This window comes from Carettochelys insculpta, chromosome 10 (genome assembly GCF_033958435.1).
Source record: "Carettochelys insculpta isolate YL-2023 chromosome 10, ASM3395843v1, whole genome shotgun sequence".
Classification (NCBI taxonomy): Eukaryota; Metazoa; Chordata; order Testudines; family Carettochelyidae; genus Carettochelys; species Carettochelys insculpta.
In genome coordinates this window covers 25,777,867-26,354,582 of record NC_134146.1, presented here as the reverse complement: position 1 = coordinate 26,354,582, position 576,716 = coordinate 25,777,867, and the positions used below count along the sequence as shown (strand labels likewise).

The following is a 576,716-nucleotide window of genomic DNA, read 5'->3' as shown; positions in this document are numbered from 1 at the left end:
TATACCAGCAACTGGCAACCAGAGATGCTGAGTGAGCCACATGAGTGGCCTTCCTTTACCCCCAGGTGAGCTTCAACAGCCCACAGGGGCTCCACCTACAGCTCCTAGCTGATCCTCTCCCCCATGAATCTCATGCACCAGGGCACTGGAGCTGTGTACTGATCATGGTCCCCCCATCTCCCCTCCAGCTGGACCATCACAAACAGCTGTTTTGTGGGTGTTCAACTCTGGGAGGGAGAGGCAGGAGTGATTTGCATGCTCTAAAGTGCTGGGAGGGAGGGGGGAGCATAGGAAGGGTGGGGCTCTGGTGCCCCAGTGCATGAGAGGTACATGGAAGAGGGCCACCAGGGGTGAGAAGGGCTGCTGGTGAAGCCCTAGTGGTCTGCCTGCAACTCACAGGCCCTGGGTTGCCCACCACTGCCCCCATGTAGACCCTGGCTGACCCAAGCCTCTCCCATTTGATCAGGCACATCTGCCCCCTCTCCTATGGGGCTCTGGAGTCCTCCACCGTCATTTAGCTTCCAGCTGAATGCTGTCAGGACACTAGCTCCTGAGCATGTTCCTCAGTCTGTGCTCCCCCTGCCCCCATCCTTCTAAACCTCAGTCTGACACACCCCACATCACCAGCCCTGTGTGTCCCACTCTATCTCCTGACCTGGCTCCACAGACAGGCTGCTGTGATGAATGCAGCAATCTGCTCGCTGTTACTGCCTGTCAGCTAGCTGTTCTGGTGCCACAGCAGCCTCTGGTGGGCAAGAGGCAGAACTGCAGCACTTCTTGGGCAGAAAGGTTTTTTGGGTAGGGGTGGGACCCAAGACAAATTGCACAAGACATGAATTCTGCACATGTACAATGGTACAGAATTGCCCCAAAAGTAGCATTCTAACCCAACATCATTTAGGGGACTTTACACCAGTCAGAATACTGGGCATGAGAGTTCTGATATTTCCCCACCATGAGGTGAAGCAAGCAGAGTTGTCTCCACTAATGTGTTAAGGAATTTTCAGTTGATAACTTAAGGTCAGAATCCAACCACTCTGTAGCATCTAAGCAATTCAAAACAGAAGAATATGGCCCCTAAGATGGGGAAAAAATACAATCAGATCTGGAGCTTTTGACAGGTTGACTTTTTGCTTTCAAGCTTGGCACGTGAATGTGATGTTGCCACTAATTTCAGCAGTGATATTAAAATATAAAACCTACATTAAAAACCTACACAGCAAGTTAAATCAAAATACATGCCTGCTACATTTAATTTTAAATGGTCCTTTGCTAGAAAATAGCAACATTTACAATATCAGTAAAGACATGGTTACAAAAAAATTTGCACAGCTGTGTCTTCAAGCTGACAACAGAAATTTATGAAGGAAATAATTTGCATTGAAGTAGTAGTAACTGTAAAATTTATCTTTTCTTGGCATAGTCATTTAGGGTGCACATTCAGGGTACATATTTTTGAACATCCATGACAGGACCTTGCACAGTAACATTTGCAATACCTATACTAAGCTTAATGACTACATCTAAATTTCTGATCTTCTAGTTTTTTATCTCAATCTTCCAGTATTTATAATCTTACTCCTAAGAGTTACAAATAAAGTTACACAGCTAGTAAAATATTTCAACAGGACTAGTATTCTACACACAACAACATGTTTGGGAAAGCAGTCCCTATCAAGTTCCCTATGTCCACAGGGAGTAAAATGCTATTTGCAAAATTCATGAGGGGTCTTAACACCAAACCCTCACAAATGTTTATACCCTACTGTACTGAAGCTTAGAATAAAACTATGTGTTACTATTATTTCATTGCACAATTTTATTAGAAGGTATTTTGGCCAAAGCAATTTTAGTCCTACAAGCCACACACTGATGCTAGGCCTGGACTGCAGCACATACCAGGCAGTACTGGCTTCAAAGCCCTCATTGACACAGCATACAAGTGTCATATAATATTTTAAATAGGTGATCTCAGCAATAAGTTTTCTGTTTCTTTCTAAACTATATATCACTATCTGCATTGTTTTCACAAACAAACAGAGCAGTGAGAATTGGTGTAGTTATTTGGCACCATGTTCGGTAGTGTACAAATGGGTTGCCAAGCAAACTTAAAAGAATCCAACAAAGTGTTAAGCAAGATTTGAAGAGATTGTTTCAATAAGTCAAGGGCAAACAAGACAGGATGATTAACTGCTCTTCCACCTCTACAAGTGAGCACAATTTATACTCTATGGGCATTGTGAGGCAGAGATCCTGCGATAGGCCAATGAACCACAACCCTTAAATTAGGTATAATTAGCATCTATCAATCTTACCAGGACTTCAATTTAATGTTTACAAAACCTTAAAACAATTAATAATGTGAGAAAGCAGAACTGTTTCCTGCTGTGGATGAACTAATAATGTATTCTGAGACACTATATCCATAAAATAAAATTTGAGTTTATTGCAGTTTCTCACAATGAGTTCAGCTGTGACTTGTACTTGGCCCTCTTTTGTATCTCTCTCTCCCTCTCTTCATTTATAGGAATTAAGTTTGTTTCCCCCAACAGGGTGCCCTAACAAACTGAACAAATGAAAATTACTTGGTTGATTCATTTGTTTTTAACTGCCCATAAATAAAACCCTTACAACAGAAGAAAACTTTAAGTACCTATGATTAAATTGGCCATTTTATTAGCTTAGCAAAAAAAAAAAAGTCCTTTAAAAAAAAGGATTGCCACAATTTCGTCCTTTGCCAAACAAAAGAAATCTTAGGTATTTGCACTCAATTTAAACATCCATATTGCTCTTTTATGAAAGATGAGCTATTAGCAATTGCTCTTAATTTAAAAGCTTTCAATTTAGGTAGTTTCAGATACGAAGAAAAGGAAGAGGCAGAAAAAGAAACCATCTTGTATGAGTTTTCAATTCTATAAAGTCTAAGAAAATTACCATCTGAGCCACAGAAATTCAAAAGTAGTTCAATAATTACTGGATAGACCAGTATATCTTCTTGATTTCAAAAGACACTCAAGAAAAAGGAAGACATGTAAAATGTTAAGACTACAGATGTAAAGTCTCATTGAATGAGTTACGTGGTTAAAAACTAGGTTTAACTGATTAACCCTTAAATAGGTGGGGAGCCATGGGGGCTCCTCCAGCATTGAGGAGAGGGGCTGCAGCAAATGGGCTGGAGTACTGTGACCCTATTCCAGCCTGGCTGAAGCATCCCTGCTCATGGTGCTGCTGTAGGTATTGGTGTTCCAGCTGGGCTGGAGAGAGGCAAGGGGATGCTTCAGCCTGAAGTGGTCTCCCCAGCAAGTACTCTGGCTGAGCTGAAGCCCCCTGCACTTGTGGCAGTCCTGGAGCAACCCTCTGTCCTTGCCAGAAGGGGCTCCTTCAGCCCCTATGGGTTAACCAGTTAAGGGTTAACATCCCTAGATAAGATGCCACATGGTGAAAGCTGGTCAGGCATGTTTACAGTTGGTACTCAAGTTCAATTCATGTAACTTGTTCCTTCACGTAGTAACTCAAAAATATTAAGAATTTTTAGCTTTTCATACTCTTGAATCTTATATTCTTGTACCAGATGCTTAACGAAATGCATGTTTAAAACGCATCTCTATGGGCATAACTTCTGGAAGTGTCCGAGATGTGGTTCAAAAGGCAAGAAACACTATCTTGTTCCTGTGGTCCAGGACAACGTACCACCATGAAGAAGCGCAGATTCAGAATTAATTTGCACTATTCAGACTACGCTGCTGTTGGAGGATATATGGTACAACAAAAATCCATTCATGAAATAGATCCCATTTTATGGTGAGAATAAATACAACCACCATGTTTGTGTGCTGTGTGCGTACTTTTGCATACTGTAATGTTGATAACCAAATATGTGCATAATCATGTAGGTGTTCCACAAAACAAACTAGAATGCACTACACCACCATTCAAAATCCTAAGTGCTACTTCATCTTAACAACCCTTAAACCCAAGGGTTTTGCATGGACCTTTGAACTGTGAGATACAGTGTGCTGCAATATCTAGTTGGACTAAAGGGTGCACATCTGGTTATCTAAATGTTATGATCAGCAAAACTAAACAAACTTGAGTCTTAATTAAAATACATAAAGCCGAAAAAAAGTTCTCCATATATTTACAAGCCACTAGTCTTCATCATGACAGACAGGAATTAGAAAGCAAAAACCATCTCAGTTAGCAAGGGACATACCAGAATTAACCCCAATGTTAATATTAGATACCAAATAACTATGTTAAAGTCACATAACATCCACTCAGATTGCCTGTGCAACCTTAACTTAGCCTTCTTACGAATATGTGCAACAGAGCCTTTAAAATCACCTATACCCTCCCTTTCCCTCACAGGACCCCAGAGTCAGTGCACGGAATGGATGGCAATCACTGAACAGGTAACTACTGAATATCTTCAATGATGTCAAACCTCACTTCCAAGGACAAATTTTATAATTGATTATATAATTAATACTGTTCTGGGCTTTTCTCTCATCACTGTAGATCTTCAAGTACAGTAGGGTCTCAACATTCACGAGGGCTCCATGTTGGGAACCCTTGCGAATGTTGAATTTCGTGAATATGGCAGACCCCAGCTGCCAGCGCTCCTGCCCAGGGCCTGGCAGGGTGCGGGGGAAGAGGCATCTGCTGGTGCTCCATGTCCTGGGGGCGAAGTGGCCACTTGTGAATATTGAGACACTAGTGTACTTCTCTAACATTAATCAATTCCATCTCTACAGAGCATCTGTCTGGTAAAGTTGTGGGGGCTTTGTTTTTGAACAGATGGGAAGAGTGAGGCACAAATATTAAGGACAACGTCGTGTCTATTAAGTCTGAATGCTCGGTTGAAGATACCTAGGGCCTGATTTTTCAGAGTATTTTGAATTCAATATGGTCTGTGGAAAGCTCCGATTGACTTCTGCCACTTTGGAGCACTCACTCTACTGCAAATTGGATTCAGCTTTTCAATTCAGCCCCCAGAATATGAGGGGGGAAAAAAATGGCCACCTGAATGCCTTGGGTCACACACAAGCACCAGGGGAAGAGGCAAGGCTAGAATTCAGTGCTCCATAGTGGCATTCAACAACCTTAAACATGAGAAACATCCTTTTGCCTCCTGCTGCCATCTCCCTCATTCTTTAGATACTTTCCATCTTCTGCAGGCTAGGAGGGAGTCCTACAGACAACAGACTCACTTTGGACACAATCCCAATTAATTCCCTAAGCACAGCCTGTCCTGTGTGCCTAATGCAGCAGCGGGCCTATGGGGCGGGGGGACGGGGACAAACCAACCACATACACACACACGCAAATCACAGCTAAAGAATATCATAATTCACAGGCAATGAAGGGAAGGAGTTACAGGCATCCTTAATTCTGGCATTTCCTAACTTGTCAGTGATTGACTTAACAGCCTTATTGCCCTTTTAATGTAAATTTTGGATTCTATTTCCTAAGTTGTTTTTTTTTTTTTTTTTTTTTAAAAAAAAAAAAAAAAAGCCTAAAAACTAAGAAATTCTACTACATAGAACCAAACTGACACCCTCATGAAAACATTACGATTCCCTGCCAAGACCTTTACCAGTCAACAGCCCTGGTAAGCTGCTATCCTGTGCTGACAGGCCTATGGAGGGGAAAGAGATTTGCCAGTGAATTTCAGAGTTACCCACTAAGAGCTGAGGACTGCTGTGACTCTGGAATCCTGGGTTCTTTCTTGAAAAGCACACTAGCAGTTAGACCTTGTCACTTCATCTTCCTTTCTTAGCCTGCCTCTTCCATTAACACATCCACCACGAGTTGTCCCATCTGTCTCCTCTTATCCTTCCACTGCCCACTCTAGATCCCATGCACGGCCTATTCCTTCTAGACATTTAAGCAAGTCATGCCACTTCCTCCTCTATTCTCCATGGGTACACAGAATACCCCCGCTCTCAAGTTCTGGTGCCCAGCATCACAATAGCACCCAGCAGCTAGATGCTACCTCTCTATTTTCACAAAACAAATAAAAGCAGTACTGTAGCATTTTAAAGACTAACAAAATAATTTATTAGGTGACTGGAAAGAAGTGGGTCTATCCCATGAAAGCTTAATCACACAACTTATTTTGTTACTCTTTTAAGTGCTACAAGACTGCTTTTTAGTTTTGTGAATAAACAAGGAGCGAGGAAACAAAAGCTGACAACAAAACGGATCTGGCTGTAATGATAAAGTGAGAGATGAAGTACAAGCAGTACTGGGCACAAGAACAGCACCAGAATTAAGACAGTCAGTCAATGGAGAAGGCAGGCCAGCTGGGGTGAAATTTGCACATATAAAAAGGTAATGAGAGGTCCCACATCAGACAGTGGGACCTTGCACTACATGGCTATGTCTACACTAGCATCCCCCTTTACAAAAGGGGGATGCTAACAAGGAGCTGCAATGAATATGCAGGGCCTCCTTAGCATAATGGCAGCCACGGAACTTCGAAAGTGCTGCTTTTGATCACATGCAGCTCGTCTACATGGTGTTGTCCTCGAAAGGACCCCACAGATGTCAAAATCCCCTTATTCCTAAACCAAATAGGAATAAGGGATTTCGACATCTGCGGGGTCCTTTCAAAAAGGACCTCATGTACACAAGCCATGCACAATCGAAAGAATCATAGGGCTGGAAGGGACCTCAGGTGGTCATCTAGTCCAGCCCCCTGCTTCAAGCAGGATCAACCCCAACTAAATCATCTCAACCAGGACCTTGTCAAGCTGGGACTTAAAAACCTCTAGGGATGGAGAATCCACCACCTCTCTAGGCAACGCATTCCAGTGCTTCACCACCCTCCTGGTGAAGGAGTTTTTCCTAATTTCATAATTCCTAATTCATTGCAGTGCCTTATTAGCATATCCCAATGTGTCTCATTAGCATCCCCCTTTCAAAAGGGGGATGCTTGTACAGACATGGTCCACATGTAGAACTTCAGTCTTCTGGGAAGGAAGGTTGAAGATCCTCTTGAGGATGCTATCCAAGGACTTCTCTGGGCATTTAATCATCATCATCATCCCTAATTCACAATACAGTAGTCCCTTGTGTTATTCAGGGGCTGTGTTCCCACACACCCTTGCATAACTCAAATTCTGTAAGTCAGGGGTGTGGGGGGGGGGGGCTTTTTTCCCCAGTGGAACACACATTCTGCAGCCAGGGAAGCAGCAGGAGCACCTGGATCTCCTTTTGAAAGGCAAGTCCTGGGGTTGGGGATATAGGGGCAGTTGGGGAGGGTTAAGCCCGACAGTGGGTTGGGGCTGTGAGGGGAGGCAGAGTTGAGGCAGGGCTACCCAGCCCTACGGGGAGTGAGCCTGGGCAGGGCGGAGTGGGATTCCGAGTTGTGCTTAACTCTCAATGTGAGTTATGTGCAACTCGAAATCACACATTAAGGGATTATTGTACCAGCATAAGAGGTTTGTGTTGATAAAGTGAATTTGCACTAATTTCTTGAAATAAGCTATTCAACAGACACACTCCTTAACAGTGGTACAACCTCCATAAGTCTGTACTCCAACAGAACAAAGCAGCAGAAATGTAGAACATTTCTGATCCATAAAGGAGTTCACTGATTTAAGTGCAGTATATTTGTTTGTGTATGTTCTTTAGATACCAGGTACCTTTACAAACAGATTCAGCAATAAAAAAAAAACAAAAACAAAACAAACAAACAAACCACACACAACACATAAGGCTGCAGAGCAACACTGAAAACATACCCCTTTTGTCAGCTAGATGTTACAAATAACTGCATTAAAAACGTGTTTTACTGCTGCTACAACTTCACATGCCATGGAATGAAGGAAATTTTACTTAGCCTTCCCCTAAATTCCAAAGGCACAAAAGCTCCTCCAAAACAATGCAGAGGACAAGTTAGAGAGAGGAAAAAAAAGTTAATCCACCCTCATAAATAACCTTTCCCTCCTGAGACTACCATAAAAAATTCTCTACAGGATTCTACAAGAATAGATAAAAGTATTTATTCAAGCACCTTTCTTTAACTTAACCAGGAAAGATACCAAATCACAGCTGTATGCTGTGGGGAAGCCCCAACCTCCAACTTTTGTGCATACAAGGTAAAGTGGTCCTTTCACTCCCACCTAGGGTGATTTACTTGGAGTATTAACTCACACACTCACACTTTGCAGTCATTATTGGCTAACATGCATAATTTATTTCCTTTGGAAGTTTACAGTTTGGTCTGAAAGCTGAAATCAGAAGTTGTTTCATCTAACGAAGCATCATGTTCTCATATTCAAAAATATGACTCTAAGAAGTTTAAAATACACACAACTGCTATGACAAAAAAAACAAAACTGGAAAGACAGAAAGATGACATTTAGTGGCTTAATGTAACTGGTGCTTCAAATACACAAAACCATTTTTAAAATCACTCATTTTAGATACCATTTGCCTGGTATGAGTTGTCATAGCTTTATTTCTCAGACAGTCTCAAAGCTCTTTTCTGCCTCCCCTCTACAAACCAACGCAACAGAAAAGTGTTAAAAACCCTCTTCCTCAGGAAGTGATTTTAAGCAGAAAGGCACTTACTTCCAATCCTGAATGCATATATTTGCAGCATATCAGAACCTGATATTACTAAATATGAAAACTTATGGTTTACAACCACAACTTATGTACTTCACAAGCTTTACCTATTTTTAAATTCATAGCCTCTAAAACAGGGGTTTTTAGAGACATTATTTTTAGACAAGTTGCAAATACATTGGAAAGCACTTTCTAGTCGTCTTCTGCTGTACTAAGTAGGTTAATTTTGATCTGTTCAGGAGAGAAGAACTAACTTGACAGGAAGTGCCACCCCACAGGAAAAACTAACATACAAACTGACATACAATGTGTGCCTGGTGAACAGGTTTGAACTATCATCACTAAGAATATTAGACTGTCAAGCCATGCACAGTAAGAATGGGGGAGTGGTTAGGAGGCGCAGCAGGAGTAAAGAGGAAGTACTGTTACTTGGGAATAACAAGACCCTCATTTAAAAATTTCACTTTTGCCCTCTTAGAAGTCAGATACAATCCTGAGATAGTGGCCAATGGACCAGTTTTCCTTTTTCAATCTAACTGGTGCACGAAGAAGTCCAATATACACAGCATTTAATTGCATGCTTTTATTTAGCAGTCAGTAACTCAACTTTGTCTGAACTAGCTTTTTTCTTTCCCTGAACTGGATTCTTTCTAGATCATGGTTTCCCAAACTGTGGGGGCATGAACCAAGTCTGCGGGAGGGATAAGACAACCTAACCCCGCCCATCATTCCGCCCCCCATGAAGATAGATCAGGCCTTTGCTTCTGACTCTCAGCCCCTGCCATTTTACGTGGGTGACTGGGTGCAGCCACTATAAAAAGCAGGCAGCTGGCAAAGACCCATGTGGAGCTAGCTGCCTTCTGCAAAGATAAGTAAATGTGGGTTGGGAGGGGGCAGGGAATGAGGATGTGGTTAGATGAGAGGCTGGGGGTGCCTGGCTCAGGTGAGGGGTAAGAGCGGTGGGCTGGTGGTGCCTGGCTTTGGGGGGTGGGAGGGGCTCAGGTGGCTGGCCGGCTTGTGGGACTCGTGGTGTTTGGGCAGCTGGCCCTGGCATCACAGGGCTCAGGCACCTCAGGCCTGTGGCTGGCCCTAGCAATGCAGGACTTGGACAGCTGGCCCCGGCAGAGCGGGGCTTACGTGGCTCAGGCTGGCGGGTGGCTGGCCCCAGCAGTGCAGGGCTTGGGGAGCCTGAACCAGTAGGCAGGTGGCTTGACCCAAGCACATGGGGCTCGGGTAGCAGGCCCTGGCAGTGTGGGTGGCTTGTGCAGCTGGCAGGCAGGCAGCTGGTCCCAACAGGGTGGGGCTCAGGAAACTGGCAGGCAGACAGGCAGCTGGCAGGCCCCAGTGGCACAGGGCTCAGGCAGGCAGCTTTGACAGCACAGGGCTCAGATGGGCAGGCAACTGTCACAATCAGCTCTGTTGGCCTGTGAAGGGCCAAGAAAAACTATTTGTGCTTGTTTTTAAACAGCATTTAATATCAAGTTTGCATTTATTTTAAATTACCAATTGAATTTTTTGTTAAAGGTGGGTTGGATGATGGTAAAGGGGGTGGGGGAGAAGCGTGATGCCAAAAAGTTTGGGAACTGCTGCTCTGGACTCTTGATAGGGGGAATAAAAGTATGAGCCCATAAGATCTTGTTTTCATGCCAGTGGTCCTAGCTTTGTGTTTTTAAAAAAGTTTATGTACCAACTAGCACACTTTGGGAAATCTCCCACACACCACAGCCCAACCATTAAAAAAAAAAAAAAAAAAAAAAATGGACAAAATATAAAATCAAAGGTTTTTGGTCCTGATGTATTGCAAGCAGAAATAAATACTCAGCCCCCAGATGACATTATTTTGGCAGATATGCATCCTGATCCTATTTTAAGTAACTACGGCTTATTTAAAGGGACTTGTTGAGGCTGCAATGATGGAGGTAAGATGTTTGGAAGGCCAAAGCAGAGAAAGGGTACAAGATGAGGGTTTTGGGTACACCTGCAGAGCAATGAAAACTGTAGTACTGTGTCTCAGAGCCTGGGTCATCTGAAAAGCATGACTCCCACCAGCAGAAGGTGGTTCTATAAGAGATACTACTACCTCACCGAACTTGTCTCTCTTCTTAAAGGAATGACAGTTATCTAAACAATTCACCAGAATATCTTGCACTTATTCAGGTGAAAAGCTATGGGCTAAGATGATCATCCTAGGTATGTGAAGTCTTCAAGTATCATATTGGGCATCCTGGGACTAGCTCTTATGCTAAGAACATTAACCAAACTCCTGGTCATGGATCAGCTGAGATTTCAATGCTATTTTGGATGACAGAAGTAAGTTTACTAGCCTCATATCTAAGCTCTGTCTAAATTCCTCTTCCCTCCCCCCCACCAATACAGACCAAATGTCTGTAATCTGGAATTCCATCATCCAGCAACATCTGTGTTCTGCATTGGCAGGGGCTCCAAGGGTAGCAAAGCACTCATGGTGAAACACCAGCACCAAGCTCCCACTTCTGCCCCCATGCACTAGATTAAGGCCTAGCAACTGCTCCCTAACACCTCCCAGAGCATTACAAATCAGTTGATTTGTGGTGTTCAAGATCAGGGAGAGATGAAGGGAGTAGAGATGGGGCACATTTGGCAACCCCTTGCCCCAGTATCCTAGGAGCTGAGATCTGCTCTTGACCCTGTCCAGGGCCCCAGAGCACCCTGAATTCCCTTGCCTCCCCACTACAGTCCCAGTTGGGGGCAATGAAGGTATGGACATGGGGGAAAAAGGCTGGGACCCCAGGTAGCAGCAGAGAGGCTGGCAGCTGGGGCCCTGGGCGAGGTGAGACCGGTGATAGGAACAGAAGAGCCTCTGGGTGTGGGGCCATACAGGCACAAAGCTTGGGGAGATGCAGCACAACTCCCCATCCCCATCCATCCTTTTACTCCCTGTGCTATGGAGACTTGCTGACACTCTGCATTGACCTCTACTGTTTCATGAGCTGCTTTTGTTAGGCATGCATCAGGTCCTCAGGGCACTGGACTAGAAGTTCAACCTGTATTTCAGTTAAGCATTTTTAGGGTAGGGGGTTCACTGCCTGCAATGTAAAACCTACTTTTTTTTTTTTCCAATTAAAAAAAGTTCTCTTTACCAGGCAGTAGAACGAACGGCAAAGAACGTTCACAGTGTGGGTTAGAGGAGAAAGCTGAACAGAACTGAAGGAGCAAATGCAGACGTAATAAGTTCCAAAAATAAACACCAGATATTTCCCCTTTTCCATTAGGAGCTGTTGGTTACGTACTCTGTTGAACCAGGATTTAAACCTATCCTGCTCAGAATACTTGCCTTGCAATACCCAACATGAGTTTAGAGTCCTGCATACTTCACATTCTTAAAGCAGAGTTACATTTTATAGGACCATTGGTCAAACTAGGCCATGATCAGTAGCAGTTTTTGCAAATGAGTTTAATGGAGGCAGAACAGAGCTCTTAAAAGTTACCCATTATCCATTGAGTTACACGTCAGTTCTAATACTGATCAAACCATACAAAAAAAAAATTGATAAAAACTTGACATTAGAAGAGGCTTAAGCTTACCCCCTCAAGGGCCCCTTCAGTTTTTCTAGCAACATAACGTCTCTCCCATTCAGACTGCCATTAGCATCGGTAGCGTCAGCAGCACTAGCACCTTGGAACAGTAGTGGCTGCCTGCACGCATGCTCCCCTCAACTGCATTAAACAGGTGAAAAGGAAGCATCTTGATTGGAGGAAAAGAAAAAAGGTTTCACTGGAGAAGGAAATAGACATGGGGCAGGATGAACTCTAATGCACTCCAACAGTTTAACACAGTAAGAAGCTGGTTCTGTTCCTCTATATCCCATAATCATAATTGAAAGCTACTAGGAGGTCCTCTTGGTAATTGTTTTTGATAGAACTTGTGCCGCCCATTCAGTAGCCTGGACCTTTCTCCTTGTTCTCAAAACAAGGTGCTAGAGAACAAAAGTTTCCATTGCAAGAAGGGATATCACAGCCATGAAGAGGGGATCAGAAAAACCAAACACAAAACAAAACCCACACAATCTGGCTCCAGCTCACAGCATGAGGAAGTTCAGTGAAAACCAGTTTCACTACCTTCCAGTTTGGCCCTCCCAAGATGCTGCCATCAGCTATTGTATTTCCCCTATTCTATTTTGGGGGTGAATCACTTATTTCAACTCCCAACATTTATCAGCTTCCAATGGGAGAATAGTGGTAAGGTAGAGAAGAGAAGTTTAACTGAAAATTGAGAAGGGAGCCTTGGAGGCCAAGACAGGCTAAATCACCATTAAAAACCAAATCATGTAAATTACACCCTGGATATTCACTTTTCTAGATGGAGGAAGACACTGAAGGATCTACCATGCAGTCCTGTGACATGTTAGAGGCTAACAAATATATTAGGTCATGGGCTTTTGCGGGTAACAAACCACTCTGTTCATCTGAGGAAGTAGGTTTTAACCACAAAAGCCCATGACCCAATAAATTTTGTTAGCTCTAACATACCACAGGACTGCTTGTTGTATCCTTGACTGTCCTCCTCCCTCTAGAAAAGTAAGTATCCCTCTAAGATTATTCAAGGATTATTACAGAAAAATATGCTGGAAAAAATCTGTCTCACATTAAGTTAAATGTGATTGTGACAAGTAAAGCTTTGTTGAATTGTTTACCAGAATCTAATAAGTTCTCTTATGATGAGGGAGAACTGTCTGTCTCTTGCCTATGTGCGTTACATATCAAGTGAGATAACTATCCCTTTTATTTCCACCTCCACTCTCCAACAAATTCTGCATAAAATACTGATAAGTAGGACAAATATGCTGGCTATCAGGTAACCTTTAATTGTATCTAAGCCCAACGCTTTGTTTTAATTACAGAATGGATGCAAGAAGTCAATAAGACTAGATAAACTGTCCCAGTACATAGCTCTGGGAATTCTTACCATCACTAAATTGCTCTGAATAGGCACTGTTTCCATACTAAAGTTCATTACACATTTTAGCCATAGGAGTAAAAGATACAGGCCTCACATTATACATTTAAAATTGACTTTCTATACTTAAAAGTGAAATTTGTTTTATTAGTTGACTTTCATTATGTGCCTGAAAACCCTGAACAAGAAGTCTTTTCACAAAGCGAGTGAATTTCAGTCAAACATTTGTAACAATCCTTAACTGCTTAAAGGGAGTTCTCCTCTGCCTCTTAAAATCATGTCTAACATGCTGCAGATAGCAAACAGCACAAAGTACTTGCTTTTATTGCCACAGAAAAAACAAAAACAACCTCCCCCCAAAAAAAACACACACACACAAGGAGGAACAGGCATGTTGAAATGATTTCCTTAAGTCAACAGTTAGCTAGCTACCTTAATTTGCCAATTTAAAAGGGTAAAAATTTAAAGGTTTTGCTGTAAATTTCTGGTGGTTCTACATCTTCTCATGTTAAGGTAATGAAATATATATATATATATTTCATTTGGAGAAAGAGGGTAATAACAGCCCAAGGTTACATCACTAATGCAAAATAAAAGAAAATATGTAGTTTAAAAACTGATTACTACAATTCTTATAATATTTGATTTGTGTTTCTGTAATGTGGAATTTAGGATATCAAACCCACTGACCTATATACTACAAGGATGCTAGGCTATTATGTCTGCTGCAGTCAAAGTCTTAAATCAACACAGGGTAGAAGAGCAGGCATTAAAAAGATATTTATAGGTGCATTGTGCAAGTTACAGAAAGCAATTTTTAATAATTAACCTACTGAAAAGGGAATAATTTATCAATTACAGGAGTAAGGGAAATTTCTCTCTCAATTCAAATACCCAATAAAACCAGATTTTTTAAAATTTTCATGAGAAAAATCCTGACAGTTTTCTGAAGCTCATATTAAGGCAACAGGACAATACTCTTAATTTAACTGTTATTCCTCTTTTTGCTCTAGTTAACAGTAGAAGTGGGAACACCACCACAATCAATGTGCTGGAGACAGCTTCCATTTTGTTTATGGAGCAGAAGCATGCACTAACTCAGAGTAGCTGATAAATACTGTATAAATTGTGTTTGAATAAAGAGCTATGAATATTCAAATTATATTTTGCACATGAATAAAAATGGAAGCTTTGCACATTTTTGCAAGTTACAGAAAATGAGTTTACTTGCAGAGGTATTCATAGGGTTAACATTAGAGCCACTTCAGAGACCACCACATTTCAACTTACATTGGCACAGCTAGTGTAACAAGAGCACCCCTGTGTTCCACCTACTGTTAGTTGCCCACATTTCTTAAGAGGCATCCAGAGTTTCAATCACAGCAGCCTCATGCAGATAAAGCTCAGATTGTGGACTACGGTTTTTCCATTCCACCCTCTCCCCTCACTTCTTCCTAAAGCTGGGGAGACAGGACGCGTGTGTTCCTGAGGGAATGCATTTGTGCTTCATTTCACAATTACCATAGTACTGTGAAGCAAACAGACTTCTCTCCGATAGTTATCTGTCACCATAAGCAGAAGCAAGGTACAATGCTCCATCAATGATCACTTCAAAATGTTTCTTCCATAAAACTATCCTGTTTGAGCTCATGTAGCATAAAGATTTGACAGAAGATGAAATTTTCTAGGTATGTGCAACTTCTTACAGAAAAAGGAGTGAAAGTGCTGCCTTAACTGTCAAGTTTAAGGTTAGCGGTACACAGTAGTGGTCCTTTGTTGTTGTCTGGAGGTCGACTTCAATAGTCTTGCATAAAACTTTCCATTTACTTCCCCTGCCCCAGCAGCCTACCCAAAGCAAGTGACAGCAGTAGCATTCCAGCACTTGCTTTACTATAGCAAGGGGGAAGTGATGGAGCGATGTACAGAACCTGGCCATATTGCCATGAAAGGCAATGTAATCCACAGGGGCTGTGCCATATTCACTTTAATGGCAGCTCCATCTCTCTGCCCCTGCATGCACACAGCAGGGAGATGTATAGCTCTGCAGCAAACAAACATTTTTCTCCTCTTACTACTTTGGCTGCAAATGTGACCCCAAGCTGAGGGCATAGTTAGTAGGGGAGATGCAGCCAGGCCTTTGGTCCTCCAGCAGGACTTCTGTGAAAGTAAGAATCTCCATACGTAGTTCTAGCATAAACCCACAGGGCTTCCTACAGGGGAGCAGAGTATCATGGAGAATGACATGAGGTTTCCAAATTCTTTCCCCTGCAACAGCTGATCGATGCTGCATGACCTCACCCATTCAGACAGAGGAGTGAAGAGTAACACATGCATGCCCTGTCTGGAAGAGCATTATGAGTTAAACAACCAGCAAAGTATTAGTGGAGAGCCTAGCAATAAGTAATAGTGGAGCTATTTTTTCCAGCATGGCTGACTCTTTATACTGTCCCTTAATAAAAGGAACACAGTGCCAAGGGACATCTTGATTTCGAGATTTTTATCACTTACTGATAATGCACTAACTCATCCAAAGTACCTGGACAACACATGTGGAATAAATGTCAAAGTTTTCTTTCTGATACATAACACCACATCATTCATCCAACCCATGACAAAGGGGTCATCGCTGCATATAAGTATTATTACTTACACCATATGTTCAATCAGTTTGTAAGATGCATACCTACAATTTGGCAATTTTGGTAGGACTGCAGCATTCTGAAATGTATTAGTAACACTGGTAAGTCCTGGGCTGAAGTTGCTCAAGCATGCACAAATGGTGTTAGGTAAGTTGTGGCCTGAATGCATCAATGACTTAAGAATTTAAAGATATCCCCATTATAAAGAAAGCAGGATTTTAATGAGGTGGAAGAAGTTGATGTTACAACTTCTGCAATCACATAGAGCTAAACACTGAAAATCTGATGCAACTAGAGGTGATCAGAGCAATGGAAGAAGAGAGCCAAGTAGTAAAAGAAATAACCCATTCAAATCTGACTGCTAAATGTCTTTCTGAGGTTTTCCAAGTGATTTAAGCTAGTTAGCAAATCCCATTGATGATGGTCCTGACAGGGAACACAGATCCAAAGTGATTAGGAAAGTTGGTCATTAAATTACCTTTTCGAGAAATGGAAAGCAAAAGAACGCTCTCTAGATTTGCTTTTTTGAGTTTAGAAAGAGTAGCAAAAAGGGCAGCTAGATGATCTACTTTCTAACCCCACCACCTCAACCATGCTTCACAATCACTGCTTGTTTAAAACTTACACTCAGCAATTTAATACTATACAGTTTATGCATATAATGCCTTGTGTCTGACAAAACACATTTCGTTGGACCCTAACCACCCATTTTCATTAATTCTTATGGGGAGATTGGATTTGTTTAACATCATTTTGCTTAAAATTACATTTTCCAAGATTATACAACAACTCCTCAATTAATGTATTTATTTGAAGAGATCCATAAAAAAATCTTACTGAATAGCTAAGTCTTGCTGACACATAAAACAAACACAGACTATTGTGATATTCTGGTAAATAGCAAAAACTAGTCATTTGGTTCAATGAATGCCAAGGGTGGAAAATACTGTTTAAAGCAGTGGTATCCAGAAGAAATTTACCGATTGCCACCACCCCACCCAGAGCCAGGCCCCCTGTCCCCTCCACCTCCCACAATGGAAACTGCCAGTGGCTTGCTGAAGCCACCCCTGTGCAAGCCACACCCACCCCGAGTCATGCAGGGCCTCCAGAAGGAGCTGCCTTGGCCACCATGCCCTCATCCAAGTAGTGAGCCATGTGCATGCAGCCAGCAGAGGGTGCTCCACGTGTGCGGCTCTAATGAGCCACTTCACCATACCACGGTGTCAAGTTCGCCACATGTGGCGAACAAAGTGCACTGGACACTGCGGGTTTAAAGCACCAATTAAAGAAGTTTACAAATATTGAAACTAAGTGGAAGATTCAAGAAAACCCAACACATTTAGTAGGGACATCAAATTGTTTCTCTTCACTACAACGGAACCTGTGGTCACAGGAGATTCTACAGTACTTTCCATAAAAATGAAAGTCAGCATCTGGACTAAATTCCATTCCTGGCAGTTGCATTCCACCTTCCTACATTCTCTAGTCAATCTTTTTAATAAAAATTGCAGATCTTCACTTCTATTCTTAAAAACACGTTAAGAGACTTCTGCAGAACAGAGTCTGTGGAACATTTGCCACATTAGAGAGAATAAGGAAAGAAATAGCTGAAGTAGGGGCAGAGTATTTCAGAATTCAATGGGGTGAAAAAGGCTTGATAAACCTAAATTATTTGACTAAGAGAATCTAGAAGGGGGAAACAGAACAAAAAAAAACAGGGACACCATCAATAAGTTACTTTTTCTGTCTGTTACAGCTGAAACATTTCAGTGAAAGAAGTCTAAAACAGGATTAACTGTTTACCTGTTTAACTGAAACTGTACCTATATCCTCATAAAATAAGGGAGCAAAGATTCACTTACAAAGCATGTAAGAATTCTGAAGTTTTCAGAACACTTTAAACACTATACCTTAGAAAAAATAAAGCTTAAAGTTAGCAGATTCTTAAATTGTGTCCAGCTACACAATTTCCTTTTATAATTGTTAATTATGACTGCATCTCATATCTGAAGTAAAATGCTAATGACAGTACCTTTTAATTTGTTGTATGATATTTGACAATACAGAAGATTACTTTGTTAAATTGTATGAGGCCAGCAGCAATGAATAAAGTTGTGCTAGCATATGTATACCATTGGGTACTTCTGATTTTTGTTCACTGAGTTTTAGTTCCATTTTAACTGTACTTTCAAAATCTGTTTTCATCATGGAAACAGAAGGAACATTGATAGACTCGAAGAAAAGACTTACCCCTATTTGGTTTTTGCATACACCTACAGATATTTCTTCAGCTCTACTTTAGGTGACATTCTGACTGGAGAGACAGAAAATATTAAATTCTTCAGCTGTGGTGGAGTTACAGAAGTCCTAGTGGACTTAAGAACAAAGTGAAAAAAGGGACAGTATTCAACAGCACAATTCAAGCACTGCCTCTTGGTATATTTGCATAATCCTTATTTCTCTTCTGGAATAGAGCATATAATATGCACCCAAAGTAATATATAAAGAGGCCCTTATCAAAGTCATGGTAATGATCATGGAAGGTTTTGGTCTTATAATATGAATGAAGCCTCAAAAGCTCAGTTTTACTAATTATAATACTTTACCAGCAACAATTAGCATGCTGTACAAATAAGCCATTTAACTAAATGGAGAGATACACTCCATGAAGAGGTCCTTACAATCAGGTTTTTAATAGTCTAGCTGCGGTAGCTGATGGTTCACAATTGCAGCTATTCATTAGAGTTCTTGGAATATAGCCTGTGCAGTTCACATTGGTCAGCTATCTGTGGAAAATGATCTGTGCTCTGCTCCTTTTCCAACATGCTTGGTAATATTTTGCCCCAGAAGTCTGCCAAACATGTAGGAGGTTTGAACAAACTTTCTCAGTAACGTATTCTTTGAAGCGGCAACATATTTTTCTTTAAGTGCCAAAATACAGCACTAAGTTAGAGTGTATTTTTTGACCAAAAAGACAATTTCACTGTTTGAGCAACTACCTTTGTGAACCTCTACAAAAACAAGATATTTTCAGAAGTCTACTAAAATACTCCAACCTAACTTGATTTTATTGAGAATCACACAACTCCTCCCATCTTACCAAGAACTTTAATTTTAAAAGTGGTATTAGCTAAGCATGAAATACCAGCTAGCTTTGCCTCCCCACCAGCCCCAGTCTGACAGCCGTGTCTTCCTCAATATATTCGGCAATTACAACACTTAGATCTGTCCTACTGACAATATACACCATTTCTTCTATCCTCAAACATCATTCAGTTTTATTCAGTCACTGACTCAGTTTGGAGAAGGGAACCAAAACTGTTTACTATGCAAGTTATAAGAGGTATCTGCAGTCTAATGCATTTTACCCTCTTTTTGTAAAAGTATCTCTCAAATCTGTAGTTTTAAAAAAAATCTTGGTTGCATATCAACGTTTCCCTCCCTTACTCATGGTATTTGAGATTTACTGACTAATCATTTCCCCATTATTCACTGTGTCAACTAGGCCGTGTCTACACGTGCCCCAAACTTCGAAATGGCCACACAAATGGCCATTTCGAAGTTTACTAATGAAGCGCTGAAATGCATACTCAGCGCTTCACTAGCATGTGGGCGGCCGCAGCACTTCGAAATTGACGTGCCTCGCCGCCGCGCGTCTCATCCAGACAGGGCTCCTTTTCGAAAGGACGCCGCCTACTTCAAAGTCCCCTTATTCCCATCAGCTGAATATTCAGTGTCCCTGACATTGCATGGACCAAGGAAAGCTCTGGAATGTGAATGTAGCTGATGGGAATAAGGGGACTTTGAAGTAGGCGGCGTCCTTTCGAAAAGGAGCCCTGTCTGGATGAGACGCACGGCGGCGAGGCACGTCGATTTCGAAGTGCCGCAGCCGCCCACATGCTAGTGGGGAGCTGAATATGCATTTCAGCGCTTCATTCGTAAACTTCGAAATGGCCATTTGCGTGGCCATTTCGAAGTTTAGGGCACGTGTAGACGTAGCCCTAGAGGACTACACAGAATAGTTTTATTCAAAATTCTGTAGAACTTGCTAGACTGTAAGGACAATAAATTAGGTAATAAGAACCCAAACTATAGTCTGTTTGCCACCTTACAAGAAACATTTTTGGTCTGGAACTGATGAACTACATTCACAATACACCTTAAGACAAAGTTTCATATCGTCTGCATAGATGCTCCCTAATTCCACATACAGATTATGCAAATTAAAGTTTGTATGAATCCTATCCTTCACACTTTACTTTTAAAAACAGTTATCACATTTAAATGTGTAACAGCTTACACAACAAATGAAAATTGCTACATGTGCAGGGCTACCTACAGACACTAAAGAGCCAACATTTACGGCCAATGACAAAACAGTCAAACTATCACTGCTGATCATTTTAGCAGTAAAATGGGTTCACATGAAGTCCATGGGTATTTGGAATTTATGTTGCTGAAAAGGAAAAAGTGAACCAAGAACCCAGAGGAAAACAATAAAAATGTTGGCAGGGGAAGGGAGAAATAAGGCTAAAAATAGTAGTGCTCCTGAAAGTGAGCACACCTTTCTGCAAAGTGATAATAAGTGTAACAATAATGTACTCTACAAATAGCCAAGCAGTGATTTACTACACAAGGCCATTCATGTTTCCCCCTAGACTTTTTCTGTCACGTGAGGGAAGCAGGCTCTCCTAAATTTGCATCTGAGGCCACACACCATGACTTCAATGAAAATTTGGCCCTCTGAATGAGACCTGCATTAGACTGCCACTCCAAATGTAAATTCGCTCTGCTATGCAATCTCTGCTGTAGCTTGTGGGCTATATATACACTGAGGTAACTGAAAGCAAGTTTTTCACCTTCAAGATTTAAAAACTTTACATATAAAAGAATATGAATTGTTACAAAAAAAAACACTTAAGTGGTCCATCTGTGTCTAGCTTGCAGATGACCTGTAAACAGGATTCAAATTCATAAGGAATGCTCCAATGGCAAGGATAAAAGCATTCAAGATTTAGTTTACCTCTTTTAGGTCCCCTGAATTCAGTCTTCTCCTGTTAATATTGCCCCAACATACACAATGCTTGTGAATGTACATTCATGGAAGTTCACTGAAGCACGGAACTGGCCTACTTGGGACAAGAGTGAACTGTATTCAGTTAAAGGCACACTGTCAACTTCAAAATCTTGTCAATAACAAAAACAGAATTCCACTGCTACATGTGACTTCCACCCTCCACTACCCCAACAACTCCTTCCATACGCCCATTATTTTCCTAGTTTTGAAAAAGTGTTTGCTCTCCGCTGCTGAATGAAAGCCCCCTACAAAACAGGGAAAACATCTTCACGGGGAAGTAATAGCATCAGCTATACTAAAAAGTGCTCGGAATCAGAGAACACAAGTCATTTGCAGTTATGAGTCTTATTTATACACAAAGGCAAATGTGACTAAGTTGACTGTGTACCTTTAAGTGCTTTCTATAGTGAACTGTAAAAATTTTTTTTTGCAAATTATTTAATTTCCTTGGCATTCATGCAAACCCTCTGATATGGGCTGACTCTTGCACACAGCCTCACTGAAATCTATACCCATGCATGACAGATTGGAGGAATGGGGCTGGCCTTTGTTTGCAGGACACAAGAAGGGTGAGAGCTTGAAGTACATCTAGTACTCTACATTCACATTCCAGAGCTTTCCTTGGTCCATGCAATGTCAGGGACACTGAATATTCTTTCATGTCACACCAAGCAGAAACAGAGGATTGAGATGTATAGGTACTTTAAGAGAGACAGACAGACAGACAGACAGACTGGAGACTCAGCCCAGAAACTTACAATAATTGTCAGTTCCTATTTCTTATTTGCAGATTTACTTTTAGATGGGAATAACTAACAAGTTGCTCCCCTTTAAAAAAAAAGAAAACAAACACTTTTGAAAAAGATAGATAACAAGCGGGTACTACTGGAACTAAACTGAAGACCCTCAAGCACTCCTAGTGACACTTCCAAAGAAGATGTAACATAAGGCCAAGGAGGCTGATGGAGCAGATGATGCATCCTGTACAAGATTCCATTACAGCACAAAGGGAAAAGCGACAAACTGAGGCCTCCCAGAAGTCTGGAAGACATTCTGAGCTTTGTGATCATTGATGTAGTGAACTCTATATTAAGACAGCAGATTTCCAAAGGTTGATAATTTTAGTTTTTATAAGAAGTCAGCAGTTTGTAGTGTTGATAATGACTAAGAATTTGTTCTACTGAACACAAAAACTGCCAAGCCTGTTAACTCTGATTCACACAGTATATCAGGCTTATACACGTAGTAAGGAGTGTTCAGATTCAATGACTATTATGTACCAGAATATTTTTCACTAGTTAATAACTGTTGCTGAATAAGTGTCCTGAATTAAGTTAGTCTGGGTTTTAAAGTTACATACTGTACAGAAATGGTGGTCTACCTTCCCCTCCAGACAGCAAGTTTCTACTAATACTACTTTGCACAAGATAGATTTTTACATTTCACAGCTGGGTACTTCATCCTTGATATGACCTTTAAACCATATGTGACCTGTATTACACAACATTTTTCTGAATAAGACAATATTTGTCATTCTGAAAAGGTTTTTCTGGTTCCCTAGGGAACGACAGGCATATTTCATTATACACATTTCTGTCTTCTTGTTCATAATAATCTAAACTATAAAACAATGAATTCTCACTCCTTCTACAATGCAAGGTTGCCTCACCAAAATCATTTTCAACCTCACCACAATCCTTTCCCAAAAGCCTCCTTTAAATTCAGGTACATTTGGTTAGTTTAGGTGACGGAGCTTTACCCATCCAGAAAAGCCTACAAGTTTTGAAGAACAAAGTTTACGTAGACACACACTTTAAGGGATCTTAAAAGCTCATCTACAGCAGAGATGAACTGAAAGAAAACAAAAAACTTTGCACCTCACAAACTGATGTATGCTCTCATAGTGCCCATTATTAAAGTTAACGAAATCTCAGCTTCAGTCAACGCTGTCTACCAAAATGATTTTCTGTTATTAATGAAGTTACATATATACTGAAGGGATAAGACATTTTCTAAGAATGGCTATGCTATAAATGGACTGAACAAAACTGTGACTGTCTATTTATGCTACTACATACAAGTACTATCCTCTAATTTACCTCATTGTTGAACTTGATTTTTATGATCTTTGCAACAAAGGAAGTTGGTTAAAATGTTAGTTCTCTTCAAATTAACAAAGACACACACTGGATAGTCTCTGGAGCACTGTGGTTTTGTCTAACTATTACAATATAGCTTTGTTATATTGCAAACTAAAGTTATTTTCCACTTGATTAATCATTGACAGCTTTTTAACATATCCAGAACAGATGGGTCTTGGGGTGGATGACTACTTCATATTTATGAACACACACACACACACACACACACTTAAATGTAGGTGAGCAAGTACTTTATAGAATTTTTAGACAGTTATATAAAATGACTCATACCTGTCTTCATCACCATCAACAGGAATGGGTATGCCAAATACGGAGCTGGCAAGGCTGTTCATAGGAGTAGTTGCAGGTAAGTGAAGAGGATTTGTTAAAGTGTCTGGAATGGGAGGCTTCACAAGAGGTTTACTTTCAGCAATGAGAGAAAGTGGTGGCTGAGGTAGGGGTTCTGATTTTCTTCTAGTATCATCAATTTGTCCTACTAAAGGCTGAGTTTGAGTCTGAAACTGTCCAAGGGTGGATTGTGGCAGATTTGTAAGTACATTAGTTGTGCCTTGCATTAGTGAAAGTCCAGCAACATGTTGCTGGACAACACTGGAACTCCTACTCACAGAAGTATGGCTGGTCAGCTGTGACTGAACTAATGTAACAGGGACGTTTGGCATAGTAACAGATGTGGTCGACACACTAGGCACACTTGTACCGGGCACAACTGCAGGCACATTCTGAACTCCAGAAACTACAGCATGAGGAGCACTAGGCATTCCAGACACTTGACTGCTTCCACCCATTTGATGCTGAGTCATAGATTTCTGTTGCACAACCCCTGTATGTCCAATGCTTTGCTGCACCACACCTGCTGGTTGCTGTATGACAGTCTGACTAGGTGGGGTCTGGCCACTCTGCATCAATCCTGATCCCGGACCCACTGTTTCACTCGGCTGTGATGAAACTCCCATCATGGCTGCTCCAACAGGGGAGGGAGTCTGGCCAGCTACCTGGCCTACAGGAAGGCTGGAAGCCCCAGTACTTGTAACAGAGCCTGTAGAAGTTTGTTGAATAGTTCCTTGACTCGGCATAACTGTCATGTGTTGCAGATATTCTGTCTGTCCAGGTGGTTGTGTTGGCAACAGATGCACTGGTGGAATCTGGGGCTGAGGATAAGCAAATTGCTGAGGCTGAGTCACTGGTACATTTGCTTGCTGTACCTGCTGCTGTGATATGGGCATGCTTGGTTGGGCTATTGTTACATTTGTAGGGGGCATACCCTTCCCATTAGGCCCCCCCTGTACAACACTTTGTGCATTTACCTGCAGCTGGGTTTGCTGCTGCGGCACTATAGTCTGCTGACTGGTTGCTGTAGCCCCTGAATACATCGGCTGAGCAGTACTTTGAGAAATGGCCCCGCCTACAGGCTGCTGCGGCTGCCCAATGACAAAATTAGGCTGCTGTTGGGAGGTCTGGTTCATTTTCTCCATCTGGAGCAGCTGTGACACAGCAGTAAGGGAGCTGTCAGCCAGGGACTCAGGGCCCTGTGTCGATGCTGGCACCGCTGACATTACCACGGACCCCCCCGTGGCACCCAAGCCACTGTCCCTTTCCTGAGCAGCCTGCTCAAAGGTGCTGCTATGTCTAATGCAATCCCCAGTCCTAGCCAGAACACCACTACTGTCTGAGTCCCGATCATAAAATTCCATACACATCCATCGTCCCCGCCTATAGGGTTCCCCCGTACCGTGGTCCAGCTTGATCACCCTGAAGCGTGAACTGCATGCAGCCACAGCCGTGTGAGACGTGATCCCCGGAGCGGAAACATGCACACTGCTGCCTCCTGCCACTGCAGAAAGGATTTGGACCTGGGGCACCGCAGTGCTTTTGGGCATGGCCCCCCCGTTAGTAACAGGAGGAGGCGCAGCAGCCCCCGCTGCCGCCAGCTGCCCATCCAGGAGGAGATTAGGGGAGACAGCTCCAGGAGTTTCCGCATCACCCACGTTGTTGAGGGTTTCCTCGGAGGAACTCCGTTCGCAGACATCCTCAGGGCCATAGTCGGTGGCCCGAGACACATCGAAGATCTCAGAAGAGACATCTTCAGTGCGGGACTCGTCGGGGTCGTCCAGACTCTCAGTGTCCTCAGTGATGCTACTGGCCACTTGGGCCGTGGTCACGCTGGTGATCTGGAAGCAGCTCTTCTTCTTAGCCGGCATCTTGGACATGGTGCCTCTTTGGGGAGGGAGTCCTGCCAGCGCGGGTGACGCTCTCTGCACCCGGGTAGAAGGAAGACTCCGAGCCCGTCAGAGGGGAAGGCGAAGGTTGTCACGATCAGTTGCCCGAGAACCAGGCGCTATTATACATCCTCCGCTTCCTTCCTCAAGCGTCTGGGTCAGCCACGGAACCCGAAGCTCAGAGGACACCACACCGAGCTGGTGGTCGGCTGGGATCCTCCTCTTCCTCCCTCTTCAGCAGCGCTCTAGGCCCTCGGCAGGCCTTCTCCCTCCAGCCGCCGGAGCGGGGCTGTGGTTACGGGGCGCCGGGCCTCCTCCTTCCTCCTTCAAAGTCAAGTGGCCTCCTAATCCTCGCAGTGCTGCCGCAGCAGTGGTACCAGGCGAAGCTCCCCAGCGGGCTTCCTGCTCCTCGTAGCGCGGCCGGGGTGGCGGCGGCGTCCGGCAGCCTCGGAGCTCCTGGGCGGGCGAGCAGGCCGCTGGGGGCACGGCCAGTCAGTCCCTGAGCGAACGGGAAGCACGGCAGCGGCGGCCGGGTGAGGCCAGGCCCCCTAGCTCCGCCGCCCGCCCCGTCTCTCTTAGTCTCTACCTGGAGATCAGCACCAGGCGCATCTCGGTGGGAAGCAGCCCGCTCGAGCGGCCCCAGGCAGTCCCAGAGGCGGCCGCCGAGACACCCTCTCCAAGGCTCCGCAAAGCCGCCGGAGCGGTAAGGGAGCAACCCCCGGCCCGCAGGCGGGGCGGGGTATCGAGCAGCGATGGGCCCAGCCCCCACTCGGTGCGCTCCGCACTCACACACTCAGGGAGCTCAAATTCAAACTGCTCACTCCCCTCTCTCAAGATGGGGCTCAAATTGTACGCAAGGCACTATGGGAAGAGCGACGACACTCACTCCCTTCGCCCAACGCAGCGCCGCGCTGACATCGACACCTTCGCCCCGCCCCCTGCCCACGCACTGACGGACATTCGTTCCCGGGCAGTGCGCGGGGAGGAGCCCGGGCGCGGCTGGGTTGGGCTACCGAGAAGCGGTGCAAGCTCCGCCCCTGAGCGGCGTAGTAAAACCGTTTGGAAGATACCATCGGCTGGCGTCTCCCGCACGCACGGGTGTGGTACTGCCCTGAGGGGAAAGGGGTGAGCGCCCGCCTCAATGTGCCGTGGCGCGGGGGTAGGTTCCTTTCCCCCCACTCCGTGGCCAAGTCGGTCCCCAGGCGCAGTACGGAGGGATCCGCCCCTCCCCCCACAGATTCAGTACAGGGGGATCCGCCCCTCGGACCCCAGACCATGGAATCAGTACGGGGCTCCGCCCCTCCCGCCACGGGGCCCAGCGTTCAATAGAGAGACGCGCACCCCCTCCCCACCACGTCTCGTGAGCAGTGTTGGGGATGTCACCCCCTCACTCTCCCCTTACGCTGTTTCTGGAGAGGTGTGAGGCCTAGGCCCCCTCCCCGCGGGACAGTCCAGGGAGCCACCCCCCTGCGCAGAGAGGGGCCCCATTTCGTTTTGGAGTCTCTCCTCCTTCTGCCCTAGGACCCAGTGTTTCATATGGGGATAATCCCCCTTTCTCCCTAGGCCCCATGGTCAGTACAGGGAGACTCCCATTTTCTGGTAATGTGTCCCTCCATTATCCCATGTATAGTAGGGGGACAAGGAGGCTTTTCCCAGCAAAACTAGGCTTTTATCAGGAAAAGCCATGGTGCGTCTACATGCAAAATGTGCTTTGTTGTCAGTTTGTTGACAAAACCTAGCACATCTGCCCACAGTGTTATACCTTTCCCCTTCAGGTCTAACACCTCTGTCCACAGGGTTCTGTTGACAAAACAGCCCTAGAGACGCTCCAGGGCTCTTTTTTTAATGGACAGGGCTTCTGGTTCACCAGGCAGCCCTGTTTGCAAAGTTTCTGGTCAGCTGTTCTGTCCAGAGAGGATTGAGCAGTCTGGCTGCTTTCTGTTGACAGAGCAGATTGCTCTTTCAATCTGCTTTTATGTGTAGATGCTACCTGTTGACAGAAATTTTGCCAGGGAATCCCTTTCAACAGTGACTTCTGTCAACAGATGCTTCTTGTGTAGACGTAGCCTAACAGATTTGAGCATAAGCTTTCCTGACATGCATCTGACAAAGTGGATCTTTTCCCACAGGACTTCTCGTTTTTTTTAAATACAGTAGATCCCCGAGTTACATGAGGGTGCGTTCCAGTGCATACTTGTGTAACTCAAATTTCATGCAAGTTGTGGGGCTTTCAGGAGTTAGGAAACTGACCTGTGCAACAGCTGGTGGAGGGGAGCCAGGTGCATCTGTCTTGGAGAAGCTGCAATGGCAGACTGAGCAGCTTCTCCCCAGCAGGGGAGTGGGGAGCTGGGAAGGGGATTTCGACTTGCACTTAACTTGTGTTAATACGAGTTGAGTGCAAGTTGAAATTGTGCATATCCAGGCTTTACTGCATTAGGCCATTTATGACTGGATGCTTAAATATGGATGTAAGGCCTCTGTAAGACCTAGATTTAGAACTCTGAACTCTGTTTTTAAGGTTTCAAAATTGCAGTGGTGGAAGAAGTTCCCAACAAGTCACTTGAGTAAAAGTACTGCTACTTGGAAAAAAATGTAACTAAGTAAAAGTGTAAGTATCCTGGAAAACTACTTGAAAAGTACAAACGTTGTGGCTTAATTGTACTCCAGTATCCAGAAGTAAAAAGTAGCTGTCCTATGATAATCTATGGTTAACCACCTGAGTTATGATAGGGAACCATTATTTTTCATGTATATATTATTTATATATATATATTATATATATATATATACACACACACACACACACACACACACACAAATATATATGTAAACAGATATATAAAATGTGCATGCATATATTCAATGCCTTTTTGTTAAAAAAAGAGGTGCCAGTACTCAGCCAGTCACTGCCTCCCACCCCCAGCGAATACTGTGGCGGGGCTGCCAGGGTGCCAGTACTTCAGTACCAGTAAGTACCAGTGCAAAAAAAGCACTGGATATATATGTGTGTGTATCATAGAATCAAGAGGTGATCCAGTCCCCTTCTCCCACAGGATGACCAAGCACCATCTATATCATCCCTGTTAGATATTTCAACTTAGTTACTTTCCACTTCTGCAAAATTGTTTGTAAGTTTTGGAATTATAAACAAACAGTTGAAGGTCTTTCATATGGTTAATTAATTAAATAAATTTATGGGGCTGAGTTCTTAATACAGAAATGCAGCCTGCAGAAACTACAAGTCACAGCATGCAATATTTCATACTGATTTAAGCAGTTAGAAAGCTGCAGTTTTTCTGAGAGGTCAAAGTGGTGCTCAGAATGAAACAGAGCCTTTGAGTTCTCTGTCATCTTGTTGTATGGGACCTTTGTAGTGAACATGAGATACCTAAAAAGACCATACCTCTGTGTTAAAACTAAGGTTGGGTGCCAGTTCAGCCTGTCGCCTTTAGGCTGATTTTTAAAGGCATTTTCAGTTATTGTCTCCAATAGGATTTGTGGATGCTCACCACTACTGAAAATCAAACTAGTTGTATTTAGGTTTCTTATCATAGACATAGGCACCCAACTTCAGGGACCCCAATTTGAACATTTGGGGGCCTCCTTTCAGGTGTTTCTCATTTGGAGTGATGTATTCTCATTTTTGATTAAGGAAGTTTTTTTAAAATATCTTCCTCTGATGATGATGCTTCAGTGAGACATTTCGTTCATGAGTTGCCTATTCGTGGTATTTTTAATTTTTCAGACTGTTACATTTTTTAAGCTCCTTGAATATTTTGGAATATGGTCCTGAATACCAAAATCCAATCACATATGTGCTATTTCAGTATTTTTGCTTCCAGATTAAATCAGACGCTGCAAAAAAAAACCATACTTAGCTGAATGTTGCTTAAAACATTAAAAGTTCAGTTTGAATTTTTTACAAAGGTTTAAGTACAGGGTAAATCGATTTAAATCAAAATTATTTACATCATCAATTTTAATCATGATTTTAAAAAGCAAGATGGAAACATTGATTTAAACCATCAGTTTTAATCAGATTTTGCATTTTAATTTTTAGTCATTTTTCTAAAAAAGGGTTGATTCTCATTTGGCATCCATTAAAATATCTGGCTTTGCAACTCTACATTGTCTGGTAATTCTTGTTGCTAACAAGGAGAATATAGTATATACACAGTTATTTGAGCAATTATATACAGTAGAACCTCAGAATTATTAATGCGTTGGAAATTGCAGTTGTTTGTAACACTGAAATGTTTGTAACTCTGGAAAAAAACATTACAGTTGTTCTTTCAAAAGTTGGCAACTGAACACTGACTGCAGGCAGTGTTTAAACTTTCTACGCAGAAGAAAAATGCTGCTTTGCATTATTTAGTAGTTGACGTTTAACACAGTACTATAATGTATTTTTTTTTGTCTGTGCTGCTGCCTGATTGCGTAATTTCAGTTCCAAAAAAGTTTGTGGTTGTGTGATCAGTCCATAACTTAGAGATTCTAATGTAGAATAACTGACGTTGTTTAATTCTTATATGTTTACATTTTTATGTTAGAATATGATTAATTTATTTCTAGATTATATCTTTTTAATTGTGATTTGTGCAGCAGACAGGTCTGCCTGGTGCCCTGGAAGCTCTGTCCATCGACAAAGCGCCCCTCAGAACGCCCATACCAGCTTTCTGTCGACAGAATCTATCAACAGAGGTGTTCTGCCTCATGGAGGAGCAGCAGAATGCTGTCAACAGAAGTGCTGCATTATGTTGATTTACTGTCAACAGAATGCTTTGGGAATGTGGACGCTCCAAGGGTTTTGTTGACAAATCTCTCTAGTGTAGACATACCTGGGAGATGATTGGAAAGGGAAGAAGAATCCATACATTTATAAGTTAGTTGGACTTCATTGTTACCATAAAGGACAGCATTGTTCAACATTAATTATTACACAGTAGGCTTCCAGATTGCAAGAACAGGAGTTTTTTTTACCCAAAATATTATTTTAGAATAGATTTTTTAAATTTTTTCTTGTAATTTTGATGTCTTTATTATAGCACTGGTACAACCCATCGTTTAACACATTGGTGTCCAATAGTAATGGAAGGATCACCCAGTTGTGGTTGTCATCGTTCTGTATTCACCACAGGCCCCCACCCCCACCCCCAATCTAACAATGCCCTCTCCATCCGCCAGAGCTAGGGACCTCAGCCCCCCACAACGATGCCCACCCAGAGCCAGGCACTGTCACCTACCCCCCCGCTCTAACAATGCCCTCCTGCTCCCCCCAAGCCAGGCACCCTAGCACCTCCAGTCTAACAATGCCCTCCCCCAGAGCCAGGCACCCACAACCCCTGGCCCCTGCAAAAACTAAATGTGGTGATTCACCAGAGCCACTGCCTCAGTGAGCCGTGAGACCTGTGCTGGGGCCTGAGCTGCACTGGGGCCACAAGAGCCACAGCAGGGCCTGAGATGTGGCCTCAGAAGCCGTGCCAGGGTCTGAGCTGCAGCCGCAGGAGCCGCCACCACTGACACACACTTGTCCCACCAAATGGTAGTGCATGGAGTGGCAGAGGGCACTCATGTGTGACTCTGACTAGCTGCATTTAAAGGCTCCAAGAGCCACATGTGACTCCAGAGCTTGGAATCACCACACTGCAGTGTCCTGTTCACCACATGGTGAGTGGTGAGCATATTTTACTCCATGCGTTTAACATGTGAGTATTTGTTTTCAGAGTAGACCTGGCTTTTAGTTTGTATAGATTTGAAATTTAAACAGTTAAAGAAGTATTTTGCTTTTGTGTGTACTCAATAATATTTCCACACCAAAACACCCAACTCATTTTCACTGGTATTGTGTAAAATATATTGGCATTTAGTCATTAGGATATCCCAAATGCTGGATTGAAAGAGTTAAACACTAACTACTCCATTCTTGAACTGTGTTTACACAGGGATTTTGATGTAACTTGAAACGACCATGTAATGAGCCACTTTCAAGCAAGCTATGGTTAATAAGTGTTCATCGGCATGGGTTATTTGAAATTTTGTGTAGCTCAAGAAGGGAGAGGGGAACTTGATAGGGGATGGAAAAACAAGGAAAGTATGAAGAACCAGAATGAACAAGACACATTGATTCATTAACAAAATAGAAAGGTTTTCTAAAAGTCAAGTATAAAAGTTGCTTGGGCTCCAGGGTAGGTTGGCTGAAACATACACAAGTAACCCATACAATGGCCTTGGCAGTGTTACAGGGATAATATTTTTGCAAGGTTGAACTATTACTGAACAATGTTCTCGTATATTGGGCACAAGCATACTGGTACTTGTATTCAATGTCAAGCAAATATGTGTTCCTTTATTGTTGTGAACAAAAATATCTGCCAGGGTCACTGAAAAGAACATCCCACATAAGTCATGTTTAAGTTCCTGTGTGTACCCAGCATTTTGATGTAGTACAGAACCCACTGCCTAAGTAGCATATGCCCGGGTATGTAATCCCTGTCCAAGGCTTTGATGTCGGTGAATTATTAGTGACTTTGTGGATAAGCACATCTTCCTCTTGAATACTAAAAGTGTAGTTTCCCAGATTTTAAGCTATTGAATTCTTATTCATAGCTCTCATGCAGCCAAGTATATATAAATTACAGGATTTAACACATTTCACATTTCTAGCACCCTTAGGTTAATAAATTGGAACATTGGGAAGTTTGTCCATTGAAATGGAGAGACAGCAAAAATGCCATCAGTTTAGCAGGACTACATTGAAGCAATTCACTGGTGTACCACAGTGGTATACCCCAAGGGCAGCCTGCTTTTGTCTGCTGAGGATGAGCACAAGTTTTTTTCAGTAAATGAGTACAGTGCTAAAGTATTGTTTGCGTACTGATGTGATCTTTTATGATCAAAAGCAGGGACTTCCATTGATCTGTATTTGAAATCTTTACTTCATCCAGATTGTAATATATAGCTGGGTATTTTTAAAAAAAAAAAGTTCTTGCAGATAATTAAAATAAAATGCAAAACAATTGCATAAATATTTGTGTATGAACTTAATAGTAACATGTATGGCTAGCTAGTGGTTTTCAAAACTGTTTTACAACATGTCAGAGGGACTCGGACTGTCACATTTTTCCCCAAAATGTAGTGGTCTGGTGCATGGGACTCCAGGGTTCTTTTTTGTGGCTTTAGGATTATAATTGAGGAAAGGCGTGATCTGTAGGCTACTGGACTGAGAATCAGTGGGACCGGGATTTAACTTCAGATTTCTGTGCCCGGCTCTGCTATTGATTAGCAGCGTGACCTTGGACAAGTCATTTCCCCTATATGTCTCTGTTACTCTTCACACCATTCTTGTCAGACAGAGTCTTCAGGGCACAAATGTCATGTCAACATCTGTTACTCTTTGTTTGAACAGCAGCTAGAACAGGAGTCAGCAACCAAAATAGCAAGAAGAGACTTTTTTTTTTCCCAAATTCAGTACAAAACTCAGTAATTCAAGAGCTGCAATGCCTGTGAATACAGGATGGTCTTTAATAAATAACGTCAAACCACATGTTTTATAACCCCTATTTTAAAAATAGTGCACACATGATTAGTAGTGCAATATGTTTGCTGCAAGACATTCACACACATTGTACATATTCTGTTTCCTCACACTTTACGTGCGTGTGTTTGTACCACTATCTTCCCGACTTTCACTCCTGAACCTGTTTTAATTATGCCAATTTTACTTCACGTTTAATTTCAGTTTTCTTTCTTAAATATGTGTTGCCCTTCACAGCAGGAATGCCACAAGCTTCCTTTTCCTTTTCAAAATCAAGACTTTATTAGCAACATGATCAAACAACAGATAAAGCATCGTATCCCACAATACACTGCATATATTAAAGGAGGAGTTATCCAACATTTCAAGATCACATATTGCTTGCTATTTAGATATGAGTTGTGCAATGTTAGGCTTTTAGACATTCACTATTTATCTACTAATCAGAGAGGTTTTTTTACTTTGCAATTATAGCATTGGGAGCCACAAAGAAGTCCTTAAAGAGCAGTATGCAGCTCCAGAGCTGCAGGTTGCAATGCCCTGGACTAGAACAATGTACCTCCGAATTTCATTTGGGCAAAACAACAGAAAATTGATAAGCAACTTTGTTTTTTGAAATGTGATCATACTGTTGGGAGTAGTTAAATATCAGATTGCATACATATTAATTTAGCTATATGACTGTGATATGTAGAGGGTGCCCTTTGTTGCAGCTGTATCGAGATCTTATGCAAAAAGCTGAAAATTAAAACCAAGGAGCTGTAGTAGAATGTCTCTCCATTTCAGTGGATAAATGTACATATTCCAATTTATTAACCTAAGGATTCTAGAAATATGAAAATATCTTTTTATTTTAAGCAGTTTGGTTTATAGATCCTGTAATTTAGAATTTGATTAAAAGGTCACACAAGGATGAGATGCTGTGATGGCCTAAATATCGTACAGATCTGCTTGAATTCTAAACAGCAAAACAAAGACAAATATGTCGGAGAAGAAAATTAATTATGAGCTAAAGGCTGATTAGAGGTAGGGTAGAAAAAAGAAAATAACAATTTTTAAAAATGGATTTAGTTACTTACATTGTTAGTTTTGATTTTGTGTATATGAAGATCACACAAAGACAGAGCAAACCAGCCAGTAGCAACTACTTTGTTGAGTTTCGGACTTGGATGAAAGTTTCATGTGACTTAAACATTACTTTCCCTTCTCCTGATTCTTGCAAAATTTTTTGTGATGTTCTTGCTTTCTCTGTAGAAATAGGTATTAAATAAAGAAATTAAGACATAAAAAATAAAGAAATTACCAAACAGTGCAAAAAACAATATGTTCAACAAGTGAAAACAACAGATAGAAACAAGTCATATGAGTGGAAGAGTATACTTAAAGTGCAAAAGGGAAGGAGTAAATGTTATGAAGTTACATCAGACTCTTCTGTTTTGATCCTGACTCAACTGAAACCAGTAGCAAAATTAATTAAATTTCAATGGGAGCAGTATTTTACTTAAACAAGACAGGCCAACCTCTATCATAGAACATTTGTACAGATACGTGTACAAGTCTTTAGTATAATCTGCTCATCTGTGTGCTTTTTTAAAATACTTATTCCATATTTTGTGCTGCTGTGTTCCAGCTGTTTGATTATAAGCTTTCTGGGGCAGAATTTTGTTTTCTGATCAGCACATGCTGTTAGTAGGCACTATATGCATCAGAGGCACTGAATAAATGATTAAGGCAAATAGTAGCATAATATTCACCAATTTAATAAATATGTATGTTTCATAATTGAATAGTAATTTTTATTTATATTTGCACTATCTGAGCCTCTGTCTGTTTGTCATCTGTTAGGTTTTGTTACTCTCATTTACATCATTCTCTTGTTAGGGCGTATACTTCAGAATCTGCCACTGTTCAGCCAATGACTACAGTTACACTCGAGAGTTTGTCATCGAAACAGGGGTTTTGTCTACAAAAACCTGTGGAGCGTTTATACACAAAATGGGCTTTGTCGACAGTGTGTTGACAAAACTCAGCACTTTTTCCCCGCAGTCTTCTGCCTCAAAACTTTGAGGCATAACGGTGCTGTTGACAGATTTCTGTTGACAAAACAGCTGTGTAAATGCCTCCAGGGCGCCTCTCTTGACACACACGGAATCCACAACTATGGGCAGCCTTGTCTGCTGTGCTTTCAGGTGCCTCTTTTGTCAAGAGAGCAGGTAGGCAGTCCAGCTGCTCTGTCGACAGAGTGGTGTGCTCTCCTGATTTGCTTTTGCGTGTGACCATACTCTAAATAGAAGTTTTGGTGGGAACACTGTGAGGGATAGTTCAGTGGTTTGAGCATTGGCCTGCTAAATGCAGTATTGTGGAGTTCAATCCTTCAGGAGGCCATTTAGGGATTGGGGCAAATAGGTGTCAGGGATGGTGCCTGGTCCTCCTAAGGGGAGTAGACTACATGACCTCCCAAGGTCCCTTCCAATTCTAAGAGATGTGTATCTCCAATTATATCTATCTTTAACTTCTGTCAACAGAGCAATGTAGTGTAACCATAGCCAATATAAATAAATCTTTTGTTGTCCACTTCAACCATTTGCAATTTTAGAGGCAGAAGAACCTAGATTAGTATAAAAGAGAATTCAAATCTGAGCAGCAAATCCAGTATGGATTTGAATGATGTTCTTGATGCTGGGTAGATTTTCACTTACAAGGAGATTATAAAACAGTTGTTATATTTGGAGTCATCAAAGGAGCCATTGTTGCAGGAGTAACAAATTTTGAGAACACATCATCTAATAATTCCCATAGTACTGTGCCATTGCTTCAATTGAGGACGGGCAAACTCCAGTTGACTTCAGTAAGAGCAGGATGAGATGCTTTGTTTATCAGCTACTTTTATAAACTACTAGCAAATTGACCTGGTGTTGGTTAGGTATTTAAGTGAAATAAGATCTTTATTTTTCCTGTTCGGAAAATAAAAGGAAGCAGGATATGGTTTATGAAAATGATTGAAGGCTAATTGTGTGGGAGCAGCAGGGTTGGGGTTTGGTGTAGAGTTTTACCTCTTTCCTGGCAGCGTGGAGAGCCCTGGCACTGTTTTCCTGCTGTGGCACAGCGATCAGTCTGCTGTATTGCTGTTCCCTGCGCTCGCTGCTCCCAGTGGTGAGTCTGAAGTATGTCATCCCTCTTGTCAGTGCTCCTCTCTTTTTCATGTTCTGGGAAATCCTGGGATTTCAGGCATTTCCCATTTTCTAGGCACAACCAAATCCTGACCTTGGTTTAAGTTAGGGTAAGAGGAAGCTGCAGACCAGTTTTCATGGTTGTAGCTCTTACAGTTTAAGAGGAGTTCTTGAACAAATGTAGCACCTACAGACAGTCACACTCTAAAATATAGAGTAGATATCAGGTGGGCAGGAGATTTGTTGTCTCAGCACATCTCTGGAACATCTCTAATGTAGACAAAGTCTGGAAATGAAATAGAACTGTTCTTCTCTATCAGATTCAGCAGGTAAGGCAGATGGTGATACTACACCAATTCTACCTCTGAGGTGAATGTCTCCACTAGTACAGCAATTCTAGCACAGCATTCTGTGGGTGCATGTGTTGTAAATTTCAAAATCTGTTTTGGAATTTGGGAATTTGTTCTTCTTAATCAGATTAAGATATACCAACATAGGGTGTGTCGGTCACATTACATCAAAATCTCATATTTCTGCTATTGCCTGTACTGATGCCCACAATGGCGCTCCTACTTAAGTCATCAGATTTGATTATGAATGTTATTTGTAGAACAGAGTTAGTTTCAGTCTGAAGTGTTCAAACATCAGCAAATAAATCACTGTTAGCTCTCTTTTCTGTTGGGTCGGTTTGTCAGAACACATAATGGCTTTTAAGATCTGAATATTTGTTTAAGAAGTTGGAAAGTAACGAAGTTTCAAGGTCACAGCTAAAGAGTCCTGAATGTTAAGGTTTTTTTCATTTTGGTGAATAAATATCTTAGATTTCAGCATATTTGGCATTCCAATCTCGTGATCAATTGGAATCCAGATCAGATTTTGTTTAGCTGGTGTTAAAAGAACTATACAGTTTCAGATATTTTTCATAGAGATCAGTGGCATATTCATTTACACATGTAAATATTCCAAATTAGTATTGATTAAAGGTATATGGAAGCTATATTAACTAGAGCTGAGAAAATCAATTACTTCTAGTAAACTTTGCAGAAGTTACAAATTCCTCCATTTTGGAGCAATATAGTATGATGGAAGAGCAAACTGCTTCACTGCAGGGTAATTTCTGTTATCTCTGTGTTATTCCCTGACACCTGACACTATGTCATCAGAGCAGAAAAGGAATTTTCACTAGTTTCTGTTAACTAGGCAAGTACTTTAAATAACCTAGGGTCTGATTTTGCAAATCTTTACATATCTGAGAGTAAATCATTGAAGTCAATGATTTGCGTGACCGAGTTCCTAGATTGTAGGTCCTCGTACATAATTTTTGGAGCTTAATAGTAAGATTAAATATAGAGCAACCATATTTCCCTGTGCTGAATACAGAGCACCTGGTAAAATTATTCTTATTCAAGTGAGTTCAATAGCAATCAGTAAGAGCTATCCAGTACAAACATTCAAATTAACATCGTTGACTAAGACCCAGTTAAAAAGAAATACTGCACAGCTGGATTTTCTTTATTTACCTTCTTTAAGACTTGCGTGGTTCACAGGAGATGGGGTGACATGCATGCAGTCTCTCTCTCAGCAGGGGTAACCAACTAACCCAACCCTCCTTCTCTGGTGCTCTCTTCTTTCCATGCCTCTCCTAGTACATGGCACTGCATCTTTCTGAAATAATAAGTGTGGGAGGTATGCTTGGTCACATTTCCCTTTCCCCTATTTGTGCCAGGGTTCACAGCAGAATGGGGCCAGCACCCATTCAGCACTGCGGGAGAGAAGGGATAGGAGCCGCTTCCAGCTGCAGGGGAGGAGAAGGGAAGGGAAGGAATGATCCTGTGTCTTTGTGGAGCTCTTCTCTGAACCCTGCTTTCATGTGGCTGGAAGCAGCTTGTCCCTTTCTGCCCACACAGTTTCCAAAGACACAAATGCTTTGACCACTGCTGGCCACCAACAGCCCGTCCACTGACAACTCAGCTGCCTCCTGTCTTCTGGCTATACTGCAAACAGAAACAGGTTAAGTCCTAAGGGTGCTTAGTGCACCAAGGCTCAGGGAACCTGACTACATGGGCTTCAGTGAACCTGGCCAGAAGGGTGGCTCAGCATGAGAGGATGCCTAGTGTGTGGAGCACCGTCACACTCCCAAGGGGCAGGACCCAGGGTGAGGTGCAGGCAAAGAGGATAAGTCCCTGCCCTGGGGGCTGCTGTAGAGCCTGCACATTCAGAGTGTGAATAGGCCTGACATTGTTTCTCTAGCACTTAACTGAAGGGCAGAGAGGCTTCCCAGTGCCAGTGCTGTGTGGAGCTTTGGCACATGCAGGTCTCAAGTGCTCCAGGCCAACATCACAGGCTGGAGCGTCTTTGGCTTTCTCAGCCTGCTAGCGTAGACAGAGGCAGTGGGAGAAGGAAGAAGCCTGTCAACCTGACTATTTGGTGAGCTCAGCGCTCTGACCAGGGACTGGTTGTTCACACAGCACTGGGAGCAGGATGCGCCCTGCCAGGAGGGGCGAGGAAGAGGTATATGAAGGACCATTGGGAGTGGGGGAGAGAACAGGAAAACCAAGGAGAGGACAGCGAGGGGGAAGCATGTAAAGGGTCAATGGGTGGGCAGCAGACATAATTAGCCACTGTCTGGTGCCTGCCTGCGCTCACCAACCATCTCTGTGCACAATAAATGTATGCTGCATCTTCACTCTGCCAACAGCCTAGCACACCCATCCTTCTTATCAGCTACTGAGCCTCCTTATTTAATTCTGTTGGACAAGCAGCTGACAAGCCGGGATCTGGCCAGCAGCAAGACCTACCAATATTGATGGGGCTGTGAGAGACAGAAAATATGGGACACTTTGCCCAATTTAAAGAAAAAGTTGGACGCCTGCAGGAAGGTTTAACTATGTGATTTTCCCTTTAAAATGGGATGCCTGGGTACCCTAATTAGACAGCAGTGCAGAAGAAAATAATTATCTGGCTTAAATGTGAGATGATGGTAGAATAGTGGTGGCAAAGTCATAATTTTAAAAGGATCTTTAGAATTTTATTTTAATTGTCCTTCTGAAGGAGCTGACCTAATCATTCGGTTGTGATTTACTTGCTGTGCAACTGTGGCTTGCAGAAAATGCACATGGTACAAATATAAGACACCCAGGTTCAAAGGTAGACCTGTATATGTGTTTCTCTCATATTTCACTTGCATACATAATACATTTTCTTCCTCTTTTTACTTGATAAGCAAAGAGTTACAACTAGATAAATAGAGTTGTGTGTGGGAACTGCTATATATTTAGATACTGGGTATTTTTATGGCAATTCTACTATCTGTTAAGGGATACAGGTTAGTCAAACTGATAATGAGCTCTACTTTTTTATGGAAAATATATGGCATAATAGTTAATCTGCACTGTCTGTTATATTTCTGCAAGCATATATATTTTGTGGCTGATAGAGAATTTTGTGTATATTTAATTCCAATCTGATACATATAAATATAATATAAAAAATCCAATATCTGTCTTCTTAGGGGTTTTCACATAGTTAGTATCTGTACCTTTCAGGAAACAGTTCAAACATAAGAAAAATGAGGGAATTTTCTCTTATTGGTGCTTCTGTAGTAACTAGTACTAGAATTGGAAAAATATAAACATATATTCCTGCTCACTTGGGGCCCAATTATTCTACTCTTACTCATGTTGTTGTACTTGTGTAAGTAGTCCGACTGAAGTCAATAACATCAAATACATCAGTTGCAAGACGGTATTAAACAAGACTAAGAATAGCAGAATTAGTCAATAAGAGATGTTTATCGTACTCTTCAATTTTTAAATAATGGAATAGATTCTATTGCACTTAATTTCTTAAAGACATTTTTCAAAGGTTGGGTGAGATTTGTGGGCCATCAGCACCATTAAGATAAGATATTCTAAAACATTTAAAAATCTAATTTCAGTATCAATCTTGTCTGAGCCAATCAAGCTATAAATCTGTGGATGCACAGCTCTGGGTCTTTTGCTGGGCTAATAACATCAAGTGGATGGTGAGATGGATTACCAGATTTCAGAGAGCTGTTTGGTACCTTTATCTTAGCTAGGGTGCAGCAGTTTATGAAATTACATACTTGTAAAAATGCAGGGGTAAACAGTGGAAATTTTCATATTTTTCAGAACAACCTGATGTGAAAATGCTGGAAATTTAGTTCTGGATGAAGTGAAGAATATTGCAATATTTTAAAGAACATTATTGATATTTCAAGAACAATTACCTGTCTCAAGGCAAGTATCTCCATGGACCTCTAAACTTTTAACAATCAGAAGAGAAACTGGGTGTTTAGTTAATGGGATTGTTTTGAAGGTCTTAAATAATGTCGAAAACCCAGTAGATATACTTTACAAAGGTGATGGCATGTTAATCTGTAAGTAGGTAATAATTTTCTTAATTATAAGCAAGCCCTTTATGGTTAATGACTTTTTGTGAGTTTATAGCAGGGGTCAGCAACCTTTCCAAGGCAGAGTGCTGAAATTTGACCTTTGATTTCTGTGTATAGTCTGAGCGTTGGTGATACTTTTTAAGTCACCAGTAGTCCTACTTACAACAGGTTCATTAATAAAGATGCAAAGATCTACCATTTTGGTCTTAAATCGCCATCCATCCAGTTTTTTAAATATCTTAAAATGTCCAGGATTTTAATGCATATTGACCCTCTCTTACCCTAGATTCTGTGGTTCAGAAACATCCGTGGTCTGGCACTAGGATCAGCACTGATTCCATGACTGCTCTGGGACTGGAGCAATCACAGGAAAAGGTTAGCAGGAGCTCAGCACCTACCAACAGCCAAACTCCTCCCCACTCACCTCCCCCCAGCATCTATAGCCTGCTGGGAGCCCTGCTTAGCAATTCTACCAACGTGTCCCAGCATGAACTGCTGTTTTGCAGAATTTAGGAAGCTCTGTAAGGGTGGTAAAGGAGTAAGGAGGAAGCAGTTGGGGAAGAGGGAGGTCAGGGTGGGAGCTTCCGGGGAAGGGATGGAGTGAGGGCAGGGTCTTGTATCAGAGCTTCTGGCATCTCTTGGCTCCTGGCTAGGAATGTTAAAATTTGAGATCCTGGGTTGCTCTTCTAGTTAAAAATCTGCCCACTGTTCACACTCTTACAGTGCGTCCCCTTGCCAGCTAAGAAGTCAGGCTGAGTAGACGTGCGTCTTAAGCACAGATCCTAATTTTTCATGACCCCAAAAAACTCTGGTAAAGAACATAAAAATCCACGTTTTTCCATGATTGAAATGAAATAGTGAACTTATTTTTATAATAAAATAGGATGTATAGTATTCAGCCCCATAAGTATGCAGGGGGTACTTTGTAGAGAGTTACTGTTTTCTGAGGCCCAGGTGGACAGTCACTGCAACCCCCGGGGCATGGCACCCCAGGTGAACAGCCACCTCTGGCCCTGAGATGCAGAGTCCCAAGTGGGCAGCTGCCATTGTCCCTTGCGTATGGAGCCCCAAGGAGGCACCTGTTGCCAGCCCTGAGGTGTGGAGCCCCAAGCGTGCAGGCACTGCCAGCCCAGGGCATGTGGAGTCCAGAGCAGGCAGCTGCTGCTGGCTGTGGGCACGGAACCCCTGCAGGGAGTTGCGTGGGGAGATCAGGGTCTACCCTGTGCCATTGAAAATCGGCTCGTGTGCCACTCCTGGCATTGGGATTGCTGACCCCTGGTTTATAGCATAAAGATATTACTCTTCAGTCCCCAAGCCTCTGAAAATAATTGTAGGTCACAGAGACAGTGCTGTCATCCAGAATGGTAGCTGGGGCCTCATTAGATTGAAGACAGTTGAGAGAGAGAGATCATAATACTCCCTCTCTTACAAAGAGAGAACAATTTTATTCCCTACGTATATCAGTCTTCCTCTCCTGCAGTGCATCTACACTTGCATTCCTCTTTTGAAAGAGGCACGCAAATGAGGCTAACCGAAAATGCAAATGAGGTGAATATATGCATATCTCACACCTCATTTACATATTATTTTGAAAGAAGAAAACCAGTGTAGATGCTGCTCTTTCAAAAGTAAACCCCATCTTCGAAAGACTCCTTCTTCCCTTTATTTAATGGGAAGAAGGATTCTTTCGAAGATGGGGTTTACTTTCAAAAGAGCAGAATCTACACTGGTTTTCTTCTTTTGAAAGAAGCTCTTTCGAAGTAAGAATATGCAAATAAGGTGCCAGATATGCAAATAGGTACCTCATTTGCATTTTGATTCCCTCATTTGCATACCTCTTTCGAAAGAGGAACGCAAGTGTAGATGCACCCCTGGTGTCAGGTATAAATCTGATTAAATCTGCACTAAACTAGCATCAAACGCCCCAGGAGCATAGAGAAAGAATGTATAGTTTAGCTGCGAAAATATGCAGTAGACCATTGGTTTACGCGAGGGTTACGTTCCCATGCACCCTCACATAAACCAAATTTCTGCAGCCAGGGAAGCAGCAGGAGCACCTGGAGCTCCTGTTTGAATGTTAAGTTGTGGGATTGAGAGGGCAGTTGGGGAGGGTTAAGCCGGGCAGTGGGCTGGGGCTGTGAGAGGGAGGTAAGGGGCTTAATCCTGGGGTGGGTTTGGGCTACGGGGGGTGGGGGAGGGTTGAACCAGAGCCACTCGCAGAGGCTTTGAACTGGAGTTGGGAGTGCCTGCGGCTGCCACTTCCCCCAGGTTTGTTGCAGCCAGGAGGAGCCATTCCCGGTGCATGAGAAGTGAGAAGGGCTGGTGGGGGGCTGAGCCAGGGGCAGGGGTGTTGAGCCAGGGCTGGGGGAGGGAGCAGGATTTTGAGTTGCGCTTAACTCACGTTAATGAGAGTTAGGCACAACTCGAAATCGCACATTTTGAAGGTTTACTGTATACACCGCACAGATACAAACTCATTATAGTTAGACCCTGAGCTTTGTCCTGAAGTGGGAATCTACTGTTATATCATCAGCAAATCTGACCTATGCAGTGCACACTGTTTTGGGACAACAGGGCTACGTCTACACGTGAAGCCAATATCGAAATAGCTTATTTCGATGTAGCAACATCGAAATAGGCTATTTCGATGAGTAACGTCTACACGTCCTCCAGGGCTGGCAACGTCGATGTTCAACTTCGACGTTGCGCGGCACCACATCGAAATAGGCGCTGCGAGGGAACGTCTACACGCCAAAGTAGCACACATCGAAATAAGGGTGCCAGGCACAGCTGCAGACAGGGTCACAGGGCGGACTCAACAGCAAGCCGCTCCCTTAAAGGGCCCCTCCCAGACACAGTTGCACTAAACAACACAAGATACACAGAGCCGACAACTGGTTGCAGACCCTGTGCCTGCAGCATGGATCCCCAGCTGGCGCAGCAGCAGCCAGAAGCCCTGGGCTAAGGGCTGCTGCCCATGGTGACCATAGAGCCCTGCAGGGGCTGGAGAGAGAGCATCTCTCAACCCCTCAGCTGATGGCCGCCATGGCGGACCTCACTATTTCGAAGTTGCGGGACGCGCAACGACTACACGGTCCCTACTTCGACGTTGAATGTCGAAGTAGGGCGCTATTCCTATCCCCTCATGGGGTTAGCGACTTCGACGTCTCACCGCCTAACGTCGAAGTTAACTTCGAAATAGCGCCCGGTGCGTGTAGCCGTGACGGGCGCTATTTCAAAGTTAGTGCCACTACTTCGAAGTAGCGTGCACGTGTAGACACGGCTCAGATGGTCTTGTCTTATCTCCCCATGCTACAACTGGACCAAATGGAATCATAACATCAGAGATCAGAGACAGCAGAAAGCAAAAAGCAAAAGTTGAATCAGAAGCACAAGTTTCAGCTGGTGTCAACTCTGAGGATATGATTTTATGGCCAATGGACACAGCTTTTTGCACTTATAGGCTACATCTACACTTGACCAAAATTTTGAAAGGGCCATGCTAATGGCAAATTGGAGAATACTAATGAGGCGCTGAAATGAATATTCAGCACCTCATTAACATGCTGCCAGCCATGGCACTTCAAAAGTGCCATCTTTTGATGACGCATGGCCTGTCTACATGGTGTCCTTTCGAAAAGGGCCCTGTGTAGATGAGCCAGGCGCAGTTGAAACACCGCCAAGGGCTCCTGTATTGACTCAGGCGTCTGTTCCATTCAGATGCACCCAGAAGGTGACCTTGGCTGCTATATCATACAGTGCTACCCTGAGGGCAACTTTATCTGCTTTGGCCACTAGGCCTAACTGCCCTGTCGACCATCAGGCCTTACTGCTTTGAATACCCCACATTATCCCTGTTAACTGGACTCTGGCTGCTAGACAACGGAAAAGGGCTACTCGCTGGACATGGGTCATGTGACCTTGTTGTTTTGGGATGCTAGATGATTCCATTGACTCCCTGTGGATCATGGCATCACTATGGACTCTTTTCCTTAGGACCCTTTCCTTTCTGAACTATTTAAGCCAAGCTTTGCCTGAAACATCACTGTCAGAAAAATCATACTGTTTTAATTATAGGCTGGAGTGAAACTGAAAATTATTTTTCCCTCAAATTGATAAGAGTATTTGTGGGTGGCATTTGCATAGGTGGTACTTGTCATATCAGACATGACTAGACCCTTGTGTGACTTATGTAATTGTCTCAGTGATAGGGGTCTCTGGCTTATTGTTTTGGGAACACCATCCAGACCCCATCGTGCTATGTTATTGTGTACTGCACTGCAATATTTCACATAATGCATATACAAAGTATTTATATTGAATTTAATAGGTTCCAATTGTATGTTACCTACAGCCCTTTATTACAGTCATTGTCACAGACAAAAACATCAATTATGGTGTGAGCATACGTGCACAGTCCTAGTTGGGAAAGCCACAGACAGGTCCCTTAATAGCCTTCATGTCAGGGAAATAGGTCAAGGGAGGGAGATACTAGTGTAACCTGCTAGTTGGGAACTCTGTGATTGGATCCTTGTAATAGCCCCCCTCAAATGCTCTGAGGAGAATTGCAGCAAGTCTTTCATATTTGTTATGAAGAATTATTCAATATGAAACTGTCTTAACTGATCATCAACACAGACACATTGAACAAAACTGGTAGCAGTGGAAGGAGAAATGATCAGTCAAAACCATACATTTAGAATTCATACACGAGAACAGTCATAACATAGGTGCAATCAACATAGTATGGATTAGTCTTCAGAATCTGCCCCCTGCAGTGGTGGACCACATTACTTTATTGCAAAAAATAGTAGTCTCTCTTGGTCAAGTAGAATAGGAAAAGCAAAAAAATCTACTTCTTCTTCTACCTGAAAGGAGTTTTGTTTCCTTATGAAATAATTTCAGGAACAGCGTGAAATTAATTTTCTATTAAAATGTACATGAACATATTTTACATGTATTCTTGCAAAAAGCACATAGAAATGTATGAGGAACATAGCAATTCAGAATTTATCTTAAAATTTGACAGTTTTTCATGAATTTATTTTTCACTGTTTGTGCAGTTCTAATAACAAGTAATCAAGGTGTAAACATCTCAATATTATTACCAATTCTGTGTATGATGAATGAGTCAAAAAAGAATCCTGCTCACTTTAAACAGCTTTATAGTGAGTTACAATGAAAAAAGATGTAAGAGACATTTTTAAAAAAACAACTTAGAAAAAGCAGATAGAGTTCTGACTACACAGATGTGGTGCAGATTGCTGAAAAAGTGCAATCTTTAGATGGTCAGTCAGGGAATCAGAAGCTCTGTATGTTAATAAAGATATTGAATAATCTTAAAAGTTTTATAAATTTAAGCCTCAACCCTGTATTAGCCCCACTAAACATGTATAGAACATTTGTGAACAATTTAAAGAGATACTAAAGGTATCAGTGCAATTAGAAGACCCAGTGCAGAAGGCCTTATTGAAAAAAAAAACAAACTGCAGCATACACTGCCCAAAAATTGGAATCAGTGAGAGATTGATAAACAGTGTTTGGCATTTCTTGCAAACCTCCATCTATCAAATACCACACACACATCTCTCTTTGACATTTCTTTATGATGTCTTGTGTCCATAATGTATAGGTTTTTATTATTTTCTTTTATTAAAATAGTGGTTAAATACAGGATCTGTTGGGGATCTGATTTAAATACGATTTGCTGACAAGCCTTGATTAGAATTTGGAGAAATACTGAGAGATTTTTCATTTATTCTCAAATTGAGAGGAATTCATCAATGAAAATCTTGTTTAGAACAAACTGGAACCCTGCCAAATATTTAAACATAACGTGTAATAACAGATGTTGGAATTTCAATTAAAACAATGGATACTTGTTACATACAGTAAGGTCTCAGAGTATGCGAACCCAGAGTATGCGACCCTGCTCTTACACGGCTGACCCCCGATTCCTACAGTAAACTCTGGAAATGCACGATTTCCAGTTGCGCTTAACTCATTCCCCCCGGCCCTGGCTCAACACCCCCTCCCCGGCTCCTCACAGCCCCGGCTCAGCCCCTGCCCCTCAGCTCCACTCACCCCCCACCCATAGCTCCTGCTCACCCCACACCCCCGCCTCTGGCTCTAGCTCACCACTCCTCAGGTGTGTCTCCAGCTCAACTTCTCTGGCCCTGGTTCAACCCCCCAGCTGGCTCACGCCCACCTCCTGCTCTGACTCTGGCTCCCCACCCCTCACACGTGGCTCCAGCTCAACCCCCCTGCCCTGGTTTAAACCCCCCACACATAGCCACAGTGCCATCTTCCCGCCCTGGTTCAACCCCTGTGCTTGGCTCCAGTTCAAACTGCCCCCCACCACCCTGGTTCAAACCCCTCGTGTGTGAGTGCGTCAGTTACTGTATTATTGATAAAGTTAGGGATTTTAAAACACTCTTCATTTTCTTGACATATAATATTAAACATGAAGAAAACTTGTTGTCCATGTATGTGGATTATTCCTCTCTGGAAGAGTGTATCCCACAACTAGTTATTCCCCTCCATTCTTCATCTCCCCCTCTTGTCATTTTAAAAATCAATAAAAATTTTAAGTCACATAACCTAAAACACTGTAAAGAAAAAGAAAGTTTCAGAGTAAATTCTCTTGCAAATGGATACAAAATATTTTCTGTGCTGATATATACCTTGTATGCATCTATTATTGGGTTAGCGCAAAAGTGGCCTCTATTTCTTGTTTATTTTCCTTTTCACTCTTTATCTAATATTTGAAAATTGAAAAAAAATCTTCTGCATTACTCAGGTAGTGAATAGACTGGGTTTAATTATTTAAAAATATGAGTGTTGTGGATTTCCTATTCAGATAATAGTATTTATTTGCAGTGACAGTTACTCACACACTAATATTACACTGCTGAAGTGACTTATCTGTAATGTACATTATGACTAATTTAGCTCATAAGCAGTTTCATTGTGATCTCTCTGGGACAGGAATTTTGGCTTGTTTTCAACATTAAGTCATATTGCATAATTTTTAGATGACATAATCATACTAAGAGTTGATTGGCTGAAATAAGAAAAAGAAGTATTTCCTGAACTGCCTGTTCTTTCAGCATTGGAACTTACTACTTGAATTATTACAACTGTAGAAAAGTAATTCTATTTCTGCTGATTTTTTTTTCTCTTAGTGTGGCAAGGAGGATCTCAGACATCTGAGTGTGAGCAGTCTAGCTCAAAGTGGCCCTGAATTTTTCAGGATGGTTAGCCATCATTCAGAGTTGAATTTTTTCTTCTTAAATTGTGCCATTAATTAAAGGCAGAGGTGATTAGTTGAATGGGTATTGTTATGCATTATTTACGCAGCACTGTAAATTATTCATCCCTGTAAAATTAGTGAAACAAAGTAACTGAATGTGGACCTGAATGAACCCCTCAGATCTGAACACCTCTAAGCATTGGTAAACTCTGGATAAAATCTAAATCTTTAGACTTTGTCCAACATGTGTCTACAAGTGATAGCATCTCTAGCCCACGGATCTTACAGTTTAAAGACACATGTGGGTACCATATAGAGCAAAACAATACAAAACAATTCATAATGAGGTGTGGTCATAGCCGATTTTTTTCTGGAGGAATAATTGCAATGTATAGGGTATATATTTGCAGTGCCTGTCCTATTCTTATCCTAGGGTGTCAGCCAAGAAGGTGAGGGGGTCATAGTCCTGCGAACTTCACTAGCCACAGAAAGCCCAGAATTAATTTGGATGGCATATTGGAAATACTCCCCATCCATTCTCCAGAGCTGAAGATGGTATTCAGTATTGCCTGTAAACTGAATACTTGGCCAGCCACTCAGGAGAGATTAAGATGCCGTTAGGGTGCCCAAAAGGCATCTGTACTTATTTTTTAAACGGGACCAATTGTCCCATATTTGGGCCCTCCCCTTGGCTGACCTTTTCCACCAGTGACCTACTCCACTGGCGGGAGTCACTTTCCTGAGCCCAAGGGAGCATGGGTAGCTGCCACGTCCCTGCAGCTTCCCCAGGGCTTGGGGAGCCCTGGTGGCTGCTGCTTCCCTAGGGCTGCTGGAAAGTGCTGGGGGCTGCTGCTTTCCCGGGGCTCAGAGAACATCAGTGGCTGCTGCTTCTCCAGAGCTCCCAGGAAGCACCAGTGGCTGCTGCGTCCCCAGCGCTCCCGTGGGGGAGCTGGTGGCTGCCACTTTTCCCTGGGGTTTCAGGGGAGGGCTAGTGGCTGCCACGTCCCCAGGGATCCTGGAGCCAACCCTCCTCTCCATATCTCCCCGTCCATATCTGGGATAGGGAGGTGGTTGCCCAAGTGCCACCCAGCTCTGACAAATCATCCTGCCTTCCAGAGATCCTGCTAGTACAGCTCTTCACTGTTCCTAAGATGAGATGATACATAACTGCCAAAATCTGGTCATAAGTGGAAATTTGTGGTATTCATGAGGGCCTACAAAGGTGAAGATTTGAGACATTTCTGCTATGGCATCTGCAGGAACTCACTCTGCTAATGGTGACTAAGTTATGTGACAGTCAGAGACAACTGATGTTGTTTAATACAACTTTTCAGATGATTTGGAACCTTCAGGCTATGCAACAGCTAATCTCTGTAACAAGCTGAAGAGATCTAAAGGGGAGCCTCCTGGACTATCTGCTGGGCTGCAAGGATGGTACATGAATATCTAAATATTACAAATGTGTAAATAGAGAAATAAATTTAAAATTATTTGCTCAAAGTCAAACAACAAGTTGTTGGCAAAATAAAAGCCTGCTTTACACAAGAATTCATTTTAATATAACTCTGTCTCCCATGAATGTGAAAAATCCACACTCCTGAGAGATATAGCTGTAGTAACCTAAGCTCTGGTGTAAGTAAGTGCTAGGCTGATGGAATAACTCTCCTATCAACTTCGCTACCACCTCTTGGGGATGTAGATTACCTATCCCAAAGGGAGAATGACTCCCATGGGTTTAGGTAATACCTATTAACCAGTTAAATGCTAGTGCCTAACTGGTTAACTGTTTTAAATTAGGGCCCACCATAGCTGTGAGGCCCTGCCACTGGTCCTGCCCTAGCTCTGAGGTCCTTTGGTGGCCACGGTGACCCACTGCATGGCCCACCAGTTTTTCTGCAGCTGGTGCTCCTCCAGCCCAGAGCTGCTGGCCACCAACGGAGCTTACTGGCAAGGGCCAGTGAACCCGTAAGCATACTGGTAAGTATGAGGATTATACACTGGTTAACCATTTAACATCCCTAATAGTATCTACACAGACGCGTTACAGCAGTGCACTGTTGTATCACTTCAGTGTTTTAAGTATAGACATAACCGCACTTAGAACATAGGAATTCCTGGTCTCCTGTCTGGTACTCTAACCGTGAAACTAAGCAAGGCATTTTGTAATGTATATTATTAACTATATATATATATATATACACACACACACACACACACATATAGGATGTTCCATATGTGTGAGTTATATAATGCACGCTAGCCAAATTTAGTGCATCTGCTTAAAGGTATATGTAAAATTTGCAGGCCTTTCCAAACTATACTGTAAATGAAGACTACTGGGACAGAGTCACTAAAAGGTTGTTGAGAGTTTGTCTTAGACTACAGCTGAGCAAGGAACATTATAGAAGGTTGTGGGACAGGGTTGGAGACCCCCTATAAAGAAAAGGGAGAAGTTTCACTCCATTTTCTAATTTCTTCCTGCACCACTTCATATGTCAGGGGCGAGCAGACTTTTTTATGTTGGGCCTCACTTTTTGTCCATGCAATTAGCAGGGCCCCCAGACTGTCCAATGCCTGGGATGCAAGTGGCAGTATCCTGTAAGTTATATGCTGCACTCCCTTGGCAATGGCAGGGGTGAGGAGGGGATCCAGCAGAGGCTGCAGGGGGGAGGCTAATTGCACTGTGTCCCTGTTATGAAATTTCACATCTCCTGAGGGGGCGCAACCCCCCATACTTTTTGCACCCCTCTTGGAAGCTGTGCATTAGTGCAAATGCTCAAGAGAGATTCAAATGCTGCCCAGCTGATTAGGAGAGTGCCCACAGCTAGATTTGAGTTTCTAATGGTGGCACACATTTGCATATGCTTCAGTGCACAGAAGAAAGTTTATTCTTCACAGGGGTGGAAAAACAATCTGCTCACAGATGGAAAAGATTAGAGGGAATATTGCTAACAACCAGTGCTTAATTTGTGCCAGGGCTTGCCAAAGTGAGAAGGAGAAGAACCCACATAACAGGCACAGGCCTCACCTGCCTTAGGAACAAACTTCCTCTAAACTTTTCTGCCATTGGTCACCCTGGCTCAGAACCTCTTCTCCCCCACAACCCCAGCAGGGCACCCCCATTCACTAGCATTGTAATGATCATCATGCAGCCCTGCTCTGAACAGGAAAAACCACCCATGCCCCCCGCACTGCCCTGGCCTCTGCCTGTCCCACTCATTAGGTCTGCTACACACCACAGCACCCAGACCTGGCAGCTGGAGCTCCACTGCTTATCTTCACTTCCCCTTCCCCAAACTCACCCTGTGCTGACTCTGCAGAGTTCTCCACCCCCAGAGCCACAGCACCACCGCCAAGTTGGTGGCTCCCAAACTACGGAGCATGGGCTCAAACAGTGCCATGTGGTAGTGACTAGGTGGAGGGAGGCCAATCGCATTGCACCCCCTGCCAAAATTTCACACTTCCCACTTAGCACACTCCTGCCATATGCCATACCTTTCCACTTCACTTTTGCTTAGTCTTTGCTTTGCTTAAATAGAATCTGATCCTTTGCTGTTGATCAGTGAGGGTTGCCAAGCATCTGATTTTCAATGAAAATCAATACCACCATAGCCCATAATTAATATTGACTGTTGTCCCAGTCTGGATTAGTTTCACTCTGTAATAGTTACTGGCACTAGCCCATTGATTTATAAATGAAAAAACTCTGTGACAAAACGTTTGATGGTGGGATCATGATTACACAGGCCAATTTATTCCTGCACTTAGTCCTATAAACATCATTAGGAATATACCCATAATTGAGGAGAGCAGAATTTGACTCCACATATGGGCAGGTTTAGGGAACAGAGACAATAGTTTGAAAAATCTTGTGTCATTTTTCCACAGGTGAGAGGGATCCTGTTTCACAAGCTCAGGCATCACAGCTTTGACAAATGAGTAATCTTGAAAGAACTTGTCTTTGTCTCCCTCCCTTCTATCCTTATGGGAAAGAGGTTCAGTAACACCCATGAGGCCACTGAGTTTAAAGATAGGTTTGACTGTTTTTCAAGTACTAATTTTCACAGCTATTGAGCCAGGAAAAAAAGAAACCAAATAATATTTTCCCCTCCATCTTCTTTGTGATTGTCCTCTGTTTGGTTTTGAATTATTAGTACCGGTAGATTGTACAACCCAAGTTCATTAAATATGTTACAGCTCATATTCTGTCCTCAGTTACACAGGCATAATCTAGAGCAACTATTTTCTTCTGAGAGGTTATATTTATTTCACATCAGTGTAACAAAAATTAATTTGATGCTACAAGAATATACTTCAGGGAATACAAATGACTAGTGATTCTAAATGGGTGTGTATAAGGGCTTTTGATTTTGATACCTGCTGTTCAATTTTCTTTGTATTTATATTTTTTCACTTGATTTTTACTGTATCCCACTAAATTTCTTCATGAGATTTGAAGTTATACCCTCAGCAAGTGCAGATCAGCATAGCTCCAGTGAAGCCAACAAAGCTACACTGACTTACATCAGCTGAAAATCTAGTCACTGATCTTTTCAACATCAAAGAAAAATATTATGAACTACTATAAGTACTAGCAAACCACGTTTTGTCCCCCATCAATGGCTTCTTGAAGATTTTTAAATGGCCCTTCAAAAACTAAAACATAAAGGTACTCAGCTTTACCCGCATACTATATTGCTATTTCTGGTGTTGTTCATACTTCTGAATCTGAATTCACAGCCCTAATGAAAGCTTAATAATGTCTGAAAACACTGTAGGCCAGATCTCACAGTCCTAAAGCTTCCTTTGGAAAAAAGGCATAGGATTTGTACCTTCAGGAATGCTATTGTAAGCTGTTGTGTACTCTGGTCTGTTTTGCTGAGGTGGTAATATGTTTTTTTGTCAGGGAGGGTTGATTCTACATTCTTTCCCCTTTCACTGTCAGCAGAGTTTTTCCAAATCTGTTTTTGATGTGTCATCCTGTCCATGTGACAGGAAATGTGACTGTAGCATTGGTAGGATTCTAATTATCTTTTCATTTGCTGCAAATAAGGCCAGCCTGTTTATTTGAACAGCTCAGATGATACTCATACTTTGCACCACTGGTATCACACTGAGGTTTTTAATTTTTTGTACCTTTATGTTATGAATCAGAAAAAGGACAGAATAATCCCAGCCTCTCCCGACTCTCTCCTTGTATGCACCTGTAAGGAAATAAAAGAACAGCTTTAATGAAATGCCTGCCTACATATACTCAGAGAACTGCAGTCCCTAGGGACTCTACTGTTAACTCCTGTGCAACTACAGTCACTGAGTTCTCCCTTCTTCAGGATGTTATTTGACTTCATCCATTTACAATTGAAAGATATGAAAGGATAAGGAGGAGCTAGTATGCAGTCCTGTTCTCATTCATGCTGTCCCCATTGACTTTAGTGGGACTACTTGTGAATAAATGCTTAATTGATCTAGAATGTTAGCCAGAATACCACATTTTCTTTCAAAGCAGAGACTGAGATTATTAAAAATAAAAATAAATAGATGCAGAGGACCAAATCCTGAAGGCCTTACTTCCTTTGAACCCATTGGGAATTTTCTCTGGATAAAGATGTCAGAATTTGGCCCCTTATGAATAAGATCTTTGCAGTATTTATATCAGCAATAACGAAAGTATAAAGCATCAGTCTACTTACTTCAGCATATCAACTGATTATCAGTTACACTCAGAAGGAGTTTCTCTTACACAGATGCATTAAAGGGGTTTCTAATGGTTTTCAGTCAAACATCTAGAGCTGAATAATGTCGGAGGCTAGGTACTGGACTAGATGGAATATTGGTCTTATCCACTGTTGCGTTTCCTATGTTGACACCCCACTCCTGACCGACGAGAAGGTAGTAGGCATTTACAATTCTTATGCAAGAAAGACTGTTAGCAAGTAGTGAAAGAGAAAATGTGTCATTCAGACAAATCTAAGGACTGGTCTATGCAAAGTTTTTGTACTAGTGTAGGTAGGTCTTACTATTACATAGTACTACAGTATTACATAGTACTAGTGTGGATATAGCAGCATAAAGTGGGTGCTTATATCAGTGTAGCTTATTTCTGTAAAATTTTTGAGATAATCTATACCAATATAAGCACCCTTCTTCCCATGTATCTGCATATACAATAAGAGATTACACTGATTTAACTACATTGGTTTTGAAAGTGACCTAGTTAGATCACTGCAAAATCTGGGTGGATGAGCCCTAAGATAAAGCAGCAGAAGCTGTTCAGTAAGGATGTATGTGGCTACCATGTATATGTGCCTGCACCCCCAGCCGAACGTCCAAACTGGCTTTCTGTCGAGCTGACAGAGGCATTCTTCCTTGTGGGGAGCTGGATACGTCTGTCGACAAACTTGCTACACTCTGCCGATTTACTGTGGACACAACACCTTGGTAATCTGGACGTTCCGCAGGAATCATTTCGTTAACAAAACCCTCTAGTGTAGACATAGTCACAGTGATACACATTCACCTTTCTGAAGTATGACATTTGCAGACCCTATGGGAATGTAGTTGGAGCACATTTTCTGCTGGTGCTTGTTCTTCAGAAAAGGAAATTTTCTGAAGTCACTGACTCATTATGTAAAATGAGTCTTGGGTAGACAAAAAAAACCTAATAGGCACACAGTGAAATATGATCTCTTTCAAAGATTCACCCCAGCCATTTGGAGTTTTCATGGTGGCACAACTTGACAGAAATCAGTACCAGCCTGATTTATTTATTGTTTGTTTCACATTAGCTGCGTCTACACGTGCACGCTACTTCGAAGTTAACTTCGACGTTAGGCGGCGAGACGTCGAAGTCGCTAACCTCATGAGGAGATAGGAATAGCGCCCTACTTCGACGTTCAACGTCGAAGTAGGGACCGTGTAGACGATCCACGTCCCGCAACGTCGAAATTGCTGGGTCCTCCATGGCGGCCATCAGCTGGGGGGTTGAGAGATGCTCTCTCTCCAGCCCCTGCAGGGCTCTATGGTCACCGTGGGCAGCAGCCCTTAGCCCAGGGCTTCTGGCTGCTTCTGCGGCAGCTGGGGATCTATGCTGCAGGCACAGGGTCTGCAACCAGTTGTCAGCTCTGTGTATCTTGTGTTGTTTAGTGCAACTGTGTCTGGGAGGGGCCCTTTAAGGGAGCGGCTTGCTGTTGAGTCCGCCCTGTGACCCTGTCTGCAGCTGTGCCTGGCATCCCTATTTCGATGTGTGCTACTTTGACGTGTAGACATTCCCTCGCTGCGCCTATTTCGATGTTGGGCTGAGCAACGTCGAAGTTGAACATCGACGTTGCTGGCCCTGGAGGACGTGTAGACGTTATTCATCGAAATAGACTATTTCGATGTTGCAACATCGAAATAAGCTATTTCGATTTTGGCTGCACGTGTAGACGTAGCCATTATGTTCAAAATAAAAGACAGACATAAGACATCTTCACTTCCTTTTTTTTTTTTTTGTTCAGACTTTTTCTAGACAGAAATTATGCAAGTGAACTGCTACTGAATCGCTAGTGATGGTAGAATTATAATTATAACATGAAGCATTATAACACTATTGTACAAATAATCTATGAAAAATCTATGAAAATATTTTTTGGCAAAGTGGCCTGGTGGGTGAAGGTTGGGACTAGGAAACGGAAGATGAGTTCTAATTTTTGCACTGACAATAATGTGATGTTTTGAATTGAACAAGTTAACTTCACTTATCCCACCTGTGAAATAGGGATGCTTACTTAACCTTGTAAAGCATTTTGATGTCTGTAGGTGCAAAATAAAAATAAGTGCAAATTAGCGGTAATACATGCAGAATCAAGATAAACTACAGTTGGCTTATGTATCGTGCAGTTGCAGAGTACTGCAGAAACTGATATTTCAAGAGTTCTGCAGCCATATCTGTTTATCCAATATCCTGTAGTTGCCGCTAACTCAAGAAAGCATTATACTCTATGAAATACCTTATATCTGTAACAAAATACTGTGTAATCTGTGGAATACCTAATATCCACAGAAATTCAAAAGGGGGACATTTCAGTTCCTTCTGTTTGGAAACTTTCTAATTAGTTATTATTGTCAGAATACTATCATGATTATTTTTATTTTGCCAAATCCCAGATTCCTTATTCAGTTTTTATTCAGGATTTTAATTCAAGAGATGAGCACTTCTGTCTGAGTAAAGATTTAAAGAATTAGCGTGTTAATTTATTATTTAAGTAGTATTATCATGTTATTTTTACTACCTTAATTCTCTGCATATAAATATGTAAGCGATCTCAGGAAAATTGATCTTTAGATTTATATGGCGTATCTATCATGGTGTTATGTAGTGGTTCTTTGAGTTGGTATCTATTAGTATTCACAGGTATTCAGCTTGATCTTGTAAAGGGTTAGTTTGAGGAAGTCAGCTGGACCAGGTTCATGAATAAGTGAGTGAAGTGTGTGGAACTGGGCCCATGGGAAGAAGTATACTTCAACTCTGAACATTTAGAAGAAAGAAAATCTGGTAGTTGGTTTTAGAGCACAGGTATTCTGGTTTACGGTAATGTGAGTCAAGACAAAGAGAAATCTCTTGCAACAGAACTTTATTTAAATGTGGTCTGATTTGGGTTAGATAGTGTTTCCCGAACTTTATATAGTTGGGACCCTTTTTTTTCAGTACCTTTTTTTGGATAAGAATATTTAGTTACATTGTTAAATATTTATAATAAATAGCTAAGGATTTTGGAAGGGGTCAAATGCTTCAGGACAGAAGCTAACAGGGGATCAGGAAGAAGCATTTCCTGTGTGCAAGGTATTGCGTAATTGTGTTCCACAGAATATTTTGCACCTTCTTTGGATGTTTCCCACAATCAGAGACAGCATACGGGCTTAGCTGGACTGCTGTTCTGATTGATAACAACAATCCTGTGTTCCCGTGAAAACAAACAGTACTGAAGTTTGGTCCACTAACCTCCACCATTGCGTTTCAGTGCTTACTTAAGAAGAGACTAATAATTTTGCAATATTAAGTTCTAGCTTTGTGAATAAACTAGCATTAAGATGATATCACATTCATTTTGCCCTCTGAAGACATGTGAACTCATTGACCTTGTACATCTAATAAATTGGCAGCTTTTCTGCTATTCATATAGCTTTCGAGCAATACTTAATGTTTCCAATCTATTATGTTTTTGATTTGGAGAGCTCAGTGTAGTTTAGCAAACTGACTAAAATAGGGGTAATACAGTTAGAAGTGAGACACGGTATAAAATTAAATCTTCAGAATATTTGGCCACTCAAGTTTTCCTGTATAGGAATTGGCAGCACATGCGACATTAAAAATAAATGCAGAGTGCAGATCTTTGATGAAGGTAATCCTGCCACTAAAGAAGCACTGATCTCAGTGCTGGATCAGATTGCTCCCTTTCATAGACAAACCAACTGAAGGGGGACAGATAATTAGAAACCTCATGGAGCTTTCTGCAAAGGATCCTCTGGAGGGAAAAACACTTTTGGCTATGAAGTTTGAAGGGAATGATGCTTTCCAAACTCATAGTACCCCCAGGGGATTTATAGGAAGCTTTCTGTTAGGTCTCTGAGATAATAGCTATTCTGCATGGAGTAACTGTTTCCTGTATGACTCTAATGGATACCTCTTCCCCTGTTGCACCCACTGTTCTTTTAGTTACAATACTGCTATTGCTGATTTGACTGTTCTATATCAGTCACAGAATGGGAGTTTGCACTGCTCCAAGCAGCATGAATCCCTAGTGTTATTTCCACACAGAAATCTGTCAGGACTGCAGGGAATAGTGCCATGTGTTTGTAATTGCATGCTTTGACTTCTCTCACCACAGCCCCACCCTACCAAGCCCTGACTCTGCATACTTTCAAAGAGGCATTTGTGGTATCTCATAGGAAGTAAGGGTAGTGTCTTAAAGGCTGCATCCCCTCTTTCTGTACAGGCAGAGGGTCTGTATGTCCAGTACATGATGGGGTTAATCTAGCCATGCTGTTTAGTTATAGCAACACACAACAGTATTGAGATTTTGGTACCAATCTGCAGTGTCATAACCTTGTTATTACTCACAAAATAGATTTGAAGTGTTCTGAGATACCTGGTGATGAATTTTTCTGGATTAGGAAGGTTTCTGGCAGCAGAAATTTGGCCAAGGTGGCTCTGCTGTTGACTGCACCAGCCTCTCCCTCATGCCCAGCATAGGCGTATAGGGATGAAAGGGTATAGTGGGGTACTCCAGGGACAGGATGGCGAAAGGGATGGTGTTTGATAGAGCAGAATTTGTCTACACCCCTTCCTCCCATTTGTGTAACACCAGTGTCGTAAGAGCTTCACCCTTGCAGCTCTAACTTGTGTCAAGGCTGGATGGTTCAGGACCAAGGAGCTGCAGCTGGGTTCTTGGCAGGTCCTTCCTTCCAATGTACTGGACCAGAGCTTGATTGGAATGGAGAATCTGGCATAATGGGCTTTATCCAAGCTTCATTATGATGATCCCATTGCACATCTTTTCCAATTCAAACAATATCTTAAATTAAATTTTCTTTAAATAGTAATTTCTTTCCTCTGGTACGTTTGAATGCAAATCTTTGCAGGCAGATGAATAACTGAATGTATAGTGCCTGCACAATCGTGTTTTAAATTGCAAGAATTTATTAGTGTTACTCCAGCTCTAATGAAAATAACTATTTTATACAGAATGTAGGATGCAGCTGCACTGGGTGGGGGGATTTGTTTCTGTTATTGTAAGAAAGCTAGCATTTTTTCCATAAGGACCAAACTATTAGCATTATATCTCTCCCATCGACTGCAGTGGTGTGGGGATCAGGCCCTTTTCGGAAACATGAAATTTCCAAGTAAAAACACTGAGGAGGACAGTGCAGTAGGGGTCCATCAGAAATACAGCATGCTACCTTGTCCTAAACTTAAACCATTTTATTTTCAAGTATCTTTAATGCAGTTTGAAACTATACTGAGAATCAAAACAAAAAGCAGTCAAGTAGCACTTTAAAGACTAGCAAAATGGTTTATTAGGTGAGCTTTCGTGGGACAGACCCACTTCTTCAGACCATGGTCTGAAGAAGTGGGTATGTCCCACGAAAGCTCACCTAATAAACCATTTTGCTAGTCTTTAAAGTGCTACTTGACTGCTTTTTGTTTTGATAGTGTATAGACTAGCGCGGCTTCCTCTTTGTTACTATACTGAGAATACACAAGAAAGTATTAGTGAATCTGCTCTGTTGCAGACCACTATGTCATGAAAGCTTCTTTCCTGTATTTATAGGATTTAATTAGCTTTCATTTGATCTCAGAATTATAATGGGATTCCTGGTCAGAATTTGTATTAGGCAGCAGCTGTAGTGTGAGGAAAATTATTTTTAGTTTTTATATTTGACCTTAGTAAGTGCCTATAGGTACCCCTTATTGAGTCAAATAGAGCTAGGGTGTGAGTTGCTGTGGAAAAATCACTAAAGATAACACACCTTGAGAAAATTTTAAACATTTGACACAAATAAACTCTGCACTTTCTACATGTTTTAGCCAGGTCTGATAATTAGTAACATGCATTTCTAAAGTACGCACCAAAATGCCGGAGAGCCAAGTGGAGAGAGAGGAAGAAACAAGTAGGGTTACCAACCCTCCAGGATTGTCCTAGATTCTCCAGGAATTAAGGATTAATATTTAATTAAAGATAATATAATGTGATGAAACAGCCAGGAATTCATTCAGCCAAGTTGGTAACACTAAGTACAGTGGATAAATAATATGATTGTTACACGCAAAAATAGTAGTTCTGACTTAGGAATGAAGAGCAAGGTACATGATCTCACATCCCACATTCACAGCAGTCATTTATTGGTGTAATGATGCAGGTTAAACCTCTCTTGTCTGGCACCTAACACTTCAACTACTTGCTGGGGTCTTAAAAGACATTTAGGGGTAAATTACAGCTAAATAACAGCACAGAACACAGAGTTAGGACTGCTGGCTGTAAACAAACATTATGGGACCATGGGAAACTTGGCCACACCCATGATAAGTGGTCATACGGCTAACTAAAAACATGCTGGATTATGGATTTTGCAGGACAAGAGGGTTCTGGATTAGAGAGGTTCAACCTGTACCTGTGGGAAGCATGGGTTATTTCCCTTGGTTTGAATGGTTTGCAGAATATTTCTCTGTAGAAGATTCTTGGCTCAGCCCTGGTGGGCTTCAGAGTACACCCTGAGAGCCACACCCTTCTGGGGTTTGGTTCTCCAAGGTGCTGAAAGCCTTCTGTCAGGCACTGAAGGCCCTCACCACTTCTGCTGAATTCAGTAGGTACCAATTGCTCACAGAATCTCAAGTTATCAGGCTGTTACAGCTGGGCTCCATTATGCACAACTTAGAAAATAGTATGAAAATCTGTATACTAATTCAGTTGTTATCTTGAATCCATTTTAATGTCGATGCCAAGCTGTTTAATTTTAACATGTTTTGATATAATTATCCTGTATCTTCTGCAGTGTATATATCATAATAAGTATTGTGCTTTCTTATTAAAGGACAGATCTGTTGAATAGCTATATCTTAAATAGCTACATGAATATTCACTTTAAAAACATACTTCTAAAAATATCTGAGACTGTTTCATTAACTGTAGACAGTGAATGGAACTCATGTGCCTTTGTGGGAGATGCATTAATTTAATGCTACTACACAGCAGTAGCCACATCTGGTATAATGTGGTGGGTGAACCAGCTCTACCATTTGAAAACTTGAGGAAGTGGTGTTCAAAATCTGTTTTATATGGAGATATACCTATCTCATAGAACTTGAAGGCACCTTCAGAGGTCATCCAGTCCAGGCCCCTGCTCTCTTGGAAGGACCAAGCACCATCCCCGATATATTTTTTTAAAATCTATTTGTCCTAGACCCCTAAGTGGCTGCCTCAAGGACTGAGCTTACAACCCTGTGTTTAGCCAGATGATGCACAAACCACTGAGCTATCCCTCCCCCCAAACTTGGTTATTTTCAGAGTAAATTTAATTTTGGTTAATTTATCTTTTTTTTTAAGACCTTAGAATAAAATATGATGAATCTTTAACTTCGAATGATCAAGCTGATCTTTTTTTCTTTATGTTGCATCTACAGACAATCAGGATGATACCTTGCTGACTGATAACCATTCCTTTGTATTTTGTTTAATTTTGGGATGTATTATATACTATTTTAGCGATTTTCTCTTTAATTAGATGTAATGAATGGACTTTTTCTTATGTTGCATTTATGATGTATCTCCTAAAGGGGGGAGTATCTCACATGCACAGATACGTAACACCAAAAATGTTTACTTTCACATGAACGTATAAATATGTGCATATTTAATATTTCTAGTCTGTAGGAAAATACATGGGACATCAGCAGAAACTGATCTGTCTTCTTATACACTTATTAGATCTGCTGGATTCAGAGGTCTTAATAGAGTATATTAATTAAAATGTTAATTTTGTCATCTTTTTGTCATAGAGTATTGCCTAGCTAGTTCTGATTTTTTGCATTTTAAATTACTCCAGTGTGAACACAGGTGTCCCTTTTTAAGAAGGTCTTACATATATTTCCAGGGGAAATAATACTTCACATTTTGGGGGTTCAGAATAACTATAGTATTAAATCTGGAAACTTCCTGGTTTGCTCTCAATTCTTGGAGATAGCAGCATGAGCTAGCTACCAGTTGTGCAAGCACTCCTGTAGGAGTAGTCAGGTATTAGAATCACCACTCTAACAAAGTTACAGAGGTTAAAGTCACAAATTCTGAAGAAATAGAGAACACTTATGCTTGTCCTACCCAGAAAGAGCTTTGCTACAGAAGCAAACAAAACTTGGACCTGATTCCACAATCCTTGATTGTCAACTGTTGGATATGTAGCCTTTGCTTTCATTGCTAAGGGTACATCTTCACTATGTGGAAGGTCGATGCTGTGATGGCCAATCTTCCGGAATTCAATTTAGTGTGTCTGGTAGGAACAAACTAACACGAACTCAGAGTGCACTCCCACTGGTATGGGTACACATGCTCCTTGCAAGGAGTAAGGGAAGCCAATGGGAGCATTTGTGCCAGTTAACCTCCCTCAGTGGAGACTGCACAGAAGCTCATATTCAGGTACCTCGACTCTAGCTATGTAATTAACATAGCCGGATTGAGATGTCTTAATTTAACCTTCCACTTTAATGTAGACATGACCTAAGAAAATCTGTTTTCTTATCCCAAGGTACTTAGTGCATATTATCTAATCTGCTGTGCAAGTACAGTGGAGACAACTCGCTTTACCTAGTTTACCTCACAGTAATACTAGTGTCAGCCATGGGCAGATGGAATAATAGTGGCCTTGCTTGGTCTATCTTGAGTTGAAATCCATGTGCCTTGTCTGCACTATGTTTTTATATCCCAGAGGTAGCCGTGTTAGTCGGTATCTTCAAGAACAACAAGAAGTCCTGTGGCACCTTATAGACTAACAGAAGCAGGTCTTTGCCCACAAAAGCGTATGGTGCAAAATATCTGTTAGTCTATGTTTTCATAGTGGGTTAACTAACATATGTTGATCACTGCATGGTAAAAGCACTTTTTTATTTTAAATCTGTGGGGAAAAAAAGCAGGAGTATAGCAAAAATGGGGCACTGCATTTCTCCTTTGTGGCACCTGGATCTCACTGCTTCACTGTGAGTGAATTCACTGGTCATAGCTCCAACAGAATTAGCAGTTCCTCTTTCTTCATGACAGTACTAAGGTCCACAGAACAGTCTAGAGTGCTACTGCTTGCCTCACTCCCATACTCAATACAAGCATATTTCCATCATACATGAGCCTTGTATTGCCTCCTTCCCAAGGCCCATAGATATATAATGGGTGGGTCTGGTTGGTCTAAGCACCATATTCAATATTTCACATGCCTTGATGATGAAACACTGTCAGTCAAGAGCCTTCCAGCAACCAGTGATAAACCGGTCATGCAGAAGAGCTCTCCAGAATAGTAGCTCAGCAAAATGGTTTCACATCTGTCAGAAATTATTCAAGGGTGTGGAATGACTCATAGGGAACTGATTGAATAACCTAGCCTTTTTCTTCTGAAAGATAAAGGAAAGACAAGGAACATTTTAGCATCTGGCATATTTCTAGGGATACTTTCACAATGGTAGGCATTGCTTTCTGGGTCTTGATAGCAAAAATATCAGAAACAAGACTCCTTTTATATGAAAATAGGTCACTTTCAGAATGCGTGGGTCATGTGTTGCAGTACAGCACAGGCACAGATTTGCAGAGCTTGACATAATAAAACAGCTCTGACCTGTGCTGAGTGAAATAAACTTTATAGTGAAAATAGCTGAACAGGAAGGCTTAGGCAAGTGCCAGTCATGAAATAGAGATCCCTCTGGCCACAGTAGGAGGCAAAAAGAAAACATATCTCATGCTGAAAAACCCCTCACTAATCAAAATAGTACTGTAAAAGAGCAACAGAAGTTCTAAAGCCAGCATATGCTGCGTATAGTTCCAGAGAGACACAAATTCCTCACTTCTCTAGTAGATTCCTTAGCCCTTTCCTTTACGTCAGAAAGGCCTGGACAGTGTCTCCCATTCATCAGAGTTGCAGTTTTTAAATACCAAACCAAAGAGAAAAATCTAGTGAGTAGATCTCCAGGCTTTCTTTTATGTCACACAATTCCCATTGTTCCTACCCTATTTTCCAGACAGGCTTTAATTCTTATGCCCTTTGGACCCAGTGTTTTCCAAGCATGACAGCATGAGAGCCTTCTACCACCAGCACAACCAGTGATTGATCCCTGCTTTCTCCTTTTTATTTTCAGTTCCTTCCTGATCATTTATTCTGGGTGGAATATTTCTGGTAAGTATTGCAGGGTGGAGCTGATTGCAGCCACTGTCTATAGGGTAGACCATTTATACATTCCTGACCCAGTGCAGTGTTGGAGTTGCACTCCATCACAGAGCTGTCAAAACACTCCTACTAGTCAGTCAGTTTCAATGCAAGACAACTTTTCGAACTGCCCTGGCAAGTTTTGTTGTTTGTTATGATTTTTTCCCTTACAGTTCGACATTTCTCACTTTGTCTTCAATATTTAGAGCGGCGTTGGGCAACCTGTGGCCTGTGGACTGCATGCAGCCCATTGAGGTTCTACGTGTGGCCTGAAAGACATTTTGTTTACTGTTGCCCACACTCAGGGTTGCCAGATTCCACTGTTTCTATCAGAGTAGTATTTTCTACCAGTATGACTAAAGTGACTCGTAAAGCAAGGGTACATGAAGTGAGGTGTGTGCTGATTCCACACAAAATTGAGAGAGCTGTGTGCTATATGCATCCAATGAAAGCACTGCTTCAGTTCAACTTGCCACACCCCACAAATTCTAGGTGTGCAAATGCAGTTAGCAAAACTAGTCTAGTCTTGGCTACAACAATGTTGTGGCCCAATGAGATGAAGAAGGGCCACTCATGCAGCCCAGTCACTAGGCTGTGTGGCCCATCATTGATACAGACTCTGCTTTTGTATGGTACAAAGTGCCCAGACCTCCCATTGAAAGAACTCTGCAGGATTAGATCTTAATTAGTGACGTGCACATATAGGAAGGTGACTGGAAGAAAATTCGGTGGTATATTTTTCCCACCAAGCTCACTGATGAGTACACTTTCTCCTCATCTGTTTTGGTGTCTCTCTTCTCAGCATTTTGTGTCTTGGAGACTAGGAATTTTTTCACAAATGTTTTACACTGATTTTGAGGCTTGTCTGCTTTTGCAGTCTTAAGTAAGTAAGTAATGTATTCAACCTGCTATAAATTAGTCTAGTATAAAAAACAAATGGTTTGAGAGGAGAGGTAGTAAACCTTATAAGTAAATAAAGATCTCAATTTAACAACAAAAAAGTTAAAATCAAGCAAGTAAAAACATATATGAACGTTATGAGTAAAACAGAGAGGGTGAAAGGAGAAATCTGTTCAGCCTCTCCCAAGCAGCAGTCAAGAGTTTAGAAAATCTTTTTTGTTGTGAGACATGGTAGTAAACAGACAGATTGGCGTTTTGAAGTAGTGATGGATTAATAATGTCTTTTGCCCTAGACCAAGGCCTCGTCTACACTTACAGCACTGCAACAGCATAGCTGCACCAGTATAGCTGCAGTGCTTGGTCAGTATAACTGCATTGCTCAAGGATGTGGATGAGCAGTGTAGAGTACTGGCATAAGTTTGTAGTATGGATCAGAATGTTTCCAAGTTTCAGAATGTTGCTGGCTATACCACCTCCAGTCTTTTCCTGGAAGAGGAGGAGTTTGAAAAAAAATTAGATCTCAAATCAATCAAAGTTAGGGCATGTTCAAATCAGATTTTTGTTTGATCCACCACATAGAGGTCAGCTGCCCACTTTGGTCCAAATTCAAATTCCAAACATCCTTGACATTTCTGAGATATTCTGATGTGAGGTTTGGTTTGGCTCAGTGCTAGTAAATACTGTGTTGCTTGGAAAGAGATTTTTGGTGTTAGGGTTGGTCAGGAAAGACTCGTGGGTTTTGAAAGATCGCCACCTTTTTGAGAGGAAGGAAATATAAGTAAAGTATGAAGGAAATAGCCAAGAGAGGTCAGATAGTCTGAGAAAAGGCTGTAGTTGCTCCTGATGAGTTCTGGAGTGGTTCTGAATGGAGACCACAGATTAAAAAGTCTCATAAAGGAAATGGGTGAGATCTCCCTGACTCATTCAGGGAGAGCAAAGGTTTGTAGCCACTGCCGCCAGTGGGTCTAGCACTGTTTTGAGCATGGTATAAAATGTTTGTACTGTTTAATGATCAGGCTACGTGATTTATGTTCTGCTAAACTGCGGTATATCTGCTACTGTGGAGACAGGGCTACTTGGCAGTCAAAACTACTGGCTTTATGTATCCCTGTTGTAATTCCATTGAACCCTATAGAATCATTTTGGTTCTTTGTGTATAAACAACATAGTGAGTGTGAGCTGTAAGAACATAAATACATGAGAAAAAGCATGTCATTGAGAGGTATGAGGAATGCAGATTAGCATGTTGGGAGGTGTGGCAAGGACGGAGATGTCTGTGGGCTGGTTAATGAGTGTGTTGGAGAAACTTCTGTAATAAAAGGCAAGAGTACCAAAGAACTGGTGCAATATATCTGCTTCCAAACAAATTGAAGCTTTAATATTACTTATTTGGTCCCATAGGAGGTAGACATCAAGGAGATGCAGCCCAAGTGGGGCTGGTCTTCATAAGCTCTGTAGGAGTGGTTGTATTGTTATCATAGACATCGAATCCCACGTTACTGGAACGAATGTTTATATGCTAAAATATCAGCCTGCCATTTTGTGATCCTAATTTCCATATATTTTGCACACTTTGCTCTCCCATAGTGCCTTCCACTTGAGGATCTCAGAACAATTTACAAATATTTATGAAATAAACTTCATAGCCCCCTGAGAGGAGGTATCGTTGTCCCCATTTTACAAGTGGACAAAGGCAACGAGAAGCTTGATTTTTTCAGAGGCACAGTTAATTTTAATATGTGTTGATTCTCATTCAGAAGTATGAAAAATTTGAGTGACAAATGTAATCCAAATTCATCTTTTGTCCACTAAATAATTTCAAAACCAGCTCTAGTGGTCTTTGCACAGCTGAAAATCAAGTCATAAGTGGCTTGAGGGTCACATGGAAAGTCTGTGATAGATCAGCAATAGAAGCTAGCTTTCTAGGTGACAAGTCCTATGACTTAGCCACAGACTTCCTTTCCATGCTTATTTTTCTTACACTTGTATTAGAATGTGAAAAAATTGTTTACCCTCTACATAAAAGATTGTTCTAACTGCTCATATTGCCTTGTTTCCAAGATCAACTCTGAAGTGTCGTCAGTTAATATGGGTGTAAAATAGCCTCCTTAAAACAGACTTTGATATCTTGTCCTGATTTAGTTCCATTGTCTTGTCATTTTTCTCTGCTATACTGAATTGTCATCAAAGAAAACGTCACATTCTTGAAAAATTAATTCATAAAGCTAAGCTGAACATCTTGGTCATAATCAATACTCCTTACCTGGACTAGCAAGCATTATTTATGTAAGAAATCAGCAAAATACTGAGTGTATGTTTGTTTGGTAATGTCTAACACAATCTAGTCAAGCTGTCACCTGCTATTCTCTTGGCATCAAGGGCGGGAAGGAAGTCAAGCAGCTGGGAAGTGTTTATTGGTTTGGCTTGGTTGCCTAACAAGTAGTACATTATTGCACATGCTACTGAAAAATACTCTTAAGTATTCCAGATAAGAGACATAAGTTAGTTTGATGTACCGTTTCATGATCCCTATCCCAAGGGACTGGGAAGATGATCTTGTTATATTTATGTATTTTCTTAAAGACATAAGAAGAGGTTAACAAATATGTATAAAATTCAGCTGTTTAATTCATCTCAGGATTCTCAGTCCCTGAAGAACAGAAAATTTGCTGTCAAATGCAAGTACAAATAGCAGCATTGTCTCATGCTCAGAACAGGGGGCTGGGAGAGAGTCCTGACCTTTGTGTGTATGTGTGGCCCTCTGTGGCATTGTGGAATTCTGCTGACATACAGGGGCCATGAAACCAGTGAAAATGGCCACCTGGGAATTCCCTGATGTAAGTGGCCTCTCTGAGCAGCATAGGATCAGCAGAATGGGGGATCTAAAGGAAGTGGCATAAAGCCAGTGTAGGGGCATACCAGGGGTGCAGCTGGGAAAGGGAGGAGGTGAATCCAGAACGCACTGCACTCTGTCTGTTTTGGGCTACTGCAACAAAAGAGCTCTATGGTCCTCAGATGAAAAGCACTGTATATGTTCTAGAATCTAAGCATCATTATTATTCTAAAACATGGCAGCTTCAGTTGTTGCTGATAGCTATGAATCAGAGATGTCTTCTTATAGTGTTGGTGTTTCCTGACTGTCCAAACAACTGCTGGCAATTAATACAAGACCAGTAAAAGATGTGCAAAGAAGCAACTCAATAATGGTGTTTTTCTTATCCCTGCCATATATGTCAGTAATAGTCACTTGCAATTCAGTGAGTGATCCTGAGATAGTTGTTGAATTGTTACCTAATGTCAACTGTGTGAATTGGTTAATACTGGGCAAAGTTGAAGCAGTGGAGGGAAGGAGTGCCTGTCACTGCTATGCAGAAGTCCTTCATATTTAGCTGAAAGAGTGACACTGGTGGTAGTCTCAGAGGTATAGATCGACTTCCCAGCATTTGTGAACTAGTACGATTTCTATCTGTTTCAAAGAATGCAGCTGTCCTCATATATGTAAAATTATGCAGCACTGCAATTATGTTCTAATGATTAAACTTCATGCAAATTTCAGTCTTTTTCCTGGGGTGGGCTAATGCATCCTGCACTGAAATCATTTCTTTGAGGTTGGTTCACTATATTAAGGTCTAAGTACTGGACCAGAAACTAATAGAGAAGATAGCAAAACTAATTAGAGAAGAAAGAGAAAAAAAATCAATGAAAAGGGAGTCACCAAAACATCACAACCTTTTCCCCTCCCCCCATGGGGACACCCAGGCATAAGGAATATGAAGGACTTGCCTGGGGTCACACAAGAATTCTGTGACAGATCCAGAAAGAGAACTCAAGTCTTCTGGCTCCTCTTTCTGTGCCTAATCATAAGAATTTCAAGTACCTTTCCTGTAGCTTTTTGAAGATGCCTCTTCTAATACTTTTTTCTCAAAAGCGATGAAAGGTTCTTACTGTAGCAAAACCTCAGCTTTTCATGATATGCATTGAAGCAACTTATGATGTGAGAATGAAGCAATCTAACAATTTTAAGATTTATTTTTACCAGTTCAAAATTAAGCTTACTGATTTAGCTAAGTTTTTAGAAGAATGTGAGTATGGAAATAGCCGTCATTTGTAGACATTACAATCAGTCTTGCTCTTTTACAAAAATGATTAAGTAGAATAGTTTAAAACTAGGTGTGAACAGTGACTTTTATCCATTGCAAGTATGTGGATTTTTAGTATAGTAGGTGGAATTACTCCACATGTTGCTCTTACCAGCCCGACATAGTGCAACATGAACAATGAACATAGAACAATGTCTCTACAGGAATCGGTATGAAAAGCAGAGTTGTCAACTGGAGCACATATCTGTATGCCTGTAGTTGTCCGATCCAGGTAGGAAGAAGTTGTTGTGAAAGTTGTTGTTTTAAAGAGGGCTTTTTTTTTTTACGAGCAAGTTTAGTTGTTGTGATAAAAACAAAATTCACAGAAACATAATACTTTGCACTTAATTAATACCTTTCATCTGATTATCTCAAAGTCCTTTTAAAAAATGGGCCATTGTTCATTTGAAAGGCTGCCTTTCCTGCTGTGAAATTCTCATGTCACTACTTGTCACCCCAGGTCTGCAGAACACTTCTTTCTTGCCAATCTGCACTGGTTTCCTGAGCCTGGGATTGGTTTGGCATACTGTGAAGCTGTGCCAAGAACCAGTCCTCTTCTGTCAGTTGTTCAGTGTCTTCCTCTTCTTTATGCAGAGTATTACTGGACTAAGAGGCTTCTGCTGCTAGATGCACTGCTGCTGCCACATCATGTGCTTGGCAATGTGGTAGGTGAAGTCCCAACCTGAATTTATCCACCTCTGAGTGCTGAAATACTGCCCAAGCAGCTAGCAGTTGCCAACAGAGCAGTGGGGAGCATTGCTGGATCCGTGCTGACTGACAGCAGCTCAGAAATGGTGCTAGTCTGTCCATAAAGAAAGTGCGGGATAGAGATAAAAGAAAAAAAGAATTTTGAAAAAAAATTGAACTATCCTCTTCCGCTGTGCATCCCAAAATGGACAGCGAGAAAATGCCCAGCAATGAAGGAAAGGAGCACCGGAGAATGCCACACCCTCAATTCATAGCGAATTGTCATTGTGTGTAGCCCATACTGCACACTGGGAGAAGGCACACTGTTCAATGTGCACACTAATATAGCAGCTTATGTCCTGAACGTTACCTGATGTGTAGCCAAAACTGCAGATTTAATCTCCTGTGTAGACAAGCCCAGAGGCATAGATGAGTAAGGGGAAACAGCCAACATCATACAATGATTCACTGCTAGAGTCAGACTAGAACCCAAACATCTTGTCTCCATATCCCTTTTTTCTAACAATTAGATCATACTGCCTTAGTTTATAAAAGAGCCTTCAGCATGTCAGTCTTTGTCTTGTATCTCAATCTTTATTTTAATATGTAGTGCAAACATAAAAGAATAGTACATATGTTGTGATAACAATAACAATGTTCAGCATAGTTGACATACCAGAGCTCATCTTTATAAAATCGGTAGCATCTCTAGTTTTAAATTTTAAGTCTTTTTGAGCTTTTCAATCCCTCATGACAAAAATAGTCTTTGTTGTTCCTTTTTAAAGGTTCATTTTGTTTATGTATAGCAAAATGTGTAACTAATGTATATCACTTCTTGACTTCTTTTTCTGTTGACATCAGGATCAGAGGTGTCCATGATTCTTCATCATTACTTCCAGTCCATGACGCAGGTTTGTAGGTCCTGGAGTTCAGTCTTTTCCTCTTTAAACTTCTCTTGATGAGTCTTATGATTGCATCCTTGTTCTGCTGTGTCCTGAATTGCTCTTCTCTTCCTCCTGAGTTTTCTTTTATGTTTGGTCTCCTGTTCTTCTAACATGTCCACCTCGGACCTGGTCTCCCATCTATCAGAGAGAATCTTCAGTTTATTTTCACCCTAATTTCTTCCATACTTACTCTGCCTACCCTTTGCTTGCTTCCATATATTAGCATAATTAATATATATTACCTCCAAATATATACTTCACTCCTGTGATACACATAAAGAATGACTAGATTTAGGAAACTATATATAGAAGTAGTGTGGTTTTTAGATGAACACCCACAGCTAGAACAGACTTTAATGGCAACTCTGTAAATCAGGATATTTATATTTAGGTGCTAAATAATGACTCAGGAGCCTAACTTTAGGATTGCAGCTTTGAAAATGTTGACTGCAAATTCAGACCTGTTTTACTGTTTCAAAGTAGCGGCAAAGAAGATATTAAAAATCTGTTTCCACATTCTCTGAACCTTGCTTAAAAAAACTGCCCCACAGATATTACATTGTGCTAGTGGCCTTTGATTTAACAGCAAAAATCCTGAGTCCAATTTCTGCACAGGTCACTTGCATTGACTTTAGAAGGGTGTACTTGAGTGTAGAATATTCTTTTTGTTTGTTTTCAGAACAAATTCCTAAATCTTCTTGAGGCCATATAGGCACTCAGCCTTCTCTTTTACATTTATTTACAAACTCCAGCAACCTGATAGTATCAGAAATAAGCTCTTCTGAAAATGTTTTGCTAAGCAACATTCCTCTGTTTAGCCGTGTGTTGTACCTGGCCCCTGAATTTGGTCGGTATTATAAATCCATTCATGAGGTGTGTTGTGTTTGTATATGTATGATGACAATTTCATGGAGCTGTAATTAAAGATGAAATTATTGTGTAATGTTATGGACTATAATATCTGTTAAAAGTACATAATTGTTATTTTATACTGTGCAGCTCTACACAAAACTTTGTAGTATGTAGAAAAAACAAGTATTTTTAAACAAAGAAATAATGTAGCAATGGGCAGCCAAGGCTAGTCAACCTTGTGTGACCCTCCTTCATCTCAGAGGACCACAACACTGCCATAAGTAAGACAGTCTCTTGGAAGAGGGTAGTTTTGCTAGCTGCACTTGCATGCCTAGAATTTGCAGAGGGTGTGGATTGAACTGTCGCAGCACTTTGATTGGATGCAGAGGGAGCACATGCCTCTCAGACTGTGGGCATCTGCTGGCCAAGCTGCAACATCCACACTATTTTTAGCATGACAGTTCCAGTCTTGTGGCTGTTAGCACAAGTATGTCTACCCTTGCTGGGAGGTTTGCTCCTAGTTGCCGTGTAAACACACACCCTGGGTTCTCAGCAGGCCACAAGCCATCAGGTAAGACAAGTCTTGTGAATAGTAAGAGAGAGGTATCTCCAGAGGAATCTTTTATCTCCAGATAAAAGAAGTGGGTCTGCGCCATGAAGGTGCATCGCCTAGTAAATTATTTTTTTAGTCTTTAAAGTGCTACATGACTGCTTTTTTGTATTCTAGTGAATAGGGTTGTTGGACATATGCCTGAAGGTTTCATGCCATGACATAACCTTTAATTAAAGACTTGTTTCTGTGGGTGCCCATACTGTGCTTCTGCTTTCTCTTTTTATTCTCTTCTAGTACTTCTTTTTCTGACATCTTTGTAATTCTTTTATGGTCCTGCCTGTTTGCTCTTTTCTTCACCTCTTTTGAATTTTATTGCTTCTCACTCGCCACCTCTTTTAAACTTCCATTCCTTTTCATACCTTTATTTTGCATAATTTAATTTTCTCCTTATTTGACCTCAACATTATATTTTTATACTTCAATATAAATTTTCTTCCCTGAGTAATTTCTATTATGGCTCCTTACTTGGTCAACAGACACCATTTAAAATTTCTTAAAACTTTTCCCACAAAATACTTTTCACTATAACTTATTTAAAGTTGTGATGTTCACCAAAGACTCCTTTTGCCAGGGTAAAGGTCTTAGAATTCATAGGTCCCCCACTTTTTATGTACAGAAATATAATAAACTTGTAAAGCCTGAATTTTGTGGACGGTCAAATCTAGCTCTGCACAATACAGCTGGGGCTTATTTTTATAAAGAGCTAAACCAAAATGCTTCCCAGAATTCCTGCCTTATCCCATCTAAAATTTGGAGTAGTTTGGAGCCAGATCAGAACTTGGTGGCTTAGAACCATTTCTAATTTTCAGTTAGAGCTCATTAAATGATTCAGAATCATATTTCTGAGCCGTCTTCTGAGTGAAATCATCAACTTGTTTTGACAGCATTCACTGCCTTTATTCAGTGTTTCAGGAGTACACAAGTAATTTTCGTAACAGAGAGGAAGCCGTGCTAGTCTATACACTATCAAAACAAAAAGCAGTCAAGTAGCACTTTAAAGACTAGCAAAATAGTTTATTAGGTGAGCTTTCGTGGGACAGACCCACTTCTTCAGACCATAGCCAGACCTGAGTCTGCTATGGTCTGAAGAAGTGGGTCTGTCCCACGAAAGCTCACCTAATAAACTATTTTGCTAGTCTTTAAAGTGCTACTTGACTGCTTTTTGTTTTACTAGTAATTTTATTGTTTGTAAGAATGTGTACGTAAAGCAAAAGTCACGTAAATGCACATTTTTGTGAAGATTCATGACAGAAGGGATTCTGCAGCTTCTAAAAAGTCTTTTGATTTACCTCCTTCAAGCATCCAGTCAGGGACCAGAAACACTATCACATGACTTTGGTGACCAGTCACATACTGCAAATAACAAGTAATGAAACTGTAATATCCACAGACATTATTAAAGACAATTATCAAAGACAAAGCTGTTCACAATCAAGCCATAGGCTGAAAGTTCTCTCTAGGGTCTGATTTTCAGAGGTGCTAAGAAATGGAGCTACTGGTACTCAGCACCTCTGAAAAACAGGTCCATTAAGAGTTCGTCAATTAATGGCAATTAAACATACACATTGAGTTCAATCTCTTTCAGATAATATACAAACAAAAAGGAAAACTAAATTCAGTCATTTGACTGCATTGCTCTATTTAAAACATCTTTCCCCAGCTCTTCAGCTACTGAGGCTATGTCCACACTGCAGGGTTTTGTCGACAAAATGGCCTGGAGCATCCAGATTGTGATGAGCATTCTGTCGACAGTAAGCTGACAGAATGGAGTAGTTTGTCGACAGCCGTACCCTGCTTGTGATGAGGAAGAATGCCTCTGTCAAGAGCAATCTGTCGACAAAAGGTGAGTCTGAATCTTTCAGAAGGGCCATCTGTTGACAGAAAAGGCCTCCAGGATGCCACGCAGGTGTCCTGGTGTACAACCTGTCCACAGCAATCAGCATGCTATGGTTCCTACCTCTGGCACTTCTTAAAGCTGCAGGGAGCCCACAGAACTCTATGGCAGGAAGCTGAGAGCATAGGAGCAGCCGAGCTGCATGCTGCAGTTCCCCATATCCTCACAACCAGACACTTCTCAGATTCCGACATGGCTGAGCAGCAGGGAGCCCTGTTGAATTGTTCCCTGCTGGGGTCTAGCTGTCCAGTATATGGCTTCATCAGCTGTGGTGTGAGGGGATAGGCCACATTCCCCACAATACAGACTGGCATCTGCACATCCCCAGCTGCCAGCTCAAGGTGCGGGGGACAAATGTGCTCACCTCTAGCTTCTGGCACAGCTGGAATTGTGGAACGCATGGGCATCGTGCGCCCTACCTGATCACACAACGTAAATGTCTGTGAACTGTCCACAGTGGTTGACCAGAGTCTGCAGAATCGTGAAGAAGAAGCCCTTTCTGTTGGTGAATTTGGCCATGTGATGCTTTGGGGCACTGACCGGGATGTGGGGCCAGTCGATAGCTCTGATGCAGTTTGGGAACCCCAGGACAGCAAATCCAGCTGTGACCTGGTCATGGTTTCTCAAATGGATGATCCTCCCCAGCAGGATCGAGTTGATGAACCTCACAACCTGCAGAGGGAGGCGAATGAACACACAGGACAGGGACTGAGGGAGGGAGTTCCTGGGGCCTTGTGGGGGGTCCCCAGCCTCTCCTTTCTACTACTCCCCAAGCTCTCTGGGAGCCCCCTCCATGAGACTGCAAGGCTGTGTGAAGGCAGAATGGCATGATCCCCCAGAGGCAGGGCTTCCCCTCCACCACTCACACCTCCCAACCCTATTTCCTGAGGGTCCTCCTTTAGCAGGTCACCTCCCCACCATGTGGGGACCGCTACCCAAAGGTGTATTATCCCTGTGAGGACATCCAGGGATAGAGTAGAGTAGGGTAGAGTTCCCTACATCAAACTGGTTGCCTGCCAACCGGTAGCTGTTGGAGGAGGCAAGCTTCCAGGGAGCAATTGTGACCTGCTTTTCCACGGATACGTCGGGCCTCAGCTGGCTAACATGTCTCTAGAAGGCAGGGGTGAGCCAGGCACATAGCTCCAAAAAGGTGGGCTTCTACTTGTGGAAGTATTGGAACCAGTGCTGGTCATCCCACTGCTCTATGACCATCTGGTCCCACCAGTCCGAACTGGTGTGGTGTCTCCAGAGCCACCTGTGCACCAGGGTGTGGCAGGTGCAAATGTGTAGTTCCTGCAGCCAGAGCGATGGCCGCGAAGGTGGTCTTGGGGTCGACCTCACTGAGGAACAGAAGGGCGGCTACCAGAAAGCTTCACACCAGCGGCAGCATGTCCATGTGGGGCCATGGCAATTCCGGGGGCAGCTCCAGCAGCGTGGCACCCCGGGACCAGCTGTATTATCCATAAGTGCAGGGCGAGCACAGGGCATACTGTGAGAGCTCTGTTCCTTGCGGGGTAGGGAAGCCCACAGCAAGGGCAGGGAACGGCTGTTGGGAAGTGCCACTTTAATCGCTTGTCTCCTCAGGACTCCAGCACCAGCTCCTAGAAGGAACTGGTGACCTGCAACCCTGGCTGACATGATTCTGGGTGGTCGTTTTGCTGACAGAGCAGCTGGGCTGTCTGGTCACTCTCTGTCAACAGGGCATATTGCTCTTTTGATGCACCTTGGTGTCTGGACACGATCTGTCGACTGGAGGTTTGTCGCAAGATATCTTCTCATATAAACTTCTGCCAAAAAAACCCTGCAGTCTGGACATATCCCAAATGTATCCTCTGTAGAGGATATTAAGGAAAACAGCTATGGCATTTTGTGAGTTGGCAGGGGGTTGTTTTACAACTAGGTTAGTTTAGCAAAATAGTTGTCAATGGAGTAATAGCGGCACCACCAGGTTCTTTTGGTTTGTTTACTGTGTTTTATGCCCTCCTTTGTGTTGTTTTTCTATTTACATTTGGGGGTGCTAGTGTATCATCGAAAGTGGCAAATGTTTTGGCCATTTTTATAATGGATGGAATGAGGCTTTCTGTCCCCACATGGCTCCTGCACACACCAATAAGACCTTTGCAGTGGCTTCTCTAGTGATATGCCATTTCTCTTCTCCTGGGTTTCTGTAGGAATTGGAGGCACTGACAAGAGATGCTGCATTCACCAAAGTAGCTGGGAAAGAATTGGATTTGCTTATGCCAGCTGTGCAGAGACATTGGAGGATTGGTGGGGGTCAAGGAGAGGTGAAGTAGTTGAGGGTGGGGGAAAGGTGAGGAACATGAGAGTAAGTGGAACAGGGTTGTGTGAAGTGACAAGGAGGTGCCTGAGAAGTCTCTTGGGCCATTTGTTCAGCGAAGCAGAGGACCCTAAGCAACTGATGTTTAACTCTTTACTGCTATGCAGCAATACTGGCTTTACTTTAACTAGAACTTCCCCAAGTTAATTTTCCTACAAATCATGTTCACTTGACACTTAGTCCATGTCTACACTACCCCTCTCTTTTCAGAGAGGACGCATTAATGAGGGATTTTGGAAGAAGCTAATGAGGCACTGCCATGAATATGCAACACCTTATGAGCATAGTGGCGGCTGCCTGTGATTCAAAAGTGCAGCTTTCAAATCATGTGCCGACTATGTAGATGGGGGCCTTTTGAAAGGACCCCCTGACTTCAAAAGCCCCTTCTTCCCCCCATTTGGTTTTAGGAAGCAGGGGTTTTCAAAGTCTCGGGGCCCTTTTGAAAGGCTCGTGCCTGCACGGGCGGCATATGTTTCTCAAGCGGCACTTTCAAATCATGCGTGGCTACATTTATGCTAATGAGGCGTTGCATATGCACGAAAGGGCCTCATTAGCATTTTCTGAAATCCCTCATTAATACGCCCCCTCCTAAAGGAGGGGGCTAGTGGGCCTCAGTGATTTAGCAGGGAAATATGCCATACTGAGAATTAAGTGGCTCATTGGCTCAGGCACGGAATGGTAAATGAAAACTACATTACGTATCCATGTGCCTTTACAGTCTAAATCAGCCTGGGCAACCAAGAATCGGGCATGTGCCACGTTAGTGGGCCTCCTTCATGACATGTGGCCACAGCAGACCACAGTCCAGTGGGGCTCCACCTGTGGATCCTCTTCCGCCCCTCCACCCCATGCACTTCTTGCACACTTGGTCAGCGGGGCCCTGCACTTTCAACTCCTCCCCCTTCCTCCCCGCACTTTCGGAGCACTACAGATCTCCTGATTTGTGCTCTGTCCTTGCTCCTTCTCCTCTCTCCCAGATCTTGAACAGCCACGTACAGCTGACTTGTGGCTTTCTAGCTCTGAGATGGAGGGGAGGAGCGGGGATGGAGCATGAACCAGCAGATTCATGGCAGTCCAAACGTGCTGGGAGGGAGGAGGGTAGGAAGTGCAGGGCTCCAGTGTGCAAGAGGCAGGAGAGAGGGGCACCCCATCATCTGGGAGCCACAGGTGGAGCCCCATTGGGCTGCTTGCCCATCACGGGTCTAGATACTCCGATCTTTGCCCACACAAAATTATTTGGCTCCTGGATTAGATTGGAGGACTGGAACTTAAGAGATCTGAAAAATGGTGGCTGTAGAGCATATATCACAGACCTCTTAGCACTTTTGGGGCTGCATAGGAGCCATAGGAGAGGGCGACGTGGGCAACCGTCATGGGTGGTAGGGTGGTTTTCTGTGGTCACTCCTTCCCCCAGCCAGTGCAAGGCCACTCTAAGTTGTGAGCACGGGGGCACTTTGCCTCAAGCTGGGGACAGGCAGGGCTGTGGGCATCCTGGTTGCGAGCTTTTACTATACACAAGTGTCCAGCTGCTAGTCCTTGCTTCCTCTCACCCCGCAAGGGTCTGGTCTAGGGAGTTGTTCAGCCCACCTCCAGGAACCTCCTCAAGCTGCAGGAAGCTCTGGGGCTGCAATCTGGGAGCCTAGCTCTGAAGGCAGCTCCTCTACCAGCAGCAGTGCAGAAATATTGGTGTCATGGGCTACGTCTACACGTGAAGCCTACATTCAAATAGCTTATTTCGATGTAGCGACATCGAAATAGGCTATTTCGATGAATAACGTCTACATGTCCTCCAGGGCTGGCAACGTCGTTCAACTTCGACGTTGCGCGGCACCACATCGAAATAGGCGCTGCGAGGGAACGTCTACATGCCAAAGTAGCACACATCGAAATAAGGGTGCCAGGCACAGCTGCAGACAGGGTCACAGGGCAGACTCAACAGCAAACCGCTCCCTTAAAGGGCCCCTCCCAGACACAGTTGCACTAAACAACACAAAATACACAGAGCTGACAACTGGTTGCAGACCCTGTGCCTGCAGCATGCATCCCCAGCTGCCGCAGCAGCAGCCAGAAGCCCTGGGCTAAGGGCTGCTGCCCACGGTGACCATAGAGCGCCGCAGGGGCTCGAGAGAGAGCGTCTCTCAACCCCTCAGCTGATGGTCGCCATGGCGGACCCCGCTATTTCGAAGTTGCGGGACGCGCAACGACTACATGGTCCCTACTTCGACGTTGAATGTCGAAGTAGGGCGCTATTCCTATCCCCTCATGGGGTTAGCGACTTCGACGTCTCGCCGCCTAACGTCGAAGTTAACTTCGAAATAGCGCCCGGCGTGTGTAGCCGTGACGGGCGCTATTTCGAAGTTAGTGCCGCTACATCGAAGTAGCGTGCACGTGTAGACACGGCTATCGTGTGGTATCCCACTCTCCGTGCTGCCGCTGGCAATGATACTGCCTTTAGAGCTGTGCATCCAGCCAGTATCTGCTGCTTCCCAGCTGCCCAGTGCTGAAGGCAGTGCAGAAGTAAAAGTGGCAGTGTTGCAAGCTCCTGTGCCTTATAATACCACTCCCACAACCCTCTGTGGGTGGGGAACCCCAGTTACAGAAACACTGGTCTGCCCATTGAATCTGTAGAGGGTAGGTTAAAAGAACACAAAGATCAGACTTCAAATGGAGAAGACCATATTTCACAGTCTGTGATGCATTTTTTGTGGCTGTGAATTTGGTAGGCTCCTATTCATGACACACAGACTGTGTCTACAATAATACCCCCCTTTCGGGATATAACCAACTAGGAATAAGGCGATTTTGACATTGGTGGGGTCCTTTCAAAAAGGACCCCATGTAGACAATCTGTGAGCAATCAAAAGTGGCACTTTTGAAGTGCTGTGGCTGCCATTATGCTAATGAGGCACTGCATATTCATTATAGCACCTCATTAGCATATTCCAATGTGTATCATTAGCATTCCCCTTTCAAAAGGGGTGGGGGGCTTGTGTAGACATACCCATAGTGTTTCAGCACTAGTGATCATCTGGATGTTGTTCTGTAATTTCTCAGTGTTGATAAGCATAGTAATAATAATAAAAAACACAATACAATTGGCTTAAGATCACCAAACCCATGTTCTTGGATCCTAGGTGTGATATGTGAAGTGGACAGACAGAGGCCATTGGATCCTGCTGATCACAGAGGAGAATTTGATCCAGTAATTACTTATAGAACCTCCCCCAAATTATTTAAGTATTCACAAGAGTGACTGCAGTTATAACGGGATTATTTGAGGGGATGAGCATAAAACCAATTCTGTGAAGCTGAGGTGAATGGGCAATGGGCTGGTTTCCAATGTGTCAGTCAACAGTGTGCCCTGCTAAGCTAAACAGATGTTTACAAGTCTTGATTAGGTTCTACACCAAATGTAGATGAATATGTATCTGTATGTTAGCAGTGCAAAAATGATAAATAAAACCTGGGGGATGTCTCCTATGAGTTCTGTTCCTCCCTTCACAGGGCCCAAACTTAGGCTTTTCTTTCTTTGTCAATGTGGCATTTAAATGCCTATATTTAATCCCGCTCTGGCTCCGTAGGTGTGCACTTTGGACCAGCTAACTGTTGTGTGGCTGATCTGTGACACCACAGGAAACTTAGCTGTACCCTGTTATGCTGTAAAGCCCCTTTAAATGCTTCTTTTTATAGCTTCTGCTGAGTAGTGTGCTGGAGTACTCATGGCTGTTTGGGCCTCCTGCATGCTCAGCTTTATTTTGCGGGTATTTAAACTTAGCAAACTGCCTTTTTTTAGCTCCTGGTTGGCTGGAGGACAAACAGTCCTAGGACCATAAGCGTGTATCAGCTGGTCATCTGTGGCAATATGTTTATTCTGGGATCCTAGCCACTTAGAGGGAACAGCCTTCTCTAAACATAATCAGAGCTATTTAAGTAGCTGCTCACAATTGGCTCTGTAGATTTGTACAAAACACCATACATTCCGTTACTGAGCAATAAACTCCTGGAGATACTGGGGTCGGAGAACTAGAGGCAGCTGGTATTGAATTCTTTAAAGACATTTATGATCACGGCTCTAAAGAGATATTTACTTCTGAGGAGCAGCAAGCCTCATATAATTTACCTTGGGATTAGTTCTGGAGCTATCAGATGCACTCAGCAGTTTGACTCTTGTTAATATCCCTTATATTGCTGCTTCCATTTAACGAGCTAGCAGGCAAAATACCTGAATCATCAGTATATGCATTTTTTATCAGTGACATAGCAGAGCCTCTTAGCCCCACAAAACATGCATAGAGGTATTTCGAATAACTGCTTAGTGGGAGCAATGGGAAAGTGTTAGCAGTATGTGAATGGAGGAGAAAGTGGTGTAATTGGTCATGTCCCCCGACCATGTCTCCTCCCTGGACAGCTCTGCCCCTGCCACTGGTCTCAGTGTTCTCTTCCTCCGTCCCTTATAGTTGCTGCTTCCTTCCCCTGCTTCCTAGAGCTCTCACTCCTTTGCTCCCTTCTTCTCCCCTCTCCTTTGGGGGCTGTTATCTACTTTCCTTTCTCCCCTCTGCAAGCTCAAGGTGTCCTCCCTGCTCTTAGTCATGGTGGCTACTGCTCCCTCCATCCCTCCCCTCCATCCAGGTTTATTCTGTCATTGCACCCTCTTCCTCACCCCCTGGATAGCTGCACTCTTGCTTGGCCCTCTACTGGTGCCTCACTTAGAACCTTGAGGCGTAACTAGTCTGCCTGGAATGCCCAGAGCCCACATCCTTCTCCCACTCAACCCCCCTCCACCGCACACACACAGCTGCCTAGGGCTTTCGGAGGGAGTTTGGGTGCAAGGTTCAGGCTCTGGGCTTGGGCAAGGGATTGGCGTGCAAGAGAGGGTGCAGGCTCTGAGAGGGAATGTGGGTGGAGAAGGGGGCAAGGTGTCAGGCTCTGGGATGAATTCTGGATGCTAGGTGCAGGCTCTGGCCTAGGACTGGAGGTAGGGATGCAGTGGGGGTGAGGGAGGCAGCCTCTGGGAGGGATTTTGCTGCCTGGAGATGCTGCAGGAGTATGGGAGAGTGGGAAGAGGGTGTAGGCACTGGAAGGGAGTGGGGCATGCAAGGAAGTGCAGGGGAGTGGGTGAAGGTGCTGCATGAACCTGAGGCATCCCCCTCTGACAGTGGTTCCTGGAGGGGCTGGGGTCTCCCCATGGTGCCACCCACCTGCTGTCCCTGCACTATCCTCCCCCTACATTCCCCAGCCTGCTTGCTGCCCCTGGATAATTTAAAACACCTCAGGGACCCCCATCACTACCAACAACAGCACAGGAGAGCTAGAGTTAGGATGACCATCCATCCCATTTTCGCCAGTACAGCCCCGTATTTCAGGTGCCATTCTGGCATCCCCATTTATTTTGCAAAAGGGCTAACTGCCCCTTATTTCATAGTGGTTCACCAGCTTCCCCCAGCTGGGTGAGCTGGGGCCGTGGAGGTTGGAGCAGGGGCTGGGGTGGAGGAGCTGGAGTTGGAGCTGCGTGGGGGTTGAGCCGGACCGCCAAGGTTGGAGAGGGAGCTGGGGCTCTCAGGGAGTTGGAGCAGGCCACTGGATCCAGAGCCCGGTGGGCTGGAGCCGGAACCGCGGGGGGATGTGAACCATGCTTGCAGTGGGGTTGGAACTGGAGCCGCCTGGCTTCCCTCAGCTGGGGTAGCTGGGAGATGGACCTGTACGGCTGTGGAGGCTGCTGCCTACTGCTAGGGGAAACTAGGAGCTTCGCTGGCAGGGTGGCAGCCCTGTTCCCGGAACCCTAGGTAGGGTGACCATCCATCCCGTTTTGGCTGGAGGGGATGTCATTCCCCATGTCCCATATTTGGCCACAGGAGATTTGGTCACCCTAGCTAAAGCATCTTCCTGATGCTCACTCCATGCAGCTGGTAGCATATCCTGTAACACTTCTGAGCCAGGAATGTTCCTGGTGCTGGGGCACTACGGGCCCAAGTAACTCACTTCCTGTGAGGTGGAGATGTGATGTTTTTCAAGGGGCATTAGGGCAGTCCCACTTGCAGGAATATTTTTAGCTGGAATGGATCCAAAACTAAAAAAGGTCCTATAGGAAACAACCCTGAAGAGGTCCTAGGGATGAACATTAGGGCTGGTTTAAGGTTGAACTCCAGTGATGCAGTTGCAAAGTGAGTGCAACAGGGCCAGAGTGCTGTATCCTCTCTACGAGTCAGACCAGACAGATGACTCCTCTCTGTCACAGGGCCATCCCATTCTTAATAAAAATTTGTTTATGAATGTGCATAACTTAAAGATGCTTTAGGCAAAATGCATCATGTGTCAGACCATTTTAAAAGTTTAAAAGATGAACATCTATCCTATATCTGTGCATATATCATTCTTACAAGTGAAGTTAGAAATAGGTTTTATTAATCTAAGTCTTCTAGAAAAAGCCATTAGTGGCACTTGAGGAAACTTAATGACCTGATGCTCAAGACAATGGGGTTGTAAATGGGTTTGTTTTTCTTGTAATCCCGAACTGTGGTGGGTCCTAGAAAGACATAAGACCATGCCATATGATGCTGGAATCCATCTTGAATCTAGTATTTTTTCCTGGGGATTGGGAGATATTAAAAAAAGATCCCCACATTGGGGAAAATCTATTTAAGGAATGGAAAGCAATTAGTGTTTGGTCTTCAGCTGGGTTTTGAAATTGCCCCACCACCATAAGGGGAAACACACAAAGAAACCTGACAATCTAAAGAGCTGTTGACCCAGGCCAGAGGAAAAAAATCAACTCTTTCTTGAAGCATTTACCTGAAATAAGGACAAGGTTGAGGAATATACTTTGAAACAATTTCTCTTATTGTATTAGGCTTAATTAACTTTTTATTTATTATAGCTTAGGGACTTTGATCTGTTCTCACTTGCAATCACTTTAATCCTATTTTTTATACTTAATAAAAATACTTTTATTAGTTATCAAGCCCAGTGTAAATAGTTGTTACCTGGTAGCAGAGCAACCACTGTGCATTTCTCTCTTTCATTGATAAAGGGGCTCAACTTATTAGCTTTGCCCATGTAAAACTTTTGTACAGAGTAAGATGGATTTATTTTGGGTTTTGGTCCTCTCTGGGGCTGTGTTCCTGGGTGCTGTGAAGGCCCTATAGCAGAGCTCTCCCAAAGATGAGCTGTTCCAGTGTCTGTGTTGTTCTGTTGCATATATTTAGAGGGGTTCTGGGTGAAGCTGAGAGAGCCTACCTGGGTAAATTGCTTAAAACTGGGCCACTTACAGCCCAGTCTGGAATTTCCTTTTCAATGAGGCAAACCAAACCAGCCACAAAGGTACCTCTGCCAGCCCTTCTGGCCAGCCAGAAACTACACAAGCAAACCCATAGATTCTCCAGCTTCTCCTAGTGCCCAAAGTGGTAACACTCCTTACTCAGGTCAGAGGTTATGAAAATCTATTTCACCAAATCCACACAGATTCTTCCAAGCCCCAAAGAATCTAGCCACATTCCCAGATCAATATATGCTTAGATCTTACCTAAAACAGCATGCAGTGCCAGTCCTTTAGGATCTAAAATCTAAAGGTTTAGTAATAAAGAAAGAAAGAATAGAGTGATAGAGAAAAAACTGTTAAAGCGATAAATTACATACCTCAATTAAATCTATCGAGGCAGGCCATGGCCATGGTACAAGCTGCTATTCTTGAGAGTCTCTGAAAATGCTTCCTTTGAGGGATGGTTTTATAGTCCATGCAAGCTTAGTTCATGAGGACTGAAGAACAAAATGGTCACTTCCAAGGACCACTTTATAGACTTGCCATGTGGAGGGAAAAACTCTTTCTTCTTTGTTTAGGCAATGGAGGATCACCTGATCAGGTGGCCTGTTGTGGCATTCTGCTATTGGCCACATCCCAGATGACAAGTCTCAATCAACTTCCATATTCAAAGTCTGGACCTCTGTTCCTTTGTTCAACACATGTCACCTGACTGGGGAGGTGACCACACCTTCCATTATGAATCCTTAGCTCCAAAACATTTCTAATACAGGTATAGAGCCAATATCTATAACTTCACATACAAACATGGCACAGATATAGAAGTGCCATAAACAGATTCAGTGAATCACCAGCTTTCATTAGACACTTCACTTGGCCCACTTGGCACAAGATTTGGTGCAAACTTAATGCAGTGTTTACAGAAATTATTTTCATATTTAATTTTAAAATCCATTAATGTCACATGGGGGGGCTGTTATCCCAACTCTGTGTCTTGTCTGGGGGAGACCACTGCTTCTGGCTCATCAGGACATTATGGTAGGGTATCCCAGAGGGCAGATAGGCTGGGGTCATCACTACATTAGATGTTATCACTACATTGGATGACATTCCTAATGGGACCTCTGGGATCCAACCTGTCACACTCTCTTTACAGTTTAGTAAGATCACTTTTTAGAGTACAGGTTGAACCTCTCTCATCTGGCACCCTCAGGACTTGACTGGTGCCAAACAAAAGAATTTGGTGGACCACAAGAGGTCAATATTGTCTACCACATTACCGACACTTCCAGAGCTTATTGGGCTCTTAAAAGAATTTAGCGCTAAATAACAGCACAGAACATGGAGAACCAGGGCTGGTGGCTATAAACAAATGTTATGGGATCACAAGAAATTTGGGCACAGCCGTATAAGTGGTCATCTGGCTTAATAAAATCATGCCAGATTATGGATGTTGCCAGCTGGAGAGTTCCAGATCAGAGAGGTTCAACCTGTATTATGCATTTTCCAGATCAACAGAAAATCTTAGCTAAGTTAAAGTGAATGCCTAAAATGACAGAGGACTGAAAATGCAACATATATGAAAAAAGGTTAGGGAATTCATGTCCCTTAAATGTAGAAGAAAATGTCGAGTGTCTGAACACTTGATGCAAATATGCAAAAGGGAGGAGGGCGGGAGAGAAGCATTTGAAAGAGTTAAGGGCGGACTGAACAAAAAGTAAAGGCTTGAAACTAAGAACAATTAGATTAAATATGAGGAAGAAATCTTAGCGTAAGCTTGGCTAAACAGTAGAATAATTGGCTGATGGAGGCCACTAGGGCAGTATAACTGGAGGTGCTTGAGAGTAGATCAGATAAAACACGGAGGTGTGTTATAAGAGACAGTCATATTTGAGATTCATTCCAACCTTTCATTTGTGACTTTTGCTTTTTGACAGCTGTAAGCCAAACATACTTTAAAATAAATCAGTATCTAGTGAAAGAGAGAAAGAAGGAAAGAAAGAAACACGAAGGAATTACTTTAATTTCGTATCTTTAGTTTCTAATTATAACCATGTTAGGTTTACCCTCTGGTAACCCTCTTTCAGGTCTAATTGTTTCTTTCTACAGGCCAAACCTCTCTAGTCCGACACGCTGTGGTCTGGCAACATCCATGGTCTGTCATAGTTTTAGTTAGCTGGATGTCCACTTATTACGTGTGTGACCAAGTTTCCCACAGTCCAATAAAATTTGTTTACAGCCACCAGTCCTGACTCTCAGTGGTCTGTGCTGCTATTGAGCTGTAATTTACCCAGTAAAGAGTAGAAATCTTGATAAGGCTGCTAGACCAGCGGTGTCCAATAGCAATTGACTGACACACTTGTGGTTGTCGTTCTTCTGTAATTGCCACAGACCCCTCCGCTTTAACAATGCCCTCCCACTCCCCCAGAGCCAGACACCCCCAGCCTCCCCCACTCTAAATAAATGCCTTCCCCCAGAGCCAAGTACCCCCATCATCCCCCTCTTAACAATGTCCTCTCCCTCCCTCAGACCCAGGCACCCCCAGAACCAGCCTCTAACAATGTCCTCTCCCTCCATCAGACCCAGGCACCTCCAGAACCCTCCCACACAAACGAATGCAGAGACTCACCAGAACTGCCACCACCACCGCCTCAGGAGCCACACTGGGGCCCATGCGAGGTGCACTGAGGCCTACACCATGGCTCGGGCTGCAGCCATACTGGCAGGAGCCACTCTGGGGTCTGAGCCATGCTGGAGCTGTGCCAGGGTCCAAGTGAGCTGTGGTGGCTGGAGCTGTGATCGGGCTTGAGCCACGGCAGGAGCCGCACTGACAGGAGCCGCGCAGGGGCCCAAGCCCCACCACCACTGCCACCATGCACTTGTCCCACCAAACAGTAAGGCACATGCATGGAGCGGGCAGATGGCACTCACATATGCGGCTTGGAAGAGCCGCATTTGAAGGCTCAAAGAGCCACATTTGACTCCACAGCCAGTTGGCACACCACAGTCTCCCGTTCACCATATGTGGTGAGTAGGGAACATATTGGACACTGTGGTAGAAGACAATATTGACTTCCCTTGGTGTAGCAAATTCTCACCTTTGCCACAGGGCAGATCCAACCTGTACTACGATGATTGTATGAACCATGTAGGAGAGGCTGTTTGCTTGCAGTCTCTGAAATGATAATATTATATATTTTGGCAGAATACAGGGAAGAAACATATCCGCATATTAATTTGAGATGAAATTGAGTAGATTAGGAAATGTCATGGAAATGCTGGAGAAAATGCTGTAATTTATCATTTGTTTAAGTGTTGTTTAATTTATTTGGATTCATTAAAATTCTTACACATTTACTTGAATTGTTTTTCATTAAATCTTAATTCTGTCTGTCTAACTGTTAAATTATTTGCAAGGTACCAACCACTTTGGTACTTAAAGACCAGATTCTGACATACTTATTTACACTGACTCAACTGGACCACTTGTGATAACGTTACTCAGTATAAATAAGGGTATTGGAATTTGGCTGCAAGTGCTGCTGAAGTTTTAGTTAAAATGTAACTGATTTTAAGTGAGTGTGATTTAAGAGTTGAAAGTTTATACTCATCTGGCCTGATCCTGCATTCCTTGCACACCCATAATTTCAAGTGAAGCCAGTGGGAGAATACAGGATCAGTGCAAATATACTATATTGTAGTATGCTATTTTGAATTCCTTTTTTGGCTATATTATCCTGGATTGTTTCCTTTTCTTCCCCAAGCATTGTGAAAAATGAACTTAATGTAGACTTTATGGACAGGTGAAAGAGAGATCTGAAAGATTAAGGAAGCTGTTATATTTACCTTCCCCTTTCTCTTGAAAATATCATTAACTTATATATATGATGATAGATGGCATTTTCCAGCATTGTTTGTACTGGTGCTCAGCTCATAAGTCTGGGGGAAAATAAAGAAACTAGGCTTGTCAATTAATGAGCATTAAAGCCTGCAATTAATGCTGGGCAGAATCAACGCACTAATAAAATGAACATGTTAATCTCAGGCTTTAACATGTCTTAATTGACAAGTGGGGCTACTGGCAGGGCTCCCAGCTGCCGTGCTGCCCCCAGCAGATCCCCCTCTTACCAGACTCCACTTACCAGACATGGGGAGAGTTTTGGTCCCCTACCTTGTGGTGGGGAGGTAGGATAGGGGCTTCTGCCCTAAGCCTGGGAGGCACCTCCCTCAGGATTGAAGTCCCAAAGCCTAGCAGGTGTGCCCCAGGTCACAAACTTCTGAAGGTTGTCATATGTGACTCTAAGGGTCAGTAAGTTTGGCCACCCTGGATTATGTTATGCTGCATGAAATCAGAATTGCTCAACTGAATGCCATAGGCCAGGGTTTCCCAAACTTTACATAATTGAGACCCATTTTTTTCATCACCTTTTTTGCAGCCCAAAAATATAAACATATATAAAACAAAAAGAATGAAAAATTAATAAATTTCCCCATTTATTATTTATTCACACTAATAATAGTACATAGCAATAATTTGTATATTTTCTAAGGACCAGTATTTTTTTCCCAAGGACCCGTACTGGGCCACGGACCACACTTCGGGAAACACTGCAATAGGCCACATATTGCTAATGGAGATTCTCCTTTATTTCTAATGGTAGGGTCTTCTGCTTTAGGAACAGCGAGTTCTGAGTTCTGTCCCTTCTGTTACAACATCAGGCAGTATAATGATAATTTTTAATTCCTAGACCATGAACGTGTTTGTGAAGGCCACAGGGCAGTTACAGTAGTAAAGGTTTTTAAGAACAAGTGGTGCTATGAATTTTTATCATTCCCCTCCAGTGTTCCATATCTATTTTAGTGCACATTGCATGTATGATCTGAAGTGATTTTTCAGATAGAGAAGCTATTCTGTTTGTGCCCTTTTTTTTCCTTGAATGAATTTCATTTTTGGAATTCCAACAAGATACCTTAGTAAAGAAACTGGCATTGACTCAGGTTTCTTAAAAAAGTGCTTGTTTTACATTATGTTCAGCAGCGAGAGCCACGCAACTTGTAAGTTAAATCCAGGGCTAAATTCTGTTCTCATATACATTGATGTGAATGAAATTACACTGGATTTATGCATAAGAACATAAGAACATAAGAATGGCCATACTGGGTCAGACCAAAGGTCCATCCAGCCCAGCATCCCATCTGCTGACGGTGGCCAATGCCAGGTGCCCCAGAGAAGGAGAACAGAAGACAATGATCAAGTGATTTATCTCCTGCCATCCATCTCCTGCCCTTGTTCTGAAGGCTAGGGCACCATACTTTATCCCTGGCTAATAGCCATTTATGGACCTAACCTGCAAAAATTTATCAAGCTCTTTTTTAAACCCTAATAGAGTCCTGGCCTTCACAGCCTCCTCGGGCAAGGAGTTCCACAGGTTGACTGTGCACTGTGTAAAGAAAAATGTCCTTTTATTAGTGTTGAACCTACTACCCATCAATTTCATTTGGTGTCCCCTAGTTCTTGTATTATGGGAAACGGTAAATAATTTTTCTATATTCACTTTCTCCACACCATTCATGATTTTATATACCTCTATCATATCACCCCTCAATCGCTTCTTTTCCAAACTGAAAAGTCCCAGTCTCTCTAGCCTCTCCCCATATGGGACCCGTTCCAAGCCCCTAATCATCTTAGCTGCCCTTTTCTGAACCTTTCTAATGCCAATATATCTTTTTTGAGGTGAGGAGACCACATCTGCACGCAGTACTCAAGATGTGGGCGTACCATAGTTTTATATAGGGGAAGTATGATATCTTTTGTCTTATTATCGATCCCTTTTTTAATAATTCCTAACATCCTATTTGCCTTACTAACTGCCGCTGCACACTGCGTGGATGTCTTCAGAGAACTATCCACTATAACTCCAAGATCCCTTTCCTGATCTGTCATAGCTAAATTTGACCCCATCATGCAGAATTTGAGTCCTATACTATACAGTGATAGCTGAATTATCATATCCTCCAGAACAAGAAACTCATTCTCAGAACTGTGTCATTTGCTGCAGAAAAACTCTCTCTTTGTTCCTCATAATTTCTTGTAACATAGCTGCCAACACGTGCTATTAGCAGATGGCATAAAATATACATGGAATTTACTGTCATAACATATCTGCCATTCTGCAGTCTGGACTGAAGAACAAATTCAGCTTTAAAATATATGTGGACTTTTTCAAGCCAGACCACAAATAGTTAACACCGTGGCACAAACCTTCCAACGATTTCAATCTCCCTTTAACTACTCACATGTGCTTGTTTTATTCAGAAATGCTAGGAGCACATTACTGTACAGTCAGACTTTTTGATGGCCTTATGCCAGCTACTTCTCAGGCTCACCTGTTAGTTAAAAAGACAGCAGGCATTGAAATAAGATAGCTTGAATGACAGAATTTTATGCAGAAAGTGGAAGCATCTGTGTGTGCCACATAACTAATCACAGTAAGATTGGCAGAGCTTGGTGAACTTTGTACAGACAAGCATGAGTGTGAAGTCCTGCAGATGTAAATGTTATGTTTGCAACTGCTCACGCAGACCCCAATTCAACAAAATACTTAAGCACCTGCTTAACTATAAGCTGAAACTTAAAGTTTAAAGATAATCTACTGCTTAAGGCCTTTGGTTTTTACTTCTGATGCACAGAGCGTAGGAAAACAAAGGAATCTACTTGTTAGAAAAGTCTTGGCATTCCGTTTTTTTTTTTTTAACTTTTTTTTTTATATATTGTGAGTAACTTTTTGCAGTCCTAAATTGAGGTAAATTCTGCTGCTGATTGGTGCATAGAATTCAGTGTGAGCTTAATGTAAATGTTTGTGGGAGACAATAGCTTGTAGAAAGCCTAGGAAGCCAGTTTTCATAACACATATGAGTAGTGATTATCTTTTATCTTTCTTTTTTCCCAGAAACAAAAGTATATATTTAATGTAAACCTGAACTGGAGCAACAAATCCAAAAGTCCTATGTCTTGAGGAACCTTGAATCCACAGATCCAGACTCAAATCTGAAATTTGCAACTTGACTCATCTCCAGCATTAGGTGGAAATTCATAGTAACATACAGTAGGGTCTCAACATTCGTGAGGGTTCTGTGTTGAGAACCCTTGCAAATGTTGAATTTTGCAAATATGGCAGCTGCTCCCTGCCTGGAGCCCAGCTGCTGGGGCTCCTGGCTGGGGTCCCGGGGAAGCAGCAGCTACTGGCACTCCCCAACCCAGGGCCCTGGGAAGCAGCAGCTGCCAGCGCTTCTGCCCAGGACCTCAGGGAAGCACTGGCTACTGGTGCTCCCCACCCCAGAGCCCTGGGAAGTGGCAGCTGCCATCGTTCCTGCCCAGAGCCCTGGGAAGTGGAAGCCACTGGCATTCCTTGCCTAGAGTCATGGGAAGTGACAGCCGCGAGTGCTCGCTGCCCTGAAGCCTGGGAAGCTGCAGCCATGAGTGCTCCTGCCTGGAGCCCTGGGAAGTGGAAGCTGCTGGTGCTCCCCACCCCGGAACACTGGGAAGCAGAAGCCACTGGCACTCCTGCCCCAGAGCCGCAGGGAAGCAGCAGCTCATGAATAATTGAATTTGCAAACCTTAAGTTCGCGAATGTTGAGACCCTACTGTATTTACAAAGGAAGATAAACTAGTTTCATTGTTTAAAGGTAGATGAGCTATTATGGAATAATTTTCCATCAACTGTCCCTGCCATCTGTAACTCTGCCTGTCAAAAACTTAAGACTTCTACTGCTCTTCGATGTATTTTAGTGTTGTTAAAATATGCCCAATGGACTGTTCTGAAATCCATTTGGGCAGTAGCAGACATGCTTTCCCGAATGTGTTCCATGTCTAGCGTAGAAGGGTAATTTATTTTCCTTACCAATTCAAAACTGTTTTTGTCTGGCACAGTTGTGCTTTCTAATGCATGCCACCTTGTATCATAGTCAGATATAAAGTCCCTTCCATTTTATAAAGGCGTCACCAAGTCTTCAGAAGGTATAGCTTTCAGAAAGCACTAAAGAAGGGACACATACCTCAGTGTGCAGAGATGTGTCCCTGTAAGGGGCACCATGGTGTTGTCAATGCAGAACCCTAGCAGTTTAAGTAGTTTTCAGCAAAAGTTGTGGGGAGCAAACTTTTGGATTGTGAGGCTCTGCTGGTGTAACAATATTAAAATGGACCTTATGTGTTTGGCTTGGTTTCACTTTCCACTATATGCTATATCTTTTGCGGACTTTTTTGTGGATACGTTATTGTGCTACATATATCTTCTCTTCCCTGCTCCCGACAAAAGTTCTTTTAAAGACCTATGAAGATCACAATTCCACATTGCTTATTTACAGTACATTTGCATGCCTAGCAATGTGTAGGGGCTGGAAGTTCTGCAGAAGTACAGTTACTAATGCCTGAGTAAATCAGGTGACCCCGTTTACCCAGTGACATTGAGAATGGGGGGAGAGAAAAATAACAAGAGGAAAATGGGATCTCATGAAACCTTTTACCCCAGGGGAAAAAATTACTTTACAGATTTTTCCCATGTCTCAGTCCCAGCATAAACAGCTTTTTCTGTTGTTACAACCAGGGCTGTCTCCAGGGGTATGCAGGGCCTGGGACATCCCTCCTCTTTCCCAGGTTTGGGGCCTGGGGCAACCCTCATGTTCCAGGCCCCGCCCTCCCTCTTACTGTCCTTGCTCTGCCCTTCAGCCCAACCCCCTTGTAGCCCTTTCCTGGAGCTGTGTGACCCAGGGATTATCAGGAGGCTTGGTGCAGAGCAGCAGCAGACTTTCCACACACACACTCCTGGCAGCGGCAGGAGCCTGGGACACTCAGAGAAGTGTGCAGCAGCCTGTGTCACTCAGCTGCCATCTCCCAGCCAGATCTCTCCACTTCACTGTAGTGGTGGAAAGCGGAGCATCCGGGCCCCAGCCCATGGTGTTCTGTTCCCCTGAGCCCTGCATCTCTTGGGGGAGCAGAGTGGGCTGGGAACCGGGTGCTCTACTTCCCCGCCTTTATGGGGAGGCAGAGTGACCCGGCTGGGAGATGGCAGCAGAGCAGCACAGGTTGCTGTGTGCTTCACTGTGATTCCTGGGCTCCCCCCACTGCAGTGAGTGCAGCAGGGCTGACCTCTGCTACCTATCCTGCTCCAACCCTCCCCAAGTAATCCCCCCAGGCCGCCCTGGGCCCCTCAGACTTCCATCAATATGGAGGACTGTCCCATCCATTGGATGGTTAGGGTGATCACTGCAGGGGCTTCCAAAGTGCTGGGCTTGGGGCAGCTTCCCTGAACTGTTCTATGGATGGGCTGGCTCTGGTTACAACTCAAAGATGGCAGTTACAGCTGCCATAGGTACATTAAGTCATTTCGGGTGAGACATGAAAAGCAATTTTGTCATTCATTTCTGATTTTCTTTATAGAAGAATGCATCAAGCTGTTCACATTGCTGCTCACTGGATTAGGTTGGTTGCTTCAGCAGGTTTAATTCTGTTAAAATAACTGCTACATTTACTGTCAATTCAGTTCCTTCAGATTTGGATAGTATGCGATATAATAAGGTTACTAAAAGAGGGCATTTTTGGCTGGTAAAGTCTACTCAGTCTATTGATTAAGAGCCTGATTCTGCAAACGCTTCATCTTGTTGACTTGTGTGAGCATAGTGCATCTTTACCTGAATAAAAATTTTCAGGACTGGGCCCTAAATTATAACTATGTAAAGTGCCTGTGTAAACAGGCTCCCAGCCCTGAGAGCTGTGCTTCTCATTCAGGTGGTTTAGAGAGCACTGGGAAAGCCCTCATGCCATGACTATATTTTCCCTTTAAAGCACTGCCATGGTTCTGCTTTAATGTGTAGACTTAGCATAAATCTAGAGAAATTCCCTGAAATCAAACCAGTTGAAGACTGTAGGTGATTATTTCAGCTTTACACCAGGGTGTACCTAAGGGCTTGTCTACAGTTCCACTTTACTGCATTGTGACTTTCTTGCTCAGGGGTGTGAAAATACACACCTCAGGTGTATCCAGTTACACCATTGTAAAGCGCCATTATTAATAGGCCCCCTGCACTGTTAGCTGCTCCCCTCATTGAAGTGGTTTGCCTAAACAACTGGGAGAGCCCTCTCACAGTGCCAGTGCCGTGACTGCGCTTCCGCATTAAATAACTGCTGCAGCGGTGCTTTAAACTTAAGTGTAAATAAAGCCTAAATTCAGAAACAAATTCAAGTGATGTAATTAGACCATAGTTGGTGCAGTTTGAAGATCTTTCCAAAATGAAATAGATTTTGGATTCACTTAGGCAAATACATTTTCCATTCCTCTCAGGTAAATTTTGTTTTACAATTCATAATTAACTTTCTGAAATAGCTTATATCAGCTTCATTTGACGTTGCTCCTTCAGGACCTTTCTGTTGCCTTCTTTTCACATTCAAAAGTTCAGCTTCAGCTTGAGTGCATATGTTTGTCCTTGGTTTCCCTTGAAGCAAACATAATTTCAAAGAAGTTTCTACTATTTCTCTCTCCCTACTGAAGTTTCTCCTCTGGTTTGCCCTCCAAAGTAGTACCCTTTTCACACATGGGTGAACTTGGAAAATCGTTTGGAATGGAAATAGGCTTAACCAGCTCAGCAAACATGAGGTAATTATGCCTTGGAGGCTTGTTGGTAGGTTAGATATTTGTAGGTAATCTTTCCAGCTACCTTGAAATGGGGAAAGAGAGGACTTTGAGAGGAGCTCTATTCTATTCATATATTGGTCAGTATACTTCTCACATGGGAGGTTTTTTTTCCCTTTGGTTCTCTCCCTTCCCAAAAGTTATTTTATTGGGCTGAATTTCCCCTTCACTCCCCAGAGCCTTTCACCAATCTTAAGGCAGCTGCAGGGTGTTTCGTACAAATAGTGCAAACATACCTTTGTCTTCAGGGGTAAACGTGCCATGCTTACACAATGAAGCCAGTCCTCACTGGCCTTGGCTGGGAGGGAATAAGCTCAGCTCACTTGTGTGACTCAACAATAAATGGTCACTGGATTGCCAGCCAGGTCACCGTCAGAATGTTCTTTGCTTTATTTTCTCCTTGCCCCCTCAGATAGTCTTGTTGATAAACTCTCCTTAGTCACAGTAATATGCACATGTCCATAATAACCCAAGTAGCTTTACACTGCTAAGACAAATATCTCTGTTTGTGAGCAGGTGGACAAGTGCACGTGACATAGATGCCAGCATTGTGGCCGTAGAGATGGTCTCACAGGCCTCATGTGTTGTCACCTCTTCATGTGTTGAACATCTGTGAATGTGGCAGTGCATTTGCTTAGTGGTAAAGATTCCTAGATTCAAAATATACTTTGTATACCAATGTCTTTATCAAATTACAAATTTACATACATTTGTATGGGGTTGATCTTGCAATATTATAGATAGGGTTTTCAAAAGTATCTTTAAATGGAACTTGGGCTCTTAAGTCATTTAGGTGCTTTTCAATATTCTACCCTATATCTGCAGAATTAAAGTGCTCCTCTTTTAAATGGACTAATTAAACTACAGAAACAAGGAAATATACATTACTATGCATAAGAAGCACAGGGGAGAATACCTAAACTATCTTTCAGGAGACTTGAACCTGGCTTTCTTTAGGTTTTTTCAAAGCACACAACCTTATAGGCATTCTTCCTGTCCATAGGAGGGTGTGGGGTTGCTGCCCTGGATCCTGCACTTTGGGGCACCCTGTGGCAGCCAGCCTAACTGTCCTATGGATGGGATGGTTCCCTATATAGAGGTCAGCCTGTGGAGTCAAGACTCCCCACACTCACTGTAGCAGTGGGGACTGTGGGAAGTGGGGCAGCGCAACAGTCTGCTCTGCTCTGCTGCCATCTCCCAGCTGGGTCATTTTGCTTCACCACAGCAGCTCAGGAGAGTGGAGCAGAATGGGCTGGTGTTGGGCGGCTCCATTTCCCACTGCTGTGAAGAAGTACGGCAACCCGGCTGGGAGATAGGTGACAGAGCATTGCTGGGTTGTTCTGCTTCCCACAGCTCCCACCAATTTGACAAACACAGGAAGAGGCAGCATGCACCTGCAGCTGCCTGGTGTCAGGCCTCCAGGCCCATGTTGCTTAGGGGAAGGGACTTTCAGAGGCGTGTGATGTGGGTAGAGGGCAGAATGGGATGGGAAGAGGAAGCAGGTGGAGCAGGGATGAGGCTTGTGGGAAGAGGGGGAGACTGAGTGGGAGCACAGCAAGGGCAGGACGGGGCTTGGGATGGAGGGGCATGTGATGGTCCTCCCATGGTTCAAGATATGGGCATAACATGGATTTCCATAAAGGTAATGACATTTGTCTTATTTGCTATCCATTCTGTTTGCTTTTTTGACTGACACTGCACAGTGAATAGATGTTTTCAGAGAACTGTGCACAATGACTCCAAGATCTCTCTCTTGAGTGGTAACAGCTAATTTAGTCTCCATCATTTTATATGTATAGTTAGGATAATGTTTTCCAATATGCATTGCTTTACATTTATCAACGTTAAAATTAATCTGCCATGTTGTTGCCTAATCACCTAGTTTTGTGAGATCCTTTTGAAGCTCTTTACAGTTTGCTTAGGACTTACTTATATTGATCAATTTTGAATCACTGGCATATTTAACCACCTCACTGTTTACCCCTTTCTTCAGACCTTCTATGACTATGATGAATAGGATTGGTCTCAGTACAGAGCCATGGAGGGCTTCACTAGTTGCCTTTCTCCATTCAGAAAACTGATCATTTATTCCTGCCCTTAGTTTCCTATCTTTTAACCAGTTATCCATGAGAGGACCTTCCCTCTTATTCCATAACAGCTTACTTTGCTTCAGAGCCTTCAATGAGGGGCCTTATCAAATGCTTTCTGGAAATGTTAGTAGTTCCACAATTTCACATTTGAATTCTTTCAGAATTCTTGGGTGAATACCATCTGCTCCTGCTGATTTATTAATCTTTAATTTATCATTATGTTCCAAAACCTCCTCTAATGACACATCAATCTGCGACAGTTCCTCAGATTTGTCACCTAAAGAGAATGGTTTGGTAATCTTCCTCATGTCCTTTGCCATGAAGACTGATGCAAAGATTTCATTTTGTTTCTTTGTAATAAGCTTATGATCTTTGAGTATTCCTTCTGTATCTCAACTGTCCAGTGGTCCCACTGGTTGTTTAGCAGGCTTCTTGCTTTTGATGTACATAATTTTTTTGTACTATTACTTTTTGAATATTTGGCTAGCTGTTCTTCAGATTCTTTTTTGGCTTTCCTAATTATATTTTTACACTTCATTTGACAGACTTTATTCTTCTTTCTGTTTTCTTCACTGGGATTTAACCTCCACTTTTTAAACAATGCCTTTTTATCTCCCACCGCTTCTTTTGCTTGTTTGTTAAGCCACAGTGGCACTTTTTTGGTTTTCTTACTATGTATTTTTTTCAAATTTTGTGTATGCATTTCAGTTGAGTCTCTATTATGATGTCTTTGAAAAGTTTCCATGCAGCCTGCAGGGATTTTATTTTTGGCACTGCAATTTTAATTTCTATTTAACTAACTTCCTCATTTTTTGTAGTTCCCCTTTCTGAAATTAAATGCCACAGCGTTAGGCTGCTGTGGTGTTTTCCTGCCATACGTATGTTTATTTTAAATTATACTATGGTCGTTGTTTCCAAACATTCCAGCTATATTCACCTGTTGGACCAGATCCTGCGCTCCACTTAGGACTAAATCAAAAATTGCCTTTCCTTTTGTGGGTTCCAGAACCAATTGCTCCAAGAGGCAGTCATTTAAGGTATCAAGATACTTTATCTTTGCATGCTGTCCAGAAGTCACATGTACCCAGTAAATACAGGGATTGTTGAAATCATCCAATAAATATTGAGTTTTTAAAAAGTTTTTATAGCCTCTCTAATCTCCCTTAGACTTTCATAGTCACTATCACCATCCTTGTGAGGTTGTCAGTAATATATCCACACCACTATATTTGTATTGTTAGAGCATGGAATTACTATCCATATTCTATGGAACAGTTTGGTTCATTTAAGACTTTTTACTCCATTTCATTCTACACTTTCTTTCACATATAGTGACACTCTTCCACCAGCACAGATCTGCTCTGTCCTTCTGATGTATTCTGATGTATTACTGTGTCCCATTGATTATCCTCATTCCACCATGTTTTTGTGATGCCTATTTTGTCAATATCCTCATTCAATATGAAGCACACTAGATCACTCCCTTATTATTTACACTTCTAGCATTTGTATATATACACTTTAACGCATGTCATTATTTAGCTGTCTGCCATTACATGATATGATTGAACGGGATTCTCTTTCTTATCAGACCTTACCCATATTTTGTCATCTTCTGCCCTCTCCTCTTTACTAGGGATAGAGAATCTCTGTTAATAGACCCTCCCCTATAGGATATCTCTGTTCTATCCATGTGCTCCTCTGTGCCTGTCACCTTTCCCCAGCCCTTAGTTTAAAAGCTGCTCTACAACTTTTTAAATTTTAAGTGCCAGCAGTCTGGTTCCATTTTGGTTTAGGTTGAGCCCACCCTTTCTATATAGGCTCTCTCTTTCCCAAAAGTTTCCCCACAGTTCCTAATAAATCTAAATTTTTCCTCCCTATATCATCGTCTCATCTATGCACTGAGACCCTGCAATTTTGCCTGTCTACCTTCCATGTGAAAGTGGAAGCATTTCAGAGAACACTGCCATTAAGGTCTTAGATTTCTATCTTTTACCTAACCCCCTAAATTTGGCCTTCAGGACCTCTCTCCTGTCTTTCCCTATGTCACTTATATTTACATGTACCTCAACCACTGGCTTTTCCCCAGCACTGCATGTCAGTCTATCTAGATGTCTTCAGAGATCCACAACCTTTGCACCAATCAGGCATGGCACCAAATGGTTCTCCTGGTCATCAGAAACCCAGTTATGTTTCTAATGATCAGATTCTCCTTTGCTAACACATATCTTTTTGTAATAATTGGAGATCCCATCCCTCAGAGAGATATCCTCAATGTGGGAGGATACCTTAGTATCATTTGGAAGGAAGTTCCCAATTATGGTGTCATTTCCCTCTGCTCCAGCTCTTAACTTTTCAGGCCTGTTTATTTCAAGCCCTGTGGCTGGTTCTAGTCAGAGAATATCAGCAATGCATTTATAATGCACAGCAACAGAAAGCTCCCTGGTCTTTTCTTGTGCCTCATACCAATGGTGCCATAACGACTGCTCTGAATTTTTTAAAAACATTCCCATAAATTAAAAAAAAGAAACAGTGTAACAAGCAAGCAAAAAATAAAGCCACATGAAAAAATAAAAGGGAAGAAAAGTTTAATCAACCTAAAGATGTTTGTAGAAGTGGTTGGGGGTGGGGAGGGAAAACCAAGGTAATCATTCCATCAGATCCAATGGTGTGTTTTGCTTAAACTAGATGTTGTTGGACACTTTTCCCTTAGGCTCTGTTTACTTCTTTGATAGGTTGTAAAAGAAGAATCTAAAGCTTTGTCTTAAAGGAATGCAGTGTTCTAGCAGGAGACTGATAGAGATCATGGAATGATCAAATACCTGTAGGCATATGCCTCTGAGTACAGTGCTAGTGACTGCCTTATATGGGAGAATCCCTTAGTCAAATCCGGCATGGCCAAAACAGAAAGGAAGCTTTAGACATATGACATAGTGTGGCAAAGAACAAATGAAACAATAAGTTTAAGTAATGGCTAAAGTGCATTTTTATAGGATTTCTTTAATTGACCTGACAATTAAATTACAGATTTTATAATTGGCTCATTTATTATTTCATGTGATTGATGCCTCAGTGGATTTCATACAATAGGATATGTTTGTAGCGCTTCCATGATGTTAACACACTATTTGAGTGTGTTCTAGATGACTCATATTTACTATATATGCATTTGACCAAAGATTGTCCATTGTCACCTTGAATTTGTAGGTAAGGTAGTGCAATTTTTTCATGGAGTTCAGAGTTTTGTTGTTCCCAGTTCCCAGTCCTGTGGCCTATCACAAATACTAAGTAAATAAAATATGGAAAAACTAAGGCTAATTAAGGCCCCTTATAGATACTGGGCATGATGATCCACTTACTTGCACCACATAAACCTAAAAGATATTTGATAAAGGACTCTAATTCTAATTAATCTGAGATATCTAAGTTTTTAAAGAGCTCACTTTCATAATTATATATCATTTGCCCCACCACAAATTTCCACTTATGGTCAATATAACCTTCCCAATTAGTGCCGAGAGGAAGACATGGCTCGTGCTGCATGAAGCTTGGCAACAAGCCTGGAGCATGTAGGCACAGATTGGAAGTCGACTGGGGGTGCTGGGATAGGGTGGGGGTTGTCTGGGACTGCTAAATTCAATAAGTGGACACTGGAGCATCTGAGTCAGTGAGTTTTACAAGGTAGTGTTGGGGTGCTGAATGAAGGATGGCTATGTAGATGGGTGGGTCTTACAGTAGGGTGCTGGATGGGTATAGGGGAGATGAATGTCTGCTGTCTGGGAGGGAAGCATGGAACTGGCCAGAGACAGAGGGTGGACTTGGGGGTAGCTTAGGGGCACCTTTGAGCACTTTTCTCTATGCCATCCAATTTATTATGTGCAACAGGGTCAACAGCCACTGTGGGCCTAGAGGCAAGATGGGGAGAGGATGGCAGGGCCTCAGTTGGAAGAGGTGGAGCTGACAGCAGTCAGGCCTTAGCACTGTGCAGGCCACAGTGCACTTGCCCCTAGCTCTCAGGCTGCATGGAGCCAAGTTCTGATGCTCTAGCAGCAATTCATAGGGGCCTAGTGCTCCAGCCACTGCTGCTGCTGAAGTAGAAGTTTAGGTGGTGGCCAGGAACTCTGAGCCCCTTTGAATCTCCAGGCCCTGGGGCAATTGCTCCCTTTGCCTTGCCCTATCAGTGGGCCTGCTGCTGCGACCACCTCCACCTCTGATTCCTCTCCTCTGGCTGCGGATTCTGTCAGCTCCTTTTCTGCTCTTCTGGAGGCACAACCCATGGCGAGGCTGGCTGTGTGCACAGCCTCCTGAAGCCAGGCTCCACAGCAGCATCTAGTGGCAGCAGGAGCAGCTACAGCTCCTGTCCATAGGTCAGTGTGGCTTGTTAGCCTGTTGAATATTGCTCTTTTGTGGGTGGGTAAAGTCATGCAGCCTTGTACTACATAACACTAGGTAAGGTAGGTTGTAGTTCCTATTGTTTCTTAATTAGAATCAGCCTTGTTTCTTGATCGCATTTTTAATACTGTTCATCATCATGAACCTAAAATGTAGCATTTTCTTTATCAGTGTGCACATGACCCCTATTTTATTCATACTGTTTGTATCTTCAAGAGGTTACTGTTTAACCTGCCACCAATCTAGTCCCCTGTCCATGCTTTTACTTCTTGAAGTAGTGTGAAGATCCATTTCAGTTGCATTTATATTATACTTGTTTTTGGAACTTAAAGCAGGCACACTGAGATCTATTTTGAGTAAAAATGAAATTTAATATGATATGTAGAAAGAAAATTGTGGGGGCCAAACTGTTTCAGTACTGTCACATTCTAAACATGTTTGCTATCAAAAATAGCTTTCTAAATCTATAAAACGTAGATTTTTTTAATAGCTGTCTCTAATGCTAACTCTTTCTCCTGCCGTAGGGAGCGTATAATAGTTCGTATTCACTCTGTAATAGTGTTCAGTCCAACAAAATCAGTTGCAAAATGCAAATGAGGGATAAAATAATTTGTGCTGATTAACTGGCAAAAAGATCATTTTATTTGAATATAAAATATAAGAGATTTCAACTTGGGGTCTTTAGTCAAAAGATTAATTCCTTGTGAGTGCTATATAGGTCGTCAGAGTCAAAACCAGCTTGGGCTTATTGAGACTAAAAAGCATTCCTACCAGGTGGCTGTTGGTTTGGAGCAACAAAATCAATTTCCTATGGACAAGTGTTCAAAGCACAAAACTGATTGGGAAACGTTTTGCTATTGTGAGCAGAGAAGCGAAGCTACATAGGCTTGAACACAATCCTTTTACTCTGAATGAGAGGTACTGGTTAGGGCATTGTTGGCAAAATTGTACTATCACTGCCTGGACTCTACATACTCTGTGGGTGAGTAGAATGATTTAATTTATTTTCTTCTCTTGGGGTTGATGCCAGCAGTTTTCTTAATCTCTCTAATGTTCCGTTTGTGATATTGTCTGCTAATTCAGCAGTTCTCCATCTGCGGGTCAGGACCCCAAAGTGAATCACCGTCCTTTTTTATTGGGGTTTCCTGGGTTGGCATTAGACTTGCTGGGGCCCAAAGCCAAAGTCTAGCCCTGGGCTGTGGGTCTGAAAGCCTGACCACAACTGCCCAGGGCCAAAACTGAATGCTAAGCCCCACCGCTGGACTTCAGCCGTGGGTGGCAGAGCTCAGGTTATAGTCCCCCACATGCCTGGTCCTGAAGCACTTTGACTTTGACAACCACCCTTCTGGGGCAGTGGGATTTGAAGGAACTCAGGCTTTGGTTCCCTTTTCTGAGGTCATCTGGTAAGTGTTATTTTCAGAAGGGGGTCATGATGCAATCAAGTTTGAGAGCCTCTGTGCTAATTCATAGGACAGTCATAAAGTGAACAATCAGTTGCCTGAAAACAGAGCTGCTATCAGCAGAAAAGAACCAGAGCCTCTGATTTTATCATTGATCAGAGAAAATGGCTTGTACTAGAAAAATAGCGCTGCTCAACATTTCTAATGCCAAGAGGAAGTGGAGAATACTGGTATTAATTAAGATTAAAAAGAAAGGAACTGGCTTAACGTAATATGACACAATATGACAGTTGTGACAGATAGAACGCCACATTTCATGGTTGTAGGAATCCCACGGGACATTTGTATATTATGTCTTGGGTGCTGGCCAAATTGCTTTGGGAGAAGGGTATTCTCTGTTATTTTTAGATCATTGCCAACAGATTAGACCTATTATTTTTAGATCACTGGAGGGGAGTGGGCTCAGCTATTTTTAGATCACCACTTTACCTGTATTAATAATTTCTTTCTCTTTCTTTTAATGCTGATTTTGCCAATCTTAGTTGTTTTTTCTTTATTTCAGTTCTTTGGTAATTCTGAACTGTTGAATGATTGATGCTATTTGTGACTCAGGAAGAGATTTGGTAGATATTTGGTCATTTTTCAGTTATTTCCTTTCATTCTTTCTTGATGTAGGTGCTTTCTCAAATACAGAGTATAAAAACACTTCAACAAAAAAGCAGAAACAGAAATTTCAAATTGAACAGCAAATAGCAAAGAGAAGCAAAAGGGTTATGTTGTGGAATTTTACTTTTGAATTTCAATAATGGCCATACTTATGTAAAATTATGAAAAACAATGGAATGGATTTGTGGATAACAGATGCATATCACAGCAGCATAATTACCCCATAATGAGGCATTGGAAATACCTCCAGTATATTTTAATTTTCTGTGAGCCACTCACTTACTGCTGTTCTAACCCACTTTAACTAATTTCTCCTGAGATTATTAGGACTACTCATGAACTAAGTTACTATGTACTCACTGTAAATAAGGATATCTGCATAAGTCTGTACATAAATAAGTCAGCAGTAAATTTCTCATTTGTAAGCAAGCACTTCCAAATGTCAGATCTTGGTATGTTTTCCAGTTTTGATCAAAGTGAGTCACTTACTTGGTGTGGCCTTTCCTTTAATGCCTCTTTAGTTGTGTTTTTTCAGTCACGCTAGCCAGAATGATTGGCAGTACATAGGCCTGATCCTGTGAGGTTTTGAGCACCTCTATCAAGTTACTTGGACCAAGATCCTCAGCATTTAACTCCGGTTAAGTTCAAAAGAAGTCGGGTACCCAAGTATATTTGAGGATCTGTATTGGGCACCATGAAGGATCAGGTCCAACTTATTTCCTTGCAGAAGGAGTAAGGGATTATCATGTAGTAGGGAGAAGAATAGTAAAAGAGAGGTAGCAATGTTAGTCTGTACGCCAACAAAACAAAGCAGCAGAAATGTAGCACTTTAAAGACTAACAAAATGATTTATTCGGTGATGAGCTTTCATGGGACAGACCCACTTCATCAGATCACAATACATATTATGGTAATGACAGCAATTATTTGTTTTTGATCAGTTCATCTCATTTTCTTCATCTTTTCTCAAACAGTTCTTTTTAATCAGATAGAGGCAGTAAATCTTTCAGTCTTGTGAATCTTATCTGTTTAAACATGAATGAGATTGCTGTATAGTTTCTTTGCTTACTCTCCTTGAGTTGGCAGGGATTACTGGGAACTCTTTACTAAAGGATTCCTGCTTATTTATCCTGGATTCTCTTCTATTTTTCATGTGGGAAGAAAAAAAGAGTCAAATGAATGGAAGGAAAAAGTCTGGCTGCATCAGCACACAGACTCAAAGTGGCTCCTCCCCCAGTCAGTCCTGAAATGAGAAAGGGTTGCTATAATCTGAGCACAGTTCATCCCTCCCCTTGAATAGCTCAGCTGCTTGTCCACCAGCACTTCCTTGTGAAACAATCTCTGTTAGGTGGGAAAACCTGCAGCTGAGAACTTGCAGTTGAACCGTCCCCTGGTAACCTGGCAGAGATATTCAAGTGAAGTAGCATTAGTTTCCCCTAGGTCATCCAGCAAATTGTTTCTATTGTACCTCAGAATAGGAAAGCCCGGAGAGCAAGGCAGCACAGACCTGATCTTGGGGGGCATGGATCTTCCCTGTGCATCTCCAGGATTTTCCTTCCTTGACAGTTTATCTGTTGTCTCCAGGCTCCTGCTACTGGGCAGGATGCATTGTGGAAACTGCAGAAAGTTTAAAATAATACACACATTTCAAGGACGCACTGCGATAAGGAGAGATAAAATAGTAAGTGTTCAGGCTGAGTAGGTTCACCCCGCCCCCAAAAGGAGAATGCCTTTGCAAAATATCCAGGGGAGTTGGCACTTGGAAATGCATGCCATGTAAGTTGGTCTGTTGCATAAGCAAACAGGGCTGCTCTTTTATGTGTTTCTGAGCCTGAGAGAGCCATTCCTTATGTGTGATTCATAGGATGGGTGTGGGTCCATCTCCACTAGAATTGAGGAAATGCCTCACGTTCATACCTCATCTCCCCTTAATTCAACAAGTATTGGAATATAAGAAAGGGGAAAGAAAAGCTAGGGAAATGGGAATAGAACAATAGAATGGAAGGTTACTAAAACGATTTAAGACCCTAACAATGAGAGGCTGATAAGAGAGGGAGGGAGTAATAACAGAGCCTGTGTGAAGGGAACAGCCAGAAAAATCAGCCTTCCCACAGGACTGGTCCTAGCAGAGTGCCTTTGATTCCCACTGGATCCTGAGAAGGGCAACACTTACCTTGCAGGAGCAAAATTATAATAAAATCTTGTTTCTCCTGAATAGTTCATAAAAGTCACTCATTTCTGATTTCAGCTTTCCTTTTTCTTTTATGTTAAAATACAAAATGCATTGGAAGTAGAATCTGAACCTAAGAAGGCCTTATTCTTTCCTCTGTTACTTCAGCATAGGGGCTCAGTTCTTCCCTGCCTTAAATTGCTGTGATTTTACATCCATGAGCCACGTACTCATGTCAACTCTACCATTCTGATTTGCAGTCATTGTACAGCCACCTGGCACTCACCTTACAAAAGCGTGAATAGCCACACAAGGAATAAGAAAGTAGGGAACCAAGCACTAAGATTCTATAGTGTGAGCTTTCATAAGTGTAAATCAGAAATATTTAAATGGAAAAATGCAGAAAGAAGAGATAATGATATACAGAAAGACAGGAAGATAACATAGGGTGGATCAGGACAAAGATTATTCCAGTACTGGAGCTCATTTTTGTAGAATCTGGCTTTTAAACAAAGAACCATGGAGTTTTTAAATTCTGCTTATTGAATTAAGTTTATCTTCTGCCAATTGAGAGCTTCAGTTGGCTAAGCAATCTGAGAAATCTTTTAACAAAAGAATTTGCTGACATGCCGCAGCACCATTCCATGGACCATCAAATAGACCCCTCTGCTAGTGGGCAAAAGACTTGAAAACTGAAAAACAAATATACTTTAGGAACAAGTCCTATGAAATTTAATAGAGAACGAATTTATAGAAATTTAATAGGATTCTACAGAAATTCTTCTAAAAATGTGTTGGATTTAATGGAAAATTTCAGTCTATAATTTTTCACTCATCTAATAGGATTCTATAGCAGGGATATAATTTTATATGGTATTCTATAGGAGAAACCAGAAACAGACATTTTATTACATTTTATTAAATTCTATGTTTAAATACAAATATAAAATTTCCAGTTTCCATTAAGGATGGCCAGTCTGTCATGGTCCATCCCTCCTGTTGTCAGTCTGTCAACACACCCAGTCTCCACCCTCACCAGGCAGATGGTGAGCCCACAAGATGGGCCCATGTTGCTTTTTTGGACTGGGCCCAGCCACATTATGTGGATGGCCCAGTCACCAGACTCTCATCAGACACCACTCCATGGGTCAGTCCTGTTATCTCTGGTCCAGGAGCAGCTCACCTGGTCTTGCTTGGGCTTTCATGATAGTACTGAGGTGGATTGTTTTTAGTTTGGAGCTCCCTCCCTGTCCTGGGTTCAACAGAGCATGCAAGTTCCTCCACCCCAATAAAGTGACAGTCCTCAAAGGGTGGGATAATGATTTTTGGATAGGATGCTCACCTACAGTCATGCACTGAGGGTAGTGACTGAAGGGACAAGATCGCAGGTACAAGTGGTGGAAATGAGATTTCTCCAAAAGTGGTTGGGTTTACTCACCAAGATAGGGCAAGGAGCTCAGCTATCCAGGAGGGCCCCCACAGTTGAACTGTTACTTCTCTGGATTGAGAGGAGCCAGTTGAGGTGGTTCAGACCCCGATAAGGATTCCCCCAGGAGGCTTCAGTTGGAACCCTAGTGGACATGTCTCACTGCATGGAGGCCCCAAGGCTGACCCAGGACACAGTGGAAGGATTATGTCTTCTGGTTGGCCTGGGAACCCTGGGGAATCCATCAGGAGGAGCTGGAACCTACTGCAGAAGAAAAAGAGGTTTGTTTCTCCCTATTCTCCATGCTGCTTCCACAGTCCTCTCAAGGAAAAGTGACATAATGAAAAATGTAGAAGAACAAAAATAAAATAACTGATAATGCGTTATTCTGTTAATATGTACTTTGTGGGAGTTCTCTTTGGCTTGTGAGAGTGTGCTCCATAGGGCTGATCAGAACCTCTTAAAGCCAGGGTCTTAGGCGAAGCAGTAGTTGTTTAGCTTTTCTTTTGGACTTACCTACTCTGATCACGTAGCAGTGGTTAGATAACAGGATTGTTTGTATTACAGTCATCTTCTTCTTGGCCTGAACCATCGAGATCAATGGATCTCATCTTCTATGAGTGAGTGACAAAATCAATCATTGATCAGCAGAGCTGATTACAGATGTCACATAAAAAGCTACCAACTGCAAGCATTGTACATTCTTTTTGGAGCCTACTCTTTTCCTGTAGTGCCTGGATACACTGACTCTCAAAGCAATTAAGAGTCTGTACAGTAGTTTGCTTCCAGTACAATCTGTCATGAACTAGAGTTTCCAGATCTTTTGGAGATCTGCCGCATGACTTCACATTGGCCTTTCAGGTATCTTTATAGTGCTTATACTGACCAATAGGGCACTTTCCAGGAGCAAGCTGGCCATAGAAGACCGTCTTTGGTATCTGTGCATCATCCATCCTCGTAATGTTACCAATACAGTGAAACTGTCTGTTCATAAGCATTGTTTCCATGCCCATGACACCACACAGCTTAAAAACCTTCATGTTAGGAGTTTTGTCCCACCAGTTCACATGACGATCTTCAGACAGCGCATATGGAACTGATCAAGTTTCAAAATGTGGCAGTGATATATTGTCCATGACTCTGAGCCATACAGCAGGATATTCAGGACAATCTACCTGATGAACTGCTACCTTGGTGTGGAGTTTAATACCATAGGCATTTTGTAGGCATTTGGTCAATTTTCCAAAGGCAGCACTGGCTTTGCCTAATCGAGCAGATACACCATGATCCACGTTTGTACGAGAGGACAGTAAACTTCCGAGGTAGCAGAACTTGTCAACAGTATAAAGGACTGTACCAGCAGCAGTGACCACTGGAGTGCTGGGCTCTTTCCAAACAGCCTGAGAAATAACTTCTGCACAGTTGGGTACTACAGCATTGGGGCACGTCCTGAGGGAGGCAGATTGAGGAAGCCCTCAATGGAGTGATCTCAAGGGCTTGCACTGAATAATGTAGAATAAGATGCTGTGGACCAACAGTACCAAAGAGAAGGGAAACTCGGATTCCAAATCAGGGCAAACTGAGCTCACTAAGCCATTTTAGATGCATCAACCTAGGAGAAGGAGCTCTGATCTCAAACCTGTGCTCTCTCCCTCCAGTGCACATCACAGTTCTTGTGCCTGTGTGTGATGGTCGGTATGAGAAGACAGTGTGGGGTTAGAACTCACAAGCCAGTCTCACTTAAATCTATTCATGTATGAAGGTATCTCTCTTGACAGTGAAGACTTACCTGTTGATGAAAGTCCTACGGCGATGGGCAAGTGAGGTTGGATGCACATGGCAGATACCACTGGAAGCATTTAGTCACAAACCTGCACGTAAGGAGCCCAGGTGTAGTAGTCGTCCATATGCTGAACTGGAACAACAGCAGCTGGCATATCCTGCCTAGTGTCAATGCAGCCCTCTTTATGGACAGCACTGCTTTCTTTGAAAGAAGAGGGGGAGAGAAAATAATCTCTAACCACAGCTTGTTCCAATTGCTGTCGGTTAACTGTGACCGACTGGATATCCAGTTTTTGTGGTCATAAGAGAAAATTAATGACTAAACAGAAGCTACGCTTTGCATCCTGGAACATATGTACACTTCTTGATTGCAATGATTGCCATGAATGCGGGACAGCAATTATTGCTAGAGAACTTGCACTTTGTAAAATTGATGTTGCAGCTTTAAGTGAAACACATATTTCTGGCACCAGCCATTCACAGAGGTTGGAGCAGGCTAGTCATATTACTGTATGTGTTACTCTAGCCGCGTCTACACGTGTACGCTACTTCGAAGTAGCGGCACCAACTTCGAAATAGCGCCCGTCACAGCTACACGCGTCGGGCACTATTTCGAAGTTATCATCGACATTAGGCGGCGAGACATCGAAGTCGCTAACCCCATGAGGGGATGGGAATAGTGCCCTACTTCGATGTTCAATGTCAAAGTAGGGAACGTGTAGTCGTTGCGCGTCCCGCAACATTGAAATTGCGGGGTCCTCCATGGCGGCCATCAGCTGAGGGGTTGAGAGACGCTCTCTCCAGCCCCTGAGCTCAATGGTGGCCGTGTGGAGCGGCCCCTTAAAGCTCCCCGCCCCCTCCCTTTCTGTGCAGGAAGCTGAGAGAACGTGCAGGTGGCAGCCCAGACACGCGGCCAGCCTGCACGTCCCTCAGCCAGCACAGACACCCACCCCAGCCGCGATGGCCGCACGGCAGCCCCCCAAGCGCCTGCAGGGGACCCCCCCTAAGGGGAGCCAGGGCTCCCAGCCCAGCAGCCAGGCGGGGAAGCTGCAGCGGGGCCCCTCCTGGGCGGAGGCCGAGCTTCGGGACCTGCTGGGGCTCTGGAGCGAGGAGGAGGTGCTCCAGGCAATGGGGAGCAAGAGGCGGAATGCAGATGCGTTCGCTCGGCTGGCCGAGGGCCTGGCCGCCCGGGGTCACCCTGCCCGCACTCCGGATCATGTCCGGAGTAAAGTGAAGGAGCTGCGGCAGGGTTACGCCCGGGCCCGGGATGCGGCTGGCCGATCTGGGGCCGCCCCCGTCACTTGCCCCTTTTACAGAGAGCTCAGGGACATACTGGGCCCCCGGCACACCTCCTCCCCTCCAGCCACTCTTGGTACCTCGGCTGAGGAGCCCCAGCAGGCCCCGGAGGCGGAGTCTGCCCCGGAGGCAAGCCCCGCACCCCAGAGGCCCCCCCAGGAGCCCACCCCCGGGGCACCAGAGGAGGAGAGGGACTCCTCCTCGAGTGACGCCGGCCTCCACATCATCCTCCCATCCAGGAGCTCCAGCCGGGCGTCCGCCCCCTGGGTGTCCCCCGAACGTGGGAGTGGACTGTCAGGTATGTACCCCCCCGGTGCACACCCCCGGGGTTGAGGGGCGGGGGTAATAGATATGACCAGGGCCCTCCACATGCCCAGATGACCATGGCCCCAAGGACAGCAGTGGCATGTCCCTCAGAAGAGTGCATCAGCCCCTGCCCCCCCCAGCACGACAGTGCCATGCCCCATCCCCGGGGTGGGGGGAGTGGAACCTCTAGGGTCCCCCGGGGGGGAGGGGGTGGGATACCCAGCAGCAGCAGCAGCATGTGATGGAGTGGGGGGAGTGCAAATGCGAGACTCAGGCTAGATATAAGAAACAAGCTGAATAGCTCCCAGTGGCTAAGGATGATCCTGGGGCTACAACTGGCAGGTAACACCTCTGCCCTGAACAAAGAGGAGGGAGGAGCCGAGCTGGGTTTGAATCGGGGGCGGCAGTTAGAGGCTAGGGGAAGGGAGAGCTAGAAGGCAGCCAGCCTGAGGAGGGGGAAAGCTACACCCCAGAGGGGCACCCCTCGGGGTCTTCTCCCCAGGACAAGTTGGAAGGACCGTCTCTGACTGCTTGACTGTCGCTTCTGTGAGAAACTGGGCATCTGTTGCCTAATAAACCTCCTGTCCTACCTGCTGAGTGAGTGAGAGTCACTCCTGCCAGCAGACGGGGTGCAGTGCAGGGGGACCCCTGAACCCCATCACAGCAGCATCTCCCGGGGACGGGGATGGGGGACCTGCAGCAGAGGGGTGGGGGGACGACGGCCACGGCTCGGGGCCCACACTAACGGCTGTCTCCACTCTTCTTCCCCACCTCCTGTGTTCCGCAGCTGCACCATCGGAAGGACCGGAGACTGCCGGCGAGGCGTCAGTGGTCCCGGAAAGCCCTCCGGGGCCATCACTCCAGGCCAGCCCCTTGGTGGAGGACCGACCAGCCCCACGGCGGGGAAGACGGTGGACCCAGCACCAGCAGCCGACGGTGACGGACCCCCAGCTGCTGGCCCTCCACCATCGGCAGCTGGAGGTCGCTGAGCAGTGGCTGCGGGTGGAGGAACGCCGCCTCCAGCTGCAGGAGCGGGTGCTGGCCTGGCGCCAGGAGGCATGGGGGGCCTACATGCGGACCCTCAACTGCATCACGGACTCCCTGGCCCCCCAGGCCGCGCCGGCTGCCGCAGCGCCCACCCTGCCTGCTCCACCTGCTGCTCCACCCGCTGCGCCGTCCGCCGTCGCACCGCCACCCGCCACCGAGGGCCATTCCACCGAGGGGGACCTGGGGCCAGCTGACACTCGCCGGCCGTATCTCCCAGTCCGCCCGGCCCCCAGCCAGCCCCGGCCAGGGCTGCGGCCGAGACGGGGATCCCAGCCACCCACCCCCAGCACTGGACTGTAGGGGCGTGGGGCCCAGGACGTGCCCCCCCCTTTTTATATATTCCCCCCAGTTTATTGTTATTTTGTTGTAAATAGTTTGTATATTTGACCCGTTACTATGCTGATCCTTACCCCCCCATGTAAATAGTTCTCCCCTTCCTTGTCTTCCCCTTTCATGTTATCCTTTTTTATAATGTATATATATTTATCAGTTAGATTTCCCCTGTACATAGTTAGTTTGTCTTGTTCATAATAATAATAATAATAATAATAATAATAATAATAAGAGTTCTACTAAAGATGTTTGAGTTGACAAACAACTGTCTGCTTTTATTTTTACAAGAAAAGTGTGGGGGTGTGCTCTTGGGTGCTCTGTGGTGTGGGCATAGGAGCAGGGAGTGTTGTGGAGGATGGGGGGGGCAGTGGGGGGCCTGCCAGCGTTCACCCCGCGGCCTCATCGAACTGGGCCCGCAGGGCCTCCCGGACCCGGGTCCCTTAGGGGTCCACCTGGCGACTGGGGGCAGCGGGTGGCTGCACGTCGGCCCTGCCAGCCTCCACAGCCCAGCCCTGAAAGAAGGCCTCCCCCTTGCTCTCCACCAGGTTGTGGAAGGCGCTGCATGCGCCCACAATCTGGGCGATGTTGGTGAGGCCCGCATCAAGGCGGGTGAGGAGACACCTCCAGCGCCCTTTGAGGTAGCCAAATGTGCACTGCACCACGTGGTGCGCGTGGTTCAGGCGCTGGTTGAAGCGCTTCTGGCTGGCTGACAGATGACCTGTGTAAGGGTGCATGAGCCAGGGCCGGAGTGGGTATGCCGCATCTGCGATGACGCAGAGGGGCATGGTGGTGTCCCCCACAGGGATCTCCTGCTGGGGGATGTAGGTCCCCGCCTCCAGCCGGTGGCACAGGCCCAAGTTCCGGAATACCCGGGCGTTGTGGGTGCTGCCAGGCCAGCCCACATAACTGTCCAGGAAACGGCCCCGGCTGTCCACCAAGGCCTGGAGGACCACTGAGTGGTAGCCCTTCCTGTTTATGTAGCATCCTCCACTGTGTTCCGGGGCATGGATGGGGATGTGAGTCCCATCTAGAGCCCCGAAGCAAGTGGGGAAGCCCAGGGTGGCAAAGCCCGCGATGGTGGCATCCGGGTCCCGAAGCCTCACGAGCCTGTGGAGGAGCAGGGCGTTGATGGCGCGGACGACCTGCAGGGGAAGCACATGGGAGAGCACCAATGAGGGGTGTGCAGGGTGTGTGTGGCCCTCCCCTGCCAGGGCCCCCCTCCCCTCCCCTCCCCTCCCCTGCCAGGGCTGCCTCCCCCTCCCCCCGTGGGTCCTCTTACCTCCATGAGGACAGCCCCGATGGTGGCCTTGCCGACGCCAAACTGCTGGCCCACGGATCGGTAGCTGTCTGGAGTGGCCAGCTTCCAGACACCGATGCCGACCCATTTCTCGATGCTGAGGGCACGCCGCATGGTGGTGTCCTGGTGCCTGAGTGCGGGGGTGAGCCACTGGCATAGCTCCAGAAATGTCTGCTGACTCATCCGAAAGTTCTGGAGCCAGCGGTCGTCATCCCACTCTCCGAGCACCAGCTGCTCCCACCAGTCGGTGCTGGTGGCGTAGCTCCACAGCCGGCGGTGTGTGTGGCGGAGGGGGTGCGGCGAGGTGCTGCAGGGTTAGGGGTTGAGTCCTCCTCCCCTGCGGGCAGCTCCTCCTCTGTGGCAAGGAGGTGCTCAGCTGCCTCCTGCATGGCATCGAACAGGGCGAGCACTGCTCCTGCAGGGGCGGCTGTGTGGACCTCTGGCTGCTGCTGCTGCTGCTGCTGCTGCTGCTGCGGTTCCATAACTGCATCGCTCGAGGTGTGCGTGCCTATGGCTCTGCAGACCGCGTGCTGTGCAGGCTGTATGTGTCTGGGAGGGGCCCTTTAAGGGAGCGGCTAGCTGTTGCCCCAGAAGCGCTAGTCTGCCCTGTGACCCTGTCTGCAGCTGTTCCTGGCACCCTTCTTTCAATGTGTGCTACTTTGGCGTGTAGACGTTCCCTTGCAGTGCCTATTTCGATGTGGTGCTGTGCAACGTCGACGTTGCCAGCCCTGGAGGACGTGTAGATGTTATTCATCGAAATAGCCTATTTCGATGTCGCTACATCGAAATAAGCTACTTTGATGTAGCGTTCACGTGTAGACGTAGCTTCTGAGTGTCATCCAAGGCAAGCAGGACTTGGCTTCACCATCAGGACACCATTAGTACCCCAGCTTGAATCCAAACCACATGTCATCAGTCCTCGTCTTATGACTGCAAAGCTTAGATTGAGGCAAGGACAATGCCTGTATTTGTTTGTGTGTATGCACCAACTTTGACTGCTGCAGATAATGAAAAGGAGGCTTTTTACACTAGCCTGAATTCAGTGATCTCTTCAGTACCTTTTAAATGCAGGTTATATATACTTGGTGATTTTAATGCTAGAGTTGGTCAGGACTACACCACATGGACAAAGGTGCTTGAACATCATGGCATTGGAAGCACATTCTTCCAACAGTCAAACAAGTACAAAGCAACTTGGATACACCCTTGCTCTAAGCATTGGCATGTGATTGACTACTTCATCACAAAACAAAAAGATCTTTCTGATGTCAAGTTGACTCATGTAATGCGTGGCACAGGCTCCTGGTCTGACCACTGCATGGTATGCAGTGTTGTCTCCTTGAACCTTTGTCCACCAAAATATCAACATTCTACTGTATGCCAAAAACAGCTGGATGTAAGTAAACTTGAAATACCCGATACACAAGCCCTGCTTCAATGCAGTCTTGATACTTCCCTCATCATCAGCAATAAAGGTCCAGAGTGGTCACCCACTATTGAGACTGATTGTACTAACATCAAAGAAACCACCTACAGAACTGCTGTTGAGATCCTCAGTTTCCAAAAACACAGGCAGAATGACTAGTTTGATGACAAGGGCAGAGAGCCCAAGTTCTTCTTGATAAGATGCAAATGACACACCTGGCTTGAATCAATGATAAAGAGAATGCCTCTAGGAAATCAGCATATATTTGAGCCAAGCAGGAGGCACAAATCAAATTATGGTAAATGGAAGAGGACTGGTGGAAATATAAAGCAGTTAAACTCCAAGATGCAACTGATATACACAATCTTAAAGCATTTGATGACAGACTGGATGTATTCTATGGACCATACATTGCTGCCTGTGCACCAGTGCACTATGCTGATGGCCTCACTTTGATCACAGATAGTGCTAAAGTCCTGGACCGCTGGGCTGAACATTTTCAGAGTATTGAACCAGACCTCAACTTTTGACAGCAGCATTCTTGAAGAGATTCCTCAGCAAGCTAATGATTTACCGCTGGTCATACTGCCAACTCTTGAAGAGCTAAAAAAAGCTGTTAAGTAGATGAAATCTGGAAAGGCACCTGACAGTGATTCAATTCCATCAGAAATTTATCAAGCTGCTGGTGGCCAGTTGATGTACTGTCTAATCCATTTATTCAGTGCCATTTGGGAGAAGGAGCTAGTTACTCAGGACTTCAAAGATGCCTTGGTTGTACACATATACAAAAGTAAAGGTCACTGTGTGTGCTGTGATGACTATTGGGACATCTCTCTGCTCTCTGCATGTGGTAGGATCCTGGCCTGCATGCTTTACAGCTGGCTTTCACTACATGTGTTCAAAAATGGCATCATTCCTGAAGGCCAGTGCAGGTTTTATGCTGGACAAGGCACTGCCAATAAGATATTTGCAGCCAGACAGATACAAGAAAAATGTTGAGAGCAACATCATGACCTCTGTGTGATCTTCATCAACTTGACCAAGGTGTTCAACAAGGTCAGTGGAAATTGGCTGTGGAAAATACTTGGACAAATTGGCTGTCCTGAAAAATTTATCAGTATTATTCAGTCTTTTCATGATGGCATGCTTGGTTGTGTTCTAGACAATTGAGAGACATCAGCACCTTTTGAAATATCAAACGGTACAAAGTGAGGATGTGTCCTTGCACCTCTCCTGTTCAACATCTACTTTTCCATGATGTTGTAAGTTGCTTTTAAGCTCTGCCCATTGGTAGGGTGACCATATCTCCCTGACCCAAATACGGTAGAGGGAGTTACGCAGGCGAAGGACAGCTCCTCCTGGCTGCACCAAGCCCCGGGGAGCTGGCACCTTCCTGCCCCCCAGCTCCAGGGAAGTGACAACTGTGGGCGCTCCCTGCTCGGAGCCCTGGTGAGGCAGCAGCTGCAGGCGCTTCCCGCTTGGAGTCCTGGTGAAGTGGCAGCTGTGGGCAGTCCCCGCCCAGAGCCCTGGGGAAGCAGCAGCTGTGGGCACTCCCAACCCCAGCCCCTGAAGGCCTAAATATGGGACAATTCATCCCCTTTAAAACATAAGTCGGGGCACTTTTTTGGCCTCTCAAATACGGTACCGTCCTGCCAAACATGGGACAGGTTGGCTTTGCTTCATTTTATAGTTGGCTTTGTCCCTAAAGTAACACTAGAATCATACCAGACCTGAACAGCTGGCAAAACCTAATCTCCATTTACCTCATCCAAAAAATCCTTTGGGGACACTAGAGCCAAACTGAAATAAATACCAGCTCCAAACATGGCCAAACGTTGGGAAAGTTCAGATTTGGATACAGGTCTAGATCTAAATGATACAACTTCAGTGCAGCTCTCTTTATCCTATCATCTGATGCACAGCAAACCTTCTTCAGTCTTAAAGGCAGTTGGTACAGTTTTGGGATGTTTTGTATGTGTATTGAAGACTGATCCCTCCTGGATATCCACATCATCCTAGGAACAGGCTGGCAGAACAGAGCTAGATGAAGGGCAGCAACACACAAGGAAAATCTGTTCAATTTGATACAAACTACTCCATTGATCTCCTGGCTCTATGTCAAACAGTATCAATTGGGAGTCAGCATTCAAAGCAATGTTCACTGAACCTCATTTGTACTTCGTACATCAGCCTTCTTGTCAGGTGAAATTTCTTTGCAAGGAATAACTTTCAGACTGTGTCATAATAACAGCAGTGATCATTAATCTGAAAAAAATAAGCCTCCTTTAGAACCTTGGTGTATCAGTTTATCAGCATGGTGTTCATCTGTGCCTCTGCAAAGCCTAAACACATGTTGGTCTCTGTTGGTTTGAAAAGGAGACCCAATAAGGATATAATACAAATATTGGTAAAAACAAGTGTTTTGTTTGTTGATTCGTTGTTTTCCCTGCATCTGCTGTCACCACTGAATGGCTTTTGAGGTGCATAGAAAGTGGGACAGATCAGCTGATTTAACTGGACGGGATCAGGGAGAAAGGAAAGTTCAGCGGTATCCATTAAGGACAGCAGCAGTGAAAAGTTAGATCCTTGGGTTTTCTGAGACTAGAGCAAGACAGTTGATAATTTACCCTCCTGTACATATCTGAGCCAATGTGGAAAGCATGCAGAGTGAAGCTCAGTTAGAGGAGCCTTTGTGGTGTGGAGCCAGGGTCTGGAGAAAGAAGCAGCAGTGGAGGTGGGAGGAGGAAGTGTAAGGGTTAGGGAATTGTCTGTCACCTTCCTGGAACTGACTTCCAGTGCCTTTCAGGAAACAGTCCAGATTTGTATTTCTGTGTTTGGCCCTGCTTTGAAATGAAGAGCATATCTTAACTACTGATGAAAAGCCAGTAGTGGTTCAGGACACATGTACCACAGGACATTATAAAAACCTAGATAGACAAAGCTCGACAGATACAAGGTTTTTTTACTGGACCTCATCCTTACTTGCCTCACTCACTGATGGATTCTTTACGCCTGAGTAATGTAGTGATCCCAGATGAGACCATCAAGTTTCTCATTCTCTCTCTAGCAATCTCTTCCTTTTTACATCTGTGTGTATGTCTGTGTACCACTTACTGACTTGCAAATATTGCATCAGTTATATTAGAGGTTTGAAACTAGTTTGGTTAAACTGGTGCAAAACCAGTTGAAGACAAATATAAAAGAATCTTATTTCACTTTGAACTTGTTCCTAATTAACATTTGCTAGAGCAATATAAGCCAGAGTTTTATCTATTTAAGATCAAGGGAACACAGGCATTTTCACGTTTAACTAAAGCAATTTTAAATCGCACAACTAGTTAAAATGGTACTATTTTACCTAGCATTTTGTAAGAAAATTTAGAATACAGTTAGTTCATTAACAGTTTTTGTGAAATGTTTTGGGGGTTTTTTCCCACTGAAGCTATAGGACCAGCGAAAAAAAAAATTGCTAATTTTTGTACACTTTTCACATTATGTCCAGACAACAGCATTCTTTTTAATGAACATTATTTCCATCATTCAAAATTGTCTCATCTTTCATGCCATTCAAATGTTGGCTTTTACCCAGTTCAGGGCCTCATTGTTGGCTATATTTCTCTGGATATGCTGGAGTGCACATATAAATTCTGTCTTCAGTGAAGACTAAGAAACATGCATCAAGGCTGCCAAGCCGATAAGAAGGGAGACACTGTGAAAATGAACCAACCACCATGTGACAGAATGAAAAACAATGTGGCAAGTAAGTTATGTTAAAGTGATCATAACTGAGGCTGAACTTAAAATAATGTGACAACTTGACAAGTAGGCTTTTTTCCCTAGGATTGTCTCATGTATGTTGCTGGTTTGATAAGGGAAATGAAAAATGGTTCATCTGGAGTGTTTTAACTTTCAGTTGCTTCTCTTCTTTTCATTGGAATTTTTCAGTCTGATTATTTTATCCTGTGAAGGATTATTCAGTAGTGTTTATGGCTGTCAAGAAACTTATTCTTTACATCAGTATAATGCCAGTTCAGAAAGCTTTTTATTTTCTGTGCTCTCCCCTCTTTAATATGCTCTGAGATAATTTGTTTAACCACCTATCTCATTTGAGTGGTTACAGTGATTCATAGATTTTGAAGTCTAGAAGAGCCCGATCTTCTTGTCTGACTTCCTACATACACAGGTCAGAGAATTTCAAACTGATTTATGCATAGGGTTACTGACTCTCCAGGTTTGTCCTGGAGTCTGCAGGAATTAAATGTAATAGTCAATTAAGTATTATGATGTGATACAACCTCCAGTTATACATTCAGCCAGAATCTACAACTTCTTTATGCATTGAAACGTAACTTCTAAGGGAGTGAGAAGAAACTGGCCTCTTTCTTTTCCCCTGATATTAATAGCCAGAGCTGCATCAACCCTTGTTGTAATTTAGAGCATCTTCAGAGATGTTCTGAGTTGCACTGTGTGTAATCGGAAGCCTAAATGGTCAGGAGTCTCATGGAGTGTGATATGTTCCACTCCACACCCCATCCCTTTCGTCCTGGCATTCCTGCTTCCTGCACACATCACAGCCCTTACACAAAGGAAGCTGGAGGTATAGAGAGGGGCAACTCTGCTGACATTGTGCTACCTGAGGATGAGGGAATCATTGGCTTGACTTTTAGGGTAGCATTGTGGCTTCTGGGTAGTGCCTGAGCACCAAAACACCCAAAGCAAAGAATTGAGCACAGGACCTAACACTAGTGAATTTCCTGTGTCATTCCGTAAAGAATGTGGGCTGTGTCTTCTCCAGAGAACAGCACAAAGAACACCCCTATCACTGGCCCAAATAATCTGAGGATCTCTCAGGAGATGCACAGATCTTGGGGGAAGGCTCAAAGGCAGTTTGTAGGATAATGGTTAAGTGTCTACACTGCTTTTTGGTCTGCCTTTGCCAGTTTCTCTGGCCTTACATATTCCTCCTTTGCTGCGTCCGCAGATGCTGAAGTTAAAGCTTCCACAGTCAGTAGTAACATACTCTTTGATATTCTGTGAGGTAGATAATAGTACAGTGCTGTGAAGTGTCAACCTCATAACCTGCCCCTTCTTGTTGAATGGACTTAAAGCCCATTGAAGTAAGAAATAAGACTCAATTGACTTTAGTGGGTATGGATAAGGTCCCATGGGAGGTTATTGTGCCCCATAGAGCACCCACAAAGGAGTTTCTGAAGGATGGGAAGAATGAAAGTGCCATACCATCATTTTGCCATTTCACTACCCCATCTGGATTCTGAGAAGGAAGCTAGAGTAGCGATCAGCCTCTGCCTTCTAAGGTAGAGTGAGATTGCTCTAATTGTGTTGTTTCACTTTGTAATATCTTGTCTTCATATGGCATGGCTCATCTTTAGAGAACCCAAAGCACTTGTCAAATTTACCAGACATAGTTTCATCACCACTGTAATACCACCACTGATGGGATGAAATATGCATGTGTTCAGCTGTACCCAGCAGCCATACTACCTAACACTTTAGAACAAGTTGGGGGGATGCTGCGCATATTTGAAAGCGCAAGGGCAGTTTAAAAAAGCAAAGTTCCAGTTGCTGATTGAGTAGAAACTAGGCCTGCATGCAGTAGGGTTGCTCTTTCTGTTTAGAAGAATGCCATGGGACTGGTGTTTTGGCTGGATAATTTGTTTAATATTTCTTCATATACTGTGAAAATGTGGAAGCCATTGGATTTCAGTAAAGAAGTTTTCCAGTATTCACTGAAAAATATCAGTCACTGGGTGTATTACACTGATCCCAGGGCCTCATTATTATAAAAAAATTGAACATACTTTTTCTTTCTTAATAAATGCAACTGTTGTTCTAATGGCTATTTCCGTGCATTATGTTTTCTAGAGAAGACCCAAGAGACAAAGGATATGTTGTGTAGGGTATCATTACTACTCTGGCACATTTATCATATCTCATATCTGTGAAACACCTAAAAGGGATGCTTATTTTATACAAGTAACTTAGGTTATAGTGACATTGATGCAAACCGCTTTTGGATCATTTTTACAAACAAAGAACTATTTAAGCACAACTCTTCCAGAAATACCACTATAGTATGTTTGGGATTTATCTTATTTTTTTCTAAAATGAACACCATTTCTTGATGCTTTTCTACCTTTTAAATTATATCATTATTGTAGGCTTTTCTTTCAATAACCAATTATAGTTCTATTTTCAGGTTGTTGTGATTACAGCTTTGAATATTGTTCTTTTTGGAATTAGCAATTTCGGTAGGCCTATTTCCCAAAAGCAAAATAAGGTGGCATTTTCAAAAAACATCTGTGAAATATGTTTTGTATTTATTTGAGTTTGAATCCTGCATGTTTTTATTTCTTGATAACCTACAAATGCATGAGAACAGTTAGCTGTTGCAGCATGGGATTTTTAATAGATGGGAAGTTGTGACTGCAGTGTTACTCAGTAGTCCCAAACCCAAGACCTTCTTCATCACTAAATTACTTAGTATCATTCTAACACTGGATGAATGCCAACTCCAAGCCAAGGATGTTACTTCTAAAATTAGAAATACCCCTTTCTATAGTATCCTTTTAAGTATTCCACCAGCCCTATATTGTTTAACTTGGGAATGGTGATGGGATCACAGCAGAAATGATACATGTTTATTTCCTAGATTGTGCACCAATATCACAGATAAAGTCTGCACAACTTTGAGTTTGATAGTTAACAGCTGCTGCAAAGCCCTCAATGGATTGCTTTGAGCCCAGTTTCACAAGATGGCTAGCATTTCTTGGAAAGTGCTGAATGCCTTCAACCACCAATGAAGTCACTTGCCTGAGTCAAGCCCTTTGTTTCTGCACAAGTCTCATATAAATTTTGACAGAATACCTTTGTCATTCTGAGAATGCTGGGGTGAGTTCTCTTTCAAGGTGTTCTCACAAGATGTGAGCAACTATAAGCTGTGCTCTGAATGAGAAGTGGCTGGTAAGTGTTGTACCAACTTTTCCATTCTTTTTTTTCAAACCACCAGCAGTGAAAAAGTCATGGTGTGTCATAAGCATCTGTGCACCTCAGTTCAGGGCCATCCATCAGGGGTACACAGGGTCTCAGGCAATTCCCTGCCCCAGTGCCCCAGGAGTGGGGAACAGGGCAGCCACCCCCCACGCCCTGCCCCACTTCTGCTGCTCCATCCCTGCCCTGCCCCGGCTCCACCCCCTCACAGTGGTAGTGGGAAGCGGAGCGCCCTGCGCCTGGAGTGCTCTGCTTTCTGCTGCCATGGTAAAGCAGAAGGCAGCAGGGCGGAGCAGATCAGCTGCTGGGTCATTCCAGCTCCCGCCAGCAGTGGGAGTGGGGTGGGTGATCCCTTGCTGCTGCCCTAAGCAAGGCCCTTCACCCCACTCCAGATAATCCCCTGGGCTGCCCTGGGACCCATCCGAAGGATGGCTGAGACAACTACTACAGTGTGCCCCAAAATGTGGGCCTGGGGCAGCTGCTCTAAACCATCCCTGGATGGAGCAGCTCTGCCTCTGTTTTCTCAGTGAGATGAACTCAGACTTTCTCAATATATGGCTTCAATATTTTGGTCATTTAAAGACACAGAGAGAGTATTGGACTTACCTTGAGTTCATGGTATCATTATTTTATCATATAGAAGAATTAATTTGCTTCTGTGGTTCTGTAACATTAAAGCTGGTTTTTAAGTGGGAATGTGTATCTGATGAGGGGAAAAATGGACTCTAGACTAGTGTGTAATTCTGGAGTGGAATATCCCAGTGAGGTGAAAGTCCAGGTACTCTGAATCTTCATAAATCAGAGTAAAAACACGAAGTCATCTCTTTTCTATATAAAATTAACTGTCTGCATTGTGAGGCTACAGCAAGCTGACAGAGCAACTACTACAGCATACACTCAGGTGACATTTTTAGTCTGTTGCACTTTATTGCACTAGGTTCATTGCAGATTGTATTCCTCAAATTGTGTTTGTAGTAGGTAAAGTGAACTACCTGTGGAAGGGCAAAAAGATAAAAACACTTCGTAGATTTGTCAGAGAATCTCTGATTTTTCACAAAGCATGCTTTAAACCGATGCAGGCTTAGCTTATCGTGATGTCTTAGACCTGTGCACTCCCCCCATTCTAAGGCAAGAGCTGCTAACGACATTCAAGCTGAGCACAGCAAATACAAGAAGAATGTTAAGCACTTACCACTAAAATACTGTATTTATTAAAAGTTCTGTCAGTGTTAGCAGAGCTCAGAGCACCACTGGATTTGTTATCTTTGCTTTTTGTTTCATGCTAAGTGCAATGATCAGTCTCCAATTAAGTTTGACTGCTTGGACAGATGTAAAGACAGAAGAAAAGAGTTAACCTAACATCCTAAAGTGAATTGCCTTCCCACATCATTTTACGTGTACTGAGGTTGTTTTAAGCAAGGTTATCATCTTGCAGGATATCTCTATGAAGTCTGTTCCATAAAGCACCATATTTTTGTGAATGTTTTAAGAAGGATGAAGCCATAAAGGAGCCAGCAGCAGGGATGTAACTTAGATCAGTGTTTCTCAACCAGGGGTATGTGTACCCTTGGATGTACACCGAGGTCTTCCAGAGGGTACATCAACTCATCTACTTATTTGCCTAGTTTTATCACAGGCTACATAAAAAGCATGAGTAAATTCAGTACAATCTAAAACTTAATTCAGACAATGACTTGTTTCTACTGTTTCATGTGCTTTATGATGAAATGTAAGTATAATATTTCTATTCCAATTCACTTATTTAGTAATAAAATGGTAGAAACTCAGCAGTTTTTCAGTAGAAGCCTACTGTGATATTTTGCATGTTTTTGTAAGTAAGTCGTTTTTAAGTGAGGTGTAACTTGGGGATAAGCAGAACAAAGCTGACTTCTGAAAGGGGTACAGTAATATGGAAAGGTTGAATTGCACTTGTTTCAAGACCTCAGATCGCCTTAGGACCATGTTTCTCAGCCGGTGGTAAGGGTATGCAAGAGAGGTCTGGGGATGCTTATAATTTTTTTTAAAAAGGAGTACTTTATAAAACAGGTTGAGAAACATGGACTTAGATCAGCCTGTCATCAGCTCTAAAACTTTTTTGGATCAGCGCTAGCACACACTTAGACCAGTGATTCTTCTTCGAGTGTCCCCGTGGGTGCTCCACATTAGGTGTCGGGCTCGCCCGGCACCGCAGATCGGATCTTCCAAGCAGTTTGTGCCGGACCGCGCATGCGCTGGTGCGCGCCACTCCCTTGCACGCTCCTGGCCATGTGCGCGATCCAGTCCCCACCAGTTCCTCTTAACCACCGTCGGCTGCAGACGGAATCTGACTAGGCTACGGCCAAGTTAGCGTATTCAATGGTTTTAACTGTTTTTCTTTAAAGATTTCAAGTTCTAAGGCTACTGTTAAGTTAGCCAGTTGTTATTTTCAAAAAAAAAAGAAACAACAAGCGGGACGGCATTCAGTCCAGTCCTAGTAACAAGAAGAGCACCGGAGGCCAGGAACCTAGGGCCATTAGCCCTCCTGCCGTGGCAGGCTATCGGAGAGGGGGAAAACAGCACAGAGAAGGTGCTAAGTACCCCATTAACAACTGAAAGACTCACCAACAATGTCCTCTTCAGGACTCAAGAAATGTGAGTCTTGCCGAGAGGCAATGCCAGCGTCTGATGGGCACAGTCACTGCATAAGGTGCCTGGGGGAGTCCCATGTCACGCAGAAATGCTCCTTCTGTGCAAAATTAACAGCCAGAGCAAGGAAGGACAGGGAGATGCGGCTTAAAATGCTGCTCTTCGACAAGGCCCTCCAGCCAGACGTGCCGGAGCGGCCGCAGCAGGAGGGACCCTCCGGGGCCCATAAAAGGAAAGCCGCCTCCCTCACCCCATCAGCGCAAAAACGGAGGAAAGTCTCCCCAGCCCGATCCCTGCCGGCAGCAACAGCGAGCGGGACGGGAGGAGCGCACAGCCCCCAGCCGCAGCAACAGCTGATCGGCGGTGGCACGGAGAGCCACGTGGAGGCGGCTCAGCCTCCGATAATCAAACAGCCACCCCGCACCACAGGCAGGGCGGTGGCTAAACAAGCGCTGGTACCGGCGGCACCGCAAGCAGCGGCACCGACCCCTGGGGAACCGGCAGTGCAGAGCGCACAGGCACGCAGCCTGCAGGCACCGGAGGACACCGCCCGTGCGGCACCGCCCATAAGCGTGCCGAGCACGGCGCAGACGGGGCCGAGATCCCCTACACATCGGGGGGCGGAGCTACCCCCTCAAGGGAGGGGGAAGGCTGCACACAAAACAAGGCACCGCAGCCCTTCTCCAGACAGGGCTGCAGAGTTGCTTTCTCTCAGCCCTCCGCTCATGCTGCAGACTCCAACTAGAAGGCAGGGGTCCCCCCTAGCCTACCCGAAGCCCCTGTCTCCATTTTTACAACCAGCCTCGCCCTGGCTGGGACCACCTTCACCCTTCCTGGGGTTTGAGCCGCTGGAGTACTATCACAAATCGCTCTCTCCAGTGTCCCAGGTCTCTCGACGATCTCGCTCCCCCAGATGCAGAGGGTATGCACCAAGGGAGTGGTCTAGGTCACCTTCCCAAGAACAGTGCCCATGCTGCCATGGTCACCCTTATCACGCAGGGCATAGACACCACCGGCAATCTACCAGGGAAAGATCCCCACAGACGGTCCCGTATCCCCGAGGGCAATCGCGAACGGGGACAGAGACTCAAGTATCTCAGGGGGAACTGGTTATGGAACCCCGAGATTTTCCCTTGCAAGCTTCCAGCGAGCGGATGTACCATCACCAACAGGAACCGGAAGGGTCCAGAGAGGCGTACCCTGGTTGTTCCTCGCTCTCCTCCCCGGACGAGGCTACGGCCCCGGGGGACGTCCATCCTCCGGACGATCTCAAACACTTTCAAGAGCTGTTTAAGAGGGTGGCCTTCACGCAAGGCATCCAGACAGCAGAGGTGCAAGAGAAACACCATAAGCTCCTCAAAAATCTGAGACCTCCGGCCTCCTCCAAAATAGCAATACCGCTTGATGAAGCAATCTTGGAGTCCGCCACTATGATATGGCAGACCCCTGTGACTATTCTGCCTGTCCACAAGAGAGCGGATACGAAATACTTCGTGCCGGCAAAGGGCATGGAGTTCCTATTCAGCCACCCACAACCAAATTCCTTGGTGGTGGAGTCGTCACAACAAAGATCAAAGACATCTCAGTTCAAGACAGGGGGAACAGACAAAGATGCCAAGAAGCTAGAGCTGTTCAGCAGAAAGGTCTACTCCTCCTCCACTCTACTGTTGCGAATGGCAAATTACGCAGCGCATCTAGCGAGCCATAATTTTGACAACTACACTAGGCTAACCTCCCTCATGGACTTGCTTCCAGAGGACAAGAAACCGGTGCTCAAGGCCATCATGCAAGAAGGCTACGCGGCCTCGAGGACGGGAGTTCAGATCGCCCTGGATGTTGCGGACACAGCAGCATGTTCCACAGCTACGGCAGTGGTGATGCGAAGGGAGTCCTGGCTCCAGACCTCGGGTATACCGAGGGATCTGCAGGCAAAGATAGTCGATCTTCCCTTCGACTCGCAGAAGCTGTTTGCTGAATCAACTGACTCGGTCCTTCATTCCAGTAAAGATTCAAGAGCCACACTTAGGACCCTGGGGATTTACACCCCTCCATACAGAAAGAAAAAGTACTACCCTCAACAAAGACGGTACCAGTACCAGCAACAGCAACAGCGTCCCCAGTACCACAGGGGTTACGAGCAAGGGCGACATCAACAGCACCAGCAGTACAGAACTCCCAGGCGACGTTCCCAACAGAGCCGTGTGTCCTCGGGGCAGGGCCAAAGGCCACAAGTTTGACACACAGATCCAGGGCTGCGCCATCCCTACCATCGCACAAGGTCATCCGAAGCGGTTATTCCACCATCGCCTCCGACCATTCTACGACCAGTGGCAAAGGATCACCACAGACAAATGGGTGCTGGAGATCATAGCCACGGGGTACGCCATCCCCTTCCAGTCGCTCCCACCACCACGACCTCCACCCAGGCCCCACCTCCAGGAGGCCTCCCACGTAGCGAGGCTCAAGCAGGAGGTAGACCATCTCATGCTTATAGGGGCAGTGGAAAGAGTGCCGGAGCAACTGCAAGGGAAAGGGTTCTACTCGAGGTACTTCCTCACGGAGAAAAAGACAGGAAGCTGGAGGCCCATCTTAGATCTTCGAGGCCTCAACCGGTACCTGCGCAAGCAATGCTTTCGGATGATCACAATCGCCTCCATCCTTACGGCACTAGATGATGGAGATTGGTTCGCAGCCCTCGACTTACAAGACGCGTATTTTCACATAACTATCCATCTGGCTCACCGACGATTCCTCCAGTTCATGGTAGGCAAAGAACATTTTCAATACAAGGTCCTACCGTTTGGCCTCTCCTCGGCCCCCAGAGTCTTCACCAAGACCTTGTCAGTGGTGTCAGCCTACCTGCACAGACAGGGCGTATTTATATTCCCGTATCTGGACTACTGCCTACTCAAAGGGGCCTCGAAGGAGGAGGTACTACGCATGATACGCGTCACAGCAGGCACGTTCTCTTCGCTCGGCCTGGTTATCAATCTGGCAAAATCAAAGGTAGACCCCCCACAGGACATAGAGTTCATAGGGGCACGCATAAATTCTATTACAGCGAGAGTGTATCCACCAGAGACTCGCTTTCGGGCCATCGGCTCCCTCGTGCAAGTCATCACCTTCAGCCCTACGGTGCCGGTCCTGACGTGCTTACAGCTTCTGGGCCACATGGCAGCAGTGACGTTCGTAGTACAGAACGCCAGGTTACACATGCGCAGCATGCAGCACTGGCTGGCGAGCGTATACAAACCGGCAGCACACACCGTTCACAGGGTGGTGTCGCCCACAGCAGAGGTGCGCAAATCCCTGCAATGGTGGGTAAACCCCAAGAACTTGCTAACGGGTACCCTTCCACCAACCACAAATATCGGTTTTTCTTACTACAGATGCCTCCCTCATAGGGTGGGGAGCACACATGGGCGAAGAGGTGACTCAAGGGCTGCGGTCCTCCATGGAGCAGTCACTGCACATAAATATACTGGAGCTCAGAGCAGTGTTCAACGCCTGCAGACACTTTCGAGACCATATACAAGGCAAAGTAGTCAGGATCAGTACAGACAATACCTCCACCATGTTTTATATAAATCGGCAAGGAGGAGCTCGGTCCCGTGCCTTATGTGCGGAAGCAGTCCGGTTGTGGAACTGGTGCATCGCCAACAATATAACCTTGAAAGCCTCGTACTTACCAGGCGCTCACAATGTGAAGGCAGACCAGCTGAGCAGGCGTTTCGCACTCACGCACGAGTGGCAGATCCGTCCCGATCTGCTACGACCGATTTTTCGCGCATGGGGCTTTCCCCAGATAGACCTGTTTGCCACTCAGCACAACAAGAAGTGCCCACAATTCTGCTCCAGGGCAGGACTGGGACGGGGGTCCCTGGGGGACGCATTCGCGATCTCCTGGAGGGGCCCCCTGCTTTACGCTTTTCCTCCCACAGTGCTGATCCACAAAGTCTTGCAGAAAGCCAGGAGGGAAGGAGCCCGAATGATCCTGATAGTCCCAACGTGGGATCGACAGCAATGGTTCCCCCTACTCCTGCGCATGTCGGGGCGTCCACCGATGCCCCTTCCGGTGGCGCCGGATCTGCTCACGCAAGCCCAGGGGTCCATAGTGCATCCGCACCCCCAAGGCCTGCGACTACAAGCGTGGTTAATCCATGGCTCAGCTCCCTAGAGAGCACATGTACGGAGGAAGTGCAACAAGTCCTAGAAAGTAGCAGGAGGACTTCCACCAGGAAGACCTACAAGCAGAAATGGACTCGCTTCACGGCATGGTGTTCTACCAAACAGCTGGCCCCCCTTTTGGTGCCTATACCCGTAATATTAGAGTATTTACTGGACCTCAAGAGAGGAGGACTCTCACTATCCTCGTTAAAGGTCCACCTTGCCGCCATTTCGGCGTTCAGACACGAAGAGGAAGGGCACACGGTGTTCGCCCATCCCATGGTTACCAGGTTCCTCAAAGGGTTGGTAAACCTATACCCCCCTCGGAAACCGCTTCCACCTTCATGGAACTTGGACCTGGTGCTTAATGCGCTAACGGGACCACCGTTCGAGCCTTTGGCCACGGTTTCCCTCCGCCTCCTTACGATAAAGACAACCTTTCTTCTCGCAATCACGTCAGCTCGCAGGGTGAGCGAGCTTGCGGCAGTTATGGCGACGCCACCCTGCACTGTTTTTTCCAAGGAGGCGGTAACCATACGGCTGAATCCAGCCTTTGTTCCTAAAGTTTCTTCTGAGTTTCACATTAACGAACCTATCGTTTTACCCTCGTTTTATCCAAAGCCTCATAACTCTAACAAAGAGGCGCGCCTACACCTCTTGGACGTGAGGAGGGCGCTAGCCTTCTATATAGATAGGACCAAGTCCTTCCGGAAAACGGATAGACTCCTAGTCTCTCTCGCTCCCAAATCGAAAGGAGAAGGTCTTTCTTCGCAGAGAATCTCGAAGCACATCATATCCTGCATAAAAATGTGCTACGAACTCAAAAAGACTCCTTTACTGGCCACGCCCAGGGCTCATTCCACTAGGGCGGTGGCGGCATCAACAGCCTTTTTCAAGGGCGTTGCGCTAAAAGTCATTTGCAGAGCGGCAACCTGGTCATCCTATGACACCTTCGCCAAACATTACGCCCTTCACAGGGTATTCCAAGAGGATACCCGTCTCTCGACAGCGGTCCTCTCGGGGACAAGCTGCACATAATCCGATTACCCACCTCCTATCTTGGGTTACTGCAGGGTAGTCACCTAATGTGGAGCACCCACAGGGACACTCGAAGAAGAAAGAGAGATTACTCACCGTAGTAACGGTGGTTCTTCGAGATGTGTCCCCATGGGTGCTCCACTACCCGCCCATCGTCCCTGCTTCGGATCTCTGTTTAGTGTTTTGCAGGAGCATCCGAGGCGGTTGGTCAAGGAACTGGCGGGGACCGGATCGCGCACGTGGCCAGGAGCGCGCAAGGGAGTGGCGCGCACCAGCGCATGCGTGGTCCGGCAGAAACTGCTTGGAAGATCCGATCTGCGGCACCGGGCGAGCCCGACACCTAATGTGGAGCACCTACGGGGACACATCTCGAAGAACCACCGTTACTATGGTGAGTAACCTTTCTTTCATGAGCATTTTGCCACACACTCTTATAGTGCAGAGCTCAGTCACAGTTTAGAATTTGGTCTCAAGACAAAAGTTGTGCATTCCCATAATGTGGGTAACACGCAGGACAATAACAAGGGTGAAGTTACTGAGGCACTTGCCTCAAGGACCACATCTGAGGGGGCACATTTAGCCGGCTAGGCAGCTCCTTCTGAGCTGCATGTGGCTCTTTAAGAGCCATAATCAGCTCGTTATGCTGCCTGCGGTGGCAGCTGCTGCTGCTGCAAGAACAAAGGCAGCTGCAGCCAGTGGCGCCGGTGGCCTCCGCTCCAACTCCCCCCACCAGCTGCAGCTGCCTTTGTCCTGGCAGCAGCAGCAGGTGCTGCTGCAGGCCGCAAAACCCCTACTCTAGGGTTCTGGAATAGGTAATGACCCCTTTGCTAGATCCAACATGCAGATAACATTCTTACACTCCTCCCCAGGGTGCCACCTAGGAACAGAGCTCAATCTCTTCCTTGCCTGAATTCCTCAAACAAATTTTCTGTCCCAGTAACTACTTATGGCAGGGTCATTCTGATAGGCAGTATGTCCAATTTGCTGTCTTCCCACCTGGATAATGCTCTTTCTAGGGAACTGTACAGCTCAGTTGGTGCTTAGTACCTCCTGCCTGACCCATTTCTTCTGGACAGGCAAGGTGATCTCCTCAACTGCATCTGCCTTGGCATGTTTTGCACCTACTCGTTAACCTCCAGAGAGATCTTATACAGCTGGTATCTTCAGGTCTTGGGTAGGCATGATCCCCTCATAAGTATAATAAATAAATGTGGTTTTGTTATCATTTATTATTTATTATTGCCCCTTTTTCTACAAAATAACTACTATGAATTTATAAATGTGTTGGGGTGCAATTTTATATTCGTGCCTCATGCGCAAAATTAGCTAGTTATGGCACTGGTAACAACCTGGTTAAGGTTATAAATGGTGTGTATCGTAGAGTGACTCATTGTGCCATCCTTTATTTTGTGTAACTGTAATGCCCAGTGGCAATCAGCCCTTTGGGAAACACACTAGAAATACATTCTGTCGAGAAACTGTTGACAGAACGTGGCAGTTTTCTCAGGAGAGTTAAGTCACTCCCATATGAGACATAACACTTCTGTCGACAAAAAAATAGTGTAGGTGCTCCAGGGGCCCTCTGTTGACAGAGAGGGCTTCTGGTTCACTGGGCAGCCCTATTTACACAGCTTCTGGTTGGCTGTTCTGTCGACAGAGGGCTGGGCAGTCTGGCCAGCCTCCGTTGGCAGAGGGCATCAACGGGGAGCCTCTATTAGGTGTGGACATGTTCTGTCAACAGAGATTCTGTCAAGAAATATGTCCTGATGGTAACTTCTTTTGACAAAAGTCTGTGGTATAGACTCAGCCACACATTTTAAATCATATGTTAACTCATTATAAGTAAAAAATTTCCTCGTCCTTTACGTAAATGGCAAGACCTGGATCTAAATTTCTGTGTTTCCTATGTCACCCTTGACACCTAAAAGAGCACAGGACAGCTGGTCCTTACATTATTTTTTATTTAGCTATACAGACACAGCTTCAAAGCCACTTCATTCTGAGTCAGTTTTGCAAGAAAGTGCATTTTTCCATTATGGTGCATTGCCCCATGGGGGCTGTAGTTTGGAAGCCCTATTTTCCTTTCTGGCTGCCTGTCAAAATCAGCGTCTTATACTGCAAGCTCTGCTTGGGCAGAACTCCCACTGAAATATCTGGGCATTCCAGAGATGTACGTAAAGATAATATGTAAAGATAAAGTAAAGATAATGTGTACACATGTTTAATTTTCTGTCAGCTGGAGTGTGAATCTACCCCACACAAGCCTACTGCAGAGTATCTGGCTGAGGACTCTTTCGACCCTGCTGACTTGCAGTAGCAGTTTCTTAGTGCACGTTTATTTAGTCTTTTTTGAAATGGAAGTAGATCAAAGTGCACTAAGTGTCTACAATTAGATGGGATGTCTACATTGCAGTTAAAAGCCTGTGGCTGGCCTATGGCAGCTGACTCAGGCTCCTAGCGCTGAGGCTAAGTGCAATTTAATTGTGATTTAGACACGCAGGCTCTTGCTGCAGCCCGGGCTCCAGGACCCTTTGAGGAGGGAGGGTTCCCTGAGCTCACACAGCAGCTGGAGCACACATATCTACATCACAATAAAACAGACTGAGCTAGAGTCAGGTAGCATTGACCAGCTGTAGGTTTTTAATTGTTTTATTTTGGGTCAGTTCAACAAAATTGTAAACTGTATTTCCCTATCAGCACGTTGTCTTATGAGAGTTATAGTTTGGGTCCCCATTCTTCCTATGGCTAGGCTCCCTGGAAGACTACATCTCCCATAATACACTATGGATTTCTCTCTGAAGAGGTTGTGTGGTACATCATGGGAGATGTAGCCTTTCCAGGGAGCCTGACCCAAAAAGGAAAATAGAGCTACCCAACTATGGCTACGTCTACACGTGAAGCCAACATCGAAATAGCTTATTTCGATGTAGCAACATCGAAATAGGCTATTTCGATGAATTACGTCTACACGTCCTCCAGGGCTGGCAACATCGATGTTCAACTTCGACGTTGGGCAGCACCACATCGAAATAGGCGCTGCGAGGGAACGTCTACACGCCAAAGTAGCACACATCGAAATAAGGGTGCCAGGCACAGCTGCAGACAGGGTCACAGGGCGGACTCAACAGCCAGCTGCTCCCTTAAAGGGCCCCTCCCAGACACAGTTGCACTAAACAACACAAGATCCACAGAGCCGACAACTGGTTGCAGACCCTGTGCCTGCAGCATGGATCCCCAGCTGCAGCAGCAGCAGCCAGAAGCCCTGGGCTAAGGGCTGCTGCCCACGGTGACCATAGAGCCCCGCAGGGGCTGGAGAGAGAGCGTCTCTCAACCCCTCAGCTGATGGCCGCCATGGAGGACCCGGCAATTTCGACGTTGCGGGACGCGGATCGTCTACCCGGTCCCTACTTCGACGTTGAACGTCGAAGTAGGGCGCTATTCCGATCCCCTCATGAGGTTAGCGACTTCGACGTCTCGCCGCCTAACGTCGAAGTTAACTTCGAAATAGCGCCCAACACGTGTAGCCGCGACGGGCGCTATTTCGAAGTTAGTGCTGCTACTTCGAAGTAGCCGGCACGTGTAGACACAGCTTATAACTCCCAGCATGCAATGCACCAGAATAGAAAAAGGCAATTTAGTGCAGAACTGACTCAAAAGAAAGTGTCTTGAAGTATTTCAACAAATTGAAGTGAGGCTTTTCAGTCTTGGGACTGTTTAAATATTTTGTTTTGATCAATAGTGTTGAAGTAGTCCTCTTCCTGTCCATTGAAGATAGAGCAAAAAGTAATAGGCTTAATCTGCAGAAAAGGAGATTTTAGGTTAGATATTAGGAGAATTTCTAACTATAATTTAGCACTCAGATAGGCTTCCAAGAGAGGTTTGCAGCTTCATTCCCCTCTGTGGTCCAACAAGGTCATCCACTGTCAGGCTTCTGGCTCCCCAGACACTACTACTGTTGGGCAAAGGCATATGTCCTCTCCCTCCTGACAGGGCTACACCCTTTCTCTGCCCAGGCTATGAATTTCCCAACGTGTCAGACTGCCTCAGCAGGCCTACTTTACCCTGCTCAGAGGCTATCAGCATCATTATTGCCCACAACGTTAAATTACCACTCAGCTTTTTGTAAGCAAGCACATTCGTTCTTTAAATAAAAGCATTTGAGAGAAAACATGAACAAAAATAAAAGAACCTAGACACATGCTAATAAGCTCTACAAGGATTCTGGTTGGTGTCAGCAGTTCTTCCACCCCTTTCTTAAGGATTGTCAGGGGAGAAAAGGCCCTCCTTTTGCACAGAAGCATCCTGTCCCTTTGCTGGATCAGAAAAAGAGCCCTGAGTCAGGTTACACTCAGGTTTACAGGTCTTTCTTTGTCTATTGGCCACAAAGAATCCAATTTGAACTGTATGTGCAAGCCTCTCCAAATGATGGTACCTCTCTGAAGGTGTTACAACCTGAGTAAATTTGCCTTTTCCCTGACCTTTCTCCCCCACATCCCTCGCCCCCACTGTTCCTCATTTCATATATCAGAACTGAGGTGACCCTACCCCCATGGAATTACATACATCCACTGTCCCACATGATATATGCATTTGATACATTCATTAATACAGCAAGATCTTCCAACAGTATTGCAGGAAATTGCCATACCTATCACAGTCATTGAAAATTTTTAAGAATAAGTTAAACAAATACCTCTCAAGGTGGTCTAGGTATACTAGGTCCTGGCTGAGTGCAGATGAATGGACTGATCAGTGTTTCTCAACAAACCTGTCTGTGGACCAGAAATGGTCCTTGGTATCTCCGTGACATAGTTTAGGAAGACAGCAAGCTGGCCCAGTTCTCAAAAAGGGAGAACACCACTGAACTAGATGATCTTATCAGGTCCCCTCCAGTTCTATATGTTTGATTTCATCGTTTTGGAATGTAAATTTTTCAGAATTTCTGTTTTGCAAAATTGTTAGAAATGCCAACTGTCTGTTCCAGTTTGGGATGAAAATAAAAGTTGAAATGTCGAGGTTTTCCATAGAATGGCAATTCCAAATTTCATTTAGCTTTAATTTTATTTCATAGATGTTCTGTTAAAGCACAAAAGGGAGAAGAAATGTTTTTAAAAGAATATGTGGCAAAGTTACAAATTTACTGTAATCATGCTTTCCCCAACCACAAGACATCTGATCCCACTAATACCATTAACTTCTGGCTTTAAACAACTGTGAAGAAGAGAAGGAAATCTGACACTTCACTGCCTCGTGTTTATACAGATGCAGCTCTTTAGCATATTTGGTTAGTAGTTCTGGAACTAAAAGAGCTTCAGGCCAAATCTAAGGAATGTGTAATTAAAATGACAGTGGTGCAAACTCTTATGAACCTTTGTAAGCCCTATTAGAAAGAATTTAGGGATATTCAGCTAGTGAGATCGCTGGATTGGCAGAACAATCATATCCATAGCAGTTTGACTAGAGAATGCTTAATGCTATGAAAAAAGGTTCCTGTAAAAATAGGTTGTCCTGCATGCAGTAAGACAGAGCATCAGTCCTACTTATCTTAATGATAAAAGATTTTCATACCACTGCCTACAATAATTAACCAAATCATATTAGCACTCTGCTGATAAGAGCCATGCTAACATGATCCTTCCCCACACAGCTGTGGTGCTAATGTGGACAAGGCCAAAATATGACACAGTAATACAATCAGGTCATTGTCAATGTGCTATATATTTAGCAAGTAAAGCGCAACATACACAACATGCCATTGTCTAACAGATGGAAAATTCTGCTATTTGTGAAGTGCATCATATTACACTATCTGACTGTCTATCTGTCATGTTCAATGTCCTGTCCTGCATACCCTCCTTGGGCAAAATCTCCCTTTGAAATATTTGGGAGTTCCATGCACAAAGGCCTTGAAAATAAATCTTATCTATACAGACAGTTAGTCTGCAGTAAACTAGGATATGAATTTACCTCACACAAGCCTGGTATGGAATATCTGTCTCCGTGGCTCCTGCTGATGTGGATTAACATTTTGTAGGAGTTTGCACTTTTATCTAGTCATCTTTGAAACAGAAATAGATCAAAGTGCATAAATGCACAACAGCAGAGTCCACACAGACAGTCAGTCCACAGTTAGTCTGCAGCAGGCAAGTGTGGTATATGTGAACACCAGCTTGCTACAGACTAATTTCTCATATAGACAAGCAAGACTGGAAGCTCATCAGGGCAGGAATTTTGTTGTCTTGTCTGTTGGCAAAGCACCATGACTATTTTCTGCCTGCTGCTTTATAAAGTAGTATCTGTGTATATATTTAATGCTTGCATTCATTTGAAATTGGAAGCACAAGTCCAAACTGTATCCAAAGAGATAATTGCTGATGGATTAAATAGTTGTTGATGGGCTGAACAACCAAACCAGTCCATTTTAGTGAGTCTGTAGAAAAGTTTTTGTTTTGTACCTTAACATTCTATATGAAAATAGATCTAATTAATAAGAAATAATTTTCATGGGTATTGAGTTATTCCTTCTGTTGTTGCAATTCCCAGCTCTGACTGGTAATACAATATATGTATGTTCTTTGAGAAGTTCCTTTCACCTTTTGAACGTTTTTGTTCTATAAACCCTAATATGTGTTACTATCTTTGGCCTCCCTTATTCGTTAGTTTAAAAGTTTTTTAAAATTAAATATATTTATGTTGCCATTTCTCACTTGTGCTTTGTAAATGTTATGTCCAGAATAGCTGATAAGATCCTTGCAAGACTGTAGTCAAGAGAGTGCATAGTTAAGGACTGGGGATTATCCGTTCTCTTGACAAGACTATGCTGTACATATCATTGGCTGTCATACATCATCTGCTGTCAGTTCCTAGCAGCAATCCCATATGAAGTTCAGTCCAACATAAACAATGCTCAGATATGCTTTTCTTGTAGGAAATAAAGCTTTTAAACCTCCAGAGGAGGCTATGGGGACTCCTGTGTTGTAACCATCTTGGATTTGTTCCTGAAACACAGCAAGACTGTGAGGCATCTCTTTTTTTTCTCTCACAAGAAAGCCTGTTTGAGCATTGCCATCATATTACAGCCTGTGTGGGGCATTGTCCAAGGTGGCTGGCTACATAATGTGGAGGGAGAAATGGAGATTAATTTTTTAAAAGGATACTTCAATTATAATCTGGCTAACTGCTTATTCATGGGAAAAGATATTTATCTATAAATAAAGTTCAGCTGCTGGAAATCAGTAGAACTCAATTTAAGTCAATTATTGAAGACAAAAGTGCTCTGCTGTGAATCCAGCCCATTGACATGAAAATTTATATTTCATACCTTTTTATTTCCAAGTATTTATCACGCAAGGGGCCTGATCTTGAGAGGTGCTGAGGCCTTCCTCAGGGGGACTGTGTGCTGTCATCTCCAATTCCAGTAGTAAGGGTATTAGGATTCCTGAAAAGGCACGAAACTATGTTTCATTATCTTCAATCCTTTCCTCCCATTATCTTTCCATGCTGCTACACCCATTTTACCTTGTTATAACTCCATTAAAGACATTTTGAAGAGAACAGAGAATTCACCCTTAATACTTGTGAGTTAGATATTTTCAGATAGTTACAGGAGGAGCTCAGTTTGCATCCACACTTAATGATTTTTATTAACATATGAGCAGGCTATGCTAGGATCCTCCTACGAGTGAGTCATAGCCCACAAAAATGGATGTTTGAAACACAGATCTTTACTCACAAAGAAGCACCAAACTATGCTAAGCCTGTATCAGTACAGCTTTTTGGAAATAGCCTTCAGTCATAGTTTTGACAGAATTTACTTGGCTCCAGTCTTCTGTCTTGGATCACTCACTACTGAAATACTTTTAAGGGGACTGTGGTTATGTGGCTCCCAGCCATGGGGGAAAAAAACTCATCAGACATTCAGTGTCTAGTGTCCTTAGCCAGGAATTAAAAACTGGGACTGAGTGCAGTAGAGTTGACATGCCTTTAAATTGTAAGCATATATGCCAAAGATTTGGGGTGGGGCTAATTTAGTCTAGTGTAATTGTATTTATGTTTAAGTAGCCCTAGATGTTTTGAATGTGGTCACACAAAGGAGCAGATCTGGTGAGGAGCTAAAAGGCAAAAGATTTATACGATCTGAAGAGAAACCAGAGCATGTGCTTCCTAGATAGGACTAAATCTCCCATCATCTCCAATGTGGAGGTTCATTTTCCTGCATCAAGCATTTCACCTTGCCCTCCAGCCTATACACATGAAACAATAACTGTGTTAATGATTTTAGGGCATGTGATCATAAAAGCAAATACTGCACATATAAAAGCAACAATCCATCCAGACCTATAAAACCGAGTATATAGGCTGGACATTTGGAACAGCTGGTTACTCTTTAAAGTCTTGATTCAGCCCCAGCACGAGTGGATGCAACTCCACATACTGTTTCAATGGAAGTACACGCTCTCAAGGCGTGGCTAAATTTAGGCCAGAGTGTGCATTTAAATAGGCTACACTACTGGGTTGGCAACAACTACTATTGCTTCAACTGGCCTAATCCCACTCCAATCCAGTAGTTCAGGATCACATATATGATTTCTCAGTCAATTAAAGCTTTAAAGGGGTAAAGCCAGTTGGTTCAGACATACAATTTAAGACAAAGAGCAAGATAGAAAAGGTTATTACACAGAGCTCAAAGCCCATGGGGTTGGTTCTGTTTTAAAGTGCAAAACCTTGTCAGTCTATTTTTGTTTTCCAAAGCTAAACCCACGGAGCAGTTTGCACTGTCAGAATTTGGATCCAGGTATGTGTGGATGATTGGTGTGATTTGGTGCCATCTCTATAGCTCCACATTGGTGTCAGTTTCTGTGAAAACAGAGTTTAGCTTTGTTGATCATTTCAACATCTCTTACAGTGTTGGAAACCCAAATGCTTTAGTTCTGGATTAATGCATGAGAACCAGAAAAGAAAATGACTTTACATAAAAAGCAAGGATGATCTGCCCAGTTTCATTGTCTGAATTGGGAGACATGCACAAACTGAACAGCCATGTAAAAATGGAACCATGTAACAAGCCCAGTCCTACAGACACTCACTTTTGGTCTTACTTTACCTACTGTGAATGAGTAGCATTGGGCAGGGAAGTAAGTGTTTGTAGAAATGGGACCTTAGTGCCTTAAAATTATGTTATGCGGTGTTTTGATAGCCATGTTGGTCCCAGGATGTTAGGCAGACAAAGGGTGTCATAGCTGTGACATTGTAAGCAGCTCTAAAGCTTGTCTCTCTCACCAGTAAAAGTGTCCTAATGAAAGATATTTCCTCATCCACATTGTCTCTCTAAAATTCTTTAGTTATCACTCTCAGATATTAATAAAAACACAGGCAGAGCATTTTTTAAACAAATGATTTAATATTGGCAATGCCTCTCCCTTTAAAAGTCTGAATGAAGACAGGAGTTTTATCTTTGAAGCAACAAATTTAAATAGGGGCTACTACTGAAGATTTAAAAATTTCTGTAAGTATTAGCAGTATTGTTCCTAGTGGAAATAAATACAGGTATGTCTACACAGCAACCTTATTCTGAAATAAGCTATTCCGGAATAGTTATTTGAAAATAATGCTGCTACGCACAATAATACATTGTATGCACTCACAGGCTGTGTCCACACTACCCCTCTCTTTTGAAATTTGGAATAAGGGAATTTCAAAGTCTGGGGTTTATTTCAAAGTACCTGCATCTACACGTCCAGTTTGCTTTTCAAAAACAGAATTTTTGAAGTGCGACTGACCCCCATTATGCTAATGAGGTGCTGAATAGTCATATCAGTTCTGATCTGTGTCATATAAATGCCCCTTCCAAAAGGGAGGGGTAGTGTAGACATGGCCATAGTGCCTATTTCAAAATAGCGCTTATTTCAAAGTAGCGATTCCTACTCCTTGTAGAATGAGGATTACCAATTTTGAAATAATTCAACCACTATTTTGAAATTATTTTGAAAAAGAAGTTGCATCATATAGATGCAAGAATAGTTTTTTTGAAATAACAGCTGTGCTGTGTAGACCTACCCTAAGTCAGACTGCTGGCATTTTGGAGTTTCACGATAATTTTTAAAAATAAGGGAACCTGTGCTACAAGATTATGTAAAAACTTCATTCTGAACACAGCACAGCCGCCACTGCCTTTGAATGTCTGGTCTTCAGCTTTCCTGCTATTTTACTGCAAATCTAATGCTATTGAATCTCATAAGCTCTGATGGCTCCCTAGTTAGATACATCCTTACCCTATATTGTGAACACCAGATTTCAGAGTCATAAAGTCTGAGGCTTAGAAGAGAGATAACCATGGACTGCACTGAATTTTCAAAGGTAGAGGAGTCTCATAAGAGATGTAGAATAGTCAGAGACTCAGGTTATATAGTTATATAGATTTATAGAAATATAAAAAGAGGTGCTCCTAACACAAATAATAATTAGCAGCTAATGCCATGGAGAGTGTCCCAGCTTATTTTTAAGGACAAATTGTCCTTTCTGTTGATGTGTAGTTTAAAGGGCTTCCTGGCAGGGCTGGAAAATGGGTGGGGCAGGCTCTTGAAAAAGCGAGATAAAGAGCAGCCTGGGACTGCTGGCGAACAAGTTGGGCAGGCTGTCAGTGCATGCTGTTTAAATAGCTTCCTGGAAGGGCTGAGGCAGGCTCTTCACACAGCAGGGACCTACTACTGAGAACCATCAATTCCTGCTTCCACTCTGCCTGTGTTGTCTCTTGTGTTATGTTTAGATTGTCATTCTTTGATTATGTGTTGCAAGCTACTTATTCTCCTGCTTCCCTGGATACCAGTGGTACTAACCTTCCTCCCTTAGAGGGTCAGATGCTCTATCCACTTCCAAGCAGATACTATGAGAAAGAGATGGTGGGTTGTGCCGTTTTCATCCTCCGCTTTAGTTCAGTAATACAATTTACCTGGCAAGATCTTAAGTATAGTAAGATGCTGAGTCCTTGTCATTTCTAGTAACATACACAATTCTTTTTTAAAACAAAAAGCAGTCAAGTAGCACTTTAAAGACTAGCAAAATAGTTTATTAGGTGAGCTTTCGTGGGACAGACCCACTTCTTCAGACCATAGCCAGACCAGAACAGACTCAATATTTAAGGCACAGAGAACCCAAAACAGTAAGCAAGGAGGACAAATCAGAAAAAGATAATCGAGGTGAGCAAATCACCTTGCCCCATACCCAAGGATCCCATGGTGTCAGTTCTCACTGCCAGCAAGCTGCTCACTGAGGCAGCTGCCTCATTCCCTGGCATCGCACACCTAGGGAAGGCAGCTTCTGCTGCTGAGGAGCCCCTTCACAGAGTGGGTACCTCGTTCCTCAGCACACCATGCCTCAAGGAAGCAGCTTCTGCTGTGGGGAAGCTATGCAGGACGGGTGCCCTGCTTCACTGTGTCACCCCTGCTAGGAGGCTGCAAAATCCCTTTTTAGGCACCTCCCCCACCAGAAGGTTGCAGAGTCTCCCTCCCTAACTCTCTCCATCATAAGGCTGCAGAGCCGCCATCCCTGGTGCCTCACTGGGAGCAGCAGCGCTCATCTCCAAGGAGTCGTGACGTGAGACAGCAGCCCTGGAGGCAAGTGTCCCATATCTACCTTAAGGCAATGTGGTCACCCTGTACACACCTCATGTGTAAAGCCAGCAGATCACTCCCTACTTCTTTGCAAATTTACTGGCAAAGCCTGCTATCAAGAGTTTCATGTTAATAAGATTTTGTTATTTTTACAAACATAGTTATGTATATTTACTAGATCATCATGAAACATTATCAATAGTCATTAAAGGTAAAATACATGCATACATGACTTTTTTAGAAATACATTGATAGGTACTGTAGATAGATACTGTGGAGGATGGGTGAGGAGAAGCACAGGCTGGTAAAGAGAAAGGAAAAATGTTCTGCTCTCACTTCTACACAATACTCCACTCATTAAGTGGCACTTAAAGGGGTGTGATTCAGTGATGAACTTGCCCCATGGGTTGATAGGATTCATAGAATATTTGTTCATTTACTTGCCATTTTAAAGAAATTCAGTAATGCACTGCGTGTTTCCTGCTCACTACGGTGAACTAGTGAGGCTATACTATGTTAGTGTGCACGCACACCCACACACTATATGTATTTATTGCTATTTATTCCTCTGATGTTCAGGTTGAGATAGCATTCCCCACTGTAAACTCTTGTTTTTAGGAGAATACAGCTCAGTGCTACAAATACTTTTGCAATTTGTGAGTTGACTAACACTATATCAGCACTGATTTTTTTCTCCATTAACATTTTTTTTAAATGTGGCTCTACTCTTGAATTTTATTGAAGTTTTAAAAAAAAAGTGCGTGGCCTCAGACTTCTGTAGTTTTGAATAATTCCACATGAGCTCTTCCATGCAATTAGTTCCTAATGCGATAAACAAATATTTAATTGCTATTACTACATGCTCTGGAAAGATGACAAAAAATCATGAAAACATTTTCATTTCAGGAGGAGGTATCTGGTGCAGGTGAAAACACATCTGAATACTTCCCATATGGCCTGCCATTAATATCCTAGTACAACTGTTCTGAACATCCCATCCTAAAATGGATTAGGAGGAGAAGTCGAGCAATCCATTAATTTGGAAGGTAAGTGCTTTGGATCTCACCCCCACAGTTAAAGCCTTTCCTCCTGGGTGAATCAGAGGATTGAGACTTGGTGCGCAAAGGGAGTTCCCATGTGAAGTCAACAGGCGGTAAGTAGTAAGACAAAGCTGAGCAACAGAACACAGAGAAGGCTGAGAGACAAGGAAGATGTTATAGAGAGACCTCGAAAGGGTAGAAATAAGAACAGAGACAGAGAGAGACAGTCAATAAAATGGTAGGGCAGAAAACTGGGGAAGTGAGAGCTACAGAGAGCAAGGGGTAAGGAACTGTAACTAACTTTAAATACAGTTGTCCTTTAGGTGCAATGGACTATGAGAACCAGAAGAGGGAACTGGTGAACCAAGAAGCAGCATGTTACTGGCTAACCTGAGCTGTCTCCAGAGTATTTTCCTTATATTTAGCTGTGACGCTTTGAATATCTGCCCCACACTGGAAAAAGCTGGACTAGTGACAAATGGTCACTTACATAAAAACAAACAAATAAATAAATAAATAAAACCTCTCAAAATATTCAGGTTGCTTCCAGTCACAAGAGAACAGTCACTTATCCTGTTTAATTTGCACCTGAGATGTCAAAAACAAAAGCCTGTAACCAATCCTATAATCAACTATATACGTTATTTATGTATTAATTAGGAAAAAGAAATGAGAGTAATTTACAGGTTAAAGTAAATATATATAACAAATGAGTTCCAGTCTGTGATTCGAAAGCTGACAGATGTAGTATTGTGTCAGCAATGAATGTCTTTCAAAGGCATAACCAAGATGACCATGGGATTCTCTGCTTTTTGCTGCTTAATTCTTGCCCTTGGGAGAGTCTAGGCAGCAAAGAAAAGAAATCTTCATGTTAGTTATTTTTATTTCTCCCTTCCAGTGTTCAGACCAATAAGACAAGGCTTTATGCATGTACTTCCCCATGCAAACACAGGGAATTAGCAAACCTTTTGTGCTATGATTGTCCAGTTAATTTTAATAGTCCTCCTGAATGGGTGAGCAGAACCACTCTTCCCATCTGAGTTTACAAGTTCACAGCAGGCATTTTTACAATTATAAAACAAGCTTGCATTTTATTTTGAAGCAGGGAATACAGACATTAAAAGCAAGATATATGTGTGCAGCAATTTGCAAGCATTCAGAGTCTAAACATTAAACACATCATTACAAGCCTAATGCCTGTGTTTAATAATATTCATGTAAAGATGAGCTGACCTTGTTTTCTGCTGTGAATTTATCAGTGCTCTACAGATTTATCTAGAGCTGGTATCTGATCTACCAACATCACACCAGAACAACAAGAAGTCCTGTGGCACCTTATACACTAACAGAGATTTTGGAGCATAAGCTTTTTGGGCAAAGACCCACTTCATCAGATGCATGAGTGGGGTGGGGGGGTTCAGAGGGGTATTTAAAGAGTGGGGTCCCAGTAAAAGGGAGTGCCAGAGCTGACAAGGTCACCTTGACTGAATAGGCCTTGTCAGCTCTGGCCCTCCCTTTTACTGGGACCCTACTCTTTAAATACCCCTCTGGAAAAGCACCCCCACCACCACTCATGTATCTGATGAAGCAGGTCTTTGCCCACAAAAGCTTATGCTCTAAAATATGTTAGCCTATAAGGTGCCACAGGACTTCTTGTTGTTCTTGAAGATACAGACTAACACAGCTACCTCTCTGATAAACATCACACAAAGTGTTCCTTGTGCTGTAATCCCTGCTAGTGCTGCGGACAGCTGCCGTGGGCCCTGCGGCAAGGTGGGAGGGGGGCTCAGCTCCATAGCCCAAAGGGCAGAAGGGGCAGGGCCTAGGCCATTCGGTCCTTAGTCCCACCTGGACCTCAACATTGTTGTTCCTCCCACCTTCCCTTTTGCCCCCCCCCCACCGTAACAGCTGCATGCAGCGGCACAGTAGTGCTGCTGCGGCAATTCAAAGGGGCCCAGAGCTCCAGCTGCCACCAGTGCCAAAGTAGCAGTTGCAGTGGCTGGAGCTCTGGGTCACTTTGAAACAACCCCATTGTCCCCTCTTCCTGACCTCTCTGGTTGACAGGCCTGATCCCTGCACTTCCTCCCACATACCCCTTCCAAGTGTTAGCCATGTTTTGGCATGATGCCTGGAGTTCATCTGTAAACTTTTCCAGGTGGGGACCTGTCTGTCTGTGCTGGTAGAACACTTTAATTTCTTCTTGTGGAATTGTATAAAGTCCTTAATAATCTCAGTTATAGCGTTTGTAGGGTCATATTTTGTTCTGTGTCCCATGAAGTAAATTTTTGTCAGTCAGGTTGCCCTTTGTCACCTCCTTGAGGGTCAGTGAGGAGTGAACTGAGACAGGGCCTTCTCAGTGGTACAGCCAGGGGACATCTATTAGGTATCTAAGTGCATGGCTATTTTGAAATCTCACTAATTCTTCCTGTTTGTGTTGGTTTGTTTCTGTTTTGGGCTAGGTTTTTTTTATCTAACTTCCCTTGTTTCGACTTATCCTGATTCACAGATTAGCAGAAAGGCTTTGGCAGATGGTGAGAAAATGTGTTTATTGAGCCCAGCTTGTGATAATTAATTTCTGAATTATCATCAGAACCAAAATGACCTTTTAAAAACATTTTGAAATAGGATGGGATCTATATGTATTACCCACTCAGAGCTGTTAGCCTTTGTTTGTAACATTTCTGAGAATGATATTGTTGTTGTAACAGAGGGCAGGAAGAAACAGGAAAAGCAGATGAACACAAACAATAAATAACTACAGTTCTTAAAACAGAGTCAGCCTTCATAATCAAATTAAAAACAGATTAAATAGGCAAGATACTCTCCATAGAAGCAGAACTACCTAGAATGTCCATCACTGTGTTTGATGAGGGTATCAGCTGCCTTTTCAGAAAGGAGCTTGTGAATTTGTGGCAGGAATTTACACCACAAACAACAGCCGGGTCACTCTTGAAAGGCTAAGGGAACCTAGTGAGTGGAATATGACAACTTTTTCCTAAATCATTTAATCTGGTTTCAGTCAGGAAAGATACTGGATATGAATTGTCAACCTGCCCCTGCCCCTGTGATTACAGAGCTGTATAATTCATCTAAATATAGCTTTCACTAATGCTATTGTCAAATCCTTTCCTTCCCACGAGGCAGGTGCCACATGGATATAGACCAGTTTCCTGTTTCTCTTTGTCACCACTCTCTGAAGCAGTGTCCACAGCTGCTAGAGATTAGAGTGCTGCATGAATCAGTTTATGTGGCACAATTGTGTACTGCCGATTGATCGTATGTGCAAATGTGTTTGGATCTGATGTAGAGCTTGCTTTTCTAATTCTAACAAAATGGTGGTATGTCAAGATAAACTGTTGAGGAAATGAAAACATTTCTCGATAACCCCAAGCTCAGGATCCTGCACCATAAAATAGACAAGGTTCTGAATGAATGCCTGCCTTGTAAATGAATGAGGAAGCCTTCCCATACAGCCTCATCTGACACCCATTGAATGAGTGGGAGCCTTTCCACTGACTTCAATAAGCTTTAGCTCAGTCCCTTTAAAGCAGGGGGACACACATTCCATTATTTCAAGGCCTTGGGGATGCAGAATGAAGCTCTGGTAATTCTTAACATCTTGCCATCCATTACAGCTGCAGAGGAGTAATAACAAAGAAGAAAACAATTACTTTGGTTCTATCTCAGAAAGAAAATATGCTGGAGCCCTGCAGCAAAGTTTATGACAACTTGCAGGCTCTTGCAGGAGTTTAATAAAAGTACAGTGTAAAAAATCCCTCTGCCTGGGATGTGATCACCTGCAATTTCTGGGAGAGTGCTACAGTTTTAGCACATGGTACTGTGTAGGTTTTAAGACTGAGCCATAAATGTGTTTCTTTGTGTTGGTACATTCAGTAAAGCCTCAGCTCTTCTACACCTTGGAATCAGTCAGCCATTGCTCATACATCATTCCTATGCCCTTTTCTCTCTCTCCTTGTTTAAACATCCTGCTGGTTTTCAATCTGACCGGTAATTTGATGTGTACTTCCTGATTTTGTGTTCATTTGCACTGTAGCAGCTTCTGAGGGTTTCAGTGCCCTGTGTATTTGTATGGCTAAATGTGATGATGTAGTGTTGTTGGTCCCAGGACACGAGAGAGACAAGTAGGTGAGGTAATATCATTTATTGGATCACTTTCTGTTGATGTGGGAGGGAAGCTGTAGAATTTAAACAGAGCTCATCTTGAGGTCTGGAAAACTAAGAACAATTTTCACAGCATCCAGAATTTGAAATTGATATAGTGGTATCGATTCTATGAGATTATCTGCCAGCATCATTTGGGCATGAGAACACTTAAGGAACCTATTTGGCCCCATTTAAAACAAGTTGCAAAAAGTAGACCTCATTAGTTAATAATATGAGGGGAAGGGATTTTGGATTAAATTTTAGCTCTGCAACTGACTCCCTGAGCATGTCAGTTAATCTCTGTATTTTAGTTCCCCAGCTGTAAAATGGTGATAATAGTACAGTATTTTCCTGTCCCTTTTCTTTTATCTGTCTTGCCTATTTATAATGTAAGCTTATTGGACAGAGACTGACTCTTATTGTGCATGTAAGGTGTCTGGCTTACTTGGGTCCCAACCTTTATTTGGGCGTGTAGCTACTACAGAAACAAGCAATTCTTACATACTTGTAGATGAGAGAGTTTAGTCGTTAGTTAATCATTCCTTTTCTTCTTACTGGGATGACTTATAACTGGTGAATTTGTTACAGGCAATGAATACGGTCATCTTGTTCATTTTTGCCTTCATATTATTCTCGCAGATTTTCCTGGTATCCTTAACTCGGTTAAGAGGTTTATTTAAATAAAAGAAATGAGGTGCGTGCTTCATTTAAACTATAGTATTTTTCAAAAATACAGTGTATTTTTTATGAAGTTAAGGTATTGTTTAAATGTCCATTTGTTTTTAGTAATGTTTTTAAAATCGTACTTCCATCGTGTTTTTGCTTAATTCTTATAAACTCTTATCATTCACTCTGTTTTACAAAAAAGGAAATCAATTTGGTTTCCAATAACATTTTCTTTTCGTTTTTAAACCTTAAGCATTGATTTTAGCTGCGGCAAAACAAAGCAGTACTCCAAATTTCTCCATTTTATCTCTTTTCTGTGAGGTTTATTGAGGAGCAATCCTGTTCCTGGTTCATCCTATTTTTCTGGCACATCTTGGTTCAGTCTCTCTCAACATTCACTCAGTTATGCCAGTTTTGAGGCCTCTACTTGCTTTGGTGATTCTGTCTCTTTTTCTGTTTGGTTTTAGGAGAAGCATCCCTTTCCTGGCAGAGCCAAATCATTATGTTGCTTTATGTTACAATAAGAGGAAGCTGTATGCTGAATTTGGTGATCCTGGCTCTTACTGTTTAGGAGGAGTTCTTGATCAAACAAACTCTGAAATATATAGCAGATGGCAGTAGATGGAGCTCTCTCTCCATCTTTTCATGTGTGCATTAATGCCAGGACTCTTACAAAATCCGGTGTTGTAATTACTCTGTCAGTACCTGCTACGATTGCATGTACTGTATCTCTGGTGGCTATAAATGGACATCAGTATAGGTTTGCCAGTTTAACCTCATTCCCCCACCACTAAAACTTGTGAAACAAAAAAACTGATCCAGAACAATTTTACCTTTCCCTTCCCTTGTAGTAAATATTTTGCGATCTTTTTCCTTCTGATATATTTTAGCTTAACAAGGTTTAGAGGGAATCCAGTGCCAATTACTCATGCTTAGAAAAAACAGTTCTATTTTTGTGGCAACACAAAGACTCAAGTCCCTTGCCCAATCTGAAGAGGCTTTGTCTAGTTTCAGTGAATTATGGGGAGGAGTCAGGGCAGGGGCACATGGCCCATGCCCCCCTGCATTCCCTGCACTGGTTGACCTGTGTGCACTACCAGGAGAAACATCAAACACAAACCTGGATGTGCACACTCTGATAATCAGCTGGGTGACATCTGAATCTCTTCTGAGCGGTTGCACAAGCCCACATCTTACAAGGAACATGCCCATGGGTGAGAATATTTAACCAAAGCCAGGCACCTAAGAATGGCCTCATCTTCCAGAGATGGTAGTAGCCAAAAATCCCACTGAATTTCAGTTCCTCTGAAAATCTGACTACTTATGTAGATGCCTGCTTGTAGGTTTACATAAGTAACTTTAAGCACCAACATAAGAAGACAAGCTGGAAGCCAGAGCTGGGTCAAGGTAAGAGCCACTCAAGCAGCTGTGGAGAGCTATGGACGCTCCACTTGTCCAGGGATGGGGGCACAGGCTGAAGGCTGCTCTCAGCCCTTCCCCTTGAGCAAGTAGAGAGGCCCATGCTCCCTGGCCAGACTCTGGTTCCTGGCTTAGCCAAGGGATGGAGCCTTGGAGTGATGGGGAGGGGATGGGCAGGCCATGGAAGGAAGAATTCACTGTCTGCTCTAATACTTGCTTTGTAAAATGACATCCTTATAGGCCTCTGTTCAGCAAGGCTCTAAGGCAGGGATGCACAAAGTGGGGGGCCAGGCATAAATCTCAAAAGGGAGGTGCAGCACAATAGACTGCTGGGTCTCAGGCTCAGCCATCTCATTAAAAATGTTGAAATATGTTACTGTTTTTATGTACATGTGTTCGCATTTATCTACCCATTAATAAAGTTTGTACATTCTATGTACTTATATTATTACATGTGCTGAAAGGGTATTTTTCTTCGTATGAACATAACCAACATTTCCTTCGGTTTGGATTAGATTAGACAGGTTGTGGGGGGCCCTGCAAATTGCAGGGGTGAAAAGTGGGGCCTGCCATAAAAAGTTTGCTCACCCCTGTTCTGAGGCACTCCCCTCACTTTAAATATGTGGATAACCTAGTCCCATTGACTTCATTGTGAAGTGTCATGTGCTTAAAGATAGCCTATATTTAAGTAACCTCCTCAGTTGGGACTATAATGCGGTGCTATATAACCATTAGCACATTAAATCATTTTTATATTGGTTGCATTTTTTAAAGAAGCTTGGTTGCATGCAATCATGAAAGTGAATAGTATTATACATTTTACGTGAAATACTGGGTATATGGTTATATTTGCTAATGAATAAGGTAACTCAACCCATTTCTCTTCCAGTGTTCAATAATTAAGCAATCAGAGGTCAAGGCAGTGAATGGCTAAACAATTATTTCACAATACTAGTGCCTTCAGACACCCAAGAAGTGCTGGCTCTCTAGAAATGTACAGACAAGTGCTTGGGTAGCTCTGTTACCATTATAATGGTTAAACATGGAAACTCAAAAGGAGACTATTTTGATACATTTGTAGAAATGATCTTCTATTTCTAAGAACAAATGTTGAAAGCAGAGTAGTTTCCAAGGTAGGCAGGGACCATTGTGGTCATCTAGTCTGATTTTCTGTATAACAGAAGCCAGAGAACTTCACCCAAATGATTCCTAGGACAAATCTTTTAGAAAAACATCCAGTCTTGATTTAAAAAGCTATCAGTGGTGGATAATCCACCATGACCCTTGATAAATTGTTAATTACTTTAGCCATAAATGATTCATGCCTTATTTCCAATCTGAATGTGTCTAACTACCACTTCCAGACCATGGGTCACTTTATGCCTTTCTTTGCCAGGTTGAGGAGCACATTGTTAAATATTTGTCCCCCAGGTCGCTGCTTACATATTGTAATCAAGTTACTCCTTCTCTTTGTTAATACCATTAGATAAATTCAAAGAGCTCAGTCACTACAAGACATTTTCTAATCCTCCATTAACTCTTGTGGTTCTTCTGTTTCCAGTTATCAACATCCTTCTTGAATTGTGGGCACCAGAATTAGATACAATATTGCAGAAGCAGTTGCACTGCTGCCAAAGATAAAGGTAAAGTAACCTCTCTACTCCTAGAGAACAGTAGTGAAGAGGGTGCTTTGACTAATGTTGTTTTTTCCAGCTGAAGTATTAAATGTGTTCTGTGGATAAGTGTGTGAACTCTCCCCTGTTTAGGCTGTCTCTCACAATGCCTTGTCAGTGACCAGCAGCAAACGCCTCCACGTGCTGGTGTTTCTCAGCACAACTATATGTGGAGCCCCCCCACATAGCGAGATTGTATGAATGTTCCCAGAGCTACTCATGAATCACAAAGAGAGGCATAAAGCAGATCCCACAAGCTCCCAACACTGCATCTCAGGAATATGCCATCTAATTTATTATTTGGTTCACCACTTCATGAATAGAAGGTGGATAAACACCAGCTTTTGCAAACCTGAGCAAGCACCCTTTTGAAACACTTCAAGCAAACACACTGGAAAATATAAACAACTTAATGGGTTTATTAACCATAAAAGATAGATTTTAAGTGATATTAGGTGAGAGTGAGAGTAGTTACATATATATGTGTGTGTATATATACATACACACACACGTATATAAACATGCAGACTAAACTCTCAACCCTATTAGACTGGGCAACAACTAGATAAAGCAGTTTTCCCTCACCCCACTGGATACTGTAGTGCTTAAAATACAGATTTGTCTCTGAAACCTGGGCCAATCTCTTCTGCAGGAATCTCCAATCTTCTTCGCAACGTCTTTTTTGTTTGCAGCATCGGTGGAGGCAGCGAAAAGGCCAAACATGGGCCTCTGTGTTTTTTATACCCTTTGTCTTTGTGCTTGGAGAATACAAGTCCAAGCATCTCTGGTGGGCATTGCTGAATATTCAGGCAAGTTGAGCAATTCCTTTGGTGTGGCCTCATGCGGCAGCAGAGTTGTATTGTTTCTCCCTTGTTAGACAATGGCTGTTGATGTTTGTCTAGCACCCACCCAATTGTTGTTAAATCCCTTGTTGTTATCTCTGGAGAGTTAGTATGTGGACGCCTCCCAAACTCACAGCAGCTGCATCTACACTAGCAAATTCTTTCAAAAGATTCTTTGAAAGAAGAGAGCTCTTTTTAACGATCCCATGGAGCATCTACACATAAAATTGTTCTTTTGAAAGTAAATCAAAAGAATGCAGCATTCCTTTTGAAATCACTCTTCTTTTCCCATTTCAGGAAGAATGCTTTCTTTCAAAAAGCTCCACAGGGCCCTTCTTTCGAAAGAGCAGTCCTCATGGCACCTAATTTTTCAGTCCCTGGTCCATTCTTTCAAAAGATCAAGGGCTGTGTGGGTGCTCTCTTTTGAAAGAGCAGATCACTCTTTTGATCCACTTTTTTTGTGTTTGGATGCACTCTTTTGAAAGAAGTTCTTTCAGAAGACATCTTTTGAAAGATCTATGTAGTGTAGACGTAGCCAGCATGTTTCAGTGACAACCATACAATACATTCTGCTAACTTCATATGAATTAATTACATATACATATTTAGACAGAAATATGACTTTTGGCAGATCATCACTTTTACCTAATAGGTCACATGGCATCCTTTATATGCAATCACAGTTGTATACAGATGAGGCACTTATCCAAGGAACAGGATGTCACAGTACATTGTTCAGTTTTCTGGATGTGGGATCCAATCCTACAACTGGTTCTGGTCAGACACAGGGTTCTTCTCCACTTGGGTCCAGTTGTGGGATGAGAGCTTTGATCCTTTTTGAATTAAGGACTGTGCAAGTACTCCAGCGTTCAGCCTGTAATGAGTATGAGCAAACACTGAAGGAATTAAACACTTTGAACAAGTGAAAATTAACTGTTCTGTGTCCATAGATGTAATCCTATATAGAAAGTGGCTTCTGTGCTTATAAGAATTTCCAACAGCTGAGCAAGGCTCAGAAAACCTAGAGAAAGATCATTCTTATGGGTATTAGTGAAGTGTATATGTATTTATACTACCTTCTTCTCAGCTGTTCATCTTTTTTAATACTCATGACCTCCAGGTTGAGAATCCATACCCAAAATGCTATCATAGTAACAAATGATCTATGACTCGATCCTGAGTCCTATCACCTAGGTAGCCACTAGATGGTCAGACCCCATCAGAGGTGACATGGCTAACACATGAATGTACTAGCAAAGTATGGGGATAAAAAACAAAGCTTAGGGCTAGACTGATACATACAGCCCCTGCAGAAAGAGCATTCTTGGTCACATCATGCATAAAAAAGGAAAATTATGGCACCAGAGCCTGAAGAATGATTGATTTTTGTGTCTCTTGCACCCACATTCCTAAGTACCTGATTGCTCTTTCACTAGCTCTTCCTTAGGTTGCCCAAGTGATGTCTAGCCATAAGAAAGAGTATGAAAGTTATCTGGAAACATGGAGCTGATTCTCCACAGCTTTACTTCAATCAGTGAAATCACTCTGGTCTAAGGGCAGGTTGACAGTAGAAGGAAAAATTGATTTTAAAGATGCAAATCCAGCTGTAAGAACTGTGTAGCTGGAGCTGACCTGTCTAAAATCTATTTTTTCCACCATCCACACATCATGTCATTGAGAGAAACTCTCATGTTGACTTTCCTTACTCCTCACGACTGCCAGGAGTACTGGGGTCGACGGCAGCACCAAGACAGTTCAACATAGTGCCTCTAGCCTTGCTAAATCAAACCCAGGAACATTGCCTGCCTGGGTGTCCGTCTTCCTGTAAGTGCAGACAGAGTGGAGAATCAGGCCCATCCTGTAAATATGAGCAAGGTTTTTAGTAAAGAAGAAAGCAATTAACAGATTGCTGTTGATCAGCCCGCTATCTCTGGGATAACATACTTACTATTCTGTGAAATAAGAGCAAGGAGATAGATAAAAGTAGGCAGATGGATCAGCTTAGCCTCAAGTGCCCATGAAAAGCAATCAAACCAGGAAAAGCAAGGTCAAAAATTACACATAACACAATGATTATATCCTGTACCAAGTAAATTATGAGAGAGAGAGATCTACAGTAGCCAGAAATTAGATCATATATCAATGTGATCATATACTTATCAAACAAGTGTAAGGAGAAAAACATATATTCATGGCTATGTCTACATGTGCACGCTACATCGAAATAGCTTATTTCGATGTAGCGACATCGAAATGGTCTATTTTGATGAATAATGTCTACACGTCCTCCAGGGCTGGCAACGTCGACGTTCAACTTCGACGTTGGGCAGCACCACATCGAAATAGGCGCTGCGAGGGAATGTCTACACGCCAAAGTAGCACACATCGAAATAAGGGTGCCAGGAACAGCTGCAGACAGGATCACAGGGCGGACTCAACAACAAGCCGCTCCCTTAAAGGGCCCCTCCCAGACACAGTTGCACTAAACACCACAAGATCCACAGAGCCGACAACTGGTTGCAGACCCTGTGCATGCAGCATGGATCCCCAGCTGCAGCAGCAGCAGCCAGAAGCCCTGGGCTAAGGGCTGCTGCACACGGTGACCATAGAGCCCCGCAGGGGCTGGAGAGAGAGCGTCTCTCAACCCCTCAGCTGATGGCCGCCATGGCGGACCCCACTATTTCGATGTTGCGGGACGCGGATCGTCTACATGTGCCCTACTTCGACGTTCAACTTCGAAGTAGGGCGCTATTGCCACCCCCTCATGGGGTTAGCGACTTCAACGTCTTGCCGCCTAACGTCGATTTCAACGTCGAAATAGCGCCCAACACATGTAGCTGTGACGGGTGCTATTTCGAAGTTGGCACCGCTACTTCGAAGTAGCGTGCACGTGTAGACGCGGCTCATGTGAGCCATACTAGTGCACCCCATGTAAGCAGTTCACTTGGAGATTACAGATGAACTTTAAGGACAGTTCACAGCACTCTTCCTCAGCAGTGTCCTCCCCTCTGAAATTAGATAGGTGACAAGAGGTATCATGCAGAAAAGAAGTAAAGTGCTAACGAGAAGGAGACAGATCCATGTGCATCTGTATACATGTGTGCTCACACAGGCTTAGGAAAATTCTTAAAAAGACATGGACAAATCAATGCTGCCAGAATCATCATTAACTTTTCTCCCTTAAACGTCTGGTCCAAGACTTCCAGAGGCATCAAGCATAGAGTGTTGTCTGCATGTCTCTGAAGAGTCTAGATGAAGGTGACAGGGAGCAGGGAGCCTGTGTGGAAGCAGAGCACCTCTGCTCATCTTGGGGACCTGCTGACTTTTGACAGGGACAGATGCCCCCATTATTTCTAAGAGCAGAGGAAAGAACAAGCCCTGTTTCCTCCCTCCATTTCCACTAAAGGAATTATGTGTGGGTAGAATACATACAAAACCACATGGAGGGTCTGAGTCTGTACCCTTTGGAACCAGTTGCAAAGCTCCTATTGACTTAAATGTTGCCGGTTCAGGCCTGGAGATCTAGTCCTCTATTTGCGTAACTCTTACAGAAGGGACAGCATGACCCATTTGTTGATAAGATCTTGGACATGATGTTTTTCACCTCCTATCCTTCAGATGTAAGATTCAGTGCAAGAACGTTGACTATGTGTTCTTCCATTTCTGTGCTCACTCTCTCTCTACTAAAACATCTAACAGAATAACTGGGCAAGGCCAGTATATTCTCATGTGCATGTATGGATCATGTTTGATGCATAGTGAGCAAATCCAGAATACAAATCTAGTATTCACACAGGATCCTTGGTAAGGATCCTGTGTGAATACATACACCGTACATTAAACATGCACTGTTATGTCAGACCTGCTACTCCTTGCCAAGGAGTAAACTGTTGCTTGCACAGGTGGCCTTTGGGACTTCTCACTGATACATTCAAAGACAAGCCTGATCGTCTCCCATAAAATCATGGGCCTGATCCTATTGAAGTAAAAAAGAATATTGCCATTGACTTTAGTGGATAGTAGATTGGACCCTTTTAGTGTTTCTGGAGCCCATCAAATCCTCTTAGACCATACAGGCCACCACGAAGCTTTTAAAATGAAAACACAGTAAATATCTGTTCTTAGGAACTAAGTTCTGTGAGCAATAGCCATGTCAGTATGTTGCCACAGCAACATCTTCAGACTTTACAAATGTGCACATCAATGCTCGCAGTATTAATTTCCATAGTTTGATTATGAAAGCAGCAGCATTACTGTCCAGGGAATGAGAAAAAAATCTTTCAGGGACATAGTAAGGAAATATTTCATGAGTAAACCGCTCTCTCTCTTAAGCATAATGAATTGTACCCTGGAAACAGACTCAGTAACGAAAATAATCACACGTATACAGCTCTTTGAGTAGACAAACCTATCTGACTGGCAAAAGGCCTAAAAGAAGGTACCCTAGGTTAGTGATCTTGGGGACTTCACAGTTTAAACACTGTCACCTTCTGCCTATGGCAGAAGAATATATGGGACAAAATCAGGGTAAACTCTCAGTGCACAATTGCATATGCGTTTGCCAGATATGCACTCCATTGTTGATCAACTCCTGCATAAGACAAGGTCATACTGCTGGGAGACTTGAATGCTAGAGTTAGTACACATAGCATGGGCTAGAGACTATGATTGGATGTCGTGGAGTGGAAAAGATGAACAACAATGGATTCTTTAGGTAAATATGCAGACTAATGTCTGCTCATCACTAACACCATCTTTAGGCAAAATGTAAAATGACATGGATGCATCTATGGTCCAAACAATGGCATATGATTTACTGCATTGTCACCTGCCAATGCGACATCTGCAGTGTCAGAATTACCAGAGCCATGTGTGATGCCGACTGCTAGACAGACCACAGTAAGAGCAGTACTAAACCTTCATGTATCTCCATGGTGTAAGTGCCCCAAACACAATACAACAGATTTCAACATAGCAAAGTCCAAGCACAGCACTCACAGGTGCAGTTTCAGCAGTCATTTGATGACAAGCTTGTTTTCATGCCCACCAGTCATTGGCAACCCAATAGAAAAATTGAATCAGTTCAAACATATGATTATTGGTACAGCTAAATCAATGCTGAGGCCCAAGAAAAGACTACACCAGGATTAGTTCAATGAGAACAGCAAAAAGATTTCCAAACTCTTAAGTGACAAGCAGAAAGCCTTTGGTGAATGGCAGAATTAACTCACTTCCATCACAAAGAAAGGTTTAAATATCAAGAGAGCAAGGTCCAATGTGAACTGAGGACAATGCAGGATGAGTGGTGGGAGAGGAAAGCTGCAGAAATTTGACATTACACAAATACAAACAGCAAAGATGTTCTTTGACTTTCTCAAAGCAGTCTACAGACTATCTGAATCTGGCACAGCTCCCCTGAAGTTAACAGATGGTGCAATCCTCCTCAAAGATTGAGAGGGAGTCATACAGTGATGAGCTGAACACTTCCATAGTCTACTGAATAGACCATCCACAGTTGATTGGCATGTCCTTGATCATTTACCTGAGAAACCCATCAAAGAGGACCTTGACCTCCCTCTGTAAGTTGAGGAAACTATGAAAACCATCAAACAATTGAACTGGCAAAGCATCTGAAAAGGATGGTATCCCAGCAGAATTGTATAAGATTGCAGGTCCCAAAGCTGTTGAGCTGTTTCATGATATCTTGAGTAGCATTTGGGAGGAAGAAGAAATGCCACAAGACTTCAAAGATGCTATCATTGTATTACTGTTCAGAAACAAAGCCAGTAAAGCTGATCACAGAAACTACAGAGTCATTTCTCTCCTCAGTACAGAAAGAAAATATTATCTTGGCCCATACTGAACAGACTCATTGCAACATATCTTAGGAGAATCTGCCAGAAGGATAGTGTATTTTCAGACCAGGTCCTAGTACTCTGAACACGATCCTTTTAATAAGTCAGGTCCAGAAAAAGGAAAAATGCATATAGCAGAACATGGACCCCTATGCAATTTTAATTGATTTGACCAAAGCTTTTGATCGGGTCAACAGAGTGGGCTATGGGTTATTCTGCATAAACTGGGCCACCCAAGAAGAATCATATACATCATCCATCATCCATATACATGACAGTGCAAGTGCTCATCAGAGATGACTTTTCTCTTGCATTTGAATCTCAAAGGGAGTGAAGGAATGCTGCATACTTGCTCCAGTGCTGTTCAGCTTGTTCTTGCCTGTATCCTCAACCCTGACAGGACACTTAATTCAGCAGATATACATCTGCTACCGACTTGTTGGGCTCCCTCTTTGATCTGCAAAACTCAGTGCTAAGAACAAAATACTGGTCTTAGCTGTCAAGGCATTTTTCATAGATGACTGCACCTTGAAGGCTCCTAGATATGAAGATCTTCATATCATCATTGCTAGATTTTTCTGAAGCATCTCAGCTCTTTGACCTCGTCCTCAGTCTTGGGAAGACAGAGGTCTTGTTCCAACCAGCACCTCATTCCAAAAACCCAGTGCCAGCCATCTCTCTCCAAGGCACACAGCCAAAAAATGTGGAACAGTTCAAGTATTTTGGCAACACCATCTCAAGTGATAGTTCCCTTGATAAGGAAATTTCCTCCAGAATTAGTAAAACCAAAATTTTGAGGAGTAAAGGCACTTCGAAGTAGTGTGAGCACTTTGAACTGCCTGCAGCTACACGCATGCCGGCACTTCGAGGTTGCCATGGGGGAGAATTAGCCTAATGAAGTGCTGCATATTCACCACAGCACTTCATTAGTATTCTCCCATCACCGTGATTAACATGCCCCCTTCAAAGCTGGGGGCAAGTGTAGACCCAGCCTAAGAGAGCAAATGCAACAAAAATTGAAGAAGCATTAAAGAAAGTGCAGCTTAGGTGGAGGGCATAGAATCTCTATTACTGGAGGTTTTTAAAAAAACATATAGGAATGGTTTAGATAATACTCCTGTGCCAATGCAAGGAGCTGGGCTAGATAGCCTATAGAGGTCCCTTCCTCTCCTACAATTGTAAAATGAAGTGAGACCAGTGAAGGCGATACACATACATTTGAAATTTGCTAGCTCCTAGGATACCAGACTGAGGTCTGCAGGGTCCTACTTGAAGATGCCTGCAGCTGAGAGGTGACAAAGGCAAAAATAACTGGGGGGAGGTTGTCGTTCTCCAGAATGGGGTAGAATCTCCTAGCCAACTAAAGCTGTTAACAAGTGTTATTCTCCTCACAGCAGTTCTAGAGTGTAAAACAGGTCTAGGAGTTGCTAGTATTGGTGACAGATGCTGTGTGAGAGTTTAGCATTCACATATGACACGGGACACCCCTAACATATGGATTGAAGATACACACTGAATTGGCCAATTGTGAGCATGTGGCTTCAGCCAGAGACTGTACCATGGCTGCAAACTCATCAAAAACTCTTTCCTTTCTTCACCATAATCACCTCTGTCTTGCTCAGGTTAATTTTCAACTAGCTGTTCTTCATCCATACAGAAATCTCATCCAAACGCTGCCATGTGTAGTAGTGATATGGTAGTGATACGGTACTGTTGTGTCTCCAGTATATTGCTAGCAGTTGTTTCTACGTCCTCTTACCAGTTCACTTAGTGACTGCATGTAGATGTTGACTAGGACCAGAGAGAGAATTAATCCTTGTTGGACTTCAGAGTTTAGGGATCTAGTAGTGGAAGTATAGCTTCCCATCATTACTTGTCCATTACCCTAAAATTCTGTGATCTTTATCAGGCTAGACTGCAGTATTTTATGGTCACCACTTGCAAATGCTCTGCAGAGGTGTTGAGGAGGTTGAGAATGGATACCTTCCCTTTGCAATGACTACAGGAGATCATCCTTACGTGACATTTATAATGGTTTCTGTCCCATGTCCTTGCAATCTGTTACAGGTTTAGGATATTCACTTCAAATAGATGAGATTGAAGTGGCCTTTTCTGAGCTTGCTCAGGAATGCAATATTTGATACTAGGCTGTAGTTGGCTAGTACAAATACAGCCTAGGATGAGTTTCTTCAGTGTTGGTCAGGACACAGACATTAAAGCAACAAATGATAATAATAATTCCCCAAATGTATGCAAGTGATTGAGAATGGAAGTAATGCACATGCCTGGAGATCAGAACCTACTATTATTTCAGACTTTGGTCTGATGGAGAGATTTAGCAATATACGTAAAATCCTGTCTTGCCCTATTCTCTTATTTTCCAAAGATTTCAGGTTTTCCATTACCCAAGTTATTGTCTAGCTGCGATGTATGAATTTTCTAAATAAAGACAACTAGTCACTCAACAGTCAGCAGCTCAGTTACACATGACTACAAGGTTGTGGAGAATTCTGTTACAAATACAGAAGTTCATGGGCCTGTGTAAACTGTTATATGTGACTGAGCCCAGAGGAGTAGTTAGTTACCTACACACCTCTGTTTTCAGGCTGAATCTTTTAACGGTGTAGCAAAGAGGCATGGCAATGTAGGGAATAAGTGGCTTTCCATGATAAATACATAGCATTGTCTTAAACTGCTGTTGCATGAGAGGAAGAATGAAAGGAAATGTTAATTGCATGCAAGAGAAGATGATTCTGAAAGCAACTCGTTCAAGTATGTGTAAAATGTTTCCTGCCAGATTATGACGAGCCTGTTTGAAAACAGATGCTTGATTTTAGAGTTACTTGTTTGGCTTCTAAGATATGGAGAAGAATCTTCCCTCTAATTTAGTACATTAAACTGTCCTGTGTGCTGATTAGTTTAAGAGAGATTAGAAAGACAGAAAACATAAAGACCTTAGTTTTTTTAAAGCTGTTGAGCTCTGAGATCGATTAGTTATTTAAATGAGAGTTGTGAGTACGCAGAATGTTTGAAAACACAAGCTGTCTGTTTTCTTTATCTCACTGTCAGTTTGGATAACAAGAAGAGACCAGTCATCTTAGTATTTTGTATTTGGTGGTGTAGCCAAATTCATCCTCATCTAAGATGAGGTAGAGGACGTCTTTTACTGGACCAACTTCTAGTGGTGGAGGGGACAAGCTTTCTTGCATGGAGTTCTTTTCACATCAAAGATCTGTGAAGCTCAAAAGCTTGTCCTTTCCTTCAACAGATTGGTTCAACAAAACGTACTGCCTCATTTACCTTTTCTCTCATTTTTGTGGGTGTTTTTGATCAGTTTTACTTTTGGAGTTTCATGAAACAGCACAATGCTACAATCAGTGCTGTAACTAGCTAATTTTGCGCCTGAGGCAAGAATATAAAATTGTGCACCCTCATGTTTGTATATTCAAAGTAGTTATTTTGTAAAAAAAAAAAAAAAAAAAAAGGGGGGGAATACATAAATAATAATAATATTTATTATAATTATGAGATTTGCATAAACAATCAATAAATACATACACATATATATATATAATTATAAAATATCACCATGTCAGGTACTATTAGGTTTTTGTTTATAATTGTAATTTGAGCACTTTCAATGAGGCAAACTCATCAATAATTGGATTGAAATTAATATTATTTACTACCTCATTGATAAGATGGACATATTTGATAATATCTCCTGACCCTGGTATCCTCAAAAGTAGTTCTTAATTAATTTTAGTTTACTAAAACTTCTTTTACAAGAAGTCACAGTCACTGGCAAGCAGATAAATATTCACAGGGTGATTTCCAAATCTGGATAAGATTTGGCCAGATTATATTCATGAACTAACTGTAGAAGGTCCAAACTAGTCAGACAAGAAATATATGGCAACAGCGCTATACTGGATGTTTACAACTCTGCATCTCTGAGGCATTCAAATTGCTGTTGTATTTAAAACTTAAAGCTACTGCTGCTTTTTGAAAATTAGCAGCGTCCACTTTAACAAAAGAACATCTGCCTACAATCAAACACAATACACATCCGGTAAGGACAACTTTCTCCCGCTTCAATTCTTAAATACAGTAACCTTTAATGGCTCAGACTCCCAGTTAAAATAGTTATCCTGAAAACTGGAAACACGTTGAAGGGATTGCCACATAAACTTTACCATGGACCTCATAAAGGAAACATCTATTAAGAAACTGGACAAAATCTTTGTTGCAAAGCATATTATTTTACTATACCAATTTGAAAAAGATGCACCCCCCCAGGAAACATTGCTCCTAAGGAGCGGTTGACTGTCCTCGGTATGGGCAGGCATGCTGACATGTGAGGCTCAAGTGAAGATAGCTTAGTAGCTGTGTTAAAATAATTAATTTTCTGTATTGTTTTTCTGCACCCCCTCACTTCGGCACCTGAGGCAAGTGCCTCACTCGCCACACCCTTGTTACAGCACTGGCTACAGTGCTTAATTTGCAGACAGTGCAAGGGACTATTTTTAATGTTCATCTAAAATGATGGCTTATAAGTTTTTTTATAAAAGGTTATTTAAATAAAACTAAATATGAGGTGATTGTTTTAACATGATTTGAAGGGGAACCTTAACAAAGAAATTTTTGTACTATGTAAGCTATTACCAAAATATCTTATGGTTTGAAAATCTTCCTTCATAATAACTTTCGCCCTAGAGAAGGCATGCTAGCAATCACAGGGACAGGTCAGGGACTTATATCTTACTTGAGATCCAGTAGCTACCAGTAATCACCCATGCCACAAAAAAACACTAGGACTTTGAAAACAGCAACAATATGGACTTATAACAGGTATCACCCAGATTCTTGCCTACAGTCACATAGGCTATATCTACACTAGCATGCTATGTCAAAGTAGCCTATTTCGAAGTAAGAACCTTGAAATAGGCTACTTTGACACGTATCGTCTACACGTCCTCCAGGACTGGTGCCATCGACGTTCAATGTTGAAGTAGCAACGGAAAACGTCGAAAGGAGCCACCCGGAAGGAAATGCGGCGCGTCCACACACACAAGCGCTCCCCTTTGAAATAAGGGGCCAGCAAAGCCCCAATCCACTCCCTTAAAGGGCCCCTCCCAGACAAACTTGGCCTGCACAGCACGAGATCCACAGAGCCGACAACCGGTTGCAGGCCCTGTGCATGCAGCATAGACCCTCAGCTGCAGCAGCAGCAGCCAGAAGCCCTGGGCTAAGGGCTGCTGCACGCGGTGATCATAGAGCCCCGCAGGGGCTGGACAGAGCGTCTCTCAACCCCTCAGCTGATGGCCGCCCTGGAGGACCCCGCTATTTTGAAGCAGCGGGACGCGGATCGTCTACACATGCCCTACTTCAACGTTGAACGTCGAAGTAGGGCACTAGCGATTTTGACGTCTCACCGCCTAACGCCGATTTCAACATCGAAATAGCACATGGCGCATGTAGGCGTGACGTGTGCTATTTCGATGTTGTGCTGGCTACTTCGAAGTAGCCGGCTAGTGTGGACGCACCCACAGAGCCATATATTACTGCATCTCTTTGAAGACAATAGCGAAACTCTGATTCAGTAGGAGCATGAAACCCACAAAGTTAAAACTTCGTCTAGATTATCTGCAGGTAGAACAAATAGCCTTGTTTTAAATATTTTGACCATATATTTTACTACATACTTATAGCACTGTATTTCACTTTTTGTTTTTTTTACTTTAAAAGCAAGAATGAAAATTAAGGTCCCGACTTTGCTAGTGCACCCACAATTCCTGTTGACTTTAATGGGAAGAATTCCAGGTCAAGTTCCAACACAGTTGTTAAAAAAACCCCTCTCTGTAACATGCTAGAGTCAGAGAAGAGGCATATTAACAGGAGGTCTTTCCTTTGCTGCTTTCCAACCTCTTTGAAAACTAAGCTTCTGGCACTGAGTTACAACCCAAGGACAAATTTTATAAATACAGCTGAGTTAATTCCAAAGGCACATGGTCCTGGAATTTGTGTACTAGCAAACTGTTACTTTTTATACCAACACATCCATTATGGGTTTCTCTTTTAACCCTGTTTTTTATGTGTCATTTTATCCCAATGTACCTTAATAGCAGTCATCTCTTGGCTTCATTTAAATATGAACCTTGAAAATTTGCAATGGTGAAAGTAGGGTCCTGGTTTTCCAGACTTCACATATGTGAGTAAGGGCTGCAGGTCAGGTTCCAAGCTACACAGCAAATTGTACATACCAAGAGCAAATCCGTAGGGATGAAGAGAAAGTTCCCTCCAAACCATAGTGAGCAACACTAGAATGCTTGGCTTGTCCTCTGCCCCCCTTAGGAGACCCCTCCTCTCCCTGAAGATGGAAGAATCCAATCTTCCATCCATGAGCAGATCCCTTTGCTCTTCCTTTGGGAACTTTCTGAGTCACTATAGGGGCTCGTCTGCATACTTGGCTCAATCTAATTCTTGACCTTCCCCCCCACCCCTCCACTCTCTGATTTGCCCACCTTGATTATCTTTTTCTGATTTGTCCTCCTTGCTTACTGTTTTTGGTTCTCTGTGCCTTAAATATTGAGTCTGTTCTGGTCTGGCTATGGTCTGAAGAAGTGGGTCTGTCCCACAAAAACTCACCTAATAAACTATTTTGCTAGTCGTTAAAGTGCTACTTGACTGCTTTTTGTTTTGAAAGTAATTTATTAGGTAATGAGCTTTCGTGGGACAGACCCACTTCTTCAGACCATAGCCATACCAGAACAGACTCAATATTTAAGGGCATCTGGGGTTCAACCCAGACATTATAATCAAACCAGCTGACAAAGTGGGTGCTGTTACCATCATCAGTAAGTCAGACTATGAATCAGAGGCAGCCAGACAACTCTCCAGCACCACATTTTATAGACCTCTCTCCTCTGATCCCACTTTGGAATTCCAAAAGAAATTACAACAACTACTTAAGGAACTCCCTGCTGCTACTCAAGACCTTATTCACTCAAACACACCATCTGAACCCCAGCCTGGATTATTCTATTTACTTCCCAAAATCCACAAACCTGGGAACCCTGGACACCCTATCATTTTGGGTACTGGCACTCTTACCACTGGACTATCCAGTTATGTGGACTCCCTCCTCAAACCCTATGACACTAACACTCCCAGCTATCTCCGAGATACAACTGACTTCCTGAGGAAATTACAAAACATCTGGAAGAGTTCCTGACAACACCATCCTTGCTACAATGGATGTAGAGGTTCTTTTATATTTAAATTTGACACATTAACACATGGTTTGAACTGGGATGGGAATTTTCTGGGTCATTATAGGGGCTCGTTTGCATACTTGGCTTAATCTAATTCTTGACACCCCCCCTTCTGTCCCTCTACTCTCTGATTTGCTCACCTTGATAATTTTTTTTCTGATTTGTCCACCTTAATTATGATTTTTGGTTCTCTGTGCCTTAAATATTGAGTCTGTTCTGGTATGGCTATGATCTGAAGAAGTGGATCTGTTCCACAAAAGCTCATCACCTAATAAATTATTTTATTAGTCTTTGAAGTGCTACTAGAATGCCTTTTTGTTTTGATAGTATGTAGACTAGCACGGCTTTCTCTCTGTTACTATTTATGCAGAAAGGTTGGGAGGCACTTACTATAAAGCAACTACTGTAGAACTTTTGCCTTCTGCCCCTTCCTTTCTCCACTGCAACCTTTGTGCTCTCTAGGACCAGTCCTTTCCCTTCCTGGCTACCTGCTATCAACTCGTATTTTTTTTATAGTTCAGTCTCCCTTTGAAATGCATTTTCTTGAGTAACCTCTAGATAAAGTTCTTTCCAGATGAGAGTAGGGAGACACAAACACAATCTGGAGGAGGAAGAGGTGTTATACAGTTTTTTTCCCCCACCTCTGCTTGCTAAAATTTAGATAATCATCTCCTGCCCTCCCTGGCTTCTATGCCAAACAATAGCCACTTTATAGGGATAACCCATCATTTTGACACCTGGTAGAGGCATCAACATGTCATTTGTCTTTAAGAAACAGGTTTATCCACTTTCCAGACTTATCTAGTAAATACACTTCAGTCATGATTTCAGATTATGTTCATAACTTTTTATAATGTTACATATATTTCAACACAATATACTCGACAAGTAATGATGTCTTTTTGAACAAAGTTTATTACAATAGTGTATAGAGTGGGAATATAGGGGTGCCATCCATCACACCCTCCTTTCAGTTAGTAGTCCCAATGAAGTCATTGGAATTACAGGTTTGAATAAGGATCGCTTGCGTGAATAAAATTTGCAAGATCTTGCTCATAACTGATACAGATACAGGTTGATGAAGCAGTGAACACTTTTAAACCTGTTGGTTAAAGTTAATTTCGCATGAGGGTTACCTTTGGAAAATCCCATTTTAGGCTATGGTTTACAAAGCCAAACAGCTATACCTAAGCTTTGTGATTTACAAAAGCCATCCTTATTCAGTCATACCTTAAAATAGGATAAGTAACACGAGGCCATCAACTAAAAGTCCTGAGCTGCTGCCAGTGGACAAGCAGGCTGCTCTATGGAACTGTCTCACTTCATTTCTAACATGTTTGTTCTTAAAAGGGCAAGCATAAGTATGACTCAGGAATATGCTGAGTTGAGTTTTAATAAAGCCTAATGGAAACTTCTTCTGTCATCTGAACAGCTCAAATCAATATCTCAAATGCCATTTAAAAAATCTATATTAGTGCTTCTATATGTAGCCTGTAGACACATACCTAACTTTTATCAGGAATAATGCATTCATATTGCCCTTTGTGATTACTGGGAAGAGTCTAATGGTACCAATTCTATTTGTCAAAATGAAATAAAATTTAAAAGTGCTTCACTAATGTGATAATATTATTGGCGATACATCTGTTGGAGTTAAAAAAAATCTAAACACTCCCACAAACTTTATATTGAATCTATTGGCAATGCCTCAGCTTGATTTTATTGTCACAGTAGCTGAGCTGCATATGCATTTGAAAGCCCTGTAGAAAATGCCAGCTGAAATCTCCATTGCTTTTAAGTTTCAGTGAAATTGTATCTCAGACCCATCTCGCTAGAATGTCATTTGATATTTCACACCCTGTATCAGTTGTAGTAATCTGTTCCATATACATGCACTAACCTCAGAGGAAGCATCAGGTGTGTGAACTAATGACCTTTGGTTTCAAAGTACAGGTCTTTAGCAGGAAACTAAAACAGCAGTTCCATTAGTACAGGTACAGCAGTAGAGGAAGCTATTATATATGCTCAAGCCCCTTCACTTCCTGTAGGGTACAGCAGTCCTTGAAACTTAGAGCAGAAATCTGGTTTTAACGTAGTTTCATAGTAGTGTTGATTCAGTCATTGCCCTGTGGTGCAATTGCATCAGTGCATGACAAAATGTTAGTGGAGAAAGAGCTTATTTTAAAAAGCACATCTGTTGTGTTCCCTTGCCAGCAGCACAACTCACCTCAAACCTGATTCAAAAGTAGCTTATTTTTTGGGTACTTCCCACCTGTTTTATCCAGGCTACAGATGTTTATTCTTTACCAAACCAGCCTTCCATAAATGACCAGCAAGTGCTCTGTAGGCCACTAGCCACCTGTAGACCATAGTTTGGGAACTGCTAGACCTTTGGATGGTTGGGAAAGAGAGGCAGGCTTTCGTGAATCTGTTAGCACAACAGGAGGGGAGGACGCAAAAGCACTATGGAGCACGAAGTAGGAGGGACACAGGATGTCCTCTGGGAGGTTTCATAGAGGTGGGGGAGCTGGGAAAAGACTGTTGTATTGTTTGTGGGAGGAGCCACTTCTCCAGAGAGAGATGACATACTCAAAGAATTTGGAACCTGAATGCTTCTCCCCAAAGAGTCAGGTCCAGGTAAATGTCTGAGAGCAAGTTCCATAGCAAAGGGTAGTTGCGGGGAGCAGAACTAAGTGATCCTGTGTCTAGGGCAGTGGTGTCCAGCATACTAACCATTAGCCACAAGTGTCTGTTTGGCCAGCTGAGTGTGCCTGATTGGCTTGAAGAATAAATGTATTTTCTGTGTTGCAGACCCAGGAAAAGGTTTGAAAAGCCAAGGGATTGCTGATGGGCCTGTTGGGGAAACCCCTTCTGATAAGCTGCTCTCCCCTGCCCTCTTGCCTCCCTTCTGGGGAAGAGCAGCAAAGGCTGATGCAGCAGGCATGTCACGCTTTCTCCTTCTCAGGATCTGATTCTATTCTGACAGAAATGAGGAAGGAGTAGAGAGTCTAGCAGGTGAGGAAAGTTCCATTCCCTTCTCCTCCCTCCCCTCTTCTGAGGAATGGGCTGTCTGACCTGCCCTTCCAACCACATATTGCAGGGAGAGGGGAGGCCAGGGAGAGGAGATCCTGTTGCACTGCCATTCCCTTTCCTCACCCCACCCCACCCTCTGCAGATGGGGGTGAAGAACTCAAGCTCTCCAGGAACAGCAGAGGTGAGGTTGTTGGGGAAATAACTGATGTGGAGGTGGAATTGGTGGAGAGAGGCTGGAGGAGGCAGAACTGATGGGGGATAGAAGATTGACTTTGAGATTGATGGCAAAATGAATTAGGCAGGAAGGTGGGCAGCTGTTTTTGGGATCAGGGATGATGAGAGACTCTCCACACTTTTTCAGACCACTGTAAACTCTGGCTAAATTAAGGCCTGAATTGGTGGGAGGTGTCAGTCAGTGTGAGGCGTCCTATGAAGCCCAATTCCTAAGGTCTTTCCATACACATAGAGGAACAGATTGTCACATAAGAGGTATCTCTGTGCTGAAAACGTTATCAGAAGTACAGGCAGCTCTGGTACCAAAAAATGTTATCTTCCACACAGACACAGCCTCTGAGTCCCATCTCTATGTACCTGTCTCACAATTTACTGGATGGGTGACATATCGAAAGACTAGTTGTTTCTTCTTTGTGTATACCATGGCTATGTCTATATTAGCCCCTTCCTTTTGGAAGGGGCATGCTAATGAGTGAGTTGGGAAGATGCTAATGAGGTGCTGTCGTGAATATGCAGTGTCTCATTAGCATAATGGTGGCCTCACATGATTCAAAAGTGCCACTTTCGAATCGTGGGCCACCTGTGTAGACAGGGGCCTTTCAAAAGGACACCCTAAACTTCAAAAGCCCCTTCTTCCTATTTGGTTTTAGGAAGAAGGGGCTTTTGAAGTCTGGGGGGGGTCCTTTCAAAAGGCCCACATCTACACAGGTGGTATGTGATTCGAAATCATGCGTAGCCACTATTATGCTAATGAGATGCTGCATATTTACAGCAGCACCTCATTAGCATTTTCCCAACTCACTCATTACCATGCCCCGTCTAAAAGGAAGTGACTAGTGTAGACATAGTCTATGAGTCTCATGCTGTTATCATCGTTGTTAGCACCTTTCCTTCACGGCAGGCTATTTCTTCACTAAGAAGACAGGTTGCAATTCTAGGAAAGGAGCGGCATGAAGGCACTTCTGATCAGGGCCGCTGCAGTAGTTTCTGTGACTATCACCAGCTCTTTACAAAGTGTATTACAGCCATTAACTAACTGATCTCTATGACACCATGGCTGTGTCTACACTATCCCCTTCTTTGAAGAGGGCATGGAAATGACACGGACCAGGGAATATGAATGAGACACTGCCATGCATATGCAGTCCCTCATTAGCATAATGGTGGCCATGCAAATTTTGAAGCTGCTAACTTTAAAGCGCTCACAGGCAGTCTAGATGTGGGTGCTTCAAAATACATGACCAAATTTGAAATTCCCTTACCCCCAATTCGTTTTGAGAGTAAGGGAATTTCGAAGTTGGGCATGTATTTTGAAGCACCCGTGGCTAGACTGTCGGACAGCACTTCAAAGTTAGCAGATTCAAAATTCATGCAGACACGGTTATGATAATGAGGTGCTGCATACGTATGATAGTGCCTCACTGATATTCCTTGGTTCATGTCATGTTTATGCTTCCTTCAAAGAAGGGGGCTAGTGTAGACAGGCCCATGTCTAATTAAAGATTGTCCCATTTTACAGATGAGAAAATGATCCAGGGGGAGCTTAACCTGAAAAGTGAATATGTAAAATTATATCTTATTTAACAGAGCTGCACTTTTTGTGTGTTCAGAGTCATACATAGTAACCTTTGTGAGAAGAATGTCTTTACTACTGTTTACTCCCATGAGTTCTACAAAGTCAGCACCGTTATGGGAAACTGATACAAATTCTATTCCATCATGTGACTCATCAACAGAAGTGTTTGCTAAGCCCCAATCAGTTGTGCAGATGACACAGAGAGCTGACTCTGAAGGCCATGAGTTTGCTCCAGTGAACTAATTTGGCCTGCAGATCCCTTCCTACTGATGAGAGAGGGAATGAAACTAACTTGAGTCCGAGCCCTGGCTGAATTTGTAGAGCTGGCAATTAGACAAAAGTCGTGTTTCTTGTAAACTAAGTATATTTCATATGGCAATTACAAGATATTAAAAATATGGTCCTATCATGCTGCTTTAACAAACCCACTTCTCAGAGTACAGCTTCATGTCAATTAACTTTGAGTAGGAGAATTGCATTGCATCCATGTATCTTAAATCTATTTTTGCCACTGTCCCCACAGTGGGAGGTTGATGGGAGAAACTTTCCCATTGACTTCGCTTAGTCCTCACAACTACAAGGTGTACTAGGGTTGATGCTGGAGGTAAGGGGGCTGCTGGAAGGTAGCCTAGCCAGAGGTAAGGGGGCTGCTGGAACTGGAGTTGGGGTGGGATGAGGCAAGGGAGGCCACTGGGGAGGTAGTAGAACCAGCAGCAGGGAGGGGAATCAGGCTGGGGGTCTAGAGGCAGGAGACCTCCCTTCATTGAGCAAATTCCCTCATTTGGGATCAGTCAGGTCCTAAGGGTGCTGGATGAGGGAGGTGCAACCCATTGGGTTATATGTTAACATCCATCAGCACTTTCCATGTATACATTGTGCGTAGTGGTTTTTTTTTTACTGATTTTTAAATTCCTGAGTTACATAGTAATCAATAAGACGAAACATGGTAAAATAGATAGGTGCAAAAGAGTTTAAGGTATGTATATCAGTGAAATTAAAAGCTCTAATGGTCAGGTGCCAATTTTGGGTATGTGCATCTCCCATAGCTATCAACAGCAGTTGTGCACTTAAATCTAGTGCAGCATGTGTCACTGCACCCGGAATCTTTCTACATTTAGAGTGTGAATCATGACGTTGTGGATACTTGATAACAATAGCCAGGACTGGTACAGAACAGCTCCTTCACTGATCTCAAATGGTGAGACGATGAGCATTCTATATAGAGCCTGGGCCTCATGAGAGAGAAATGAGTATAATCACATGGCAAATCAGATGCGAAGAAAGGCAGCACTTACTAGTATTGTTAGCTAGGTTTCAGGCAGTGATTATTCCAATTGCCTGTCCAGTCTATGTCTGTGTCTACACTAGCCCCAAGCTTCGAAATGGCCATTTCGAAGTTTACTAATGAAGCGCTGAATGCATATTCAGCGCTTCATTAGCATGCGGGCGGCCACAGCACTTCGAAATTGACATGCCTCGCCACCGCGTGGCTTGTCCCGACAGGGCTCCTTTTCAAAAGGACCCCATCTACTTCAAAGTCCCCTTATTCCCATGAGCAGATGGGAATAAGGGGACTTCGAAGTAGGCGGGGTCCTTTCGAAAAGGAGTCCCGTCAGGAAGAGCCGCGCGGTGGCGAGGCGTGTCAATTTCAAAGTGCCGTGGCCTCCCACATGCTAATGAAGCGCTGAATATGCATTTCAGCGCTTCATTAGTAAACTTTGAAATGGCCATTTGCGTGGCCATTTCGAAGTTTGGGGCTAGTGTAGACACGGCCTATGTGTCAGTTTAACATTTGGAGGGCAAATGCCCTCAATGGAGTCTAGCTACCCCAGCAGACTTGAGTCCACCCACTCTTCTTCCAGATTTCCAAACTATTTGCTCTACAGTTTAACCAAAACTGTAATATCCTTCCAGGTTTTCAACTTATTCTCCCTTTATCTGAACCCTCCAAGTCCCCCACACCCTCATTTACTTAAGTAGATGGCGCACTTTGCCACTGTAACTGTTAAATAGTACTAACCTGCTACAAATGAATTTTCTGCCCATGGTGCTCACAAATCTTTGTATGTCTCGTGTGTGTACAACATTCTGTACAGTTCTTCTACACTGTGTTGAACTGTAGCTGACTAGACCAAGGGTCAGCAACCTTTCTGAGGCGGAGTGCAAAAATTTGATCGTTTGACCTCTACATATGATCCAAATGCCAGTGATTATTTTTAAGTCACTAATAGTCCTACTTACAACAGCTTCATAAATAACTAAAGATGCAGAGCTTTACCATTTAGGTGGTGCTTGGTAGCATTAGCTGGTCTTTTGTTAATCCACAAGTGGCATTGCTTTGAGTAAGCTCTCGGCTGCATGGGGGAGGAGAGGCAGAGTTGAACTCCTGCCTCGCATGCCGATGAAAATTGGCTCATGTGCCACTCTTGGTGTCTGTGCTGGGGGCTGCTGAACATAGACTAGACATTCTTTCTAGGACAACATGGTGATACACACTAGCCAGGACAACACAAACTGGTACTACCCCCACATCCCCGGCTCCAACTTTTCCCCAAATCAGATTAATCTCAGGGTTTGCATGATCCAAAGTCTAAAAAAACTTGGGCTTCTCACATGGTTATATGCAGCCATTGAGTACCACTCTGTGACAACGTGTCTATGAACATCGCAGACATCAGCATAACTACACACATGCAGCATCAAGGAAAGAACCCACAAACTTTTGCTGCCAAACACCAGGCTGTGTGCTCGAGAGGAATTGGTATTGGAATAGACAGAATAGCACTGGGGCTTTTATTTTCTGTGCAGGTCAGCCAAATTCCAAAAGTTAAGCTGGTCTGCCATTCTATCCAGATGAGGGCAGTGATCTACAGACATGCTAGCTAGTTTGTTGCAGGCATTCCACAGACGGAGAATTATGCATATGGGCATGTGTACAATCACACTCAACACCCCACAGATTTGGTGCTGCAGTACATATACTGCAGATCACTTTGAGGGTTTCTGTAGACACCCTGGGGAAATCTGATCAGTCTCCTTACTAGCAGAACTCAGAATGCTTGAAGAGGAGTAGAATTTACTGATGGGCATTAGAGCTTTCGGTTAAGGGCTCGGCTGCTCCTGCAGCCCTGATGCAGGCCAAACTGCCCTGGGCTTTAATCAAACTTAAAGATGAGATCAGTATTGCAAGTGAAGAGCAACTGAAAAAAATCAACCTATTTGTTATTCGAGTACAGCTGTGGAGCAGTGGGCATGCACAGGCAGAAGGAACTATAGAAGTTGCATCTGCTCAACTTAAAAGCAGTCTAGTAGCACTTTAAAGACTAACAAAATAATTTATTCGGTGATGAGCTTTCGTGCGAGAGACTCACTTCTTCAGATCAGAGGGGTAGCCGTGTTAGTCTGGATCTGTAGCAGCAACGAAGGGTCCTGTGGCACCTTATAGACTAACAGAAAAGTTTAGAGCATGAGCTTTCGTGAGTTAACTCACTTCTTCAGATGCATCTGAAGAAGTGAGTTAACTCATGAAAGCTCATGCTCTAAACTTTTCTGTTAGTCTATAAGGTGCCACAGGACCCTTCATTGCTTCTTCAGATCATAGCCATACCAGAACGGACTCAATATTTAAGGCACAGAGAACCAAAAATAGTCATCAAAGTTGACAAATCAGAAAAACATTATTAAGGTGAGCAAATCAGAGAGTAGAGGGGCAGAAGGTGGGGAAGGGGGAGTCAAGAATTAGATTAAGCCAAGTATGCAAAAGAGCCCCTATAATGACCTAAAAAATTCCCATCCCGGTTCAAACCATGTGTTAATGTGTCGAATTTGAATACAAAAGAGAGTTCAGCAGCCTCTCTTTCCAGAGTGTTGTGAAAATTCCTTTTCAGTAAGATGCAAACCTTCAGGTCGTTAACAGAATGGCCCACTCTATTAAAATGCTGACTGACTGGTTTGTGGATCAGGAGTGTTTTTATGTCTGTTTTGTGCCCATTAATTCTTTGTCTAAGAGAGTTTGAAGTCTATCCAATTTACAAAGCATCTGGGCATTGTTGGCACATGATGGCATATATGATATTAGTTGAGGAACATGAGAATGTGCCCATGATTCTGTGACTAACCTGGTTATGTCCAGTGATGGTATCTCCAGAATAGATGTGTGGACAAAACTGGCAGCGGGCTTTGTTGCAAGGAAAAGTTCCAGGACTGGTGTTCCTGTGGTATAGACTGTGGTTGTGGGTGAGAATCCTCATAAGGTTGGGAGGTTGTCTGTAGGTGAGAACAGGCCTGTCACGTAGGGCCTTCTGAAGTGTGGCATCCTGATTAAGGGTAGGTTGTAGGTCTTTAATGATGAGTTGCAGTGGTTTGAGTTGGGGGCTGTAGGTAATGACCAGTGATGTTCTGTTCTCAGCTTTTTTGGGCCTATCTTGGAGTAGCTGGTCTCTGGGTATTCGTCTGGCCCTGTCAATTTGTTTTTTTATTTTTCCTGGTGGATAATTCAGGTTTATGAATATTTCAGTACTGACAAACTGAAAACTGCAAATCTTTACCGGAGCAACTTACTTTTCCGGGTCCCCCTGTGGCATAGGGCCCTGGGCAGTTGCCCTGCTTGTGCTCCCCTAATGCTGGCCCTGGCTTTTATACACCAAAAACAATTGTGGCAGAGATGGGCCATGGAGGTTTTACAGCATGTTGGGGGAAGGGGGCAGAAAGAAAAACATTGAGAATTCCTCAATTACAGTTTGATTAAAACCAGATTTAATTAAAACTGGTAGAAAAGACTGTATGGGTGCTCTTTTTCAGCTGAAATCAGACTTATTTGGTTTAGCTTAAACTGATTAGAAGCAAGTTTAAATGTGTTTAACTGCACAGTTACTTGAACCAAAATGACTTATGAGGTTCTAATTCACAACTGGGTTATTTTAGTGCAAATCTCAATATGGACACTTAAGGTCTACATCTACACAGCAGCATGATTTCAAAATAATCCATTCTGGAATAGCTATTCCAAAATAGTTTATTTTGAAATAACACAGTTCCACACAAGAATACATTTTGAAATAGCATCGAGGTAATTTGAAATAGTATGTCTGGATACATAGTTCCTATTTCAAAATAGTGCCATTGGACGCCATCGTGGCTTATTTTGAAATAGTGCTATCCTGTGTCTTAACAGTGCCTATTTTGAAATTGCTATTCGTCCTGCAATGAGATTTATGAAATTCAAAATAACGTTCCCACTATTTTGAATTTATTTGGAAATAGTGTGTGTGTAGCGTAGATGTCAGCAAAGTTATTTTGAAATTGTGGCCACTATCTTGAAATAACTTTGCTGTGTGTCTGTAGCCTTAGTGTCTGCCATCAATTTAATCAGTAGTGTCTGCCATTGATTTAATGTAGGTCAATTTTATTTTCTTTTACGCACTTATGTGTACTGACTTTTAAGCCATTCTTCAGTCAAAATAAGGGAGTCTCCACAAGGCAGTACTCTAGTGTGACTAGATTAATTTAACAAGTGTCAGTTTGTGAACTGTTGGATACAATATAACCCGTTTACACTCTAAAATGCCCTGTAGCAGGAGATCTCAAACTTTATTGCAGCATGATCCCCCTGCTGACAGCAAAACTTAGTACAACACCACAGGAAGGAAGACAAAATTTGAGCTCATCCAAGTCCCACTGCCCCAAGGCTGGGCAGGGACAAAGCTGAAGTACATGGACTTCAGCCCCAGGCAGGTGGGGGCTGAAACCTGAGTCCTGCCGCCAAAAGCTGAAGCGCTTGCACTTTGGCTTTGGTACTGAATGGCGGGGCTTGGGATTTGATTTTGGCCCTGGGCACTGGGGTTCAGGCTTTGGTTTTGGCAAATCTAATGTTAGCTATGTTGACCCCATTAAAACAAGGTTGCAATCCACTTTGGAGTCCTGACCCCCAGTTTAGAAACCTCTGCCCTATGGTCTGAAAACAATAACTACTGTCTAGTCAGGTATTTATTGTCTTCACTCAGAGCTGTGCTAATATTTCACTTGACAAAAGATGAAAATGGAAGTGTAGTGTCCATGAAGAACTTCTAGATACCTAAACATATATGAATAAAAAATAACCAGCATTCAGTCCTCTAGAGACAAATTCTGCAGCTGTACTTGCATGGGTGGATACTCGCCCACCTGGACTGAAGTGAGCTGAAGACATTTCTCGATTGTATTGGAAACACTTAGCTTCATCTTGTATCTTGTATCTTAGTTGGTATGTGAGGTATAATGTTAATCAGCACAGTATGTTCTGTTACTTCTCAATCTTTAATTCAATTGATATGACCAGACCCCTCTGTGCACACGTTTTGGGATACCATACGGCAGCTACAGAAGAGAAATTTAGATTAAATCAAGAGACTGCGCCTCACTAGTTTAGTAAAGACCTGTTTGTGTAAGATTTAATAAACAAGTTAATGGCCATAAACCAACAACTATTGAAACCTGTTGTGGGGGGACTAGACGCTTAAGGACAGGTAATGGGATCTGTTTCAGCATTAGGTTACTGGGGAACTCCAGCCCAAGATGGAAAGGACAAAAGGGGATGACCATGTAATGGCTATCTGACGGTCTCTGCAAGATGATGATGGTGGTCTCAGTTCAGTTCTCAGTTAAGCATCCACATAACATGCACAAATATTCTCCATCTGTCTGTCTGTATCCATCTGTTATGTCTTCTCTTATTCTTAGATTGCAAGTTCTCTGGGGCATGGACAATATTTTTCTTGTGGATTTGTAGTATGTAGCACAATGAGCAGTGGTGCCAACAGCTGACATGGGCCCAAAAGCAAGATGGGAGAAGGGGTCCAGCTCAATGCCCTGGAAGGGGCGGGGCAAAGAATGGAAGGGGTGGAGCCAAGGGCAGTTAGATCTTAGCTGCCCAGACTGCAGTGATGCTCCCCACTCACACACATACCCTACTTCACAGCTGTGTGAAGTGCTACTGTGGCATTTCAAAGGGCCCCTGAGCTGTGGCTGCTGCCACTGCCAAAATTGTGGGCTCCTTTGAAATGCTGGGCCTGGAGACAACTGTCCCCTTTGGGCCCCCCCCACCCCGTCGGAGGGCCTGACAATGAGATGTGGCTCCTAGAGGCTATGGTATTACTATTGTAAGGAATGTGCCAGCAGGAACTCAATGCTGCTGAAGACTGGGAGGACTGTGTCTCCCAGAGATCATTTGCATGGGAATATGAAGGTGTGCATATGTGATACCTTGCAAAAAAAGACTGATAGGTAGCAAGGAAGCAATGAGATTTTGTCTATTGTAAACACATTGTTGTAAAATCACAATTTATGCTAACACTCAGTATAAGAATTGTGAAATCTCACCAATGCTCCAAGTCATTGTCGGGGACAGGGCAGTCATCATAACTGCATAAGACATGGATTACACAGGGATCCCTGGTTTAAAGTATTGTAAAGCAGAAGGGGAGGAATATGGGTTGAACTAACTAGCTGAGTTCCTTAGACCTGTCTAAGCCTTGGCCATATAGGTATAAGCCTGGTTTGACTAGCCCTCCCCACCTCTTAAAAGGTAGAGCTGGATACCAGGGGTTTTATGAGACTCCACTTTGGTAGCTATTAAGAGTTGAAATCACAGGGTTTTGCCTCAGGCCAAACCCACGACAGATGGCTTGACCAGTGGCTGGCTGGTAGGAGGACTAGCGGCGAATGGATGGCACAGCCAGTAAGAGCAGCAGCGGATGGTGTGACCAGGGGATGGCCAGTAGGAGGAGCAGCGACAGACAGACAGCATGGCCGGTAGGAGGAGCAGCGGACGGTGCGACTGGCGGATGGCTGGCAGAAGCAAGCGGAAGGCTGGACCAGCACAAACGTGACATTGTCTCAGGTTCCATGAGGGAATGCATCAGCGTAAGGTATCAGTGCCCACATGGACTTGACCAAGTTGTAAGTGGGGCATTTGAATTGAGGGTGTGGAAGAAGTTGGGTGTGTGGATTGGCTGTTTACTGTATTGGACTGGGGAGTCTGAGAGGCCAAGGACATTGCTCAATGCATTTGAGCTGGGACAGTTACTTGAGGACTGGTTATGAACTCTGGGTGTGGTGTTTTCCCAAGCTTATGCTAATTGACCTTTCTGCCTCTTCTTAAATGTTCTTTTCTACACTCAGACTCTGTGCTTGTGAGTGGAGAAGCATTGCCTCTCTGAGGCACCCAGGGGTGTGTGAATTTCCCAGGCTACTGGGTGGGAGCTTGAGCTGGTTCTGTGTGAGATGGATGAAAAGGAACCCCTAGATGTTGAACCCGGTCCTGGTTGCTGCCAACTCCTTCCGGCAGAAGGGTTACACTATTACTAATTGTAATCAGTAATAACTGAGAATCTTGTGGCAGGCTCAGCATAGAGGAAAAGGATTAAGTGTCTGATCGAAAGCCCACCGAAAGCAGTGGGTGTCTTTCTGTTCATGTTAGTGAGCTTTGGATCAATTCCTGAACGGACTAACAGACGAAACTATCTTCTGGTCCTTAGAGTTTGTTGCTCTGGATTAAGCTTGGGGTTAAGGCACAGTGATGAATCAGGACCAGGAGGACAGAGCATTTAACTGTCAGGCCTGGACTGTTTTATGGGCACAAGGTTTCTCAGAAAAAGGTTGATTAACATTAGAGTAATACCCAGTGCAGTGCTATAGAAAAACTGCAGCTTTGTTATTTACTTACACTGAAGTCAGTGAGAGCTGTACTGGAATGTGTAAAGCAAAGTAGTCTGAAAAATAAGGTCTTAGGTGTCTCTATCGGCAAAGGTGGATGATACCATGGAGGATGCAGCACATGAAATAAAAACTGACACACCAGATACATAGAACTGAAGGGGGCGTGTGAGGGATGTGAGGTACTAAGAGCTCAGGCAGGACACTTAGAATCTTGTACCCCTCAGACCCAACTTCAGTTCTATGTATCTGATTTGTCAGTTTTTCTTTCAGTATTTTTTGGCCCTCTGTGACATATAGCTGTTGGGCTGTACTGGAAATGCTATATCTCCAGATCTGAAGAATTGGGTCTACCCCATGAAAGCTCATCACCTAATTAATTATTTTCTTAGTCTATAGTTAGTGGCATGGCTAGACTGAAAGCACAAGATAAGTACTGCAGTAAGTTTTTAATACATTTTAACTTGACTTCAAGAAGCTTTGTAGCTAAAACCTGATGAAGGAAATGCTTTGAATTTAAGCTGCAACAACACTTAAAATCTGTGAAAAGGTCAAGAACATTGGATGATTTATGAAACAAGGAGAGTATCATCCTTCAGCGCTACTGCTGGAGGGCAGCTGAAGCTGATTGAACATGTTGGCATGCTGGCTCCATGGCCTGTTCCTAGCTGCCTAGGATCTGATGGAAGACTCTTTGTGTGAGATCTTTAGAGTAGGCATGCACAAAGTGGAGGGCAGGCCCTCTTGGAGAGGGCATGAAATTTCATAAAGGAGGTGCACGGCAATCGGCTGCTGGGTCTGAGGCTTGTCCATCTAATTAATGTTGAAACATGCTATTTCTATGTATGCATATTTGCATTTCTATATCAATTAATAAAGTTTTTACATTCTACATACTTATTTTCTTACATGTGCCAAAAGTTGGGTTGTTGTTTTTTTTTTCATAGGAACATAACTGAAACTTCTGTCAGTTTGAATTACATTACACAGGTTGCGGGGACCCTGCTAATTGCAGGGACAGAAAATGGGGCCTGACGTAAAAAGTTAGTTCACTCTTGCTGTAGTTGATGCAGACATTTGAGGATGAGCCAAGGGGAGGGAGTGAAACAAGAGCAGCTGCATTCCACAAGTTATTGCCCTCAGGTCAGGATACCACATAACTCTGAGCCAGTGAGTATCTCCAAGCATCATTCACTCCTCCTAAACCTTCCACAGCTGCTGTGTGTCAAATCGCTGACCCCATTCACTGCTGTCTCCCTACTCAGTTTTTCCAGATCAGGGTCTTGTCTTCTTCCCTCCTTCCCAACAGCCAAGCGTTAAAGCCCATGCCGTCAGCATACTCAGCAGCCAGACAGAGGAGGGGTGGTTTCTGCCCAACCTGGAAATATGACAGCAATCAGTCACAGACATTTTTATTAAATTAAATTAAATATTGACACAGCTTATGAAGCTATGCCAGTCAATCATTTACTTTTAAGTAACTCTGATTTTCAAAGAGTTTCTTGCTGTATCTCATTCTGCTGCAAAGCCTACAATTTGCTACAGAATTCAGCTGCACTGTACTCCAGAAACCAGGGATTCTTGGGTTTGTGGAACCTTTCTAAATGGATATTTATAAAGAATCTAACCAGAATTCTGGGTGCTGTATGAAAGATGTATACCAGCACTACTTGGAAGTTCAAAGAACACAAACTGACATTCCCAGCCCACTGCACTACTCCCTCTATTTACTGTAAGTAAAGAAAAAATTCTGCTTCCCATTCCAGCATACTCCAGGCATCTCTGCTCCTTTCTTTCCCTGGCGATTCTCCAAACATTCCCCTCTCTTGAAGAAAAGCCTGGGAAAATAGGTGTGTTGTAGCCTATTAGGGGGATGGAGCACATGACCTATGAGGAAAGGCTGAGGGATCTGGGCTTCTTTAGTTTGCAGAAGAGTGAGGGGTGATTTGATAGCAGCCTTTGACTTCCTGAAGGGAGGCTCTAAAGAGGATGGAGAGAGGTGATGGATAGCAGATGGATAGTAGAACAAGGAAGTACAGTGGGGGAAGTCTCAGTTGGATATTAGGAAAAACTACTTCTCTAGGAGGGGAGTGAAGCACAGCAATGGACTACATAGAGAGGTGGTGGAGTCTCCATCCACAGAGGTTTTTAAGTCCTGGCTTGACGAAGTCCTGGCTGGGATGATTTAGTTAGGGTTGGTCCTGATTTCAGTAGGAGGCTGGACTCAATGACCTCCTGAGGTCTCTTCCAGCCCTAGGAATCTGATTCTATGGTTCTATCTTGTATAGTGCCTGGAAAGCTGTCAGATTCAGAGTGTGGTGTATGTGTATGTTGTACTGATGCATGTTGTTGCTGAGTGTGGATATATACACAAGGAGTATGAACAGGTGTGTATAGATGTTGACTGCAGATGTATTCAGGTATTGATCCAAAGGGATGGTTCTTTTACCTTCCTGATTGCTTGTGTTTTTCTGGAACCAGAGCTTTAGCTTGAAAATAAGCAATAAAAAGAATTAATTGTTCCTGAGTACCCTTGTCAGTTGGCAACCTCCTTCTCTGTGTCTTGGTATTAGAAACAAGAACCGGTTTCAAAATGTTTTGAGAAAAATCAGCAACCCTGTAGTCATCTGTACTTCCCTTAGTCCACTAGCCTACTCAACCCAGATGTTTCTCTAGGGCTTGGTTACCTATTAATGACTAGAATGGTATTCAGCAGATCAGATAAAAATTAATTGCTTATATATATTTTAAATGTTCAAGTTTTGTTCTAAATTTAGATTGAATATATTTCAAGTGGGGTCTAAATTTGAATAAACAAGTTGTCCCTTCCCACTCTACATTAATTTTTCCTCCAATAATACTCCTTTTAAAACAGTTTTGTGAAAAGGAGCTAGGAAGTCTATTTGATCATGAGAAACTGCAACAGAAACAAATTGATTGCATTAGTGTATCTTACTGGGTTTTTTTTTAATTAAAAAAAAAAACCCAGTCCTCAAAGAAACCATCTAGTAGAAGGATTTTGCGCTTGCTAACATGAACTAATAAAGATGTGATTTTAAGTTCATGTTAGTAATTTCTGCGAGCCCTTGGTATTCCGTTTGTCTGTAAAACAGTTGTCATACAGGGCGTTATTAAAATACTATGCTACTAGTGTGCCCCTGAAACACTGACTGTCAAAGATATCACTAGACTGCTACAAGGGTGAAAGCATGCTGCTCTACCTACAGTGTCAATTCACAACTCTCAGTATGGTCCCATCTTTAACATAGAATTCTGAGTTTTCTCTTCCTTTTGGTCCCCCAAAATTTTTGTTTGCCCCCAAATTCTCCTTTGCTTGTGGAAACTATCACTTCTGCAAACCTGAATATCTGAAAGTACAAAATGTGTTTTCACCAAAATGTGAGCTAAAATTGGAGCATTGTCAACAAGGGCAGCAGCAGAAGTCAGCCTCTGGTAGGTCTTTCACATTAGGAAAGACAATAAATATTTGGTTATGAAAACCTTATCTACTTGATCATGGAATTGACTTTAGTACAAAGGGAACTAGTGAGGAAAGAGACTATTTAGAGAACTAGAGGGCCTGACACTGCTTTCCCATTCCCCAATTTCACTCTTAAAATTGCTGATGATGATCTTAGTTTTCCATTGCCATTACAATTGTGATCTGGAGCGTGGAGAAAATGTTCAAGTGTCGGCCAGTCTCTGGTGATGGTAGTGGTGGGGAGACATGGACTCCCATGGAGTTTGCTTATTACTCGGAGCATAAATTCATACAGTAGCTGAAGAACAAATCAAATCAGATCAAACGAACTGGTGACCCTGAGTTGCCCATTTCCATTTTTTCCAAACCAGATTTCCCTTATGCCTGATAAATGCCTCTTATTTCAAGAGATGGCTGCAAACTTCAAAGGCTGGCACTGAATCTGAATTCTCCCAGAGTTTGGTGGGTTTGGATCCAGGGCAGTGGTCTCTAGCCTTTTTAAGCACAAGCTCACTTTTTTAATTTGTCAGTTCAGGAGCTACCTAAAACCCAAATATCCTTGCCCCACCTCCTTCCCTGCCCCCCCCCCCCCACATTTGAGGCCACACCATGCCCCATCCTGCCCACTCTGTGGAGATGGAGTGCAGAGGCAGGGAGAGGGGAAACCCTAATATTAGCTCCTCCTCTCTTCTGCCTCCCACACCCTGCATAACAAGCAGCAAACTTCTGGGGGCAGCTTCAAGGCAAAGGGGGGAAGGGTTAGCCAAAGTGCCAGCATGTGATAGCCTCCTGGCCAGACCAGTCAGGATCTCTTGTCAGAGGCTCCAGGATCTATATTGATTGGTGACCACTTATCTAGGCTTTTAATTCAGGCCTATAATGGAGAAGAGCTACCCCAAAGTTTGGATTCAAATTTAAATGTCCACTAAGTTTCAGCTTTGAATTCAATAAACAAGAAAGATTACTTTTCTTAAAGAAGCAAAGTTCTGAAATTTAAAGCACTTGACAAGCAGTCATGGAGAGACTGTAAAACTTTCCTCTTTTTTCAAGCATGTGGTAATCTGAGTAACCTATGTGCCTCTATAAATAGGCTTGTAGCTTAGTGCAGGAATGGGCAGAAAGGAAGCCAATTTCATGTCTCATCCAAATGAAATTCTCATCCAAAGAAGTATTTTTGCACAATGGGAACCATATTCCTCCTCCTTCACATAGGCACATCTATTAATCTGCACACTTGGCAAATGGGCATAAAGCAGTAGCACACTGACAGCATGTAGCACAAACCATTCATTCATTCTGATGACTCACAATATTGAAATAATATTTAGTAAATATTCAGAATAACTTTGAACAAAGTTTTCACCAGCAGCACCAGGCATAAAAGTGAAGTAAGCCCTTGACATGTGTCCGTCTAATTGGAAATTTCATGGGCCAAAATCAGAGTATCCCCCTTTCTGTCATATCATTTTGTCATATCAGTCATCCCCTGCAAACAATGACGGAGGAATGTGGACCATTCTTGTTTTGTTATCCATGTTCTTTGCATAAGGGTCTTCAGTGTGCTCAGCAATTGCCACTAAAGCAGAGACCACTACTACTTAAGGGCTGGCCTTTTTCTAAGGAGCCTCGGTTGTTCTCATCACAAGATCAAATAGCTCATCAGTTTTCAGTAATACTAAGCGGGGGTTGAAAAAGATGATGATAACCGTAGCCCCAGAAGAAGGTTTCCTTCCTTGTCTGATGGGATTAAACTGCTCCCACAGTAAGTGTTCCATCCTGAAGCACTGAACCTGTGTTTTGCAAACCGATTTCACAGAAGACCATGCTGTGAAGGAGATGGGCGGGGGAGGGGTGTTATAGGCTCATTCCAGTCAAGATACGTGCTGCTCCAAAAGGCAGAGTATCCTCTCAGGAGAGTGATTTCAGATGACTTATTCACAGTTCCCAACATATTCCAAAGGTTGCTGGGATAATTCAGAGAAGCATCCCCAGTCCTGGCATTCCCTATGGGGTGCGGGGGATGTCATATATACATATTAGGGAATTTTAGGTGATTGTTATAGTGAGTATCTCAATTTATTTGCAAGATCTTAGAAGTCAGCTAAGCAGCCAGAATCCATGGCGGCCCCTATCTCTCCTCAAACAACCTTCTACACTTCCACTGGACATTAGAAGGAGATTCAGCAGCCTGCAAATCAGGCACCTTCTCTCGCTGTTCTTCAGTGTCATAGTAGGCCTGTTTGCTTCTCTGGAATCTTTGTTGTTATCTCCACTCTCTTTAAACTGGGTACAGGGGTTCTGAAATATGTGGTATATCTCCCTTACTTTCTCCACTAGGGGGACTTCCAGGTATATGCTTTGTCTGTCTGCCGTAGGAGGTGTGGAGTTGCCCATCACCCCTGAGGCTCCATCCTGCACTTCTCCATCTCCCATATAAAAGAAGGTCTTCAGCAGTGCAAGATGGCACCTGGATTGGCTTCCTGCAACTTAACAATATGCTTTTGCAGTCTGGTGGCTGAGTGATAACAGCACCTGGAGAAGTTTGCTACTGGTCACTACCAAAGCATTGTGAGAGACAGTACAAGCTGGAGAGCGAAGGAGGCACCATGGTTCCACAATTTCAGGTTGTACCCTTCGGATCCTGTCACAGAGCATTACAATGCCTTGCTGCTGTAGCTTCCACCCGGGCTGCTCAAAAACAGCCTGCCAACATGCAGGTAATATCCTGAGTATCTGTGTTTGGCTACAGTTCTGGATCAACAAGTCTGATCCCAGCAGTCTCTCAGCAGATATCAGCCACACTCTGGCTCCCACCACCCTTGGTTATTATTTTCAGGGTGACCCCAACACACTCCCAGAATCCCCCACTTTCCAATATGTATGTTCTTCAGTATTTGTGGCACACACATACTTCCACATCCCTCACACTTTCCCTGGAAGTTCAGACATTAGATAAGCAGAGGTGCAAATGAATAGAGATGGAGACAGCAGGTTCCCTTTGATGTCCTCAGATGGGTATAAGAGGAGAGCAGGACATTAGTAGCAGTTATAAGAGGCATGAGGAGGAAATACCTTCCATTGATCTTAGTCCTCAGTCTCTCCCCTCTTCCTATCCCTATTCTGACTGTTCCTGTAGTTTCAACTCCCTTAGACAAAGGGTCAATGGGCACAAAACAGACATCAAAACACTCCACAAACCAGTTAGTCAACATTTTAATGGCATGGGGCATTCTGTCAATGACCTAAAGGTACGTGTGTTACTGAAAAGGAATTATCGCACCATTCTGGAAAGGGAAACAACCGAGCTGACTTCTATATTCAAATTCGGCACATTAACACATGGTTTAAATCGTGATGGGAACTTTCTGAGTCACTATAGGGGCTTGTCTGCATACTTGGCTCAGACTAATTCTTGACTTCCCCCCCCCACCACCCCTCCACTCTCTGATTTGCTCACCTTGATTATCTTTTTCTGATTTGTCCTCCTTGCTTACTGTTTTTGGTTCTCTGTGCCTTAAATATTGAGTCTGTTCTGGTCTGGCTATGGTCTGAAGAAGTGGGTCTGTCACACAAAAGCTCCCCTAATAAACCATTTTGCTAGTCTTTAAAGTGCTACTTGACTGCTTTTTGTTTTTGTAGTTTCACATGTTTTTTGGTTTCAATTTCTGTTTTCAGAGGGCAGTAGGAAGAAGTGTCCTCTTCAGTTTTCCCATCTCAACTTATTTTCTGTGCCATTCTGAGTCTCCCTTTGATTCTAGGAAGCCTGAACTCTGCTCCCTCTAAGTCATCCTTGCTGTCCCATGAATTAGCAGTAGGATTAGTGGCCACTCAAGAGTAATGTGTGAGGTACTCCACACTTTCTGGAGGCTCCTGCACATTGATTTCCAGCTGCCTGCAGTGTAGTGCCCTGAGGAATGCTTACACAGCCACTAGTCCCTAAATATATCCACACTATTCCACTGCCTAGACTACTCAGAAAAAAAAGGGGGAGGGAGTGACCACATTGCTGAGGATTCTTGGGAAAAAAAGAACATGTGTGTTGATATTCCAGTGGAGTTATTTTCCAATATTAAATTTTAAATGCAAAATACCACATCTTTTATTATCCAAAGGGTGTTAGATTTCAGAAGTCCTGAAAATGTGAAAGATGGAAGTAGAGAGATTGATTATGGATTTCTTATATCCAGCTCATGTAACAAAGAGGGTGAACAGGCTGTTAAAAAAACAAACCTAGGAGACTGGCTACTGAAGAGAGATGACTCATTGTTGATTCAGACGCATTGCTGATTCAGAAGCAAAATACCATTAGCCTGGAGCTAAAAGAAAATAAGGCGGTCTGGCTCTTGACAGAAAGAATATCCTCTTTTGTTTATTTTGATATTGAAAAGGTATTGCCACCAGCTAACCTAATCTGTGGCTGCCTGGAGAATGGAAGAAATTCTGCTTTGGAAATATGGTTCAGCATGTTTAATGTCATGTATGTTTTTTATTCTTGGGTGTGTCATGGTCACTGCTTCAGCTGATATCAAATAAAGACTTACAACCCGTTTTCTTGTTAGATACATATAGATGAGTTGCAGTCTAGGGTCCGCTCTATTGACAAGATGTGATATTGATATAAGTGAGGAGTTTGAGTGCTACTAGCAGAATAAAGAGCTGACATCTGTCATATTTACACCAGGAAACGTACATACTATTGTAATTTCAAGCCTGAACAAAAGGCCTTTTAACAAACAGGCAAGCAGAAAAACTTCAAAAATTTTATATACATTTTTTTCAATAAAATACATTCAGGACATATTCTTTAAATGTTGCTGTATAAGGCCTGATGCTGCAAATACTTACACACAGCCATATTTTTCAGTATGGATATTGATTTCATGGAACAATTGTTTGCAGCATCAGACCTTAGTTATAACATTCATTTTAAAACAACAAAAAAATAAAATAAACCTATTTAATTAAAAGAACAATTTTCAAATTGACCTTCTCATTACATTAGAACTTCCATAATCTGCAGTTCACTAATTGGGATACTACTCAGCATTGATTTAACGGCAAAGGCTATGGTAAAATCTTATGTCACTAAAACATCATTATTTTACAGATATAGGTTGTATTAAATTAACCAGCACATTATGCGCATGTCAAAATCAGCAAAGCAAGAACATTTTGTAACCTGTTATCTTTTTTAGCCTACTTGCTAATTAAAGTACTGACTCAGAATCAGTTTAAATACAGCATAAAATTCATGTATATTTTATTAATTTGGCTAGCACCTCAAATGAAAAAAATTAAAATAAAAACAAATGCTACACAGAATAAATGTGGCTGACATCATCCCCTGCAGATCTCAAAGGTGAATGAGAATGTTCTGTTGCCAGTGATAGAATGTTCAGTTCTAGGAACTGATAGTAAGAGGCACTCCTAGTTGGGGTGAATGAAGAGTAGTCTTCAAATAACCACGCCAAAAACTTCATTCTTCAGTGCTTTAAATATTTAAAGTATATCACAAGGGAATGGGACCTTATGTATGAAAATGTCTTTAAAGCTCTATAGATGAGATCCAGTATCCAAATTCACAGAAAAGAGAACTAGTTTCTGTTCTCCCATCTGCCGCAAACTTACCATGTTAACTTGGGCAAGTCACTTGGTCACTCTATGCCTCACTTATTCCATCTATAAACTGGGGGTAATAATGGACACCTGTTCTTTAAAACATGATAATCAAGATTTAGCATAGTAATTAATTGTTTCGGGTGTCACTATTTCTGTTTCTTTGATTTCAGATACATTAAAGGGGCTTGTTTAAAAAAAAAAAGTTCTATGCACTCACCCTGCAATAATTAGGCCCCAGATCATTAATGATTTTGGAAAATCTTGGCATTAGACCTATAGAAGAAAAGAGCTTATCAGATGAAAATGATTATGATTAATATAATTCAGTAACAGTGGGTGCTGCTTCTGGCTCTCTTCCCTCGGCTGGGACCACAGCCCAACCTCCCTGCCTCGAGAAGTCTCGTATGCTCCCCTCTCCCCCAACAGCCCAGAAGAGTCTCAGGGCAGCCATGCTGCACTGCCTTAACCTTCTCTGGGGAAAAGCTGCACCATCTCTTGATTCAAAGAAACTTTTGATATGCCCCATGCAGGTACTGCTGCCTTAGCTGCCCTGGGGTCTGCATGGGGCATATCAAAGAGCATCTTTGAATTGACAAACTTTTCCCCAGAGCTGGCAGAGCAACTACAGCAGCAGCCAGGGCCCCTTACAAATATGCCAGGCCCATGGGCAATTGCTCCCTTTGCCCCGGCCCATCGACAACAAGGGGGCCCCTCACCAGAGCTCACTGCTGCTAGTGGGGAGTGGATTCGGGGAGAACTCCTCCTCTGGCCCAGCTCTGGGGCAGCCTGCTTGTACCCAAAACTCTTCATCGCCCATGCCACCCCATAGTCCACACCCCAGTCAGAGTCCTCGCCCCCCCCAGCACTCCAGCCCTCTGTCCCAGCCCTGAGCCCCTTGAAGAGATTCCCTCACATTGTCTGGTTGTGGAGTGGGCTTTGACTCTCCCCCTTCACCAGAAAGGCCTCTGGACTTTGTTCCCAAATATGGTAGCTCCGCAGAGATCTATATGAGGCCTAATCCATTAGCTTAGAGTCATCTATACTGGCTCCTGGTGGGCCCTCAAGCTCACCTGGGTTCTTGGCAGCATAGCAGCCACACTAGTGAGGCCCCTCCTAGGCCATGATGGAGTTCAAGGAGGAGCTATGTGGAAAAGAGAAAAGGATTAAACATTTCTACAGACAACTGAAAAGTTACATTAGCTTGAACAGAAATTACGTGGGATGCAAACCCTCGTTTCATAGCCTAAGCGAGCCACTAGCTGATGGGGATTAGGACACAGGCAGTGATAAAGATGTGAAGTAATAGATGTTAGCCATTGTCAGAGACAGGATACTGGACCAGAGAGGCCACTGCTCTGTGCTTCCCTAATAGTGCCTTTAGTTGTAAGAGAAGATGTCCTGCATTTCCCCTCCCACACAACCCGCCCAGTTAACGACACCTCTCCCAGCACAGCCCCCATACTATGTGAAGAAATAGCTCTGTTATCTGGCTAGCGACAAGGATGTTGGGGGGACTTGGGGAGGCCAAGCCCCCCTGGAACTGAGGAGATCTGTATATGAGTGGTCTACACTCCATGGCTACATCGCAGTCTGGGTCCACAGGTGGAGGGTCTCCAGCCAGAAACCTGGCCAGGGAGTGATTAGCTTTAGGAACTGACTGCAGAAGCATCCTACACCAGCTATGCCATGGTGGAGTGAGAAGGCAGGGGAGCTGAAGAGGAGATAAGCCAGGTAAGCTTTTGGCACCCCACACTTCACAATACTCTGTTATTTTCACAAAGGACAGGATTTGTTGCTGTGTTAATTGCACCTTGCTTGCTAGATTCTCACCAAGCAGAGTGAGAGAACTGCTATATTCTGATGGTGTGTCCTTTATTTGTATCTAATTGTTGCCAGCTGTGTGCAAGTTCATTCCTGTTTGCCTGATGGTTAAAACAGTACACTGGAAGTAAGATATCAGAAGGGATACAGTTGAAATAAGCCTGTTGAGAAGAGGGAAAGGCTTGTTGCCTCAGCTCCAAGGGCATGGGGGAGGGAGACCTCTTTCTTCTTCCCACACCTCTAAAATGTAGTGCTGAGTGTGTTTTGGTGGAATCTCTTCAGCCTAAGACAGGTTTCTTCTAGTGTAGATGAGACTTCAGATGGTTGGCTTTATGATGAGCTAAGGACCTGCCTTAATCAGGCAGGGTGCCTGTTGGTGCCCCTAGTTGTCCTCACACCGGTTTTACTTGATGTAGTTCTCCTGGCTTCTACGTAGTTATACCTGATTTATGCAGAATAAGAAGAAAATCAGGCCCAGTGGGAGTGTTGCCTAGTTAGAAAGGAATATGTAATTCTGAGCTGTGCCCTAAAAGAGGAAATAGGAAGATCATAAAGAAATACTTGCACTTTTCTCAAAACAAGCAGCTTTGCTTCCTGAGAAAATAACATCTTTACATAACAAGCTGCCTTGAGTAATTAACTGAATGTTCTTTGGACCAAGCTTCCAAAAACAGCTTACACACATTAAACAAAAAGAGAAAGATCTACTGTCTGTAGCTTGTGCTTTACTAAGGAACAAAAGGCTTGGACTGGATCCATTTCAGGGCAAACTTTACAAGGGCTTACACTAAGTTATTCAATGGAAAGAGAGTTGAGCAGAGCATTGGAGTGTCTGACTGTGGAGGATTGATTACAAAAAGCAAGGAATAAAAACCAGGAAACATAATCAAAGACTCTTTCTTGGGCACCAGGGGCTCATAGAACTCACCACCCATTTTCTCTTCGGCTTGGCAGGAGGACAGGAAAGAAGGTGATAATTAAAATGGCTGTTTCTGAAGGCCCAGCAGCAGCACTATAGGAAACCTCTGGAGCTACAGAGCCCCAGTCCTGGTGGGCTGCTGTGGGTGAATGCGATAACAGCAATGAAAAAGGCTGGAATTAAAGGGGAGAAGAAGAAACTGCATTTTGAACAGACAGGAGGATAAAAGGAGCTTGTTCTTATAAGAGCTTGAGCTTCTAATGCTGAGTGCTGGAGCTGAGATAACTCAGTACCACACAAGATTCACTCAGCATTTTGTAAAATTTGGCCCAACATACTTCCCTCTGATTATTGGGGTGATGCTATCTTTTCCTTTGGGAAGGTAAACAAATCATCTCCACCAAGCAGGAATTGTTTATTATTGACAAACAGTAATACAATGTCAAAACAAAAAGCAGTCAAGTAGCACTTTAAAGACTAGCAAAATAATTTATTAGGTGAGCTTTCGTGGGACAGACCCACTTCTTCAGATCATAGCCATACCAGAACAGACTCAATATTTAAGGCACAGAGAAGGGTTACTTGACTTACTTGACCTAAACCCTTCTGTGCCTTAAATATTAAGTCTGTTCTGGTATGGCTATGGTCTGAAGAAGTGGGTCTGTCCCACGAAAGCTCACCTAATAAATCATTTTGCTAGTCTTTAAAGTGCTACTTGACTGTTTTTTGTTTTGATAGTATATAGACTAGCATGGGTCCCTCTCTCTTAGTAATACAATGTATGTTTCCATCCAAAGGAAAGCTCAGTCATGGCCTTATGTGTGGACAGATGTAATCGGACAAGCCACAACTGCAGCCACATCTGGAATGGAAGCGTAGCAACCACTCACCATTTGACTTACTTGACTTAAACCCTTGTACTCCAGATGGAGTATAGGTCATCTACAAGGCTCTTCCACTTCACTCTGTCTCCAGACAAAACTTCTAGCTGACCCCAGGAGTACCCCAGTTGTTGTCCTTCAATCTCAGTACATCTTCTCCATGTTGTCTGAGGTCTTCCTCTTTTATGTTTTCTTTGTGGGTTCCATTTGAGAGCTTGACGGACTATGCTGGGTGTTGGTTTTCTGAGAACGTGGCCTAGCCATCCCTCCTTTCTTCTCTTGATTTGACTCTCAAGTTGTTCTTGACCTGCGCTGATCCAAAGCTCCTCATTTGTGACTAAGTCTTGCCATTTGTTGTGAAGGATGTACCTCAGGCATCTATTTATGAATGTCTGTAGCTTGTGATTTGAAGACTTTTTAGTACACCAGGTCACGCATCTACACAAGAGCACACTTCACATTTGTGTTGAAGATCCACAGTTTCATTTTCACACATACTATTTGTGAACCACTTGCAATACTACAAAGCAGTCATACTCTCTGTCCCTGTGCTGGCAATAACACCAGTACAAGAATGACTCTGTCCCCAGGCATGTGGAAGGCTGAAAGGGGAGAATGTAAGGGTCAAATCTATAAACTCTCAGTGGAGGCAGACCCCTTGCTTCCACTGACTTCAATAGTACAACTCTCACTGATTTCACAAGGAGCAATATTTGGCCCATTAACTTCTCATATGGTCTTTATCCCAAACAAACCCCTAGCCCTTCTCTTGCCTTTGCCCTGGATCTGATATTTCATTTATGCAGAAGTGAAGCCAAAAAGAGTCAGATGGCAGCCTGTGGGGTAGGCACACTGCAGGTGGTAAAGGCTGTCAGTGGTCACAAATGAAAACGGCAGAATGAAACCTACAGAGAATAGAGAGGAGTCCTGTTACACTGCACGGCCAGCACTCCAGACATGAGCTGAACAGTACTGGCTTGGGGAGTTGCTAACCACTTTAAAAAGCTGTTGCATTCACATGATAACCATAGGAAGCTTTGATGATGTGAGGCTTTGGCTGTCTGTAGTTGGCTGAGTATGAAAGGTCAGACTGGGACTTTTCCAGGCCATGGGGCATTTCTTATTCCTGACAGACTGTCTCGTGCTTGTAATTTTGAAAGCAAGTTCAGTCAGAACCTGCAACAATACAGATATTTTCACTAATGGCTTATAAGAAACAGGAGGGTCCAGGGGGTTGAGCAAAGAGCTAGCCTGGCTTGTGGAAGACATAAGTTTAATTATGCAAAAACAACTAGAAGTCCTGTGGCATCTAACAGATATATTGGAGCTTTCATGGGTAAAGCTTCTGCTGAAGTGGGTCTTTGCCCATGAATGCTTATGCTTCAATATATCTGTTAGTCTATAAGGTGCCATGGGACTTCTTGTTGTTTTTGTGGATACAGACTAACACGGCTACACCTCTGATACCTGTCACCAAGTTTAATTACAGTTACAACTCTGTGTGACTCCCCCAAGCTAGTCACGTCATTACTCTGTGCCTCAGTTTCCCTTCTGTCCTATGGGTCAATGTTATCCCTATCTCACCAGGCTGTTGTGGGGATAAATATAGGAGAAATTGTGGAGTGCTTACATGATGCAGTGATGGGTACAGAATAAGTCCTTAAAATTGGTAAAATTTAAGGCCCTGGTATGGCATGTACTTATGTATCTGCTTAACTTTACACACTGTGGGCTTGATCCTGCGCCAGTTGAAGTCATTGAACTGTCCTAGTCCAGCAGTTCTCATTACACTTCTTTGCACGACCTCATTGTACTGCTATGCTACTACCTTCTGACGAATTATTACATGACTCTGAGGTGGGAGGGGTGGTGCCCCAGGTAAGTTGCTGGAGGAGAGTCTAGTGTGACCCTGGCAACTCCATTATAATGGGGAGATCACGACCCACTTGGGCTTCCAACCTCCAGTTTGAGAATGGTTGCCTTTGTCTCCCTAAAACACCCTTGAGTATAACTCCAGATTTACACTGGTGCAAGAATTTCATTGTTTTTAATATTTCACGTTATAAAAGCAGCAATCTTTATTTTAATCAGGAGACAGCAGGTCTCATTAAACTCCTGGCTGCATTAACAACTATTATAAGCAACTCCTTTGAGTTGTTATAAGTTATATGGGAATTAACACATTTAATGAAAATCATTAAAAAGAGAGGCGAGTAAAAGACAGTATCATCAGATCCTTCTGCAATATTTTTGTGGAACTTAAGCTTTTATTTAAAATAAAATAATGTCTTGCAGTCTTTCCTGCCGTGAAGAAATTGTAACATGTAAATGGATGAATTGATGCTCTGATAAATCTGCTATACAGAAAACTGCCTATCACAGAAGAAAGCAGCAGTGATGAGAACTCCTTCAATATGCAGTGAAATGTGACCTGCACAAGAAACGAAAGACTTAGGCTTGTGTTTTTATTTATGTCTTTGTTGGGCTGTGATGGGGTGAATCACAGAAGTTCCTTTGGGTTATCCGCCTGCTGTGCTGATCATGGTACTCACACCCACCTTCCTGCTCTCTGGGCTCCCCACCACCCTGTCCTGCTGGGCCCTCTCCCCCAGATAAATCACAGAATTGGGGTGACCATCCCTCCTGCAGAACAGGACAAGCACAAAACAAGTTCAGCTCTGGAAGTGCTCAGCATCCATGAAACCAGCCCCCAAATGGGACCAAATCCCTCAAACAAATCCATCTTACCTTGTGTGAAAATTTTACACCGGGAATGCTCATAAATTCAAACCCCTTAAACAATGAAAGAGAGGTGTGCACAGCGGTTGCTTCTCCCACCCCTCACCTCTGGTAACACTTATTTACATTGGGCTTTGTAATAAGCAAAAGTGTTCTTATTGAGTATAAAAAGTAGGAGTTAAGTAGGTGCAAGTAGAAAACAGTCAGATCAAAGTAAATTACTAAATCAAAGTGAATAAAAATGCTTAGCTTGTTTTTTTCCTCAAAAAAAACTTGCTACATGCAAATTCTTACCCTAAACAGCTGTTCTTATTTCAGGTAAAATCTTCAAATCAGAGTTGATCTTTTATTCTGACTTGGGTCTACACAGCTTCTTCAAAGTTCTTTTGTATCCTCTTAGTGTGTGCTAGACAGTTTCAAAAGCCAGCTAAAGACAAAGGCTGATTGCTTCCCATTGCTTAAATAGACTTTTCCCAGGGGCAGGAATCTTTTGTTCAACATCCCCCATCCCCATAGAAAATTACTAGGTTCAATATGAATTCTTGTACCACCTGGTATGGTCACGTTTTGATGAGCCACATTTTGGGCTTACAAAATAAATATAACCATTCACAAGTCATTGGTTTGAGTATTGAATCATTAGCTATCACTAATGGTCCTCATTAACACATTTAGAACTATAATCAGATTCACACATCATACTTCTAACTTTACCTGCAAGAATGATACATACACAGAAATAGGATATGCAGATTCAGTAGATGTAACATTAAATTATGTTACATGAGATACTTATTCTAAAGTGTCTTTGAGTTATGTATCAGAGAAGTAGCCGTGTTAGTCTGTGGCTTTGAGAACAAGACGTCTTGTGGCACCTTGTAGACTCAGATATTTTGGAGCATAAGCTTTCATGGGCAAAGACCCCCGCTTCATCAGATGCATGGTGGGGGGGGGGGTTCAGAAGGGTATTTAAAGAGTGGGGTCCCAGTAAGAGGGAGGGCCAGAGCTGACAAGGTCTATTCGGCAAGGTGGAAATGGCCCAGTGTCAACAGCACTTATCAAAAGAGGAAAAAACAAGTCAGATCAGACAGGGGGATGTGAGCCTTTGTCAGAGTCTGATGGAGAGATATTAGCACCCAGCACAGAGAAACTGCCTTTGTAAGCTGTGAGCCACTCCCAGTCTCTGTTTAATCCATGGTTAATGGAGTCAAATTTGCAAATAAATTGCAGCTCAGAGATTTGTGTCTCCATTTGATTTTTTAATTTTTTTTGTTTCAGAACTGTCACCCTTAAAACTGCCCCTGAGTGTCCAGTGAGATTGAAGTGTTACCCCCCCCAGGCTTCTGTACATTACAATTCCTGCTGTCTGATTTGTCCATTTATGAGTTATGCATATTCAGATGCATAAACCAATTTTCATAAAGCTTGGGGGAGTCCCGTGATAAGGGCCATATACTTTCTTTTCAAAATTAAAAAGCTTTTCCCCCCTGCTTACTTTTACATTAGAAACTGAACTTCTGTCTATGCTGGACGACTTCATGATGGCTGGAGAACTAGGAAATGGTGACAGATTCAACTCAGGTGTGACAACTCATCTCTGAGACCCTAAAACATCCTCCCCTAAATCCCAGATGAATCTTGCCTCTCCAGAGGTGTCTGAGAAAAATAAAAACAAATTTATTTTATTTAAAAAAAAAATCTCGTATGCCTTATTTAACTGGGTGGTCTGCCCTTTAAGGACCAGAGGCCTGGATCCAGATATCTTTCATCAATTATCAGACCCAAGAGGGAGGTGATTATAAAAACTACCAAGTGGTAGAATCAAGGAGGAGCTGTAGTCGGGAGATGGGTTTCTGTAGTAGACCTTGAAGCTGGGGATTGATGGGTGAGGATGTGCATATCCTTTTTTCAGAATTGAGAGAAAAGAGGGGGAAAGCCTTTGTGCAGTGCAGCTCAGAGTGGACAGAATTGCTTTGCTTTGCCTGAAGTTTTATGTTCAAAACATAAAATTTTGCTTTGAAGGAGGCGGCCGTGCTTAATTGGCACCCAGGCTGAGCCCTGGCGTGCCTAGGCTTGGCTGTTCAGAGTCCCAGCACCTCTCAGCTTGCTGCATCAATTGCGAGCACAAAAAAAAATAATAGAAAGAATTGAGCACCAACCCCTCTTTCATTATACATAAAGTGCTCAGGAGCGGGGGCCTGAATCTGTGTTACACATTTTTTTAAAACAAGCACAAAGCCTTATTTACAATTAAATGGGTCACATGCCACCTGTAGTGCCATACTGTAGGTGGGCCTATGAATAAGCTGGTATTATTACTAATGCTGTGAAAGTAATGTATTTTCAAGCTGCTATGTCATTGTATGATTTTTTTTGGAGGGGGTGTTTTTAAACAGAGAAAGAGAAACATTTTCAGAACCTTACTGCTATTTGATTTTTCTTCTTCTGAACACATCTTGTCTGCTTAGATGTTGGTACAATTACTAATGTTTGCAAGTGTAGAAGAGGTATTTCACTGCAAGATTCCTGCTTACCACTTGGTCTTAGGCAAAGACATGTGACAAGAGATGGGCTGCACAAACTCTCAAGGTCAAGACTCAAGGCCAGTTGAAGGAAAACATATATATATATATATATATATATATATATATTCAAAATGAATGGAGGACAAAACCTTGAGAACGCTTTATCTGAACAAGTTCCCTTTTCTTGGTGTTCCTGTGATTTAAACCACACAAGGGTTTTGGGGTGGGTTTCTTTGTTTTTAAAGCCTACCATTGTTGTACTCATAGAACAAAATGTTTTTCCTCTTTGCCAGTTAATTGTAACTTAGATGGGAAGAAAACTGAAACAGTAATATTCAAGAGAGTATACTCAGCTTTCAGTTATGAGCTTTGTACTGTGGTCTTGTTGACAGTTATTTTAGTCCCAGTTCTACTCAGTCACACAGATGTGAATTTGGGGTACTTCCACTCATGGGCTGCAGGTATGAGAGGCGAAGGGAGCAATGCCTCCCTTGGATCTTAGTACTCAACCACTCCCTGTTCCTATTCTGACAGTTCCTGAAGGCTGCCAAAGCAGGCTGCTGAAGCTTGGAGACTGTTGAATCTTCCCCCAGTGTGGATCTGTTAACTTAAAGCTTAAAGCAGTGGAGTCCAATAATAATTCAAGGATTGCCACACTTGTGGTTATGATCCTTGCTTATTCGCCACCCTCCCCCCAAATGAATGCCCTCCCTCAGAGGCAGCCCCCCCCCCAGGCCACCTCCAACTGTATATTCTGGCAACTCACCAGAGCCATCACCACTGAACCTAGGGTTGCCGGGGTTGCAGGAGTTGCACTGTGCCCACCTGTGGCCACGCTGGGGCAGGAGAGGCCACGCTGGCCCAGGCAGAAGCTATAGTACAAAAACTTGCTTCCAAAGTCTTTCTGTCCTTTTTATATATCTCTACGCTCTTTTCACTTCCCACCTCACTGAAGAGAGCCCATGAAGGGACAACACTCCTTTTCTTCTGGATAGCTGAACAAATGAGTTTCCCTTTTGCTTCTGATCACTTGATGAACTATTATAAGAGAACTCTCCACTAAAATTAGTACTATACAAAGATATAAAATCCTTTCATGTGCCTAAAACCTTTGGAAACATATTTTAACATAAACATGTAGTTAAAATTTCATAAACATCTCTTCTTATGAAAATCACACAAAATAAATTAGTGTTCCTTTCCCCAAAACAATTAAGTTTGTTATGAACACATTAAACTGCTCTGATTGGTGAATTTAAAATAATTACTTTGTTTCAGGGAGTTTAAATATGGATCTGGAATGATTACTTTATGAAGGCTTAGCAGTATGTTTAGAACATAAAATCATCTTAGAAATACTGATGAAGACAATGTAAACCAGAGAAGAGCTGTACCACATATTCACAAAATATAATGATGGCTGACTTGTCCTTACAACAAAACTTTTGCACATAAATCTCTGACAAACTTCTGACCGAAATAAAACCTGGGACTGACATTTTTATTCTCAGATTTAGTGCTTTTAAATAAGTGTCCAGTCTTCACAATCTGGCACGCATGCTCCATTTTCTTTACAAAGAGATTTTAGAAGAGTGTATTTTTTTCTCTAAATGTAAGTTGAAGCAGGATGAAGCAGGATGAAGCAGGAATGGGTGAGCAGAAAGGAAAGGGAGAGTGTGGGGCAGTGGGGAGGTGGCAGGACCTCAGCAGCGCAGAGGTGGACTATGGGTACAGACCCAAACTGTGGAACTTGCCTCTCCAAGCAGCAGCTTCACCCACCACCAATGCTTCCACTGAAGTTAACAGAATTACCTCAGGGATAAACTAGTGCAAGATCACAGTTAGGCCCAAAATCTAGAAGAATGAGCATTTGCTCCTCATACATTTTTCCATTTCCATATTTCATTCATAACACAGCCTCTCTGCCAGACTGACAAAAAGCACCAAGGAAAGGATTTAAGTGAAGCAGCTCAGAAGCATGGTGTTCTAAGGAGTCCTGTGTACCAGGACTCTCTGAAGTGGCAATAAAAATGGTAAATAAAATGGGATCCACTCTTAAAACGGCATTCAGAAAAACTCATCATTCAGAGACAAATATTTTCTGCCACTTCTATTCTCTGATGTAGTACTGCACTATTCACTCTGTAAGGCTATGTGTACACTGCAGAGCTATTTCAGGATACTGAGGTATCCTGAAATAATAACTCTGTATAGGAAATGTACCTGGTATTTCAAAATATTTTTAAATACTGGATCTGCTACTTCGGTATCACTCTACCCCTCGTTGAAGGGGGGCTCAGGGATGCCTCGAAATAGCACTGTATTTTGAAATTTGGTGCTATGTAGACAGCACCAAATCCCAAAGTAGTCTATTTAGCTACACTGTTTCTTCTGTACATGAAAACAAGCCATAAAAATCTAAGAGTCTGCTAATCCTTACTCATGTTCATTAATAATTTACTCTTGTGATTAGCCCCACTGAAATCAGTGGGACAATCTTTGGGGGAAACTACTTCTAAGGTAAGCTAAATCTGGGTCTTAGGTGCTGAGATAGACTAACCTGATTGATTACTTATCATCATCATTGTCATCATCAACAACCTTGGGCTCAGTGCCCATTGGTGTCTGATGCCTCCTTCACTATTTCCTTCCATCTTTCCCTCTCCATTGTGGAATGGCTTAGTTTCTATAGAGTAGCTCCACACCAATCTATTATATCATCTACCCATTCTCTGTGGGAGTCTGCTTCTCCTTTTTGAGTCATCCATTATGCCAAATACCAGGGTCTTAACTTTCCACGTGTCATTGATTATGCTTTGTGCTATACTGGCTATGTCTACACTAGCACCCCCCACCATTTGAAAGGGTGATGTTAATGAGATACTTTGGGATATGCTAATGAGGCACTGCAGTGAATTTGCAGCACCTCATTAGCATATCCTAAGTTGTCTCATTAGCATCCCCCTTTCAAAATGTGGGGGGGACTACTGTAGACATAGCCATTGGGTTGACATACTTATCCATACAGTTTCTGTATGCTGTTTTTTATAATCATGTTGTGAGGTTTAAACAAGATAAAATCTTCTGCTTCCTAAGTTTCAATGGGACATTAAAAATATAAATAACTATAATATATTTAAAGGGAGACTCTTTTCATTATACCATTTTTTTCTTCTACTCAACTTTCCCTCTTCCCCAACGTTTGTGTTTTCTCATTGTTTCCTTTCATCCTCACTATTGCTGCTGCTACATTTCAGTTCACTAGCTATGTCTACACTAGAAGCATCTGTCGACAGAAGCGACAGGGAAATCTCAACAGTATTCTGTCGATGGATTGCATCTACGTGCAACTTGCTCTGTGGTGCCAGAAAATGGAATGGCAGCTCTGCAAAGAGGGCTGCCTGGCAACTGGAAGCCCTCTCTGTCGACAGAAGTGGCGACGCTGCACTTTTGTTGAGAGTATTACGTCCAGAGATTGTTAGGCCTCAAATTTTTGAAGGATTATACTGTGGCGGAAAATGCAGAGTTCTGTCAAGAGAATGCTTTAAGTGTGTGGACATTCCCTGAGTTATATCAACAGACGGCCCCTTCTGTTGACAAAACTCTGTAGTGTAGACCCAGCCTAGTAGTTAAATTTAAGATGGAATATCTTTTTCTAACCAGAGCACTCATTGTCTCAGATTTAAATTTTCTTTGTCCTTGTTTGGTAATTGTTTCTAGATAAACTTATTTTGCAGAATTTTTTGTTCCTCTCTTTAAAGTACACAGCATTTGACAACTGTGGTGAAAACAGCTCTTCAGACTAAGTAGCCTTTTCAGAGTACCAGAATTAACATGTTTGATATTAACTGCTGTACCAATCATTCTTTGATGCAAATTGGGGGTAGGCCATTCCGCTACTATTGAGAACGAGAACTTGGTATTTTGGTACTCGAATAGTTTGCTATTAAATGCCAAAAACTGACAGATTAAACATAGAAAACCGCAATATTTTCTGTTTCATTCTAAGTATACTATACGTTTGAAGCTGTATGGAGCAGAATTTAAAGTTACAGTTGTCATTTGAGTTAAGTTAGTTGCTTTTGTTTGGGAATTAAATTTCCCAGATTTTTAAAATGCTATGTCCCTGTAATCTTAACTCCATTTTAATACAAATTTTTGTTTGACTATTTCTTTTGAATGGATGTGGTTCTGTAACCCAAAAAATTGATGGGTTGGGACTGCTGGGATGCCAACTGAGGTGCTTTCATACCACTGAGTCAGCCCACTCTGCCAGGCTGGGCCCCCAGCTAAGGACACTATTGTTCCTGGAAGCTGAGTGCTTGGTTGGCCACCCAGGAGAGATTCAGATGCCACCCATTTGACTGGCAGAGCACCCACAACATGTGTTTCTACTGGTGGTGAACATCCACACATACCTTGGTGCGCATAACAAAATTTATTCCACACACAAATGGAAAAATATAGACTAAACATTGGGCCCTGTGTTAGGGCCTGGGATGGCCCTACCTTGCTCCAGGGCTAGGGCTCTTCTGTACTGTGTGTTGCCCCACCCTGATTAGGGCTTGAGCCTGTCCTGCCTTGCTTCAAGGCTTGAGGGCTCCCTTTAAGACTGTGGGCTTGCTGCCCTGCCATGAGCTAGGGCCTGGGCTCACTTTGGAAAGGTGTGAGCTGATTTTCCCCCAGCACCTGCCTGAGTTAACGCAAGGGGCTGCGAACTGTTGCCGCTTGCCCACCTGAGGCAAGGTGGGAACCCCCTTCCCCAAACCAGTGACTTGGGGGTTGTTTGGGACATGTTGCATTGGGGCGGGATGGCCGCCCACTGACCTGGAAGGGGAGGACCCCTTCCGGGAGTCCAGACCCTGTCACACATATATATGTACCATCTTGCATAAAGCATATCTCAGTTACGTCCTTCATAAAATAAGTATATTTTCATAAAGTATAATATTTTACTGTAGCAAAGGAAATGACCCAGACAGTCAGACTTATGGATATTTTGGCTAAGCTATCTTACATAGGAAAAAGGTCTAAAATAACTAACTACTTCATTCACTGGCAGACTATTGAGAAGGGGATAAAAGGAACAAGCAGCAGAAAACAGTCTAATAATGATTACGTAAAGTAAACAAAGAAAACCTAAACTCTACCAACTTAATTATAGGAACATGACATGAGTCAAAAGGCCAAAACTGGACATAGACTATGACAAGCATATGATCTGCCAGAAAGATGCTGCAGATATATTTATCAGCATTAAGCCAGAAAGAGTGACACTTTGGCCTGACAGAGCACTGCGCTCACTACTTGATACTGTTTCCGTTTACATATACCAAAGTGTCACAAAAACTGCAAAACATAATGGACCATTCAAAAGCTACATTTGAAATGCCAGTCGACTTTCCCAGAAAAGACAAGTCAAAAACAGGTCTCTTAAATCCTCACTGGCATCAGTGGGAGAATTACACAAATATCAAATATAGCTTGTATGTAGTAACAGAACTGAATTTTTGATGCTGAGAGGAGTAAAAGGAGCCTCTGGATTTGTTCTTACCATCTGGCTTAAATTTCATTTTAGACGTTTATGGAAATGGCTTATTTTGCTTCTTATATTTCAAATCATAACAGTTTTCTATATTTTCTTTCTAAATAATCTTTCCCCATTGAATTTTCCTCAGCCAAAAGCTGTTTGCCTTGTGTGTTTTCAAAACAGTGGTGGAGCCAGAAATGCCTGTATGTCCCTCTGTTTGCTGATGAGTGATGGAATCTAAATTTCCTTTTGGATTTTTAAAATTTATTTATGCTATTTGTTGGTATTTGGACTTTTTATTCCTGAGGCCCTGCTGGGGGAAGGAGGAAGGAGAAAAGTCTGTGCCTTTTATGTTTGATAGAATCCTTAAATTTTCAGGCTGCGTCTAGACTGCAGGAAACTGTTGGGAGAGGCTTTTCTGACATTTGGCCCATCCAAACAGGCCCAATTTTTGGAAAACCCCCTTTGTTGAGACATCCCTTCTTCCTCATGTAACAAGGCGTACAGGGATGTTGACAGAACACTCCTGACACGGCAGATCTCTTCCAAGAGATCTGGTTTGGATGCGCACTCTGTCGACAAAAGCCTGCAGTCTAGACATAGTCTCAGAGTGGGAAGCTGTTATTTAGGAACAGCCTCATGCTGTCCAGGCTGAAGTCTTTCACCCTTGATGTAACAGGTGGCTGATGGGCTCACTTTCTGCATCTGGATCAAGGTGTAGTTTTCTATAGGGTGACTAGAAACAGCTAGGAAGACTCTGGATTGCTCCCTTTTAGTTTTAAACACAGAAACTGGCATTTTCTTACCCCTTCAGGAGTGGTCCCGGTTTGGATGAGCTTTGACTCATCTTCTCAGTGGGATGCAGGTCATCATCATCCTTTGATGGATAGAGGGCTGCCTGGCACACACCCAGTGATAGTTGTACAGGTTGAACTTCTCTAGTCTAGCACTCTCTGGTCTGGAACATAGGCACTGACTCCTTTGGTGCTCCAGATCTGGAGCATCCATGGGGAAAAATTAGTGGGTGAGAAGCACCCACTGGCACTAAGCTTCCCACTGTATCCTGTCTCCCACTGTCCCCTCACATACTGGCAGCCTCATGCTTAGCAACTCCTCTGATTCCCTCCCAGCACTTCCAAAGTACCATGTCCCCCTTACCTCTATCAGCACCCCTAACTACCCCAGGCTGGAACCCTGGATGAGGGGATCGCAGCTGGGACTTCATGGCTGGCATCAGATCCCTTGGGTGGGGGCCAGTGGCTGGGACCCCTGGTGGCAGTGGTCCCCCAGGTGACGGGGCCACATTAGTTGCAAAGCACCTCCTGCACCTCTACTTCCTGCACCTATGGAAACCTGCTTGTACTCTATGGGGTCCTCCCATGGTTCAGCAAATTCTTTGGTTCTGGTTGTGTCCCAATGGTGCTGGACTAGAGGTTCAACTTGTAGTATGAATAGGAAACCTGGATTCCTGGGGTGGTGGTAGAGAACTACAGAATGATTTTCCTGCCTGGAACTCCCTCACATTATGAGGGCCATACATATTTAAGAGGCTCTTGCCGTGAATAGGAAGACCAAGCCTTTATCAAGTGAATTTAGGTCTGCAGCAGTCTGAACCAGAGCAGTGGCACCTAACATTCCCTTGCAGTTCAGCCTATGCAGAGGCACTTAGTCTTCACTTCCCCATTTTCTCAGAGGCACGACATATTAGGACACTCACGGATGGTGGGTGAGATCTAAAGGGGCTCCTGCTGATTGGCAGCTCCATCCATCTTATCCTGGTTAAGAGTCTAGTGATCACTAGCAGCAGCACCAACAGCTGCTGCAGGCCTAGGGGCAGGGTGGGGAGGGCTGGCTCCCTGCCGCTGGGGCAGAAAGGGCAAGGCTTAGGGCAGTCAGCCCTGCTTCCCTCCTCCCCCAGTGCACCCTCACAGCAGTGCACTGAGTGGCAGCACAGCACTGCACCATTTCAAAGGGGCCTGGAGCTATGGCCACTGCTGCTGCTACTTTGGTAGTAGAGGCAGCTGGAGCTCCAAGCTCCTTTGAAATGCTGGACCCAGGGGAAACTGCCCTCTTTGTGTGTCCCCCCGCCAATCAGTGGGCTGGTCACTGTAATTTTAAGTCTTGTCACTAACAGGAGCTGTTTAAAACTTCATGTTTTTCTTCACTGATGGACCAAATACACTTTCACTGAAGTTACAGCAATGTAAATGAGTGAAGAATTTGGTAGGAACGTACAACTAATTGTTGGAGTAGCACTTCACCTTTTCAAAGACCACATACCACAGTGATGCTCAGATACCAGGGTGAGGGAGGTCCAGGGGAGAGCATGAACCTGAGCTCTTCAAAGCCCTGTAATAGTGATGTCATCAAAGTGTGTGGTATCAACACATATCAGTGTATGAGGAGGGAGTGTAACTGAACATCAACAAAATTACACTGACTATGCACAAAGTACAATCAAATATACAAAGTAAACTATTGCTTCCCTCAGTTTCTTTCAGTTTTTGTAATCTTAGGTAACTGTAGTAGGTAGAGAATATTCACATAGAATGTGATGTCTCCATGTTTTGCAGATGAAAATGCAAATTCTGCAGAAATCACAGATACCAGAAGTCTATGGGAACAGCCTGAAACTACAAAAAGCCAGAAAACCCACACTTGTGGATTTCTTGTGCCTTGACTATAACTGTTCATTTCAATACATTTAAGCCAACATATCCTTTGATGCATTGTTCTCTTCCAGCTGGCAACTTAGTCATAGTTACTTTGCTGTGTTACTTTTGATTCTTCCTTCGTAAACCACACTGTTTCCTGTGACAATCTGTGTGCTTTACCACAAGTACTTTTGGAAGTAGCGAGGGAGAAATTGATTTAGTAGTACTGTGAGTTAACAGTTTCAGTTCTGGTAAATAAACCCCACAAACAAAAACAACACCATCCTGTAGATTCTAAGGGCTTGTCTATACAGTGTGGCAATGCACACTAGGGGCACTACAGAGGAATTAATGCACAATGTGTTCATACACTTTAGTATCATACCTTCTCGTACACATTTCTTCACCCATGTAGCTGAACCCTAAGCTTTTGTTTAACCTCTCTGCTCTTCCACCCCCACCAAAGCCTAAGTTTCTAGCCCTCTGGGTTGTGAAGTTAACCTTCCAAAGAGATTGATGGCAAAGCTCCTACAAAAATGTCTTCCTGAGTCTACAGAGAGCCTGAAACAACTTTGAGGCGTGGACTTCCCCACTCAGATCAGCCACACATGGGACACTTTAGAGGTCATCACTATTATTTCATCACATTATCTTAGTGGATGGAATGGGGAAGATGGTGAAAGTGAATTTCATGTGTAAAAACTGAAGTGCTGAGAAATGAAAAGATAAAGAGGATGGAACACACGAAGAGAAGGATGCAAGACTGCACAGCATGGAGAGGAAGGCTTGTCAATATGACAATAACTAAGAGTTTTCACAGGATCCACTATTGTTCAGGTTACCTAGCATAGCACATTCACTAGGTTTTGATAATTTTGGACTAGAGGTATTCAGTTCTTACATTTCTAACCTTGATAAAGTTGAGTCGAAGGAGGAATCTGAAAGAGGCTACAGCCAGCATAATCTCTGTTTTTGGATGACAGCTTCATAGTAGGTTACATAAGAAGCAACCTCATACCCACTTAATCCCAAATACATCTGCAAATTTTAACAAAGACAAAGGACTCGAAGTTATTCCATCTTAAAAGATGCTCACCAAAATTAGAAATTTAAACCAGATAGAACAGTTGTCCAAAAAGTCAGTCCATCTCAACACTCCTGCAGTTTTTCAGGAACATAGTGAAGACACTACTTCTCCCACAGGAACTCAGAAGGAACCTGAACTTGCAATTTATAAATATCACAAGTATTAAAACTGATGTTAGCTTAACAAGGTGGGGATCCTACCATTTTTATACATGATCGGGATCTATGCACAAATCCTACTGTATCAGCATGAGATTAATCTGCTTTTGTTTGAGTTAACTCCACTAGTCTGTGGCAAATATGTTGGCAAAGTTGGATTATGTCAAAACAAAACAAAAAATCAGTCATGTAGTATTTTAAAGACTAACAAAATAATTTATTGGGTGATGAGCTTTTGTGGGACAGACCCACTTCTTCTAGCACACCACCTAATAAATTATTTTTGGTCTTTAAAGTGCTACATGACTGATTTTTTTGCTTTGTGAAGATACAAACTAACATGGCTACCTCTCTGTGACTATGTCAAAACAGTAATGTATTGTGAACCAGCCAGGAGTTACTAAGAGCCAAGCCCTCTTGAATGCCCAAATACTGTTCTGTTGGGCAGATGGAAACATAAAATGAATAAACCCCCCACCAACGGATCTCAAAACATAAGAGCCAGCTGGCTAAACTAAAAAGAGAAACTTAAAAGAATGGAGCCTCAATTCAGAGATTTCAAACTGAATACTGGCTGTCTAGAGAGATGGACCCTACTGTATACTCAGAAAAAGGATCAACTCTGACCCAGCAAACTGAAAATTTAATGATCCGGTGATCTGAAGACAGACCCTGAAAAAAATTCATACTCCGGTCACTTAATATGGTTCTACTAGCTAAAAAGAATTTCTCTTCTAGGATGTATTCTGGGATTCACTTTAAATTCAAGCACTGGTCGGAGAAAAGTAAGGTCCTGTAAAAATACCACTTGAATTTGTACTCACCATAAACTAAGATCAGCCTATATGTGATGTCAAAATGAGAGACCTTAACATGAGACACACATCAAAAGAGATGCCACTCCAAAGGGACTTTACTGAACGGGACTTTATTGGACTTGGTTAATCCTACTCGTTGGGGCTCAGATGTCCCTTAGGATTCAACTCAGCCATGTTGTGTTGCTCAGGCTCCCTCCTCCGTAGTATTCCATAGATCCTAGGAAGTCATCCTCCCAAGATTTTGGTTAGCAAAGTGTCCAAATAAATATGTAAAGTTTCCACCAGGTCCTTGAGTTTACGTTCTCATTCATGAGACTTCAGTTTTGAACATTCTTCCATTTTGGATGCACCCTTTAGAAAGAGAGTGCTTTAACTGACAATAATGCAGCAGAAAGTGTAAAAAAACAACCAACCAGCAACAACTAGAATTCACTTCCTACTCAGGCATTTTACCTTGACACCTTCAACAAACTGCTCAATTGCTATTTTGTTTTGATGTTTGACTAGTTTTTTTATTTTGTAGCCTCTGCTTATAGTCCAAAAGTAGTTTCTTCTTTGCCCTCTGTGCTTCCCCATACTTCCTTCTCAAGTGTTCCACACACTTCGCAGTTTCTCCACACAATGGGCCTTCTTTAGGAGGTACAGGGACTACCAGAGGACTCTGAGAGGGAGGTAAAAGGAAGCAATGCAGGGATACATCTTTTCTCCCCAAAAAGTCACTCAGAAGAAACCATTACAATTGCTTTGACGTCTCCTGATCTCCTTTACCAAAATAAGATCTTACAAAAGAAAATAGAGATTTTCTTCTTTCTTCGCCTGTGACTTGATCTCAGATTAGTTTAGTAAATGAAATTTTAGCTGCCTTTTTTTTTTGTTTGTTTTTTTCTTGCTCTGTTTTGAGTAAAATGCAGCTTCCCTAGTGTTACAACGACAGTACATTCTAGAGCAGACAGAGCGTGGGCAAATGGTGCTACACTGGACTGGGGCATACACCAGGTTACACTACGGGTAGCACTTCTGCAGATGAATGTTTGGTGAAAATCAGCCACGAGTTTGTTTTAGTGGAGACAAGTTAAAAATAGCTATAAATTAGAAACCTCTTGCGTAATTCACTTCAAATTTCGTAGAAAAATGTCCTCTCTTCCCCAGCTCTAGCCTATCAACTGTGCTTTAATGGGAAGGTCCCTTTATTTTGGAGATGACAGCAAAAATGAACTTATAAAACAAACTCTGGAGTGGCTATACAATCCATAATACATGTGTTTCCAAACAGTGTTACCTCAAGATTTCTTATGGCATGAAATATGCGCTTTGAAATCTTACTTTGTAGACAAAGAGATGAATTTAAAAAAACAAAACCCTAAAACAAAAAAAAAAAAACCTGCAAAAAAACCAACCAAAAACGAAAACCATCTAAAAGAAGAAAGTCAATTTTTTGATAAATACAACAAAATAAAAACTAACATTTGAACGTTCATCATTTTGACATGCAATCCACTCACACATCCTTGGTTTTGTGGCAACGGGCAAAGATTTGACAGGTGACCTTCAAGCCCCACATATTATGCTGAAACCAATTACTCTGTGATATGCAAAGCTCCCCACTGCAACTGCCTGGATCTCGCAGTTACTCTTCCTTTCGCGGTTTGAGGAATTGTGATCTACTTTTCCTCAATCGCTACCCCGAGGGGGTAAACTCCGCCCTGGAAATCCTCCGGCTGGGCGCGGCGCAGTTACCCCTGCGCCCGAGGGTGTCCGCAACAGAAGGCTCCGCTCCAGAGTCCCCGCGAGCGCGCTCGGGCTGCCCGGCTGGTTTGCAGTAACACCAGACATACCGACCCCTGCCGCGCCCGCTCATCCCTCCGCCTCTGCCGTGCAGGTGCCACGCGGCGCAGCTCGCAGCTCTGCCCCGGAACCGGGGACCAGCCGCCACCCGCAGCGACGAGCTTCCCCGCCGTGCGAGGCAGACCCCCAGCTGCAGGGCAGAGCGCGTAGCTGCCGCAGCTTCGTCTACCCCCCGCCCGGCGTATCCCTCCGCCGGGTCTGCCTCCACCCCGCCCCCGTCCGCTGCGGCTCCGAGACGCGTCCGAGGGGAGGGGGAGCGGCAGCCCCACCCCCTCCTCTCTCCTCTCCCCGTGGCCGGGCGCGCGCTGCTCGCTGCAGGGCTCGGCTGCCGCTCCGCGCGCGCCTGTGAGACCGCCGCCGCCGCCCTCCGCTCCTCCGCCCGACTGCGCCAGGCGAAGACGATGGCCGGCTGGCAGAGCTACGTGGACAACCTGATGTGCGATGGCTGCTGCCAGGAGGCCGCCATTGTCGGCTACTGCGACGCCAAGTACGTCTGGGCCGCCACGGCTGGGGGCATCTTCCAGAGCATCACGGTAAGGGCCGCGGACCCCGCGCCGCCTGCGAGCCTCCCGCCCGGCCCGGCGCGCCGGGCACCGCCGCTGGGGGGCGGGAGAGGGGGGGGCAGGATGGTGCAAAGAGCCGCCGCTCGCTGGGGTGGGGGGCCGCCGTCTCCTGTCCGGTGAGCGCCGCAGCGAGGCCGGCAGCGAGCGGGACAGTGGGGTCCCACCCCCGGGCCCTGCCGGGCGGCGCGAGGGGCCCGGCAGCCCCCAAGGGCGCCGCGGGTTTGGTCGGGGTCTGGCCCGAGAGAGCGGCGGGGGCCGTTATGTGGGTGGGTGGGCGGGGGTGGCTGTTCTGGACGGCGGCCCGCGGCTTGCCCCCCTCCCCCGCGGGGGCGCCGTGCTGCGGGGGCGCCCCGCGCCGGCTAAGCCGGAGCCGGCAATGCGGCGGAGGGAGGGAGGGAGGGAGGGCGGCCGGAGGAGAGAAAGGCCGGCGGTGGTGGAGACTTGGCGTAGGGATGGCGGCGCCCCGGCCTGGCCGCTGCGGAGCGGTTACGTACCTGGCGTAGGCGGCTTTCGTGAATCCTCGCCGTTGGCTACATGTTTTCCATCTCCAAGATGGCGCACTGCCATTGACTCCCCCTCCCCGCTTTCTGTCCGCCCTCCTCCGCGGCCCTCCTCCGGGGCATCAATCATCCCGCCCGCGCTGCACAGCCCTGCCCGCCCGCCGCTCCCCGCGGGCGGCCGCGCTCCCGGGCGGCCGGGCGCTCGCAGAACCGTTTCAGGACCAGGGAAAGCCGGTTGAAGGGGGCCGTATCGCTCCCTTTCTGTGCCAGAGCGGCGCGGCGGGTGGTGGGGAATTGCGTGTGGGGGCTGCACCCTGGTGTCGTGGTGCGCGTTTTGCAGCAGGCCGAGGTGCCCCCTCCCCTCGTCCGCCCCGTAGGCCTCTGCCGTGCTGCAGCCTGGGCGCCCGGGTTGCTACTCTCTTTGTGGGGAGAGGCGGGGGTGGGCGCAGTCATGTCATGTTGGATTTGCCCTCCATACCAGGTGGCTGTCGTGCCTGCCAGTTCTCCGTTCTCTCCGTAGGCCCCTCTTTGCTGGCAGACTTGGTATGCAAAGGCAGCCCTCCTACATAAAAGCTTTCTCCTCCCACCTCCAGAGTTAAGTGATCTCATTGCACGGCCACAGCTGCACCCCCCACTCCTCAGACCCTCTTCTAGGATATGGTGTCAGTAGGGAGTAGCCATACAGGCCACCGCTCAGGAAACCAACTCTGCAATTATAGCCTTTCCCTACCTAGAGATGGTTAATCAAGTGGTGCCCTGAGGATTTCCAGCTGATGTCAGAGTCCCCACCCCCCATGTGTCCTTGTGCCTTTTTAGGATTTGGCTAGGCACAGTACCCGTGTATGATTGAAAAAGGCCAGGCAAGGCCTACTATGACTGTGCAGTTCTGCAGGGCAACGCCTCCTTTCTCCTTGCTTGCTTACTGTTAGGAAGCATATTGCTCCTTCCTTGCTTTCACTCCACTGCCACCTCCTTTTCTATCTTGAAAGCAGTGCTGCGGAGAGAGTCCCCTGTGGAAGGGGACACAGATTTTGTGGGTAAAAGGTGTGGGGTTAATGCAACCAAATATCTTTTTAAATGCAGCCTGTCTTGAGCTCCCGCAAGGACTAAAGAGCTCGATTTCCCTGTGCACAGAGGGGTCACTTTAGTGTTGTGTTCCTCTCTTCCACTTTTTAGGGTACTGTGGAACCTATGTGTTTGCTGGAACTATGGCACTGTTGGTATCTGAGGGCACTGTCTGGATCATTCAAACTTAGCTGTGCTATTATGTAACACTCCTTGCGCCTAAAAAAGGACAAAGCTGAACATTTTTTGTGCAACATCAATTTGGCTACATTTTGCATTAGAGTCATAGTTATTTGGCCTTTCATAGAACTGTGGCACCTGACCTGAGAGGAGTATGTTAATACCGTACACATTGTTGTCAAGGCAAATGGGACTGGGGAACACCTGCATCACTGTTTATCAAGACAAGGTCTGGAAGGCTTTTTTGGTTCCTCAGTATCAAGTAACAAAAGTGTGATTCATTTGCTTACTAAAATAAGTGCCCCTCCCCCTGTAGTTAACAAAATGCTTGATGACATCACATTGCCTTCTTCCAAAAGAAGACTTATTGGAATCTAACTTCTAGACCTTATCAGTATTTGAGATTTAATTTATAACTGTACAATTAATATTACAGTCTAACTATGAAATATCTCAAAACCACACTTGGATTCACTTTTAAAATGGTACTAAATTAAGGAAAATATAACTGTAAATAACGAATACTTGCCTCCAGAAGTGCTTTGTCTTGGGAGAAACTTGAATGACCCTTATGATTGGAAATTAAGCCTGTAAGCTACTTAATTTAAAATACACAAAATCTAGTATCTTCTGCGAAAGCTAGTTGAGAAAGTTTGGAGTGTAACACTGAATTTCTTTTTTAACAGCCTACAGAAATAGATATGATTGTAGGAAAAGATCGAGAGGGTTTCTTCACCAACGGTTTGACTCTTGGTGCAAAGAAGTGCTCTGTGATCAGAGATAGCCTGTATGTTGATAGTGAATGCACAATGGACATCAGAACAAAGAGTCAAGGTGGCGAGCCAACGTACAATGTTGCAGTAGGCAGAGCTGGTCGAGGTAAGCTGTGCAGTTTTTTTTCTCCAAAATTTTAAACTAGGAAAACAAGAATGCAGCCTTCAAAACTAAGGACTAATCACCAAATTACTTAAAACTTTCTTCAAATTAATGTAGAATCTGCACAGACACAAACCCTGGTGTTTAATTTTGATCAATCTGTTTTCCAAGATTGGGTCCATATCTAGCATTCCTAGATGAGTGACCTCTGTTGAGCACTTAATTGTCTTTGTCATATGGCAACTTGTGCCTACAGACTTTAATAAAACAGTATAGTCTGTGTATCAGTTGGACTAAATTCAGTCTGTCAGCCATATGCACTAGCTATGTTGCTGTTAACATTTTTGGAGTCTAAAACATAGTGTCATAATGATGGTGAATGTTTATTACATCTTTTTGAAATATCTTGTTCAACATAGGCATACTCTAACGTGACTTCTCTACTAAAACCTCTTCCGCAGAGAATTGAAATTCTTGTATGGAATACCTAGTTTGAATCATAAGTTATATACTCTTAAGTTTTATTCTAACTCTGTTGAGAATCTTGAAGCCTTGATTCTGAATCAACGAATGAACTCTGTCCAACAGCATAGCTGTAAGCGATTTATAAAAAGCTTGTCTGCTTGTGCATTTCATCTAAGCTTCTATAAAATACACCCTACTTGGAAGGAACTCGACTCTATTCCAAAAGAAATTTCTCAAAACTCTGGGTACAAGCATATGAGAACATCCAAGACATTCTTGGCATTTTGTTGATCACTGTTGTAGACTTAATATGTTGGAAACCAAGGTCAATGTATAAACAAAAAATAGATACAGAGACACTCCAGTATTGTGTAGTTTTAGGTAGGCTATGGAGATGTTCTGAGTATTTTAACAATATATTCAAATGGAATAGATAAAGATTTCTGAGCTGCTTGGCTAAATGACTAATTCTCTTCCTTTCCTTTTAAGGAAAATTGGTTTCACTCTCTAGATAATTGTTGATTATAGTTACTTTTATGTTTGCATTATTTAAGATATGCCCCCTTGTGATCTGGTCTTAGTGCAGTTCTGCTGCATACCCACACGTAGGCCAAATGTATTTATTGCAGTAGTTCCTGTCCCACCATTCTTAATTCAAACTTCAATTTAAAGTGAGCCAGTATGCTGTGAAATAAAATTTGGAACATTTAAGTTATGCCTGGCATAATGTGATCTTTATTTTTTAGAATTTCATTGTTTAGAAGCATATTTTTCAATTATTGATTCAAATTTTCAGTTGTGCAAAATTTCAGGCTGGTCACACAGTGGAGGAATACAGAAGCATCTAATGTTAGACACAGATTCAAAAAATTCAAAAAATTAGTATTAAAACGTTGATATCATGTTAAAATATACAAAGCAAATATCCTCATAGCAAACTATAATTCATTCTCAAGTAACATTTCTTTCTTTGTCTATCTGTAAGTTGCATTTATGGATGGATGTAGTTTTTCATTGGCTTGAGTGGATGGTGAAACCAACATTTACTAAGAAAAATCTAATCCTTCCAAGTTCATATGTATTTTATTCTAGTGACATCTGGTGGCAGTTAGCATGTAAAGCCTCATGGCATATTGTGTACTATTGGCTAGAATTCTGTAGGAAACAGATACTGCTAAAGCAGTATTGTCATTGTTGTAGTGTACCTTTGTATGGAGAAAGGGGAGAAACTAGATTTAAAATGAGCCCAGAATTACCTTCCAAAAAGCAAACTGCTCTATAATGGAAGGGGAGTTTCAGCATTTCACCCAGAATTAATTTGTTTATATACCTTTACAATACTGTCATAAACACAAACTTGTACATAAAAGTTACTTAAACTTTAATGATAAACTGCCAAATAAAATACACCCATTACCACTCCAAACTTAATTTCTAGACTAAAAATACTAGAATCTCCTGTGTATTCTGACATTGCTACCTTTCTCCTTTTTAAGATCTTTATTTTGTCTACTTCCTAAGATATACCCAAAGTTTCCTGGTCAGAGAGGTTAGATGGTAACATGCACCATGATAAATTTTATCTTTAAAATAGAAGTAATGACATATTGTCAGGTGTTTTGCAAAGTTATACTGTTAGCACACAACTTCTCTCTTTGGAGTCATGGAGACTTCTCTCTCCCTACCCTGTAGACATTTGTAGTTTAGAAAGCTCTTGTAGAGCTAGCTTAATATCCAAATAGCAAAACTTTGAATTTGTGTACCTTGCAGTATCTAATTAAAACATGCATTATTTTCTTGTCTAACACTCTAAAACCTCTTTTTTTTTTCTTTTCTCTTTCAGTCTTGGTCTTTGTAATGGGCAAAGAAGGGGTCCATGGAGGCGGATTGAATAAGAAGGCATACTCAATGGCAAAATACTTGAGAGACTCTGGGTTCTAGTTGCTAGGCAGACTGTTAAGTATTAGGGGAAAATTGCTATTAAACTTTCCTGGCAGTGGGCTTTAAACCTTACATTCTGGAAACTTTATTAGCAATGCAGGGTGATGGGGTATGAACCTGTGTCTCCTTTGTATCCCTTTGTTGGTGGGGAAAGGTTTTTTTTTTTTGTTTGTTTTCTTTTTTTGTTTTTTTTTTAATTCTGTTCATTTCTGTTTTGTTTCATTGTGTACTCCAGCATTGGTTATAGTCATGGGAAAGGAAGGTGTCTGTGGAGGGACACTGAACAAGAAAGCATGTGAACTGGCTTTATACTTGAGGAAGTCTGACATCTAAGCAGCCTCTCCCCATTCACCTAGCAACTGTCTTCATTACCACCCAGTTGTGTTCACAATGCTACCAGACTCTAGATGGTAGTTGTTCTTTTTTTTTTTTAATTTACCCATTTTTTCCTAATATCATGATTCCAGTTACCCTTGTGTTCATTTGTATGTTAACCACTGTATGTAACTGAGTCCCATATCTGGTACCATTTTCACATGATACGCATGATACCTTGAAAAATGTTTTTTGCAGGGGAGTATGCCAAGTCTAGCATTTGCTTGTCTTAGCAGCTAATACGGTATTGACAACTAAAACAATTTAAACACTAAACAAGGTGCCGATTGTACAATCTGACTTTATCAATGTCTCTTCAGCACTTTGAGCAATTACACAGCTCATTTAGGTCTTCCTTTTGTAGAGCATGGTTGGTGGGTGGGGGAAGTGCATGCATATCTTCTCCCTTGTCCACTCTTTCATCCATATTTTATTTGCTTTCACCTATTTTTATACAGTGCCTGGTTTGTTTAACCAATTTGCCACTCAAAAGCTACTGTGTTTGATTGGTTTTGTTGTTCCACTTCACTGTAGACTTACAAAACTCTTCTTGTTATCTGAAGCACACACTGCTTAATGGGTGCAACTACAGAACTATCCAGTGGTGTAGATGCATTTCTTCCCTGATCTTACAGTCACAGTCCTGAATGAATACCCAGGGACATTCCATCATTGCAATAGCTCAGGCACTTTTTTTTTTTTTAATGCCAGCTCCTGTTCTGTAGTTGAATTGTAAAAGGCTGCCATTATGGACATTAGCTATTTCAACATAACCACCTGGAGTGTGTCCGATTTCAGTTTTTCATAGGACCAATTTTTAATTTGCAGCTTGAGGTTTTATATGAAACTACAGGGACATTGTAGAAAACTGCCACCTTCTGCTAAACATTGGTTGCCTGTTCTCCAATCTTTTTGTCTGATCTAACTGATAATGTGAAGAGACATGCTGCTCCAATACCAATGTTAATATGAGGGGTGGTAGTTCATAAGTTTAAAATTGTTGAAAATTGTACCATTTCAAATTTAAATAGTCATTTGGCGTGCCTCACCCTTGCTGCGGAAATTGTGGAGTAAACTGCCTTGTGCACTAGTCATCTAAAATGTATAACCAAACTGTCCATTCAAGCACGGTACTAACTTGTATGTCCATTTAAACAGAACTGCAGAACTCTGTATAAAAAATAATAAACGGGAGATGGTATTGGTTGGAATAACTGACTTGGCTTTCTTGTGATGAATTTTTTAATATGTATTCTGTGCCATACTATTGTTTAAAAAAATGAACTGTTGCTATTGTGAGATGGATTTTAACTGACTATAAGGATTTCTTTGAATGGCACTACTTTAGGGACATTCTAGTATTTGCTTCTATTATTTGGGCCTTGTGGATAATGTACAGATTTAAACAAATTCTTGTTGCTGATTTGTCCATTTCTTTCCCTGCTCTTTTACATCTGGGATACAGTCTAACTCATCTGATTTAATATGCATTTCAAAAAATGCCATAACTATTAAACACCTTGTTTACAGACAAAATAAATTTATTCCAACCAAATAAAATCAGACTCTTGTAACTTTTTTTCACCAGACGTTTCTAAAACAATATACTTCATATAGTTTATAACACTAACTTGTGCCTTTCTAAAAATATAATATAGCTCTGCAGGAACTGTAGAACAGCATTACTGTATTGATGTTAGTCCTTTTGCTGTAAAGATGGCTTTTTAGAACACTAAACTGATTTTAACCACTTAGGGAGTTTAAGTCATAGCAAGGGCTTTAATAGTCCTCATGTTTGCTTTTTTTTTTTTTTTTAACGTCTTGTGTGGCCGGGGGGGAGTTACCTAAGAGAAAATCCAATGGCAGTTTGTTTTACTCTTTGGGATGCTGTTTAAACATTCTCTGTCCAAGCTGCCTCAGGGGTATGTAAATACAATAAACACTTTTTACAACCTACACACTTTTAAAAACAGGTGGGATGTGACCAGTGCTGTACTAGTGTTTCTATTAGTATAAGAATTAGCCCTCTTGATACAAATCCACATTGTTCTTGAAGACAGCATATCAAACAGTTCAGCAGCCAGCTGTTAAAACAGGTTCAACCTTTGCAAGTCTTTCAGATGGTCTTCATTGATGACTGTGCACAAATTCTGCCAGCAGTTCCCAGGACAACAACTACATTAATACTGGGCACGACGGCTACTTCTAAACGTTGCACTTTGAGGGAATTGTCTCTGAAAGTTCACTTGAAAATTAAAAAGGTCCTTCACTAAGATACATATCCAAGGAAGGAAACAAGGACAAACCATGAAACACTAATTTTACCTAAGATTCCAGATGGCTTTTCTTAAACTGTGTCCCAACGGCCTGGAAAAATCTTCTCATGTGCCCCGTCCCACTGTTTTAAACAGTCTTTACCCTCCTTTCTGTTCAGTCTGTGAGCCTGCTCTTATATACCACAAGTACTCTTATCAGGTAAGTAATAACTCTCCTGGCACCTTCCTTAGTCAAATAAAGCACTTTTTTCCAGTGTTATTTCACATTTTTTTGCACTTTATCACTCTCTCCTTACTTTCAGCCCGTTGTCCTCAGTGAAACCCATATTTTACTCCATCGAACTAAAAACTTCACATTTAAAATTTTTTTCTTACCTTGCTAATAATGTTGATCTCCCCTTTCCTCCTATTTTAGATCCACTTTGCTGCAAAGACATCTCCCCTGAAAACAAACAAACAAACAATATCTTGAATATTTCTTCAATATCAAAATAGAAAACATCCGTTAAATCAGGCCTGGGGTCTATTTAAGTATCGTATCTGATAGTAGTCAATATCAGCTCTTTCAGAATAAACCTGGCAATAGGCTTGTAAGGAATAATCTACTTGCAGGAAAAGTCACCAAGACTGGTTTATACTGTGAAGTTTGTGGGATTGACTCACCCAGAGTATTTTTTTGGTTGGTTTCCCTCCTTTTATCTGTTGTAACTGTGGCTACATCTACATTATTCCAAAACCGGATGTTTTTGGCCATTTGCATGGCCATTTAAAAGTTTACTAATGAAGCGCTGAAATACATATTCAGCGCCTCATTTGAATGCTGGTGGCTGCAGCACTTCAAAATTGCAGCAGCTCACGGCCGCACGGCTCATCCAGATGGGGGTCCTTTTTGAAAGGACCCGGTAACTTCAAAATCCCCTTATTCCAATCTGCTGGTAGGAATAAGGGGATTTCGAAGTTGGTGGGGTCCTTTTGAAAAGGAGCCCCGTCTGGATGAGCCACGCAGCGGCAAAAAGTGGCCATTTCGAAGTGCTGTGGCCACTGGCATTCTAATGTGCTGATTATGTATTTCAGCACTTAATTAGTAAACTTTGAAATGGCCATTGAAATGGCCATTTTTAAGTTTTGGGATAGTGTAGACACAGCCTGTATGTTTACATTATCTATGGACACGTTTAATCTTTTTTTTTAAAAAAAAAAATCCTGCTTAGCTCTTCACTTCAATTGCATCTTGTATCAAAGGGTTCAACAGAGGAACTTTTGCATTGTACGAGTAATATTTTGTTCTGTTAAAATTTGCAGTCTTTCACCTTCTCACAATCTAAGGACAGTACATGAAAGTGCTCTGTCTGCTTTCTGTGTAACATCCGGTTTTGTGTATCTTTTATTCAGTGCTTTTCTTCCAGCACAAAGGTGGCGGAACTCAAGCCCCAAACCCTCCCCTGCCCCCAAAGCCCAGCCCCCCTTCTGACAGCTTAACCCGCTCACCCTGCATGGGGTCCTAGCCATTTCCCACTGCATGGGGCCTGAGCCACCTCCCTGGCAGTTTAACTGCCCCCCAGCAGGGCCCAAGCCACCCCCAGCAGCTTAAGCGCCTGCTGGAAGCTTAACCCTGCCTCGGCAGGGCCTTAACCGCCCCCATGGGTGGCTTAACTGCCCCCCAGAGGGGCTCAAGCTGCCTCCCTGGCAGCTTAACCCACATCCTTGGCAGCTTAACTGCCCCCCTGGTGGACCCCCCCCCAGTGAGGTTCCCCGTTCCCTAAAGCTGGGTACCTCCAGCCCCCAAACTGAATGCACTCCTGGTTGCCCAGAGCCAGGTACCTCCAGCCCCTGCCAGCAGTTGAATGTGCTTCCTGTTCCCCAGAGCCAGGTACCTCCAACTCCCCAAATGCCTTCCCTGTTCCACAGAGCTGTGTACTTCCAGGTCCCTTCAACAGAATGCCCACCTGGTTTGCCAAAGCCAGGTACTTGCACCCTCCCTTCCTGAAGTCCCTCCAGATTCCACAAAGCCAGGTACTTCCACCCTCCCTTCCTGAAGTCCCTCCAGATTCCACAAAGCCAGGTACTTCCAGCCCACCCCCCACCCCCCGAATGCCCTCCCCGAAAGCCAGGTACTTTCAGCCTGCCCCCTCCAAATGCCCTCTCAATTCCACAAAGCCGCGTACCTCCAGTCCTCCAAATGCCCTCCTCTTCCCCAAAGCCAGATACTTCCAGTTCCTCCCCACCCCCGAATGCCCTCCCCATTCTCCAGAGCTGGGTACCTCCCCACAAGTGAATGCCAGTGACTTACCTTCCTGCTGCTGCAGGGGCCATACAAGCGGTCACACCATGCTAGGCTGGGCTACTGGGGTTGCTCCAGGAAGATGCCAGGCCATAGGTGCTGGGGCAGCAGGAACTGTGTATGTCCCGGCATGGAGCCACACGTGCATGGGGTAGGGGAGGGGGGCTCATTCAAAAATGGCAGCCCCTGGTGTTCCAGCAGAAAGAGACCCTGCTTTTTACCACATACACGCTCATTGAGTGGCAATCATGCTGCACAGTGAAGCGGTCTTCTGAAATCCAATTTCTGCTGTTTTTATCTGAGACATGGGAACCAAAATTTAATTCAGTATGTCAGGTAAGGGAATACAATTAATTTATACCATAGCCTATTTAGTGTTCTCCATCCTAGTCCGTATTCGTTGCTTCCTTTTTTTTTTTTTTTGTCCTATGCTGGCATTTTTTCAGAGGTCTTGGTGTTATCTATACGCCTAGAACTTTTTCCTAGTATGTTAATTTAGAATCGGGTAAGGAGTATATATAGCTCATTTTATGCCTTCCATTGCATTTGTCACTGGTGAATTTCGTGGGCAATAGTGTTTGCCATCCTCGGCTTTGCAAGGGTCCCTCCAGAGTTGCTTGGTCTGACTAACATAAACTATCATCTGTAACCTTTGCTGGTACTTTGTCTGCTCATTTTTTTGGGGGTTGTTAATAAATAGCTTAAACATCACTGGTCCTTACACAGTACAGCAGAACGTTATGATTTCCCCTTGTTTGAATTTTCATGATAAAAAAATGGCATTAACCCAATTACTTATCCACGTTAGTTCTTTGCTTCAGCCCTCCGTAAGTACTTCAATAACCAAATAAAAATTTTTGTTTCAGGCAGTCTGAAATTCTAAATGACAAGTCTTTATATAGTTTATTGATGGGTTCAAAGAACATTTAGAGAAATAACCCTTTCTTTTAGAACCCTGATTTAAAGGGAAGTATTATAATTATTAGTAGTTCAGCCATACCATTTAACAGTAGCTATCTTTCTAATATCTTTTCTAGTGAAGATCAGTAAATAGATGAATGGTACAGAGAAGCTAAATATGACTAATGTGGCACTGCTCACTTAATTCCTTGCTGGTCCATCAGAAACATGGACTCTTACAGCTTACCATAATTAAATGTATTTCTTTTAATGTTTTTAACTATTTTTTAAATTCTGGTTTCACCATCCTAAGGTAGTTAAATGTGGCCTGCTTAATTTACATTCTTTTAACTGTCTGTTAGGCTTTGATTTCCATTTTCTGAAGGATCTCTCCGGCATACCTGTTTAGGCATACTGGTTTACTTCTTCCCTTGTTAAGAAGTGTGTATGCCACCCGGGACTCTCCATTATTCCTTTAAATCTGTTTTCCAGTTTTGAAAGCTGAGCCCTCTCTCTTCTGGAAAGAAAAAGTTGTGTCTTGCCTCCCCTTTCTCTAATCATACTAACCTCATATTAAAGGCCTGCACATCTTAACTTTTACACCTGTACAACTCCTTAAGTAGAGCTATGCCTCTCCCCTTTCACAAATGCTGAAGTAGAATTCTATAACATAATACTGCTTTGCTTTGAATAATAAAGTAGTTAATCTTAAAATTTAAAGTCACTGAGTTGGTATCTAGTGAAGTTAAAGGGTCATTCCACAGCCACTGTTTCAAGCTCTGACAGACTGGTTGTGCTTACATTGATGTATAAATGTTTGCTTCCCTTTATTCCACCCTTTGGCTAGTCCTTCATGCCTGCTGTGGTTGCATATTTCACAGTTGGAGAAATGTTGCCTTAAATAATGTCCGTGCCAAATTAGGGATTTGAATTTCTTTGCTTTTGACTTGTGCCATTTTTATGAGCTTTGAAATCCTTTCTAAAATTAAATGTCATTGTTCTAGGGTTTAGGATTTTTTTTTATAACTTTCCTCATGATGCTGCATTTTATTACATAGTAGTCAATTACCTACTGTCTCATATACCCTCATTTCTTGCAGTAACTTGTGTATTATTTAGGCCTAAATCCTTCAGGAGAGGAAGGGAGAGGTTATTTTTGCTTCAAGGATCAAGTGATTAAGGCATCAAAATTGAATCTAAAAACAGTCTCAGTTTTGACATTCACCCATCTTATTTATGGGTAGTTAAACTCATTATCATTGTATTAGATGGTGCCCATTTTGATGTCTCACTTGTGTGCTCAGCATCTTTTCACTGCCTTCTTCTCCCTTTTAAAAATCTGTGGGGGAAGACTTCAATCTCGCTGGACACTCAGTGGCAGATTTAAGGGTGACAGTTCTGAAACAAAAAATTTTAAAAATCAAATGGAGAGAGAAATCTCTGAACTGCAAATTATTTGCAAATTTGACTCCATTAACTGTGGATTAAACAGAGACTGGCAGTGGCTCAAAGTTTACAAAGACAGTTTCTCTGCTCTGGGTGTTGATAGCTCCCCATTAGACGCTGACAATGGCTCACATCCCCCTGTCTGATCTTGTTTTTTCATCTTTTGATAAGTACTGTTGATACTGGGCCATTTCCACCTTGCTGAATAGACCTTAGCCGTGTCTACACGTGCACGCTACTTCGAAGTAGCGGCACTAACTTCGAAATAGCGCCCATCACGGCTACACGCGTCGGGCGCTATTTCGAAGTTAACTTCGACGTTAGGGGGCGAGACGTCGAAGTCGCTATCCTCATCAGGAGATGGGGATAGCGCCCTACTTCAACGTTCAACGTTGAAGTAGGGACCGTGTAGTCATTGTGCGTCCCGCAACTTCGAAATTGCGGAGTCCTCCATGGCGGCCATCAGCTGAGGAGTTGAGAGACGCTCTCTCCAGCCCCTCAGCTCAATGGTGGCCGCGTGGAGCGGCACCTTAAAGGTCCCCTCCCGCTCCCTTCCTGTGCAGGAAGCTGAGGGAACGTGCAGGCAGCAGCCCAGACACGCGGCCAGCCTGTACGTCCCTCAGCAGCCACAGGACCATCAATGGCCGCCCGGCAGCACCCCCCCCCCAGGGGACCCCCCCCCAAGGGGAGCCAGGGCAGCCAGCCCAGCCAGGTGGGCAGCCAGGCTGGCAAGCGGCAGCGGGGCCCCTCCTGGAGGGAGGCTGAGCTGCGGGACCTGCTGGGGCTCTGGAGTGAGGAGGAGGTGCTCCAGTTAACGGGGAGCAAGATGCGGAACGCGGATGCGTTCGCTCAGCTGGCCGACGGCCTGGCTGCCCGGGGTCACCCTGCCCGCACTCCTGATCACGTCAGGAGTAAGGTGAAGGAGCTGCAGCAGGGTTATGCCTGGGCCCGGGATGCGGCCGGCCGATCTGGGGCCGCCCCCGTCACTTGCCCCTTTTACAGGGAGCTCAGGGACATCCTGGGCTCCTGGCACACCTCCTCCCCTCCGGCCACCCTTGATACTTCGGCCGACGAGCCCCAGCAGGCCCTTCAGCCGGAGTCCGCCCCGGAGGTAAGCCCCGCACCCTGCGGGCCCCCCCGGAGCCCACCCCCAGGCCATCGCAGCAGGAGGAGGAGGAGGAGGGGGGCTCCTCCTCCGCAGAATCCAGGCTGCAGATCCTCCTCCTGCCATCCCGGAGTAGCAGCCGGGCCTCCGCCCCCCGGGGATCTCCAGACCGTGGGAGTGGACCGACAGGTATGTACCCCCCTCTGGTGTACACCCCTGGGCTTGAGGGGCGGGGGTAATAGATATGTGTCCAGGGCCCCCCACATGCTCACATGGCCATGGCCCCAAGGACAGCAGGGCCATGTCCCTCACAGCAGTGCATCAGCCCCTGCCCGCCCCCCACGACAGTGCCATGCCCCATCCCCGGGGCAGGGGGGAGCAGAACCTCGAGGGGCCCCCGGGAGGAGAGGGGTGGGACACCCCGCAACAGCAGCATGTGATGGAGTGGGGGGAGTGCAAAAGGGAGACTCAGGCTAGATATGAGCAACAAGAGCCGAATAGCTCCCAGGGGCAAAGGATGATCGTGGGGCTACAGCTGGCAGCTGACCACCTCTGCCCTGAACAAAGAGGAGGGAGGAGCCGAGCTGGCTTTGAAATGGCGGGGGGGGGGAGGACGGGGGCCGCAGGTAGAGGCTAGGGGAAGGGAGAGCTGGAAGGCAGCCAGCCTGAGGAGGGGGAAAGCTGCATCCCAGAGGGGCACCCCTTGGGGGTCTTCTTCCCAGGACGGGTTGGAAGGACTGTCTCTTCTGACACCTGGTGCTGTCACTCCTGGGAGAAACTGGGCATCTGTGGCCTAAGAAACCTTTCCTGTCAGACCCTGCAGAGTGAAGTGAGAGTCGCTCCCACCAGGGGACGGGGTGCAATGCAGGGGGACCCCTGAACCCCATCTATCACAGCAGCATCTCCCGGGGACGGGGATGGGGAACCTGCAGCACAGGGCTGGGGGGACAAAGGCCATGGCTCAGGGCCCACACTAACGCCTGTCTCCATTCTTCTTCCCCCCCACCCCGTGTCCCGCAGCTGCACCATCGGAAGGGCCGGAAGAGAGCGCCGGCGAGGCATCAGTGGTCCCGGAGACCCCTCCGGGGCCATCGCTCCAGGCAAGCCCCTTGGCCGAGGACCAACCGGCCCCACAGCGGGCTAGACGGCGGACCCCGCACCACCACCCGCCGACGGCGACGGACCCCCAGCTGCTGGCCATCCACCATCGGCAGCTGGAGGTGGCGGAGCGGCACCTGCGGGTGGAGCAACGCCGCGTCGAACTGCAGGAGCGGCCGCTGGCCTGGCGCCAAGAGGCATGGGGGGCCTACATGGACACTTTAAACCGCCTGGTGGATGACCTGGCCCCCCCCCCCCCCCCCATGCTGTGCCGGCCGCCGCAGCGCCCACCCTGCCTGCTCCACCAGCCGCACCACCAGCTGCTCTGCACGTCGCCGTCCCCTCCGCCGTCGCCCCGCCACCCACCGCCGAGGGCCGGAGCGCCGAGGGACCCCTGGAGCCAGCTGAGACTCGCTGGGCATATCTTCCGGTCCGCCCCGCCCCCAGCCAGCCCCGGACAGGGCTGCGGCCGCAGCAGGGCTCCCGGCCGCCCACGCCCAGTGCCGGACTTTAGGGGCGAGGAGCCTGGGACGTGGCCCCCCCTTGTATATAGTTGTGACATTAATTTGTGCCCCCCGTTTGCCCCCCCCCATGTAAATAGTTCTCCCCTTTATCATCCCTGGTTTTCTTTTTATTAGTGAACAAACTTTTTTATTACTATTGTTTTATTTGTACACATTACTTTTGTTCCACACGTTGTCTATAGTTTGTTCTTGTTTTATTTACAGTTAAAAAAAAAAGTTCTAAAAGAAAAAGCAGTTTAAGTTCAGCCACAAGTGCGTGCTGTCATTTGTCCAGGAAAAGTGGGAGGGGGGTGTGGTTGGGTGCTCCATGGTCTGGGCGTTGGGGCAGGGAGTGTTGTGGAGGAAGGGGTGGATAGTGGGGGGGCCTGGCAGAGTTCACCCTGTGGCCTCATCATCAAAGTGGGCCCGCAGGGCCTCCCGGGCCCGGGTCCCTTCAGGGTCCACCTGCTGACTGGGGGCAGCGGGTGGCTGCACGTCAGCCCTGCTGGCCTCCACAGCCCAGCCCTGGAAAAAGGCCTCTCCCTTGCTCTCCACCAAATTGTGCAGGGCGCAGCAGGCACCCACAATCAGGGGGATGTTGTTGGGGCCCGCATCCAGGCGGGTCAGGAGACATCTCCAGCGTCCTTTCAGGCAGCCAAATGAGCGCTCCACCACCTGGCGCGCGTGGTTCAGGCGCTGGTTGAAGCGCTCCTGGCTAGCAGAGAGATGGCCCGTGTACGGGTGCATGAGCCAGGGCTGGAGGGGGTATGCTGCATCTGCGATGACGCAGAGGGGCAGGGTGGTGTCCCCCACAGGGATCTCCCGCTGGGGGATGTAGGTCCCCGCCTCCAGCCCGTGGCACAGGCCCGAGTTCCGGAAAACCCGGGCGTCGTGGGTGCTGCCAGGCCAGCCCACATACATGTCCCAGAAACGGCCCCGGCTGTCCACCAAGGCCTGGAGGACCACAGAATGGTAGCCCTTGCGATTGATGTAGCGTCCTCCACTGTGATGCAGGGCGCGGATGGGGATGTGAGTCCCATCCAGAGCCCCGAAGCAATTGGGGAAGCCCAGGGTGGCAAAGGCCGCGATGGTGGCATCTGGGTCCCCCAGCCTCACGAGCCTGTGCAGGAGCATGGCATGCACATCCTGCAGGGAAAGCACATGGGACAGCACCAATGAGGGGTGAGCAGGGTGTGCGTGGCGTGGCCCTGCCCTGCCCTCCCCTCCCCAGGCCCCCCTCCGCTGCCCTGCCCTCCCCCCGTGGGTTCTCTTACCTGCATGAGGACAGCCCCGACGGTGGCCTTGCCGACACCAAACTGCTGTCCCACGGATCGGTAGCTGTCTTGAGTGGCCAGCTTCCAGACAGCAATGCCGACCCGTTGCTCCACTGGGAGGGCATGTCGCATGGCAGTGTCCTGGTGCCTGAGTGCGGGGGTGAGCCACTGGCACAGCTCCATAAATGTCTGCCGTCTCATCCTGAAGTTCCTGAGCCAGCGGTTGTCGTCCCACTCCTCAAGCACCAGCCAGTGCTGGTGGGGTAGCTCCACAGCCGCCGGCGTGTGAGGCGGGGTGGGGGCGGGGTGCTGCAGGGTTGGGGGTTGAGCCCTGCTGCCCTGGGGGCAGCTCCTCCTCCGGTGTAGCAAGGAGGTGCTCAGCTGCCTCCCACATGGCATGGATCAGGGCGAGCCCTGCTCCTGCCGGGAGGGCTGGGTGGACCTCTGGCTGCTGCTGCTGCTGGGGGTCCATGCCTGCGTCACCCGGGGTCTGTGTGCCTATAGCTCCTTAGACCGCGTGCTGTGCGGGCTGAGTGTGTCTGGGAGGGGCCCTTTAAGGGAGTGGCTAGCTGTTGCCCCGGAAGCGCTAGTCCGCCCTGTAACCCTGTCTGCAGCTGTGCCTGGCATCCCTATTTCGATGTGTGCTACTTTGGCGTGCAGACGTTCCCTCGCTGCGCCTATTTCGATGTGGTGCTGCGCAATGTCGAAGTTGAACATCGACGTTGCCAGCCCTGGAGGACGTGTAGACGTTATTCATCGAAATAGCCTATTTCGATGTTGCTACATCGAAATAGGCTATTTCGATGTAGGCTTCACATGTAGATGTAGCCCTTGTCAGCTCTGGCCCTCCCTCTTACTGGGACCCCACTCTTTAAATACCCCTTTGAAACCACCCCCCACTGATGAATCTGATGAAGTGGGTCTTTGCCCACGAAAGCTTATGCTCCAAAATATCTGTTAGTCTATAAGTTGCCACAAGACTTTTTGTTGTTCTCAAATTTAATTGTTTTCCATAAAAATAACTTATCCACATCTGGAGATTCTGCAAGCCTGTTCTAGGTGATGGGTGACTGAGACTCTAGTAGGTTGTGTTCACTGGTTAAAGCAGGAGTTGGCTGCCAGAACCAGGAGGCAGAGCCAAAATTCAGGACTTGGAGCAAGGCAAGGCAGGAACAGGGCTGGGAACAAATATGCACTATGATAACTGGTGTTGGTTACTTTGAGGAGCCATTAAACTGCTGCTGAGCTTTGGAGCCAGTGTGGCAAATCTTGCAATGTAGTCAGTCAGAGAGCTTACTGTAGTCTGTTTGAAGAAGGAATTTGTTCAGTTTTTCAAAAATTTTCACATAAAAAAAACACAGGTCATCATAAATTATATTATTATAAAGACCTCAGTTTTCAACAAAGTGTGTGCCTGGACCTTAGTACAGAATAATGGCATAGCTTCTGTTGAAAGTGAAAACATTTACACTTAAAAATTGCATCTGGGTGAATGCATGGTGAGGATATGCAGAGTAAGCCTTACATTCTGCTTACCCTCACCAGGGATGCTTGGTGGTGTGAGGAACTGAGACACATCATTCATTTACAACTCCTCCCACTCCCCTACACTTTGGGAAATCTGACTTCCTCCAGTAGCATGCAATGACCTTTCCCTAACTACTAACGAAGCTGCCCTGCAGAAATGACTTCCTTTCCCAGGTACTAAGCAAGAAAGGAGTGACTGCATCATGCATTGGAGCTGTGAAAACAGAGGGCCTCACCAGGAATCTCTCTGGTATTTGGTTTGGGTGTTTGGTTACCAATTCACAAATATAGACTCTGCTGGCTTTAAGGGGCCAGCATGGGGAGTAGGAGTGATTAATGACAGAGGCTTTGTTTCTGCTGTTTTCTTTTCCTCTGAAAATTACACAAATTATATGCAAAAAAAATCTACATCTTTGCAGCTTTTAGATCACAAATTCAAATAAATGATACAAAAGTTAGAGTCACATCACACTTACAGTGTACATACTGTTGATCACTGTACTGTTTATTGTATCCTGTGATATACCTTTGGTGCAATGCAGGTGAGCTAATGTTATGGGAACCTTAACATTTCCATTTCCTGGTTCTTTGAAACACCCACCCACCCACCGACACACACACACACACACACCCACACACACAAAAAATGTAGATAATGGGATAGTTTAGTAAATTCCTACTTGGACTTAAAGTGGAAAACATGTTTATTAACATTCTTTCAAATCCCCGTTAAACAAGGCCATATAAAAATCTTTGCATTTTGATTATACATAGTTATGATGGCATTATATATAATTTAGTTTTTCATAATACACTGGTAAGCAGAGTTCTGTTAAATATTTATAACCACTCATTTTCAAATCAAATACTTGAAAAACAAGTTGTCTATGTACATAATTTAGCAGACTAATGCAGCATAGAATGCTCCCTATTTAGAGGTGTATGATGTGAGGATCAACAGAACAGTTACTACAATACAGTATTATATGCAACTTGGCTTGCTTTGCTGTTTGGTCACTCCCAGCCCCTGCATTATTTTCACAGGCAGTTAGTCTAGCCGCTATCAGCAAATGGGGTCAATTAATAAGATGTTCATCATGAATTGTTTTGTGTGAGCTATTTGAGTCCTAACTGACTCTGAAACTTCCTTCACAACTTTAAACAGCTCTTGCTAGCTCAACAGGATTACCCAGAAAAGTAACAGAATCACTGCTGTCTAGATTAAAGCATTCGTTTCCCTGCTTTGTGGTGTGCTTGCTAAATGAATATGAAAAGTGTTCTACTTTTTTCTGTCAGTAATAGTGGCAATTTGGGAAAGCCCCACAGACAGAGAAACCATATGGACTTTTGATGGGGTTGTAGGGGTAGCTCTTACCATAGGTTTAATAAATATTGCTATCAATATAAGCCAGTCTTACCTACAAGCTGTAATCAGGAAAAATATACTTTCTTGGCTATATCCCATTTCAACAAGATACTGACATGTACAGTGGAGTCTCTGGTTTATTGTGACATCACTACTGATGGAGACTCTCAGCATTATTCATTAGTACTCTGAAAATCAGTTCAACTGTTCATTTTGAAAAGATAAATATGTGAATGAATAACGAAACCAAAAAAGTCTGTTTCTAATACGATTAAACCATAGAACACTACATGAAGAGCTGCATCTATTGATGTAACTAAAGAGGCTACAAATAGAATGCATTCCCTATGTGTATGTAAAGTATAGCTTTCTGAACAGTTTTGTTCTTACAGGACTGATCACTAACAGTCTTGAAGCTCAAACGGTATTTGCCACTGGGTACTCCCTTTCATCATTGGGCTGCAGCTGAACCACTACACTTTCTTCATTCAGTCCATCCTCTGCATCACTACTATCGATACCTTCATTGTCGTCTTCCTCATATTCTGAAGACTCAGTCATGTTTTGATGGGAATGAGATTCTGACAAAGCCCCAAATGACTGAGTGCTAACTGAAGCTAGTGGTCTAAGCAAAGGGGTGTTTTCGGAGACTTCATTCTCTTCTTGACTGCTGTCCGTTTCAGAGTCGGAATCCCCTTGAGAAGGAACCACTTTCTGCTTACACACAGGACATGTTTTTTTGGTTTTAGTCAGCCATGGGTCCACACACTTGCAGTGATATGCTGTCAGGAAGCAAAACAGGTATGAGTAAACATGACAGTCTGCAGTTACTCTTGCTATAATTCTGTGTACCGCTTTGTTACAAATAATGCTGATTTCATAAGATCTTGAGATTGGGCGTCAACTCTAAATAATACCTGACTGGGTAAAATGGGCCAATTAACTTCATAGGCTGCATCTAGGAGACAGCCAGGGACTTAAACCAGTTAATTGATAAGGCCAGCTGGTTAGGGCAGGGTGAGCTTTTATAAAGGTAGGGAGATGCTCTGCAGTAACTCCTCAGAGAGGAGGGAAGAGAAGGAAAGATAAGGTGGTGGTGGTGGCAGCAGGAGGAGGAGGGTGGAAGGCTGTCTAGGGAAAAGTAGGTCCTGGGATCCTGCCTTGGACTATAGTCTCTGGCAAGAACCACAGAAGGGGTGAAGTGGCCACAGGGAGTAGAGGAAGCTCCAGTGGAGATGCAGAGGTGGGCTAGGAGATAGGGAATCAAAGTGGGAAAGAGCCCAGAGAAACAGCAAGAAATGTGTAGCTTGAGCAGATTGTGGTTGCTCATCAGAAGGTACCATGGCCTGGAACCCAGAATAATGTGTATGTCCAAGGTCCTTTACAAGCCACTGAGAAAGCAGCACAGACTGAATAGTGGATGTAAAGATTGCTTGAGAGAGTTTGTCCAGTGGGACTTCCATATTGTGAAAGGGAAAGACTATAAGGATCCATCTGGAGGCATCAAGAGTCCACACAGAGACCACATTATGAGCAAGCAGAAGGGACATCTGACTGCTTGACAGCTAAACCCTAAAGGAGCCACAAGGTGGTGCCATTTATGGCAAGTGAACCTCTTCAGAGACTGGGTTCACAGAAAGTTACTTACTGTGAACCAGTTGGGATATGCGCTATGTCTACCTTTGGACAACACCTTGAAACAGAAGGGCCCTGACCCTAACAAAAATCTGTGATAAATTGTAAATAATAAAAAACATTTATTGGATTTTGAGGGCAGGAAGAGGATCTGTTTCCCTCACATAGCAATCATTAGACCCCTGCTGAAGAAATTCATGATGCTGGAAATCTTTTTCCTGAGAAGGTTGTTGCAAAGCAATTTTCACTGGCATTAGTTGGAGTTGTCCAGTGTCCTTGCTCTCTCAATCTGGCATGAGGACTAAATTTGGCACAACTGCACTAAGCTCAATGGCCTTATCTAAACTGAGAATAAACATTATGTTTGAAATGTCTTAATTAAAATGAACAACACAACCTATCACCAAGTGTGGACAAGAATACTTGTGTTAGCTGGCCAGGAACCCAAGGATTAACCATGACCAACTAAAATATTTTTAAATGTGTATTTCTTTCTATAGCGTATGTAAAGTTATCTTTAACACAGAATAATTTGCGTACTTTCCAACATGATTAGTGAGTGTGGATAGCCAAGGAGTACCTTTGCAATCCTTTCTATTAAATAGATACACTTAGGCTGTGTCTACACATGCCACGTCTTCCAGAAGCAGCATGGTAATGAGCTGTCTGGAAGATGCTAATAAGGCGCAGATGTAAATTTACTGTGCCTGATTAGCATATGGGCACATGATTCAGAGTCCAGAAGAAGCTCTTCCAGACTCCAAAATTAATGTGCAGACACGTGGCCTGTGGGGATCTTCCAGAAAGACACCCTCCTTCCGGAAGCTCCTTCTTCCTCAAAATTTTGGGGAAGAAGGGGCTTCTGGAAGAAGGGTTTCCTTCTGGAAGATCCCTGCAGGCAGCACGTCTGCACGTGTATTTTGGAGTCTGGAAGAACTTCTCCTGGACTCTGAATCACGTACACATATGGTAATGAGGTGTGGGAAATTTACATCCACGCCTCATTAGCTTCTTCCAGACTGCTCATTACCATGCTGCTTCCAGAAGACGTGGCACATGTAGACACAGCCATAGTGTGATCTTCATGGCACCAGTGTCAATGTCATATCTTCTCTTGGGAATTTTCCTGAAGGAGTCGTCACTGGTTGGGTGAGTAGCTGTGTTTTCATTTTATCCTTATCTGGCTGCTATTTAGAAGCCAAAATTGTCTGTTTTTATCCCATTTTGTTTGTAGACTTTGAGCCATATTAGAGAGGCTATGTTTTATAAATCAATCAGTACATTTATTTCTTATTTTGGACACAAACATTTTCTTTAAATAACTTTTTTTAATTTAAATATTAAAAACCAAAACGCAGCTGCTTACCATGAGAGCAAGGAAGGATTCTGAGTTTGTCACCATCCTCATATTCATCCAGACAAATGGCACATACATCATACTCATCTCCTACAGCAGAAAATTATGAATCAACACTACATTAAAAGATGTATAACAAAATTATTGGTCTTCAAACACATATAGATAGGTTCTTCTGGTTACTTTCTTTTAATGTCAAAAGGGCTTTGTTATCTTTTCTCATCCATAGCAATTTCTTTGAGGCTGTATTGCTCTTTTATTATATTTCTTCTTATTTTGAACTGTAGGTTCATCTGTTCTGCCTTCAAGTGCAGATTAATGAAAAGGTATTTCATCAGGTTTGCATGAAATCCCTTTTCTATAATACTCCAAAATATGCATTTAAAATAGAAATCTACATTATAATATAGATGCATGAACTGTCAGTGGAGTATATTCATTAAAACACAGGAGATAAAAGCAAGCAGAGGAATATTTATCTTAATATGCCCCATTTTAATTTGACCAAGACAAACTAGAATTCCACTTTTTTTAAAGAGGCAGGAGGACTGGCGGACATCAGAATAATGAACAAGGAGCAAATACTTATCTAGTCATAAGAAAAAAATGCACAAGTACACTACTGAACAATATAAACAACACTAATAAGATTTATGCTACTAGCACGCTGCACAGTAATATATACAATTATCAATAAACATTTTCCTTTTTGCCATATATTTTTAGTAAGAATTTGACATACGGCATAAAGGGTCCTGCTTAGGTGCACAGAATAATTACTGCCCACCTTTTTTTAGGATGTTAAGTAATATGAACAAAGAACCGAACCTTCTCATTAACAATAGGTCAACTTTAATTATGTCTACTGTTTCACCTGATTATCATCAAGAAGCTTTTACACATTTCCCATTTTACAATACTGAAATACTACAGACTTAATAATCTCAGAGAGGTATTTGTCATGTTATGAAAATAAATGAGTCCAGAAACATACAGTGTTCTTTACAAACATATAATAAGGAGCGTTCTTTCCCTAGAACTTTCAAGGTAAGATAAATTCAGGGAAATAGATAATATCACATGTCAACAGCATCTATGAAAGGTGCTTGAAATGCTTTGCAAACACTTATAACACCTGCATGAGATAACCTAACACCCCTTCTATAGAGGCAGACGATGATATACAGGTGGGTTAGGGCTTGAATAACATCCATGAATAAATGCAGAAGTAGGAATGAAACTCCATACTCTGATTCAGCCTCCTGATCTAACCATGCTGCGCTTCATTTGTCTGTGTTTCTGATAAAATAAATCTACAGCTCTTCAGTATTTAAAGGCATTGCTCACACAACTAAAGCTGTAAATATATTACTATTAAGTGCTAATACTTCAGAAATATGCTGTACCCTTGTGGGGCCCTTCACAGGATCCTACTTACGTGTACTCCTGTCCTTCTTGTAAGACCTGTTCTTGCATCCCAAATGCTTGTGCAACTCACATGCTTGTAATGAGCCTAGGAATGCAGTATCAGCCACAACACTTTACCAAAAATAGATTATATTTTATTCATCTAAAATGTTATGCTAAGATGGACAGTAGATTACATTGATGTAACGTGTTTGGTATCTGCTATTTGTATTTTCCAGCTACAGGGGAAAAAGCAAAAAGTATAAAAAACGAGTCTTTCTACATTCTGCTCTGCATGTATGATGAGACGCCAAAGCACACAAATTGTATTAAAATGGGGCGACACTGCTTGCAGTTGGATGAGCTGAATTTTGCTATGTGAGGGATTCATACTTGTGGTGTAAACCACTCAATATCCATCTAACATATTGACTCTGCTGTAGTGAGTTCCCCTGTTATATTTCATAGCTGGTGGTAGGAAAACCTATCTATTGCTTTACTTCTGCATTACAGCACATACTACCAAATAAAACAAACCAACACCAGCAAAAACACTTTGCAAAACCGGGGAAACTGGAAAAACTAGTTTGTTAAAGATCAGCGGAGTAACAGTCACTGCCTTGGGGAAGGAAAGTGTGAGGAGACAGAAATTACTAAAATGTGTGGAATACGTAATAGACTAGCAGACAGAATGTGTGATGCAAATGTCTGCAGTGTGTTTCGGCATCTTCACTAGTAATTCAGTGAGAAATCTATTAAATACATCAAAATGTATTTTTGATTTCATTTCAAATTCTGGCAGCAGGCAGGGCAATGGCTACAGGTACACATGCTACTGCTACTGCTACATGATACTTACAGGGTACTTCATATTTTCAAAGCACTGCATCAGCATTAACTATTTAATTCCTGTAACAGTTCAATGAAGTAGGTAAGGTGTTATCATTCCCACTTTTTAGATCGGCAGAAGGAAGAAAGCAGTCTCAGGAGCTTATCATTCTCCCTTGGCTATACAGTGAGTCAGCAAAAAAGCAGGAATTAGAGCTCAGGACTTTTGTTCACAGCCCTGTGTTCAGGCAAGCAGAACACCAATGTTACAGTGAAATTCTTTGTTGCTTCATCTGCTTCCAAGGAGTAAGTCTTAGACACTTCAATGGTGTTACAAGAAAATTCTGGAACATGCTGCTCTTGGAGAATTCATGTCACTCCTCTTAGGGAGCTGGGCGGGGAGGGAATACCTTCCCAACTCTAAACATGGTAATAAGTTAGATCTTCAGCACATGGGTAAGATCAACCAGCCAGGCAGCTGGGAAAGAATTTACTGTAGTAGCTCAGAGCCCTCCTCATCAAGTGTACAATCTCTGGTCACTGGAGATATTTGCTAGTAGCTGTCACATATGGGCCATGTGCCATAGTAGGCAATCCCATCATGCCATCCTCTCTTAAATTTATCAAGCTCAGTCTTGAAACTAGATAGATATTTTGCTCCAATACTCCCTTTGAAAGGTTGTTCCAGAACTTCTCTTCTCTCATGGTTCAAAACCTTCATCTAATTTCAAGATTTACTTAGTTACAACATATTTAGCGATCCCCTCTAATTACAAAATTGTCAAAGTTTAACACAGATGGTATCTGTGATTTTAACAGATAGTGACAGGTAGTAGAGACAATGCATTAAAATACTGACTGGTTTCCTCTTCTTAGAAAGATGCCCCTGAGAATCATGAAATTCTGAAAAATAGTTACACATTGTTCTTAAATATACTGATTTTTCTGGTGTCTTTGTTCGAATAATGAATGGAGTCCTTAATGTAGTACAGTACCCAGTCAGAAAGATGTCCAGTTCTCAACCATCATACCCACCTTTACACTGGATAAACAAAATAAAGCTTTATCAGTGAGGATTGTATAAGAACTGCAAAATTTAGTGGCCAAGCAATATCTGATAGTTTTTTTTTTCCTGTCAGTAAACACTTTTCAAATGCCCTTTAAAGTCACACCAACCCTATTCCTCCACTGCCTTGGCTCAGCTCTATCATCCCCTTCCTCAACTCCCACTCTTGCACAGAAATCAATTTGCCAAGACTGGCAGACTTTAAGATGTTTCATGTCCCTTATGAGATCTGCACAGTACTGTGCAGCTGAGCATATGGGCTAATAAAGAACAGTAATTAGATCAGTGATAATCCCATTTGAGGAATAAATCAATTTATAAACTTCTAGTAGATAGCAGACCTGTACTTATTACTATGTAATCATGCAAATGACACATGTCACTAATCACTCCCTCCTCTGAAGTCCTTCATTCTGGAAGATTATATCTAATTGTCATAAAGCACAATGAAGTGGAGCATTTCTTTTGGCAAAACTATAATGTACAGGGTGTTTTGATTTGTTCTTAGAGTTCAGCATATGAACATATGGTATCCACTCCCATCACCTACACTGAGGTGAAAATAGTTACTTAGGCTCACAAACTCCATGGTATTTAGGTACCTGATTCTTATTGGGTTAGGCACCTAATTACTTTTGAGGACCTCGGTCTTAGCCTAAAATTATCCATACTCTTACAATGTAGTATATACCACATTTTTTAATGGAAAGACTCTCTCCAAATTTTCAAATCTAAGCACTAGTTAATCCTTAAATCCATATTTATAGATGCTTATATAAAAGTCCTGACTTTCAAAAGTGATGAGCAAGTCACATCTCTGAAAAATCTTAGCACTGTCGTCTACAGATGGACGTAGGTCCTAACATTAGGCAACCACACTCAAAAATTTTGTCCTTATTGCTTTCTTTAACTTCCCCCCATAATTCATGTGGTTTGTTCCATCAAGGACAAGTCACATCTTTCTTTTTCCAATGTTCTGCTCTTCACAACATTAAAATATTTTGTTTTCTACATGATCATTTGAATAGTTGTGCAAGATTTGAAAGCTATTTGGTTTGCCTTAAGTTCCATGTTAGTGTAAACTCTATCTCCTTGCTAGTTTTTCTGAGCTATAGTATAGTTCAGTTCACATATTTTCTGTTCTTAGTGTTCAAATTTCATGATGGTCTAACAGCGCAGTAGATGCAGTTGAATTTGTCCAGTATTTGATAGCTAGTGTTTGGTACAAATTAAACAGCAAAAGACACTAAGTCCCTCTAATTCTGTGTGGGAAAATACATCTCTCTCATGCTGGAAATGAAAGAAGTCTCTACAAATAAGAACTAGCTCTACAAACTCAAACAGATGTGTGGTTCTATTTCACAGCTATTCTTACAGAGACTGTGCTTTTTTCTCCAAGCTGATCCATTGTTATGAGCATTTATAAACCCTTCCTCCACATACAAAAAAAAATTGCCCTGTAGTCAAAAATTAGTTCAGGATTTCTGGATTAAAGAACGAGGTCCTTACTTCACATAATTCTAGGATTTTTTAAAAAATCTCTCCCTTTTCCCCACATCCTCTGATATAATTTTGATACAGAGCTATCTAAAAGGTTTTACATTCAACTCTAGTATGACCTGGGAAGCTTTAAACCAGTAGGGGGAAAAAAGAAAAATAAAAAGAGACTAGATTCTTCTTTGGTCTAACTCCATTGACTTCTTTGGCATTACATGAGAGAAGGGAGGGCAGAGCCTGAATGAGGCCTAGGCAGCAGTGGAAAGCTACTGATCACTAGGATTACTTTCAAACCTGAAAAATATGTTAGCAGCTAACATCAGGAGGCTCTGATAGCTGACAGTACATTCGATTCCTTTGTTACGAATCTCAGTAAAATAGCTCACTAAGGCCCATTTGAGACTTCTCCTTGCCTGCTAAATATTCAACACTGATAATTTCTCATTCTGAGTCACATCATACAGAGTGCAGAAAATACCCTGAGTAAAACACAGGCTTGGTTCCAGTTGCTTCAGGTATGGCTACTCATCATTACTGAATGATCAGATTTTCTGTGTAGAATATCAGGTCTAAAAGAGTGCTAATGTTAAAAATAAAGCTTCCCCAATGGCTCACTTGCAGGTTTGATCTCATCTAGTAATATTGATCGCAAAGGAAGGAAGGGAGCTATATAAAGAGGTCCATATGTTTCTATGGCAAACGTATTTTAAATGATCTACTGATTTGATTGCCATAAAGATATACAAGAATTTAGTCTCCTCAGAGCATTGTCTAGTACATTTATATAGATATGATAAAGTTAATTAGTGTATGTCACAAGCTTCTGCATATCTTTATGCTACGTCAAAGTCACTAACAAACCATTAAGGCTAGTCTACACAGGCAGCTTTTGTCAATGAAGGTTGCCAAGCATCCGCATGGTTAAAGCATTCTGCTGAGAGTCTGTTATCCCCATTCCAGATCAGGTATAATGCCTCTGTTGACAGTGTTTTGACAACAGGGTGCCCATGTAGGTGTGTTTTACTCTATCGATAATGCTCTGGAACCCCAGTTTTATTGAATCTTGAGTATTACTGTCCCAGTCTCTCTTATCTTCTCCCTAAACAATTTAATGGTTCCTACTATGTTCTGATTTTCCCTTTCTTTCCTGAAAAAAGGTTTTATTCAGAAAGGCTTCAAAGCAGCGCCTCAAAATTGAAGCACTCCGTCTCTGTGCACTTTCCAAATTTCAAATTTGCAGAGAAAAACTGCAATTATGCATGTAAATTAGATAGTCACCATTTGTAAGTGGGGGAAAAAAAAAGATAACCACGTGTCTCTAAAAAAAGAAGAGTGTCTCATTCTGGTGTCACCTCAAGCAGCTGCCATCCACTTGAACAAGTAAAATCAACCAAAATTTACATACAGATATGGGCAGTGGCTGAACTGCTTTGGGGAGGCAGGCCCACTGGCCCTGCCCCCACAAAAAGAAAAAGCCCCAAGGGGGTCCTGTAGACTGGAGGCACCTTAGCCTGCCCAGTCCAGCCATATCAGGCCAACCTGCTGCTGCTCCCAACACCAAACCAAGCTTCTCCCCTGGACCCAGATCATGGTTGAACCAGCAGCCACACTGGGCTGGCCTGAGGCCCTCCCTGAGCACTGGGCCCAAATGGCAACCTCCCTGAGTGCCACCTACTCCTGTCCTGAAGGCTTCACCCCTCCTGTGGAGTCACCGGCCCCAGCAGCAGGCTACTGGCTCTCCACATGGCTCCTCACCCCCCTGCCTCCAAGAGGAGTGACATGGGAACCAGCAAAGTCCTTCAGGGGTGGAGGAGAAGGTGAGGCTCTCTGGAAAGGAGGGGCACAGTGACCCATTTGTCTGACTATGGGTCAGCAGCAGCATCAGCATCAGGGAAGAGAGTGCCTTCCCTGGCCTATTACAGCTGGAGCCCATGCATATAGATCATCGTCAGACACCTCTCCCTAATTAGACTGGTCATGATACTACCCTGCACTGACAAGAACGCCTTCTAGGAAGACAATCCCTTCGTTAAAATGCTTAAAATCTAAATTAAAACAATTAAATGAAAGGACAGGGGAGGGAGAACAATGCAAACCCAGAACAGATGGTTAGAAACAGATACTCTGGCTACAGGAGTGATGTGCACACTTGGCATGAGACATCCCTCATTCTCGCTCACTAAACACATACAATAAATAATTATCAGGAAATCCCATGGACTGACTTTCTTTAAGAAACACTAGACTGTGCTTTCAAAAGAACAATGCAAACTGCCCCTATTGTGCTTAATATTTCTTGTTTTCATTAGGAATCCGTAACGGAGCAAAACTAACATTAGTTTTGTTGGCTCTAATTTGCTCCTTTAGAGCCAACTCTAACCCCCAAAAATCAACCCTGTGAAGTGGAAAGCTCTTTAAATTTTTTTATGAGACCAACTTTGCATATGACACTGCACAAACTCTTAAACATCTGCTTTGCAGGTAGCACCTGCATTGTTGTTAATAATTCAGGAACATTATCAAGGACAGTTGAGAACTACGTACGGCTTTGTCTCTGAATCTAAACAAATCCCTAAAGCAATACTTTTGCACACACAAATACTTGCATATTAACATGAACCATAAAGTAGCAATTAATTTTTATGAAATTCTGTTCAATTGTTTCTTTTTGTACCTTGTTTTTATTGCTTGTACAAATGAACAAAATGACAAAATTATAGATGTGTAAAAGTCCAAAAGGAAACAAGTATGCCACAGATACTCTGTTTCTTGGGAAGCAGACTAAACATGCAGGACTTTTGAGATATCTGTTCAGAAAATTAGAATGCATCAAACTAACGATTCACCTAGCCCAGTATCCTGTCTTCCAACAGAGGCTGATGCCATATGCTTCAAAAAGAGTGACCAGAGGAGGGCAATTTGTTGAGAGATGGATCCCATCATCTAGTCCCAGCTTCTAGAAGTCAGAAGTTTAGGGACACCTAAAGCATAAGATCCCTGATCACCTTGGCTCATAGCCATTATGAACAAATCCGTCTTTTTGAACCCATTTATATTTTTGGCCCTTGCAGCATCCCTTGATGATAAATTCCACAGATTGACTGGACACTATGGCTACGTCTACACGTGCACCCTACATGGAAGTAGCTTATTTCGATGTTGCGACATCGAAATAGGCGCAGCGAGGGAACGTCTACACGCCAAAGTAGCACACATCGAAATAAGGGAGCCAGGCACAGCTGCAGACAGGGTCACGGGGCGGACTCAACAGCAAGTCGCTCCCTTAAAGGGCCCCTCCCAGACACACTTTCATTAAACAGTGCAAGATACACAGAGCCAACAACTAGTTGCAGACCCTGTATATGCAGCACGGACCCCCAGCTGCAGCAGCAGCAGCCAGAAGCCCTGGGCTAAGGGCTGCTGCACACGGTGACCACAGAGCCCCGCAAGGGCTGGAGAGAGAGTATCTCTCAACCCCCCAGCTGATGGCCGCCATGGAGGACCCCGCTATTTCGATGTTGCGGGACGCGGATCATCTACACGTCCCTACTTCGATGTTGAACGTCGAAGTAGGGCGCTATTCCCATCCCCTCATGGGGTTAGCGACTTCGACGTCTCGCCGCCTAACGTCGATTTCAACTTCGAAATAGCGCCCAACACGTGTAGCCGCGACGGGCGCTATTTCGAAGTTACTGCGGCTACTTCGAAGTAGCGTGCACGTGTAGACGCAGCTTATGTGAAGAAGTCCTTCCTTATGCTCATTTATTGCATTGGTAACCATTGTTTCTGTGTTACATAAAGGGATACACAGCACTTCCTTATTCACTTTTACCATACCATTCATGATTTTCCACAGCACTTATAAATATTCTGAACTGCATCAGTCCTAGTACAGATCTGTGAGAGACCCAGATACTCACCTCTTGCCATTGTAAAAACTGGCCACTTATTGCTAGCTTTTGCTTCCTTTAACCATTGATTATTGATCCTGATCCATTAGAGGACCTTCCTCTTCCCATAGCTGCCTACATTACATAAGAGTCTTTTGGTCAGGGACCTTGTCAAAGACTTGTTCTATTGCACCAAATAAAATAAATTATTAGCTCAGTGTGTGTTTTGTCATTTTGACTACTGTTCTGGTGATTTACTCTATATAAAGAGAGTAATTTGGAATGAAATTGTTAACTGTTCACATCCCTTGGCTTTCTGGCATCACTGGAATGAACGGAGGGAACGCCACATGCCCTGCAGATAAGAGGGCAGATTATACTCACAACATAGTTCAGCTTATGTAGAGCCTCCAAAATGGTGGGCAACTTGCACTCCACAAATATATCTAGTTTCCTGACACCTGACTGAACAAGCCAACATATTTTCTTGTAGTCATTGATAATGCGCTGAGAGTAAATAGGATAGGCGCCAATGCAGTGTGAAGAAGCTGACAGACAAAAATTGGGACAAAAGAAATAACCCTACGTTTAGCATTGGCTTTAAGTTTAGGCAATTCTGTGCAAAAAATCTGCATATTTTATTTGTAAATAAGTAAATATGAAGGCTCCAGCATGGCAGTGGGGAGAATAGACCACTGGCTGCGAGCAGGCGGGAGATCACCCTGAAGCTCTGACATAGTGCAAGAGCTGGGCTAGCACTGGAAACACCCCCTCTATGTGCATCAAGACAGAGTCTCACAAGCACACCCAGCTCTGGTCCCCAGTCCAAAAGGTGGAGCAAGCAGGCTCAGCCAGCAGTATCCAAGTGTGGGGGCAGAGGGTTCTGTGTAGGGAAACTTACTGGGAGACTCTTGGCATAGGGAGAATGGGACTCTGCAATGGGGCTCATACAAAGCAGGCTGGGGATCAGCAGTGTGTGTGTGTCTGGACGAGGGAGACTCTCGGTGGAGAGGTGAAGGTGCTGACGGAGTGGGGCTTGGTGAAGAGGAGCTAGTATGGGCTCAGGGGGAGTGGAGATGGGGGAAGAGGTGGCTCACCACTGTGAACCAGCTTGGGAGGGTGGTGTTTGTCAGGGTGGCAGTTCAAGTGGCTTGCCACAGCAGAGGATGGTCTGGGTACAGGCACAGGGGGTTTAGATACAGGGGGCTGAGGTTTAATGGAGGGGTCTGGATGCAGGGCTGAGGCTCAGCTGGAAGTCCTGGGGCAAGAAGGTGAAGACTGGCAGCAGGGGGTTAGATACGGGGTGCAGGGGGGATTCTGGGTGTGCAGGTGGGGGAGCAGCTCCCTGTGTATTTATCCCTTACACCATGGCTTAGAGTGATGGGGCAGGAAATGAAAAAAGCAGGTGAGGTGGGGCACTTACTGTATCTGGGGTTGGGTCTGACCAGCTCTGGCCATTCTTTGCAGCTGGGACTAGCAACTGAGCATGGTGCAAAGTCAGAGCCACTGGCTGGGGTGTCCCCAGCTGTACCCCCTCAGCAGAGAATTGCCTTTCTGGTGGCTGCTCCAGGTACCTGATGCCATGTGTCCACGCTGCTGGGTAGGGATGCAAGACCACTCTTTTGGCTACCCTGTCCTCCCCCAATCATCATTTTCTGCAGGAAAGTAAAGAAATCTATGGAGATACGAATCCTGCCTGAGTGCAGTGGCACAGACTTCCCCCAGGAGTAGGAGGTGTATAAAATTCCTTAATTAACTCCTAAAGAACAATAGTACATGTGGGGCTTCCTCCTTCTTCCATGACAGCAAATGTCGAAACTATAATTCATTTGGAGCCGGAGCAGGCCTGAGATGCCTATGTCGTTAGAATGTGCTTTCATTTCAAACTCTGCCCAGTTCACATAGTCTCAGAATGGTTTTCAAAGCTATACAAAAATTCCATTGGCTATTAGTATTTATTTTAAGGCCAATGGAGTTGGATTATTTAGACAATAAAGATCCACTTGCCTTTTTTAAATTTATGTACAGGAAGCTTCTTAAGTTGATCTTTTCGAAGCCGATTCCTTCTTGCTCTGTGTCTATCTTGCACAAATTTTGTGATCTGAAAAGAAGCAAACATAAATTAGATGATGGAACCACTATGTCAGGACAGTAAAACAACAATGAAATAGCTAGTTTTGTTTTGTGAGCAACCATTCCAAGTTAGCCAAAGATGAACTGTCCAGAGGACTGGGGTAACATACAGCCATATTTGTCCCATCTAGACCGAAGAACAAAGACATACATATACACAAACAGGAAAGGAGCATAATTTTACACTAGTAAGATCTCTAGGTGATCATGATACTAAAAGCAGAATGTGTATAACATTTATACAGGAAAATAAGTTAATAAGAAATAACGGAAAACTCTTTGTTGCATCCTGTATAACCCCACTAAGGCAACATCCTGGCTCATATCTATCGGGCTGAACATGGTGTGTCTACAGAAACATATGGCTTATTACACTGGTTTTTACCTACAGTGGTTCTACACCAGTGTAACTCCGTAGATAGATTATTCTCTGTCTACTAGGAATTCATTCATAGCACCTAGCTTCAGTTTTTGTTCTTCTAACTTCAGGGTCTTCTGTCTTATTCTCTTTGATCTCAAAGAATAAATCCTTCTTATTTTAGTTTCAGTCCCACAGATATGTCTATTCTGTTACTTTGTCCTGACTTTGTATGATGAGAATTTTTTCATGGTCAAATTTAGAAAAGAAATGATGAGACAGTGTGAATTACAATTGTGCTTAAAGACAAACTGAATTAGCCAACTTGGCAAATGCAGAGCTCTCTATTTTGATAACTGTAACAGTTACACAACCAAAGCAAAAGAGATTGTACCACCGCTGCCTTATGGTACTATGAACACTGTTGAATATTAGTATTGTAAACAATGTTAATTTTCATTGTCCTCTGATAATCAATCATGAGTCATTTTCACTTTCTGACCACTGTGATTCTAATAATCTACATTTGCATCTTGTAGGTATGCAAGACTCTGACAAAATACACAATGGCTCTGTCTACACTACAAAAGTAACTTCAAAGCTGAGCGTCTACACACACCCTACTTCGAAGTAAGGCACTACTTCATTCCTGGGAATGGAGTAAGGACTTTGAATTGGGCTCCCTTCAAAGTTAGTTCCTAGTGTAGATGCACCCAATGTGTTATAAATATGCTATTTGATGACAGTTTATCTGAAATATTGATAGACGTTTAATTCTTTACTAAGGAAAACAAACTTGTTTATCCTCCCTGCTACCACTCTTCGCATTTATACTATATGTAGATTTTTCCGTCTTGTTTGAGCTTCCAAGGACTTCTTCTGAAGGTGTGAACTGCCATTAACCACCTGGGATTCAGATTTTAGATATGGACCTGACATACTCCTTATTTATTTCCTACTTAAAGCCCAAGCTTCATGGAAGAAATTGGTGAACCAAATCCAACAAATCTTTTGGGAGAACAAGCCTGGATTCTGGTTAGGGTTCAGTACAGTGGCTGAAGTGGAGTTCTGAGTAACCTCTGAGCCCTGACAACAGAGAAAAGGAACAGCACACGGGTCTGAGGGCAGACATAGATCTGCTTGTTAGCGGTGTAGAACAAGTTTTTAGCTGAGATGTAAAAATCCAGTGTGGTATTTTACTTGCAATGTAGAGAGTAGGCTTACTGAATATTGAATGGTGAATGGAATGTTTGCTGCTCTTACTAATGTTGCTTAGGAACTTTAGTCCTTGTAGAGTTCATGCAAATAGTTACAGAGTTAGTTGGCTCTTAACAAAGAGAAGTTACTCACCGTAGTAACGGTGGTTCTTCGAGATGTGTCCCCGTGGGTGCTCCACCATAGGTGACGGCTTGGCCGGCGCCGCAGATCGGATCTTCCAAGCAGTTTCTGCCGGACCGCGCATGCGCCGGTACGCGCCGCTCCCTGGCGCGCTCCTGGCCATGTGCGCGATCCGGTCCCCGCCAGTTCCTCGACCAACCGCCTCGGTTGCCCCTGCAAAACACTAACAGAGATCCGAAGCGGGGAGGATGGGCGGGAAGTGGAGCACCCACGGGGACACATCTCGAAGAACCACCGTTACTACGGTGAGTAACTTCTCTTTCTTCTTCGAGTGTCCCCGTGGGTGCTCCACCATAGGTGACTACCCAGCAGTAACCCAGATAGGTGGTGGGTAATCGGATTATGTGCAGCTGGTCCCCGAGAGGACCGCTGCAGAGAGACGGGTATCCTCTTGGAATACCCTGTGAAGGGCGTAATGTTTGGCGAACGTGTCGTAGGATGACCAGGTCGCCGCTCTGCAAATGTCTTTCAATGCAACGCCCTTGAAAAAGGCTGTTGATGCTGCCACCGCCCTGGTGGAATGAGCCCTGGGAGTGGCCGACAAAGGAGTCTTTCTGAGTTCGTAGCACATTTTTATGCAGGATACAATGTGCTTTGAGATTCTCTGCGATGAGAGACCTTCTCCTTTAGATTTGGGAGCGAGGGAGACCAGGAGTCTATCCGATTTTCGGAAGGACTTGGTCCTGTCTACGTAGAAGGCTAGCGCCCTCCTCACATCCAGGAGGTGTAGGCGCGCCTCTTCGCTGGAGTTATGAGGCTTTGGATAGAACGAGGGTAGAACAATAGGTTCATTGATGTGAAACTCGGAAGAAACTTTGGGAACAAAGGCTGGATGCAGCCGTATGGTTACCGCCTCCTTGGAAAAGACAGTGCAGGGTGGCGTTGCCATGACTGCCGCAAGCTCGCTCACCCGACGGGCTGACGTAATTGCAAGAAGAAAGGTCGTCTTTACTGTAAGAAGGCGAAGGGGAACCGTGGCCAAGGGCTCGAACGGTGGTCCCATGAGTGTGGTAAGCACCAGGTCCAAGCTCCACGAAGGTGGAATCGGTTTCCGAGGGGGGTATAGGTTTACCAACCCTTTGAGGAACCTGGTAACCATAGGGTGGGCGAACACCGTGTGCCCTCCCTCCTCATGTCTGAACGCCGAGATGGCGGCCAGGTGGACCTTTAACGAGGATAGCGAGAGTCCTGCTCTCTTGAGGTCCAGTAAATACTCTAGAATTGTAGGTATAGGCACCGAAAGGGGGGCCAGCTGCTTGGTAGAACACCAAGCCATGAAGCGAGTCCATTTTTGCTTGTAGGTTTTCCTAGTGGAAGTCCTCCTGCTACTTTCTAGGACTTGCTGTACTTCCACTGTGCATGTGCTCTCTAGGGAGCTGAGCCATGGATTAGCCACGCTTGCAGTCGCAGGCTTTGGGGGTGCGGATGCACTATGGACCCCTGGGCTTGCGTGAGCAGGTCCGGCGCCACCGGAAGAGGCATCGGTGGGCGGTCCGACAGGCGCAGGAGTAGGGGGAACCATGGTTGGCGATCCCATGTTGGGACTATCAGGATCATCCGAGCCTTGTCTCTCCTGGCTTTTTGCAGAACCTTGTGGATCAGCACTGCGGGGGGAAACGCGTAAAGCAGGGGGCCTCCCCACGGGATCGCGAACGCGTCCCCCAGGGACCCCCGGCCCAGCCCTGCTCTGGAGGAGAATCGTGGGCACTGTTTGTTGTGCTGAGTGGCAAACAGATCTATTTGGGGAAACCCCCATGCGTGGAAAATAGGCCGTAGTAGATCGGGACGGATCTGCCACTCGTGGGTGAGCGCAAAACGTCTGCTCAACTGGTCTGCCTTCACGTTGTGCGTGCCCGGCAAGTAGGAGGCTCTCAGGATTATATCGTGGGCGATGCACCAGTTCCATAGGCGGATTGCTTCCGCGCATAAGGTATGGGATCGAGCTCCTCCTTGCCTGTTTATGTAAAACATGGTGGAGGTATTGTCTGTACTGATCCCGACGACTTTGCCTTGTATACGGTCTCGAAAGTGTTTGCAGGCGTTGAACACTGCTCTGAGCTCTAAAACATTGATATGCAGAGACTGTTCCGTGGGTGACCACAGTCCTTGAGCCACCTCTTCGCCCATGTGCGCTCCCCACCCTATGAGGGAGGCATCCGTAGTGAGGAAAACCGATATTTGCGGCTGATGGAAGGGTACCCCTGTTAGCAAGTTCCCGGGGTTTACCCACCATTGCAGGGATTCGCGCACCCCAGGTGGGGGCGACACCACCCTGTGAACGGTGTGTACTGCCGGCTTGTATACACTTGCCAGCCAATGTTGCATGCCGCGCATGTGCAACCTGGCGTTCTGTACCACAAACGTAGCCGCTGCCATGTGGCCCAGCAGCTGCAAGCACGTCAAGACCGGCACCGTAGGGCTGAAGGTGATGACCTGCACGAGGGAACCGATGGCTCGAAAGCGAGCCTCTGGAAGGTATACTCTCGCCGAGACTGAGTTTATGCGAGCCCCTATGAACTCTATGTCCTGTGAGGGGTCTATCTTTGATTTTGCCATATTGATAACCAGGCCAAGTGCGGAGAACGTGTTTGCTGTGACGCGTATCATGCGGAGAACCTCCCTTTTCGAGGTCCCTTTGAGCAGGCAGTCGTCCAGATACGGGAAAATAAACACCCCCTGTCTGTGCAGGTAGGCTGACACCACTGCCAAGGTCTTGGTGAAGACTCTGGGGGCCGAGGAAAGGCCAAACGGCAGGACCTTGTATTGGAAGTGTTCGTTGCCCACCATGAACCGGAGAAAACGTCGGTGAGCCGGATGAATGGTTATGTGGAAGTACGCGTCTTGTAGATCGAGGGCTGCGAACCAGTCTCCATCGTCCAGTGCTGTAAGGATGGAGGCAATAGTGATCATCCGAAAACGTTGCTTGCGCAGATACCTGTTGAGGCCACGAAGGTCTAAGATGGGCCTCCAGCCTCCTGTTTTTTTCTCCGTCAGGAAATACCGAGAGTAGAACCCTTTCCCTTGCAGTTGCTCCGGCACCTTTTCCACCGCCCCTATGAACTCTAGGTGGGCCACCTCCTGCCTGAGCCTGGCTACATGGGAGGCCTCCTGGGGGTGGGGCTTGGGCGGGGGTCGCGGCGGCGGGAGCGACTGGAAGGGGATGGCGTACCCCGTGGCTATGATCTCCAGCACCCATTTGTCTGTGGTGATCCTTTGCCACTGGTCGTAGAATGGTCGGAGGCGATGGTGAAAAAGTCGTTTCGGATGATCTTGTGCAATGGTGGTGATGGCGCAGCCCTGGATTTGTATGTCAAACTTGTGGCCTTTGGCCCCGCCCCGAGGACGTACGGCCCTGTTGTGAGCGTCGCCTGGGGGTTCTGTACTGCTGGTGCTGCTGATGCCGCCCTTGCTCGTAACCCCTGTGATACTGGGGGCGCTGTTGCTGGTATTGGTACCGCCTTTGCTGTGGGTAGTACCTTTTCTTTGAGTATGGAGGGGTGTAAATCCCCAGGGTCCTGAGTGTGGCTCTTGAGTCTTTACTGGAATGAAGGACCGAGTCAGTTGATTCAGCAAACAGCTTCTGCAAGTCGAAGGGAAGGTCGATTATCTTCGCCTGCAGATCTCTCGGTATGCCCGAGGTCTGGAGCCAGGACTCCCGTCGCATCACCACTGCAGTTGCTGTGGAACGTGCTGCCGTGTCCGCAACGTCCAAAGCAATCTGAACTTCCATCCTCGCAGCCGCGTAGCCCTCTTGCACTATGGCCTTGAGGACCGGCTTTTTGTCCTCTGGAAGCGAGTCCATGAGGGAAGTTAATCTGGCATAGTTGTCGAAATTATGGTTCGCCAAGTGCGCTGCATAATTTGCCATTCGCAAGGTTAAAGTGGAGGAGGAGTAGACCTTTCTGCCGAACAGCTCTAGCTTCTTGGCATCTCTGTCCATTCCCCCTGTTTTAAATTGAGATGTTTTTAATCTTTGCTGCGAGGACTCCACCACCAAGGAGTTTGGCTGGGGGTGGCTAAACAAGAACTCCATGCCCTTCGCCGGCACGAAGTATTTCTTATCCGCTCTCTTTTGGACAGGCGGAATAGTTGCCGGGGTCTGCCATATGGTAGTGGCGGACTCCAAGATCGCTTCATCAAGCGGGATTGCTACTCTGGAGGAGGCCGGGGAGCTCAAATTTTTAAGGAGCTTATGATGTTTCTCTTGCACTTGTGCTGTCTGGATGCCTTGCGTGAAAGCTACCCTCTTAAACAGCTCCTGAAACTGTTTGAGATCGTCCTTGGGATGGACGTCCCCTAAAGCCGTGGCCTCATCCGGGGAGGAAAACGAGGAACCGCTGGGGTACATTTCTTTGGACCCTTCCGGTTCTTGATGGTGATGGTGCGCCCTCTCGCTGGAGGTTTGCGAGGGAAAATCTCGTGGGTCCACGGCCAGCCCCCCCTGGGATGCTTGAGTCTCCGTCCCCGATCGCGATTGCCCTCGGGGGTACGAGGTAATATGTGGGGATCTCCCCCTGGTAGATTGCCGATGGTGTCCATGCCCCGCGTGGAAGGGACGACCATGGTAGTATAGGCACTGTTCCTGGGAAGGTGACCTTGACCATTCCCTTTGCACGTACCCTGTGTGTCTGGGAGAGGGGGATTGTCGAGACACTGGAGAGAGCGATTTTGCATAATAGTCCAGCGATTCAAATCCCAGGAAGGGCGAGGGGGGTGCCAGCCATGGGGAGGCTGATTGCAGGAAAGGAGAAGGGGGCTCCGGGTAGGCTAGGGGGGGCCCCTGCCTTCTGGTTGGAGTCTGCAACATGAGCGGAGGGCTGTGAGAGAAGAGCTCCACAGCCCTGTCTGGAGAGGGGCTGCAATGCCTCCTCTTGTGTGCAGCCTTCCCCCTCCCTTGAGGAGGTAACTCCGCCCCCTGATGGGCGGGGGATCCCGGCCCCGTCGGCACCGTGCTAGGCACGCTCGAGGGCGGTGCCACACGTGCGGAGTCCTTGTGCGCCTGCAGGCTACGTGCCTGCGCGCCCTGCACCGCCGGTTCCCCGGGGATCGGTGCCGCTGTCTGCGGTGCCGCTGGTACCGGCGCTTGCTTAGCCGCCGCCCTGCCTGCGGTGCGGGGCGGCTGGCTGATGATCGGAGGCTGAGCCGCTTCCACGTGGCTCTCCGTGCCGCCGCCGATCAGCTGTTGCTGCGGCTGGGGGCTGCTCGCTCCTCCCGTCCCGCTCACTGTTACTGCCGGCAGGGATCGGGTTGGAGAAACTTTCCTCCGTTTTTGCGCAGATGGAGTGAGGGAGGCAGCTTTCCTTCTAAGGGCCCCGGAGGGTCCCTCCTGCTGCGGCCGCTCCGGCACGTCTGGCTGGAGGGCCTTGTCAAGAAGCAGCAGTTTAATTCTCATCTCCCTGTCTCTCCGTGCTCTGGTCGTTAACTTTGCACAGAAGGCGCATTTTTGTGCCACATGGGACTCCCCCAGGCACCTTATGCATAGACTGTGCCCATCGGACACTGGCATCGCCTCTCGGCAGGACTCACATTTTTTAAAGCCTGAGGCGGACATTGTTGGTGAGTCTTTGAGTTTGCTTGTGGGTACTTAGCACTTCTTTGTGCTGTTTCCCCGTCCGATGGCCTGCCTCCGCAGGAGGGCTGATGGCCCTAGCTCCCGGCCTCCGGCGCTGGTTACTGGGACTGGCTTGAGCTGTCCCTCCTTAGCTTGTTTGTTTTTTTTTTTTTTTTTTGCAAAATAACAACCGGTTACTTATGGTATCCTAAGAACTGAAAAACTTTAAAGAGAAAAACAAATAAAGTCGTTGAATACGCTATGTGGCTTTAGCCTAGTCGGATTCCGTCTGCAGCCGACGGCGGTTGAGAGGAACTGGCGGGGACCGGATCGCGCACATGGCCAGGAGCGCGCCAGGGAGCGGCGCGTACCGGCGCATGCGCGGTCCGGCAGAAACTGCTTGGAAGATCCGATCTGCGGCGCCGGCCAAGCCGTCACCTATGGTGGAGCACCCACGGGGACACTCGAAGAAGAATAGTTAGATTCTGTTCACTATCACGGACAGCAAGAAGGAACTTTGAGTGGGAGCTGTGCCCCTTTACACTGCACCATGCAGGTGCCAGAGCTTTTTCCCTTATGGCTACTGTTGAGGGACAAGCTACCAGCACAAATACATAATGGGAAATGGACATGAGCAAGCACTCCAAGTAGTATTTTTATTTAAATGAACTGTCTCCCCATTCCTTCTCGGGTGACCAGATAGCAAGTGAAAGAAATCAGGACAATTTTTTTCCAGGGGTGAGTGTGTAGTTGCATATATTAGACAAAGCCCCTAATATTGAGATGGTCATATCAATATCAGGACATCTGGTCACCCTAAGTCCCTCAAACACTCTATCTGTAACACATAAGCACCACTGGGCACAGGGTCTATCTCAAGGTTAAGGGGAAATGTTTTTGTGCAAGTTCCTTGTTAAATCATTTGCAGCACCTCACTGATCTCCAGTCAGGAGGGATTTAGTGATGGCATTACCTGTGCAACTGGTCCTAGGACGACACTTGCTAGCTACTGCAGCTCCTCTCATTCACTGTGCTAAAACAAACCTTTCAGGAGAGGTAGCATGGAAGAGAAATTCCTTTTATGGGGTAGTTACTATGGCTTTGACTCCCTTTAAACAAAGTGACTGATGACTGACATATAAAGAAAAGTAGAACTGTAGTGTGGAGGGCACTTCCAGTCTTACTGTGAAGTGAATGACATAAGGTTTGATGATGAGTATCATCTGATTAGATAGTACCTGAAACTTTGTTTCTTTAAATAAGCATACAAGGCCCTACTCATTTCAACTGGCCACTGTCCTGTAATTTCTTTTGTTTTGCTGAAGGAAAAAAGGTTAAGGAAAAATACCTACCATAAATATGACAATGAGTATAAGGCAGATTCCCACTATAATTAGGAATGGAATTAAGTAGTATTCCAAAGGAAGACTGAACTCTGGAATCAACACAATATGGCCACTGTGGGGAAAAGGGAAACAATTTTAAAATGAATTAAACTTTAAAAACAGCGAAGCTTACAACAGAAATTCAAAAGCGCAGAGTCATCAAAATAAAATGTGCATCTCTGGGGCAAACAAAAGGATTGTCTACAATACAAAAATATCCAGCGACTGTTTGAAAAAGGTCAACAAACAGTCAGCATAACACTAATTAAACAAATAGGTAAAACTGCAATCACTAGAATTAGCCTACTTATCAGGGTGAAGCCCTGGCCTCAGTAAAGTCAATTGGAATGTTGCCACTAATTTAAATGGAGCCAGGGTTTTATCCCTGGTGTGCATTCCAATTCACCAAGCAGACATTGAGCTGAAAATAGGCTATGTGTTTACCCATTTTCGAATGAATCAGTTTTAAATGGTCATTCTCTTCTCACTGGTTAAGTGCAATAAACATGTTAAGCATAATAAGCAGCAATCCCAACTTCACAATGGCCGAGTCTACACTAGCCAAAAACTTCAAAATGGCCATGCAAATGGCCATTTCAAAGTTTATAAATGAAGCGCTGAAATACATATTCAGTGCCTTATTAGCATGCGGGCAGCTGCGGCACTTCAAAATTGATGCGGCTCGCTGCCGTGCGGCTTGTCCAGACAGGGCTCCTTTTCGAAAGGATCCCGGCTACTTTGAAGTTGCCTTATTCCTATCTGCTCATAGGAATAAGGGGACTTCGAAGTAGCCAGGATCCTTTCGAAAAGGAGCCCTGTCTGGACGAGCCACGCGGCAGCGAGCCACATCAATTTCGAAGTGCCGCGGCCGCCCGCATTCTAATGAGGTGCTGAATATGTATTTCAGTGCTTCATTCGTAAACTTTGAAATGGCCATTTGCATGGCCACTTCGAAGTTTTTGGCTAGTGTAGACATAGCCAATGTGGGCATGATCCAAAAGACCACTGAAATCAGTGGAAAGCTCCCATTGATATCAATGGGTTTTTGATTAAGCTATATATGACTGTGTGCTGTAGTGTAACTTTTTAAGTACTGATGATTTAGACATATAAGATAATGATATGTGTATGAGACCACACTTGCCATCTGAAAATCAGGACCTTTAAGGTGTCTCAATAGGGACAACCAGAAATTGAGAACTCTCCAAGTCACTAGCCATTTTTAAAAGTATAACCCTAAATTTTTATGCCTGTTATAAGGAAAGGAAGTGAGAGAGAAATTTTTGCTGCTTCAGGAAAATAAGGTGCTTTGTAAGTTGCTGATTAAAAATAGTGATGTGTATAATATTTTTATTTTAAAACCTGCTGCTTATTAATTTTATTGCATGACCGCTGACTGAGTCTTGTATTCTGCACACCCATCATTTTTTTAATGGACGTCTAGCATATACCCCCCTCAGCTGTCTCCGTTCTAAATTGAATAGTCCCAGTCTTTTTTACTGTTTCTCCATATGGAACATATTCAAAATGCCTAATAGTTTCCATTACCCTTTTTTGCACTTTTTCCAATGTTGAAAAATCTTTCTTGAGATGAGGTGATCAGAATTGCACATGTTGTTCAAGGTGTGGGCATACCGTGCATTTAAACTCTTTCATATCCGGCAGATCCAGGACCAAGATGTTGCCAAATATGAAAATATTGTAGATAACAGAGAGGGATCGCCTGCCACCAGTTTTCTGACAGTGGGGATGGAGCACAGCAGCGCTGCCCTTCCTGAAGCACTCGGCAGCCCAGTCTTCCCGTACAGCCCACTCTGCACTTCCCCCTTGGTGCTCAGCTCTTCAGGCCCCAGTCCGTGCTGCTGTGCTAGGCGGGGGGTGGCAGGGAGGGCGCTGGAGGTTCCCTGTGCTCTGGCCACCTGTCCCACTGCACTTCCTCCCTGGGGTCAGCAGCCCCCAGTGACTCAGGCCCCGTCCCATGCTGCTTTCTCGGGGGTGGGGCTGGCATGAGGTGGAAGGACACTCTTCCCTTTGCCCCCCACACCTCACCCCACCTGCAGCAGTTGCCTACCAGCCCTGGAGCCTCCTCATCCCAGGCCCAGGGATGGATGGGGAGCAGTGGATGCAGCAGCTTCATCTTCCCAGCCGCATTCCAGCACCACTACCTTCTTAAGAAGGAGAAGGGAAATCAATGGCTCAGGGCAGGAAGGGATCCCTTTGCTGCTTGCGAGCAGCACAGCTTCCTAGAAGAGGAAACCTAGCTGCCCGGATAGTGCCTGGTGGCAGTGCCAGTTATTTGAGAGCACTGGTTGATTGAATATGGTTAAGAGAGAGTTTACTGTACTACACAATACCGTCTGTCTGATTATCCATCCTTTTCCTAAAGATTTCTAACCTTCTCTTAGGCTTTTGGCTGCTGCTGCCCATTGAGCAGATGTTTTCAGAGAACTTTTCATAGTGACGCTAAATTATCTTTGAGTGGTAACAACTAATTTAGACCACATCATTTTTGTACGTAAAGTCAGGATTATGTTTTTCAATGTATATCAATTTACATTAACACTGGATTTCATCCAGCATTTTCTTGCCCACTCATGCAATTTCACAAAATCCCTTTGCAACTCTTTGCTGTCAGCTTCAGACTTAACTATTTCAAGTAATTTTGTATTACAGGTTTAATCTCTTTCATCCAGCAACATACAACATGCAAGGTAGATTGATGCTAGCCTTCTGCCAGAGATGGTGTGCATGGCTCAGCCTGGGGCCCGCCTGCTATGGGAGCCATCTGACTCTTGACCAAATCTTCAAAACAGCTGACAGGCCATAGCTTACTGGGTCAGACACTCATTTGTGGTTTGTTGCCTTGGTTGTTTCTGACGTTGTCTGTTATTGTAGTGTCTGTTGCTGAATGGAGAAGGTTTGTACTTGTAACTAAATTGTTTTGTTTACGTTTTTCAGCAACCATTTGGACACCTAAGGTACGTAAGGTAACCCATGAATATTTGGGGGAGTGAAACACCTCGTTAATGCTTGCAGCAAAGAGTCAAAACATTTCAAAGGGAAGATTCTCAACTGTGGTTTGGACATCCTTAGGAAAACTGGACAGTTGTAGCCAGGACATGACTTGCCACATGACCACTGCTGATGCTAGGGACCTGGTGGCATTATCTGCTGCATCCAAGCTGATTGTAAAGCTGTCCTTGAAGTGAGTGAGCCCTCTCCCATGAGGGCTTTATATTGATCTCTTTTGTTATCTGGGACTGTTTCAATACAGGTGTGAAGTTGGTCAAAGAAATGGTGTGTATGTTTTGCAAGTAGTGCCACATACCTGGCAATATGAAACTGTAGGCTGGCTGATGAGTATGCATTTTTCCCCATTGCATCCAGCCTTTTCCACTCTTCTGTCTACCTCTCTGATTCACAGCCTCCACTATCAATGGATTAGAGGGTGGATGGGAGAAGAGGAACTCAGCACCCTTTGAGGCCACATAGTAGTTTCAGTCTAACCTCTGATGTGGGTGGAATGGAGACTGGAGTGCTCCAGAGAAGCCTGGCTAGAGCTAGAAGGGCTTCATTAACTGGCATTGCCACTCTGTTCTGGTGGACAAAAGCGGAGGACGATAAGGGAGAAAACTGTGATGGAGGCAGAGGATTCAATTGGTCATCTCCCCTAGTGTAAGACCCATAGTCCTTGGCCGCTGAAAGCTCTGACTTATCCAGTGACTGAATACTTGGGGTCTGGGGTCTGCGCATAGGTAGAGGTTGAGGCTGGGGAATGGGGTGGTGTCAAAAAGCCACCCATGGATCCCAATAAGGTCAGCTGGGTGGCATGGGTGGGGGCACCCACTGCTGTTGCCACTGTTTTAATTGTACTGGCTTGGATGAAGATTTCCCCACTGTTTTCTGAGGAGAAATTTCATAGTCTGACTCAGAGGACTGAATTCCAAAGCTTCAGTGAGTGAATGTGAAAGCCTGGAGCCATGTAAAGAGTCTTCACTAAGTGGTGGGGGGGAGGGGCATGTGCCTGGTACTGAGGTGACAGAGGGCTCCCGTGTGTTGATATTCTGTGGCATAAACGGCAGAGGGAGCATCAGCACCAGGGCCCCCTGGTACTGAGGTGACAGAGGGCACCCTGTAGGGATATACTGCAGCATGCAAGGGGGAGGGGCCATAGGTACTGGGGCTCCCTGTGCTGCCAGTACTGAGAGGCTAGAAGTGGCTGTAGCCATGCTAAGCACTTTCACACAGTTTGCCAGTCAGCCTTATCAGCTGCTGGCACCAGTGTACTGTTTGCAGAAGCTGGCTTTGCTTTTTCTTTGCCGGCTTGCTTTGCGGTACCAGGATGGTGGCTGTATCAAAGAGCCGCACTGTCTCGCGTGAAGAGGGGCAGGACCTCTCCTTTTGTCATCTTTTTGGCGAAGCACTCGAGGCTGCCCCCGTAACCAGAGAGAAGGCGGCAGCACAGTGCTTGGAGCTGGTCATTTTCACAGCTGGGGAGACAGACCCTGAGGTGGTGTGAGACATCTTCTTACCTCCAGGGGATTTCCCCTTATCTTTAGGGCCTGTCACAGTCAAAGCCCTGTCAGAGATCTCAACCCCCTGTGGGGGGAGACGCTGCCCCCCATTGGTGCAAGAGCCTGCTCCCATCTGCCAGATTCAGAGCTGTTGCTGCCTTGCTCTCCTGGACATTAAGTCAGTTTTCGACAGTGCAGGCAGCTTTCTGTGTTGTGGTGCTGACCAAGACACTGTATGCAGAGAGAGTGGCCGTCAGAAATTTAAATGGAGAGGTCACAAGCCCAGCATTTTTCCAAAACTAGATGAGCTGGGCATGAGCGAAACTGACTAGATTCACTGTGCTATGGAGCAGAGCTGCTGAAAAGTGGCTAGAGCTGTTTGGGAAAAAACACCTCTGGAGCATTCCCTCATTGTCTGCTTGTTCCTTAAGATAATTGTTTTGCCTTTGATTTCTTTTCTATTTATTTATTTTCAGGTGACTGAGGGAAGGACAGTTGCTTGTGACTGAAGCCAGTGGCGATCAGAGAAGAACTGAGGGACCAGCTACCAGTACATGTGCAGTAAGTGTCACAGGCATTTCATGCCTGTGCCTTGCGTGTGTAGGCAGCTGGGGAGGGGGACACTGCTACACACAAGTCTTCAGCCCATGGGTGCAGCAGTGCTGATGCACCTAAAGGTGGAGCACCCATGGAGACCCTCGAAGAAGAACTAGAAGCTTTGCTGAGTCCAAATTTGGAAATGGAATGGGGAGGTAAGGCCTTCCTGAACTTTAAGGCTGCTTTTTTCCTGTGAATTTCTTAAAGGAAGGCAGGCATGGGATGTGACCTATTTTGTTTGTATTTTGTTTTCCCCTTTGTTGGACCCTTTACAATTTTATGTATAACTGTTTGCTGTCCTGGGAAATATTTTGCTGTTATTTACAATTACGTCAATTTACTGAAGACCATGAGCCTGCACAGTTAAAATAACACAATTTGGTCACAATATCCCTCATACTGATGAAGAGCAGATCAGAACTTAGCCTGACTGTCATATCCCATCCTGAATTTGCAGAATTGGAAAGTAGGAAAAATCTTTACATACATGTACAGAGCATGCTTGATCCATAAATAACTCAGGGACAGCAAACACAGAACCCCAAATGCAATTTTTAGTCACATTTCAAAGGTAAACCATGGTTAAATGACTCAATAAAGAAACAAATAGCTTGTAACTTTCATATACCTGTCACTGGACTATGTTGCCTTCCAAGCTAGTAAAAAATTCCTGGGGCTGTCGAAAGGTTTGCAAACCTTAGTAATTATCTTGCCAAATTTTGGAGGCAAGCTTTGCCTGTATTCATTACGGCCACATTCATTCAGGCATCTTTCTGTAGCATAACAGCAAAGCTACGTAAGTATGATCAGAGAGAACCTATATTTCAGCTATTTTGTTCAATACTCAGTGAGTGCAAAGACTTGTTTGCCCTTCCCATGAATGTCTTGGAATAACATACAGCCATAAAACAACCCCTGATGTGAAACAACAACAACATAGCTCATGTGTACTGCTCAATCACATTGTAAAAGGACTCAAATTGTAGAGTTAATCCCCACACTCTGAACAGTTCATGTATAGAATTACTGTCATATTGCTTCATTTTGTGAGTTGCAGCCTCCAAGAACTGGCAAAGCCAATATCTTAAATTTGTTTGCCATTCCATTTGCTTATATTCTCATGAGCAGGGCAGACAGTTTCCTCTGAGTTTATTACTAAAGTAGCTAGAAGAGCTTAGCTAGACCCCAGGATTTGTCTACACTAAGCTTGGGATCAATCCGCCTACAACTGATCCACTGAAGCCTTTCCATTAACTTCAGTTTGACCAGGACTGTCTTGATCTTCAGTAAAGGTAAAACAGAGGTGACAACTTAGTCCAAGGAATTTTATGGCATATTAGGCTACATAAATAAAAAGATAAATAATTACTTACCCCTTCTCATAAGTGAATTCATCTTTCAGGGAATTAGCTGATGTCTCACCAATAAAGACAGATGGAATATCAATTTTCTTTAAAATTTCAACTGTTAATAAAATGAACAAAAGACTAACACTGACATACCAAATTCAGTCTCTATGGGCACACCATTAGTTAAGACTGTCTTACAAAGAGCCATGAAGACATCAAAACACAATCAGTGTGTGGAGAACTCTTCTAAGACTGACTGTGTGTACAATATCTTATCAACATACTCTATTGGCTGAAGTGTCTATCTAAAACTGATAGTAGCACACCATATCTTAGAGTTACTGCCTGTGCAAACATAAACCAATAATTCTTCAAAAATATTTAAGATGACACGGAATCCTTTGATAACTTCATTAGTAATGCTCTGGTTGAAGTATGGCCAAACCCAAGCTGGTATAAATTGGCATAGCTTCACTGACTTCAAGGAGCTGCACTAATTTATACCAGCTGAGAATCTGCTCCTTTCTGTTCCATGCATTTTCATAGAGATGGAGGCAATGGATATGATTTTAGTCTGGAAAAAGTCCAAAATAGCAAGGAAGGAATGAGCGAGCCCTACCTCATTACTTATGTTTCATGTGAAATAAATTAAAGGAAAACAACGGTTTTCCCTCAGCACAGACTGCAATTGCAAGGACTTGCAACCTTTCTCTTGACCGCAGGTGGGGAACTCTCAGCATTCTTTTTTAAGTAAAAGAAGAAACAAAAATATATATGCTCTGCTAACTTACACTGATTCATCTCAAAGGTGCTTCATATTACTTCAGAAAGCATATAAATGTTGGTCTTTCGTTAATATTATATTATACATTTTGGAATGGAAATGATTTCCACAGACAGATTTTAACTGTGTAATAGTCTTCTTACACACTTTGAGGTGTCACTCGTGCACCAGAAATAGAAATAGCTTTTTAGAGTGCTACTAACTCAAGAAATCCATATAATATAGTTATATTTTATGCATGTCAAAGTATTTTACACACAGGACCAACTCATCAAGTGTGTTCAATTCCACTGAATTCAAAGATTACTCCAGTCCTGTGCCTGGAGCCACTCAAGTAAATGCGTAAAGGCATTTATTCAGAGAGGTTCAAAACGTAGGGCAGCTAACAAGGCAGGCTTCATTTATGTATTAATTAGAGCTGTGTGATCTGGCTGGACTGCCCCCTAGCGCTCCTGAGGAACATCTTATTTGGTTTCATTTCATGTAGGTTTGCACCTGTGACTTTAAATTTCAAGGCTGAATGAACCCTAAGTTCCAGTGCATTTGGTTGACATTAAAGTGTTCAGGTTTCCCAAATAAACTATGTAGAACCATTATATTCAGATTCCAGTGCAAAAAAACATAGTAGCCAATAGTCACTTGAATCTGTTTCAAAGATTTTTTTGAAAAAATGTCTTGCATTCTGAGTTTATAGCTAAACTTCAAACCAAGAAAGTATCACATGCTTGGGGATTTCACTGAGAGAACACTTCCTACATCTTCCCCACAATTTCATGTTTTGTCTGTTGAAAGTGAATTTCTCAGCTCACTGAAAGGTCTCTTTATCTGGAAATAGTGTTTGTTTGGAGTTGTTTCTGTTCCATACTAAATCAGCTAACAGAAAAGGATCAAAATAACACAGAAAATTAACAGCACTGAAGACAGAATATTTTGGATCTACACAAAATATGCAATGATAAGAATACCTGGCAACAATGGGATTATATGGAAGTGTGCTACTTCAGAGACAGAGAGTATTTTAAACCATCAGCAGTAAATCACATGAATGGTTTCTCATGAAACAAGGAAATATGTATAACAAGAGGAAGCCAACACCTCATCCACCCTGTAAAGATGTTCTCAACTTACTACTTAATGAATGTACCATATCAAAACAGCAAGTACTAAAGTCACACCACTTTCATTCTATGTTCTGGGAACACCTTCAATTTTTACCTGAATAAATGTATGCACATGTTTAATCCTCTGGGTTTATTTAGGTGAACAGGCAGCAGTGTACAGACAATGGGCATAGAAGATTCCCCACCCAAAAATCACAATGTTTTGGATCCTCATCACATGGAGCAAAAGTAAATATTTTTGCTGTATTCCTACTTCAGTAACAAAAAAAGAGAACGGACAAAATTTATTGTCAGCTACTGTCAGCTATTTATTGAGCCATTTATACTCTTCTTGCTCAAAATTTAACCACTTGACTTCCACGGAAAAGCTGAACCAAATTTTGGCTAGGAAAATAGATAGAAAAATGCTGCACAGAACACAAACACCATTATGGTGCAAATATCTTATCTAAGGAGGTGCCTGCACAAACACACCAGCTTCTAACATTAAAACAAGAGGGGAACTCCTGATTATAGTAAATTGAAGTTAATGTCATCTATTACAGTGAATGGAATAACTTTCAAACAGGAGAGAAGTGATACCTGTACTTACTGTCGTTGGATCCCATGCTAATTAGGTCATCAGAATCAACATTGTGAACTATAGCTGCCTTGAATCCAGCTCTTTGTGCATTTAAAACCTGTAAGTCGTACACAGTATTTGTTATATTAATATCAGCCTCCTACAAAAAACAACATAGTCATTTACAACATTTCAAAGGACTCTAAAATAGGATGCTACTGTAGTTTTTTTCTAAAAAGTTATAAAAATAATTTCTATGCAGGCAGTTTTCACATTTATTTAAATTGTTCTAAAATCTTTCAACTTTCACATTAAAGAACCTCTCTCATATTGAAAATGAAGAGGGTAACTTATTTTGATTACCCTGTAACATGAAATGTACGTAATAATCTTTGTACCTTTAGATCATGCTTGGATCTCTTTAACTTGTCAGTTCATTATATCTCTAATGTGTTATAATAATACAGAATTATGAATATGGACCAGATTTCAAGGTGCAGTGCAAAGCAGCCACATTGCTAGCACACCCTGACCTAAGAGTCAGCATAGGTTGATATAACTAGATCAACTTGGTGCAAGATATTCTTCTATTGAATAGAGCAGTCATAGCAATTCAGACATCCTCTCTACAGTCAGTGTAAGGGGTATAGTCATGACAGTGTAGACCTGTGTAGCTACACTATGCTCCATTGGTATGTGGCTACCAAAGGGCACCTGGAATCTTTAAACTGTCCTACGGTATGCCATAGGACCAGCCAGAGACAGCAAAGGCCATCTGTAGACCCCTGTACAGAACTGCTCGGTGAACTCCTGGGCTGTACTTGAATGATGTCAGTCCAAAAGTCTAGTCTTGATGCTATTGTTATAAAACCTTTAGAATGGTGTATCACTTGGAGTGGATATGAATTTTTCTACTGAATCCAAGAGAAGCAATCTGTAGTTACTTGTAAGACCCTTTGTAGTCACTCTCCATGCTATCAATTGTCTCTCAATCACTATCAAGTGGCTAGTGCTCCCCTACAACTGGCCATGATGCTGTCTTCTACTGCCCTCTGCAGCAGCAGCAGCAGCAGGGCACAGCTGCAGGTCAGAGCCATCAGCAGGGTCCACAGCTAGAGCTGTAGCTCTTAGTGGTGGCAGCTGAGCTGCAAGCAGAGCAGAACCTGCAACAGCAGAGCTGGAACCAGTGCAGTGGGGCTGGCAGCTGGGTGGTTGCAGCAGGCAGCATCAAGGCTGGAGGCAGGGGGGCAGAAATCAGGGCAAAGGTGGTTTGGGGGCCAGTGGCAGGGGACCTTTCCTGGTCCAGCAAATCCCTTTGTTTGGGACCAGTCAGGTCCCAAGGGTGCCAGATATGGGACGTCCAACATGCAGCACCAAATACAGTTTGAAGCGGAAACTAAAAGACTCCCATACAGGAAAGAAGATTAAAGAATAAGAAAACATGCAAACCAACCCACACCTAAAATTAAAACAAGAAATGCTTTCAGGAAGACATGAAGAGTTCCGGAGCAATATGAATAAACATGGCATCAGAACTAGAACATTTCCTTGAAACATATGTCAAGACTAACCCACATGTGGAACTCAAAATCATATGCTATTTCTGATCACTTGGATATACAGAATAAGTCTATCAAAGGCACATCTTGCTCCAACGAATGTTAGTACAGATATTCCCTTTTACCTTAGTAGGATTGGAATTAGGCCCTGAATGTACAGTAATGTTATACAACATATGGTCCAATTCTGCCTCCTCTATTGACGTTAAACAGAATCTTACAACACAAGAAATTCTACTGAAATGAATTGAGTAAGCTACTAAAGGGTGAACCTCTCTAGTCTGTCACTTTCTGATCTGGCAACATCCGCAATCCAGCTTGATTTTCATTAGCTGGGTTTGGCCAAGTTTCCCATGATTCCATGAAGTTTGTTTGCAGCCACAAGTCCCGGCTCTCAGTGATCTGTGCTGTTACTTAGCTGTAGTTTAACCTAAATGTCTTCTCAGAGCCCAGTCAGGAGTGGAAGTGTTAGTAATGTTGCTAGAAAATACTGACTTCCCATGGTTTGGCAAATTCTCTCATTCGGCACTGGTCAGGTCTCCAGGGTGCCAGACTAGAGAGGCTCAACATGTAATTTAACTTGAGTACTGGTGCCAGAAAGTTAAAGTAGTATGGATTGGATAAATGGACGGTAAGGTGGATAGGAAGCTGGTTAGATCATCAGGCTCAATGGGCTGCGATCAATGGCTCTATGTTTGGTTGGTGATGGGTATCAAGTGGAGTTCCCCAAGGGTTGGTCCTGGAGCCAGTTTTGTTCAATGTCATCACTGACCTCGCTGAGGAGATGAATTGCACCCTCAGCAAGTTTGTGGATGACACTAAGCTAGGAGGAGAGGTAGATATGCTGGAAGGTAGGGATTAGGTCCAGAGTGACCTAGACAAATTGCAGGACTGAGCTGAAAGAAATCTGATGAGATTTAACAAGGAGAAGTGCAGAATCCTGCGCTGAGGACATAAGAATCCCAAATATTGCTACAGGTTGGGGACTTACTGACTAAGCAGTAGTTCTGCAGAAAAGGACCTTGGCATTACCATGGATGAGAAAATGGACAGGAGTCAACAGTGTGTGCCTGTAGCCAAGGCGGCGAACAGCGTATTGGGCTGCACTAGTAGGACTATTTCCAACAGATCTAGGGAAGTGATTATTCCCCTTTATTTTACTCTGGTGAGGCCACATCTGAACATGGTGTCCAATTCTGGGGGCTCCCCTCCATTGCAAAAACGATGTGGAAGCATTGGAGAGAGTCCAGCAGAGGGCAACAAAAATGATTAGGAGGCCTAGGTTTATTTAGTCTACAGGAGAGTGAAGGGGGATTTGATAGTAGACTTCAGTTACCTGAATGAGGATTAAAAAGAGGATGGAGACTGAGACTGTTTTCAGTGGTGACAGGAGACAGAACAAAGAGCAATGGTCTCAAGTTGAAGTGGGAAAAGTCTGAGTTGAATATTAGGAAAAACTATTTCACCAGGAGAGTGGTGAAGCATTGGAATATATTACCTAGAAAGGTGGTGGAATCTCCATCCCTAGAGGGTTGTAAGTCCCATCTTGACAAAGTCCTGACTACGGTTATTTAGTTAGGATTGGTCCTGCTTGAGCAGGGGGTTGGACTTGATGACCTCCTGAGGTCTCTTCCAGCCCTATGATTCTATGGACAAGAGTGCAGTAGGGCCAGTGGCAGCGAGTAGGGCCAATGACTGGGAGGGGAGGGAGCCAGGCAGCCAGTGGAGAGCCCAGAGGGTGGCAGCAGAGGGGCCAGCACTGACCTTCCATTGTCTGGCAAAATCTCTGGTTTGGGACCAGTCAGTCCCAAGGGTGATGGAGGACCAGGGAGGTTCAACCTCTATTTACAAGATTCAGGAAAAACTCAATCTAGTTGGAAGAGAAAAAAGTTTGAACTAAACTAAGATTCAGTCACCAAAACGAAAAGAAAAAGGCTATTCTTTCACGGAACTGAGAGAGCTGACCCTTCATCCCACTATTTTTCTACCTCTTTTCCCCCGCTGTCATTTAGGCTGTTATTTCTCCATCACATGTTGGCTTTAGCACACATACTATATTGCTTTGCCTTTTTCTTTACTCAGTATATATTAATATAACTACCGATAAAACACTCATCTGATTTCCACTTCACAAATGGTTCTTTTCTAATCTCCACATGCCAGCATTCCTCCTTCTACAGAATTTACATTATGACATAAATACAGACTGCTCTCATAGTTGTGGTTTAATTATGTTTAGGTTGACCAGATGTCATGGTTGAAAAACTGGAGTGTGGAGGGAAGGAATAATAGGCACTTATGTAAGACAAAGCCCTGAATATCGGGACTCTCACTACAAAATCGGGACATCTGGTCACCCTAATTATGTCCCATTGTATCTTCCCCCACAGATGAACGTATCAAACCATATTACACCAGTACTAAAGATTCTCAGGCAAAGCCTTAAAAAGCCTATTTTCTCTTCACTGAAGAATGCTTATATCTAAAATAGGCAAAGAATTGCATTCTTTAAATATCAAAGACAAAAAATTACAGTATTTGAAGCTCGTGTAAACAGACAATGTAGTATGCATAAAATCAAGCTAGTCTTTGTGGTATGTAATATGCCCTCAGTGTTAGAACAGCTGCTAATATATCAAACTGAAATGAAATCACAAAAGTATTTAGAGATGTTACTCAGATCAGTTAATATTCCGGGGAGCTGATGTGTGCCACTGAAGTCATGTTTGTTTCAAACCCGAGAGGATGAAGCTTGGCTTCTATAACCGAGAGAAGATATTACAAAAGTAGTGGATGAATTCAAATGAAAGGGCTCTCAAACCAGCGAAAGTAATAAAAATCATCTCCATCAAATACCAGAACAAATAGATATGAGCAAAATGATAGTTAAAAACTAAGAAATTACAAGCAAATTTTACAGCTAAATTATACCTACAGGTTGTTAATATTTCCTATAACATTAACTTATTCTAAAATAACATCACGTAAAAATCAGACAATGAAATTGGGTTTCAGTGCTGAAGGATGTGAAATATGCATTAAGCAACTACGCAGTGTGCTTGGTTGTTGCATGAAAATCTAGAAGGGGAACCATATCAAAATATTCATATTGGGCCTGATCCAAAGTGTACTGAAATCAGTGGGAGTCTCATCTGATCTCGATGACCTTTGAATCAGGCTCACTCTCTGTCAGAAAGTTAGAGCTGGTGAGGTAGGTTGACCACATTGTCCAATGGCAATTAGAGGACACCAGCCTCCAGTGCTGCAGGGCTGCTCTCCCATGTCAGGGCTCCTCAGCGAGGGGGGGCTGCTGCCCCACCATGAGGCACTGGGGATAGACGCTGCAGCCTCCCGACGAGAGAAAGCTGAGGATGGGGGCTCCACAACTTCTTGGCACCAGAGTTCGTGATAGTGAGAGCTGCTGCACCAGGAAACAGGGCAGTCACCTCGCGGAGGGAATTTCCCGCAGCAGGAGCTGCCTTCCTGAAGCATGGGATGCTGGAGAATGAGGCAGCCATCCCGTGGAGGGGTTCCCTGGCACTGGGAGCTGCCTCCCCTAGGTGTGGGGTGCCAGGGAATGAGGCAGCTACCCTGTGCTGCTGGAAGCAGGGGCTGCTCCCATGGGGTGCTGGGGAATGGGGCAGCTGCCCCACAGAGGAGCTCTCTTGTATCAGGAGCTGCTGCCCCAAGGTGCAGGGCACCAGGGAACAGGGCAGCTGACCTGTGGAGGAGCTTTCTGGCAGTGTGGGCTGCTGCCCCAAGGCATGATGCTCTGGGTAACTGGGCAGCTCCTCTGCAGTGGGGCTCCCTGGCAGCAGAGGTTGCCACCCCGCGACACAACATACCAGGAAACAGGAGCCTTGTAAAATATGGGACAAGTTGCCCATTTTCTTAAAACAGTCAGGACACTGAGAGACAGCTTAAATAAGGGATTGTCCCTGTAAAAACAGGATGGATGGTCACCCCCCATTGAAGCAGCTGTAAGGTGCCTTTTTAGCTTTCTTAATACTGTACAGAGAAGCTAACAAAAACTGTATTTCTGCAGAATGGTAGGAAGACAAAGGGGCTTATATTTTTTCCAGTAACTTCACCAAGTAAGTGCTTAGAAATACTGGATGCTTGGTGGAAGAAACTGCTTTAAGCAAATAAAAATGAGGTTGAGGTTGTCAGAGGCTGCTTCTGAAAAGGGCTGAGTACCCGCCAATATTCCTAAATCAATAGGAAGTGAGGGTGTTTCCCATTCCCCCAACTCTCTCTGACAAAATTTGTAGTATTTCTTAAATTTGTTTGCAAATCTGAGCCACCAGTTCTCAAATCCTACTCTGTCTGGATTACAGTACTGTCCTCTCTGGCATCAGAAGGAAATGCACAAATTAAAACAGTGGCCTAGAATTACTGCACTCCTTGAATTGGGCCAGGTCTACATTAGACATTCAAGTCGACTGTAGTTACACAATTCTAAGTAGGGAAACTGCGTAGCTAGAATTGACTTATCTACAATTGACTTACCTGACCATCAAAACTCTTCTGTTGACCTCCCTTACTGCTCATGATATTGAGGAGCACAGGGCTCGACTGCCAACCCCAGATAGTTCGATTTCACACATCCCTATTAGGCATGAAATCAAACTCTGGAAGATCAACCCCAACCTGAGGTGTCACTGTGAAGGCCAGGTAAATTGTATTTGTGAGAGTTCTATATTTCTGGTTGAGAAAGAGGTATACTGAACCCACGTCAGCAAAAGGATATTTCTGGAAAAGAACTGAGTGTTCTAATACATATTGTTTAAAAAAAAAAAAAAAGCCACTTATGTTACAGGACATAAATCTGAGAAGAATGTCTCCTAAAGGAGGTTAAATTCTAACAGCAATTATACCTGGGCAAACTTAAAATTAGGCCTCAGTTTGTTCCATGAATCTTAACTGCTTTAATTGAAACAGAAATCTGGCTTTTATTCCTTAATTTGGCCACTTTACCACCAAAGTCACAGTTACTTATCTGAACAGCACTTATACAATTCTTATTTAATTCTCTTATTTGATAATTACTGACTGTATTAACCCTCTCCCTAAAAGCTGTTCAATTTTCATAAGACTGTTCTTAGCAGGGCTAATAAAGAAGCCCAGCAACATGATGGTATCTAGTCTGGAATGTATAAAATGAGAACACAGCCACATTAGCAAAGATTAGAGAATTTATCGCTTTAAACCACCTATCACAGGGGTCAGCAACCAAAACAGCAAGAAGAGACATTTTTTCCAATTCAGTAAAAAACTCAGTAATTCAAGAGACACGATGCATGTGAATATCAGATGGTCTTTCATAGACAGTGTCAAGCCCCACTTTTTGTAAGCTGTATTTTAAGACCAGCGCACATAAAGATTTGTAATGCAATACATGTTTACTGTAGGGCATTCATAAACTTTTTACGTATTCTATTTCCTCACACTTTATGTGTGTTTAAAATATGGAGGTACACATCTCACAGAGCTGGAAGGGACCTCAACAGGTCATTGAGTCCAGTCCCCTGCTCTCTTGGCAGGACCAAGCACCATCTCTTTTTTAATCTATTTGTTCCAGGTCCCTAAATGGCCTTCTCAAGAAGTGAACTCTCAACCCTGGGTTTAGCAAGCCAATGCTCAAACCACTGAGCTCTCCCTGCCACCACAAACCACTGTCTTCCTGATTCTCTCCCGAACCTTCTCTCCCTCTGGAGGACACTAGGAGGAGGTATCCAATGTTTTGACAGCACATATTGTCTGCTATTTAGGTCTGAGTTGTTCATTTTTGGGCCTACAGATGGTCACCGTTTATTGGAAATTATCAGGAGGTTTGTTATTTTTACTTTGCTATTATAGTGTTGGGAGCCGCAAAGCCTTAAAGAACTGCATGTGGCTCCAGAACCAGAGGTTGCAGACCCCTGACCTACCACATAATAATAATTCACTCCACTCACTGGGACATTTACATTTCTCTGATTTCAGCAATTATGTTACTCTTCAAAGCCATTCTACTGGATCCTAGTACACCTTAAAACTAGTTTACAGTGATTGCTGTGGGCTTTCAAAGACCAATAGTACCTCTTTAATTTGCAGTGATTGGGAGAACCATTGCAAAGGACTGAATTGGGGGAATTAGCAAGGAAAAGAACCCTGTAGTAGGACAACTGTAGCTTAGTTTCAATTATTCATAACACCCAACTTCCAGTTTAAAAGCACATTTTGTAAATAAACTTAGTAATAACCATAGGACTTCCTCTGCTATTAAACCTCTAAGAGGGGAATGCCTGCCAATTTTCTTTAGCAGATCATAAAATACTCAGTTTTAAGAGATGCACTGCAGCATTTCAGGTTCTTCATGATTCATGTTTATTCCTTTCTTGCTTCCTCACTTGTCTTCTTGGTAGTAAAAGATATCCTGATATCCTCCAGATATTAGAGGATAAATACAGAGATAAATATACACAAGGTTAGAGGCAGTCAAATTCTCATTTTAAACTTGCATCCTTTTCCTGTATACACATTCATTAATTTCTTAAACTTAGGCCTTCAATATTTTAGGGATTTTTGCACCAGTGTAGCTACATCAAAGTGCGATAAATTTCGCCAGTACTAGCTCATTTAGTATCAGGGCATATCATCTACATTAGGAAGTTGTAGCAGCATAACTACCCCAGTGCAAAAGTTCCTCCTGCAGACATGCCCGGCCTTTCTTCTAAGACAGCAGCATCCACAAAACAGGGGAATATAACTTATGTGCATACATAATGGCCCACTCAACATTGTAGCTTTTAAAGAGATTTTTTTGGGCACCCAACTATCTATCACGTATAAAACCTAAAATATGTTTGACAAATCTGTTTTACAACATCAATGTCAATTCAAATTGAAAAGCAGTCCTGTAGCACTTTAAACACTAACAATATAATTTATTAGGTGATGAGCTTTCATGGGACAGACCCACTTCTTTGGATCTGCTGAGTCTTTAAAGTGCTACAGGACTGCTTTTTTGTTTTGTGAAGATACAGTTTAACATGGCTACCTTTCTGAGACAATACAAACTGAGATGTTTCAAGGTATTAACTTTAGTCAGGAGAAAATTAATTTGTACATCAAGTAAAATTCCTACCGTTGACTCAATATGCGCTATTTTAATTATGTCTCACAATTAATTGCAGGTAATTCATGTGATTAACTCAAATTAATTGAAGTTTTAATTGCACCGTTAAAATAGAACTTATTAAAGTTAGGTTGAAATTTATTAAATATTGTGGATGTTTCTACATTTTCAAATATATCAAATTACAACAACAAATTCAAAGTGTACAGCGCTCACTTTATGTTTTACAAGTATTTGCACTGTAAAAGTGAAACAGAAAATAAGTATTTTTCAATTAACTTCATACAAATAATGTAGCACAATTGTTTCATTGTGGAAGTGCAAATCATAAATGCAGATATGTTTGTTATAGAGCTGCATTCCAAAAACCAAACAGTGAAAAACTTCAGCCCTTACAGCCAACTGTTAAGACAAACAAGTATGGTTGCAATTTGCAGGAAATAATGTTGCCCTCTTCTTATTTACCATATCACCAGAAAATGAGAACAAGTGTTTACACCACACTTTTGCAGCCAACATTGTAAGATGCTGGATATTTTGAATATTCATATGCCTCTTTATGTTTCAACCACCATTCTAGAGCAGTGTTTTTTAAACTGTTCTGCAGAACACTGGTGTTCCGTGAACAACTCGCAAGTGTGCCATGAGCATCTGACCCTTTTTGATATCATACACTGATGGCATATGTTTTCTGTTATTAAAACGAGATACAATGCTACTTCTTCATTGTTATGATGAAGAAACTTTTCATAGTTTTTTGCGTTAAATGTATTATTGTTTGCTGTTCCGCAGTCTTAAAAAATTTAAGAAACACTGTTCTAGAGGACGTACTTCAATGCCGATGAAACACATTAAAAAAACCAAAACATTTCATTAACTTTGTGACTGAACTTCTTGGGAGAGAACTGCATGTCTCCTGCTCTGTTTTACCCGCCTACTGCCACATAGTTTGTGTTACAGCAGTCTCGGATGATGACCCAGCACATGTCGTTCTCAAAATGAACACTTTCACTGCAGATTTGATAAAAGACAACGAAGATGCCAATGTGAGATTTCTGAAGACAGCTATGGCACTCTACCCAATTTCAGAATCTGACATGCCTTTCAAAATCCTGAAGGGAGGAGTTGTGGAGCATTATGTCAGAAGTTTTAAAAGAACAATGGTATAATGCAGAAACTACAGAATATGAACCACCGGAAAAGAAAATTAGTCTCCTGCTGGTGGCATTTGACTCAGATGACAGAAACGAACATATGTTGGTTTCCATTGTTTTAGGTAGTTATCAAGCAGAATCTTTCATCCACCTGGATGCATTCCTCTGGAATGGTGGCTGAAGCTTGAAGGTACACATGAATCTTTAGTGCACCTGATACGTAATATTTTGCAATGATGCCGGCTACAAATGGCATCTGAATGCTTACTGTCAATTTCAGGTGCCACTGTAAACAAGAAGAGGGCAAAACTGTCTCCTGAAAATGTAAACAAATGTGTCTGAGCAACTAGCTAATCAAGAAATAGGAGTGAGTGGATATGTAGGCTCTAAAGTTTTAAATTGTTTTATTTTTAAACACAGTTTTTTACATTTATACAAAATTCTACATTTACGCGTTCAACTTTCATTATCGCATTTCAGTGCTTGTGATAAGGGAATTGAACATGTTTTTACTGTGCAAATATTTGTAATAAAATAAATATAAAATGATCACTGTACACTTTGTATTGTGTTGTAATTTGATGTATTTGAAAATGTATAAAACATACAAAATATTTAAATAAACATTGGTCTATTATTAACAGTGCAATCAATCACAAATAATTTTTTGTATTGCTTGAAAGGCCTAAGTTTATGATATTTTGTAATAAACTTGATACAAATTTCTTCCTGTTTGATTTAAAGAAACTGCCCAGAATGTAAAGTTTCTGTTCTTTTGTAAAGTTGTGTTTGAGAAAATGGGCCAGATTCTCACTTACATCATTGACTCTTTTTGCCAGTGTCACATATACAGTCTGGCCATTTCTACACAGATGACTTTCTTTGAAAGTGGCATGGTGCAACGTGGCCTGAAATATACTAACGAGGCATGGATGCAAATTCCCCATGCCTCATTAGCAGATGGTCACGTGATTTGGAGTTTGGAAGACTGTTCTTCCAGACTCCAAAACACCATGTAGAAGCCCAGGGGGGCGTCTTCCAGAAGGAAGTCCTTGTTCTGGAGGCCCCTTCTTCCCAAAAATTTTCAGGAAGAAGGGGCCTCCGGAAGGAGGACTTCCTTCTGGAAGACCCCCCTGGGGGCCGCACTTCTACACTGCGTTTTGGAGTCCGGAAGAACGGTCTTCTGGACTCCAAATCACGTGACTGTATGCTAATGAGGCATGGGGAATTTGCATCTGTGCCTCATTAGCATATTTCAGGCCCCATATTACCATGCCACTTTCGAAGAAAGTGGCCTATGTAGAAATGGCCTCTGTGAGGTAGAGAGAACAAGCTCCCACAAAAAATCAGAAATATGAACAAATGAACAAAACAAGATTCCACCTCCCTCATGAAGTCTGCAGTTAAAACCACCAGTGTGGATGATTGTTGAAAGGGGAAATCATTCTGTTTCTATAACACAATATTTTTATCAGGACTTGCTTACAAAATAGGTTTTCTAATCAGAAGAAATCTATTCCCTTGCATAGCTCAGATATTATCCTGTAATTTATCATTGTTAAAGATGACTAAGATGCCTAAGGCTTTAATCCAGTAACAGGTTCTACTATTGTGGACCCTTTATGCCTTGAGACGCCTGTCATTCTCACCCCTGGATATATGGTAGAGTTACAAGCATACCTGTCAACAATGTTGATAGCAATTCTATGTATGTTCTTCCCCTATATATGAGATCAATAGTCTCATTTGCTGCAACAGCTTACACATATTTCTGAAAATAATACGTTTCAGCCAGACCACCTGATACAAAGCCCGCTGAAGACAATGGAGTCTTTTTTGGGCTGATGCTCTGTCCACTTAACTCAGCTGAAAGACAGGACCGTAATCCCAATCATGCCTCTAGCCATGCTGAAGGTTCTGAGCCTACTTCAAAAGTAACATAACATTGTTTATGTATGAGACTAAGACTAATGCTCTCTAGGCAAAAGTTCCATGAATGGATGTAAATCTTTCTTAGTAGTCGTAAGAACTTTAAAAATGAAGTTTTAGTTTATGTTTTTTGAGCGTATATATTGGATCAATGTTCTCTTCTCTAATGCTATGGCCCAGCTAAGTTCCCTGTTTGCTATCTCATACATAGTGCTTCTGGCAAACTAGAAGCATAGAAAATTAGTGCTTGCCAACAGAACAGTAAAGTATCAGATTTATGAGGATTTTAATAAATGTTTGAAAAATATTTTCTCTTCGGCAATCTTTCACCAAATACCTGCAGCCTTTCAGAACTTGCCATGGGGGAATGAAGAGTACAAGTGAATTAATAAAAATCTCAGTTCAAATTTCTGTATATCACAAGTGAATTGTTTTTCCTTGTCACTGGCTTCCATTATAAGTGCTTAATATCCATAACATTGAATGAATCACCTTTTAAGCAAAAGTCACCCTCCCATCTTTCAACTCTCCAGTAACCAAAGATAAGTAACCCTTCACCACGCAGTAGAACATTGCTTCAGACATTGTCAGTTCTCTTTTTAACTATCTAGGCAAGTAGTTATATCTTATACCTTAAAATTAAAGGCTCCACTGTCAAAAGACCATTATACAACTAAAAAAGCCTGAAGAGCCCCAAGAGCTTGTCTTTTATTAGTAAAATAGCAAAAGAACCACACTGAGTAACTCTATTTACCCTAGATAAACAATGGAGGGAGCCTTTTTAAAAAGATACTTTTTCTAGTCACTTCAGTTACAATTATCACATTAAGAGTTAAGGTAGCTAAAAATGACCTCTCTGTTCCAAACATTTATGCTCCCATTATCTGATATTAACAAACAGCATCCTCCAATATAACATCAAGAGGAGTTTTGCTGAGCATAATGTATGGGGCATGCTGATCTCCTTTAGGCATGCTCCATAGCAAACAGTTAATTTCATTCCTAGAACTGTGCATGCTCCTGATGATATCACCACAGATAAGAGCACAATGGCCATACACAAAGGCTGTTTCTACACAGGCAAGATCTTCCAGAAGAACGGTGCCTTCTTCTGGAAGATCTGAGGAGCGTCTACACATGCAAGGCGCTCTTTCGGATTTCTTCCGGAAAAAGGTGCCCCCTCTTCCAGAGCCTGTACTCCACTTCAGAATCAGGAAGAGGACCTTGTTCTGGAAGAATCTTCCAGAAGAAGGCAAGTGTAGACGTTCCTGGACTGCTTCTTCCAAAAGAAGCAGTCCTCCATGGTGGCAGCCTGCTGGAGAGTGGGGCTACTCTAGACACCCCCAGAGGGCCTCTATGGTCTCCAAGTCCTTGCAGCCTTTAAAGCTGCAAGAACCCGGAGACCCCCTGGCAGGAAGCTGCCTGCCACAATCCCCCAAGGCCAAACAGTGCCCAGCAAGTCCCGACCTGCAGGGATGGACAGCAGGCCAGCACCCCACGCTGCCCAGGGGAACCCCAGCAACCCGGACGAGAGCAGCCAAGATCCCAACCAGGCTCCAAAACGGAGGGCCCCCTCCTGGACTGAGCCAGAGCTCCAGGACCTCCAGGAGCTCTGGTGCAAGGAGGAGGTCCTCCAGGACACCAGTGGGCACCAGAGGAATGCCCCAGCGTATGCCCACCTTGGCCAGGGCCTGGCTGCCCGTGGCCACCCCTCCCAGACACCGGAGCAAGTCAGGTGCAAGGTGAAGGAGCTGCGGCAGGGGTACATGCAGGCCCGGGATCGTGCCCGCAGATCCGGCCGTGCCCCTGCCAGCTGCCCCTTCTACCAGGAGCTTCAGGACGTCCTGACTGCAGATGATGCCTCCACACCTCATGCCACCATGGAGACAGCCACACCCAAGCCCCCTGCCGCTCTGGAGGAGGAGGACAAGGGACCTGCCACTGTGGACGTCCCATCTGATGGGGAGTCTACAGACGGGTCCCTCGTCATCACAGTGACCTCCACCGCCAGCAGCCAGGCCCCCTCCAGTCGGGCATCACCCAACATGTACAAGGCCACTTCGGGTAAATGTGCACAGTGGAAAAGCACAGTGGGGGAAAGAGGGACACCTCGGCCCCAGCCCCGGGCCCCGAAGCCCTAAAGCCCATCTCCAGTCAGCATGCCTGCGAGCAGCAGCTGGCTCCCTCTCCCATGGAGCATCCCCCAAGCATGCTGAGGCCCCTCTGGGCAGCACAGCTGCATCTGGAACCCCCCACGGCCAAGCCCCCCCAGCCCACAAGCCCACTGCCAGGGTGGGCCACCATGGATAGCGCCCCAGCCCCGGCATCATGCCCCAGTGGCTGCCGCAGCAAGTGCACACAAGCCCACACAGCAGCCTTCCCTTGCACCTGCCCATCCCATGGGTCCATGGAGGGGGTAACCAGCCAGGGAGACTGGGGCCATGCCACCCAGGTCCCAGGTGTGGCACTGACTCTCCCCTCCATCCACCCTCTCTCTCTTAACAGCAGTACCATCCGAGGGCCAGGGCAGCTGGACGAGGAGTCTGGGGCCTGCCAGCCCCATTCAGGCCGCAGGACCTAGCAGTCCACCAGCTGGGCTGGCACTAGCCCCTGCTGCATGGTGGCCATGGGTGCGCTGGACCTGACACAGCTGCTGCAAGGAGGAGGTCGCGGCCTACATGGTGGCCCTCCACTACCAGAACACCCTCGCCGAAAGATGGCTGGTGCTCAACAAAGCCGAGCTACAGTAGAGGCAGGACACATGGGGGGAGGTGGTGAGGATGCTCTGCACCGTGTGTGGGTCCCTAGCGGGCCAACCCCCAGCTCCCCCGGCAGTCCTCCCAGAAAAGTGTAGATGCACTCTTCCGGAAGAAGGGGTGGCTCTTCCGGGGTCCTGTTTGATGTGCAGATGCACTCTCTCAGAAGATGTTCTTCCGGAAAAAGTGCCATACGTAGAGAAAGGCCAAAATGAAGCCAGCTGGGCTTCAGTCACCTAGAAAGCATAAATAGGTGTGTGAGAAAGCCCATTTTTTTCAGATGAAAGAGGACAAAGCTGTCAGAAACACAGGTGATCAGGAGGTGAGAGGAACAAAGCTGTCACAGGAGGAGATGAATGTAGGCATGGCTCAGGTGAGGTGTGCATAGAAGAGTGTGCCAGTGCGTGTGAGAAAATGGTGCTCAGTCCTTCCTCTTCCCATCTTCAGCCAAATAACCCCAGGTGCTCATGGTAGTGTGCATTTAGTGATGTTAGATGTAATGTTCACCTGAAGTGCAATCTCATCCTTGTGACATTCACATGAGGTCATGCACACTTACACCAGCACAGCTGGATAAATAAGACTGAGGGCCCATTTTAGAAAAGGGGATATATGTAGATTATTTATGACAGGAAAGAAACTATGATACATTTTGTTAAATTAAAACATCTCATTAAACTTCTTACCAATATGAAAGCCACAATTCAGTGTCTTACCTTTTTTAGTTTTAAACTGAAATAAAACTCGCACTAACAATGTCTGGAGATGATGTAACTCATCTTCAGCAATTCATATTTAAATAAAAAATATGACTAGTTTTGTTTTCAAACCTACCTACAATTACTTTTTTCAAGTAAGAAATGTTAAGTTTCCTCTTAGGCAAAAATGTCACAACTAAATATAAATTACATTCCTTGCTGAGTCGGGTACAGTGTTTTAAGTAGTTACTATGAGAACTGGGTACACACTGTACCTTGTTATGTGACTTGTTACCATATTCAGAGCTAGAATGAGGCTTTATTTACTTTTTTAAATCTGTTTTTAAAATTCTGTAGGACTTCATCCCAGCCACCCATGTCTCTGAAAAACAAAGACAAAAACAAAACAAACAAAACAAAACAAACACCAGTTGCATAGACAGAATCTGTTGCCACATTCTTTAATATACTGATTCAAACTGGCTGGATCAGAGTAAGGCTGATTTTGAATCTGCAAAAATATTCATTTTTATCCCTTCAGTAAAAGTCACAGTCCTGGGGCTTTCTATTTCCATAATCTTGAAGTCTGGTTCTCTCTCTATGGCCAGACTGCAGTGCAATTAATCCTGCTGAACAGTTGTTTATACCACGGCTTTTTAACCTTTTTTCTTTGAGACCCCTCCAATATGCTTTAAAAACTCCATGGTCCACTTTTGCCAATACTCCTCTTCTGCACATAAAAGACAGGGTTGGTCTTAGGGATAGCAAGCAGGAAAATAGCCCCGGGCCCCATGCCACAAAGGTCCCCACAAAGTTAGGTTGCTCAAACTTCAGCCCAATCTGGTAAGACTCTGGCTTTCTGCCCTAGGCCGCACCAAGTCTAATGCTGGCCCTACTTGGCAGATTCCCTGAAACCTGCTCGTGGACCCGGATGCATGCTTGAGAACCACTGGCTTATACTACTATTTCAAATGTACCTCTCAGTGGAATTACTCATGGCGTAACAGAAGGATAGTAGCACTTACTCACTTGTAATACTTCAAAGTGATAGAGGGTCAGATGTTCTTCCAACACTCTGTATATTTCTATTGGGCCATCAAACAACTCCACTGTGACACATCTTGTCTTGAATATTCTCAATATTTTAAAAATCAATTTTAGAACCACTGTAAATATATCTGGAAGTTCAGGCAATGCTTATTACCACAGATGGTATGCAAAACGTATAAACTGTAAAAAGAAAAACTCTTTGATGTGATTAATCTAATAACATGAGGACACCTAGACTTGAGGAGCTGATTCTGCTCTCATTTACACTGATGTAAATTAAGAGTAAATGTTTGAGCCAATGAAGTCATAGCAGTGTAATACTGATGCAATGGGATCAGAAACTGACCTTTTAAAGATAACTTCAGTTTCTTTCACTAACTTAATCATGAAGGTTCATTTCAACATGAGCATCACCTCGGTCCTGTCTGCTTTATTATAGATTTTATATTGGAGGGGTGGCCAACCAGAGCCACTTCTGACTCTTTGAGCCATTCAATGCGACTCCTCCTCAAAACCATGCGCTGGGAGTGCTGTCCACGGCTCTGCGCATGCACCCCAGCACTTGGTGGGAGAAATTTGTGGTGGCTGAAGCTCTGGTGAGTCACTGGCATCAAGTTAGTGCAGGAAGGTGGGCTGGCCCTGGAGGTACCTGGCTCTGGGGGGAAACAGGAAGGCACTGAGTTAGAGTGGGGAGGGGGTTGGGGGTGCCTGGCTCTGAAGGAGTGGGAGGGGCATTGAGACATGTATTATATATTTATTTTTATCTATCTGTCTATATCTACATAGATAAAAATAAATATATGTAGCTCTTTGCACTCAATGTTTGGATCTTTGTCCCTAACTGCTCGGCCACTCCCTTATACTGCTTTCATCACTGTATCCGAACACCTTCCAGTAGAGCATTATGCAACATGACTTCTAGGCTTTGTTTGGGGGACTTCATTTTTCCTTAAAATGTACATGCTGCTCTATGTTTACATTACAGAAGGCAGGTTGCAGACCATCTTGCCCTTGGAGTGAACAGTGTGAAGCATGTAATGGTTCTTCATTCCTACGAGATTTCATTTCTTAGTCCCACAAAGGGACAGAGACGGAGGTGATCAAGCAGGAGGTTATAAAAGGATTCACTGGAGGAAGGCTCACACTGGGAAATGCAACAAGACAGGAGGAAAGGGGGTTGACTGGCCAAGTTCAGCAAGTAGCTTAGGAGAAGGGCTCTGACACACAAGCAGAAAGGCCTTGAATAGTGCCTGACAACTCTGAAGTGATGAGGAAAGTAAAGCAGAAAAATGTGTGGAGGGCTTATTTTTGTACAGACCTCTCATGCTATGAAATAAAGAGCAATGCTGGGTTAGAATCTCTTGCTAAGTCTGCATGTAAGTGTCTACACCTACCATGTGTCCCCATAAGTGATGGCAGAGTCTCAGAGCTCAGCCATGTTCCAACTGGAGGTGGTGTTAGTATTCCTGGAGTTGACCAGGGGACTGAGTAGCTGCAGATCTTGAGAGTGCCAGACAGAGTATTTGTATGCTAAGAATGTATCAGGAGAGAGGACCCAGGATTCAATGGCTGGATCTTCTCAAAGCAGTTGAATAAGTGGTCGATATGGGGTGCTCAATTCAACCTGTGACACCTTCACTTTCACAAGAGCATATTCCTGTAAATAGGCTAGTACAATAGTTTGCAAATATTACACAAAGGAACAGCTGATTTTAGCAGCTTATTGAGTGTCAAAAGGATAAAAGCAATTTATCCATATTATAAAAAAGTTAGTATGAGAAGATAAACTTTTCAGTGCCTCATGACAAAACAAGGCAGGGCAAGTATGTATTACGTAGCAACCTATCTATGAGCCTGTGGATTAAATGCCAACCAGTCTGGCAGAAATGCATATCTGCTAACCTTTCCAACATGATCTGCACAGACAAATCTGTGAAATTAAAGGGCAGAATCTGGTATCGCATTCTAAAACAGACTGCATTCAGAGATTAGATTAAACATTCACATACACAAACAGTTCTTCAAAAGGCAGAATCATGCTCTTAAATACCAAGGCCTGCCCTAAAATTTGGTACATTTCTATTTAGTCTACAATGTGTATGAATCTTTACAAGCATATTATTCAGTGGAAGATGAACACAGACATATCTACAGAAATTTATTTCCAATAAGGGGAAAATTATTCAGATTTTAAAGTCTGTCACTATACTTTTGTCATGATCTAGCCTAAAACAAATTCAACTAAGCTTTGCCTCTTACCCATGTCACTATATTTTGGCCAGGGCAGAGTCCCAAAAAAGTTTGTAAGCTTACATATTGGCCTTGATTGATTTCAACATGGCTCCATGAAGCTGCAGCAGCGTTCTTGGAATGGATGAAAGATGTTGAAGGACCAGAGCCTTTGTCTGAATGTATTTAGGCTTGGCAGAATATTTTTAATAACACTGATAGTTTTGTTTAGCTTTTCTTATTTTTAGAGAGTCAAATTTTCATAGTTGCAGGAAATTACCAGAGACAATTACTGACATCTGATGTTGCGAGTGGAAGTTTTGAAACTGTTAAAACAAACTGTCAAAACATACCAAAATATATAAACTAAATACTCAGTTTGATTTAAGTGCTCAAGCAGCATTTGTTTCTCTGCCTGCCTATCTGTAAACTTCAAAATTATTGATAGAAATACTTTTTATTGTATTGTACATAGGTAAAAATCAGCATTTATTTACATTTATGAATAGTTCTAACCCTTCATGCCTATATTTGCTGCACTGTGGGGTAAGAGAGTAGGAAGTAACTATACATGCTTTTGTGAACAGGAAGGCAAAGCTTATATTAGTAAACTTGTTTAGTGTAATTGCTCGTGGTTAAGTAGCCCCAACTATGCATAAAGGACCACACTTTCAAATGCTAGCACATGCTGGAACCTTGAATTTGAGGGATGGCGGGTGAATAGTGTGTACCTATCTTTATTTGTGCCCACAAACCACAGGTACACAAATGGAGGAGCAGCTTAGGCCAAGCTGAAAATCAAACACAATTTTTTTTAAACCACTGTATTTATATTTTACATTTTTCATTGGAGATGGAGAGCTCGTCTGTTTTCAATATACAACGGTATAAACCTGTCTGAAATCTAAGCTTGGAGAGAAGATGAATGAATGAAATGGTAACTATAGCTACATTGTAATCATTTGTCACCCAAAATGCTCATTTTCCCCCTGAATGTTGTAATAAAACTATTATTCATCTCCGTTCTAACCCAATATAATTTGCTTGAGCTCACTCGCTCTCCACCCACAAAAGACAACAAAACTGTCTGGCTGTACAAAAGGTTCTTCTGACAATAAGCTCAGCTCCTTGCAAGCTGTCAACAATAAATTTCAGAGCTGTCAGTGATGACCGTCACTCATCACAAACTTGAGAATCAAGTAATATACAGTAAACTCTTTCATATCCAGCAACCCCAGGACTGGGAAGTTGACGGATGTTCAAATATTCCGGTTAATAGACAACAGCTGGGGGGAGGCACAGGCGAGGGTCAGTGGCACCCCAGTAAGGAAGTTAGGCTCCTCCCACCGCCCACTGCTGGCTCCTTCTCAACTGCTGCCCCGTTTACCAAACTTATTCTTACTATAGGCCTTCGCCATGGCATATACACAGAAGATATATGCAGAAACATAACGGGACAGATCCTCCAGCTAGTGTAAATTAGTGTAGCTTCATTGCAGCCAATGGAACTACACCAGTTTACACTAACTGCGGAGCTGACTCAGCCATAAAATTGCAGAAACAGTTTTAACTTTTGACACAGTTCACTAACAGATAGGAATGCAAAACACAGAAAGAAAATCCATTCCAAAACTTAAAAACTGGAAATGGCCTAAATTGTACCGCTCAAGTGTGAAACCACTCAGAGAAGTAATTTTTCAGTACTTCAGTTGTACTTTTCTATTTATACATATTGAGTCTCAAAAGCAATGGAAAATTTCTACAGAAGCATATTGGAAATGCTTTTGGTCTGACAGAGAAGATGTGCCCCAGAATTCCATACCATACATGGCGGGAAAAGCTACTAGGTAAGACAGACTAAGAAGGCTGCTCTTTATTTGGCCTCATCTTCCAATTTAGCTTAATCAAGATGTCAAAACATTCAGAGCCTGAATCTTTTAAATTACAGAATAGCTACCTAAATCCCACTGACCCTCTGTTATTCAGGGTGCTCAAGATCAGGCACTAAGGCAATAATACATTCAAGGGGACAATTTCCATCTTCAGAAAACTGCAGAAAACTTTCAATAATAATACTTTATGTATAAAATACTATCTCACTGAGAAGGGATAAAGCCAAAATAAAAAACTGTCAATATGTACAGTATCATGTCTGTTTTCCTTTTGTTATAGATATAAAATACTTTAAAATGTGATTATCAGAATCTTAACGATTGAACTTTTTATTACCAAGATCATAGGACAAATATTTTATTATGCAAGTGGCATGTAAGACATTTGTTTAGATAACCCTATCATGCATAAAAACAGGGCACAATCATCTCTCCCCAAGAACACACAAACCTCAACTGAAGGCTTTGAATATTATTAGCACTTCATTCTTCTTTAAAAAAAATACACTTTACAAACCTGTATAAATCATATTATAAAAATACTTCTCAAACAGCTGCCAAATTGATGAGATAGATAACAAGCATAAACTGGACTGTGTTTATATGTAGAGCTACAAAAGATTAGTCCTAGTCTTTCAAACCAAACGAATATTAGCATGGTATCTAAAGTCACTGCACAAGACAGGTTACAGAAATTACTAAATTGGCCTTAAAAAACAAATATTTTGGTTACTAGTGCAATCTTCAGATGAGATGGCCACCTACTCATCGGAAAAGAAAAGAATGTTAAAAATAGCAAAAATTGAAGAATCCAAACATTCCATGAGTAGCCAAACGTAAAAGGAATCCAAAAAGGTCAAAAAACGAAACCTCCGACTGAAATCTTTATTGACATTTTGTGGTGAATAGCTCTGAACAACTTTTTCATAATTTTCTTTATAAGATTTGTGAAAGGAAACCACAGTACTATTTTCTTAAAGCCGTTACAGATCAGAGTATGACTGTGGAACTGCAAATGAATGCTATTTTTTCCCCAATAAAAATCTTAAGACATTCAATGCTGTCTAAAGATTTCATTACTAAGACAAGATTCTCTGTCAGGATCGAAATGCCACCTGTTCCAAAACAAAGCACATCTATCTACTGCATCCACATCGTTCTAAACCAGGTTAGATGAAATTATTCTATTTCAGGGCATCCCTAAAACTGTTCCTTTAAAATTTCCATGTCAACCGTTGGTATCTCCATTGATCTGTCCTATAACGTGCAATCTCGACGGAAGCTTTACCACACAAGGACTGTGTCTACACTAGCAAGTTCTTTTGAAAGATTTTTCAAAAGAAGGGAACTCTTTTGAAAGATCCAGCAGAGCATTCTATTGAAAGTAAATCAAAAGAATGTAGCACTCCTTTCGAAATTGCTCCTCCTTTCCTGTTTCAGGAAGAGCATCCCCTTTCAAAAGCTTCTTTTGAAAGAAAACACGTATAGACACTCTGCAGGCCTTTTTTTTTTAAAAAAAAAAAAAAAAAAAAGAGCAGTCCTCATGGGACCTGATTTTTCGATCCCTAGCCCATTCTTTCAAAAGAGCGTGGGCTGTGTGGACACTCTCTTTCGAAAGAAGTTCTTTCAGAAGAGATTCTCCAGAAGGGCTTCTTTCAAAAGATCTCTGTAGTGTACACGTAGCCCTTGGCATGTCTACACAGCAGCCTTATTTCAAAATAAGTTACTAATATCTTCTATCTTAGAAATAAGAAGAGCTATTCTGGAATAGCTTATTTTTGAAATAACACTGCTACACACAAAATGTATTTTGAAATAGCACTTAGCTATGAGGTTTACCAATTTCGAAATAAGCCAACCGTTATTTTAAAATTATTTCAAAATAGTGACAGCATTGTGTAGACACTAGGATAGTTATTTCGAAATAACAGCTTGTAGAGGTAGGTAGAGGAGAACTGGGGGTTTAGCAGTATGTCAAGGAGAACCTGGGGGAATGAGGTGTCAGGAAAATATATGTGGAGGAGTGGGAGACTGGTCAGCCAGGAGGTGAGAGGAAAAGAATAGATGGGAAGGGGAGATGAAATTAAGAGTGTTTTCAAATGGGCAAAACACCTGATGCATTTAATATTGGCCCATTTATCAACGATTAATATTTTTCTATTTACAGAAATTGATGGAGTTGCTGCAAAGATGTCAGGTAGCAGCAAATGAGAAGAGGTGGTTTGGCTGCAGATGCTGAACAGAAGGAATGCTTGAGGCCCATGACAAAATCTCTGTCATAAGACATGATCCACACTATGAAAAAGCTTGAGAATCCCCACACTAAAGATTACAGTTATTCAAGACGACCCTGAGCAGTTGCTGTGTCCACCGATGGCAAGAAAAAGAAGAAGAATGGGGAAGACATGGATTAAAAGGAGAAAAGGTGACACCAAAATTTCTACCATCTATCAGCAGATAGAGTGCCGTGGATTCACTGACTTGTTCCAATATTACAGTCCATTTACAGTGGAATTACAGATTTCAACAAAAATTAGCAAAATGTTTGGTTATTAATCTCTTGGTGCTTCTGCCAAATCCTCAAATCCCCTGGCAGCCTTTTAGTAACTATGGAGCCCCCACAATTTTCTGTAGTGCTTAGCACACACTATCTCAACACCATTTAAAAGAGTTTCTGTATAGAGGTTAGTTACTGATTGTGGAAATGAAACCACAATCAAGAGATAAATACAAATGTTAAAACATATCTGACTATCCTGAGAATAATACCTTTTCTTTTTTAAATACATACTTAAAGATTATATAGCAACTTTACCAGTGATGTAACTATAGTGGTACTTATAAGTACAAATTCTGCCCTAAACGTGCACAACAAACACACAGTGGACCAAACTCTTATCCTGTAGAACACAATGACAAAACGTTCATGGACTCCAAACAGATCTGGCCCACTGACTGAACATAAGAACAGCCATACAGTGTGAGACCAAAGGTCCACCGAGCCCAGTATACGGTCTTCTAACACTGGCCAATGCCAGGTGCCCCAGAGAGAAGGCACAGAACATGTAATCATCAAGTATTCCATTCCTGTTGCTCAGTGCCAACTTCTGTTAAACAGAGGCTAGGACACCATCTCTTCCTATGCTGGCTAATAGCCACTGATGAACCTACCCTCCATGACTTCAGTGGAAGCTGCATGCACGTAATCAAAAAACACAATTTGCTCTGCTAAATTTAGTCACAGTATTAATGCAAATTTTTATTTTTATAACACCAATAAAATGGAAGTGTTCTCATCCCAAATCATATTTTCAGACACTAAGAGCAGCACATTGTCACTATTCATTCCTGTCTACGGCCTACTGCTCCCTCTTAAACCTAGCCAAGTCATGTTACTGTGTACAGTTCCTCACTGTCTACTCAGTGTTCAGCCTCTAGATCAGGAGTGGGCAATAATTTTTACAGAGGGGCTACTCGATGAATATGGGTACTGGTTGTGGGCCAGCTGTGGGTTCCCCCAGTAGGGACAGGGCCTTGGGCAGGACTGTGGGGGCTGCGGGCTACAGCGAGAGACAAAGAAAATGTGTGTGAGAAAGAGAAACACTTTGTGTGAGGGAAACAGACTTTGTGACAGAGACTACGTGCTGCACTGCGTATGTGTGACAGTGACAGTGTGTGTGTTGGCTGCTGCTGGGTACATTTGTGAGAGAAGCCACCCTCTGTCTCTGTAAGGGAAATCTATCCTGCTCAGTTGTCTCACCTTCCCCTGCACTCCTGAGTCACTTACCATCCATGCTTCCGACCAGAGCAGCTCTGCTATGTGCCTCCCTCACCCTGACCACTACTCTGCAGCAACGGAGTACAGGTGCAGAGAACACCCTGACTTCAGCACTTGCCTCACCCCTCCATCTCCTCCTCCTCTGCACCAGCTAGCAGGAGAATCTTAGGAGCAGTTCAGCTGCAGCTGGAACAAGGTGGTGGGGAGTGGCAGCTGAACACATGCTGCTGGCTATTCAGTGTGCACGCTCTGTTAATCAGCTGGCTGGCCAGAGAGAAATGTTTGGCAGGCCTGATGTTGCTCATCCTGTTCTAAATCTGTCTTGGTTCTTCTGGCATCCTGTCATCTGTTGGCTTGCCATAGTGTCTCCATCACAGTCATCTTTTTGAATGAGGTTACACCCTTACACTGACTTCACATCACACTCTCCTCCTAACTTCTTTATTTGTTTTAAAATCAACCGCTTTACACCTGCCACCTCCTAAATAACTCTCATGTCTAGTGTGGCTCCAGCCATCTCATATCTGTTTCACGTAATGCAACTGGTTTCAGACAACCGCGTAATACCGTTAGAAAGCTGGTTTGATAAACTTTCACTTTGACACCAAACATACTAGTTCTATCAGCACATCTCCTTTTAAACCTTATCGTTGTTGGAACCATTGGCACTGATCAAGCTTAAGATTTAACTTTTTCTGAGACTTCACTGCTGTCACATATTAGTACTTTATCTATTGCCCCTTTTCAAGATCACTTCATCATTTGGGCATTTAAGTCCAAGTAGTGTACACCATTTTATCAAGATAGCAGAGAGTAAGTAAGTATCTTTAATTCTAACTTGTTTATAATTTTTACGGTGTTATTTGCATAAGCAAAGGAGCTTAGCTCCAAATCACTCAATATCACACCCTCCAACTTGTTTGCATTTTAAGGTCCTATTTAAGAATAGGATGATGCATGTCCTTCTGCCTACTCTAAACTTGTAACGTGAACCAGTTGCTCAAGGTATTATGGGCTAAACTGTGTTTCAACTCCTAGGAGTGGTGAAAGGGCAAGTGGCATGGTAGGTGCTGGTGATACATTTCGCACTAGAATCTTCTCTTCATGTCTGGGCAGTATTAATCAAAGCGGAAATGGAGGAAAAATATGTTCTTGAAGGTCCTTAACTGCTGCTCCAAAAAAGGAGTAGAACACAAGTAGCTAGTACTGAGGTGCTGACTTCCCCAAGCTAACAGATCACTGCCCCTTAAAGTTGTAACATACTAGTAAGACAGACTATAAAGACAGAAAGCTTGCATCTGTCCTCCTACATATAGGATCACAATCCACTGCCAGCATTAGCAACAGCAGAAGCTATGATGTGGACAGAGTTCAGGAGTTTTAAACACTATCTCACATAAGCATGCTCTGAACAAACGACATGGTGGCAAGAATGCATGAACCCCATTCTACCCCATAAAAATCTGTGCCAAATTACCAGGAATCATTTTTGGTAAGGCAGAGAAGAACCAAGAAGTGAGTATGGCCTTGTTGCACTATACAGTGGATCCATTTTCACTCTAGCAAAGTAATAAATATCCAAGCTATTCACCAAAACAAAATGCTCTAGTTTCTAACTTTCCAGCCTCACAAATGGAGAACCTTACACTTTAAATTCCTCAATCCTTGCCAGCTACAGACATTATTTCCTGAACAAATGTCACAATGTTAAACGTCATGTTATTTATTGTGCGTGGGGGGAAAAAAACAACCTAGCCTCCAACAGCTATATTTCCTGTAGCTACCTCTACATTATGCAACTCATGTGTCAGAGAGATCCATTTTTGACAATAGCTATAGCCATACTTCGGAAGTACTAACAGCTTTAAATTTTATAAACCTTTAAAATGGAAGAGGCATACCTTAACATCAAAGTTGCAGTCAAGTCTTCTGATCAACACGATGAAAGCATTGGAGGAGTTGTACCTAAGTGGTGGAGGTGCTATGGGCTCACATGCATTCTCTGGTTTTGAATTTATTAGGAAGCCCTGAAAAAAAGTCACAGAGTCAGTTGCAGCTCTTTGTAACAACATAAATGCTATGGGGAAAAAAAAAAATCATACTTTTGAAAGAAAGCCAAACAAATTCCTATCATTAAATCTTGTATTCTGTGAATTTTACATTGCTTTTATTTACATGAGACCCGTAACACCAAAGTGCTGCTTAGGCTTACAGAGAAAACACAATGTCAAACTGAATATATACATGAGTTGTCCTTAACCTTTTCCTATTGGCTTGTAGTTACAAACGACATTTCAGAATTTGCAGTACTGTATTTCTAGTGTGTATATATTATTCACTACAGGATACATTACACAAAGCACAATGACATTAGCAGGGTGAATTTTTAAGGCCTACTTACTGCAATTAACAAAATTATAGGCATAATAAGACAACAAGCATTCCCACAGGGGGAAGGTGACAAATCTCTCTACTTGCAAAAGTACTTGCTGGATTTGCATTTACATGTGCAATAGCTTATTTCACAAGGTTTGCAGTAATGTATGCACACTTATCAGAGGTTAAGGGCCATAACATCCACCCCAAGAAGGAAAATCATAAAAGGACAAGAAACTCCAGCAATGTTGACTCTTAGAGCATTCTTTGGACTGTCTCACCATGTCTGTGTCTACACTATAGTGATCTTCTGAAAGAAGTTCTTCCAGAAGATCTCTTCTGAAAAAAACTTTTTAAAACAGTGCATTCACACACAAAAAATGGATCAAAAATCGATCTGCTCTTTCGATAGAGAGTATCTTCGCAGTCCCTTCTCTTTCGAAAGAACAGACCGAGGATCGAAAAAGCTGGCACCACGAGGACTGCTCTTTTAAAAAAAAAAAAAAAAAAGAAAAGGGGCTCCTGAGGTGCCTTCATATGTTTTTGCTCCAAAATAATCTTTCAGAAAAAGGCACTGTTCCTCATCTGGGAGAGGAGGAGGGCTGCCAGAAAAAGTGCTGCCTTCTTTCAATTTCAGATCGAAAGAGAGCATTGTGTGTGTAGATGCTTGGCAGATTCCTTTGGAAAAGGCACTTTTTTTTTTTTTTTTTTAAAAAAAGAACTTGATAGTGAAGACACAGCTCATACGAATTTGCACATTTATATAGGTGTGACTCTCTTAATCTGTAGATGTTCTATGATCCACTGAAAAATTCTGTAGCTTTTATGACCTTTGCAAGGGCTGAGATCTGTTTATAATAGCCGAATGCTTTGGCACTACTCCATCCTCCACTTTTTCTGTGAGGCCTTCCCGTCTGCTACCCCAGACACCATTACTTTATGAGAAGATTAACTAACACTGATAAGGAAGCAACAATAAGATAATGCTGAAAGAAATGCTATGTATACCTCACGCTGCAAATGAGTCAAAGCTTTAAGGTGAAGAATGTTTTGGAGAGAAACTGTAACCCTAGCTCCTGCATTTTACTCTTAATATGAAGATTTGAGCTCAGTGAAGTATTTGAAGGTAGTCTTCCTGAGGATTAATGAATGTGGCAGTGAACCTCAGAACTACTGCTCCTCATTTGTGCGACCTGTACATCATTTTCATCCACTTTAGTCTCCCTGAAATTATCAAAGAGAAGACAACTGGGCCCTAACAGATTTTTTAAACATTCAGTACTGTATTTTGGCTTTGTACTTCGTACCTCTGAAGAAGCAGATTTTGCTGCCTTACTATAGATTTAGGCGCATAACTTTAGGCATGCAAGTTTGAATATGTTGTCCAAAATTTAAAAAAAAAAAGCTGTTGCAAGATTAATCATTATACCCTTGTTTTTGTCAGACTTAGAAAGTTATTTTTTTTTAAAAAGTCTTTTTGTGTTCTTCTTTCATAAATATAAACATTAAACTTGTTACTATTAGAGATGTTCAAGCCTGAAGCCTAGCAAGACAATGATACTGTATGGAGTTGTTTGAAACATGAACAATGTACTAAGCACTGATAAAACAAAACAGCAGAAATGTAGCACTTTAAAGACTAACAAAATGATTTATTTGGTGATGAGCTTTTGTGGGACAGACCCACTTCATCAGATCAATCTAATTTCCAATACAGACTGACATAAGTACAGAGGACAAAAAAAAAAAAGTCAATAAAAACTGACAAATCAAATACATACGAGGGGGATGAGGGGTGGGGGGGATGTTAATGATCCTGCCTGAGATAATTATGAGCATCAAAAGAAAAGAAGCAGTTCTTGTAATGCGTGAGGTAACTGATGTCTCTGTTCATAACACGAGTTATTAACAGAGACATCAGTTACCTCACACATTTCAAGGACTGTGACAGAAATATAGCTGTGTTAGTCTGTATTCTATCAAAACAAAAAAAGCAGTCATGTTGCACTTTTAAGACTCACAAAATAATTTATTAGGTGATGAGCTTTCATGGGACACACCCACTTCTTCACACCTATAGCCTTACCAGAACAGACTCAACATATAAAGCACTGAGATCCAAAAATTGTTGTCCAGGTTGACAAATCAAAAGAGCAGAAGGGACAGCAGGTGTGGGGTAGGGGGGGCGGAGTTAAGAGTTAGATAAAACATCAAAGTATGTAAAAGAGTCCTTATAATGGGTCAGGTAACTGCTGTCCCTGTTCAAATCATGTGTTCGTGTGTCAAATTTGAACATTAATGTTAGTTCTGAGCATTCCCTCTATATACAGTTGTTAGAGGCCCTTTTCAGTAGAACACAAACTTCCAGGTCTTTAACAGACCGGCCCACTCCATTAAAGTGCTTGCTGACAGGTTTGTGTATTTGGGATTTTTTGATGTCTGTTCTATGTCCATTCATTCTTTGGCGAAGAGTGTTTGAAGTCTGTCCTATATACATGGTGTGTGAGCATTGTTGGCACATGGTGGCATATATGATGTTAGCTGAAGAACAGGAGAATGTGCCTGTGATCCTGTAATTAGCATGGTTAGGTCCAGTGATTTTATCTCCAGAATAGATATGTGGGCAAAGTTGGCAATCTGGCTTGTCGCAAGGAAAAGTTTCAGGATTAGTATTATTGTGGTCTAGCCTGTGGCTGCTAGTGAGAATCCTCATAAGGTTTGGAGGTTGTCTGCAGGAAAGAACAGGCCTATCACCTAGGGCCTTCTGGAGAGTGGCATTATGATTTAGGCTAGGCTGTGGGTCTATAATGATGCGCCGCAGTGGTTTGAGTTGAGGGCTGTAAGTAATGACAAGTGGTGTTCTGTTATTGGCTTTTTTGAGCCTATCTTGGAGTAGTTGGTTTCTAGGTATTCATCTGGCCGTCAATTTGTTGTTTTTTTTAACTTCTCCCAGTGAGTAATTCAGGTTTATAAAAAGAGATCTTGTAGTTTTTGGTCTCTGTCAGTAGGATCAGAGCAGATGCGATTGTATCTCAGGGCCTGACTGTAAACAATGGATCGTGTGGTGTGTGCAGGATGGAAGCTAGAAGCATGTAGGTTAAGTGTAGCGGTCAGTGAGTGTCCGGCAGAGAGCGATATTGATCAGGCCATCAGTGATTTGTACTGTAGCGTCCAGGAAATGTATCTCTTGTGCGGAGTGGTCAAGGCATAAGTTGATGGTGGGGTGCAGATGCTTAAAGTCTCTGTGGAATTCTTTTAGAGTCTCAAGGACTGTAGATTACAGAGACTGCTTCCCTTCCTTCGATGCTCATAATTATCTGAGGTACCCACCACCCACCCACTCCCTCCTACGTATTTGATTTGCCAGCCTTTTTTTTTTTGGTCCTCTGCACTTACAAATGTCAGTCTGTGTTGGAAATGAGATTGATTTGATTAAGTAGGTCTGTCCCACAAAAGCTCATCACCGAATAAATCATTTTGTTAGTCTTGAAAGTGCTACATTTCTGCTGTTTTGTTTTGTTGGAGTACAGACTAACATGGCTACCTCTCTGTTACTAAGCACTGACAAACAAATAGTGATAAACCTCCTTGATTCTACATAGAAGCAGGTGGTGAAAAGCACAAATCATGTTCTAAAAACTTCAATGGGAAGTTCAGACACTCTCCACTCTGCAAGGGGGGCAGAGAATCGGGACCCACAGCTTGTAAAGTACTCTATGGTCTACAGCAAAGATTGTCAAACTGTGGGGTACAAAGGAACATTTGTGGGGGTCAGTGATCATGCCAGGCAACTTAGTTCAGTCCTCTATGGCAAGGTTCAGGAAGGAAGCACCACCTATACACTGATTCCTCTCAGTGAGCCATCCAGACAACTGTGGGTCAATATCAACATCTACTATGGCCACACTAGCTTCCAATCCCAGCAGCCTCCATGCCCAGCATTGGCTCTGCCCCCAGAGAGTGTCACACACAGCTTTTCCCACCCTGAAAACCAGAGGGAAGAGGGGCAGTCACTGTGTCTATCTTTGTGTGAGCAAGGTGCACCATTCTAGACAAATCATGTATAAATAAGTTCCCCAAAGTCAGGAAATTCCAAGCAAGCGAGAGTTCTCACTAAAACAAACTTGATTCCCTTTGTCTTTTCTGGTATTCATATAACCAGAACGCCTAAATAATCGGCACAAACATGGAAGGCTCAAGCAACACAGCCCCTTGGAGGCCAGCCTGCTCAGCACTCAACCTGCCTCCCTTTGAGCTACTGGAGGTTCCCCCAGCCAGGTCCCCAGGATGCGAGCTGCCAGCAGAGTTCTGCGCCTGTCTGGATCCCAGCTCTGGGGCTGGAGCTGCTGGTGGGCTCTGTGCCCTGCTGGCTCCGGGCACTGGCAGGCTCCCTGGGGCTGGAGCTGCAAGCAGAGCTGTGTACCTGGCCTGCTTTCTGCCCTGGAGCTGCTGGAGTTCCCCTGGCCCTGGCTGGCTCTCAGCCCTGGGGAGCCAGTGGAGCTTTGCATTCTGGCCAGCTCTCAGCCCTGGGGTGGCTGGTGGAGCTCCATGTCCCAGCTGAGTTCCCCTGACACCAGCAGTCTCCCTGGGGTAGGAGTTGCCAGTGGGGCTCTGCACCCCAGCCTTCTCCCAACCACAGGGCTGGCAGGGTATCCCGCCTTTTGCAGGGGATCCCACAGATGCTCTTGATTATCTGCAATACTTGAACATCCAGATGCCAGGGTTGCCGGATATGAAAGAGTTTACTGTAGTATGTACTGCTCCAGAGATAGCAGCATGTCAGTAGTGTATAAGGGGATTCTTATTAGAACTGCACAAAGGCTATAGAGTTCAATTCATGTGGATATCATGAATCTGACCTTGGACACTCCATTCACAGGGTTAGACACCAAAGTATTTAGATACCTGCAGGTTTATTTGCAAACAAAGACTTTAAAACCATGCTCTCAAAAACCAAGCTCCTACTTTATTCTAAAATTCTGCATCTCTGACTTTAATCTGAAACTGATGAAAAGTTATACATCTCTGAATCTGTCTTCTGAATCCCAAACTGTAGAGATGGCTTTCTTAGAATGTCTTAAAAAACACAGGTCAGGGTATTTAGCAGATTATCTCAGATACAGTAAGGGATACTATGTTTTGAAGTATATTGCTTAGTGCATGCCAGCTGATAGCATATCATGAATAATGCAGATCCACTTACACATGGCTTGCACAGGGTAGGACATAAAATAGTGTAATTTTTTTTTTCTAAGCATTACACACATTTCAGTTCCTGAGATTGACTGGATGCGACCATGCCAACTCCCGTAATCTGTTTATTAAAGATCTGATTCAGCAAACGTTTATGACCCATGAATGGCATTCACATGTCAGGATTATGGAAGCAAAGAAAACTGTGTATCTGACAAACTGACACACTGTTACATACATACTACACAACCCAAGACAGCAAAACAAAGCAAAGTTTGCCTCACAGTGTACTATACTAGCATGAGATTTTTCATTTTAAGGAAAAAACGGGCCAAATTCTAGTGGTTGTATGGGTTAGTAAAATTTATCCCCTCTTCTGTTTGAAGCAGGTATGATACACCAGCATAGCCTCATGGGCTGTGTTTACACTAAAACATTTATTAGGTGATGTTTTGAAAGAGCCCATAGAGCATCTACACACAAAAAGCATTCTTTCGAAAGTAAATTGAAAGAATGTGGGGCTTCTTTAGAAATCACTCTTCCCTTCCCGTCTGAGGAAGAGTGTAACCTTTTGAAAGCAAGTGTGTGTAGACTTTCCATGGTGCCCTTCTTTCAAAAAAAGTCTTCATTTTTGATCCCGGGTCTGTTCTTTCGAAGGAGTGGGGACTGTGTGGGCCCCCTCTTTCAAAAGAGCAGATCACTTTTTTGTGTATGGATGCACTCTGTCGAAAGAAGCGCTTTCGAAAGAGATCTTCCGGGAGGGCTTCTTTTGAAAGACCTTTGTAGTGTAGATGTAGCCATGGACACTTACTAACATTCCCTAATACGCTCGCCTCAAATGTTGTCGCAGGATGAAATCCTGGCCTCACTAAAGAGTCTGTGGATATGGCTATCCTATAATCATGGGGATATGATTGTAACTCATGTAGGCATACCCACATTAGTTTTAAATAAGCAAGCACTTCAAAGAACAGCAACAAAGATATTATACTGTGGGATTTCAGTGTGGACTGTACAAGAACACACGATATCCCAAGCATGTATTTGTACTCCTACTCCAAACTGGGGTCCATGTTACTGATCGTCAATATTTTTAGCCATACTATCTAAATGAAAGATAGTATGTGTATACCTACACAAGTTATAATTACATCCACTGATTAACGTAGATAACTCCCTTAGTTGGTGTAAGTACCACGTAAATGTAGCAGAAGAAAGGAAAGTAACAGAGGCAAATAACAGGAGACTGAAAAGAGTGAATTAAAGCAGGACACACTCTGTTTTAACTTAGGTCTTACAGTTTCTCCACATCCAGTGAAATCACCTGATCTCCTTTGCGCATCAATAAACAAATATAATAAATTTGACTAACTTTCATCACCTTGCATACCACCTCTAAATTTGGGTGGCACCATTACCAGGAGAAATAAAATCTTTCAGACACAGCATTTCTAGAGTTCGTTATCTTTTACCAAATGCTTCAGATTTAAACTTGTAAAATATATATCCTGTAAACTGTAGCTTTTGTTCTTCTCATCTATATGAAAACTAAAAAGCCTCCACCAGTTATTTTGCTATGCCTCAAATTTGAAGTATTTAAGCCTTATTAGAAAAAAGCTATCTGGTGCATAGGCTGATACATACACACTATACAACCCTACTGTTTCACTCAAGATTTAGTTATACTAACACCTATGCCTGTGTCTTCACGTGCCGCTTCTTCCAAAAAAGGCATGGTAATGAGCCACCCAGAAGATGCTAATGAGGCATGGATGTAAATTTCCCACATCTCATTAGTGTATGGGCACGTGATTCAGAGTCTGGAAGAAGCTCTTCCAGACTACAAAATACATGTGCAGACGTGCGGCCCGCAGGAATCTTCCAGAAGCAAACCCTCCTTCCAGAAGCCCCTTCTTCCTCAAACCCTCCTTCCAGAAGCCCCTTCTTCCTCAAACCCTCCTTCCGGAAGCCCCTTCTTCCTCAAACCTTCCTTCCAGAAGAACTGGAACATGAAGATACAGCCTGTCATTATATACAAGTTATTGTTTTGTGCCCTCTAGTGGACAATACCTTGAGTGCTTAATACTAGACTGTAAGAAAAAGAACCCTAGCTTAATCTTTACTGGCCATAGTAAATATGGAGATATATCAGTCTCATAGACCTGGAAGGGAACTTCAGAGATCATCGAGTCCAGTCCCCTGCCCTCTTGGCCGTACCTATCACCATCACCAGATTTTCTTTCAATGTTTGCCCTAGAGCCTAAAAGCAATTTAAGAAGCAATATGCTGCATTTCACTTCTTATTTATGAGCTAATGCACAAGTGTACTTTCATTTTAGGTTAGTGAGGATAGATCAGGGGTGTTTAACTTTTTTTTTCATGGGGGGACACACTGCAATTTTTTACAAGTTCTGGGGGCCAAACACAAAATAGCCCTAAACCGCCAACCCCCCTAAGCTTAACCCTCCCACAGCCTTAGAGCCCCTGCAGCCCCAAACTGCCCCAACCTTAAACCCCCTGCAGCTCCAAACCATCCCCAGCCTTAGACCCAGTCCCCCCCAGGCACCTCTCCAGACCAGCTTCTCCACATGTCCTTCTCGATGCTCCCACTGCCTCTCCAGCTCAGCCTGTCCATCTGTCCTGACAACTCCCCACCCCCTCTCCAGCCCAGCCAGTCCATTTGTCTATCCTGACCACTCCCCATTGACCCTTTGGCCCTGGCAGCCCATCCACCCCACTCAGTCCAGCTCTGTCCATCTGTCTGTCCCAACACTCTCCCACTGCCCCTCTAGCCCAGCCAGTCCATTTCTCATCTGTCTGTTCATCTGGACACCACTTGTCTTGGCAAGCAAGGCACAGAACTCCTGCTGCACTGCCTAGGGATAGGGCAGAACTGGCCCCACAACAGTTCCTCTGTGATGCAGGCCTGGCCATAGTAGGCAGGCTGCACAATGCCACTCAGCAGTGCACTCAGTGGCTTGCTGCCCTCAGCAGGGCTGCTCCGCTGCCGTGCTGGCTGGGGAGCGAGTAAACAAATGTGCGCCAGGATTACTTGTTATGGGGGCTGCGCAGGGACAACACCCCACAAGAGTTGGAGCCCATGTTCTCAACAGCAACCCCTGCCAGCTCCCCACCATGTACATCATGGCAGGGCACTGGGAGTTTTCCATGCTGCATTGTATGGCAGCCGAAGGAGCGAGTGGTGGTGGCAGGGGGAGCCACAAGGGGCTCTTTAAAGAGCCACATGAAGCTCAGAGCCATCTAGCCGCCTTTTAAAAATGGCAACCCTGCTGGCTCAGCAGGCAGGATAAAAAGGCTTCGCGGGCCAGATTCGGGGTTGTGAGCCATGTGTTGGACACCCTGGACATAAATCATGACATTTAGGTTCTCACCTTCATTGGGACAAAACCCCACTTTCTCTAACGGGAGATTTTTTTTTAGCCCACTGCTCCTGAGTATGCACATGGTTACTTTGTACTGGATCAACCTATCTAGATGATGGTCAAGCCAATGTAAAAGGGATACAGTACGGCTCACATAAGCTGCGTCTACATGTGCCGGCTACTTCAAAGTAGCCGCGCCAACTTTGAAATAGCGCCCGCCACGTCTACACATGGCGAGTGCTATTTCGAAGTTGACATCGCCGTAAGGCGGCGAGACGTCAAAGTCGCTATCCCCATCAGGAGATGGGAATAGCGCCCTACTTGAAGGGCACGTGTAGACGATCCGCGTCCTGCAACATCGAAATAGCGGGGTCCGCCATGGCGGCCATCAGCTGAGGGGTTGAGAGACGCTCTCTCCAGCCCGAGCTCTATGGTCACCGTGTGCAGCAGCCCCTTAAAGCTCCCTGCCCCCTGCCTTCCTGTGCAGGAAGCCGAGAGAGCGTGCAGGCGGCAGCAGTAACACGCGGCCAGCCTGCACACCTCCCTGCAGCCCAAAGACACACCCCCACTGTGATGGCCGCCCACCAGCCTCCCAAGCGCCCCCAGGGCACCCCTCTCAAGGGGAGCCAGGGCTCCCAGCCTGGCAGCCAGCTGGGGAAGAGGCAGCAGGGCCCCTCCTGGACGGAGGCCGAGATCCGGGACCTGCTGGGGCTCTGGAGCGAGGAGGAGGTGCTCCAGGCAATGGGGAGCAAGAGGCGGAAGGCGGATACGTTCGCTCGGCTGGCCGAGGGCCTGGCCGCCCGGGGTCACCCTGCCTGCACTCCTGACCACATCAGGAGTAAGGTCAAGGAGCTGCGGCTGGGTTACGCCCGGGATGCGGCTAGCTGATCTGGGGCCGCCCCCGCCACTTGCCCATTTTACAGGGAGCTCAGGGAAATCCTGGGCCCCCGGCACACCTCCTCCCCTCCGGCCACTCCTGACACCTCGGCTGATGAGCCTCAGCAGGCCCCGGAGACGGAGTCCGCCCCGGAGGCAAGCCCCGCACCCCAGGGGCCCCCCCAGGAGCCCACCCCTGGGATGCCGGAGGAGGAGGAGGGGGAATCCTCCTCCAGCAACGGGGAGCTCCACATCATCCTGGCTTCCCGGAGCTCCAGCAGGGCGTCCGCCCACAGGGTGTCCCCCGACCATGGGAGCGGACCGTCAGGTATGTACCCCCCCGGTGCACACCCCTGGGGTTGAGGGGCGGGGACAATAGACATGACCAGGGCCCTCCACATGCCCAGATGACCATGGCCCCAAGGACAGCAGTGGCATGTCCCTCAGAAGAGTGCATCACCCCTGCCCCCGCAGCAGGACAGTGCCATGCCCCATCCCTGGGGATGGGGGGAGCGGAACCTAGGGTCCCCCAGGGGTGGGACACCCATCAGCAGCAGCAGCAGCATCTCCCGGGGACGGGGATGGGGAACCAGCAGCAGGGGGTGGGGGGACAAGGGCCATGGCTCGGGGGCCACACTAACGGCTGTCTCCACTCTTCTTCCCCCCCGTGTTCCATAGCTGCACCATCGGAGGGCCCGGAGGGCGCCGGCGAGGTGTCAGTGGTCCCAGAGAGCCCACTGGGGCCATCGCTGCAGGCCAGCCCCTCGGTGGAGCACCGACCAGCCCCAAGTCAGGGCCAACGGCGGACCCAGAACCACCACCGGACGGTGATGGACCCCCAGATGCTGGCGACCCTCCAGTGACAGCTGGAGGTATTGGAGCAGCGCCTGTGGGTGGACGAGCGGCGCCTCCAACTGCAGGAGCGGGAGCTGGCCTGGCGCCAGGAGGCATGGGGAGCCTTTATGCGCACTTTTGAGCACATTGTGGACTACCTGGCCCTCCATACTGCACCACCTGCTGCTCTGCCCGCTCCACCTGCCACTCCACCCGCCGTCCGCCACTGAGGGGCCTTCCGCCGAGGGGGACCTGGGGCCTGCTGACACCCGCTGGCCGTACCTGCCGGTTCGCCCGGCCCCCAGCCAGCCTCGGCCAGGGCTGAGGCCGAGGCGAGGGTCGCACCCGCCAACCCCAAGCACTGGACAGAAGGAGGTGTGGGGCCCAGGACATGGCCCCTCCCCTTTGTACATATCCCCATTATTTTGTATATAGTTTGTATTAGACCCCTGTTATTTTATGATACCTGCCCACCCATGTAAATAGTTCTCCCCTTCCTTGTGTTCCACTATTCATCATATAATATATATATATTTGTAGTAATAATAAGAGAATTCACCGTTTTGTGGTTTCAAGAACAATAGGCCTATTTTTATTTGCAAGAAAAGTGGCGGGGGGGTGTGCTCTTGGGTGCTCTGTGGTGTGGACGTAGGGCCAGGGAGTGTTGTGGAGGATGGGGGGGTGCAGTAGGGGGCTTGCCAGCGTTCACCCCGCAGACTGGTCAAAATGGGCCCACAGGGCCTCCCAGACCTGGGTCCCCTCGGGGTCCACCTGGCGACTGAGGGCAGCGCATGGCTGCACGTCAGCCCTGCCAGCCTCCACAGCCCAGCCCTGAAAGAATGCCTCCCCCTTGCTCTCCACCAGGTTGTGGAGTGCGCTGCACGCGCCCACGATCTGGGGGATGTTGGTGGGGCCTGCATCAAGGCGGGTGAGGAGACACCTCCAGCGCCCTTTGAGGCGGCCAAATGTGCGCTCAACCACCTGGCGCGCATGGTTCAGGCGCTGGTTGAAGCGCTTCTGGCTGGCAGACAGATAGCCCGTGTAAGGGTGCATGAGCCAGGGCCAGAGGGGGTACGCCGCGTCTGCGACGACGCAGAGGAGCATGGTGGTGTCCCCCACAGGGATCTCCCACTAGGGGATGTAGGTCCCCGCCTCCAGCCAGCGGCACAGGCCCGAATTCCTGAATACCCGGGTGTTGTGGGTGCTGCCAGGCCAGCCAACATAAATGTCCAAGAAGCGGCTCCGGCTGTCCATCAAGGCCTGGAGGACCACCGAATGGTAGCCCTTCCTGTTCAGGAAGCGTCCTCCGCTGTGCTCTGGAGCTCAGATGGGGATATGGGTCCCATCCAGAGCCCCAAAGCAATTTGGGAAGCCCAGGGTGGCAAACCCCATGATGGCGGCATCCGGGTCCCCAAGCCGCACGAGCCTGTGGAAGAGCAGGGCGTTGATGACGCGGACGACCTGCAGGGGAAGGACATGAGAGAGCACCAATGAGGGGTGTGCAGGGTGTGCCTGGCCCTCCCCCACCAGGCCTCCCCTCCACCCCCAGGGCTGCCTCCCCCTCCACGTGGGTCCTCTCACCTCCATGAGGACAGCCCCGACGGTGGCCTTGCCGACGCCAAACTGCTGGCCCACGGATCGGTAGCTGTCTGGAGTGGCCAGCTTCCAGACAGCGATGCCGACCCGTTTCTCCACGCTGAGGGCACGCCGCTTGGTGGTGTCCTGGTGCCTCAGTGCGGGGGTGAGCCACTGGCAGAGCTCCAGGAACGTCTGCCGGCTCACACGAAAGTTCTGGAGCCAGCGGTTGTCATCCCACTCGCCGAGCACCAGCCGCTCCCACCAGTCAGTACTCATGGGGTAGCTCCACAGCCGGCGGTGTGTGCGGCGGGGGAGAAACTCTCTCTGATTTTGTGTTTGTACAACATCCACATAGTGGACTCACAATGAGATAGAGGCCCCCTGCTGCTAGTATAATGCAATCACTAGGAAATAAAAATGCACACAGTGGGGTTAGCAATGATTTAACCAAGTCAGATTGAAAATTAATTTAAGATAAGCCAGTATAACCGTCTCATGTAGACAAAAGTCAAAGAGATGGGCTTATAGCCCATCCTTGCTATTATATAAAACCAAAGCAAAAATTATTCTTCTCCCCTGTCCCAGGGAAATATAAAAAGCATGAAAAGTAAATTAGATTTTTAAAATTCTTTAATTTAATCCTATATCAGAGATATTTTGTTTTGAAAAATACATGATCTTTAAAATTAGTATTCCTTTAAGCAGAGAAATTACCAAAAACTTTGCTGAGATTGTGATGAAAGACAAAACATGACATTGTCTGGAACTATTAACAGAAACATCCACTACAAATTCTGCACCACAACGCAAGAAACCAAGGTTGGGTCCCCTCAAGTTTCCTGCAATGCACAGAAAGATACTGAGTCACACAGCAAGTATTATTTTTTGTTAGGTATAATTACTTTATTTTAACTAGAGTAATAAATCAGTGTCTTTGAACTCATTTTACAGACAAGCTTTAGGCAAGTTAAACCAGGCTACATTACAAAAAGCTTGCACTGCTTATCTTGAGCAGCTAATATAGAAATTGAAGGATATATTTCAATAAACCAGATAACATTTATTCTGTTGTACTCTTTAGCATCACCTATATCGCTAACCCCTAAATAATTATATTTAACAAGCTGTAAGTCAGCCGACAAAGCTTGATCATAAACATCAAATAGTAATTACCAGCATTTTGAACCCACACTAGCAGCTATGACTGTAATTTTTAATAACCTTAATATAAACAGAAAAATGAAAAGGATTTCAGTACTACTTTCACGAATAAAGGTTCAGGATAGTTCACACATCTCACTCATCAGAATCTGGTTTAAGTAAATCAAGAGAAGCAGTGTATCTAATGGTTAAAGGATCAAGAGTTAAGCAACCTTATTTCTTTTTCATCTCTGCCACTGCCTCATTGCATGTCCTGGGGCAAGTTACATTTTCTGTGTCTCAGGGCTGGTCTATATTGAATTTACATCAGAATATCTATATCTCAGAGCAACAACTGACCTGTGGCGTTCAAGCTTTGGAAAGGAGGGGGAGTGGCACAGAGAGAGTGCAAATCAGCAGATTCACGGTGCTCCAAAAGTGCTGGGAGAAGGAGTAGGAAGCTTGGGGATCCACTGCATGTGGGAAAGGAAAAGGAGGCAGACAGTGGATGTGTACTCCACAGGCTGCCCACCACTATATTTAATAATAACCCCAATCCAGCAAAACACAGTAAAAATGGAGATATACATGTGTCATAGAACTGGAAGTGACCTTGAGAGGTCATTGAGCCCAGTCCCCTGCCCTCACAGCAGGACCTATATCACCATCCTTGATGCATGAGGGTTTTTTTTGTTTTTAAATCTAACCTTCCCCAGACCCTTGAAAGGCACCCTTAAGGACTGAACTCCCAACTGCTGGCTTACAAGGCCAATGCTCTAACCACTGAGCTACCCCTCCCCCAATTTTAAACACTAGCTAGTTAATGCTTAAAGTAAAGTATGTACATAAGTTAGGACTGTCAAGCGATTAAAAACAATAGAAGGTCATTTATTGAAGTGTTTTGGATGTTTTGTTCATTTTCAAAGACATCGTTTTCACTCACAATACAGAATACAAAGTATATGGTACTGGCTTTATATTTAGTTTTGGTTATAAACACTTTTCAATGTACCTAATACAAGTACTGTAGTGCAATCGCTATCAACTTATGAATTTACAAATATAGAATTATGTATAAAAACCTGCATTCAAAGTAAAAAAAAAAAAAAAATACAACTTTAGAGCCCAAAAGTCCATTCAGTCCTACTTTTTGTTCAGCTAACTGCTCAAACAAGTCTGTTTACATCTGAGTGAGATAACATTCCCCACTTCTTCTTCATGTCACCTGAAAGCGAGAATAGGCTTTGTGCAGCACTACTGTAGTAAAGGAAGGAGGTAAAAGGGAGTGGCACAAAGAGGAGATACTGAGAGTTGTTGCTTGAGGAAAATGCAGCACCAAGAGAGCAGCCAGCAAGTCTGGGTTTCTACCATCTTGCCTGGCACACAGGCCAAGTAAGTAACTCCAAACCCAGAGCCAGCTGATGCCCATGGAGATCCTACAGGCCACAGGGGAGATGCTGCAGGGCAGCTCCCAGACAGCCTGCAGGCCATGGGAAGGGATGCTGGAGGCCAGAGGCAACCCCAGAACCCTGCCCCATCCAGACAGCCTGCAGGTCACAGGGGAGCTGCTTGAAGGGGGGTAGCTGGAGTGGGAACAGCCCCCAGACTCTGTCACCCCCACAGCCTACAGGCCATGAGGGGACAGCTGGAGGGGAATTAGCCTGAAGAGCCTGAAAACCATGGGTGGCAGCTGGATGGTGAATAGCCTTTGGAACCTGCTCCCTTCACCCCAGACAGCCTGCAGACCTTGAGAGGTGCAGCTGGAGTGGAGGCAGCCCTCCAAATCCTGGTCTCTGACAGCTTGCAGGCCAGAGCCAGCCCTCCATCAGACAGCTTGCAAGCTGTGGGGAGGTGGGGGGGAGGCAGGATTGCTGGAGTAAGGGCCTTGAGGCTGAGAGCAGCCTCTAGAGCCTGACCAGCCCCCCAGAGCACCCTGCCAAACAGGCTACAGGATGGAAGGGCTGTTAGAGGCTTGGGGTAGCTTCCAAAGCACTGCCCTCCCAGAATGCTGTCCCTCAGCCCTCAATTGAAACTATAAAGGGTGCGATCCATAGTCCATGCAGACTGAAGGATGCCTGCCTACCTACAGACAGGCTGCAGGCAAGCAGGGCGGAGCTGCAGGCAAGCAGGGGCGGGGGAAAGGAGGAAGAGCTGGAGGCAAGACCCAGCCCATAGAATCCCAACCCCCACCTGACAAGTACACAGCCCCAGATACCTCAATCCCAACAGAAGTTACTGGCTGGGGAGCACAGCCCTGGTCCCCTTGGGAGCAGCTGCTGACCTGGGAGCACTGCCCTGGCTCCCTGGAAGGGACTGTCACTGCTGAAGCAGATCCACCCCTTGTCACCACAAATGGTCTCAGTAACCTCCCCGCACCACCCAGCCCTTTTTCCTGAGCCTCCTGTCCGAACTGCTGCACCTCCACCCCCTACCTTTAGTCCTTCTCTCAAGCCTCTCAAACCTCTGCCCTAAGCACCCATCCCTTACCCCTCCTCACCCCAAACTCTCTTTCCAACCTTAATTTTTCTTCTTGAAAAACACAGCCACTGAAAGGAAGCATGTATATTTTTCATTTATTTTTAAAAATTACTTCAGTTACAGACCCAAGCAATGCCAGGAACATCTGCTAGCCACAGCTTAAAGCAGGGACCGGGAGAAGTGGGGTCCCTCACAAACTTGATGCCTGACTGAAAAACAAGGAAAAAAAAAAAAAAAAAAGACACCCACATCATTCCCCTCACACACCAAACCACAGCCCATAGGGGCCAAAAACGAGGGGTTCAATGTGTGACAGAGCTGACAGGGAAGTGGGCTTGGGAACTAGGGGGTCTGGGAGAGTGGTAGGGTGCAGGAGCAGACTTGGGGTGGGCAACCTGGATGGGAGTGGAGTGGTCAATCTGGGCAGGAATGGGGCATAGGAGCGGGCTGTGGGGTAGAGTGTGAGCAGGAGGTGGTGAAGGAACAGGCTGGGGGAGTTCCGATAGGTAGAGGGTGCAGGAGTGGGCTGTGGGTAGGGGATCTGGGTGGGAGGGAGTGCAGTTCCAGGCTGGAGGTCAGAGGCATCTGGGCAGGAGGAGGGTGTAGGAATAGGGTGGGAACGTCTGAGTGGGATGGGTGCAGGAGATGGGTGTGGGTGGAGGCTGGGTGGGAGGAAGGGCGCAGAAGCATTTGGTGTGCGAGGTCTGGAACAGAGAAGGTAGGGTGGGGCTGAAGGGATCTGGGAAGGAGGGAGGTGCAGAAACAGGCGGTGGCACAGGAACAGGGTGCTGCTTACCTGTGCAGTGGGTCAGGAATGCACATGGTTCTGCGCTAGGGATGTAAAATCCCTCTCCCCAACTCTCTGCCTTCCCCACTCCTGTCCCTCTAAACCACATAACCCAAACCATCTGCCCCTCCTCCTGAACCCATATCCCCTCCCAGACTCTGCACCCCAGTCCCCTGCCCCAGCTGATAAACCCCTTCTTCCCTAGGTCACAACCCAAACCCCCGCAGCTCCTCACACACCCAAACTCCTCACCCCAAGCTCACTTCTGCACACAACCTCCATCCCAGACCTCAGAACTCCTCCACCATTAATATCATGGAAGAGTGCATCCCTTGACCACTTCCCAAATTTCTGGGATGTCCCCAACCATCAGAAATTGCCCATCCCTTTTCTCAACGGATGAGGCTTATTGGTTAGGTAACATCCCTACTCTGTGCCTCCCCCCTGTGTCCAGGCACCACCCTTCGCAGCTCTGACGGTTGGAATTCCAGGGCAATGGGAGGGGAGCTGGTGGTGGTAGCGGTAGTGTACAGCCATGTCCTGCCCCTGTGGGCCAGATCTGGCCCTGGCTTGCCTGACTCTGGCTCATGAGGCTCAGGGTTTCACATATCCCATCTCACAGTGGGCTCAATGCTAGGGCAGGGAGCTCCAGCCTCAGGGGCTGGATCCAGACAAGCTACAGGCCAGACCCAGACCACAGGCTGGGGTTCCCCAGTCCTGACTTAATGCAAGGTAAGGGTTTGGTTGTGCCAGGAAAATGGGACATGCTGGAATGGGATTGCTTCTTATACAACCATACAGAAAGGAGACAGAATCAACAAGCAGGTGCTGACTGGCTGTGGGGGTGAAACCCCTGATCTGGAATTGAACAGACCCTGACTCTTCCACTCCAGGGAGTCTCCACTTGCTACCCAGACCAATGACAGTTGTGGGAGAGATGCCTGTGGATGAGGGAGCTGTGTGGAGCCACTTGGATCTCCCACCCAGGAGCCACTGCTGAACACACTAACTGCTTCTGGGACTGGCAAAGGGCTGGGAGGAGGACGTGTTTTAGCCCTATAGTGCTACTGCCCAGGAGCTGTCTGAGGTAAGTAGTGCCTGTTCAGACCCTATATCCTGAACCTCTACCCCATTCCTGAATCCCTTCCTGCACCCCAACCCGCTGCCTCAGGCTCCGCCCAGAGCCCCTTGCAGAGTTGAAACCTCTTGGCCCAAAACTAGAACTTACACCCACTGCATGCCCACCCCATGCCTCTGCCTGGTGAAAGTGAGTGAGGTTGGGGGGAGGGAGGATGATGCGAGCAGAGCAGGGCCTCAGAAAAAGGGGAGGGAAGAAGGCAGGGCAAGGGCATCTGGGTTCCAGGTAGATCCTGGACTGCACTTAAATTCAGAAAGTGATCTTGTACTTTAAACGGTTAGAAACCAGTGTTCTGTAGTTCATGCACTGCCCCCACTCATTCCAATGCAGGATTGTTCCCTAATGTTATGGCTATTGTAGTTTTAAATATCTGTCAGTGGTGTTTCCTCCATTCCCTTGGAAATATTAAAGCAAAGATATTTAAAGGATTTGTTCATGCCAGGAAAATGGGAAGCACTGGAATGGGATTGCTTCTTATACAACCATACAGAAAGGAGACAGAATCAAATCCAGAATCCTTTGGAGGATTTATTTGTCAAGAAGCTTTTTTCTGATATTCAAGAACAGGTTTTCCCTTTCTTAAATTCAATCCATTACACCAGCTACACCCCCCATAAACCACAGCTAATACTGTAATTCCTCTCCCTGCTCAGTGGCTACTCCTTTCAGACATTTGTAGATGGCTATCACATCTCCTTTGGGTTGCTGATGTGACATGCCATGCTTATTTGACTTTCCTAATCTCTATTTATAAGATAACACTTCCTCCATCACCCTTTTCCCACCTCCCCTGTACACCATTTTGTTTCTCTTCTGTTTGTTTTGCCTACATTCTTGGTATCAGCCCAATGTAGCCTCAGAGAAGAGGATTATTCTCTCTACTCCCCTGAATACATAGCACAAACCTGCACTGGCATTTCTTGCTGCCTTGATTTGAAACAAATACTTAATGTATTTTCACCAGAGACATCATCTTGCATTATTCCAAGCTGATTTCCATTTTCTGCTCCCCCAAATAACCTCTCTAAGAACTTTTGTAATATCTGTCTTATTCAGTATTTACAGCATTGCATACTCTTTCATTTAAACACCTTAAATAAGACCAGAACAAGCTTTAGTTCCTGCTGCACCTGATTACACACCCTCTAGCAATGCACCATGTTGTGCTTTATTACTGCCCTGCCACCAGTTTTTAAGCCATTCCCATCCAAGTCATCATGAAGTCATTTGGAATGTGAGATGTCATGGAAACTATCAGACACACCTTTACTGCATTTTTTCCACCCACTGACTACAGGCTAAATTGCGATATTTAGCTTCAGTGCAGTGTAGGGATAGGGTAGCACAAAGCCATGTGAAGGGAAGAAGCTCCTCATTGCTGTGCCTTCCCACACCGCATAGCAATGTAAAGGTTAGCCACAATCTGTCCTACAGTACTTAGGGAGTTGGGTTTTTAATTAATGTAGTTAAGTTTATCTAAAACAAGGCCTGATCCTGTATCTATTGCTATCCCTGGGATGTTTGTCACTGACATTGGTGGAGCAGGAATGGGATTAAGATTTGTTCCTTATACCCTGTGGTACTTATTGCTCCCGACTTGATTATCTTCTAGGTAATTAGCGATTTCCCTTCCCCATACCCATGATCAGATCACTGTAATTCTTATTGTCAGGCTTCCTGTCTGTTGCTCATAAGATGCAATTCATATCTGATGCTGCACCTCTAATTTACATAAGCAGTCAACTGTCTCAAAATATCAGTCCTAAATTAATACTTTTATGCTAGCTTCTTAAAAAATCAGAGTTTTTAAACTTACATATGAAGCTTAATGTCTGTAGCCCTGGATATTTTACTGAGCTATCATTTACATCACAGAGCCACGAGCATCACACTGGTGTAAATATGCACCATGCTTTACACTTAACATTGAAATACTAAGGAACTATGGCTTTCTGTAAGTATGTTTTAAGCTGTTGCAGCAGCTCACTTAATAATTCAGTCTCAGATTTTAAGTGAAGGTTGAAGATGTCAAGTGTACTAATGCTTATTCTTGCTTTTAGGATTATTTCATATCGGGCCTTTGGACTTGTGCAACATTTTATGGATAACAGTACTCTATAAACATACTAGAACATCATGTTAAAACTCCTGACCCAAATCTGCAAGTCCTCCAATCAAATGGTATGCACTCCTGCAGCCAAAGCAGAGTCGGCACATAAATGATGTAGTCCCAGTCCCTTCTGAGCCAGTATTAGGACTGCTGTGGATGCTTCCTCATGCAATTCTGAGAATACAGACTTTCCTTGTAACCAGATACTATGCTGAGGTTTCCTTTACCACCTTCTTTCCCTCTCCTCCCTTCATCATTTGTCCTCTTGCCTCCTTACTGGTTACACATTTGACCTGGGACCAAGTGCATTCTTCCCTACAATCTGCAATACTGAGTGGCTTTATTTGTAGGACCCACACTTGGAATTGTTCTAGTGAGATCACTTCCACCTAGCACATCCTGATCCAAGAAAAAAGGAAAGATGCTAAAAGCCAGTCTTTTTGTGGAGCCTGCCTGTATTTAGTGATATGTTCTGCATATTTTCAGATTCTGGAATGCATGCTCACTGAAGACATGCTAGTTCAGAGCTTTATGATCAACACCACTGCATCCTGTATTCAATCTACTATCACTGGGTGTGGCTGTTCCCAGATTACATTTTTGTAGACAGCAGGGTGTCTGTCAAAAATAATTTTTCTTTGGTTTTAGTTTGGAGGTGCATACCTACAATAACTCATCATCTGCTAAATTCATTGTCAAGACTTAGAAAAGTCTGCCTGAACTCAGCTGGAAAGAACTGTGATTCTGCAGATACTCTGTATCTTTATGGAAGCAAATTGTCAATCTGTTTGTGAGCTCAGCTCCATAATTTCAGCCTTCATAATCTATAAAGATAACAACGCAGAGCAATGTAGTAGTTTCTACTTCTTGCCCAGATAAATTCAATTATAATAAACATTCAGCAATAGCATATTGCAGTACAGAAATACAAGGATGCTAAATTCATTTATGAACAACCCCCAGTTCTGTTGTTGCAGACATTCCTTTAATACGTGTAAGGAATGTTTGAATACAAGTAACTTACTTATCACTAAAATTAACACAAGGGTCTCTCTCTCTCTCTCTCTCTCTCTCTCTCTCTCTCTCACACACACACACACACACTTACTTAGTACAGGATCTCTTTCCTGACAACTCCTTTTTCTATAGGCCAGGACAGTATTTGATTGACTTTCAGCACAATACCTTGCAAGATGGGGTCCATACTTTATCCAAAATAACAATGTAAACTGTGCAACAGTAGACCACCAAATTTTTCTGTACAGGTTACACCTTTGTGATCCAACAACCTCAGGACTTGAGCAGCCCAGACCAAGGATTTTGCTAGGCTAGGGGAGAGTCCATATGCTACTTCTGGCCTCTGGTCACAGGTCCTAAGCTCCCCTCCCAGCCCCAACCACTTCCCAGATGCTGCCTGTGGCTCCCCAGCCCCGACTCCCAAGCCACTGACTTCCTGGCTGGAGAACCACTGGCTTCCCAGCCCCAGCCACTCGCCTCCAGGCCAGCCCACAGACAGCTGGCTTCCTGTTCCCCGCCCCAGCCACTGCTCTCCAGCTCTGGGCTACTGGCTCCCCAGCGCCAGCCATGGCTCCTCGGCCGCTGTCAGTCCCCCTGTTACTGGCCCAGCTGAGGCTGTCCAGCTTGGGCTGAAGCTCCCAGCTCGGGCTGAAGCTCCCAGCTCCTGGACTCCAAACTGACCCTCACTTCAGGACATGGGGCTTTCTGGTCCAACAACATCAGTGGTCCTGTTGGACCACAGATGTTGCCAGACCAGAGTCTCAGACTTCAGAAGTTCAACCTGTATAAACAAGCTGTATCCTATTAAGGGATCACTGGCCCTTTAAGGGCAGGCATAGCCCAATCTACTCATGATGGGTATCTCTAAGGAGAATAAACCCACCTGTAAGCAATTCCTTGCCTAGTTGACTGGTGGGCAGCTTACTGAGTAACGTGCACCTGGCCCAGAATAGACTATGAGTGGTCAATTGAAAGGTGCGCTCTCACAGAAAGAAAGCTCCCAAACAAATAAGTGCCACCTACTACGCTTTCCCAATGCAGGGCTGGAAGCTCTGAATTAACACATGTCGAGCAGGACAGCCATTGAACTGCTGGATACAAGGAACGTATACCTGACTGGCTTGTAGTACACAGGACCCAGGAGATGGAAGAAGGCTGGAGGACTCCAGAATGGAAGGATTGGACTGAAGAACCTAACAAGGAGGATCTGTTGGTCCGCGTCCACACTACAACAATCTTTCGAAAGATGATCTTCAGGAAGAGATCTTCTGGAAGATCTTCTTTTGAAAGAGCATGTCCGCACACAAAAGTGTATATTGAAAGATCGAATCACTCTATCAATAGAGAGCATCCACACAGCCCCCACTCTTTCAAAAGAATGGGCCAGGGATCGAAAAATCCAGCGCCACGAAGGCTGCTCTTTCAAAAACAGGAGCTCTTCCTGATCCAGGAATGGAAGAGGGTTTCTGGAAGAAGAGCCACATTCTTTCAATTTTGGATCGAAAGAGCACATTTTGTGTGGACACTCCTTGAGTTCTTTCATAAAAGGTTCTGATTTTCTGAATGAACTTGCTAGTGTAGACGCGGCCATGGGTCAGGGTAAATGATTGCAGGTGCTGAGAGGGAGCTAAGAGCCCTTGTTCCTACATTGCCACAATGGGGTGTGCTGAAGATGGTACCTTGTCATACATCCTCTTTTAATCCACTATTAAAGTATATCCATGTGAAACTTATAAAACTGTATTTTAAGCTAGTATTTATAAAATCATCAAATTATTTACATAGCTTACAAAATTAATTCTAACAATTTTGTTTTAGCTTATACTATTCACAGATGCTGCTTCTTACCTTCAAGCCTTCAGTTGGCAGCCTGTAGCCAAACCTTGCCGGTAGATCATCAAATGTCTGTGTTCCATTTTCAAAATTATACTAAACATAAACATAAAGAAAATCAGATCTGTAACATGTCAAATGGAAAACAAAGAAACAACCTAATTTTCTTTATAGAGCAAAAATGTACAATACATAGAACACTTTTGAACCATAAACACTGCTTCTTCCAGTAGCTACGGATTTTCTGGTGTTCTTTCTTCCACATATGCCCAACCAAATCTGATATAGTAAGTAAGATGAAAGAGCTTTACTTCATGTAATAAACTCATTGGCTGTGTCTACACTAGCTCCCAACTTTGAAGGGAGCATGGTAAGGAGGGTATCAGGAGATTATTAATGAAGTGCTGAGCTGCATATGCAGCACTTCATTAAGCTAATTCTCCCACGCGGCAACTTCAAAGTATTAAACTTCGAAGTGCCAGCTTGCCTGTAGCCACAGTTAACTTGCAAGTACTTTGAAGTGCCCGGACTACTTCGAAGTCCCTTTACTCCCCACACCCTCCTTAACATGCTCCCTTCAAAGTTGGGAGCTAGGGTAGACACAGCCACACAGTTCTTTCGAGTTTCCTCTCTTCAGAACGATTTAACAACATGAAAATAAGATGAATTCCCCCAAATGGTGGGGAAAACTCCCTTCTCCTCTCCTTCAATTCAAGCACTAATGTGAACTCACATTTTGTGAAGAAAAAAAAAGAAAAAACACTGGGAATGGCCAAAGTGTACTTTGAGCGAAGGGTACACTTTACCCTGACTCATGAAGATGGTTTTGAATAGCAGCTTTTCTTCACTTTGAAATGAACCAGTTTTTAAAATGTCTCCAGCATCTAGAAAGACTTAGGTTCACAGGAACATGAGAAAAAATATCCAGTTTAAACAGTTAACAAGTTCTAAAATGTTTTCTTTTTATGGAAGCTCAAAATCAACATAGAGCAACAATGCATAACAGCTCAAACTGTTTAAGCGCACATTTTCCTGTTCCCTGTGACTTTTTCTCTATTGCCCTATGTCACAGCTAGTCGGTGGCACCATATAAGTCTGTAATAAACTTGGCAAAAAAACCAGATCTTGGCAGATTGGGGAAAACCCCAAACATGAAAAACTTCTCGTTTGTAGTATGATTAATTTAAAATGAACATTAATTCAGGAATTCAAATAGTTTAAAAAGCAGTTCAAAATTATTCATACACTTACTGCATACTTGGATTGTCAAATACAGCCCATATGTCAAGGTGTGGTTATATTTACTGCATAACAAAGAGACATCTCAGCAAAAGTCTCTAACAGAGGAACTCCCAAGCTGTACTTTTAGGGCTAACAACTACATATAGTGCATAGTATTGCCGACATCCAAGTGAGTGGAAGAAGTCTCACTAACCAGCAAGAAATACTTCTCAACTTAACTTGCTAAATAGAAATGTTTAGCTTGCAAATACATGTTTACTTCAAGTGATCTTTTGAGATTCATCAAAGTGGTGCTCCCCTTCTGCAGACTTTAATAATTCCTGGTTCTCACACAACACTCTCCTTCAGTAAAACATTAGACACACTTAAAAATGTCTAGATATAAAAATGTTAAGCATTTTATAAAGAAGAATCTGTGCCTTTCCCTGATCCTCTCTACATTTCCTCATTCCTACTGCCCTCCATGACCCACTGCATTGTGCCACTCCAAGCATCTTTTCTTTCTGCCATCCCCAGGCTCTCCAGTACCAAGGCATACAGCTCTATGCCAACCCAGTCTCCTCTTCCGTAGCCCACATCCCCCTACATACAACTGCACCATTTCCCCCCACATCTACCCACTCTCCAAACTATACAAGATGTCAGTAGCACATCCGCTTATACTTATAAACCCTCAAAAGAAGATAATCTTGTTCTATGAGCATGTGAAGATGCTTTGTATAAATGTAGCCCAATCTGGTAACACAGGTAACATGCAACCCACACACCCACTCTATGTCTTGCCACTTCATAGCACACACTCCTGCATAAAGCATTCTCTATCTCAGCCCAGTGTACAGGGGAGCTTAAACATTCTTCAACCCTGAAGGAAAAAAAACAAAAAAACATTCTTTCCTTTACAAAATCTTTCAAGCTGTGTATGGGCCTTTAATTTTCTAGTTCTGCATAGTGCAGCTAGATAAGCATTTCCTTTCCTGCTGAAGGCCCCTCTCACGTTCTACTGTCTCTTTTCCATTGTCTTGCTTTTAATGAGCCCTTTGCTAATCCCATTACTCGTTAATTTAGCATGAGGTATCACCAGGGTTTTGTTTCTCTGTTTTAGAGTACTTTGTAGTTCCACCATTAATCCCCCAAAATATTACAAATGAATTCTCCACAGAAAGACCTTTGGTGATATAGTGACTCCCCTTCTTGTCCCACCAAAAACTCATAAAAAATTTTAAGTGAATTTCAATTAAGTTAAAAATCTTTTTTTTTTTTAATTTTACCAAACTTTCCATGCACACAAAAGAATTACCCTAGCACGAAAAATGGCATGCAGAAAGATTCTCTTCCCTCTGAGAAAGGAGGAGAAAAATCAGGCCTATAATGGAAAGGAAGTTTTATACCTAGATAGGTAATAATAAAGCAGGTAATCTCTTTTTGTATAATATCCACCTTAAATAGATGCTGAAAAGTGATAATAGCAATCTAGCAAAACCATCGTAAGTACCAAATAAAACAATTCTGTATTTGGCAACCTTGCACATTACCACAAACTTGTGGAGCTTTTGACCTAATATATTTTTATTTGCTCACTCAATCATCCTATTTAAGAGGCTCTCTCTAATGAGTTTATCTTAATAATTTCCTCGGGTATCACTATGGGTAACAGAATAGCTGATTATAGCAATTACATTGATTTTTTTTTCCAGTGGCTTGAACATTACCTAAAAGAGAAAAAATGTAACTTCCCTCATATTACTCTATTTATAATAATTTAAGTGGTGAAATCCTTTTCTAATAGTGTATCAAACAATGAGATAATCTGAGATGATACCCACTGAAAATGTAATTCAACTGAGGATGGGGTGTATGCATGTCTGTGAGTGTGTAGGTATCTTGACAACACTTAAGGGTAACAGCTTATTTCTCTACTCCCAAAGCAGGCCCCAATCTTCCACCCACCTTGTTAATGGCACTACTCACCAATACCACTCAGTGTGCACAGACCACCTAATATCCTTAATACTCCTAGAAAACAAGCCACAAAATATCAGACATCATGCCATTGACCTTTAAAAAGAACTTCCCACTGGCTTCCTATTAATCACAACTGGGGAGAACACAACTTGTTATATCCAAATGGTATTCAACCCTTCCTAATATTTTATACTATATCTCTATAACTGCAGAACTTAATATAAATAAATGAAGATCTGAGAGGATCTTTCAGTACCCATAGTCAAACTGCAAATTTCTCTGGACAAAATTATCCTATGCAAACAGCAGAAAAAAGTATTTTAAAGAATCACTAGAATGTATCATCAGCTAGCTAGCTACTTATTCTGACCATTAAATTAAATCAGTGGAGACCTCTTTTTAAAGACCCATAGCACGAAATGACATACATATTTTGGCTGGGACTTTCACAGTATCCTAAGGGAGTTCAGTGCCTTACACTGAATTTCAAAGAGATTTCAGCACCTAACTCTAGCTTGGTCTAAATGTCTCTCCTTTATGTTTGAATAGCTTCATGTAATTAATAAAATATATACGTGATATTAACTTTGCATGGATAATGTTTTATAATGTATCACATTATATGATGTATAAATAGGAAAATTTGAAAGATGTTCTTGTTCAATTGCATGTCAAAATATTTATTAAACTTACCGCTAAAATGTCTGCTTCCACAGGCAAAAGGTTTAGGAAAGCAAACAGCTGAACTGTCAGAATGGTGTAGATCTGAGTGGCAGACAACATTAACATTCCTATTGACAACAGCATTTTTAATTAAATATCTGTAAATAAAACAAAATAAATAATCAGGGCATGTAGCAGATATTCTTCCTAAGATTCGTTAGTCAGCTGTTGATCAGAGCAAATTAATTAACATCTATTTAGATATAGTAGCTAAACAGTTGTCTTTCAAAGGAATATATTAAGAAATGTTAGTTATTCTTAAGAGACAAGAAACATTTACCTGATATTATTATTTCACAGTTAAATACAGTTTGCCCAAAACGCATAGCTTCCATGGGATTTGATGTCTATCTAGAACACCAGCACGGTTAGCTATTCAGCTGACAGGAACAATGAAAATACTTTACACCAGGAGCGGGCAATGATTTTGATTGGGGGGCACTCCACGATTCTGGTAATTGGTCAAGGGATGGACTTTTCTATGGAGGTGGTGTGGGCTCTGGGATGAAGGCTGGGTGCAGAACGGAACTCAGTATCGGGAACTAGGGTGCAGGGTAAGGTGTGGGGTCTAAGAAGGAATTTGGTTGAAGGAGGGGGTTGTGACCTAGGCTGGGGGAAAAGAGGGTGCAAAGGGTTTGGGTTGTGACCTGGGGTAAGGTCTTGGAGCGGGTATGGGTGCAGGAGAGGATTCAGACCTGGGGGGAGAGTAGCAGGGTGTGAATGGTCTGGGAGGGAGCTAGGGTGCAGTGCCAGAGACAGGCTGTGGCCAAGAGTCCTAAGCAGCTCCCAGCCAGCAACATTCTCAGGCAGGCTTCCCTGCCTGCCAGCAGCCCCAGCCCACTGGCTATTCCACGTGGTTCTCTTTGCTGGGGGCAGGCCTGCTGAAACAATTTTTATAGTGGTGGTGCTAAGAGCAGTTGAACCAAACTGGAAAAGCCAGTATATTATAGAAATGTCTTCAAGCTGGGGGGTGCTGCAGCACACCTCTCACACCTAGGTCTAGCATCTATGCTGGGGGGGGGGGAGGGCTTCACACACTCCCCCCACCCCCAGCAAAAAATCTCTTAGCTCTCACTGGCCAGTTTCCAGCCAATAAGAGCTGACAGATTTTGCTGGGGGCAGGGACAGGATATAAAGCTCTGCTCCTACTCCCTGCTGCAGGGGTAGGCTGTGGAACAGATTAAAAGGCTTGGCAGGCTGCATCCGGCCCATAGACAGTACATTGCCTGCCCCTATTTTACACAGGCAATATGCAACTTTCCAAACAACTTACAATTGGCATAAAGCAGTGGACATGCATATTTAACTTCCTTCCTCTGCCATAAAGGCAATGAGCCAAATTATCCTCTCAGTTACACTAAGTGCTGACTTCAAGAAACTCCACTAAAGCCAACAAAGTTATTCTGGATTTACACCAGTGTTAACTGATGTTGTGAACCTGACACGTTCCAAGTACCTACAAATACTGCAGACTTCAGTAGTGCTAGTGAATGTGCAGCATGTGTTAGAAACAGGACATGAAAGGAGAATTTTTGGTCCAGTATTTCCTATCTATGATCCAAAATCTCTTGTGAATTGTGTGTGATTTAAAGATCTTTTAAAAGGAAAACAAACACTCCCATCATGTGATTCCAAAAGAAACCAATTCAGCTGTTTTTAACTTTCCAGATAGAATACAGTTTACAGAAAAATCGACAGAAAGAATGTCAGAACTGTCATATTTTGAAAACAGTGATAAAGTAGTACTTTGTCTTGGAATAGAAATGAGATACTGTAACAAAAGATTTAACCTTCTCAGAAAGAATTTTTCCTCAAAAGTCCAGCAGGTCAGTTTTAGAGTTTCAGACATTAAATGTCTGACACTTATTTTCATGAATTCTTTTAAACCCATGGTGTCCAATACGCTCCCTGTTCATCACAGGTGGTGAATAGGGCAGGCGAGTGTGGGGAAATGTTGCCCAGTAGCTCAAGAGAGCTGCACACGTGGAGCAACCATCCATCTGCTCTGCACATGAGCCCCATCACATGGTGAAACAAGCACATAGTGGCAGTGGCAGAAGTGGCTTCTCCAGCCCCAGCAGACTCAAGCCGTGGGGCAGCTCGCAAGGCACAGCTTCAGCTTAGGGCAGCTCACATGGTTCCAGTGAGTAATCTCAGGGGTGGGCTGGGGGAGCGGCGCCTGGCTTGGGGAAGGGGGGCAGGCCTGTGGCAATCAGTTAAATTTCTCTTGCACACCACTATTTTAAACAGTCGGTAGACAGACATTAAAAGGGGGCCTAATGTTACCAATAGCAGATTGGTGCAGAGATAGTCTACAGAAACTAAGCCACTCTGCACTGGACAGGGAAAGATGGAAGGAAGTAGTGAGAGAGGTGCTGAGCCCACAGTTATTGATGATGATGATAATGTTACCAACTTTCTAAGTTAGCTTTCAGGCTTCTAAGGTCACTTTCTATTACTTGTTTTTAAGTATCTTGATTGAGAAGGTAAAATAATTTCACAATTCGTATCTATCTGCCTTAGGCCTGCTCTACATATAAATTTTGTACTAGTACAATTATTTCAGTTAGGAGGTATTACTTTTTAAAAAAATTAAAATAAATTATGTTACAACACCTTAAATATGAAAGTGCTATCAGTGTAGATTATTCCCCTCCCTGCACAGAAATACATTCATCCAAAGCCCCTTAATACCGTGCAACCATGTTAACACAAAGAGTGTCATATTGTAGTACAACGAGTCATATAAAGTGGTACAACCTTTGCTTTCTTATATAACCAATTTTCTATAGCACCTATCATTATAGCATTTAATCCCTATATATATCTTTCAAACAATACTACACAAATTTCACTGTCACAACCCAATCATTGAATATGTTGAATGGCATAATATTAAGCCAATATCTAAACTATAAACAGCTGAAAATAACTCAAGAACATAAGAACATAAGAATGGCCATACTGGGTCAGACCAAAGGTCCATCCAGCCCAGTATCCCGTCTGCCAACAGTGGCCAATGCCAGCTGCCCCAGACAAGGAGAACAGAAGACAATGATCAAGTGATTTATCTCCTGCCATCCATCTCCTGCCCTTGTACTGAAGGCTAGGGCACCATACTTTATCCCTGGCTAATAGCCATTTATGGACCTAACCTGCAAAAATTTATCGAGCTCTTTTTTAAACCCTAATAGAGTCCTGGCCTTCACAGCCTCCTCCGGCAAGGAGTTCCACAGGTTGACTGTGCGCTGTGTGAAGAAAAATGTCCTTTTATTAGTTTTGAACCTACTACCCATCAATCTCATTTGGTGTCCCCTAGTTCTTGTATTATGGGAAAAGGTAAATAATTTTTCTACATTCACTTTCTCCACACCATTCATGATTTTATATACCTCTATCATATCGGCCCTCAATCGCCTCTTTTCCAGACTGAAAAGTCCCAGTCTCTCTAGCCTCTCCCCATATGGGACCCGTTCCAAACCCCAAATCATCTTAGTCGCCCTCAATCTACTCATTCATTTATAATTAACTTTTTGCAGATACTCAGTTATTGTTGGCATTCACTTCTGTCTTTAGATTAAAATGTTGATTTATAATGCAGCACAAAAATAACTGGTAATTACACTAAGCAAAAAAAAAAAAAAAGGAATGTGACCCAGTTCCCCACTGGTTTCAATAAATTCATATATTACACATCCTTGCCATGGTAATACAAATTGCTTCTATCAGGCTCTCAGAATTTTTCACACACTGTAATTATCTCAAAACTTTCACTATTTTCCTTCTGATCTCTAGCACCTTTATTACAACAAGGCTATACAAGCTTGATTATCTGGCACGCCTGGGGAACACGGGTTGGCAGATAATCAGATTTTCTGGTTGTATGAGTGGGCTGCTGGCTCCACTCAGCTGACCCTGATGGGGATGCCAATCCTGCTTGCAAGGGCTGGGGAGGGGGGCACCCCATGGCAGGCAGCCTTGGCTGTGGAGGGTGGGAGAGAGAGGCCCAGCAGTAGCCAGCCACATTCTGCTATCCCCAGCTGGGAAGCTGATCCCACAGCAGCTGGCCCAAGTGCTTGTTAACAGAATGTGCCAGTTAACCACTTGAACAGGCAATCTGTGATGGTGGGAACTGTTGCAGAATCACTGTTTTTGGAGAACAGAGATTTAGCAAACATCTGACAAGGATGTTTTAGGTACATCTGATCCTGCCTCAGCTTGGGAGGTGGGGAGGGGGTGATCCATGGGCAAGTAGAGGGGACTGACTAGATGACTTTGTGTGTCTCCTCTAGTCCTACATTTCTATATAGCACTTTTCAACAGCAGATTCCAAAGTGCTTTAGAAGAGGTCAATATTATGCTCAAGTTACCTATATGTAAACTGAGGTACCAGGAGGTAAAGCAACTTCCCTAAAGTCTGTTGGCAGCAGAGCCAGAAATAGAACCCATGCCTCCTGAACTTCTGTCCAATTCACTAGCCATTATGTCACATGTGAGCCACTAGTGCTCATGACCGAAAGTCACAGAATCTTGCTTTTCTTCCCAACTTAAATACTGACTTAGCAAAAATGAGTGAGCTCACATGACAGTCGTAAAATGGGACTATGGGACTAATGACATTCACCTTTGTGGATCAACAGGACTAACTTTCGCTCAAGTAAGGTTTGGTATGAATGGAACATTGAGCTCTCTCCATGGCAAAACTGTAAATCAATTGAAATTGCAACAGGAGTATGTCTAAAATCATTCACGAGCACTAGATGTAAGCTTTCATTTCTTACAGTACTAGACATATTGTAACTTCATGATCCAGCCCACCACCCATAGCATAAAAGCTATGTCCTTGAATATTTGTATTTTGAGTATTACCAACTCCTTTTTCAACAATGCAAAAGCCCATACGTTCATATCTGTCTAATGTGCCTCTCAGTTTTGATAGTCCACTATATTACTTGCAATTGACTCTAAATAATTCTTGATAACATCTTGTCGTGAATGAGTGCAGGGAAGGGGTCAACCTCTGCCTGATGTAACTTGAGTCAAGGTGAGCCAATGGGAGTGGAGTGACTTTTTGAACTGAGAACAATTACAGTTTAAGGGTTTTTTTCTGCTGGGGAGTCAGAAAGAAGACAGAGGGAGATCTCCCAGGCAATTGAAACGAATCCCATAAACATCCTGACTATCTGAAAAGCAACCACAGAGGTGAAAATAGAAGCGAAATGTATAGACGCAATAAGGTTATGGTTATTTTGAATTTGGTTGGACTGTCTATCTCTGTGGTGGTGTTTATTGTTGCTTTGATTAAATGACTTGATTTTTCCCCCTGTAACTTTTAAACTGAATCCCAGGGAAATATTCTCTGTCCTATAACTGGCATAATTTATTTACTCTTGTTTTGTGACTAAATTACTGTTTTTAAGCAATTGATCTGATACCTGTATCCTGAGAAGAGTGTGTGTATATTCAGGCCTCAGATTAAAAGGTCAGCTACTAAATTACAGTTCTTTGTTCTAAGCTCTCTCCGGAGGGAGGAATAAGAGCTTGGGGTACCCACATAGGGAGATATTCCCAGGTGTATCTTCCTGGGTTAAGGGACTTTTGTTTTCCCTGGGTGGTGGCAGTACAGCCTCAAAGGTCGAGGGGATCTGTGACCTTGGGATGTTTTAAAGTAAAGCCTATGTATAGGCAAGGTGTTTTAATTTTTTTATGGGCCTCCATTTTCTTCACTCGGAGTGTCAGAGTAGGGACAGAGCCCTAACACATCTTAAACTAGTAGAATTTGACATTTCATGCCCATCACTCCATTAACACTGATGGAGCCGTCCGCATCTAAAGCATGCAAGATTTGGACTGAAATGTCATGTCTGTTATTTGCATGTACTTCACACACACCCCAGTAAATCCCATGGGCTTTGGGGGGGGGGCGGGGGGAAGAAAAAAACCCCACTAAGCCACCTGTTTTGCACCTGTTACAAGATTTATGGCTTTCATAAATTCATTTAACATCTCTTTAATGACTGTAAATAATAGGCATGGAAATGTTTATGTATTCAAAAAGTATGTATAATAAGCTCTAGTTAAATAAACTCTTTTTAATGCAATTAATATTACATTTGCTATACATTTCTCTGGTTCCTCTGTGTTATTTTTCTTTCTTTCAGTCTCTGTGTGAACTACCTGCTTGAACTGTAAACTCTTCAGGCAAACACAATTTCTCACAAAGTGCTGGTACAGTGTCTAGTACAATGTGGTCCCAATCTGAGTTGGTGCCTCAAATTGCCTCTGTTATACATTTAATGAATAATTGCATACATAAAAAAGAAAGATTATTTAGGTTGTAAGGCAGCAGTGGGCAACCTAGGCTAATGAGTGGGCTGCATGAGTGGCCCTACTTCATCTCAGTGGGCTGCAAGCTTGTCATATCCAAGACAATCTCCTGAGATAGGTTAGTTTTGCTCATTGCGTTGGCATGGCATACATAGAATTTGTGGGGTATGCTGATTGAACCAAAGCAGCATTTTGACAGGATGTAGAAGGAGCACATGGCTCTCACAGTCAACGCTGTATGCAATCAACACGTACTGACTTCATGTGCCCTTGGTTTAAGTATATGTCACATTAGCAATCTACTACTACTAAACCCTTGTACTACATGTGGTCATTAGCAACACTAGTTTGAAAATAACTATGCAGATAGAAACCAGCAGAATCTGGGAACTCCCTAACTAAAATGTCTTCTGGATTACTCATGATGAAAGCTTTTATTTAAATTTAGCTTAATTATATTTTTAAGAAAGGATTCTCATCTGCAAACAGGGAGCTCTGCTTCATAAAGAGTGATGAGATATAAAGCATTAATATGTAGCTATATATTCCACAAATATAAAATCTGATTTTTTAAATTTCTCATCAGTATCTTTAACTGAGGACTTTTTGTATACTTATAACAGTACTTAGACTACTCTCCTTTAATGTCACTCCAGTTTCTCCTTTTTCTAGTCCATAAAACTTTTAAAGGACAATAAAGCATGCCATACCACTAACAGTTGGTTTACAGATAACTTCATTAGCCTGCTCCTTTGCTCAGTGAGTCAAAGAGAACATATCTGGGCTACACAAGGTCACCAGGTATTGTTTACTTACACTCAACTGAATTCTACTTTTTTTTTCATTACAGCAATTAATAGATTAATATTCAAGGGAAAGTGACTTGGTTTCATATATGGCCAAGTCTACAACAAGAGTAAAGAATCTCTCTTTTGTGGAGAAACTTTATACCAGACTAAATTACCAAATGAGTGTAAAAATACATTTTTAAACTTAAAACAAGTGCTTTCTTGTCTTTGTAATTAGAAGAGACCATCTGATCAAACACAAGATCATTCTTGACTACAAAAAACAAAAATTCTTTGAAGGGTGGGATGGCAGCTATGATCACATAACAGCAGTGAGCAAACTGTGCCATTCCTCCAGCAAGAAATAGACCTGAAGCTGGATGCTGCTGCTCCCATAGCAAGTTTTCCCCAATGGACAATTTAAAGACATGGTCAGAAGATGGTGTGGCCAAATATCATTCCCAGATGATGTCTGACTCCTGGAATAGCCACAGAACAAAGGTGTTGGTAGCTACCATAAATTCAAGCAGCCTTTATGCTAATCTCATTTTGTGCCCAAAACTGGAGAATGAGGGTCCATGCTTCCCCACTAAGAGGAAATACATATCTGCCCTAAGATTCTGAGTTCTGCAGATTAAAAATGCTATTAAGAGTAAATAAGAAGTTGAGCTGTCATGCACTCCCAAAATGAATAATGAGAGTTGGGCTGAGGTATTCCATATGCTTTATGAAAATATGCTTACTTACTGACATAAGTAGAATATGCTTTATGAAAAATATTTTGTGTAAAATCAGAAAACTTGCAATCTGAATGAGTGTATGTCATCTGTAAACATGTATCATTTCTCTATTTGAAGTTAAAATATAAAGCATAAACCTGTTACTAATGTAGTTATGCTAGATGTAGCCATTAGTACTCAAGGTACAAAACTGGCCCAATACTCAGAACAATGATCTGTGAATAGGTAGCTAGGATGAACAGGTAAGTGTGACAGATGCAGCTCCTTCACTTCACTCTCTGTTGTTGCCATCCTTTGAGTGGTGAGATTGGGATGTTAGACTTGTATACACAAGAGCAAAGTACATCTTTTAAACTGTGGTTGGGGAACCCCTGGACTGTAGTCTGCATCCAGACCACAGCTTGCTTGGATCTATCCCCTCACCCCCCACAAGGCCTGGAGCTCCCCACCTCAGCATGTGGCCTGCAGGAAGTGGGAATCCCTGAGCCTGGAAGGCCAGACAAGCTGGAGCCGAATTCAGACCACAAGCTTTGCCTGGTGGAGACAAGAAGCAGCACCACTGCTGCTGCACCGCTGCTGCTGCCGCTGCCACCACCACCCCCTGCTCCGTCTCTAGCAATATGTCTGGCTTTAGCACTGCTTGTACAAACACCAGAGAGAAAATTTACTGACTATACAGGGAGGCAGTAAAACTAGCTATAGATGAAAAATTATAGTACAGTGTAAGTTTCCCTCAAACTCTTTCAGTTGCACTTGGGTGTTATACTAATAGGTTAAAATCAGACAAGTGGATTTTTTTTGTTTTCTTTTTCAGTTCACAGTGCGCCTTATATTATATTGTTGGTGGTATTTTGCACTTTACAACTTCCATGAAAGGTTTTCAAAATGCTTAGTAAAAACTGAGTTAAAACTTGTAACATCTTTGTGAGATAGTAAAGTGTTACCAATCTCTAAAATTCAGCTAAAGAGGCAGTCCACTGAGATGTAGGTACCTCACTCCTTAAAATAAGTGGCCTTTTTCAAGTGATGACTTAACACTTTGTACACTTAACTTTTGGAAAAACTGCGGCCTTGGTGACTTGGCCAAAAGTCACAGACAAGATTGCTGCAAAGAAACCGTCAAAGCCAGGAGCAGAGTACAAAACTCTGGACTCATAGTTCTAGCCTGTAAACATTATATAGATTGTACTTCCCTGGTTCAGGACCAGTCAGGTCCAGGTGGGTGCCAGACCAGAAAATTTGCTGGAGCAAGAGAGATCAGTGCCAGTCCCTCTGCTGCCACTGCCTGCAGGGATCCACTCAGGTAGCAGCAAAAGGGCCTGCACTGACTAAGTGGGGACTAGGGGCATGGGGATACTCAGAGGTATGATTAGGTGCTGAGATTATTAGAAACACAGATAGCTGGGCGTGAGATGACTGGGAGAACCGTATGGTTACTTGCCTGCCTGGTGCGAAGGTTGCAGATCTCTCGAGGCATCTAGATAGACTAATGTGTAGTGCTGGGGAGGAGCCAGTGGTCGTGGTACATGTTGATACCAACGACATAGGAAAGGGTAGGAGACATGTCACTTCAGGATGAGATACAGAAATAAGACTTCTCGATGCCGTTAATGACTGCTTCTTGGAGCAGCTGGTACAGGAACCCACAAGGGGAGAGGCAATTCTCAATTTAGTACTGAGTGGAGTGCAGGATCTGGTCCACGAGGTCACTATTGCAGGACCGCTTGGGAATAGTGATCATAATGTAATAACATTTAATATTCCTGCAGTGGGAAGAACACCTCAGCAGTCCAACACTCCAGCATTTAATTTCAAAAGGGGGAATTATGCAAAAAATGAGGAGGTTAGTTAAACTGAAATTAAAAACCAGAGTGACTAGAACAAAAACCCTGCAAGCTGCATGGAAGCTTCTCAAAGGCCGTGTCTACATGTGCCCCAAACTTCGAAATGGCCATGCAAATGGCCATTTCGAAGTTTACTAATGAAGCACTGAAATGCATATTCAGCGCTTCATTAGCATGCGGGCGGCAGTGGCGCTTCGAAATTGATGCGCCTTGCCGCTGCGCGGCGCGTCCAGACGGGGCTACTTTTCGAAAGGGCCCCGCCTACTTCGAAGTCCCCTTATTCCCATGAGCTCATGGGAATAAGGAGACTTCGAAGAAGGTGGCGTCCTTTCGAAAAGGAGCCCCGTCTGGACACACCGCGCGGCAGCAAGGCGCGTCAATTTCGAAGTGCCGCTGCCGCCCACATGCTAATGAAGCGCTGAATATGCATTTCAGCGCTTCATTAGTAAACTTCGAAATGGCCATTTGCATGGCCATTTCGAAGTCTGGGGCACGTGTAGACGTAGCCAAAGACACTATAATAGAGGCCCAACTTAAAAGTATACCCTAAATTAAAAAACATACTCAGAGCCTGAAAAGAGAGCCACCATGGGTTAACACCCATGTAAAACAAGCAGTGAGGGATAAAAAGGCATTTTTCAAAAAGTGGAAGGCACATCCTAGTGAGGTAAATAGAAAGGAACATAAACACTACCAAATTAAGTGTAAAACTGTAATAAGGAAAGCCAAAAAAGATTTTGAGGAATAGCTAGCCAAAAGATCAAAAAGTAATAACAAAAAAACTTTTAAATACATTAGATGCAGGAAGCCTGCTAAAAAACCAGTGGGTCCCCTAGACGATACAAATACAAAAGGAGCAACCAAAGACGATAAAGCCATTACAGAGAGACTAAATGATTTCTGTGTTTCAATCTTCACAGCTGAGGATGTTGGGGAGATTCCCAAACCTGCACTGTTTTTTGTGGGGAATGAAACTGAGGAACTGTCCCAGATTGCAGTATCATTAGAGGGGTTTTGGAACAAATAGATAAACATTGTGTAAACAAGTCACCAGGACTGGATGGCATTCATCCAAGGGTTCTACAAGAACTGCAATGGGAAATTGCAGAGCTATTAACCCTAGTTTGTAACCTGCCCTTTGGATCAGCATCCATACCTAATGACTGGAAGAACGCTAATGTGACATCAATATTTAAACAGGGCTCTAGAGGTGACCCTGGCAATTACGGACCGGTAAGTTTAACGTCAGTTCCAGGCAAATTAGTTGAAACAGTAGTAAAGAATAAAACCGTCAGGCACGTAGAAGAACATAATTTGAGGGGCAAAAGTCAACATGGTTTCTGCAGAGGGAAACCATGTCTTACTAAGCTGTTAGAGCTCTTTGAAGGGGTTAACAAACATGCAGATGGGAGATCCAGTGGCTATAGTATACTCAGATTTCCAAAAAACCTTTGACAAGGTACCTCATCAAAGGCTCTTATGTAAATTAAGTTGTCATGGGATAAGAGGGAAGGTCCTTTCATGGATTGAGAACTGGTTAAAAGACAGGAAACAAAGGGTAGACATAAATGGTAAATTTTCCAAATGGAGAGGGTTAACTAGTGGTGTCCCGCAAGGGTCACTCCTAGGATCAACCTGATCAATTTATTCATAAATGATCTGGAGAAGGGGGTGAGCAGTGAGGTGACAAAGTTTGCAGATGACACTAAACTGTTCAAGATAGTCAAGACAAAGGCAGACTGAGGAACTTCAAAAAGATCTCAAACTGAGTGATTGAGCAACAAAATCGTAAATGAAATTAAGGTGTATAAGTGTAAGGTAATGCACATTGGAAAAAATAACCCCAATTATACTTACAATATGATGGGGGCTAATTTAGCTATAACTAATCAGGAAAGAGATCTTGGAGTTATCGTGGATAGTTCCTTGAAAACATCCATGCAGTGTGCAGAGGCAGTCAAAAAGGCAAATAGGATGTTAGATATTATTAAAGAAGGGATAGAAAATAAAACAAGGAGTATCCTACTGACCCTATACAAATCTATGGTATGCCCACATCTTGAATACTGTGTACAGATGTGATCTCCTCACCTAAAAAAGATATCTTGGCACTTGAAAAGGTTCAGAAAAGGGCAACTAAAATGATTAGGGGTTTGGAACAGGTCCCGTATGAGGAGAGGCAAAGAGGATTGGGACTTTTCAGTTTAGAAAAAAGGAGACTGAGGGGGAACATGATAAAAGTATATAAAATTATGACAGGTGTGGAGAGGGTGAATAAGAAGTTATTTACTTGTGCCCATAATACAAGAACTAGAGGACACCAAATGAAATTAATGGGTAGCAGGTTTAAATCTAATAAAAGAGTTCTTCTTCATTCAGCACATAGGTAACCTGTGGAACTCCTTGCCAGAGGAAACTGTGAAGACTACGACTATAACAGAATTTAAGAAAGAGCTAGATAAATTCATGGAGGTTAGGTCCATAAAAGGCTATTAGACAAGAGTAGGAATGGTGTCCCTGGTCTCTGACTGTCAGAGACTGCAGATGGATGGCAAGAGACAAATCGCTTGCTCATTGCCTTCGGTCCACCCCCTGACAGGCTACTGGCTGGACTGACCTTTGGTCTGACCCAGTATGGCCATCCTTATGTTCTGAGAGGTAGATGCAGGGTGGCCATGGATCCTCACAGTCAGCGACCAGGAGTGCACCAAGCCTCACAGTTGCGGTGCTACACTCCTGTCCCCCCACCACAGAGGTCTGCAGTCTCCCGAGTGCCCTCCTCTCCTCAATCTTGAGCACTACAAAGGCACTATTTGCAGTGCTCCAGCTGCTCTGGGAGGACTGAAGAGGAGTTGTGCACGGGTCCTGGCTTTACCCTATCAATGTTCCAGCCTGGTAGCACCCATACTGATGCCTGACTACAAATGTAAGTCTGGACTACAGAGGTCCAAACTGTATTAGCTTCCTCCTTATTAGAAGGCTCTTTTCATTTTATATCAGGCCCGCTTAAAAGACTGCAAAATATTAAGCCTTATACCACCCAGGATCAACAAGAAGAGTGAACTAATGCTTTTGAAACTCTTAATATTGATTTTCCTAATTTATTTTAACTGTAACTATAGAACTGCACTAATGCTTATTTTTGCATGATATAACCTGCAATCCTGCATCCAAATCTCTGGAAGTTTTCTCTGCATAACCTTCAGAAATTGCAAATTCTTTGGAAGAGGCATTTTTCCACTGGTTTTTGAGGTTGCCATCTGCAGCATAGGGAATATTGAAAAGTGAATATTTTCTGGCTACACATGGGTTTAAGTTTGATTTTCATATGAGAGTAATTCCAATTCAATATCATTAAAGAGCATTAAGGAAAAACTGACATTACAGAAGCAAATAATTTGTAACTCTGACTTAGTATTGCAAACCTTCACGGGTCTAACTGCAGCTGACTGACTGATAAAGCAATAAGGGAAACAAGTCACATGTCGCTCTCAGAAAAATTAAATTTTGTAATCCATGAATTTTTGTTGTTACATAATACATATAATTGTTACGAGTTAGCTCCTCCTTCCTCATTGAATTAGATCCCTCTCATCACAACTTCTGAGCTGTACCAGGAAGTACAGGAAATGCATGGGCTGTTGCTATCCACCTTAAAAATACTAGCTCCTTGTAAGAGAGGGAAATTAGTAAACATGGAACATTATGTCTACTGCAGTTACTTAAGCAAATATATTATTTTATATAAATAATCATGGTAAAAATTAAGGTTGAAAACACAGGCAAAGTTTAAAAAAAATACTAGAATTAAGGTTATTGGCTGTAAACGCAGCATAAGCAAGCATACAGATATGATGCCTTCTGGCTAAAGAAATAATTCTGGTCTTCACCACACTAGAGAGATGATTCTATTCTCAACTCTGCCAGAAGTAACCCTTTGTAACCTCTCAGCTACCCCAACTATAGAATAAAGCTATTACTACTTGGCTTTTCCTTAATTTAAAAAAGTGTGAAATTTTATTAAAGGACTATGAAGTACACAGAATTACCACCACCAGTCAGCGGAAGGTATTCTCATGGGCTCCCATCCCAGCGAACCTTTTCTGAGGTGAGAGGGAAGGATGTGGTTGCTACAGTACCTATGTCCTGTCTGAAGCTGTGGTTCTGTGCCTGCCAAGCAGGAAGCTGGATAGGTCTGGGACTAAAATCAGTACAATTGACATCAATCAGCACAACTGACATGCAGGAATTCCCTAAAGCTAGAGAACACTTAAAGTAGAAGGCACATAGAAACTTGATGGGTTCCATAATCAGTGGAGACAGACTACAGTAGGTTTTAGTAGCAAATTTCTGATAAAGTTTGGATTTTCAGAGGCTTATAATTCTGGATATAAGAAACAAGGTAGCAAGAATCTCTTGCACTGGACCAACTTCTGTTGGTGAAAAAGACAAGTTTTTGAGCTACACAAAGCTCTTCTTCAGAATATATTTTCACAAGGAGTAAAAAACGCCTCCTTACCCCAAGCAACCCACTGCCAAACATCAAGTCCTGTTCCACTGCATGGAGAGAGCATCACAAAGAGAAATTGTTATACAAATTTACCATTGGCAAAACATCTGCTTTCTTCTCTAATCTTATTCTCAGAAATGCCAAACCACTTTTGCTGTTACCTTAAAAGAATCAATCAGAGCCAGAGACCCCTTGTATCAATTTTTATAATTTGCGTGGTTAATTTGGCAGATACAGAATAGCTGTGTCTACACTAGCCCAAAATTCGAAATGGCCAGCAAATGGTCATTTTGAAGTTTACTAATGAAGCGCTGAAATACATATTCAGCGCCTCATTAGCATGCGAGAGGCCACAGCACTTTGAAATTGATGTGGCTCGCCGCCGTGCAACTCATCCAGACAGGGCTCCTTTTTGAAAGGATCCTGGCTACTCTGAATCTCCTTATTCCTATCTGCTCATAGGAATAAGGGGACTTCGAAGTAGCCGGGGTCCTTTTGAAAAGGAGCCCCGTCTGGATGAGCAGCGTCAATTTCGAAGTGCCGCGGCTGCCCGCATGCTAATGAGGTGCTGAATATGTATTTCAGTGCTTCATTGGTAAACTTCGAAATGGCCATTTCGAAGTTTTGGGCTAGTGTAGACACAGCCAATGTTACTGAAAATGGGGTCTTACGGGGCAAGTGTTAGACCAAGGGTCTGCAACCTTTGGCTCTAGAGTTGAATGCAGCTCTTTAAGGACTTCTTTGTGGCTCTCAATGCTACAAGTAAAACAAACACACAAACAAACAAAAACCCTTCTGATTATTTTCAATAAATGATGAAAATCTAAACGCCCAAAAATAAAAAACTCATATTGAAATAGCAAACAATATGCAATCTCAAAACATTGGTTAAATCTCTCTAATATGTGCAGTGCATTGTGGGATATGATACTCTATCTGTGTTTTGATCATGTTGTTAACAAAGTCTTGATTTTGAAAATGAAAAGGAAACTTGCAGCATGCCTGCTGTGAAGGGTATTTGAACAAAAAAAAACTCAAAGAAATGTGAAATAAAATTGGCATAATTAAAATAGAGTTGGAATGGCTTCCTCCCCCCACCAAAAAAGGATAATTGAAGATGACACCAGAATTTCAAACTGAATGAACCCAGTTCTTCATATTTTTATCGCATTTGTTTGGGATCCCTTTATTTCTCGCTGCAATGAGAAATTAGTGAAAACACAAAAAATGCAACCTCAAGATAACATCTAAAAAGTTTGTGAATGTCCTCTAGTCAACATATATCACATTACAAATCATTGTGTGCATTCTTAAAATAGGGATTACTAAAAGTATGCTTTGACATTATTTATTAAGGATCATCTCATATTCACATGCATAGCGGCTCTTGACTTACTGAATTTAAAAAAAGCCTTTTCTTGTTATTTTGATTACTGACCCCTCTGTTACACTAACTCCAGATGTTGCTGTTAGTGGTCCCTGTAGCCAAGAGAAACTTTCCAATGGGAGAGAACACCAAGTGAAGTTAGAGTACATCTACACAGCCGCCAGAATTGATGCTCAGAAATCAATCCACCAGCCATCAATTTAAGAGGGTGTGGTGACAACCTGCCAAATCAAATGCAGATCACTCTCTTGTAGACCCTGTTATTTTACCCGAGATGAGAAGAGTAAGGAAAGCTGACATGAGAAGTGCAGAACCCACAGTAACTCAACCATGGGTATGACAACTCCAGTTGTTATTCACATAGCTGGAATTGTGTACCTTAGGCCAACTTTCTGCAGTAGTGTAGATATAGACTCAAGCAAACAGCTAGCCCTTAGCATGAATGGAAACCGAGTAATCTCCTTTTACCAAACATAGAATACTGCAGCATTTACAAAAGGCATAGTTGCAGATCAGTTGTTCCCTTTGTTCAGGGAACATTCATTAAATAAGTGTTTACAGGCCACTGGTATACCAGATCATACATGTTTTGCAGAAAATGCTCGGGTTTTCTTATTCAAACCTACTAGGTTACATTATGGGTAATTACAAGATATTAAACACTTTCCTAATATTAATCTTCCACATAAGCAACTGCTGTAGTTGTGAGAGTGAAGTTATGTGGCTGTAAATAGGAGGGAAAGTCTGCACAGGTGCTAACGGGTGGAGGGGAGGGTGGCGTTGAATGATGAGAGAAGTTGGTCCAAGAGACTAACAGAAATGTGGGCCACAGAATAAGAAATCCCCTTACAAATGATAGCCCTTGCTCTATTAACTCAGTCTTCGTTTGGGGGAAGGATAAAGATACATGCACACATATTGGGTGCATCTACACTTGCATTCCTCTTTCGAAAGAGGTACGCAACTGAGGTAAATTGAAAATGCAAATGAGGTATAAATCTGCGTATTTGGCACCTTATCTGCCTATTCTCCTTTCAAAAGAAAAAACAAGTGTAGATGCTGTTCTTTCAAAAGTAAATGCATCTTCAAAAGAATCCTTCTTCCCTTTATTGAAGTTTCACGTCTGAATTTTTTGATCAAAGCATGGATTGCACTAGACTGTAAAGAGATTCTATACATCCCAAGTAGTTTGTTTGTTTGTACCACTTTATTAAATAGTTTTGGTACTACCACCTACACTTGACAGCTGACAAACGTCAAGAACACAATCACTATGTTGTAAATAAGGCCCGGATCCCCAGCCAGGCAGTTCTGGGGAAAACCACACACTAGACAAACGCAGAAGTGGAAACCACAGCCCGAGCTGGAGGAGTAAATAGTGGTGCTTTGTCAGCATTCTAGTCTTCTCACTCATTCTTCGCTCTTCTGCTTACCCTGAGCTCGCTGCAGGCTGGGAGAGGGAAGGGAAACGGCAGACTCAGCTGCAGTGAAACTTACGGCAGCTCCAGAGACTGGACCGCCGGCGTCTCTGCTTCTGGGCAGACGCAGCTCGCAGCTCGGCCTCAAGTCGCAAACCCAGCTCGCAGCCGGACCCCGGTCCACCGCAGTTCAGTTCGCCTGGGGAAACTGATTCTCTCTCAGCACCCCACGAACCCGGGAGGGGGGCAGCGCTGGCCGGGAGGGCTGAACGGAACCCGCCCACCTTCCCGGAAAGCAAAGGCAGCTCTTACCTGGGTGCCGAGGGCAGGTACCAGCCTACAGCGACTCCATGACAAATGGGCTAGTCCCGTCAGCTGAGACGCGGAGACGGCGCGCGGCGGAAATCCCGCCCCAGAACCCTGCATAGGCTGGGCGGACGGAGCTGGCGCAGGGAATGGTTCGCTCGGCTCGTCACTCACCGGCGGATCGCCAGTCAGGCCGCGCGTCGCGCGCCGCCACGTGATGCTGGCTGGGGCGGGGCCGAGGCTGAGGGCGAGCTGAGAGATGTAGTGAGATGGGTGGGGGAGGGGGATTCATTCGGTGGCGGAGGGGGAGGCTGGAGCTACCGATTTGCGGAAAGGCGACGGAGGGAGGTGACTTGAGGGTCAAGAGACCCACGTAGATGGCACCTGGCAGGGCCGTTTGTTCCGTTGACTTGTAGCGTGACGTCACTGCGTGGCGATGGCTCCCGGCCCAGAGTCGCGAGGCGCCCGGGCGGGGCAATTCCCCTTCGGCCTCGGCCAGCCACGTGCGGGGGCAGCCGGTGGCAATGCCTGGAACGCTCGGCACGTAGCTCAGTAGGGCCTAGGTCAGCGCAGCGTGGGCTGATGGCTGAGTGGGACAACAGAGGAAGTCGGTGGCACTGGCTAGAGGCTGTGGTCGAGGCGGGGGGGGGGTTCTTTTTGTTGCCTCCAGATTTCATCTGTGCAGCTGCAAGCCCGTGACTGAGTGGGGCTAGTTGCCCTACGTATGCCTAAAATGCTGCCAGCTCTAGCTTTCTTCATCAGTGTGTTCCAGATGTGCCGCACCAGAGTCTTCCCAAAGAACTAGGTTTCCACTGAGGGAGAAAACTAGTGCAGGCAGTGATACCCTGTATCATCAGCCTTATTATAAAACAGCGGTGCCCTGGGAATACAGCACCTTTCTTTTTCATTTGTGACACCTCAAATCTTAGAATGGATCTGTGGAAATCTTAGGCATGGGTTGCTGACCCCTGAGGCTGTATGAAGTGCACTTGGAAAGTCACTGTTGTATGCTAACTGCAACCTTTTGTAGGCTCCGCAGACACATTTTCTGGACCCAGATGACAATTTGAAAACCACTGAAACAAACATTTAGAATGAAGGGTAGTAATGCTTGATTATAAGGTGTACTATAAGAAGTGATTAAACATTTTGAGACAAAGTCAGAAAGCGGTTATAGCATATACACCTATGACAGCAGGAAAGGCAAATAAGATAAAATAGGGTTAAGAAATTTACCCTACACCCTGCTGCTAATTAGTATGCTAGGAGTGAGTCTTCTTCCTGCATTCTGGTAGCGTTTCATTGGCTTGTAAGTTAGGCTTGCTAATCAGTTTGTAATTTAGATCCCTTCTGAATTTATTCCTTTGTGTTTACCTCTCTTGTAACAAAGATTGACCTAAATAATATTCTCCAGATAGCTGCTGCTTTTACACTTTATATTTTTAACTTCAAATACAGGAATTGTACCTGAATACAGATGACCTAATCGTATTCAGCAGATTACAAGATTTCCAACGATATTTTACACAACGATATATTTCTTATAAAGGATATTCTACTTATGTCAGTTAGTAGGCATATTTTCATAAAGCATATGGAATATCCCATCACAACTCTCATTAGTCATTTTTGAGAGTGTATGACAGCTCAACTTCTTATTTACTTGATAGCATTTTTAATCTGCAGAGCTCAGAATCAGAGGGCAGCTATGTATTTCCTCTTAGTGGTGAAGCATGGACACTCACTGTCAAGCTTATGCCTCCCTGGCCGTTGCCTTTTCTCTCCCTCCTGACTAGCGTATTTCCAGGCTGAACAGTTGTTGTGCTTTTGCATTAGCCCCAGCAAAACTGTTTGCTTAAACAGGCCTGCTTACTCCCTCTTCAGAGGATAACAGAATACAACCTCAGAGTTACAAACACCCCAGGAATGGGGGTTATTTGTAATTCTGAAATGTTTGTAACTCTGAACAGAATATTAGAGTTCTTTCAAGTTTACAACTAAACTTTGGCTTAATAGAGTTTCAAAGCTGTATCCCTTTATTGTTTTAATAGTTTGTGTTTAAAACAGGACTTTCTTTTTTGGACCTATGCTTTTGCCTGGTTGTGTACTTAAATGGGAAGATGGGGTAGGTGGCAAGATGGTTTGGATTACAGGGGTCCATCCTCCTGGGATTGTCACCAGGTGTGCTGGTCATGCTACTGAACTCACAACCTGCCCTCTGGGGCACCCCACCGTCCTGTCTTGCTGTGCCAGAAGCTCTGGTCTCCCCAAGCACAGGCACAGAGTTGGGCTAACAGCCCCCCAAAAGAGCAACACACACACTGAATCAACTCTGCTCTGTGGGGGTCAGCAATAAGGCTGCTGTTATCATCCAGGAGCATAGCCCCCAAAGGCTACGTTTACACTAGCCCCAAACTTCGACATGGCCACGCAAATGGCCATTTCGAAGTTTACTAATGAAGCGCTGAAATGTATATTTAGCGCTTCATTAGCACGCGGGCGGCCACGGCACTTTGAAATTGATGCGGCTCACCCCGAAGGGGCTCCTTTTCAAAAGGACCCCGCCTACTTCGAAGTCCCCTTATTCCCATCTGCTCATGGGAATAAGGGGACTTTGAAGTAGGCGGGGTCCTTTTGAAAAGAGCTCCGTCAGGACGAGCCGCGCAGCGGCAAGCCGCGTCAATTTCAAAGCGCCACGGCTGCCCGTGTGCTAATGAAGCGCTGAATATGCATTTCAGCGCTTCATTAGTAAACTTCGAAATGGCCATTTCAAAGTTTGGGGCTAGTGTAGACACGGCCAAAGAGTATCAAAATCCGAAGTAAATCCATCTTACTTTATATGGAAGCTGAACACAGAGAGAATTCATAAATTTGCCCTCTTATCCATAAAAGAGAGATACACATCTTGGTTGCTTCCCTGCAGCTAACAGTTATTTATACTGGGCTTAACAATAAACAAAAGTGTTATATTAAGTATAAAACATAGGATTTAAGTTATTGCAAGTGAGAACAAATAGATCAAAGTAATGTACTAAGCCAAAATAAACAACACATGCCAGCTAATCCTAATACACTTGTTACACACAAATTTTTATCCTAGTAGTTGTTCTAATCATCTCTCTCACAATCTGGGCAGCCTCCTAGTTTTGGCCTAATCCTTCCCCCTGTTCAGATTTAGGTGTTTTCAGTAGATCTCTTGCATGGTTAAGAGTGCATCTCCTGGCATTTGGCTATTCCCTCTATTCTTTGGTTCTCACTCTTTATATTCCCCTTACACAAGGCAGGAATTCTTTGTGTTCACTTCAGATTTTTCTTATCCTGAGAAATAACAGATCCAGAATGGATTCTGATATCGGGTGGTATGGTCACGTCTTTGTGGAACCAACCACAGTTTGGGCTTACAGGAAAATAAAACTCTTCACAGGTCATTGACTTGATCAGCTAGCTACTAAGTTCCTAAACTATCACTAATGACTTTTACTAGAATACCTGGACTAATAAAACAGGTTTCCACTTTATATTTCTCACTTCACATACAAGAAAGATGCATGCACAAAAATAGATTGTCCACATTCAAGGGATCTCAGGTACTTGGATGACAGGTTATATGACTTGTTTGCATAAAGCATGTTCAAGTTTTGCATATTAAGCCAATTTTCATAAAGTACCATGGCAAAATGGCACGTTTTTTTAGTCTCTGCTGCTGCCTGGTTGTGTACTTCAGGTTCAAATATGGTAGGTAGTTGACTGGTAAGTTTGTAACTTTGGTATTTGTAATTGCCAATATTTAAGTTATCACAGTTCTTTCTATGCAAACATTTTATTCTTAAACTAAAATCACTACAAGAATATTCTGATCAATTAAAGAATCTCCACACATGCTGATAAGCTCATCAGAGAGATCACCTGTCAATCCCATTTACAAAGAAGCTCTATCCAGTTTCAGTCCTTCCAGCCTTTCCCTGTGTATTGAGGCCTCTATTGATGAGTGGCTCTGCCCATCTGCTGGATCGGAATGAAGGCCCCAGTGTAAACTGAGTCACAGAGCAGCTATGACCTGTCTAAGGTTAAAAAATAAATTAATAATGTGGAGGAGAACAGAGATGGTGAACCAGGAAGGCAGTGAGGGCTAGTGTTCTCACAATAGAAATACCGTGTGTGCTAAGTTATGGTTCCATCTCTGCTTCTCTTCTGAGTCCAGTCTACCTCATTTACTGCCTCTCCATTGGCTGATTGGCAGATTTTGGCTAACCTCCCTCCCCTCCAGCGGTGGGTGAGGGCGGGGTATCTTCTCACACTTTGCTATTTCAAGGGCATGATCACTACTTTTGCTGGAGAACCAGAGAGTACTAAAACTCGTAGCCATGCTTCTAAACTCTGTCTCACTTACCATGAACTATTGGTCTTTATAGTGACTTTTTTTTAAAAATTAAGTAGCTAACGTTTCTGTCAGTGGATTCAGAAGTGTAGATAGATGTTTAAAGTTGTTATAGTAACATGAATAAATGTGGCTTAGACTTATTTACAAAACACTTTGCAGATGGCAGTAAGCAAACATTTCAGTATAGTAGCTGCCAAGAAACCTTGTTTGACGACTCTCAGTACTTTAATCAGGAGCACTTTGAATAAGCATCGTACTAGATTTTGTGGACAGTGGATGTAATAGTATAAGTATGATTAGCTTGGATCCTGTATGCACATGTCTGACTAGTTCACACTTGCTTTAATCAATGTGTTCTGTTAATTTCACTAAGTACATCAGTGGGGAAATTTTTCCCTCTAATTCAACTGAGCTGGAGAAACACATTCAGGACATCCTGTCTCACTGTCAGTGCTGCCTGTTACCATGGTCTTTTTCTGGCAGGCATTTGCTTTGTAGAGAAGAAACTCTTCATGTTTAGATTGGTCTCCTCTAGCTTATTGTGGTATGGAATTTGCTTTTTTTGTTTTTGTCTTTTGTCATATGTGGATATGAACTCAGCAAGGCGTGCGTTTTGTTACATAAGTACGGTGTCCTAGCAGTTTTAGCAGTGCTTTGCAAAATGAAAATTTTTATAGCTTTTGAAGGATTTTGTGACTCTTTTCACATTTCATCAGACAAAACCGTGCAAGCTGTAAAACTAATGATAAAGGTAGGTGCTTCACTAATTTTCAAGCTAATTCTTTTTTAAGTTTTGTATGTTTAAATACATGTATAGTGTAAATGTATACTGTTCTAATGTGAGAAAGTTCATTTTATAGGTCTTCTGGCTGCCTATCCCTGATTTCTGCATAAGGCTTTCTGGGATTCTTACTGCCTCATTTTCCAGTTTAGCCAAGCTATGCTTGTTGCAATATGAAAGATGGAGGTAGCAGGCAAAGCTGCAATTCGTTATAAAAGGCAGGTTCTTGGTGAACGAGTAACCTCAGGCCTATTTTAACTTGCATTTGGCTATCAGAAACCAACCCCAAGGGGCATTTCCCAGAAGTGACAATCCTCACTAATTCAGTAACACAGTGGTTTGCACATCTCGTTCTCCCTAGCCATGCTTCCCATCCACACAAATTTTACTGTATAGGTGAAATGGAATCCCTTCCTGGTCAGATCTGCCAATATTATTGGCCTTATATACTACCTAGAAAGGGATAAAAATATGGCCTTTAATGACCAAATACTCAGAAACAAACTTTTGCCTTGCAAAGTTTCAGAAGATAGATAACATTAATTTCTTACATGTGTAATGTAACCCTTCTACCAGAAGGAGTCGGCAGCAGCCAGGGCTGGGTTCAATATCCAGGGGTTCCTTTTCATCCCCCTCACATAGAACTGGCTCAAGCCCCCACCAGTAGCCTGGGAAATTCACACGCCCCCTGGGCGCCTCGGAGGCACGTTGCTTCCCCACTTTGAAGCACAGAGTCTGAGTGTAGAAAATAAACTTTTAATGAATGAGGCAGAAAAGTCATATGGCATAAGCTTGGGAAAATATCACACACGGAGTTCATAACCAACCCTCAAGCTCAAATCAATTGAGCAGTGTCCTTTGCCTCTCAGGCTGACCAGTTCAATATTGTAAAGATTCAATTCACATACCCAAACTTTCTCCATACCCGCCTCCAAATGCCCTACTTACGACTCTGTCCAGTCCATGCAGGCCCTGAAACACCCTGATGCATTCCCTCATTGAACCTGAGGCAATGCCACTTTTGTGCTGGTCTGGCATTCCAGTTGCCCCTGCCAGCTGCCCAACTGGCTGCCCACTGGTCAGCCCTGCCAGCCACCCTGCTGGCCGCCCCCTGCGTCTCCTACCAGCTACTCACCCATCACTCCTGCCAGCCACCTGCTGCTTCTGTTACCATCCATCTGCTGGTAGTGCATGCCAGATGCCCACTGCTTCTCCTACCAGGTGCCTGCCAGTCACACCTGCCAGCCACTTCTCTCTCTAGCCACTTGTCTGCTGTCTTGTGGGTTTTGCTGTAGGCAAAAGCCTGTGATTCCAGCTCTCCTTGGCTTCAGCTACCAGTGATTTCGGCGCATAGTGGCATTCAGCTCTGGGCCTAACCACAGCATCTTAGTATCCACCAAGGCGGATTCTCAGGCTATGGCTACACTAGAAGCATCTGTCGACAGAAGGAAATCGCGCGACTGAACATCAGTCGACAGATTACATCTGTCCACAACCTCTCTGTCGACAGAACTGGCAGAGTGCACTGCCCTCTGGTGGCAGAAAGTGGAATGGCAGCTCTGGAAAGGGCTGCCTGGCAACCGGAAGCTCTCTCTGTCGACGGAAATGTCTACGCTGCACATTTGTCGACAAAACTATGACCAGAGCTTGTTATGCCTCCAATGTTTGAGGGATAATACTGTTGAGGGAAATGAAGAGTGCTGTCAAGAATCTGTCAACAGAATGCTTTAAGCGCAGAGATGCCCCTGAGTTATGTCAATAGATGTCCCCTTCTGTTGACAAAACTCTCATGTAGCTCCAGCCTCACAGAATAACTAAAGAATCTCTAGATCCATCTTTAGATCTACCTTTGAACAGTGGGGCGGAGGGAGAACTAGTCAAGCCAGTCTTACAGCTGTATAGCCAGATGGCTTCCAGCCAGCTGGTTCAACCACTGTCCCTCCCCCTTTTTACATCACAATGCCCAGATTGAGGGAGTCCTGCGTAATCCACGTCCCACACAGCAGCGATGACTGCCCTGCACCCCCCACAACAACCTCAAGCATTGGTGAGACTCCACAACAGCATAAATTGTGACTTTACAACATGTTTACAATAGACGAAAGCTCATTGCTTCACCTGCTCCTATTGGGCTTTGTTTACAGGGCATTGCATATGCACACCTCTGCATTTTCATGCAAATGATCTCTAAAGGACACATTCCCCAAATCCATCGGCAGTATTGAGCTCCTGCTGGCACATTCCTTACATGTAACATAGATAACACTTCTAGGCACTTCATCCTCTGGAAAGGCAAGTGAGGGAAGATTCGCATCTGGTACCGATGCAATGTGGTATATTCTGGAATCAGGACAGAATTAATAAAAATGGGTACATAAATTTGAGTTTACTTTTGGCAGGTGCTTTTAATGATGGTTAACTGTGGCATTATGTTGGCGTGGATTCAGACAAGCAGATCTCTCTGCAAAGGTGTATTTTTGAACCACAGACAACAGGCCCCACAATGATGTGAAATCTGATTGTCAGTACTACCAGCAGCTCTGGGAAGGGTTTTCTAGTTCATCGGAGCAACAGGGCAAGTGTTTAGATTTAACAAATATGTTTGTGTAGAGAGTCAAGGGAACAATCAATGGAGGTTTTCTCATGAACAAGAGGAAGGAAGACACTGTGAGATATTCCAGTCAAGGCTGGAATTAAAAGAGAGACCTTCTGATTCTCCATCTCAAATTGTTACCACCCACGTCAAGATATATGTATAGCAGCTTGTACTCTACCTTACATGGCACTGGAATGCATATCACAATAACATTTCATCTTGCTCCTTGTGATAAGAAACTCCTGTGGCTGCAGGTTTGGCTGTATTGTCAGAGTTAATCCTTCATTGTTTTATGCATTTACTTTGCAATGGCAAAGAAAAGCATTGTTTTTGTCATGTTTATTCTTTCAAGGAAGGAGTCCTGAGTTCTCATACAAAGTCAATCAGCCCCATGCTTTAAAAATCTTTCTAATTTTGGTATCCTCAAATTTTGATGCCAGCTATGAATATGCAGGGTAAGTCTTTCAAAAGCACCCAGTTTGGTTTAATGCTCGTCCTACTGAAGTCATTGGGAGATTTTTACTTCTGTGGGATCAGAAAAGGGCAGTACTGAGCTCTTTAGAAAATGCCATCTGACATCTATTTCAGGTACCTAAATATTCATTTAGGTGCTGCATTTTAGGCACCAGGTTTGAAGCCAATTTTCTAGGTGCTTAAAGTCAGGCACCCAACCATATGAGGTAACCAAAAGCAGAGGCCACTTGGGAAAACTTGAAAGTTATAATGAATGGGAGTATTCATTTATAGCAGCAAAACTTTACCACATTCTTTAGAATCCCATACGCTTAGAAGTTTTGTAATTTATAAGTAAATAACTTAACCTAACTCAAAGCTCTTAGATCTCAACACTATTTTCTTTTGAAAACAAAAAGGTACAAATCTTGTATTTAGCACAGGTATGTTCTTAAGGACACTTTACTAAGACTGTAAGACCTGTGGAGCCAAGGGCAGTTTGTAAGGCACTGCTGTAGTATGCATAACACCAATAATGAATACACATTTGTTCTGGGCAGGGATCACTGTAGCATAGATGCACTTGTCACAATTTATTATTCATTTTTAGGATTACTTCAACCTTCCACTTTCTGAAGACAAACAAGGAAGACAATATTTGGAGTTGATCTATGCAGGAGCAATACTGAAGGACAGCTGGGTTCTTGCTGACATAGGGATATCAGTTTCCTCAACTATTAAATGTGTTATTAAGGTACAGTGTTTTGTTTTTTTTTAAGTCTTAGGTTGTCCAAAATTTCTATGTGTTTTTCGAGTCTCTGACTAGTTCCAGTGCTAAATTTAACATCACTAAGCAGCAATGAAAAGTATCTGACCTCAAGAGTAGCCACCCTGCCCTTTAAAGAATAGATGTATAATGTTGTTATGGTAACATGAATGCTTGGGCTTACATTTATTTAAATGGCACTTTGACAATTGTAAAAATATCTTTTAAAGGTTATCACTACAGAAGTTGAATGTGTGAAATGAAAGACCTTTACAAATGGGAAGAAAAAGCCTTTTTGATTCAGCACAACACCCATTTCCCACTGTGGACAATAAATTTAGGAGGATCTTGTCAGCCATATAGTTAGAATCATAGAACACGAGAACTGGAAGGGACCTTGAGAGGTCATCAAGTCCAGTCCCCTGCCTTCCCAGCAGGACCAGCACTGTTTAAACCATCCCGGAGAGATGTCTATCTAAGCTGCTCTTACCTATTTCCAGAGATGGAGATTTCCACAACCTCCCTAGGTAACTTATTCCAATGTTTAACCAGCGTGACTGTTAGGAAGTTTTCCTAATGTCTAACCTAAACTTCCCTTGCAATAGTTTAAGCCCATTGATTCTTGTCCTATCGTCAGAGGCCAAGAGGAACAATTTTTCTCTCTCGTCCCTGTAAACCTCCTCACACCCCCTTTTAGGTACTTGAAAACTGCTGTCATGTCCCCTTTAAGTCCTCTCTTTTCTAAACGAAAGAAGCCCAGTTCTTTCAGTCTTCCCTTATAGCTCATGTTCTCTAGACCTTTAATCTTTTTTGTTGCTCTTCTCTGGACCTTTTCCAATTTCGCCACAGACCCCTTGAAATGTGGTTCCCATAATTGGACACAATACTACAACTGAGGCCTAATCAGCACAGAGCAGAGTGGAAGAATGACTTCTTGTCTCTTGCTCACAACGTGGGTAACGCATCAAACAACAGTTTTCTAACCACTAACAATTCTCTTATAATATAGGACAATATATATTTACAGTTAACAATCACTGAACCAAAGGAGAGGCATTTGGGGCTCTAAATAAAAGTACATACCACAGAAGTATTACAAAGGGGTTCACTTTCATCTTGGATTTACTAAGGCCAAACCCCCGTTCCCTGAGCCTTCCTGGTGTGGTTTATGATGTCAGTATCGTTCCTTGGTCAAGCAACAGTCTGAAGAGCGTACTCAGTAGAATGGGATGTCTGAAAACAGAAGATCTATGGCCAATTTCTTCTAACAACTACTAATCTTCACCTGTGGTGTTTTGGCAAGCCATTCTGTATTTATACTCTCATAGGACCAAACCCTGAGAAGCCTGTTGTGGCCTCATAAGGCGCAAACAATGCAGAAATACAGAACTTCTGCCATCAAGGTGGGGGTCAGGCAGTAGAAAGCACGATCCCTGCATAACATGAGCCAGAGCCTTATATTAATTTTACTCATGAGAATGCAAAGAGACCTTATCTAAGGGCAGACTTTAAGGCTCTGTCAAATTTCAAGAGATACTGGAAGTGTAAGGCTTGTTAGAAAAGAATGGTTGAACTCAATTGTAACACATTAGGTGGAGGGAGAGGGAGACCCTCAAATTTTGGTTGTCATGAGCCATCCTCTCTGATAAAATTCATGAAGAAATCAGACTGACAGAAGCTCTCGAACTATTTGTTTAACTCTCTCTCTCGCTCTCTCGGAAGTTCACCTTTATTTGGACTCTGCACCTCAGTTATTCCAGTCATTTGGATTTTCAAGACTATTAGGTATTGGCCCTATCCTTGACTTTTCACAACCACACGCTCACCAACCCACTACATATGCAACACCACTTACTTTACCAAATACTAACAGACACCTGTGACAAAACAGCAACACCTCCCCTCTTACACAGAAGACCACAACCCATCTCTACTCCCCAAAATATATTCCTCATGGAACATACTTAAAATTTTACAAACATTTGTACACAATGGACAGGTTTCCTCTCCATAGTTATAAAAATCTTAAGCCCCACAATCTGTGGTCCCAGTTCTCACAGACACTATTCCTCAGCCTGCAGCAGTGACAGAGGGAATCAAGACAAACTGAACAGAACAAAGCTTGAGATTTTGAACTGGTTTGGGGAGAAGACAGTCAAAGAAAAATTCAAAAGCTGTCAGGTGAGAAACTACAGGTGAAGTGACAAAGTTGGGGGAGGGAGAAAATACAAAGAGAAAGCTGGACTTCGTTTCATCACAGCCTCGCAAATCTAATCTGGGAAAGACTACAGTGTCTCCCACAATTTTGCTGTTAGTTACTAAGAGACCAACAGAGTATTTAAGTGTTGACCAGCAAAGAAATATGGCTACATGTTGGTATATTAATTATGCAGATTAGTGTTGCCTTATGTTGGAGCAAGATGCCAGATGTAAAAGTAATCTGTGTGCCATAAAACAGAGCAAACAAATTCTAACTGCACTTAAAAGGAAGCTTAGACCTGAATGTAAAGTTACTGCACAGTCATAAGAAAGCTATTTATTAGTATATAATGATCACATATTTCAGCTCATTTCAGCTATGCTTATATCTTAAATCTGAGCCTTATATGGAAAGAAGCTTTAAAGACAGTCATGTATTTGTGAAAGCTTACCCAGCCATTTATTATTTCTTTCATTTGTTTTAAACATTTTAAGACTCTCACATCTAGTCATTAACATAAGGATGCTGTCTTTTCCATCTTTCCTATCTGTGCTAAGCCATAAGCTAAAAATACATCTGCTAACCAATAAGGAAAGCCCAAAATAACGTATATACAAAGAGGGAGCCACTCTCATAATCTAGCAAAAATAAGTAACATATTTCCATAAATAACAAAGAATACAAGGACATAATTCACACCCTCTGGAAATATACAGATTTTCACAATGTTTCTCAGTTTGCTGGGTTGTTTTATTTACAGTTTGAAATGGAACTTGGCAAACTGTCTTATTAAGATACTCTATCACTCCCAGATCCATTCCTTCTCTCAATATCGGTGATCACAAATGCACTTTAGGTCCTGATCTGTCATTTGTCTAGTGCTGAATATATACCTTGGCAGTCAGTTGCTGATACTCTTTCATAATCTGTAGAAAAACTAAAGGAGAGTTATGTTAAATTCCCACTTACACAACCTTACAGTAAGCTACATACAGCATGTTTTAAGTACAGCAAATAGTATTGTCTTTATAATATCACTGAGGATAAAGAGACAGGCCACAACTGGAATCTTGAATTTGAGCCTCCCAAATTTCAGAGGGTGGAGATTATCAACCAGTCCTTGGCTCTCACCTTACCCCCAATGGTTTTGGTTGTGGATTGCTTTCTAAAATAGAATGAATAAGTTTTCCATTCATGGGTCAGATGTGGACATGCTCACCATTCAGAGGGCTAATCTTGCAAGGTTGCTAGCATTCAGGATGATGGCAATCTCATAAGCATCTGATCTCATAAGACTTTTGACTTTCACTGAAATCTCAAAAACAATTATTGTGATCTTAGGACCTTTAAATCTAAAAGTGAGGCCCTTACTAGATCTCTAAGCTGAACCCTAAAGCCTTTCCCTGTATGCAATGAGAACCAAGCATACTGAGTTGATTTCAGAGGCATAGTTCTAAGAACAATCATTCATGATAACTTAATATCATTGTTTGTCTCCCTCCTTGCCATGGAGAACACCATGGGAGAGGGCCAAGGAACTGAAAAATTTCTTTGTGGGCATTCATCTGTATGATCCCTGCAAGGGAAAGACTCTGGGGGCAAGGAGGTGGAGGCTTGAGGATCAAGCTTTCCTGTCTATAGGATGGATTGGAGTGACAGCTGTAGGCCCCGTGGTGGCTGTCTCAAACTTCCTACAAATGAGACTCATGGAGCGCAGGGTAGCCTGGGAAATTGCTGGGTTTAGAGAGGGTATGGCACAGGATGGCAGCTGGGTGGCAGGAGTCAAAGTGACCCAGCACCCTGGGCTGCTCAACCACCCATTTCCTAGCTCGCTGCATTCTGCTTACCACAGTGATGAGTGTCTGCCTATATAGAGAGGGGGATGGGTGGAAGTCTTCACTGCAGAACCAGTGAATCCATGGGATCAAGGGGCCTTTTTCTTGTTGTGTATAACAAAAGTCACTCTTTTGCTTGAATACATGTGAAGGAGTTAGAATTTCAGGGGAAAAAATAGTTTAGTATTACAGCCTTGTGCCAACATTATTAAAGGAAATAAGCAAGGCAAAACGTGATAAAATACAATAGCAACTCCTGCTGCTATAGTGTGCTAAAATAACTTGTCCTTAATATATAACTAAGGAAACCATGACATATAGGCTCTTTAATCATAATTTTCAGACTTGGTAGCATACCTTGGACAGCTAGACAGGCAACTAGCTGTCTAAATTGTTGCTGTTTATATATACCTGGTTCAGATACATCAGTGATTATTGAGGATGTTAAAAGTAAGTTTAGACATCAAATTTGAAATGCCCAATTTTGAAAAATGGGCTGCCTAAGGCAAATTCTGTCTTCACTTAAAATGTCAAAGCCAATAAAAAACCTCGTGGATAAAGGGGAAGTTGAGGACATGGTATACCTAGACTTTAGTAAAGCATTTGATACAGTATCACATGACCTTCTTATCAGTAAACTAGGGTAATGCAACCTAAATGGGGCTGCTATAAGGTGGGATAACCCTTCAGAAAGTAGTAACTAATAGTTCAGTCATGCTGGAAGAGAATAAGTGGGATTCTGCAGGGGTCAAGTTTGGGGCCATTGCTGTTCAATATATCAATCAATTATTTAGATAATGGCATAGAAAGTACACTTATCAAGTTTGCAGATGATACTAAGCTGGGAGGGGTTGCAAGTGTTTTGGAGGGTAAGGTCAGAATTCAAAATGATCTGGACAAACTGAAGAAATGGTTGGAGGCAAATAGGATAAAGTTTAATAAGGACTCCACTTGGGAAGGAACAATCAGTTTCACTTGTACAAAATGGGAAGTGACTTCCTAGGATGTAGTCCTGGAGAAAGGGATCTAAGGGTCAGGGTGGATCACAAGCTGAGTATGATTCAACAGTGTCACACTATTGCAAAAAGCAAACATGATTCTGGGATGCATTAACAGGAGTGTTGTGAGCAAGACATGAAAAGTAATTCTTCTGCTCTACTCTGTGCTGGTTAGGCCTCAGTTGGAGTACTGTGTCCAGTTCTGGACCCCACATTTAAGTAAAGATGTTGAGAAATTGGAGAGAGTCCAGAGAAGAGCAACTAAAATGACAAAAGGTCTAGAAAATTTGTCCTATGAGAGAAGATTAAAAGAATTGGGTTTGTTTAGTTTGGCAAAGAGGATAAGAGGGGATGTGAAAGCAGCTTTCTCGTATTTAAAAGGAGGAAAGAGAAGAATTGTTCTCCTTAGCCTTTGATGATAGGACAAGAAGCAATGGGCTTAAATTGTAGCCAGGGAGGATTAGGTTGGACATTAGGAAAAATTTCCTGTCAGGGTGGTTAAGTACTGGAGTAAATTGCCTATCATGGTTGTAGAATCTATCATCATTGGAAATAGTTAAGAAAGGGTTGGATAAATATCTAACAGGGATGATATAGATCAGTGGTTCCCAAACTTTTCAGCATCTCTCCCCCCTTTTGATTTTTGAGAAACCCTCCCGCCCCCCAACCTCTTCTTTACCATCATCCAACCCCTCTTTAACAAAAAATTCAATTAGTAATTTAAAATAAACACAAAAGCTTGATATAAAAATATTATTTAAAATTAAAAATAAGCACAAATAATTTTTGGACCCTTGTGGTTGCCAGGTACAGCCCCATCTGGCCAGCTGCCTGAGCCCCATGCCAACTTCCAGAGCTGCCCACACCAGCTGCCCACCCACCTGAGACCTGCACTGCCAGAGCTGCCCCCTTGAGCCCCACACTTCTAGGCCCAGCCACCTGCTCGCCTACCAGCCACCCGAGCCCCACACTGCTGGGAACAGCTGCCCACCCACCAGTCACTTACCCCAGCTGCAGGCCAGTCGCCCATCCAAGCCCCATGCTGCCAGGGCCAGCTGCCCACCCACCAGCCCGAGCCGCCCAAGCCCCACGCTGCTGGGGCCAGCCACCTGAGCCCCACAAGTCCCACAAGCCGGCCAGCCGCCCAAGGTCTGCAAGCCACCCACCCAAGCTCCTCCCATGCCCTCCCACAAAGGCAGGCACCCCCAGCCCCTCATCTAATCACATCCTCCTCCAGCCCATGCTCACAATCATTTGCAGAAGGCAGATAGATCCACATGGGTCTTTGCCAGCTGTCTGCTTTTTATAGAGGCTGCACTGGGTCACCCACGTAAAATTGCAGGAGCTGAGAGCTGGAAGCAAAAGCCGGATCTTTGTTCAGGTGGGGGAATGATGGGGGGGTGGGTCTGGGTCACATCACACCCCCCACCCCAGAATTTCTTCACGCCCCCCCCAGGGGGGCATGCCTTCCAGCTTGGGAAACCATGATATAGATGGTGCTTGATCCTTCCTTAAAGGCAGAAGACTTGACTTGATGACATCTTGAAGTTCCTTCCAATTCTAGTATTCTGTGAATCTATGATTGTTTGAAAATTAATGAACTAAGTCTCCTAGCTTTCTTGCAAGCTAGGTATAATTAATTATAAGTATTCTCTCCATATTATGCGTTGGGTAACAGAGGCATGGAGGTTAAAATACGTTTCCAGGGAATCTGGGTACAGTCAGGAATACAGTTTTGACTACCTGACTCTCAGTCATGCATGTTAACCAGAAAGTCCTCCTTTTTCACAGCTGCTGCACACATGGGCCTTAGGACAGAATATGGCATTTGGGGGCTACAGTTAAACCTACATTCACTTTAAGTCTGTAATTTTATGACCATATATAATACAGCTGAACGAGGCTTCCACAAATTAAAATGAGATAATTACCAATTACCATCCCTTAAGTTTACTTTTAAACAGCCTTTTTTACGGGGTTGTTCCAGGAAAGTGCTTCTGTGAAAGGTATAAAAGATTCTTTATACAAGGAATTTCAGTGTCTGCACGTCCCTTATAGCCTTTTTCTTATGAGTCTTCTTACTCTCTCAAATCCCAGAACTGATCATTTTACTTAATTTGCTGAGGTGGCTGATGGCTGTCTTTACTTTCAAGAAAATACAACTCCTCCTCTTGGAGGATTTCCATTCTGGCTGGAAGGAGGAGTAGTTACCCTTTGCATGCAAAAGCTTGTTTAAAATGGTGACAGGCTTTGAACAAGACCTTTACAACTGGTATTAAATCTTAATCCAAAACAACTATTACTGGTCCTCACAGTCAATATTTTTAACAACCTGTGTAGTTTTCATCCATCATGAGAAACACTTTTATTCTCTCCAGGGAGTCGTGTGTGTTTTGTGTCACGGGGCCCCTAGCTGCCCTTTCAGTCTGTAAGCATATTGGATCTTCTTGGCTACTTCTTTAGAGTTCTTTGGGCACCTACCATCCATACAAGTAATTATATCCATGTTAACATGCCTGTGAGGGTTACACAAAAGTCATGCATTAATAAGACCAGATCCTTGGCCCTGCTCTATGGTTGTGTGTGTTGTTTTTTCTTTTTGTTTTGTATTTCCACTGCTTTCTTAAACACGTGTAGTCCCAGAGTAACTACTCCTACATCACCTTATTACAGCCACCAGTACATGCAGTGGGGAGGGAGCAATAAAGTCATGGCGACTATTACCAGTGAACAAAACTTAGAGCAGCCCTGAGGGTAAAAGAAGAGCCTAGCTAGCTTCAGGATTGAGGGATGTAAAGTTGATGTACGTACTACACCAGGTTACTGTCACTATGCCAGGTCCTATGTCATCCACAGTTCAGCCAGATCCGAATTTCAGGGGTGTAGGCTTCCACTTATTTTCAGCAAGAGTTTCCTGAATGAGTGCTGGAAAGAGGGAGTAATAGGTCCATGTGCTCTCCTGACAGAAGCTCGTCTATGCAAGGCCAGGCACTACTTGACCATCCAAATTTTTGTCCAATGGAAGATAAGTGCTGATGCTTAAAAAAAACAGGCAAAAAAAAGTATTGTAGAAACAAACATGATAAAAATACACAACAGTCCTGCAACCCAGATTTCTGTTTCATACAGGGAAGACTGTCTTTTTGTGAGTGGATTTCCTTTTTTTTTTTCTTTTGTGTTAGCTGCAAACTGGAAAGCCATATGCAGCAATTAATGAGGTGGGCTGTTGCAAGGGAGCAGCTTCTGTGCACTAACTAGAAGCTTGGCTTCTTGCCACGGTTGTTATATAAGCAGAGAAAGGTCCTGAATATAGCTTGGCTGTTGGTCTTTCAGTCCATCAACAATAAACAACATTTTAGTCTTGCTTATTGCTCCGCTCTCTGTCACAGGACTGTTAGCCAGAATTATTGCTGCTCCTGGCACAGCATCAATAGGCCTGCTGCACATAACGGAATAACAAGGCAAAAGGACTGCAGTTTTTGAGAATCTTAGCTGCTTGTTTACGCCAAGTCTTCTGATTCTAGCTCTGTTGTTTTTTTGTTGCTGTTTCCCATGGGAGAAAGGTAAACTACATTTCAGCAAGTCCTTGATCTACCTGCATGTTAGATGCTGTGTGTTTGCTTTTGCCTGAGCAGAGGCAGAGATTAGGTGGTAGGTCTTCTTTTTTAATTGCTAAACTGAGATGCAGCACCACGCTGAGTAAATCTGTGTAGTCACTGTCCAATCTGGCAAGGTGGTGAGCACCTCAGTGGAATCTATAAATTAAGAGGTCACAGTGTTTTGCTTGAGAAGCTCAGTGCCTCTGAGGAGTGGGCCTTACATATGTGGTTCTCTTTAAAGAATTTAAATTCATTTCTCTAACACCTGTGATAAAACACTAGACACACCAGCAATCAGTATTAAAAACACCATCTACAAAATATATGCAAAATGACACAGCATCCACAACGACTGATTTCTCAGTTTGTGAAAACTGAGATCCTCTCCACTAAATCTTATTCTCTTAGAAAACTCTTTCAAAATAGATAAACTTTTTACATGAAGGTCTACAAATTGTAGCCTCACTGGAACAAAGGATGACGTGAATTTGGGAGGTGAAAGCCTTCATCTCATAATGTTCTCTCATCAACCCGTAGGCATGTAAATCATGTCATTATCAGACCAGCTGTTGTTAGTTGTTGGAATGAAATATAGGGAGAGAGCTGGTTCATAAAGATTGCCTTCTCTAGAACATGGTGTGTAGTTCGAACATGATTGTGTGGAGTTGAGTCAGTTAACACAATCCTAACCAAGACTCATTAGGCAGTGTAGATCAGAGATGGGTTACGGTTTGACTACAATTTGCTATGGTTCCTGCAAATACATTCTATAGTGGTGTTTGCAACACTGTTACACTGTTGACTTATATTTAGCTTCTGATCTGCTATGACCCTAAAATCCCTTTTTGCAGTACTCCTTCCTAGGTTGTCATTTTCCATTTTGTATATGAGCAACTGATTGTTCTTTCCTAAGTAGAGCGCTTTGCATTTGGCCTTATTTAATTTCATTCCACATATTTCAGACCATTTTTACAGTTTGTCCACATAAATTTGCACTTACAACCAGGCCCCCTCAGAGAATGACAGAGGCCTGAACCACTTTGAGGTTTGAGGCCCCACTGCAGCCCCAGCCTCAGGCCTCTGACATATCTAACATCTATGGGGTCATACTAAAACCAAAAGAATATATGAAATATTGAGGCATTAGCAATTAATTCACTATAACAATAACATATATATTAAAAGTGTAACTTTAATTATGAGTTTCCACTGCAAGCAAAACTCTTCATTTTAGGAATGCTTCTCTGGCTTTGTTGTGTGCAAATGCAATAATAATTGAAGAAAAATCTAATTTACGTGCGGCATCACTGTTAATGTCAAGCATTGCAAGCCTATTCGAATGCTCTTGTCCCATTGTCGAATGATGGTAGTTCTTTACCTGTTTTAATACCTAGACTGTGCATTCACCTGAAGCCCCGATGCAGGGAGATTGACAAAAATGCCTAATACATTTGTGATATTAGGAAATACAGTCAATAGGCAAAACTGAATATTTCTTGAAGCAGCGCTTTTGGCTTGCAGGCGAATTTAAAGTTTGTGGAGTGTATACATTTAAGGAAGATGATCTCATCACAGAGATCTCTTGCAATTTTGTTGTTGTACCTTTGTTGAAACTGTTCAGCTTTTGAATATTGATTTTCATCACTTAGTTCTCTGAACTCCCAAAGGAATCTAAAAAGGGTACAAATTTGTCTCAGGGACTCAAATTGATGTGTAAGAACACGTGATGGAGTCAATAATAAAAAAAAAATTGACTCAATAGTGCCTTTCTGCATCAGATTGAGATGTGAGGCTGCAATTGGTGGAAAACTCAGATGAAATGCCAATACCCTGTGCTACTGATCTGGACTCAGAAAGGATTGCATCCCATTGATCACAAATCTTCTGAATATCTTTAAGAAGTCATTCAACATCAAATGTAGCATTGCATGCTTCAATTACAAGATTAGTTGTGGATCACTTTTAACAGCTTTATCCATATGGATGACATTACAAATGCATTTAAATTTGGATGTATTCGTCTGAATTGACTTGGGCTGAGTATGAATCTATTCTTTGAGAGTAAAAGTTTCAAGCTCACTTAAAGCCTTTCTCACAGAGTGGGAATGCTATCGACTGGTTTAACACCATAAATTCATTGTCGTCATGCCATGAAGGGGAAAAGGAAGATGCTGCTTCAGAGTTTCCCACTTTCAAGAACTGCTACTGAAGAGGTTGTACAATTGCTGGATTGTTCTGAAGTATGTGATTGCTTCCTTGCATGATTCAGAGCAATTAGCGCCAACAAGATTTTGTGTTTGGTTACCACAACTGGGGAAAATACAGTTTGGATTTTGCTCAAGAAGGACTGCTTGTACTCCATTGTACTTCCCAGCTGTATTGGATTGATTATCATATGCTTGGCCAATGCAGACTTGAACATTTTAATGCCTTCCAGAATTTCTAATACGTGAGTAGCAATTTCTTTTCCACATTTTTAGTGACATCATCTAACAAAATGTATTGTTCTTCAACTGAAACCTTTGAACTCCCTGCAATTTTAACATATTGAACAATCAAGGTTGTCTATTCTTTATGAGAACAATGTAGAGTTGCATCAATGATTGAAAAGTACTTTGCATTATGTATCTCATCAAGAATTGTTGATTGCCCAAATGTCCCACATAGCTCAATGAACTCATTTTGTAGTCTGGTAGACAGAAGATGGATTTGCATGCATTTTGCACTCTCTTGTGATTAACAAACATGCTTAACATGGCCTGATAAAGGTGGGTCATACTTGCTAAGAAAGTCAAATGTACCAAGAAAGTTTCCATTTGTAGGGTCACCGATACATTGATTGGAACCAAACAAAGCCAATCCCCATTCAGAAAGAAAAATAATGAGGTTGTTTTTTTTCCCCCCCAGTTTTTTTTCCAGTTATCAGTTTCTGTGTTTATTTCAATCAGGAGTAAATTTTCAGTTGAACTGGCATCTAGTACTTCTCTACTAGCTGATTTCCATGTAGCATCTTTATATAGTACTGAAGTTTCATGTGCAGGTATTTGGTCTTTCAACTTCCTCCATCTTCTACTGATGCTCAAACTGGATAGATCAGACGGTAGTGATCCATTTGAAGTATTACTGTTTAAAATGAAACAAGCTACACAGTATAGAGCCTGCTTTTCCATTCTCCTGCAGAGCCAGTTACTGAGTAGATCTCTCCATTTGGAAGAAGTTTTGTCATCAGATGAGAAGGAAAAGCATGATTTTCAGCATCTTTCACTATATTACTTGAAATCTGAAAAAAACTAACTTTGAGAAATGACCACCTTTGAGCAACATTGTTCTTATCAAGAAGCCCAATATCAGGTTTTGATGCCCCTGTTGTTACACTATGTCCTGTGCTAGTCATAAGTTCTTGCTCTTTCTGTGCAGCATGTCCAAGGTCCTCGTTTCTGCCTGAACAGTCTCTAAATTAAACATGGATTCTGCATCTGTTGCTACTGGTGGCATTTCAATCCTGATTAATGATCTCTCATTTTAAAGCAGTGGCATCGAAATGTCATTTGTGGATACAAAGTTTTCATCTTCAGAACTGGAAGCGTCGCTGTCAGTGTGGTCACAGTCTAATGGAGGGGGCATCTTTTCTGTGAGAAATGGCGTTATTTGCTTTAACTGCTGCTTCATTGTGTTGCTTTTGCTGTCATTTACTTACACAACTTCTAAATCTTCACTTCATTTTTATAAAGGGATTCTTACAAAACACAATAACACACAATAAATTAATTTGCTAAAGGCTATTGGTGTTAATTGTATATACTTCACTATATAGATATAAAAACAGTGGTTTGGGAGTTATAGCCTTATTTCAAAATCTTAACATTTAGTCTGCTAACATGTTCCCATTATTAAATTCCTTCTAATAACTGGTGCATTCTTGTGAATATGAACATGAGGCAATTGCCCAGTTAGGTATAAAGTCTATTAAACAAGTAGAATTAAAAGTTTTTATTATCACAAAACACCCTTTAAAGGTGAATCTAAAACGGGGCAAAGAGGTGGCCTACATCTGAGCCTGGTATACAAAGACTCGTAAGAAAAAACAGGAATACGAAAATCCCCTATGCAGGGATAAATATCTAATATAAGGTTAAACTCGCCCTCAGAGCAAGTAAAATCACTTTACAGTACCAGAATTATGACTTTCAAAATCTCTAAACTATGCAAAGACTGTAAAGTTAAACAGTGTTTCACAATGTAGACTCACTAATCACAGAAGTTACTCCAGTCTCTAGTCACGCAGATGAAAACTCAGATGTGACCAAAAAATTTGCCAAAGGCCTGAGGTTCCACAATTATTTAATCAATTTTGGCAGGTGTATATGTAGCTTCTTTTGTTGCCTTTGTTATAACTGCAAGTTGTATGATAACTGGAAATGACTTGGTAGAAAAAATGTCAAAATTTGAGGCCCCTCTGTCAGGATTGACAAAAAAACAGTGATTTCAGTTCTCAGTGATTTCAGCTCTTGGCACAAAGCACAATCCAGCCACAAGAAATTTCAGTATCCGCTAGAATAAATTTAAAATAATAAAGGGGACTCCTTATGGAGCCTACTTAAGATCTACCATTTGAGACATTGGGGAGAAATGAGTCTTACAGCCAATGCCTGGAGGGGAAGTAGACTGCTGATCTGAGAGTACTCTTCTCCCTTCTCCCTCACAAAAGTCTGGCAATCCATCCCTTATCCATCTGACATCCTAAAAACTGACATCCTCTGTCTCCTCTTGAAATGGGTTAAAACTCTCTATCTTTTCTGTACTTCTACCATAATTGTAAGCATTGGTGATTATATTTAACAATTCCTGCATTTGGTACTCATAACTTGTGACCCCACAAGAGTCCAACTGATTACATTGAGCAAAACACTACTCTGTCAGTTGAATATCTAGCTAGCAAATCTAAGCTAACAGGAGCAAACCGTATGTACATCCACATGCCCAGAGCGTCATTCTTTAAACTGAAAGTGTTCAAACCAGGTTAAGCACGGTCTTTCTTTTCTGTTATTCCCACAATAATTACAGGCATTGCAATAAATATTAATACAATTTGTGAGACAACACCAGCCAAGTTGATTGCAATGAGAAAAAATACCGCTTCATCAGTTGAATATTTAGCAAATCTAAGCAAGCAGGAGCAAACTGTATTTACATAGACACACCCAGGGTTTCTTCCCACTTCCAGCTAGCTGTAGGGGGCACATTCTTTCAGATCCTGCTGACAGGGAGAAAATCCAGACTCCTCAGATTTGATGCAACAGATGCAAAGTCAAATGTCATCCATATACATAGCTTTATGGCTCTGCAACCTGCACCACCTTGCCATTTCTCTTAGTGATGGCCTGTATTTAATGAAATGCCTTGTGCTTCTCTGACTTCCATTGGATATATCTGTATTGAAGTCAATGCAGAAACTTCTATTCATGCTAACAATCAAATAACAAACAATCTGATGAAGCATGTCTTTGCCCACAAAAGCTTATGCTCCAAAATATCTGTTAGTCTATGAGGTGCCGCAAGACTTCTTGTTGTTCTCGAAGTTACTAACTTCACTACTACTAACTACACACTAACACGGATCCTACTCAGCTCAAGTTAGTGGGATGCACTAATATGCAGAATTAGGCTTATGTTTTTAAGCAGTGATTGTGTATCAATGATTGTATGAGATGTAAAATATAGAGACATTACCTTTGCCATATTATAAATAAACTGAAAATATATGCTAATGACTTTCATCAGTGCATCTGAAAGCGTTTTATAAATATGAGATAGCTAAGCCTCACAACATCCCTGTGAAATAAATAATATTTAAAACAGAAAACTTGGAAATGGCAGAGATGCTTAATGACGACTTTGTTTCGGTCTTCATCAAGAAGTCTGAAGAAGGAATGCCTAACATAGTGAATGCTAGTGGGGAAGGGGTAGATAAAATAAAAAGATACAGATAAAATAAAAAAAGAACAAGTTAAAAATCACTTAGAAAAGTTAGATGTCTGCAAGTCACCAGGGCCTGATGAAATGCATCCTAGAATACTCAGGAGCTGATAGAGGAGGTATCTCAGCCTTTAGCTATCATCTTTGGAAAATCATGGGAGACAGGAGAGATTCCAGAAGACTGGAAAAGGGCAAATGTAGGGCCCATCTGTGAAAAGGGGAAAAGAACAATGTAGGAAACTACAGACCAGTCAGTTTAACTTCTGTGCTGGGAAAGATAATGGGGCAAGTAATTAAGGAAAACATCTGCAAACACTTGGAAGGGGTAAGGTGGTAGGGAATAGCCAGCATGGATTTGTAAAGAACAAATCATGTCAAACCAATCTGATAGCTTCCTTTGATAGGATAACGAGCCTTGTGGATAAGGGAGAAGCAGTGGATGTGGTATAAATAGACTTTAGTAAGGCATTTGATATGGTCTCGCATGAAAGACTACAGCAGAAAGGGATCTAGGGGTTATAGTGGACCACAAGCTAAATATGAGTCAACAGTGTGATGCTGTTGCAAAAAAAGCAAACATGATTCTGGGATGCATTAACAGGTGTATTGTGAACAACACACAAGAAGTCATTTGTCTGCTCTACTCTGCACTGGTTAGGCCTCAGCTGGAGTATTGTGTCCAGTTCTGGGCACCACAGTTCAAGAAAGATGTGGAGAAATTAGAGACTGTCCAGAGAAGAGTGACAAGAATGATTAAAGGTCTAGAGAACGTGAAGAAAGGCTGAAAGAATTGGGCTTGTTTAATTTGGAAAAGAAAAGATTGAGGGGAGACATGATAGCGGTTTTCAGGTATCTAAAAGGGTGTCATAAGGAGGAGGGAGAAAACTTGTTCTTCTTGGCCTCTGAGGATAGAACAAGAGGCAATGGACTTAAACTGCAGCAAGGGACGTTTAAGTTGGACATTAGGAAAAAGTTCCTAACTGTCAGGGTGGTCAAACAGTGGAATAAATTGCCAAGGGAGGTTGTGGAATTTCCATCGCTGGAGATACTTAAGAACAGGTTAGATAGATGTTTATCAGTGATGGTTTAGACATTACTTAGTCCTGTTATTGGGGCAGGAGGCTGGACTCGATGGCCTCTCGAGGTCCCTTCCAGTCCTAGTGTTCTATGATTCTGTGATATTCCTATCAATAAACTAGGCAAATACAACTTAGATGGGGATACTATAAGGTGGGTGCAAAACTGGCTGGATAACTGTACTCAGAGAGGACCTATTAATGGTTCTCAGTCCTGCTGGAAAGGTATAACAAGTGGGGTTCCACAGGGGTCTGTTTTGGGACCAGTTCTGTTCAATATCTTCATCAATGATTTAGATATTGGCATAGAAAGTACACTTATTAAGTATGCAGATGATACCAAGCTGGCAGGGGTTGCAACTGCTTTGGAGGATAGGGTAATAATTCAAAATGATCTGGACAAATTGGAGAAATGGTCTGAGATAAACAGGATGAAGTTTAATAAAGACAAATGTAATGTGCTCCACTTAGGAAGGAACAATCAGTTTCACACACACACAATGGGAAGCGACTGTCTAAGAGGGAGTATGGCAGAAAGGGATCTAGGGGATATAGTGGACTGCAAGCTAAATATGCGTCAACAGTGTGATGCAGTTGCAAAAAAAGCAAACGTGATTCTGGGATGCATTAATAGGTGTGTTGTGAGCAAGACACGAGAAGTCATTCTTCTGCTCTACTCTGTGCTGGTTAAGCCTCAGTTGGAGTACTGTGTCCAGTTCTGGGCATGGCATTTCAAGAAAGAAGTGGAGAAATTGGAGGGGTCCAGAAAAGAGCAACAAGAATGATCAAAGGTCTAGAGAACATGACCTGTGAAGGAAGGCTGAAAGAATTGGGCTTGTTTAGTTTGGAAAAGAGAAGATTGAAGGGGGACACGACAGTGGTTTTCAGGTATCTAAAACGGTGTCATAAGGAGGAGAGAGAAAACTTGTTCTTCTTGGCCTCTGAGGATAGAACAATAAGCAATGGGCTTCAACTGCAGCAAGGGAGGTTTAGGTTGGACATTAGGAATAATTTCCTAACTGTCAGGGTGGTCAAACACTGGAATAAATTGCCTAGGGAGGTTGTAGAATCTCCATTTCTGGAGATACTTAAGAATAGGTTTGATAAATCTCTATCAGGGGTGGTCTAGACAATACTTGGTCCTGCCATGAGGGCAGTGGGCTGGTTTCAGTGACCTCTCGAGGTCCCTTCCAGTCATAGTGTTCTATAATTTTATAATTCTATTGCATAAATGAGTGAATTGGAGCACAGAGGATTTAGGACTTTCCTCCAGGCTGTCAAGAGATGAGTGCCCAGATGTCTCCCTGGTATCAGAAGGCACTTATGTTGTTCAGCATCTCACAAGAGCCTCTCAGGATCTTGCTGATTTGGGTCCTTAATGAGTGGAGGGAAGTCATTTGGAAGAAGTCAGTTTGAGGGATAGCTAGTATTAGATCCTAGTTTCCTGCTCTGTCCACTAGACTATACTCTAAAAAAGGACAGTAAATCCTTAGATGTATAAAATTAGTGTTCCTAAATTATAGGCACAATTTACGAGAACACTGTCACTGAAGCACTTATTTTTATTTTTGCTTTCAGGAAGAAGACAAACCAGCCTTCTACATATACAATGTTGTAACCCAAGAGAAAGTTCCCATTAAGGGGAGTATTCATCTTCTTGCTACAGCAGTATCTCTTTTGAAAACTCTGGTATCCCTGAAATGTGGCTTTCCAAATAGCATTTATTGTCTCAGGACTCCAGAGGGCAGGGAGATGTATGACTGCAACACACTGAATGATTACCAGTTAGATATAGGTATAAGATGGTTTTATTTACACTACCTACTAAATAGACTAATATTGACCCAACGTGTCTATAACGTTCCAGTTTTCTGTATTTAAGGAATCTTTATATTTAAGAAAGCCTAAAAAACATTATGATTATTGGTACTTTAGTGCAGAGTGACCAACATGTGGCCTGCAGGCCAGAATCCTGCCCACAAAGCCTTTCCATCTGTTCCATGAAGCTGGCAGTGGTGCCATTTTGAAAGCTGGCTGTGGGGCACGTGGTTGGCAACCCGCAGCTCCAGAGCTGCATGTGGCTTTTTAAGGCTCTAGACGCTGCCACCACTGACTCCTCTTGCGGCTCCCTGCGTGCCATGCTGAAATAATGGAGCTAAATGTAATTGATTTAACAGCTGGTAGGGTGGCAGGAGGGACCTGGCTGTTAAACCAGTTAAACTGAGTTCCATTATTTCAGCAGGGAGCCGTCTGTGTTGCACATCGGGGAAGAGAGTAGGAGAGCTGGGGGTAGTTGCACAGCCATGCTGAGGAGAAGGCAGCAGTGGCAGCGGCTGTGGTGAAGGAGCAGCGGGGAGGGGCAGCAATGGCAGCGCACCAAGCTCATGTCTCAGGTAGTTAATCCTGGGTTTGGGGCTGAGAGGGGTTAAGCCTGGCGATGTGGGGGATGGGTTTGGATCTGTTTTGTGTTTGGCCCCCAGAACATGTAAAAAATTGCTATGTGGCCCCCGATGAAAAAAGGTTGGCCACCCCTGCTTAGTGATAAATATCTCAGAATTTAGAACAGTTTGGATCATATGATGCCATTCAAAATAAAACAATGTGAAAGGCAGGTGGAGGGCCTAAAAATCAAAGATGTGCAAAAGGAAGTTATAATGCACTTCTTCCTGCCCTTGTAGCCTTATTGGGCCTGCACTTGTACCATTGTAAATTGGAACTTACTTCACAGAAATCAATGGAGCTGCACTGGTATAAAACTGGGGTAAGGGAGAGAAGAGGGATTCTTATCAGACTAAGTGTTGCTTGTTACATGGGACGATACACAGAACATTGCAGAAGTCTTGCACACCAGTATATAAAATTAATGCAGTCCCTGCAAGCCCACTGTGCTGTAATTTCAGGCCCCCTGCAAAGGTTTTAATCTGGCCCATTACATTACTCCTTAGATGGCAGACGACTGGGTTATGGACAGCTGACCAAAGCTGTGACTTGTTTAAATTAAAAAAACTAAACAGAAAAAAATGTCAGTAACGTTTTCTGTAAGGTTGCTCTGGGTGACCAGCCTACCCAACAAACCAACCTAAATGTAGGATTAGATATGGCAGAGTGTATTAGTCCCATGCCAGAATTAGAATTCATTGCTTCTTAGCTTCTGCTTCTTTGCTTAGCCCCCGAGACCAGAGATATGCAACTTTCTTCCACATTGCATCCCCTAAGCCAGCAACAGTTTCTCATACAACCTAAAATCTTTCAGTCTGTTGTGTCCAGGAAATACAGGTATAAACAGACTTATCCCATCCATATGAAGGATAAGGGCCTTTGAAGGGCCTTGCAGGAGGCACCCCAACCATTATATGGGTGGGATTCTAGGGTGGCCAAGGGGATCGCTAGCGGGCCTGGCACAGGGCGGCAGCAGGGGTTGTCTCCCCCCACCACATCAATGGGAGTTGGAGTGACTTGGCAGCCTGCTCCACTCTGCTCTACTCCACAGCCCTGTCCCAGAATGCTGGCTCTGCTTCACTGCGGCAAAAGGAAGCAGAACGCCCCAACCCCAGGTTGCTCTGCTTCCCACTGCTGCAGTAAAGTGGAGCACAGTGAGCTGAGAAAGGACAGCAAGGTGAGGAGCAGCAGAGCAGGCTGCTGGGTCACTTCGGCTTCTGCTGCCATTGCAAGTATAGGGGGGACTCCCATGCTGCCACCCTGTATGAGGCCACCTCACATTCCCCTGCTCTCATTGCTTGGAGGGAGGGATTTGGGGCAAGGTTGTGGCGCAGGAACAGGATGGAAGGGGCAGAGGTTGGGGCCAGAGGTGTGCAGGATGGAGCAGAGGTGGGGCAGGGTCTGTGGCAGGGGATGGCTGCCCCAGGCCCCACAACAGCCTGGAGATGGCCCTGGATATAAAAGGTCAGAAAGCACTGATGCAGGTCACTGTTTAAGGTGTAGGATAACGGTTGGTTTGGTCACATAACCATAACACTAAAACAATGTCAAGAAAGGGGATAAATTTAAAATAACCCAGACAAATACAAACTTACAACCATCAAGTAATATTTGGTTGCTAGGAGTATATTTATAAAAGAAGGATAATTCAGTTGTTGATCAAACACAAATCTGATATCATTTATAAAGTATTACAAATAAATGTTAAGACAATCCAAATGTGACCTGCTTTTAAAACTGTTCAGGAAAAATAAAAAAAGGCCCAAAGACTCAAGTCAACAGTATACATACAGAAATATAACCAATGAAATCATGAGGTATCAGAATTAGTGATCAGGTCACCTATCTTGGGTGTGGATATTTGAAAGGTCCTGAACCCAGTATATACACCAGGAGTCAACAACCCCTGGCACGAGTGCCAAGAGTGGCACATGAGCCAGTTTTCATCTGCACGCAAGGCAGGAGCTCAGCCCCACTTCTCCTCCACCATGCAGCTGGGACCTTGCTCAAAGCCATGCTGCCAGTGGAGTAACAAAAGACCAGCTAATACTACTAACCACCACAACAGTAAAGCTCTGCATCTTTATTTATTTATTAATGAAGCTGTCATGAGTAGGACTATTAGTGACCTTAAAAAGTATCACCAGCCCTTGGACTGTACATAGAGGTCAAATTTCAACACTGCCTCAAAAATGTTGATGACCACTGATATACACAGTAACATTCCAAACCAGAACAGAAATACTTTAGAGGTTCAAAGCCCAGCCACCAGGTTTTGCAGTCCTGATGCATTCACAACTGTTGTTGTAATCATTGTGATATGGAGGTTTATGTGTGTGGGACTTGTTTTAACATCCACATAATTCCATGGAGTTTGTGTGAGCACAAAATCAGCCTACTGAGAACAGGCCCTAAAGGATTAAATTTAGAATCTCACAGCCTGTCTTATATTTGTAGTTTTAACACAGTGCCCACTTCTACCCCCAGAAACAAGTGGGAGCTCCAGCCAGGAAAAAGGTCAGAACTCAGCCCGTAGTATTTTAATGCCCTCTAATGGTAGTTTTAATTACAATACTTCCTGAACAGGAAATTCCTGATGAACTTCTTTTGCAGCAAGTTGTGCCTGTGCTTATGTTTAAAATGTGAGTATCAGAGTATAGCGGACTGTTAGTAGCAAACCTCAAGGTCTTACTGCTTTACATTTATCTGTTTGTTTATTTTGATTTAAATAATAAAAAGACACCTCTCCACAGTCCCTAGGTGCCCTGAGATTCAATTACATTGACAACATTACACATCCAGCAGCATTAAAAATCAAGCCTTCAGACAAGAATAATAGCACAAGTCAACTAACAAGCCAGGCAGCTATTAAAGCATCCTCCCATCCACCCACCATTTTGAGAGCAGATCCTCAGTCAGAGCTATCCCATCCATAGGACAAACAGGTCCATTACTCTGCCAGCCTAGGCTTTTGTGGGGGCCAGTGGCAGTAGCAGCATATCTCCACCACCACCACACTTACCATGTGAACGGCACAAGCAGCAATCTGCTCTGCTCTGCTCTACCACATCTTGCCCTGCTGGCCCACTGAGCCCCACTTTTCCATGGCAGCTCAGCTCTCCGCTGCCTGCGGAGAAGAGGGGTGCGGAGGGCATGGTAGATTGGAGCAGACTGCCGCTTGTGCCACCGGCATGGTGAGTGCCGGGGGGAGAGCAAGAGGAGGCAACTCTGCTCTTGTCACTGCCCACTACCCCGACCTGCACCAAGTAATCTCCACCCAGCCCAGTAGGTCAGGGAGGGAGTAAGAAGGCATGGAGGGGGGGAGCAGGGGAGGGGTGGGGCCTGCAGCATGGGATAGGGGTGTGTGAGTTGCCCTGGATCCCATGCCTGGGACATGTGGGAAGTTGCCTCAAGCCCTGCCCCTCCCTCAGTGTGGCCCTGTCCTCACTTTCTCTAATGTCTGTTCCAATAGACAGCTTTAGTCACTCACCTGGAAGGTCGCAAAATTCAGATTATTTCAGAGCAAGATATCCAAGCAATATTCCATCTGTGGGCACCAGACTACAAACAACCCATTTTGGAAAATAAACTAGCCAAAACTAACACCTTTTCAGATTGGTAGTTTGGTAAATTCGCCGTGTTAAGGGGCTAGATTCTCATTTTTGGCCAGCCACTAGATAACAAGCTGTTCAGAGGTGTGGCCTGACATTCCTTCCAGCCGAGGATTGTGCTACACACACTCCAGCCAGTAGATTGTAGACCAATATCCTTTAAATGCAAATTGAGAGATTTAGATATTTATACATTGTAAAAGTAACAAAACTGGGACCGCTCTAAGAGATCGCACCTTGCTGTTGATAGGCACAACACTTCGCCTGGATGTGTGGGATGGATGGAAAGAATTCCTGACTGGGTGCCTTTTAGGAAACAAGCATAACATCCAACGCTTCCTGTCTGATGAAGAACCAGTACGCATGTATGCTAATTAATTGCACTAGATTTTTCCTCCATTGTAGCTTCTCCAGTCCAAGTACCTGTGTTCCCTAACAATGTCTTTTGAAAATTCATTAGGTCTTGGATTTATCTGCCAGTTTACTTTAGTGTTCTAGTATAAGGTGATACTCAAGAAATTGAAGTATCTCCAAAAGGGAATATAGAAAACATAGCCTCATAATATAAAAAATATAGCAGCTCCCATTTTAGTAATTTGGAGCCTGATCAATGTTGACTTCATTTAGCTATGGATTAGGCTCTTTTTTTTTTACAACAAGAGTGTATGTATTTTCAAAAAGTCACTCATATTTAGACATTTGGGAATTTTAATTACATCTCTGAAGGCTGCCCCAAAGATCACCATCACTTCTGCACTATTGTTTTTAATAAACTGTTCTTGCAAATCAACATTGTTTATACCAGACTTGCAAAATTCTGTAATGATTTTTTCCTAGGTGAGTAAAATATAATTACTTTTGAAGATGTTATGGTAAAGGGAGCCAGGTAGATTTTGTGACTGAGACAATAAATTTTCATGGTGATTTTGCAAGGCAATGCCATATTTAATGTCCACTTAATAACTCTCAGCATATATCCCTTATGGTATAGTTAGATTGTATTGCAGTGCATAGTTTTACTGAAAGATACAAAGGAGAGGAAAGATTCTAGGTATTATCAATACAAGAGAAACCATCCTATTACTGACCTAATAAGATAAAGAAGATAATTTGATTGTGAAACATTTTTAGATGTGACATAACATAAAAAGATTTATTCTAAATGAAATACAGTATGCCACCTCTTGCCACAGTAAAAAATCACAGCACTGCATGATAATGTGGCACCATGTTTAGAACATGGCTACAGAGCTTGTGGAACTAGACCTTATAAAGTGTTTTGGTCCCTCATTTTCCCCAGTCCTACTGGTTACTGCAGGATTGGAACGCAAGATTCTCAATATTTAATCTACTAATTAAAAACCCAGAATGTAAAGGGTCAAAAATATAAATAAATGATATCTTTTTACACTGGATGTTACCAAACAAATACTCTGAAGCTATAGATTTTGGAAATAATTGACAGTGCCTTCATACTATAGAATCTTTCCTGTGTTGTAATAGCTAGAGCCTTGCACAGATGCAAAATTGATTTCCACATCCACATCTACAAAAATGATCTGCAGATATCTGCAGATGTGGATACCATCAAATACAAAGTTGATATCCACAAATATGCAGATTCTACATACAAAATTTGTATCTGCTCCCACATCTGCAAAAATGAGCTGTGGAAATCTGCATCCACAGATGTGGATACCTAACACTATAAAGCAGATATCCATGGGTTAGCAGGGCTCAGAAAAATACCCTTTTGCTGTCTGGAGCGGTACATCACCATGCCAATTTTTAAAAGTTTTTCTACTTTCCAAAAGATGGCAAAATATCTCATCTAAATTTAATCTGTTTCCTTTAAGTCTGGGCATTATAAACACATCGCCCCTTTGTGGCATCTAATTATTAATGCACTATAGGATATAAAAGGGCAATGTATGAACAACAGGTCTGAGTGGAGTTTTAAACTAGAATAGAGTAGCTCTCTATCAGTAGAAATGTAAGAAAGATGCAATATAATGAAAAATTATCATATGGATTACAGAATGTGTGTCCGAGATATAGCTCACTGCCAATGTTACTGCATACTTTGATTGTGGTGATAGAAACATACACCATATAGACTGTTTAGTGGCAGTGGCTTCTCATAGCAAGCGTTTTCTACTCTCTTTACCAAGAACAAGGACACAGAGAACACAAATCAAAACAAAAAGCAGTCAAGTAGCACTTTAAAGACTAGCAAAATAGTTTATTAGGTGAGCTTTTGTGGGACAGACCCACTTCTTCAGACCATATCCAGAAGAGGTCTGAAGAAGTGGGTCTGTCCCACGACAGCTCACCTAATAAACTATTTTGCTAGTCTTTAAAGTGCTACTTGACTGCTTTTTGTTTTGATAGTGTATAGACTAGCACGGCTTACTCTCTGTTACTAGAGAACACAAAGAATTGTTAGATAAGAATTAACCTGAGAAGTCTACCATCTTTACATGTATTTTAACCCTCTTCCCCTACTTTATAACTGTACTGTTTATTCTCCTTCCCACTTCTAAAATGTCCAGCCATTTGCTTCTGAAATACTTTTAATCTTCCCTGCACTGGCCTTTAAAAATCTTGTGTATTCATCTCACATTTTTGAATGTCATGTGGATGTGAAAATCCTTACCTTGTGTAAACTGTTATTCCTGTTCCACTTTATGAAATCCTTCACTCCCAATAACTTTACAGGTTGAACCTCTCTAATCTGAAACTCTCATCTGGCATCATCTGTAATCCGGCATGATTTTAGTTAGCCAGATGACCACTTATCATGGGTGTGGCCAAGTTTCCCGTGGTCCCAAAATGTTTGTTTACAGCCACCAGTCCTAACTCTCAGTGTTCTGTGCTATTATTTAGCTGTAATTTACCCCAAATGTCTTCTAAGAACCCTGTAAGCAGTGGAAGTGTTGGTAATGTGCTTGACAATATTGACCTCTCATGATCTGGCAAATTCTCTTGTTCGGCACTGGTCAGGTCCCAAGGATGCCAGACAAGAGAGGTTCAACCCGTAGTGGACCATCTTAAAATCTTCTCTCAGAATGTAATATCAGCCTGTCTGGTGCAAATAGATTAAAAAAAAACAGTCAGGGATGGTGATAGGTCCAGACAAGAGGGCAGGGGACTAGACCCGATGACCTTTCAAGGTTCCTTCCATTTCTATGACATGTGTATATCTCCATGTTTTGTTTCAGCATATGCCTCTGTTTTAATTTGTGGATAACAAATATGATCAACAGTGGCAAAGTCCATTTAACAAAGGTACAAATTATTCTTACAGGGACCATATTATTTTATCAACCCATGACAGCAAGAAATTATGAGACTTACAGACATATCATTCTGCACAGAAATAAGCATTACAAAAATACTATTCAAAATTATGCATATGTTGGATTTCTTTAGTTCTTCAGTTAACTTATTTTGGTATGTTTCTTTTTGTCAGATATCAAAAAAGAGTGGCTCTTTACATGGCAGCGTTTTTTGGCCACCTTGAGCTCACAACATGGCTCCTGAAACAGGGAGTGAGACCCAATGAGGCAGTAGGCGTTCATCCCTACCGAGAATGGTGTCAGGAAACACATCATCCAGACATAACTAAGTGTCCGATTCATGCAGCTGCAGAAGCAGGCCAACTAATTATACTGAAGGCTTTTGTCAATTACAGTGTGTTGTGCCTACAGTGTCAAAATCCAGCAGGGCAAATTCCTCTCAACATATGCATCAAACACAAACATAAGGATTGTGCGCTATATTTAGTTACCAAAATGTGGTCAGTGGTTTCTTATCCTAATTTTTCGCTTCCCATGAAGATTTACATTAAATTAAAGCAGTGGCTGCTTAGGGCTCAGAGTCACATACTTACTACACAATGGTTTAACCAAGCTACAGTGTTCAGAACACGCGTGGGAGACACTGTTGTCGTGGATGGCTTTACAAAGCCAAAAATGACTTCCAAAGCCAGGATCAAGGCAGAAGACAGTAAGAACTGTAAGTTACCAAATCCAGCTGATCGAAGTCCACGTGAGGAAGATCCATGTTTCTTGACAGTTACAAAGGAAAACCGAAAGGAAATAAAACTCAAATTACCTCCATTGTATGAAGCAAATAAGCTCCAGAACATACCCAGACTTCACCAAAAGAAGAATATGAGAAAGAAGGCTGTTCAGCCTAGAAAAGATGAAAGTGTGGATCAAAACATGTGTTTAGCCAAAGTTCCTTTGCCCCCTATTTCTAGCTTCAGAAATTCACGACCTCCTTTATACTATTCAACACCTAATGCTAAATTGTTCTTAAACTCTTCCGCTGAATCTTTCTTGGAACACAATGGAAGAACTCCAAGAGATAACGCAATCTACTGCTTAGCTATTGCCAAGTATGGTATTCTCTTTTGTTTTCCTTTTCTATTTATGTCTCTACCAGGTGTTAATATGTACATTTTCTTCTTTTTAGTACTTATTCATGTCCATTCCGTACAGAGGCAATGTGTGAGGGGGTGCACAGGAGATCAATGTATTGCCCAGTTTCTGCCCCTCCCCCGTATTCACTGTCAGCACCGCACTGCTTCTGGTGAGTGCAAGGACAGCCCCACTCCTCCCCATGAGCCCCATGGCCTGAGAGCAGCATGAGATTTCTAGCATGTGCTGTTCTCAGGCTGTGGCTCTCTGGAGGAGGGGGGGCTGCCCCCAGCCTCACTGGAAGTTGTGTGGGCACTTCTGCAGGAAGAGGCAGGCAAGGGCAGAGCAGGTGTGGGGAGGGGGCAATCAGGGGTTGGGGCAGGGACATGTGGCTGGTGTCCCCCTGAAACCCTTGCACCAGTTGTTACTGACTCCACATTAGGTGTTCACATGCTGCATGCACAGTCATTCGAGATTTTTCCCTCCCTCACTGATATCCACTTGGCCAGCTCTAGCACCCTCTGATACTGCATGCTCACACACAGGCATAAGGACCCCAGACAGCTCTCATGCCCTCCTTTCCTTCTTACCACCCATTATGTTTGCTGGAACAACTCTTCCAGTCTCAGCATGGCTTTTGTCTAGAGACTCTCTTATTTACTCCTTTCTTCACAAGTTTAGTTACCTATGGCATATTGCTGTTAGTAGGAGTGTACACAGTTAGATCCCCCCACAGTTGCTTAGAGGGGCATGCCCCAGACTCCAGGCTTTCAGCCCTGTGCCTCCTATGGCAAGCCTCTGCTGGTGAATGACCTGGACTCCAGCTGTCTGAAGTGTAATGGGAGAGGCTCATGTGTAAGAGCATTGCCAGATCTGCCACCTCTGCATCTCCTTTCGAGTTGAAGGGTGGGTTTTGGAATACATGTCTGCAGTCGCATCCCCAAGAACTGTTACAACAGGGAAATAACACATTACAGATTTAATTTACAGTTCTCCTTTTCTCTCATTATTAAAATGCATAAGAAAGGGAACCAAAATAAGCAGAATTTGATCCAAAAACCATCATGTTTTTTTAAGCTGTATTTTGTTTGTGTGACATTGCAACTGATCACTGAGGTGAATTATAATTAGCACTTTCTTGGAAGTTACATATAAACAGTAATTGCAGAAGCAAGGTGTACGAAGTAGTATCTTTTATTGGATCTAACATCTGCTGGTGAGAGAGACCAACTTTCATGTTATATTGCAGAACTCTTCCTTAAGTCTGGAAAGGTACTAAGATGAATGGTGCCTTAAAATATGTGCTTACAACTTACAATAAACTACCTGTGCAAACTTGTATTTTGCAGTGACACTGAATCGTTTTCCCAGGGCTGAAGAATAGCTCAAACGTCTGTCTCTCATCACCAGAAGTTGGTCTAATAAAAGTGGTAGTCTTCCCTCCAGAAATTTTGTCTTCCTTTACTGTAATTAATGAATCTGAGGTGTGTGTATGAAAGTTCTCATCCACTCCATTTCTCTTATATCCTGGCACTAACACTGCTACAACCCTGCAGATAGTCACACGAAATTTTTGTAGGATACATTTTGTGAGGAATTGCAGCCACCTACTGGTAGCAGTTATTAGAATATACATCAGTTACAATTGAGGCTTTGTGAACTGAGAATGATAGTTGGTAGAAAAACATCTTTAGCTCACCAGAATCCTATCACTTAGTCAATGCCCTTGAGTCTAGAAGTATAAATAGGAAACTTTAGAAAAGGCTGAAAAAATTCTTAAAAACAACAAACAGAAAAACTAGGTAACAGTAAATTATGAAAGCAGTAGTACTACACATTCCCAGGAACATTAAATATGTGCAATAAGAGGGGGTTCTATAAATTATGCAGAAGAAGATAATAACATAGTTTTTAAGAAAAAATATTGCCTGTGTTGAATCTGGACCTAAGTGAAAACATCAGAATTTGGACTGTTGTGAAGGGAATTAAATACATACCAAACTGTAAGCACCATTGGTTTCAAAGGCACTCCTCGTAGACTGAGGTTTCTTCATGAAGCAGGGTACTAGTATTTGTTCAATCAATGGTAATGTGTCTCAGTAAATGTGGAGTAAGGAGGTCAGGATCTGGCACATTGTGTTGTCCCTTTTCATTTCACAAGTCAAACTGCTCGGAGGAGGACGGACTCCTTTGCTCTCAGGGGAAGAAGATGGGTGTGAAACTACTGTTCAAGGGCAGAAAAATGTCAGAACAGATAGATTTGAATTGCTGTTAGTAATAGGTGTCAGGAAGATTCTGTCAGATGTTGCATGGCTAAAAGGGAGAGGAGAATTGTATAATTCTAAAGTGCAAATGGAAACACTGGAAAGTGTGAATAGAGCTAGTGCTAAGTTTGAGTCTATTTCTACGAAGTGAAAACACAGACTTTCCCAAACATTTTGTTGGCATGACCCCATTTTAACGAATTGTTTCCTCCTGGTAGCATGGAGGATGCCATTTTGAAATACAGAATGACATCCCCTGCATAGCTCAACCTAAAATGTATTGTTCATGCAAGATCACAGTGTCTAGAGGTCCCTCATTGAACAAAACAGTCCTGAAATGTGCATTTCAAGTCCCAGTCCCAGATTTGAATGACTCTGAATGGATACCTGTCCCAAATTTTGTGCAGTGCTACTCTGCACCTGCTGAAGGCAATGCTGGCCTTTTCCTGGTGGAAAGGCTGAGATGGACCTTAGCTCCCCCTTTGCCATGAGGTCCTGTCCCCTGCTCCTCATTTTCCCTCCAAGGCCTGCGCCAGCGAGGTCAGAAGCTGGAGCCAGTCAGTAATAAGAGCTGCCCAAAGAGCCTGGGATGCTCTGTGAAGCCCTGGATAATCCACCTGCCCTGGGAAGCATGCTCCAGAGATGGGTACCCAGGCCTAGGGCTGCTCTTGGGCACTCCAGTGCTCCCTACAGCAACCTTGGCTATGTGGGCAGCTCTTTCTACCACTGTCTGGTTTTGGTTTCTAGCCTGGCCAAGGGCCAAAGCCTCAGGGGGAAGTGGAGGAGTGGGGCAAGGCTGCTGCACGTGTGCCATTTTTGCACACTGATAAGGTGATCTCTCTGTGTGGAGGATACCATTTTGTTTTACAACAGAACAAAATGGCATCAGCTCTACATAGTGACTGCTTACCTACCATACACATGAGGTTGCACTGTGCAGTTCAAAATGGCATCCTTCACACATTAGGGACCATTGGAATCCCATCTGTAATGGAGGTGCAACCCCTGGTTTGTGAACCTCTGTGATAATTGTAACTAAACTTGCAGGATATGAGGCATCTCCTGAAACATGCTTAGTATCCTGGCTTTATGAGAATTAAGGTTACACAAGGATTGCTTTTAGGTGTTAATTACAAATGACAAAGGTTGAATAATAATAATAAGAATAATAAAAAGAATAAGAATAATAAAAACAAAACTAGCATGTAGGGACAAAATTAGAAAGGCCAAGGGATATAAGCAGATTAATTTAGCTAGTAGCACAAAGGCTGTGTCTAGACTAGCCCCCAACTTCGAAGGGGGCATGGTAATTAGGGTGTTGGGAGATTACTAATGAAGTGCTGCAGTGCATATGCAGCATATGCATATGCAGCACTTCATTAGTAATCTCCCAACACCCTAATTACCATGCCCGCTTTGAAGTTGGGGGCTAGTCTAGACACAGCCATAGGGTAGAAAGCGTTCTATAAATACATGTGAAGAAAGAGGAAGACCAAAAACAGAGTTGGGCCATTACTCAATGATGAGGCAAAGACAATAACTGAAAACACAGCAATAGACAAAGTGTTAAATGTGTTCTTTCTTTCATATTTCACCAAAAAGGTTACCAATGATTGGGCAACTGAAATAGTGAACATCAGTGTAACTGGGATAGCGTCTGAAATTAAAATAGGAAAAGAAATAGCTAAGAATTACTTAGATGTCTTCAAGTTAGCCGGGCCTGATGAAATTCCATCCTAGGTGGAATCGGCTGAAAAGATCTCTGAGCCATTAGTGATTATTTTTGAATATGTATGGAGAACATAAATGATCCTAGAGGACTGGAAAATGGCAAATGTAGTACCTAGTATACAAAAGGGGAAAAGAGCCCAGGGAAGTGTCATCTTAACTTCAGTACCTGTGAAGACAAGGGTGCAGATATTCAAATAATTTGAATAAGGTAAGAATCAACCTGGCAAGAACAGATTCAAGGAGATTCTCCAGATACGAAGTGGATCTTTCCCATGAAAGCTCATCACCTAACAAATAATATTGTTAGTCTTTAAGGTGCTTCAGGACTGCTTTCTCTGTTTTGTGGGAGTCTTCAAGTTTATAAAAGGTTGTTAGGGAAGGGCGATACATTGTTCTCACTAGTGGTGGGTGAAAGCTTGCTTTGGGGAGGCTAGCTTGCTGGCCCCACCATCCTACACTGGAATTCTGAAATTCATCCCTTTAACAGGAGGAGCCCTACAGGCTTTATCCACAACCAGAGGAACCTTAGCCTGCCTATCATACCCCTGCCTTCCAGCACAGCCTGACCAGGTACAATGTAAATCCCCAACTCTGAGGTTGGACAGAGCGTGTTGGAAGCAGAGTGAGGCCAGACTAGTCCCTGTGGGGACCCCTGGTATAGAAGCCAGCTCACAGCAACAGCACAGATTATCAGGACTGACCACCACATCATGCACTCAGGTTTGACCCCACCACAATTCCTCTATCAGGAAAGGGAGGAGGATAAATGGCTTTGCAAACTGGTTCAGAGGAGTCACAATGTCACTCTGGTTTGGTCCCATGTCTCTTCCATCATTACACAAGACTAACCTTAAGTAATGCTGCAACATTCATGCACCTGGTCACATCACCACTCATTCCCATAGCATTCCCACCTCTGCTGTTATGGCCATACCTGGACCCAATATAAATGGGCAGTGAGATGGCCAGTGCTGTTCCTCCTTGCTGCAGCCAGTAGTATGCGCTGTGTGTAATGTGCATGTAGCTGTAGGAGGTGCTACTGATCCCTGTTCTAGCAGAGGGAGATAGACACCTGAATATGAAGAACATGATTTTGACCATAGGCAGACACATTTTATTATCAAAACAACAGTGTGCATGTTGTGTAAATGAATCTGCTGAGTCAGACTTTGGGCTTACGCTCTGGCAAAACCATTTGCTTCTTTTTAGGTGATAGTATTAGGCAATCCTTGAGGATTTCATTATGAAATATATTAGTAGTATTAGCAATATATGTATCTAGCTTGACAGAGTAATACAGTAATATGATAAATGCTTTAAAATATACTTTATGACTGGGGTTTAGGGGGTTATCAAAATAATACTAAAGAGGCAGACTCTGCAGCTAAAAGAGGTGTGAAAATTGTTTTAATTTATCACTGGATAAAATCTACATTTGTTCTTCACTGTTATTTAACTGATTTTCCAAATTTCCTGTTAGCAGTTGTGCACCTGATTTGTGCACAATATGACAGCATTCCAGTGTGCACTCATGGGAGGTTGCTGCTCACGGCCGGTCGTATCTAATCATATTATATGCACATTCAATTACATTAGCAGCTCATTCAATCGTGGTATTGCACGTACAAATTAGACAACTAATTGTGCATATTCAGATTGATAATTGGGCCAGTTGTGAGAAGAATTGTACATTATGAACTTGATTTTGTATTGCTTACTTGGGCAAAATGCCCAGTCAAGTAATGGAAATTTTGCCTGTGCAAAAAGTGTAGGATCAAATTTAATACATGCAAGGAACCAGTTAATGTGTCCTGTCATTTTTCTTGCAGTGCATTTAAAGAGAAACGATGGCTTCAACAACTGGGAATTGCAAGAAACCTAGCTAAGAGGAGTGTCTGCAAACCTATTTACTGATAAAAGCCTGATTTCATATGGAATGTTTCCAGGAGCATGTAGTGTCAGAAGAGAGACTATGTTTGAATTTTCTAACAATATTAACAATGTCTTATTTGGCAAACATCCTAAACTGTATTTGTTCCATTGACGTAATACACAGATATGCTTAATGAAGGTATATTAATAAGTAACACATTATGCACAGAAAATATATAAATCATCAATGGATGCTGCGGGCTTTGTTACAGATGTTTGATTGCTGTAGCTCTAAAGAGAATAAAGGCTAGATCATGTGACTAAATAGTTCTAAAAATCTGAATGTAACATGTACAAGGGAAAAAGAACTACTTGTTAGATTAGTGCAAACCAACCGTTTGCAGCATCGTTTAGCGCCACTGTGAGACAGAAAAATTAGTTACCTAGTGCTAAGCTTTAGTGCCATTGAATCTCTAGTGCAAGGGTCAGCAACCCCCGGCACGGGTGCCAAGAGTGGCACGTGAACTGATTTTTATCAGCATGAGGTGGGGTCTCAGTCCTGTCTCTCCTCCCCCATGTAGCTGGGTGTTTGCTCAAAGCCATGCTGCCTGAGGATTAACATAACAAAACCTAATGCTACCAACCACCACCTAAACAATAAAACTCTGCATCTTAATTTCTTCATGAATGAAGCTGTTGTAAGTAGGACTATTAGTGACTTTAAAAAGTATCACCAGCACTCTGACTTTATAGAGTGGTCAAAGGTCAAATTTCGGCACTCCGCCTTGGAAAGGTTGCTGACCCCTGCCCTAGCCGACTTCATCCTCCAGCACTCCCAAGGAGTTTACAGACCTTTCACTCATCTTTAAAACAATTTCAAAAATTACTTTGCTTAAAAAACGTTTTTTGTAGGTCCTGCCATCTGGAACAGCCTGTCCTGTGTCTCTCTACCTCATTGACCCTCTATCCCTTTTCAAGTCTCCTCTGAAAATCTATATTTTCTCTATTGCGTATTTTCCTTCTCTCTGCCATTGTGATATTTATTATTTAACGTCCTCATTCAGCCAAATTACTTATATGAGTGATCCTTACATGTGCAGTCAAGGACTGGTGTCATGTGCAATCAAAGTGTGGGAAAGGGGAGTGCTTGTAAGGGCTGGTTTACATTCAAAATGCTACAGCGGCACAACTGGAGCACTTCAGTTCAGAAATTCATTACAGTGATGGGAAGGATTCACTTACTGGCATGGTTAATCCACTTCCCCAACAGCCACTAGCCTGAGGCCTTGCCTATGCTACCCCAAGCTGTCAACCTAAGTTATACAACTTCATCTATGTGAATAGCACAGCTGAAGTCAATGTACTTAGGTCTGCTTACAGTGGTATCTTCACAGTGGTAAATTGACATCTCATGCTCTCTCATTGATTCCACCTACTTTTCTCGTATAGGTGTAGCACTGGCGTTGACAGGATACCCCTTGGTGGTCAATTTATCACATCTATACTAGACACAATAAATCTACCCCCAATGGATCAATTAGTGCCTGTCGATCCAGCAGTTAGTGAGGACATGCCCCACGACTGTAATACTGCTATCTGCAAAGCATTTTGGTGTACAGAGCCTGACTTGTCTCCTACAGAAAGTTTTACTATGGACATAAATGGGAAAACAGAAACCATAGTTACTGTGGAATATTTTATTACACACTCTGTCACATGAACTGAATTGGGAGAAATACACAAAGGGATCACATTTAAAATCCTGCCATTTCATAAAACAAAGTCTCCTGCACTGTCAGGCACATGGACTCGATCACCTAATAAATCATTTCCATTTCTAACTTCTGGGAACTCTGCAAACATCCACAATATGCAGATAGCACTTTCATATTGAATTTTTTTCTGAAACATAAAAGGACAAATCCATGTCTGAGGTATGCCTACACTGCTCTGCTCACATTACAATATGGAGTCCTGAGTGCACACCAAAATGCTGTGCTGTAACTCCCCCATGTGGTTGCTTCAGGCACAAATTAAAAGGTTTCTCACTTAATGTAGACCTCTTAAACCAGGACTATGCACATCAGAACTGGTAATCTTTTAGTTCCTGCTCACAGCATCCATACAGGAGAGTTATAGCACAGGACTTTGATGCACACCACTGTTCACAGTCTCACACTTTGAGATATAGACGTGACTCTGGACAGCACCTTCATTGATTGAGCGGGAAGCAGGAGTAAGAATGTGTGTGTGTCTTCCTGTGTATTTCTCCACTGCCCCCTTACTCCTATGAGATCAAAGATGGGCAGGTGAGCTATTAAGTTCATAACTGGAATACAATTCTTGGTCTAGTAACTTACTGCATTGTACATTGCCTGTGATTTTGACTACTCAGCATTTTGTCAACCCATGGAAACATGACATTACACACACAAAATAAGATTGTAGATAATTTTTATATCTCTTTATTTCCATTTTTCTTATATAGCTGACTTCTTTTTACAGATAATAGCATATATCACCTTTATTTTCAATGGCACACTTGTACTTAAAACCAATTGCTGACTATATTATCACTTCCCACTTAAACCTGTGGCTGTTTGTCCTCTCTGGCATGAGATAAATTGGCTCTATTGTGTTTGTATTGCACTACAGTGATTTATAGGAATTATAATGCCGTCAATAGACAACAATGCCACAAAGATGCATACTATCATTGTAGAACACTGGTAAAATCAAATTCTGATCTATTTTAGCTATCCACAATGAAACTACAGTAAGATTGTTTTTACAGTTCCTACCCAGCAGTAGACAAGTAGTACTGTTAAACAAAGAGGATTTCCCCTACTCATCCCATGCTGTCTCAGACCAGTTGGAAACAGCTGGAGATTTTAATGAGCAAGTTTAAGAGCAGCTTAGACAAACATCTGTCAGGGTGGTCTATTTCAGGGGGTCAGCAACCCCTGGCATGGGTGCCAAGAGTGGCACACAAGCCAATTTTCATCACTGCCATCCCTCCTCCCCCTTGCAGTTGGACTCTTGCTCAAACCCATGCCACCTGTGGATTAACAAAAGACCAACTAATGCTACCAACCACCATCTAAATGGTAAATTCTGCATCTTAATTTACTTATTAATAAGGTTGTTATAAACAGGACTATTAGTCACTTTAAAAAGCATTATTGGCACTCACACTGTACATAGAAGTCAAAAGGTCAAACTTTGGCACTCTGCCTCGGAAAGGCTGCCGACTCCTTGTCTAGATGATGCTTCATCCTGCTATGAATGGAGGGGACTGGACTTGATGACCTCTGGAGATTACTTCCAGATCTAGGGCATTCATTTGGAATATTGTTTTCTGTTTATTAATGCTTTCAATAGTTTACAATTAGTTCAAAATTAGATAAAGGAACAGATAAACGCTTGATAAAGAACCTTATAGATTTTTTCCCCTCCTGCCTTTTCTGGAGAGGAGAGTGAGTTAGGGTTAAGCAAATCCTATGCCTTCATCACATCTGTCAAAAGCTATGTCCAGATTGCAGGCTTCTGTTGGAAGCCCGGAGACCTCCCAACCAAAGTCTGCCGCTCCAGCTGCCTACTGCCAACATCCCAGTCATCCTCCTTTCGTGAGGAAGAAGGAAGGTGCCGCGGGGGACGTTTACCGGACCAAACCCGCAAGGTGGGAATGACCGAACGGCTGGTCAGTAGCGGCACTAACGCGCTTTCCCCGCCTGCTGGGGAAGGTGAACCCAGGCTCCGAGCGGGCCGCACTGCAGGAGACACCGGACCCACGCTCGGGTCGGCGACCCTCCGGCTCCTGGGGGTGTCAGCACCTGGCGCAGCGCTGCCGGGATCACAGATACGCCGCTTCGGGCACCTCGCTCTTCCCGAGCGCCGGGGCCAGGCTGCAGCAGGGGCCGGAGGTGAAGCGCTCCTGGCAGGCCCAGGCCCCTCTCCGTGGAGGAAGCTGCAGTGCAGGACCCGCCCCCGTCGCCTCCACCTGGCCAGGCCTGTGCCCTGCTGCGGGGCCCCCGGAACCCGTGTGTCGGGCTGCGCTGGCCGGCCGGCCGGAGCCGCAGGAGCACCCGCCGGGGAGCGGGTCAGCTGACTGCGGGGAGCAGGCGGAAGGCGGCGGGGAAGATGTTGCTGGTGCTGTCGGAGGAGCACAGGGAGCACCTGGGCTTCCTCACCCAGGTGGACAGCGCAGGTCCGGCTCGCCCGCCCCGCGGCCCCCACCCCAGCACCAGCCTGAGAGCGGCGCCCCGGGTAGCGGCGCGGCCCGGCCCGGCTCGGCCGGGCCTTTCTCCCACAGGGCCCGACATTCACCACGTCTCTGGCCCAGCTTGGTTAAGAGCCGCCCCCCGCCGGAGCCTTGTGCAGGGCCGCGGCGCCGCTCTGCTGACGGGCGGGGGGAACCGGGCAAAGGGCGGTCCGAGGTGTGAAAGGCGCCCGCCGCCGCGTCCCCCGTGTCTGTCCGCGGGTTTCTCCAGCCTCGGGCGTGACTGGGCCGCTCCGCATGGGATTTCTCTCCTCTCCTTTCAGTTGTCGGTGAATTTGGCCGCATCGCGGTGGAGTTTCTGAGGAAAGGCACCAACCCCAAAATCTACGAAGGAGCCGCAAGTAAGAGCGAGCCAACTGGGGCTGGAGGGTAGTGCTGCCTGCGCCCTCGTGGGACTGAAAGGGAGTACTTAAAAGGATTGTGATTAATCACATCTAAAATAGCAAAGCCGTGGGCCCGACCCTGAGGTGCCTTCCTCTCTGAACAGGGAGAGTTGCCCTAGAATCCATGAAGTCCACAATTGATTTGACTGTTGTTGATTTCAGGTAGAATGGGCTTAGCTAGTACAGTGTTGGGCAGCAATATAAAAGCCAGATGGATCTTTGGGACAGATGTAGCATCAGGGTGCCTTAAATAGATGTCATCAACTTGAAACATGCAATTAACTAAGTAAATGTCTGGTGCCTCTGAATTTTTCTTCTAATTTTTGATGTTTTACGGTAATGCTTTCCTGATTTTCAAAAAAACTATTTTTCTGTCTGGTTTTGTGAAAGGCCCATCCAGCTGTTGAGATAAAATTGTCCAGTTTGCAGATTATAACTCTGAGATTGAGGAATGGGACTCACTGTGCCCCCAAAAAATTTAACGCTACTGTTAGTGTCATTTTGATGCTCTTCCAATGGGCAGAGTCCTAATGTTGGTAATACTAATACCAATCTGGTCACCTTTGGTTAGATTTTTAAAAATTAGCATATTGTTCTTCATTAAGTGACATCATGACTTTTAAAGGGTTCTTTCAAGCTCTGTTGTGACTCACCATCCAGTCTGAGATTGTCTGTACCAGTTCTGTGCTTTTCAAGTAATTATTTTATTTATTTATTTAGATAGATAGATGCTGTCGGGCTACAGCTACACTAGACACATCTGTCGACAGACATTTCTGTCAGAAGAGATTTTTTTTTAATGAAACATCTGTCGACAGAGTGCAGCCATACACTAAAGCGGATTGAAAGAGTGATCCGCCCTGTCAACAGAGCAGCTGGACTGCCCGGCCGCTCTCTCAACAAAACAGCCACCTGGAAGCACAGCAGACAGGGCTGCCCAGTATTTTGGAAGCTCTGTCTTTTGGCAGAAGGTGTCCCCCCCCCCCCCCCCCCCCCCAGCATCCACACAGCTTTTTGTCGACAGAATCTGTCGACAAAGGTGCTCTTCCTCATCTGGGAGCAGCAGAAGGTTGTTGGCAGAAGTGCCAAGTTTTGTTGACAAAACACATTTTGTGTGTGGATCTGAGGTGAGTATTGTCGACAAAACTTTCTAGTGTAGCTGTAGCCTATGTGTTTCAGCCTGGACTAATATACCTTTACCTTGTCCTGAATATCTCTTGTTGGTTTCTTTTTCAGGAAAACTTAATGTTAGTAGTGACATCATTCAGCATGGAGTAGAGGGATTAACCTATCTTCTCACTGAAAGCTCCAAGATCATGGTAGGGGTAATGTTAGGATAGTAAATCTGTAGGTAAAAAATTGAGAGAAGTTCTCCAGTTTATTTTATTGGAAAGCAAAGGCTTCCACACTAAGCCTACAGTGCTGGAAACTCTGCAATTAGGGAACCATGTCAACAGGTTTTCAAAATTTGATAACTTCTAGAGGATGGGAGAATGGAAGTATGTATATAAAAGTAACATCACTTTCACATACATAATACATGGTAACATTAAGAATCCCAAAGCACTATTTGTGTGACTCATACTCACTTCACTTTGCCTAGCCTGTGCATTTCTGTGCCTCTGGAGTTAAACTTTTAACTGTGCATAGGAACAATACACAAGAGTAAAGAACAGAAAGTGAGGAATAATGCTTTAAAAATAACTATCCACCTGCAAGTCAAGGAAAATCTTTTTACTTCTGAGACTGTTCAAAGACTGTGATGAATACATATTAGATTAAATCCTCCTTCGGTGTTTCTTGTAGCTACCCAGGCTGTTGTTGTTTGGCCTGATTCTACCTAGTTTGTGAGATTTTTAACCATATTACCTTTTATGGTGATTTAAACACAGGCAAATAGGAAAGAAGAAAAATGATCTGGGTAATAAATTGCCTTTCTACTTGGAGGACTGTTCAAGAAGTAAGAGGATACAGGTTGAACCGCTCCAATCCAGAACTTTCTCATCCGGCAAACTCTGTAATCCAGCATGACTTCAGTTAGCCAAATGACCAGTTAGCTAAATGACCACTTATCATGGATGTAGCCAAGTTTTCCATGGTCCCATAAAGTTTATTTACAGTCACCAGTCCTGGCTCTCAGTGTTCTTTGGTGTTATTTAGCTGTTACTTAGCTGTAATTTACCCATAAATGTCTTCTAAGAACCCACTAAGCAGTGGAAGTGTTGGTAATGTGCTAGAAAATGTTGACCTTTTGTCATCCAGCATATTCTCTTGTCTGGCACTGGTCAGATTCAGGGGTGCTGGATGAGAGAGGTTCAACCTGTACTTGGCTATTGCAAACATATGAAACAAGTGGCAGAGCAGTAGTCCAAAATTAACTTGTATTTTTCTTGTGTGTTGCTTCCAGTTCTTGGAAAACAAAGAAATATCTTCCTTTGTAAAGTAAGGTCACCTGAAAAATGAAATAAATTGTATTGGCAATTTGAGATTGGGATAGAGATTGCCATCGAACACTTCTCTCAAGTACCGCTTCTAGAATAACGAAAAAAAAATTGAACCAGACCATAACTTAAACTGTATGTGTAGAAAGCCATTGATCTGGGACTGTCAGAGTAGAAGGGCCAATCTAGATTAATTGAATGTGATTTCTGATGTTATAATCAGCACTTATATACTTAGACATTTTAGAAATGTCAGAGGACTTTATCATTTTAATAGTTGTTAATGGATTTGATACCTAGAAATGTACTACAGTTTGTCAAGGCCCCGAAAGTCATTGTTATAAGCTCCTAGCAGTATGTTATTTTGGTTCCTAGCCCTTTCAAATAAAAAGTGTACCAGAATGATTAAATGCAAAATGCTAAGCATTTTTGCCCTTTATATTTAGTTAATTAAAGTAAAGTTGCATTTTAATGTAATTAATGGAGTTGATGTATGTTAGTAATAATATAATATCAGCATTTATACAGTAGTTATCACGCAAGAGGTTTGATGGGTTATAGGTATGAAACTCCTCTCTTATTTCTGCATGAAAGGGGTTGTAACTAGGCAATATGATTTTGGAAAATATAATACATAGATTTAGGGGAGCAAGTAACATAGTAATAGCAACAGCAGTTGTGTAATTCCTGATTTTATTTTAAATTGTTAATTTCTAGATTTCTGAGATTGACTTCCAAGATTCTGTGCTTGTTCTGGGGTTCTCTGAGGAACTGAACAAATTATTGCTCCAACTTTACCTTGACAACAGAAAGGAAATCAGAGGCATTCTTAGTGAATTGGCACCCAAGCTTCCCAGTTACCACAGCCTTGAATGGAGACTGGATGTGCAGGTAACATACCCTAGTCTTAGTACGTAATCTGAATTTCATTTTAGCTCATTTTCATTATTATGAAAAATTAAGGTAAATCAATTTGAAAATGCTTGAAACCAGCAGTATTTGCATTTATATAAATGCTTGCAGATCCTTATTTATAAATCAGCACTGGAAGACGGGGGCTTAAAGGTAAATGAAGAATATAGTTAAGTTGTAAAATGCTTGATTTCATTCTTCCTTGCACTATTACAATGTGGAGTTCAGTCCAGAGATTTAGACAGTACAGTAAAAGTCCGGCTATCCAGCATTTGGATAACTGGCACATTTAGTTTAACAGTCATGCCCAGCTGTAGCCAGCTGCATCAGAACCAGTGCACTAGAGATTCTTGATAATAAAGCTTTTACCGTAGATTAAAAATAACTTTATTTAGTCTATTTTATTGTTTAAGTCTTAGTAAAGTATAATGAAGCATTGGCACATGACAGCATTGCAAAAACAAACTATATATACTTTAAACCAGAAATTGCAGTCATTATGTAATAATAATAATAAAACTAGATACAGATATAAATAGTTAATTTTATGTCAGTCTATGAATAAAGTTGCAGAAGTGTTGTGAGTTTCAAATCTGATGCTTGGGTTCCTAGCATATTTCTTTGTTTTAACTCTTGCTATTTTTTCCCCCACCTACTTTTCCATTTTATTTTATTGGAACATCTCCATACAGCTTGCCAGCAGAAGTCTGAGACAACAGATTAAACCAGCTGTCACTGTAAAGCTACACCTTGATCAAAATGGAGGACAGACAACCAAAATATTACAAACTGACCCTGCTACTCTGGTCCATCTAATTCAGCAATTGGAACAAGCTTTGGGGGAAATGAAAACAAATCATTGTAGGCGAATAGTGCGCAACATCAAATAACATTAATTTGTGACTGATCTCATTAAGTAATTTGTGAAACAGTAGTAGAAAACAATGTTCACAAATACATTTTGAGGAAAATAAACATCTGGATCAGATGAAATGCTTTCCTGTGCCAGGATCTTGAGCCAATGGTTACAGGCCAAACTTCCTTTGGTGCTAACTTTACACAGCTGCCTGATGTGAGTTAGGATAATTATCTTTGTGCTTTAAGTCCATTTATAGAAATTAGTCTGATCAGCTCTACAATAGTTAATTCCTCTGACTGAGCTTTTCTAACATTACATCAATGTAACATAAAGTTATGTATGTATTGTGTTTATCAAGCAACCTTTTGTGTGTGTTCCTTCTTAAAATAAAACACACTTAAACTGAGGACTGATATTTTATCAGCATTGCCCTCATCTAAATTCTTTTTCTTATAAAACCACTGAATTTAACTGTTAAAGTTTCCACTTCTTTTCTCTATCACAACTTCCCTATCATAACTTAGTGGGTGCTAAAATGTTTTTATGAGGTATTAGCAGCAAATTTTATACTGCAGCAGATATTCTCAACTTCACACTACAGACAAAATTGTAGGTTTGTTTTTAAATAGCACATCCTGTGTTTCTGGCTACACTTGGAAATGAGAGTCTATTTTTAAGTAGTTTCTGTTATGCAAATCACTTTACTACTGTTAAACTTTCTGTAAAGATATGTAATATTGTAGCACTCTCTTGACTATATCAGGGTGTAAAGAAAGGAAGGAGTTAATGGAGGCCAGAAGAGCTAGTTAGAGAAAAACCCTATGAGAGGCTTACCTGTGCAGGAATGGATAGGAAATACATAAAGTCAGGTAGCTGGCTGCAGATAAGGATCACTGTTGCTGGTAAAGGCTGCTTATTCCTATATTGGTGCCTGTCATCAGAGCATTTCAACTCTAAGAACATTATGCTAGGAAACTGCTATTAAAATGGCTTCATCTAACTTTTGCTTTGAGTGTTGCATTACATCACTTTTGAACGGTCTTGAAGTGGGGTTTTTTTCCCCCATAATAATCAGTCCTCACCACACATTGGGGCTTGTATAAAGGTGTGAACTACAATCAAACTGAGTTATTTAGCATCTCCATTGTTCTGTTCAACCTCATTGCTGGTCTTGTGTCTTTTTAGAGGAAGTACAGGAAATAGCTTGAGTAGCCGATTCATGTTTTGCCCTACTGACCTCTTCTCAGTTCCACGGGAGTCTCTTCATTCATTTCATTGGGTTTGGGATCAGGTTCCGAGAAAGGCTCTTGTCACTCTTTTCTTTATTCCCATGAGGGCCAGAGCATGTTTATCTTTTCCATCTTAATGAAAACCTATTTTATTGCAATTATTCCCAGCAATCATTGACCAGTACAGTAAACCCTCAATTTAATGGACTCTGATACAGCAGACTTCGGAAATAACGGACGCTGTCTGATTTCCCCCCCATCCCCAAATAAGTGCTGGAGACTCATCAGAGCTGCTGCCAGAACAGGTGGGGCTGCCAGGGCTGGACAGACCATCGGGCCAGAGGAGGCGGGGGGGGCAGTGGGGCACAGGAGCTCTTCTCCCCCAGCCTCGTGCATGGAGCATGTCAGCAGCCAGCAACCGCTGCCTGCAGTGGTGCTGAGCAGCAGCCATGGTGTTGGGGGCTGGGGGCAGCCAGGCTCTACCTTCACATGGGGGGCTCGCAGAGCTTGGGGCTGGAGGAGCCACAGTTCTAAGAGCTGCAGGTGGTGGAAGGAGCCAGGCCAGCATTCAGCTCCTCTCCTGGTAATTAGGAGAGGGAGATGGAGGTGTGAGGGGGAGAATGGGACAGGAGGAGAGAAAGGAAGAGGCAGAGCAGAGGATAGGAGTGAGTGCTGGGAAGGTCAGTGCATCATCATACAGTATAACCATTTGGATATAATGGACTTTTGGCATAAACAGACACCCCTTCCCCCCATTAGTCAGTTAAATCAAGGGTTTGATGTACGAAGCATAGTATTACTCAGGTCACTATAGAGTGCTTTAAACATATCAAAGGGCTGAGGTTTCAATATAAGTAGGCCCAAAATAACAGCTGGTATGAAAGAAAACCTGCTCAGTTTGATGCAGTGATCCAACTTCTTGCTGGTTGATAGTATGGAGGCACCCGGTATACCCTGGTGTTCTCTTTCTTCTCCATATCTTTGTCCCTTACCATCTCACACGGGCAGTTTCCCCACCTTTGACATCTGTAGGCACTGCACGCACCCTGCTTAACTTCATCTGCTTCATGTACTGGTCCTACTAGTGACAGGTAATCCTTTTTTCTCCCTCCCTCCTTCCCTGCCCCATATAAACCCCGAATTTTAATTGTCTGTGCCAATCATCTGAAGAAGTGGCTTGTATCTATCAAAGATTGTGACCTAATACATTTATTAGTCTTAAGGTGCAACAGGACTGCTTGTTACTTGTGAAGCTGCAGACTAACACTGCTACTCCTCTGGGACTATTAGTTTATAGGAAGTCTGAGGAAAGAGTTCTAAAGGAAATTGAGGCTATTGGATATCAATTAAATATTGCCAAATGTATCCTATGACAAACCTAACTAGTTTTTACCGTAGGCTATGTGACTGATGAATAGGGGTAAGGACAGATCTAGAAGAATATCAGACTTATAGCTGAAATTTTACTATGTATGCATGTATCATTAATTGACTCTGCAGGGTCCCAAAATACACTTGTGTTTGTAGTACTGAAGGACTTTCAGGGGGTGGTGGGTGGAGGGCTAATATCTGCCGCAGGAGTCTTCAAGGATTAAAGGAAAGAGAGGAGACGGGGGGCCTCTTGTGAGAAGCCTTATCCAGAGAGATGGAAAGCTGGTTCACCTCATTCCGTTAGGGTGAATGAAGAGAGTTCCTGTAAAGGGCTGGGGAGTCCCGAGTAAACCAGGATTCTTCTCCTCCCAATACTTCCCTCAGTTGTGGAGCTTCCATGAGGAACAACCACTCCCACCCCTGATCCCGCAGGGTAGGGCTCTTCCCCGCGCGGGGACACGAGTCCAAGCGGAGCCTGCAGGGGTTGGGGTCCTCCCGCGGGTCAGAGCTAGCTCCACCCCGGCCGGGTGCGTCTCGCAGTGGTGGGAAGCGCGGTGGGAGGAGATCGAGTTTCCTCTCCAGGATACCAAATATGGTAACAATGGGAAAACTGCAGCTTTGTTATTGGGACTTGTGGCCCGACGCGGCAACAAGAGCTGGTGCGTCTGTGCCCGCCGCAGCTCCCTCAGGGGACCGGTGGGCCAGGCTCTTTCCGGGCGACAAGGCGGCTTCTTTGCTCCGCTTAAGCAGGCCCCTCGCTCCTCCAAGCTGCAACCCGAATCAACCCCCCTGGGGGCTCCAAGTGACTGGGCCAGGCTGACCCGCCGCGAGCCCCTTCCCGCAGAGCTGAGACACCAGGGGGAGGCCCGGGGGAGGGTGGCGCTCCCGAGGGAGAAGGGGCGGAGCTCCGGGGCACCCTGCTCATGAATAATACCGCTCCTCAACTTTTTGCCCCGCCTTATTCTCAGGGTTGAGATTTTTCCGCAAACTTTGCCTGGGACAGTCCGGGAGTGGGAGCAGGCGCAGCGCCGGGCCCACGCAGCCTGGATTGTGAGGATGTGAGGGCAGACTCACCCCCGGCCGTCACGCTCCCCTCTGCAGCGCGCTGCCAGCGCAGAAGAAGCGAAGTCCTGACCCTGCCCGCCTCTACAGCCGGGGAAGGAGGCAGAAAGTGAGCGACTCCGGCCCGGATCCGAACGCTGGTGGCAAACAGAACGTTCCTCGGGCTGCCGCGTTCGGATTCGGAACGTCCGGGGCCCCCGCCTGACTTTCCCTTCACCCGTTAAAGGAGCCCTCACCGCCTCCCAGGGAGCTGCAGCAAGAAGCCAAAGTTTCAGGGAAAGTTGCATAACTTTGCGGAGGGGGACAGACGCGGACGTACGCGATCGTGCGAGATACAGCTTCGCATTTGAGGGGACTGGCTTAGACCCCTGACCCGGTCGGTTGCTGAGGGTCCGGACGCCAGACACTCGCGGGAGGGGTGCAGTAACGTTTTGCGGGGGGCAGGTCTGAAGTGCTTTATCTGCCGCTGATCGGCCCGGCCCTCGCGGGGTGCAGACATTTGGGGGCACTAGCCGCACCCTTCATTCGCTGATCGCCCGCCCCCCCGGGCTATAGACTCGTTTGTGGGAGTACTGCCTGGAACCCCCCGACAGGCTACAGACTTGCTTTCGCGCCTGGGATCCCGGATCCGCTGCTGATTCCTTGCCTCCCGCCGGGCAGTTTGGTTGCCAGCGCAGCGGGGCAGAAGATGAACCCTACTCCAGTGCCCCCGCCTCCGCCGCCGGGGCAGCAAGTGATCCATGTCACCCAGGACCTGGACACGGAGCTCGAGGCGCTCTTCAACTCGGTCATGAACCCCAAGCCCAGCTCCTGGCGGAAGAAGATCCTGCCCGAGTCCTTCTTCAAGGAGCCCGATTCGGGCTCGCACTCCCGCCAGTCCAGCACTGACTCGGGCAGCCACCCGCCCCGCCTGAGCGCCGCGGGCGCCCAGCATGTCCGCTCGCACTCCTCGCCCGCCTCCCTGCCGGGCGCCGGGGCCGGGGCCACCCCCAGCCCGGCTCAGCAGCACGCTCACCTCCGCCAGCAGTCGTACGACGTGACCGACGAGCTGCCGCTGCCGCCCGGTTGGGAGATGGCCCTCACCCACACGGGCCAGAGGTACTTCCTCAAGTAAGTGGGGCCGGGCGCGCCCTGGAGACCCAGGCGGGCTGGAGGGCGCCTTGGGCCTGTGTGCCAGAGGTGGTCAGACATGTACAGTCTGTGTTTGTGTGTGTGGAGGGGGGGTAGTTACATGGACCTTGCACGGGATCAATATGTATGTGGGGGTGTGGTTACATGGACCTTGCACGAGATGTATGTGTGTGGGAGGGGGAGTTGAATGGCCCTTGCACGGGCTTTGTGTGTGGAGGGTAGTTCGTTGGCCTAGCAGGGGCTGTGTGTGTGGGGGGAGGTAGTTGGGGTAGTTAAAGAGGCCTTGCCTGGGTTATATGTGTATGGGGGGGCAGTATGTATGTTTGGGGAGGGTATGTGAAGGGGCCTGGCATCAGTTATGTGTATGTGGAGGGAGCAGTAATGGGCCTTTCACAGGCTGGGGGGAGGCAAAGGGGCCTTGTGTGTGCTTAGTGGTGTAAACAACAAGAAGTCCTGTGGCACTTTATAGACTAACAGATATTTTGGAGCATAAGCTTTCGTGGGCAAAGACCTGCTTCATCAGATGCATCTGTAAATGTCTGATGAAGCAGGTCTTTGCCCACGAAAGCTTATGCTCCAAAATATCTGTTAGTCTATAAGGTGCCACAGGACTTCTTGCTGTTCTCGAAGATACAGACTAACACAGCTACCTCTCTCATACTTAGTGGTGTAAAAGCATCTTAGGTCATGTCCGTTGCATGGGAGTAAAAGGGACCTTGATTGGCTGTGTGTGCGGAGTGTGGCGTGGATTTGGCTGTCAAAGGACTTGGGACAGGTGTTTCGGTCAAGTGTGGGCTTTCACCAGGTTGTATGGAATATTGATGATATGGGCAAAAGAGACTTGTCACTGGGATGGGGGATGGAGATAAAGAGGTCATTGGCTGTTGAACATGAAATTATAGTAATACAGTATAGTATATAGTCATTTGTATGTTGCTTTGAAAATCCCATCTGAAAATCTGAAGAAGTGGTCCTTGCCTATGAAAGCTCATTACATAATAAATAAATTTGTTGGGTTTTAAGGTGCTGTAGGACTGCTTGTTTTTTTGTGAAGCTGCAGGCTAACATGGCTACCCCTCTGGACTATGTTCCCAGGAGGTTAACATAGAAGCTGCTGGTGGTGGTGGTGGGGATTTATGGGGACTGTAAGAAATGTTCATTCTAATTTTTTCCATCCATGTGTGGAATAATTTTTATGTGTACCAAGGCATGTACAGATGTGGAACAGCAGTAGAAAAACATGCTGCTGGCTGCAGGCTCTCTGCTAATCTACTGTGTGGAACGCATTTGAATTTCTCCTGGGTGGCTTCCCAAGCACTCAGCTTACAGAGAACACTGGCTTTAAGGCAATTGCCTTGCTTGATGTGGAAGCAAGTTGGGTTAAATGTCTAATTGCCATATTTCTCACGTCGATACTGAAGTGGAGATAGCAAAGGCTTTTATGTAGATTGTTGAAACTCAGAAATTAGTGTGAGTGCAATGGAGTAAGTCTGTCCCAGGAAAGCTCATCACCTAATAAATTATTTTGTTAGTCTTTAAAGTGCTGCAGGACTGCTTTTTTGCTTTGTGAAGATACAGACCAACACAGATACCTTTACCTCTGTGACTGCAATGGAGAAGTTTATGAAACTCCCCAAGTCACATACATATAGCGATCACAACAATCTCAGAGAAGCATTCTACAGATCACTCCATTTTAAGGAATTTCATTCAGGAAGACCTGGGCACACCAGTTTACAAGTGAGTCTATAAGGAAGGTGTCTGCCTAAGGCTGAGATCCTTCACTATTTGTGAGGTTTCTGTATCCCCTAGTTTCTTTTGTTTTATATCCTTGATTTGCAAATTATCCTGATAGTGATGAAAAGGAGAAATTTACTAAGGCTTTGTCTACACTTGCACTTGATCAACAAAACTGTCAGTTCACAGGTACTTAACCACCCCCTCACCTCCCTCAAGGGCAAATGTAAATTCTGCTTTGCTGACAGGCATGCCCACAAAATGAAAGCTGCTCATTGGGGTAGAACTATTTTGTTGGTGCCAACAAACAGCATTCACACACAGCCTTGTCGCTAAAAGCTGCATAGTGTAGACATACCCTTAGACTACTGTTGTCAGTTCACAATGCCATGATACAATTTGTCATCATGATTGATGGTTTGTCATATGATTTTTTCATTATAAATTCAAGAAAGGACCCTTAGATGTAAACCATATGAGGAAACTTAGTTAAAAGCAAGAGAGGATATAGATTTCATGGTATCAGGTAAGTACTGTGTTGCAGGCTTTAAATGTTAGTTACCTAAATGGTTATACAGATAGTTCCCTAACTTGCAAATGGGTTACGTTCCAAACACTTGGTCGTAACTCGATTTGGTTGTAAATCAGAAATATCCTTATTAGTGTAATCCCTCGAGGAAAGTGAGAGTTGTGTTCCACACAAGCCTTGTGTACCTTGAATTTTGCGTAAGTCAGGGAGGGCTTGGGTTGGGGCCCTGGGAGGGGTCAGGGGTTAAGCCTGGGGTGGGTTAGGGCAGCAGGGGGTACAGTTGAGCTGGTGCTTGCAAGGGTTGGACCCAGGCAGTAGGGGGTTGGGGCGGGGGTTGAACCCGGCCAGGGGGTTGGAGCCGGGGCTGCGGGGGTGGTGGGTGGTGGAGATGGAGCTGAAGCCCTGCGTGCCAGGGAGCGGGAGCTGGGGCTGTGGAGGATTAGGGGTTGAACAGGGTGAACCGGGGCTGGGGGGTAGCTGGGGGGGTAGAGTCTCATGCGCCTGCAGCGGCTGACAGCTGGAGCCCTGCGTATGCTGGTGACTGACAGCCCAGTGCGTGCTGGGGGGGGGGGCAGCTGGGGATGGGGGGCTTGAAAGGGGTGAACCGGGGCGGGTGTGGGTTGAGCTGGCAGCGAGGATAGAGCCCTTGTGCACGCCAGCAGTGGCTGATGGCCGGAGCCTCAAGTCTGGGTGTGTGTGTGAGCTGGGGCTGTGGGAAGGTAGGGTTGTGCTGGGCAGGGGGGTTGAATGGGGTGATGTACTGGGAGGGGGGCTGAGTGGAGCGGGGTTGGAGACCCGCTGGGGGCTGGAGCCTCAGGCACAGGTTGAAGTTCCCCAAGCTGAGGCTGCATGGGAGTTGAGCCAGGCAGGGAGGGGGTTGAAAAGGGGTGCACTGAGGTGGGGTGCTTGAGCAGGGGGCAGGTTGGAGCCTTGCACATGCCAAGCCAGCTGTGTGAGGGGGGATCTGGGGCCACACGGCTGTTGGGGGGGTTGAGTCTGGGTCTGCAGGGTTTGGGGTCGGTTGAGGGGGTTGATACTTGGGTGCCTGGGAGGGTTGGGACATGGGGGTTGGAGGGGAGCCCCAGGTGTGTGGCTGGAGCCCCCCATTGGGGGGAGGTGAGCTGGGGCGCACAGGAGGGGTGAGCTGGTGGTTGGTTGTAAGTATAAATGGTCATAAGTCGATGTGTTCGTAAGTTGAGGACTGCCTGTTAAATATCACAGGTTAAATATCAAAGTATATTCACATTAATTAATTTCTGTGAGATATGCAATTATCTTTTCCCTGTGTTTCCATATAAGTATTAATGAACATGCATTCAAATAAACTATGTTCAATAACTGAGACAAGCTCACAGAAGAAATAAGGGCCTTCAGGTTAAGCTGCATCATGTTCTTAGTTCAGTCCATTATTGCTGTGGAGTCTGCCTTCAGGATGCTTTATTAGACAGTTCTGTGACACTGTTCAAGAATAAGAAAGACCAACAAGAAGTCCAGTGGCACCTTATACGCTAACAGATATTTTGGAGCACCAGCTTTCGTGGGCAAAGACCTTCTTCGTCAGATGCATAAGCAGGGATTCCAGAGGAGGCTCATAAGAGTAAGAAAGATATCTTGCTGTTAACCCTTTCTGTAAGTATATTGCTATGTGCTTTACAAAGGAGGTTAGCATCATTATCCCCATTTCACAGATGGGGAACAGAGAGAGAGGTGAAGTCACTTGCCAACGGTCAGCAGGCCAGTGCGGGAACAGGAATAGTATCCATATCTCCTGAGGCCTAGCTCAGTGCTTTATCAGCTAGGCTGTATTGATGTGCTTTTCTGTACTAGTTTGTGTTTGAGAATCCAGAAGTACTTTGCATTTTTTAATGAAGTGCCACAACAATCTGTGAGCCGGGGAATTTTTATCCCCATCTTACAGAGAATGAGAATGAGAAACAGGCACAGTACAGTTTTGTGACTACCTTAAGGTGAATGTCTGTGGTAGACAATAGGAACGTAACCCAGGCCTCCTAGGTTTAGTTACAAGGCCATCCTTCCATATCTCGGGTGGCTGTTGCAAATGGAATGGAATGTAATGCTGCAGTGCAGCAAGTAGAAGTTATTTTTTTAGCATCCATATCTTCAGTGACATTGCATGTTTCCTTATAATAGTGACTTTTTTTTTTTTAAAACATATGTGTGGCAACATCATCCAGCATCTTTGTGGTTAATAATTCTGGCCAAAAATTATTGCATTTTATTTTCGACATCAGCATCAAACTTGTATATAGCAGTGAAGCAGGCCTGATAATCATGATATTCTTTTAATAGGTTTATTGCTGTCCTCCAGACAGAGTTCATTGTAAACAGAGTGGTAGGATATTCAGTTTGTAACCAGGCAGAACCAGAAAACGTTGTTAGTGATGCAAATATGTAAAAATAGTGTGGGAGCTCAACTGTCCAGGCTACAGGAGATCCTAACCCATTTAGCAAACTTCCCTTCCAGGGAAGTAGGAAGCTCCTTTAGCTTGAACGCAACCATGGCAAGTATGTACATATGCCCATGTGCATCAGAAGCGTGTGAGAGGCTAGAAGTAAAATGAGTGAAGATTGTATTTTGCAGAAAATCAGTGACATGGTTGTATGTTGATTTCATCACTTGATGGCTTTGGAACCTAAGGATGATTCAGGAACCCAAAGCAGCTCTGCATTTCCCCTATGAAACTTTATGTCCCACTTTTGATTTTGCTCCAGGTTACTACAAAACATGAAAATACATGTCCCCTATTCCTGCCATTTTATGTTAGTCCACATTGGTGATAACATTCTGATGGTTCAAATAAGCATGCATCTAGGGTCTGAGCCTGTGAGTTATTGAGTACTACAGCAAGGCCAACAGCAACTGCAGCCCCTGGGGCAGGGTGGGAGGAGGCCGGCCTTCGTGCCCCCAGAAGGGGTGGGGCCAAGAGCAGCAGGGGTGGGACCTAGAGCAATCAGCCCTTAGTCCTAGTGGCTCCCCACTCATGCCTGAGCGGAGCAGCAACGCAGTGCTGCCGTGGCACTTCAAAGGGGCCTGAAGTGCCAGCCGCCACTGCTGCTGAAGAAGCAAGGGCACCGGTGGCCAGAACTCCAGGCTCCTTAGAAACACCGGGCGCCAGGGCCACCTTCCCCTTCCCTGCGCCCCTTGGTGGGCTTGGAGTGCTGTGAGTTACTAAAGTCTCTCTGTATCTTTTAGGATTAGTCCCCAAGAGAGCAATGGCAAAGCTGCAGAGAGAAGGCAGAAACTTTAAAAAAGGAAAAAAAAAGGACTGGTTACAGTGCTGTTATTAATCACCCTTAAATGCAGGTTTTTCTGTTAATGCCTGTTAGGACTCAGCGAACAGGTATTTTCAAGGTTTGGCCGATGGTAGTATTAATGATGAGTCACTATACTTTTGTCAGCAATCTGGCTATTGATTGAGATCAAGGTGGTCTCCTGTGCTCTGACCTTCACTCATGCAGTGGGCATAATCTGACCAGCTGCAAATATAGTTCAAATAGTTTGCAAATATGCAAAACCAATATTGATAATTTCCTGTCATGCTTCTATTTTTACCTGAGAAAGGGAAGAGGACATGGGAGCATGCGAGTCCATTTGCTGCAGATGATTGTCCCTTTCTTAAGTTGCACTTGGTTTCCATAGTAGTCTACATTCCATTTGGTAAATAAGTATCAAAAGATAGGGTCAGGTGTAAAGAGGTATGTATTATCTATCCGGCCTTGTTAGCCTGGAGCAGTGCTTACCATTATCCATTTTGTTCATCATGCCTATTACTTTGCTTTGTCTGTCTGGGCAAGAGTCTCCCATATTCCCCCTGCCCCCTCTGCACCCCCACAGTGCCTGCCCCAGCTCCTTCCCCAGCCAGCAGGGGGCCTGACCCAGCCCCCCCACACACCAGACTTCCCACCCTGTACCATGCCAGCCCCAGCCCCAGCCCTTCCCCTGGCCAGCGCAGGCCCCGTTCTAGCCCCCTAATGGAGCCCCCCAACAACGTGACAGCCCTTCTCCCACCCAGTGTGGGGCACAGCCCAGCAAACTAACATCGCCTCCCCCCATTTATTTTAATAACAGTTTTGGTCAAACCACCTATATAAGGTTAACTTTGTGTATTCTTAGAAGCTAGTTTTTCAAAAGTTTACATTGTCATCCAGCCTTCAGCATTTCTTTGTGTAATTGGCGTAAGTAAGTTGTGAGGGAGAGGAGCAAAAGGAAATTGATGCAGCAAAATAAGGTGGTCCTGTTTTAATCAAAGTACACATTACATTTTTGTATTTGCCAAGTTTTTTAATGTAAATTCAGTATATATAGATATCTTTATTTTCAAGAGTGATCAAATGAAAGTAATGATAGAAACGTTAATGAACAATAAATCTTGGTTAGCTTTGCTGACCAAGAACCAGCAATAACTTGTAGAGATCACAGTCTTGCATGTTAATTCCTGTCAGGGTGTTCTGGCTACGACAGGAAGAAACATAAGTAGCCTCAGGACCACCCCACCCTGTAATTAAATACCAAACCACAGCACTGGGGGATGGAAAGCAGACTAATAAACACATTCACTCATGTTGCAATGTTATCTAAAACATTTTTGCTGTATGTGCATGTGTGGAAAAACCTTAAGTGTGCTTTTCTTCTGATAAAGAGGATTTCTGGAAAGAGAGTCACGCCTGTGCATGGTTCTTTTGTTAGTATATGACAGTATGGCTACATCTACATTAGCATTCCTCTTTAGAAAGAGGCATGCAAATGAAGGAAATTAAAAATGCAAATGAGGCATGGATTTACATATATGGCACCATATTTGCATATTATTCTTTCAAAAGAAGAAAAGCAGTGTGGGCATGACTCTTTCGAAAGTAATCCCCATCTTTGAAAGAACCCTTCTTCCTTTTTTTTTTTTTTTGGAAGAAGCATTCTTTGGAAGATGGGATTACTTTAGAAAAAGCCGCATCTACATTGCTTTTCTTCTTTCAAAAGAATATGCAAATGAGGAATGAGATGTAAATCTGTCTCATTTGCATTTTCAATTTTGTTCATTTGCATGCCAGAGGAATGCTAGTGTAGATGTAGCCTATAAATTTCATTTAATCCAACATGCAGAAATGTGTCTGCAGTAAGCACGTGTCAACTTCTAAGACTTATTAACACCAATGATATACAAATAATAGGAGGCATAACATTATATTTTAAATCAAGTCTAAGGTTCAAGTGTTTTCTCTTTGTGTGTTCTGAGTTTCTGCTCATTTCAGAGGGTAAACAGGTCTACATAAAGTACAGTTTTTGCACTGAACAAATGTGTGGAACTGGTTGCAGCTTTTATCTTCACCATAATGTATTTTAAAAAAATGTTATAGTAAATGTTAACAGTCCAAAGTAAAATTTACTAGTAAAAGCTTGCTGAGGGAGAAGGCAGTCTAATCCTTGGTAGTGTTTCATTTAGATGGCGTGCCCCAAATTTTTCTGTTAGTGTGAGTGGGCTGGGGTTGGAAGTTTAATTTCACATCTGGTCTATTTTATACTCTTGAGCACGTGCCTGGAGGCAAGAAAGGGAGAGAAGATAGGGAGCAAATGGAAACAGTATGAATATGCTTTTTCTAAAAAGGACCAACAAGGTATATAGTGTTACAGACAGTTGTTATACACAAACATTTTCTGAAGGCTACACCCACGCTTCAGGGAGGATTGATGCTGCTGCAGTCGATCTTCCAGAGTTCGGTTAAGTGTGCTTGGAAGGAGAAGGCGTGGAAGCCTGAATTAAGGTACATTGACTCTAGCTATGTAATTAATGTATCTGGGATTACATACTTTAATAATTTGACCTTCTGCTGTAGTGTAGGCCTCCCCTTATACTACTTTTCCATAGCAAATTCCAAGGTCACTTCTGAAAGAGCAATTGGGATTACTGTTTAGTGCGACAATGCAGCCAGTGCTGTACAGCACAACAGTATTTGTTGCCCTAATTAATGTAATCTTTTACTTTGTTCCAAGTGGGAGAGGAGTGATCTGTCAGTCTTACAATCTTGCTATTTCACAATAGATAAAAAATTACTATCCTTGTACTACAGTATTCTGTGGTGGTTGGTCCAAAATACTATGAACCTGTCCTCTAACAGTGAACTACATCAGTGTGTTTAAACTACTGCCAATCACTGATGTAAAAGCACAGCAACACCGTGTGGCTTAGTTTGGTATTGGTGTATGGTGTGATGGTGTTGCGTAAGAGGCCATATATCGTCACTCTTTTTAATTTTGTGTTTTAGAAAGCTACTCAGTTTGCAATGTCTTTGAGAGTACAGGTTAAATCTCTCTTGTCCTGCACCCTCTGGACCTCACTGGTGCCAGAGGCGAGAATTTGCCAGACCTCGGGAGGTCAATATTGTCCAGCACATTACCAACATTTCCACTGCTTATTGGGCTCTTAGAATACATTTAGGGGTAAATTACAGCTAAATAGCTCAGAACATGGAGAGCCAGGACTGGTGGCTGTAAACAAACTTTATGGGATCATGGGAAACTTGGCCATGCCCATGGTAAGTGGTCATCCAGCTGACTAAAATCATGCCAGATTACAAATATTGCTGGACGAAAGAGTTCCAGATTAGAGGCATTCAACCTGTATTTGATTCATGCTTTAGAATCTAGGTGCCCTTTTCCCATCTCTCATGACTGTCCAAATGCAAGGTCATGGGTCCATGGCAGTTTTTTTAACGAGTAGGGGATAATCCTGGTCCCCTTGCCAGCATTCCCTCCAAATCTGTGACACTGCAATGGCTGCTGTATACAATCATTGTATATTTAATTACTTTACAAAGCCCTTTATACATATACAACTTCTTGATACAAAACAGAAGATTATTTTATGGCAGTTCAACAATGTCTGACTTTTATAAACAGAAAAATTTGCATATCGGAATATACACATCAAAACTAAACAGATTTGATGACTCGGGAAATTGTGAAATATGTATATCATTACAGAAATTGTCCTGCCTATATGCTGAAGTACCTTTCAGTTGGATAATAGAGAGGCATATCTAGGAATGCATAACTCTAAAGAAAAACAAGATTATATATTAAGAAACAAACAAAAAATATATGCAGGGTACTTTATTTACCAGCAACAGTAGTATTGAAGACTGTAAAAGATACTGTATTTGCTGTATTTATTTGTATTTACTGTCACTATCCTGTATTTATGGAACGTTGCTAAAATTTACTTGTGGTTAAAATGCTGATTATTTGAGATTTCTGGATGATAAAATGCCAGATAGAAAGAGTTTACTGGATTAAAAACATATACACATACATGTACACAAACACATACATTTAAATTTGGTTTGAAAAAAGTCATGATAAGAAATGTATAGAGGTAATAATTGGGAATCAATCCTGGGGAACCTCGATACATTTCTTTTGAACAACAGTAAAGTTGTTGCTGAATGTTCTGACAGAAAATTCTAATAAACACCATAAATCATGGGACACATTCTGCTGACAGTTATGCATTTGGAACTCTACTGTGTTCACTGTGGTAGTATGCAAGTCCTAAAAGGAAGGTTTGGCTTTTTGTGTTTTAATAGTAACAATAATTTCACTGTTCAGAATAATATACAACTATGTTTTCATATACATATTCCCTTTTTACATCTTGAGTTTGGGTGCTTAATTTAATTATACAGTAGGGTCTCAACATTCACAAGGGTTCTGTGTTCAGAACCCTCGCAAATGTTAAATTTTGGGACTATGGCTCCTGCCTGCAGCCTGGCTGCTGGCGCTCCTGCCCGGGGCCTCGTGGGAAGTGGTGGCTGCCAGCGCTCCTGCCTGGAGACCCGGGGAAGCGGTTGCTCATCCACTTGCAAATAATTGAATTAGTGAACATTAAGTTTGCAAATCTTGAGACCATACTGTACTTAGACTTTAAAGAATTTGATTTTTATCAGTAGAGTAGGGTGACCGTATCACCCTGTCCCAAATACAGGACAGGGAAATATGGGGGCAGGGAGGAGGCTCCTCCTGGCTCCACCAAGCCCTGGGGAGCTGGGAAGGAGGTGGCAGCCACCAGCCCTCCCTGAGCCCAGGGAGCAGCAGCCCCCAGCGCTCCCTGGGAGCCTTGGGGAATCAGCAGGTATGCAGCAGCTCCCCACACTCCCACCGCTTCCCTGAGGCTTGGGAAGATGACCTCCATGCTCTCCAGCCAGCAGCTGGGCCTGTGCATCTGCTGCTGGAAAAGGTCAGCAGGGGGAGGGCCCAAATACGGGACATTTAGTCTCTTTTAAAAATAAGTAGAGACACCATTTTGGCATCCCAAATACAAATGTGAAAATTGATAAAAATTGAAAAAATGTTTAAGAAGAGAATTAATATTAGCCCTCAGAATAATTTTAAAAAAATGGAATTCTGCCAAACCTAGTTATGGTGCTTCAGCAGGTAAATTTAATAGTAAAATTGTAGCTATATTACGTCAGTTTACTCTTGGAATAATAGTCGTCCTTAAACTCCTTGTCTTTTTATGTGAAGGGAAAACTGCCCTTCTGGTGGTTTTAGATACTCTTCCCAGCTAAAATCTATGCTTAAAAGTCATCAACATATATCTGACAAACTACAAGGAGTACGTTGCCAGGATTGCATTCTGGGCTTGTATAAACATGTGAGATAGAGGAGGTGGTCAAGAATAATAGAACAGAGCAGAAAGGAAGCTTCATGAAAGATTATTCAAATGCTTACACTAGTTTCCTAAAGACAGATTGTTGAGTGCAGTCATGTTATATTTTATATTTCTATGTTTGCACAATTTTAAATGTATGAAGCAATATATCCATATATCTAGTCTCTCTCTCTTTGGATGCATGCATATATACGTGTGTGTGTGGATACATAGTAACTTCCATACAATTAATGACAATGTGCATTGTAAAAGAGATTGTCAAGTATTTGTGAAGTTTCTGATTGTGTTCCTTTGGTTGATTTCCAAATTTTAAGAAATTAGTTTTCATGCCAAATATTACCTCCAAAACATTGAACTGAAAAACTGGTTAATTAGAAATGAAAATGTTTTACAAATATTTACTATTTTTATTATTATATTTACTATTTTTAGGGATATCAGGTATCAGCTCATTTTCATATGTTATAATCTAATCAAATGGGTGTAATCTTGGATAGGGTTCACCATTGTAAATTATAGAGCTCCTTAGCAGCACAAGCAACAGTTTGTCCTCAATTATATCTTCACTTCAGGTGAGTTGTCCTGTAGAACTACTGTGCATGTAATATCACCTGTATTAGTGAGGTCCATTGATCTAAAGCTTGGTCATTTTTAATTTAACACCCATACTATCTCATCTGTAAAGGAGAAGCAAATTAATTTTGAAGCATTCAAACTAAACTCTACACTCTATACGAAAAAGACATTTATATTCAAAGTTGTACTAATTTAATGTTAAATAGGCTTCCGATAATACCTTTAGTTAAAGTGGAGCATCTTCAGATATAGACCGGACCTAAATTCACTGGGGTGCCAGATCCTGTGAAGTGCTGAGTGCTCTCAGTTGGTCACTGACTTCTTGCTGAATCAAACTGAATAGGGGATTTCTTCACTTTGTGTAGGATTATGCTGTATCTTGCAGGATCAAGGCCTGTGTTGAAACCTTGGAAAAGCTCTACTCACAGGATCAAGTTCCACCAGTGTCACACATGCAAACCTCATTGTTCTTTGTGTTTTTCTGTAGCTACATTTTAGTAATTATTGAACAGTGGTGATTATTAACCAAGCTTATGTTTAACAGTAAGTAAACAAGTGAATTCAATTCTATATCTTGAAGGGAAATTTGATACTTTCTGTTTCTCAAATTGGAGTCAAAAACATTAACAAGAGTTTTAGCAATTCAAAATTTGCTGCAATATTTTTAATTTAATACTTCACCAGATGGTAGTTAGCAAACTTATTTGAGTTAAATATTTTGACTTGATAAATAATTTTAACATACAAGCAAATTATTACATTTGTTACCATTATGAAATTTTGTATGCAAAGGTATAGGAATAAATCAGTTGTGTAAATTAAATTCTAATGGCAGTACTCTGATACCAGAAACGAACAGGCAGTTCAGAAACAGTGTCTAGAATTCATAGGTCCCATCTACACTATGGGAATTATAGTGGCATGGATACAGAACTGTAGCTGTGCCAGAATAACCCTGTAGTTTAGACATGACTTCCCATGACAGAAGGGTGTTTTTTCTTTCAATGTGGGAACGTCACCTTCCTACGTGACGGTAGCTAGTTTAACAGAAGCAATTTTCTGTCAAGCTAGCTGCATCAAAACGGGATGTTATGTTGGTACAGCTCTGGCACTCAGGGGTGTGGGTAGCTAATTCAGTCTGAACTGTAAATGTGGACTAGGCCTTAGAATGTCCTTTTGAGGGCTGTTTGACATCTTGTTGAGTGATAGATGTCTATTTTGGGCCTTGGTTTGAGAGCTGCTGAACAGAGCAGAGTTTGGAGTTCTATGTTACTGTGTTGTAAGCTGACTCCATAGAGCGGCTGCAGCTGAAGTGACATATCATATTTACTGACACTGGTTCTAAATGGGCTATTTAACAATGTCTGTTTTGTGTACTAAGAGTAAGGGTTGCCATATGTAAGATTACATACACAATTTCATCATGAAAAGAAGGAATATGAATAAAACATAATATCTAATTCCACTGAAATATAAGGTTTCATGTCCAAAAGCGTATATGAATACTTAGAGTAGGTGCTTTTAAAACCAGATTGTTTGTTTCTTTGGAGAAAATTGTAAACGTGATCTGACTAGATAATTCATTTCTCTTCATGTAAATGTTTTCCAATACAGTCCAACATAATAAACAAATCTACCTTATATTTTGAGCTAAGAGAACTAATTCAAAAGATAACAAAATATATTCTGCTCTAAGTTACACCTGTTGAATCGCATATTGGTTAAAGTAGGATTTTAAGTGAGCACAGTATTAGGCTCACTGTATGCATGGAAAGGAAAAGGGCACAAGAGAAGGCAATAGTGGTTAAAGCAGAATTTCTAGCAAAGCCTGATAATGTATTAGTTTTCCACCTCAAAGCTTTTCATAATCTGTGGGCATGACCCTTCAGAACCTAAAATCATGTCATAGATCTTTTTGATAAGAATTGGTGGAGAATCAAAGTAGTGTGAACAAAACTTGTGGGAGTTTCTGAATTTACAGGATGTGTTTGTATTCCCGGCATTGACATTTTCTGTGACATAGATTTCAAGTCACAATTTGACTTCATAGACTGTGAAGTAGGGCTGTAACTAGGGTGGGGCAGTTGCCCAGAGCACAGAGCTGTCAGGGGTGCAACAATGGGGCAGTCAGGATCAAGCACAATGGTGCAAGCACCCTGCAGGATTGGGCCCAGAAATGTCAGCTAGCATAGCATGACCAGATATCCCAGTTTTGTAGGGACAATCCAGGTATTTCTGTTTGTTTGTTTGTTATATAAGTGTCTATCATCATCCCCCTTCCATCCCAGTTTTTCACATGTGCAATCTGGTCACCCTAGTTGGAGCTCAAGACTGTACTGGGAGCATTTCCCCCCACAATTGGAGGCCAGGGCTTGGAGTGGAGGGGGTTGGTTGGAACTACTTCATCTGCCTCTGCAGCTGGACACTGCTTCTAGGATCCTAATGTCAACCGTCTTCCCTTTCTACATGTGCTGGATGTTTTGCAGGGCTAGTGTCCTATCTTTTGTAAAATGAGTGCCTGTGGAGAGGGAGTGGGGCAGGGAAAGGGGTTTGGAGATCTGGGCAAAGGGCGTGGTGTGGGGGAAGTAGAGAAAGGGGGCGTGGGACAAGAAGGGAATAGTGGACTGGGGTGGAGGATGTGGAGGGTGGCAGAGGAGGAGAAGGGACAGGAGACAGTGGGAAAGGGACATGGGGTGGAGGAAGCAGTAGCCCCAAATACAGCAATTGGAGCTCCCTGGTTCAACGGGCCCAGCCCCCCAGCACTGAGTACCTCTGCTGCAGGTATCCTATGCTAGAGAGACTGGGACTTTTCAGTCTGGAAAAGAGGCGATTGAGGGGCAATATGATAGAGGTATATAAAATCATGAATGGTGTGGAGAAAGTGAATATAGAAAAATTATTTACCTTTTCCCATAATACAAGAACTAGGGGACACCAAATGAAATTGATGGGTAGTAGGTTCAAAACTAATAAAAGGACATTTTTCTTCACACAGCGCACAGTCAACCTGTGGAACTCCTTGCCGGAGGAGGCTGTGAAGGCCAAGACATTATTAGGGTTTAAAAAAGAGCTCGATAAATTTTTGCAGGTTAGGTCCATAAATGGCTATTAGCCAGGGGTAAAGTATGGTGCCCTAGCCTTCATAACAAGGGCAGGAGATGGATGGCAGGAGATAAATCACTTGATCATTGTCTTCTGTTCTCCTTCTCTGGGGCACCTGGCATTGGCCACTGTCGGCAGACGGGATACTGGGCTGGATGGACCTTTGGTCTGACCCAGTATGGCCGTTCTTATGTTCTTATGTTCTTATCTTCTCCAGCACCCTCCAGAGGCTCTCCAGCTCCTCCTCTCCTTTCTCCTCCTCTCCTTTCCCCCAGCAGTGACCCCTCTTTGGGAACTTGAAATATGGTAACCTTAGGAGCTGCCCCTTTCTCCCAGCATTGGTTTCCAGAGTGGGTGAGAGGAAGCCCACCCTGCCAGCAGCCGCCTGTCCCCAAGGCTTGGGCTGGGCTCTGGGCTCACATGGCCAAACTCAGAGGCAGGGCTATGTGACTGCCAGCCCCGAAGCCAGGGGGCAGTAAAGGGAAGAAAGGTGGTTCCGCTCTGTGCATGGGCAGAGTGAGTGGGTTGCAATGGCAGGTCCCCAGGTGGCGAACAGAGAGTGACTGGGCTGCTGAGAGGCAGGTGCCCAAAGGAATGAGTATTCCAGAGAGCGCCCTGGGGAGCATGTCCTAGCAGCCAGGCTCTGTGTGCAGGGTCCACTTTCAGGGTGCTGCTGGCTGGTACCAAACTCTTTTGTAGCAGAGCAAGTTGTGCCATCCACCCTGCCTGAGAGCACCTGGCTATGCAGAGGCAGACTGGCTCGGGGACATTGGTGCTGACAGCCACCTTGGGCCCCAGGGCAAGGTAGGAGGGCTGCCTGGCTGCGTACCCTGGAAGGGGCGAGGTCAAGTGCAGAAGGGGCGGGACCTATGGCATTCAGCCCTCGATGTCGCCTGGACCGCAGCTCCCACAGTGTGGAGATCCAGGTGCCCAAGTGCATTGAGCCACTCCATCAGCTTCTGATCTGCTGGCTCCTGTAGAGCACATTCTTCGTAGGGAGGCACAACCCATAGTTTGAAAACCTCTGTGCTAAATGGGAGGCAGAAATCAGTGGGCACGTTAACCCTCCCATATGTTGCCTCTAGGGGACACAAACACGATTGCTTTCCCAGGGCACTAAAGTGCTTTGTTGTGACTCTGATGGAAATTCCAGCTAAGGATGGCTAAAAAGGACTCTGCAGTGAGCATCAGAAATATTTCCCAAAAAAGTTCTTCTTGGGTAAAATACATGAGAAATCTATCAGTACGGGCTTGTCTGTAGTCAGAAGTTGCACCAGTTTAACTTAAATTTGTTTTAAAACTATATGCTATATATTATGTGTTATATATCTGTTAAAACTGTTTATATCTGCTTGGCTTGCACCTGTACATGTAATGACACAAGCAAGACTGATACGAGATCTCTTCCAGCCCTACATTTCTATGGCTATGTCTACACTAGCCAAAAACTTCGAAATGGCCATTTGCATGGCCATTTCGAAGTTTCCTAATGAAGCGCTGAAATACATATTCAGTGCTTCATTAGAATGCGGGCGGCCGCAGCACTTCGCAATTGACGCGGCTCTCCGCCGTGTGTGTCGTCCAGATGGAACTCCTTTTCGAAAGGACCCCGGCTACTTCGAAGTTCCCTTACTCCTATGAGCTGGTAGGAATAAGGGGACTTCGAAGTAGCTGGGGTCCTTTCAAAAAGGAGCCCCATCTGGACAAGCCGCGCGGTGGTGAGCCGCGTCAATTTTGAAGTGCCGCGGCTGCCCGCCTTCTAATGAGGCGCTGAATATGTATTTCATTTGCATGGCCATTTCGAAGTTTTTGGCTAGTGTAGACGTAGCCATAGAAATGTAGGGCTGGAAGAGATCTTGTATCAGTCATTACATGTACAGGTGCAAGCTGACTATGTATTTCAGTGCTTCATTAATAAACTTCGAAATGGCCATTTGCATGGCCATTTTGAAGTTTTTGGCTAGTGTAGACATGGCCTATGAGTTGAAGTGTCCCCATGTAGAGTTGCACAGTTTTAGATAACTTGGTGTAAAATTCCACATTTAGTGCAACTTTGTGGATTAGGACTAAGGTCCTTGGCTATGGTTACCCTAGAAAGTTTTGCCAACAAAATCCCGGTTTTGTCAATACTACTGGTGGAACGTCCACACACAACATGTGTTTTGTCAACAGTTTGCCGACAAAACTCAGCACTTTTGCTGGCAGCGTTCTGCCCCTCAGCCATGGCTGGCTATGTCTACACTAGAAGTAACTTCTGCTGACAGAGAAAACCTCAACAGAATCTTTGTTGGCAGATTGCTACTACATACAACTTGCTCTGTCGACAGAGGACTGCCAAACTGCATTGCCCTCTGGTGACAGAAAGTGGAATGGCAGCTCTTCAAACAGCTGGCCAGCAACCGGAAGCCCCTTATTTCGACAGAAGTGTCTACACTGTACTTCTGTCGACACAGCCCAGGAGGAATAACACTGCTGTCGACAGTCTGTCAACAAAAAAGCTGTGTGGATGCTTTGGAGGGCCTTCTCTTGACAGATGGGGCATCCGAAACAATGGGCAGTCCTGTCTGCTGTGGTTTGTTTTGTCGACAGAGTGGAGCACTCTCCCAACTGGCTGTTAAATTTGGCTGCGTGCTGTCAACAGACATTTCATCAGGAAATCTATTTTGACAGTAACTTCTGTCAACAGATCGCTGTAGTGTAACCGTAGCCCTTGGCTGTGTCTACATTTGCATTCCTCGTTTGAAAGAGGTATGCAAATGACGGAAATTGAAAGTGCAAATGAGGTGCACTTCCATAAAATAAAGGGAAGAAGGATTCTTTCGAAGATGGGGTTTACTTTCGAAAGAGCTGCATCTACACTGGTTTTCTTCTGTCTAAAGAAGCTATTTTGAAATAAGAATATGCAAATGAGGTGCCAGATATGCAAATCTGCACCTCATTTCCATTTTCAATTTCCCTCATTTGCATACCTTTTTTGAAAGAGGAATGCAAGTGTAGACACAGCCCTTGTGTCTATTCAGTGGATGACAGCAGTCATCCATAAAGCTATCTGTTGCTGTCAGCAGCAAATTTGATTGCTCCATAAGTGGTAGTGTTCAGAAATGCCAGGTAGTAATTTTTTAAAGGTAGATAATATGCAAACAGGTATTATAAGCTGACGGGTAACAAAAATAAAATTACTTTTAAAATATCTTTTACAAATATTTTAATAATGTTAACCCAGAACACTAAACTTTTTGATTGAGATCATTCCAGAAAATGTGTACTTGAGCTGATTAAACGAGTAAAGGATTTATAACTTGTTTGGGCTGATCAGAGTAAGAGGGCAGAACTATCATTTTGGAGCTTTGGGCTTTTATTTTAAAACTTTTTAGTGAGCTGGTATTAAAAACCACTTTTAAAACTCACTGCAGTGATATGAGCTGATTGAAAAGCAAATTTCCTAAACACGTCAGCTCTATAATATGTAAATAAGCTACAGTGTGCAGGATAAGCTGCTGTACATGAATGATAAATGTGTCTGATTTCAACTGTCTGACTACAGACTACAGAGTCTGTCATTTGCAGTTCTCTGCTGTTTTCTCTCTCAAACCCTGATGGAAGAGCCAATGGTTAGGCTTGACTCGTTTCCTGTTTTAAGTATGCTTTGGATGAAGTTGAAAACCTGTTTATTTCACTCAGTCTGCTCAGCCTTACCCATAATTCCTTTACTTTGATTATGGAGGTTATTGTAGGACAAGAGCTTCTTTGTAACAAAGCATATATAGTACTCTGGGGCCTAGCGTGACTAGCAGATATAAATTGTATGGAAGCAATTAAAATAGAAGGAAATGTCATGTGGGCTGAATTTAAACGTACAGACTTGTGGCATTGATTAATTTTTTTCTTATTTTATACAGAGAGGGAGAGTGGTTTTGTTTTGTTTTATGTTCTGTTAAATCAAAGTCCCAACCAAGTATTATGCTAATACCTGTGCCCAATGTATAAACTCTTAAATAATGTAAATCTCTGTGCAATTATGCTACATTTTACTATTCCTTTCCTATGATGCTTTCCAAAAAGAAAATGTGTCTCCACTGAGGAGAGACTGTTTTTTTTGCTTAAATATGTTGCACTCTGAACATCAGGGATGACTATATAGGCACAAATGTTTGGGAATCTGAACGGAGATTATTGCAGTTATACTAAACTAATCGTCTAGAGTAACATCTTCTTGGGCCCTGGGGTTTTGGAACAATTTTATAGTGGGGTGTTGAGAGCCAGTGAACCCAATACATGAGGTAAACTGCTTCAAGCTGGAGGGGTTACAGTACCCAAAATTTCAGTACCTATGCTGAGTCTCCTTAGGTTTCTGGGGCAGGGTTTTTCTTTTGGTATGGAGCTCTCCTGCGTATTGATTGTTCCCAATTTGTTTGCAGATTGAATTTCTCTAACTGTCTGATAATTCATCCAATAAAGGACAAAAGTCACTCAGTCATAGTGAGTGGCCCAGTTACCTCCACGCTATTATTAATCCTACTGTTCTATTCCATCTCTTTTCTTCCAAGGTCAACTGTCCTGTTCCAAATGGCCCATTGCTACTAAGTATTTCTCATTCCCATTTTGTAAGTGAGCCATAAAAAGGCCTCATAAAATAAACTTAAATAGGATCAGCGTTTGTCATCAAGAAGTAATTTGTATTTTTAAATCTGTGTTTTTAAAAATTGGAGTATAATGTGATTTTAATTTGGAAAACCGTAAGCAGTCCCATTGCTTCCCAGAACTTCAAAGGACATTTACTGTCAGATGTAAAAAGCAGAACAGTATTTTTCAAGTATTCACATGCAGTGTGGCAAACCTAAACACAACAGCATTCTGGAGGAAGGAAGATCCAGCATTTAGGGTGCTAGCTTGGGCTATAGGACAGATGGATTCAGTTTCTGCTCTGTCATGATTAAGTCATGTGACTCTGTTCCCTGTTCGTTGGAATGGGGATAATTGTGCCTCACATGGGTGTTGTGAGGATAAATGAAGAAAAATTAGGAAGTACTCAGATATAATGGTGATGGGGCATAAGTAAGAACCTAAGAAAGATATGGAAGACAAGTAGCATTGAGTAAGGGCATGATCATCAGAAAATGGAATGGATTAGAAACTGACCAGCCCCATGTCCTCGTCTAAGGAAAATCAGACACCGTGGATGGTAAATTGTCCATTACAAAAGATAAAATGCAGTCTGAACTGGTAGTACTTTTTCCACACAGTCCCTTTCTCAGGATTCCTGGAGGTGGAGAAGGTGCTTTTATATAGCTGGCTCTACCGAGATCCCCAGGGATCCATGAAGTTGATCTCATGACCTTTTCTAAAGGTGGCACTTCCTCAACAGGACAGAGATTTCCTCCACCAGAGCCCACTTCCTGTAGGATTATTTTTAGATGGTTTAGTGTGTTCTGTGCCAGCTGTAATGTTTGTCCTGAATGTGTTCTGTACCAGAACGCATTCAGGACAAGACAAGCTGCTTATCGGAATTCACAATGCTAGGAAGAGACTTGATTGAAATAAAAGGAAGTCACTTCCATCAAAGATCTTCATGCCACTGTAATTTAATAGGTTGATAAAATGTGTTGCTGATTTTGGATTATGATGTTTTCAAAGCATTCTGTACCTGACTAATAACATTGGGGATTTAGTGCCCATACTGGATAAATGGTCATCTAAATATGTAATTGGTTAATTATGTGCATAAATGTGGTTTTCTTCATGCATGACGTTGTGGGTGTCAGTGTACAGTCTGTTTTGAAAAACTTTATCAACGTGGGATTTCTGAAAAATTCCATAGAAACAGTCATTTCCACTTGAGCCAGGAATGGATTGTCCTGATAATTGGATAAGCTGGACAAAAGTAATTTTTCCAATTGAAAGTCACTTCTGTTATGGATTGTGCTATTGCCTAAACTGCATAGGAAGTCTGATACAGATGTTTTCTGGGCCATCCCTTTGCATCTTCTCACCCTGTCCCATAATCCACCTAGAATGGGTTTTGAGGAGCTCAAACAAAGCTGTCTTTGCAGCAGTAAATGAGTTTTGTACATTACACATTACACTGCTAGCACTGTACAGCATTGTCTGGGACTACATTAAAAGGTCAAGATTTTCGAGCTGACAAGACTAGAATTTAGTGTGGGCGTCCTTTACAACAGATTTTATTCTTTTCAAGTCTGGTTTTGACACTACATTTTCCTAATTGTTTTGACATTTTACGTATCTGATTGCATGCTTACGCAGATCGAAGTTTAACTATGTGCTTGGACAGAAGGATGGGAAGAATGCTTTTTTGCATGTTCATATTGCTTTGCTGCCCATGCCTAGGTTAAAAATTAATAGACAAGGTAAAGTTAACCGGAATAAAAAATGATGGGTCAGATTCAGCCCATTGATACATGTGTTTGTGTTTTTGCATATGCAATAGACAGGCCCTGTGGGGGCACCTTCACTGATGGAAGGTAGGTGGTGGAGCCACTGATCTTTCTTCTTCTTCTTTTCCTCCAGCTCCAGGTGGAAGGCAACTTAGTTGATAGTCCACGGCTTCACAATATTTTTTTCCTGGAGATGTGCTGAATTAGTTCATTTTCCAGGTGGCCTGGCCACAAGGTCTCTCGCCCTTGCCTCAGCCGTTCGTAGGCTGTACCAGTCATCTAATTTTTTTTAAACCGGGGTGTGAGGTTTTATTTGTTTGATCGTATTTTACATTAGAAATTTAGATTTTTGTCTATGCTTGGGCAACATTATGGTGCCTGAACAATCAGTGAAATGATGACATCAGAAGAATCAAAAAGAGAAACTGAGCAAGTAGAAGGGAAGGAATTTTGAATTAGGAGTTTAAAACACTTTTTCTTTATGTATCACATTTAATTCCAGCGCTTAACTAACATTTTCCAGAAATGAAATCTGTTAAAGATTCAACACTTATGCTCATTTAATAAATGTGTCAGAGCTCACAAGATAGGTGCTCTGAGCATAGGGATGCCAACCCTCTAGGATAGTTTTGGAGTCACCAGGATTTAAAGATTAATCTTTAATCAAAGATTATGTCATGTGATGAAACCTCCGGGAAAACATTCAACCAGAATTGGCAGCCTTTAGCATCTAAGAGATCTGTTGGCAAAGCTAGGGAAGGTTAAACTTGAAACTCCCGATTAAAATTTAAAAAGAAAAAGAAGTTCCGAGACTTCCAAGCAACAATAAAATGCCTTATCTGTTTCAATATTGTATTTAAAGAAGGACACAAGCCCCATCCCCACCCCTCCCCACCCCCCACCTCCCGAAAAAACCCCCACCCTTTTCAGGTCAATTTTAAAATCTGTCTGTTGTGAATTCCTGAAGGTATTTGTTTGATACTACGGGTTGAACCTCTCTAATCTGGAACTCTCTCTCCCAGCAAACTCCATAATGCAGATGGTCACTTATCATGAGTGTGACCAAGTTTCCTGTGGTCCTGTAAAGTTTGTTTGCAGCCACCAGTCCTGGCTCTCAGTGTTCTTTGCTGATATTTAACTGTAATTTCCCCTAAATATCTTCTACAAGCCCAGGAGGTAGTGGAAGTGTTACTAATGTGCTAGAAAATATCAACCTCCCGTCATCTGGAAAATTCTCTCCTCTGGCAATGGTCAGGTCCCAAGGATGTCAGATGAGAGAGTTTCAACCTGTATTAGGTAATTTTAGACTTTGAGTATATTCTCTCCCTGTAAAAGGTAATTTTTTTTATAATTCCTTATTGACAATTTATTCACAAAATCCAAACCATTTAGAGTTAAATTTGGTTTTCCGAGTTATCCTGATACATCTTGTCAAAGCTTTTGTAGAGAATTGTTAGTAGAAGGACTATTGATGTGATCATCTGTAACAGACCCTCCTTTGCATCTGACTCAATAGAAGTACTATACAATACGATATTACATTTTCCACTCTTGGGAGCAGTGGTTATTGTTTTCATCTTCCACTTAATTTACATCTGGAAAGGGGAAACAAAGCTATGTGGAAAGTTTGAGACATTAATTGACAAATGGCTTTCTGTAATTTTAAGTCCTCTTTGTACTTGGCCAGGCATTTTATTTTGAGTTAATAGTGCTATTAAGGGGTTGAAGTTTTATTAAAATATTTTTTTTAAAAAGACAGTATCATCTGGGGCACATTTGATCAGTGCTGCTGAACTTTTTCTCATTCTTTATGACTATTCATCTTAAACTGTTGTAATAGTAAGGCACAACCTTAACAAATTATGAGATCTGATATCTTTTCAAAATTTATTGTACCTGCGAACTAATGAAGATATTGTAAAAGGTCTGGGTAGATTCATGGTGTCCAGTACGCTTTCGATTCTCCACATTCAGCAAACTGGACACCGGAGTGTGGTGAGCTGCACATGTGGAGCACCTTCTGCCCGCTCCGTGCACACGCCCCACCGCTTGATGGGACAAGCGCGTGGCAGAGATGGCTCCTCCTGCAGCTCTGGCAGCCCCACATGGCTTGCGGTGTGGCCCCAGGCATGGCTGCAGCTCCAGCCGCAGGGCAGCTCATGCGGCATGGCTCCAGCAGTGGCAGCGGCTTTGGTGAGTTACTGGAAGTTTGGGGGGGGGGGGGGGGGGGCGTGTCTGGCTTGGCGGCAGGGGGTGGGTGCCTAGCTTGTGGTTCAGGGCGGGGAGCTGTGGCGATCATTAAATTTCTTTTGGACACCACTGAACTAGATACATTTTCTGATACCAAAAAACATGAATGTTGGAAGAGTTGGATTACTAAAAAAATTGGCTAGGTTCAGTGGAGCCACCGACAGCCTCCAGAGCAAAGTAGGAGGAGGGCCTGGCTCTGTGACCCAGAAGGGATGGGTCCAAGGGTGGAAGGGGTAGGCCAATGGCAGTCAGCCCTTAACACCACTCAGACTGTGGTGCCCCTGCCCCCCAAACCATGCGGAGCAGCACTGCAGCAGCACTTCAGAGGGGCCTGGAGCTCCATTGGCCATCACTGCCGAAGTTGCAGTGGTGGCAGCCAGAGTTCTGGTTTCCTTTAAAAAGAACCTCCCACCCGCCCTCTGGTCGGTGGGCCTGGCTAGATGTGTTGTAGCTTTTTTCTGTGACTAGCAAAGAGTCTGATGCCACAAAGTCTGACTCATGTGAGCTGTGCCTATTTAGGCAAGTAGTTTCATTGACCCAGACTGCTCCTGAGACTAACAGTTACTCACCTGAGTAAGGTATTATGGGATTGGCTCCAGAGTGGGGTACACTATTACATGGAAAGAACTCCCTCCCCCTCCTCCCTCCAAAAGTGGGATGCAGCTTTCAGAACTTTTGAGGTTGAATATGCGGGGTTAGCATCATACTTTCCCCTTAACAGAGGGAAGTTTGTGGCCTCCCAAAAGGGTTATGGGTCTAGGCTTCATACATGGATCCTGGGTAACTGTGAAGATATCCAGGGTTGAGGCTAGACCAGCAATGGACAATCTAGGCTAGGAAGTGGGCCACATAAGTGGCCCTCCTTCATTTCAGTGGGCCACAAATTGTAACCAAGATGTTCTCGGATAGGGTAGTTTCGCTGATTACACTTGCATGCCTATTATCTGCATGATGTGCCAACTGAGCCATAGCAGTGCTTTGAATGCAGAGGGAGTGAACAGCTCGCACAGTTAATGTGTGCAATCAGCACATAGCTCATTTAATGTGCCCTCACTTTATGCACGTGTCTCTCCAGCAATACACATAGGAAAAAACCTATGTGGACAGAAACCAGCAGAATCATGGGCAACCGTAAACAAAATGCCTAGTGGGCCACACATAGAACCCAGAAGGGCTGCAGGTTGCTCACCGCTGATCTAGACCCTCTGCATTGTCCTGGAGTTACTATTCTTACCCTGGCTGAAGGGTTTGCTGTTGATCCATTCTGCCATTTGCTACCCCACTGTGTTTTCATTCTGTTCTCTTTCCATACGTGGAATGAAAACAAAAAGGGAAAAATCAGCACAGATTCAAGAGTGGCTTTGCTGCAGCTTGACCTCCATCCTAACAAAGGCCTGACTCATGCCAATATGTGAGGACCCACCCACAGCTTGCTCAGGGGAATTGGACTCAGTCTTTGTCTTTCAGACTATAATGTCTAATCTACTTCCAATGATTTACAAGTTTTACGGATAGCCTAATCCTTACGTCATGCATGAGTTATATGCAATATTTATCTTCCTGAATTCCCTGCATCCACTGAAGCAACCCATCTGCACATTGAAATCCTGACACAGGCAGTGTTTTCTGAGGGTTGTGGGAGTGTGAGGCATTTTAAAGGGGACTGTTTTTTCAGAGAAAAGGTGCTCAGCACTTTCTGAGCTAATCAGTCTCCTCTAAGGCGTTTGTAGTTGGGCACCAAAAAACACTTGAACATGTAGGTTATAGGACTTAGTCCTAAGTGATGATGAACCCCATACCTATGTGGGTTTCAAGTGATGTTGTAGGGGTTCATTTTATATCATCCTACCAAATGCTGTAATTTTCAAAATCTTTTTTGCCTTCTATTTCCTCATTATTTTTCCTAACTGTAGAAATGTTTGGGTTCATTTCTCTGAAGTTGTTCCCCTAGGAAAATGAATACTTAGGGTATGTCTATACTTACCCAGAGTTCGACACACCGTGATTGATTCTCCGGAGTTTGATTTTGCTGCATCTGCGTGGAGTAAGGGATGTTGGCACGAGCCTGAAGAGCCCTGATCTTCACTAGGAAATAAAGTTGATCCTGATCCGTTGACTCTTGCTACGCTAATGGTTTAGCTAGAATTGAGTACCTGAAATTGCCTTTGTTCCCTAGGGTAGACTAGGCCTAAGACTCTTATCTTGAGGATGCTCAAGCTTCACCTATCTGTTCACCAGGTGCTAGGGTTTTTCTTAATTTTAAATATATCTGCAGGCAAGATGAATGAGCTGAATTTGCACTGAGACTTCCCAAACCTTGGAATATGTCAGATAACTCCTGTGCAGGGATCACTAGAATGCAGATTTTCTTTTTCTTTTTATGTAACCTAGAAGCCTGGAAAAATTATTCTTCTAATGTGAAGGATGCTGTCTAGGCTTTTTGGGCCCCAAACTGTGACCTTTGTAGTATTTTTTTCCCCATTGTAGGGGTATGCTCTTTATTTCTCCAGGAGAACTTTCTTTAGAATGGAATCCTCAGATAAAATGGTTGATTCTCCATTAGTTCTAGGAGTATAACACTGGCCAAGAAAAGCAGTGTTATCACAGCAAGTAGACACTGCTTGGTTGGTTAGAATTAAAAATAAGTAATGAATTTAATTATTTTAGGCTGCTTGAAAGATCAGCTTAAAAGTGTTAGCTGGTACTTGTAAAATTTGTTTTAAAATTGAGACTTCAATTATATTACTTCAGTTATACTACAGGTTGAACCTCTCTGGTCTGGTGCCCTTGGGACCTCACTGGTGCCAAATGAGAGAATTTGCAGAACGCATGGTAAGTGGTTGTCTGGCTAACTAAAATCATGCTGGATTACAGATGTTGCCATATGAGAGAGTGCCGGACTAGAAAGAACAACAAGAAGTTCTGTGGCACCTTATAGACTAACAGATATTTTGGATATAAACTTTCGTGGGCAAAGACCTGCTTTGTCAGACTAGAGAGGTTCAGCCTGTAGCTGATAAAACTGTTTTGATCAATCATGTACTTTTTTTGTGTTATGTAGAATTATTTTCAGGGTTTTTCCGTGAACATTTAGTGAAAGGTAAATAAAAATTAAGTAAAAGAGAAAAGAAATGGAGACAAAATATAATGCATGAAGTTTCTGTTCTTCAGGTTTCAGAGCAAATATGAACTCAACCTAGTGCAGCAGCAGAATGGTGATCAAGGCTGGATCTCTGCCAACAACATGTTGAAACAGTAGTTCAGGAATGTGGAGAGTTTAATGGCAGGCCACTGCTTTTGTCATGCAACACCCTGTGAGTGCACTTGCAGGTTATGGTGCTGATCATCACATTAGCTTGGGGGGCAGAAAACTTAAAACTTCTCCACTTATGTGTGCTGCAACACTTTGAACTTGACTGGCAAAAAGTTGAATGCTTCAATAGCTAATTATTCTGAATTATTTAATTTATTATTTCAAGATTAATCACTGCTCTCTTGGCAGTACAGTGTTTCTCCTTTAACATTACAGAATTGTAAAATTCTTGAACTGTAACCTTTTTATTCAGACTTTTATGTTAGAAATACTTCCTGCCTTGTCAGAAAGTGAATGGTGAGAGTCAAAAGAGCGTATGGCAAATTTTAATAAAAGCATGATTTTCCTTCCACCATTATAATTAGCAGTATGTCACCAGAAGTTAAGAGATCTAGTTTCATATCTTTTTTTCCCTCTGAATCCTTAGTCTGTCAAATCATTGAAGTCAAACAATAGCAAAGATAGAATGAGTAATAGGAAGTGTCATTAAATTTCAAGCTAGTGATGATCTATCTCAGGAGTCTGCAACCTACAGCTCCGGAGCCACATGCAGCTCTTTAAGGACTTCTTTGTGGCTCCCGACACTATAATAGCAAAGTAAAAAAAACCCCTCCAGATTATTTTCGATAAACGGTGAATGTCTAAAAGCCCAGCAATGAACACCTCGTATCTAAATAGGAAATGATATATGCTCTTGAAACATTGGGTAACTGCCCTTAATATGTGCAGTGCATTGTGGGATATGATGCTGTATCTGTGTTTTGATTATATGGCTAATAAAGTCTTGATTTTGAAAAGTGAAAGGAAGCTTACGGCATTCCTGCTGTGAAAGGCAGCATGTATTTTAAGAAAGAAAATAGAAATTAACTGTGAAGTAAAACTGGCATAATTAAAGTAGGTTCAGGAGTGAAAGTCATGAAGATAATAGTACAAACACACACATGTAAAGTGTTAGGAAACAGAATATGAAAAAAGTGTGTGAATGTCATGCAGTAAGCATGTGTCACGTTACAAATCATTGTGTGTGCACAGTTCTTAAAATAGGGGTTACAAAAGTTTGGTTTGATGTTATTTATTTAAGGACCATCTCGAATTCACACGCATCGTGATTATTGTTTTTACTGAATTTGAAAAAAAAGGGGTTCTTCTTGCTATTTCGGTTGCTGACACCTGACTTATCTTGATGGCTTTATGACTTGCTCATAGAAAATTAAATTTGGGCTAAATGTTGTCAGAAAAGTGAGGTTTATTTTTCTGTGAAAGCAATCTTAACAAAGATTGATCAACTTTATTAAATTACACAGCAATGTAAACAAATGATCAAACAAGCTCAAACTCTCCCACCCTCCCAAACACACACAAGACCATGACCTCTGGAATGGGATGGTTGAGTAACTGGCACTTAACATCTTTGCAAAAACCTTTTGTGTTAAGGAGATGTAATGCTGTTATACGTTTTTATAATAATTTATGTTCTTGTGTACTCAGTTAAAATATTACAACACACAAGATACTTTATAGAGCCTCATGTTGGAAACATCGAAAACTATTTTATAGTACAATAATATGAAAAGTAAATAAATATATTTATTTCATACTGTAAATTGCAAATAAAAGGTTTAATTATACCACTAAAAGTATCAAGTACTTGGTACTGAAAGAGTAGCTGTGAAGGTGACACAATGCATGGCAAAAAATACATTCACAGGCTACTATATTCTTGGTGTGTAGATCACTGAAAGCTTAACTTTATTCTTACCTTATCCAGTTGTCTATATATTTCTGAAAAAAATAATACTTTTGCTTATTCTCTTCTTACAAAGGCATATGCTGAGGATGTAGAGTGGGCCTTAAATTGGAATTTTGTAATTTGTATTGGTTTGTGTCACAAGCAGTAGTTGTTGCCTCTATGAATTTATTTGTTGGAATGATCTCGGCTATCATCTCATTGCATTACTATCACATTTGGGTGAAGATCATGCTGTATGCTTTGTGCTGAAATTTTGTGGCCCCAAAATTGATTTCAGGACTTGTGAATGTCCAGCAAGGAGCTCTTTCATGATTTGTGATTGCTCGTATTAAAATCAGTAACCTGTCACACTCTGAATGTTGTTTAATTAATTCTGTTTTGTACTTAATTTATATAAAAGTCATCGGGCTTTCATACTAAAAGAGAGGCACTTATATTGATTTTTCTGTTCAAATGAATGTCCAAACTTGTCACTCTTAAATGCTGTAGAATTTGGTGCAATGTGGTTCTGGCAAAGTATCTTTTTAGAACATCCATTTTACTTGAATTTTTGACATACAGTCTCTTGGTAATTATAATCTGTCTTTCTCATTCTCTCTGTAGTATGAATCTTAGGGAAACCCTTATGTTAAGGGTCTAAAAGAAGACATAAGCTTGAAGATAAAACAGTATACCAAATATACCTTATTTTATTAGCTTTGTCAGCTTCCATTTTTGTCCTATCTTCCCTGTAGATGTAATCATGTATTTGCATTGATGTGAGTAGTTTTGGAATATTGTCTGGTGTATTTTACTAAAGGGATGGTTCTTGCTGAGATGTTGTCTCATGTACAGTTCCTTTTTCTGCCAGGTTGACCTCTGGCAGAACAATATTTTTTCTCATTTTTATTTTTCATTTATTTATTTAAATCTTGGAGAAACAGAAACGCCTAGTTCATCTTCCTAGAAAAACAGGATGCTGTTAAGCACCCCAGTGACAATGAAATAAACTCCATTAACCACAGTTAAATTTATAATGGTACCAAACAAGATGACAGCAAATGTGTGTTGTGTTACGTTCGTTTTTTCTTTTCCTCCTATATTTTCTGAACCAGTGGGATATGCAGAGATCTTTTCAGGGGGTACATTATCTCATCTAGATACTTGCCTAGTTTTACGAAAGGCTACATAAAAAGCACCGGTGAAGTCATAACAAACTAAGGCTTTGCACGGACAAAATGGGAAAGTAAGCAGTTTTTCAGTAGTTTCTTAAGTGAGGTGGGGTGTGCAAGGCAAATCAGATTCCTGGAAGGGTTACAGAAATCTGGAAAGGTTGGGGACCTCTCTGAACCATATATAATAAAAACAGTTTTATGCCAAGCTCCCTGCAATAAAAGTATACAAAAGCTTGAACTACAAGAACTTCTGTTGCTACTCTTACTCATATGAATAGTCCCCCTTAATGCAGTGGAACGACCTGCATAAAAAAAGGTTGCTTGAATCTGTTTCCCCACTGTAGATAATGGCAAAACAACCAATGCAACTGGTCAAACGAGTTTACTTAAGAGTAGTATCAGCCCATCTCTGACTAAATATTTTCATGCTGGAAAAAGTTAAAATAAATTTACCAATTTCAGATGTTTGTTTGCATGTGTATTAATTTTTTTTGAAAGCTTTGATTTTATAAAGGGAACAAAACAAGAATTTTAGTTGATAATGTGTTGGCATTGTTTCTGGTCTTCTGTAAAAAGAAAAGATGAATCATTGTTTTATTAAAGATGAGGTACTGTTTATGCACAGAAAGATCTTTGCTATGGAAAGCATTCATCCTGAGGGCAAAATTCCCTTCAGATCTGCACAGAAACCTCAACTCTACTATTTTGGTCTTCTGCATGCTGCTGACACCCACTGCAAACACATGTAGGAAGTAGCATGACAATGTACATAGAGGGAGAACAGTTTTGGAGCTGAGTTCTGCCACATGAACCAGAGAAGAGAATAAGCACTGCACTTCTGACTCGGATGTAATGTGCACTTTATTGTTAGTGAAGCCTTTATTTATTTATTTGCAACTCCAGGCATGGACCTATCAAACACACATTTCTTGCCCAGAAGTGCTTGCAGTTCAGGGATCGTATCCTGTGAGGTCCCTCATCTTTGCCTTGAAGGATAAGTGCTGGAAAGAGTCCAATAGACACTGGTTGCTTTCTTTTAGATACCTGTTTCAGAAAATTGGTCAATGGCATGGTTACCTAAACCAGATCAGAACAGTTTCAAATGATACCATTTTCTATAAAACTGCTTAATTGTTAAGTAAGGTAATAAAAAATCCATGTGGATGGCAATTTATATTTTGTGGTTTTTGCCCCTGGATGAAAGCTAGTGGTGTCAAGTTGAAGGGAAAATTCAGTTTGGAGCCAAAATATTAATGAAAGAAAATTTAGGAATAAATATTTTTACGGAAGGTACTGATAGCTCCTTTAAAAATCGGAATAATACAGAAAACAAAGAAGGTTCCCAAGTCAGCATGTTTCTTAAGAATGAAAACGGTTATCAGGCTATGTTTCTCAAGAATTTAATGCTCAGTTATGTTTCCAGCCTCCATGACCAAAGGTCACAAAGGGCCATGAGTTCTCTGTGTTTTCCAGTGTTGGTATCTGTCCACATCATAAACCGGCATGGCATAATTCGCAGTCTGTGCTGCCTAAGGTTGCAGGTAAAAAGGAGCTATACTGACAGAGCTATCTGTGTCTGCATATATCCAGGCTGCACTAGGATCAAGATACCTGTGTCTAGCCAGGGTTATATTTACATCTTGCATTATGATCACTAAGAGCTTCCAAATAAAAATAGACCTTCAGGAGTCCAAAATGAAAAAATACAGTTTCCACAGAAAAATTTGCAGAATGTAAGAGTCCCCAGAGTTTCAGAGATTTCAGTCTGTATATGAGTAACTTCCATTACTATTTTATTATTTATTTTATCATCTGAATACAGAGCTATTTAATCCTGTTTGCATTCATTCTAAAACTGTATTTCTACTTATCATCAGTTAGAAAGGGTAAGCAGTTCACATTTTGTCTATATTAAGTAAATCAGTAAATCTTAAACAGGAACTCCCCTCCCCAAACTTTCTCACGCTGTGTCCAAGCAGAGTTGTAGTCATACGCTGGTTATGCCTAAACTGCAGGTTTCTGTCGGGAGACTGAAGTGTGCTGTGTTGGGAGCATTCTGCTGACATCCCTGTCTTCCTCATTGCATGAGGCAGAAGGGATGTCTTGGGAGAGGGGGTTTTCCTGACATTTGGCCCTGTGTGGATGGGCCAAATGTCAGAAAAGCCTCTTCTGACGGAACTGTTGGCAGGAGATTTGCAAACGCAGCATGCAATTTGTATATCTTTTGACAACAGTTCTCGGCAATCTAGACATAGCCACTTTGTGACTGATTTAACCTAAAGTGCCAATGTAATAATAAAAGCTATCCAGTCAGGGGGAGAGCTTCTAGATTGATAGTCTTGCCGGGTCTTGCGACTTTGTTACTAGTGTTACAATATTTGGTGTTTATCTTAAAGACTTAGCTCCTGCCATGTTGGAATTAGATAAGCATCTCAGTGTTCATTAAAAAAGTAAAGCCTGTCACAGTAGAAAATGTTGCCATTTTAACTATTCCAATAAAGTTAAAGCATCCACTCTCCCTCCATCATGGTGGTCCACCATGGTGGTTGCAGTTATACAGCTCTATAAATGCTTATTCTGCTATAGAGTATTCCTTTCCAAGAACCAAAGAAAGCGATACTGGTATAAGGCCAAGCTGTAGCAGTATAATTGTATCTGCAATAGGGCTTTTAATGGTATAGCTATGTCAGCAAAAATCAACACCCCTAATAAACATATTTATACAGGTTGAACCTCTCTCGTCTGGCACCTTGGCACCTCAATATTTTCTAGCACATTACCAACACTTCCAGTGGTTACTGGGCTTTTAGAGAACATTTAGGGGTAATATAACAGCACAGAACACTCAGAGCCAGGACTGGTGGCTGTAGAAATAGTTAATGGGATCACAGGAAACTTGGCCACACCCATAATAAATAATCATCCAAGTAGCTAAAATGATGCTGAATTATGGAGTTTGCCAGACAAGAGAGTTCCAGATTAGAGAGGTTCAACCTGTACACAGGTAAAATTTTTAAATTTAGGTCTGGCTTGTAGTTTCCAGCTTTCATTGGCACAGGCAGAGAGAAGGTATGGGGGGCTTGCCCCCAAGGAGGTCTAATTTACACATCCATGTGCCAGCACTGGTGAATCTGGCCTACTGCACCCTGCTACAGAAGCTTCCGTCCTGGTGGGACATAGTAGAAACTGCTGGTCAGGATTGCGAGTAGAAGGAAGATGACTCTCCAGTAGCGAGAGGGGCCACCCATCTGCTGAATGCTTACAAGGGCTCCCCCCATTCCGAGTATCTGAACCCTCAGTTATCAGAGGGAAATCTCTATCCCCCATGCTGTTCAAGTGCTAAGAAGCCTACTGTACTGTCTTGGTAGTGTTATGAAGAAAGAATCACTAGTGTCAATGCTGTCGCTTCAGCAGTCTGTTGTGTGCAGTCTGTGTCTAACTGCCCTCTTTTTAATGCATGGGAAATAAGATACTTCCTAATCTGTCACAATTATACCTAGTATGGTTAAGAAACCATTCAACCAGTAAAGTGTTTTAATCACCAGTTAGAGTAAATGAAACCAGTAATACAAAAAGTTACAGTTCTTTGGGGGTGAAGGTAAAGCTGTTTCTGTCAGTTGGCGTCTGCATTTGACTGGATCTTCTGCTAGGAGGTACCATACAAAAAGCCACCCAAATGAAGGGAAATATGGGAAAAGCCCCAGACAAGGAGGGAAAACAGGGTAAACAGCTTGTCTTAAAAAACTGCTTTGAAGATGTTGTGTTCAGAATATGTAAACTCTTGTGTCCTGTTCCATGGGCAGGTTAAGTTCCTCTGAGAACTCTGTGCAGCTGAATTTCCTGGCACCCATCTTTGCAAGAGCATGTGGGGAAGTTGTAGATAGAAAAGCAAATAGGGAAGAATGGCCGCTAGGTCTGTAATTTGGGCAGATCCATAGAAGAAAGCCCCACAGAAAAGCTGTGAAACAGCATGTGGCTGTGTCTCTAGTATTTGGACAGTGTTTGTGGCTCCAGAGGACACCAGCCTAGTGCCTCTAGTTGTTTCTTGGCTATTGATCAGAGGACAGAAATTCTGCCCATAGTAAATATATATCTAACTTGGGGCTATACTTTGCCTCTGAGGTACAACCATGTATTTGGGCAAGCAGGGGGGTTGTGCTACAGCAGGAAGGGTTCTTGCTTACTGTACTAGAATTCTTCTTGGGGTTATGGCAGGAGTGGGCAATACTTTTCGTTGGGGGCCACTACAAGATTGTGGGTGGTCCAAGGCCACACTTTTCAAGAGAGGGGGAATGCAGGGTTTGGGACAGGTTGGTTGCAGAGGGAAGCTTAGGGGACTGGGATGCAGGAGAGCGTGGGTGATTAAAGCACAGGATTGGATGTCATGAGATTCGGGTTCTGTTCCCAATTCCATCACTGATGTGTGAGCCTTGAGCAAAAGAAGGATTATGTTTACAGACACCAGTACACACATTAGGCCTGATCCTGCTACCTCTGTGAAGGCAAAACTCCCTGTGATTTCAGTGGGAATTCTGCCAAAGAAGTGGCTTCAAATTCAGGTGCAGTATTGAACGTGCAGGCAAAGCCAGAATCCTGGCACTTGACGATGGAATATCACTGCCAGGTTTCCTGGTGGGATCCCATTAATATGAAACTCAAGGCATTTTGTTTAAATGTTTTAGAAGAGGCAGTTCATCTAGAGCAGTGTTGTTTAAACTGTGTCCTGCAGAACACTGGTGTTCCGTGAACAACTCACAGGTACGCCGTGAGCTTTTGGAAAAATACACGGATGGTGTATATGTTACATTATTAAAACCAGGCACAGTGTTACTTCTTCATTGCTATGGTACCTGTTTAAATTACTTCCTTTTGGTTTTACTGTATATGTTGCTGTTTCCTTTTTTTTTGTTCTGACAACAATTTTCTTAAATAAAATTTTCATAGGTGTTCCTCATGAAAATATTTTTTCATGCGCCATGGTCTCAAAAAGTTTAAGAAAACTGACCTAGGGACATTAGAGAGAGAAATAAATTCTGCTGTTAAAAGTCTCCAAGAATAGTTTTCTTCAGATGGTTAAAACATGAGACCCATGGGAGACTGCTTATGTCTCGCTAAACATCAAAGCAGAACAGTTTTACCCATGAAGAATACTGTGACTTCAACACTAAAGGGAGAGGGTGAGACAGAGAAGATCCCTTTCAAACACATTTGTTCACTTTAAAGAATTACTATTTGTGACCAAAAGGACTCTTTACTTACATAGTGATTGAAAGAGTTTACACATCTTTAGCTAACATTTGTAGGAGCTGGTTCTCAGGCTTCACTAATCATACCGCCCCTGAAATACAATGTGGTGTTTTGTAACTCTAGCACCATTAACAGCTGTGCTAGTGACGTAAATGAGTACAATTGCCTTTAAAGTTATTCTTGAAGGGGCGGGGGGGGGGGGAACTGAGGTTTTCTCATTTGAAAGGCTTTGTTTTGAAGAACTACCCCCATGGATCTTTTCAGAGAGCCCCTACAGGCTAATTTAATTTGCATAGTGCTAATTTAACTTGTCAATTTATTTTGCTTGTTTACTTGTAAACACAGTACTTTATTTTTATATTGAAGCCATTAAACTGGGAACCAGAATAATGAATCATTCCTCTTCAATTTTATTTTCCTTTCACGTGTCTTATTTACTCAGAGCTGATTGCTGTTCTTTAATAAAATTATTAATGTATGATTAAAATCATTACCACACTATGACTTTACAAACAAGAACAACAGATCTGTATTTGGGCCTGGTGCTGCAGTACTGCATGCACAAAATGCCCGCTTACTTGAATATGAGTTAGTTACTGTGCATGTGAGAACTGTAGGATCAGGCCTCAGGGTGTAGTTTTTCTCATGAACACGTACAACAGTTACTTCACAAAAAGAAAAGACCTGTTAGACCTATAAGGCATTGTGTTCCCATTGAGGCCCATGGGAATTTTGCCATTTGCTTCAGAAGAATCAGGATAGGGCAACTTACTCCTACCAAGGAAGGTGGTAGTGTAGACAAGCCCTTTGTGTCAAATTCTTTCTACTTTAATCAAGCAAACCTAAGACTGAAGTCACTGGGAATTTAGCTGAATTAAAGGTCTGCGGTATTTGGCTCTCAGAACAGTTACAGTGTTTGGAATCATGCTATGGGAGTACCCAAGACAAGACTATCCAAGGGTCAGCATTCATTTGGTATTCATTTTGTAATAAGTAATCCTGAATACATACATCCCATTTGAAGACTAAGTTCAGGCCCTCTCTCTTATGCTCCCCTATAAAACAATGAAGCATAATATGCGGGAGTTTGCCTGTACTCCTTTTTCTCCTTGTTTCATTTATTCACGTGTCATTTGGGAAGATGCAGGTCAATTAAGTGGCATGTTGTTCTGTGTTAGATTTAATCCCATTTGAAGGTATGCCAAAATGATGCTAAAGAAGGAAGATGGTGTGTCTTTCAGACTTAAGTTACATATGGGACATACAGTGTTAAAACCCTTTATTTTTTAAGGAGAGGCTATTTGATTTTTTTCTATACTCCAAGTTACTTTGTACAGTAACATGACTCATACGCTCTTTGGGGCATATTTCCTGCAAAAATTGTGATATGAATCTGGAAATTACCACTTTGAGCTTTATTTATGGTAACATGAAGGATACATACATATACAAAAAGTATACAGTTTCTTGTAAACAGAACTTATTTAAAACAATTGGAAATTTCCTTTGCCCAAAATTTACCAGGAATCTGAACTTTTTATAGGGAGTAGACAGTAAAATGGCAATACTCATTGATAAACTCCAAAACCACAGGTTGAAGCTCTGTAGTCTGGCACCCTCGGGACCTGACCGCTGCTGAACACAAGCATTCACCAAACCACAGAAAGGTCAATATTGTGTAGCTGCATTACCAACACTTCCACTGCTGACTGGGATCTTAGAAGACATTTAGGGGTAAATTACAGCTAAATCACAGCACAGAACACTGAGAGTTAGGACTGGTGGTTGTAAATAAATATTATGGGACCACAGGAAACTTGGCCACACCCATGGTAAGTGGTCATCCAGCTGCCTAAAATCATGCCGGATTATGGATGCTGTCAGCTGAGGTAGTGCCAGACTAGACAGGTTCAACCTGTATTCATATGACCAAGATATTAAAACAATGACAGCAATTAAAATGCTTTGAAATATAACTATTAATTTAATTACCTAAGATATAAGAACGGTCTAGTGTCTGGTCACTGTTTGCCAGATACAAATCTTTCTCATCTCATGAGATCAAACATGTGAAGTTGTTTAAATGTCAAGATACCAGCATTTTTCCACCGTATGTTCGACATCCTGCTCACCATCTAATACGTTAAACTAGCCATGTTCACAATAGAGTTTATCATATGTTAACTAAGTTGTATCAGTTAAAAATACACCTTTTTTTTAGTGAAGAGAAGGCGTTCGTTAAATGAGAAAGAAGACAAAAAACTTCTTTTTGGGGGTGTGGAGGGGTTTACATTGTACTTGCAAGATATTCACATGCTTGATATGGCAGTATATTTGTGTCACTCTATCACTCTAACATACACCACATGTGGTGTTGGCAGACCAGGTGCCAGGTAAGGTCACAGGCCTTACTGAACACTGACAAATGCATATGTCGGCACCAGTTTGGCCCTTCTCTGTGTTAGTATTAAGGTCGTTGTTAGAGTTGTAAGAATAGACTTCGTGTGTAAACCTGAGCAAACCTTATTGTTAATATGATAGTACAAATTATGACCTCACCATGACAATGGTCATGGAGCTGTTCATTGGCCCAGAGGTGGTTGGTCCACCATGATGGTAACATTTGTCTTTGCTGCTTAAACAATAAGGTAACAAATCCACTATAATTATTTCACTGAGAAATCTTAAGTGGAGACAGGACACATGGGATGTTTACTGCAAGGTAGCTAGCCAGTGTCGCCATTTATTTCTCCAAGTAATGTTGACCTTGCCTGATTTACTTTGCGCTAAAACCTAGCTCCTTGTCTCCACTATCTAGGAGCTATCTCAAAAGGCTAAACGTACATAAATCCATGGGCCCAGACCTAATTCATCTGAGGGTTCTGAGGGAGTTTGCATATGTCATCGATGAGCCCTTGGCTGTCATCTTTGAAAAGTCGTGGAGATCAGGAGAGATCCCGGATGACTGGAAAAAGGCAAATGTAGTGCCCATCTTTAAAAAAGGGAAGAAGGATGATCCAGGAAACTGTAAGCCGGTCAGTCTTAGATCAGTCCCTGGAAAAATCATGGAAGGGCTCCTCACGGAAGTCATTTTGAGGCACTTGGAGGAGGGGAGGGTGAGCAGGAATAGTCAGCATGTATTCATGAAGGGCAAGTCATGCCTGACCAATCTGATTAGTTTCTACGATGGGATAACTGGCTCTGTGGATAAGGGAAAATCAATGGATGTGATTTATCTTGACTTTAGCAAAGGTTTTGATACGGTCTCCCACAATATTCTTGCCCGCAAGTTAAAGGAATGTGGATTGGATAAATGGACGGTAAGATGGATAGAAAGCTGGCTAGAAGATTGGGCCCAGCAGGTAGTGATCAACCGCTCAATGTCGGGATGATGGTCGGTTTCTAGTGGAGTGCCCCAAGGTTTGGTTCTGGGTCCTGTTCTGTTCAACATATTTATCAATGACCTGGATGAGGGGTTGGATTGCAGCCTCAGCAAGTTTGCGGATGACACTAAGCTAGGGAGAGAGGTAGATACGCTGGAGTGTAGGGATAGAGTCCAGAGTGACTTAGACAAATTGGAAGACTGGGCTGCAAGAAATCTGATGAGGTTCAATAAGGACAAGTGCAGAGTCCTACACTTGGGCCGGAAGAATCCCAAGCATTGTTACAGGCTGGGGTCCGACTGGCTCAGTAGTAGTTCTGCAGGAAAGGACTTGGGAGTTGTAGTGGACGAGAAGCTGGACATGAGTCAACAGTGTGCCATTGTAGCCAAGAAGACTAATGGCATATTAGGTTGCATCAAGGGGAGCGTTGCCAATAGATCCAGGGAAGTGATTATTGCTCTTTATTCGGCTTTGGTGAGGCTGCATCTGTAGTACTGTGTCCAGTTCTGGGCCCCCAATTATAGGAAGGATGTGGATACACTGGAGAAGGTCCAGCAGACAATGACCAAAATAATTAGGGAGCTGGAGCATATGACCTATGAGGAAAGGTTGAGGGAATTGGGACTGTTTAGTTTGCAGAAGAGAAGACTGAGGGGGACTTGATAACAGCCTTCAACGTACTGAAGGGAGGTTGCAAAGAGGCTGGAAAGAGGCTGTTCACAGTGGTCACAGATGGCAGAACATGGAACAACGATCTCAAGTTGTGGTTGGGAAGGTCCAGGTTGAACATTAAGAAAAACTTTTTCACTAGGGCTGTGTCTACACGGGCACAAATCTTCAAAATAGCCATATTTCAAATATTACTAATGAGGCGCTGAACTGAATATGCAGCACCTCATTAGCATTAAGACACTTCTGGCTGCGGCGCTTCAAAAGCCCCGCTTTTGAAAGCGTGTGGCTCGGCGCGGGTCCACGGGGGTCCTTTTTGAAAGGACCCACCCCTTTCAAAATCACCTTATTCCGATCAGTGATCAGGATAAGGAGAGTTTGAAAGGTGCGGACTTCTTTCGAAAAGGAACCCCCGTGTAGCCACGCCGAGCTGCGCGCTTTCAAAAGCAGGGCTTTTGAAGCGCCGCAGCTGGAAGCATTCTAATCCTAATGAGGTGCTGAATATTCAATTCAGTGCCTCATTAGTAATCTTCGAAATGGCCATTAGCATGGCTCTTTCGACGATTTGTGCCCGTGTAGACACACCTTAGGAGAGTGGTGAAGCATTGGAACCGTCTACCCAGGGAAGTAGTGGAGTCTCCATCCCTGGAGGTGTTTTTAAGTCTCGCCTCAACAAGGCCCTGGCTGATCTGATCTGATGGGTTTGGTCCTGCCTAGGGCAGGGGGCTGGACTCGATGGCTTTTTTAGGTCTTTTCCAGCTCTATTGTTCTGTGATTCTATGATAACTAATGTGCATTAGTTATTCCAGAGTAAAACACACCTTTTTGTCACTGAAGACAAGTGTAAAGAAGAGGCAGAAGGCAAGAACTTAGTTGAAGGACACAGATGCCTGAATTTTATTTTAGGAACAAATATTGTGTATTAAATTGCAATGCTTATGACTTTTGACTAGAGCTAGAAGAAAATTTCTTAAATCCCAACAAAAGCCTTTGATGTGCAGAGAGGAAAAGCCCTCAAAAATGTTAACATTTTCATTGCCATTTTCTGGCTGGTCAAAATATTCTACATTTTGAATTGCTGAAATTTCCTTAGAAGGCCCAAGCAAACTTCATTGGGGCATTTCCTGACTTTTGAGTGTTTGAGCTTTTACAATGTTGTTTTAGTGTAGTTTTCTGTGGGCGTAAAATGTATTTTCACAATAATCCAGATTCTGATACAAAAATATTTAGTGTCCGCAGTAAACCCTACAAATTGTCTGTTAAATTTTGAAACTGATTTATAAATCTTTTTCAATACCCTTTTCCAGATTGTGATACATGGGTCATAAAATAATGAATCAGCCCTTCAGTTGCCTTCTAAAGTTGTGTGCACAAATTTGCATCTGATTAAATTATAAGTATTTCATAATCTAATTTCCTTATCTCTGGACTCCATATCTAAATCTCTCATTTGATTCTGCAGTCTGTCGATGCAAAAATGCAATCTCAGTAATTGCAGGTATAAAATTGCACCTACAAAACTTAAAGACTGTCTTTCAAAATCAAGCCCATAATGTGAATATCCTATGGATTATTTGTTGAGCCCTGGGAATCCTAGCAATAGCTGTTAGTTGCATGTAGGCATGTACATTTTTGATAATGGATATAAGAACCCTGTCATAGTTTCAGAGCAACTGCACCTCTATTCTGTGGTCCATCAAGGACACCCATTTTTATAATTCTGGGTGTCAGTGGTCACCAAGTATTGATGGATGCCTGCATCTGATTCTTTCATGACTGGAGGATATGATATTTAAGGCTGCACGGTTAAACTGTGACATCCCCAGCAATCCAGGCTTTATAAAAGGATTCAGGTTTGCTTTCTCTTGAGAGGCTCTGCTTAATGTATTCCTGGGAGTTAATTATGGCACAGCTTTTTATAAACTAGCATGTTTATTCTTCAAGTGAAAGCATTCCAGAGAAAACATTCTAAAAATAACAAAAGAACCTACATGCTGAAAAGCTTCCCAGAGGTCACCCCTAAACTCCAGCTGCAGGCTCTGGCAGGTGTCAGTCCTTCAAAACCTACAGGTGTTTTTTCTCCTTTGTTACGAGTTGATAACTTTCTCAGATACAGACCCAGAATCAGCCATTTATTTATACAGCTCAGGCCTTTGAGCTCCAGTCTTCATGTACAGGTAGCAGATAAGTCTGGGATTTTGTGTAATGGAATTAGGGAATTTGCATTTACTCCTCCCTAAGTATTTCACAGAAAATCCACTTCACACTTCTTGTTCTGACAGTCCATTGTTGTCTGGCACAATTTCAGTATAGTACTTTGAGTGAACTCCTTGGTTTCCCATTACATCTTCCTCATGGAGAGATTACATGCAATTGCAGCCCACAGTGATATATGACTTTTTCATTGAACCGCAAACATACATAAACTTACCTCAGTAAGGTCTCCCAAGGACATGCCATATTCAGGACATCTGTTTTTTTCTACATATTATTGATACTAACAGCAGAAGATACATTTGCGTGTTATTGAGGTGGAGCATGGTTAAGAAAATACCTGAAAGGTAATGGTGTTTGTTTGTTTTTTCCTTTTCAAATGTAACGCACTTTTCCTCTTTAATCACGATGCCTTCCAAATGCCATCCTCCAGGGCCCAAAGGGAGCAGCTGTCATGGACAGTCGACAAAGCCTTGTATGGTCAGTTCTGTAGGGGCTCTCACTTAGAACATGTAGGCCATGTCTACACTAGCCCAAATCTTTGAAATGGCCATGCAAATGCCCATTTCAGAGATTACTAATGAGGTGCTGAAATGCATATTCAGCGTCTCATTAGCATGCTGCTGGCCACGGCTCTTCGAAATTGCCATGTTTCGCTCCCGCACAGCTCGTCCAGACGGGGGTCCTTTTTGAAAGGACCCAGCCAACTTCAAAATCCCCTTATTTCTATCTGCTGATAGGAATAAGGGGATTTCAAAGTTCCCGGGGTCCTTTCAAAAAGGATCCCTGTTTGGACGAGCCATGCGGCAGCGAAAAGCAGCAATTTTGAAGAGCCGCGGCCGGCGGCATGCTAGTGAGGCACTGAGTATGCATTTCAGCGCCTCATTAGTAATCTTCAAATAGCCTTTGCATGGCTATTTTGAAGATTTGTGCTAATGTAGCCGAAGCCGCAGCGACCTCCATAATGTAGAGAGTAGAGTATCTACAGAGCTCTAATTGGCTCTGCCTCCTAGGGCCACCTGTACCTCGTATTTTGGTTGTTGTGAAAGCAGCCTATTATTACTGGTTATTAAAGGACAGATGTCACCTCTTGTTTTTTCCTTCTGTAAATGTTTCAATTCATTTGAATGTTTTCTCATGAAGCCAGATCATTATCCTTATTATAACACATAGTAAATGGAAATGTTACCACTGACTTTAATGGTATCAGGTCCAGGCCCAATCAGAACAACCTGCTTGGTAGTGGAACGTTTTGAATTGTCTACAAGTAATTAAGGCATAAAAATAAAATTTCATCCACTTGCATCCAGCAGATTAATCAAATTACAGGTATTTAAAATATGTTTACTGTATGTAGTTAAACTGGTCTTGTTATTGTTACTAAATTATCTGAATGCAGTCAGACTAATAAAGATATTTTTGAGCTCAGTCACAGTGGTGTAAATTTCAGAAACTCCACTCATTGTAAGGGCATTTTTGAGGTTTAATAGTGGTTAACACAGCAGAATCATATCCCTGTGCAAAGATCCTTTCCCTAAAATTAAACTGAAACCAGTCATTTGACTGTAAGTTGTTGCAGCCAAACATTGCTACAGTATCATCTGCTTATCTTCATCTTGCTTATCTTAGCATTTTTATTACAGAAATTTTAACTCTGCCTTGATATTTATGCAGCAGGCCATTTTACTATAACAGCATTTTATTCCAGTGCTCATATCACATGATTCATGTGTTATTTGAAGAAACTATCAGTTATTGTTCAACATCATTAAATACATGAACAAAGAAAACTACATAATATAATACTGTCTATGTAGAGTAAAGTAAGGTAAACACTCTCTGGCTTCATGTGTGGCCTTAAGGGCACAGAAATTATGTATATCCCAGGTCATGATTAACTAATAGCTAAAGAGACTAATTTCAGTTTTGACTAAAAGAAGCTGATGCACAAACACATTAAAATATAGTAGAAAGATAATTCACACCATTCTGTTAGCTGACAAGCTGATTTATTATTAACTTTAAAAATATGAACGTGACTGACTTTTTGAAAAAGAAACATAATATGAATTAAAAAAAGGTTTTTTAAATAGATCTATTCTTCTTGTACGAGCACAACATGCCAAAAAATCATCATAAATCTTCATTAATATGGTAAAATTCCTTATGGAGCCTTTGTATTCTCTTGTGGAGTTACTGACAAAGAGCTCTTTATGCCTCCTACTACTCTAACTGAAATTTTTCATTTACTATTTCATTGAATTTTATGACTGCAAATTATTTGTTTGCACTAAAATAGGGATTTTGAAGGCCCTCAAAAGAATACCAAATCTACCAAAAGTTTTTACTTACATGCAGTTCTTCGTGTTGTCCCCTTAAGGCATCTGGGACTAACCATGAATAAAGATGGTAGAATCTGTCCCAAACAGTTTTTTCCTTTTATTTACATTTATCAATTAAGCATCAGATTTTATTTACTTATGAACCTTATATAACATTATATAACATTATATAACCTTATATAACATTAACACTCTCTATTATTTAAATACCCTTCACAATAATAGAAAATATTATTTTTACATAGTTGCATTGCTGAATTCTAGCATTGGAAGTGTAGATTGATCATACTTTTATTATGGATTCAGATGGTTTTGTTAGGTTTTCTAGAACTTGGTTTGATTAAATAAGTTTTGAAAAAATGGGTTTATTGTACGTTAGGTTGGCTCTGGTTGATGAGACTAAACATTTGGTTTGGCATTATGGAATCCACAGGTTTAGAGCCAGAGCATGTATTTAATCATTATGTAATAAGCTGTGTCACAGCATTAATTCTGTTTAAGTGCATCATGCTGTATTGCAACATATGCATCTTCTCAAACTTGCACCAGCTCAAAACTGGAAAGCCTTTGGCGTTATTATTTTATTTGCAATAAAATAAAAAACTGCACAGTTGTAACCCAGTGCAGCTAGCTATTTTGTTTTCAGCTTGCCCATTATTGTCTGCTTAGTGGAAGCCTTCCTAGTTTAAGTTTTTTCTTAGATGGAAAAAAAGGCAGATTTACTTTCAGAGGAAGTTCTTTACATTGGATTTACCACAGTGTTAGAATTGGCAGCACTTTCTTGTGCTCAGCTAAGTCTCATTTCAGATCCTGGCCCCATTTTAAAATTCTTGAAGTGAGCACCAATGTAGAACTGTCACCCTTCTTCAGCTGAGGTCAATTAGCAGCTAGCAGACACTGTTTCTTTATTTTGGAAAGGGTTCGTTTGGGCAAAGATTCAGTCTTTTAACCAGATCTTGCTTTTCATCTGTTTTTGATGGCAAAAGACCATATTTCCCAGCCATTTGCAAACAGCAACTGTCTGGCAGGATTTCCTGGATACACGGTAGTTTGAGATTGTTAAAGGCTAACTTTCTGAACTTTAGCAATTAGCCTGGTTATTTGTACTGCTTTTTCTTCCATGAGAACTAATCAGCTCATCGTGTATAAGGTAGAAATGGGATCCAAGAATAACCCATCTGCTAGCTGAACCCTTCTGTCTCAAACAAAGAAACAAAAAATCCTTGATATTGGATGTCTCCTGATCTGGGTTAACTAAGATGTTCTAAAGGACAGTAACCAGCATTTTATAATAAAAGTGAATGGCCAACAATTGATCTGCAAACTACAGAAACTGAAAATCTGTAGTCTCTGTGTCTCTCATGGTGACAAGTATCAGAGCTGACACAGTGTAAGTCTGTACTGACAAAAACAACGAGAAGTACGGTGCATCTGATGAAGTTGGTCTTTGCCCACGCAAACTTATGTTCCAAAAAGTCTGTTAGTCTATAAGGTGCCATAGGACTTCTTGTTGTTTCTGTCTGTCATGTGGCTTGAGAGCATGAGGTGCTGGGTTGAGCAGGTGCCGAGCACCTCACAAGATCAGGCCATAAGGAGGAAGGAGTTATTTAAGCAGAAAACAATAGTTGAGCAATGCTGTTTATGAAAGGGAACACTTTTTTAATTAATCTCTTACCCACTGCAAGCTGACAACCACAGGTAAATGCCACAGGAAAACAGAAGTGTGTAAATGCAGGTCTGGGTGTGGCCCTTGGAGTTTTCCTAAGTCCAAGAAGCCCCTGTCTGTTCAAATGGATGATTGCATAAAAAGTCTGGAGCTCAAACTTGTGATGCTTTCTGGCATCATGAAGTTTTGGGATTTTCCCTAGGGAATGAAAGATGTGGCCAATTAACAGGTTACTTTTTATTGGGAAACCTGTCTAAGCTTGAGAGGGTGGTTGATTGATTGGGGAGCAGGGATCCCTGTGGCCTCTCATAGTCGTTGCAGTATCATGATGTTAGGTCAGTCTAATCTTTCTAGCAAAAACTGTCCCAATTTTATGGATTTTTTTTCAAACCCCATGAAGATTTTGAAGAGGATCTTATTCTCACTTTTTATTATTTAGGATCCCTTTAATTTTCATTATGCCAAATTTTTTTTATTTTTGTCCCTGTAATGGTTTTACCTTCCCTTTGATGATTAAGGGACTCTTAGAGTTACAGAATAAAGAAAAAAGTGAATGGCATGAAATCTCGGCTCCATTCAAGTCCATGGAAGCTTTGCCTTGGACTTGACTGGGCCCAGAATTTAACTCATTGAGTTTGTTTGGTTTCAGGGCATTCAGCACTTGGACAAAAAGCCAGAAAAAAGGAAAAATATAGCTGTATCTCTCTCATTAAAGGAGCTTGTTACCATCAGGCACAAGAATGTCTCTTATATGCTCTTTCTCAGCCCATATCGTCCACAGTGTGAATAACGTTCTTTAGAATCTGAATGAAATACGAGTATGTTGTGGGTTTGTTTGGTTGTGGATTTTATATTTTAAACCTGCCACCCCAACTGCGATTGGCCTCAAGAAAGTTAATCTCTGTTCTCTGTGGAGTTTGCTAATCACTAGCTGGCCAGGGATGGCTGAGGCCCTGGGATGATCAGTGTGGGAAGACAGGAGTCTCAAACCAATACCAAGGCAGACAGGCTGGAGGGAGATGTGCAAAGTAAGGGGAAAATGAAATGGGGGCAGGGAGCAGAGGCAGAGGAAACAACCCTATCTGCCTCATGGATCTGTTTAGAAATTGGACACCGCCTGCTGAAGTGAATGTTGTTACATCTTATAAAACTAGTCTAGAACTATGGTTAAACTTATTTTAAATGTGGAAATGGGCCACATATAGATTTGAAAGAACATGTCTTATTTTTGACTGACTGACACTGAAAGGAAGGCCAGTAACTGGAACAGCAGAAAGTTGGAATTCTTTCTTAACCACCTAAGGGGCTGATCCCAGACTCCCTTTGCAAGCAGAACTCCCACTGAAGTCAGTGGAAGTTTTGCTTGTGGAAGCAGGACGTGATCTTGAAATGCAACCTAAAATATCTCATATGTCTGTCTAACTGAATATATCTGCAGCATACAAGTCTCGTTTATTGGAGCGTTGACAAAAGTATGAACTTAAATGTTTGTATACTGTTTATGACTATGGAGTTTTTCTTGGCATTTATCTTTTTGGTACCCACAAAATATTTTTTAAAACCTTAAGGTGTTGGCAATTTTATGTAATTCCTGTGACCGTAGACCTTGATGTTGCAAATACACACGCACACACAACCTGTATTTGCAAAATCAAGCTCTACACTCACATATACTGTGACTAGCTCTTCTCATGTGAGTAGGTTCAGGATTGCGCCCATAAATGCATAACATTTCTTACCCAAATATATTATTGTTAACATCTTCATGTTTACTAAACCTTTGAGGAAAATATTGTTGCCAAAGTAAATTTGGAAACTAATTAAAGGCTTATTGACAGTCTGAAGAATTAGGAATGCTGAGCTTTGAGGACAAACAAGTTGCTGTCATGACAACAGAGAAAATATATGTTAGCACTCACTCCAGCACTCTCTGTCTAGTGCCCATTGCTGCAATTGTCATTAGTATTAAAGTCTAAAGAATACTGCTTTTCAAGGTCATTGAGCTACAGACCAGAAGCTGTTACCTCCCTTTTCTAAGTTAATCAATGTGCTGACCTGAAAGCTGAGGTTGTGAGAATGATTGTTGAGTATGAGGGCTTATTTACACAAGCGTGTGTATTTGGAGCAGTAGTGCTAATTTTCCAGTGGAAGAGAATTGTCTATTAGAGAAATGAATTCCTGAAAGCCTTTTGTGTTATCAGTTGGAAACTCTGACAGAGCAGAGCAAGAAAAAGAAAACTTGTCATAGGAAAATATTAGAACAACTGGTATGCACATGTAGAGGTTCCAGAGACCCTTAATTCCATTTTATTGTCCCTTATGAAGTTCCTAGTTCTGCAATATGTCAAAAAAAAAGATGTCTAACATCAAGTTTTGAATTGGAAAACAAATTTTATTTCTGTAACAACGACAACAAAGGAAGCTAAAACAAAATGTGTGCTTGGAAATACTACAGTCATATTAACAGAGAGTGAGCCGTGCTAGTCTATATACTATCAAAACAAAAAAGCAGTCAAGTAGCACTTTAAAGTCTAACAAATTGTTTTGTTAGTCTTAGTAAGTTAAATTGTTTTGTTAGTCTTTAAAGTGCTACTTGACTGCTTTTTTTTTACAATCATATTACAAATGTTTGTGCTTATTTATTTTTTAATTGCAGATCAGAAATAGTTAATACATGATAAATGATGTAAATGTAAGAAGTACTGATGTTTTAGTCAAATTAGTCATGGACTAATATATTTAACACTGGCTACTTATCTGATACCGAAAAAATGATGATTGAAAGAAACTGGATTTTCTGTACTTGTGCTGCCATACATACAACTTCTGGTAACATTAATAGTTATTTGAACTGTACACAGTAATCTGTAGTCAAAAGAGATGACATGACTAGACTCAGGATACCTGACATACAGCTTCAGGAAGAGACTTTTGCCGGAACTTTGTAAAGCCTTTGTGGCGCTTTCTGTCTTTGGATAGGTATACACGCACCTATCTTTGACTCGGGCAGAAATTAGATCTTTGGTTGGAAAGGTGAGCATATATTCTTGCTACGTAGTTTTCAATGTCCTCCTTATCCCCATTGTTTACTAATACTTTTTAAATTGTAACAACTCTGATATCTGTAATTATCAGTTACTGTTTCTTATGTATCTGTTTTCATAATTCAGCCCCATTTTTTCATTTAAACTTTGATTATTATTAGATGTTCCTCTTTTTGACATTGTTATAGTAAGTAACAAGAAGTGATCACAGGGAAATTTTGCTTGTTTTTCATTTCACAATGTATTTAACACCATCTATATATCGTCCTAAATCAAAAATACTAAAATATCTTTGAGAAAAGCGTATTTGTGTTCAGATTATTTATTAACTAAAGCCCATATACAATATAAGAAGAATGCAAAAGAACCGTATGCAGCTTTAAATATTAATTATCTAAACCTATATCAAACAAATGCATTTATACCATTATGTACTGTATATATTTTTTAAAAATCCCACAACAATGTTGTATATAATAGTTTAATTCAATGTCTTTTTTTCCTTCTCTCTCAAGAATTGGGATTTCATCCAAATTCTAAAGGTTAAGTTATCAATAGAACTCAAAGGGTGTTTTGTTTCCATTTGTATAACTAGTTTAATGTTTTTAAGTCCATGGCATATACTAACAATGGAATCAGTCAATTACAGGGAGGCTTAGCAAGACATTCTTAAAGTTCTCTTCACAGTGGCAAACACTGTTGAAACTAATTCAGGAAAAAGAGCAACTCTTCAGAGGAGAAATGATTTTAATTAGTAGTTCACTTAGGATACTAAATATTCAAATATTTCTGTAATGTTCCAGCTTCAGGGATAAGTAATTATAATGAATGTGCAATTGAAAAACAGGAACTGTGGCTCAATCAATTAAATACAAATAATTTAATTGTCTCTCCTTGTTACAGCTTCATGAAATTTTCATGAAACATTAACAGTGCTTGCAAAAGCAAGTGATGTGAAGACAAGTCTGCAGGCTAAAATATAGTGTGCAGTCATTTGAACCCATAATAATGTCATCTTCTGGTAGAAAGCGCAGATGAATAGTTGAGCTATTGAATGATGTAGTAGACATAATCCTAATTGCTGAAGTTGTAAAAGAGAAGAGATTTAGACATACTATTCCTATGTTTTAGTGATCTCACAACAGACAAAATCTCATTCATTCTGATTACAAAAATTAATTGCACAAATCCAATCACTAGCATATAAATTTTAACTTTTCAGTTTATTTGGTATTCTCTCTTCTCGATATATAACTCTCTATATATTTAACTTCTCTGCTGGGAAAGATAATGGAGCAAGTAATTAAGGAATTCATCTGCAAACATCTGGAAGAAAATAAGGTGATAGGTAGCAACAGCCAGCATGGATTTGTAAAGAGCAAATCAGGCCAGACCAATCTGATAGCTTTCTTTGATCGGATAACAACTCTTGTGGATAAAGGAGAAGCAGTGGATGCAGTATATGTAGACTTTAGTAAGATGTTTGATACGGTTTCACATGATCTTCTTATCAATAAGCTAGTCAAATACAGTTTAGATGGGGCTACTATAAGGTGAGTGAATGGCTGGATTACCGTTCTCAGAGAGTAGTTATTAATGGTTCGCAGTCATGCTGGAAGGGCATAACAAGTGGGGTTCCGCAAGGGTCTGTTTTGGGACCAGTTCTATTCAATATCTTCATCAACGATTTAGATATTGGCATAGAGAGTCATCTTAATAAATTTGCATATGACACCAAGCTAGGAGGGGCTGCAACTGCTTTGAAGGATAGGGTGATAATTCAAAACAGATATGGACAAACTGGATAACTGGTCCGAGGTAAATAGGATGAAGTTTAATAAGGACAAATGCAAAGTACTCCACTTAGGAAGGAACAATCAGTTTCACACACACAGAATGAGAAGCGACTATCTAGAAAGGAGTACTGCAGAGAGGGATCTGGGGTCATAAGGGACCACAAACTAACTATGAGTCAACAGTGTGACACTGCTGCCAAAAGAGGAAACATGATTCTGGGGTGCATTAACAGGAGTGTTGTGAGCAGGACATGAGAAGTGATTCTTCTGCTCTATTTAGCACTGATCAGGCCTCAATTGGAGTACTGTGTCCAGTTCTGGGCGCCACATTTCAAGAAAGATTAAGAGAAATTGGAAAACTCCAGAGAAGAGTAACAAGAATGATTAAAGGTCTAGAGAACATGAGCTATGAGGGGAGACTGAAATAACTGGGTTTGTTTAGTTTGGAAAAGAAAAGACTTAGAGGGAACATGATAGCGGTTTTCAAGTACCTAAAATAGTGGTACAAAGAGAAGGGAGAAAAATTGTTCTCCTTGGTCTCTGAGGATAGGACAAGGAGCAGTGGGCTTAAACTGCAACAAGGGAGGTTTAGGTTGGACAATAGGAAAAACTGCCTAAGTGTCTTGGTGGTTAAACACTGGAATAAATTGCCTAGGGAGTTTGTGGAATCTCTGTTGCTGGAGTTATTTAAGAGTAGGATAGATAGACTTCTGACAGGGATGGTCTTGCTTGGTCCTGCTGTGAGGGCAGGAGAGTGGACTCAGTGACCTCTGAAGGTACCTTCTAGTTCTTGTATTCTATGATTCTGTGAGCCAGGTGAAGTGTTAGTCATGAAAGTTGTGCTACTAAAGCAGTTCTCTTACATAAAGATAGGAAGCTCTCACCATGGTTGTAATCTGTTCTGGGGGCTGCAGAATGCCATTTAATGTGTGTGTGGAGTTCTAATGTTCTGTGATTCTATGTGCTCTTGTAAAATTCTATATACCATGGTTATGCATAGCACAAGTTTTTTTTGCTTTCCTGACTTACAGCGAGTGGTTGTATCAGGAGAGAAAAAAAAAGGTGCTAAAGTTAGAAAATAAGATTTAACAGCTGTTTTCACTTTCTGGTGCTCCATTCTCACCAGTTGTTTCAAGGTTATTGAGGGGAATCACTGATAGTGCTTTGCATACCTAGTAATCGTTCATTCTGATTACTAAAATTAACTGTATATATCCAATTGCTTGCATATAAATTTTAACTTTTCAGTTTATTTGGTATTCTCTCTTCTCTCTATATAACACTCTATATATTTAACTTCTCTGCTGGGAAAGATAATGGAGCAAGTAATTAAGGATTTAATCTGCAAATATCTGGAAGAAAATAAAGTGAAAGATAACAGCCAGCATGGATTTGTAAACAACAAATCATGCCAGACCAATCTGATAGCATGGATAGTGCTTTGTATATATAGGCTAAGGAAAACTAATTTATTGAGATTGCACTAGGAATAGACACAAATTCAATACATTTAGGAAGTTGGAATTTTAAGATTCAACTGGAAAAAAAGTTTTATATTTTTTTTAAGTCATGGGCCACATCTACACTAACAAGTCCTTTTGGAGAATCAGGCCCTTGTCTGAAGAACAAGCGGAGCATCCACACACAAAATACTCTGTTTCAAATTCCTTTTGAAAAAACGCTGCATTTCTTCTGGAGGCCATCTTCCATTCCCAAATGAGGAAGAGTATTTTTTTCGAAAAGATTCTTTCATTAAAAAGTATGTGTAGACACTCTGGGCCCTTTGTTTGAAAGAGTGGTCCTCATGGTGCTGGATTTTTCAATCCCATGGCCATTATTTCAAAAGAGCAGATTGCTCTTTTGTGTGTGGACGTGCTCTTTCGAAAGAAGATCTTCCAGAAGAGATCTTCCAGAAGATCATCTTTTGAAAGTTCACTGTTGTGTAGATGTGGCCATGAAGTACAGTGTCTGTTTACTTATGAAAACTGTTTCAGATATCAAAGGTAAAACTTATTTGTAGCTTTCCATTAATCCATCTGCAGTAAATTAGCTGAATTATTTCTTTGTTTACAAATTGTCTTAACTGCAAGAGAAGTTTTTCTGAAGCATATGCAGCCCTTCGACCCCAAACATGCCAATTTATTGTGTGTTTCACCCATCCAGAGATTGTTGTTTCAAAAATGTCATAATAGAAAATAGGAACAGTGTTTGCAAAATTATGAGCCAGCTGCTTTGTTAGAGGTGAACTGTGCTCAGTGCAGGACCAGGGACACAATGAGCCATAGCAAAGGTGTGATGTTAAATCACTCTTGTGCTCTCATAATTTCAGGGCCACTGAAAACAAGTGCAGCCTCAGATACCCTGTTTTACACGTGCAGCATACAGCCCACAAGGTCTCTTTCAATTGACAAGGAATCAGCAAGAAACAGCAGTGTTATGGCTTGTGTCAGAAGTCAGCTGTCATATAGAAGTTGCTACAGTGTCCCTCCAGCAAAAGAAGATCGCACTGTACAGGAAGGAATCTTTCAGTACCCTGCTTGGCCAGGCTTACGGCTACTCTCTTCCAGTGGGATGTCACAACGCAGTTGTAGCATCCATCACCTTCAATCAGCATCAGTATGTGCATACACTCTATATATGTATTCCACCCTAGTGAAGTGTATTGAAAACTAATGTGTCCTGGACAGCACCGATCACTGCGGGGTCTCAATATGATAGGGGATAATTTTCTGCAGGAACTGTCATTATTTCTCCCCTATCATCTGTGGGTAGGTGGAATACCCTAAAATAAATGTACATTCCAGATGCACATATTGAAAAATCATAAAACTTCTCTTCTTTGGAATATGTAAAGTAGAACCAGGCCTAGGAGATTTCCTTTAAATGATGCAGGAAAAAGGAACTGTACTGGAAAAAAAACATTTATTCTGCTGATCTGACAAGTTTCCATATATTGGTAGAGATAAAAAAATGTTTTAATGTACATGTATTGTAAAGAATAGATTCATGGAAAATTTGTTTTTGGCTTCCCACCATTTCTTTCTTTAAATGGCTTGTTATAGATACATAAGATTGTCTGTGTTGCAGTCCTGCTGTTTTTAAGTTTTTGTAATACCTCATTGGATGGACATGAGGGATGGGAGGGATGTTCCACTCCCATCTGATTATCTGAAAAAGTATGTGTTAGGTGATCCCTTGTGTCTGAAATATTAAGCTTCCTTTAGAGCTAGCACACAGTTTTCATCTTCATTTGTGGCCACCTTTTATCTGATACCCTCTTCTAATTCTGAAGTCGCTGTTGTTTGAATACATGTCACTGACGTCTGTGCAGTCTCATGGAAAGGACACTGCTTCCTGCAGCTCCCATTGGCCTCAAACAGCGATCCACAGCCAGTAAGAACTGTGATCCTCTGACAGCTGTGGACGCATAGATGAATACAGAGATGGGACTAACCCTGGTGAACCAGATCTGGGATGCTGGTTGGTGTTTGCCTACTCCGGATCTAATCTCTGCTCAAGGTGCGAGAATGCATTCTTCCAATGAACACTTTAATTGTGTGGAGGCCAGAGGGAGTAACTTTGTCAATGTCTTTCTCAGTTCTACTCCAGAATCTGAAGAAGTGGGTCTTTCCCACACAAGTTCATTACTTAATCCTAATTAATAAAATTGTTAATCTTTAAAATGCCACAGGACTGCTTGCTTTGTTTTGCAAAGATACAGACTAACGCAGCTGCCTCTCTGGGACTATTTCTCAAGGCGGTGAAAGACAAGCAAATTAATAATTGCTGTGGTCTGCCTTTAGTTATTCTGTGCAACTTCATTGTCTTCAGTGGAATCACAAGTACTTATGTTCTATGAAATTTTATAGGTATCATGATAGTAAAATTTAATTGTGTTTGCCTATTTGTCTATTTTATCCCAAAGTAAGTTCAAAATTTCTTAGGGCATTTCTACATAGCAAAGAAAACCTGCATCTGGCCCATGCCAGCTGTGAGGCTGTTTTATTGCTCTTTAAACTTTTGGGCTTGTAGGGGCTGGAGCCTGAGCTGTGGGACCCTGTGAGGTTCAAGAGTCCCAGGCTCAGGCCTTGGTCCAAGACTGGAAGTCTATGCTGCAAAGGTGAAAATGCCAGTAAGAAAGCGCCTGGCTGGGGGCAGAGCTCTGATCTTACCCCCTTACCCTTGTCCTTCTCCACCACCCAGAGCTGAGGCTGGGACCAGCAGCCAGGACTCAGGTGCATGGAGTCAGCAACTAGGACCCCAGGTATTGGGCCACTGGGGGTGCTGCATCCCACCCCCCCAAATCCTATTTCTCTTCCTGTGCCTATGGTTGCTGTCCTCACAGCTCCCATTTGGCTGGGAACAGGAACAGCGCAGGGCAGGTTCACCAACCAGGACTGCCCCAGTCCTGAAACCCTCCACCTCACCCCATTCCTTACATATGTGCATCTTCCTGCTTTGTGCCCCCCCACACCTACAGCCCCCCCTCCTGAACACCCCCCCAGCTTCTTGCCTGGAGCTGGCCCCCTCTAGAGAGGGGTTGCACTCAGTGTTCTCTGTAAGTTGAATGCTCAGGCAGTCACCTAGGAGAGATCTGGGCACCACTCAGCTGATCCGTAGAGCACCCAGAGCCAGACACAGTGGGCAGCATGTGCTTGCATTGGTGGTGTGCATCTCCACCTGAGTTGGTGCACATAACAAAATGTATGCTGCCCGTGAGTGGAAAAAATGAGAGGAAACACTGGTTGCAATACAACAGCGCCTGTAAGTAACTGAAGTTATTTTCACTCATGCTACACAATAGTGAAATAGCTCTACCACCTGAGCCCCAGGAGCCTGAATTGGCTGGGATGAGGCAGCTGCAGCCTTTCCTTTACTGTGTAGACATATTCTTAATTTGTTTATAATTCTATCTAAAACTGAAACAACCCAGTGACTTCATAGCACCATAACTTTCTTCACTGTGCTGAATGGTTTATCTGGCAGATAGCATATAATTAACACACTTTGTGACATGGAAGAGCTTTGAAATTAGTCAAAGGGAGGTCTAGTACAATGTGTAAGAAAGGGGTGTAGCAAACAAATTCCTGAACATGTATAATACGTACAATGGAATATTCCATTCTCATGGCCATTCATATCTGACCCTAGCAGACTTGCGGCAGGTAGTATGACTCCTGAACTTAGTTAAGTTTGTGATTTATCAAAACTTTGCAACTTATAAACGGGTTTTCCTTTCATGTATTTGAAATGGCATGGTATGTTTCCAAATGGAACTTGGAATCTTAGACCTCGCCAAGATTAATTGTCACTTTCTGCTACCCATACAAATAAGCCATCTTTCTTATAAAAATGTAGGAGGTGACTTCATTACAGCTAATTAATTATAGGCATGGCTGTTAGCAATACCTATGGTTAAAATTAAGGCCCTGTTTTCAGTTGGCTTTAATGTTGACACTTTTTAACCATTTGGCATGAACTTCTCCACTCATTTGTTTCGTTGTTTGTTTCTTTGTTTCTTTCTGTGTTTCAGAAAATTTCAATCAAAACAAGTACGCCATTTGTGAGAAAGAAAATAAGGAAACCTTCCTGTCCATTTTTGTTTGTTTGTTTGGAAAGCTGTGGTCCCATGTGTTGGATGAGGGACTTAAAATCTGTCAAAGGAATTTGTGCCAGGGATGTATATTTTGTTTTCTGTGTGAAAATCCACTAACATTTGGACAAGTAACAAGCTTCAGTTTTAGCTAGTAAATTCCCAGAATATTCCAGCTACACAGAGCATACTGTAGCTCAGGGCTGAGCAGCACTTTTTTGCTGATGCTGCAGGCTTCGCCTGAAACGAGAGCAGGGAGATTTTGTCTCCTGTACTCTGAATAACAGCTCAGCCACCTCACCCTACACCTCAGTGCAGCAGGGACAAGACAGCTGCCTGGTTGGAACACACATGGGACATTTCCAAATTCAGGCTGAATTAAAAATGTTTGTGTATAAACACTCAAAAATTTGGCTTTCCTAATGAAAACCAGAAAAGATCTTAAGGCCTTTGGGGCAGTGAATACTTTCATCTTATTGGAAAGTGCCCCCCACACCGTGGGAAGTACTGTAAGCTAATTAATGAGTAACAGTAATATCAGTGGCTCTAGTGAGCATTGTTGGGATATTTACTCTAGCCATTGCATCATAGTATTCTGGCAGTAACAAAAAAGTTAGCATAATAACGTGGTCTCTCTGCATTTACACTTTGCAATCTGAGCCCAATGGTTGGCCAGAAATTTCCAGGCTTCAAAAGTGTCCTCTCATCCCCCAAAAGGAAGCCCATCTGAATTTGTCGGAGAAAAACCTGTTTTCTCATACAACTTCAGAGTTGCATACTGCGTCTGTTGTGCATGCAGAATGACCATATGTATCAGTAGGTGTCCCTGCACAAGCAGTATGGATAAACGTATGTGAGGCCTTGTGTGGTGGCTCATCTGGCAAAGTCAAACGATTAGAAGTGGAGGTGTAATTATGTATATATTCTCAATGGGCCTTTTTTCAGTCATTAAAAAGACAGCTATAAAGAAGGATTCTCACAAATATGACTCCGTTTAATGCTGAAGCGGAGTAAAATGCGGCCCACTGAGAATATATTCTTTTCTAATGACAATCAGAAATGTTTTCAGTTTAATCTTTTTACTGACAACCCCCCACCCCCAGCTGGATTAGGAAGATGACAGCAATAATTGAAGCACAGCCTTGAGTCTCCAGCACTGACAGGTGCTGGATATAAAATGTCCCTGGTGGTGCTGTGAAGCAGTGATACATACTGCTGAGGGGAGTGATAGGCACCATTTGATCTGGTAAGGGAGAATGTTACTAGCTCATCTGGAAACCCCCACCCAGTTCTCCCATTAGTTTTAACAGCTGCCATGGGTTGCTGTGGAGTATTGCTTAATTGTAGAATTTTCCTTGATCCTCTTTAACCCCTTGAGAGATTTTTGGCTCCACCATTACTCAAACTAACCACCTTCAAGTAAGGCATTCAGGGTAGCATTATAGAGGCACCATTTATGCCTCTGTAGTTAATGAGCTGTTGGTGTTCCTGTGCTCGTGAATATCATTGCTGTGGGGTAAAACCACTTTTTAAAGTCTGCTTGCTCTTGAGCCTTAACATTTATTTAATTTTTTTTTCCTACATATGCAGGCCCAAACCTTCTCTCACTGAAGTCTTTTGGGAGTTTTGCAGAAAATAGGCAGGCCTTGAGAGGTCATTATGTAGAAATATATCTCTTCTTTTGGAGGAGAAAAACTGAAATACAAGTTTTTCTTTAGGGAAAGAAGAGCTATTTTACACATGCCGTAACTCTGTCATCCAAAATTTTGCATTTGCACAGACTGTTACTCCCATTAGCTGTAAAGGATAAAAAGCATATTCCTGAATTCACTCGAGGTTGAGTTTGATCCCATGTCTTGTTGTGGATTCATTATTGTCTAATCATTTACCAACAGATATAACCATTCTACATATTTATTGACTCCATGGCTATGTCTACACTAGCCAAAAACTTCGAAATGGCCATGCAAATGGCCATTTTGAAGTTTACTAATGAAGCGCTGAAATACATATTCAGCTCTTCATTAGCATGTGGGCGGCCGCGGCACTTCGAAATTGATGTGTCTCGCCGCCGCGCGGCTCATCCAGGCGGGGCTCCTTTTTAAAAGGACCCTGCCTACTTCGAAGTCCCCTTATTCCTATGAGCAGATGGGAATAAGGGGACTTCGAAGTAGGTGGGGTCCTTTCAAAAAGGAACCCCATCTGGACTAGCCACGTGGCGGCGAGCTGCGTCAATTTCTAAGTGCCGCGGCCACCCGCATGCTAATAAAGCGCTGAATATGTATTTCAGCGCTTCATTAGTAAACTTCAAAATGGCCATTTGCATGGCCATTTCGAAGTTTTTGGCTAGTGTAGACATAGCCCATAAATGATAGTGGCATTTTGTAGAATACTGATGTTTCCCATGGTGCAGTAAAAAGCTCCCATCCCCTGAGAAAACTATAATAAATTCACAGTATAGATTCAAATTACAACACGTTAAGATGGAAAATTAAAAAATAAAAAATCACACCAAGAAACCCAAACTGTTGGGGGTGAGGGAAGGGAGAAGGAGGCATTTTCTGGAGTCTGTAAGACCTTTCCTAGCTCGTTACACATCTTTGTGGTGCAAATTGTAAATCGTCACCATTACCCATTCAGTAATGCTTTTTCATTGCATATTCAGTTGCATAGTGTCAGAGATCAAGAACTTACATAGCTCATGGGCTTGTGTGGGCTGCTTCTGCACAGGAGTACATTTTGTGAGTAGGGGAAAATGTGGATGTTCCTGGATACAGACACACACTTCCCACTGATCTCTATAGGTATTGGCTACATGACCATTGACACAAGTTCGTTCATCAACTGTGATATTACTGTTGTCGTTTTACCATTTTATTCCTCAAGTATAAGGATTTCAGGGAATTTCACTTAAATGAAGTTAATCAGTGCTAATACAAACCCCCCAATATTTATGTATGTTGACACAAACCAATTACAGGAAAGTAACAGAGGGAGCCGTGCTAGTCTATATACTATCAAAACAAAAAGCAGTCAAGTAGCACTTTAAAGACTAGCAGAATGATTTATTAGGTGATGAGCTTTTGTTGGACAGACCCACTTCTTCAGACCATAGCTGTACCAGAACAGACTCAAAATGTTGAAGAGTAAAGGCCCTTTGAACTAGCGCAGGCACTTCAAAGTGCCCACGGCTACAAGCATGCCAGAGTTTGACGCTTTGAAGTTGTTGTTGGGGAGAATTAGCTGAACAATGTGCTGCATAGTCACCACAGCACTTCATTAGTAATCTCCCATCGACCTGATTAACATGCCCCCTTCGAAGATGGGGGCAAGTGTAGACCTAGTCTAAATGTTTCTGATTAATTCTTTTGTGTCTTGAATTGTTTATTCAAGTAATCCTGTTCTTCTCTCCCCATTATCTTGAAAGTTTGTATCTTTGTTAAGTCACTACCTCTCTGGAGTGTTGCATCATGATCCAGAATAGGTTGCAGGTTTTTAATGATGTGTTGCAGGGGGTTGAGTTGAGGGCTCTAGGTGATGACAAATGGTGTTCTGTTATTGATCTTCTGGGGCTTATCTTGAAGTAGCTGTTTTCTGGGTATTCCTCTGACGCTGTCAATTTATTTTTTCACTTCTCCTGGTGGGTAATTAAGTTATATGAAAGTTTGGTGGAGGTCTTGTAGTTTTCAGTCTCTGTCAGTAGGATCAGAGCAGATGTGATTATATCTAAGGGCTTGACTATAAACGATGGATTGTGTGGTGTGTGCTGGATGGAATTCTGGATCATGATGTTACACTCCAGAAGGCCCAAGATGACAGGCCTGTCTTTTTCTACAGACAACTTCCTAACCTAAGAAAGGCAATCAAAGCAATCAAAGGGTACACTACAGTAATACTAATCCAGGAGCTTTTCCTTGCAACAAACCCGGCTGCCAACTTTGTACACATACGTATTCTGGGGACCTAGTCATGTTAGTTACAAGTATCAGAGGGGTGGCTGTGTTAGTCTGTATCTTTAAAAACAACAAGAAGCGGGTCTTTGCCCATGAAAGCTTATGCTCCAAAATATCTGTTAGTCTATAAGGTGCCCCAGGACTTCTTGTTAGTTACAAGATCAAAGGCACATTCGTGCACTTCCAGCAACATTATATATGCCATTATGTGCCAACAATGCCCTGCCACTGTACATTGGACAGACTGGGCAAAACCTTTGCCAAAGAATAAATGGACACAGAGTAGACATCAAGAAACTCAGTACACATAAGCTAGTCAGTGAACACTTCATTGGAGTGGGCCATTCTGTTGAAGACCTGAGAATTTGTGTCCTGGAGCAAAAAGAATTTAAAAACAGATTAGAGTGAGAAATTTATGAGTTCAAATTCCACACATTAACAGGTGGTATGAACAGAGACATCAGTTACCTCACGCATTACAAGGACTACTTTCTTTGATGTTCGTAATTATCTCAGGCAGGACAATTAACCTCCCCCTGCCCCTCATCCCCCTCCTTCAATTCTATGTATTTGATTTGTCAGTTTTTGTTGCATTTTTTTTTGTCCTCTGTGCTTATAAATGTCAGTCTGTATTGTAAATCAGATTGATCTGATGAAGTGGGTCTGTCCCACAAAAGCTCATCAGTGAGTAAATCATTTTGTTAGTCTTTAAAGTGCTACATTTTTGCCGTTTTGTTCTGTAACATGGTAGCTAAGTAGTGAAACCACAAAGCAAATTAGATGAGGAAAAGGATTGGTAAGACCTTCTTTTTTCTCTTTACACAAATACACACTCCCCACACACCCACTTCTGCATAGTTTTTGTCCAGTACTTGGTGAAGTGAGAGCCTTTGAACTTCCTTTTGGGTAGGTAGCATCCAAAGAGCTTGGGGGAACAGGAGCTGCAGCAGGCCAGAACCTGTTTTGCAAAAGGAAACAACAACTAGGAAGGTAATAATACAGGTATCCTCCTCATCTGTGCCCTAAATCAAAGTACTCTTTAATAGACAACAGTTGCTGAAATACGGGTAAGTGAGAGGATTTCACAAATCTAAAAATAAACAGAACCAAACATCTCAACTTCGTGCTCAGTCTTCAGAGATGGAGGCTTGCCTGAGTCTCAAGTCACAATACTGCTCCTTTACATCACTTCGGCAATGCAAAGGAACCTTACCATGGGTGCAAATTTTAGGACTGCTTTATACTGTTGAAGCGGTCTGAAAGAGGATAGCAGAGTTCCAGAGATTCAGGCACCAAGTGGTTAAGTGATAACTGAGACAGTGTTGGAACTACCTTATTTAACTAAAAACAAGAAATAAGTTCTACATAAAACATTTATAATTCATGTGTAACCTATCCTGTCTATATTCTGTCTCCATCCTTGCAACTGGCTCCCATCTCAGAGGCCAAGTCCATGCTAAGATTTTTAAGAAATAAATCTCACTAGAGCTACCTCAGGTTCAGCCATACGAGTGATATGTTGGATACCAGTGGAAACTCTGCTGGATAAGTTCAGCTGCTGCAGAGTGTCCTGCTGGATGTTTGGCAAGATGGGAGGGGGAGCTCAGTGGTTTGAGCATTAGCCTGCTAAACCCAGGGTTGTGAGTTTAATCCTTGAGGAGGCCATTTAGGGATTGGGCCAAATAGATGTCAGAGATGGTGGTTAGTCCTGCCGAGAGGGCAAGGGGACTAGACTAGATGACCTCTTGAGGTCCCTTCCAGTTCTAGGAGATGTGTGTGTATTAAATGCTCTGCTGAATCTTAACCCTTTGTGGCACTCAAGAAGCTGGCTACTTTCAATATTAGCACCCCCACAGGATCAGTCCTACAGCTCAGGTTTACATAGTAAGTAGGGTGAAGTATATCTACATTAGAGCTTGATTTCTGTTGCAGGTTACACCCCTCAAATGCAGTACCCTCTCATCCAGCAAAGCAAGAATGTACTGGGCTGGGGCTGTATCCACTGCAGGAGTCCTGCCTGCCCCATGACAGCACAGGGCCAGGAGCTGAAGCTCCCTGCTTCCCTGCCCCAGAGCAGTGAGGGGCTGGGAGCCAGAGCCACTCCTACCCTGCAGGGCCAGGGGACACAGCTAGAGTCTCCTGGCTGCCCCCCAACAGCTGGTGGGGCAGGATGGGGCTGGAGTCCTGTGGGAGCCCAGGCTGAATCCAGAGACCTGAGGTAGGGAGGCTGGAAGCACAGGGCTATTGGGGGAAGAAGTCCTGGACTTCCCCAGTCCAGCAAATTCTCTTGTTCTGGATGTCAGGTCCCAACCATGCCACACAGGGAGGTGCAACCCATAATTAAATGCATATAAACTTTAGTCATGCAAAACATAAAGGAGAGCCTTGACTGAAGACGTGACTTCTGAATGCAGTATAAGATGAGTCCCACCTTGATCTAAGAGAATAGTAGGCTGGCTTGCTTCTGAAATTCAGTTACTTGAAACAGTGTCACGTAGAGAGAGGGAAAAAGGTGATTAAAATGTTTAATTCATAACAGTCTGCCAAAAGTAGCCATTATCACTCTGGGGATGAAAGAACCGTTACCTTATTGCACGAAAGAGTGATTTACTTCAGAGCATGTTGGAGTTCACTGGCTGCGCAGTAGATGGAAGCTTTTAGTGCAGACATTTGCTGTATGTCTGTTCTGTGTAAATAGATTGTTTTCTAAAATAAGCTTCTGAAACACTAGCATCTTGAAGGCAGTTCCATTACACTGTAACTCCCTAATGTACAGTTGCTCCTTAATTACTGGATCCTTCATACTTGGGGTCATTGAACTTTAGTGTGGCTTGGATCTGGGTGTAATTTTACCAGAAATTGCAGTGTAGCTCAGTGAGTGAGATCACTAGACCATGCTGTTGTGGCCCAGGTCAGCTTTTCAAATTAAAAAACAAAACTAAAAAAAACCTATCCATTTATTTAAAACTTGGCCTGCCACCTGGCACAATACCCAAACGCTTGCAATTACTCTGAATTGAGAAAAGGCATTCCCCCCCCCACGCCACTTTCTTTTTTTCAGGGAAGGGGTGGGGGTGGAATTGGGCAATGACTTGGTACTGCTTCAGAGATGTAAACAGATTTCCCAACGTTTAATAATGGTTGTATAGCCGGAAGTGGATGACTGTTCTCTCACACAATGTGAGCTGTCACCCTGTGAAGAGCAGTAAATGAGTCAGAGCATGTGGGCAGTTGATGTTGATGAGTCATCAGCTTCTCGCCTGCCCTAAAGCAGCTTTACTTTCATGTGGCTCAGTCACAAAATCCGCTCTTTTCCTCCTTGTGACAAATTCTTGATAAAGGAGGCCAGATGATTACTATAGTGATAGCCAGATTGTAAACGTGCATTATTTTATGTGACAGCACACTCCCAAACTAACAGATTTTAGATTAGTCCATCCTTCCTCTCCCCTTCATCTTTTTAAATGAGTAGGTCTGAGTCTCTTGGTGCTGGCAAAAAATATCCATTAAATAGAAACCAGTGAGGTTAGTTCTTCATTAGAGTGGGTGTGGCAAATGGAGGACTAACAGAATTTTCATGCTGCTGCTTGCTAACTTAACCTAACTTAACCTAACTACTCTCTCTTGGCCAGGCAGCAGTGGAAGTTAGGGTTTAGAGTTTGAAAACCTGATACCTGAATTGGCTCAGAATTCTAAAGCGCTTTTACACTTTAGAACAGGAAGCCCACATCCACATGAGAAACTTGTCCCGAATTACCAGGAGCTGGAGATAGAACAAAATCATCAAAATATCATCAAAATAGATCAGGCCTTCTGCTTTCCCATGTTACAAAGATAGGCTGGCCACTAAGAGCCCAGAGTCCATGGGCAGAGAGCTCATTTTTAAATCATGCTGGTAAAGGTCCCTTTGTTGCAAGGGGGCAGACAGAATTGCCAGGCTTGTGGGCAAGGTGGTGACCTCAGGCAGAAGGGATGGGACAGAGGCTAGCTTCCCTTCAGCACCACCTGGCACATGTGCTGTCTGGGGCTCCACCTGCCACTGCTGCCGCAGTAGTGGTGGTGGCAACTGGGAGCCCAGGGCCCTTTTGCATTGGCAAGCCCTTGGGCAACTGCCCACATTGTCCCCACTCCTCGGCCCGCATCAGCAGACCTGTTTCAATTGTCAGGGAAGGAGCGCTAGCCCACAACTGAACCTTTCTTGAAAATCCTCCCCTTGTATTTTGTCTTTTCTGTCTATTTATATGGCCTGCCTCACTGTAATATGTGAGTGCCCCACAGTAATGTGCCAATAGAAATAACTTCGGTTGGTGAGAGAAACAAGCTTTTGAGTGGCTTGTCTCCTTCATCAGCAGAAGTGAGTCCAATAAAAGATGTTTATTACTTCATCCATCTTTTCCCTCTTAACATCCTGGGACTGACATGGTTACAACTCCACTGCAGAAACAAGTCATAATATCTACCTCAAAGAAGTTTTATGTTATAATTCAGGTCTAAATGTATGTTATACTGCTGTAGTTCCAGTATAAGGGCAGGTCTACACTGAAGGGGAAGGTCAAATTAAGGTACGCAACTCCAGTTATGTTAATTATGTAGGTGGACTCAATGTACCTTAATTCAGGCTTCTGTGGTATCTCCACTGAAGGAGGTCACTTCCTTGCTCCTCATGAGGGGCAGAAGTACTGATGCTGACACAGGCGACCCGCGAATTCCATTTAGCGCATCCCTACCAGGAGCACTAAATCAAACTCTGGAAGACAGACTGCAGCAGAGTCGATCTCCCAGAAATGAAGACATAACCTTGGTGTCTGCACAGGTGTTATGCCTCTATAACCATGTTAGTTTAACTGGTAAATCTTTCCTATATAAACAAGGCCTTATAGAAAGCTGCGTTGTCAAGGGCCTTTTACACATTGTCACCAAGGCTCAGATTTAATGCAGACTTTAATACTGAAAGATAAATACACATGTAGCCATTAGCCAGTGAAGTCATAAGAACCAAATGGTAAGAGCAGTTAAAGCTTTGCTGTCTGTCTTGTGAGTAGTTTGTCTTTTCCACATAACTGAGTAAAACTGCGCTGCAAGATTGCCCACTTGGTACCAAATGGATGATCTGTGGTTTGTATTGCTTATTTTTATGGACGCTTTGCTTTCTGTCTCATTGCTCTCTCTCTCTCTCTCTCTCTCTCTCTCTCTCTCTAATTTTCCCTTGCAGGGATTGGTAGTTCTAGAAAATAAAATAGAGTGGAGTAATCCTTCAGTAAGGATGTTTGGAGCATCTTCTGGATAGTGATTCTCTCCATTTTGCATACAAATACACAAATTTGAGCTGAAATACTTCAAAGAATACTTATTAGTGAAATAGTCTCCTCTTTTTAATGTATTTATTTATTTCAAGCACTGGACTTGTGTCATACTTTTAAGAAACACAGTCCCCAGAATATGCCTAAGTCAACCCTTAGTTACACTTCCACAGCCCCACTGAATTCAGGTCAGCCATTAAACTTAATGCCTGCGTTTATACTTTTATAACAGGGTTCTGCATAAGAGCCACCTCTCTTTCAGCGTTTGCGATTCCATACTGGTGATGTATTTTAGTTGGTTGTGATACTGGAATGTCATGTGTTGCCTGGATTCTTCTCTAAAGGGGCATTTGAACTGCACACTGAACACCACGATCTATCTACCCAGATGTTCTGCATTCAGAAGCTTGGAACCCACTCACAAAGTTCCACATTTGTACGTAGAAGTCCAGCCAGACAACTCTCCAACACCACATTTTGCAGTTCCACATCTGTTTATTAGCCTTTAGCACAAAAGAGAATACTGTGAGTTGAAACTTGTCAGTTTTGCTACTCAACAGGCTGTTGAGATTGATATAAAGGGGGAGACACCCCATGCACTCTTTGCAGTCCTCTGAGACCAGGTAACAAACACCACACTGGGCCAAATTCTGATTTCAGTTACACTAGTATAAATCCATTGATTCCTATGAAGTGAGGGATACACCTGCTTCCACAAAGGCTTCGTTTGGTCTCCAAAAGGTTAACTATCTAGAAATCTGTGATTTGTTGTTCATTAGAAAAGAGAGTTCAATTTCCAGTCATATCCAGTACTGTCGTCCTGTTTTCATACTTGCTGCTGTTTCTGTAAAAGCCATATAATTGTTTTTGCAAGATCCCTTAGAGCTGGAATCTAATTTGTAGAGCTGGTGTTAATTTTAAACTTGTACTGGTACTTCTCTCCTGTTAGTAGCAATAGTTCTTTACATCTATTAACGTTAAATAGTGTCAGTCAATCACAGTTTTTTTCTTGAATAATAGGATAAAAATCTGTCGAGTGGGTGTAGTTAAAAGTTCTAGTAGTGATCAACAATTCCTTGATCCTGAAAATCACAAGATGAATATCACAACTGAACCCCTACATTAGAAACTCTGTCTCCATGTTTTTGAATGCAATAGATAAGTTTGTACACTGCTGGAATGGCACCAATATGGACAATCCAGGACACTTGTGGCTTTTGTCTAAGGCTATTGAGAGCATTTTAAATTTACATAGCACATTCCTGAGGAGTTTTTTTCCCCATGCCCCTAGACAGTTTTAGATCTGTGAGCCCTACATTTTTGGATCAATTTCTCAATTCTGTGGCATGTTCAGAAGCCTTGTCACATGGTTCATTTTGCTCTACTTCTTCCTTGTATAATTAAAGCACAAATTATTGTTTTCCATGTAAAAAGGATAAATTTTTGAACAATACCACGATTAGTTACAACTACAGTTTTGTGACTGTCTGCTTTGCACAACAACTTACAGAACATTTTTATAATCAGTTTTTGTAAGTCTTTTTATCTGAGAGAGGTCTTATTGCAGTGACATGGCTTGCTTAATTAAAGTTGTTTTACATCTTAGAGTTAGTAAATACACCATGCACAGGTTGTGCTGATTTGTGTGCCAGATTACAATTTCTAGACATGTCTTAACTTAAAAATATTCCTTTTTATACCATATGTTCTTTGGTTTATTTGCGTTTTGTACTGTTTTAATACTAATTGTACTGATAGGTAAGGAAAGACACAAAAAGTTCACAGGATGCAAATGGCCAAATCTTTCCTTGTAATCTCTTGTAGGCAGGGTATCTTCATTGGGCTTATTTTAAATATCTTAATGGGGCAGAGAATTGGCTCATGATACAAAGAGGGAAAAATCCCCTACTTTACAAAACTGCAGCTCATCCTAATTTGATTATCAGAAATCAAGTGCTCTGATGGACGAGGGTGACAAATGTGTTTCCAAAATAGTAGCTATTACTTGACTCTCTGGCATTCATAGTGTGATCACAGGTGGTACTAGGACAGATGTATTAATTAAAACAAATGATTCCACTGTTTGGTTAAACTAAAGAATATATTTACCTGTAAGTGTTCTGGAACATATAGGCTACGTCTACACGTGAAGCCTACATCGAAGTAGCTTATTTCGATGTGGCGACATCGAAATAGGCTATTTCGATGAATAACGTCTACACGTCCTCCAGGGCCGGCAACGTCGATGTTCAACTTCGACGTTGCTCAGCCCAACATCGAAATAGGCGCAGCGAGGGAACGTCTACACATCAAAGTAGCACACATCGAAATAGGGATGCCAGGCACAGCTGCAGACAGGATCACAGGGCGGACTCAACAGCAAGCCACTCCCTTAAAGGGCCCCTCCCAGACACAGTTGCACTAAACAACACAAGATCCACAGAGCTGACAACTGGTTGCAGACCCTGTGCCTGCAGCATAGATCCCCAGCTGCCGCAGAAGCAGCCAGAAGCCCTGGGCTAAGGGCTGCTGCCCACGGTGACCATAGAGCCCCGCAGGGGCTGGAGAGAGAGCATCTCTCAACCCCCCAGCTGATGGCCGCCATGGAGGACCCAGAAATTTCGACGTTGCGGGACGCGGATCGTCTACACGGTCCCTACTTCGACGTTGAACGTTGAAGTAGGGCGCTATTCCTATCTCCTCATGAGGTTAGCGACTTCGACGTCTCGCCACCTAACGTCGAAGTTGGTGCCACTACTTCGAAGTAGCGTGCACGTGTAGACGCAGCTATACTGTCTCATTCTGAAGTGCTCCGCACACACAAGGGCTGGAAAAGTCCAGGGCAGTCTGTAACGCCAGTTCATTTTCCAGCTTTTGAGAAGAGGAGGGGCATGATAAGGCCTAGTATTTATGAGTGAAGAGAAGTACAGTTTGGGTTTGACTTTATTTCTTTGTTCTAATTTTTCCTGTGTTAGAGATAGGTAGAAATTCCTGGTTATCCAATAAATTCATCTACAGCTTATATAACGATGCTTTTAAAGAATGTAAAAATTACTACACGCTTGGGGTAGGTACCTTTTCTTATACACATGAATCAAAAGAAATAAACATGACAAATGACAAATATTTTCAATACTTTTAGTTCAGACTCAAGTAATGCAGGCCTGTATGTAATCACTGTTTCTGGTCTGAATGACAAAAAATAATCATATTTCGTAGTCTGTTAATGTCCATTGCTTGCAGGAAATCATTAAAATGCAAGAATGCTAATACTGAAGGGAACTTTGATAAGAGAGGAGGATTTTAAAGCAGGCCATTTTAATATTCTTCTGTGTTTTTATTTTTGTTAAGTACCCTTCTTGATGTACATAACTGGCAATTGCAGTTTTAAGTTTCTGTTTTGTAGTAAGGAACACAGTCACATTCTGACAAGTTATGTGCATCAGGTTCTTCTAAAGGAATTTATGCTTCCAGTTTATAAAGCTGAGTCTATCTTTGAAAGTCACTTAGAAAGAAAATTTAATCGTGGTTAATTTTTTTCTATCTTGACTACATTTTAAAAGATTGAAAAGTAACTTTAAAGTGAAGAATCTATTCTGACGTAAGATTTATTAAGATAGTATTTCAGACATTTTTAAATACTATGCTTTAATACATGCATATCCCTACTTGGGAAGTACATTTTCCCCTATGTGTTTGTTAGAAATCCCAAATGCACAACCCTGATTAAACACAATATTTTTATTTGAATACAGTGTGCCAATGCAAACAGAACTGTGAGCCTTTAAATAGAAATAACAGTTGTATACTAAACCCCACCCTATTTAAAAGTTGATTGGACTGTACACTAGAGAGCATTGGCCAGTTTATTTTTATAACTGCATCTTTCCTATTAAGCCATTTGTAAGTCTTTAGAGTTGGAGGCAGACTGGAAAAAGATCATTTTACAGAACTGGGTACAAGGATTTGTATACTAACAGAAAGGAAAGGTGAAGTAGAATACAAAAAAAATAGCTGAAATGATCCTAATGGTAAAAGCTTGCATGGAGGGGAAGATGGAAGAATGCAGTAATGGGGGAAGAGAAATATGAATGAGGTTTATAGCTGATCCTAGGCTTTCACAGAGGAGAAAGTACTAAGGCGAGGCCTGAAAGGAAGTGACTCAGGTGTGTGATCTACAGTTGTGGAGACTTGAAGGGAGTGGCTTAAAGGTGAAAGAAAAAGTAAAAACAAACAAGCAAAAAGTTATTGGCGGTATAAAGGCAGCCTCAGAACTATTTCTTTAAAAAAGGATATTTTCTGCTTGGGGTTTATATTATTTCTGGCAACATCCAAACCTGACTTAGAGCATGTGGCGAAGTGGAATGGTTAACATCACAGCAGGCTGTTTCGACACTGGCAGACTGGGTGCCAGCGAATGGGACAGGCCCCACACCTCATTGAACACTGGTGGATGAATAGTTGGACACTAGTCTGGCACACCTGTATGTTAGTATTGTGAAACTAGATATTAGTCTTTAAAATGTGTTTGGTGTTTAGATTTTAATGAAATGCTTGTAGGATGCTCCATGTATTAATCTTACATATAACACCTGCACAGTAGGTTATAAGCTAGTATTTATGGCTTGCTCTATATTTACAGCTGCCAGCTTCCTAACTGCACAAAACAGAACACTCTTGCCCCACTCTGTCCCTTTTCCAGGGCCCTGTCCCTATTCACTCCAGCCTTCCCTCCCCTGTTGCTTGCTGCCCCCCAGCACCTTCACTCACTCACTTATTTTCACTGGGTTGGGGCAGGGATTTGGGTGCAGGAGGAGGTTAATGGCTCTGACAGGGGGTACAGGCTCTGGGGCGGGGCCAGGGATGAGGTGTTCAGGGTTCAGGAGAGGTGTGGGAGATGATGGGTTTGGAGTATGTGAGAGGGCTCTGGGCTGAGGCAGGGGTTGGAGTGTGGGAGGGGTATAGACTATGGAGTAGAGGTGCGGGTTCCAGAGTTGGACCAGAAATGAGGGGGTCAAGATGCAGGAGGGGTGACTGGGCTGGGCAAAGGGGGTGCAGTAGGGGGGTTATGCAGACTCTGGAGGAGTTTGGGTGTGGGAGAGGGCTCAGGGCTGGGGCAGGGTTTGGAGTGTGGGACGGTGTGCAGGGACTGGGATTAGGCTGGTACTTACCGCAGGGGGCTCCCTGGAAGTGGCTCCATGTCCTTTATCCTTTTTTTAAGGTCTGTTCTCTAGACTTTCTTTAATTTGCCCACATTGATCCTGAAATGTAGCGCCCAGAACCAGATGCAGTACTCCAGTTGAGACCTAATCAGTGCGAAGTAGAGTGGATGAATTTCTTCTTGTGTCTACTTACAGAACTTCTGCTAATATATCCCAATATGATGTTTGCTTTTTTTTTGCAACACTGTCTCCCTGTTTGCTTATATTTAGTGTGTGGTTCACTATGACTCCTAGATCCCACTCTGTAGTACGCTATCCTAGACAGTCAATTCCCATTTTCTCTGTGAGCAACTTATTGTTTGTTTCGCACTGAGTACTTTGCATTTGTCTTTATTGTATTTCATCCTCTTTACTTCAGATAATTTCTCCTGTTTGTCCAGATAATTTTGAATTATGACCCTATCCTCCAAAGCATTTGCAACTCTCCCAGTCTGCTGTCATCTGCAGACTTTATAAGTGTACTTGCTCTTCCATGATCTAAATAATTAATGAAGGTATTGAACAGAACCAGACCCAGAACTGATCCCTGTGGGGTCTTATTTCGCAAGCCCTTCCATCATGACTGTGGACCACTGATAACTACTGTCTGGGTATGATTATCCAACCACTCTCCTTTTAGTAGCTTCATGTAGGTTGTATTTCCCTAGTTTGTTTATAAGAATGCAATGTGAGACAGCATTTAAAAACCTTACTAAAATCATGATATTTCACATCTGTCTCATCCTCCTTAAATCCACAATGTGTGTTACCCTGTAAAAATTGTTAAGTTGGTTTGACATGATTTGTTCCTGACAAGTCTATGCTGTTACTTACCATCTTACTATCCTCTAACGTGTTTGCAAATTGACTCCCTAATTATTTGCTCTGTTATCTTTCTGGGTACCGAAGTTAAGATGACTCTTCTGTAATTCCTTGGGTTGTCCTTTTCTTTCTCATGGATTGGCATTAAACAGTATTTTCCCTTTTCTAGTCCTCAGGAATCTCTCCAGTCTTCCATGACATTGTGAAGATAATTGCTAATAGCTTAGGTATCTCCTCAGTCAGCTCCTTGAGTATTCTACAGTGTGTTTTCTGAGACCCTGATGACTGGAGACATCTAACTTGTCAAAGACATTGTTGTGAGTGGCACCATTTGTCCAGGTTCATGAGGGTAGTCCATATGGAAACATAAGCAAAGTGGTGTCCCAGCAGATAGAAGACTGGAAGGTTGCAATTGGTTCAAGAATAAAGGCAAAGGAAAGCATTAAAATTGTTTGCAGATGAATTGGGGTGAATCGAGAAGGATGTATAAGTGATAGAGAGATAATGGTTTCTTTTATGGTGCCTAGGCTCTGACAACATGCACAGAATGGTTGAGGTTACCCTTTTATATTGATCTCCTTTCCTTTCCGTTTTGCAGTCATATTGAAAAAATTACGACATGGCAAGACCCTCGAAAGACCATGAACCAGACACTGAATCATCTGAATCATCATCCTGCAGCGTCTTCCACACCATTGTCACAGAGATCAATGGCAATGTCCCAGCCAAATCTGGGTAAGTACTGCAAGTTATTTCCTGTCTTGGAAAAAAAAATAAAAGGAGTGGAACTATGATTTTCTAATGTACTTTTTGCTTGAGTGCAGGTAGCTGTGTGCATCAGTGACCCTGTCATCAGGCCAAGTAACATAGTCCCCATTTCCTCTGTCTTTTGTTTCTTCTGTAATCTCTGAAATAAGGGAACGACAACATTGCTATTGCTTGAGATAAAATTCTGACATTGTCAAGAAGCTTTTTGTTTTGAAACTTTAATGGCAAATCCCTTTTGTGGTATTGAGGAGGACAGAAAAATACATCAGCCCAGTACTTTTCCATTCAAGTGTGCTATAAAACATGCCTTCATCACCAGTACGTTTTATTATTCTCTAAGTTGCAGAACAAAGTTCTGTCAGAAGAAATCAGCTCTGAGCCTTTCCTCTATCTGATCAAACCAAAGGTTATTCTTGGGCCTTTGTATGTATTAGATTGTTGGATTCTGCAGCAACAGTTGCTTAAATGCTTTCAAAGCAAAGCTATTTATTCTATTTACATTGATCTGTGTAAGATGGAGGAATGTGAGAATCACTTACAAATGGAATAGATTTGGTTAAATCCTAAATTTTAAATAAATAAAGAAAACCCACAAACTATCTGAAGACCTTTGCTGAACGGCTTGGAAACCTACATGCCTTCTGATTCAGCCAAGCACTTAGGTGTGCACTTAACTTTAAGCATGTGCTTAAGTTCTCTTGATTCTGCTGAATCTGAGGCTTAGTGAATATAACATCCATGGAGATTCAGGAAGAAATTAAAAAAGGAAAGAAAGACCATCATTATATGCTAAAGAAATAATAATGATGCTTTATATTTACATTGCAACTTTGATCTGAAAATCCTAAAGTTCTTTCCAGAGATAAGTCATGTAACTTCTTTTATGTATGGCAAAAATGAAGCCGAGCAAGGTCAAATTACTTGCCCAAGGTCAGACACTTAGATCAAACAGGCCTGATTGGAAATAATAGCCAGATTTTAGTGGAGAGAGGGCCTTTGAATTTATGGGTTTATGAGTTTATGAGTTTGCGCATATGCAGTTCAGCTGGGCTCTCTTTTCACATACAGAAAAGACTTCAGAGATCTTTCTGTTGTAAAGTCACTTATGGCTGAAATACAAAAGATATACTTATTTTTATGTTGGGTTTATAATAAGTGCTTTACTTATGACTAGTCCCTAACGTAAATCATCCCAGGCTTTCTTCACTTGCTTTTTCCCAACAACTGTCACTGCTTGGATATTTACAGTACAAAGCTGTTGTTGGTTGTGCTATGCAAGTCAGTGGACAGTAGCAGATGTGACATCTGAAGAAGAAACCTGAATAAACTCCAAAAGGCTAGTGAGTCATACTAAATGGTAATACCAACACTTTGCTCTGTTATTTAAAAGCACAGCTGCCTGGGGTTCGCTTTCAGTCCAGAGCAAGCCTAAAATAAAGACTCAAAGGAAAATGATGGGACAGGTTTTTTCTTTTGCTCATGTCAACACTTCACGTTTTTTATCTCTGCTATTCAGTGCTCCCTTCCCCCCAAATGTGGGGGAAACCCACACATTAGAACTTTTTAAAATAGGATTTCCCCCAAAGATTTTGGGGAAAGACACTGAGTCAAATCCATTAAGTAGTGATTTAAAAACAAAACAAAAATTAAATTAAAGGTTGTGGGAGGAGGAGGGGAGGAATATTAATGAAGATTCAAGAGATTAAAAATAAAAGCCAGCTGGGCACCACCCATTGGTTTGGGCGGGAAGCTCTACTTGAAGGGATTTGGATGCCATAATATAATGAATGAAAAATAGTTTGGATCAAGTTCACCTCTGGGACAGCTCCACTGACTTTAAAACCTGTAAGTGTGACCTTGAATACCTCCAGCTACACCATACACTTTGACCAACCGCCACATTAATTTGGAGTGATGTTTTCTATGTTTGTACGGATTCTAGGATGTTATGGCCTTAGTCTGTTATTAGGCCTAGGCACTGTTGCAATAAAGTAAAAAAATAAATAATAGTTTCCACAATGTCAGTTTTAGTTTAATCAACTGGTTGATTGCGCCAACATTTCAAGTTTTTTTCTGAGCCTAGCCACTTACTTGTGAGATTGGTCTGCAAACTATTGGGACTTTTTCTTTCATCTACTCTGCATCAGGTTCTGTATCATGATTACTGGTTTTACAATCCAAGTGTTTATCTAGATAGACCGCTGAAATGTATGTGTTAAAACCCTTAAAAAAAACTATGTTAACTTACAAAATAAGAACAGGAACAACATTTTATTTAAAAACAAAAAATAATTCCATTTAGGCTATTTGGAAAGTGTTCATACCTGCAGAGCTCCAAGATTATGAATTAAACCTCCCCAAAAACCATTCACCTCGTCTCATGCAAATGTACTCTGGATACTGGATGTACCAGTTCAGAGAACACATAAGCAGTTTTCACTTCCATACCAGGATGTCTCTATTTTAAAATTATTTTTGCCAAAAGTACATTACATCTCCCTTTACTATTCTGTGACACTTACCAGTGTTATAAAACCTGCTTTGTTGCGTTTATGTCAGACATTTAAACGAGCAGTTCTCTGGAATAGTGTTCTGGCCCCTGAGACAGAAGATTTTGTGCCAACATCCTACCAGACATCACAGGAAAAATGAAAACTGCATAACAAGATAAACTGCCTTTCTGGTGATAGCTGGTTCCTAGCCTTTTAGCAAAAGCAGCCTATGCCTCTGTCTGTTGCCTTGGTAAACAATGTAGAATTAAAAAGTAAGTTTCTCCTTTGAAGATGTGCCACCTACAAGCAAGACATTTAAGTATTCCAGGTCTGAGTCTTGGTCTGCACTTCCAATTACTAACGTGTTTTTCTTGCTATGCTCCTTGTGATGATATGGAAAACGTGGTCTGTTTTGAACAGCTTTTTTGTATTGTCTTATAACATCCTTTCAGCTATATCTTCTGGGAAGTATGCAAAGACACTTACAAACTTTTTATTAAAATCAAATAATGCGAGAAAATGACAGCATGTCCCAGTGTGTTCATGGCTTTAGGCATAAAGCAATCTATAGTGAATTTTCATTGAAACCTGAAGGTATACAATACTTTAAGGACTCTGCAGCCCTTTTCTGTGCCCTCCCCCAACCTTTTAACTATGATTTATGTGGTAAGTTTATGAGCTACATATCTCTTTTCATATATCAGCTCTCCCTACTTTAAAGGTTTATTTTTATAAATGCTATTTAATATAGAACACTGCAGGCATTTTTGTCTTTGATGGCTCTTGTTTAGTTCTAGATATACTCATGTACAGCCAATATATGCTGATATGCTAGGTTGGATCATTAGTCCAACTCCATAAAAGTCAATGAAGTTGCCTGGATTTAACTGAGAGCAGAATTTGGTCTTTACGTCAATACAGTTTTCTAGCAAGCTGATTTTGTTTTTAAGACTAGCATTTATAAACCTCTCAGTCATATGCACCTCCAAAATTGTGGTTATCTGGATGTGCAAAGCAGAGATTACTTTAGTAGGAGGAGTTCTCTAATTATAAGATGAGGGTTTGCTCTGGTTGGTACAGAGTTAAGGACGTGGCTTTGAAAGCAGAGGGTAGAATGCTTACAGGAGCACAACTGTACCGCTGCAGCTGTGCTGCCTTAAGATCCCTGGTGAGCGAGAACTCTTCTGCTGACATAATTCTACCACCCCTAAGAAGAGGTGGTAGCTATGTTGCCAAAAAAACTCTTTCACTGATGTAGTGCTGTGCATATTCCTACTCATGCTGGTTTAACTTATGTCTCTCGGGGGGGTGTTTTTTCACAGCCCCGAATGACGTGAGTTTTGCTGAAGTAAGTGGTAGCGTAGACATGGCCTTAGTGAAACATATTTCTTTTCCTTTCATCAACATTTGATGTGTCCCATTTGTTTAATGCTGAATCTGCATCTGAATCCAGTTGCAGTCTAACGTAGCATAAATGGATCAGGTGAAGAAGACTAGTTGTCTTTCCCAAGTGACTGAAAGAATAAAACCTTACTCCAGAGTCAGCTAAATGTGGTATCTACACTGATCTGCTGCAATAAAATAGGGCTTACAGTGAACTATTCTGTCATGTGTCTAGGAATCCAACCTAATAGCTTCCTTGTCTTTTCTTATCACCTAACATCAGCGTCGGCACAGGAAACAACCTTCTTTGTTACGTGTATATTATGAGTATAATTTACTTGAGTGTTTAGCTCATGGAGATCACGCTTTATATTGAAGCTCCATTTATAAATGGTTAATAAATTATTGTTATATGGTCTGACAGATAAATATGAGGCTTATAACCTACTAGCTGTTGTACCCAGCGTTGTTCGGGTCCTTAACTGAAGTTTTTGTTTGTTTATTTTTTCTGTTCCTGCCCACTCCAACCCACCTTCTCTCAAGAGTTGGGGGTCAGACCTCAGATCCAGGCCCCACTTGCCTGTCCTCGGAAGGTGAGGGGGCTGGTTTGGATCATGGCTGCCAGCTGCCCTGCATCTCCAGGGAAGCGGGGGGTCAGTTTGGGCTGCAACTCCCAGTCCCTCCCCCCGGCTGGGGGGTTCCAGTCAGGCTGTGACTCCTAAAATTGGCAGCTGAAATCCAGGGAGGTGGGGGGACTGAGCCCCAGCATGAGCTCCGGAGAGGGAGGGGAGTGTGGCTCATTCCCTTGGTCCTAGCCAGAGTACCGGGGAGGGGCGGGGAGCAGGGATCTTGTGCCCATCCCCAGAGAGAGCAGCAGGGACAGGGCTGGGTTGGGCCACTTTCCCAGCCCCAGGGGTGATAGACATAGGTTTCCTGGCCTAGCATTCTGCGGGGGAAGGGCGGAAAGAGGAATAGTTGGGGGAGGGGTGTTCAGGGAAACAGCAGAGCTCCCCTTGTGGGGCATAATTGCAGATACTTACCCCCCTCCCATCGCCTTGTGGCTACTGGTTTCCTGCTGCAGCTGCCCCCAGTGGTCACTCTGCAGAATCACTGTTCCCAGTAGTTGCTGCCCCCAGTGGTCAGTCTGATGTATGTCGTCCCTCCTGTCCTTGCTCTTCCCTTTCCATGTTCTGGGAAATCCTGGGATTTCAGGCATTTCCCACTTTCCAGGCACAACCATACTCTGACCTTGGTTTAAGATAGTGTAAGAGGAAACTGCATATCAGATTTCATGGTCGTCGCTCTTACAGTTTAAGAGGAGTTCTTGAACAAATGTAGCACTCACAGACAGAGAGACACACTCTGAAATATATTGTTGGTGATAAGACATTACTTATGTCTGTATTGTGCTTATTACATTTATTAATCAGTTATTTACTTTCTATAAACCATTTATAAATGTAACTTGAATATAAATTGTGCCTCAGATGGGCTTTTTTGGAACTTGGGTTTGTAATAAATATGATCTGCAGTGGCCTTCGTAGCAATCCCTGAAGTAAGAGAGTTGCTGAGTATTGTTTTGGGCCACATGCCGGCAAGATGTTTTTTCAAGTAGACCCTCATAAGTGTTTTGTTTCTTTCTATACTGTGCATCATGTGTATTGCATGATTGTATTGCAAATCCACAGAATCATGTGGATTTACATTTTGATTTCTTGGAGCTACTTCAGTGGGGCTACTTTGGCCTTTAATTAAATAGTGCCTTGATTTATCATTATAAAGATTGCTTTAAAATGAAATGTAATGAAAGCACATCAACTTATTGCTTCACTTTTTGATATAATTCAATTTGTGTTTATATGGCTGAGTAGCTGCTATTTAGAAAACGTCCAACCAGAAGTTAGGCAAAGTTTCAAAGAAGTCAGTTGGGTTCAGCATGGGTACAGGCACACAGCTGTGTGTTGTCAGTTGCAGGACCAAGGCCTTACTACAAATGCTAGAGAGGTTTAGAATATATGACTAGTAAATGAAGTCAGCCTGTTTTTGTCCATAATATTCTATTAAGAATTTTTGCTTAATCCTTCCAAAGATGCATAGATATAGAGGCTGATAGATGAGCTACAGTAAATTTTACTTTTAGTCAATTTTTTGAAAATTCACAAGGGGCTTGTCTACACTTCCCCCAGCTTCAAAGGGGGCATGGTAATCAGGGCGACGGGAGATTACTAATGAAGTGCTGTGGTGAATATGCAGCACTTCATTAGGCTAATTCTCCCCCACAGCAACTTCGAAGCATCAAACTTTAAAGTTCCGGCATGTGCTTAGCCACTTCAAAGTCCCTTTACTCCTCATGCCAGCACTTCAAAGTCTGATGCTTTGAAGTTGCTGCAGGGAAAAGTTAGCCTAATGAAGTGCTGCATATTCACCGTAGCACTTAATTAGTAATCTCCCCACTCCCTGATTACTATGCCCCCTTTGAAGTTGGAGGGAAGTGTAGACCCAGCCAAGGGGTTTTCTTGCCCCCAACTTCTTGCCTAGTTATTTATAGATCCACACTTTATTATGAATGTCAAATATACAAGCATGGACTGCCCCTAACACCCATGACCCCCTTCAAAGCATAGCTGTGCACCCTTCTTACATGGCGTATTGTCATTTGCATCGTTATGTTGCATAAGCCCTCTGTATATCTGGAGGATTGTTTTATCTTCCCCAGTGTTTTTTTCGTACCAATACAGGCTGGTATACTGTACCGGCACCTTGGCAGCGCCAGTTGGGATCCCCTCTGGCAGATCCAGCCCCAGGGGTGTGTAGCCCTGTTGGCAGATCCAGCCCTGGGACCCAGACAGGGGAACACCAGCAGCCCTGGGACTGGGAGTCCTCAGAGGTGCAGAGCCCCACTGGCAACTCCAGCTCTGGGGATTGGCTGGGACTGGGGTCACCCTGCAGCCCTGAGGCTGGGAGCCATTACCACAAAAACCCCACTGGTTAATTGTTTTCTCTGCGTAATGGCTCACATTCTCAAGTTGTTTGATCCTTTCCGGCCCACATGATTTTTTTTTTTGTTGCTCTGAGTTTGAAGGGCTTCATAATACAATGTTCTATCTAAGGTGCAGCTGGGATGTCTTTGCCGTTCAGCCATTTGTACAGCTTACTAACTAAAGCATATGTCTTGAATCCCCAGTTTCATCACTTCTTTTCAGCTCTTGACAGTCCTTTTTTTGTATCAATAGAGCAGCCAGCCTCCCCAGCCTCCCCACCCAGCCTCCCCAGCCAGTCCCACTGTTGGGGCTGCTAAGGTGCCAGTACTCAGTACCACCAGGTACCTGCCAAAAAAAAACACATTAATTTTGAAACTTCATGAGTGCAGATTGTCTTTTCTTCATCTATTTCCTGTTTAAAGTGGAAGAGTAATTTATTCTCTTCTTTTGTACAGTTAAAATATTTCCCAGTGCATGTTGCTAGTTGGCTGTTGGCCGTGATCAATACAACTGGTATATCCCACTTTTTTCTAAATAATTTGTGGCGAGGAAGTCAGCATATATTGTATTCTCATACAAGACACAGTGGCATTCACTGCACTAGAATGCCTAACGATTGCATGAGTCCAGACACACCAGGTCCACCAGCTATAGTTTTGGGGCAGAAGGCCTGTTTTGATGACCTGTCCTTGAAGGCCAAGGGGGCCAGCTGACTATGAAGACCCTGAGGATGAATAGTTTTGCAAACACACTATCAATGATTTTGTAAAGCGTTACAACCAATTTTTTTCCTTTGGACTAATGAAATGATAAAGTGGCTCCTTTATGCTCTCTTCAAATGCTTTGTCCTTGTAGTCCTTCATGATATTCCCATGGCTTTCACCTGAAGAAGTGAGGAGAGGGCTAGACTGCTAGTTATTATGAGTGATTCCTTTTCTTTCTCTATGAAAACTCAAACAATAAGTCTACTTGAGAGGGTTTTCCCAACAAAACTGGGCTTTTATTGGAAACACTCTCAGAGCATCTACATGCAAAATGCTCTTAGTGAGCAGTTTGTCAACAAAACCCAACACATCTGCCGGTAGTGTTATATGTCTCCCCATTCAGGTATAACGCATCTCTTGGCAGTGTTCTGTCGACAGAACAGCTGTGTAGACACTCCGGGACCCTTTTGTTGACAGATGGGGCTTCCAGTTCACTGGGCAGCCCTGTTTGCAGAGCTTCCGGTTGGCTGTTCTGTCAAGGGAGGCCCGGGCAGTCTGTCTGCTCTCTGTTGACATAGCAGACTGCTCTTTCGATCTGCTTTTATGTGTAGACACAAACTGGGAACAGAAGGTTTGCTGGGAAATCCCTTCTGACAGTGACTTCTGTCTACAGATGCTTCTTGTGTAGACATAGACAGAGTGTTTTGAGTATCACTGTGCATGTGCCCTGAGGACTCACCATGAGGGGCTGTACAGCAATCTATTCTCTCAGTCCCCTGTCTAATGCAAACCTGCTCAGTGCTGGCTAGTGCTGTGGAACAACTTACCCACTAACAGAGACAGGTGTGTGAATAAGGTCGTGCTGGATGAAGCTCAGCCCAGGAAAAATGGATGTGCTTTTGTAGAAAGACAGAGAACATAGACATGGCAAAGAAAATATTGGCACCCGCATCTGAGAGGACGTGCTTACCTCTTGTTTTCAGATCTGCAACATGGGGGATGTTTGTTTTTTTGTTTTGTTTTCAGATGTGGACCTCACCCTAGTCATGTTTTCCTTGTTTAGTTTAAGGCTGGATCCCTGTAACTTGTTCTACATGGAACTATATCTCAAGGCTATTCTAAAAGTCCAACTGATAGAGAATGACTGCATCTATCTTCCAAGTAGAGCACATTATACCTTTGCTCCATGATTTGCACACCCCATAATATTCATGAGCTTGCCTTTATAATGCAAATAGATATGAGCAACACATCTTGAAGAACAACAGTTACAACAGTGAGTGACCATTTTGGTTTTGCAAGAGAAAAATTTTAACATCTAAATTTTGTCCACCAGAGCCCTACATTTTGTTGCCTTTAGGGCACACTGTAAGGCCCAGCTCTTGTATTATGGTTTTTCTAAAGGACTGGGAATTTTTAAGTTGGGTCCTGGGCTTGATAGTGTGGGAGAAGTTGGTATTCTATCATTTTGTGTGGTTTTGGGTTTAATTAATTAACTAAGCCTTACATGTACACATAATCAGAGAGTGTTGTTAAAAGGTGCTGATCTATCTAAATAAATTAGTAAAATAATAGTCCCTCTGGATGGTTCCATCATTATCTGTAGCGCCCCAGACCATCCTCTCTGTCTCTTTCTTCACCAGTGCATTTTTGTGCTGGCACTTGCCAGCACTGAGTACTGGCACCTTGGCAGCCCCACCCATGGGATTGGCTGAGGGCATGGGGTGGCGAGCCAGCTGAGTAGCTGCACATCTTTTTTTTTCTGCAAAAAAGGCACTGGTCTTCACTATTGGCCATGTCACACCAACAGCACTCCCTGCAAATGGAATTCCTGTCTGACTCTCCCCGCTTGGCATTGTCCTTTTCTGGCATGCCAGACAGCTTGTATGCGTCAGCAATCTGTGCCCTGAGAAGTGATTGATGGGTGCAAGTGTAAGAGCTGTGGTTGGGTATGAGCCGTCTGGCAGGCCCGAAGTGTCAGCAAAATGAAGCAGAGCCACCCGCAGAGAACTGAAGCCGATCAGTGTCCCTCGTGTCCCAAACCCTCTGCCTCAGCATCGAGACAGTCTTGCCTGTTTGTTCGTACTCCCGCTGTCGGGTTTGTTTTTCCATAAAATATTTTCTATTGTGCTTTGCCAGACTTCTGAGTTCTGCCCTGATCTGCAGTGGTTATCTGAGCCAAATAGCTCTACCTCTGTCGTCCAGCTCACGGGTGTGCAAAGTCGGGGGTGGGCCCTCATGGGGAGGAGTGAAATTTCATAAGGGGGGCACAGCACAGTTGGCTGCTGGTCTCAGCCTCATCCATCTCATTAAAAATGTTGAACTGTTACTGTTTTTATGTCTGTGTATTTACATTTATATACAATTAATACAATTGTTACATTCCACAGACTTCTTTTCTTACATACATCAAAAGGCTATTTTTTTGTATGCACATAACTGAACTTTCTGTTGGTTTGGATTACGTTAGCCAGGTGCAGGGGCCCTGCTAACTGCAGAGCTGAAGAGTGGGCCCAACATAAAAACTTTTCTCACCCCTGCTCTAGCCTCTCTGCAGAAAGGCTGCCTTATAGATTTCTGCTCAGTGAGAGTATCATGTATAATACTTACCCTACTTTCTTCACAGGGCTTGTAAGGGTTAATTCACAGATTAAAAATGCGCTGATATAAATATAGTATTACAACTATGCGAAATAATCTCATTCCTAAGAAACTGAATTTTGGTATTCACACACCCCTGTCTTATCTGGATCAAGTTATTTATGTCTCTCCTGTCACTTTCTTCATCATTGTGTACTGTTGTCCTCCAGTCAGGAGGGTCACCAGAGGCAGCAGACTAAACTCCGGCTATTCTACAGAGATATTTCAAAATAAGATATTTGGAAACCACTAATTTAAAATAGCATTTCCAGACCCATAGAACTATTTTGAAATAGCTCCATTGGGTACCATTATGGCTTATTTTGAAATCGTGCTATTCCATGTCTTAAAAGTGCCTATTTCGAAATGTCTGTTTCAAAATAGGCATTATTACTACTGCAGTGAGGGTTACCAGTTTCAAAGTAACACGCTCGTTATTTTGAATTTACTTTGAAATAGCATGTGCATAGTAGTGTGGACGCTCACAAGGGTATTTAGAAATAACGGCTGTTATCTCGCAGTAACTCTGTAGGGGAGATGTAGCCTGACTGCCCTAGAGAACTGAGGGACGGCGGTTGGGAGGTGATTAGAAGTGTTGGAGTATGCAGTGGTGAGGCAACCTGGTCTAACATGGGGAGGACACTAGATGGCTTGCTGTAGAAATGGGCCTGGTGAAAGTTAAGGTCATGGCACCTTGAAATAAATCCCCACCAATTTTTCCAAATCAAATACAGGAGTCTGGCATAATGAATAAAGAGGTGCTACGTGAGGAGTTTCAGAAGCTGGAATTTCAGAACACACTATATGTATTTGTAAGGGATTTGATACAGGCAGGGCAGGTAGCTTTATGGGCCTCTGCTTGCACTTGCAGAACATTTTTCAGAAGAGCATCTCAAGTGCTACACACACACCAGGTAATTAAGCTTCAGAACCTGGCTTTGAAGGAGGGAAATAATAGTCTTCTGGCACAGATCAAGAAAATGACGCATAGAAAGTGAAGACCCTGATTTTATACTCAGTATGGTCTGTCAGGGGCCATCACCTTTGAAAATCAAACCCTAAGTGACCCATGCAAGGTTACTCAGCAAAGTTCATAGCAGATTTGGGAACAGAATCCAGAGCTTCTGACTTTTATACGCACACTAATTCTTAGTCTCATGGTGTGATCATTATACCATGCTCCCTGACTGTATGAAAGAGAACTGCACTAAACTCAAGAGCAGGGGTCAGCAACCTTTATGAGGTGGAGTGCCAAAATTTGACCCTTTGAACTCCATGTACGGTCCAAGTGCTGGTGGTACTTTTTAAAGTCACTAATAGTTTTACTTATAACAGCTTCATTCTTAAATGCATTAAGATGCAGAGCTTTACCAGTTAGGTGGTGGTTGGTAGTAGCATTAACTGGTCTTTTGTTACTCCCCGGGCAGCATGGCTTTGAGCAAGCTCTGACTGCATGGGGACGAGGGGCAAGGTTGAGCTCCCACCTCTTATGTCGATGAAAATTGGCTCCCATGCCACTCTTGGCACCTGTGCCAGGGGTTGCTGACCCCTGCCATAGAGGAAGAAAGCTTCAGAATTTCACTGCAAAGAAAGAGAAAGTTCTTTGCCCAAGCAAAGATTTACCAACAAGTATGAGCCCAGTGGTTTGAGATGCACAGCTTCAGCTGCTCAAATAAATTGTTCTGAGGAAGTTGAAGACATCAGATCTTAAAACGGTAAATTTTAACAGGGAAAGCAGCCAATGCTAGCAATGACTTGTATTACAGAAATATGCTTGTGAACTAAAATATTTGGCCTATCAGTACAACGGCTCTGGTTATTTAACTTGGGCCTGGTAATAATGTCAGTTGTGGTATTTTACACCTGCTTTGGTGTTTGTACTCAGCCAGGAAGTCCAATCAATAAAGTTACAATAATCCTCCCTAGCAGTAATACAGGAACAAACTAAAGTTTCCGTACCCTGCCATGATAAAAGGAGGTATATGAATGCTATGGTCTGAAGATGATAAAATATCACTTTGATTACACTACCACGCTGGGAGTCCAGGGATAGGGCCACACAAACGCTAAAACCTTTAAGACAGGCAAAATGCATTTCAGTGATAGACCGCATAATATTTGGTGTTTTGGAATTGTCTTTGTTTAGCCAGACTTAGTTTGTTTAAAAATCTGGTTAGAAAGCTGTAATATTTAAAGAGTGCTCTTGCAAGTTGGCTGTTTCAAATCACTTCTGCTTTTTGGATATCCTGAATGTGTATCTGAGAGTCATATATGTCTGTGGTGAATAATGTTAGTTGCTTATGGTTAATGAAATATGATTTACGTGAGTGGTGGGAACTTTTCTGGAGGACGTGCAAACTACATGGAAATGTGTTTTGCCACCCTGCTTTTCTCAGAAAGCATGTTTTCCGATTATTTGCAGTTAACCCCCAACTCACCGTCCTGAAGCAGCTCAGGCTGATTTAACACAGAGTAGATAAGAGTAATTTATTCACATTTTTACAGAGAAGCAGCTACAAATGTGTAGTGACCAAGAGAGTTAACTTCAGTTAGCATAAACCTGGAACATTCAAAGAAGGATGTGTTAAAAAACACTGAGTTTTTTTCATCACCTATTTTTTAATTTAACCGAAAATATGTTTCTGTTTGGATGTAAGCGTTCAGGGCTGGCAACCCAAACATTTCAGCACTGTGCTTGTACAAGACTAGAAGAGGCTAGTTCATTTTCCTAGTCCAAACAGAATGAAACGTCAAAAGCAGAGAAACAAGAAACATGAGAAAAAATAAATAACATTTGTATAATTATTTTAAGTAAAAGTTCTTATTAGTAACATTACTAAGTAATTTTTAACCAGCCTCTGCCACTTTAAGACCAGCTATGCTAAAGAAAAGCCAACCTTCTGTCAGTTTTGTGTTGAATTCAGTTGTGATCCTATTCTTGCAGATTGTTTTAAACCTGCAGCAATGAAGACAGGAAAGTGTTGCTAAAAGTACAAACTGCAAACCCCTGTATATATAGCTGAAACAGTTGAGAAGTTTCTACTTGATCATTTTCAGCCTGGAAAACTGAGTGAAGGTGCTCTGTGTGCAGTGGGATAGTGCATTTTTTTTTTGTTTAATACTTTACAGACTTTTTGGAACAAAATGCACCCTGAATTGAAAGGCAGCATTTTTGCTGACCTTGTTGGAAAGCTTATGCAGTTTCTGGGAAATAAGTGAAACAAGCAGTTCTTTGTTGGCAGGAGCAGATAGAAAGAGAGACAAGGAGGGAGAGACTGGTCTTTTTTTACTTCTCAATGTCGTGACTAAGTCAAAACTGTAATATGGCTAGATTTTTCTTTTACCTCTGCAGACATATGTTTTTCATCAGACAGGGCTGCGTGACACCTGATGCTGGCAAGTTCATATGAATTAAGCTATGGACCGCCTATAAACAGTGTGGGGGAAAGAAATGTATAGCTGCACACACATGCCTCTGACACTGAAATAAATAAAAGTTGGTACAGTCAGTTCAACATATGTGCCAGAAATTATTTACACCTGCATTATTTTGGCATTTGCTATTTGATGATCTTTTGACCACAAAACAATCTCTGCGTTGTTGATACCATGCAAAGAAAGTTACTTGAAGAGTCTCCCTGACAACATTTGAAAAGCTAACTAAGTGGCTGCAATTCCTTTGACTCTAATGAACTTACAACCACTTACACCAGATCTCAATTTTTTCCCTACATTTTGTTCACTTTCATTTGAGCTGGTAAACTGTGTAATGGCTGTTCATTAAGCAGGCTGGAATCGTCCTGTAAAATAAACTTCTGTGTCAAGTGAGAAAAGCCATCCTAAACTTGCCAGTTGGAACAGGTTAGGGTAGAACACTGGTGCACATTTGGGCTATGTCTACACTAGGGCAATCTGTGAACAGAAGTTGCTGTCGCAAGAGATCTTGCGACAAAACCTTTGTCGACATAGCCCATCCACACACAAAAGTGAATCGAAAAAGCTATCCACTCTGTTGATAGAGAGCAGCTGTGCAGCCTGGCCACTCTCTCAACAGAACAGACCCCAGAACCTTGTCACACTAGCCACGTCTACACTAGCTGGCTATTTCGAAATAGCCAGCCCATCTTTGAAATACCGCGCGGCGCGTCTACATGTACCGGGCGCTATTTTGAAGTTGAAATCAATGTAAGGCGGTGAGAAATCAAAATTGCTATCCCCATCAGAAGATGGGAATAGCTCCCTACTTCGACATGTAACGTCGAAGCAGGGCATGTATAGACAATCCGCGTCCCACTACATTGAAATAGTGGGGTCCTCCATGGCAGCCATCAGCTGAGGGGTTGAGATGCTCTGTCCAGCCCCTGCGGGGCTCTATGGTCACCACGTGCAGCAGCCCTTAAAGCTTCACACCCCTGGATTTCCTGTGGCAGGAAGCTGAGAGCATGCAGGCAGCAGCACAGACACATTCATAGCCTGCACTCCCTCCAGACACCCCAGTACCCCACCCAGCTCCCATGGCAGCCAGCCAGCCCCCTGAGCGCCCCCAGGGCACACTCCCCAGGGGGACCCAGGGCTCCCAGCTGTCCAGCCGGGGCAGGGTGTGGGAAGAGGTGGTGGGGCCCCCCCGGTCAGACACCAAGATCCAGGACCTGCTGGGGCTTTGGGGTGAGGAGGAGGTGCTCCAGGTAATGGGGAGCAAGTGGCAGAATGCAGACATGTTCACCTGGCTGGCTGAGGGCCTGGCCTCCCAGGGTCACCCTGTCCGCAGTCCTGACTATGTCAGGAGTAGAGTCAAGGAGCTGCGGCAGGGTTACGCCTGGGCCCGGGCCAGCCACTCTCGGGCCGCCCCTGCCGCTTGCCCCTTTTACAGGAAGCTCAGGGAGATCCTGGGCCCCTGGTACACCTCCTGCCCCCCGGCCACCCTTGACACCTTGGCCGAGGAGCCCCAGCAGGCCCCAGAGCCAGAGTCCGGCTCGGAGGCCAGCCCTGCACTCCAGGGGCCCCCAGAGGAGTCCCCCCATGGGACAGCAGAGGAGGAGGAGGTTTCCAGCGAGTGGGGGACTTCTGATTGACCTCCCTTCCCACAGCTCCAGCAGGGCGTCTGCCCGACGGGTGTCCCCCGACCATGGGAGCAGGCCATCAGGTATGTACCCCAGGTGCACACTCCCAGGGTAAGGGGCAGGGGCAAAGGACATGACCAGGGTCTCCCACACACCCAGCTGACCCTGGACCACCATGGCCCAGCCAGACCACAGCCCCGGGACAGCAGCAGCATGGCCTGGCCCCCAGAACCTGTCAGCACCTGTCCTGCAGGACAGCACCACACCCCATCCCTGGGGGGGGAGCGGGGAGCAGAACCCCTGAAGGGGGTCACCCATGGGGATACCACACCCATCATCCTGGGGGACAGGGGGCGGGGACCCAGCAGCAGAGGGGTTGTGGGGTGTGGGCCACGGGTCAGGGCCCAGACTAACAGCTGTCTTCACTCTTCCCTGCTTTTTTCTGTAGCAACTAGGGCCACGATAGCACAGACGCCGTGTCCGTTGTGCCGGACAGCCCACCCGGGATGTTGCGCCATGGCAGCCAGGTGACAGAGCAGGGACCAGCCCTGGGACGAGCCCGCCACCGCTGGAGCCAGTTGCAGCAGGCTGCTGACCCTCAGGTCCTCACCACCCTCCGGAGCCAGGTGGAGGTGTCAGAGCACCTCCTGCAAGTGGAGAAGTTCCAGCTCCACGTGCAGGAGTGAGTGCCGGCCTGGTGCCAGAAGGCCTGGGGGTCCAGCCGCCGTCCCTCCCAGCAGTCCTCCACCTGCCCTGGAGCCCGCCGAGGAGGAGGACCTCAGGGCTCAGGAGGGGGCCCGGCCATACCTGCCAGTCCTCCCGGCCCCCACCCAGCCTCGACAGGGCCTCCGGACCAGACGTGGGTCGTGCCCCCCCACGCTGGGCACCGGACTGTAGGGGGAAGGGGGCCAAGGACTGGGCCACCCAAGCCACCCCACTTTGTGCATCGTTTCCCCCCGTTTTAAATAGTTGTCATGTCCCACCCCACCTTTAGTAGCTGTCCCCCCCAATGTACATGGTTCTCCCATTCCTGTTCAAAAATATTCATCGTTGTTGGTTTCAATAATGTTAGTGTTTATTTAAAAAAAAACGTGTCGTGTGCTCTCAGGGCTCAGTAATGTGGGTGTGGGGGCAGTAGTATGTTGTGGGTGGTGGGGGGCTCAGTGAGTGGTCCACCAGGATGGCCCTGCCGGCGCTCACCCCACAGCCTGGTCGAAATGTGCCCGCAGGGTCTCCTGGACCTGGATCCCCTCATGGACGGCTTGGCAGCTTGGGGCGGCGGCTGGCTGGGGATAAGCCACGCCAGCCTCCACAGCCCATCCGTGCACGAAGGCCTCCCCCTTGCTCTCCACCAGGTTGTGGAGTGCACAGCATGCGCCCGCAAACTGGGGGATGTTGGGGAGCCCCATGTCCAGGTGGGTGAAGAGGCACCTCCAGCAGCCTTGGAGGTGGCCGAAAGTCCGCTCGCCCACCTGGCGCGCATGGTTCAGGTGGGTGTTGAACCCCTCCTGGCTGGTTGTGAGGCCCATTTCGATGTAGTGCTTTTCTACGTCGACATTGAATGTCGACAGCACCAGCCCCGGAGGATGTGTGGATGGTACACGTCGAAATAGCTTATTTGGATTTTGCTATGTCAAAATAAGCTATTTTGACGTAGCATTCCAGTGTAGACGTAGCTACAGTGTTGTATGGCCAGCCCCAGTCACGTGCATCCTTAAAGGGACTCCTCCCACCCAGGTTCCCTGCCCATGCTGAGGCTTGTCGTCCTCCTTGAGGAACAGCATAGCTACTTCAGGACTCACACGCTTCCTGTTAGCCATAGTACCAGAGCAGCTCCTGGGCTTGCACTGGACCCACTCTGAGTTAACCAAACTCTTGAACACCTGATCACAGCCATCCTCCACCTCCTCTGGGAGGATGCACTGCCACCAGGATTGAGGAGCATGCCCTCAGTGCCTCAGGGTCTCACCCGCACCAGCCCTCCCCGCCCGGGTCTGGAGGTATATCAGCAGTTCTGACTGATGGGACCAGCTGGTCATGGGGCACTGGGACGACCAGCAGTGGCTCCAGAACTTCCGCATGCGGAAAGACACTTTCTTGGTGCTTTGCGCCTGGCTTGCCCCTGTCCTCCACAGCATCCGACTGCAGCCCACCACCACCCTGGAGAAGCGGGTTGCTATCACCCTAAGGAAACTCACCACCCCAGACAGCCACCATTCAGTTACGAACCAGTTCAGTGTGGGAAGTCCACCACTGGGGCCATCCTCATACAGGTAAGGCACTCCCAGAGCCTGCACAGGGGTGGGAAGGGGGGAGAGGGAAGGAGAGAGCTGCCCAAGGGGGACCCTCGGGGAGTGGGGTTGGGTGTCGGGGGGGGCGTGTTGGAGAAGGGGAGATGTCCTGTTCCCGGGGCCTGTGCCATCCCACCCTCACACAGACCTGCTGCTGGGAGGTGGCCTTGTGTGGGGGTGGCTGGAGAACCAGAGGAAAGAGGATGGGAGGGGGCAGGGGAGTCCATTGGGGCCCAAGGACACCCTCCCTCAGTCCCTCATGTGTGTGTTTGGTCTTCTTTCCTTGCAGGCAGTAAGAGCTATCAACATGCTCCTGCTCAGGAGGGTCGTCTGCAGCACAGATACGGACGCGGTCATGGCTGGCTTCACCACCCTGGGGTTCCTTAACTGCTTTGGAACAATCAACAGGACCTACATCCCCATGTGTGCCCCAGACAACAGCATGGCCCAGTACATAAACCACAAGGGGTACGACTCCATCATGCTGCAGGCCTGGAGATGGTTCCTTAACGTTTATGTCGGGTGGTCAGGCCAGGCACATGACGCCCACATGCTTTGCAACTCTGGCCTGTGCCGGATGATGGAGGCAAGCACCTACGTCCCCAGGTGGGAGCTGTTGGTCTGGGACCTGCAGGTCTGGGACCTGCAGATGCCACTCTGCATCGGGGGGGACACTATCTACCCCCTCATGTCCTAGCTCATGAGGCCCTTCACTATCTACCTGGACCCAGCCCAAGACCTCTTCAACACCCGCCTCAGCCAATCACGGAACCTGGCAGAGTGTGCCTTCAGTCGTCTGAAGGCATGGTTCAAGTGTCTCCTAGGCCTTACTCCCAGGGTTGGGGGCTGATGCTGGTCATGTCCACAAACAGACGGCTGCAGCTCCCATTCACCAAGCCCACTGGGACAGGCTGCAGATCCATAAGGCCCTACGGGAGAGCTTCTCCCACAGCCCTGTGCTGTCCGCACCATGCCCCCTCCCTTTGCACACTCACCCCTCCCTGACCCCTTCACAATAATTAGGGACTCAGGAGTGGTGACAAAATAAACTGTTTACTTGAAAATAGAAAAAATTGTGCAAAATAAAAGTTGTGTAAATAACTGTACATTGTGCAAGATGGGTAACTATATCTATTGGGAGGCTTGGGACAGAGGGTGGGGGGGAATTTAACTTGGAGGGAGGCTTGGAATGGGGTGGGGGTATCTGAACCTCTAGTGGGGCTTCAGTCTAGGGAGAGGGTGGATGGCTGTGACCCTGCAGGGGACCAGGACTCTGAGTGGCGCTGGCCATGGGATCCCCTCCTTCTGTGAAGTCCCTGGTGGGGCTGGGCTGGGGCTGGGAGCACAGGGAGTTATGGGGTCGGGGGAGGGTTTGGTGGGGTCATGCACAGCAAGGAGATAAGGGGGAACCTAGGGGGTTGGCAGGGAGGGAGCGTCCTGGGGGGTGGGACGGGCATCTGCAGCCAGGAGCCACTGCACCACTTCCAGGATGGCTAGCGGGATGTCCAGTGGGGGCAGAGCAGTGGGGACAGAGGACTGACAGCAGTAGGGGGTGGAGCAGGTGTGGCAGGTGCAGATATTTGAACCAGCTGGTCCCGCTGGGCACCGGCAAAAGAGTCCAGATGGGACAACAGTTGGTCCGAGGCCCAAGACTACCACTCCTGTTTCCACGCCTGCCACTCCTGGTCATCCTGCAGCTGCCGCTCCAGGAGGTCTGTCTGCCTCCTCAGGACTGGCGGTGGTGGGGTGCGTATTGGACACCATGGTTATGGGGTACGTCTACACTGCGGTCAGGCCCATTGACAAGGGGAGGGGGAACAAAGGGGGCAGTTCCCTGGGGGCTTAGTATTTCAAAGGGGCCCAGAGCTCTGGCTGCTGCTGCTGCTACTTTGGCGGTGGCCCGAGCTTCAGGTCCCTTTGAAATGTTGCAGCAATGCAGCTCCATCGTGCCTCACAGCTCTGCGAGGGGAGGGGGATGGGGGCAAGCACCACAGTCTGGGTGGCACTAAAGGCTGATTGCTCAAGGCCCCATCCCTTCTCCTTTTGCCATGCCTCTTCCCAGAGCATGGAGCCAGGCTCCCCCTCCCTCACCCCAGGGCACCTGGTGGCTGTCAGCTGCTCTGATTGTGGTTGGACTCCTGTGACTGGCCCATGCCTACTGATTTGAGCCTGCAGGACTCCAGCTAAGGGGCTGTTTAACTGCAGTGTAGAGGTTTGTGCTTGGCCTGGAGCCTGGGTTCTCGGACCCTGTTAGGTGGGAGAGTCCCAAAGCTTGAGTGCCAATTGAAGCTGAAATGTCCACACATAAGTTAAACAGCCCCTTAGCCTGAGTCAGCTGGCACAGGCCAACCATGCATTTTAATTGCATCGTAGACGTACCCACCGAGACTTTTGGAGATCATGTCCATTCAGAGATCATGTCCATTGCCATATTTTATTCATGTTTGTAAAGCTGAAAATCAGTTTTTGCTGGTGTGGACCTTAGTAAAATTACGCACAGGGGTTTAACCAGTTCCCCCACATTAAAGGTTTTGTGGGAAATGAACTTTGACTTTGAGCCAGAATGAACTGAGTAATTGTTTGTTAAGATTCTTGAAGGTCTAAGCAATAGTAAAAGTGAGAGGACAAATATATAATATATTGGGGAAATTCATAGAGAGTGTTGCCACAAGTTTAAAAGGACACAGTTAATTTTCTCCCTCATAAGAGGAACACATTCATGATGAATGTGGGAAAACCATCTGATTTCATGGCATACAATGATGTTTTATATAAGGGAAATTGAGATCGGTATGAGGTTTTGGATGAAGTACTCTTTTCATACCTACCAGAATATGAATCACACCATCATTTCTGCTGGCTTCTGCCAGCACAGACTTTGGAAGAGACGCAGAAAGTGCACAAGGATAGGTTGAGGCCTCAGAAAGCATCTAGTACTGTCTATGCATCAGGGGGATCGTATGGAGTCAGGAAAATGTGTAGTGCTGGCCAGGAAGGGGATCTGGGTGTATGGGGTATGCACTGATTCAATTTATCCTCTCAGAACCACTTCTAGCAAAATACTTGGCAAGAATTAAAGCTGCCTTCCTCTGCCAGATCCCACCAGCTGTAATGGTGCACGAATCCACAACAAGGGGGCTATGAGGTGAATCTGACTTCAGCATTTGAAATGTAGTGTGGGATTACAGATATCTGTGCAGAATAAAGTTTTAATTTTGGATGCAAGTGTGGAGGTGGCGTGGGGTGTTCTCTGGATGGGTGAGTTTTTCCTCCTGGCAAGGAGGTAGGGGTTTTTCTCCAGGGATTCTGGAGGATGGTTATATATTAGAAGCAAAATGGTTGTACAAAATCCTTTTGTTTCAGAGGTTTAGAAACATCTTTATTTTCCTTTGTTTATTCTGTGGAGGTGCAAGTTTTGATCTGGTTTAGATTTCTGATTCAGTGTTCAGAAGTGACTAGTTTACAAATGAAGAGCCAAATTTCCCCTTTTCCTTCCATGAGTGAAAAGGCTTAGATCTGTTTTGGAGGAACAGAGGGGGACTTGACACTGGGAATTTCACCTCCTTGGTATTGTCCTGTTGTTCCCCTTCTGTCTTCTCTAGTCACAGGCTATGCCTTTACTACAACAGAAGATGGATCTGCTCAGGGTCAGTCTTCCAGGGCATTGTTTCACGCATGCCGACCTCAGAACTCCTTCCAAGTGGTGAGGGTTAAGTAAGGTCGAAGGGAGACATGCTCCCATCGACCTTCTTCTGTATAGATAGAAATTGAAGTCGCCCGCGGATGTCAATTTTACCTGCACAACTGGCATAGTTAAAATTGCATATTGGCGGTTGACTTCTATGTCTAGTATAGACGCAGCCCCAGAGAGTTCTGTCTGGTGTGAACAGAGTGTTAAGATTTGCTGGAGGTAGGAGAGGTGTTGTTGGTAGAATTTCTGATGTGGACAGAGCTATGCCAGCGGTGGGAGAATGTCTCCCACTGGCATAGCTTCTGCCACTGGCAGTGGCTGGAGTAGTTAAACCAATGGGCATGCATGATTTCCACACAGTATTAGCTGCACTGCTGGAGTGAGTTCTGCACACAGTCCCAAGAAAGGTAGCTTTTCACACCCAAAAGTTCTGCACATCATTTCAGACCTGTATAATGATGGTACCGCTTGGCGCTTATTTCCTGAGTCCAAAACTGATGGTCCACCATGTTCAGCTGCTCCATGAATGCCCAAAGTTGTCTGGCATTTTTTCTTTCTCTGGCATACAGCAGGTCATGCAGCACAGATTCCTGTTCAGATTGGGCGCTCATGATCTGCTGCATGACTGGTTATGATGTGTTTAACTATGCTCTAGCTATGCGATTACAAGAGTAGAGAGTAGTGCAGGAGCCATCCTTTCAGGAAAAGGTTTCTGGCACACAGTACACATGGGCTGCTGAAAAAATGCTTCCAAAACACAGCTGAAAGGCCATGGAATGCCAGGAAAGAAAAAACTACACCATGGGATGAGCCTGCATCCATGATGCACAGCGACCCACTCCATTTTCCTACAACCCCTAGCTTCAGAAGGGGGATGAGTAGCACAGTGTAACTTGCATTGACAGTACAGCATAGTGAGAGCAAGGCCCTAGAAACACAGTTTGAGCAGTACTTGCTGTTTTGCAGTAGTCCCTGTTATTCATTCTATCTTTGTTTTCTTCAGTACTTGAAGGCCAATACTCTGAAGGTCAGACAGCCACATCGTATAAACTCATCTTGGCCTGAAAACAGGAAGAGAAAGCAGTTAAAAAATGGCTTTCTTTGTGATAGGTGCAATCATGAGAGAAAGATAAGTGAGAGAAAAATCCTTGCTCCTTTGAAAGGAAAACTATCTTTAACATTTTCCTTGTAGGTCAGTGTTCTGAGATTAGTGGTGTTCTTGTTTGGCACGGGAAGTTTGTCTGGTTGGGTTATTCTTTAGTTAAAGAAGAGGAAATGGAACAGTGCAGAGAAAATAAATATGCTTTTAAGAAAAATTTGTGGCTGTGGCCACACACAAAAGCCAATTGGAAGAGCACTCTGCTCTGCTGACAGAGCGGCCAGACTGTCTAGCTGCTCTCTCGACAAAACAGGCACCCAGAAGCACAGCAGACGGGGCTGTTCGTTGTTCTGGATGCCCTGTCTGTCAAGAGAAGGCCCCCCAGAGCATCCACACAGCTTTTTTGTTGACAGAATCTGTTGACATCAGTGTTATGCCAGCGAAAGTATTGAGTTTTGTCAACAAACGGTCAACAAAACGTATTTTGTGTGTGGAGATTCAACCAGTTTTGTCGGCAGAACTGGGGTTTGGTTAGCAAAACTCTTTAATGTAACCATAGCCACTATGTCTTTTGATACATGCTCAACTGAAGACCCGTATTGAGACTATTATTTTGTTTCACATAGATCCTTGAACAACCACCTTCTGAGACAGCATTCTACCCTGACTAGTGGGCCCTGAATGTGAACAGAAAAGGCTACATTGATTTGAGTGACACTAACTCTCTGGCCAGTCTTATTTCTGGTGCTGTTTGTGGAGCATTCAGTTAGTTGCAGTGGAATTTAATTTTATTTGACAAAAAGCTTTCCCTGCTCACCGTGCCTCTGTGGAGCTGGCCTCCAAAGACAAAGGTTTCGAATATTCCATCAGGGGTGCAATTTTGATGAGTCTACTCCAAATCTGAATGGGTTCAGATGTCAATAAAATTAGCTCAGGAGTATCTAGTATCTATCTTTTATATAAGACATTAACTATATCAGACACTCTACAAATACAGACCAAGGCCCTTGAAAAATCTACACCTGCCTCTGTCATAGACCAGTCTAAATTAGTCTTTGTATTCACTCATTTATTATACTTTTCATTTTGAAGAGACTAAAAGCTTACCTACACACAGCCACATCACTGCAGTGCTTCATAAAGACCCTAGCTGTACTGATGGCAGAGCATATCCTACATAGATACTGCACCTCCCCAAGAGGCAGAAGCCCTCCCATTGACATAACACTTTCTACATGAGGGGTTCGGTCAGTATAATTGTGTTGGTCAAAGGTGTGGATTTTCCACCTTGTGGAGCTATGCAGTTACACCAGCTTAAGTTTGTCAAGTAGATGAGAACTTAAGCTGTGTACTGTAAAGTCAGACTTGCCTGGTTCAGTTGACCTAGTGGAGTTACCGTAGAGATGAATTTGGGCCATTCTGTTAAGTAAAAAGTTTTTAAAGATTGCATGTTAAAGAGCACATGGAATCCAGCTTATTCCTTGTATATTCTCTCAGTGCAGGGTGTTTTTCCCCTCCTAATTTAGCAACTTGTAAAGTGCACTGTTTTGCCATTCATAGCCATTCTCATACTTTAAGTACAGATGGTAACTTTCCACTGGCTGCAGCCCAAAAACATGTGGAAAAAAGAGGCACCCTTTGTTCAAAAGTCACAAAAACATCTGTGAGGAAAAGTGGGCAGTAGCCAGCTGATCCAGACTTGTTACTGTTTCTGTGGGGTTTATGTATGAAATTGCTCACAATTCAGATTAACTGTTTGTACCATATTATTTCACCTACTTTGAAATATGAACCATGTGAATTTTAATATATGGGCTGAAAGGCTATCTAGTTTCGTTGCTGCTCGTCTTGGCATCTGGTATCATCTTCTGCTGAATTGCTTTCATTACCTGTAAGAGCCATGCTTGTCATTGGTTCTCATTATGTAATATTCCCCCACTTTATGGTACTTGATGGCACCCATTAGCTTAGTACCCATGTGCCTCACAATCTTTAATGTATTCTATCATCATAATACTCCCAAGAGGCAGGAAAAAGTTATCATTTCCTATATTAGAGATGAAGCTGAGAAAGAGTAAAGTTTGAAGTTAATGAAAGTTAGGAACCTAACACCTGTGAGGATTGGGTGTAAGTGATTTCCTCCAAGGCCACCCTGGAAGTCTGCAGCAAATCAGGGAATTGAGTCTGGATCTCCTGAATCCCAGGCTAGCCCCTTACTCATGGGATGGCCTTGTCTGAGGTACAGAAGTTCTTTTTTCCATCAGTTGTGGCAAAAAACTGTCAAGATCACTGACTTTTCGTATAATAACTCTGTTAAGTTTGTCAGTAAAATAAATATGCAAATATTGACAATATTTCAACCAGGTCATTACGTGCTGTAGACTTATGTGCAAGGGAATTTATTGAATTGAAACAAAATCAATGTAACATTAAATAAGGACTGGAACATAACGGAGCTTAACCTAAAGTGAACTTTTGGTTTTCGGTCTTAAACTGTGACAACTAATTATTAAAGAATTACTAATGTCAAATCTCATCAGAGGGAGTAGTTGCTATTTATCCATGTGCCAGCAATAACTGAAAAGTGAACACAGATGGAGAACATATGTGCTGTGCCCTCTCTTGTCTGGCTCGGGGTGGGGGGGCGGGAGCGAAGAAACACACACACACACCAAGCATGGCCCAATACAGTGCTGTAAAGTGCCTGTGTAAACCAGGCTACAGCTCTGGGAGTTATGTTCCCAGGGCTTTTAACTACTCCCTTTGTGGAGATGTTTTACCTCAAGCCCCGGGAGAGCTGTCCCCCAGCGCTCCTACCATGATCACACTACCATGGCTGTGCTTTAAAGTTTTAAGTGTAGACAAAGCCTTAGGGAGTAACATAACCAAGTCTCACTGTTCTCTTTCGCAGTCATGAATCACCAACACCAGCAACAAATGACACCGAGCACAACAATGGCTCAGCAGAACCATCCTACCCAGAACCCTCAAGGTGGGTTGTTGAACATGCCCAATGCACTGACGACCCAGCAGCAACAGCAACAGAAGCTGAGGCTGCAGAGGATCCAAATGGAAAGGGAAAGAATTAGGATGCGTCAGGAGGAGCTCCTCCGGCAGGTACTGCTACTCTTTCTGCAAATGGTTTTCATTTGATGCCTCTAAGTATGCTTTTTCTATACACAAACCATAAACAAGTACAGCCAGAATCAACTTTTCTTTACATAAAGAGAATCAAAACAGAAAATTGTCTTGGGCAGCGCACTGTGTTTGCGTTTCTTTTCACAAACTGCACTGAAAAGAACACAAGCAGGCTATGTATTTCAGCATCTAGCAGTCCTTAGAAATTTAAAGATGCTGTATTACAGAAAAACAAACGGCCTGAAAGTTTCATAACTAAAAATACAATAGCTATGCTAACAAGAGACTAGGGACTAAATTCTGCTGGTTTTCAGCTGGGTAAATCCAAAATAACTCTATTGATCTGAGTTGAATTTACACTGATTTGAGTGGGAACAAGACTGCTGAGGTATAACACTGTGAGCCAAATCTTGGTCCCACTTAAGACAATAGTAAAATTCTCAGAATTTGTTCCCGGCAGTCTAAGAGGTTTGGGGCCAACTTTGTTACTGGTGGTATTTTGCTCGTTGATTACAGTACAGCATTGAGTTACATCTCACACAAATGTGGTCTGGCGGGTAATTTTTCCAGTGGCAGTGTGGATTTTTTTGTTTCTTTTACATTTGTGTATACTTATTTTTAAGGCTCAGCTCTATAATGACTCACAGTACAAACAGATATGTAGCTTCCTTTACACTACTTTAAGGAAACAAACAGTTTTAACAATTGCAAAGGATGTGTTCTTCTGTTAGGGAGTGCTCCGCTGATGTTATGTTTTACACAGTTTATTAATCAACTTCCTTAGAGAACACAAATAACCTGTTTCCCTTAGGAACACAGTGTGAGCTGAATACATTTTATTGAGAATGCTATGGTCATAGACAGTAGCCTTGTAAATGGTTAGCCAAAATCCCAAACATCTAAAATAAAACTTTCACCAAAGAAGAATCTTAGAAATCTGTTGCTTTAATTATTATTTCATGACTACATTCTTCTTGACTTGGGATTTGTGCCTAAACACATGTAGTTATTTCAGGGAAACATTTGTTTATACTGTATTTCTAAATACAGTATCACATTTCTTGGCAGCAAAGAGAAGTATGTTTTCTCTTATGATAATGACACCAATTGGCACAATAATGCTCGTGTTTTATTAGCGCGCTATAAATTGTATCAGCGTTTGTGTGCTTGTAATAGTCACTATCAAACATTGTTTTGAAATTCCTTATCTAGATATTAAATCTGTCTTCTAAAGCAATTAGTGCAAGTAGCAAAGAGAAGCACAGATCAGAATCCTGTATATGAACACCCCTAGACTGTGGGGAAGAATGGCTGCAACTAAGTGAACAATATTGATTTCTGTGTGAGTGGTGACAATAGACCGGAACATTAGGGCATGTTCTGGGGAACAAGAAGCAAAAGAGTCATCATGTCTTACAGCTTTTAAGGGGGAAGCAGAGATCTGGATTATCAAAGCAGATGTTACCAGAAAAGGATGTTTGCCCCTGCAGGACCTAACTTCTTTTAGGGCTGATGGAAAGTTTTCTCAAAGCCACAAATTAGCGGGAAGCTGGTTTGTTTCTCATTGTCAAACTGAGGCAAAAATGCAATGAATGATGGTTGCCTCCTTTTCCTCTCTTAGTCTGAAAGTGCCTAGGAGCCTTACTGATAAAAAGAATAAAAAGTCCAAGGTCCCTCCAGAACATTTACCATGTATTTCTGCCACCAAAACTCTGGAACATCTCCAGTCTGAAGTTCTTTTTTCCTGGAGTCTTATTTGAACTATCACTGTAACAATAGTGTCTACAGATGGATTGCAAAGAATCAACACATATTTTCTATTTCGGGATTTCCTATGTACAGTTGTTGATACAGATTTCAGCTCAAAGTTACAAGTTCTGTTCTAAATTATGGTGTGCTGTACCAGCACAGGAAGGATTGCTCACATAGAATAGATGCCTGTTTGAACTATATGATGTAAAGAGTAGAGCTGGACAAATATAGCATAAGAGAGTTTGCAAGCACCCTTTCTAATAAAACATGTTAATTTGCTTCACTAATGTTTATGACTCCTTTTAGCCTTTGTTCTGCAAATATTTGTATGAACACATGTAAAAATACTTTAAAAAAGATTGCACCTAGTCAGCTTGCAACTTTGGTTAATAATGGCTATCTACATTTGTAACAAATAAGAATAAAAATCAAAGCTCAAAATGCGCTCCTGTTACAGGCCTGGGTCCAGCAAACACACTTTAACACATGCCAAATTTTAAGCATGTGAATAGTTTCAATGCCTTCAGCAGGACTACAGGTTGTACCTCCCTCATCCAACACCCTCGGGACCTAAGTAGTCCTGAATGAGGTGATTTGCTGGATGAGAGGATGTGCGGCCTGGAGGGGAGGCTCCCACTCCTGCAGGCTCCCTGCCAGGACGGCTGAGATCCCCCTCTGTGTCTGTTGCAGAGATACTGGTGGGGCTCCAAGTTGCAAGGCTGATGGGGTTCCCCTCCCAGCCAGGATCCCCCATGGCTAGGGCTGCCCACATGGCTCTGTGCCCTAGCTGTCTCCCACCTGCGAGGCTGCTGGAGTTCCGCCAACCCCAGCTGGGGTCCCTCAGGGCTGCAGGGCTGCCAGTGGGGCTCTGTGCCCCAGCCAGCTCCCACACTCAAGGCGGTCAGGGTTCCCTTGGTCAGGCCACGGTTCCTGCAGATAGGGCTGCTGGCAGGGTTCTGCTCCCCAGACAGCTCCCAGATGCTGGGCTGCCTAGGTTCCCCCCGCTCAGCCAGGGTCCCCACAACTGGGGCTGAAAGCAGGACTCTGTGGCCCAGCTGGCTTCCTGCCGCAGGGCTGGTGAGTTTACCCCAGCTGGGGTTCTGTGACTAACTCGCTGGTCCAGCAACATCTATCATCCTGACAGGAGTTTTAACCTGTGCTCACATGTTTATTGTTAGTCATATGCTAAAGTACCTTGCTGAACTAGGGTGACAAAGCACACACAACTTCACTGAAACCAAATGAATTGTGCCTGCTTATGCCACTACTGAATATGGCCCTTAAAGTTTAGACCTAATCCTGCAAACATCTTGCACCTAAATTCTAGTCGCACTTCATGCAAGTCCTGTTGATGCTACAAGCAAGGGAGCACAAACAGGATGAAGTACTGGGTGAGTTCTCCGCACTGTGCAGCCTGCGTTTGCTCCACCCCAGCTACAGCTTGTCCCTGGCCCCTGCTCTGCCTCAGCTTGCAGCTCCACTCCACTGCAGTCCACTCTGGCTCCAGCCACAGCTCCACTCTGCCCAGTGGTACACTCCCAGGTCACCTCTGCTTCTAACTTTAGTGCCCTCACCCCCATTTCTGCCCCTGGTTTTGCCTTCAGCACAATCTTGTCTACTAAGCTGACTGTGCAGTAGTGGAGGGAGAGAGGGTCAGGGCACAGACAGAGCCCATTAGGGGAGACGTGACAGGAAAGGTCTGAGCACCGCTGCCGTACGAGATAATGGATATGAGGGGAAAAAGCGTCTTTGCAATCTGTAGTATGTCGTTTTCATCGACAGGAACTTTACGAACTTCCTGTCAGCAGGCCCAGCAGTACTGAGGCCTAGCAGCATGATGAAGTGTAACCACCCTCGGAGAGGCTTCCTTGTTAAAACATTGTTATTCCTACCCTAATCCTTCACTGCTGCTTTCGCTTTTTTTAATGCAACCTGCCTAAGGAAAAAAATGCTGAGTAAGTGCAAGCACTTGCTGCTAGGCGACCGAAAGGAGGTGAAAGGGGTTTGGGTGAAGGGGAGTAGAATTCTTTTGGCAGTTCTCTCCTGTCTCCTTTCAGCTTGACAGCAGCTGCTGGCTCACTGGCTCTCTGCACATTCCTGTCTCAGCAGCTGCTCCGCTGGAGAGCCACACCCAGCAGTGAAGGAATACGGAGTTCTAGGAGGTTTCTGGTTAGAGTGTTGTTTTTTTCCCTTCATTTGAGTAAGTGAGGGAGAGGCTTTGAAAAACTCACAGTTCTCTTGCCTGCAGTGAGTGAATAGGGGAGATGAGCAGTTGATGTTTAAGAAGTGTTTTTTGTTTCAGAAAGCAGAATGTGACTCAGCTTCTCTTGTCGTTTAAGAAGCATTTCATTGTTTCAGTTTCTTTCCCACGGATTATTTTTGTCCGTCTTGTAGAGGAAAATGGCAAACCAGCCTTCCAAAAAGCCCGGGGAGATGGAAGTTGTTAGGGGAGCTGTCAGTGGGAAAAATATGAAAGGATCACACAAAGAAAGTGCCCTTATTTTCACTCTCTATCACAGCGATGAGTAACATAGGCTACTGACTGGGCCACATGAGAGCCTCTACTTCATCTCAGTGGGCCACAAGATTGTCATAACCAACATAGTTTCTCAGGAGAAGGTAGTGTTGCTAACTGTGCTTGTGTACTTAGAAATTGTGGGGTGTGCTGACTGGACTGTAGCAGCACTTTCACTGGATGCAGAGGGCGCACACAGCTCTTGCAATGTAGTGTGCAATCAGCACTTCATGTGCTGTCACTTTAATAAATGTCACTTTTGTAATACTAGTAGTGGAAAAAACCTGTGTGGATGACACGCAGCAGAATCTGGTAATCCTGTGCATGGGCAACAGTAAAACAAAATGTCATGTGGGCCATACCTAGAACCTCAGTGGGCCGCAGCTTGCCCAGCACTGCTTTATAGGCTGAATGGTTGTGTAAGAGTGTTGAATTTCAGAAACTTTTCATCTTGTCATGAAGTGCAGTGCAATGCAATGCAACGTCAGATCATGGAATCATAGAAGACTAGAACTGGAAGGGACCTTGAGAGGTCACTGAGTCCAGTCCCCTGCCCTTTTGGCAGGACCAAGCAGCATCAAGGCCATTCCTGATAGATGTATAACTAACCTGCTCTTGAATATCTCTGGGGATGGAGATTCCACAACTTCCCTAGGCAATTTATTCCAATGTTTAACCACCCTGACAGTTAGGCAGCTTTTCCTAATGTCTAACCTAAACCTCCCTTGTTGCAGTTTAAGCCCATTGCTCCTTGTCCTATCCTCAGAGGCCAAGGAGAGCAATTTTTCTCCCTCTGCCTTGTAACTCTCTTTTAGGTACTTGTAAACTGTTATCAGGTCCCCTCCAAGTCCTCTCTTTTCCAAATTTAACAAGCCCAGTTCTTTCTGTCTTTCCTCATAGCTCATGTTCTCTAGACCTTTATTCATTCTTGTTGCTCTTCTCTGGACCTTCCCCAATTTACCACGTCCGTCTTGAAATGTGTTGCCTAAAACTGGACACAACAAGCCAACTGAGGCCTAATCAGCACAGAGTAGAGCAGAAGAATAATTTCTTGTGTCTTGCTCACAACACTCCTGTTAATGCATCCAGAATCATGTTTGCTTTTTTAGCAACAGCATCACACTGTTGACTTATATTTAGCTTATGGTCCACTGTGACCCCTAGATCTCTTCCTGCAGTACTCCTTCCTAGACAGTCACTTCCCATTCTGTATGTGTGAAGCTGTTCCTTCCAAAGTGGAGTACTTCACATTCATCCTTATTAAACTTCATCCTGTTTACCTCAGACCATTTCTATAGTTTGTCCAGATCCTTTTGAATTATGACCCTATTTACCAGGGTTATAATTCATCATTCATAATATAATCATTATTCATCATATAATTCAAGATCATACAGTGTTCATCCCAGGTGTCACTTCCATGGGTGCGAAGTTCCTGGCAGAATTCTAAATCAGAAAAAGGAAGGTTCTGGTAAGTCTGAAAAAGGGAGAAAGAGCATGGTGAGAAGATTCAGATGTAGGAACCACCAGTCCTTGTGTGATGGGAGCAAACTGGCTGCTGGGGTCCTACAGCCCTGGGGCTGCAGCAACAGCCTGCAGGGAAAGATTCATTTTCCCCATTTCCTGGGGTATGTTTAGTGTTCAGCCTGCCCAATAGCCTTATGTCTTAAAAGTACACACAGTGTCTAAATGCTCAGTTTTCGACCACAAGTGAGAGGACTAGCAGGAAAGGAATTATAATGACTAGCAATATAAAACCAGTCTTTTTCTCTGAAAGGGCAGCTGGACAGCTGAGCATGGGCAGCGAGATGTTCCTTCAGGAGGGTTGCAGGAAATGTGAGAGAGGATTTCTAGAATCCTTTGGCATGCATTTAAAAAGAATTACGTCAGAAGCATAATGAATAATGCAATATGCTGCACCCCTTTGAAACCTCTAAAGATTTTAGCAGCTTTGGCAAATACTCAACAAAAGAAACTGGAATTTTGACATTGTGGTAATCTCAGGAGATTACGTTTACTTTTCTTTTTCTTTTCAATGATTCCCTGTCCCCTTTCCTTTTTGACAACATCCGTAGTCCTGCAAGGCAGATTATTGTGGAGATTCACTTCTCTTTGAAGTGAATGCCAAAGGCTGGCTAAATTGGTCAGCAGGAGGCACTCCTTCTTTGGCTTTTTACTGTGTAGGAAACTAGAGATTGAGGGCATGTGTCTGCATGTCTGTCATCCACATGGCATTGGAACAGCACACTGCCAGGCACTTCAGTTATAAGGATGCCTAAAGCTGTATTCAGGGCTAGATAGTAACTAGTCCTGCAGTGCGGTGCAAAAGGAAGGAAGGAGCATCAGGAGTCATTTCCCTGCTGTCTTTATGCATTGCTCAGGCAGTCATGGCCTTTTTTGCACTATCCCCCAAGGAACAAAAGAGTATATCCTTGACAACAGTGCTTATCGGGGGGCTTCCCACCACATCCCCAATGCACCAGAAGGAAAAGCTGGGCCACAGCAGGGAAGGTGTGATGATGCTAATGATGAGGCTAGTCAGCTCAGTTTCAAGGACATCAACTACTACAGGTTGAACCTCTCTAATCGGCACTTTCTCATCTGATAACATCTGTAAACTGGCATGATTTTAGTTACCTAGATGACCACTTATCATGGGTGTGGCCCAGTTTCCAACAGTCCCATAAAGTTTGTTTATAGCCACCAGTCCTGGCTCTCAATGTTCTGGGCTGTTATTTAGCTGTAATTTACTCTAAATGTCTTGTAAGAACCCAGTAAGCAGTGGAAGTGTTGGTAATGTGCTAGATAATATTGACATATTGTGCTCCAGCAAATTCTCTGGGTTGGCACTGGTCAGACCCCAAGGGTGCCAGACTAGAGAGGTTCAGCCTGTAGTAGGACACTGCATGACTCCATAGACCAGTTTAGGAAGAACAGTGTTTACCGTCCTTGCCAAAGAAACGTTCACCTAGTTGCCTTGCTTCAGCTACAGATTGTTTCCATGCCTGATGTTGTGTGTCCAGAAGCTTGGGGCAATTCTTCCCAAAAGTGTGGGCACTCATCCTTTAGGCATGGTGCCAAGCAATAAGATCATCACCCATTGCGCAAAAGTCAGAAATGTTGGTTTTCTGAAGGTTTTGTGTCAGAATAGTTTTGAAATGTTCAATATGCCTGCATGGTTATGGTGCCAGCACTTAATTTGAAACATAAGACTTGTTTTGATTCATGGGTTTGAGGTGCGTGAATTCATAGCTGGTCTATCCTAATTTGGCTCAGGTGAAATGAGCCTCAATGCCAGCTGTACAAGGTTTTTCTAGGCCTTCCACGATGGAAACCTGTTCCTGCCGTTTGGTGCCCAGTGAGGGTTATATGCATCACAAATGGAAACAATCAAGCTTTTTAACGTGCTATTGATAGCAGGTCAATGTTTTGCATGTGTAGAACAATATCTTAAGCACCGCAACATTATAGATTCGATTTTTGTCTGCAGATGGGTTCCATGTTGCTTTCAGATTTAATGATAGGAGCAATCATATAGTTTCTTAATTCTAGGGATGTTAATGGTTAGTGGATGTGGAGGGAGAGATAGCTTAGTGGGGGGGAAGGATAGCTCAGTTGTTAGAGCTTTTGCTTTGTAAACCCTGGAGGGCACCTTTCAAGGGTCTGGGGCAGGTTAGATTTAAAAAAAAATGTAAGACATGGTGATAGGTCCTGCTGTGCATGCAGGGGACTGGACTTGATGACCTCTCAAGGTCCCTTCCAGCTCTATGAGATATGTACAATAGGGTCGCAACATTCGCGGGGGCTCCTTGTTGAGAACCCTCACAAATATTGAATTTCATGAATAGGACGGGCAGCTCTGGGCAGCAGTGCGGGGAGGCGGAGGCTGGCGGTGGAGTCATGGGGAGCCCCGGGGAAGTGGTGGCAGCTGCCGGCGCTCCCTGCCCGGAGCCCCGGGGAAGCGAGGCCTCTCAGAAATAATTGAATTCATGAGTGTGGCACTCGCCAATGACACGACCTTGCTGTCTATCTCCATGTATAGACCTAAATGGATGAGGCTCTCTGGTTACTGTTAAATGGTACAGGCCAGAGCACTACCTCCTTGGGCAGGGTGCTGCTTCAGCCCTGTGGGACTGCTGTGGGCTGGGGCACTCCAGCCTGGCTGGAGCAGTCCCCCTGTGCAGCTGCAGGGAGGAGACGGGTCTGGCTGGAGTGTCCCTGCTTATGGAGTGCTGGGGAATAGGGCTGCTCTGGCTGCACTGGAGTGAAGCTCCAGCTGGACTGGAGCAGCTTGGGTCCCTGGCACGTCGCAGGGTGGGGGAGGTGGGAGGGAGGGTCAGCTGGGGAGGGCCCTCCCCTTTAATTTTTACACCTCTACTTCCTGCATGCATATTTGAGGTCAGTTGTCACTTCATTGTTCAATGTGCTGCCAACATAAATTAGTGGGTTGGAGTGTGCTAACTTCCTAGCTTATTCACAGGTGTTGGATGAAGTTGCATCTAACCTCAAACTGGTGAACTAAACTCAAGATCTAGCTTGCAGGATTTTGTTCTTTTTTCAAGTGCATAACCTACACAGTGGAATCATATTACAAGTCAACATGCAGAACATAGAAATAAAGGCACAGGGGGAGCCATTCTATTCTCTGTCTAAGCATAGATCATATAACTTTATAACAAGTATAGCAGTTGTAGTATCCATTGCAATGAAAGAGAGAGGACTTAGGTTTTGTAAATACCTATCGCAGTCTTTATTTAAAATTGAGACCCTTCAGTTCCCTTGCGTAATAGCTCTAAGATTGTCTTGCCACTCAGGGCCTGTGTAAATCCTGGAGTGGAATGATCAGTCCTCAAATAGATTGCTAACTATGCTATCACTCAGGAGTTGAACAGTCTGAATCCAGACAGTATATCTGGCTAGATAGTCAATTAATTTGGGCACAAATCTCTCCTGGTTGCACCAATCAGTAGTTAGTACCACATTTTCCAGACAGCTCAATATCTGAATTCCCTGGCTAAGTGATTATATAAGCTCAGCTGCAGCACAAAAAACATCCAGACAGTATTAAATTCTAAGTACACGTTGCAAGACTCGCAGTAGTTTACTCAGGAGCGGTGAGTCCTGGGTTTGTAAGAAATGGCCGTTGTGTCAAAAATGTCTTTGAATGATTTGACAAAAGCCTCCTGAAAGAGATGTCTGCTTATCATAATTGCCCATAAAATAAACAGCCGATGAGCATGTGATACTGTAGCTGTTAAATGCCTGATGTTATTTTAAGTGTACTCATCTCCCAAAAACGAAATTACAGGAAAACACAGGTTATCCAGAATTTGGATAACTGGCATGCTCAACAAACAGGCACCTGCTTTGCCAGTGGCCTCCTGGCCAGAGCCAGCAGAGAAGGGCCGGATGTCACGGGGTTGGGTGGTCAGCTACATGGCCGTGGCCTGTGGCTGAGGGGACAGCTGCCTGGCCAGGGTTGAGGCTGATGGCTGCAGGAGCTGGTGGCTGCAGGCCCAGAGGTCCTACCAGCCACTGCAGTGGGGCTGGGAACCAGCTACCCGGACATAGCCTGAGGCTGCGGGGTTGGCTGCCTGGCTGGGGTTGGGCCTGGCGACCACAAGGCTGTCTGTCCGGCCATAAGTGGTGGCAGCAGGGCCAGTGGAACCAACAGCCCCGCTCCAATATCCAGCACATTTGATTATACAGCACTCTGAGTTTCCCAGGGGTGCCTGAGAATAGAGATTTTACTATATTGTAGTAAACCCTAGCTACAGGGAGGGAGTTATAGACATTAAACCAAAGTCATACCACATTAGCTGAAATTTATATTAAAAGGTTTGTAGGTGTTTATGCTGTATACCAAAAAGTCTTAAGCAGAAAATTTACAAATATAGTTTCAGAAAGTGTGACTTCTCACAAATTTCTTCTCTTCCTACCAGCCGTGAGAGCTCTCCTTCCACCTGTCCCACTGGTGTGTGAATTTTCTCCTGTACATCTACTGCCTCCTAGAAAAGCATTACTATAGCTCTCTTTGAGAAGGAAGTGCTCGGGCTTGTCTCTATAAGACAGTTGCATTGTGTCAAGTCTTATTTCAGTTAAATCTTCAGAACTGATTTAAACTGAACTAAGTTGAAAGAAGCCACCCAGTCTCCACACAGCCTTTTGTGGAAGAAGGCACAGAGGGGGAAAGTAGGAAAAGAAGGCGCTTCAGTGTTTCTGTTCCTGGGATACCTTAATGAGAACATTTTTCATAGAGAGAGAAGGTATTTCTGAACATCACCCATTTAACTTAAAAGTGATGGAAGTGCACAGATTCTTCAAAATCTGATTTGACTCCTTCCTTTCGTCACCCCCCCCTTCACTCCTGCCCATCATTTTGATTTAACATATTACTTTCCCAGTGACTGGGTAGACTAGTGAACACATCATCCTGAGTAATTGAATGCACTAGATACTATGAATTAACTATGTCTTTGGCACTGTTTGAGAAGAGTTATGGAAGATTACTGGGAGAGAGCTTTTGGTTGCCAGTAAACCATTATCTGTTGTGAAAACACAGGAGATGGGAATAACATATCTGCTAGGCATCTGACAGTTTTAATCAAAAGAGTTTCAAAACTCCCTTGCTGTATATCCACCTGCTGATTGTCAACAGTCACTTCAGTCACTTCAGTAATGGCCTTTCTCCTTTACCAGCATGTGACCTGGATAATTCTTACCTCAGTAGATTTCCTTTGGCTATGTCTACACTTTCAAAAAAGTTTGAAATGGCCATGCTAATGGCCAAATCAAAGAATACTAATGAGGCGCTGAAATGAATATTCAGAGACTCTTTAGCATGCCGCCAGCCGCAGCACTTCGAAAGTGCCACATTTCGGTCGCATGTGGCTTGTCTACACAGGGGTCCTTTTCAAAAGGACCCTGCAAACATCGAAATCCCCTTATTCCTATCAGCTGGCGGCACGCTAATGAGGCGCTGAATATTCATTTCAGCACCTCACTAGTATTCTTCTATTTGGCCATTAGCATGGTCATTTCGAAGTTTTTCATAAATGGACATGGCCTTGGTGGGGCTATAACACAGATTCCCTATGACAGTAAGTAGATACTCACAGTCAGTGCTGGTACATCACTAAAATCACTTTTTCCCATAAAGTTTTATAGTGCTATCTGTTGCTACATTCATGAGTTCCAGTCATATTCAAAGATTTCTGCTATTATAAGTGGACCTACAACTTGTTAAACTGTTGGTTTTATGTAGTGTGGGCCCTAGAGAGGACTGCTTCATACTGGAAGGTTTCCCAATCACTTTGGCACAGACAGGATAATTCAGCCTGATATTTTTATAGTTACAAACTTATTTTGCATTCTGAAAATTGCAAAACTGGTCTGACATCCGGCAAGGACAAAATTCAGAAAATGAATGTGACCGTATTTAAAAATATCTCTTCGTAAACCTTCACTGTGTTTGATGATGTACATACACAATGAGTTCCTAGTCCTGATCTTACTGCTGCCAGTGGCAAAAATTGCCAGTGGCAACAGAACCAGGTCCTAAGTTTGCTTTTGTCCTGTGTATTTTACCTAAGAAATAGATATCAAAAGTTGTTTGGTTTTCGTTCTGCTTGGCAGTGGCTGAGTAAGTTACATGCAGGTCATGTCCTGTGCTTTTCATCCATTGTCCTCTACCCTTTCTTTAACTGGGGGGAGCACTTCAAGACACTGATGTAAGCCTGAGCCAGTGAAAACATGGCCATCTGTTCTGAGTAGGACTTGGTCCCAACTATCTGCATCTGTCCAGATCATAATATTTTCAATAATTTTGTCTCAGACACAGTTCTACTGTAGAGTGTTGGGTGTATTTACTTTAAAATTATTTTATACGCTTGCTAACAGGATGAATATATCATCATCATCATCATCATCATCAATAATAATAATAAAAATGTAATATGTATGGGAAAACGTGTTGCTCAAATTGCAAAAGGGTGGTTTTCAATGGTTTAAAGACTGCATTGTAGCAAAGCAGATGCTAGGAAACCTTCTGCATAAAGATTGCCCATCATCACTGGAAGAGTAAGTCACGGGTACAATAAAACACATGAGCACATTTTGTGCACTGGTACACATACCTTTTCAACTCACATGGACTTTAAAGAGAGTTATATGTGCATGCCTGAGAAAATATCTTGTCCCTAAGTAAGGAAAATATTTAGCTTCTGGTAAAGAGAAACTTAAAGCACAATCATGTGAGATTAGAGGTCTGAACGGTAAATGGAATTAGCAACCGTTTAAAACAGCAAAACGACCTCATTGCAATCATGTGTGCAATCTGGTTTTATTAAACACCAGTAAAGAAGGGGCATTAATTGTCCCAGGGCAAAGAAGCTGTGAAAATTCTGTTCCCCCATGTCTATAGTATTGGTTGAGACAATCATAATTTTAGCTTTTGGTAAAGTCTTCTTTTCTAATCTAATTTCCAAACTAGTGGCATAGTTACAATTGTATAAAAATGAGTTAAATATTTTCCCATTACAGTGGCCAGAATTGGTAGAGTGCATAAAGATTTTCTACCAGGGTTCTACCAGAAGCTCCTTTAATTCATTTTGGAAAGAAACTAGTAATGGAGGTGAATAACTAACTGTAAACAGAAGACATATTCTTCTTCGAGTGGTCCCCGTGGGTGCTCCACAATAGGTGCCGAGCTCGCCTGGCGCCACAGATCGGAAATCTTTCAGCAGTTTCTCCTGGATTGCGCATGCGCTGGTGCACGCCGCCCCCCTGCGCACCCCCGGCCGTGTGCACGATCCGGTCCCCACCAGTTCCTTCTCAACCACCATCGGCTGCAGACGGAATCTACTCAGGCTAAGGCCAGAGTCAGATTAAATAGTGTTTTTTTTCCACGTGTAATTTGTTGGTTTCGGTTATTAAACAAAAAAAAAAAAGAAGAGAAAGCAAAGACAAAGAGAATATCATCAAAAAAAAAAAAAGGAAAAAGAGAGGAGCGGAGAAGAGAAGAGCGGACGTGAAGGCCATTTAGGCCGCCCGCTGCCGCAGGCCAGTGATCACTGTTTGGGGTGGAAAGGCACAGATTAAGTGCTAAGTACCCTATTAACAATAAAGGAGTCACCGCAATGGCCTCTTCAGGTTTTACAAAGCGGGAGTCATGCCGTGAAGCTATGCCGGCCTCCCTGGGGCATAGTGAAGGCATCCGATGCCTGGGGGAATTCCAGGCTACCTTGCCGGAGAAGCCTCACCCAGAATGGCCCGCTGGGTTGCATAAGAGGAGGGCAGTTTTTTCTCTGACCCCCTCAGTGCAGAAACGGAGGAAACTCTCCCTGGCTCGATCCTTGCCGTGCGTTTGCAGCGAGCAGGACGAGCGGAGCACACAGCCACCAGCCGCATACTCAGGCAAGCAGCAGCGCGGCAGCGCACGTGGCAGAGGCTGAGCCTCCGGTTATACAACAGCCGGCACGCGCGGCGCCTAGAGCATCAGCCAGGCAAGCGCCGGAACCGGCGGCACCGCCACAGGTGGCACAGACCCCCCGCAGCACCAGCGGTGCAGGGACGCCAGGCACGGAGCCTGCAGGCACCAGAGGGGGATACCCACGCGGCACCGCAACTGACAGTGCTGAGCGCGGCGCTGACAACGGGGCCGAGATCCCCGGCACGGGAGGGGGCGGTGCTGGCCCCGCAGCAGAGGGCCAAGGCAACATAAAAAACCCGGCACCGCAGTCCATCTCTGGACAGGGCTGCGCTGCTGTTAGCACCAAGCCCTCCCCCTGTGATACACACGCCGCACCGAAGGCCTGTGTCTCCACCGGCCCATCCAAAAAAAAAAAAAAAACCTCCTTCTCTGTTCCTCCAACCAATGTCACCATGGCTTGGGCCACCTTCACCATTTCTGGGATTGGATCCCCTGGAGTACTGTCACAAGCCAGTTTCACCTCTATTTCTGTTGTCGCGGAGGTCTCGCTCTCCCAGACATCAGGGATACACACCCCGTGAGTGGTCCAGGTCTCCATCCCCGGACCCTTGCCCATGCTGCCATGGTCATCCTTATCATGCTGGACACAGACAAACCACAGGCCTACACCCAGGGGTAGGTCCCCCCCGGCCACTCAGTACCCCCGTGGGCACTCCCGATCGGGGACGGAAACACAGTTGTCTCAAGGGGAGTTAATTTTAGAACCCTGAGACTTTCCTTCACAATCCTTCAGTGAGCAAGTGTATCATCAACTGCAGGAACCCGAGGGTTCGAGGGAGGTTTACCTTAGTGGTTCCTCCTCATCCTCCCCAGATGAGGTCGTGGCCCCCGGGGATGTCTCTCCCCCGGATGACCTTAAACAGTTTTCAGGAGCTGTTTAAAAGGGTGGCTTTCATGTAAGACATTCAAACGGCAGAGGTGCAGGAGAAACATCACAAACTCCTGGAAAATTTGAGACCCCCGGCTTCATCCAAAATTGCTATTCCGCTGGACGAAGCCATTCTGGAGTCAGCCACTACTATATGGCAGACTCCGGCCCCTGTTCTGCCTACGAACAAGAGAGCGGATAAGAAATACTTCGTCCCGGCAAAGGGCATGGAGTTCCTCTTCAGTCACCCACAACCAAATTCTTTGGTGGTCGGGTTGTCCCAGCAGAGGTCAAAGGCTTCTCAGTACAAATCGGGGGATCGGACAAAGATGCTAAGAAGCTAGAGCTGTTTGGCAGGAAGGTATATTCCTCTCCTATCCTGCTATTGAGAATGGCAAATTATGGGCACACCTAGCAAACCATAATTTTGATAATTACTCCGGGCTTACTCCCCTCATGGATCCACTTCCGGAAGATAAAAAGCCGGTGTTAAAGGCGATTGTTCAAGAGGGCTACGCAGCATCGCGGACGGGAGTCCAGATTGCCCTGGACACGGCGGCACATTCAACGGCTACAGCAGTGGTCATGCGTAGAGAATCCTGGCCCCAGACGTCGGGTATCTCGAGGGAACTACAGGCGAAGATCGTGGACCTTCTCTTTAATACACAAAAGTTGTTTGCAGACTCAACCGACTCGGTCCCTCACTCCAGTAAGGACTCGAGAGCTACACTTAGAACCTCGGGCATTTATACTCCCCCATATAGGAGGGAAAAATTGTATCCTCAGCAAAGACGCTACGCCTACAACCACAGCGTGCTCAATATCAACGGGGCTACGGCCAAGGGCGCTATCAATAGCGGCAACAGTACAGAACTCCTAGGCGATGTTCTCAACAAAGCTGTACGCCCTCGGGTGAGGCCCAAAGGCAACAAGTTTGATGGGTATGTCGGGGGCTGCACTATCAATACCCTCGCTCAATGCCACTCCCATCTCATGTTCCATCATCTCCTCAGACCGTTCCACTCCCAATGGCAAAAGATCACCACAGAGATATGGGTGTTGGAGATCATAGCCACGGGTTACGCGATCCCCTCCCAGCCTCCCACCAGGCCTCACCTCAGGGACTCTGCCACAAGGCGAGGCTCAAGCCGAAGGTGACTCACCTTATGTTCATAAGGGCGGTGCAAAGAGCGCCGGAATAATTCCAGGGGAAGGTTTCTATTCACGCTACTTCCTACCAGGGAAGAAAACAGGACACCGGAGGCCCATCTTAGATCTTCGGGGCCTCAACCGTTACTTGCGCAAGCAACGGTTTCGGATGATCACAGTTGCCTTGATACTCACGGCACTGGACGATGGAGACTGGGTTGCAGCACTCGACTTACGAGATGCTTACTTTCATCTAACAATCCACCCAGCACACAGACACTTCCTCCGCTTCACGGTCGGCCAGGAGCGCTTCCAGCACAGGGTTCTTCCGTTTGGCCTCTCCTCGGCCCCCAGAGTCTTTACCAAAACCCTGGCAGTGGTGTCAGCCTACCTGCACAGACAGGGGGTGTTTATTTTTCCCATATCTGGGCGACTGCCTGCTAAAAGGGACCTCGAAGGCAGAGGTCTCACGCATGATACGCGTCACAGCGGACATGTTTCTTCGCTGGGCCTAGTTATCAACCTCGCAAAGTCAAAGTCTGAACCCACACAACATACAGAGTTCATAGGGGCATGCATAAGCTCTATCACAGCAAGGGTGTACCTATCCGATGCCCGCTTCCGCGCAATCAGTTCACTGGTGCAAGTCATTACATACAGCCCCACGGTGCCGGTCTTAACGTGCCTACGGCTGCTGGGCCACATGGCGGCAGCGACGTTTGTGGTACGGAATGCCAGGTCGCACATGTCAAGCCTGTAGCATTGGCTGGCGAGCGTTTACAAACCGGCATCCCACACTGTCCACAGGGTGGTGTCGCCCACAACAGAGGTGCGCAGATCCCTGGCGTGGTGGGAAAACCCCGAGAATCTGCTTGTGGGGGTGCCTTTTCACCAACCACAAATTTCTATTTTTCTTACTACCGACGCCTCCCACATGGGATGGGGAGCGCACATCAGCGACAAGGTAATGCAAGGGCTATGGTCCCCTGCAGAACAGACACTGCACATATCCATACTGGAGCTCAGAGCAGCGTTCAACGCCTGCAAACATTTTTTAGATTACCTACATGGCAAAGTAGTCGGGATTCAATACCGACGATACCTCCACTATGTTTCTACATCAATCGACAAGGAGGAGCATGATCCCATGCCCTATGTGCAGAAGCACTTCCGATTATGGAATCGGTGCATCGCCAATAACATAACGTTGAAAGCCTCGTACTTGCCGGGCGCTCACAACGTGAATGCAGATCAGCTGAGCAGGCGCTTCGCAATCATGCACGAATGGCAGATCCACTCCGATTCTGCTACAGTGCATTCTTCGTACATGGGGGTTTTCCCCAGATCGATATGTTTGCCACCCAGTATAACAAAAAAAAAAAAAAAAAAAAGTGTCCCCAGTACTGCTCCAGGGCAGGAGTGAGGCGGGGGTCCCTGGTCATGTTTTCATGGAAGGTCTCCCTACTTTACGCGTTTCCCCTGCAGCGCTTATCCGCAAGGTCTTGCACAAAGCCAGAAGGGAGAGAGCTCGCATGATACTCATAGTCCCGCTTGGGATCGGCAGCAATGGTTTCCCTTGCTTCTGCGCATGTCGGACCGCCCACTGCTCCCTCTACCGGTGGCACTGGGCTTACTCACGCGGGCTCAAGGGTCCATAGTGCACCCGCACCCTCAGGGTCTGCACCTACAAGCATGGCTAATCCATGGCTCAGCTCCTGAAAGAGCTCATGTACGGAAGGAGCACAACAAGTCCTGGAATGTAGCCGAAGGACCTCCACCAGGAGGACTTACAAGCAGAAATGGACTTGATTCACAGCCTGGTGTTCCGCCAAGCAGTTAGCTCCCCTTGATGTTCCTATACCTGTAATACTAGAATACTTATTGGACCTCAAGAGAGGCGGGCTTTCTCTATCCTTGCTAAAGGCCCACCTCGCCACTATATCAGCCTTTCAGCATACAGAGGAAGGGCCCACAGTATTCGCCCATCCTATCGTTACCAGGTTCTTGAAGGGGTTGGTAAACCTGTACCCCCCCCTCAGAAACCGCTTCCACTATCGTGGAATTTGGACTTGGTGCTCAGCAAGCTATCTGGTCCACCTTTTTGACCCATTAGCCACAGTTCCCATACGTCTCCTTACGGTAAAAACAACCTTCCTCTTTGCAACTACGTCAGCCCGCAGGGTGAGTGAGCTCGCGGCAGTGATGGCAACGCCGCACTGCACAGTATTCTCAAAGGAGGCGGTAACCTTAAGGCTGCGCCCAGCCTTTGTTCCAAAAGTCTCTTCGGAGTCCAATCTTAACGAGCCAATAGTTTTACCCTCGTTTTACCTGAAGCCTCACAGCTCCAGCAAGGAGGCACGCCTGCGTCTCCTAGATGTGAGGAGGGCATTGGCCTTCTACACAGACAGAACTAAGTCCTTCCGGAAAACGGACAGACTTCTAGTCTCTCTTGCTCCCGGGTCAAAAGGAGAAGGTCTCTCTTCCCGGAGAATCTCAAAGCACATTGTGTCCTGTATAAAAATGTGCTTCGAACTTCGAAAGACTCCTTTGCTGGCCCCGCCCAGGGCGGTGGCGGCGTCAACAGCCTTCTTCAAGGCCATCGCGTTAACAGACATCTGTAGAGCGGCGACCTGGTCGTCCTATGACACCTTCGCCAAGCATTATGCCCTGCCTCGGGTATTCTAAGAGGATACCCATCTGTTGACAGCAGTCCTCTCGGGGGCAAGCTGCACATAAACCGATCACCCACCTCCTTACTTGGGTTACTGCTGGGTAGTCACCTATTGTGGAGCACCCACGGGGACCACTCGAAGAAGAAAGAGAAGTTACTCACCTGTAGTAACAATGGTTCTTCGAGATGTGTCCCCGTGGGTGCTCTACCACCCGCCCATCCTCCCCGCTTCGGATCTCTGTCTAGTGTTTTTCAGGAGCATCCGAAGCGGTTGGTCAAGGAACTGGCGGGGACCGGATCGTGCACGCAGCCGGGGGCGCGCAGGGAGGTGGCGTGCGCCGGCGCATGCGCGATCCAGGAGAAAGTGCTGGAAGATTTCCGATCTGCGGCGCCGGGCGAGCCCGACACCTATTGTGGAGCACCCACGGGGACACATCTCGAAGAACCATCATTACTACAGGTGAGTAACTTCTCTTTCCTTTGGGTCATCCTTAGGGAATAATATATACACCTTTTGTAATAGTCCATTTTGCCGTTAGATGTCACTGTTGTTCCACAGAAATACAGTTACGAGGGTGTTTCCTTGGATTTGCCTCTTAAAAAGAAAAGTTAGAAAAAAGTTTCAAACGTTTACTTCAGCTCTGATTACTAATTCATCATATTCTGTACAATGTACATTAAACAGATCGTTAAGCAACATAAGCAGTTCATCCTAAAGACAGCTGGATCAAATTCTTGATTTCTGGGTAATGTTTTAGTTACTCTATTGCTCATTCAAATGTCTCTATTATAAGATCTAATCAATTATTCTATTTAGTAGTTTTTAGCCATTGACTTTTTCTCTTTTTTATCAGCATAAATCTGGAATTATTCCATTAAGTTAATGGAATTACACTAGCATAAAACAAATATGAGCTCAAAATCAGGTCCTTGGAAAGTCTTATAATTGCCTTTTTTTGAGCTGGTCTCTGGTACAGAGTCAACTCAAGTTATAAATTGAGCATTGCACCTAATTCATGTCCTGCCGACACACAAATCCCTTACCTCAAATGTGGTGATGCTTTTAACTCAAGTTGATGGGCTTATTGGCCATGTCTACACGTGCCCCAAACTTCGAAATGGCCACGCAAATGGCCATTTCGAAGTTTACTAATGAAGCGCTGAAATGCATATTCAGTGCTTCATTAGCACGCGGGCGGCAGCTGCGCTTCGAAATTGACGCTCCTTGCCGCTGCGCGGCGCGTCCAGACAGGGCTCCTTTTCGAAAGGACGCCGCCTACTTCGAAGTCCCCTTATTCCCATGAGCTGATGGGAATAAGGGGACTTCGAAGTAGGTGGCGTCCTTTCGAAAAGGAGCCCCGTCTGGACGAGATGCACGGCGGCGAGGCGCGTCAATTTTGAAGCGCCGCTGCCGCCCGCGTGCTAATGAAACGCTGAATATGCATTTCAGCGCTTCATTAGTAAACTTTGAAATGGCCATTTGCGTGGCCATTTCGAAGTTTGGGGCACGTGTAGACGTAGCCATTGAGGAGCATAGGCTACAACTTATCAGCTGCTAGCACGGTCGTTTGGTAGTGCTACTGCAATCACTGTACAGCAATTCTATTGCTGTAGGCAGCTCTGGGTTATTTTGCAGCATGAATGCTCACTTGATGTAGGTCAGCTCCAGTGTAGTTTACTGTGCGGTGAAGACCTAGCCATGGTCTGTAGCTTCGGAGAACATCTGCCCCTGTAGCTAGTACATGACTTTTTAAACCAGCGTTGGAATCAAGTTCTTAAGTAAAAACAATTCCATGGTAGACATTTCTTATCAGAATGCGTAGCTCAGATGTGAGGGTACTTTGCTGCCATGTCTCTGAGATGTTTCGGTAAATTTTCCCTTTTTTCTTATTCTCTTACGTATTCATTTTTATTTAGGAAGCTGCACTATGCAGACAACTTCCCATGGAACCAGAGACTATGGCCCCTGTTCAGACTGCTGTGAACCCACCTGCCATGACACAAGACATGAGGACTATTACAAACAATTCATCGGATCCTTTTCTGAACAGGCAAGTTAATGTGCTTCCTCTTCATCAGCCACTTGGTCTGTGGTACAGATCATTTTGCAAATGCATGTCCCAAATGAATTCCTAAATTCTCAGAGTTTTACAAGGATTGGCAAAATTCTAATGAAACTCAGAAAACTTTGGGACATGATCTCAACAAGCTACTGGCCACATCATAACTATTTCCACATTTGTATTATGAAAAGAATATAAACAGTAGTACTGTCCAGTGAGAGAGACCAGATGAGATGAAAACATTGTTTATGCTTCATACAGTAGACAAAGGCCTTAAATAGAAAGTCACACATAAAATACAGGGGGTCATACCAGAGTGGTAAGTCCTGTAAGTCTGCAGTGGAGTGAATATTACAGAAACATTGCATTCTTTTAGACTGCCAAGCTTTTGGAGTGTAATTATTATGTAGGGGAAAGTTTAGTTTTTTCCCCCCCAAAAATAAAAAGCGGTTCTACAGGAACTCCCAGATACGTGGCTATAAACTTTTTAAAATGGCCCCCAATTGTGGGCTGAGTTTCATGTTTATGGTTGCACCCATGTAAAAGCCCAGCCACATTCACCAGTCATATATGTAAATCTCATAGTGGTGCAGTTGCAGAAACAAAATTGCCTCTGTCTTACTGGAGGACAGACTGAGGAATGACTAAATATCAAGGCAATATTTACAAAAAGGTCCGGGAAAGACAGTACTCAAATCCTATACACTGCTCTGAAAATGCCCACTTGGCAATTTTTGATACAGCTGAAAACGTTGTATAGGTTGGGCTTGGTTCTCCATTACTGTGGACTCGTGTAAATGACCACACATGGTGCACATCTAAAGAATTATTTAAGTCTAGCGTTTGGACTGTTGTTCTCCTTTTCTCAACCACCACTATCAGGAATTATGTCTGACAAGAATGTCTTTAATAAGGCTTCTTCATGTTTCAATTCATAGTGGGCCATACCATTCCAGGGAACAGAGCACAGACAGTGGCCTAGGCTTAGGATGCTACAGTATACCAGCAACACCTGAAGATTTCCTCAGCAATGTCGATGAGATGGATACAGGTAGGAACCATGAATATGCTGGTTTGGCTTAAAATTTCATAAATTGTGTTTTATAACCAAATTTCTAACTGTGAAATGAGTAATAATCTCTCATCCTTCCACATATGGGAATAAACTGAAGCCATAGAGGCCCCCTCTCATGCAGGGTGTTTGGAAATTTCTCTTCCATTTACGCGGGCATTTGTTAAAGGTGCACAGCACTTCACAGGATGGGGCAAACGAAGCGTATTGTCTGTACTGGAACTCCAAAGTTAAAAAGCGTGAACGCCTTCTCCTACTGAAATAAATGGACCTTTTGCAGCAGACTTCACTAGGGCCTTCATTTCACCTACCACTAATAAACAGATGCTTTAGGATGCAGTTGGAGTGTGCAGTACCTCCCAATTCTCTCAGAGATGTGCGAGGAATAATGAATTGGAAGCTGCGTGTGGGAGTTTAAAATTGTCAACCAGATCCCTAAGGTGGCTTTGAAAGACCTCAGCCTAAATTCATGGAGGCTGTTGAAAAGTTAATATGACATTGTACAGTGCTGCATTTCTGCACTGCCTACTGCAGTGGGCCCTAACCCTTGGATGAGGCCTGTGAGTGCTATCGCAGTACTAATAACTTCCAGCAACCACGTACCACTCAACTGCTGGAAGTAGAATCTAATATGGTAAAACTCTTGTTATAGCAAAGAATATAATCTGCTGGTTGTTTCTCTGATCATGCAGATGAAAAATGTCGTTGTTAGAGTGAACTCTGCTTACAGATGCTCTGTAAACGATATTAGTGAATTGTACTGTATTAGAATTTTACTCCGTTACAGGTTTGGTTAGCTGCAAGACTCTTATTCATATATGGGTGATAGTCACAATGTGTGCCCTAATATTCTGACTTCAGATACAATCAGCTCCCGGATCAAGCATTCAGTTTTTCATCTTTGCAGAGCAACTGGCCCCCTTTTGCTCAGCTTTCTTGAGCTCATCAATTACTGATTTCACTGGATATTTGGAGCATGCAAGGAATGTAGGATCAAGTTCTTTAGTGGCAACTGGAAATATGGAGCACAATAAGGATTCCTTTTTTTCACCTGTCAGTATGCAGAGTGGTGTGGGAAATTGCCTGACAGAAACTTGAAGATACAGCCCAAAAGTGGGCCAGTGAGTTTTGGAGGGATTTCTTATGTATCCAGCCCAGATTTGATTTACAGGGATTGAGAACCAGATTCTTCCTTTATTCATTTGACCTAATACTCGACTCCCCTAAGTCAGTGGAGTTCTGCAGGGAATAGAGTACTCCTCCCCATGAGTAAGCCTGGCAGAATCTAATGCTGCGTGAATTGGTTTGAGCTCTTCCAAATCTCTTAGTTGTCTAGTTCTATGGGAATTCATTGTGTCAGGAGAACAGGCTCCTGAGAAAAGCCGTTGCATTGGGGTTTCCTTTCCAAACATAAGTACAGTTCATTTCTAAATTGTTTTTTTTATATTACTATCACCACATTGTTTGAAAGATGAATATGAGTGATTAGTGAACACACCAATTCTTTCCTGGCTCTGAAATAAGACAATGAAATCAATGGGATTCACAATAGTTTTGCTCACTCAAGACTCCCTTTGGAATGGGTGTGCCATGAATATAGTCATGCCCTTAATAATTTTGCTGTTCATTGTAATTCACTGTGCCCCCCCCGAAATATAGTAAAAAAGTTGCAAAGGAGAGTTCCTGTAAAACAATTAGCCTTAGTTATGGGCTATGGATTAATTCACCCCTGTGCAAAGAGACAAAGCACAGTCCTTAAGTGGGATTTGACTGCATTAGTCCTCCACATGGGGGTGAATTTCACTGTATGGCTGAAGTGAGAGGATGGAGGCTTATTATTCAAATATCATTGAAAAGGATCCTTTTGTACGTTTGACAGCATGACAGAAGGAAAGTTTTTCCTGGATATGCAAAGAAGGCTCAACAGCAATGTGTGTAGAAGATACCTGTAATGTGGTGATTGCAAAGGGGGCCAGGGGTGCCTACAATTGTCTGTGTGTGCATGGTTTTAGAGTAATTTTTTAGAAGGGAACACAAGTCTCTTCTTTTCTTTTGCAGGAGAAAGTGTGGCACAGACTCCCATGAATGTAAGTTCGCAACAGACACGTTTCCCTGATTTCCTCGACTGTCTTCCAGGAACAAATGTAGATCTTGGGACTTTAGAGTCTGAAGACCTGATCCCTATCCTCAATGATGTGGAGTCTGTACTCAACAAGAGTGAACCGTTCCTCACCTGGCTGTAATCAGTAATCACACAATGCTGATTCACCCTGTAATGCAAACCAACATTTCCTTTCCCTCTTAAAATAGAGGTAGAGCATCTGAAAATCTTCAGATATACACTTGCTGCCTTAATGACTTGCTATATCATCTTTATGGTCAATTCAATCTGTGCCTGAATTTGATTGACAGCAATTTTAATATAAAATATGTATTTTTCTGTTTTTCCAAGAATTGCTTCTACACATCTGTAACTTATGTTTACTTTACAGATCATATAGAAGTATTTCTTTTTTTGAGGGGATGGGGTGGGGAGGACCATGGGGTAGAGATGGGTCCATGACTAAGCTCATGGACTTTCAAAATTACAAACTCTAAATGAACCAGAAAAAAATTGACTATACATAGGCAACTTGGTTCAAAAACATCTGCGAAGAATTAGACCGCATGCGCAGTTTTATAAATATATTTATGACAATAGTACCAAATGCATTTTTATCTATTTAACTTGAGCTTTGAGCTTTAAAATCATTGTATTATTAGTAAGATTATGCAGTATGGAATACAGAATAATTCTGATTTCATAGCCATCTTGCTAATCCTTATTATACATTTACAAAGGCATAAATAGTACTATTGCAGTTTATTTTTCAGTATATTACTGTATAGCTTCCAGATAAATACTTCCAATTTGAAAGGAGCAGAGTCCTTTAGTAAACATTTTACACTACAATAATATTGTAAACTAGACCAGATTGGTACTAACCACCACCTTAAAAAATTGTTGCAAACATACAATTTTTTAAAATGCAGTTTAGATTTTGATGTTTATTTTATTAAGCACTATGATTTTATAACCAAATACACGAACAAATTGTTCTTAATACGTTTGTGATACCTCTGTCTTTGACAACTGCAAAAATACACTTAAAATCAGGACAGGAAAGAGTGGCACAATTGACACTATTATATGCAGTTTAAAAGAAAACATTGTTCTTCCTGTTTTCAGTAGTAGTGGTTTTTAACTGACAGTATCCATGAAACTGTACAGGTAACTGAATCGTTGGAAACAGATGGTCACTTTATCAGATTCATGATAACCAGGCAGGTGCTTGTATGTCTGGTAAAGTTGCCGAAATCCTTGTTGCTTGCTAGAGTTGATATACAAAACACATGACATACTATCCAATATACTCATATCTACTGAATATCATATAAAAGTTTCTTTTTCAAAGTTTTGGGACTGAGACAGCATCAAGGTCACGAAGCATGTAAAGTTTCCCTGCAATGCAAATGAAGTCCTGAAACCTAAGTATTTTGAACTATTATTATTTATAATCTATGATTTTTTAAGCTTTTTATATTGGAAAAAATGTATCTGTTTATGAAAGGCATTAATACAATTCTCTGAGCTTTACCCAGTTTATGTGGGGAAAGCAAGAGATGTAGTGCTCAACGTAAATGTCTGTTTGTCGGGTCTAATCCATAAGATCCTATCTATGCACCAAAATCTTGGACACTAAAGAATTATTTCTATCTTGTTGGGAAAGAGGCAGGTGAAAGGGTCAGAGATGAAGCGACAGATATATGGACTAGATTGGAAAGGTGAACAGTTATGTAATAGAAAACAAAACTAGTACCTGAGAGGGAAGGATGGCTGCAGATAGGGAAGCACATATAAGAAGAGTCAACCATGTTCACTCAATAACCTACCATGAATCCAATACAAGAAACTATGCAGTGGCCTGGAAGCTGTCTTGTCTTTTAAGCAGGAGAGCGGGGAGCCCTACCCACACAAGCCTAGTATTTTTATGTATATTTTAATATAACCTAGGATGAGAAGGAAGGCAACAGAAAACATTGCTGAAGGGGCATTGCTTTGCTATTTTCCCCCACTTGTTCTGGAACGAAGTGTTAAGATGGAGACTTACCTTTCTGAACAAAAAAGGGACTGGGCAGGGCTGAACATTGTTGGTTTATGATAATGAATCTTTTTTTTTTAAAGTATTTTAGGTTATCAACATAGACAGAAATCTGATGGTCCCATATTCGTTTAGTCAGAGAATTTGGGATTTATTGTATCTAGTTTTGACAGTACACTTTTAAGGCCAAATCCTCAGCTGCTGTGTGATCAGCCCAGCTTCACCGAAGCTGTTGGCTTTATAATGAAATTTACACAAGGGGATCTGTACCCTAGCATGGTTCAGTCGACATTATAAATCAGAGTTAAAAAAAATGGAAGCCTTTATTAGGCAATCAGTGTTCTAATTCTGTTCTGTCATACAAAAACAAAGAGCCACAGAGCAGCATTTTAAAGCTGGTGCCTGCTCCTCCTGAAGTCTACTGGTGCTGGTCAGGAGAGGTGAGTAAAGAGAATCAGGCTCAGAGAACTTAAAGTGGTAAATATTGTCATATTTTTAATATTCCCGTGATGATAATAAAACAGCAGAGCTGAATGGAAAGGTGCTAGGTAAAAAACACTATTGCTAAGGGTAAAGCAGCTGCCCATAAGTTAGCTCAAGCCTTGTTTCATTCTGAGACAAATGATGGGGAAGACAAAGAATATTTTTGCACCATAATGTGATTTTTTTTTGGCTGCAGAGAAGATGTGCTGGGTCATGTGCATAAACATTCTCCCACACCCCACACTGTCTTATCTGATATGAAGATCTTTCAAGGAACTTTCTCACTTTAAAAACCAACTATGACAGAAGTATAAGTGTTCAAAAAGCACAGTACTTGTATTTCTGTTGAAACAATTTAATTTTTGAGACTATTCATTGTTATTTCAGTTTGTGAAATTACATTTATTTTACTGATCTCACACTGTCTGCTTGTCTAAGTACAGTAAATATGCTAGTGCGACAGTTGTACTGTTGGCCATTACTGAGTGACACACATAAAATGTTGGGGCAATGGAGCAGTAGGATATTAATTACAACTTGTGTTCTTATAACACTATTAGAATGTAACTTTTCGGGGCTGGAGGGTGGGCAGGGGAGAAGTTGACTATGAAAACAAATGCTGGGGTGTTTTGGGGGTCTGGGAGAGTTTAAAATGTCTTTTTATATGGGAAAATGGGTGATGAAACAAACTGTTTCTTAATACACTGCATCCATCTCTGTGCTAGTACTTTAACTTTTTTATTTACTTTTTAATTTTATGTTATAATGTGTGAGCAGTTGTTTTTAATTTAGGATATTTTGCATACAGCAGGTATGCATCAGAATCAATCAGATCAAACTAATGTACCCAGAGTTTGGTTCTGGTTTTTATTTCTTTGATCTTATGCAAGAGAAAATAAATAAATGAAGTTAAAGCTTTTGGCTGCATTTTTGTTCTGTACATTTTTATTATTATTTCTCTGATGGATTTTAGAAGTTGCTGAGCACTAGATAATTACACTTGGAATAAAGTAAAGAAGTAGGAGGGATAGCTCAGTAGTTAGAGGACTGGCTTTGTAAACCCAGGTTTATGAGCTCACTACTTGAGGGGGCTTTTCAAGGGCCTAGGGTAGGTTAGAGTTAAAAAAGGAAAATCTGTGAAGGATGTTGGTGACAGGTCATGTGGGGGGAAGTGGACTTAATGACCTCTTGAGGTCTCTTCCATGTCTATGAGATATGTGTATCTCCACATTACTGAAGTGGCTCTGTACAAAGCAGTTACATTTATCACCCATGTGTTTAGACTAAACACATGCTTGTGAGCTTAGCCTTCCCCATGCTTCCTCCTGCACTTATCTATGTGGGTGAAGTGCGTAGTATTGTTCTTGTTAAATCAGTTGCTGCGCTTGTACACATATGAGAGCAGGGCCAATGCTTAGGGTATATTTACACTACAATAGAAGACCTGTGGCACAGCAGGCCAGCTTACATAGGCTTGCAAGGGCTGTCAAATTTCAACATAGACATTTTGGCTGGGGCTGAAGTCCAGGATCTGAGACGTTACCCCTAGGGAAAGGTTTCAGAGCCTGGACTCCAGCTACAGCCTGACTGAGGGCTTGTCTCCGCTACAGGGTAGATTGATGCTTATCCACAAAAGCTCATTGCCTAATAAATAAAATTGCTAGTCTTTAAGTGCTACAGGCTGGCTTGTTTTTTGTGATGCTATGTACTAACATGGCTACCCCTCTGAGATAATCCCCTAAGCTGCGTCTACACGTGCACGCTACTTCGAAGTAGTGGCACCAACTTCGAAATAGCACCCGTCGCGTCTACACACGTCGGGCGCTATTTCGAAGTTAACTTCGACGTTAGGCGGCGAGACGTCGAAGTCGCTAACCTCATGAGGAGATAGGAATAGCGCCCTACTTCGACGTTCAACGTCGAAGTAGGGACCGTGTAGACGATCCGCGTCCCGCAACGTCGAAATTGCTGGGTCCTCCATGGCGGCCATCAGCTGGGGGGTTGAGAGATGCTCTCTCTCCAGCCCCTGCGGGGCTTTATGGTCACCGTGGGCAGCAGCCCTTAGCCCAGGGCTTCTGGCTGCTTCTGCGGCAGCTGGGGATCTATGCTGCAGGCACAGGGTCTGCAACCAGTTGTCAGCTCTGTGTATCTTGTGTTGTTTAGTGCAACTGTGTCTGGGAGGGGCCCTTTAAGGGAGCGGCTTGCTGTTGAGTCCGCCCTGTGACCCTGTCTGCAGCTGTGCCTGGCATCCCTATTTCGATGTGTGCTACTTTGACGTGTAGACGTTCCCTCGCTGCGCCTATTTCGATGTTGGGCTGAGCAACGTCGAAGTTGAACATCGACGTTGCTGGCCCTGGAGGACGTGTAGACGTTATTTATCGAAATAGACTATTTCGATGTCGCAACATCGAAATAAGCTATTTCGATGTTGGCTGCACGTGTAGACGTAGCCCTATTGTGAGAGTAGGGGGCCCATTGACATGGTTCTCATGTGGACAAACCCAACCACTAGCTCCTGCAGCTCTCTGGTAACACAGCACACTTGTGTCCCACTGAAACCTACACATCTCTCTGAGCAGCAAAGAATCCAGGAATGGGGAACTAAGGCTGTGCCTGCGCTTGCAGAGTTTTTGCACTGTCAGTTTCATCAGTGATAGGGAACTGGTAAAAGTAAAGCTCTGCTTTGCATACTGACTCACTGCCACAAGTGTGGGATTGTTTACATTTGCAGCACATCCATCACCAATCAGAGCAGTGCCCTGAGGGAAACTATCCTGCAGTGCAGCTCTCTCCATTTTGATGCTAGGTCTTACGGAAAGGAGGGGTGATCAAGGAGCATCCTGGGTCCCCACAGAGCCCCCTCTCCCCAAACACTGGTCAGCACGAGTTCCTCAGCATTACGCCAAGCAGGGAATCATTTGCTCCATAGAGAAAGAATTTTCACCTGGTCATATGATAAGTGAGCACTTGCCAAGAAAACAGGAAGGGGAGCTTGAAAGTCCCTGTGGCTTTGCAGGGGAAGGGCTGATGTCTGTTTACGTGGTCTCAGAACAGGAGAGGTGCTGGCCAGAGTGGGCAACTGGGTACTATGGGATATCCTGTGGAGGCTAAAAGCTATGCAAACAGGAAACATGTGTCTTCATTTGCACACCATGGCAACCAGGCCACCAGCTGTCTGCCTCTTGTGGAGGTGGTGTCTGCAGTGAAATTTCTCAGTTTCACAGTAAAACATCATTAGCAAGTATTGCTGCTTCCTTGATTTTTGCACATAAACTTGTGCTTTAAATTACAAGAGCAGATATGCCCTAATGCTACACTAGAGGCCCAGGAACGAAGCTCCCATAAAATAAGGACGTTCTAGCAGACTTGAATGACTGGAAATTGATGCTATTGTTCTTGGCTATCTTTGGGATTTTTGAAGGAAGCACAAGTCTCTTTAGCTGGGTAATTGTTCCCACCTAACTTCAGAACCGACTCACCAATAAAGTAGCACATAGACCACCTCATGAATGACACCATGTGCAGTTACTGTGTTTGGGAAGTTCCACCCAGAGTGCTAAATCCAAAGGGGGAGATGCAAGTCACAAGTCCTGTTATGTATTTCTGCACCAGCTATGGACTGGCTTATACGCAACAGATGTGTTCATCATAAGATTTTTTTAATACTCTCTGCCAGGTACAACTGGGATTCCTTTAAATAAAGCATTTTTTGCAAACAGTGCCACCCACTGGTGGCACTGCATAATGCAGCTGAGTAATCCATTAGAGGGTCAGTAAAACTGAGCCCAAACAGAACTCTGAGTTATTAAATATATTTGTGCATTTTCCGTTCAATAATGTTTCACATTAAATGACTCCAAACACCTCCCTTCAGCAGCCTCGTCATTCACAGGACAACCACTATTTTTCTGAAAGGACTAACCATTATTCAGGTAGCTATAATGTCTCAGGGCCTCATCAACTGAGCGCGATAGTTTTGTCCTGCTGTTAGCAGCCCATGTTTCGACATGCCCATTGCACTGTGCCAGTCAAATGTAATTAAATACTCTCAGCCACTGTGTGGGAACGATAGCATAACAGCTACCCTCACTTCTCCAGCGCCTCTGTGGTCCCATGTCGTCCAGTTCCATCGCTAATCTTTCTCTCTGCCCCTCACGCCATTTATTACCCTGGCATATTATTCTTTTGTCATGGGTCTGTCCATGTCTAAACTCAAATCAGCCCATCCCCTTGCTTGCCTTAATTTTACCTTGCACTTTGCTTCTGGCTTCACTGATCAGCCCCCCCCGAGCACTGGCTTGCCATTTGTGTACCAAAAGGCACTGGAGCTAGGCTCCAAGAAGCATGGATACTACATTTAGCTGAAAATCCAGCATCAACTGGGCCACCTGTTTCTTATCTGTGCCCTATAGGAGTGCTGCACTACCAATGCCTGAGACCTGCCCCCACCCCCCGCCCCTTCCCAGCCAGGTCAAATGCAGCTCTGGTTACAAAAGGAAATACAAGTGAGAAGCTTGTGTCAGCTCATATCACATAATTCTCATACAACTGGGCTCAGGAGGAGCTTCTGCTCATGATGAACTAGTTGGTTTAGACATCATCTACAGCTTCACATTGGCTGTTCATTAGTCCAGTTCAGCTTTACAACACTGGCATTAAACATTTGCACTGTGCATTTACCCATCTATTCACAGGTTCCAGATGACACATTCCTTGCTGCCAAGACAAGAACCATCAGGCAGAGGACAGCTGGTAACCTTTAATGAAAAGATACATGTAAGATAGTTACATCAACAGGTGCTAGGGTAAAGGACGGTACCGCATGCCATAGTAGCTGTGGAGCAAATGGAGGCATCATTTTGATGGAGGCAAATCATTTGATGCCATCATTTTATAACTGCTTGTGTAATGCATTATCTAGGCCCGTCTTCTTATGATGCAAGTCAGCAAATGAATTTCATCCTATTTGATATCTTTGGGAATAGCTTACTAGGGTTCAGTTCGTGGCAGGCTGTCCTTTACATATCGCTGCTATAGAGTGAAGAATATTCTCTGTATCCAAGTGGCACAGAATCACAGCGTCAGGAAGATTGCCATAGGTAAATAGATGTCGCTGAGATTTGGTTTAAACTGTGGTCAGTATAATCTTTTTATCACATTCAGTGGAAAAATACAGACTTCAAGATGGAGCCCAGCATCATGTGACAGGGCCACGTCTTGGCACAACTAACCATAGCACTGCACTATCGGGAGAAGCAAATCCATTTACAATTCACTGTTTTCGTGCCAATTGGCTACCCCAATCCTGAGGTACCATTAAGGGCCCTCACTTAGCATATCTATTTTAACAACACAGGGTTATACTCCATATTTCCACCTTCAAATACTGGAAGGATATCAACATAAAAATTCAGTAATCATATTGGGTAGATCACAAGCTTTCCAGTGATGCCTTATGTAACTCTCACACCTACTGAGTGTGCTTCACCGTCCCATGTAGTGGCACCTAGACCACTTACGCAGAGAAAAAAATGGGTCTCCTTTACAGCCTTTGCTCAAATACAGAGGCTTCTGCACTAGCTCCAGAGGTCCCAGATTTGCTGTATAACAGTGTGTGGCCATACTTACATGAACCATTTTGCATTAAGCACACACCGGTTATGTCCTATATATGAGCATATTTTCATAAGGCACGTGGATGGCCTGTGACACGCTACAGCTGCACTGCCTGCAGTGTTTTAAGTGTACACTTGGCCAAAGTCTCTTCTGGGCTGTTGAGGACCCTTCTTCTATCACCTTATCTTTTCAGCCCGTTCAGGTCTGGCTCGTCTTTTGCTCCCAAATCTGTGTACCCCCCTGCAATGCACCTGGTGCTTAGCTCACTTCTTGGCGTTCCCCTTTGGCAGCAAATAGCGAACTACTTATTGTAACCTGGAGCCCCAAGGCAGACATGGTGGAGTTTGATATCTGTGACTTTAGAGTTTGGCCTAGTGACTGCTGTGGGAGAAGCAATGAGGGCAGTGCCACTCTCCTGTCACTAGCATGTAGAGTGCTCACGCACTTTGTGGCTATCAATTTTGCCTTTTTTCAAGTAGAAAGAAGGAGTTTTCACAGCAAGTAGTAACGTTCCATCCTAAGGTGCTGACTTCATTAGTTATCTTCTTCTACCATGCAGTTAGACAGGTGACAGCAGCAAGACTTTGATCTGTCTGGCCTGAATAATAATAGCAATGAAGCCAGGCAGCTATTGTTATTTAAGTTGACTAGTTCAAAGCTCCTTCAGGTGTGTCTGTGGAAATATCACTGAGTGCAGATAGTGGGTGGCTCTATGCCAGAGTTCGACTAAGCATGGTCATCATCAATGTTCCCGCTAATTTTTTTCCATCCATGTGCAGAATAAATTTTGTTCTATGCACCAACGCATGTGCAACTATGCATTGTATTGTAGGTAGTCCGTCGTGTCCAAAGGTGATGTCGTGAGCTTGCACAGGCTGATCGGTTGTGGCTGAGGAGTCCAAGCTTTGAAGGGCATGGGCGTTCACAGTGGGGGCAAGGAAATTGTCCTGGTTCTGTTGGTGCGGCTGCTGCTGTTGCTTTCTTCCTCTTACCGCATTAATGAGGCATATGTGTCTCTGCTGTTCAAAGTTGTCATATGTGTGTCATATGAGAGCACGCCAGCCTGTTCAGTCTTTTGCATGCTGCTCTAGCTGATCTGGTTTTAAACCAGCATGAGCAATGTTGGCCTTCACGCAGTCTTTATACCTCTTGCGAGGCCGACCTTGATTCCTTTTGCCCTGGGAGAGTTCACCGTAGAGGAGTTGCTTAGGGATTCTTGACTCCTCTATGCGTATGACGTGCCCTGTCCAGCGAAGGTGGGCTTTCAGAATCATGGCTTCGATGCTCGTGCTTCCTGCTGTGTCCAGAACTTCCAAGTTCGTAACTCCGTCCTGCCATCGAATGTGCAGTATTGACCTCAGGCTGTGTGTGTGGAAGCGCTCCAGCAATTTTATATGTTTTCTGTACAAGGTCTAGGTTTCACAGCCATACAGGAGACTGGTCAGGACTACAGCCTTGTACATTTTCAGCTTAGTCCTCTAAAGCAACTATGCACCGCCAATAGAAACATATGCTGCCAGATGTGGTCAGCTGTGGGTGCACTGCTAATCAAATGGGTGGCGTCTAAATCTCTCCTGGGTGGCTGTTCAAAAGCACAGCTTACCAGGAACGCTGGTCATCAGCGTAATTAACTGCTATGCATTTTCCTTTGGGGTTTAATTCCTGATATGAGTCAGAATAACTTGGGGACCTAGTAAAAACACACTCATTCCTGAAGGATTGCATTCCATACCACCCAACTTTCTCATCCTCTTAACCCTTGGATTTATATGTACACTAATCAAGCTGTGTAGGATCGATGCCCTGTATCAATCACTGTCAACAAAAAGGAAAACCGCATTAGATCTCAAATGAAAATAATTAATAACCGAAAGACATTTTACAAAGAGAATTTTAATACGCTCAGGTGTGGAACACAGAAATCCTCACTTTCCTATTTACAAACAAACACAACATTTTTCTAGACTTCAAAAGAAAGTTACAGGTTTGTTGGACTGTCATTTCAAAAGGAAACAGATAAAATTAAATTACAACTGAAGGGAGAATGAGACACTCCTAGAACTGGAAGGGACCATGAGAGGTCATCAAGTCCAGTCCCCTATATTCATGTATTAGCAGCGTTCATCAGTCCCCAGTCAGAGAGCTAATTCATAAAAGATGCTGAATGTCCACTCTCGGGAATCTTTTCAAATGGAAGCTGTTTTAGAAAAATAAATATAAATGGAATAGCTGAAGAGCCACTTAATTCATTCTAACACATGGGGTTTAAATGGCAGGAGAAAAGGTCCATCAGGGCTTCAGAGCAATGGGGAAAATGCCCTTCATTGTCCTTCTTAGCCAGGGAGCAGGCAGAGGAACACATAAAGGAAGTGTCTGTACAGGGCATCTCCTTGTATGAAGAGATTTCTGCAGGCCTCATTCTCTTTAAACAGCTCCATTATCCTAGAAGGAAAATAATACAAAGATCACATAGTTAACACTCATGTGATTTTAGTGCATTTTATTATTATTCTACAAGTCCAGTGGGTGTGTGTTAGAAAACTTCTGTAACTGTGTGTTGTTTCAATCTTTGTAACTTTTCAGAGACTTAGCTTGCTTGCCAAATCCACCTTAGGGCTGTTGTGTGAGTGAAGCTCACCAGAATGCAGTGGGCTTTGGCTAAGGCGACCAACCAGCCTGTTTGTCCCAGGACAGTCCCTTATGTAAGATGTCTCACAGGTGTCCCGACTTAAAGAAAATGAGGAAACTGTCCCATATTTTGTGATGCTTCTGTTCCCTGCCACCCAGCATCTTGGGGCCACAGCCATTGCTGCTGAGGATCCCCACTGTAAGGCAGCTGTTCGGTTCCATATGCCTCAGGGCAGCAGCTCCTGCTACATGGGACCTTCTCCATAGAGCAGCTGCCCCATACACCAGGACCCCACAGCAGCAGCCCCCACTGCCAGCAAACTCTGCTATGGGGCACCTGCCTCATTCTCTGGCTTCTGCTGCCAGGGAGCCCACTCCGTAGGGTGGCTGCCTCATTTGTCAGCACCCAATACGTCCAGGAGGCGGCTCCTACTGTGGGGAAGATCCTCTTCAGGGTGGCTCCCCTGCTTCACTGTGCCCTCCTGGCTGAGAGGCTTCAGAGCCTCTATTCTCAGCACCTCCCACCAGAAGGTTGCAGAGCCCCATCCCTAGATCCTGCTGTCATGAGGCTGCGGAGCTGCCATCTCTGGTGCCTCACTGGGGCAGCAGCCTTTATTGCTGAGGAGTCCTGGCATGGGACAGCAGCCCCATGTCCCCGGAGGCCAGTGTCCCATCTTTGCCTTAGGGCAATGTGGTCAGCCTTGCTTTGGCTTCACCCCTTGCCAAACCCCGGCATGCTGACATCCCCTGTGCCTCCTGTAAGCTGGTAGACAGCAGGGGTGAAAGTAACTTGAATTTCATACAGGTACTGCTGTGCTGCACCCTTGGCTGAGGGCAGGGGGATGGGGAGGTCCCTCAGGACAGGGGATTCACATGTGGGGTATACAGCATTCAGGGCAAGTGGGTCTTGGGCTTGGGAGGCTTGGGCCGGGGGCCGGGTGGGAGGTGCAGGATGCTGGGAGTGAGGGGCCTCAGGGCAGGAGATGGGGGTGGGTCTCAGGGCAAGGGTTGTGGAGGGGCTTGAGGCTGGGAGTGTGGCCACCACACTACCCAAGCACTGGATCCTGGGACTAGCTGGGACAGCAACCGTGCTGCCTGAATGCCCAAGCTTTGGGGCTGGAGCCTGGGTGCACTGTGGCTGCAGCACCCAGGGTCTGTGTGTGATTGCTTCCCTGCCCCCAGCTATCTGGCACTGGGGTGAGGACGGGGGTCCTGGGGGGGAGGACAGGGCTAGAACAGAAGGAATGGGCCACCCAGGCACAGCTCTGCCATGGGAACCTTCTCTTGCATGGTGACCAGAAACATCCAGAGCCCCACTCGCAGCTGGCCAGTCTCTTAGCGTTGTGCCACACCGCGGCACGCTGGCCTACTTTCGGCTTTGGTAGAAGCCCCACCAGCGTTATGCCCTGTTAAGGATTCCCTTTGCCCAGGACGCCCCAGGTGCACACTGAGGGCAATCTGCAGCCCCTTTAAGCCGTCAGAGCGTTGCAAAGGGAACTTAGCCATGCAGAGAATCTGGCCCAGGAACTTTTAAACCTTCCACGGTATGTCAGTTAAAACAACATTGAAGTCCTTTCTCTACAACATACTGGGTTTTTTTTGCAGTTAAAATACATGGGGGGAGGATATTTATATCCAGTATCAGTTACTGCAATCCCATGAGGAGAACACACGTTTGCTTACCCCGCAGCATCCACAACAGGTGCAGTCCCCGCAGATTGTTCCAAAGAGTCCATTGACAACCTGAATGGCACAAAGCACTGCTTGAATACCGCTCATTATCAGCAGCAAGGAGAAGAGGGTCAAATTCCAGGGAACAATGTGTGGAGGTGCTGTACATGTGGACCACATGGTGTTGTTGTTTAGATAATTCCTGTGTGGAAAGGAAAACAGATCATATGAGAAAGACTAGAGAAGTCAATGTAAACCAATGAATCAATCAGTAATGTAGTACAAATGTAGCTACTAGTTTATAATTGTAATCTGAAATGTCCGTGACAGCATCCACTCGCTTCTAAAACAATTTCTACATCACTCTTAATGGCACATTACATTTATGCTTCCAGATCTGATGACGTGGGTCTGCCCCACAAAAGTTCATCACCTAACAAATTATTTTGTTAGTCTTTAAAGTGCTATATGACTGCTTTTTCATTTATGCTTGTGAAATAATAAAATAGTTTTGATTTCAAATAATTGTCTTTATAAACATTGGCATCATTCGTCTGACTGCAGTATAAACAAAGAACCGCTAAAGAAAGAATAAATATGTTCTGAAGTCAATTAAATACTTCATGTTCTTTTGTCAGGAAGGAACTGTCCATTAAAATGTACCAGAACATTATATACAGCTTGTTCAAGCCAAGTATGAAGATGTAACATTAATGGTCAGAATTTTTAATGGTGAAACAGATGAATTATTGATAAAGACGGACATCAGCTCTGAGTCCTTTCTTGCTTATCCATGTCCTGGATATCTTCCCGACAACACCCCACAAATGGGGGTTCCTTGGCACATGCTGTTAGCAGCTGATATTGTTCTATGCAATGAGTAGAAACATGGTCTAACTAATAAACAGGGAGTTGTGCTGGAGCGATATGGGCTCAAAATAAGCAGAATAAAAGGAAAGTATAGGGTGTGTCATGTCTGTAATGTGAGCACTGAAGAGTTACCCTAGAAACTAGCTGGGCAAACAATACCAAAAATGCAAAGTTTCGAGTGCCTGGGTTTCAAAATCCAGAGAAACTGAGGATGAAATTAGAGTGAGGCTAATAAATGCCTGGCTGAGATGTAGCCAGGTAAGTGGTATAGTATATGACAGAAAGATACCAGGAAGAACAGGTTTGCTGCTGTGTGGTGGGGAAAGGGGGCAGCTATTGTTACTGTGGCAGCAGTGGTGGATGGAGCCCTGGGCCCTTTAAGTCACCAGTGGAACCCTGTAGAGCACTCTCCAGGCTGGCAGAGACTCTGCCCCTTCTGTCTAAGGCCCCACTCCTGGGAGTGGGAAGCCAGGGGACAGGCAGTTCTATTGGCCCCCTGAGGAAGAATAAAAGGGAGATTCTATAAAGTGGCATGTGGGCCAGTTTGAATGTAAGGGGGTGCATGGTGGACAACAAAGAAGAAACATGAGAAACATGCAAATGTTGAGCTGGGTGAGTGGTGTAAGCAAGAAAAAGCCATGTGAGGAATAGGTATGTTAGCAACAAAGTCCCAGTCACAACACCATAGGTGAAAACGTGAGGGGGTGCTGCCTCAGATGGCCTGGGCCATGGAGCACAGTCCCAACCACTGTGTGAGTAAAGAGCCCAAGAGATTAATACTGAATGAAAAAGAGAGCAACACTGACCCCAGTAGTGATGGGATGTCAGAAAAGAGCTATTAGCATAGGGTGTGATTGAAGATACAGCACTGAAGAGGCTACAGAGCACTTTGGAAGTAGCGCATTTGTAAGGCGGACGCCAGCTGATGGTATCAAGGCAAGGAAGAAGGTGAGAAAGGTAATCAAATAAGATCCATGTCAAAGCGAAGCTCGAGAAGGGATCACACACCAGTGTGTTTCTTTCTTTCTTTCTTTCTTTCAAGTGCATTTTCAAGTATTTGTATTACTAAACTTTCAGTTATGTAGTTGTACAGAGCAACCCTGACCTCTAGTGGTAAGGTCCAGACAGGTAATATGTACACACATACAAGAGAGATATAGTACATATCAGGTCAAGATTCTGCTCTGGGCATTTTGAGGAAAAGTCAGGGAGGGGACATGGGCAATAAACAAAAATTCATGGGAGTTTGTGACCTATCACTGATTTTTACTAAAAACGCACTGGGGGTTGGGTGGGGAACACAATGATCACTCCTGGAGCTTACAGATCCTCCAGCCCATCCTGACTTAAGGCGGTTCCATCCTGAGGGGGATTAACCAGCCCTGACCACTGCTTCAGTGGACAGGGAGCACTGCTGTGGTGCTGGGCCAACAATCAGCTGTTCTGTGGCCCCAGGGCTGACTGCTGGTAAGGTATTCTGTCAGCTGCTGTTCTGGTGGTCCTGGGACTGGTCACAATGGCTGCCGCTCCGGCGGTCCCAGGGCTGACCAAAGCTCACTGTTCTGGTGGCCATTGCGTCACAGGTCTGGAGCTAAACACTGCTCCATTCCTGCCACAGAAGTCACAGAAGTCTTAAAGTCCATGACCTCCAGGACAGAAGTATATCCTTAATTATAGGGCTGCATTCAGGACATGGGGGGCTAAATTCATCCGTTGTTCTCAGTTCATCTCAGGCATAGATTCGATAGATTTTCATGCGTTAAGCACCACGTTCTCACCTTGGATTAGAAAATGCAATTCTCATTGACTTTAGTGCTACAAAATGTTAGAATATCTTCAGTGGAAGTTGCAAACAGAAACAATGGCAAAATTTTCAGACCTAAATATTTTGCTTAATTGTGATGGTTTTACATTGTTATTAAAACATAACAAAGGAAATTTGTCTTACAATGATAAAAAGGCATGAATATTTCTGACAAACCATCAGCTGCTGCCAAGTCACCTGTTATTTCCTTTCATGTCTGTCTAGATAACGCAGCAGCACAAACATGGCCTTTGCGGCTCTAAAAGCTTGTCCTGAGGCACAGCAGAATGCGATAAGGCAAGAAGGGCAGACCTCATTGCCATTTTCTGGGTTGGCCAATTTCAATCAAAATGTGAAGGTTAGTGCAAAACCCAGTTGGGGGTTGTCGTTTTATTCAAACATTTCCTCCAATGCAATGTCTGTTCATACAATAACAGTTTTAAGAGCAGAAGACATGTTTATGCTGATCTAATTTGGCCTCCTACATAGCACAGGCCCTAGATTTCATCCAGCGATTCCTTCACTTTGACAAATGCCCTGCAGCTGAACTGCAGCATGTCATTCAGAGAGAACTCCAGCCTTTGTTTAACAATTTCAAGCAATGGAGAAATTATCATACCCTTGGAGATCTGTTCCAATGAGTAACAGCCCTGACTATTAAAAATGTGCACCTCTATTTCCAGTTTGAACTTTGCTGACTTAAAATCTTGTCAAGGTTTCCAAGGATATGACCAAGTGACATTGCATCTGATGAGGTGGGTCTTTGCCACAAAAGCTTATGCTCCAAAATATCTGTTAGTCTATAAGGTGCCACAGGACTTCTCATTATTTTTACAGTTACAGACTAACATGGCTACTCCTCTGATACAAGTGACACGTATACACCATACCAAAGAATTTTCAGCTCAGTAGTGTGGCCAACTCCCTCCAATTTCCATAGTTAAAATTGTATGAAGACTAACTTAAATACTACAGGTTGAACCTCTCTCATCTGGTACCCTCGGGACCTAACCAGTGCCGAACAAGAGCATTTGCCAGACTGGGGAAAGTCATATTGTCTAGCACATTACCAACGCTTCCACTGCTTACTGGACTTTTAGAAGACATTTGGGGTAAATTACAGCTAAATAACAACACAGAACACTGAGTGCCAGGACTGGTGGCTGGAAACAAACTTGATAGAACCATGGGAAACTTGATCATGCCCAGGAAACAATGATCATCCAGCAAAGTAAAATCATGCTGGATTACAGGTGTTGCCGGACAAGAGAGTTCCAGATTAGAAAGGTTCCACCTGTGATAGCATCAGTTTCATATCTTCAGTTGAAGACCCTCCTAGTCATATGACAATAGTGTAACCTCTACCCCATACTGCTTTCAAAAGCTAAAGAATAAACTGACACAAGGTAAATTTATCTTAACTGGGATCTGAAATCTCCAGTGTTAGCTGAGGATGGTATTCTTACTCTACAATATTGTGTAACTGTGCACAGCAACACCAGTGGGATTCACACAACAGGCAGCTGCATTGCATTTGCGGTAATGTGACTGCGTGATTCCCTACTTACACACCAGAATTAAAGCGAGACATGACATCACAAACATCCACATTGCAGTACCTCTTCAATGAGTGGATAACTCACATCTTTTCTAGCTAGTAACAGAGAGGGAGCCGTGCTAGTCTATACACTATCAAAACAAAAAACAGTCAAGTAGCACTTTAAAGACTAGCAAAATAGTTTATTAGGTGAGCTTTCGTGGGACAGACCCACTTCTTCAGACCATAGCCAGACCAGAACAGACTCAATATTTAAGGCACAGAGAACCAAAAAGAGTAAGCAAGGAGGACAAATCAGAAAAAAATGATCAAGGTGAGCAAATCAGAGAGTGGATGGGTGGGGGGGAAGGTCAAGAATTAAATTAAGCCAAGTATGCAGACGAGCCCCTATAGTGACTCAGAAAGTTCCCATCCCAGTTTAAATCACGTGATGCAGTGCGGTTTCTTACCCATTCTCAAATGGATAGTTCCATGCCATACCAGTTTGGCACTTAGGGCCTTTATTTAGAGCAACTGCTGACACAATGAAGCAGTATCCAGCTCCCACAAATCCAACTGCCGCAAATATTATAGAAGTAAACATCTGATAGAGACAGAAAAAAATTGTGTTATTTTTAACCACTTACAATGTTCCTTCTAATTTTTTCCCATCCGTGGGCAGAATAAATTTTGTTACGTGTGCCAAGGCATGTGCCGATACGCACCACCATAAAATCTCACACTACCAGGTGCAGGCAGCTGTAGGTGCTCGGGTAATCATCTGGGAGGCAGCTGAATCTCTTCAGGGTGGCTGCCCAAGTGCTCAGCTTACTGGGAACACAGCACAAACAAATGTGTCCTGCTTACATATAATACAACCTGAAACCTAACTCCAGAACAGTTAAAATAAATGCCTTATGTAGCTAGAATTTAATGTTCAATGCATGTCTGCAGGCAGTTCCCGTTGTGCTGCAATTCCCATTGGCCCTTAGAAGCCTAATCGCAGTCAGGCTGCAGTAGTGTTTGCATGGGAGACCTCAGGGGAACCTTTTGCTACTACAGGAAGTGACAGCGTCGATTCAATAGGTGGCGCTCTTCTCTCACTCAGTACTAACCCTGTTCAGGAGTTGGGGGACACTGGCCACTGAAGGTTCTGTCACATGAGGTTGTGGCCAAAACTGAAGTTCCAAACCTCGTGAAGATGCCAATGGCATGTTATACAAGAGCAGAATTGTTAATTTTGGTGACCTGGTCAAATTTCGGCACAGTTAATTGTATTCTGCCGCCCTCCATTTCCCATCCCTTTTCAACGTTCTTGATTTCCTGTTGTGTCTTTGTGCTCATCAACGCCAACATCACTTCTGGCACTAATGCAGAGGTGGGATTTTCAATCAACAGGCCAAGGACTGAACAGACATGAGGTACTGACAACAATATTACACCAAAAGGTTAAGGCCTTTTAGAGCAGAGCAGAAGTACGTAGGTGGGAAAGTATATTGAAACCTGTGCTTCTGCTGCTCCTGCCGGAGCCATGCTGTGCCCAAATGAAGACTTTGTTTTCCAAGGATGTCATTCAGGCATTCCTCATGATTATTAGAAAAGGAATCACTTAAAACCTTAAGTCTTTGTACTTCAAAAACATTGTGTTACCAGCACATAATCAAATCTTCACATCGTTCCAAAACAATATTAATTCCATAACCTCAGCCGTGTGTTCAAATTAACACAAAAGGACAAATTCTGTTTTCTGTTATCCCTTGCTGTCCAGCTAAATTCACCTGCATTGCCTGCACAAAAGGCCAGTATAATCTGCCTGTGAAGTATTACATGTATTTAAAAATTCAAAAAATGGGCCAGACATAAAAGCCCTCCAACAGCTGAGCTGATTTAGGATAATAAATTGCTATGACAAAGAATTGGCAGCAGGATTTTGTGGGATGGAATGTCTGGTTTCTAAGCTTAACTAACTCCCACCAGCATTAATCTAGCAGTAAAGAAGAAATGTTTCACTTGGACCCTAAACCTGCAGTGGGCTTCAATGATACAGCCCTCTGCACCTCTGCAGAGCCCTAGTTAAACCAACAGGACTTTGCACAGCCCTGGGGGATTGTGCTGGTTGTTTTTGGTGCAGGCTCAGGGCCTTGGGGAGAGGCTAAGAGAACAAACCGCATGCGAGAGATGTGGAGTCACATCACTTAATGTGCCAGCTGTAGGCATTCGGCTGTGGAGTAACTGTTACTTTGATGGAGTTATTCTGGATTTACACCGTGCTACTGAGATTAGCACCTGCCCCATTCCAATCCACTGAGTGTGAGAGGGGCAGTTCTCCAGCGAAGAGTCTGAGCCTGCTAAGGCTGTTCCCTTTATACAGAGGTATTCTCCTCTGGCATAGAGCTGATAGTCAGCCATCTCCTGAGCCAGCTGCCCCACCCCTCCCCTGTGTAAAATGGAGGAAGTGGCAATTGAAATAAGGAATGAATGTAAGCCAAAATGTTCATCCCCACATTTGGCTCCAGAGCCAAACTTCCTCAGTGACTTCAAGGTGTTTAAATCCATAGTTTTCATTTAGCTGACGACAGAAAAAATTTGAACTGGATTCTGCATGTTGGCTTCCCCAAGTGCAATAGTGAAGCAGCAAAGGGCTTGTCCAGTAGGGTACAGAGGAAAGAGTGGTTTGAACCTGACGCCATTTGAAATATAGTATTTCCTGACCACCTTACATGACATAGAACTTAAAAAACCATCCTGCACAGTGCTTCTGTACCCTACCCCACTGAATATGCCCCACCTGCTTTCCGTCAGTGGCCATTCAATACACCTCAGCTACGGTTACACTACGGCGCGCTATCGATAAAACAACAAAAAGTCTTGTGGCACCTTATAGACTAAGATATTTTGGAGCATAAGCTTTCGTGGGCAAAGACCCGCTTCATCAGATGCATGGTGGTTTCTGAAGCAGGTCTTTACCCACAAAAGCTTATGCTCCAAAATATCTGCTAGTCTCTAAGGTGCCACGAGACTTTTTGTTGTTCTTGAAGCTACAGATTAACACAGCTACCTCTCTGATACCTATCGATAGAAGTCACTGTCGGAAGAGATTTCCTGACAACACTTCTGCTGACAAAATGTGGCCACACACAAAAGCCGATCAGAAGAGCACTCTGCTCCGTCGACAGAGCAGCTAGTCTGCCTGGCTATTCTCTCAACAAAACAGGCACCCGGAAGCACAGCAGACAGGGCTGCCCATTGTTCTGGGTGCCCTGTCTGTTGAGAGAAGGGTCACCAGATAATCCACACAACTCTTTTATCAATAGAATCTGTCGACAGCAACATTATGTCTCATGGCTGAGAGACAGAACACTGCCAGCGAAAGTGCTGAGTTTTGTTGATGAACTGTCAACAAAAAACATTTTGTGTGTGGACATTCCACTAACTTTGTCGACAAAACCAGGGTTTGCCAGCAAAACTTGCTAATGTAAATGTAGTCTGAGAGACCAGGTGGCTAAATATTATATCTTATAGGCTCAAATTCTGTTGGTGAAAGTGACAAGGTTTTGTGTTTATAGAAAGCTCTTTTTCTTGTTCTCCTCTTTGAGAACTGAAGAGCTCTGTGTAACTCAAAAGTTGATCCAATAAAAGATATTACCTCACCAGCCTTGTCTGTCTAATATCCTGGGACTAACACAGCTACAACAACCCTGTTTTCTATAAACTGTTACTTTAATCTGTTATTTTGTTGTACACCCCTGTTTTCACCACTTTCTTTAATGCTGGGGGGAGGGCTTTCTTTTGGCGGATGTGCATTTGCTAAAAGTTAGACATAATTGTTCTATGAAATAACTGTAATACTTTTCAGAAGATCCATATTACATAGTGTGAAATTACTGTCTGTAATGGAGCAAAAGACATGGTCAAAAGGAAAAAAAACAATAACTGTTCTGTCAGCTAAGAAAATCAAAATGCATGTCTTCAGGAAATTTGTTTTATTGATACCCACTTTTCACAAGCCATGTCAGCACTATGGTTGCATTGCTTTGGCATGCCGAAAAGGCACCATGTTATAAGTTGCTTGGCACTAGGAAGGGGTCTTGGCACAACACCTTGGAACTGCATTAATTCTTGATTTACGGCATAAAAGGATAGCAGGATTTTGCACTTCATGCTATGGACAAAAAATACACGCACTACTTGTTCAGTCATGATATAATTACCATTGTATGCAACCATTTGGCTATTTTTTTGCCCACATCCTTCTTTTCCACTTACCGCGAACCTCTTCCCACAGCTTTCATTACCACAGCATCCACAACAGTCGTTATTCTTAAGGCCCAAAAATACCAAGGCAGGAAAGATCATCTACCAACAATAAAAAATACAATTCAATGAGTTGAACCTTTCTGAGTTGACCATATGCTTTAATCTCATGTCCTATTTTTCTTACCATTAAATTGAATTTTTAATTACTAACTCAGAATAAGGTTTAAATTGCCTATTTATTTATCAAACAAGGTACACAATCAAAAGTTATTTGCAAAGTTGGCTGTACTGTATTTGAAGTGCAGGAGAGTTACAGGAAAATCCAGCCATTTATTTTAGAAAATAAAAATGAAATTTCAGCATTTGTCTACTCACCAATACACCGGATCCCAAGATCCCTCCAAAGTACCAAACTTCATCTGTGATGTGGTCATTTTGTTTGGCAACTTGTCCCCCAGGAAAAAACAGCAAAATGTTAGCTAGAGTACATAGCACAGCCAGAGGAATGAGGGTGATTCCCAGGCACTTGGCACAACCTCCAGAGCACATGTTTTCTAAACAAAATTTCAGACTAAACTAAAGGAAAAAGAAAACCCTTTCCCAGATTCTTGTCAATGTTTTAAACAGGGTTGTCTCGGTATAATGTACAAAATCCGATTCTGTTCAGCCTCTAGAAAGTTTCCTTGAGAGTGGTTGGAATCTGCCAGTATGCCAGAGCTCCAGATATTTATAAGCTACCACTGCCAGGATGTCAATTTTCTGAACCCCTATAAATGAGATTATATTCAGACCAACCTCTGATTTTACCATGACAACCAATAACCTCTGTTAATGTTCTACTAGCACGCACTAGACTGTCAGTTATTTGGAGCCTGATTATTGGAAAATATCTTGTTCAGTCCTGGATGGTCATTTGTGCAACCCCCTGTTCGTGCCCACACTGGAAAACAATACTTCGCTGTCTTTGAAAAGAGAACATGTCATTGATCAGTTTGTGATGGTTGTAGCAGCTGCAGCCAGGAATTCCCTAGTAAATGGCACAGGATGTTTAAGCCAAAAAGCATTTCTTATTTGGAAATTCCCTAGGAATTAGTGCAAAATTATTGGATGGTTTTCAGTGGGAATTCAGAATTTACGTGAGCATCTTCTGCAGTTAGCGTCATGGAGCATTAGAAAAGCTGCACTGATTTGCTTCCTTTTTATGTGTTCAATTTTCCTTCTTGTCTTAAGGGAGGATTTCTGAAAGTCCACCACAACTCTGTTTACACAGCCAAAACTCACATTTAACTCAGTTTTGTCTGAGTGAAGAAAACAGTCATTTTGAGCCCTTTAAATAGAAATAAGTGATGGATCTTTATCCTGTAAGCAGAATTGTGGCAGGAAGACACCTGAGCACACGAAGAGCTGTGTCGTCTTCGTATGGGCGCCACACGGGCACAGGTGTGTATCTGCACAAGCTGGAGGATCATGGCCTTTCCACTGAGGTAACAGTTTCTGGAGAGTTATAATTCGGAAGCTGCTATGCCTATGCATCCTTTGGGTACTGCTCCCTCCATACACCTTCATAGGCCTCTGGGCCAGTCATAGTACAGAGAGCCCCCAAATTATCTAATCCTGGTTTCATACCACTCCCAGTTCACGGTCATAAAGGCTATCTGGGATTTTCTACGTAGACATCAGTACAACTGCTGGTTTCTTTAGTTAAATACTGAGTGAGATCCATAGTCCATTGAGATAAATGGAAAGATCCCTGTTGACTTCAGCTGTGTTTAGAACTGACTCTATCCTGTCCTCTATATCTATGAAAATGTCAGTGAAGCCAATGGGGTTTCCTGGTGTAATAGTGCTGTATGTGGTTCTTTATGTTTTAATTCTCACTTTAGGAAACCTAGCATACAACAGGCGGTGCAACATACAAACAGGATTTAGGCCATATGCAAAATGTGGTGGAACAACCCAAAGCGAACAATGAATGGCCTTCAAACTATACTACCCTGGAAGATCGACCTGCTCAGGGCTGATCTTCCAGAATTTGATTTTGTGTATCTGGTAGGCATGCGCAAAATCAACCTATTGGGTCAGCATTGACCCCTGTACTCCTCGCAAGACGTGAGGAGTAAAGGAGCTTAACAGGAGAATCTCTCCCGTCAACCTTCCTCAGTGAGGATGGGCAGGTAAGTTGATTTCAGATAAATCAATTCTAGTTATGCAATTGCCATAGCTAGAATTGCATGGCTGAAATCAACTTAGTTTCCTAGTATAGACCTGGCCTCAGTTAAAAACAGACCTTGGGGCCTTTAATGCATACGCTGAACTTCCGACCTTTTCCTTCACACTTAGATCCCCCATATGCTACATAATTATTCTCCTCCTCTCCTAAGTTTCCCACTAATGCTCAGCACTTATAGAAAGTGAAAGTTTCAATTCCAGTCAAGTCTCCAGGTTGACATTTTAGATTCTGAGATGTGTTCGTAACAAGAACTGAAGTATTTTTCATTCAACCTTTGAACAAGTTTTCTTCCTATGGTAGTTTTTGTATCTTAGGGCGGCTCTAACTTAGTGTTGCTGATGCTAATGGCAAAGGGTCTGAGCCAGTCTGTCTTTTCAACTGCCAAATCCCCTGCATGATGGTCACTAACCAGGTTTTTACACAAACCAAAGAGTTCCTTAAGCAGAGGAGGCTGAAGTGGCAGAATCTGTCCGTTTTAGGGCTGTTTACACTATCAGAGTACTACAAGGTGGCTTTACCATACTGGAGGATCTGACCTTGCAGAGGCAACTGGTATAGGGATTGCGGGGTCCAGGAGAAGGCAGCACTGGCCAAGTGCCCCTGTTCTGTCCTCACCTTGTCCCCGCCTATATCCTCTCCCACCCCTGCTCTGCCAAGGCGCACCTCTGCCTCCAGTGGATGAGGGGCAGTTCCCCACTCTCCCCTGGGGCAGCACAGACTAGGAGTAATGCTTTCCAGCCAAGCTGCTGGGGGTGGGGCTGTTGGGGGACTGTCTTTGTACTAACTGGAAGTGGCACGGTGCTCAAGGTGAATGTGTGCAGGGGCAATACAGGGGTACATGTGTCACCTACGCATGTTTGTGTATAAAGTATGGCACGTTTTACAAAAACAAATAGGTCATGTTCCACATAGGCTAAGCTTAACTAATGTCTATTTAAGCACAAAATTGTGATGTTACAGATCTTTGTGGCTAAAGGTAATGTTTATACAAGCGTGAGATAATTAGCATAGGTGTGAGAGGTCTCGCTGGCTCTGTGTAAGCTTCCCCAGTATGAGTCATCAGTGACATTTAGCTGCTATTCCAACCTTTGTGTCTTCATTAGCTCGGAGGAGTTTCTGGGTCTTACCATAATACTTTATAAATAAACATTACACATCATTACATGACATTACACAGGCATTATTAATTTTAACCATTAACTAGCTTGATGGCAATGCCCAACATGATCCATCTCTCAGCAACGTAGGTGGCAACGCACTTTTCATTCCATCAGGGAAAAGATCCAACTCTTTTTGTATGGTCAAAAGAGAAAACTACAAAACCCAATTTTGTAGCTGACTTCAGGCCAGATTCTGAGCCCTTTACTCAAATTGACTTCTGCATACCTGATTATGTACTTTCAGGCTGAGTGAAGCTACCAAAATCTGTCCAGTCACTGAGATTTGCACCTCTGCAGGTGAAAGGTTAGTGACTTAACCCAATGAGCCAATTATTCCCCTGACTAGTAACAATCTCCTGATTTTTCTACCCAGTACAGTCCATGAGCTATGTGGAGCTGGCAAGTACTGAGCATTCAGTCTGGAATTCTGACTGGCTAATTGATAACCATGTGTTTCTAATGACCCTATTGCTGCTTCAATTAAGACAAATTAACATGCTACGTATATACCCACTGACAACTTTTTTTACTAACAGCATATGGAATTCCAGAACTGATGAGCAAAACAAATCTAATAACTTGATACACTAAATAACTAGCTCATTTACAGAAGAGACCTTATGAATCAATAAAACAGTGATTCAGATGTCTTCTCAACATGGGATATTCCGTTCAATTTTCTGTGTCAAAGATCGTCTCACAGCATAGCATGGCCATGAAATGAGATAATGTTGTAAGAAACAGAACAATCTACTAGGAAGTGAATGAAATTGAATTGAACTGAACTGGGAAACAAAAAAAACCTGAATACAGGCTGAATGAAAATGCTACTTGCCTGTGGGTTCCCATGCCCGCCTCTGGAGTAAACATAACCTATTTCCATTGTGGCATAGTTTGCTGCACCAAAACTACACAGGTTGGATATTAGGAAAAACTGTTTCACTAGGAGGGTGGTGGAGCATTGGAATGCATTACCTAGAGAAGTGGAGGAATCTCCCTCTCTAGAGATTGTTAAGTCCTGGTTTGACAAAGTCCTGGCTGAGATGATTTAGTTAGCCTTGGCCCTGCTTTGGGGAGGAGGCTGGACTCAATGACCTCCTGAGGTCTCTGCCAGCCCTATGATTCTACCCATGCCCAGGATGGCCCACTGTGCAGCTGTGCTGCTGTGAAGGATGCTCTACACATACTGGATAGCTGTTCTTTATGCATTTGGTTTCCCAGAGATCATCTCAATCTGAGCACTGCAAAAGAAGCCTCTGACTCAAGACCATTTAGCTTTTCTTTTATTTTAAACCTTGCCTTGCTTTTCTTGCCTACTCACACTCAGCAACTATGGCTGGGCTGGGACCAAAATGAAATCAAAGAAACGAACATAATAATATGCTTTTTTTTTAAAAAATGAGATACAGATGTGCCCAAAAAAAGTTCAGCAACAAAATGAAGACTCAGTTGGCCTGTCTAACTATATTGTAGATTTGCAGATCTCTGCCCAACTCTATACTGAGACTCTGGAAAGACAAGATCTACTGTGGGTCTAAACAAATAAGTAATTAGTCACACCAATTTAGTTAAGCACAAGTCTGGCCTTGGACACTGGTATTGTAGAACAATTGTTTAATGTAGCTTATGACTATTTACTAACAAACTACATAGATATAGGGCATTCTTGGTCTGAAATAAGATTGTCTATACACAGATGTGTACCAAAATAACTAAAGGTATGAATGACAATTGATTCCAGCTATCAATTGGACAAGCCACCAAACACCATAGCAGACATTGTTGGTTTCTCTGCCCAGTTTGTATTCCATAAAACCCAGTTAATTGCAATGGACTGCATTTCAGCTTTCTTGGCCTGTACTACGTAGAAGCTGTGTCTACATTAGCCATGGTAATCAGCCTGAGTGGCGAGTACTAATGAAGTGCTGTGATGAATATGCAGCACCTCACTAGGCTAATTCTCCCCACGGCAACTTTGAAGTGGCAAACTTTGAAGTGCCAACATGCCATGTAGCTGCAGGCAAAATTTTGGGAAGTAAGGGCATGGGTACGTTGAAGTGCCCAAGGCTACATGGCATGCTGGCTCTTTGAAGTTTGCCACTTCAAAGTTGCCACAGGGAGAATTAGCCTAGTGAGGTGCTGCATATTCATCACAGCACCTCATTAGTATTCTCTGCTCAGGCTGATTACCATGCCCCAGTGTAGACACAGCCAGCATGTATGATAAGACATATATAATAGGGTGTGCCTGTAAGTGCCATTATAAGGTGACATAGCTTAAATGATAACAGAGGGATAGCTGTGTTAGTCTGTATTCTAACAAAACAAACCAGCAGTCATGTAGCACTTTAAAGACTAACAAAGTGATTTACTAGGTGATGAGCTTTCTTTGGACAGACTCACTTCTTCAGGTCTCTAGGATTTCCAGTCCAGACTCAGTTATACAGCACAGAGATCCAACGAAAAAAATTGCAATACAAACTGACAAATCAAATACATAGAACTGAAGGGAAGGGGTGGGGGGTGTCAAGTGTCTTGCCTGAGATAATTATGAACATCAAAGGAAGGGAAGAAGTCCTTGTAATGTGTGAGATAATTGCTGTCTTTGTTCATACTAAGTGTTAATGTGTCAAATTCGAGTATGAACCCCAGGTCACAAATCTCCTATGTAATCTGCTTTTAAAGTCTCTTTGTTGTAGGACGCATATTCTCAGGTCTTTAACAGAAGGACCAACTCCACTGAAATGCTCATAGAGCCCAAGATTGTTTTTCATGGTGGCTACCACAGTGGGGTGACATTTTCCCCTGCCATAGTAGGATGGGATGGTGCTGGCATTCAGGGCCTTCCAGAGCTAAAGTTGCTCTGAAGACTGCAGACAATTTCTGCAGATTGGGCACCAAGCCTATTTTTCCAACCTGGTATTTGAAAAGCTGGCTTTTATGTTTATGCTGTGATCTCTGGAAGTGGTGCTGCACAACATGAGGCCATTTCCAGGAAACAGGAAAGGTTGAGTTAGAAACTCACATGTTTTTAATAACTGCAGCACATTTTGGTCAGTTGCCCAGTCATATGATTAAGACATGAAAGTCTGAATCAAAGCTCTGCTCTATCTTATATCCTCACTGTTATTTCAATGGATAATACATTTTAAAATTATGATATGCATTAAATTTTCTGAGAGCACCAGATGCTTTTTGTTTTGAAAGGAGAATAGGTATTACATGATATAAAGTCCATCTTAAATTCAGTAAACAGGTTAAGCATGACTCCGAGAATAACCACATGCATCACTTTGTGTGTTTCGGAAAAAAATATTATTTCCGTGCGAGGGCCTGTTCCTACATTAGAACAAACTCATGCAAGCTGATGAATGACTGTGTCTCACACTGCATTAGAGTCTCAGGGTGTTTAGCATGTCCTAGGAGGAGTGCAGCAGAGGTCCTCCATATGCCAACTTGCATTTTACTCAGCCTTTGGTCAGTCAAACACTCACTGGCTGCATTGAGAATTTTGGCTCAAAGTGTCATGTAATGGCCTCAGGATTTCATGCTATGGGAATTCTCAATGCTTTGCTTTTAAAAGCAAGCGACTCACAATAAAAGATACAATGGATCTGATTCTCCTCTCATTCCAATGTAAGGACCTGTTCTTGCATCAATAAAAGTCTAGTTGGGGGAGGCACCTAAAGTACTTGGACTGATAGAGTTCCTCGAGTTTTTGGGATGAGGGTGCAGCCTCCTCCACACGAAACCCAAAGTTTTTAACACCTCCTAATGAACTGGTGGAGCCATTTGAGTTCCAGTGCATTAAGTGCCCTCTGCATGTGTGATCTGTCTCTGGAACAGGGTAACCAACTGTCCCGATATCAGGGACTTCGTCTTATTTAGGCAACTATACTCCCCTGATCCCACTCCTCTTTGGGGAACCAGTCTCTTTCAGATCCTCACTAATCTGTGCCTGTGCTGTATGCCTCCCTCTGTCTCTGAGCGTGCCCAGAGAGTTCCCCTGGGGTGGCCATGAGCACCTTCATTCTGTGTCATGCCTTGAGACACAAGGTCCTGTCATTCCCCAAATCAGGATCTGTGACGGACTTTTTTCCAGACTCACAAAACAGGCAGAAAATTCCATAACTAAAAGTCTCCTCCATGCCTTTAAATGGACTTTCATGTTATTTCCTGTTGGTGGAAGGTGTGTGTAATTCACTCTCCCCAGCCTGATGTCCTACATGCAACCCCCTCCAAACTGGAGTGAATAGCATTGCTACCTGGCACATGTGGTCACAGCACTGCTGATCCCATACACCATGTCACAAGACAGCTCACTCAGTTTTGGTCCACATGCCACTCCATCATGGTGGAAGGGTGATCAGACCCAATTAGTGTGAGTGGCCTTCTGATACCATGCACAAAGTCATTATACCACTCGGGTTTGGCCACAGGTCAAAAAGCAGTTGGGCCAGGTCCAGGGCAACCTCCTTCCCTATTCCCAGCTCTACAGCCTATATATTTTGCCTGTAACTTCAGTGAGAGTGGGACTGAGAGGTGCATACTGCCACCAAAACACAACCCATGTAGGCCTATGCAATATTATATATATGATATTGCATAGGCCTACATGGGTTGTGTTTTGGTGGCAATATGCACCTCTCAGTCCTACTCTCACTGAAGTCACAGGCAAAATGTGTGTGTGTATATATATATATATATATATACACACACACACATACACACACACACACACACTTTTAAAAAGGAAAAACTGAGGGAAATTTTCAAAAAAATAACTGGGGGGAGATTTTGAAAAGATTTTTTTTTTGGTAAACACAAATGCACATGGCAAGAACTTTCCATTTTGTGGTTTCATTCCAGTTAAGGGGATTTGTTTGGGTGGGAATCTAGAAATAATTGCTTTGCCTCATAGAGAGGTGAAGAACCATTCCTCTCTTCCTGCTACCCATTCTTTAGTATGGAGAAGGGTCAAGTCAACAGGGAACACAGGCCTTTAAGTACCCACATACCAAAGTAGTGAGCATATGTAAACACAGAGAGAAACTCAGTTACTCCTCATTGGAGAATCAGGCCAAGGGACCTTTTCTGCACATGTCACAAAGGGTGGTGGGGAGCATACACAGGGATGTTGGAGGGAAGAGACTTCATATTAGAAGGGGAAGTATATACCAGAGAAGTAGAAGCCATTCTGGAAGTCAAGTTAACCCCATGGCAGGGATCATACAGGTTACTAAAGAATATGGGTATGTGGGAAAGATGGGCATGTATAGGGGTCTCATAGGACAAGATGGGATGCAATCACAGCGATGCACGTGAAGACAGTCAATGGGATTAAACTGTCTGCAGGAGAAAGCCAGACATCACTAGCTTTCCCCTTACAGCCTGGCTGTGGGCTCTACCTATAGTTCAGTTAGCCCCCAGCCACTCCCTATACCAAAGGCAGCATTCATCACCTCCCCTTTATCTGCTTTAACCTTTGTTCTTGACATTTCTGGTCAGATAACAGCCTCCAACAGATGGAGTTTCACATAGATATTTTAGGAGTTACACATTAATAGCATCATAAACATAGAACACCAGATATGTTCACAATGTTTAAAAGGAGAAGTAGGCTAGGGAAACTTATCAAGACAGCATTTGTTCTAGATAGACCCTCAAATGTGTCTTATTTTGGCCTATCTAGAACAAGGCAAATGCTGAGTGATGTGGTGGGTGATTTTGACTCAGCTCCTAGTGGAGATGATTTCTATTTATAAACATTATCAAAGAAACTTGGCCCAGTTCTTATTGTCACTGGGGATTGATATGGTTTAGGGACCAAACTATTAGCACATAGTTGATATCTCTGGAGTGGATGGTCCCTCCATATCTGCATTGAGACAAGGAAACAGAGGAGAAGGGGTAGTTGTTCTTTAATGTCTTATTCCATGCCCATCATTTTAACTCCTGGGAACTTGACCATTAGTGCTCTGACTGTAGATTTAAAACCATAAAAAATAAAGAAGACTTCCTGTTCTGTTACTCAGTGTCTTCATCTTCAAACTTAAAAGATATTTTATAAGAAGAAACCACCATAGGAAGTCTTCCTGGCCTCCTGGAACCTCTCCTGCACAAGTTCACAATGGCTTTCTCCCAGACCTGACACTTAAGTCAAGATTCCTACTGCATGGAGGAAACAAACTTATTAACCCCTGAAATTCATCCTCCTGGGAGCCTGGGTGCTAATTCCTACTCACTGCCTATCAAATTCAGGAGTCCCACAGTCCTGGGCCTGCATATTACATATCAGGTGGCTTTACCTGCCTTGTATTGAAGAGTTTCACAGCCCACCTTGTGGGATCTGTGCTAATAAATCAACTGTACAGCTTTGCCTTGGGAAAGCATAGTCATCAGCAATCCTTCTGAATCTGAAGCTCTAGCAGCTTTTCTTCCTAAACCTACACAACCCCTGGGAGTACCCTTCTTAACTAGGCTCTGGTAATCTTCCATCAGGTAGAGATACTCATTAGTCACTTTGCCAAGCAGCCCACCTGGGTAGTTAATTACTCCATGTTGGCCAAGAAAGGCTTGGTCTCCTTAAAAAACCCTGTCATTAGCAGAGTGCATCTTGACTCTCCTTAAAGGCTACGTCTACACGTGAACGCTACATCGAAATAGCTTATTTATAAAGGGTGCCAGGCACAGCTGCAGACAGGGTCACAGGGCGGACTCAACAGCAAGCCGCTCCCTTAAAGGGCTCCTCCCAGACACAGTTGCACTAAACAACACAAGATCCACAGAGCCGACAACTGGTTGCAGACCCTGTGCATGCAGCATGGATCCCCAGCTGCAGCAGCAGCAGCCAGAAGCCCTGGGCTAAGGGCTGCTGCACACGGTGACCATAGAGCCCCGCAGGGGCTGGAGAGAGAGCGTCTCTCAACCCCTCAGCTGATGGCCACCATGGAGGACCTCGCTATTTTGATGTTGCGGGACGCGCAACGACTACACGGTCCCTACTTCGACGTTGAACGTCAAAGTAGGGCGCTATTCCTATCCCCTCATGGGGTTAGCGGCTTCGACGTCTCGCCGCTTAACGTCGATGTTAACATCGAAATAGCGCCCAACACATGTAGCCGTGACTGGTGCTATTTTGAAGTTAGTGCCGCTACTTCGAAGTAGCGTGCACGTGTAGACACGGCTAAAGGGACCAGCAACTCAGACATGCATCCTCCATGTACTTGCTTATAAAGTCACTGTCTTTGAAACCTGCTTAATTATATTGGAAACTGCCACGCAATAACAGTCATGTAGCTGAGCAGTATGACTTTTAGATGTTTCTCTACTTTGTTTGCACGCAAATTGATTCAAAATCACCTACCTGCACTTGTAGTAAACACCATTTATTGTTGTCTTACTCACTTGTTGGGTCTTTTATTATTTAGCTGGCAAATTCTTTCAGGCATGGGCTGTGTTTTCTACTCCAGGCTTGTACATTTTAATATGAAGGAGACTCAGTCCTGATTTGGAGCTCTCGGTGTTACTGAAAGACAAATAACAATGGAATGTATTCACAATAATAGATATTTCACCTAGTGACTAAATCAGAAACAATAAAAGATGGGGAAACTATCATATTTAGGGCTAGAAGTAAATCATGTATATGTGTACATGGGTGTACTCATGCATATGCTGTCTAAAATGCTAGTTTTATGACTTTACAATTTATCATAACCCATCCCTATACAAATCAGATTTTGTGGCTGCATAGTTACAGAGTCAGTCAATGACAGGGTTCTCATCAATGTCAGCGCTCAGTAGGCATCTGTCTAATGTCTCAGTCCTCTTGCCAGGTATAATTGAGTTTCTTTCCTTCCATTCAACATGAACAAGTGAGACATATTGCCAGAGCAGGATATAAAAAAGCCTTTCTTTGCTTTAAGCAGGCAAAACATTTCCAAGAAACTGCTGCGTATTTCTACCAGATCATGTACAAGAGTAACAGAATTGTCTTTCATCTCCCCCAGAGGAACTTTCATTGGTTATTGTCAGCATTTTCAGTCTCATGAACATTTCCTGTTCTTTTGGGGATTATTCAAGTTGCAGGAGGTTAACAACACCATGGGCCGTGTCTACATGAGCCCCAAACTTTGAAATAACCACGCAAATGGTCATTTCGAAGTTTTCTAATGAAGCGCTGAAATGCATATTCAGCGCTTCATTAGTATGCGGGCGGCCGCGGCACTTCGAAATTGACGCGGCTTGTCCCGACGGGGCTCCTTTTCGAAAGGACCCCGCCTACTTCGAAGTCCCCTTATTCCCATGAGCTCATGAGAATAATAATAATAAGGGAATAAGGGGACTTCGAAGTAGGCGGAGTCCTTTCAAAAAGGAGCCCTGTCGGGACGAGACGCGCGGCGGCGAGGCGTGTCAATTTCAAAGTGCTGCGGCCGCCTGCATGCTAATGAAGCGCTGAATATACATTTCAGCGCTTCATTAGTAAACTTTGAAATGGCCATTTGCGTGGCCATTTCAAAGTTTGGGGCTCGTGTAGATGTAGCCCATGTGTCCTCGGAGTACTACATTGTTCATTGTGACATAGTAAATTTCAGTGGTATGCAGAAATATGCAATGGACCTCTATAAAGTGTCCCTCAAGGGAAAGGATCTCTATTTGTAGCATCCTTTCTGATGCTTTGCAGAGTCCTTCTCCTATTGATGCAGAAATGTTAGGGGATAGGGAGATGGTCCACAGAAGGTTTTCTTCTAATAAATTGGTATAAGTGAAAACATTTGAGAACCACTGCTATAAAGTGCTGGATGAATAAAAAAATGAGAGGCTCTGTTATCTCTACCTTCAGTTCTTTAGGTGAAATCCAACTCCATTGAAGTCAATGACAAAACTCCCATTGAGTTCCATGGAGGCAAGGTTTCACCCCTTGTATTTTTCTCAGTTCTGATGGATAATTATGTTATTTCTTTTTTTCTCTTGGTCTTCTTTTCCCTCCCACCTGTCAGGATTCTCACATTTTTGCTTTAGAAATTATTTTCAAGCATTTCTAACGACAAAACCTATTTTTAATAAGAAAACTGTTTCCAGAATTTTTATCACTAAACAGGAAAGGGGTTCGCCTGTGCAGATAAGAACATTTCCACCTAATCCTTTAGTTTTATGATTGCTTAGTTGGCATTTATTCAACCTTTTTACTTTAAGTGTGTTTTTGATTTTTCCTCTGCCCTTTGAAGGAAATCCTCAGACTTCTATCAGATGTTCACAAGCTTCTTTCTCACAGGCATTTTAAAGAATGCTGCAATGTGTGTAGCGGCTGCCTTAAATGTCATGGAGCCATGGAATTAATTCAAAAGAGTGAAAGAAAAGTGAATTTCTTTGGGCTGATGAGCAGGGATGAGGAAGGCAGTATCAGCAATGCATCTCTAATTGCCCTGGGAAGAAGAACATGGGAGAAATGTTTCTGTCAGGCACAAAATGATAGCAGCTTATTTCCAGGCTTCTGGGTTCAACTGAAGCCAGTTTGTTCCTCTTGAAACCGGGGCTCATAAAGTGTGGGTTTTGTTGTTCCCAAAACTTATGTTTAGGGGGGGCTTAGGTATCTAGGACTCTAATGCCACATTGGATTAGAAAAAAAATGTTTTCCTGATGTGACATTAAATTTTAGTTTGTCATAGGCCTGACTATATTCCAAATTAAGAATAAAATCAATACCATTAACCACCTTCTGATTTAGGCTTTGATTGTGCAAGCCCTCTGTCTCGGGAGAGCTTCCCAGGGCTTAACCAGGGATTGCATGTTCAGAAGGACCACAGAATCACATCTATAGGGTTCATTTTACAAAACAACAATCAGAGCAGATTTTTTCTGATTTTCTTGTAATAACTAAATATTTTTACTCATTGCCAAAAGTTACAGGAGTCTGAAACTAAAAGCGGAAGTGTTATCTGTAAGCCAGGCTGGAGCAGTTTTGGTTTTTACAAGTGTTTTGTTTGAGGTTGGCAAAAATCCTCCTTTTATAACAACTGAAACTATTCATCCATTGAGGACTGTATGATTCTAGGATGAGCTCCCACTGAGTTCAAAGCAAGGCCTGGTTTAAGCTCAGGTCACAGCCCTTGCCCTCCTACCTCCCGGACACTGGTGGCTTTGGTGGACTCACAGGTCTGTCCTTCTCACTGTAGTTGTATCAGAATTTTTTTTGTCAGAAGGGTGTGTTGGTGCAATGAAGTTTGAGAGGCCTTGATATAAGCTCAACCAAGCTACATTACTCATGGCTGTGAAAAATTTCACTCCCTGAGGCCAGGTCTACACTGAAGGGGAAGTTTAACTTAAGATATGCAACTACAGCTATGTTAATTATGTAGCTAAAGTCGATGTGCCTTAATTCAAGCTTCCACGCCATCCCTGCTGTGGGAAGTTAATGGGTTCACTTTCTTTATTTCTCGTGAGAAGTAAGAGTACTGCCGCCGACAGAGGCCTGTGACTTTGATTTAGCACACTCCTACCAGACACACAAAATCAAACTCCACAAGATCGACTACAGCAGCATTGAGTGTCTCTGTAAGTAAAGACGTGCCCTGAATGCCATAGTGTGGTCAAGTTGGAGCAGGCCTTCAGGACAGCAGAAGGTCAAATTAAGGTACGCAATTCCACCTGTGTTCATTCTGTAGCTAGAGTCGGGCTTCCACACCCTCTCCACCAAGGGAGGTCAACAGGAGTGTTTCTTCCTGTCGATTCCCCTTACTTCTAATGTGGGACAAGAGTACCAGTGTTGACACAGGCACCCTGTAAATTCTACATAGCGCATCCCTAGCGGCCACGCTAAATCAAACTCTGGAAGATTGACTGCAGCAGGGTCCAGCTTCCATGCAGTGAAGATGTACCCTGAATTCCCAGTGAAGACCCAGTTAGGTCAAAGGAAGAGATTTTTCCTGACTGTCTACCTGCTGCTTTTAAGGCAGATGGAGTAATTACATCAATAAAAGAACCTCTTTTGTCCATATAGAAGTGTCTATGCTACAGTGGCATAGCTGCAGCACCAAAGTGGTGGCTGTGTGGCAGCTCTAGTGAGGCTATGGCCTAAATAAAAGCCCAGTCCTGCTGCTTTCAAAATTGCAGGTTGAAACTCTGAAATCCAGCAATCTGGCAACATCCATCTTATGGCAGGACCACAGATCTTGCAGGATCAGCCAGATCAGTGGCAGGATCCTAGGGCAGCCATAGCTGATCTGGTGACAAGGAGGGGGGCCAGCAGACGCCAGGGAGTCTGGGCTGGTAAGCTGGCAGCTCAGACTCACTGCAGCTCAACCCCAGGGCTGGGTGGGCAGCCACGGCCCCAGGAAGCTGCTGGCTGGAGCTGTGTGCAAAGCCTCTGGCCAGGGAGCAGAGGCTTACAGCAGCTCATCTCCAGGGCCAGGCAGGAAGCCATGGCCCAGGGAAGCCACAGCCAGGGCTGTACACAAAGCTGCAGCCCCAGGAAACTGTGCTGGGACTGGGCAGGAAGCTGTGGGAGGGGTGGCTGGGGCTGGGAGCCAGCGGCTGGGGAGCCTGTGGTGGGGTGCAGAAGTTGGTGACAGGGGAGCCCGGGAACCCGGGAGCAGGGTCTAGAATGCCAGCAGGGGGGCAGAACTGACCTCCCGTGGTCTGGCATAATCCCTGGTCTGGGACTGCTCAGGGCAGTTGAACTTGTAGTAGCAAAAATCCCATTGATCTCAGTGACAGCAGGAGCACGCCTTAGAATCTTCAGTGGAAGTTGGAGCACCTAGTACGCAGCTGCCTGACAGGATCAAACCATAGACTGATATTGTTTTGGGTGAGCTAGTTCATATAAAAGGGTCACCATGTACCCAATCTCTTGGCCCCTTAGGCAATACTCCAGTTCAAATCAGAAGGCTTTCCTGGGATTGTGGAAGGATAGCCAAGGGCACGATTACTGAGTTTAGTAGGAATGTCACCAAAGAAAAATGTAGAGAGCCAGGCTCTAGCTACATGAAGCTTGACAACGTCCATAATATCACTGACATATCCTCTTTGATCATTTTTACATGTGTAACCCACACACGTACTGGGTGTAGCCGAGTTATTCTGTATCTTCAAAAACAACATGTCCCATGGCATCTTATAGACTAACAGATATTTTGGAGCATGAGCTTTTGTGAGCAAAGACCCACTTCATCAGATGCATGTACTGGGTGTGGCTCACAGGTCCATGTAGTTTAGAGGTGTAGCCATGTTAGTCTGCACCTTCACAACTAACAAGCTGTGCTGTGGAAACTTAGAGACAAACAAATTTATTAGGTCATGAGCTTATGGGTAAGAGCTTTCATGGCATGTACTGGCACCTAGACCACTCATGGAGAAACAGAACAAGTCTCCTTGATAGCCTTAGCCAAGAGGCAGCTGGCTTTTTAGCTCCCGTAGTAGAAGCTCATGCACTAACCTCCAGAGGAACCAGGTTTAGTTCTGCTTGTCAGCGATTACACATGCATGTCCTTAGACCAAGTTATTTAATGCCTTTTCAGAATTACAATCCCACTTCCAGAAGGCTAGTCCGTCTCCTTCACCAGTTTCACTGGGGAGACATTTGTTAGCAAGAGGTCAGAGTCCAGTTTTGCACCTTGTTTCCTTTACAGTTTGTTTAATTTTCCTATATTTGAATTCTATTCAAATGCATTATTCATAATGGCAAAGAAATAACCGCTTTTCCACAGTGGGCTTTTATTGTACATGTAATCAAGATACTATGAAGGAGGCAGGCATATGGCTCCATAGCCTACCAGAGAGCATTACAATGGAACAACTCTTCCGTCCAGGTGCCCTTACATTCCTGTTTGTTATGGCCACGGGGGTGAGCCCTGAATGCTTTAATGCTGATAACACTGATTTTCTTCACCTGTCTGCAAAGTATCAAGAAACTATTTTAATGATGTAACTCTGAGTTGTAGCCACTGGTACTGAGGGGCCTTGGGCTCTGCTGAAAATACCGCTAGAGAATCCTTTCCACTGGAAAACATTTTCCTTTAGTCCTTGCAATAATTTGTGCAAACTAAATCAACTCTATAAAACTGTTAGCAAAATAAAGATCCTTTCTTGGAAATAGATAGGAGGTGAAGTCTGATTAAAACATAAAACACATGGGTCTGGATCCTGGGCTTGCTATACTGAACCCTGGAACAGGACCCAGAAACATTACTACTTGAAGGGAACAGTGATAATTTGAAGTTTCAGGTTTTATACAAGCCACTGAGACTAGGAAGGAGGTTCTACAGGAATTTTGTCTGTCTAAGCATAGTCGGATGGGCCTAAATGCTGTATTTCATTGGAAACCTGCTGACCAGCATGATGCAGCATTTACTTCTATTCCTGGTAGTTCATAAGGTGTCAGATTTTAAAGCTACTTTTTTCAGATGACCATCTTATCCACTTTCCCCATTTCAGTTCTGTTTAGTTTTTAGTAGTGACAATCCCAGAAATGGCTAGAACTCAGTAGTTTATACAGGTTGGAACTCCAACGTTCAAGGACCTATATCCTGTGAGGTGCTGGTACACACGACACACCCTCAGCTCCCAGGGACATAATCCCCAAGGGGCTGTCAGATGTGGTAAGGTGCCTCAGAGACTGTGCACCTGACAGGATTGCTGCTGGCTTTAGGACAGAAATGAAACGGGGGGGAAGTCGGGATGGCAATTCAAACAACTTGTTTTTTTAAAACGGTTGTCAGTGAACTTGTTTTATTTCGCAGGAGTGGTCACGGAGTAAGGACTACAGGATAGAAGCCATGGCGAACTGTTCTGCAGAAAACATGACACTTACAATTGTTCTGGTGCATTGTCAGACTGTTGCTGGGCATGTTGGAACGACTGCTGTGACATGCTTACAGTCACATTATTGCACTTTTTTTCACTGGAACCTGACAGCCTGGTATTGGGTAATGCAGCATACACACTTTTATTTGCAGTGGCAGGTCTTTGGGGGTATTGACCACTGAGCTGTTAAGAGTGCAAGCTTTAATGAGACAAAGCTGCTTCCCCCATTGCATCTATACTATTATAAAAGGAGAGGTGTCCGTCTGTCTGTCCATCCCACCCCGTACGGTTCCCTGGGGCTGTATCTGCTGACAGAGCTCTGCAACCCAGCCAGCTGGAGGCCTCCCTGGGACTGCCTGGATTGCCCCGGGTCCCCACGGCTGGAGCTGCTGGCTCCTGGCCCCAGGACTGCTGGCAGAGCTCTGTGACCCTGCCAGCTCCTGGTCCTAGGGCTGCCATGGTTCCCCTGGCTCCGGCCGGGTCCCTGGGGCTGCCAAGGCTCCCGTGACCTCAGCTGCATTCCCTGGGCTGGAACTGCCAGCAGAGTTCTGCACCCTGGCTGGCTCCCTCTGTGCCCCTGCTGGCTCCTGGCTGCTGGGGTTCCTCCAGCCTCGGCTGGGTATCTGGGGCCAGAGCTTCCAGTGAGCTCCCAGGCTGGTAACCACCACTAAGGGGAGGGCCCTATTAGTTTTCATAATATCACTGTGCCAGGTACAACAGCTGCCCGGCATGGTGCTGTTTCCTATATGGAAAATGTGTGTTTAAAAATATTGTTTAGTACACGCAGACAGTGTTCTAGGCACAAGATAAATGCAAATTCTGCAAACAGTGCTGTGACTTTTTTTTAACCTGTTATCTTATCCTTGTTAAATCTCCTCCTTAATCCTGTTTAATCTGGTTTTGTTTCTTTTGGATCTCTGTGTCTTCTTTTTCAAGTAATTTCACAATTCAGGTTCAGGTTCTGGTGTTGGCCTTGCCCAGGGCTCCTTCTAATTTTGTCTATGCGTGGAACACATTTTGTTAGGTGCACCAAGGCATGTGTGGATGGGCATCACCATTAGAACCACATGTTGGTGGCATTGGGTGCTGTGGGCAATCTGGGCAGCATTTGAATCTCTCCTGAGTGGCCACCAAAGCACTCAGCTTCCTGGTCCTGCCACTTCTCTGTAAAGTGACAAAGCTGCAAAATTAGGGTATGGAGCCAAACTTTCCCAAAGGGCTGGGTTAGATCTGGAGTTCTGCTTTATGTCCTTCCCTAGTTTTTCTTTTTTCTTTTAAGAAAAGTAACAGGAAGGCAAAAATCAGGGGCTACCTTTAGGTGTTTGTTTAAATAAATAGCTCATCTTTTATTTCTTTACATAGGAAACACTAATTTGTAAAATTACAGCCATGTGTTTTTTTAAAACGGAGGGGAATGTTATAAAAAATCTGACAGCAAAGAAGATTAGTCATTTTCACTTAAAGTCCCCTTTCATATTATTACCCACCTGCTGCATTAAGTGAGTGATCACGACACCAGTCCATCCTATCATTCTGCCCTACCAAGAATATTTGAGATGTGTTTGAAAATCAAAAACTGCCTTAGCCGCTAAAGCAGGAGCAATACCTAGCATTTGTGCTCCCTGGACTGGTAGCAGTTGAGACTGTAGCAGGGATGGGGTGTTTTCAGTTCTTGAGGAAGGAGGGGAGTAGTCAGGAGGATGGGGCACCACTGAATAACTGTTATATCAGCAAGAAGGGAAAGTGAGAAAATTGTGTTCCAGAATGACATGGATGGCAAAAGTCTTCTATCATCCTAGGCCAATCCTTCTTTCCTTGTTAAGGAGTGAGAAAAAACGTGGTTAAAGAATCAGCATTGAAATCAGGACCCTATTCTACCATAAAAACTGAGCAAAACTTTACTAGATGGGACATTACAGGGCAGAAGATGGGGAAAGTGCTACTCCACTGAGGTGTCACTTATGGCATTAATTACCTATAATTGCTACAAGGGTGCATTGAATGTGCAAAACAATAATACACTATCAATTTGTTTCTTGTAAGAATGAAGGGCCTGTTTGCACAGCTACACATACCTAATGATATTTCTGAGTAGTCTCGCTGCCTTCTGCGGAATGACTCATGTTAAAAGAGGAGCACATATGATTTTGCTGTTTCAGGCCCGAGGTTCAAATGCTAAAATCTGGAAATTACATTGTTATCTTTTCCTAAGTGATTATGCCACTCTCTATGGGACAGATTCTGCAACTGGTTGTCAAGTTGGCTGAGAAGCACTTTTGTGTGTCATGGATCATGGCCTGTTTTGGGATATATGGTGCTCATGTGCTACAAGCACCCAGAAACAAACATGGGAAGGAGATACCAATTCATGGCCAACCTCCTCCTTGTGGACAAGGGGTCAGCAATCCCTTTTTGGTTTACACCTTTGCTCAACGTCTTTTGCTAGATTACAATCCCTGGGACACTTGGAACTAGCAGAGTAACCAATGGGCACTTCGCTTTCTTAAAAAAAATTAAATTTATTTTAGCATGCAGCTCCTTATTAATGTCACAACCCGAATGTGGGTGGTCTGACTTAGTGGTCAGAGCAGTAGTCCACCAGGGTCAGGTAACCAGGGGATCAGAAGCAGGAGTCAAACTTAACAAACATAGATCTGGAAGCAAAAAATGTGACAAAGTAACATTTAAAAAAGTGATTTGCACAACTGTGCCTTTCCCCTCAAAATTACCCTGTCACATATGCTGCAGAAATGTGCATATTATTATTGGGCAGGTCTAATAGATATAATTTATGTAGATGGTTAACATTTCTGTCCTTTTTTCTTCATCTGCCAGGATGATTAAGGCGAGGTGTTCATTGAACTTCAGTTAGTGAGTTGTCTCCTGTTAATATTTAACAACTTGGTACCAGACTGTAACCTGTTACTTAAGGGAACACTCCCTTGTTATATAGAGAGATCAGACAACTCATCCTGTTGTTTGTCCTTTCATCCCTTCCGTACCAGGTACTACCTGGAGCAAAATGCACTTTCTGATCTACTACTGCCTTTGAAGCGCTATGCCATGTCACATCAAAGAAGGTTGCTGCCTTCTATCTCTGCATAGGGGCTGTGGTGGAACCCAGCAGTGCAGTGGCTAAGAGTCAGAGGGCCTGATTTTGATCTCGCTAATGGTAACGTAAACCAGAAGTAACTCTCAAAGTCATTTGAGTTATACTGGTCTGAGTGGAAAACAGCCCTGAGAACTACTACTCCTATTGACAATAATGGGATTCTTGCCATTACCTTACATGGGGCCAGGATTACACCTGTACTAACTGATTTTGTAAGAAGATTCTTCTCTTTAATAATCACATTTCAGCTGCGGAAAAAAAATCATAGAATGTGTTTCTCATTTGGGGATGTCATTTTTCTGTATACTGCCATTCTTTCTGGAGATGCACTCTATTTTCAATTTGAATCCTGACATCATTGTTTAACATGCTGAGCAAAATGGTCATAATGGCTCAGACTGAAGGCTGTCTTGTGACAGCCCTGCAATATGATTCTAAAGCTTAGCTGTGCTTAGAAAGCTTGAAAAAGTAGTCTGTAAAGCTATTGGACAAATTCTCCAATTTCTATACCAGAAAAATATCCACCCCCCGCCCTATGACAGAGCCCCGCTAGGACTTCCGTTCCAGCGATTAGTTTATTCATCTCTTTTGATATTGAGTCATATCCAGTCATCATGGAATCAGTCATTGTTGACAGACTACAGAAGAGATAGGAACCAGAAGCTAGATAAGAGAGGGCAATAAATCCTGATGTTCTTGAACCTAAGAACAAAAGACCTGGTAAGAGAAATAGCAAAGAAGGATTCTCTGTAAGTGGCAAAAACATGAACTAAAAAAAAAACCCACACCAAAAATCACATTTGAGAGTGAGTGTTTCATGACTCTGTTCTCTTTGTCACTTGTTAGTTGATTTATTTGATTTTTCACTTTTTCCTATTTGCATCTTTTACTATTTAAACCTTCTTCTTCTTCTTCTTCTGTAGACTCTTTGGGCTAATGTGCAGCTTCTGGAAAGGGGAAATTTTGTTCCTCAGAAAAAGAGTACTAGGCACATAATGTTTCCCTCATCTGTACCAAAACACATACATTCCCGGGGCCAAATCTTCTGCTGGTGTCAGAGGTCAGAGCTAATCACTGACGGCACTGTGATCACTTAACTAGCTGAGAATCTGCCCTTCCTTGCTTCAGGCCTAGGCCTCTCACTATTGCAGCAATGAATAAATGAAATTATTTTCCTAACTGGATTCAAGATTTAAAAGTCTTAAATGCAAAATATTTCCCCCTTTTATTAAAACAGGTTTCACTGATTACATCCACTCAATCTCAACAAGTTTCAAACCTCTAGGAGAATGGATGCTGGTTATCGTGGTGCTAGTTGGTATTGTCACCACTAAAGGTAAAGGAGTTAGGGTACTTCACAAGTAGTGTAATGCGAGAATAATTAGATAGAGAGAGTTTTGCTTCTGGCCTTCAGTGGTAGCAAGACTGGCCACAAGAATGCACTTTGTTGCTTAGAGACATTCAATATTTCCTCATAGAGGTCATCCCTGTGATGTTGCTGATAGTCTTTGGTCTGATTAAATGAACAAATTGTTCCTCCTGTGCCTGTGAGGAAACAGGATGACAACTCTGCAGACTCAGCAAGCTTAGACCCATTTCATCAAGGCTGAACATTATTTCATGTTCTTTTGCTTCTGTTTTATCTTACTAGCTGGCAACTGTGATGGGAAGGAACAGACTCAAGAAACATGAGGATCCTAAAGACTTATTTTAGTAATTTTGCACCTAGTATGTGAATGAAGGTTGGTTGTTTTTTTTTTAAAAAAGTTGGTAATGGTTTATCACCAAAACTTTTAAAGTAGTTGTGACTCTTTCCTTCAAATCTAGTCTCATGGCTGCTACTTTTTTTTTTCAGTCTGACCATTTCTTCCCCATTTTGTAAGTTTTTTTCTTTAGAGTTTAACATACTAAAGTCAAGTTGAAAATCTTGTCTTGGGAATACAAGCGATGGTTGTTGTTATTCCCTTAAGGCACTTCATTACTGTAGCTTAATAACACGCTTTGCCCCATTTTTTGCTTGCTTTTATAGCTATGGAATTCCCTTCAGTTCTTAGCAGTGTTATTGCCCTCTCACCTGTATGCTAGTTCTTTAGTATCTGTCACACCCTTGCTTCTTTGAATAAAAGCATTACTCATACATGCACATATAATTATAAGTCAAAGCTGCTTGCCCTACCTGCTGAAGCACTGGTATCTGTGGTACCTTTTTTTCTTCATCTTAGCAAATGTAGCTTCTCTTTACCTGACTTAGTTTTTCCATTCTGACCATTCAATGGAAATACACCTTTCTGACCTGGGGCTTGGTCATGATTGAGCAGAAGTCAGGGAGAGTTTCGATACTGACTTCGCAAGGAACAGGATCTGGCCTGTATTTTGTCTGTATATTAATAATTCAAAGTACATTACTGATGTAATACTATATGCTGCCAATGCAAATATGTTGTGTCTTCACTAATCAAAACTAATGATGTGATAGAAAGAGAAAGCCTGGTGGAGCAGCAAATGTGAGATAGTGAATTTTGCAGGTGTGTAAGCCAGGACAAATTTAACCTTCGGCTTTTAGAGGACTAAAGTCGGCGGACATTGCTCAAAAAGCACTGAATTCAACCAGAGAAGGCTTAAAGAAACCAAAAGGCGCAAGCCAAGTATGCTTCCCTGTTGACAGACTACCATTTCAATAGGGATGCAATGCTTTGAATGTGTTGCATCCCCACACTGAGCCACAACTCTGAAAAGATGATCTTTAGAGGTGAGAAAGTGAGGTAGTTCCCATGCTCTAAATGGTAATTTGCATGCTCTGTTCATGCCAGCTCTGCTTGGATGGCCAACAAGCAGAACAGTGGTTTTCATGGGAAGGAATCCCATCTATATTAGCAACTGTGCTCAGGCCTTCCAGGTCTCTTGGCTGGAATGTAAGTCAGCAAAGTGCAAACAGGAAATAAGATGCCCACTTTTAATAGGGAAGATAATTTGCCATTGGAACAACTCCCAAGGGCTGTGGTAAGATTCCAAATGATGGAGAACTTAAACCAAGACTGAAGGTCTTTCCTGAAAATATGCTCCAGTTCAGTCACATTTATTAAGGATGTCACCTGAGGTGATCATTCTGACCATAAAACTCTATGAGTTTCACTGCGTCTGAGTTTCATGTAAGTCACTGAACAAAATTCAGATAATAATTTTGTACGTTGCCTTATGAATGTCTCTCCTGGACATGGCTAAACTGCATGCAGCTGCGAAGAACAGGATGTTTTTGTCTACCTTCAGGCTGGGAAGGAAGGAAATGTATCAGAAGGAAAAGGAATTCTCTTGTTGGAGGAGAAGGAGTCAGATGGAAGGAGAGTGTGAGAAAGAGTATCAAGAAAACTGCTGAGGCAGTGAGGAGGAGAGAGGGCACATGGTTATGGTCTTCAGCTGTGTCTAAGACTCAGTGCTGTTTATTACTCAGTATTATCCCATCTCTTCAAGCAGATCCTCAGAATAAGCTCTTTTCAATCACCTCAGCATTACATCTTCCCAAATTCGACTCCCGCAAAAAAACCAACCAAACAAAAAACAAAAACAAGTGGGTCTGATTGTGATCCCATTGAGTAAGCTATGGAGAATCTTCAGGCCAGCAGTGGGCATGGAGGAAAGGAAGGGCTTTTATTTTGCCATTCTGGCCAGAATACAGAGGAGACACAGCTGTGAAAGAATTCCAAAGGTGACCTGGAAGGGAAACCTCAGCTCCATTCCAGGCTTGTGACCGTAAAGTTCTACTTTAAAGTATGAGGGAGGTAGGAGAATGTGAAAACAATGAGCAATATATGGTAGCTCTCTGTGATTAAAATATGAGTTGGGGGAGCAGGATGGAAGGAGATAAAGGTCCAAGGAAATCACATGGCTGAATTTTCTCCTAATATTCCCTTTTCTGGTGTTAGGCCCTAATTCACTGAGGTATTTAACAACTTTCCCAAGTTTAAGCATGTGAGTAGTCCTATCAATAGGACTCATCCTCTGAAATTTAGGCACATGCGTACATCCCTTGCTGAACTGATGCCTCAATATTCTCCCTATTTTTGACATTATACAGGGGACTCAACCCCTAAGTACTTACTCAGTGAGAAGTCAGTGGGGCTTTTCCCATTGAAAAGACCTCAGGAGGCTTAGAATTCAAAACCTGAATAAGACAGATTCACTGGCAGGTAGAACACTAATTTGCAGAGCCTTGCAAATCCACGGATATCCATTTTATAGCTGCAGGCCTCCACATCCATAGAGGTAGATATCCATGGCTCATATTTGTGGATACAGGTGCAGGTGCAGATACAAATTTTGTATCCAGAACCCTGCAAATCTGGAGATACCTCCTTTACAGACACTGTTATCCACATCAGACATCTGCAGATCATTTTGCAGGTGTGGATGCAGGTACCAATTTTGTATCTGCACAGGGCTCTACTAGTTTGCTTTCTTTTTAGTATGAAGTTTTCAGATGGTTCTCTAATTATCAAAGTACAGTTCCTGTCTATCTCAGCTTTGAATATGAAAAACAAGCTGCTTAGCTCCTGTAAGTCATGTGGAATGTTGCACTGGATAGCAGATCTAATCAGCAACTCCTTGCATCTTCCTCCTACAACAAATCTTGTCAAATTCCTCTGCTGGATATAGATGTTTAAAGGGCATGGAGATTTTCCCCCATGCTGAACAGACTGTCCAACAATTCCAATTTCTATTAAAATAGCAACAGTTAAAAGAAATAGTTTCAATTCTTGACTCCAAAAAAAATTAATTGCTTTGTTTGTTAGCTCATAATATTCAACTTTAGAGAAAGATGAGCTTGAACCAAACTTAGGGATCAAAACAAGTTCAAAATCCATATCTGAATCAAAATTCTGTAGCTTGAGTCCATCTTCAATTTGTAAGTAATTCATAAGCTAATTGCTAAGAAACGAACAAAACAAGACTATGTTTTCAACGTTAGACCTGCCCAATTGCATACACGCATTGCCCACAAATAGCTGATATGCACCCATACCTAAAATATTTATACGCACAGATAGCCTGCCAGTTAGGCACCCCAGGGGGCCTTATGCACTCAACTGGCATATGCATTCACATGGACAGATACTTTAGTTATTAATGCATGGTGGATATTTGCAGATATAAATCAGGCAGATACATAAGTACACTTCTTCCAATATCATAAGGTTGCTGAGTAGCATTTTTCAGTTTTATTAAACCATCTATATATCAGAACCTCCTAAAATTCTTCTAGTTTGTTCTAATGCTGTGAATTACTTGCTTAGAGTGGAGAAAGGATGTGAGAAACTGCATTGTTTTTATTGTCACTATGTGAACAGTTTATTGGTTCATGATACATAAATTCTGTGCTTGAACACATAGCTATTAATTAAAGTATGTCAAAACACAGTCAGTGTTTCCTGACCTGCTAATAAAATTGTTAGTGGTATATAACACACCCATTGTATACTGAGTAATATTGTTAAATATGGAAACAAGAGAACATACTCAGAGTAATTTACACTTGCTATTTTGAAATAACTGTCTAGGTCTGGATCTAAACCTATAGTTCTTAATCAGGAGAAACTCCAATTGACGTGAGTCTGTTGTGGAAGAGAAAAAGTCAGGCCCATTTGTTGCTAGTTTAAAAATAAACTCAGAAGGCTATGACATATAATTTAATATTTAAAGACAGGCAACTCCATATATTATTCAGTTAATGCTGATAACATTTTTTAGATAAACAGGTAATTAACCTGCATATCTAGAACTTAATGGTTTTATCATTAGACTGAACAAACTGAACTGGGTAAGTTCGATGTCATGAGGACAAGTTCGCATAAGCATTTAAAGTGATAAGTTTTATTTATGATTTTTGAAACATGGACTCCCATTTTTTACATACTACATTGAGCTAAAGGAGGCCATTGAGCCAATATTTAGGAAAGTTTATATTGGGAAATAACCATGGAAACCAGACACCTGTCTTGAAATAGCCATTTACTTTTCAAGGCAGGCATTATGGCCACTTTGTTCTTGGAGACACTTGAAGAGAAAGACCTCCCTTCCTCCCCACAACCTCCAGTGCACCTCTGCTGAAGCTGCCTTTGTGTCCAGAGAGGTGCTTAGCCCCCGCAGGTCCCATTGACTTAAGTGGGAGTTTCCATTCCTCCATGCTGCTGGGAGCACTGTGCAAAATCTAAGTCCGTACCTTGACCTTGAATGTGCTACATGTATGTCGGCAATTCTCCAAGTGTATTACAAATCAAATGTCTGTATTTAGTGTATGAGTGAAATCCACCCCTAGGCAGAGGACCAGCATTTCATCCTTTGGCAATAGAAATAGGAAAAACACTACTGCCTATGCTAGTGTTAGAACCTTGCTAGTTTGGCCATTGCTATAGAACAGCGTACTGTTTTTATAGGAGCTGCAGACTGTTGTACAAATTGACTGGAAGAAAACCAATACAGGTTGAACCTCTCTAGTTTGGAATCCTCAGGATCTGATTGATGTCAAAGGAGAGAATTTGTCAAGCCACAGGGGGTCCATATTGTCTATCAGCGTTAACAATACTTCCATTGCTTACTGGGCCCTTAGAAGACATTTAGCGGTAAATTAGAGACAAAAAACAGCACAGAACACTGAGAGCCAGGACTGGTGGCTGTAAACAAACTTTACAGGAACATGGGTAATTTGTCCACACCCCTGGTAAGTGTACATCCAGCAAACTCAAATCATGCTAGACTGCAGGTATTCCTGGACAAGAGTGTGCTGGACTGGAGAGGTTCAGCCGGTACCACCTTAATGCTATCTGGTTTCCTTTTGCCTTAAAGAAATGCCCAGGTTTACTAAGGGTTGAACCTCTCTAATCTGACACCCTTGGGAACTGACCAGTGCCAGATAAGAGAATTTGCCAGACCACAGGAGGTCATATTGTCTAGCAGCATTACCAAAACTTGCACTTCTTACTGGGTTCTGAGAACACATTTAGGGGTAAATTACAGCTAAATAACAGCACAGAACACTGAGAGACAGAACTGGTGACTGGAACAAGCTTTGTGAGACTATGGGAAACCTGGCCACACCCACAATAAGTGGTCATCTAACTAACTAAAATATTGCTGGATTGTGGATGTTGCTGGATGAGAGGTCTAGATCAGAGTGGTTCAATCTGTACATCATTGTTGGTATACAGCATGTCATAATATTCAGGAAACCTTTAGAAAATATTTTGTGCAAATTGAGGGGAATAATAACATATTGTCTTCCTATTCTAGGGTGCGAATGTTTGGGAAATTTCTCTATATGGATAAGGAATCACAGTGCTGATCATTTTAGACAATTTTAATATTAAAGGTGTGAGTCAAGTCCAGTGGAAAGATTTTTGCTATGTATGTGAAACTCTCCTTTGAGCAGGACTTAAGCAGACACAAAGGGAAGACTTCCAGCAATATTAATGCTCTTTTTCAAGTCCAAGGGCGGTTTTTCTCAAAGTCAAGCAGAAAGGGAAATAAAATTGTTACTAGATATGACTCTGCTCTGCAGTGGTAATTCCCTACTAAATAGCACAATGTAGTAAATAAAATACACTGGAACCTAGAGTGAGAGCTTTTCTAATATGAAACAGCTTCTCTATGATTTATGTTTTTTGGAAATGTAGTATACATTGGAAAAGTTAGAATAATTTGCTATCAACTTTAAAGGGAGGCTCTGATTTAACTTACAAAATGGTGTGTTTTTTTATATTATTTTATAAATAGCTGGACATCAGATCACACTTCTGACTTTTTCAGATAGGGTCAAGTGGTATAAAACACTTAATATTGCCGATGACTATTGGTCAAATTCTGATGAACTTGTAAATCCAAAATGAAAGGTCGTTTCCCTAGTATTCTTGGAAAGGGTTGATTAGATTCTTCTTAGTAATACTTCATTGAACTCAATCCAGTAATTAATGCTGTCCAATAACAGCAGGGTAAACTATATATTTATAGCATGAAAGAACACCGACAGGTTAAAAATAAACTAAAGCTTTTTAATATTTGTTGCTATGTTGGGACGTGGGCCATAACACTGCTGAACCATTTACAAATTCTGACTGAAGCCCTGAAACTCAGTTTCTTTGATACTTTCTGGTTCCTTGATGACCCTAACGATGTTCCAGTACTTACAAAAGAGCTTCTTTCTAAAACACATGCTAAAGGATGCTCAGAGCTAATTCATTTACAGTGGTAAGTTTTCTTCCTTTTCTTGTTTTTAAGAATTATAGGTGTAAGAGTATTTCTGATCTTTGTGAGAAGGAAAAGTCCATCCCACAGAATTAAGTAGAGCTCTATTTATAAGAGTTGTTGGAGTTTTTAGTTTATTCCTGTATACTCATTCCTCATTATACGAGCACAACTGGTTCCCAACTTTCTGCTCGTAGGCAGAAATTTGTAAGAGGGACACTACATTCCTATTAAATTACATGTAAAAGTCTCTGATTTGTTCCTAGGGCTCCTAACTTGGGGAAGGAGTGGCAGCAGGTGGTGCTGCTTTTGAAAGGTAAGTGAACCTTCGGTTGGGGAGGGTTAAGGGCTGGGGGTAGTTTGGGTCTGTGGGCAGGAGGGCAGGTTAAAATAGTTGGGGGCCGGGATCGGGGTCAGGCTGTGGGGCCGCAGGGGGTACAGGCAGCAGGGGGTCTGGCTTTGGGGCTGGCAGGGGTATCAGGCTGCCATGGTTTGGGGCCATGTGGTTGCGGGGCGGGGGAGTGTCAGGCTGCAGGGCCATGGGGGTTATGGGCTGCAGGGGGGTCTGGCTGCCATGGTTGAGGGCTGTGGGGCCAGCGGGGAGGTGGGAGGGTCAGGCTGAAGGCTGGTGGGGGGTCTGGCTGCAGCAGGTTGGGGCTGCGGGGCTGGTGGGGGGGTGTCAGACTATGAGGGTGTTGGAGCCATGGGGAGGGGGTTATGTTCGTATTAGTGGAGGCTATTCACTCGTCGAGTGAACTAAGGGAGGTATATGTGTCCCTTGTTTAAGCGAGTACTTTAAGTACGCATTTAAGGAGGGATGAGTGTATATGCTGTGGTGTGAATATCCTTTCATTTTAACATTCATCTATCTCTAGGTTAAACGTCACAGCCTAAAGTGCAAAGATTTTACTGTTTGTGTTGTGTCATTAGCCCAGGAAGTATCTAAAAGATAAAATGAAATGTGATAAGATAGATCAAACATCAATGAAAGTTGCAGTTTTCTTTTTTAATTAGGGTAATAATGGCTTATTACAGTCAAGGTGTAGTTTAAAATACGCACTGTACATAGTGTGTAAAAAGTGGAGAGTGGACGCCTTAAAATCAGTTTGACAGCCCTCAGAATGAATCTCTGAAACAATTTAATACAGTAGGGTCTCAATATTTGCGAACCTAAAACCTGAGCAGCCGCTTCCCTGGGGCTCCAGGGCACTGAGTGTCGGCACCTGCTGCTTCCCCAGCTCCCCAGGTAGGGAGCGCCAGCAGCCAGGGGTTGCCATATTCGTGAAATTCAACGTTCATGAGGGTTCTCAACATGGAACCCTCACAAATGTTGGGAAAAGCACCCAACAATGACAAATTGACTTTCTCACTTGCTCAGGGTCAAGTGTTAAGCATTAGAAGTGTTTTTACTGGCCTGCTCTGTTTAAGAAAAGGCCCTGATCCCTTGATCCATGTTATCAGAACCATCCAGGAGGCCATCACAAAAAAAATCATCTCTGCATACATGCACACCCCCCCGCACCTCCCCCCCACACCCCTTGAGTGCAGATGTCCCGGGTAGTGGCCCATATAATGCATGTATAAAGATCACACTGATACTGAAAAATCTGCTGGTTCTCCAAAGGGACTGCAACACATAAACTCCTAATCCTCTGCAAAACAGACTCCAGGGCTCCTGTTTAGCCCCCTCCCACCTAGTATGGAATAAAGGGGGAGTCCAACAGACAATGAGATACGCAGTGCAGGAGCCACTGCAGCAAATCAGGCTCTCTGAGTGCATGGGTGGTGGCTCACGCAGCTTACCAGCTGGGGTTTTAACACTATTCTCACATTTATGTGTGTAGCTGATAGTTTTATTAGTATTAGGAGAGGAAGAATAAAATATTGGAGGCTGGAGGTGTCTGCATTTTGTCAAACTTTACAGTACCTTTTTAAGCATGGATCTGTAGCATATTTTTTACATTTTCTATTGTTTTTATATATAACATAATACACATAATGAAATAAAATATATAAGTATATATACAAGATGGAAATACTATATATGACAAAATTCAATGTTCATTTTTAGTAAAGCCCGGAAAAAAAACACAATAAAATAAACAGCCTGAGACCCCCTGAACCCATAAAAGTCATGTAGGGCATCAATTATTGAAGTGATTGAAGAGCTAAATAGGTAAGAACATAATCTATGAATATGAGGAATTAATATATGCTAAACTACAAGGCTATGGCAACAGAGCAAAGTTATTTTGAGATAACAACCATGGACTCTAAGCTAAATATGCTATTTTACCTATTGGACTACAAGCTAAACATTCAAGTGAACAATGACTATATGCTAAATATTTGCTAGCATCTCTACTATATGTATGCTATTCTGAAATACTTTCAAAATAGTGGGTACATTATTTCAAATGTTGTAAACCTCATTGTAGGAGGAATACTGCCATTTTGAAACAGACATTGTTAAGAGATGGACCATCAATCTATGGCACTACTTCAAAATAGGCCCAGTGTGTCCAGATGTGCTATTTTGAAATGCATTCTGGGCTGCATCTACACTACAGTGATCTTTCAAAAGAAGTTTTTCTGGAAGAGAGTTTTAAAAAAATGATTTCAAAAGAGCATGTCCACACACAAAAAAAGCAGATCAGAACATCGATCTGCTCTTTCGATAGAGAGCATCCACACAGCCCCTGCTCTTTTGAAAGAACAGGCAAGGATCGAAAAATCCAGTGCCATGAGGACAGGTCTTTTGAAAAAAGGGCTTGCGGAGCACCTACCCTTGCTTTTTTCGAAAGAAGGTTCTGAAAGATGGCACTCGTCCTGATCTGCAGGGCTTCCGGACGAAGAGCTGTGTTCTTTCAATTTCAGACCAAAAGAGCGGATTTTGTGTGTAGAAAAAGGGACAGGTTTTCTGAAGGAATTTGCTAGTGTAGACGCAGCCCTAGTTTTTAGCTATGTTATTTTGAAATATGGTATTTTGGAATAGCTATGATGGGAGCCATACTCAGGTAGATATTTATTTTGTCTATTTTTATTCTTCCTACTAATTATGGTGGAGAAGATGCCACCTCTCCACGTGCTTGAAAATTTCATTTTTACATACTTTGTATTTATAAACATTTTGGGATGATCAAGACAGATATTAACATTTTGCATATTTCCATGTATCTCTGAAATGGAAAATATTAAAACTGAGATGGAGCTGGTCTTTTTGGCTACATTAATTTCCTGTGATTTATTCCAGCTCATTCAAAAACTCAAGATCAATCTAAAAATGTCCACTGTATTCAATAATGATGGGATTGAGGATGGATTCTTTAAAGTTACAAAAAAGTCATCAGCATAAAAAGTGATTTTGTATTTTTTCCCCTCTTTATAGTCATATCTTCAATAGCTGAGTGCAGACATATGTATATATATTGCCAGGGGTCAAGCGAGACATTAGAAAGGAGGGGCAAGAGAGAGAGAACCCTGTCATATCCTTTTTCTAGTTGATATGTGGAAGAAGTAATTCCATTTTTTGATAATGAAGCCAGGTGTGTTACGGTGGCTTTAAAGGGTATTTTAAATTTATTTCGTAGTGTAATGACTCTCATGAACTTAGTGAAATATTTTTATTACATGTCTCATAACAAGTGAACAATGACTAAACAGGGTATTTCTAAATGTGATTTTTTTTTAAAAAAGTACCAGCATGTGCTAGCCTACTTTTGTGTACTTTAGATAAGAACGTTTGCTTAAATTTGTTTGCAGTGCTCTGTTTGTACTTAACCAAACCTCAGATATAAAACACTAACCATTTATTATGTAGGCAATACCTGGTCATAAAAGGACTACAGACTTTGGATCCTTCCTGGGCCATATCTTTCAATTATATCAGTTGAATTTTATATGATGTCCCTGTCACTTTCTCTTCATAAATAAAAAGAAAAACAACTCCCAAATATTCAGGGTCAAACGCTGCTTATCGTACTCATAGGAATATTTCCACTGACTTCACTAGAACTACTTGTATGAATAAGATGAGCAACATGCCACTCTTATGATGTGATTTAAACTGGGCCATAAATAATGATTTTTATTGTATGCTAATAGTTTTTATTTCCCCTGATTTGGAGCCACTGGCAAATATAATAAAGTAAACTCATTATCGGTAGAAAATGGTGCAGTTTACTCTGGTCAATGCTTAAGGCAATGCCTGTTCTTTCATCAACAACACCTGCATGGGCTTTGGCACAGAACTAGTACTAGGTGGCTGTAACTTCACAAGTGACAATTTTTTTCCAAACAGAAAGGCTACGCCTACACAGGCAGCCTCTGTTCACAGAGGTCGCTGTTGACCAAGAAACCCCGGCAGTACCTGTGTTGACAGATCCTGTCCACACATAAAAGTGGTTGGAAAGAGCAAGCTGCTCTGCTGACAGAGAGCAGCTGGACTGCCTTGCCCTCTGTCCACAGAACGGCGGACTGGAAGCTCTGCAAACAGGGCTGCCTGGGGAATTGTAAGCCTTTGTCAACAGAAGTGTTTACACAGGCACTCTGTCAACAAAATGCTGTCAACAGAGGCGCTATACCTGAACAGGGAGAAGTATAATTCTTCTGGGTAAAGAGCTGAGTTTTGTCGACAAGCTCTCAACAGAGCACTTTAACAGTGTAGACGCTCGACAAAAGCTCAGTTTTGTCTATAGAGGTTGCCCATGTAGATGTAGCCAATGTGTTTACTTTGCATGCAAACTCTGCAAAAAGGCAGCGAGAGTTCTTTTCTAGGCATTACCCCAAACTTACATTTCTTAGGCTATGTCTGTGTTAGAGAGTTTTGTAGACAAAATTGGGTTTTGTCAACAAAACTTGTGGAGCATCTACACACAATATGCATTTGTCAACAGAAACACTCACCAAAAAGCCATGTAATGCTCTGGGAGGCCCTTTTGTCAACAGAGAGGGTCAAAAGATCGATCTGCTTCTATGTGTAGATGTGATATTTTGACAGAAGTTTTGTCAGACCATCTCTTCCAACAGTAACTTCTGCAGACATGTTTCTAGTGTAGACATAGTCTTAATGTATATTTTCTTATTATTAAGTTAGATCAGACTACAGCATGTGTTGACCAGTGTTTCAAACAAATAAATAAATTTTCACAGCTGACAATGAGACCAGAGCATTTCAATTTCTTTTTGACTGCTTCCTCATTCAGTATGACTGTATATGGCTTCATGACCAACATAGAGAGAATTGTCTATGAGCAGCCTATGACTGAATGCACAAGCTGGTAAAGAAACATAGACGTTAGACTCCTTTGGCTGCGCCTACACTGAGATGTGCTGCTGGGAGTGTGATGCAAAGGAGGGGTCTTGAAAATGCAAATGAATGCTCATTTGCATATTCACATGGCTCATTTGTCTAGTTGTGCAATATCACACTGCTGGCAGAAAACGAGCTGTGTAGAAGTGGTTCCGCAAAAACCCCCTTTGTCAGCAGCACCTTATGCCTGGAAAAGATCATGGTGAAGGAGTTGTCAACAAAAGGGGTTTTCACCAACAGAACCACTTCTACATGGTGCATTTTCTGCTGGCAGCAGCCTCTGCCGGCAGGGCAATCTCACTCATAACTATGCAAATCAGCCATATGGATATGCAAATGAGCATCCATTTGCATTTTCAAGACCCCACCTTTGTATCATGCTGCCAGCAGCACAGGTCAGTGTAGACACAGCCCTTTGCTTCAGCCATCAGGGAAGAAGGTGTCTTTTTCTTCATTTCTGGTTCTTTATCTAAACAAGGCCAAATTCAGGGCAGGTGGAATCAGTGAATTTGTACTTGCTACACTGACCTCCAATTTAATCCATAATTTCTGAAATAGAATAGTGAGAAGAATGTAAATGTTTTCATGGCTTTGAAGATGTTTAAGGGTTATTGTTTCAGCAAAGCAAAAGTTACTCTGTTAATCAGTAATAGAAGGAAAGCCGTGCTAGTCTATATACTATCAAAACATAAAAGCAGTAAAGTAACACTTTAAAGACTAATAAAATAATTTATTAGGTGAGCTTTCATGGGACAGAGCCACTTCTTCAGACCATATCTGGTATGGCTATGGTCTGACAAAGTGGCTCTGTCCCACGAAAGCTCACCTAATAAATTATTTTGTTGGTCTTTAAAGTGCTACTGTACTGCTTTTTTGTTTTACTCTGTTAAATGGACAGTCCAGTATTTTGGTCATGTAGGACCTTTGTATGCAGCTAGAGTGTGATTTCATTTTAAATATCTGAATAACAGCCAGGAGAGGTAGTGAGAATGATTTCTATATTCGATAGATTTTATTTTTGAAATGTAACACTGTAAACCACTTCCGATTTATTTAGCTTAAACCAGAATCACCATTTTACTAAATAAATATTAAACAGTTACATTAAATCAAACATGAAAACATTTTCTGAATGTTAAAATAGTGAGATTACAAGAGAAGGAAAACGGTTTAGTCTCTTTACTAGACCTGCTGGCTTAAATGAATCAGTGTGGATAAATATTCCCCTAGCTCAAAACTTCATCCAGTTTGAGAACCCAACTTGAAACAAACACATGTGCTTATATGCACTCACACAGAGCAAATCTGGATAGTCTGGAAAAAACATGAACTGCTGGATTTTTGTCTGTACCACACTTACACTGAATGTTTTTAGGCTTATCAGGATTAGTAAGAACTGAAGTTAGTCATTTACTGACATCTCTCTCTCTCTCTCTTGCTGTCTCATTTTTTGTCCTTACTAATTAACACTCTGCAAGTCTGGGTTTGTTCTATAGTGTTATCAGTTAAGGGAATAATCAGTTGTGCCTTAAATAGCTTTATGAACTGATCAGCGAATGCTGCTACCCTACTTTTGTGGCACACATTAGTGAATTCCTTTATGGTGACTACCTCTGCCTTTTTTTCCAGAAGACATCAGTTTACAGGCTACTAAATGAAAATAGGAACTGTATTCTATTTCTGTATTATGTGCTAATAAAACACAGCCTTCAGGTCTGTGGCATCTGTTGCTTACTGGAGGTATTTCTTTGGCTTTATACCAAGTTACCATGATAAATTGTTTATAAACAGAGTTTGATGCTTGAAACGCAGACTTCCCTGACATTTGCTATGAATAGCATAAACGCCATGGTCAGCAGGTCTTTATAATGATATATCATGTCAGTTTACACCAGGTGTAAAACAATGAGACCCATGTACATTTTACAATGCTCTCCTATATAAAACCTATGCACATTTTTCCTTGAATCATTTCTTGGGCACTGCTAATTTTTTTTTGGCCAGTTAATACTTTTTGTAAGTAGCAATGGATATGAAATTGCAAAATTTCTTCTTTTTAACTTTTATTTAATCCCCCTCATCCAAGAAAAATCAGTATACATTCACGATAGATTTAAATTTTACATTTTAAAGTGTATATATTTTATTTGTAAGTATTATACCTAGACAAAATATTAAGAATTAACTTGCTACTATATCAGCAGAAGGAAAACCAAATTTGGGGAAATATGCTGAAATATTGTGTTCTTTTCTTTAGCAAAATGGCTAAACCATATCTTATTAAGTTAAGATTAGAAATGCCAATTCAGACATTAATAATTTGGGGATTATGAAATATAACTGTGTGTGATTATTGCTGAGATAGTTGAAAAAGGAGGGTTATTTCATACATTTTGCTTTGAGAATTTGCTGCCTGATATACCTTTTGTACTCTATAATACTAGAAGTAAAGAATAATAATTAAAGAACCATTTAGCCTTCAACACTTGGCTTGAACTCTTGCTTGAATATTAGGAAAGGGCCAGATGTATCATGTTAAAATTTAAAAAAAAAATAATTTAACGTTTTCAATAGAGGCTCAGGGAAATATTTTCAAAGTGTCTAAGTGACTTGGGAGTTTACATTTCATTTTAAGAAGTGATTTAGGTAGATGGGAGCCTTTGTTCTGTTAACTTTCAATGAGACTTGAGTTTCTAAGTGATTAAGTTACTTTTAAAAATGAGATTTGAGTTCCTAAGTGACAAACTCTTTTGAAAATTTTACCCCAAGACTGAAACTGTGACCTCTTGGGCATTTGTAATACACTTGTTTCTTGTCATGGTATATTTTATATATTTTGCTTGAATCAATTAAGTTGGCACCAACCATTCTATGCACGTCTTTCTTTTTTGTATCAGTTGTCAGCTTCTCTGCCTTGTTCTGTCTTAACTCCTTTGGCTAGGGCATTTTTATTTATTGCTTCATTCACTTTGGTTTACTTCCACATTTAGTAAAATACTGAATTGGGTTTGTCATACAAAATCATGTGCTGCCCTGTACCATGGGTGTTCTCTATGAAATGCAAGATATCCCTAAGAATACCTGCTTCCTCCCTTCAGAGAATGTGGTTGCTGCACAGGGATGATGGGTGAAAGAAGGACAGAAAAAGAGAGGTAGTTCTTGAGGAGAAGTGGCCCCCAAGTTGTATAAAAGGTGAATAGATACAGAAAAAGAGCCCAGAGAATATAGCATAATGGTACACACACACCCTCCTGAAGAGATGAACAGAATGCTCACAAGAGGAAAGAAACATTAGCTGAAGCAGAACTTAGGCTGAATTGGGAAAGAAAATAACAAATTAGGGGCACTGTGAAAAACACAGGGACTATGTCTACACTACAGCAATCTTTTGAAAGATTTTTTTTGGAAGAGATCTTCTAGAACTCTTTCGAAAGAGCACGTCCATACACAAAAAGGAGGCTAGAAATATCAATTAGTTATTTCAATGAAGAGTGGCCACACAGTCCCTGCTCTTTTGAAAGGATGGGCCAGGGATTGAAAAATCCGGTGCCACAAGGACTGCTTTTTCCAAAAAAGGGCCCCTGGGGCATCTACACAAATTTTTTTCTTAAAGAAGCTTTCAGAAAAAGGCACTCTTCCTCATCTGGGAGGAGAAGAGGACCACCAGAAAAAAATTGCAGTATTCTTCTGATTTCAGATCAAAAGAGTGCATTTTGTGTGTAGATGCTCTGCAGGTTCTTTTGAAAAAGGGCCCACTTTTCCAAAAGAACTTGTCAGCCAGGAAGGACTAAATCATGTAACAAATCCAAACTCAGTGCTAATTTGTGCCAGGGCTATGCAGTGCAGAAAAGCAAACACACCCCATACTTTAGATAGAGGGTAGGATATGCACAAAGGTACAGCTTTGGGACTAGTTAATGCTGGTTGTAAGGGGATGACACTGATGGCTGGTCCTACTTCACGCAGGCACTGATCACTAAATCAGCAACATCTATTCACCCATAGACTATTCAGTTAAGCTCTGCTGTCATGGGGCAGCTGGCGGGGGGGGGGAGTCAGACTTTTGCAGCAGATTCTAAATGCACTCAATGTAAACGTAATATACAGGCAGACTCCACATGCAGGGACGTGTCCTGGAATGTACCCATCTCAAACACTCACAACAGCTGCACATGGCTTCCACCACAAGAATGGCAAACTCCCCAGTACATTTGACAGATGCTGGATAGGCAGGATGCTCCAAGGCAGCAGCAATAGTACTAAACCACACAGGAGGATAATATAGTCCCCATAAGTAGTCTTCTTGTTCACATCACTGGGACACAATGTTGTCACTTTCATACTTTGAACAAAATAGAGCTTGCTTAGCAGACAGACATTAAGCAACAGCTAAGAGTTACACTAACTGAAACGGGAGGGTTAGTTTGTTTTCTAAAAAGCTATAGTAATGTATTTTTGATTGTCCTGTTTTGTACCTTGACACTTTGAAAAGTGCACTAGAAATTGAAAAAGAATATAAACTAAAGGAGAGGTGCCAAGGTGCCCTAAGAACTGGTTTCCTGTCTACAGCAACCACCTTTGTTGGATGGAAATAAGGGAAAAGTACATGAAAAATAAGGGGCATTTATTATAAGGGGCATTTTAGGGAAGCACAAATTTCCCTTACCATATTGTGTATTTTTCTCTGCAGTGTAAATTTCTGCTGCCCTTCAGTACGGAAAGCAATTCTCATACATTTCAATTTAATGTTTAAAATGATACTTATCAGTTTTAAAATGTCAATACCTCTGTTTTTTTTAATCTATTCAGAAAATGCTACATGTACAATTCAAATTTGAAGCTCAGCCTTACTGGAATCAATTAAATAGTGCAGTTTTCTACAATCTGTCCAAGTCTGTTAACACAAATAAAACCTTCTTTCCATGGCTGCATTTGAGATAGGAACCACACATTCCATGAGTTTAAAGAAAGTGGGAGAAGAATGTGACTACAATGTTTCAAACTCTCAGCACTTTTCCTGCACACAGCACTCAAGCTGGTAATTAAGGGGTAGCAGACATATAGTAGTGCATCAAATGCCTCAGTAATAACATATGTGGGTAAAACCAGAAAATCACTATCCTTGTGAAGGCTCTCACCCAGAAAAAAATGAAAAAAAAAATCTGTAGCTGCACACTTTGCACAAAGCAATACTTCATCACTCATTTTTCAATACAGGTTGAATCTCTCTAATCTGGAACTCTCTCATCTAGCAAACTCCATAATCCATCACGATTTTAGTTAGCCAGATGACACATCATGGGTGTGTCTAAGTTTCCCATAGTCCCATAAAGTTTGTTGACAGCCACCAGTCCTAGCTCTCAGTGTTTTGTGCTGTTGCTTAGCTGTCATTTACCCTAAATGTCTGTTTAGAGCCCAGTGAGCAGTGCAAGTGTTGGTAATCTGCTAGTAAATATTGACCTCCCATCATCCAGCAAATTCTCTCAGCTGGCACCGGTCAGGTCCTGTGGGTGCTGAATGAGGGAGGTTTAACCTGTACTTGTCCTCAAAGGAACACATTTACACAGCCAGCAGGTGCCAGCAACATGCCAGTCTGTGCTGATTAACATGTCGCCACCACCACATGCAGTAGGACTTGCTTGCAGTACATAAATAATAGTGAAAAAAGCAGTCATGTAGCACCTTAAAGACTAACAATATTATTTACTAGGTGATGAGCTTTCGTGGGACAGACCCACTTCTTCAGTTTTTAAGGTGCTACAGAACTGCTTTTTTTGTTTTGTGACGGTACAGACTAACATGGCTACCTCTCTGAAATTAATAACAGTGCTTTGCCATTTGGAAAGTTGGGGAAGGGTTACTATTCCTGTATCAAAGATGGGGAAATGGGCTCATATGCATTAAGTGACTTGTCAAAGTCACCGGTGAATCTGTGGCAGAAACTGGAATAGAGTCCAAGTACCCTACTCCTCTGCTTTTATGTTTTAAACACTGCAACAAGGTACGGTGTTGTATGCAACATCACAGTCTCTCAAGCACAGAGTCAAAAATAGCTCTTGTCAAAACCGATGGGTTGACCAGAGAACACTCTGAACGGGGGTTCTGAGAACATTCTGAGTCCCAAGGCAGTCGTACCAAAGCACAAGTTAATGTCCAAAGATGACCATTGAATTGTTGCATCAAAGAAACTGGCTGTATAATAAGACTGTGCGCAACATAACTCTTAATAAGAGTATTAATATGGACAAAGGTAAATTAGAAAGAGACAACACAGCTACTAAGTGTAATTCAGCTGCCCAAGCAAGAGAAATGGGGTGTTCCATAAATGATCAAGCCCCACTCAGAATAAAATTGACATAGAATTCACTAGCAAAATTATTGTAGTAGAAGAATTATATCATGAGAGCCGAAAGTGATTATATCACTTGAGCCAAAAGCCGTAGACTTCCACCTTCTCAAAATTGCCTGGTTAATAAAGCTGGTGAGACAAAAATGTCAACTTTTGTTTTGTTCTTTACTGAAATGTAGTACTGCTAACAATTTCCCCAATGGCTTTACTGCTTACATGCTAAGCATTATATGGAGGTCAGCATGACTGGTGACATTTCACCAGGCCCTGAACAATGTGTGGAGGAATGGGTTCAGGCCCCTCAGAAGGGGTGGGGCTTTGGGTGGAAGGGCCAGTGCTAGGGACAGCCAGCCCTTAGCAAACTTAGACCATGCTGCACCTCCTCCTGTTAGTCCTCAGTGTGCCACCTGGACCACACTGTGCAGGGCTCTAACTGCAATTTAAAGGGCCTGGGACCCCAGCCACTCCCACTCTCATGGTAGTGGTAGCAGCTTCCCAGAGCCCTGGATCTTTTTAAATCGTCAGGCTCCGGGGCAACCACACTTTATATCTCCTGTCCGCAGCCCTGGATGCAGGCACACCATGGCTACGTCTACACGGGGATGCTACGTCGAAATAGCTTATTTCGATGTAGCGAAATTGAAATAAGCTATTTCGATGAATAGCGTCTACATGTCCTCCAGGGCTGGTGCCGTCGACGTTCAACGTCGACGTTGGGCAGCACTACATCGAAGTAGGCGCTGCAGGAGAGCGTCTACACACCAGAGCAGCCCAAATCGAAATAAGGGTGCCAGGAACAGCTGCAGACAGGGTCACAGGGCAGACTAGCACTTCCCGGGCAACAGCAAGCCGCTCCCTTAAAGGGCCCCTCCCAGACACACGCAGCCTGCACAGCACGCGGTCTGCAGAGCCACAAGCACGCACACCCCGTGGAAGCAGCATGGACCCCCAGCAGCAGCAGCAGCAGCAGCCAGAGGTCCACACACCCGCCCCTGGAGGAGCAGTGCTTGCCCTGCTTAGTGCCATGCAGGAGGCAGCTGACCATCTTTTATTTGAGGAAGATGAGCTGCCCCCAGGGGATGAGGAAGCAGCCCCAGACCTTGCTGCCCTCCCAGCCCACCCCCTCAGCCACACACGCCGCCAGCTGTGGAGCTACCCCACGAGCACGGACTGGTGGGAGCAGCTGGTGCTCGGCGAGTGGGACAACAACCACTGGCTCCGGAATTTCCGGATGAGCTGGCAGACATTCCTAGAGCTCTGCCAGTGGCTCACCCCGCCTTACGGCACCAGGACACCTCCATGCGATGTGCCCTCACCGTCAAGAAATGGGTCGGCATCGCTGTCTGGAAGCTGGCCACTCCAGACAGCTACCGATCCGTAGGGCAGCAGTTCGGCGTGGGCAAGGCCACCGTCGGGGCTGTCCTCATGGAGGTAAGAGGACCCGGGGTGGAGAGGGGGGAGCCCTTGGGGGGAAGGCCCTCGGGGCGAGGAGGGGGAGCCCAGGGGTGGAGGGCCAGACACACCCTGCACACCCGTCACCGGTGCTCTCTCATGTCCTTCCCCTGCAGGTCGTCCGCGCAATCAATGCCCTGCTCCTCCACAGGCTCGTGCGGCTTGGGGACCCGGATGCTGCCATCATGGGGTTTGCCAGCCTGGGTTTTCCAAATTGCTTTGGGGCTCTGGATGGGACCCATATCCCCATCCGTGCGCCGGAGCACAGCGGAGGACGCTTCCTCAATAGGAAGGGATATCATTCCGTGGTCCTCCAGGCCTTGGTGGACAGCCAGGGCCGCTTCCTGGACATTTAGGTTGGCTGGCCTGGCAGCACCCACGACACCCGGGTGTTCAGAAATTTGGGCCTGTGCCACCGGCTGGAGGTGGGGACCTACATCCCCCAGCAGGAGATCCCTGTGGGGGACACCACCATGCCCCTCTGTGTCATCGCAGACGCGGCATACCCCCTCCAGCCCTGGCTCATGCACCCCTACACGGGCCATGTCACAGCCAGCCAGAAGCAGTTCAACACGCGCTTGAACCATGTGCGCCAGGTGGTTGAGCGCACTTTCGGCCGCTTCAAAGGGCGCTGGAGGTGTCTCCTCACCCGCCTGGATGCAGGCCTCACCAACATCCCCCAGGTTGTGGGCATGTGCAGCGCGCTCCACAACCTGGTGGAGAGCACGGGAGAGGCCTTCTTCCATGGCTGGGCTGTGGAGGCTGGCAGGGCTGATGTCCAGCCACCCACTGCTCCCAGTTGCCAGGTTGACCCTGAGGGGATCCGGGTCTGGGAGGCCCTGCGGGCCCATTTTGACCAGGCTGCGGGGTGAACGCTGACAGGGCCAGCTGCAGGTGAGCCACCCACTGCACCCCCCACCATCCTCCAAAACACTCCCTGCCCCCACACTCACACCACAGAGCACCCGAGAGCACACACCCCCCCACTTTTCTTTGAAATAAATGGAAATGTTGTTTCAAACAAAACAGTGCAACCTTATTTTTAACAGAAGAAAAGCGGGGAACTATGTACATGGGGGAGGCAGCTACTAAAACAGGGGTCCAACAAAAACTATTTACAAATGGGGGAATATGTACTAAGGGGGGGGGCACGTCCTTGGCCCCGCACCCTAATGTCCAGTGCCCAGTGTTGGGGGGCGCGACCCATATCTCGGCCGGAGCCCTAGTTGAGGCTGGGTGGGGACCGGGAGAACCGGAAAATATGGCTGGCCAGTGTCTGCAGGCCCATGGTCCTCCTCGGCGGCAGGCCCCAGGGTGGCAGACAGTGGAGGGACGGCAGGTGGAGCGGTGGGTGGAGCAGTGGGTGGCACGGCGGGTAGAGTGGCAGGCAGTGCGGTGGGGGGGCCAGGTGCTGTGCAATGCGGTCGAAAGTGCACGTGAAGGCCCCGCAAGCCTCCAGGCGCCAGGCCAGTGCTTGCTCCTGGAGCTCTAGCCGCCGCTCCGACATCTCCAGCTGACGGCGGAGGGTTGTGAGCAGCTGGGGGTCTGTGGCCATCCTCAGGTGGCTCCTCCATCAGCCTCGTCCTGCGGCTGGTCGGTGCTCCGCCGAGGGGCTGGCCTGCTGGGATGGCCCCGGTGGGTTCTCTGGGACCATGGACACCTCGCCGGCGCTCTCCAGGCCCTCTGATGGTGGAGCTGCGGAACACAGGGGGGAACAAGAGTGGAGACAGCTGTTAGTGTGGGCCCTGACCAATGGCCCTTGTCCCCCCACTCCTCTGCTGCTGGTTCCCCATCCCCATCCCCCGGAGATGCTGCTGCTGCTGCTGCTGCTGCTGCTGCTGCTGGGTGTCCCACCCCGCCCCGCAGGGGACCCTAGGTTCCACTCCCCCCATCCCCAGGGATGGGGCATGGCGCGGTCCTGCTGGGGGGCAGGGGCTGATGCACTCTTCTGAGGGACATGCCACTGCTGTCCTTGGGGGCATGGTCATCTGGGCGTGTGGAGGGCCCTGGTCATGTCTCTTGTCCCCGCCCCTTAACCCCGGGGGTGTGCACCGGGGGCGGGTTCATACCTGACAGTCCGCTCCCACGTTCAGGGGACACCCATTGGGTGGATGCCCTGCTGGAGCTGCGGGATGGAGGGCGATGTGGAGCCCCCCGTCGCTGGAGGACTCCCCTTCCTCCTCCTCCAGCATCCCAGGGGTGGGCTCCTGGGGGGCCCCTGGGGTGCAGGGCTTGCCTCCGGGGCGGACTCCGTCTTCGGGGCCTGCTGGGACTCATCGGCCAAGGTGTCAAGAGTGGCCGGCGGGGACGAGGTGTACCGGGGGTCCAGGATGGCCCTGAGCTCCCTGTAAAAGGGGCAAGCGGTGGGGGCGGCCCCAGATCGGCTGGCTGTCTCCCGGGCCCGGGCGTAACCCTGCCGCAGCTCCTTGACCTTACTCCTGACATGGTCAGGAGTGCGGGCAGGGTGACCCCGGGCAGCCAGGCCCTCGGCCAGCCAAGAGAACGCATCCACATTCTGTCTCTTGATCCCGATTACCTGGAGCACCTCCTCCTTGCCCCAGACCCCCACCAGGTCCCGGATCTCGGCCTCTGTCCAGGAGGGGCCCCGCTGCCTCTTCCCCCACTGGCCGCCAGCCTGGGAGCCCTGGCTCCCCTTGGGGTGGATGCCCTGGGGGCGCTTGGGGGCCTGGCTGGCTGCCATCAGTGCAGGGTGGTGTGCTGCTGCTGCTGAGAGACGTGCAGGCTGAGCACGTGGCTGTGCTGCTGCCTGCACAAGCTCTCAGCTTCCTGCACAGGAAATAAGGGGGCGGGGAGCTTTAAGGGGCTGCTGCACGCAGCGACCATAGAGCTCAGGGGCTGGAGAGAGCGGCTCTCAACCACTCAGCTGATGGCCGCCATGGAGGACCCTGTTATTTTGATGCTGCGGGACTTGGATCGTCTACACGTGCCCTACTCGAAGTAGGGCACTATTCCCATCTCCTGTTGGGGATAGCGACTTCGACGTCTCGCTGCCTTACGTCGATTTCAACTTCAAAATAGTGCTCACCACGTGTAGATGCGGCGGGCGCTATTTCGAAGTTGGCATGGCTACTTCGAAGTAGCCGGCTCGTGTAGACGTGGTTCATATGATGCTATACCAGGCCACAATTATTCTGTGCTGAAGTGTAGTTCCTGTGTAATGTAGCTGTCAGTGATTTGACAAATACTAGCTTTGTGGGGGCTGGCTTGTGCTGCAGGTCAATGTACCTGATGTGTCCCTGTGAGAGAGTGATGTGTATCCTAAACGTTACTTGTGGAATCATTAGCCAGTCTTGTTTGACATTCCAAAGAAATCTGGTTCTGGAGCTGCCTTGGTCGCTCAGAAGTAACTGCATGAGAATTCCTTGGCTGAATCAACTAACTGGCAGACAGTGATATGGAAGTTTTGCCGTTGGTTTTGCACAGGAGGGACTGGCCAGCCGTGATGTTTACAAAACTAAAATGCCCATTGTGAGTTCTTCTGCAGGGTGCGGTGATTGATACACACCCATGGGTGGCGTGGCTGAGCAATATAATAGCTACAGCCCAGGGAGTTTTGGGTGGTTGTGGAAAACTTGAACAATGTATCACCTGTGTATTGGGAGGTTGGCTGCTCCTGGGTGACTCTGTTTCTGTTTGTATAAGGAGAAGCTGTAGATGGAGGCAGATGCCAGAATTCTTTATAGACTATTTTCTGAACAATTGGCTGGAAGGCTCTGTGCTGTGGAGGTAACAGGTGACGGCACATTAATCAGACACGCCTGACAACAGACTAAGTGAGTCAGTATGTGCCCAGTCATGTAAAACAGTGCTTCTCAGCCAGGGGTATGCCTACCTCTGGGCGTAGACAGAGGCATACATCACTGAGCTAGATATTCCTCTAGTTTTGCATCAGACTTCATAAAAAAGTGCTAGTGAAGTCAGTACAAACTAAAATTCCATCAGAGACAAAATCAGAAAGCCAGCGATTTTTCAGTACTCGTGTGCTGAGACTTTTCTATTGAGATGTCTGATTTTGTACACAAGCAGTTTTTAAGTGAGGTGAATCTTGGAGTAAACAAGACAAATCAAACTCCTGAAAGGGCTACAGTAGCCTGGAAAGGCCGAAAACTACTGTGATGATAAATATTGGGAGGGCTAGATTGTAAAAACACAACAAATTGTAGGGCCTAGCCATGAATATAATGCATTGCTCAAGTTTTCCACAACCCTTCACAAAAGCGCCTTCCCACAGCAGCATTATTTTTTCCAGCTACACCACCTAGGTGTTTATCATTCAGCCATATAGCGCACAACTTCCCAGGGGCACCTCAGTCCATTATTCCATGGCTGGTGGTGGCCAGTACCCAGTGCTACATAGGAAGGTGCAAGAAATCCGATATTGAGATTCTTATGGGAAGATGCCCATAGGGGAAGCATCTTCGTAATCTAATGGCTTCCTTGGTGAACCAAGCCAGTTTGCATACCGTATAAGCTTTAATTCTTCCTGACCGAACTGAAGTGTGCTCACTATTCATGTAAATACCCAATCATTTTCACAATCCTGCTAAGCTCCTGATTACAGTTGCATCTTGTGGCAATAAGTTCCATAGGCTAATTATAAATTGTGTAAAGAAGTATTTTCTTGCTTTTAAGGAAGGGTATAGATGGTTGTTGTATAAATGAGCTATTTTTCAGAGCCAGATCAGCTGCACTCATTAGTGCAGATGACAGTTGCTGTCACTGGTTGAAGCTAATAGACACTATTATGCCCACCCCCAGGAACACAGCTTGATTTGTGTATGCTGCTGTGCATGGTTAGCTGCCTTTAGAGCTCTGTTGGGTCCAGTTGAGATTACATTATGATCTGCACTCTGCATGTAACACTGCCAAAGTGGTATTATTTATTGGAATTGCTTATTACAGACCACATAGGGAGCACGACTGCATATGTATGCCTGTGGAGAAAACTGGCTGTACTAGAACATCATAACATCCAATGTGCTGAATAGTGCCCACTGTACACTGCAAGTGTGACGAACAGCAAGGGTGAGTCCTGGAGAACTGGTCAATCATCAGTCAGAACAAAGACGGCAGTTATATGTATCTGAATATGGTATTTTGTTCACTGGGCCATTTGTTTAAAGAGAAAGTAGAGTTGTGCAGAACGGTACGGCATTGCTGTTGTTACCAGGATGTGTTCATGGCCTTAGAATGAGTCACAAATTTGTCTTCACATGCATATGGGCCAGAAGCATGAAAGGTAAATTTCCTTGATCCTGTTTGAGCATGTCCAGTCTTCATTTTCCTGGAGATGGTAAACAAGATTTCTGGTAATGTCTGTCCTGCGCTGCTGTTGAGACAATGTGGAATACCTGAGATCATTTTGTTTTGCAATGAGAGAACTGTAGATTAGGATGCTTTCTAGCATTCTCATTCTAACATCCAGGTGCTCATGGAGGGGTGTGTGCCTCCTTTAGCAAGGTCCAGTTCCAGTTACTCAACTGATTTTACACAGACTGGTGGATCTGCTTAGGAACCTGGATGTCATTCAGTATGGTTCTCACAAGCTTCTTTAGAGCCCTCTCTGTGTTCCTTGATTCTTCTCTGCTTCAGAGGATCTCTCTGGTGGCCTGTTTCCTATATTTAACTTGCATATTGATTTTATTTTTAATACAAAGTGATGGTCTTCTCAATACCATTGTGAGCATAATGAAGTGTTGTAGAATTCAGGTAACAGAGTACCAAATTCTAAATCACAAATGTGCATCTCTAGGAAGGGTTTGGCCCACAGAGAGTAGAACTACTACAGGGTGAACCTCTTGAGTCTGGTACCCTCTGCTCCCGCAACATCAGTGGTCAGCATGATTTTATTTCACTGGATGACCCCTTATCATGGGTGTGGCCAAGTTTCCCATGGTTCCATAAAGTTTGTTTACAGCCACCACTCCTGGCTCTGTGTTCTGTCATGTCATTTAGCTCTAATTTACCCCTAAGTGTCATCTCTAGAGCCCAGTAAGCTGGGGAAGTGTTGCTAATTCTGCTAGACAATACTCACCTCCCATGGTTTAGCAAATTCTCTGGTTTGGCACTGGCCAGGTCCCAAGGGTACTGGAGTAGAGAGGTTCAGCCTGTAGATGCAGTTGCAGCTGGAGCTCAAACATTTTAGTAGGTGCCGTATCTTTTACTTGACAACATCACACTCCCTTTTTTCTGTTTATTATAACTTTTTGTATTATGTTAACACCAACAATCCTCAACTGGGATCAGGCCCCTCTTCACAATTTGCCCTACATACTCCTTGTAAGTTGCAGCTGCTGGCCTACCTAGACAAGCCAGAGAAAGACACTTTTACTGTTATCCTCATCTTACAGCTGGAGAACAGAAGCCCAGAGAAACTGAGTAACTTGCCCAGGGCCATGCAGGAGTCTGTGGCAAAGCCAGGAATTCAGCTCGGCTCTCCCATGGCCCAGTCTGATTCCTTAACACAACACTATCCTTTCTCTCCTTGATTTGTAAAGCTTATTTTTTCACTGATTTAGTGACTGCTTTATTATTCTCTGCGCAGGTTTTCAAAGCCCAGTGTAACGTTATCATAACTGGCATGACTCACCACCACTGCACCCCCTGATGGCCATGTGGGAATTAACTCATGCAGCCTCCAGAGTGCCAGGGAATCCCAACTCCCTATCCCCACCTTGCCTCAGTGACCCACTACCAGCCTTCATCTAACACCTTAGCTCAGGGGCATGCAGGCTGAAATGGCCAATCATAGCTGGCAAGGGATTGCACCTGCTGCCTTCTGCTGCCCTGGCTGCCTCTCTAGTACCCTCAGGCCTTGTCTCAGGCCCCCACAGCCTGGAGCTTGCCTGGTCAGAATTCCCCTGGCTCCCCCACCCTTCCTCAACACCACTTTGTCTGTGGCACCCAACTCTAGCAGGCAGCTAAGTCCCTCTCCCTCCAAGGCTGGAGCAAAAGTGTGCTCACCTTGGCCAGCCATCTCTTTTATACAGTCCTCCTGGGCTTTGACTGGGTGCCACAATCCTTCCCTCTGACTGGCTCCCAGCACAGCCCTCTCCCAGAGTGTTTTAACCCTTTCTACAACAGTTCAGGGCAACTGCCCTGGCACAGTTAGCTTAGCAATGCAGGGCTGTCCTGGGGCATATGCAGAATAGGCAGCTGCACAGAGCACCACTATGCCCCAAATTAAGTAGTACCCTATGTTGTGTATGCCTAGCCCCGGCCATGGACAATGCCAGTTCAAGCAGCCCCAATCCCCCAGCCTCCTGGCTCCTCTGCTCTTGGCCCAAGCAGCCCAAATCCCTGGCCCCTGTTCAGCCTCCTACCCCAGAGACCCAATCCTCAGCCCCTCTTCCATCTTCTGGCCCTGGTGGCCGAATCCTTCAGCCCTCCAGCCCCTGCTCCATCTCTTGGCCCAGGCAGCCTAACCCCCCAACTCCCCACTCTGCCTCCCAGCCCTAGAAACATCCAAAGTCTGATTACTGCAGGCAGCAGAGGCTGGGAGGTAATGAGTCATCACCTTCACCAGCCCCTACTCAGCTAGGGCCGCTCCCTATGTGCAGCAGGCAGCTGCAGCTCCTAGCGCTGGTTTGGCGGAGGAGTCCCTCCTGACCCACATGGGAGGGGCAGGGAGAAGAGCAGCTGGCAATTGGGGGAAGGGAAAAATGAGTAAAAGGGGATGGGTCCTCATGAGCAAGCAGTGGGACAGGAGTTTGGAAGACAGTGGGGTTGGGGCAGGGGAGGTTCTGACAGGCCTGCAGGACTGCCTGTTTTTTATAGCATCATAGGACTGTAAGGAACCTCAGGAGTTCATCTGGTTCAGGCCCCTGCACTCATGGTGGGACCAAGAATGATCTAGACATTCCTTGACAAATGTTTATCCAACCTGCTCTTAAGAATCTCCAGTGATGGAGATTCCACAACCTCCCTTGGCAATGTATTCCAGTGCTCTCCTGGCAGGAAGCTTTTCCTAATGTTCAACCTAAATCTGTTTTGCAAAGTTGGCTACCCTAGGTCAAGATTGGGGCCATAATGTAGCATTTACTTTGTCCTTCCTTTTTATTATGCACATATGTTGGCATCACACATTATGTAATTTTATGGCATGAGTTTCACATCTTTAAGACAGACAACATCCTTATGGGATTGGTCATGTGAGAAAAAAAAGGGGTGGAAATTCACTTGGGCAGATGAGTCTTTAATTGGGCAAATAAACCATTGCCCTTGTGTCTTAAGCCCAGATGTTGTAGGTCTTGCATCAGAGTCCTGAGGTCCCATTCTGATCTTACAGTGGTGTAACTTCAGTGGAGCAGCTGATCACACAAAGTGATGGAAGTGAGATCACAGTCAGATCCCTACTCTTAGTATAATTGTTGACAAAAGTATTTTCTGCTTCTATCCTGAATATAGGCTAGTTGTGTGATGGAAGACAGTCCCTGTAACCAAATGCAGGATTAGGCCCTTAACTGACAGTGAGACTAGAAATGCCAGTCTTCGACAAGCCAAATACTGGCTTCAGGGTACAATACATGAAATTACCAAATATCTTCTGGCGCTAAAAGGACTTTTCAGGTACCTAATTCCTTCGGTATGGAAAAAAAATATTTCAATTCAAAATTAAATTAGGCTTTTAAAAACAAATTAAATAGGAAATTCTTGACCCTGTTCAATTTGATGTTACTTTTAAGAATACAAAAATGTACAAAACCATGTTCTGACAGGATTGCCAGGCTCTGGGCAATGTGGGGTAGGGGCTAGCTCTGCGCTCCCAGAAAAGGCAGAGATCTGGGGGTAAGGGACGGGACTAGAGCAACCAGCCCGCAGAACTGCCCAGAGCATGAAGTGCCCTTCCCCTAAGCCAGCTGGTGGACGTGATGTGGGGCTGTGGAGCAAATGCCCGGTGCTCTGGTGGTGATTCTAAAGGATCTGGAGCCTCAGGCCCCTCAGAATTGCCAGGCCCCAGAGCTACTGCTCCCCTCCACCCCATCAGCAGGCCTGAAAATTGTATCTGGTTTCCAGAGACCATATTTCAAATATAAAATAATGAAAGGAGTTTTCAGTTGAAGATTCAGCTGATTAAACTGCAAACTCTCCTGCTGTTGAGGAAATCTGAGGGATAATATTTACATTTGGTTTAAATTCATCAAAGATAACATACATGTAACCTCAGTCTTTCCCTACTGACCATCAGAGGCTATTATCTCAGATTGAAGGAAATCACCAAGGCCAAATGCCACAATACCTGGAGAGCTCCATGATGCCTTCACATCTGCACAAGAAAGTCAACTGTTTTTTTGAAAGATTCAAAGCCTGCTTTCATTGCATGCATGATTAGTCCCACTGAAATTGTGTGTGAATCAAATGGCATGTGTAAAGAATGAGTCAAAACCAGCTACATACATTGATTTCAGGACTTTTCAACATTTCTACTCTATAATTCTTAGATTGGAGCAGTCTTATGCTGATACCTTCAATGTATTGAAATGAGAAAAAATAAAAACAAAATAAAACCAACTGCACTAAAAATGAAGATTTAATGACCCATCTTGATATCTAATATTCCCTAAGTGCATTTTTAAACAAATATCTTCACACAATAATTTTGCACTTTACTCAACTGACACAAAAGGTCTAATAGGTCACACTGATGTCTCCAAAGATATAATTCATGTCTGTCCTGTTTAGTCAAAAATGGACTGATTTGTGTCTCTCTGCTCCTGTTCTGCAGTGCTTGAGGATATCCTCTTGTGTAACTTAAGACAAAAAAACACATTCTTTGCTTTGTCTGAAAACCTTACGTTTAGCAGTCCATTTCCTCCATATGCTACTTAGAGGAAGACTAATGTTCACGTCCTTACTATAGTATATTTTGCTGTCGGGAGCAATATTTTTTATAAGTTAGTGCATTTTATCATTTGCTGTTTCTGTATTATCTATTCCTAAGATTATTTCTTGCGGTCAGAACTCCAAACATTTTCATTCCAATAGTATTTTGGATAATAGCTACTTTTTTCTACTTTTTGGCTGTGTCTACACTAGCCCAAAACTTCGAAATGGGCATGCCAAATGGCCATTTCGAAGTTTATTAACGAAGCGCTGAAATACATATTCAGCACCTCATTATAATGCTGGCAGCCGCAGCACTTCGAACTTGATGCAGCTCAGCGCCGCGTGGCTCGTCCAGACGGGGCTCCTGTTCGAAAAGACCTGAGGAATAAGGGGATTTCGAAGTTGGTAGGGTCCTTTTGAAAAGGAGCCCTGTCTGGATGAGCTGGGCGGCGGCAAGCCGCATCAATTTCAAAGTGCTGCGGCTGCCAGCATTCTAATGAGGTGCTGAACATGCATTTCAGCGCTTCATTAGTAAACTTTGAAATGGCCATTTGCATGGTCATTTTGAAGTTTTGGGCTAGTATAGACACAGCCTTTGTGTTGTTTAGATGGGAAAAAATGACGGCTAACAAATCTGAATTAAATCTGAATTTAGACTATACTGGCAATCAGTTCAAAAGGACACATCTTTAGAAACATACCTGCCCATTTTTTAAAGACATCTTCCAGCCTCTCTACAAGACCATCTGTGTTCTTATTCATTGATGAAGACTTGGGAGTGTGCTTTACTTATTCTTCCTGCATGTACATTTAGTCTTACATGTTCA

General features: G+C 43.4%; 7 protein-coding genes and 3 long non-coding RNA genes across 21 annotated transcripts in view; 6 read left to right on the top strand and 4 right to left on the bottom strand.

Annotated features, from left to right (window-relative positions):
* TSC22D2 (TSC22 domain family member 2) overlaps positions 1-26,441 on the bottom strand; it is a 41,111-nt gene extending 14,670 nt beyond the window's left edge. The window contains exon 1 of the mRNA XM_075004444.1: positions 23,662-26,441. Within this exon, the coding sequence (XP_074860545.1) occupies positions 23,662-25,598 (1,937 nt within the window). The 5' untranslated portion in view covers positions 25,599-26,441. The remainder of the gene's footprint in view (positions 1-23,661) is intronic.
* A 47-nt stretch (positions 26,442-26,488) lies between these two features.
* LOC142018334 (uncharacterized) lies at positions 26,489-184,859 on the top strand. 7 transcript variants are annotated; one of them, XR_012646795.1, is made up of 8 exons: positions 26,627-26,732; positions 28,126-28,215; positions 40,463-40,570; positions 41,012-41,100; positions 63,846-63,883; positions 141,205-141,344; positions 149,149-149,230; positions 182,622-184,859. It is a non-coding gene; the product is annotated as an uncharacterized LOC142018334 (long non-coding RNA). The 7 variants fall into 7 exon arrangements; XR_012646796.1 differs by lacking the exon at positions 63,846-63,883 and having other exon boundaries at positions 26,489-26,766; XR_012646798.1 differs by lacking the exon at positions 41,012-41,100.
* On the bottom strand, positions 103,622-205,129 carry LOC142018333 (uncharacterized). Of its 3 annotated transcripts, none has more exons than XR_012646793.1 (9): positions 205,004-205,129; positions 186,936-187,006; positions 186,083-186,138; positions 150,748-150,976; positions 136,011-136,127; positions 121,466-121,851; positions 106,377-106,625; positions 104,276-104,385; positions 103,622-104,166 (listed from the first exon to the last, which is right to left on the bottom strand). It is a non-coding gene; the product is annotated as an uncharacterized LOC142018333 (long non-coding RNA). The 3 variants fall into 3 exon arrangements; XR_012646791.1 differs by having other exon boundaries at positions 103,622-103,910; XR_012646792.1 differs by lacking the exon at positions 150,748-150,976 and having other exon boundaries at positions 103,622-103,910.
* Positions 205,130-207,101: 1,972 nt separating this feature from the next.
* On the top strand, positions 207,102-214,367 carry PFN2 (profilin 2). Its single transcript, XM_075004062.1, has 3 exons — positions 207,102-207,375; positions 209,837-210,029; positions 212,335-214,367. Exons 1-3 carry the CDS (start codon positions 207,244-207,246, stop codon positions 212,430-212,432), a joined length of 423 nt encoding a protein of 140 aa, XP_074860163.1. The 5' UTR covers positions 207,102-207,243; the 3' UTR covers positions 212,433-214,367.
* An 11,213-nt stretch (positions 214,368-225,580) lies between these two features.
* RNF13 (ring finger protein 13) lies at positions 225,581-328,235 on the bottom strand. The gene is made up of 10 exons (XM_075004101.1): positions 328,177-328,235; positions 310,821-310,948; positions 306,939-307,019; positions 284,082-284,207; positions 258,046-258,133; positions 255,573-255,663; positions 249,056-249,161; positions 240,271-240,364; positions 229,585-229,665; positions 225,581-227,365 (listed from the first exon to the last, which is right to left on the bottom strand). The coding sequence occupies exons 2-10, from the start codon at positions 310,932-310,934 to the stop codon at positions 227,001-227,003; spliced, it is 1,146 nt and encodes a 381-aa protein (XP_074860202.1). The 5' UTR covers positions 310,935-310,948; positions 328,177-328,235; the 3' UTR covers positions 225,581-227,000.
* LOC142018358 (uncharacterized) lies at positions 251,719-281,107 on the top strand. 2 transcript variants are annotated; one of them, XR_012646804.1, is made up of 5 exons: positions 251,719-251,941; positions 252,047-252,066; positions 252,182-252,293; positions 254,079-254,163; positions 280,570-281,107. It is a non-coding gene; the product is annotated as an uncharacterized LOC142018358 (long non-coding RNA). The 2 variants fall into 2 exon arrangements; XR_012646803.1 differs by having other exon boundaries at positions 251,719-252,293.
* A 251-nt stretch (positions 328,236-328,486) lies between the features above and the next one.
* On the top strand, positions 328,487-369,460 carry ANKUB1 (ankyrin repeat and ubiquitin domain containing 1). 2 transcript variants are annotated; one of them, XM_075004387.1, is made up of 7 exons: positions 328,487-328,518; positions 333,268-333,302; positions 336,992-337,135; positions 354,410-354,626; positions 359,132-359,246; positions 362,354-363,283; positions 369,130-369,460. In XM_075004387.1, exons 2-7 carry the CDS (start codon positions 333,294-333,296, stop codon positions 369,212-369,214), a joined length of 1,500 nt encoding a protein of 499 aa, XP_074860488.1. In that variant the 5' UTR covers positions 328,487-328,518; positions 333,268-333,293; the 3' UTR covers positions 369,215-369,460. The 2 variants fall into 2 exon arrangements, with proteins under 2 accessions (XP_074860488.1, XP_074860487.1); XM_075004386.1 differs by lacking the exon at positions 328,487-328,518 and having other exon boundaries at positions 332,363-333,302.
* A 3,783-nt stretch (positions 369,461-373,243) lies between these two features.
* Positions 373,244-378,452, top strand: COMMD2 (COMM domain containing 2). The gene is made up of 5 exons (XM_075004631.1): positions 373,244-373,379; positions 373,715-373,792; positions 375,071-375,153; positions 376,993-377,166; positions 377,880-378,452. Exons 1-5 carry the CDS (start codon positions 373,313-373,315, stop codon positions 378,075-378,077), a joined length of 600 nt encoding a protein of 199 aa, XP_074860732.1. The 5' UTR covers positions 373,244-373,312; the 3' UTR covers positions 378,078-378,452.
* Positions 378,453-381,301: 2,849 nt separating this feature from the next.
* On the top strand, positions 381,302-506,925 carry WWTR1 (WW domain containing transcription regulator 1). Its single transcript, XM_075004629.1, has 6 exons — positions 381,302-382,818; positions 454,158-454,294; positions 479,580-479,785; positions 500,169-500,302; positions 501,253-501,365; positions 503,445-506,925. The coding sequence occupies exons 1-6, from the start codon at positions 382,397-382,399 to the stop codon at positions 503,627-503,629; spliced, it is 1,197 nt and encodes a 398-aa protein (XP_074860730.1). The 5' UTR covers positions 381,302-382,396; the 3' UTR covers positions 503,630-506,925.
* Positions 506,926-514,051: 7,126 nt separating this feature from the next.
* On the bottom strand, positions 514,052-524,943 carry TM4SF4 (transmembrane 4 L six family member 4). Of its 2 annotated transcripts, XM_075004476.1 has the most exons (5): positions 524,770-524,943; positions 524,404-524,493; positions 520,608-520,741; positions 515,939-516,128; positions 514,052-514,069 (listed from the first exon to the last, which is right to left on the bottom strand). In XM_075004476.1, exons 1-5 carry the CDS (start codon positions 524,941-524,943, stop codon positions 514,052-514,054), a joined length of 606 nt encoding a protein of 201 aa, XP_074860577.1. The 2 variants fall into 2 exon arrangements, with proteins under 2 accessions (XP_074860577.1, XP_074860576.1); XM_075004475.1 differs by lacking the exon at positions 514,052-514,069 and having other exon boundaries at positions 515,677-516,128.
* Between the last annotated feature and the right edge of the window lie 51,773 nt (positions 524,944-576,716).

Excerpts from the sequence above, each read along its gene's own strand:
- WWTR1 (XM_075004629.1), top strand. The coding sequence starts at position 382,397 with ATGAACCCTACTCCAGTGCCCCCGCCTCCGCCGCCGGGGCAGCAAGTG. Across the intron at positions 382,819-454,157 it reads GGCCAGAGGTACTTCCTCAA|TCATATTGAAAAAATTACGA; the intron begins GTAAGTGGGGCC and ends TCCGTTTTGCAG. Across the intron at positions 500,303-501,252 it reads TCGGATCCTTTTCTGAACAG|TGGGCCATACCATTCCAGGG; the intron begins GCAAGTTAATGT and ends TTCAATTCATAG.
- TM4SF4 (XM_075004475.1), bottom strand. The coding sequence starts at position 524,943 with ATGTGCTCTGGAGGTTGTGCCAAGTGCCTGGGAATCACCCTCATTCCT. Across the intron at positions 520,742-524,403 it reads GCTGTGGGAAGAGGTTCGCG|ATGTTTACTTCTATAATATT; the intron begins GTAAGTGGAAAA and ends TGTCTCTATCAG. Across the intron at positions 516,129-520,607 it reads AACTATCCATTTGAGAATGG|GAATTATCTAAACAACAACA; the intron begins GTAAGAAACCGC and ends CTTTCCACACAG.
- PFN2 (XM_075004062.1), top strand. The coding sequence starts at position 207,244 with ATGGCCGGCTGGCAGAGCTACGTGGACAACCTGATGTGCGATGGCTGC. Across the intron at positions 207,376-209,836 it reads GCATCTTCCAGAGCATCACG|CCTACAGAAATAGATATGAT; the intron begins GTAAGGGCCGCG and ends CTTTTTTAACAG. Across the intron at positions 210,030-212,334 it reads AGTAGGCAGAGCTGGTCGAG|TCTTGGTCTTTGTAATGGGC; the intron begins GTAAGCTGTGCA and ends TTTCTCTTTCAG.
- COMMD2 (XM_075004631.1), top strand. The coding sequence starts at position 373,313 with ATGTTGCTGGTGCTGTCGGAGGAGCACAGGGAGCACCTGGGCTTCCTC. Across the intron at positions 375,154-376,992 it reads CTGAAAGCTCCAAGATCATG|ATTTCTGAGATTGACTTCCA; the intron begins GTAGGGGTAATG and ends GTTAATTTCTAG. Across the intron at positions 377,167-377,879 it reads AATGGAGACTGGATGTGCAG|CTTGCCAGCAGAAGTCTGAG; the intron begins GTAACATACCCT and ends ATCTCCATACAG.
- ANKUB1 (XM_075004386.1), top strand. The coding sequence starts at position 333,213 with ATGAAAATTTTTATAGCTTTTGAAGGATTTTGTGACTCTTTTCACATT. Across the intron at positions 337,136-354,409 it reads CTATTAAATGTGTTATTAAG|GAAGAAGACAAACCAGCCTT; the intron begins GTACAGTGTTTT and ends TTTTGCTTTCAG. Across the intron at positions 359,247-362,353 it reads GATGAAGAACCAGTACGCAT|ATATCAAAAAAGAGTGGCTC; the intron begins GTATGCTAATTA and ends TCTTTTTGTCAG.
- RNF13 (XM_075004101.1), bottom strand. The coding sequence starts at position 310,934 with ATGCTGTTGTCAATAGGAATGTTAATGTTGTCTGCCACTCAGATCTAC. Across the intron at positions 307,020-310,820 it reads TGGAAGCAGACATTTTAGCG|TATAATTTTGAAAATGGAAC; the intron begins GTAAGTTTAATA and ends GTTTATGTTTAG. Across the intron at positions 258,134-284,081 it reads ACTGCAACTTTGATGTTAAG|GTTTTAAATGCACAAAGAGC; the intron begins GTATGCCTCTTC and ends TACGACTTACAG.